This window comes from Tetranychus urticae, chromosome 2 (genome assembly GCF_039701765.1).
Source record: "Tetranychus urticae isolate SD_2017Ah chromosome 2, NJAU_TeUrti_SD_1.0, whole genome shotgun sequence".
Taxonomy (NCBI): Eukaryota; Metazoa; Arthropoda; class Arachnida; order Trombidiformes; family Tetranychidae; genus Tetranychus; species Tetranychus urticae.
In genome coordinates, this window is record NC_142959.1 from 866,241 (window position 1) to 1,412,480 (window position 546,240).

At 32.4% G+C, this 546,240-nt stretch overlaps 105 protein-coding genes, 11 long non-coding RNA genes, 1 other non-coding gene and 5 pseudogenes across 142 annotated transcripts in view; 57 read left to right on the forward strand and 65 right to left on the reverse strand.

Annotated features, from left to right (window-relative positions):
- The first annotated feature begins 4,931 nt into the window (after positions 1-4,931).
- On the forward strand, positions 4,932-6,366 carry LOC107368763 (legumain pseudogene; annotated as a pseudogene). Its single transcript, XR_001570207.3, has one exon. The product of XR_001570207.3 is annotated as a legumain pseudogene (transcript).
- A 625-nt stretch (positions 6,367-6,991) lies between these two features.
- On the forward strand, positions 6,992-7,949 carry LOC107368762 (cell growth-regulating nucleolar protein). The gene has a single exon (XM_015936643.3). It carries the CDS (start codon positions 7,091-7,093, stop codon positions 7,778-7,780), a length of 690 nt encoding a protein of 229 aa, XP_015792129.2. The 5' UTR covers positions 6,992-7,090; the 3' UTR covers positions 7,781-7,949.
- A 775-nt stretch (positions 7,950-8,724) lies between these two features.
- LOC107368760 (prolyl endopeptidase) lies at positions 8,725-13,175 on the forward strand. 2 transcript variants are annotated; one of them, XM_015936639.3, is made up of 13 exons: positions 8,725-8,881; positions 9,732-9,854; positions 10,201-10,328; positions 10,396-10,762; positions 10,821-10,963; positions 11,031-11,568; positions 11,646-11,759; positions 11,862-12,010; positions 12,075-12,191; positions 12,260-12,355; positions 12,421-12,522; positions 12,599-12,809; positions 12,993-13,175. In XM_015936639.3, the coding sequence occupies exons 1-13, from the start codon at positions 8,840-8,842 to the stop codon at positions 13,056-13,058; spliced, it is 2,196 nt and encodes a 731-aa protein (XP_015792125.2). In that variant the 5' UTR covers positions 8,725-8,839; the 3' UTR covers positions 13,059-13,175. The 2 variants fall into 2 exon arrangements, with proteins under 2 accessions (XP_015792125.2, XP_015792126.1); XM_015936640.3 differs by lacking the exon at positions 8,725-8,881 and adding an exon at positions 9,437-9,631.
- Positions 13,176-14,027: 852 nt separating this feature from the next.
- On the reverse strand, positions 14,028-18,369 carry LOC107368761 (uncharacterized). Its single transcript, XM_015936642.3, has 2 exons — positions 17,385-18,369; positions 14,028-15,321 (listed from the first exon to the last, which is right to left on the reverse strand). The coding sequence occupies exons 1-2, from the start codon at positions 18,275-18,277 to the stop codon at positions 14,385-14,387; spliced, it is 1,830 nt and encodes a 609-aa protein (XP_015792128.2). The 5' UTR covers positions 18,278-18,369; the 3' UTR covers positions 14,028-14,384.
- Positions 18,370-19,091: 722 nt separating this feature from the next.
- Positions 19,092-22,669, forward strand: Drep2 (DNA fragmentation factor-related protein 2). Its single transcript, XM_015936751.3, has 7 exons — positions 19,092-19,245; positions 19,329-19,412; positions 19,698-19,889; positions 20,277-20,469; positions 20,719-20,992; positions 21,074-21,735; positions 21,820-22,669. Exons 4-7 carry the CDS (start codon positions 20,467-20,469, stop codon positions 22,414-22,416), a joined length of 1,536 nt encoding a protein of 511 aa, XP_015792237.2. The 5' UTR covers positions 19,092-19,245; positions 19,329-19,412; positions 19,698-19,889; positions 20,277-20,466; the 3' UTR covers positions 22,417-22,669.
- A 4,753-nt stretch (positions 22,670-27,422) lies between these two features.
- On the forward strand, positions 27,423-28,099 carry LOC149093673 (uncharacterized). The gene is made up of 2 exons (XR_016198542.1): positions 27,423-27,700; positions 27,780-28,099. It is a non-coding gene; the product is annotated as an uncharacterized LOC149093673 (long non-coding RNA).
- Positions 28,100-31,154: 3,055 nt separating this feature from the next.
- On the reverse strand, positions 31,155-33,437 carry Pex3 (peroxisomal biogenesis factor 3). The gene is made up of 2 exons (XM_015936741.3): positions 32,573-33,437; positions 31,155-32,159 (listed from the first exon to the last, which is right to left on the reverse strand). Exons 1-2 carry the CDS (start codon positions 33,212-33,214, stop codon positions 31,656-31,658), a joined length of 1,146 nt encoding a protein of 381 aa, XP_015792227.1. The 5' UTR covers positions 33,215-33,437; the 3' UTR covers positions 31,155-31,655.
- Positions 33,438-34,478: 1,041 nt separating this feature from the next.
- Positions 34,479-36,021, forward strand: Tango4 (transport and golgi organization 4). The gene is made up of 2 exons (XM_015936746.3): positions 34,479-34,811; positions 34,880-36,021. The coding sequence occupies exons 1-2, from the start codon at positions 34,580-34,582 to the stop codon at positions 35,962-35,964; spliced, it is 1,317 nt and encodes a 438-aa protein (XP_015792232.1). The 5' UTR covers positions 34,479-34,579; the 3' UTR covers positions 35,965-36,021.
- Positions 36,022-36,907: 886 nt separating this feature from the next.
- On the reverse strand, positions 36,908-39,864 carry LOC107368698 (nucleolar transcription factor 1-A). Its single transcript, XM_015936566.3, has 3 exons — positions 39,643-39,864; positions 37,646-39,441; positions 36,908-37,564 (listed from the first exon to the last, which is right to left on the reverse strand). The coding sequence occupies exons 1-3, from the start codon at positions 39,704-39,706 to the stop codon at positions 37,193-37,195; spliced, it is 2,232 nt and encodes a 743-aa protein (XP_015792052.2). The 5' UTR covers positions 39,707-39,864; the 3' UTR covers positions 36,908-37,192.
- Positions 39,865-40,194: 330 nt separating this feature from the next.
- Positions 40,195-41,597, reverse strand: LOC107368699 (uncharacterized). Its single transcript, XM_015936567.3, has 4 exons — positions 41,415-41,597; positions 41,169-41,286; positions 40,964-41,097; positions 40,195-40,898 (listed from the first exon to the last, which is right to left on the reverse strand). Exons 1-4 carry the CDS (start codon positions 41,497-41,499, stop codon positions 40,483-40,485), a joined length of 753 nt encoding a protein of 250 aa, XP_015792053.1. The 5' UTR covers positions 41,500-41,597; the 3' UTR covers positions 40,195-40,482.
- Positions 41,598-42,693: 1,096 nt separating this feature from the next.
- On the reverse strand, positions 42,694-44,111 carry LOC107368700 (uncharacterized). The gene is made up of 4 exons (XM_015936568.3): positions 43,891-44,111; positions 43,671-43,788; positions 43,295-43,428; positions 42,694-43,221 (listed from the first exon to the last, which is right to left on the reverse strand). Exons 1-4 carry the CDS (start codon positions 43,961-43,963, stop codon positions 42,803-42,805), a joined length of 744 nt encoding a protein of 247 aa, XP_015792054.2. The 5' UTR covers positions 43,964-44,111; the 3' UTR covers positions 42,694-42,802.
- Positions 44,112-44,561: 450 nt separating this feature from the next.
- On the reverse strand, positions 44,562-49,001 carry LOC107368697 (transmembrane protein 245). 2 transcript variants are annotated; one of them, XR_016198370.1, is made up of 8 exons: positions 48,074-49,001; positions 46,604-47,969; positions 46,437-46,541; positions 45,923-46,348; positions 45,725-45,847; positions 45,422-45,646; positions 45,143-45,317; positions 44,562-45,064 (listed from the first exon to the last, which is right to left on the reverse strand). XR_016198370.1 is itself a non-coding variant. In XM_015936565.3 (8 exons), the coding sequence occupies exons 2-8, from the start codon at positions 47,924-47,926 to the stop codon at positions 44,845-44,847; spliced, it is 2,622 nt and encodes an 873-aa protein (XP_015792051.2). In that variant the 5' UTR covers positions 47,927-47,969; positions 48,074-49,001; the 3' UTR covers positions 44,562-44,844. The 2 variants fall into 2 exon arrangements, 1 of the variants encoding a protein (XP_015792051.2); XM_015936565.3 differs by having other exon boundaries at positions 45,397-45,646.
- Positions 49,002-49,201: 200 nt separating this feature from the next.
- Positions 49,202-50,435, reverse strand: RpL13A (ribosomal protein L13A). Its single transcript, XM_015936569.3, has 5 exons — positions 50,374-50,435; positions 50,226-50,298; positions 49,962-50,027; positions 49,650-49,897; positions 49,202-49,469 (listed from the first exon to the last, which is right to left on the reverse strand). Exons 1-5 carry the CDS (start codon positions 50,392-50,394, stop codon positions 49,260-49,262), a joined length of 618 nt encoding a protein of 205 aa, XP_015792055.1. The 5' UTR covers positions 50,395-50,435; the 3' UTR covers positions 49,202-49,259.
- A 708-nt stretch (positions 50,436-51,143) lies between these two features.
- Positions 51,144-54,591, forward strand: LOC107368702 (uncharacterized). 3 transcript variants are annotated; one of them, XM_015936571.3, is made up of 4 exons: positions 51,144-51,984; positions 52,065-53,015; positions 53,163-53,432; positions 53,493-54,591. In XM_015936571.3, exons 1-4 carry the CDS (start codon positions 51,490-51,492, stop codon positions 54,462-54,464), a joined length of 2,688 nt encoding a protein of 895 aa, XP_015792057.2. In that variant the 5' UTR covers positions 51,144-51,489; the 3' UTR covers positions 54,465-54,591. The 3 variants fall into 3 exon arrangements, with proteins under 3 accessions (XP_015792057.2, XP_015792056.2, XP_015792058.2); XM_015936570.3 differs by having other exon boundaries at positions 52,065-53,432; XM_015936572.3 differs by lacking the exon at positions 53,163-53,432.
- A 454-nt stretch (positions 54,592-55,045) lies between these two features.
- Positions 55,046-59,250, forward strand: LOC107368704 (RRP12-like protein). Its single transcript, XM_015936573.3, has 2 exons — positions 55,046-55,182; positions 55,268-59,250. The coding sequence occupies exon 2, from the start codon at positions 55,293-55,295 to the stop codon at positions 59,190-59,192; it is 3,900 nt and encodes a 1,299-aa protein (XP_015792059.2). The 5' UTR covers positions 55,046-55,182; positions 55,268-55,292; the 3' UTR covers positions 59,193-59,250.
- A 581-nt stretch (positions 59,251-59,831) lies between these two features.
- On the forward strand, positions 59,832-65,874 carry LOC107368705 (ATP-binding cassette sub-family C member 1). The gene is made up of 7 exons (XM_089268180.1): positions 59,832-59,989; positions 60,082-60,588; positions 60,670-61,128; positions 62,770-62,916; positions 62,967-64,487; positions 64,553-64,981; positions 65,034-65,874. Exons 1-7 carry the CDS (start codon positions 59,969-59,971, stop codon positions 65,811-65,813), a joined length of 3,864 nt encoding a protein of 1,287 aa, XP_089124306.1. The 5' UTR covers positions 59,832-59,968; the 3' UTR covers positions 65,814-65,874.
- Positions 65,875-66,272: 398 nt separating this feature from the next.
- LOC107368706 (uncharacterized) lies at positions 66,273-67,204 on the forward strand. 2 transcript variants are annotated; one of them, XM_025162207.2, is made up of 3 exons: positions 66,273-66,565; positions 66,646-66,887; positions 66,954-67,204. In XM_025162207.2, exons 1-3 carry the CDS (start codon positions 66,358-66,360, stop codon positions 67,119-67,121), a joined length of 618 nt encoding a protein of 205 aa, XP_025017975.1. In that variant the 5' UTR covers positions 66,273-66,357; the 3' UTR covers positions 67,122-67,204. The 2 variants fall into 2 exon arrangements, with proteins under 2 accessions (XP_025017975.1, XP_015792061.1); XM_015936575.3 differs by having other exon boundaries at positions 66,649-66,887.
- A 330-nt stretch (positions 67,205-67,534) lies between these two features.
- LOC107368707 (general transcription factor 3C polypeptide 1) lies at positions 67,535-72,747 on the forward strand. Its single transcript, XM_015936576.3, has 3 exons — positions 67,535-68,211; positions 68,291-69,865; positions 69,959-72,747. The coding sequence occupies exons 1-3, from the start codon at positions 67,812-67,814 to the stop codon at positions 72,658-72,660; spliced, it is 4,677 nt and encodes a 1,558-aa protein (XP_015792062.2). The 5' UTR covers positions 67,535-67,811; the 3' UTR covers positions 72,661-72,747.
- Positions 72,748-73,031: 284 nt separating this feature from the next.
- On the forward strand, positions 73,032-73,105 carry TRNAI-AAU (transfer RNA isoleucine (anticodon AAU)). The gene has a single exon. It is a non-coding gene; the product is annotated as a tRNA-Ile (tRNA).
- Positions 73,106-73,193: 88 nt separating this feature from the next.
- LOC149093674 (signal recognition particle 9 kDa protein pseudogene) lies at positions 73,194-74,397 on the reverse strand (annotated as a pseudogene). The gene has a single exon (XR_016198373.1). The product of XR_016198373.1 is annotated as a signal recognition particle 9 kDa protein pseudogene (transcript).
- Positions 74,398-75,546: 1,149 nt separating this feature from the next.
- LOC107368726 (uncharacterized) lies at positions 75,547-86,775 on the forward strand. Of its 3 annotated transcripts, none has more exons than XM_015936600.3 (4): positions 75,547-75,799; positions 75,880-76,064; positions 76,129-76,302; positions 86,488-86,775. In XM_015936600.3, exons 2-4 carry the CDS (start codon positions 76,004-76,006, stop codon positions 86,745-86,747), a joined length of 495 nt encoding a protein of 164 aa, XP_015792086.1. In that variant the 5' UTR covers positions 75,547-75,799; positions 75,880-76,003; the 3' UTR covers positions 86,748-86,775. The 3 variants fall into 3 exon arrangements, with proteins under 3 accessions (XP_015792086.1, XP_089123164.1, XP_089123163.1); XM_089267038.1 differs by having other exon boundaries at positions 75,596-75,799; positions 86,491-86,775; XM_089267037.1 differs by lacking the exon at positions 75,547-75,799 and having other exon boundaries at positions 75,874-76,064.
- Positions 76,425-77,870, forward strand: LOC107368727 (uncharacterized). The gene is made up of 2 exons (XR_001570203.2): positions 76,425-77,142; positions 77,251-77,870. It is a non-coding gene; the product is annotated as an uncharacterized LOC107368727 (long non-coding RNA).
- A 4,579-nt stretch (positions 86,776-91,354) lies between the features above and the next one.
- LOC107368723 (pinin) lies at positions 91,355-93,604 on the forward strand. The gene is made up of 6 exons (XM_015936596.3): positions 91,355-91,807; positions 91,894-92,007; positions 92,091-92,337; positions 92,550-92,705; positions 92,791-92,929; positions 93,004-93,604. The coding sequence occupies exons 1-6, from the start codon at positions 91,695-91,697 to the stop codon at positions 93,492-93,494; spliced, it is 1,260 nt and encodes a 419-aa protein (XP_015792082.1). The 5' UTR covers positions 91,355-91,694; the 3' UTR covers positions 93,495-93,604.
- Positions 93,475-95,369, reverse strand: LOC107368725 (tRNA pseudouridine(38/39) synthase). Its single transcript, XM_015936598.3, has 2 exons — positions 95,051-95,369; positions 93,475-94,986 (listed from the first exon to the last, which is right to left on the reverse strand). The coding sequence occupies exons 1-2, from the start codon at positions 95,099-95,101 to the stop codon at positions 93,778-93,780; spliced, it is 1,260 nt and encodes a 419-aa protein (XP_015792084.2). The 5' UTR covers positions 95,102-95,369; the 3' UTR covers positions 93,475-93,777.
- A 3,881-nt stretch (positions 95,370-99,250) lies between these two features.
- Positions 99,251-107,961, reverse strand: LOC107368721 (protein zer-1 homolog). 2 transcript variants are annotated; one of them, XM_015936594.3, is made up of 17 exons: positions 107,766-107,961; positions 107,293-107,443; positions 106,205-107,047; positions 104,709-104,971; positions 104,341-104,477; positions 103,998-104,224; positions 102,824-102,978; positions 102,682-102,736; positions 102,524-102,577; positions 102,219-102,297; positions 101,985-102,155; positions 101,804-101,893; positions 101,561-101,728; positions 101,350-101,473; positions 101,173-101,273; positions 100,782-100,908; positions 99,251-100,698 (listed from the first exon to the last, which is right to left on the reverse strand). In XM_015936594.3, exons 1-17 carry the CDS (start codon positions 107,768-107,770, stop codon positions 100,620-100,622), a joined length of 2,829 nt encoding a protein of 942 aa, XP_015792080.1. In that variant the 5' UTR covers positions 107,771-107,961; the 3' UTR covers positions 99,251-100,619. The 2 variants fall into 2 exon arrangements, with proteins under 2 accessions (XP_015792080.1, XP_015792079.1); XM_015936593.3 differs by lacking the exon at positions 107,766-107,961 and having other exon boundaries at positions 107,293-107,583.
- Positions 107,962-108,133: 172 nt separating this feature from the next.
- LOC107368722 (uncharacterized) lies at positions 108,134-109,803 on the reverse strand. The gene is made up of 5 exons (XM_015936595.3): positions 109,681-109,803; positions 109,549-109,604; positions 109,380-109,479; positions 109,145-109,317; positions 108,134-109,082 (listed from the first exon to the last, which is right to left on the reverse strand). Exons 1-5 carry the CDS (start codon positions 109,729-109,731, stop codon positions 108,182-108,184), a joined length of 1,281 nt encoding a protein of 426 aa, XP_015792081.1. The 5' UTR covers positions 109,732-109,803; the 3' UTR covers positions 108,134-108,181.
- A 449-nt stretch (positions 109,804-110,252) lies between these two features.
- Positions 110,253-112,340, forward strand: LOC107368855 (uncharacterized). Its single transcript, XM_015936745.3, has 3 exons — positions 110,253-110,449; positions 110,529-111,818; positions 111,919-112,340. The coding sequence occupies exons 1-3, from the start codon at positions 110,399-110,401 to the stop codon at positions 112,147-112,149; spliced, it is 1,572 nt and encodes a 523-aa protein (XP_015792231.2). The 5' UTR covers positions 110,253-110,398; the 3' UTR covers positions 112,150-112,340.
- Positions 112,341-112,778: 438 nt separating this feature from the next.
- RhoGAP100F (Rho GTPase activating protein at 100F) lies at positions 112,779-126,522 on the reverse strand. Of its 2 annotated transcripts, none has more exons than XM_025162216.2 (7): positions 126,388-126,522; positions 123,957-125,895; positions 122,125-122,321; positions 119,252-120,452; positions 114,384-114,544; positions 114,110-114,296; positions 112,779-114,022 (listed from the first exon to the last, which is right to left on the reverse strand). In XM_025162216.2, exons 1-7 carry the CDS (start codon positions 126,508-126,510, stop codon positions 113,082-113,084), a joined length of 4,749 nt encoding a protein of 1,582 aa, XP_025017984.2. In that variant the 5' UTR covers positions 126,511-126,522; the 3' UTR covers positions 112,779-113,081. The 2 variants fall into 2 exon arrangements, with proteins under 2 accessions (XP_025017984.2, XP_015792099.2); XM_015936613.3 differs by having other exon boundaries at positions 119,252-120,458.
- On the reverse strand, positions 114,926-118,035 carry LOC107368737 (cytoplasmic polyadenylation element-binding protein 1). Its single transcript, XM_015936614.3, has 2 exons — positions 115,934-118,035; positions 114,926-115,864 (listed from the first exon to the last, which is right to left on the reverse strand). Exons 1-2 carry the CDS (start codon positions 117,374-117,376, stop codon positions 115,688-115,690), a joined length of 1,620 nt encoding a protein of 539 aa, XP_015792100.1. The 5' UTR covers positions 117,377-118,035; the 3' UTR covers positions 114,926-115,687.
- On the forward strand, positions 126,487-128,611 carry LOC107368738 (uncharacterized). Its single transcript, XR_016198374.1, has 4 exons — positions 126,487-126,626; positions 127,093-127,246; positions 127,330-127,570; positions 127,687-128,611. It is a non-coding gene; the product is annotated as an uncharacterized LOC107368738 (long non-coding RNA).
- Positions 128,612-129,454: 843 nt separating this feature from the next.
- Syx18 (syntaxin 18) lies at positions 129,455-132,344 on the forward strand. The gene is made up of 4 exons (XM_015936743.3): positions 129,455-129,837; positions 130,063-130,181; positions 130,508-130,928; positions 130,992-132,344. Exons 1-4 carry the CDS (start codon positions 129,578-129,580, stop codon positions 131,236-131,238), a joined length of 1,047 nt encoding a protein of 348 aa, XP_015792229.1. The 5' UTR covers positions 129,455-129,577; the 3' UTR covers positions 131,239-132,344.
- A 150-nt stretch (positions 132,345-132,494) lies between these two features.
- On the reverse strand, positions 132,495-133,971 carry LOC107368867 (uncharacterized). Its single transcript, XM_089267039.1, has 5 exons — positions 133,941-133,971; positions 133,809-133,841; positions 133,590-133,703; positions 132,926-133,140; positions 132,495-132,787 (listed from the first exon to the last, which is right to left on the reverse strand). Exons 3-5 carry the CDS (start codon positions 133,609-133,611, stop codon positions 132,653-132,655), a joined length of 372 nt encoding a protein of 123 aa, XP_089123165.1. The 5' UTR covers positions 133,612-133,703; positions 133,809-133,841; positions 133,941-133,971; the 3' UTR covers positions 132,495-132,652.
- A 144-nt stretch (positions 133,972-134,115) lies between these two features.
- On the reverse strand, positions 134,116-134,686 carry LOC149093675 (uncharacterized). The gene is made up of 3 exons (XR_016198375.1): positions 134,561-134,686; positions 134,374-134,387; positions 134,116-134,256 (listed from the first exon to the last, which is right to left on the reverse strand). It is a non-coding gene; the product is annotated as an uncharacterized LOC149093675 (long non-coding RNA).
- Positions 134,687-135,180: 494 nt separating this feature from the next.
- On the reverse strand, positions 135,181-213,326 carry LOC107368841 (uncharacterized). The gene is made up of 5 exons (XM_015936731.3): positions 212,052-213,326; positions 141,938-142,237; positions 137,392-137,645; positions 137,065-137,278; positions 135,181-136,965 (listed from the first exon to the last, which is right to left on the reverse strand). Exons 1-5 carry the CDS (start codon positions 212,699-212,701, stop codon positions 135,633-135,635), a joined length of 2,751 nt encoding a protein of 916 aa, XP_015792217.2. The 5' UTR covers positions 212,702-213,326; the 3' UTR covers positions 135,181-135,632.
- Positions 137,944-142,756, forward strand: LOC112539554 (uncharacterized). The gene is made up of 2 exons (XR_003083443.2): positions 137,944-138,101; positions 141,259-142,756. It is a non-coding gene; the product is annotated as an uncharacterized LOC112539554 (long non-coding RNA).
- LOC112539555 (uncharacterized) lies at positions 143,494-145,542 on the forward strand. Its single transcript, XR_003083444.2, has 2 exons — positions 143,494-144,140; positions 144,203-145,542. It is a non-coding gene; the product is annotated as an uncharacterized LOC112539555 (long non-coding RNA).
- Positions 213,327-213,764: 438 nt separating the features above from the next.
- Positions 213,765-216,036, forward strand: LOC107368866 (glutamyl-tRNA(Gln) amidotransferase subunit B, mitochondrial). Its single transcript, XM_015936756.3, has 3 exons — positions 213,765-214,122; positions 214,217-214,792; positions 214,850-216,036. Exons 1-3 carry the CDS (start codon positions 214,049-214,051, stop codon positions 215,877-215,879), a joined length of 1,680 nt encoding a protein of 559 aa, XP_015792242.1. The 5' UTR covers positions 213,765-214,048; the 3' UTR covers positions 215,880-216,036.
- Positions 216,037-216,398: 362 nt separating this feature from the next.
- Nup154 (nuclear pore complex protein Nup154) lies at positions 216,399-221,592 on the forward strand. Its single transcript, XM_015936624.3, has 7 exons — positions 216,399-216,442; positions 216,586-216,900; positions 216,984-217,121; positions 217,194-217,361; positions 217,436-220,948; positions 221,019-221,262; positions 221,337-221,592. The coding sequence occupies exons 2-7, from the start codon at positions 216,687-216,689 to the stop codon at positions 221,479-221,481; spliced, it is 4,422 nt and encodes a 1,473-aa protein (XP_015792110.2). The 5' UTR covers positions 216,399-216,442; positions 216,586-216,686; the 3' UTR covers positions 221,482-221,592.
- Positions 221,593-221,664: 72 nt separating this feature from the next.
- Pabp2 (poly(A) binding protein nuclear 1) lies at positions 221,665-223,790 on the reverse strand. The gene is made up of 6 exons (XM_015936625.3): positions 223,562-223,790; positions 223,207-223,312; positions 223,038-223,102; positions 222,714-222,820; positions 222,414-222,635; positions 221,665-222,327 (listed from the first exon to the last, which is right to left on the reverse strand). The coding sequence occupies exons 1-6, from the start codon at positions 223,715-223,717 to the stop codon at positions 222,297-222,299; spliced, it is 687 nt and encodes a 228-aa protein (XP_015792111.1). The 5' UTR covers positions 223,718-223,790; the 3' UTR covers positions 221,665-222,296.
- Positions 223,791-224,834: 1,044 nt separating this feature from the next.
- On the forward strand, positions 224,835-227,133 carry Wdr82 (WD repeat domain 82). Its single transcript, XM_015936605.3, has 2 exons — positions 224,835-225,230; positions 225,770-227,133. The coding sequence occupies exons 1-2, from the start codon at positions 224,962-224,964 to the stop codon at positions 226,443-226,445; spliced, it is 945 nt and encodes a 314-aa protein (XP_015792091.1). The 5' UTR covers positions 224,835-224,961; the 3' UTR covers positions 226,446-227,133.
- On the reverse strand, positions 227,128-230,318 carry Fancm (FA complementation group M). Its single transcript, XM_015936604.3, has 2 exons — positions 229,672-230,318; positions 227,128-229,581 (listed from the first exon to the last, which is right to left on the reverse strand). Exons 1-2 carry the CDS (start codon positions 230,033-230,035, stop codon positions 227,267-227,269), a joined length of 2,679 nt encoding a protein of 892 aa, XP_015792090.2. The 5' UTR covers positions 230,036-230,318; the 3' UTR covers positions 227,128-227,266.
- A 774-nt stretch (positions 230,319-231,092) lies between these two features.
- On the reverse strand, positions 231,093-231,756 carry LOC107368734 (uncharacterized). Its single transcript, XM_015936609.3, has 2 exons — positions 231,665-231,756; positions 231,093-231,603 (listed from the first exon to the last, which is right to left on the reverse strand). The coding sequence occupies exons 1-2, from the start codon at positions 231,720-231,722 to the stop codon at positions 231,164-231,166; spliced, it is 498 nt and encodes a 165-aa protein (XP_015792095.2). The 5' UTR covers positions 231,723-231,756; the 3' UTR covers positions 231,093-231,163.
- A 208-nt stretch (positions 231,757-231,964) lies between these two features.
- LOC107368733 (uncharacterized) lies at positions 231,965-232,809 on the forward strand. Its single transcript, XM_015936608.3, has 2 exons — positions 231,965-232,157; positions 232,229-232,809. The coding sequence occupies exons 1-2, from the start codon at positions 232,103-232,105 to the stop codon at positions 232,717-232,719; spliced, it is 546 nt and encodes a 181-aa protein (XP_015792094.2). The 5' UTR covers positions 231,965-232,102; the 3' UTR covers positions 232,720-232,809.
- Positions 232,810-232,944: 135 nt separating this feature from the next.
- Positions 232,945-233,700, reverse strand: LOC107368735 (uncharacterized). Its single transcript, XM_015936610.3, has 2 exons — positions 233,537-233,700; positions 232,945-233,473 (listed from the first exon to the last, which is right to left on the reverse strand). Exons 1-2 carry the CDS (start codon positions 233,589-233,591, stop codon positions 233,097-233,099), a joined length of 432 nt encoding a protein of 143 aa, XP_015792096.2. The 5' UTR covers positions 233,592-233,700; the 3' UTR covers positions 232,945-233,096.
- Positions 233,701-241,498: 7,798 nt separating this feature from the next.
- Positions 241,499-242,737, forward strand: LOC149093676 (uncharacterized protein F54H12.2-like). The gene has a single exon (XM_089268382.1). The coding sequence runs from the start codon at positions 241,499-241,501 to the stop codon at positions 242,735-242,737; it is 1,239 nt and encodes a 412-aa protein (XP_089124508.1).
- Positions 242,738-248,805: 6,068 nt separating this feature from the next.
- On the reverse strand, positions 248,806-249,303 carry LOC107371927 (uncharacterized; annotated as a pseudogene).
- A 1,889-nt stretch (positions 249,304-251,192) lies between these two features.
- LOC149093677 (uncharacterized) lies at positions 251,193-251,992 on the reverse strand. The gene is made up of 2 exons (XM_015936612.3): positions 251,611-251,992; positions 251,193-251,526 (listed from the first exon to the last, which is right to left on the reverse strand). The coding sequence occupies exons 1-2, from the start codon at positions 251,729-251,731 to the stop codon at positions 251,276-251,278; spliced, it is 372 nt and encodes a 123-aa protein (XP_015792098.3). The 5' UTR covers positions 251,732-251,992; the 3' UTR covers positions 251,193-251,275.
- A 598-nt stretch (positions 251,993-252,590) lies between these two features.
- Positions 252,591-261,187, forward strand: LOC107368728 (fatty acid synthase-like). 2 transcript variants are annotated; one of them, XM_015936603.3, is made up of 4 exons: positions 252,591-253,004; positions 253,129-253,281; positions 253,742-259,291; positions 259,497-259,881. In XM_015936603.3, the coding sequence occupies exons 1-4, from the start codon at positions 252,869-252,871 to the stop codon at positions 259,535-259,537; spliced, it is 5,880 nt and encodes a 1,959-aa protein (XP_015792089.2). In that variant the 5' UTR covers positions 252,591-252,868; the 3' UTR covers positions 259,538-259,881. The 2 variants fall into 2 exon arrangements, with proteins under 2 accessions (XP_015792089.2, XP_015792088.2); XM_015936602.3 differs by lacking the exon at positions 259,497-259,881 and adding an exon at positions 260,434-261,187 and having other exon boundaries at positions 252,628-253,004.
- Positions 261,103-262,286, reverse strand: LOC107368732 (uncharacterized). The gene is made up of 2 exons (XM_015936606.3): positions 262,191-262,286; positions 261,103-262,062 (listed from the first exon to the last, which is right to left on the reverse strand). Exons 1-2 carry the CDS (start codon positions 262,234-262,236, stop codon positions 261,347-261,349), a joined length of 762 nt encoding a protein of 253 aa, XP_015792092.2. The 5' UTR covers positions 262,237-262,286; the 3' UTR covers positions 261,103-261,346.
- A 1,917-nt stretch (positions 262,287-264,203) lies between these two features.
- On the reverse strand, positions 264,204-265,030 carry LOC107368667 (uncharacterized). The gene is made up of 2 exons (XM_015936531.3): positions 264,821-265,030; positions 264,204-264,724 (listed from the first exon to the last, which is right to left on the reverse strand). The coding sequence occupies exons 1-2, from the start codon at positions 264,897-264,899 to the stop codon at positions 264,255-264,257; spliced, it is 549 nt and encodes a 182-aa protein (XP_015792017.2). The 5' UTR covers positions 264,900-265,030; the 3' UTR covers positions 264,204-264,254.
- A 1,325-nt stretch (positions 265,031-266,355) lies between these two features.
- Positions 266,356-267,318, reverse strand: LOC149093678 (uncharacterized). The gene is made up of 2 exons (XM_089268339.1): positions 267,168-267,318; positions 266,356-267,078 (listed from the first exon to the last, which is right to left on the reverse strand). The coding sequence occupies exons 1-2, from the start codon at positions 267,211-267,213 to the stop codon at positions 266,462-266,464; spliced, it is 663 nt and encodes a 220-aa protein (XP_089124465.1). The 5' UTR covers positions 267,214-267,318; the 3' UTR covers positions 266,356-266,461.
- A 4,528-nt stretch (positions 267,319-271,846) lies between these two features.
- On the reverse strand, positions 271,847-276,621 carry LOC112539556 (uncharacterized). Of its 2 annotated transcripts, XM_089267250.1 has the most exons (5): positions 276,475-276,621; positions 276,196-276,413; positions 274,635-276,115; positions 272,583-273,109; positions 271,847-272,494 (listed from the first exon to the last, which is right to left on the reverse strand). In XM_089267250.1, the coding sequence occupies exons 4-5, from the start codon at positions 272,626-272,628 to the stop codon at positions 272,019-272,021; spliced, it is 522 nt and encodes a 173-aa protein (XP_089123376.1). In that variant the 5' UTR covers positions 272,629-273,109; positions 274,635-276,115; positions 276,196-276,413; positions 276,475-276,621; the 3' UTR covers positions 271,847-272,018. The 2 variants fall into 2 exon arrangements, with proteins under 2 accessions (XP_089123376.1, XP_089123375.1); XM_089267249.1 differs by lacking the exons at positions 276,196-276,413; positions 276,475-276,621 and having other exon boundaries at positions 271,853-272,494; positions 274,669-274,935.
- Positions 276,622-278,609: 1,988 nt separating this feature from the next.
- On the reverse strand, positions 278,610-279,853 carry Not11 (CCR4-NOT transcription complex subunit 11). Its single transcript, XM_015936727.2, has 2 exons — positions 279,649-279,853; positions 278,610-279,554 (listed from the first exon to the last, which is right to left on the reverse strand). Exons 1-2 carry the CDS (start codon positions 279,775-279,777, stop codon positions 278,784-278,786), a joined length of 900 nt encoding a protein of 299 aa, XP_015792213.1. The 5' UTR covers positions 279,778-279,853; the 3' UTR covers positions 278,610-278,783.
- A 939-nt stretch (positions 279,854-280,792) lies between these two features.
- On the reverse strand, positions 280,793-282,363 carry LOC107368657 (uncharacterized). The gene has a single exon (XM_015936522.2). It carries the CDS (start codon positions 281,762-281,764, stop codon positions 280,997-280,999), a length of 768 nt encoding a protein of 255 aa, XP_015792008.2. The 5' UTR covers positions 281,765-282,363; the 3' UTR covers positions 280,793-280,996.
- Positions 282,364-282,789: 426 nt separating this feature from the next.
- Positions 282,790-285,252, forward strand: SCaMC (Short Calcium-binding Mitochondrial Carrier). Its single transcript, XM_015936696.3, has 3 exons — positions 282,790-283,724; positions 284,002-284,280; positions 284,427-285,252. The coding sequence occupies exons 1-3, from the start codon at positions 283,332-283,334 to the stop codon at positions 284,742-284,744; spliced, it is 990 nt and encodes a 329-aa protein (XP_015792182.1). The 5' UTR covers positions 282,790-283,331; the 3' UTR covers positions 284,745-285,252.
- An 11-nt stretch (positions 285,253-285,263) lies between these two features.
- On the reverse strand, positions 285,264-286,276 carry RpL10Ab (ribosomal protein L10Ab). Its single transcript, XM_015936697.3, has one exon. It carries the CDS (start codon positions 286,057-286,059, stop codon positions 285,403-285,405), a length of 657 nt encoding a protein of 218 aa, XP_015792183.2. The 5' UTR covers positions 286,060-286,276; the 3' UTR covers positions 285,264-285,402.
- A 384-nt stretch (positions 286,277-286,660) lies between these two features.
- Positions 286,661-289,167, forward strand: Suv3 (Suv3 RNA helicase). Its single transcript, XM_015936621.3, has 2 exons — positions 286,661-286,877; positions 286,989-289,167. The coding sequence occupies exons 1-2, from the start codon at positions 286,774-286,776 to the stop codon at positions 289,111-289,113; spliced, it is 2,229 nt and encodes a 742-aa protein (XP_015792107.2). The 5' UTR covers positions 286,661-286,773; the 3' UTR covers positions 289,114-289,167.
- A 134-nt stretch (positions 289,168-289,301) lies between these two features.
- RpL39 (ribosomal protein L39) lies at positions 289,302-289,659 on the reverse strand. The gene is made up of 2 exons (XM_089267251.1): positions 289,596-289,659; positions 289,302-289,510 (listed from the first exon to the last, which is right to left on the reverse strand). The coding sequence occupies exons 1-2, from the start codon at positions 289,596-289,598 to the stop codon at positions 289,358-289,360; spliced, it is 156 nt and encodes a 51-aa protein (XP_089123377.1). The 5' UTR covers positions 289,599-289,659; the 3' UTR covers positions 289,302-289,357.
- A 95-nt stretch (positions 289,660-289,754) lies between these two features.
- Positions 289,755-290,770, forward strand: LOC107368746 (uncharacterized). Its single transcript, XM_015936623.3, has 3 exons — positions 289,755-290,160; positions 290,246-290,399; positions 290,465-290,770. Exons 1-3 carry the CDS (start codon positions 290,023-290,025, stop codon positions 290,650-290,652), a joined length of 480 nt encoding a protein of 159 aa, XP_015792109.2. The 5' UTR covers positions 289,755-290,022; the 3' UTR covers positions 290,653-290,770.
- Positions 290,771-291,079: 309 nt separating this feature from the next.
- On the forward strand, positions 291,080-294,122 carry Vps53 (vacuolar protein sorting 53). Its single transcript, XM_015936620.3, has 4 exons — positions 291,080-291,303; positions 291,381-291,821; positions 291,913-293,160; positions 293,232-294,122. Exons 1-4 carry the CDS (start codon positions 291,272-291,274, stop codon positions 293,830-293,832), a joined length of 2,322 nt encoding a protein of 773 aa, XP_015792106.1. The 5' UTR covers positions 291,080-291,271; the 3' UTR covers positions 293,833-294,122.
- Positions 294,123-294,212: 90 nt separating this feature from the next.
- LOC107368745 (uncharacterized) lies at positions 294,213-296,785 on the reverse strand. The gene is made up of 2 exons (XM_015936622.3): positions 294,858-296,785; positions 294,213-294,795 (listed from the first exon to the last, which is right to left on the reverse strand). The coding sequence occupies exons 1-2, from the start codon at positions 296,501-296,503 to the stop codon at positions 294,441-294,443; spliced, it is 2,001 nt and encodes a 666-aa protein (XP_015792108.2). The 5' UTR covers positions 296,504-296,785; the 3' UTR covers positions 294,213-294,440.
- Positions 296,786-297,489: 704 nt separating this feature from the next.
- LOC107368850 (medium-chain specific acyl-CoA dehydrogenase, mitochondrial) lies at positions 297,490-299,621 on the reverse strand. Its single transcript, XM_015936740.3, has 2 exons — positions 298,507-299,621; positions 297,490-298,082 (listed from the first exon to the last, which is right to left on the reverse strand). The coding sequence occupies exons 1-2, from the start codon at positions 299,458-299,460 to the stop codon at positions 297,741-297,743; spliced, it is 1,296 nt and encodes a 431-aa protein (XP_015792226.2). The 5' UTR covers positions 299,461-299,621; the 3' UTR covers positions 297,490-297,740.
- A 510-nt stretch (positions 299,622-300,131) lies between these two features.
- Positions 300,132-306,534, forward strand: shtd (anaphase promoting complex subunit 1). The gene is made up of 7 exons (XM_015936626.3): positions 300,132-300,463; positions 300,572-300,844; positions 300,924-305,449; positions 305,529-305,667; positions 305,729-306,050; positions 306,147-306,275; positions 306,368-306,534. Exons 1-7 carry the CDS (start codon positions 300,278-300,280, stop codon positions 306,460-306,462), a joined length of 5,670 nt encoding a protein of 1,889 aa, XP_015792112.2. The 5' UTR covers positions 300,132-300,277; the 3' UTR covers positions 306,463-306,534.
- Positions 306,535-306,856: 322 nt separating this feature from the next.
- LOC107368752 (aldehyde dehydrogenase 1A1-like) lies at positions 306,857-308,584 on the reverse strand. Its single transcript, XM_015936627.3, has one exon. The coding sequence runs from the start codon at positions 308,460-308,462 to the stop codon at positions 306,993-306,995; it is 1,470 nt and encodes a 489-aa protein (XP_015792113.2). The 5' UTR covers positions 308,463-308,584; the 3' UTR covers positions 306,857-306,992.
- Positions 308,585-312,852: 4,268 nt separating this feature from the next.
- On the reverse strand, positions 312,853-314,695 carry LOC107368715 (aldehyde dehydrogenase 1A1 pseudogene; annotated as a pseudogene). Its single transcript, XR_016198539.1, has one exon. The product of XR_016198539.1 is annotated as an aldehyde dehydrogenase 1A1 pseudogene (transcript).
- A 2,623-nt stretch (positions 314,696-317,318) lies between these two features.
- LOC107368714 (aldehyde dehydrogenase, mitochondrial) lies at positions 317,319-319,616 on the reverse strand. The gene has a single exon (XM_015936585.3). It carries the CDS (start codon positions 319,036-319,038, stop codon positions 317,569-317,571), a length of 1,470 nt encoding a protein of 489 aa, XP_015792071.2. The 5' UTR covers positions 319,039-319,616; the 3' UTR covers positions 317,319-317,568.
- Positions 319,617-321,419: 1,803 nt separating this feature from the next.
- LOC107368713 (histidine ammonia-lyase) lies at positions 321,420-323,886 on the forward strand. The gene is made up of 4 exons (XM_015936584.3): positions 321,420-321,476; positions 321,571-322,759; positions 323,015-323,258; positions 323,330-323,886. The coding sequence occupies exons 1-4, from the start codon at positions 321,474-321,476 to the stop codon at positions 323,532-323,534; spliced, it is 1,641 nt and encodes a 546-aa protein (XP_015792070.2). The 5' UTR covers positions 321,420-321,473; the 3' UTR covers positions 323,535-323,886.
- Positions 323,887-324,711: 825 nt separating this feature from the next.
- Positions 324,712-325,988, reverse strand: LOC107368719 (uncharacterized). Its single transcript, XM_015936590.3, has 3 exons — positions 325,582-325,988; positions 325,416-325,517; positions 324,712-325,331 (listed from the first exon to the last, which is right to left on the reverse strand). Exons 1-3 carry the CDS (start codon positions 325,679-325,681, stop codon positions 324,847-324,849), a joined length of 687 nt encoding a protein of 228 aa, XP_015792076.1. The 5' UTR covers positions 325,682-325,988; the 3' UTR covers positions 324,712-324,846.
- Positions 325,989-326,059: 71 nt separating this feature from the next.
- LOC107368720 (uncharacterized) lies at positions 326,060-326,741 on the forward strand. Its single transcript, XM_015936591.3, has 3 exons — positions 326,060-326,143; positions 326,205-326,318; positions 326,379-326,741. The coding sequence occupies exons 1-3, from the start codon at positions 326,071-326,073 to the stop codon at positions 326,645-326,647; spliced, it is 456 nt and encodes a 151-aa protein (XP_015792077.1). The 5' UTR covers positions 326,060-326,070; the 3' UTR covers positions 326,648-326,741.
- Positions 326,656-328,614, reverse strand: LOC107368718 (uncharacterized). The gene is made up of 6 exons (XM_015936589.3): positions 328,412-328,614; positions 328,259-328,339; positions 328,059-328,195; positions 327,725-327,986; positions 327,424-327,629; positions 326,656-327,317 (listed from the first exon to the last, which is right to left on the reverse strand). Exons 1-6 carry the CDS (start codon positions 328,497-328,499, stop codon positions 326,931-326,933), a joined length of 1,161 nt encoding a protein of 386 aa, XP_015792075.2. The 5' UTR covers positions 328,500-328,614; the 3' UTR covers positions 326,656-326,930.
- A 1,612-nt stretch (positions 328,615-330,226) lies between these two features.
- Positions 330,227-331,671, reverse strand: LOC149093679 (uncharacterized). Its single transcript, XM_089267253.1, has 2 exons — positions 331,332-331,671; positions 330,227-330,935 (listed from the first exon to the last, which is right to left on the reverse strand). The coding sequence occupies exons 1-2, from the start codon at positions 331,426-331,428 to the stop codon at positions 330,739-330,741; spliced, it is 294 nt and encodes a 97-aa protein (XP_089123379.1). The 5' UTR covers positions 331,429-331,671; the 3' UTR covers positions 330,227-330,738.
- Positions 331,672-332,900: 1,229 nt separating this feature from the next.
- LOC107368717 (uncharacterized) lies at positions 332,901-334,779 on the reverse strand. Its single transcript, XM_015936588.3, has 2 exons — positions 334,536-334,779; positions 332,901-334,429 (listed from the first exon to the last, which is right to left on the reverse strand). Exons 1-2 carry the CDS (start codon positions 334,631-334,633, stop codon positions 333,043-333,045), a joined length of 1,485 nt encoding a protein of 494 aa, XP_015792074.2. The 5' UTR covers positions 334,634-334,779; the 3' UTR covers positions 332,901-333,042.
- Positions 334,780-337,227: 2,448 nt separating this feature from the next.
- Positions 337,228-339,051, reverse strand: LOC107368662 (uncharacterized). The gene is made up of 2 exons (XM_015936528.3): positions 338,492-339,051; positions 337,228-338,254 (listed from the first exon to the last, which is right to left on the reverse strand). Exons 1-2 carry the CDS (start codon positions 338,902-338,904, stop codon positions 337,462-337,464), a joined length of 1,206 nt encoding a protein of 401 aa, XP_015792014.2. The 5' UTR covers positions 338,905-339,051; the 3' UTR covers positions 337,228-337,461.
- Positions 339,052-342,033: 2,982 nt separating this feature from the next.
- Positions 342,034-343,048, forward strand: LOC149093680 (uncharacterized). Its single transcript, XM_089268409.1, has 3 exons — positions 342,034-342,061; positions 342,603-342,866; positions 342,945-343,048. The coding sequence occupies exons 1-3, from the start codon at positions 342,034-342,036 to the stop codon at positions 343,031-343,033; spliced, it is 381 nt and encodes a 126-aa protein (XP_089124535.1). The 3' UTR covers positions 343,034-343,048.
- A 164-nt stretch (positions 343,049-343,212) lies between these two features.
- On the forward strand, positions 343,213-346,749 carry LOC107363360 (uncharacterized). Of its 2 annotated transcripts, XM_089267255.1 has the most exons (4): positions 343,213-344,659; positions 344,696-346,096; positions 346,180-346,308; positions 346,379-346,749. In XM_089267255.1, the coding sequence occupies exons 1-4, from the start codon at positions 343,305-343,307 to the stop codon at positions 346,533-346,535; spliced, it is 3,042 nt and encodes a 1,013-aa protein (XP_089123381.1). In that variant the 5' UTR covers positions 343,213-343,304; the 3' UTR covers positions 346,536-346,749. The 2 variants fall into 2 exon arrangements, with proteins under 2 accessions (XP_089123381.1, XP_015786051.3); XM_015930565.3 differs by having other exon boundaries at positions 343,213-346,096.
- Positions 346,750-347,478: 729 nt separating this feature from the next.
- LOC107363524 (uncharacterized) lies at positions 347,479-349,394 on the reverse strand. Its single transcript, XM_089267256.1, has 3 exons — positions 349,125-349,394; positions 347,711-349,019; positions 347,479-347,605 (listed from the first exon to the last, which is right to left on the reverse strand). The coding sequence occupies exon 2, from the start codon at positions 348,900-348,902 to the stop codon at positions 347,841-347,843; it is 1,062 nt and encodes a 353-aa protein (XP_089123382.1). The 5' UTR covers positions 348,903-349,019; positions 349,125-349,394; the 3' UTR covers positions 347,479-347,605; positions 347,711-347,840.
- Positions 349,392-350,248, forward strand: mRpL21 (mitochondrial ribosomal protein L21). The gene has a single exon (XM_015930764.3). It carries the CDS (start codon positions 349,560-349,562, stop codon positions 350,052-350,054), a length of 495 nt encoding a protein of 164 aa, XP_015786250.2. The 5' UTR covers positions 349,392-349,559; the 3' UTR covers positions 350,055-350,248.
- Positions 349,392-352,430, forward strand: LOC107363522 (uncharacterized). The gene is made up of 3 exons (XM_015930759.3): positions 349,392-351,817; positions 351,901-352,029; positions 352,105-352,430. Exons 1-3 carry the CDS (start codon positions 350,505-350,507, stop codon positions 352,280-352,282), a joined length of 1,620 nt encoding a protein of 539 aa, XP_015786245.3. The 5' UTR covers positions 349,392-350,504; the 3' UTR covers positions 352,283-352,430.
- Positions 352,431-352,635: 205 nt separating this feature from the next.
- DCP1 (decapping mRNA 1) lies at positions 352,636-354,628 on the forward strand. Its single transcript, XM_015930760.3, has 2 exons — positions 352,636-353,202; positions 353,302-354,628. Exons 1-2 carry the CDS (start codon positions 352,743-352,745, stop codon positions 354,021-354,023), a joined length of 1,182 nt encoding a protein of 393 aa, XP_015786246.2. The 5' UTR covers positions 352,636-352,742; the 3' UTR covers positions 354,024-354,628.
- Positions 354,629-354,723: 95 nt separating this feature from the next.
- Positions 354,724-356,032, reverse strand: DCTN2-p50 (dynactin subunit 2). Its single transcript, XM_015930762.3, has 2 exons — positions 355,566-356,032; positions 354,724-355,487 (listed from the first exon to the last, which is right to left on the reverse strand). Exons 1-2 carry the CDS (start codon positions 355,912-355,914, stop codon positions 354,790-354,792), a joined length of 1,047 nt encoding a protein of 348 aa, XP_015786248.2. The 5' UTR covers positions 355,915-356,032; the 3' UTR covers positions 354,724-354,789.
- Positions 356,033-356,108: 76 nt separating this feature from the next.
- On the forward strand, positions 356,109-364,379 carry rictor (rapamycin-insensitive companion of Tor). 2 transcript variants are annotated; one of them, XM_089267254.1, is made up of 10 exons: positions 356,109-356,633; positions 358,775-358,871; positions 358,987-359,034; positions 359,358-359,523; positions 359,684-362,663; positions 362,761-363,016; positions 363,087-363,218; positions 363,308-363,437; positions 363,512-363,650; positions 363,721-364,379. In XM_089267254.1, the coding sequence occupies exons 1-10, from the start codon at positions 356,619-356,621 to the stop codon at positions 363,793-363,795; spliced, it is 4,038 nt and encodes a 1,345-aa protein (XP_089123380.1). In that variant the 5' UTR covers positions 356,109-356,618; the 3' UTR covers positions 363,796-364,379. The 2 variants fall into 2 exon arrangements, with proteins under 2 accessions (XP_089123380.1, XP_015786244.2); XM_015930758.3 differs by lacking the exon at positions 356,109-356,633 and having other exon boundaries at positions 358,707-358,871.
- A 627-nt stretch (positions 364,380-365,006) lies between these two features.
- On the reverse strand, positions 365,007-366,103 carry LOC107363526 (uncharacterized). The gene is made up of 2 exons (XM_015930763.3): positions 366,010-366,103; positions 365,007-365,915 (listed from the first exon to the last, which is right to left on the reverse strand). The coding sequence occupies exons 1-2, from the start codon at positions 366,059-366,061 to the stop codon at positions 365,077-365,079; spliced, it is 891 nt and encodes a 296-aa protein (XP_015786249.2). The 5' UTR covers positions 366,062-366,103; the 3' UTR covers positions 365,007-365,076.
- A 1,239-nt stretch (positions 366,104-367,342) lies between these two features.
- On the reverse strand, positions 367,343-367,978 carry LOC107363530 (uncharacterized). Its single transcript, XM_015930766.3, has 2 exons — positions 367,873-367,978; positions 367,343-367,797 (listed from the first exon to the last, which is right to left on the reverse strand). Exons 1-2 carry the CDS (start codon positions 367,928-367,930, stop codon positions 367,481-367,483), a joined length of 375 nt encoding a protein of 124 aa, XP_015786252.1. The 5' UTR covers positions 367,931-367,978; the 3' UTR covers positions 367,343-367,480.
- Positions 367,979-368,875: 897 nt separating this feature from the next.
- On the forward strand, positions 368,876-373,860 carry LOC107363529 (uncharacterized). Its single transcript, XM_015930765.3, has 15 exons — positions 368,876-369,087; positions 369,437-369,507; positions 369,602-369,740; positions 369,811-369,977; positions 370,043-370,136; positions 370,215-370,339; positions 370,468-370,629; positions 370,697-370,927; positions 370,989-371,099; positions 371,186-371,269; positions 371,329-371,482; positions 371,572-371,760; positions 371,823-371,937; positions 372,231-373,027; positions 373,184-373,860. The coding sequence occupies exons 1-15, from the start codon at positions 369,036-369,038 to the stop codon at positions 373,681-373,683; spliced, it is 2,991 nt and encodes a 996-aa protein (XP_015786251.2). The 5' UTR covers positions 368,876-369,035; the 3' UTR covers positions 373,684-373,860.
- Positions 373,861-380,390: 6,530 nt separating this feature from the next.
- LOC107363609 (uncharacterized) lies at positions 380,391-381,470 on the reverse strand. Its single transcript, XM_015930855.2, has 2 exons — positions 381,337-381,470; positions 380,391-381,271 (listed from the first exon to the last, which is right to left on the reverse strand). The coding sequence occupies exons 1-2, from the start codon at positions 381,389-381,391 to the stop codon at positions 380,703-380,705; spliced, it is 624 nt and encodes a 207-aa protein (XP_015786341.2). The 5' UTR covers positions 381,392-381,470; the 3' UTR covers positions 380,391-380,702.
- A 2,629-nt stretch (positions 381,471-384,099) lies between these two features.
- On the forward strand, positions 384,100-391,265 carry LOC107363606 (uncharacterized). 2 transcript variants are annotated; one of them, XM_015930853.3, is made up of 4 exons: positions 384,100-384,279; positions 384,999-387,042; positions 387,121-390,390; positions 390,853-391,265. In XM_015930853.3, exons 2-4 carry the CDS (start codon positions 385,335-385,337, stop codon positions 390,906-390,908), a joined length of 5,034 nt encoding a protein of 1,677 aa, XP_015786339.2. In that variant the 5' UTR covers positions 384,100-384,279; positions 384,999-385,334; the 3' UTR covers positions 390,909-391,265. The 2 variants fall into 2 exon arrangements, with proteins under 2 accessions (XP_015786339.2, XP_025016921.2); XM_025161153.2 differs by lacking the exon at positions 384,100-384,279 and having other exon boundaries at positions 384,737-387,042.
- LOC107363608 (uncharacterized) lies at positions 391,266-392,728 on the reverse strand. Its single transcript, XM_015930854.3, has 2 exons — positions 392,330-392,728; positions 391,266-392,259 (listed from the first exon to the last, which is right to left on the reverse strand). The coding sequence occupies exons 1-2, from the start codon at positions 392,620-392,622 to the stop codon at positions 391,461-391,463; spliced, it is 1,092 nt and encodes a 363-aa protein (XP_015786340.2). The 5' UTR covers positions 392,623-392,728; the 3' UTR covers positions 391,266-391,460.
- A 118-nt stretch (positions 392,729-392,846) lies between these two features.
- Positions 392,847-394,790, forward strand: fab1 (1-phosphatidylinositol 3-phosphate 5-kinase fab1). Its single transcript, XM_015931059.3, has one exon. It carries the CDS (start codon positions 392,974-392,976, stop codon positions 394,654-394,656), a length of 1,683 nt encoding a protein of 560 aa, XP_015786545.2. The 5' UTR covers positions 392,847-392,973; the 3' UTR covers positions 394,657-394,790.
- A 1,846-nt stretch (positions 394,791-396,636) lies between these two features.
- On the reverse strand, positions 396,637-402,859 carry dop (microtubule-associated serine/threonine (MAST) protein kinase dop). 3 transcript variants are annotated; one of them, XM_015930922.3, is made up of 8 exons: positions 402,563-402,859; positions 401,999-402,286; positions 400,952-401,604; positions 400,774-400,872; positions 400,539-400,674; positions 400,296-400,455; positions 400,022-400,196; positions 396,637-399,919 (listed from the first exon to the last, which is right to left on the reverse strand). In XM_015930922.3, the coding sequence occupies exons 3-8, from the start codon at positions 401,198-401,200 to the stop codon at positions 396,956-396,958; spliced, it is 3,783 nt and encodes a 1,260-aa protein (XP_015786408.2). In that variant the 5' UTR covers positions 401,201-401,604; positions 401,999-402,286; positions 402,563-402,859; the 3' UTR covers positions 396,637-396,955. The 3 variants fall into 3 exon arrangements, with proteins under 3 accessions (XP_015786408.2, XP_015786410.2, XP_089123383.1); XM_015930924.3 differs by lacking the exon at positions 402,563-402,859 and having other exon boundaries at positions 400,952-401,681; positions 401,999-402,172; XM_089267257.1 differs by lacking the exons at positions 401,999-402,286; positions 402,563-402,859 and having other exon boundaries at positions 400,952-401,988.
- A 725-nt stretch (positions 402,860-403,584) lies between these two features.
- LOC149093681 (uncharacterized) lies at positions 403,585-405,195 on the reverse strand. Its single transcript, XR_016198540.1, has 3 exons — positions 404,703-405,195; positions 404,260-404,621; positions 403,585-404,166 (listed from the first exon to the last, which is right to left on the reverse strand). It is a non-coding gene; the product is annotated as an uncharacterized LOC149093681 (long non-coding RNA).
- An 84-nt stretch (positions 405,196-405,279) lies between these two features.
- LOC107363746 (uncharacterized) lies at positions 405,280-408,512 on the forward strand. Its single transcript, XM_015931014.3, has 7 exons — positions 405,280-405,449; positions 405,808-405,933; positions 406,187-406,425; positions 406,605-406,700; positions 407,228-407,723; positions 407,838-408,050; positions 408,164-408,512. Exons 1-7 carry the CDS (start codon positions 405,435-405,437, stop codon positions 408,269-408,271), a joined length of 1,293 nt encoding a protein of 430 aa, XP_015786500.1. The 5' UTR covers positions 405,280-405,434; the 3' UTR covers positions 408,272-408,512.
- On the reverse strand, positions 408,447-409,638 carry LOC107363747 (protein shifted-like). Its single transcript, XM_015931015.3, has one exon. It carries the CDS (start codon positions 409,636-409,638, stop codon positions 408,598-408,600), a length of 1,041 nt encoding a protein of 346 aa, XP_015786501.2. The 3' UTR covers positions 408,447-408,597.
- Positions 408,447-415,114, reverse strand: msps (msps cytoskeleton-associated protein 5). The gene is made up of 2 exons (XM_015930911.3): positions 414,946-415,114; positions 408,447-414,649 (listed from the first exon to the last, which is right to left on the reverse strand). Exons 1-2 carry the CDS (start codon positions 415,009-415,011, stop codon positions 409,952-409,954), a joined length of 4,764 nt encoding a protein of 1,587 aa, XP_015786397.2. The 5' UTR covers positions 415,012-415,114; the 3' UTR covers positions 408,447-409,951.
- An 86-nt stretch (positions 415,115-415,200) lies between these two features.
- On the forward strand, positions 415,201-416,735 carry LOC112539000 (uncharacterized). Its single transcript, XR_003082527.2, has 2 exons — positions 415,201-415,414; positions 415,581-416,735. It is a non-coding gene; the product is annotated as an uncharacterized LOC112539000 (long non-coding RNA).
- A 78-nt stretch (positions 416,736-416,813) lies between these two features.
- On the forward strand, positions 416,814-454,919 carry FoxP (forkhead box transcription factor P). 3 transcript variants are annotated; one of them, XM_015930894.3, is made up of 10 exons: positions 416,814-417,036; positions 417,110-417,259; positions 417,834-417,998; positions 437,736-437,892; positions 449,365-450,912; positions 451,002-451,746; positions 451,814-451,890; positions 452,163-452,264; positions 452,962-453,122; positions 453,217-454,919. In XM_015930894.3, the coding sequence occupies exons 5-10, from the start codon at positions 449,383-449,385 to the stop codon at positions 453,827-453,829; spliced, it is 3,228 nt and encodes a 1,075-aa protein (XP_015786380.2). In that variant the 5' UTR covers positions 416,814-417,036; positions 417,110-417,259; positions 417,834-417,998; positions 437,736-437,892; positions 449,365-449,382; the 3' UTR covers positions 453,830-454,919. The 3 variants fall into 3 exon arrangements, with proteins under 3 accessions (XP_015786380.2, XP_089123384.1, XP_015786379.2); XM_089267258.1 differs by having other exon boundaries at positions 416,855-417,036; positions 417,110-417,276; XM_015930893.3 differs by lacking the exons at positions 416,814-417,036; positions 417,110-417,259 and adding an exon at positions 417,511-417,742.
- Positions 427,106-428,799, reverse strand: LOC107363638 (uncharacterized). Its single transcript, XR_001568942.3, has 2 exons — positions 428,445-428,799; positions 427,106-428,315 (listed from the first exon to the last, which is right to left on the reverse strand). It is a non-coding gene; the product is annotated as an uncharacterized LOC107363638 (long non-coding RNA).
- A 1,266-nt stretch (positions 454,920-456,185) lies between the features above and the next one.
- Positions 456,186-461,955, forward strand: LOC107363496 (solute carrier family 60 member 1-like). The gene is made up of 4 exons (XM_015930728.3): positions 456,186-456,503; positions 456,567-456,725; positions 460,649-461,089; positions 461,163-461,955. The coding sequence occupies exons 1-4, from the start codon at positions 456,296-456,298 to the stop codon at positions 461,720-461,722; spliced, it is 1,368 nt and encodes a 455-aa protein (XP_015786214.2). The 5' UTR covers positions 456,186-456,295; the 3' UTR covers positions 461,723-461,955.
- A 229-nt stretch (positions 461,956-462,184) lies between these two features.
- LOC107363652 (uncharacterized) lies at positions 462,185-469,152 on the forward strand. Its single transcript, XM_015930913.3, has 4 exons — positions 462,185-464,525; positions 467,124-468,204; positions 468,288-468,407; positions 468,491-469,152. The coding sequence occupies exons 1-4, from the start codon at positions 462,570-462,572 to the stop codon at positions 468,586-468,588; spliced, it is 3,255 nt and encodes a 1,084-aa protein (XP_015786399.2). The 5' UTR covers positions 462,185-462,569; the 3' UTR covers positions 468,589-469,152.
- Positions 469,126-470,220, forward strand: LOC107363655 (uncharacterized). The gene is made up of 2 exons (XM_015930914.3): positions 469,126-469,720; positions 469,779-470,220. Exons 1-2 carry the CDS (start codon positions 469,510-469,512, stop codon positions 470,105-470,107), a joined length of 540 nt encoding a protein of 179 aa, XP_015786400.2. The 5' UTR covers positions 469,126-469,509; the 3' UTR covers positions 470,108-470,220.
- A 149-nt stretch (positions 470,221-470,369) lies between these two features.
- Positions 470,370-471,761, reverse strand: LOC107363653 (legumain pseudogene; annotated as a pseudogene).
- Positions 471,762-473,354: 1,593 nt separating this feature from the next.
- LOC149093682 (uncharacterized) lies at positions 473,355-473,862 on the reverse strand. Its single transcript, XR_016199013.1, has 2 exons — positions 473,725-473,862; positions 473,355-473,570 (listed from the first exon to the last, which is right to left on the reverse strand). It is a non-coding gene; the product is annotated as an uncharacterized LOC149093682 (long non-coding RNA).
- A 916-nt stretch (positions 473,863-474,778) lies between these two features.
- On the forward strand, positions 474,779-476,489 carry LOC107363804 (solute carrier family 60 member 1). The gene is made up of 4 exons (XM_015931073.3): positions 474,779-475,027; positions 475,086-475,244; positions 475,334-475,762; positions 475,822-476,489. Exons 1-4 carry the CDS (start codon positions 474,820-474,822, stop codon positions 476,379-476,381), a joined length of 1,356 nt encoding a protein of 451 aa, XP_015786559.2. The 5' UTR covers positions 474,779-474,819; the 3' UTR covers positions 476,382-476,489.
- Positions 476,490-478,937: 2,448 nt separating this feature from the next.
- On the reverse strand, positions 478,938-480,478 carry LOC107363735 (uncharacterized). Its single transcript, XR_001568971.3, has 3 exons — positions 479,921-480,478; positions 479,263-479,828; positions 478,938-479,197 (listed from the first exon to the last, which is right to left on the reverse strand). It is a non-coding gene; the product is annotated as an uncharacterized LOC107363735 (long non-coding RNA).
- A 14-nt stretch (positions 480,479-480,492) lies between these two features.
- Positions 480,493-482,632, forward strand: LOC107363734 (uncharacterized). Of its 2 annotated transcripts, XM_025161142.2 has the most exons (5): positions 480,493-480,667; positions 480,989-481,045; positions 481,106-481,189; positions 481,252-481,711; positions 481,778-482,632. In XM_025161142.2, exons 2-5 carry the CDS (start codon positions 481,025-481,027, stop codon positions 481,984-481,986), a joined length of 774 nt encoding a protein of 257 aa, XP_025016910.2. In that variant the 5' UTR covers positions 480,493-480,667; positions 480,989-481,024; the 3' UTR covers positions 481,987-482,632. The 2 variants fall into 2 exon arrangements, with proteins under 2 accessions (XP_025016910.2, XP_089123388.1); XM_089267262.1 differs by lacking the exon at positions 480,493-480,667 and having other exon boundaries at positions 480,918-481,045.
- On the reverse strand, positions 482,523-484,491 carry LOC107363733 (uncharacterized). The gene is made up of 3 exons (XM_089267261.1): positions 484,344-484,491; positions 483,539-484,233; positions 482,523-483,339 (listed from the first exon to the last, which is right to left on the reverse strand). Exons 2-3 carry the CDS (start codon positions 483,748-483,750, stop codon positions 482,715-482,717), a joined length of 837 nt encoding a protein of 278 aa, XP_089123387.1. The 5' UTR covers positions 483,751-484,233; positions 484,344-484,491; the 3' UTR covers positions 482,523-482,714.
- A 1,675-nt stretch (positions 484,492-486,166) lies between these two features.
- On the forward strand, positions 486,167-496,327 carry LOC107363596 (receptor-type guanylate cyclase Gyc76C). Its single transcript, XM_015930842.3, has 2 exons — positions 486,167-491,121; positions 495,875-496,327. The coding sequence occupies exons 1-2, from the start codon at positions 487,263-487,265 to the stop codon at positions 496,192-496,194; spliced, it is 4,179 nt and encodes a 1,392-aa protein (XP_015786328.2). The 5' UTR covers positions 486,167-487,262; the 3' UTR covers positions 496,195-496,327.
- On the reverse strand, positions 493,846-502,877 carry LOC107363598 (uncharacterized). The gene is made up of 6 exons (XM_015930843.3): positions 502,526-502,877; positions 501,901-502,444; positions 499,956-500,118; positions 499,164-499,324; positions 498,184-498,309; positions 493,846-495,722 (listed from the first exon to the last, which is right to left on the reverse strand). Exons 1-6 carry the CDS (start codon positions 502,573-502,575, stop codon positions 495,198-495,200), a joined length of 1,569 nt encoding a protein of 522 aa, XP_015786329.1. The 5' UTR covers positions 502,576-502,877; the 3' UTR covers positions 493,846-495,197.
- A 1,326-nt stretch (positions 502,878-504,203) lies between these two features.
- On the forward strand, positions 504,204-505,647 carry LOC107363667 (uncharacterized). Its single transcript, XM_015930930.3, has 2 exons — positions 504,204-504,784; positions 504,863-505,647. The coding sequence occupies exons 1-2, from the start codon at positions 504,343-504,345 to the stop codon at positions 505,537-505,539; spliced, it is 1,119 nt and encodes a 372-aa protein (XP_015786416.1). The 5' UTR covers positions 504,204-504,342; the 3' UTR covers positions 505,540-505,647.
- Positions 505,648-506,718: 1,071 nt separating this feature from the next.
- Positions 506,719-509,848, reverse strand: Med (Smad/Smad4 homolog Medea). Its single transcript, XM_015930929.3, has 5 exons — positions 509,482-509,848; positions 508,571-509,384; positions 507,944-508,201; positions 507,695-507,819; positions 506,719-507,592 (listed from the first exon to the last, which is right to left on the reverse strand). The coding sequence occupies exons 2-5, from the start codon at positions 509,313-509,315 to the stop codon at positions 507,236-507,238; spliced, it is 1,485 nt and encodes a 494-aa protein (XP_015786415.1). The 5' UTR covers positions 509,316-509,384; positions 509,482-509,848; the 3' UTR covers positions 506,719-507,235.
- A 178-nt stretch (positions 509,849-510,026) lies between these two features.
- Positions 510,027-511,071, forward strand: LOC107363668 (protein YIPF6). The gene is made up of 2 exons (XM_015930931.3): positions 510,027-510,570; positions 510,650-511,071. The coding sequence occupies exons 1-2, from the start codon at positions 510,165-510,167 to the stop codon at positions 511,048-511,050; spliced, it is 807 nt and encodes a 268-aa protein (XP_015786417.1). The 5' UTR covers positions 510,027-510,164; the 3' UTR covers positions 511,051-511,071.
- Positions 511,072-511,574: 503 nt separating this feature from the next.
- LOC107363715 (uncharacterized) lies at positions 511,575-513,666 on the reverse strand. Its single transcript, XM_015930986.3, has 3 exons — positions 513,404-513,666; positions 512,993-513,280; positions 511,575-512,859 (listed from the first exon to the last, which is right to left on the reverse strand). The coding sequence occupies exons 1-3, from the start codon at positions 513,501-513,503 to the stop codon at positions 512,414-512,416; spliced, it is 834 nt and encodes a 277-aa protein (XP_015786472.2). The 5' UTR covers positions 513,504-513,666; the 3' UTR covers positions 511,575-512,413.
- A 228-nt stretch (positions 513,667-513,894) lies between these two features.
- LOC112540009 (uncharacterized) lies at positions 513,895-515,258 on the forward strand. Its single transcript, XM_089267263.1, has 3 exons — positions 513,895-513,984; positions 514,390-514,627; positions 514,715-515,258. The coding sequence occupies exons 1-3, from the start codon at positions 513,973-513,975 to the stop codon at positions 515,182-515,184; spliced, it is 720 nt and encodes a 239-aa protein (XP_089123389.1). The 5' UTR covers positions 513,895-513,972; the 3' UTR covers positions 515,185-515,258.
- LOC107371903 (zinc finger transcription factor family protein 17-like) lies at positions 515,183-516,282 on the reverse strand. Its single transcript, XM_015940053.3, has 2 exons — positions 515,999-516,282; positions 515,183-515,934 (listed from the first exon to the last, which is right to left on the reverse strand). The coding sequence occupies exons 1-2, from the start codon at positions 516,219-516,221 to the stop codon at positions 515,276-515,278; spliced, it is 882 nt and encodes a 293-aa protein (XP_015795539.1). The 5' UTR covers positions 516,222-516,282; the 3' UTR covers positions 515,183-515,275.
- Positions 516,283-518,585: 2,303 nt separating this feature from the next.
- On the reverse strand, positions 518,586-521,767 carry tw (Protein O-mannosyl-transferase 2). The gene is made up of 8 exons (XM_015930985.3): positions 521,278-521,767; positions 521,095-521,179; positions 520,789-521,002; positions 520,531-520,705; positions 519,468-520,461; positions 519,213-519,369; positions 519,000-519,140; positions 518,586-518,872 (listed from the first exon to the last, which is right to left on the reverse strand). Exons 1-8 carry the CDS (start codon positions 521,430-521,432, stop codon positions 518,655-518,657), a joined length of 2,139 nt encoding a protein of 712 aa, XP_015786471.2. The 5' UTR covers positions 521,433-521,767; the 3' UTR covers positions 518,586-518,654.
- Positions 521,768-522,419: 652 nt separating this feature from the next.
- Prosbeta5 (Proteasome beta5 subunit) lies at positions 522,420-523,603 on the reverse strand. The gene is made up of 4 exons (XM_015930690.2): positions 523,507-523,603; positions 522,949-523,447; positions 522,634-522,884; positions 522,420-522,568 (listed from the first exon to the last, which is right to left on the reverse strand). Exons 2-4 carry the CDS (start codon positions 523,428-523,430, stop codon positions 522,477-522,479), a joined length of 825 nt encoding a protein of 274 aa, XP_015786176.1. The 5' UTR covers positions 523,431-523,447; positions 523,507-523,603; the 3' UTR covers positions 522,420-522,476.
- A 1,287-nt stretch (positions 523,604-524,890) lies between these two features.
- Arl8 (ADP-ribosylation factor-like protein 8) lies at positions 524,891-527,420 on the forward strand. Its single transcript, XM_015930892.3, has 6 exons — positions 524,891-525,114; positions 525,228-525,308; positions 525,390-525,463; positions 525,948-526,109; positions 526,175-526,245; positions 526,580-527,420. Exons 1-6 carry the CDS (start codon positions 524,992-524,994, stop codon positions 526,627-526,629), a joined length of 561 nt encoding a protein of 186 aa, XP_015786378.1. The 5' UTR covers positions 524,891-524,991; the 3' UTR covers positions 526,630-527,420.
- On the reverse strand, positions 527,403-529,500 carry LOC107363633 (BRO1 domain-containing protein BROX). Its single transcript, XM_015930886.3, has 7 exons — positions 529,293-529,500; positions 528,970-529,179; positions 528,628-528,902; positions 528,368-528,543; positions 527,945-528,177; positions 527,719-527,884; positions 527,403-527,658 (listed from the first exon to the last, which is right to left on the reverse strand). The coding sequence occupies exons 1-7, from the start codon at positions 529,391-529,393 to the stop codon at positions 527,569-527,571; spliced, it is 1,251 nt and encodes a 416-aa protein (XP_015786372.2). The 5' UTR covers positions 529,394-529,500; the 3' UTR covers positions 527,403-527,568.
- A 181-nt stretch (positions 529,501-529,681) lies between these two features.
- On the reverse strand, positions 529,682-533,067 carry ringer (tubulin polymerization-promoting protein ringmaker). Its single transcript, XM_015930891.3, has 4 exons — positions 532,871-533,067; positions 530,451-530,759; positions 530,140-530,272; positions 529,682-530,060 (listed from the first exon to the last, which is right to left on the reverse strand). The coding sequence occupies exons 2-4, from the start codon at positions 530,750-530,752 to the stop codon at positions 529,878-529,880; spliced, it is 618 nt and encodes a 205-aa protein (XP_015786377.2). The 5' UTR covers positions 530,753-530,759; positions 532,871-533,067; the 3' UTR covers positions 529,682-529,877.
- A 949-nt stretch (positions 533,068-534,016) lies between these two features.
- On the reverse strand, positions 534,017-536,183 carry BckdhB (Branched chain keto acid dehydrogenase E1 subunit beta). Of its 3 annotated transcripts, none has more exons than XM_015930889.3 (4): positions 536,045-536,183; positions 535,695-535,766; positions 535,144-535,640; positions 534,017-535,068 (listed from the first exon to the last, which is right to left on the reverse strand). In XM_015930889.3, exons 3-4 carry the CDS (start codon positions 535,559-535,561, stop codon positions 534,380-534,382), a joined length of 1,107 nt encoding a protein of 368 aa, XP_015786375.2. In that variant the 5' UTR covers positions 535,562-535,640; positions 535,695-535,766; positions 536,045-536,183; the 3' UTR covers positions 534,017-534,379. The 3 variants fall into 3 exon arrangements, with proteins under 3 accessions (XP_015786375.2, XP_015786373.2, XP_015786374.2); XM_015930887.3 differs by having other exon boundaries at positions 535,695-535,769; XM_015930888.3 differs by lacking the exon at positions 535,695-535,766.
- Positions 536,184-536,775: 592 nt separating this feature from the next.
- Positions 536,776-539,005, forward strand: LOC107363600 (4-aminobutyrate aminotransferase, mitochondrial-like). Its single transcript, XM_015930845.3, has 2 exons — positions 536,776-537,868; positions 537,989-539,005. The coding sequence occupies exons 1-2, from the start codon at positions 536,858-536,860 to the stop codon at positions 538,514-538,516; spliced, it is 1,539 nt and encodes a 512-aa protein (XP_015786331.2). The 5' UTR covers positions 536,776-536,857; the 3' UTR covers positions 538,517-539,005.
- Positions 538,972-540,879, reverse strand: LOC107363601 (uncharacterized). Of its 2 annotated transcripts, none has more exons than XM_015930848.3 (3): positions 540,559-540,879; positions 540,245-540,415; positions 538,972-540,159 (listed from the first exon to the last, which is right to left on the reverse strand). In XM_015930848.3, the coding sequence occupies exons 2-3, from the start codon at positions 540,299-540,301 to the stop codon at positions 539,224-539,226; spliced, it is 993 nt and encodes a 330-aa protein (XP_015786334.1). In that variant the 5' UTR covers positions 540,302-540,415; positions 540,559-540,879; the 3' UTR covers positions 538,972-539,223. The 2 variants fall into 2 exon arrangements, with proteins under 2 accessions (XP_015786334.1, XP_015786333.1); XM_015930847.3 differs by having other exon boundaries at positions 540,245-540,439.
- Positions 540,880-540,935: 56 nt separating this feature from the next.
- Positions 540,936-546,240, forward strand: part of vir (VIR_N domain-containing protein) — a 7,765-nt gene continuing 2,460 nt past the window's right edge. Inside the window, exons 1-4 of the mRNA XM_015930844.3 lie at positions 540,936-541,140; positions 541,520-541,632; positions 541,950-542,036; positions 542,109-546,240. The exon at positions 542,109-546,240 is cut by the window's right edge and continues 3 nt beyond it. Of these exons, the coding sequence (XP_015786330.2) occupies positions 541,066-541,140; positions 541,520-541,632; positions 541,950-542,036; positions 542,109-546,240 (4,407 nt within the window). The 5' untranslated portion in view covers positions 540,936-541,065. The remainder of the gene's footprint in view (positions 541,141-541,519; positions 541,633-541,949; positions 542,037-542,108) is intronic.

Sequence of the window (546,240 nt, forward strand, 5' to 3'; positions counted from 1 at the left end):
TCACTAATTGAATTGGTGAAGACAACATTAGGGAAGCAATATTGATACAAGCAATAATACGCTGGATGTCAACGGCCATCAGATTAACCACCTCACCAGTGGTATTGTTACGTCTACCTAAACTTGACAATCGAAGGCTCTTTTTTCGTTTATCATTTAAGAACCCAAAAAAGAAACAAACTTTAATTAAACTTATTGCTTATAATTTTAGCTTTTCATCTTACTTTTCTGTAGATTGTTGCGGTCAAAGCTGATTTCATTTTCATTGAGGCTACTTGCGTCCAAAATTCACATTGGGAATCCAAGAGGGATTGAAAGAGCGAAGTCGCAAACATAAGTGAAGCAATAACATAACCTTTCCATATCGGTTGATCGGAAACCATGAATGTTAAGAGAGCATCCAATAACTGGGGATTCGCAAACACGAGGGAACTAGAAATCAATTTACACACCGATCCGAACAATAGTATTGGCCAATATACTTTGATCAACACTTTGAAGGTATCAACTTTAAGTACTGGCCGAGTTTAAGTTGTTTCTTACAAGGGAAGTGAGGTAAGTGGTACGGTTAGAATCGGATAAAAAGTGCATAATTCTATTGATCATGATGAAAATAGTTGGTTACCGTACAAAGTTGAGAACGCAATTGTCCTTTTCTACCTCTAATCTGATAATTGCTTTTCAAAACGCATAAAGCCATAGTGAATATAATCATAACTTTTGACTTTTCAACAAATCCAAAAGTTTACCTCTGTGGTAAGTTACACAATTTCAACTTATCACTATGGCTTTATGCGTTTTGAAAAGCAATTATCGGATTTCGAGGTAGAAAAGGACAATTGCGTTCTCAACTTTGTACGGTAACCAACTATTTGCATCATGATCAATAGAGTTATACACTTTTTATCCGATTCTAACCGTACCACTTACCTCACTTCCCTTGTTAGATGAACTTAAGACCTTATCTTACAAAGTTCAACTCTGCTCAAATTTCAACTTTCTGGTCTGGTTCAATTTTGGTCTATTTGGTCTTCTTCATTGTTTTCTTCCTTCGAATATTGGGCGATGAAATCAGCGAATTCACCCTTTTTAGCCATTAGATCAGAATAAGTTCCACTTTCATAGATTTTGCCATCTTTCATTACAATGATTTGGTCAACTTGGGTTAAAAAGGTTATTCTATGTGTCACTAAAAGTCGAGTTTTGTTTTTGAGCAAACCTTCAGGTCCAATGACATTGTCAAATAAATGTTTTGCGACATGTGCATCGACGGCAGACAATGGATCATCTAACAAATAAATGTCAGAGTCAGAGTAAACTGCTCGTGCGATTGAAATACTCTGCTTCTGACCTCCAGAAATGTTTATTCCTGATTCATCAATTTCGGTGCCATCATCACAGTAGTTTAAAATCAGGATCCAAGGCACAAACTTCAATAACTGGACTATATTTATCTCTAACAAAAGGATTCTCAAGCAGAATGTTTCTGCGAACAGTTGAGTTCATTATCCAAGCCGACTGCGGCACATAAGCAATCTTCCCGTCCACATTGATGAATCCTTTGATTTTGTACAATTACCTAAAATAGCTGATATCAAAGATGATTTGCCACTACCGACAGTCCCTACAATTGCAACCAACTTACTTCTTTCGAACTTCATGTCGATATCTTTAAGAACTCGCTCTTCTTCAGGAGACCAAGAAAAAGTAGCCTATTCGATGTTCTATTGATTGGATCAGGTTTATGTAGAACAGCATTAACATCGAGTTCGTCTCCTTCGAGGTAGTTATTTATCCTTCTGATTGCGATTAAAAACTAGAGCACAATTTGTTAGGTGAGGATATTGAAGGGTTATAATTAACTTACCTTAGCCACAAAAGCAATTACTATTGGATGCTTAGCTAATGGTCCATTGAGGATATTGATCAACGATATTGAAACAAAGGTTTTGTTGGCATTAAGGATGTGATTTTTGTAAGAAAAAGCAACTTAATACACTGCAACTAAAACCTGGTTGTTGCTAAAAAGACTTATTTTAACACAATTGTTTCATTTAAGCACAAATTGAAACAAAGTTGACAAAAATGGACTAAAACGAGCGAGAATTGTTTTCATTCAAATTAAGACGATGTAAGTATGTTTGCACATAAAAACTGAATTAATTAATGCGATATAAAATTTTCTCTGATCGATAGTTCTCACAAAAATCGAGTCTAATGTTGAAACTTCGATCGCTTTTTGAACGGGCATGGAAGTATATTTTTTCGCGAAACTCATTTTGTCGGGGTAACTTTTGATGCTGATCCAGAAAATGGACTTACTTTGAGAAATAAAATCTTCTTTTGTTCGTAAAACAGCTAAGTTTGATTTTAATTTAAATCGACTTTTCTGGAGAACCACATCAGTTAGAGAGCTGAAACTTGGTATCGGTCATTAAAAAAGATCTGTTAACATCATGCATTGAACAATTTTTTACCTTCATCAATAGATCGCTTAATTTTGGCCATTGACCTAAAAACTTTGAACCTCAATAGTTCGAGAATGGCAGCACCTGCAACTATCATTCTTTGGCCAATCAATAGATTTTACTATGAACTATATAGCTGAATATTGGAGGAAATTCCAGCTAATTGTTTTATCAATGATTTAAGTTTGAGTAAACATTTAACTTTATAAACCAAATAAAATCTGATAACATGAATGATGAAATGCTATAACTTCTTTTGTATTTTGTTCAATGATTTAATATTTGCATAGATTATAGACAATAATAAAATATATTGATTGGCCAAAGAATGATATTTTTAGGTTCTACCATTCTCGAACTATTGAGGTTCAAAGTTTTTAGGTCAATGGCCAAAATTAAGCGAACTATTGATGAAGGGGAAAAATTATCCAATGTATGATGTTGTTAGATCATTTCTAGCGACCAATACCAAGTTTCAGCTCTCTTACTGATTTGGTTCTCCAGAAAAGTCGATTTAAATGAAAATCGAACTTAGCTGTTTTACGAAAAAAGGAAAAATTTATTTCTCAAAATAAGTCAATTTTCTGGTTCAGCATCAAAAGTTACCTCGACAAAATGAGTTTCACGAAAAAATAGACTTCCATAAACGTACAACAAGCGATCGAAGTTTCAACTTTGGACTCGATTTTTGTGATAACTATCGATCAGAGAAACTTTTAAATCACATAAATTGATTCAGCTTTCATGTCTCTACAGGCAAACACAATCTAAATTTGAATGAAAACGATTTCCACTCGTTTCAGTCCCCTTTTGTCAACTTTGTTTCAATTTATGCTTAAATGATACCATTGTGTTAAAATAAGTCTTTTTAGCAACAACCAGGTTTTAGTTGAAGTGTATTAAGTTGCTTTTGCATAAACTTTAAGATCATAATCATGCAATTAAACAATTTTTGAGTCTTTTTTTGCAGATTGCAGTTTTTAGCTTCGTAAATTATGTTCTGATCGACGAATATCACATTTCAATACTAACAAAACCTTCAATGACCTGTTTCAATGACATTAAATAGTGCTTAAATGTGAAATTGTGTCTCTTTAGTAACAACCAATTGAACAGTTTTGGATAAGTTGTTCACGGAAATGATGTTTATTTTAATAAGAGCTCAACTAAATGTCCTATCTGAATCCAAGTCATTCCACACACACACGGGGATTTTTTCATCACCTAGCAATATGCTTCTTCACATATAAACCAATCCATACCAGCCGTCCTTACTACCGATTCAATGATTATTAAGAGCTTCGGACTGATCAAATTAACTTATTAAAATTGTCCATTAACAACGCATAATTTTCTCTGTCTTTATTACTGTTTATTATTTATCATATTTTCATTTTGTATGGTTTTAATGGTTTGATGTGGTTAGTATGACTTCGTGTAATATCATCGATTTACCAGTGTGACATTTTCTTGATAATTCTGTTGATTATCATTTATTTCATTTGAGTCTGCAACTTCTGGTTGAGATCTGATAATACTTACAACAAAATTCACTTTTGTCATCACATCACTGCAAATTTGCAACGCATCGCAACAATGAGACGATTTCGTTCAATTATTCGTTCAACAAAAACTTGAAAAGTCTAACATTTGAGACAAATCTAGGACAAAATATTTGCGGTGATTAAATTGTTCTCCTTCTCCAGAGTTTTCTTACATGAACGAATCTTGAGCCAAGCATGATATTCACAGCCAAGCATTATGAACTATAATGCACATACAAGTCCACAAAGTCGAAACCTCAATCCGAAAGTCAAAGTTTTTACCTAACTTCCCGTTATAACTTATAACATATTACCTTCATGTTGTCTGAACATTTTTTAAAATTTCAATAGTTCAATCTACTAATGATAATCAATTAAATATAAACTAAAATTACGTGAACTGTAAAAGGATTGCAATTTATCTTTCATTACTCATTATCCGATCATCATGTTTACAATTCATTTTGATATCGATTTGATCAGAAAACAATGTTTGGTGTCTATCCAGACTGTCGATGGCATTATCATGATAATTATCACAGTTGAAATGTCATTATGATTATTAATTGAAAAACAAAAGAAGTTTCAATCAGCAAGTTGATGAGCAAATAAAGTATTAAATTCAATGTTTTTCCGTCCACGTTACATGGACCAATATTGTCGGGCAAAATTACTGTACCAAGGTTTATCTCATTCATTAAAGGTTTAGAGGAAACTTGTGATTTTCACATTGTCAAAGCTATTGTTTTATTGTTATTTACAATCAATTTTTCATTGAATAAAACTCCCTTTTGCAAACAGTGATAACTTAATTTGTCGATAGTAGCAACTATTTGATAATATAAGATAAAATTTGGCACAATGTTAACTAATTAAAGTATATAAAGAGGAACAAAAATTGTTATTGATATTATTTTTATTGAAATAGAGACTCGAGTGACCAGAATAATGTTTTCCCTGATTGCTTTATCATTACTCTTTACAGTTGCATCTTCAACTCCTCTGGTTGAACAGTTGGGTTTGAAGTCTAACGATTCCTACAACATTCAAGCTGTCCTTGTTGCCGGATCCAATGGATGGTACAATTATCGTCACCAAGCTGATGTCTGTCATGCTTACCAAGTCCTCCGAAGTCATGGCGTTCCTGCTGAAAACATCATCGTTATGATGTATGATGATATTGCCAATGCCTCTGAAAATCCCCATCCAGGTAAAATCTTCAACATCCCCAAAGGTCCTGATGTCTATGCTGGTGTATCAAAGGATTACACTGGTGATGAAGTCAACGCCGAAAACTTCTTAAAGGTCATCAAGGGTGACAAAGGTCTTGCAGCTAAGGGTAAAAAGGTACTCACTTCTGGACCAAATGATCACGTCTTCATCTATTTCGCTGACCATGGAGCTACAGGTTTAATCGCCTTCCCTGAAGACACTCTTTCATCAGACGATTTGAACAAAGCCTTGGTGTACATGCACGATAACAAGTTGTATGGTAAACTCACTTTCTATGTTGAAGCCTGTGAATCTGGATCAATGTTTGAAAATATTTTACCCAAAGACATCAACATCTATGCTACAACTGCTGCCAACTCTGAAGAATCAAGTTGGGGTTGTTATTGTGATGAAAAAGACATTGATACTTGCCTTGGTGATGAATATTCTGTTGCATGGCTCCAAGACTCGGACAAGCATGATTTAACCAAAGAAACACTTGAACAACAATTCAAAGATGTTGTTAAAAACACTCCAAGATCACATCCACAAGAATTTGGAACCAAATCTATCGCTGATTCAGTTGTCGGTGAATTCCAGGGAGAAAAGGCTTCATCAAGCAATCAGCTTTACAGAAAAGTTCCAGCTCGAGGTTCAGTAAATAGCCGAGATATTCCTTTGGTCATGTTGCGAAGAAAAATGATCAAGACAAATGATGAAAATGAAGCAGCTTCCCTTCATAAGCAACTATCAAATTTGATTGCTGGTCGACATTTCCTTGAATCAGGAATGAACAAAATTGTTGCTCAACTTTGTTCTGCTGGTTTCTGTTCAAGTGTTGAAGAAGTCATGACAACTCGACGACCATTGGTTAATCACTCAGCTCACTCCACAGTTGTCAAAAAATTCAACTCCAGTTGTCTTAATGTTGCCGTCCACAATTATGCAATGAAATACATTTATGTACTGGCCAATCTGGTTGAGGCAAACAACTTTAACGAGACAAGTTTATCTCATTTCTTGAAAGCTTTAGAGCGAGCTTGTGAAACTCACATCGTCGACAATGGATTCAAAGCTATTGTTTAAATGCATTGTTATTAACAATCAATTTTTCTTTCAATAAAATTCCCTTTTGCAAACAATTATTGATATTTTGTTCATAAATTGTTGATAGTAGCAACTAGTTGATATCATTATAGCAAAATTAAGTCTAACTTCTAGTTTGGATAAAGGAAAGAGTTGCGGAAGTTATTATAAACCTTTTATGAATTGAAAGGTTAAGAAACGTATCGGTTGAAGCTGAAGTAAAATGTTACTTGGTGGGTGAAATGAAGTTAACAACACCAGTTTAGACCTCACTTGTTAAACTTGTGACTTAACTAGCTATGATATTATAATAATAACTATAATAAACTTAAAAAAGGGTTTATTTAAATGGCGCGCCTTTAAACTTTGAAACAAATGGCGGACTAATTGCCGGTTGAGATGAAGTGGTTACTCATAAAAATGGTTAGAACTTCAATCAGCCGTAATTTATCTTGCTTACTTAATGGTTAAAAATTCATAATTCATATTTTAATTTCCAAAAATTCAATTTTATTTGAACGCAGTCTTTAGATTGACTAGAGAATCATTAATTTCTTGTTTTCCTTTTTGCTTTCGCTCAATAAGCAACTGGTTACTTTCTTTTCCCGTCTAACAAAATAACCGGTTGCTAGTAACCACTGTATCTCTAGGGTTTCGTTGGTAAACACGTGAATTGGCAATGTTTATGTAGCATATCTTGCATGTGTTTAAAAGTAATTAAATTAATTTCTTATTGTTTGGTCATTTTTCAATCTTCTAAGTACATTTTTAACGATCGCCATGGTTGTCTTCGTTTGTGGGGACTGTAATGATGTGTTGAAAAAGAATGCCGTAGATACTCATCTTCATCGATGTAGCTGTTCTGTAATTTCTTGCTGTGACTGCGGTAAGAATTTTTCTGATGATGGTTATAAAGCTCATACTCAATGTATATCAGAAGATCGCAAATATGGTCCTCAGGACGAAAAAAATGTGAATATTCCGGATAAAGGACAAAAAAGACAACAAGATTGGCTTAATAAAATAAAGGAAGCTGTATCTAAAGTAAATTTGTCAGGACCAACCGAGATGGCTTTAAATAAACTTCTTGAATATCCAAACATTCCCCGCAAAAAATCTAAATTTATAAACTTTGCTTCTAGTTGTGTTGGTATTCGTAAACCCGAAGTAGTAGAACAAATATGGAATATTTTTGAAGAAGCTAACAAAGCGACTGATGAATCTAAACCCGATAAATCTAAACCTGATAAATCTAAACCTGATGAATCTAAACCTGACGAATCTAAACCTGAAGATTCTAATGACGAACTAAAAGAAACGAAGAAAGTGAAGAAAGACAAATCCAAAAGAAAGGCTGAAAAAAATACAAACGGTGATGACAGTTCTGTTAAATCTCGCAAGAAGAAAAAACACAAACGCGAAAATGAAGCAACAGAACAATCCTCTGAAAATCAACATGTGGAGTTCTGACAAACTAAGATAATTTAACAATCTATCCTTTAATCTTGGCTGGAATACTGCAATTCACAAATATTATTGTGTTTCTATTGTCGCATATTCTCAATGAACCTAACAATCATTGTTCGTATCCTTTGCTAAGAATCCTCGCCTTGAATATTAAATGGGTTCAATAGTTAAATTGTATCATTTGATTTCAAATTCATTACGGTTTGTCTGTTTATTGTTAGATTATCTCTAATCATCTTGTGTTTCAATGGATCCATATGACTCAGGAAAATGCGTTCTTGTTTCCGGAGAGAGTTTATCTCAAATCCAATGCGATTCAAGTCAAAATTATCAATCAATTATATCATCTCAATCATCATCATCCTCATCCTACGCCTGTAATCACCAAGATGAACTATTGGCTATTGCACTGAATCTTAAAGCAGGCATTGATCATCTCCGGACCAATTTGGACATGTTAAAAAGTGAAGCGACTGCTGATAAATTTTTAGTTTTAATCGATCAATTTTCCAACCATATTGAACATGTTAGTGTGGCAATGGGCAAAGAGATTAAGCGTATTGTACATTTGAATGCTACGTTTAACAGATCAAGTTCTTTTGCTATTCCTCAGGTAATTACCAAAGGAGCTAAAAAGCTAAAATTATCACCATTAGTTGATTCCATACTAGATCCAACTGATAGCCTAGAAACATCCAAACTCTCATCAAATAATCCTGTTGATGAAGAAGCTGATGAAGATGAGAACGAAGATGATGATACTGAAATTTTCCCTTGAATCGATCAATTCATCATTTATTCTCATTCATGATAGCAATTCTTTCGTATTTCCTCCTCTAAAATCCGTATCTAATCCTTGACAATTAATTATTACATATGAAATCAAAAAGCAATAAAAATAGAGCAATAAAGCAATTCTTGCTTTGCAATAATTTTGAATTTTTTTCCCTTCCACTCATTGCTTAAACCAACCACATGTTTTTTAACTGAGCAAGTTACATCCATAAATGTTTCAAGTTTAAATATTATTATGTTATTAAGTTATCATGCTTTTGTGTTATTATGTTATCAAAATCAATTTTACGGTTAATTCATGTTCCAAAGGTTTGTAATTTATGTGTTATTTATCTTATCGAAAAATATACGATTTTCAAGAAAAAAACATGTGCCTGTAACACCAGTAGAATAGTTGTCTACAATACCATTTAAGACGAGGAATTACAATTAGATATTTAATCACTTGATGTTATAGTAAAATTCGTACAATCTCAGCGGTATTTAAGATTCACTCAATTAATCTGTAGCGATACTTGTGATATTTTATCCCATAAAATTTCTCTCTATTTTAACCTTCTAAATTGATGTGAGTTACAATGAAGAGTAGAGTAACCCATAACTTGCTAGGACTCTTGACCCATCTCGAGGTTCGATCACAAAACAATGACGGGTTAAAATCCATATAATGCCTACCAATTGATCGAAGAAACAAATTCTATCAAGTTATGGTCACACAGGTTTACCGTCCAATTATGAGCACATAGCAACTCTGTGTTTACGAGCAGCATAACCAAAAGAGTAACAGAGAGCCGACTTGAAAACCAAAGATCTTATGGTTTATTACTTTCCTGATTAGACAGATGGCTCTGATGAAAATTCTTCATCTCTGAAATTCTAATCAAAAGAGTCTTTTAAAAGACTTACTCTTTGGTCTTACTCAACTTTACTCTCTTACTCACTTTTGATTTATTGTTTTCTCTGTTCTTGTTTTTTTCTTTGTTTAACCTATTCCTCGGTGTGAACCTATTTCATTGCAAATATTGTCAATAACATTTTCAACTAATTTTTCTGTTAAAGGTAATTTGGAATAAATTGGTATTGATCCTTCATTTCCATTGTTACTGTTTTTTACTAATTGCTTTACCTTCATTTTTCTTTTGCATTGTCCGATGCTCAGAGACAACTTATTTCGGGCCTTAATCCGGTGACAAGATCATTATCATCTACTAATAAAATGGTTTTCAACTATCCCAAAGCCCGTCGAGATGAATCAGTCATAGAAACTCTTCATGGAATTCAGGTAAGGCTGAAACAAGTAATTTATTCACATTGGTTCTAACCTAATGGTTGCTTGATACTTTTAATTTTTGCTTAGTCTATAATTATGCAAATTATCATCAATTTGAAACTATTCAAAATTTTTGGATTTATTGCGAAAAGGCCAAAATTGATATTTTTGAACTAGGAGAACAGGGTCAATGGTATTTCTTTATCTTAGCTAGTCTGATTATTTTAACTTAAATTTTGGATCTTTGTTTTTGCTGACTGTTTTTGTTAATGGTCTCATTTTCATTTTCATTTTCATTCTCCTTTTTTCTTTTTTTTGTAAACTTTTTTTTAAATTATTGCTTTTTTTGTTTTCACAGGTTAAAGATCCTTACCGCTGGCTAGAAGATCCCGAATCAGAAGAAACCAAAAACTTTGTCCATGAGCAAAATAAGATATTTCAAGCTTATATTGCAAAATGTGATGTGAAAGATAAAATCAATGAAAGGTGAAACATTTTAACTTATTAGTCCATTTTAATTATAATTTTAACAACTTTTTTTTCTATATTTCAGACTCAAAGATTTAATGGACTACCCAAAATATTCATGTCCTTTTAAACGTGGCTCACGGTACTTTTTCCGAAAAAATGACGGTTTACAAAACCAGAGTGTCCTTTACATTCAAGATTCTTTGGACTCTGAGCCTAAAGTCTTTTTTGACCCAAATACGTTAGACAAAGATGGCTTGGTTTCATTGAGTTTTACTAATTTCTCTCTCGATGGGGAATGGCTTTCTTACGGTCTTGCTGATGCTGGTTCAGATTGGAGACGCATTAAGATTCGGAAAGTAGACACTGGAGCCGATGCCGATGAAACAGTATACTTTTGCAAGTACTCTCAAACTTCTTGGACTCATGATAACAAAGGCTTCTTCTACTCGGTAATTTCTCACGATTTGTATGATATTCTTGCTAAACTAAACGAAACTATTTTTCTAGCGCTACCCAAAATTGGCTGATACTTTCGATGGCTCAGAAAATGTTAAATGTGTCGATCATAAAATGTACTACCACAAAGTTGGCACACCCCAAGAAAATGACGTTCTTGTTGTTGAATTTCCTGAATACCCCGAATGGGTCATGTATGTGGATTTAATTTTTAATTTCGTGATTTCTATTGTGAAATTAATCTTTGTTTTGTTTTATTAGCAATGGGTTGGTCAGTGACTGTGGAAAATATCTTTTTGTCTTCGTTGCAGAAACATGTCAAAATACTGCTCTTTATTATGCACACTTAGATAACGATATCAAAGGAAAACTCGAGCTTAAACCTATTGTTACCAAATTTGAAGCTGAATATGATTTTATTGCAAATGATGGGACTACTGTTTATTTCAAAACTAACCGTAATGCCCCCAATTACAAAATTATCAAGTTGGATCTAAATGACCCCGATGAAAAAAACTGGATTGAAATTATTCCTGAACATGAAAAGAATGTTTTAAATTCAGCAATTTGTGTAGATAATGACAAACTCATAACTATCTACACTGAAGATGTAATTGATGCTATACAATTTCGCACCCTCAAAGATGGAAATATAATCTTCAAGCCTAAGATTCCTGTTGGCTCAATCGGTACAGTTACTGGTAAAAGATATCAGAGTCAAGTTTTCTTCGATCTTTCAAATTTTCTCACTCCTGGTATGATCTTCAAATATGATTTTAATGGAGATTCGGATATTTCTGTAAGAATAGTTTTTTATTCATTCAGTTTTTTCCAAAAAATTCAAACATGACTAATAGTGTTCTACTCTTTTCACAGGTGTTCCGAGAAACACTTTGTAAGGGTTTCGACATGTCAAAATTTGAAGTGAAACAAATTTTTTATTCATCCAAGGATGGTACTAAAGTTCCTATGTTCATAGTGCATAGTAAAGTGAGTTTTATGTTGCCCATGATATCTACTTATGAGTAAAATTGAAGTTTTAAAAAATTTACAAAAACTTGACACAAATTTTATTCTTTTTAATTGTATCAGGACTTTGAAGCAAATGGTGAAAGCCCATGTCTCTTATATGGTTATGGAGGATTCAATATAACTCTATCGCCATTCTTCTCCCCAGTCCGCTTACTATGGGTTCAAAACTTTAGAGGTGTGTTTGCAGTCGCTAATCTTCGTGGTGGAGGGTAAGTTTCTTGCTTCTCGTCATTATTTTATTCACTTTATTTACAAAATTTTTCTTAACTTTAGAGAGTATGGTGAAAAATGGCATGAAGCTGGTGTTCGAGATAAAAAACAAAATGTTTTTGACGATTTCATTGCTGCTGCAGAGTATCTCATTGATAATAAATACACCAATAAGAAAAAGTAATTAAAAGCTTAAAATATCATCGCACTAGATTTAATCGCAAAACATAATTTATTTTTACCTCTAGGATTGTAATTGAAGGTGGATCAAACGGAGGTTTATTGGTCGCTGCCTGTTCAAACCAACGACCTGATCTTTTCGGTGCCACAATCTGTCAAGTGGGGTAAGAGTAATCATGGATTTTAGCGCCAAATAGTTTAAATTAATTTCTTGATGTACTCTATTTAGTGTTCTTGATAGTCTAAGGTTCCATAAGTTTGGAATTGGAAAATTGTGGACTAGTGATTATGGACATCCAGAGAATGAAAATGATTTCAAAGCTCTAATCAAGTAAGTTTTATCAATTATTTAGCTTCATATTCAGATATTTTATGTTTTTAATCTTTGTTTCTATTCCATATTCTAGGTACTCTCCTCTGCACAATATACCTGCTGCAAGTGATGTTTACCCTAAAATTTTGCTCTTGACTGGAGATCATGATGATCGTGTCGCTCCACTCCATACTTTAAAATTTGTTGCTGAATTGCAACATTCTCTAAATGTAAAAGAGATTCCTCTTTTAACTCGGGTTGAAGTCAATGCTGGGCACGGAGCTTCCACCCCAGTCAGCAAACAGGTAATCATCAACATTAATTTGATTAAAAATTTCTTAACTATAGATAATCATACTAATCATAATACTTTCTCTCTTTTCCTTTTCTTCATCTTTTCCTGTCATTTCACACTCATCTTTTTTTTTCTTTCTCTTAATCCCATTCAATTATTTCATTTTATTTATTGTCCTCATTGAAAATCTCAGATTGCGGTACGAACGGATATTTATTGCTTTCTCAAGATAGCACTTGATTTACCATACTATGAATAACTTTTGTTCCCTTCATAATGCATATTTTTTCTCTATAATTTCCATTTCACTTTATATGTTTAAATGAACATTTGATATTCTTTTGAATTAAAATTTTCATAATATCAAGCATAAAAAGACATTTTTATTGTTCCTCACCGTATTATTTATAAACTATGGGGATGTAATTGACGTTTTTAATTTTCATTTTAAATATGAATTTAATTAAAGGTTTAGAGTTATTTTATAGAGGGAAACACTTTCAAATATCTTGAAGAAAAACATCGTTTAATCGAACAATTAAATTAGTTGAATTCATAGTTTTCATAATTTATTTTAAGCTGACACCTTTAGCCAGGCGTTAAAACAGTGATCAAAGTTTGAAAATAAAGAAGACAAACCTAAGGTAAACCTAAGGTGAAACATTAGAAAGAGCTATCAAAGGTAAGGTAAATTAAGAAATAATATGATTCAGATATTTATTAACATAACAATGTGATATTAGTGACTGAATCAATCGGAGAAAAATTTACCCTGCAGGAGTTTCAGTGATAAGAATTGGTCAAAAAGAGCTACCTGTTAAAAATTAAAAGAATGAATATTTAATTGGTTTTTTTCCTCTTATCCAAAGGATCAAATTTGACTGTATGCTACAAGTTGAATCATTTCATGTCAAACGCATTTGGTTCACTGTCATTTCGCCATTAAAGCTTTTAAGCTAAATCTTTTTAATCATCCTTGATATCTCTCTGATTTTGCTATTAATGTCGAAATCATAATTAGTTAAACTATTTTATTCAATTGTATCACATCGCAATGCGGTGTCTTGACTATTACAATCCGAAATCTCAGATTAGTCGCTTTTTTCCTGGGGAACTTTTGAAAATTGTCTTTACTCTGGATTTCATGGATACTTATGACTATCCTCAATGTTTAATACTAATTTAGTATTTAAGAGTAAAGAAACGGACAAACTAATATGTCGAGAGGTTTAACAAAAAATAATGGCATTTATTAATACATTTTGATTTTAACAAGTATTGAACATGAGCATCACAAGAGTAAAATGAATGTTGATGAAGATGATGATGAAGTCGGTGAAAAAACAACAAATGTTGTAACAAAGGTTAATTCCAATGAAATTGTTGGAAAAGTGTGTTTTTGTGTTTTTTGTAAATTTTTTTAAAAAAATAAAAAAAAGTGCAACAACATTATACAATAATGAGGATGATGAAAGTGAAGATGAAGATGGCGATAAACAGTAAAAAAATAAAATGACGAGCCAGTAAACAATTAAAATTTATGCATAACAATCATCAAAGGATTGTTAAAATTTGATGTCAATTTTTACCGTGAAGATGATGATGATGGCTTGATTGTTGTTGTTGTTGATGTTGTCAATGATGATTCTGTTGCTTTATTTTGACTTGATGTTGACCATGATGAGGTTGATTCTGATGATGATTCAGTGACTGAAGCAGGTGTTAAAGTAACAACAGCAGCAACCTTTTTGATTGTTGTTGATGATGATGATGGTGATGATAATGGTGAATTTGTTGTTGTTATTGTGCTTGTTGATGGCCTGATTAGTTCATCTTCATTGATATTATAGCTTTCTTCAATTAAAGACGGATGATTACTATAATCATTGCTATATTTACTTGACAAACTATTTCTATTATAAAGATGGTGATTATTGTTGTTATTAACATTACTATTAACATTACTATTAACATTATTATTATTATTACTATTGCTGTTGCTGTTAAAATTATTAAAATCCTTATTAATGGCACTATTTCTGCTCTGAGATTGTTTCCTCAATGATTCAGAGACTCGATCATGGATTGTAAATTTGATTAATCGTGTATCGGGCGTGTAAAAGGCTGATCGGTAAGCACCCGGTGTCCAGTGTTTAGTATCCTTGGGAATCCAACCATTGTGCTTCGGTGACAAAGGTACATGTTCATTGACTGTGAATGGACTCGATGCAAAGGAATTGTCGCGTATTGAAGTAGCTTGAAGATAATCCGAGTTCTGGTATCCTCCGTGGTGGTAACCCTTTGGTTCGGTTGTGTCTCGATAATAATAAGTCCTAGGTGATTCCTCAATCATCTCTGAACTGGATTCCGCCATTTGGATGGGTTCATTAAAATTGTTGAGGTTATTGTGATTGCCGTTAAGTCCATTGTTAATGTTGTACGTTAATCCATTTGAGGGCATCTGATTGTCACTTTGTTCAATCAATATCTCATCTGAGTTTGAATCCGTACTCTCTGGGTTACTAATAATGGTGAAAAAAGTATAATGATATTAGTTATAATGAGCATGATTATAAACAAGAATGGATGAGTGAAACAAGATTGATAGAGAGAGAGAAAGAGAGAGAAAGAAAGGTGATAGGATTAAATGGTCATCTTGATTCAGGTCAAAAGCATTTTCATGATTAACTGATGATGATGTTTCTCAATGATTTTCAGCTTCAAGTTGAGAAAAATTTTCCTTTCTGGATAAGTTTAACACAAAATTTCAAACCCTCAACTCATCAAACCCTAAAATGATTAAAGAAACACAAACAAGAAAAGATTAACAAATTGTTTACCACGCTGTACTATTAAAAAGTTATTAACTGTCCTTTTTTTATCAATTTACATGCCGTTTGGGCAATTGCCGTTTTTTTCATGAAAAAAATAACAAATATTCGTGTTGAGGGTGAAATCATGAAAACTTTCAACAATCAACTCTAAATGTATCAAAATTATCATTTGATGAGCATAAATAAAGTCTAAATGTGAATACAGATTTGAATGGAGAAAAAATTAAACCCAAGATTCGTGAATAAACAAAACAAAATTCAAGACAATTGGAAAAATTAACATTTCAATTGAATTTATCTTTGAATATCTAAACGCCATCTTTACCTCCAAACATACCTTTTATGCAAACATACAACAATTAAACACTTATTAAAGTATCACATGAAATAATAACGATCAGATTATTATCATCTAATGTCGATAGCATATTATTATCGCTTATTATATGTCACCTTACACTTGGGGCAACATTTGATTACTATGTTGCCTGATCTAGCTTGTTAATAGCACATTGTCACACCCGTTTTTGGCCTGACATTGGCCGTCAATAGCCCAAGGTGATAAATAATACATACAAGCATTAAATACAAAAAAGAGAAGCAAAATTGAATTTGTTATTCTTAAAGAAGGCTTGATGGTTAATGAACATTGATTTAGATGCGTAATCAAGTGTTAGAGCAACGTTAAAATTGGCCTCATTTGGTTTCACAAATTCTTTGCACTCATTTTTCATCATCAATTTCTTATTTTTTTTCTTCTTCTTCTTCCATCTTCTGTAATTACCCACAAGATCATCTGATTAGAGGACAGACTTATCTGTATCAAGATGGTTACAGTTAAGTTCTGGTCATCATGAAGATCATCTCATCATGATCAACATCAATATGGATCATTGGAATGAAAAAGGACAGATTACTTGTTTTGGTAAAGATTAAATGTGATCTAGTTTAGTTATACAACATGGTAACACACATTGATGAAAATTTAAAATTGGATTAACATTTGTAAGATCAATGATCAAGTATTATAACAAGTTGGTTAAACCATTAGTACTTAATCTTTTCCAACAATCAACCATTATATCATTATTACATGGTATTCAGTTTATGAAGAGATCGCCTACGCAAAATTGATTGATTATTTTATTGATTCATTTTGGTTGCTAATTTTTACTCAACTAATTGAAACCCAAAACAAGTATCTAATAAACGTCAATTTATGATAAAAAGTTGCTAATTTGGGTTTTGTTTGTAACTTGTTTTGTTAGCATTGAATTTTTGCTCATCCAGTTTAATGATTCCTAGGCTGATTGATTGTTGAGTATAAAATGAAAATGTATTTTGAATCCTAAAGGGTTGCAAAAAACTAGAAGCTTTTTTTATTCTTAACTACATTAATCATCCAATTTTCGTCTTAATTTTTATTCTCTATTGTAGTATTTTAAAGGTGGCTACTTACAAATAATGGAAGATAAATTTGCCTGATTTGTTAACAATGAACAATAAAAAAACACCTTAAAAGAAACAATTTCCGTAAAACAATTTGTTTCAGCTTTGTAAAAGATTCACTTATTGGGCTACTTTTTGGTTGTATTTTGCTACTTATTTTGGTTAATTTACCAATTTGTTGATTATTCATGTCTTATTAATAGACTTGTTTTTTACTTGATTGCTTTTAAGGCTATAAATAATGTTTCACAAACAAACTATCCACCTAAACAATTATCCGGGTAAAATGTTGATAAACTTACGTGTTGATGACAATATTTTCATTTGGGAAAGTTGATTCAGCAAAAGGAGAGGAACCATCGAGATCAATGGAGCTGGGAACTTCAATGAAGGTATATTTATCATTAAAATTTGATGCTGGTGAAGAGGGTGAAGTAGATGATGAGGGTGAAGAGGAAGGTGAGTTTGAAACTGAAGATGAAGGTGATGAAGGTGGAGATGGATATCGTGGTCGTGATGTTAAACTTTTACCAAAACTGTTTGGTGTTTTAGCTGATTTTGAGTTTAATAGTCGCCATATTAAATGTCCAGGTTTATTTGAAAACTCTTCTGGTGCAGTCAAAACAATTGAGGGTTTAATTTTTGGACCAGAAGGTCCGTCTTTTGTTAACAAGAAAGCTTTAAGACCAGGCATAGATTGAATCCTATCCTTGACTGCTCGTAAAATCTTAGGAATTTGAGAGATGTCTTTCAGTTCGGTGATTGCTACTTCAGCTTTTCCTCGATGTCCAAGTTGACGATTATGCCGATGAGGAGGAGGAGGTGGTGGTGGTGGATGTGGTGGAGGATGAGAATGAGGTCGTCCGCCGGGATGAACTCTAATTTCATGAGGTGATGTTTCTAAAACATCAAGAAATCCAGGTTCAGCTCGAGGTCCTCGGTAAAGAGGACGCCTCTCATGGAAAGGTGATGAAGAGGGACCAGAGAGTTGGTGGTAAGATGAAGGCACTTGATGATGGTTGCGGCGAGCGATTGCAGTGGGATGACCATGATCTAGTCCGGTTGTTGATAGATGAGAAGATTGATCACGAGAATATTGGCGGTTCAATGAGGATGATGTGATATTGGATGATTGATGGGACTCCACACTTAACAAGCTTCCCGTTGAAAGTAAAAGTACCAACGGTATTAACATTATTTGAGCCTAATAAGGCGAAATATAAAAAAATATAATTAGAGGTTTGAAATACACGAATCACTCTTAAGAAAGATTAGTTAACAGCAATGAGCAAAGAGTGAAGAGTAAACAAGAAGAGACCGCGATAAATATAAATCCAATTTGATGCCGAATAACGGCACAGGTGGTGCTAGTAGTAAGACACTCTTTCTTTTCCCTTTTTGGCAACAATTTTTCTCTTAATTTTTCACTTACTTTTCTCTTTCTTTATAAAATTTAAATTCAAGTTTCAAAGAGAAAAGTAAGAGAAAAATTAAGAGAAAAATTATTACAAAAAAGAAAAAGAAAGAGCTTCTTACTACTAGCACCACCTGTGCCGTTATCCAACAAAACAAATTCGGATTTATATTTATCGAAGCTCTTCTGTTTACCCTTTGGCCAAAACAATAATTAGCCATTAGCCGCCCATTACCATATGAAAACAATGTTTTATTTTTATTGGAAGATTGACCCCATTGAGGCCTACTGCCTTCTTAATCATTAATTGATCTTGCAATTAGCACAAAATTAAAGAATGTCATAGTTTGTTAACCATAAATCTGTTACATTTTAACATTTTTAACTTGCTCGGCTCATTTCAAACCACTTAGCTAAATTGATTTAGACAATAACATGTTATTAAATGGTTAAATTTGATTAAAAATGTTGATAACTTACATTCATCTCAATATAACCTTTTCCTAGTTCTTCCCCTTTGCTCATATGTTTCATCCCCTTATCGTGAGAAGCCTATGCTGTGTTTACTCTATCCATTGTCAGTTGAGAGCATTTTTCGTTTCAGACATTCAGCTTGGAATTTTCATGTAATTTTACTTTTGTTGTTCCTTTACAAAGTTGATAACAATTTCAATTAATACTCTGTATTTTGTATAAAAATTTAAATGTGAACCCCTTTTCCTTCTCAAAATGAAAGCTCAATACGAAAAGTAAGTCAAGCTCTTTGACCCAGTAACTGTTTTTTCATTGTTTTTTATATTTCTGTGAACAAATAAAATGAATTCATGCAAAGTTAACTGCCCATTTAGTGGTTGGTGCTACAAGTAATCACATTAAATCCATCTAATCTTCAAAGGAATCTGTAAATTTAGCTCAGGTAAAATATAATTTGCAACAAATCTCGATCTATTCACCAAAATTGTCAATTTTCCCACCTTCAACAAGAGTCTCTTGTAAGACATTTCTTTTGTAAAAACCTAATTCTTTCTCATCTTTTCTTTGCATTCAATTTCATTTCTTTTCGTGGTGATTATATCATATTTAATTGTGTAATTGTGGTTATCAATCTACAAATCGTCATCATAATCCATCACGACATCATATTTGGATGCAATATGCATTTAATCTCGTTAATGCTGCCTTTTGCCATATTGCAAAAAAGTCTTGATATTTGTATAAAATGACGTTTTTTAAAGCAAATCCTTTGAAGCCAATGGATTCCAAGTGTGAACTATGATCAAATTAAATCATGAATTTTCTATCGATTAATGCAAGTGAAAGGAAAAGCCGATTCATATAAAAATGAGGTCAAACCCAGTCTCTTTTTCATCGAGCAACAAGCATAAATTTGATGGTAAGTTTACTTTCTCCTATTTCTCTCTGTCTTCTTCCCTTTCACTCATCACTTCCAGTTCAACTGAATGTTATACTTTATCGTGAACCCATAAACCCAGAATCCATAAAACGTTTATGAAACCAAGTTTCCGCGAAGAGTTACTCCCTCTATTTACCCTCTCAACTCTTTCTTTTTTCACCTTATTCTGGTTTTGACCTAGTTTTTCAACTCTGCTGCCTTACTGAACATATGATCAGTCAATTAGCTTGACGATCTGTTTACCAAGTCAATACAAGAACTTGCATTTACCTTTTATCAGATGTATTTTTACCATTTCAAATCAATTTGCTCATTTAATGCAATATTATTTCATATTTTGTTTATCTCTTTATCCATTTTTAACAGATTTGTAAAGATGAAAATCGATTTTTGCTTATTGAGAGTAAATTTGTTACTAATAATGTTATCCTGTTGAGCCGGTTATACCAACCATTTGTCGTTAATTGCTGATGGTTGCTGTTACATTTGTTAAATTGTTTATCCTTATTCCATTAATTCTGTAAACAATATTAAGTATTATATACAAATTTCCACAATGGTGAGTTGGATTGAAATTGAAATAATAGTAAAATAACAATTGTTATCCATTGCAATTGAAAGTTATATTGTATGATATTTTTAGAGAGACCTTTTGTATTCATGAGAGATTGTTGTTTGAAAAACTTTTATGATATTGGAGACTGAATTTCCTTTGCAATTCACTGAAAATTAGTGTGAACAATTGAATATTTTGCTGCATGGTAAAAGAATGTCGACTAATTTTTTTCTTTTCTTCTCGTTGATTTAGCATTCAAATGAAAAGCCATACAAAGTATGGAGTTGTGATCGAGAATTACGTAAAGCTGTGATTGCAAGCTCCTTGGAGGAATTAAAGTCCATTGGAGCTTCTAAATTAGGTTACTCATATGATGATCCCAATCAACTGAAGATTGTCCTTGAATCAGATGGAACTGAAATTGAGGATAATCAATATTTTAAATTGGCTGATCAAGAAACTGTTTTTCTGCTTCTCCGTCAAAATGAAAAATGGATTCCAGCAGGAGTTGAGGCTCTTAAATCAGGTATACATTGAAAGCATGTTTACTTTTAGAGTATATCAGTCTAATTGCTAATCGTTATTTTATCATTTATTTATTTTTCAGCCATTTCTGCCTTCCCGGGAAATGTAACTGTGGTTCTTCAATTAGATAATCGTGATCCAGGCATCTTACTTAAAAAAGGTGAACCTCCATGGAAATTGGAAGTAGTTTCTGTATCTGATTCAAGGGCGAATAAATTCGATAATCAAGCTCAAACCCCAGGTCAACAACAAACTACTACTAGCCATGGACCATTATCATCTCTTGTTTTATCATCATCACCGTCTACTGGAACCGAAACAGGTATATCAATTATACCTCGCTCAACTCTAATGGTTCAACCTGTTCAAAATGGTTTTAACTCATCATCATTATCATCATCATCTCGTCGTGCCAATTTGACACTTGATGGCCTTAAGTTACGATCAACAGCAAATGGTCAAACAACTACTCATCGGGTGAAAACAACGACAAATACAACACTGCCAAGCAAAAAATTGATTCCAGGATTAGAGGATGAAGTTGAAGAGGGTGAAGAGGATGAAGATGATGAGGATGATATTAATGTTGGTGAGGGTCTTGGAAAGGAGAATGAGGAAGACGTTTCCGAAGAAAGTGACCAAGGTGATGTGACTATTGTCCAGGGTGAAGTAAGTCCAAATCATGATCACTCTCAATGTGATTTTCATTGTGCCGCTTTACATCGAGGTGGAGGGGAAATAAGGGTAAATGTTTTACTTTTCATGGTTCATCTTTAACCATTGTTCTTGAATTGCTTTCTAATTGCCTTTCTTTTTGTCTATAAATAGGTTAGTCGTTCAGTGGCAACATCACCGATTACTGAAAGTCCTACTCCAAGTGGCTTATTACTATCTCCAGTCTCAATTAATGTTCCAATCATTTCTGGATCTCATTCAATTTCATCTAATAAACCTCGACAGGCTCTTAAAGGTCATGTTCGCTTTATGGACACAGAGCACACTAATGGAGTGGTTGACCACAAAGAAGCAAATAAATTACAAACCAACACTGCCACAACTTTGAATTCATCTGTTAACAATATATTTCAAGGAAATACAACTTCCCAAGTAAATGGAAATGGATCTGATTCCGAGACTGAAACAACCGAACGAGATGATGAACAATTTTCAGAACGTTACCTATTATTGGTTGATCAATTATCTCTTAATCAAGATCGTCACCTCAATTTAAAAGACATTGGTATCATCTTGGAACGCCTTAGCTCTAAAATAATTGATGTTGACAAATTGGAGAGGGAAAAAGAGGGTTCTGATTGTTACAATTGGATAATCAAGGCAACAATAAGAGGTGAAGTACTCCGAGAGATCGGTGTAATTTACAATGGACAATACTATGGAATCATGGAGCATCCTGGCTATTTTTAGTAACATGGATCAGACAAAAATAAGACAGAGAAAGCTATCAATTTAATTTCACTTTTCTCAATTTCAAAATTACACATAGCAAAAGCATAGAAGAGACAGAAGCTCATTTTTGTAAAACCCACACAGAAAACACACTCTAAAGATGATTATTTAGATTTAGTGGTTATTAATGTTTGAAATTTAAATGCGAAGACATTTTATTGAATGTTTTCATTGGTTATAATTAATAAATAATTTCATTGTTTATCAAGAATCACATGTTGAAGGTGCACAGAAATAAAATTTATCGAGATATTTGAAAGTAATTCAACTTGAATTGGACTAACATTACCAGAAACATAATGGTTATGCCTAAATAAATCAATTTGAAAATCAAAAATGATTGACCTTTCAATCATTACAGCCATTAAAATGTTGACAATTAATGAAAGACACAAAAAAAACATTTTCAGCTGTTGCAATTGAAGAGTTTCATGGTTGTATGAAGAGGGAATAAAAAAGAGATGAAATAATTGGATAAGCCATTTGATAATGATGATTAAGATGATGATGATAATGTTACTGTTTATCCACTTTTAGCACGAAGTAAATTATACAATGAAAAGGGAAACTCGAAGACGATGTTGATGATAAGTTTGAGCGTTGCGAAAAGGCGAAAACAAGATAAATCATTGCTAAAGGCAGTTGATTTAGTTTGTTGATAAATAAAAGGAGAGGTCAACTAATTACTGTTCAATCCAAAATATACAAACTAAATATATTTTGTTTCAACTGCTTACGGCTAAATCAACAATAATTTCAATTGAAACTTGATTTGATCCAAAATATTACATTAAACTGATCGATATAACTTTTTATTTTACTAGTTTACATCATTATCCATAAAGGTAAAGTAAAGGATGATTGTTCATTACAAGCATCATCTTTAATCAATTGTAAAACACAAACATTTTAAATTAACACAAAATGTTGATTTTAAATTCAAAACCATTTCAATTGACAATCAATTGGCAACAAACCTCCAAATGGTTCATCTTTTTTTCATTGATATTCACTGTGTTTAAAGGAGCTTTTGGTTTCTGTTTTGTTACCTAAATGATTGATCATCATTTAAATTAACAATTCAAAATGAATTTACAAATTACAATTTAAAGGCGAACACATTTCAAGATTAAATTAACATTGAGTACAAAAAGATGGAAACATGAACAACAGTTAATTGTAAAGCAACCAATAGATGATTTCAATTCTCTATTCTTGCTATTGATAGTTACATGTTTACAATTAACATTATTAGAGTTATTTAGAGTTATAATGAAAGATTAATTAATTCATAATTTTTCCTCTAATGTTATGAATTATTTAACTTAATCAGGATAAAGATATTTCAATTTTTGGTGAACAGCAGAAAACACAAAACAGTTTTGAACCTCATCTTCATTTTGATCTCTGCATGAAATCAAGATGATTAATTGATTGCAATGATAATAAAGTCAACTGTAAGCACAATTGTGGACAATATTTTAATATCAATTTTGCTTAATTGAACCTGAAATGAAGAGAAATGATTAAAGTTGAAACTCCTACTCAGGCCTTCATCAGAATAATTATTTTTGTCTTTTGAATCTCTAATTTCAACAGTTAATCATCATCTGTGAGTTGAAACAGGTTAAACTGTTGATGACATTTGAATTAAACTTTGATAAACTCTTTTAAATACTCATGATTATGAGACAATCTGTTAATCATGATGAATGAAAATGTTGATTAACTTTCCCCTAATGAAACCTAAAATGAAACGCTAAACGAGTCTCAATTTAAAAAACACTGGAATTTTCTTCTTATTCCTTTAAAATTAATATCCTAATGATGATCCATTCTCAGTTTACTGAATCTATTCTTGGTGACAACAAAGACTTTAAATGATAATCCAAGCAACAGTTAATCAGGAAAAGTTAATCTAAATTTAACCTGAAATTTAAGATGAAAGAATCAAATGTTGATCCTTATTTTCCCATTGTTACCTCAATAGACTGCCATTTAACTTTCGTTTCATATTTCTCTTAATTAAATCTCAACAATTGATCACGGATTCAATTACAATTTGACAAAGGATTGACTGATTAAACCTTTTCTGACTATTACTCAAAATGAATCTCATGAGATTGCCGATCAGTGAATTATTGTTCCCAATATTTAATTGTTGAGTTGCCTCTTAAACTAAATTTGAATTGTCGCCGTTTTGGGTCAGTTTCAATGATAAACAGCTTTAATTACAATCTTTTTAAGTGTTTATTTGAAAATTTATTTCGCTTTTTTGTCTTTTTTTCTGGTGATTGATTAATTGTGGGATAATCATGTTTCCAATGGGAAATTGAAACATAACTTTAATTTGATTGTTCACTGAGAAACTGTTTAGCAGATTAAACGACTCAAAGCTCGTTGTGTCTGAAAAATGAATAATTGTTGAGAATCTGTTTAATCGCTCTGGACAGTTGCCCAGTTAAACAGGGAAACACTTTACAAGCTATTTTTGAATATTAACTGACCACACACAACATGATTGATCGGAGTAACTTTAAAGCATTAAAAAGATTGAAATCAATTCCCAAATTGTTACAAAAGGTTTACCCATAAAAACATATTGGAAAATGATTCTCATCATTAAACCATTTTCAACTTAAAACCCAATCAAATTGATTGAAAAGATTACGAAAACAAAACCAATAATTAACTTTGATTGTGATATTTATATTGACAATATTGATTCTGTTCATTACTTGATTAACTTAAAATCAGCCTTTTCATCAAGATTAACCCTTCAGCAATTTGGTCATTTATAATTATAATTGAAAAGCAAAACTTATTTACATTAATTATGATATAAATATATTTGTAAATTGATCATTTTACTGTTCAATCCATAATGGAAATGATAATAATAGTTGAAAGACACAAAACTCAATAATGATTAACAAATTGTTGTGACTATTCATAGGTTTAATGGTTAAACTGATTGTTACTTTATCATTAACGCCAAGCAACATTCAAGAAACCTTAAAGGCTTTTCAATTGAAATGTCAACGATCGATGACCTGAAATGATGCGGAATTGAATTGGATCCGTTGATGATCACAATTAAAGTTAGATAATAAGAGAAAGTGAATTGATGGTAATAACTTTAATTATTAATCAACATCAGAAAAGGAATTGAAATATTTTAAGAAACTTTCATTTCTCTATTTAAAAATTGTGAATCAATTTGTTTCAATTGTTGGTTAAACTTGCAAATTGGTTGATTAAATAATCTTTACCATTCAAATCAATATTTTAATTCAATCTTTTATTGTAATAATTGAATGATTATCTTGGAAAAAGTTCATCAAACTCAAGTTTTAATCGTGAGAAATAGTAAAATTAACTGTTAAATTGGTGTTACATGTTTTTGTTTAACATTAAAATTACAAGATTTGATGGTTATGATTATAATCACGAATTAAAATTTAATTAAATGAATTATTTATCAACTGATAATGTAACAAATTTGTATGAAAAATCAGTGGATTTTCCGATTCACTGAGTGTATTCGCTTTAATCACGAAACAATCAAAGGCCAACTTGTCATCAAATTAGATAATTATAATTGTTCAATCAATTTCAATGTTAATACATTTATATTTAGCTAATTGTTGAGAAAGGTTAACCTAAAATGGTTTCGTTTTTCATTTCAGTTATGAATATTTTTGTTCATTTTTTTAAACTTTTTTGTTTTCTTCTCGTTTCCATTCATTTACAATTAACTTTATCAACAATTTAAATGACATTATTTTGATTTTACTTTTCAAAGTCAGTAAATTGATTCAACTTTTTCATCATTTTTCATTGTAAATCTGTTTTCATGGCGACATTAATCATTGAAGGTGGAAACCCTTTATTTTTAAGGTGAAAAGATGTGTTCACTTGAATATGAAGAGTAATTAGTCTTTGGGTGTTTCGATTGTTGAAAGATAATTACATTTTCCAATTACTTTTGACAATTTGATTTGTATTTTAACACCTAACTCATTCATTTTGGCACATTTATAATTTGTTGATTGTTTATCAATTTACAATGATTACAATGATAAATTGGGCAAAATATTTTCCCTTCAATTTCATCTTCAACTTGAAAAGTAATTCAGTTTTCATTATCATTTAGTTGCAATTGAGTTTCGGGTTTTAACTTGTTATGGTTTAGTTGAAATTTAACTGAGATTTTTGGCTTTTCGTTGTCCTTTCAGAATGATAACTTGATTAATGATTTATGAATTTTCTCAATGAGAATCACATGAACCAGAAAAGGGTGAACATTTTGCAGAAAAAGTACATCAAAATAAGCATCTTTATGACAACATTTAATTGATTTTCTTCAAAATCAACTTATTGGCTCTGCTTTGGACTTGATTTAATTGGGCTAATCACACGTTTTGCAGTGTAAAATTAAATTAAAATAGGAAGCATAAAAAAAGATGAAAATCAAAACGAAAAGCCCTTTTTTTAAAGTTAATTAGGCTAGGCCTTGATTAAGTACAAAATTGTATCTTTTGCTTGTCACTAATTATCAGTCAAACCCAAATTCACATTGATTGTCTTGTTAATCATGTGTTGGGCTTATTAATTAACTTCATCAGGTTCAACTTGTTTTGCATTTTCTTGCATAAGAATTGAATTTGGTTAAATTTTGTCATAAAAAGGTTACCATGAAAATGGTTCATTTCAATATAATTTATGATCAAATGATTTCTAACCATTAAATTGTCTTCTCTTACAATTAAGTAAATTATGTTAAAAGTATCTATTCTCACAAGAATTTAATTTTAATCAAATCCTTAAATTGTTGACTTTAAATCTTGAAAAACAAACTCATCAATATTTTTAAAATGAGCGCTCAATCAACATCAAATACAAAACATTAGCCACAGAAAGATATTGATGAGTTTGCGGTAAAATCACATCTTATTATTCAATTTTGTTAATATCTTTCTGAGCAATTAAAAGGCTTAAAGTAACAATTTACGTTAATCTGATATAAACGTTATTATACGTTAAAATATAATTTGATTTATTTAGATGTGGTTTTGTTTACTGAAATGAGGAATCTTTGGAAGCGATTGTGGCTTAACTCTCACACATTTGATTGTTACATTTTTACCAACATGATGGTGAAATTAATTTGATTTGTTGAAATTATTATGCCTACACAGTCAATTGTAATTCAGTAATTAGCGATAAATCAATTTTCAATGTAAGTAAAACAACCAATAAATAATGGTGCAGTAAAAGTCTCACCCAGTAAAAAAGTGTTTTTATATTCGTGTATAAAGGTACTTTTTTGCCGATTGAAAGTTATATCTTACAAAATTAGTGCATCGTTTGATGGTTAACATAAAATAATTAACTTCTGTAACTATTTATAAAGTGTACAATCAATATATAAAATTGATATTTATTAATAAAAAACGATATAAGGTGATATCAACGGGAAAATGAGCAAAAAAAAGTCGGGAAGCAGATGAAGAAAAATGGACAAAAACAAGGTGTTGAGGAAAGTTGCTCCTGTTGTTTTTATTTATCGTTGATTGTTATAATTTACATGAAATTATTTATTCACTAACCACTATTAAAAGGCACTTTAATCAAATAACATCAGTTGTCCTTAATATTTAAACCATTAACAACAATTAATTTAGCTAAAGGTTGATCAGAAGATAAGTTACATTTTTGTTTACCTTTGAACACTTGTAAGCAGTGTAAGGTTTGAAGCGCCTATTTTAAAGTGTACATCTTTACAAATATACAAAAAAAAGGTTGATCTGAATTTAATGTAAAAATCAATACAATGATCAAGCTGATTATGTTGTTGATTATAATCTTGATCCTGGTTTAGAATAATTATTCAAATGAATCCATTACTGGTAAACTCCACACCTGAATTAAGATGAGGATCATCTTTATAATGACCAGTGAGGATCGCAATTAGTCGATTAGCATAACTTGCAAATCAATTGGGATCATATATTGGTTAAGGTGTGTTTAAATGTGAATGGATTGATTGATAAAAAAAAGGTTTTGAACTTGAAAAGGAACCTCTCGCAAGAAAAAACATTGATAATGAAAACTGGATTGACTTTTTAGCTGTTTATTTAGCTAACGTTCATTATCATCAGATTAACATTAAATCACGGATCTATTTCAAGTGTTACATCTTGAATTAAGATGATTTTTATTCAATATTCAACAATATTAATGGCCATCATCAACAGAATTGTTTTAGAATGGCATTCCTTTGGATTTTCAATATTTCAATACAATAACATGTAAGGATATGCAAGAGGTTGCATCAAGAATTGATTATGTTTGATCAATGAAAATCAAACAAAGTGACAATTAACAGGCAATTAACCTTGATTAGAATGACTTCAGTTGAATCTATGAGAAGAAGAAGATTGAAAAAACAAAGAATCGAGAACAAATGATAAATAAATCAACTAATTATAACCACTTTGAATCAACCTTTATCTTTATCAAAAATCTTGGTTAAATTAAACCTCCATTAAACACTGATTCATTAGATGATCATCGTGTAATCAGGTGGGTTAAATTGTGACAATTATTATTTTAATTTTCACGTTGTTGATGTTTTCACCTTTAAGGCTGAATTTTGCTTCATTTTCAAATTTCATATTTGCTTTTGTTTTTCATCATTTTTGCTTGTTTCAATTGCTTAATATTATTAAATCAAGATCAAAATGAAAAACAAGAAAAGATGTTGATTTTGTTTTGTTGTTCATTCTGATAATGATGATAATTATGATTATGATACAAAGTGAAACTGGAAAAATCAAGAGCAATTTACTAAACACAAACAAAAAATGCAATACAATTCAAATGTAAACCCTTTAAGCACCCAAACAATTTGTTGTTATCTTTTTTTATGGCTCTTTTCTGGTTCCATATCAATCCAAATGTTCACCCAATTTAATGATGAATCAACCCATTTTAACTTTGCCATTCTAGTTTGTTCATCTAGATCAATCTAAATTGCTCTTTGAAAAGAAAACTTATCTTCTTAATTTCATTTTAATTCAGTCATTTTTCACTTTGCTAACCTGGTTAATTAAAACCCAACCCAGAGATGCATTTGATTCATATTTTTAAATTGTAAATTTAACTTTCCAATTTGTCATTCCAGTCTAATTGAAAGAAACCACTTTAATTTAATTTCAACCATTTAAACGATCACAATCCTCTAATTAAATTTTCAATTCACAATTCAATTTAAGGAAGATTAACACCTGAAAACAAAGAAATTTGCATTTCAATCATTCCCTAGAAATCAAGAAAAACTGTTAAAAATTGATCTTTTAAGGTTGAATTTTTTTCCTAAATTCATTACAAAAGTGATTTTTTCTGAACCATTCATATCTGGCTGAACAATTCTTAAACTCTCATAATTCTGAGTATTTTTATCGACTCATGTAAGTTTATGGATTTCGATTTCTATTTTTCCACTTCAGATGCTGAGAGTGAACTTGAATCAACTTGTACTTTCACCAGTAATAACATTGTTTTGTTCCGATTTCAAACAATCAGGGGAACGGAAATGATGAAGTAAGCCATAATCGCATCCCTTCGATGGGCCAAACTAAAATGAGTGTCAAGAAAACTGACATCTGAATACAAAAAAAGCAAACATTTCCAATGCATCTTCAATGAGGACGGAGTCTTTGGCAATATTTTTTACTGTATACTCGAGTCTCTAGTCAATACTTGCCTGTTATTGTTTCGGGCTAAGCAACGAGTCCATTTATCGAAGAGCCCTGTTGAATGACTTGGGTTATTTTTTATCCATGTCAGGTTTTAATTGCATTTTATTGTTCCAGGAGTGGTTATCATTTAAATTTATACAGACTGGTTAAACTGATTTTATAATTTTATTTAACTGTTAAACAATTTGTTCATCAGTAAATCTAACGCTTTCTCAGTGCTTTTATGTGCTGTAAAGTGGTGAATTGCAGTCAATAAAAGCAAAGCGGATTTTGATTTAATTTCTGGTTCATTTTTGAATCATTGTCATCAAATAAGAATGAATCAAAATTTCAAGAAAATTCTGAGATTTTTTAATAAATTTTAGATTCCCTGGCTCAACTCAGATCTTGGCGTGTCTTTGACAATTATTGAGTGACTTAAAGATGCGTGATAATCTGTCGACTGGTTAATAATTTGTGTAGTTAACCAATTTAACAGTCAATCCTCTAATTTGCTTTAAATTTAATCAATTAGTAGGGGAAAATTATAAATTGGTTAAGTTTGGTTAAAATGTAAGTTTGTCAAAATTGATTGATAGGCATTTTATTTGATTTAATTTTCACTCTTTTTTACGTGTAAAACTTCCCAATAAAATTCAAGTCAATCAATTTATGATTGATCTTAAAGTAAATATTTCAGATCAGGTTTTATTCAAAGGCTTCAGTCTTGCCATTCAAGGAACTAAACTTTTGTTACAAAAGTATCAATGAGACTATTACTGTCATCTGGTGATTAAATTTATAAATAAAAAATTAACATACTGAAAGATTCTTGTTTATTTGTTTTCAATCGTGTTTTGATAAATAATATGTAATGCTGAGTAATATTTCTCATGGATTTATATTATGCAGAGTACGCAGCAAGTTTTATTCTTAAAAATGGACACATGATCTGTCTTTTGGAAAACTTTATTAATACAAAACTTTGAATTTTAATTTTTTTTGTGTTGTTGATACAAAAAATTCACCAAGTAACAATTGAGTAGAAAAATTTTGTGACAATTCAATCAAAGCAAATGAAAGGTTCTACTGAGAACAGTTTAAATTGAAGACTAATCGAAGTATTAGTCATTTTTAACCAACTCTAGTTGCTTCGATATTTCCAATGGGCTAGTAGCAGCAGAGAAATACATAAAATTTTGGAAAAATTGGTAACAGTCAGTCAAACAGCCAAAATGAAGTTTAAACTACATTATGGATAGCAGGATTTTTCCAGAAAGATTGGGGCCTGATGAGGTCAGAATTTTAACAAGTTTGCACAAAAAATATAATTCTCATTGCTTGAAGATTTATAGGATGGATGCTGGGATAATCTGTTAAAATAAGTTTAATTGCCATTTGGAACCAAAGAATGAGATGAGAAGACATTAAAATGGAAATGTGAGTGAGATATTAACTTTTCTGCAAACGCCCACCACTAAAAGTCTCGTAAATGTTAGCCGAGAAACAGACGAGCACATCAGTGCAGAGAAGATGTCGAACTAGGGAGAGTCCTTCATCAGATGATTTATTTCTTTCCTTAAGTGCACTGTTCAGGGGTGGCAGTAATTTTGCAAAGGGGACACTTTGTGTATGGGGATTTTTAAATGAGTTTTCAGTTCCTGAAGTTCCTGGCTCAGTTTCAATCTGGAGGAAACACACAACTAATAGGTCCATCATGACTTTATATCCTAAATCAATTGTTTCGATAAATACTTTCTTGAAATCATCACTTTCGAGCAAATCTTCAGTCTCAATGAGCATTTTTTCAATCACAGCTCTATCCTTAGCGGACAAGTTATTGGAAGATGATGCTTGACCATTAGGTGTCTCTGAAGGATCATTTAATTTGGAAACCAAGTATTGACTTGCTTTGAAGTCAGGGGAGTGCAAAAAGAAATTCATATTTGCCTTTATCTGAAATTAAAAAGAGAAAAATTGATTAAATTAGTGCAATGAAAAACGGAATAAGCAAGAATTTATAAGTTAGTGAATTCAACTGAGCTTGGTAACCTAAAATGATTCTTGACAATACTTGTAGACAAAAAATACTGCAAGTTGATTAGATAATAATGACTATTCTAATCACAAAATCTATAAATGACCAACATAACAGATCATTTCCTTTCATGGAGTGACCACAACTTGTAGTGCAAGTCGTTTTATGCCTCAATAAGATTCTCTAAATAGTTTCATGAACAAGTCAAGATAAATGAGGACCAAACAAGTTGAATTTGTGAAAAATCGAGGCTGATGTTTTGTCATCTTTTCAAATTTAAAATTTTCTTCCTCTTTTATATGTAATATTAAAATACGGTCAGCCAACCAACCTTGTCAAAAATTTCAGTAAGATTTTGGAGAACAATCTTTTCTTTTAAGCTTATTGAACCGACAGCTTGGATAACAGCTTCTTGAATAGGTTGAATTAATTTGAGGATTCCTTGATTGAAAAAGGTTTCCAGTAGAGATAAATAATACATTTGAATATCTTTGTTGATTAAACCAGGTGTTGTACCATTTTTACAGCAGTCAACATATAGGTAACCAGCAATGAGACTCAACTGTATCCTTGAAAAACAGACAAACAAAGTGAGTGCATAGATCTCTGATGTTATACGAGTAATTATTCGAATCTTTAATTCTTCCCAGAGTAACAATTTTTCCTCTTGAGATGCACTAGACTTTAATTTGTCCAAAATAGTTTCCGAATTAAGAAGATTATCCAACACAGAGAGTACTCGAGGTGTCAAGTTGTAAACAGTAGTATTGCATGTTTGAATGGTATTCTCAAAATGTGTCTCTTTTTTCCTCACTTCAGAGACAAAATCTTTGACCGAGGAATTTTCCCAATTACGTTCAACAGCAGATAGGTATTTATTGAGTACAACATATCCACCAACAACACCAGAAACCACCAATAACTTGCCTTTATGCCGCTTAATCCATTGCCAACCAGAAGAGATGAAACTCATGATGAGGGCTTGTGACGCTGTACTTTTCTGCCTCTCCTATGTCTTGAATTAAACTATGATTATTCAAAGGACCAGTAATCCCTGTGATATCCAAATAATTATAAATTAAATTTGTGATCACAAAATTGAATAATATGTATACACAAAGCTAAATTGACAGTAAATATTTGATGATGTAGAATAGTGATGGAGATGATGATGATGATGATGACACCATAAACAAGAAACGTTTTCAAATGTATGTTGTCACTCAAGTGGATGGCAAGAGAAGCTGAATGGCAACTACCAAAGTTGGCTTTTTTCACCAAATCAGATTACAAAATACAAAACTTCAATTGTTATTACAAAATGATTAACTCAAATTAAAGGATGTTGTCTATTATAATGATCTACTTTCAAGAATTTGTTATAGTGATTTTAACCTTAAATCTTGATGCAGATAGAAAGTCATAATGATGGGAAACTAAAGGATGAGGATAGATTCAAGCTACAGTAGTATTTTTGGTATTAATAAAAGTTTATATTGAAAACTAGATTAGAGGATTAGATTATCTAGAATGTATCTTTAACATGAACAATATTTCTATCTATACTTATTCAGATCTGTTCAGAACAGTTTATTATTCTCATATTTTCGAGTTATCACTTGTTTTTAGTTGATTGAATATTGCACTGTAACTTGCTTTAACATTACCATCAGTTGTATACCGAATAATTATGATAGACTCTGTGATCACGTCACTGGAACTGATTTGAATTTAATTTAGATATTTATAGACAGAAATGGACATGAATTCACGGCAAGGGAATTTTGGATTCTTCAGGTTTCCTTGGTTCACAATTTTAACACATATTTCTAACCTCGCTACGTCAATTACACTGAAACAAGTCCTTGGGAAACCTTGTACAGAATCTAATTGCTTCAAAAGTGGGATTATTTCATTGAATTACAATCTGTGATTGATTGTTTCTTTCGTTCAAGTTTAATTGACAAATTGGTTATTTTTAGATACAGATTCACAATCCGACAGTTTTTGTACATTAATTTTATTCGATAATTCAATTTTGATAATATTATGCAGATTCTGTAGCCATAATTGAATGTTACTCAATTAATTGACCAATTGCACAATCAGTAAATAAAATAAATACATGAATGTTAATAAAAAGATAACTTTTAAATGACATAAATTTGAAAAATCCGCCTTTGCAAAAGGTTTTGTAATAAACGGCAAAAACTCCAAAGAGTCTGTTACTAACAGAAACTGCATGTTTGTGTGAGTGTTTTGATCTCATTGTTTATTTTTTCACAAGTGTTTATTGTTCAATATAACTTTTCATGTAATTTTTTGAATCGCTAATTTGATGGATTTAAGAGAAAAGATATTTGAATCAATCAAGCGGAGTCATGAGCTCTTTGCCAATGATTTTGGCGCATTACCAGAAAATCCAGACTATGAGAGTTGCTTGTCGATTCGCGGTAGAGATCAATATGGACACATTTACGACAGAGTTAATTCTATGGGTGATAAAAAAACGAATTCGTTTGGAAATTCAAAAACTCCCCTCTTAGGACCCTCTTTACCGGCTCCATCACGTAAGTTAAAAACCATTCAATGGGGTGATAATTCTAAAAACCTTTTTTCATTTGTCTTTTTTCCACAGAAGCATTAGTACTTTCGAAGCAACAAGACTCCTCGATATCACCTAGAACACAAAATCAGAGACCATCATTAGGAGCAATCATCCCTCATAAAGCTCCTGTTATGCCAAAACCTCAATGGCATCCTCCTTGGAAATTGAAGAAAGTAATCAGTGGTCATACTGGTTGGGTACGATGTCTAGCTGTTGACACCAGTAACGAATGGTTTGCAAGCGGTTCAAATGATAGGACGATTAAAATTTGGGACTTAGCAAGTGGTAAATTGTCATTGACCGTTACCGGCCATATCTCACCAGTTCGAGGCTTAGCTGTAAGCTCCAATCATCCTTATCTTTTCTCTTGCGGTGAAGATAAGCAAGTGAAATGCTGGGATCTAGAGCAAAATAAAGTAATTAGACATTACCATGGGCATTTGAGTGCTGTTTATTCAATTGCTGTATTGCCAGAATTAGATATCCTTATAACTGGTGGAAGAGATAAAGTTGCACGTCTCTGGGACATGAGAACTAAAGTTCAGATTCACAGCCTGAGTGGCCACAACGACAGTATTGCGTCCGTGCAATGCCAACCATCTGATCCACAAGTAATCACTGGATCTCATGACAGTACCATTAGAATGTGGGATATTATTGCTGGAAAAACTATCAAAACGTTGACTCACCATAAGAAAAGTGTGCGAGCCTTGCAATTTCATCCTGTCTACAACATGTTTGCCTCTGGTGCACCCGATAATATCAAACAATGGATGTGTCCTGATGGAGATTTTGTTCAAAATTTGAGTAATCATAAGATGGTTAATTGCTTAGCTGTTAATGAAGATAACGTTCTTGTCTCAGGAGCTGATGATGGCTCATTGTACTTTTGGGACTGGAAATCAGGATATAATTTCCAAAGTTTTAACTCATTACCACAATCAGGTTTCGTGGGTGCTAACTCTGTTTATGCTGCTTTGTTTGATAGAAGTGGTTCTCGATTAATAACCGGCGAATGTGATGCGACTATCAAAATTCATCAAGTGGATGAAGAGGCCACCCCTGAAAGTTTTCCAATCAACTGGAAGCCTGGAATTTTCAGACGAACCATGTAATATATTTATTTTTGCACAAAAGTTAAGAAATACACCATTTAATAATTTTTTCATTTATTCTTCAAATCTCCAAATTATTTACCATATTCTTTTCGCTGAAATTTTTTCTGAAACGTTCGAATTATTAATTATTAGAAAGAAAATATTGTGTCAAACTGTTTTTTCATAAAAAAAGTTAAGAATCAAACTCACTCATTCGGTAAATTAAAAAGATTAAAGGTCCAGTAAAAAGCTTGATTTGTACGATTAGACGCTATAGATAGATACTATTAGAATTGAACCACCAATTCACGATTTAAAATAATAATGGCAGACGTGATTCAATAATAGTCGGTAAAATTTGTCGCGCATTTTGCAAGATCATCTTTTATTACAAGAAGTGGATTACAGAGCTGGAAAAAAGCTTAGAAATAGTGATTTTTGCTTAATAACTTAGTTTTTTATTTGTAAAATTGATCAAAATCAGGATGCGTATTTTTAGCGCAAGAGCACCAAAAATTTACCCAAAAAACTGGAAGTTCAAGCACCAATCTCGTAGATTGATTGGAATACCTTAAAAAAATAGAGAAAAAAGTTTTGAAATTCACACTTTTTTACAAAAACTAATTGAGATAATTACTTGAATCTTTATAAAATTTAGAAATTTCAAAGAGGATTTAACATGGAGTTTAATAGAGAAGCTCATTTACAAATCCTTTCAAAAATTCCAAGAAGCATTTGAGGTCAAAAAGTTTAGCTTATTTTCAGTTCTTTGGATCATCCAAAAATTGTGATTAGAAGCGATTACGATGAGTTTATTTATTGGCCCAAATGAATGCTAGCCTTCAATTGAAAACGCATTGTATTATTCATCATAAAACGATAACCAATGACAATTATCGTAATCGCTGATAAATTATTGGAGCAATTTTCATTTACTAAAATTTGGATCATCCAATAGAAATAAATTTAATCAATAAATTTAATTTTAAATAATGAACAAAAACAAAGTGAACTACATTAGTTTTGTATCATTCTAATATTTCATACGATTGCAAAGGGAAAATGTTGCAGAATTGACATAAAGAATCTCTTTTTTGCATGTAGCAAAAGAAATATTACATAGATTGGTGAATAAAGGATAATGATATTGTTCTTGTAAAAATAAGGATGATAATTATAACATGGATAATGAAAAAATAAGCCTGATAAAACATTCGCACTTATTTGTCTTCACTCTCATCAGCTTTCAGCGTTTGGACTTGGGTTTTCTGACAGGCTCTTTGTTTTCATCATCAGAGCTTCTATCATTCTCAGATTCATCTGAATCTGAATCATCGTCCTCGTCTTCATCTACTTCGTCTTCATCTGCTTCGTCTTCGTCTACTTCGTCTTCATCTACTTCGTCATCATCATCATCTTCCTCGGAATTTTCATTGTCGGAATCATTGTCATCCTGTTTGATAGTCTCCATTTCTTCGTCATCGCTAGATTGCTGTTGTTCTAGTTTGGCTTTCTTAGAATTAGCATTGTCATTATTTCGACTTCGTTTAAGATTCGAACTAGTCTCATTTTTTTTCAAATGCCTTTCATAAAGCGTCTTTTCTTTTGAATTGAGGCTCTGAAAAAATATAAAAATATTATTAAATTAAAAATTATGAATAAAAGATTTGAATTCGTATAGTATAAATCAAGACCTTACCTTAACAAAAGTTTGAAGTTGATTTTCATAAAGACTTGAAAACTCTTTAACTTTATTCTCGTAACGTTGTTTTTCTGATTCAGTTAAAACAGATCGCCATAAACGAGAAACTTCAGCCATGCGTTTTTTGGGTTCAAAATTGCTTAACTGGGCCAATTTTTCGGTCAAAAATATTGAATATGCGTTTTTAGGAGGAGGTTTAGGCATCTTTTTTAACAGTGCTGTCACAATTTCAACTTCAGCTGGCTCTAAACCTTCATAACGGTCAGTGAGTTTAGTTTTCTTTACGCCAGTTGGTTTCTTTGTTAAAGACATGCCTTCCACCATACGGAAATACTTTTCCTTTTTATCCAACGGCATTTTTGACCATTCTTCAATAATTTTACCTGTTAACTCTGATTGACTTTTGTTCTGATTTTTTGCTTGTAAGGCGACAAGCCTTTCTGCTTGGAAATAACATTGTGCTGCAGCACTGATATTAGCGTCTTTAGCCAACTCTTCTACAGGTAAATCTTTGATATCTTTTTCTTTACTCTTAGAAGGTGACTTTTTTGCTTTGTCACCTGGCAGTTTATATTTCTCTTCGGCCATAAATTGTTCCTTTTCGTCTTCCGGTAGAGAGGCAAGGTATGTTTCCATCTTATCGGAATACTCTCTTTGCTTCTTACAGGCTTCTTGATTATAACGATTTTTTTCGTCCTGGGACAATTCTTTCCATTTATGAGCAATAAGGGTCATTTTCTCTTTAGCCGGACAATCTTTTATTCCTTTCAATTCAACTTTGGAAAATAGAGCGTAACCTGAGGACGGAGGTCTTTCCGGTTTTCCATCATATCGCTGCTTTAAATCTTTCTCCATTTTGTTCAGAACTTTTATAACCGGTGGTTCATAGTCAGGGTTAGCCTTTTTAAATTCACTAAGTTCTTCGATGTAGCGTTTTTCATCGGCTAATGATTTCTTAATCCACTTGAGGCGTTTCTTGTCAGATAAGTCGTGCCATGCCTTTCTCATTTGTTCCAAATTATCTTTTTTGGAAAATTCCCCGTCTTCAACTTCTTTGGAATCAATCTTTTCCGCAGTCTTTTTTCGGCAGAAAATTTGGAATGGAGTTTTTGGTCTAACAGGTCCAGGATAAGCTTGTGTGGGCTCTTTCTTATTATGAGGGTTGATCTCAATTTCAGGATGGAGTTTTTTAAACTCTTCCATTTTTCGCTTATACTCCTCATATTCTCTATCAAAAGCTGTTTTGTACTTTGCTTTTTTCTTTTCAGAGAGATCACGATACTGAGCGGCTAAAGCTTTAGCCATATCAACAACAGATGTTGAATTAGGATTCTTCTTAGCAAATCGTTCTCTTTTCTCTGTAAAGTATCTCAAGAAAGGAGTTAAAGGTTTTTTGGGTAAATCTGGATGACGTGTTTTCTTGTTGAGCGATGCATTGTTATAGGGATTTTTAGCCCAATCCCGTGCATCACCTAGAACTTCAGATAAAGTGCGATATCTTCTGATTCTAGTCAACACCAAATCCCATTGGGATTTACACTCATCAGCAGAGTAATCTTTGAATTTTATATCATCCCAGCTCAATTTTTTAGCAGTTGTCGAATATTTAGCAGTATCATTTTTAGGTAAACACTTATGAATATTCTCAATCAAAAGTTGAATGTCTTCAGAAGGCCATATTAACTTAGCGACAACCTCTTCAGCTGCTTCTTCAACAGGAACTGATGAAGCAACATGATCCTCAGCAGCAAGAAGTATCTGAGCAATAGGTGCAACAATAGAGTCACTATCATCTGCAACATAAACAAGAAATGATTGAAATGAAACACTTGTAATCTATTGTTAACCTCTCTTTCACCAATAACGAGCATCAACCACGTAAACATGCTCACACAGGTAGAGAGATGCTTGATTACTAGTTACCAAGGCAAGCTTTGATACATATTTGATATTGATGAGAGAGATACAAAAAAGGAAGAAAAAAGTTAACTTACCAAGTGAAGGAATATTAACCGATTTTGATGACGACTTACTCATCCCATAAGTATTAACTTTCATTAAATTAATAGAAATCAAAAATTAAAATTAAGAACGACACAAAATAATAAAGAGGGAAAATAGAACACAAGAGAGGAAAAGGTACGGGTTGAAATCCAAAAATGTGAGCTGCAAAGTGCCCCACCAACGGTTAAGAACCAGTCATCAAACCAGCAACCAGTCACACTCAGCAAATTTTACAGGATCCGAGTATAGACTTATACTTGTTTGGATCCGAGTCTGAGCTACCAGTTTCGGTTACCCAAATTAGTCGACTGTGAGAGCTTACTGACTAAGCCTTACTCACTTAATCTACACAGTTTACTCATTCCTACATTGTATTTACGTTTCGCATTAACTGATGAGAAATTTATTTTTAATCTAGACCTATTATTATTCAAAAGATAACAATTCTGTTATTAAGTGATTTATTATCATAAGATATTTTCAATTCTAATAAACCCAAACCCTTTATTAGCAGATTCAAGTGAAGTAAAACAAAGTGTCAACAATCATTTGGTCAACTTTAATAATGAATTTACTGGAAATATTAACAATTCAATCAAGCATTGGAAAAAATTATAGATTTTCTTGGTCGATTCAACACTTTTTTGGAACTAATAGTTTTTTATTAACATTGAAATAATTTAATCTTTGAAACAAAAAGTTGGACCACATGAAATTATAAGATGATGATGTTATGATTATGTTAGTTATACATTTAGATGATTTGATGGTGATTTTTTGAAAGGCAATGCAACAAAAAACAATATAACTCACAGTTGAACTTGGTCTTGTCAAGATGTAAGCATATTCATTATGGAAAGAAAAGTTTGAACCAGAGTTTTGTTTTTGAAGTCTACATTAGATGATTCGTTGATTAGCAAGAAATCAACGGCTTTGGGTTGTTTACGCAGACATGATGCAAAATCGGGAAAAGTGCTGCAAACAAGAGTCAAGAAGTCATCTAATCCCTCAGTCAATCTATCATAAATGTAACCCGAAACATTGAGTGGACCATCAACACATTTTGGAGATTTAATATTTTTTGAATCTTCCAACACTTTCCTGGTGGCACAGCACAATGCTGGAATCATTTGTCCCTCAGTTGCATTTTCCTTGATCATAGCCAACGAATTGAGATACACTGCTTCATTTGTCCTCAGCTTCTTGGCATAATCTTCATTTATGCATCTGTAATATTTGAATATTTCTGTAAACGAAGAGTGAAAATTAGTTTATGATTGAGAGCAGTTTCATTAAAAATTAAACCATTACCTGGATCTTTGGTCCCACAAGCAGCTCTTAAAACGCGTCTTTGTCCATAGCCAAAAATTAAGATCACTTGGGTCAAAAACGGAGGTAAACAAGGAGCAACTTTGATTATTGTAGGAATCAATGTTTTATAAGGTCTATTAAGAAATGGACAATTATACCTAAATTAGAAATTGTTTTTAACTTCCAAATGATTTCCAAGTCTTACCGACAATACAAATCTCTGGTTGTCTCATTAACCGGGAAAATTGGGTTGTCTCTCATATGAAGTATATCTTTAACGGTCTCATCAATTTGTGCAAGTAACTCTGGACATTTAGTATCATCTGAAATAAATAAATACAAATAGACATGATAGATGTATTATTTTAGGTAAATATCGATCAGCTTCTCTAATCATTGATTAAAAATCTGAGTTCATGAAAAATAAGACTTTTGAGAAAGTATTACTTACTTGAGACAAAAAAACCCAAACCAAGTTGAAAGTGTAGAGCAAATGTTAGTGTGTATAACAAATATTTTGAATTGATTCCATTCATGGTGACTCGTAACAAGCTTAAATTAATGGGAAAACATATCAATCATAATAATTTAAAATTTTTCACAAACTATTAAACAACAATCAGAGAATCAAACTGTTAACTGGCAATCGAGTAAGACTGTGGATGTTGTTTATTTACCTCTCCTTCCTCTCACTTGAAAGAGAAGAATCCTTTTTTCCAATTCTCTCTCCTTCTCTCCATGTTTTCTTGATATTTATTTTTTATTGCACATTGAATCAGATTTTTGATTAGTTAGCCCTAGGCCAGCTTAAATACAAATGACACAAAGTAGTTACACGCACAATTTGACTGACAATACAGACAGAGCCAGAAAGATTTTACGTGTTCCCCTGTTTATTGAATCAAGTAGTTTGACCATGGCGATCAATTTGTGCCCTTGAAATGGTTCAATAAAATAAATTACGGAAGAGTAAATTGTTTGTAAATGATTGTAACAAACAGTTGTTTGCTCTCTCCCCATTGTAACCTTAATTGTAAAGGCATTGTAATATTACATCAACGAGTAAAAGATTGAAATTGAAATCACGATTTGAAAGGTCAATAATGGTTGTTACAATCGTTAAATTGCCCTTATATTGTGATAAATGAAAAAACAAGTGCTAGTGAATGCAAGTCATGCGACCATTTCAATTACTTTTTAATCATTTCAACAGATTCTAGTTGATTAATTTGTGAATCCTTCTTCAATCTTCAGTCAACAGAGCAAGACACAGATTTAGACGTCGCGTTTTTAGTTTGATAACTCTGTACTTTGATTTGCAAAACTAATTAAATTTAGGCAAATTAAAACAATAAAATGAAAAATCCTGATAAAAGAAGGTTCAAGAGTCCATTTTATTGATATATTGTTAGTACCATTAACAATAAATGGGCAAAAGTCTAGCAAAAGTCTAGACATTAGCTGTTTTTATGAAAAATAATTGAGATAGTTACACGTTGCTCATCAGATGAAGGAGCAATTAATCAATTTTAATTTTATAATCAATCAAAATTTTCTTCAGCAGCTTGAATGTTACTTTAACATGGGATTTAATGAATTAAAGCTCATCTGCGAATGCAACCTCGAATCGCGAGAAGCGTTTGATATCAAAAGGTTCAAAAATTATACAAAACAAATGCTTTGTGATTTTTTGAATCGATGTGGCATCAAAAATAAATCAAAGACTAAAATGCTTTGGATTTACATTTGTTAACACGGGTTAACCAATTTATTTAGTCTTAAACGTTTTAAAATTTACATTACTTGGGTAATAATTTAATTTGAAGTTAATTATTAAAGTTAATTTGCTAATTTACCAATAATTTGCAATACAGAACCAACTAAAGGAGTTTCTTTGGTATCAATCATATCTGAAAAATTTTCTTCCAATAATTTAACTGATTCGGCGGCCTTTTCTTTGCACACATCGAAAGATGGGAATGATCCACAAATCAGGTCCAGAGTATCACCTAGAGAGGTTTCAATTAAACTGGTAAAATGCTTTGGCAAGTCAATTGTTGGGTCTTCACATTTCAGTTTGGGTAAAGTGACCAGTAAACTTTCAGATATATTACGAGCTGTACAGCAAAAAGATGAGTGAAGTTTGTCTTGAGGAACCTTTTCCTTAATCACTATCAATGAGTTTAAAAAGATTGCCTCTTGTTTATGAAGAGACTCTTTGAATTTGGCATCCATGCAAGAGTAAGTTTTGATGATTTCTGTAGACAAATAAAAAAGACATCATTAGTTGATTGTTGACATGGCAAGTTGCTAATCCAATTTCAAACGTACTTTCTCCATCACCATTACAAATTAATTTAACCGGTTTCCTGGTTCCTTTGGACATGATTGAGACAACTTGAGCTTGGAATCGAGGTAAACACTTTACGTATAGATTGGCTTTTTTCAATAGCTCTTTGGATGGTCTAAAAGTAAATGATTATACATTAATGGACAATCTAACAAATGTGGTTGATCAAAAGATTTGCAGACAAATCATAAAATCACACTTAAATCCTCGGTTTATGATTATTTTGTAACCCTGTTTGATGTGGATCTGTTCACTTAAATTTCACATTTACACAATGGTTAGTTGATTGTTAATTTAAAAGGTTGTCAGTTAAGATTTAGTCCTTGAATGGACAATTCATGAAAAACTAACTCTTACCCGCAAAACAGTTCACGATTTTCAGTTGAGTTGGGAAATAATGGATCGGGTTTCATGTGTAAAACATCCTTCATTAGTGAATCCAATTCGTCCCCAATAGCTTTACAATAAGTTTCATCTGTAAATTTAAAGATTGTCGTTCGGTTAGTTGGTGTTACAATTAAAAATCAATTTCTAATATAAAATTGATACACTGTAATAAATGAAGAGATCAACGTACTTTGAGCAGATACTTTCATCGAAAGAGTTAAGGCAAGTAAAACTGTTGCTGTGATGGTTTTCATTTTAAACATTTAACGAGGTTAACACCAATTCACAAGGTAACAAATTATTGAAGAATTAAATCTTATTGAAAAATCAATAGACAGTTGAGGATCGATTGAGTTTGAGAAGAAGGTTACAATGAAATTGATTCTGATGTTGGTGGTTGCAATGTCGATTAAATTGTAATAATTTCTCGACTCAAATCAAGGCTTTTTTATACATCTTACAATTAGGTTGGCCATAGTGATCATAAAACGAGGGATGTGCTAACCCTAATCACCATCACCTTGATAATCTAGTCTGCAGTGTTAAAAAATGATGATCACAATTAGCGGTTATTATTGTGAGTTAATTGCCGAAGGTCTTGGATGATAATAGACACAAACAAACATAATTTTTGTTTCAATTTTGTTGAACTAGATGCCAAACAAACAAATCTCAATCCTAATTCGTTTAAAAATAAATCTTCATTTGTTGTTGTTTACATCTTTTTACCTGCTAATTTCATGAATTTGAAAGGTAAACATTAAACGCTACCATCAACCTTGAGACGTTCAAATACTTGATTTAATTAATTTTTATTAATCTTTTTTGTTTACAGCAAGCAATTATAAAATGAACAACAAGTTTCTAAAATAAGAATGTGGATGTTTTAATTAAAGCACTGTAACATGACAAAATTTATATTGATGTATTGTTTTTATCACAGACGATTGCCCAATGTAAATTCATAATATTGCAAAAAAGTTCTGAATATACATTCTGAATGTATTATTTCTGATTGATTGTCTAAACATTAGATTAGCCGAAATGAGTGCTTGAATTTAATTTAATCAGGAAAACATGATTTTCTTATTTTTTAACTTTGGATTCTTTGGATAAGCTTTAAAGGACGTTTTGGACAATTTTGTTACAAATCAACTGAGGTATTCAACCGTTTCAATGGAGGTCTCAAGCCACGAACATTAGACAGTGAGTTCTTTATCGAGCTATCTGCCATAATTGATGTATACAGCTTAGCAGCAACAAATAGACAACATAGAATCATTGGTCCAAAAAAGGCTCCGGTAAAGCCGAGATAAAATACTCCACCGGCGATGGCTAAACCAGTTAGATAAGGATGGCCGCCGCTAAATACAAAAAGCGAACAAAATAATATAGTAGATTAAAATTAGATTAAAAAAGGTTAAAATGTGTAAATTATTTACCCCTTGATGTCACTGTAAATTGCTGAGTCAACGAAATATGATGGAAGAACAGCGAAAAAAGACATCAATAACGATCTACCTCCTAAGCCATGAATCAAATAGAGTTCAAGAACTGCAGGTATTGATGCCCAGTAAGCACCAATAAACGGAACAGCTCCGAAAAGGGCAGCAAGAACTAAAAATAAAATGTTGAGAGTTGATCAGTTGAGATTAGATATGACCAAAGTGGAACATTTTGGCATTTATCAAATTACCTGAAGGTATGTAAATGATACGAACTTCAAATAAGGTGTGAATCAGCCAAGTATATAAGCCATAAAAAACAGTCATCTTAAATGAGGCAGCAAAAACGCTATTAATGGATTCCTCAACAGCTAGCCCAAATTTGTTCAAATAGTTTCCACCTTTGTCAATATTAGGTATAAATCTTCCTGCTAGCTCAACAGGTTTGTATTCATCTCCACTGGAGCAGAGAAGGTAGAAGAGTGATGTGGCAAACACAATCTGTACCCAAAGTAAAATATTTACAATTAAAAGTGAGGAAAAATTGATATAGCAAGAAATCTAAAATAAAATACTTACAAAATTAAGACAACAGTTGAGTATTGCTGTGCTACCACTTAAGATCATTGATAACACAGCAGTTATTACAGTAAATAAAAGAGTGAAATTAGATTTCAATAAAACCCAGACAGAATCAAAAATCTGTAAGAAAAGAAAACGATTAATACTTAAACTCAACAAGTTAATACACCAATTGTAAACAGATTAAAGACTTACAGATAGAACAGTGTCCAAATTTTCTTTGAGAAGATTTGCACAAAGAACCAAATCTAACGTCTTCAAAGCAGCAAACAATCGATTCCAACTGTACGTTTCAAAAGATCGGTTTCCTAAGCCAGTGAGAGTTGAATTGTTATTGCGAATCAGCCATTGATGATACACTCGATCCCAAACTTCAAGTAATTGCTTCTCTACCAGTACTGTTGCATTTGAACTTTCCTGACCAGCCTCTAAAGCGTTTCGTATCGATTTTTGAAGCCATTGACGACCATAAATATAAGCGTTGTTTATCATCTCATCGAAAACATTTTGACTGATGAGGTCACTTGCAGGAAATCCTGTTGCTAATTGAGGATTATTCACTAAAGTTGAATTGACAACATTTCCCATCAGCTCAACTAAACAAGCACTTTCGTGATAAATCTTTGATAACAAAAGATAAAAATGATCACAAAGACTTGTGAGTTTACAATGAACCAAGAAAAAATAATTAATCAGAAAGTTAGTTTACCTGGACTGCTAAAAATGCCACAGCAAAAAGTACTCCAAATAACAGGACAAAGATTGTTAAAAGACTGCAAATGGTATCAATCGAGTCAAGTAAAAAACTTGCAATCTGTTTCAAAAAAGTTCATTTGTTAGATTTTTAGATTGATTAATCTTTTATAGTAGACTTACAGTAGCATCTCCTAAAAAATAGTATTGATGTATTCCTGTTAAAATTGAATTATGTAGAAAAGGAAATTGGTTTTCAAGAAATCTACGCAACGATGATTTCCATTCTGATACAATCTGATTCCCATTAATTTTTCTCCATACCCAAGATACGGCAAACACGAATATTGGGACAGGAGTTAAATAGAGTAGTTGTGGTCGCAACCAGACTTGAGCTAGGAGACAGCTCCAGAAAACTGAATAAAGGTATGAATTGCTGAGTTTAAAACTACCCGTTGGAGGCAATTTTTCACGTTCATCGGATTGATTCTCACTGGGTAATGATTTCGTTGAAGAAACTGAGTCTGGTTGAACTTCCTTATCTTCGGATTTTACTTTTTCGGTATCAGAGGCAGATGGAGGGTTATCAGTATCTAATAGCATTGGTTCAGACTCATTTTTATTGTCATCATTTTCATCTGATGAGATTGAGAATGAATGAGCTGGAAGCAGACTTAGACAACATTTCCAGATAAAGTTGATTGAACGCTTTAAAGAGGCTGGGAATCTGTTGTAAGCAGCATCGGGAACATCTTCACCAGTTTCATTCCTTGAATGGAGAAATAAGCTGGCCCCAAAACCAGTCAAAGTAATCAGAGTGAAAATTACGCAAACAATTACGCCAATAGTACCTATTATGCTGATAATTTTGAAAATTATGAAGAAAAAGGTGAAAGGAAGAATAGTGTTGGAAGCTCGCTGAACTACATTAGTAGGTGAAAGCAAATTCAACAAAAGTTGACTGAGAATTAAGGTAATTAATAGGTAAGCATTGCATGAATCAATCAATAGATTGGATAAATTAATCAAAGTATTTATAATTTGAGAGGAGAATGAGATTAATTGGTGAGTAAAAGAGAAATAAAATAGACTGAGATGGATGACGAGGAGAGTGACAAATATAAATGCCAATAGTTTATAATAATGTTGGACAATCTTGGCCACTGAATTGACGATAAAATTGATCAAAGTTAAAGGCATTTTTATCACTGAGATACTAATAGGTCGCTTAGTGTCATCAGTCAGCCACCAGCGAGAAAATCGTGTTAGTTTTCGCTTGAAAGGATGCAAAACTGATCCAATCAATGTTGCCCATAGTAAGGGTTGAAGGAATGGCTGGAGCACAAGGTATACAGCAGCAACCGATGAAAGAACGAATAAAATGAATAAAATTGCAATGGTATTATAGAAAGCTTGCTTCAAGGCCTTTTCGTTTCCTTCTGTGATCAGATTGAATACATCGTTGAAAGGTGATATAAGACGGGAAACGTCACCAGGTCGAACCATGACTATAATCAGCCACAATTTAATACACGTTACTCATTCACATCTGTCATAATTAGAAAAAAGTCATAATTCGATGATTTAATATGTTATGTATGTAGTCACACAGAATTTAAGGACTTAAAAATCTGAATAAAAGTTCATAATTACCTGACTTATTAAACATATCAAAGAATTAAATCAATCCAAGAGTAAAAATTTCAAAAAATCATGAAAATATTTGACAGACATTTGAATATATTCATGCCGAGATGAACAGCTGAAATATTAAATCGTTACACTATGAGGTTTACGTTGGCGATTGAAAATATTTCATAATTTAATTGACAAATTCAAGTGCATCCAGTATCAAAGTTTCTTGCATGGGTTGTCATTTCATCACCAATAACTACTATTAATATAAAACAATTGTAAAGTAATTAGTAAACAATATTATCTAATTATAGTCACTTCCTGAGCAATGAGGCTCGGTTAAAATAGCCTATTCTTACTATTTAACGAGCAAATTGTTTAATGATTGTTTAACGTTTAACAGACAAATGAAACTCGTGTTTGATTGATCGAAAATCGATAAAGCGATAAATTCGCATGGATAGCCTTAGATACTACTGGACTAATGGACTATTTCCCTAGTTCAAGTGAATGTGTCAGTTTATCATTCAAAAAGAGAAAGAATAAAGTGATTTTGAAAATTTAAAAAGCTGGTCAATAGTCAATAAGTATCCTATTGCCAAATATTCAGGATTAAGTTAATTCTTTCAAATAAAATAAATTGTACAACACATTTACCATGGATGATGACGATGACTTCGACGTTCCTGATGATCTGGAATATATATTTACAACTAGCGAAAATAGTCTGAATTTATTTCCAGATATATCAGCCATGGGAAATCAACTCAAGTTAAAGATGAATGAAGAAGACTTTCAATCATTAATTTTGGCCATATTGCTCGTAATACCGATTTTAGCAATATCTAGATATACCCTACATATTTATAAACACAGAAATGCTTATATAAGTGAATACTGTTTTATATACCGATCCTGGAAATCAACTATTGCTCGTAAAGTCAGGAAAAAATTTAAAAATTGTTTTAAAGGCAGAGCGATTAATGAATCCTATGAGAAACTGAAAAAAAACTACGACACGGAGGAGGACGTCTTATTCAACAGAGATAAATCGGCTGAAAGTGTTTTGAATAAAATTAAAGACAAGAGGAAAAACACAAAGAAAACTCGATTGACAAACAAAAAGTGATAATTCAATATGGAATGTAAACTTAAAGCAAATATTTTATTTAATAGCCTTTGCTTGATGAGTCCAAAAAATTTCTTATACAGCATAACCATAAGCAGCTATAATATCTTGAAGAGGTTTCAGTTGTTTAGCCAAAGATTCCTTGGCTTGTACACGTATTTTCTTCTCTTCCTTTATTTTCTTGTACCTAACTAAAGAACGTGCTTTTCGTCGGGCTTCAAGAGTTTCGATTAATCCTTGATATTTCCATCCAACTTCATGTGATAATCTTCCAAGTGCACAGAACTGTAATCGTGAGAAAAAGGGTTAAAAATATCATTAGTTTTTTGAAATTCAGAAAATTAAATTCAATCAAATTGAAAAAATCAGAATAAAGGTTTATATCATATTTATCATCTAATGTAGATAAGGAAATAGAAATCATCATTTTACAATCAATAAAATACAAAAGTTTGTAAAGCTTACCTTACGACCTCCTTGTAATCTTAAAATTCTAAGAGCTGATGGGATAACCATTCTTTTCTTTTTGTCGAAAGGTGGGGGAATACCTTCATAGGCTTTGAGCCTCAATAATGCGGTGTAACCACGTTTTGTCTTATGAGGTAACATACCTCGTACAGTACGCCATAAGATTTTACTGGGAGCCCGGAAATGGAAGGGTCCACGTTTAGGATTTACATTACATCTCTTTCGGAGGAAAGAAAGATATTTAACTGCAATAAAGTAAAAGCAAGTTAGTAAAACGATAAGGGACATGTGACACCGCAATGAACATACGTTTATTTCGGTAAAATGAACCAGAAATGTTGATTCCTTCACATCTTACTACGACAACTTTTTGACCTGTGAAACGATAAAGATAAGAAAAAAAGAGACACGTGAGTAATCATACAATAGGATCATAGACCGAGTAATCGGTTAGTTTAAACTCTCAGATGGTAGTGCATTGTTACTTTAATCACTGTAGGTCAGTGTTGGTGGAAATTATCATCACAGTAATTAGTAAAAAAATGAAATCAAATATAATTAAAAAAATCTTACCTTGTAATAGAGTTTTTGCAACTACAGCGGCAAGTCTACCAAGAAGGTGACCCTTACCATCAATAATAAGAGGCTATGGAGAACAATGAATAATAAGTAAGTGTTAAACTTTGACCAATGATGATTAAAAAAATTAAATATAAATTACCTTTTCTTTAAATCCGGGCATTCTTGGTAGAAATATAAATTAAATTAACCTAAACTCAACAAATCGGAAAACTGAGAAGGAAACGGAAGCGAGTAAACAGCAAGATTCAACTAAGGGAAAGTTTCTTAAGTGCAAACTGTAAAAAACTTAAAGCACTTGAAGTTGTTCAACTTAGCTCGGATATTGACAATTTAATTAATTTCATTGATCATTAGCGCTTTTTAATATACCAAAAATTTTGCACCAATTAAGATTGACTTTAAACAGTATTTATTCAATAAAAAATAGGAAAATACTCTTTTCTTTAGTTGATTAAAGCTAATAAGCTTTATGCTAAATAATCTGATTTTTGCTTAAATCTTATTAATTAGGTTAGTTTTCGAATCAGTAAATTAATTCAAACGTTTGTAATTCAAAGGATTAATTAATTTATTACTATTGACTATTGTGTTTCAATTTACGTGATGGACTGTTGGGAAATAGGTAAGAATTTAAAAGAGCAATGATGATTGTTTTAATCTTAATTAGGCTAAATTGCCTTAAATTTTATTATGGTTTCTAAATTAGTTCCAATGTGAGGTAGAATTGTTGTTTAAATGTTTATTAATAGTTAACTTCTAAATGATTAAATGTTTACTCACAATTAATTTCCAAATTTTGTTTATATGTTCAAAGTTAGTTAGGTTTGCCGCCAAACTCTTGGCCAAATCAAATTGTCTTTCTTCTTCTTCTTCTGATCATATGTTGCTAGTAAAAAGTCAAAAGTTTAATCTTATTAAGTTTGGCTGTATTCTTTATGTAAATGATGTTTCTTTTTAAGTTTAATAGATCTGATACAAATTTTGACTTATAATAAGTGTCCAGCTATTTGTTGTGATTCCTACTTATCGTTACAATTATCATTATGCTTGTATTTAACTGTCTAATGTCAAACCATTTGCCTCATATATTTACTCATTTCCTTTTCTTGTTATGAAAATTTTTCTACAGCACTCAAATGATTAGATCTGATGCGATTTATAGCTGTTTAGCTTAATTTCTTTTACTTTTGTGTATGTTCTTTCACCCTACTACACCCTGACCAATCAACTTGTTTGATTAGACACAAGTCTCTCAATGGAGTTTGAAGTAACTAGTCAAAATGGTTCATCTGAAGCAAGTGGTTCGCCGGTTTCCACAATTCCAACTGAAACTATGGATCACGTACCTGATGTTAATAACGATCCTAAACAAAATGAGCCAGAAGCCGAGCCTGTCCGGGGTTTGGAACTGATCTATCGAGTAGCTTCCGAGCTTGCCGCTCGAATAGCAGAAGAGAAAAGATACGAAGGCATTATCAAACCGTGCTCAGTCAATGTTCAAAGAATAACTGATGTATCTAATTTTAGAATAATCAAGGATCCAGATAGAATCTTGCAAGAAACAGAAAAGACATCAGATACTGTGATTATACCAAATGGACAACCCCCTCTATTTAACCAAGCTACTACAACCACAGAGCCTACAAATATGCACATTGATTTAACTGATTCTGACGATGAAGAAGAAATGGTATTACCTTCAGAAGGGATGGATATTCAAAACGACTGTGAAATTTTACAAGAAAAAACTGTATGTATTTCCATCTTTTCTCCCCTTCTTCATTACCAATAGCCATAATGTTAATGTTGTTTTTTTACTCCTCTTCACAGACTTATTTTTGCGTTTTCTGTCCTCAAAAAAGTATTCAAGGAAGAGCTGCAGCCATTGAACACTATCAAGCCCATTTGGATTACTATCCTTACAAATGTATGATATGTTTAGAAGTGTTAACCAATCCGCAAAATCTGGTAAAGCATTTCCGCGCCGATCATACAGACGTAAAAACAGCAATATTCAAGAAAAAACTGATGCCTTGGGTATTGGACTGGATTGAAGCCTTTATTGATTCCCAGATGGGACCGAATAAGAAACGGAATTTCAAAATTGTAGCCTACTGTCCAGTTTGTGAGTCTAGTGAGAAAAAAGAAGATATTATCCAAATTCCCCCCAATTTTGTTCAACCAAGAAAACAGTTTATTCATATCTACAAGCATCTTCTTTATGAGCCTTATGTGTGTAAAATTTGTAATCAAACAGGAAAAAAATTTTCTATTAGTGATTTCGACGATCGTGCATACGAGCATATCTTAAAAAATCATCCAGAAGCTGAAGATCTTCTATTGACACAAGTTTATCAAAAACTCAATTACATTAAACCACTGGAAGGATTTATAATCCACTATTTAAGTTCTATGGGAGTCTCTACTAGAAGAAGATTTCCAGAAAAAATACCACATTTTGTTAGAAATAAATTCAAAGCTAAACACGAAGCAAAGGAAAAGGAAAAGGAAAAGTTAATTGCAGATAAAGATTCAATTAAACCAGTGACATTGGGAGATTTGGTTAATCAAAGTTCTTCAACCAGTTTACAAAGCAATCATACAAACCACTCCTTCAATGGACAGTCTATTCTTAAGTCTGATAAACCAATGGTATCTAATCAAGTCATGACTAATGCACAAAGTTTTCAAAACACTCCATCAACCAAAGCTGCCATCACGACAAATAAGAATGTTACTTTTCCTAGCCCACCAGAAAGAATGATGTTTTCTCCGACTAAGGTAATCTCAACTCAAAACAATATCTCAACTGTACCTGTTCAAAACTGTTTCACCATAACTCAATTCAACCCTATCCTACCTTCATTAACTAATAATGGAAATGTGCTTAACCATCCACAACCTTTGCTAATTTCTAAATACCAACAGCCTACCGTTATCACATTACCGTGTGGTCAACTCATGGTCAGAAACTCGGCCCCCAACACTCCTGTTAATTTAAATCAATCCGCAAGTTTACTTAAGATTAGTCCTAGATCAAGTTCGATCAATCTAACTTTGAATACTTCAAAACCTCCACAAATAGTCTCTCCGTCGTCTTCAATCCCTAATCAACATCAACAGCTCAATACACCAGTTACAATCCAAATTTTCCCTGACGTTGAAACCATCGCTGACAATCCAATCATGAAACCAAAGGTATTTTTCTAATTTTTCAGTTATAAATATTCAAATTTTATTTTTCTTTTTTTATTACAGAATGGTGATTTTGTTAAAGGCAAATACCTGTGTATATTTTGTAAAGAATCCATCTACTTTGAAACTTATGAAGAAGCGCTATTCCATTTTTCAAGGCATTTGAATTACTTTCCTGTTAACTGTTTACTTTGCTTGAAAAAGTTTCAAGATATAAACTCGATCAATCAACATTTCATTCTTAACCATAACCATGATAGAGTGTGTGATGATGGTGATACCTGTTCTCCGTTACTTTATTACATCGATCAAAAAGCTGAGACAGAAAAATGGATCGAGGAAAACTTACGTTACCAAATTATCGGAGAGATGATTAGAATAATTGATCCGGATATGGCCCCATATTGTCCCGTCTGTCGTAGTATTTTGAATACCATTCCTCCTCACGATAAGCCACTTGTGCCACATATTGATGTTGTCCGATCCCACATTAACCATCATCTCAATTACAAGCCATACGAGTGCTTTCTGTGTAATCAAGGTGAACCTAGCATATCGGTGCGGTTCCCTTCGATTGGTGAGGCAGCGTTGAAACATCTACGCGATTATCATGGCTATACTCCAAATCTAGTTGAGTTGGTGAAGGAATTTTTCATTTTCAAACCAATAGCTGGTTTGGAAAATTTCATCAAAAGTTTCCTCATTAGCGATTATTACACGATCGCTAATCAATTTTTGAGGACTCGAGATGGACGATCATCCTTACCAACCGGAATTCCAGTTGCTAGTCCTCAAATTCCAAGACAGACCAGGACCTATGCTAGACCGAACGATTTAAATAAGCGTTTTTCCGACGTCGCAGGGCCACCCGAAGCTTCAACACCATTACAACACAAGCAATATAAAAATATATTGGCTTGCTATCATTGCAAGCAGATCGTTTCTGGGCCACAGGAACTGCATTCGCATACGAAGAGCAAGCATCCTAACTCATCGATAGCTGCTTATGCATTACCAGCCACAAATGGTTATTAAATTCTCGCTAATTTTGTTTTCTATATTAAATTTATGACGAATGACAATTTATTATTGTAAAATAATGCAATGTGTATTGTACTAATGATAAAGCCAGTAAATAAAGCCACTTGCAGACTTAATTAAATTTGCAATAGTTCAACATATTTAGCTAAATCACAAATGGTGATGCTTCTAGACAATAATTAACCAATGAGATCAAAAAATAATTCACCAATTTGTTAATACAGTATTGCCTTGAGTTTTTTGCCTTTTTGGAGTGCTGACATCTATGTGAACTACAGGGGGAAACAATTAAATTTGCAGCTTAAACAATTAGTCCACTCGAATGACTCCCCCTGAAGGGGAAAGGGTTGAAAAGCTAAAGGGGAATCACTAGACTGTATTAATTGTTTAAACTGCAAATTTAATTGTTTCCCCCTGTAGTTCACATAGATGTCAGCACTCCAAAAAGGCAAAAAACTCAAGGCAATACTGTATTCTGATAATTGTGCTAATTTTATTTATTTAAACCGAAATACGAAGGCGCCTTGAAAGAAAATTGCACGTTGCTATGACAACTTTAAACTTCAATTTTGTCTTTGGTCGGTCACCACGTGAAACTAAACATTTGGATACAACATTTTGTGTTTCACAAGTGACAATTAAAACGACGTACAAATAATTATATTTTTATGTCAATTGTGATAAGATTCACTCAACTAACTATCTAACCTGGGTAAGTTTTTTATTCTTCATCACTCTTACTATTTTGAGCTCTTTTCCAATTCTCTTTATTTACTATTTCCTTCCATCCATTTTAGGATTTAATCTGATGCAAAAAGAAACATGAAGAATAAAATAAGAATAGCTCCGAAAGCTACCAAGGGTAAAGGTAATCGATGGAGAAAAGGACAGAGCAGTAATTGTAATGCTTCAACTAAAAAGTTCCGCCAACAAGTGAATTTGATGAACCCTTTCTCCAAAAATTCAGCTGGGTGTGATGATTTTGAAGCTCTAAGACTTGACCAGCTAAGTGTAAGTGGTCGGCCGTTGCATGATAAGGAAAATATGGAAACAAAATCCATTTCAATGGATGTTGACCAAGAGTCAGTTGGCAGCTGTAATACCTTTGCTTCAATCTATACCAATTGTACCAACGTCAGTTTCTCTAAGCTAATGGAGCAATGGAATCCTTCTTCTCTTTTGCATCGAGAGATGATTGCTATTTTAGCTACTGTGACTGAGACTATAAAAGAAAAAAGCGGCACTGAAAGTGAGACTGAATACTTTGCTATTTTGGTCACTTTGCTTGAAACCACTGAGAAAGAAGAGACTTTGGCTGCCATCGCCTATCTACTGAGTATGGTCATCAAGAAACTTCCTGAAGAAGTTAAAAAGATCAAGTTTGCAGAAATAAGTCACGTTTTCACATCAACGATTGTTTCTCATCGAGAAAAAACAAATGGTTATTTGTTGATAAGTTTAATTCGATGCCTATGTGAACTTATAAAAAGTCAAGAGAAACATGTGATGAAATTAGTTCCAACTTTGGAGGTTTATCAAGTTCTTCTCGATTTGACTTTGGATAGCAAGCCGAAAATCCGCAGAGCTGCTCACAGATCTATTGTCAGCATACTTAAAGCGAGTAAAATCGTTTATGAAAATTCTGAGCATCATGTCTTGGCGCCGAAAACTGCTGAATTTTGCATACGAAAAATTAAAGACACAAGTACTGACAACATTAATGATGCTTTACATATGATAAATTTAATGAAAGATATAATCACTATTTTGCCAGCTGGAGCGCTTGAAGAGTGTTGCATCACTGCACTTCGAGCTATGAGCATCGGTAATGCCTTATTGATCAATGGAAGCTTGTCAGTTTTCTTGCAATTATTTAGCTCCTCTTCGCCACTTCGAGAATTAAAACCGGATCTAAATATCAAGCTGATAAATAACTTACACGTTAAATGTCCAAGTTACACCGACTCTCAACTTCTCACCTTGTGGATAAATGTCATGAAAGAAGGTTATTTGAGTCTTTACTCGCTCGACAAAACAAAATGCTTAGGAATGCTCGCAACGTTTTTCAATTCAACTTTACCTTGTTTCATACAAAGTGACTCCAAAATCGTCCATATTAATTTATCGACTGCACTTCAACAAATCATTCAATCTATACTTTCACCATCTTTATTCGAATTGGATGGAAAAGTTTTATCCAATATCATGGATGATTTTGAAAAAGGGTTATCTTTCAAGTATCAAAATGCTTGGGGATATATTTGTAACATAATTGGAACGTTGATGGAACACATTGGCAAACAAGCACCCAACTTGGTTTCTCGTTTTATCGAAATACTAAAGAACCTTCGTGAAGGCTACAATACCAAATTTTTGGGTGATATTGATAGTGCTTTAAGCAAAGCTATCAAATTTATTGGTCCCGAAGTGATACTTAGTATAGTGCCCATTCAACAGGACCTCCTTGGCAGCACTCAATTTGCTCATGATTGGCTATTACCATTACTCCGTGATAATATCGAAAAATCAGAGCTTGGTATATTTAAAAAGCATTTCGTTCCACTTGCAAATGCAATCGAAATAAAAATGAAAAAAATGGAAAAAGAGAAAAAAGCAAAATTGGTTAAACTATATTCAGCTATATACAATCAAATTTGGTCTCTTCTACCTTCGTTTTGTCGCAATCCAACTGATATTGGACTTTTCAATGTAGAATTTGCTAAGCTCATAAACAAGAAAATTATGGAGAATGCTAATATTAGAGGCCACTGTTTAGCTGCTCTTCGTAATTTGATTACAACTACGTCAGAAAAAGAACTTGGCACTATAAAATCTTTTGCCAAAAGATATCTCGCATCTTTCTTTCAACTATACACTAATCCTGATATTAATGGCTCTGGAACTGAAGATGGTGCACGAATTTACGAAACTGCACGGGTTTACCTGACCATTACAAATGAAGAAGTTCGTAACCATTATTGTCTGGAGATCATTAATAACTTAAAGGGATTTGATAAACTTGACGAAAATAATGTCAAGACTAGAAATTATCTATTGGATCTATTGTTATTATTCATCCCCTATTTAAAATCAGCAGAGGAAATCAAGTTAATCTACCAAGACATCATCCTTCCTGCTATTCAAAAATTAAATAATAAACCCAATGAAAAATCATCTTTGAAAAAGGTGTATCGATTGGTCCAGGAAATCTGTAGCAATGAACACTGTAAAGAGTTTATTTCATCCCTCAACATTGATGTGATAAAAATGTTGATTGGATTATTTGAATCAAGTCCGGATCAAATCAAATACTTGCCTGTTAATTCGATAAGTATTTTATGTGAAAAGGGAATTATTCAATTGGAGAAGAAAAATATCAATGATATTTTAAAAGTGATTATTGATTGTGTTGCAACTGGAAGGAAAAAATGTAAAAAAGCTGGATTTACCTTACTCATCAACCTCCCTTCGTATTTCAACAATAATACAACTTTTGTCCAACAAAGCCTGGTAAATCTTATCTCTATTTTCAATAAAGACCTTAAGCCTGCCGAGATTTTGGTTCTGGGACGTGGAATATTAGAGCTGAATCAGGAAGAGTTGGCCAATGATGTTAGAAGTAAATTGTTCCAGTTCTTAGATTTATTGAAAAATGAACAAAGATCCATCGTCAAAGCTGTTTTCCAAATCCTCAATTTGTGGATTAAAACAACTAACAAAGAAGAGCTGTCCCATTCTGTTTATAACATCGTAATATCACTCAACACTTTGAGCGAAAATCACAAGAAAGCTTTCCGACGTGAAGTTAAGATTATTCTTTCTAAACTTGTTCGCAAGTTTGGATATGATATGATCTCCAGGTTTGTTCCTGAAGTGTATAGTAAAGTATTGAGAAACATCCGGAAATTGGAAGCGCGCAAAGCCCGTTCGAAAAACTCTAATGAAGTTGACGATGATGAAAGTGAAATCACTACCACAACAACGCATAAATCAACCAAGTCTATGACTGATATTTTATCTGATGATTCAGATAGCGATGATTTGTATGACGAAGATGACAACAGAACTCAAGCCTCCTCAAGAAGATCGAAAAAGAAGCGCTCTCAAACTTTCATTGAAGAGAGAGCAGATGAAGAAGAAATTCTTGATTTAATGGCTCCAGATATTAATAAAAGAATACATTCTTCTAATCCATCGAGAAACAATTCTTCAAGATCCACTAAAAAGGAACCTTTCCCAATGACAGAGGATGGAAAACTCATAATCGACTTTAAAGATTCTCGTGGATCTAAGAGGAAGAGAGATGATGATGACGATGTTGATGAAGACCTTGACGAAAATAATGAAGACGATGATGATCGATTAACTATGACCAATGTCTCCAGAACATCTAAAACTTCAAAATCATCTAAAATATCTAAAGTATCTAAGATGTCAAAGACTTCAAAAGCTTCTCAAGATAGAGCTAGTTATAAACATGGAGGAAAAGGTATCCACAGACCGATTAAGAAAAGAAAAACTGGAATTAAAGGAGTCAAAACAGGGGAAGAATTCAAAGCCAAAAAGGCAGGAGGTGACATCAAGAGGAAAGATGGACCTGATCCGTTTGCGTATGTTCCGTTGAATGGAGCTTTATTAAATCGAAGAAAAAAGAACAAATTCAAAGGCTATTTTAATAAGCTAATTACATCAAAAGGCAAATCTGAAAAACAGAATCAATAAGATAAAATAAAATAATGTAAAGCTTTTGTTGGTATCATTAAAAAATATGTGAATTCAATTTAATTGTCTTAAAATTTTTTGAATCTAAATAACCGCGTCTAAAAACTAGCAATGCACTCGATTAGCATGCAATATTTCGTTTGTTTATAACTCAACCAAGTTGGTTGATTAAGAAATTAGATAATTAACCAAAGGCTTTAGAATCAGTTTTAATTAGCAGAATAATAGATTATCTAATCGTTTATTCAGTCGGTATGATTTAGATACACAAAACTAAGCATAGCTACCTCCAATATTGAATACCTCCTTTGAATTTATAGATATTTTTTCATTGAGCAATGATGAACTAGTACATTTAAGACTAACTAAACTTAAATAATCAAAAGGCTCACATAATTGCATCGATCGCAGTAAAGTTCTAGACAAAGCTGATCAATGATCAGAAATTTTTTCCATGACGAAGAAATCAGAGCAAAATCGTTTTTTACAAATTGTTACTTATTGCAATACATTCAGACATTCAACATATTAATAATAACTGGGATTAGCTATGGATTTACTTGATCATCTTACTATCTTTTTTGTCGCTCTAGTAGTTTATTTCAGATTATAAGAGTTGAAAAAATGATTGTCTATTGAACAAGTAATAGTCTATAAATTGTGACGCAAAAAAAGCAATGTGAGAATGAAATTGAGTGTATAGAATGATTTGATGAAATGATCATCTCAGAACAAACATCATTTGAAACGCCAATTTGATATTTTAAATCAATAAAATGTCACCGAAAGAATCAAAGGTAAGCAAACCATGCATTTATCCATTTTAAAAGTTATGTTGAATGTTAAATTGAATGGTGAACTAACATGGAAAATTTTTTGGATAAAACAGGATGAAAGTCCATTTGCGAAAGCCTCGTTCTTCAGCCGCTTGCTGTTCATCTGGTATGATTCAATGGCGTATAAAGGCTACCGAAAGGCGCTTACACAATCGGATATGTGGCCTATGATAGAAGATCATCAAACTGCTTCGATTGTTAAAAAGACTGATCGATATTTTGAGCCGATCTTGAGTTCATCTAATGAACCAGCTAAAACTAAACCAGTACTTAAAGTTAATACCTTCAAAGTGTTGATCAAAGTATATTGGCCAATACTATTGTTCGGGTCGGTGTGTAAATTGATTTCTAGTTCCCTCGTGTTTGCGAATCCCCAGTTATTGGATGCTCTCTTAACATTCATTGTTTCCAATCAACCGATATGGAAAGGTTATGTTATTGCTTCACTTATGTTTGCGACTTCGCTCTTTCAATCCCTTTTGGATTCCCAATGTGAATTTTGGACTCAAGTAGCCTCAATGAAAATGAAATCAGCTTTGACCGCAACAATCTACAGAAAAGTAAGATGAAAAGCTAAATTATATGCAAGTTTAATTATAGTTTGTTTTTTGTTTGGTTTCTTAAATGATAAACAAAAAAAGAGCCTTCGATTGTCAAGTTTAGGTAGACGTAACAATACAACTGGTGAGGTGGTTAATCTGATGGCCGTTGACATCCAGCGTATTATTGCTTATATCAATATTGCTTCCCTCATGTTGTCTTCACCAATTCAATTAGTGATCACGATATACTTGTTATGGCGACAATTGGGTGTTTCGTCCTTTGCAGGTTTAGGTGCTATGCTTATCTTTATACCTTTCAATGGATTCTTTACAACTCGTTTTAAGAAATGCCAATCTCAGATTATGAAGGAAAAGGACGCTCGAAGTAAAATGATTAGCGAAATTTTGAATGGTATGAAAGTTTTGAAACTGTATGCATGGGAAGGCGCTTTTGGTGAAATTGTTGCGTCAATTAGAAGAAAAGAAATCAAGATTCTGAGATTCCAATCCATTTGGCTAGCACTTATTTTCTTTGCACTCGGTTGTGGACCTTTTCTGGTGAGTTTTAATTTAAAATATTGGTTGTAACCCAAAAGAGCTCTAGTTAAATTCAAATAACTGATTCAACACACGAACAAATATGCTTAAGTCTAGAAAAGTGATTGAATTTACTCGAGAATGTAAACATTAGCGCTGAAGAACAGTTTGCTTCGATCTGCACAAAATTTGCTTAATAAATCGACTCTTTTCAATCTTAAGCTCTTGTGAATCTACAATTTGGGTTTTAGGTTGTTGCTGAAAAGAAACAATTAACACACTCATTCACAAGTTGGCAGAAATGAGCTTAAGTTGGTAAAAATGAATTTCTTTCAAACTTAGACGATGTAAGTTTGTTTGCACATAAAAACTGAATCAATTTATGCAATTTAAAAGTTTCTCTGATCGATAGTTATCACAAGAATCGAGTCCAAAGTTGAAACTTCGATCGCTTGTTGGAAGTTTATGGAAGAAGAGTTTTTCGTGAAACTCATTTTACCGGGGTAACTTTTGATGCTGAACAAGAAATAGTCCTTATTTTGAGAAATAAAATTTTCTTTTTTTCGTAAAACAACTAAGTTCGATTTTCATTTAAATCGACTTTTCTGGAGAACTAAATCAGTTAGAGAGCTGAAACTCAGTATCGGGCGATAAAAATGATTTGTTAACATCATGCATTGAATAATTTTTTCCCTTCATCAATAGTTCGCTTAAATTTGGTCATTGACCTAAAATTTTGAACCTCAATAGTTCGAGAATGGTATAACCTGAAATTATCATTCTTTAGCCAAACAATTGATTTTATTATGATCTATAATCTCACCAAATATTTAATCAATAAACAAACTAGAAATAAAGTTATAGCATTTCATTATTTATGTTATCAGTTTCTATTTGGTTAATAAAGTTAAATGGTTACTCAAACTTAAATCATCGATAAAACTATTAGCTGGAATTTTCTCCGATATTTATTTACGCCCTGTTATAAACCATAATAAAATCAATTGTTTGGCTAAAGAATGATAATTTCAGGTTATACCATTCTCGAACTATTGAGGTTCAAAATTTTAGGTCAATGACCAAATTTAAGCGAACTATTGATGAAGGGAAAAAATTATTCAATGCATGATGTTAACAAATCATTTTTATCGCCCGATACTGAGTTTCAGCTCTCTAACTGATTTAGTTCTCCAGAAAAGTCGATTTAAATGAAAATCGAACTTAGTTGTTTTACGAAAAAAAGAAAATTTTATTTCTCAAAATAAGGACTATTTCTTGTTCAGCATCAAAATTTACCAGGACAAAATGAGTTTCACAAAAAATACTGGGTCCATAAACGTACAACAAGCGGTCGAATTTTCAACTTTGGACTCGATTTTTGTGATAACTATCGATCAGAGAAACTTTTAAATTGCATTAATTGATTCAGTTTTTATGTGCAAACAAACTTACATCGTCTAAATTTGAATGAAAACAATTTTCGCTCGTTTTAGTCCATTTTTGTCAACTTTTTTTCAATTTGTGCTTAAATGAAACAATTGTGTTAAAATAAGTCTTTTTAGCAACAACCAGGTTTTAGTTGAAGTGTATTAAGTTGCTTTTGCATAAACCTTAAGATCATAATCATACAATTCTCGCCGTTCTTCGACTTTTATTTAACAGATTGCAGTTGTTAGCTTTGCAACTTATGTTCTAATCGACAAAAATCACATTCTTAATGCCAACAAAACCTTTGTTTCAATATCGTTGATCAATATCCTCAATGGACCATTAGCTATGCTTCCAATAGTTATTGCTTTTGGGGCTAACGTAAGTTAATAATGACCTTTCAATATAGCAACTAACAAATTGTACTCTAGTTTTTAATCGCAATCAGAAGGATAAATAACTACCTCGAAGGAGACGAACTCGATGCTAATGCTGTTCTACATAAACCTGATCCAATCAATGCAATAAACATCGAAGAGGCTTCTTTTTCTTGGTCTCCTGAAGAAGAGCCAGTTCTTAAAGACATTGACATGAAGTTCGAAAGAAATAAGTTGGTTGCAATTGTAGGGACTGTCGGTAGTGGCAAATCATCTTTGATATCAGCTATTTTGGGTGATTTGTACAAAAGCAAAGGATTGATCAATGTGGACGGGAAGATTGCTTATGTACCACAATCGGCTTGGATAATGAACTCAACAGTTCGCAGAAACATTCTGCTTGAGAATCCTTTTGTTAGAGATAAATATAATCCAGTTATTGACGCTTGTGCCTTGGATCCTGATTTTAAACTACTATCAGGTGGTGATGCCACCGAAATTGGTGAAAGAGGAATAAACATTTCTGGAGGACAGAAGCAGCGTATTTCAATCGCACGAGCAGTTTACTCTGACTCTGACATTTTTTTGTTAGATGATCCATTGTCTGCCGTCGATGCACATGTCGCAAAACATTTATTTGACAATGTCATTGGACCTGAAGGTTTGCTCAAAAACAAAACTCGACTTCTAGTGACACATAGGATAACCTTTTTAACCCAAGTTGACCAAATCATTGTAATGAAAGATGGCAAAATCTATGAAAGTGGAACTTATTCTGATCTAATGGCTAAAAAGGGTGAATTCGCTGATTTTATCGCCCAATATTCGAAGGAAGAAAACAATGAAGAAGAAAAAATAGACCAAATTTCTTCCAAAGAGTTAAACATTGCAAGACAAGTCTCAGTGACGAGATCAGATTCAATGCATTCACAAAGTGATACAACGTCGGTAGCTTTTACTAGAACAATATCAACTAACGGACTTGAACGATCAGATACGCAGACCACCTTTAAACTAACCGAGAGCGAATCTGTCGAGACTGGATCAGTAAAGTTAAAAGTATACTTAAAGTACTTCAAAGCTATCGGAGTGATGTCGTGTTTAGTCACAATTTTACTCTTCATGGCCACAAGTGGATTCAACTTAGGAACCAGTCTTTGGTTAACTTCATGGTCTGACGATTCTTTGGATCCTAATAAAATGAATGATACTGCACTTCGTAATAAAAGGCTTTCAGTTTATGCAGGCTTGGGATTTTCAGGAGCATTTTGTACTCTAATCAACACCATAATCATGAATTTTGCTACCATTGCCGGTGCTCGTTGGATCTATGAAAAAATGTTATCTCGTTTAATCCAAGCCCCAATGTCATGGTTTGATACAACACCATTAGGAAGGATTATTAATCGTTTCACTAAAGATATCGACACAGCGGATACACTGATTTATTATAATCTTAATGTCCTTATGAACCAATTTTTCCGAGCAATTCTATCAATCGTAATCATTTGTTTGGAAACTCCATTTTTAATCATTTTTATATTCGTTCTTGGTTTCATCTACATAATTGTGCAGGTAAGTTTATTCAATTATGATCTACTTATTCGAGAATATCATTAATTAATGTTTTATTATTTCAGAAATTTTACATCGCCAGTTCTCGACAATTAAGACGTATTGAAGCAGTTACAGGATCTCCGATTTTCTCTCATTTTTCAGAGACAATTTCTGGATCAACTTCCATACGAGCTTATGGAGTGGAACAGAATTTCATCGATGAAATGAACAAAAGAGTTGACACTAATAATGGCGCTTATTTCCCCAATCTTGCAGCAAATCGATGGTTAGCCATTAGACTTGAACTGCTAGGTAACATTATTGTTACTTTAACAGCAATTTTTGCTGTAGTCAATCGAGGTAAATCAAGTCCTGGAGCAACTGGTCTTTCAATAAGTTATGCTTTACAAATTACAACCATTCTTAATATGCTTATCCGAGCCGTTTCTGATATTGAAACCAACATTGTATCGATTGAGCGTTGTTTGGAGTATACAAAAATGCCGATCGAAGTAAGTTTAACTTTTTATTGTCAAAGTTTAATCTAATTTGATTGTTTTTTAGGCACCTTGGGTTATACCAGAGCACAGACCATACGAGTCATGGCCTGAAAAAGGACAAATTGTATTTAGAAACTATTCGGCTCGATATCGTCCTGGTCTTGATTTGGTGTTGAAAGATATTGTTTGTGTCATAAAATCTAATGAAAAGGTTGGAATAGTTGGTCGAACTGGTGCTGGGAAGTCATCATTAACATTGGCTTTGTTTCGTTTGATTGAACCAACTGTTGGAACTATTATAATCGATGGAGAAAATATAACTAAAATGGGGCTTCATGATCTTCGATCTCGACTTACTGTGATACCTCAGGATCCAGTGCTTTTCTCGGGTTCTTTCAGACGTAACTTTGATCCTTTCGATATTTACACTGATGCTGAGATTTGGAAGGCGCTGGATCAGGCTCATTTGAAGGTTTTTGTCAGCAAATTGGATAAAGGTTTAGATCATGAAATTACTGAAGGTGGGGAAAATTTGAGCATAGGTCAAAGACAATTGGTCTGTTTAACCCGAGCTCTTCTTCGTAAAACCAAGATTCTTGTACTTGATGAGGCTACAGCTGCAGTTGACGTTGAAACGGATGAATTGATACAGCAAACAATTCGTAAGGAGTTTGCCGATTGTACTATTGTAACCATTGCTCATCGATTTAACACAATTTTAGATTATGATAAGATCATTGTTATGGACAAAGGGCAGATAATTGAATACGATTCCCCGCAAAGTTTACTCCATAATGATCGCTCTGTTTTTTATTCAATGGCAAAAGATTCTAAGCTTATATGATTTAACTGTTACATTTAAAGAGACAAAATAAATTATCGAACATAATTTCATCACAATTTAATTTTGACGAATTAAGTTAAACACTTAACAAATTATTTATTGAAAATAAATAAAATTTGGACAACAGAATGACAAATCTCTGTGTGCTCTTCGATCTCATTTTGTCAATCACTAAGCAATTAAATATCTTCGATGGCTGTTGCTTGGCTGAAGGGTGTTTCTGTAGTTTGGACTGTTGAGGCATTCCTTCAATTAACCATAAAAATGATTAAATAATCACATCTTTTTGAGATTTTCATTACATTTTAAAACAGCCTTACAAAATAATCAGTGTGATAAGTCGATGAAATAATAAATTGTATTTTCATCTATGATAATAATGGCTATCAAGAGTGACAAAAACACCCTTTAGGTTGTTAACTCAATATTTTTTAGGTTCATCAGCTCTCAATTTAGCAAAAGTTATCGTTAAAAGTTGGTTAAAATATTATTTGGTTTTTTCATTAAATTTCTGGTTTTATAAATCCTTTGCAATATTTTGAAAATGACTTCAAAATTTATTTGTGTTTTATTATTTGGGTTATTCATCAATTATGTTTATGCTGATGAAGTCGAGACCCTTACAGTTGATGTAACCGAAGTGGGTGATACGTTTGTATCAATGAATATAATCGCACCTTCACATTTGAATTACACTTACTTCGAAGGAATTAATGTTCAATATTTACTCCAAGGAGGTGAAAAACAAGAAGGTAAGATATATTAATATACTTTTATTATAATATTATTGAATTCAATACTCATACATAAATTATCTTTTGAATGAAATAAGCAGAGCTTATTGCAGTAAATGACAGACGTAAAGTCAAAAACATAAGAGTCAACCATCTTGAACCGAATAGTCATTACATTTTAAACGTTTCTGCTAAATATGGTGATGTATATTTGGCCAACTCTAAAGGAGATATTGAAGTTACCATGAAGGCTGCAGCACCGAAAAGTGCTCTAGTTAAAGAGATCAAATTACAACTGAATGGACAAAATGTTGCCACTTATCACATCCAAGTAGATCGGGTAAATTTCATTGAAAAATCCCAACAGTGAAACGAGTTAATAACCAATATTTTCTTCTTTCATTAGATAATTGGAATCAATAAATTAGTAAATTGTGTAAGTGCAACAGTAGAAGTTTCATACAGCGATGTTTTCACTCTTAATTTGGTTTATGGTGAACGGTATTCAGTAAAAACATGGTACGTTGATACAGATGGTAGAGAGTCAGCCACGGTCACTTCTTACTATGTTTAATTTACGTTGGTTTAACCTTTTCTTGTGAACAAAATTCTGGATTGAAAATAGAAAATTAAAGTTAAAGATTTAAAACAAAATAATTATGTTATTTTTCTAATTTTACAATTTAAATCGTTTAACATTTACAATTCAATTGTAAATTTCACAAAATTTGGCGCCATAATTGTAGATTCCGACCGGTAAGAATAACCGAGCAACCCTGGTATCCAATCTTGAATCTGAATGTCTTAATATATTGATTTAAGAATGATTATTAACTTTAAGAGGTTTAAAAATTTCAGTTCTGCGATAGTTAAGAGTCTTAAATTAAGATTAAAATTTGATTTAAGCTTCTATTCTGATTGTACATGCAAAAAGATCTGAATTGTACTCGTACTCAAGCTAGGACTCGGATCTGAAGATTTTCAGGTAGATAGGATTTGTTTTCTTCTCGAGTGCATGGTTAAATGTTTAAATTGCATGTTTAGTTTTCAGCTAATTGATATTTACCATTGAAATTTATTTTAATTATCGTAACACATTGGGTCTTCTGGTCATATTTTCCAACATTGGAAGTGCTCTGAAGTTTACAGCTGATTATCTTGACCAAGTTGAAACTTACCGTCAACCTGTTTGTTTACGCACTTGTTTTTAAAGGTGTTGTGCTTCTTTTATGGAGAACTTTAAACTATAAAATAATCTTTCAACATGAATTTGGATTTGTTTGGTGTTGTTTTGGACGAGATCGCTTTGGAAGGCTTGGAAGGAATAACATTGCCTAGTTTATGGGTTCGTTTAAGTAGTGATTCAGATACCAGGTTTTCACTTGATCCTAATGATGAAAGTGTTCAAGAATTTGTTTGGTCCAGGATCATCCTACCGAAAGCTTCTGATAAAGATTTACAATTATACCGCCTGCCTAAACCGAGGCCAACAGTTCAACTTTATAACCGGTATGACTATGTGAACCCAGATACTGGTGCATGTATCGAGAACGATGATGTCCCTGAAGACGTTTATGATATTGTTACTCCTATCAATGACGGAAATGTTCGTGGATCATGTAACACATTCACCACAAGAGTAGATACAACTAAAACTATTTTAGGTAAAGTAACCGATTAATTAACTATTATGTTATTAAATATGTTCCAATTTCATTTAATTTTCGTCTTTCTTGTCCACAGAGAAAAATTTGACTGTTAAAGATGTTATGGAAAAATATGGACAGAAGTTAGTAATTGTGGCTAGTCAAAAACTTAGAGAATATTCATTAAGAATTCCTTGCTTCGATCCTTGCCTTCCATTGAATTCTATGCAATATTGTGTTCTAGAGAAAGTTGGCCGAGCGAGGAAGTTTGGCGAAGTGACTGTGGGTAAAGAAGCATCAAAATATCGTGAATCACCAAAAACTTTATTCTATTACCGAAAAATTCTGTTAAGACGTGGATTGATAAAGAAACAACAACATATCATCTCAATGCGTCAAAGTGGTCAAAACAGAATTGGTTTGGTCCTAACCTTACCTAGATTTCATTTCATTCGTATGACTCCATTGGCGAAAGCCGCATTGAAAACTAGTGACATACTTTTGGATGAACCAGATTTTATCTGTGATTATTACAAACTTCAAGAAAAAGTAGGAATCAAGAAAAAACTGTATAGTTCGATGTTTTCCAATTATACTAAAAACTTCTCTGTTAATGAATGCTTGGAAGAGAATAATTCTGGAAGCGGAAAACCTCGTGCCCGTCGCAAAGTGAAACTTATCAAAATGGTTAAGTTTGATGCCGAATCTGAAGATGAAAATGAAGGCGACGAAGATGGAGAAGATAATGACAATGAAATTGAAATTGAGGGATATTCACTGAAAAAAATACGTAACTTTGCAATGTTTGCAAAATCATTTGACCCAAAAAGGATCAGAGTAGATCGACTACTAACCGCTCAAGCGTTGGAAAGTATTGACAAGTGTAAATCACCTGATGGTATCAGTCTTCGAGAACTTGGAGAAGAATTACGTCTTCCAAAACTCGAAATTAGACAGCTGTCGCGTGTATTGGAACGAGCCAATGAAGTTACAACTATGATGACGGACCATGGAAAGCAAAAAATCAAGAAATATCAATCTATTCATAAAATTGATCCAAAGAGAAAAGTTTTTGAAGGGGAATTATCTCTTAAATTCGGAGCTAATGAAACTCTTACCTTTCTTCGACGAGCTAATATTATACTGGAAGCTGTACGGAAGAACAAGATTTTTGATGAACTAGTCACATTTAAAAAACTGATAAGTGCTGCAGAAAAAGACTCACCCTACATGATTGATCGTAAATCTATAAAGACAATCATAAATAAGCTTGCTCTTAATGGTTATGTAAGATACATCAAAACTTTATTGACCTGTCATGAAAAAGAACACAAATTGGAAATAGTTTGTGATCCCAGTATAACAGCGAATAGTCCTTTGGTTCGAGATAGAATTGAAACCAACAAGTTCAGATTTTTTGGTACCTCTGGTGAAGACTCTTACAGCAATAAATCGTCCAAAAAATCTCGACAATCATCCAAGAATAGTTCTACAGAATTTGAATCGGAATTGAAATACAAACCATCAATAGCCAAACGTTATGGATACGAACCTAAAATGAAAAAACTGATGACTCTGTACAAATTTTTGTTTCATGTTATGTGTGTGAGTGAATCTGAAACCTACAAAGACTGGAGGGAACACATCCCTAAGCTTATACTGAATACTCATGGTAAATATTATTATTGCATAAGAGCGATAATCGATGTTGAATATCTTTATTAAGATTGCTAATCATTCTCTTTTTATTTCTCCCATTGTTTAGGATCGTGTACATTGGGCGCTATTATTCCAAGGATACCCCTTTCTATATTTGTTAGCATAGTTTTTGTTAACTATGTCATTCCCGAGTTAGAAGAATATCTAAACGATCCAAATCGTCGCAATTTAACTCTTTCAATGTTGCCTCTTGATCTACGAAGTAAATTGATGTTCAAACGCAAATATATATTTAATATATTTGAGGAATTGGTTTCTTTGACGCACATGGGATTAGTTAAGCTTGATTACACGGATGGCTGTCCTAAAGATACAGCTAAGATAACTATCATTACTCGTATAAGTTTTATGGACTGTGATACTGTCAAAAGTTACGAGTTCCATTCTCTAGCCGATTTTGAACGATTCAACAGTGATTTATCTTTCCATTGCTCACGAAATGATTGCACCAATTGTTCACTTGATCCTAGGCTGTTTGCACATAATCAACGTAATTGGACTTACTCACCATCTATAAGAAATCATCTCAACAACTCATCAAGTGAAAATTTAATATTATCTGTTCGATTGCGATCTAATCTATCTAATTTAAATGATTCATCTAATCAACTCCGATATGAAGCTTTAAAATCGAATCCTGTAGCTCACAAGAGACTAGCAAATGCATCTACTGAGGTAGGTGAACTTAATGGCCCTACACCAGCCAAACGGCAAAGGAAGAGACCTTCAAAGAAAACTGCGGAGAAAGCAAAAGACGGAGGAGTTAAATCAAAAAAGACCAAAAGACGATTACTTCGAGATGAAACGGATATAAAAGCAATCAAACTAATGAAAAAAAGGAGAGTTCAATGGAGCAAAGAGGAAGATTCATTTTTATTAATGTGTCGTATCGCATCCATCTTATTGGATCCAACTTGTCCAACCTTTGTGTGTGTTTCTGGTAGTTTGATTCGTGATGAACTTCACAAATATTTACCAGAAATTTCTATGGATAAAACTGTAAAAGCGTGTCAACGTCGTTTGAACTATATGTTGAAAAAGAACCGAACTAGAGAAAACGTTATGGAATGGGTTTCTGATGTTAAACAAGAAATTGATAGTTTGAACATTGGCCGTCCTACTACATCTAAAGCCGATACAAAAAGTTGGTCTGAGTCATTCCTTAAATATCTACACATCTTACTCACCAAATTTCAAGCTTACCATCTGAGTCTTTCATCAACATCTAATAACAATTTGGCAACAACCTATGAAACATTGGACCAACTGAAAAGTGCTCATAAAATAGTTGAATCCCATACGTCTATTTTACCATTCAAACCTGATCTCTACAAGGAACCTGAAAACATTGTGGACATGTGTGTTTCTGTGATTCAAAATGTGATCACTTCAACTTTAATGTACAATGTTCACGAAGTCAATCGACTCAATGTTGAAACTAATTATTCACATACGTTATTTAAAATTTATCAATGTTATCCTGATGTGTTGATTCGATCAGTAATAGTCAAGCTTTCTAAAAATCGCATAATGACTAAAGTAAGACGACTGGCAAACAATGCACCAAGCTCATTCAAAACTCGTGGCCTTTCTCCATATAAAATATCTCAAGCTTATTTATTTAAATTGAAAACTAAATTTTGTATAGATACTTTACCGATCTCTATTGAAGATAAATACTTAACTATGATCGACAATGGAAGTCGCACTCAAGCTTGTATAATTTCTAACCTATTTGCTGCTAACATGGTGCAATTCAATATAACTATACCCGATAACTTCGTATTTATTGATAAAGGGAAATTGGAAAATCGTTCTCGATCAGATGCACCGACAACTTCTATCATCTCTACTGAAGGATCACGTTCAATGTTTGAAGATCCAAAACTGGCTTCTCGATTTGCATTGTATTGTTTCCGAGAAAAACTATGTGACGATACTTTTGCGGCTAAACAACATTCTCAGGACTATTTAGCCATCAAATCATGCCCTGTAACTTGTACAAGTGATGATATCTCTTTTGATTTCAAGCCTTTCATGGATCTTCTCAAAATCCAAGGGATGCTCAAATCAGATAATTTACCCGTAGATGATAGCGCTTTACGCAAAGAGTACAATTCTTTAGTTGAATTTATCATAAGTTGTGGTGAACTCGGGGCAACAGAAGATGCAATATTGGAATTCTGCAATTATAAGTGGCCAGAAGAGGCAATTGCTCATCTCACTTCGACCGGAGAGCTTTTTGAAGTTGGTGTGATGAAATATCGTTTGGTGCATTACAACAATGTTGATCATTGGCTGGTTCATTCTGTTAGTCAGAATAACGAAGAAGGAAAATCCAGATCTTTACGATTTGTTCCTAAACTTTGGAAAGATGCCTATGGAAATGTACATCGCAAAATTTTGTTCCATTATATCTCATTTGTTTTAGGAACTCTTTTAAATAAACCAGGAATTTCCCAGGAAAAAATATTTGCCGAATTATCCGAGATAATGCCACCTGTACAAGTTTTAGACATTTTGAGATTTTTAAAAGCACTTAAATGTGTTGAACAAAGTGTTGAAAAAGAGCCCAAATCAATAACACTATTTGATGATTGCGACGATTTTGATGAAAATGATGATTTAATGAACATCCAATCCGAAGGATCCACCAACCAATCTAACTTCAAATTAGCAATTTATTATAAAGCTACTGCTATTTCATTTGTAAACCTTTGTCAAATCAAAGCGGTTCTAAATGTTTAAATTTTTTAAAACAATTGTAAAATTATCTGTAACACATGTAAATCCATAATCAAACTGCCAATTTGATAAATTAAATAAATTAGTCAACTATAATACCAAAGAGCAAAATATTTTCCCGTATTCACACAATCTATTTTCAATATAACACCCAAAAGACGTTCATTAAAAAGATGAAAAACAAATCAATATCAGAATCATTACCAGAAACACAGTCAAGTTTAAACAAAATCCAGCCACACCGAGTTTTAAAATAAATTAAGATATTTCAGAATAAAACTGAATAAAGATTAACAATAAAACTTCCTATTTTTATTACTACGTAATCTATTTAATTTTGTTTATATATTAAAAATTAAAGCTTTCTGAAAAGCGGCCGTTTAGCTCAGTCGGTTAGAGCGTCGTGCTAATAACGCGAAGGTCATGAGTTCGACCCTCATAATGGCCAATTAATTTTTTGTCTTCATTAAACTGACATCTCAACTGAAAATGTTTAAATTGGTTAACTTATGGAAAGAATAACTTCTAGATTGTAATTAGCAATCAATATAATTAAGAATTTTATTTTTCAATTAACAGTGAATTAATTAATTAATTTTAATAAGTTACTCTTTCACAAATCCAATTCATATGCAGCGCCATTTTGAAACATCATCACTTATACATGGGTTTAAAGCAAAAATAATAGTTTTGTGATTATAAAGGCGTCTCTTTATTTTGAAACCATATTTCGCATCAACTGTGAGGTTAATTTTTCAATCCTCTTAACATCTTGATTATTTTTAGCTAAATACATCAAACATATTTGATTGTCAGTCAGTTTACAAACAAGTTTACCATCATTGTGTCGATATTTGAGGACGAAGCGACATTTTATTGGATCATCAATATATAGTCCTTGCGCTGCTTTGATAAACTCATCCCAATTATTGATGTATGGCATAACTGTCACTCAAGATGATGATGGCGGTCTTAGTAACACTATTTAAAACGAGAAATTGTACAAAAATTTTAAACAAAAAATTAATTTACTGAGGGCAAAGGGTAAACATTCACCATAAAAGCTTAATCTTTTGAAATGAGATCAACAAGAAATGGTTGAAACCTAATTATCAGATCCTAAAAATGTGATTGACGATTTTTGATATATTGATAATTACATTCGATATATTGATAATCAAGCCATTAAAAGTTATACAGTGAAAATCAGTGATTTTAAATCACTCAGCATTCATGTGAACTTCACATTGTGAACAACATACGTCATCCCATGAAACTAAACAGAGTTAGTCGATTTCCGATCTAAAGGTAATCTCCGATCGATCTTAAAGCATCAATAAATATCGATATCAACTCACAAACACCTGACTTGATACCAATCGTGTTAAAAATTTACTCGTATTGATGATTTATTTTTATATTTCAATTTTTTTACTTGACCCTTGAAATTGGTGTAAATTTAATTGCAACATTAAGCAAAAATACATTGTATTAATTAACTCAAACAGTCAACCCTTAACCGTGAATCTGTGAAAAGCTGGAAATATGAAATGAAACCAATTCATTTTTTAAATTACTTGCCAAACTGAGAGAACCTGGCAATTATAATTTAGTAAATTGTAAAAGTTGATTGAGTTAATCTAAATAATGATCTTTTAACTTCATTATAACTATTGAGTTGATTTGCGTTTGTAAAATCCATCATAATTGGTGTTTCATTATTAAAGTTAACACAATGAGAGACTCTTTGAAATGACAAATCTATTGAATTAATAATAGCAATAGTTAAATGGTCTTTCATGAGTTGACATGAAAGTTCAGATTGATGAGATTTGTTTCATTCTCCTCAATCGATTCAAGTTACCTAGGAACCCATTAATTTTACGTTTTACTTGTTAATAGTAATGTTGCTCTGTTTGGTCGTAAAAAATCAATAATTAAAATTTGCTTTTATTGATCAACAAAGTGACACCTTGATCGAACTTAGAAAACAAAGTACAGCAAACAATCAAATAAAATGTTAGTTTACTTCATAAACTATTAATAAAGCAAAAAAAATCGAGTTAGAAATAGGTCAGAACAAGAATGGTCAAGAAGAGTCATTTGCGCCTCTGTTATCTTGACCACATTAATAGTTGAAGACATTCACAGTTGGTCTGTCCATAACTAACAGTGTTTGGTTGACATTAATTTTACAAAACATTGGCTCCAGTCTGCTGACAAGCTGTACTTGTCAAAATTGAGTGTTAAACATGTTAATAAAGTTAATTTAAATTGTCATTTCGATGTCTTGCTTCTGTCTCAGTGCAACTCTTTCATTGGCTGGTATCTGTTTTACCGTTGCTGGAACGGTTGTCATCTATTTCCAAGCTTCACAAGATTCACAATTAGCTGACTTTTGGCTTCTGTTGGTCATTTTACTCGGCATTGGATCTGGTTTGACTCTTTTTGGTACCATTTGTGGTACACTTACATATTGTTGTAATAAATCCCGTAATGACAATAACAAAGTTGAATCGTCAGCAACCAAACGTGCCTGGTCATCGGATGATCCTTAAAAGTAGCCATTAAAGCAACCTCAGCAGATCGTCATCAATTGTGCAAGTTATAAGCTTTAATCTAAAGGTAAATTCATGAAAGTCGAGTATTTGAATTAAATGGTTTTGCTGTTGATTCAATCAAACACTGAGAAGCCTGTTAATTCAAGTTCAAGCTATTAAAGGAAATTAAAGGAAAAAGATATTAATCTTTGAATTTATTGAATCAACTAAATAAATGGAAATGATTAAACATTGTGTCTTGTTGAACAGTCTTAAGATGTCACCATTGAGCTGAATCTGAAACCAGAATCGATTAGTTTCATTCTGACATGGACAGTGTTGCTACTGCAAACCTTTGCTCATAACAAACCTTTTGTATTCAGTTTCATTCTGAACTTTATCCTAATGTGGCTACATATCTGGACTATAAAAGATACTCAAGACAAAAGTTAACAAGTTAACCAACAATTTGAAAAGTCATTTTTTATACAAAAAACATTGACAATCGGGTCATTTGACAATTTGTGATCTTTCAATCATGTTTAAATGTTTACAAAAATTAAACTTTATATGTAACAAATATCATTAACTGTTATTGAAAGGTAAACCGTTCTGTCCAATTAATCATTAAACATTGATTACAACAGATTTCATTGATTTGCTTCTCTTTCAGTATTTTCAGTCAATCTTTTGAACAAAATTGTCTATCCAATCCTCATGTTTATCTGTTTGTGATATAAATCAATGTGAAGATCAAATTTGCGAACAAAAAATCATCAAAAAGCCTGCTAAATCTATCAAAAACAATGAGTTTATCAACAATTTTATTTACAATTGTTTCCTTTTTTACCCTTTACCATTCAATAGGTAAGTTAACCTTTAACCTTGTGATTATCATGATTGATGAATCCACTTTATCATTAAATATCAGGAGCCATTGATTGTTTCAAATGTGTCTCTTTCAATGGAAGTAATAAAATGTGTGAAGATCCATTTCATAACAATTATTCAACTGAAATCCTGGAATCACCATGTTACGCTGGAAGGAAAAGTCGTAATGGAGTGTTTCCAGCTACAGCTTGTATTAAATTAAGCGGTGTATTTGGTAAGTTATTTGTTAAAATCAGCTAATTATAAAACTGTTGATAGAAGCAATTATTAATTTCGAAAAAAGCGCTCATCTGTATGTGATATTAAATTAACCGCCTTTACATTGAGTCAAGGGTCAGCTTTAAGATTTGGCTCCAAATCGTTTCTTACAATTATTTGTTGATTAAAGTATAAATTTAATATTTTCTTTGTTTAAATTAATTATTCTCGTCTCTGTGTTGGTATTTTGATTGTTTGCTAATTAAATTATCTTTCTTATAAATGGTAACTAAGTTCAGTTCAAGTTTTTTCTCTGCTATTTTCCATGCTTTTGTCTTTTCTCAGCCAACTGTTTAAATGTGTTTACATTTTGATTTACTCTTTTTGTGACCTTATAACCATAATTATTGTGATTAAAATTACCATTGCTGTCAGTATTATTGAAATCATTAATAGTCATCTTCTGCCACTGCAATGTGGCAGAAAAAAGGAAACGTGGTTCGAGTTAACACTGTGATTAGTATGTCTCAGGTTGATCAGTTTATTCAAAAGGGAAAATGTTAAAGTTAATGTGAATTACTGCATTGAAAATGGCTCTGATATTTTCTGCATTGAACGTGACTTTCCACCAAAACTTGCCAGTATCACTGTACTGAATGAATGTACACAAAGACATGGTTGGAAGCAGCAAAAATTATCATTTTTCTGATAAAAAAAGTGAAACTTCCAGAGACATTGCTGTATATTACAATTCACCTGTTCCCCTCATTATTATTTCAATCCATTATTAATATCATCTTTGTCTGTCCATCCATTGGTTTTCATCTGTAAAGGACTTCAATTTTACCCAGAACAGGTTGATTTGTTTTTGTTTCAATTTTGATTATTTTTACAATTTTTCCCTATTTATTTATTCATTTTCTCACTTTTTAATTTTCACCCAACTCTACATTTTCCCATCCAGGCGACTCAATTAGATTGAAATTTAAATTAAATCACTTTGGATTACTTTGATATCTTGGATTACCTTTTGAATTACCCTGGATTGCCTGCTTAACTTGAATTGAACGTGCAATTGTTTTCACCTCCTCAACACTCAAATCTCCCAATGGTTACTAACCTTTAATGCCCAGCCAATGCTTTAAGTGTTAATTATTCAATCGATTGAAAGTGTCTCTCAAGTTTACAATCAAACAATTGGAAGACCACCAATTTAAAGGCTGTTTTAAATAATTACAATGTACTTCTATTAACAAGCATTTCTGTTGTCACCCTCATCACAGTGTTGATCCTTTTTTAATGAACCTTTTTGATTGACTGGTTTCATTTAAGATCTCAACCTCATAATTACCAGCATTACATTTCCAGCCGATTAAATCGTGAAAAGATGAAACTCAATTCAAACTAATTAACTCACTGAATTTATCATTGACTTTTCATTTAGTCTACTTTACCTTCCTCTCTCCATTGTTGATCCTGAGTTGTCTGAGTAATCGATTTGCTGGATAAATGCCTTTTCTGTGTACTAGACTTTAGTTTGTTTTTTTTGTTAACCATCATTAAATTGTCATTTTGATTGTCTCATCTAATCGATTGATTTATTACTATTATCATTACAGTTATTAATATTATTATTACCTTTAGCCTGAGAAGCAAAAAAAAAACGAGAAGATTGATCTTGATGTTTTCATATTGATTTATTGTATTGAAGAGCTCATAATTTTATCGTAAAAAACCTTATACATTTATATCATCACTTAACACAGCATTTAAGATGAAAACATCGCCAATCAAGCAAATGTAAAACCTTTACATGAGTACAGTTATAAATGAGACTCTTATTAAATTAAGATTGTAAACTCGTCAGAAACACACATCGATACAATCAAACAGCAATGCATTTAAATTAACGTCAAACTACATTCAGTAACCTGTCAATTGTAAACAAAATTGAATTAACAACAAAGAGTAACAACCATCCCAATAGCATTGTACATGAAATGTTAGATTTGATTAAATGAAATCTTTTCAACCTTTCATCTTTCCATTACATTTGCCTAAAGGTGATTAAAACCTAATAGTAGACTAATCATCACCAATTAACTCATCTAATTACGAACCGTGAGATTTATAGCCATTTGAGATTCATTGTTTTTTATAATTTGACTCTCAACTGTCCAAGGCTCGTGAAGGCTCAATTTTAAATTGTTACACATTGAACATGAATCTTTCAAGTTAATATAAATTGTGAATTCCCTCGTCAATTGTCAATACTCATTATTGGTATCAACATTTTGGCTTTAAATCTAAATGCATTTACATTTACAAGTAATGTTAGCTTTTGTTGGCTGATGTTGATAAATGGCAATAAATTGTGTACATTGTTTTGATAAACCCAAAACAACAATCTAAAACCAAACACAATCATGAAAAACATGAAAATGTAAAACAAAAAGTGTTCAACAGAAAGCTTTTCAAAGGGATTTCAAGTCTGAAAAAGCAGACTCAAATTATAATTTGTTATTTATAAATTATAATATTACACATTAATAATATTGATGATAACTATTTTGCAATTCAATTGATTTTTTCCTTCAAATTCAAGTTGAAAAAGGTTATATCAATAGGATGAAAGGTAATGTTTGTCAAACAAGTTGAGCTTAAAAAGCCATTCCGATGTACATTTCAATGTAAACTAAAAATGTAAACTCAAATGTAAATCTAAAAGCTAAACTAATAGAATCACAGCATTTTTTGATAAACACGCAATTATATTCAAAGTAACTGTGTTTATTGATAAATTCATTTAATCTAAAAGACTGAATTGTCAAAATTGGTTGAAATGGATGAAAAGATAAACAAAAGCAACATAAAACTAACCAATGACTTTAAAAGCCATTTTCCCAAAGAAAAAATTTCCAATTGTTTCTCATTATTGATAGAATCTGAAAAATCTTTTCCAAGCTCAATAGAGAATCAGTTTCAAATGAACTAAATTGATCAACTAATCAATCAAAGCTCATACCTTAAGACATTAAATGATAATAGATTTTCTGTCCAATGTTTCATTTTTCATCATATTTTCCGTGTTGAGTGAAAAAAGTAAAACAAGGTTTGGAATGAAGTAAAGTAGCCATTTTGGATGCTCCAAACTTTAACCAGCCTTGTAATGCTAACAAGTAACTGACAGGTAAACAAGTTATATCAATTGATGAGCTTGATGATGACTGAGATGTAAACCTCTGGAAAACTCTAGTTGATGCCTTATCAATGGCTGGAAAAGTTGCACCAACACAACCTATTTTTAACCCAATTTTCAATTCAAACCTGGAAGACCAGAAATCTTGGATAAAAGCATTTACTTTTGTTGTCTAATTTTTAATAAAGAAAAATAAACAAAAGAATTTTTTGTTTCTTGAAACAATCTGTTAAATTGCCATGAAACTCAATAAATAATAATGAATCTCGAAAAATGCTCAACTAAAGACTTGAACAATTGTACAAACAAACCAACATTTATGCCAATCATGACTTATAGCTTTTCAACCAATACAATGGTTATCATCAGTGTTATTGTGTCTAAAATAATTCTTGAAATAAATCTCAGATCAGATTATATTTCATTTCTCACTCCATCGCCTTTAAAATTTATACTGAAATAACCAAAATAACCAGAAAAATTGGCTGAAAAACCCTTTAAAAGAAAATAACATTTCTCTCTAAAAACTGGTTTCGATTGCAATTCTGATAAAAACAAATACATTTTTCGTTGAAATATTAAATAACTGAGACAAAATCACTAGTGAAATGAACTGTTGGATTGAAAAATTGAGTCTAACTTGTAACATTTGAAGATGAAAATGATAAATTCAATGAAAGCCTGGATATAAACATTCATGGTTTAAACAGATAGCAATGAAACAAACTGACAAAATGTTTTCTCCATGAAAAAAATCTCATTTTGTGTTGTAAACCAGAAACAGTTACCAGAAATAGTTACCAGAAAAATCAAAGAATAAAATTAGTTAAAATGTTTTATGACAAATCCATGTAAACAGCAAGGCAACAAACCAAAGCTTGTAATGTATTTACCTGAAAAGAAGAAGAAGAAAAGTATAAAACATTTTATGTTGTTGTTGTTGTTGTTGTTGTAATACCATTGAGAAACTGTAACCTTTTTCAGGTCATTATTTGAACATTCAATTGTTCAACATTACCATTATCATGATGAAGGTAAAAAAGTATAATAATCAGAATGCATTTGCTACCAGGTTCCATCCAGACAACTCAAGATCCATCATCTTGTCGACTGTTTACTTGATGCAAATTTATTCCTCACTCTTTCATCTTAATCACAAACACTGAATTTATCCATAACCGTCATCAGACTCATTAATCTTTCAATCTTGTTGACCATCAACAATCAACCAACCATTTGGTTCTGTCAACTGATCATCTTAAACCTGATCACATTAACCCAAGTTACTTTACCATCAGAAGGGAGTAAACATTATCATAATAATGCTGATAACCTATGCATTTATCATTCCCTTATATCCTTAGCTGAGTAAATCCTGAAATTCCCATTTTACTTTTCTCAATTGCACCAAACTGAATACTATTTTTCATCTGCAATAATCATTCCTCATCTCATTATAACTGAAAGAGAGAAACAAAAATGTTGCAACCTTTTCCTTATTTGCTTACAATTATTTACCTCTTTACCTTATTAAATAATCTCACCTTAATCATATTACCAGAAACAATAAACTAAATTAATAAACAAGTTAATATCTGTAATTGTTCAACATATTTACCTGTAAAAGCTGCATTCAAAAGCAATATTCAAGTCTATTATAAATTGTGATAAATGTTAACAACAGTAATTTTTTGTTGCTATCATTTATATTGTAGTTAACTGAATAGCTTTTCTTGATTACACTTTGATTGAAAAAATTTTCAAACAATTACATTAATTTACCTTTCAATTATTCATTATTTCAAAATAAGCATTAAACTTGAATGGAATGAGAATTTGATTTTTTATTTTTGCCAATTATTCAAATTGTTTTTCATTGTGATTCAATTACATTGGTTTTTGTGTTTTTAGTAAATTTTCTTATTTATCCTGAAGTTCAAGCTTGGAATCCCTGACAAGTCCTTTTGATTAACATTCAAATTAGAAAATGTTTTCCAATTTTTGCTGAATCCTGTTTCAATTTTCATTTGCAATTTAGTTTTCATGAATTTTGTGGTGAAAATATTTTCCAATTGTTTTTCCTCTTTTTCCATGGAAATGAATGTAGAGGAAAAACTGTTGAAATTTTGTTCAATCGTCTGAAGCATGAAAATAACCCTCTGGGAATTGAATGAGATCATGTTTTCACTTCGATATATTATTGAAATTTGATTATCCGTAAGTCACAGAACGATAGTTCTTGAATATTTTAACTGCTGAGAAAGATTCCAAATATTGATATGAATAAGATATTTGACCGAAAACCAGAAACGATTGTTATTACAATTCAATTCAATTTTCCACTTTACTTCAGTTTCGTGATGAGAATTTTGATTTTTTTTCATTATATTTTAACTTGGTTTTGGCCTAAAATTTCGACTCATTATCAATCGATAACAAAATGTTGATCAAATTACCTGGAGTTTCATATTTACTTGTATTTCAATCTCGAAAACAAAACACTCTTTTCATATCAATTTGAGGTTGAAATTGGCACCATTATTAGATGAAAGGTTTGAATTGGTGAATGAAATGCTCTTTGGTTGAGTTGCAACAATTTAACTGAAATTGTTAACATTTTGATAAGAAGCAAAGTAATGTGTTTAATAACTGTTATTATTCATATTCAAGTTGCTATTCAATTGGGTTCGTTACATGATCCGATTAAAATTATAATTGCAAATAATGCAATTGAAATGAATCTTATTAAGTTTAATAAATGATTACAGAGAGACACTTGAACTGTTCATTGCTCAATTAATGATAACTTAAGTGTTTATTAATATTTGATTTTATTGATTAATGGAATTAAAAGACTAATCATTTTATAAAGTAAAATAATTCAGTTACAATGAAGTGTATAAAATTATTGCATTATTTTTCCACATTGTAAGTTATTTGATTACTGTTATTAATTAATTAATCAGCTTATTAATGATGGTTTTGTGTTCAGTTATATTCAAGTCAAGTCTGACAAAAGCAGTTTTTGTTATAATAAATCTTTTAATATCGGAATTTCTGCTGAATCTTTGGTTGATTTCATATATTGATATCAATAAAAGTGTTACAAGGTAAAGAGTCGAGAAGAGATTCAAATCTTAAAGATACATCATTCGTCACTTCTATGTGTTTTAGATGCAGCATTTGTCACACTTGCTGGTTGACATCTTGCTCTATCCGAGCCCCCAAATCACGACCAGAGACATCTAATGAAACCTAAGTCTTAGTTTTACCTCGAAATTTGACGATAACGTCAGCACCAGTACCGTATCGATGTAGAACTTGTACAGAATTTGAGATTCCGGTTATTTTCCTTCTTTTGCTTTCAGATATTGGAAATGCTCGACCCTGGAGACTGAGGTTGAGTGTGCCCTTTACTTGAACAGTACTTCCTTAAACAGTACTTTACTAAATTCTTGGATTGAAACTACTTTTTGTTTGGTGATTCCTGAGGCGTGAAAAATTCAATTGCTCATAACAATCTTTATAATCCCAATTCGCTAATAGATCATCAAGGATTTGTCGTTCTTGATCGATCCTTAAAATACTAGAAAACCATTTCTGTCCGTCATTCACCACAGTTCTGTGGACATCTTAAGTAATTAACAAGTCTGTATTGTAAATGTTGTATTCATATTATCTGAATCATATGGACGAAGCATAGGAACAAGGGATTGAATAGAGGAATTAAGGGGCGATTAGTTAATCTTATAACAAATGTAACTTTATACATTAATACCTTGCAAATATGTGCAAGCAAATTGGCAAAGGATGGGAAATGAAAAGATTGATGAGTTGTGATGCATTGAAACAGAAGACAATCTTTAGTTGGATTAACATGATGAGATAATGAGAATTGAAAGATGAACAGATTATTACTCGATGAGACAAGACAATATCATATTTGTTATTATTAAATATTTTCAATTCAACCTGGCCAATTGTTTCATAATCAATTGAAAAATTGGACAAAATGACAAAAAATATCGCAACTGGAAACAAAACAAATTGGATTTACCAAAGTTAATCCGATTCATTTTATTTGATACTCTTTCCATTCAAATCCTTATTTAATAGCATTATGATCATTATAAAGTAATGATACAATAATAATTACTCATAATAATGATTCAACTTTGAATAAAACATTTTCATTATTTAACTTTAATCAATTTATCTTTTAATATGTAATTTAATAAAGTCATTGAAAGAAAAATGTTTCATTTTCTCAGCTTTCAAATGTCAATTCAAGTTGTTTCAACTCTCAATTTCAGGATGAAAAGTCAAGTGTTCACCAAACAATCAAAATTTTCATTTAAAAACAATCTTTTCCTCTGATCATTAACATTTATGATCACATTTACGATGAAAATAGATACAATCCAATGGACCAGGCAAAAGATATTGAACAAGTTGTTACATACAATTACAATCCATGTTAATGGTGATTGAATCACCGTGTAAATATTGTATTATTGCAATTTATTCATCATTTCACTTGCTTTTGGGTTTCATCTGTTAATTTTTGTTTATTTTCACTGAGTTTCCTTGAAGGTTCAAGCAAAATCAAACCAGAATTGGCCACTTATTTTGTTTGATTAATATAAGATATTCATTGGTTGTCAATAATGAAATAATGCAAGGCAAATGTAATTGGAATCAGCTAAAGGCTAAATCATGATTAAACCTGTTAAGCATTTGATTTGTGTTGGATATTAGAGAAACAATTTCATTGAATGATTTGAATATTTTTAATTAACTGGTGACTTTAACCAGAAATTTTTTCCAAATCTTGTTTCCCATGAAGATAAGTGAAACATTCAGAGTAAATGATTGATGTAAAACACTGAACTCAATCCACAATCTTTTATCACAACCATAAGGCTTAAAGCACTGTAAAAAACACTTTACTTGAACAGCAATTTTAATCAAGTTAACGTCAAAATTAATTACACTTTATTGTGTTCATCATAATCACAATTAAAATGGTTCATCAATTGATGCCAACAAAAGGTTGAACAAAATTAGAAAAGCCTAAAAGCTTAAAGTGTTTCACCGGTAAAACTGATCCATATCATCTGATTATGATTACCTTTTTTTGCTTCTTCTTGTAATACAAGTTAATGAATATGAATGAATAAATTAATCAATTTCACTAGCAATGAAACAATGTACAATTGAAAGTTAATTATCTGACAAAATGGAAATGAACAAAAAGGCAGAAAGAGTTGATTTTATTTTCCTTTTATCACATTGTGACTGAACCAGAACAGAAATGGGGATAATTTTACCCTGAAAATCAGCTAATTTGCTGGATAATTTAGTTTCTGTACAAAAAATAACAAAATTTAAGATAAATTTGTATCGTATTGAGAGTCTAACAAATCTTATGTTAAAATCTCGACTCTTCAAAAAAAGTGAAGAGTTGAGAAAAGCAATTTGGTTAACATCCAAGTACCAGTTTTTTGGTACTTTTAGTTCATTCTGTTCACAGTTTGACACACCATTTAATCAATTTATGTTTGAGATTTTAAATTAAAAAATAAACAATTTAATCGTAAAATTACAAGAAAAATAAGGTTGAAACTGAAAATCTCCAAGAAATAGCTTGAAAAATTGTCTTTACCATTTTATTATGCTCTGGTTAACCCAAATTTTGTTTGGTCAATCCAGATTAAACTCATCATCTTTTTTCATTTCATCGTTAACTTCAACCCATTTAATCTTACATAAAACATTATCTTTTAAATTTACCCAAAAATTACCCAAAATTCCGTGACTTTCCCTTCAAACACTTAAATCTTAAAGTGGCAAAACATTTACTTTAAACAATAATGTTTATATTCATCATCGTATTCATATCACTCTTTACAGTTCAATTTTAAAAGTGAATCAACTCGTCAAATACAGTATCATTTCATGCTCATTTTTACCCTGAACTGACCAAAACATTGAAGTAAAATGACCAAAGTTGGAAAGACAAATCAAATGACTCTGACCAGACACAGAAATGTTTAAAAATAGAGAAAAATTGATTTAATTTATTTGGTATTATTTGGTATCAATACTTTCAATTGACTCTTTTTGCAGACTTAAGTATTGAAAGTAAACCCAAATCGCATTGACGCTTGTTTTTTTTCATTATTAATTCAATTCTCTGGTAAAGTTTATTTTGTTTCATTTGCCAATCGATTTTTCTTGTTTCAAGCTCACAACTTTTCAGGTTTTTTTACCTTTACCCAAGTGAATAGTTCATCAGAATGAGTCTATCGATTGAGACTATTTTTTCTTGTTTCATTTCAGTTTCACTTTCACCTTTTGTTTACCTGAGAAGGCAAGATTTTAAAAATGATTCAGTAAATACAATCTTTTTGTCCCATACATTGACTTGATAGTTGCCTTGTCTAATCAATTGCATTCAATTTCAATCATGCTTAGTTTGCTTATTTAAACAATTGTAAACACTTGAACTTTGTTAGCTTCTGTGATTATCATTTTCTTAGCTAATCAAAAGGTTGATTGAAAAGCACAAAAATTAATTCAAATCAATTGTGTCTCTGAATTTTGATTACATTTCCCTTTACATAAGTTTACATTTTTGTAATTTCCAGTCAATCGGAATCAACATTAATAAGTTACATCCTTGCACTTTCTTTAACCTTTTTGTCCCACTTTGATTAATGATTATTTCACATTTCCTTGATTCATGGTATTACTCTGATTTGTCAATTGAATCTCTCATAAGATTAATTGTTTTTAATTCAACGAAATCAATTTCAAGATAAATTATTGGATGGCTTAATGTAGTTGAAGAGCCATCTATTATCAGTGAAGGTACAAAAGCGTTTTGTTTATGTTTCTTGTTTTGGTAATTTTTAAATGTTGATTGTTTTGCTTCTTGATTTATTACATTTGTGATTTATATTTTTGATTATTTATTTTATTTTATCTCTTTCATTTCAGAAGATTCTGGTGTTTCCATGGTTGTCAGGGATTGTGCATTGGACAGTGGATCGTTAACCACCGATACTGAATTGGTTCGGATGTCACATTGTGGTGCATTTTATTTTGATCACAGATATGTTAGTGGTTGTGTTCAAAGTTGCTTCGAGGATGCTTGTAACACTTCATACACAATTAACCTTCCTCTAATCACTTTTGTTGCATTAATTATGCACAATCTAATATTTTCAAAGCTTTTTCTTACAACTTTCATCAACTAAATGTAAAAATAAATTCATGTTGAAACAATTTACGTTTCATTTATTATTTAAACTTACCTTCATCATTGCGTAAAGCCAGATGTTTTATGAGAGATTATCAAACTGAAAGTTTAAGGAAACAGGGAACAGTCTTAATTGCAAAATAGCAATAAAATTGAAAAAAATTCAATCAATATAATTAACATAATGAGACAAGACTGGAAATTAAACAATAGAAGCGTCTGGCTAGAAATGTATGTTGTTTTCAGGTTCCAATTGTTTGGGGTATAATCAGCTCAGAATTATTAATCGCAATGCTAATTAGTTTGTTACAGTTGAATTAATCACCAGAACATAATTATCTTATTTTGAGTAAATAAATTGAAACATTAGACTAACAATTGCAAAGTCCGATGAGAAATTTATTGGATATGCCTTTCACAAGGCAGCAGCTAAGGGCAGGCCGCTGGTGGGTTCAGAGTTTTATCTATTTGACATCAGATTATTGATTTCAGGGAATCTGGGAATAATGTCATCACATATTGAATTTAGTAAGTCTTTACATATTTCAGGTTTTTTCAGGGCTAATTGTGGAATAGTAAGTTGTTTAAGATGTTTGGGTAGGGAAGAGGATGAGGGTCTAAAAGATTGATATTGTTTACAGTGGGCGATGTAATGTATGTTATCAGGACTTGGATGTCCACAGGAACAAATTGTCTTCTTGGTCAGAAAGTTGTAGGTGCCCATGATCAGTCTTAGTTTGGCGTCTACCAATTTGAAGGACGATAAGAGTTTCCATTCAGGGAGGATCAGATGAATGTTGGTTAGATCCTTTCTGTCCTTAATTTTGTCATTCCAAATTAGTTGAGTAAAAGCTTTAGTCATTTGGTTAGTGGTGGTATTTATATTACACCATATGGTGTCAGATCGAACAGGCAGATTGATGGAATCAAAGAAAGATCCATCATTGTAAGGAATTGTACCATTGAGTTTGAGTTTTAGGATTTGTTTTATTCCTGCTTTTATGCAGACTAACCAAGGAGGAGTGATTCCAAGGGCAGCATGACAAACAAGGGTGAAGTCATGTCCCTTGATTTTGAATAATTTACTGAAGTCAGACATGAGAATTTGAGTCATTTTTTCTCTGAAGGTCTTGTTTTTGACAAGTGAGGGTAAGAGGAGTGGGGCTATAAAAGTTACTCTACTGTATATTAGGGAGTGAAGTAGCAGAATTTTGGTGTTATGAGGTAGAGATTTGATTAGGGCGAGGTTGTTGATTATGAGTGGGATTTTGACTGCAAGATTATTAGTGAGAGCTGGAGTGTCTATGTAAGTATCATAATTTCTTTTAAATGAAATTGGAACTCCAAGACATTTGATGCTGGTTGAGACACTAAGAGGAAGGGAGGAAACGTCAATCTTTTTGATACATTGAGGATGAGTGAGTAGGAAGGATTTATTTGGTGCTACAGACAACGATATACTATTCAGATGCAAGTTTAATTCATTAATTATTTCATATATCTTGTTGATAAGAAGGTTTGGATAGCTTACATATCTGGGGTCATGCAAACTGATGAAGATATCATCTGCATATACAGAAAATTTGTATCTATAGACTGAGGTAGAGATCTTATCATTAAATTTTTGAGTCTGGAGATAATTAATTATTGGGTCAATTCCTATAATAAAGAGAAAAGGACCAAGGATAGAGCCTTGAGGTACGCCCTTCTCATTGCGTCTGTATAGCAATTCAGAGTTATTTTGAACTATTTGTAATCTATCCGATAGGAAATGAGTAAGTATACTGTGATAGCTGGCATTTGGATTGTTTGTCTTTAGGAAATCTAAGAAGGAAGAGTGTTCGATGTGATCGAACGCTCCTATTATGTCAGTTTGGAGAAGGGTTAGTGAGTGCTGATGGTGTTGGAAAAGAGACAGAAGACAGGTGGATATACTTTTATCAGGAAGATAAGCATGTTGTAGGTTAAATGAAGTGGGAGGAATTGTTAGCATTATCTGGTTTTTTATAATGATTTCCAATATTTTTCCAAAATTAGATATTGTCTGAATCGTCCTAATTCTGACATTATCCGATTTTGGTATGAGAAAGGTTTTGCTGATTTTCCAGCATTTGGGGAAGATGGAGTTATTTAGGAGAGTATTATATAAATTTACGAAAAATGATAAGTTTTGTTTGATGATTTCTTGAGTAGTGACAGTGTCCACATTGTCTGGTCCAGGAGCTGATTTGTTCAATGTTTTGATGATTTCAACAAGGTGTGTATCATCAATGTATTGATGGGAAGTGTGAATGAGAGGAGATGAGTAAGAGAAGTTTACACTGAGAAGAGAAGAAAGGGTTGCTTTATCATAGTTCCCTATTTCTTTTTCATAATTGTCTTTAAATTCCTTTGTCATGGTAGGTTTATGTCTGAAAATGGAGTTGATGTTTTTCCAAAGCCTGCTAGCAGAGGTTTCCGAGATGTCAAAGTTCTGTTTAATGCCAGTTTTGATTTGCTTGTTAATTTGTTTTTTCAGTGCATCAAGTTTGGTCTTCAATTCATCGCTGTTTCTTTTCTTAGACAGAAGCTTTGAAATCCTTTCTTTCTCAGCATTAAGCTCCGGACAGATGAACTTGGAGAAGATGTTTCTGTTTCTGATTTTGGTCTCACAGAGTTCAGATATCTTTACCATTTCCAGAAATAAGTTGTTGATGAACATTTCAAGTTCTTCACCATCTTCCATGTCTTCAATTTCGGGTTGATATTTTAACAGGTTATTTATCATATTGATTTGTTTCTTTTTGTTGAGGATGGTGATGAATTGCTGTGCATTTTTAGTCTTTATCTTGTTAGTTATGTTGAGCTCAATGACAAAGGGACGATGATCTCGATTAGCATCTTTAAAAATTACTTTTATGTCAGGAAATTTGTAGATTTGTTTGATGTTGGAGGCTGCAATGTCAATCCAAAAGTTTGTCTTGTAGCTCGATATGTAGGTGTAGTTATCTTTTGAGGGTTGCTGGATTGGTTCCAAGTTGTATTTCTTCATAAAGTTGTGGAAGACATTACCTTTGTCAGCATTCCTGCAGCTAACTTCATGTGACCAGAGATGATTGGTGGAGTTAATATCTCCAACCAATATGATTAAAGATGATTTAATCTTCTTGATTTCAGATTCAAGTGAATTTATTTCATCACGATATTCGCTGATGTTGGTCGCTGGACTAATGTAGATGTTGATTATGAATATGCTTTTGTCTTCAATCTTGATCTTGGTTAGGATGCAGTTTTTACCAATGGATTGGGAGGAAGAGGTAAGGATTGAGGAGGTGATGGTGGCAGATTTGTTGTTACTGAAGATGGTAGAGTCAGTTATGGCGAAGTTGAGTAAGGCAGATGTTGATGCTTCTTGTATAGTGACGATTTGATGAGTGTTTAAATTGTTGACAGCAGATGTTGTTAGAGCGGGAGAAACATTACAATTGTGGTTGTAGATTAGGAGTTTATTCATCATACCAGTCAGTAATCGAAGCGATGCGTTTTCTTTCTAGTTGATACACAGTACAATTTTTTGATTTAGGATAGTGATCTGTTTCATTCACTTTTGCAGTACAACAAAACATACACTTATCTTCAGTTGGTTGAATATTGTTCTTGGGATGTTTGCAATGAGCACTCAGATGACCAGGTTTGAAACAGTTGGTACACAGTTTTACATGTATATCTGATCTAAATGGGACACTCTGTCCACCCATGAATACTCTTTCTTGTTTCTCAATCCATTCTCTATTTTCCTTGGATAATCTGGCAATGATCTTGATCTTTTCAAAATTTCTCTGCGATTTGAAGGTTATCTGCTTCACAAAGGTACATTCACTACTTGGAAGATTATTCCTGGTGATGAAGATTTCTTCTGATTCCAGTTGGTCCTTGTTTATTATAAACGAGATTTGTGGCTGAAGTTTAGTAGCTTCGTTTATAGTAGTCTCATTCGGAAGTTTACATGAGGAGAGTTTAGCATGAATTTCAGGATCAGGAGAGGTCACCTTGACATATCTGTTACCAATATATATATCATTGACTTGAATGTTTGGAGTATCCTTGATGTATGTCTCCACAATATCTCCAATCTCCTTGGTCTTTTCAGGGTCAACAGGCTTGATGAAAAAGGTTTTGTTTTTGTTGGAACGTTTGGTTTTATTGGTGGTAGAGTCACTATTTTGATTATTTTTAATAGATTTCTCTATGTTATCAATCTTTGCAAGTAATTCTTTGGCACCAGAATCATTTTCAATGACCTCTATTAACTTGCTGAAACGACGATCTACCTCCTCCACGTGTTTCTCCTTGGTTTTAGGTGCAAGCAGGTTAAGCATGAAGGTTTTGAATTCATACATTTCTTTAATTATATCATTTTGAGGACACATTTTGGGACGAGAGGATGTCTTGGGTACTTATATACTAATTAGCACAATACAAGAAGGTTAATTACTATTAATTAGATTAGAAACAATTAAGTTAATTTTAACTAAAAAGATGAGAAAAATCCAAGAAAGTCTAGTTTCTAAAATAAAATTAAGATGGCGTTAGCTATACACGTCTGGAAAAAATCAATGTTTTTTTCAGCATTGAATACAAGCTGATTAATTGTTTTGGTGAATGTGTTTTTAAATTAATTCAGTCGCCTTAATTTTCTAACACCCTTAGTGTGATATATTTCCTATTTCTTACCAACTGCCTAACCTCTAGGATTGTAAATACAAGTATTTTTACACTTTCAGTTTGTATTAAAGGTCACTTTCTTTATATACAGAAACCAATTGGATTTATCGGCATCATTCTTTTTTTTCTCTGTTTAGTGTATGTATCTGTGTATGTTTAATCAACTCATTTATCACTACCAACTCTATCATCATCATCTGTATCATCGATTTCTACATCGTTCATCTGTCTTATTTCAACCATGAGTTCCATTCTAGATGCTTTCAATTCCCTACAAACGGAGTTCAATAGAGTCAGTAAAGATTTAAAATCGGTTGAAGACAATCTCAAAAAATTGACTGGCGGTCAATCAAGGTTTGTTTTATTTGCACAATCTTAACCCTTCTTGATATGTTTCAATTTTACACATGTTAATCAAGTTTCGTCATTCATTCATACAGTAATCTAAAGAGGAATTTAAAAAGGAATGCTCCAGATAATGAAGCAGTTTTTTTGGAGGGCAATGTCGAGGAGCCACCGAAGCGAAATAAATTTATTGGTAAAGCTTTTAGCAGGTAAGACTTTTCACGAAAGGTTGTTTTTTAATCTTTTTTATAATATTTCTTGATATTTATTGGTGCTTTTTTTGTATTTACAGAGTCCATGGACCCAGTTGGCAACCTAGAGAACCATTAGGAGATAATGATGACAAAGAAGACCAACACCATAGACCTGTTCTGCTATCCCAAGTTGTTCCAGCTGTCAGAGAAGTAAAATCTAGAAATGAAGCACTCGAGGAACAACCACCAGATGAAAAGAGTAAAGCAAGAAATCGTAGAATGTTTGGTATAATTTTAGGTACCCTTCAAAAATTCCAGTCGGAAGAGTCTCAAAGGAAGCAAACGGTATTGATTCTGAAAATTTATTTGCATTCTGCATTTATTTGCATTTGAAACTTCATTTCATAGAAATACTTTTATGATATGTCCATTTCATGTTTTAAATGGAAGGGTTAGAGCTAAAGCAGCTTTTATTACCTGTCTTTACATTTTATTTTTCATTAATTGATGTAAAAAATTCAGATTTATATAATTTTTACTTTCTTTGTTTTTTTCAGACTAAAAGGAGGGCGGAAATTGAAGAAAAACTCGAGAAAATGGCTGAGAAAGAAAGAGATGTTATCAGGAAGGAGAAAAAAGAGCTTTACAAAAAAAGAAGGGAAAGTCAAGCTCACTTAAGACGAATTGAACTTAAAATGGAAAGAGTTCAAGTTGTGAGTATCTTACCTTGCCAATATGATTCATTTATGAATGATAATATTCAAAGAATAATTCTAATCATCTCTATCTTTTCCTTAGCATCAAGAATGGGAAAAGTCGCATAAAACTTTGGTCAATTTCATCCAAACAAAGACGAAACCACACTTATTTTATCTACCTAAAGAACATACTACCGAGAGCGAAAAAAGGTGGAAACAGACCAAAGATAAATATAGACGTAAGTATAAACTCATTAATGCCTATGAAAGCAACTTTTTACATTTTGTATTAATCAATTATTTTCTATTAAAGTAATCCTTGCCGAAAAACGTGCCAAAGTTCAAAAAGAGCTTTCAGAAATAGATGAAATGTACAAAAAAGAAACCGAAATGGATGATGACGATGACGATGAAACTAATAAATCAGTGGAAATGGACTCACAAGAAAATACAAATAATGATGCAATTGAATTAATGGAGGATTCGATAGATCAAGATAAAGTTTGTAATTCTAAAGTCAATGATAGTATAGAAAACAATCAAAAGAGTAACGTAAATGAAACTAATAATTCTAATGATAAAAGTGATCATGAAGTTGATAATAGTCAAAATGATGATAGTAACAATCATGTCACTAATGATAATAACAATAGTGACAAAATTGACAGTATTAATCATCACAACGATAATGCAAAAACTGTTATCGAGGGCTTGATGGAAACTCAGCTAGGTGATGCAGATAAATCTTCACCGGAACAACTTACCGAAAAAGAGTTCGAGCCCATTTATGATGATGATGAATAGAATGGAATAATATTTATCTATCATCTTTTTTATTACAGGTACATGTCAACTCATCAGTTCACGTTAAATTAACATTTCTTCATCCACCAATAAATTACAGACAACAAAAATGTGTTCAATCTCAATGATTCACACAAGTTTTGTATGAAGCACATTTAAAGCTTCCAATAATTTTATTGACAGATTCCTGTCAATCCACTTAAATTAAATTTTGTTCAATCGAACAATACTGGAAAATACAAATCAAGATGTTTAAGGCCTTGTGTCAAACTGGTGTTGAGGTTTAATCTTGAGAATTTTCTCCTCCACATCTTGGTCTCTCAAGAATGGGTTTGTGTGATTTAGTACACGTCTCACTGTTTAAGATATTATGTTGGCAATTGACTTCAATATCTAGAGAATGTTTAATATCTTCAATCATCGAGCGAATCATTGAACATTTTATCATTTGTCGAGTCCAGAGACCTTGTAAGTGTTTGATTAAATCTAGGATAAGTGTCGAGCTATAATGCCATTCACCAATATCATCTGGATTCCAATCTGTGTTGAATAAAACTAATGGTAATTCAGAGGCTAACATATATTGAGGTTTACTGGTAACATTATTGACATCCAATAATTTTTTAACTATATCAGGATCTTCTTTTCCCTCTCCAACAAGAAATAAAATGGTCATAATACATCGAATTTGATGCCAGAGAAAACCGCTCGCAGCAATTTGAGCAATATAGATCGAATAAGACGAATCGGCAGTTTCTTTTACTTGATTGAATGAGAATATATCAACCTTTTGGATTGTTCGGATGTTGTTGATTTCCTTTCTACTTGTGTCTTTTTTACAAAAATTGGTGAAATCGTGAGTTCCTAGAAGATATTGCGCTGCTTCTTTCATTTTATCAATTTTTAAGTTAGAGGCAGGAAAATAGTAATAATAACATCGACCTTTACAATCAAAACGAGCACTGAAATCAGCTCTAACTGGTGCCCATGATAAACAGCGTATTTCATCAGGCAAAACTTTGTTTAAAATTCCACAATAATCGATCTCTTGTGGTTCATCATCCTTAATCTCGTTATCATCTACACATTTCTCATCGACACTAGATACACCAAGTCCACTTTTGAGTTTACTGCGAACATCAATTGATATAACTTGACTGAATGCGGACACACCTTTATCTGTTCGTCCACATCTATGATAATTTGACGAGCTACGATCCTCGATAAGTTTAGTTCTTAATAATGCTTGAAACAAATGGTCTTCTATTGTATTATTTGTGTCCTCTTGAACAACATAGCCTTGATAGTCCCATCCAAGGTAAAGAAATTTTAAAGCTATATGGCGCTTGGAATAACGGGTGAAGTCAAATTCTCTGGATTTGTGCACTTTTCCAGATTTTTCACTAGAATCTGGGTCCAATTGTCGCTTTTTGATGATACTACGCAATTGACGAACATTTGCCTCCAACTTGTTAATTCGACTTATCAGTTCCTGAACAAAAAAAACAAATTAATGTCTGGTTCCTTAAACTTTGAAAATTTAACCAAGTTCTTACCTGTTTAGACAGACTCTCCAGGTCACTTGCAGACAGATCAATCTGAGACATTTCCGAGTTGACAATTTACCAGTTTGTAAGAAAGGGGATTTTAGCTGGACATTTGGTAGATCAGTATTTAGCTTGTGAAAATCTAAAACTAATCCAGTTCAAATAGTTGATGAATAAAGGTTAACACGTAAGAGTTTATAAAAATTATCAAAACTAGATAAAATTTAACATTATTTAACGATATTGAAAGTAAAAATTATGGTTAATTAGTAAAAAATGATGTTTAATAGCAAAATAACACATAACATACAACTTATAACAATTAACAAATGAAAAACTAAATTTTAAAAAACATCCGAGCTTGCTTAGCGAACTCATGTGTTAGTTTACAGGTGATCATCGTCATAGCAACAGTAAACAGCAATTTCGCTCAACTTATGTAACTTTTGGAAGAAAGTAAATTATAAATTTCGTTCATTTCACTTAACTATTTGAAAATTCAGTGATTAACGGATTCCATTTAAAGTCTAGTAATTAAGTAAAATAGTATCACAGTATTAATAAAAGTGTATTGATTACCTTTCGTTTCAGCTTAAGGAGCTTTCGGAAAGCCGAAGTGGTTCTTTTGCTTCTCAAATGGTTTGGTTTATTGTTCAATGGCAAATTATTTTTAACCATATATTGATCGGCCAGAGTTGAAAAGGAATCAGTAAAGTTCAATGGGAAGCACAACTCTCTGCTTCCATCGTGCTTTTGAACCAGATAAACATTAAACATTTCATTTGATTGTTCAGTATTGTTACCAATGGTTGCTTCAGGACTCTCCAGTAAACCTTCAATTGATGGATTTTCAGTTGCTGATTCAGTGGTGAATTCAGTGGTTAATTCAGGGGCGAAGTCAGTTTCGAATTCAGTTCCAAGAGAAACTTCAACCATCAAGAAAATGAAGAAACACCAAGAAATCTTGTCCTGAACAGAAAAACAACATTAACAAAACACTTGGCCATAATTAAAGCAACTTACCATTATGACAGTCTCGATGATGAATTTTATATCGATGTGACTTACAGTAAAAGCTGATCAATTGAATGAAGCTGCTTATATACATTCAAAATGAGCATTTTAGTGATTAACTTGTCCACTCAACTCTTATTTCATGGTTTATAATGGACATTTTGTTTAGCTGTAAAAAAAGGATATCGACCAATAACCAAATCACTGAAACTATGAAAATTGGTTGTTCATCTATTTCAAGAATCAGAAAGTAAGATATCAGTCAGGTTGACCGTTGATTGGTTATCACCCAAAGCAAATCGATTTGTCATCAGGTCATACTTCAATCAGATTGAAAATTATGCTGATTCAACCAGAATGTGTTGACTTCCAACTATAAATATTATCAGCTCTGAAATGAATCACAGATTACAATTTGGATTAACATAGAGGATTAGTGAGAAAACTGATTCTATTTCAAGATGATTTGCTGATCAATCTGAGAGAAACAACTGTCGGTCCAACAAATGAATGCGACGTTTCAATCAAACGATGACGGTTAAATAAGAAATATTAATCACAGTCAAGTGTTGGATTAATGATGATAAAATCAAAAATGAATAAAATGTGGGATTAAAAAGGTTTAGCTCTACGACTAGACTCTGTTATGGCAACACTTTGTAATTAATCGCATGGTGAAGCATTTTCCAACTGAATTCACTCAGCTAACTCGAGACTGGAATTTAGAAATTAATATTCAATTCAAAGTGCAACTTTCATGTGAATAATTGCGTAAATAATAACAAGACATGAAATGAAAGGAGAATAAATTTTATCCAACCTCCAAATGAACCACTTTTAACCAGGGAAATCCTCACTAACTTAACCTTACATGCTAATTGTCAATAATTATTAACATTAATTACCATTGGTAAATCATTGATTGAATAAAAATTATTGACTTTCGTTTCCAATAAACAGCAACAATGCAAAACTAACATTGAAAGGTTAATTTTGGAGGATAGTTTTGATGTTTGAAGTTCAATGTAAATGAGCCAAAGGATCCTCATTACTTTAATGAAGAGGCACAATTAAAGGTCGAATTATCAATATTCAAGTTATTTTTAGATGATGACTTGAAAAGCGTAGGCTTGAAAATGCCTAACATTAGATGGCATTTCAAGACTAACTGCTCAACAATGTTTTTCCAGAGCTTGGACCATATTTGAGACAATTCATATTTCTCGTTTTATTCAATGATTAACGTGATTAGTGAAATTGATTGTTGCATTTAAGCGTGGAAAGGTCTCTTAACAACGACATAATCACCTTGATGGCTTTAATTGACAAGTTATCGTTTATTTGGTTTACTCATAAGGAATTAAGGTAAAAGAGGAAGAAAAGGGAAAGAGTAAGAAATGATGAGAGAAATAGAGGGATAGGGGGAAGAGAAATGATAATTTAAGAGACTATCCAGCGCAATTAATTATTATATTATGATTATATAGTTAACAATCAAACAATATCAGTAGCTAGTGGGAGAAGCAAACAAACAGCCTGAGATGAAATCTAAGTGTAAAAATGGTAAAAGATGAGTGAGAGGAAAATCAAATAAGATGATTAGCGTAGCGTTTGATCAACATTGATCACAATCAGTGAACAATTAGTGATGCCTCTTACTAATGAGACAGAAAGCTAACTGAATTATATTTGTCATTTGGTTGAGTTTGAAATGTAAAAAACACAAAAATATCAGTTAACCAGTGAAACAAAATTAGTCTACGAAACAAACAACGAGTTTAACCTTCAAGCTTTCCAAAGCTTCCAAAAAATTTATCATTGACTGGACCATATTAATCGATATTGTTTCTTGTGCTACTCTTCATACTTGATTGTTTAGTTGTGTTTGATTGATTATTTCAATTAGTTTGCTCATGTTTAACTATCACCAAATTATTCAACATGGTTCAGTTAGAGGATCATCAAAGTGTACAGATTAACCGAGGATTGGAGCAAAGTCAACCTAGTAACTTACATGGACAAAAGCCAACATCAATTGGATCACAGTCCTCGATACCTCGAGTCAAGGCCAGGTCGAAATGGAGACCCGAATTACCTGAGATAAATTGGCAAGATTGTTTTTGTATTTGTTTCTTCGTCTATTTACTTTGCAGTGAAACTGAATCTGAAAAGAAGCGTAAAGAAGCCAAAAAAAGGGAAAAAGAAACATTGAAAAGTAAGAAGGAGATGGCAAAGAAACGGGATAAAGAGAAGAAAAAGAGGATCAAAGAGATGATAAAGGAGACTGAAAGAGAAACTGATGATGATAAGATGAAAAGTAAATCGGTTTGTAAAGTGATCAAGGATGGTCAAGTTATAAATAAAGATTTACTGGTGAAAAGGCGGCAAGTGAAAACTGTGACTCCTCGATCAGTTGAACAACCTGAAAACTCAAATAAAAGTATCAACAATCTTGATTCTGATTTGGTTAATAGTTCAACTAAACGACCATATGGCTGTATAATTGCTTGGAATGATTTTAATTAACTTCATTTTTTAAATATAATATAACGTTTCACAGTGTAACACTAATTTTGGGTTAAAATATAAATAATTACATTTTTTACTGTTTTTTGAAGATTTATTTTTCTTCAAATATTTCACTGTTTCAGATAAATTCACTCTTATATTTTGTTAATCATTACTATTGATTAAAAGCAGTTTTTTCAGAAATTAATAAAACAGTTTAGTCCTGAAGAGAGTCATTTTAGACATGAAGTTAACTTAAGCCAGAGTTTCTTTGGCACCAGTGGTTTGAATTTAATAAAATCATCAGATTATCAGCGTTTTTTGTCTTCAATAAAATTAGATTCATTAAAGTAATAAAATCATGACTATCTGAATAAAATATTACACATGAAATAGTAAAAATATTAGGCTTGTAAGCTCTTCAATGAAAGTCTTCAAGTCTGTGTGAGTTGCTTATGATTACTATATGATTCAAGGTAGTGTAATGTTTTATGAATTAATGATCAGTTAATCATTATGACCTTTATTCACATTTATCATTGCAATTATCATTCTTAATCTAGAACAATTATATCATTGACGAAACTCCGAATCAGATTGGGAAGAGTGTTATTATAAGGGTGATCATAATGATCTAGTAAATTGTTGTGATTAGAGGGAAAAAATGTTTGAAAAAATTTCAAAAGGTTTCCATGATTGATGATTGTTTAATGAACATTATTATTATTATTATTATTATTTTGCTTCTAACGAATTGAACTTGTTATATTTTGTGTCTTCGCAAATTTTTTATGTACAAAAGCGAGAAAAATACAAGCACGAACAAAAATATTTTTAAACTCTGAGATCAAAATGTTATAACATTTATAGAGAAGAGGAGAAAGAGAGCTCGCCAGCAATGATGTTTACATGAGTTGATAGATACTTTACAATTGAAAGGTTTGATAGAGGTTCCGATTGTATATTCGTTTATGATCCTTGATTTTTGCGTGTGTGTGCGGCTAAACGTTTAAGTGTTGTCAATGATTTAGTTGATGATGATGCGAAATGATGAACTATGAATAAAATCCAGATTTACTTATTATCACACTTCCAGAAAGATTGCTCGCACTTGTTGAATCAAGACATTGGTGATGGAGTTGAGTTTTTACGTTTCCAAAAATAATGTAAAATTAAATTACCAGATTATTTTATTTGCTTTTGCTGTTCCATTTTGTAAAGGACATTGAATCACTAGACAGATTAGGTAAATCTTCTGGTATCTATATATATTCGCTTTCTTGAAAACTTGACGGCTTCTTGATTAGATAAATGAGGAAAACGTCCAGATGATGGAGATGACGGTTTGATTGTTAATGAGACATGTAGAAGGTCTACAGTTGGCTTCTTCGTTTTGAAAATTCATCGCTTATTGTATATTTTTTATAATTTAGCGCTTCCAGGTATGATTTTGGTGCCATCCACAGAAGGGAAATGAGGGTTTTGGTCAATGAGTGAATAGTTTTCTACATCTCTTGAGTTATTTGACAACAGCAAAAGTAAAATAGAGTCAAAAACATAGATGATCTTTATATTTGTAATATCAGCTAATATTGAATGTGTTAAACCATTAATCCAACGCATCATAACATTCATGAGGCGATGCATCCCACAATATACAACTAACTTTGTTTGTGTGGAATTTTTATATATAATATTTATATATATATTTGTATGGGTAAATAGAGAGTTAAATTTTAGTCTATTTTGCACAATGAATAGATGAGAGAAAGATAAAGGGAAAGGGAAAGTTTTTGGTTTCACAAAAAATCTAAGATGGAGATATTGAAACCAAGTAATTTAATTTGCAGGGCATCAGGAAAGTTTGAGTTAAGATAGGAACGAGGATAATGGTTTAGTAGAGTTGATTTTGAAAAAAATCACAAAATCACATGAGAAATGCACTTCGGGTAAGCTTTTCACCACATGCTTGTTCCCATTCTCATTTTATCTTTTACTATGAAACATCTATTTATAAAGATTAGAGCTTTCTTTTAACATTTTGTCGACCATGAAATCAGAAAAAATTAACCGTTCCTCCAATTTCAATTTCCGAGCTTTCTTCTAAACCATCAAGATGACCAAACACTTTCCATCTACAATAGATGAGAAAAAGATTAATAAATAACAAAGAAATAATAAGAAACAAGAAAATGTCAAAATGAATAATGATACTTACTTGTCTACTTGATAAAGGGTAAGATCAACCAATTGTTTGACATGGAATGGCATTTGAGTATCGTTCAGTAAACCCCGTAATGTCTCAACGCCTCCATCATCAATCAGTAATTGACAATATTTAGAACCTGAAATGAAGATTAAAAGAGGATTGAATGACGAGATATATTATAAATGAAACTTTAACCAGAAAAACACAGCCATGAAAATGGAAACAAATTTTGAATGAAATAGCTAACACATGACTTACTATCAATTGTCAGTATCCAGCTATTGTTAATTTGCATGCATTTAAATTAAATAGTGTCAAATCTAATTTAACATAAAAGAACAGGATACCGAAATCAAGGAGTTTATTTTCATGGTTGATGTAAATCAAAATTGATACTTACAATATACCCTTGTAAGATTAGCTAAGGCCCAAACAGCCCAGTATTGCGCTTCATAAACCGGGTTTTTAGATTTTAATAAACGTAAAATAGGTTCGAAAGATCTGAAAATAAATTTAGAATAAAAAAATTAGTAAGACTGATAGAAAATAAATATTTAAATATCAGCTAAAAACTAACCTGTAATTGATATTTCGTTTAGAATTGATTGTCCAACGGCCAATGGCAGTTTTCATTCTAAATAAAACATTATCACGATCGACAGAGCCAAGAAATTGATTCCATACCTCAGGCCCATCCGAAACTATAATAAAGGAAAAATAATATTGAATATAATTTATAATACATATATGGCTACATATATTGGCTATTATTTTAGAAATATTCTTACCAATATGAGAAAGTATTCCAGCAGCATTGTAGCTGACCTCAATACCATCACTTTCACTCCATAGAAGTTCACTGAATCTTACAATGTACTCGGGCCTCATTAATCGGGGTCGGAGATCTTCACATTCAGCAACATTTCCTAGAAGACCCATCATGTTACGAAGTAATTCTAAATAAAATAAACAAAACAGAAAAAAATGAGGTTATTATTCTTGTTTATTGAATGAGATTTTGTAGCTCTTACCTGGTGGTTCTGGAAAAGTACTCATACATTTCACAAAAAGGTCCATTCCATGATTATCCAAAAATCGTTGGCAATTAATTGGATTCTCATCTTTGGATAGAATGAAAACAAAAAAGTTAGAAATTCAGTTTTTCCAATCATTAAAGTCTGATTTCAATAAAAAATCAGTAAGACAAAGTACCTGTCACGTTCCACATTGTACTCCAGGCAATCTCCATTACTTCATCACAGACACGACGACTTAATCGAGCTTCGATTAAAGTAATTAACTTATCAATTGCCCCTAGATCGCCAACCAGTGTCTTCTGTTCCCCATCCACATGACAAGCCAAAGAATTTAAAAGATAGATTCCTAATGTAATAAAGATAAATGATTAGCATACAAAATAATGATTCTAAAAATGTCAATATATACCTAATCTCTGGATAAAATCATCGTCATCGTTCATAACAATTAAAAGTAAAATTTCTACCATGCGTGTGTACTCGAATAACTGTGACAAAGAAGAAAAATTTGTAAGCATTAATTTGTAATGAGAAACCACCTAAATCATCATATGATGAAATAGTATGCAATCATAGATTCAAGCACAGTACGCTTTCCCTTTAAATGGTCATCAATGAATAAGTAATTTTATTATCCATTGTATTGGTATTGAAGGGAAATCGTGCGACTACTTCAAGGTCAGTTATCTTCATGAGAAAGTTTTGAAAACTTACAACATCTTGAGGTAACTTAAAATGAATTAAAGTGAGGCTTCCATTTCTGAGCATCTACAGGGTTGAAAGAAATTGAAAAATAAAAAAGGATTAGAATGATAAGATTAAATTACATTAAATTGAGATAAAATTATGGAGCAAAAAAATGGAAAACATACCACATTATCATGTTTGTAACGTTGCATTGCATCTAATAATCTAGTTACAATTGGCCTACAAAAAAACAGAAACAGGAAAAAAACAGTAATTAATTGTCATTGTTTGAAAAACAGCAGCTACACAATAATCGTGTTAAATTACCTTTTAACTTGAGGGCTATAATTTTTAGCTTCATCTGACTTAACAATATAAAACAGGGAGGCTGATGCAGCGATTTGTATTTGCTTTTCATTTAAATGCCTTGCCATTGCCGTTAAAACAACATTCAATGACCTGTTGATAGCATGGAATTCACTCTGTATGAAAATAAGCAAGAAAAAAATAAGTTAATCATATGATGAATTGGATAAAACATTTAAAATTGTTAACAAGGCACAATATCTTATGATAACAATCAATTCACTCTTTCAATTCATTAGATATTTATTTGCACCCAAGGCTGTCTCAACAACAGAAATGAAAGTTAACTTGATCATCAAAAGCAGCTTTATGAATATTTGCATCTTGATAAATTAAAAATGCATGTGTGTTTTTTTGTGTTAATCATTAATTTTTACGATCTTATAAGTTATAAATAGCTTATAAACAAGCTCTCCTCAAAATATAAAGACACCCATATATTTGTGCAGGCTGAAATGATGAAGGAGACTTGATCAATCAACAATATTTAAACAAATATTTTCCTGAAACAAAAGATCGACTGTAAACAAGACACATATTGTGCACATAAAGAATAAGATTAAAAAATTTTTCAACCAAAAAAAGATGCTACACATGATGAGGAGATTGAAAAAGATAAGGAAAAAGAGTAAAGTAACTGAAAAAGTATAGAAAGGGTTTCTTTTTGTAATCCATATACATGGGATATATACTTGGAATTAGGAAACTTTCCAACATTTACAACTCAAAGTTACCGAAAAATAAACAGGAAGAAAAAGTTGAGAAAGTGATGAAAGTGTGTTAAGCTGTTGTTTAAAAGAATTGAAAATATTTGTTTGAGGTTAAAGCTGACATTCCTGACGAATCACTAAAGATTGATGAAACTACGAATAAAATAATTTGACCATTTTCATCATTTGTTAGGAAAAGTAAAAGATAAAAATGACTTCTCGCGTTTACATAACAGTTTTTGTGACATAATCTAAGGAGTAATTTAATAACTTCCTTGTTTATCTTTGACGTTGAAAGAGGAGAGCAAATGAGAAGCGAAATAAGGAAAAGTCAAGAGAAATACTGTGCCTTGTTTTAAGAGTGAAATGTTCAATTTTTGAACCATGAAGGTGTTGTTTGCTGCTGTTTTGTCGACTTTCCTTACCTCTATTCGGAAACAATGGAAAAGATCATTCAACGCTTTTCTTAATGGTTCGATTCTGTCCATATAGACTTCACAAGCAGTTAGAATTTGATCTTCTGTTGATTCACCAGCAACTTTAACGGCAGGTATCCTGGCTCTAAAGGATGCATCACATTGAGTATTGTAAAGTCCTAAAAATTCGAACGGCCTATCATATCGACTACTAAGTCCAATTATGGTATCAGCTCCTGCATCAACGAAAGAAAATAAATATAAATAAATTGAATATGATTTGAATGGAGATAAATGTTGCTAAGGGTGTTTTGGGATAAAAACAGTTGTTGGTGTTTATAACTATACTTACGCTCGCCAGCTAAATTAGTGCCAGATATATCAAGATGGGTGAGATTAGGTAATGCTGTAACCAGTTCAGCTAGTTGTGCGTCTGGAGATTTGAAACAATGTCCATGGCGTTCATTAGAAGATGAGATATCTAACGATCTAGATAAAGAAAACATAATTTATGAGAGATAATATAGAAATTGATAGCAATGCTTTTGATCAGTTTTGTATTATAAATAAATAAACGATCTTTTTTCATAAAAGTAAACTCGAGATAAGATTGCAAGATTATGATGACAAGTGTAATCCTGACTCAATTTATAACCTTGCCTCAATCTTAACGGTAAGTTAACTTTTTTTTCGGATTGAAATAGTGCATTCAAAACTGACCTTAAAGTTTTAAGCTGAGCAATTTTCCTGAGAGCAGCCGGTGAGAGAGGACAGTTATACAGAATCAAAACTTTAAGATTTTTTAATGAGGTGAAAGCTTGTCCATCCCCAATTGAGTTACAATTGCTTAAATCCAGGTAAGTTAAAGTTTCGTTCATCATAGGGGTTATCAGAGTATCCAGGTAGCGTTGATTTCCAGATGGATTTACTTCATGTATTACCAAGGTTTGCAAAGGAAGATAAGGATTGAGGAGATGTTGTTTCTATTGGAAGGATTAAGGGTGAGAGACAGAAAAAGCATTTTAATGAGATTGCATGGAAAGCCCAATAAAGGAAAAAGTAAAACTTTACTGAACAACAATTGTTTACTATAAACATGATTGAGAAACTGTTGGGTCAAGGCTAAAATTTACTAGGAACACAAATATATATCATGACCTAGAACTTGCAGCATTAATATAGAGCTACGATCGATAGAAACCCTAAACCAAGAACTGCAGCCATGGTGATGATCATTACGACCTTGATAATGTTGGAATTTGCAAAGGTAAGGAAAATCAAATGAATGGAATGAAACATAGGAAAGGAGTGAGAGTCAAGAGAATGTGCTGTAGATTGAGGTGAGCATTTGAGACCTTGACCGAATGAAAATCAATAATGCGAGACACACAAAACATGGGAGTATATCAATCTTGAGCACATAGATTTACCTACTTTTATAGCTTCGAAGTACTAAATATATATATTTTAGTTTATTTCATTGAGAGTATAAAAAATATGCTTATAACGGTAATTCATCTGAGGGATTCAAGGTTGAATAGTAACCATCTGATTCGTAAAACATCAATAAATATAAGATACAAATTGTTTAATTTTTTATGCTATAAAACGGCCCGTTTGATAATGACAAAGTAAAATAATGAATTGATAGAGAATGACTGAGTGTTCATTATAAATCAACATTAAAAATATAAAGAACAGAAAAAGTGAACTGAAAGTAAAAATTATTTATAACATTTATATCAAAAAAAGGTTTCAATCAGTATCAATCACTGTCTAGAGTGTCAAACTTTATACTATTATTTAAACTAAATAGTTAATGAGATGTAAATAAGCATTAATTATTTCGACTGATAATTGTCTCTAACTTGAATTTAGTTGAGACAAAAAGAGGAAATGTTTTTCTTTGGGTTAAAATGAAGACACTAGGTCAAGGTCTTAAAATAAAGAATTTCACCAATCTGGTTCTTCTAACTATGACAATTACTGAATCTAGCAAAGATGAGCTCACAAAGAATTTAGAAAATAATTTACATGGGATGTAATAGCAAACTCCTACGTATATTCTCTCGATACACTGAGAAATGGCTAAGGATGCAATTAATTAGGAACGAAAAGATTAGCTGCAATAGTATATTTTCCCTGAGTACACAACAGTAGGAAAAATCTAGAAAAAAATGTTCTTATTAGAGGTGAAATAAAAAGCATATGTTTACCTTCTCGGCGATGGTGACAAGGTCAGGTTCCGAGTCTGGAAATATTTGATTACATTTACCAATGATTAAGGTTTCTAATGGAGATTTACACCAGGCTTTGTAGTCAAGGTAACGAACAATGTCCTGTCCATCTTTGTCGCTTCTGACATGATCTCTAATTATATCTGAGTCTTCGAAGACGGGACTATCATAGCCTGAGACGAGAGGTTCAGTAGCTGATTTACCTAGAGGTCTAACCAGGCATTCCATCAGGTCAGATTTTTCGAAAGATGATGGTGATGACGATGAGAATAAATTACCATTTGGTAGGGTTGATGTTGTGGTTGATGTCGTTGCATATTTTCTGATCAATGATCGACCATCAGCCATTTTTGAAAGTTTACGTCGTAGAGTGTCAAATCCATATTCAAACACACCCATTTCATCAAAAATGGTGATGAAATTGTTCTTAACTCCAACATAGGTTGCTTCGCACATACCAAGGTTAGATGTTATCACTCCTTTTTCATATCTTTTATCAAGTAAGATGTTATGAGTATCTTTATTCCTTTGTTCAAACACACGGACGGTGACTACTAATTTGTCCAAATTATTAGAGTTTATTCGGGTAGGAAGATATCGAATATAGAGTAGAGCCGAGTCAGACAATTCTCGACAATTGTCAATATCCAAATACTTTAGGGTATTTGTATGCTCCGATAAAATGTAGTATAAATCTTGATCGGTGATCGGAAGATCAGCCAAACGGGCTTCACTAATAGGTGAGGTTTCAGCCTTGAATTGAGATATAAATCTGCTAACACGCTCCGTGTCAACCGTGTTGGCATTTTGGTGACGGAAAGCCTGGTTAAATAAAAAAAATGAAATACAAATGATAAATATAGTTATAGTATGATAAAAAATCATATGAGTAGAGATAAGGTTAAAAGGAAAATAAGCGAACAAAGGAGTGCATATTCAAAAATCGCCTGAATTGGGTCTCAATGTCACGGCAAGGGATTATTTATGATCCCGGTTTCACTGAAAAACTGGAAAAATTTTAGATTTTCCTACGAAACCTTGTTTTGAAAAAAACAAATAATACTTACTTCAAGGAGGTTGTTACAGATCTCTTGAGGAAGGCAAACGTTTTTAAAGGGAATATCATTAGAGACTATGTGTTTGAGGCAAATCATCCATAATGACTCTGGTACATTGTTGGTGTGTCCGAATAACTGGCCTGACATTGGTCTCCGAAGTCTAAACACCATAAAAGATTGAAGATAATGAAGAATAGGTGAGTGTAGGAAAGGAAACAAGTTTAGAGTTGAAAATAGATACAGGAATAAATATTAGTTTAGTTGATAACGAAGATCCAGAATCAATCAACAAGTTGAATAATCATTGAAGAAATCATCAGAATCGAGGAAAACATTTTAGATAATGAAAAGAGAGTGAGAGAAAGAAGGAGGAGAATAAAAAAAGATGAGAAGAGAAAATTGAGTCAACTGATGTTTTGTATATATAGCTGAGAGAAAAGAGAAAGAGGGTCGTAAATAAATGTTAAAAGGCTTACGCTTACATCATAATAGAGATGAATTAGTACAATGTTGAGTTATGAACTGATCACAATTGTATCAGATATAATGATGATTAGCTAAAATATAAGTCAAATTAATTATTTTTTTATATAATTTACACTTTGAGGAGAAAATAAAGTCGATCACAAAATTAAACCATTAATAAAGAAATAAAATATGTTCAAGCTTCAAGCTTCTACAGACTCTGTAATAGAAGCTTCAAGCATACAAAAACAACAGTTTCATGCGCCATCATGTGGTTACTTAACTAACTACATCATTGTTTGCGGAATTGCGTTTTAAATGAATGAAATTGTATCAATTTGAAAGCTTCCATGTAACATGACAAACAGTTAACAATAAAATCACATAATGATGCAATAGCTTTATTATTTATAATTGATTACAGGCGATGAAGTTAATCTTTAGCGGTTGGTTTAAAAAAATTAGTAATTGAAACTTGACCTTTCTTGGCTGCAGCTGCTTTGGACAATTTTTTAGGTTTAGGCTTGGATTCCTCATCTTCGGTGTCCATTTCAGCTTTTTTCTTCCTATCAACAGATTTCTCCGATTTTTCAGATTTTTCAGATTTTTCAGATTTAACTTTTGTGGATTTGTTTGCATTCACATTTTCTTCGTCATCGTCATTTTTAACAGGAACAAGTTTCTTGACAAGCTTAACTTGAGTGTAGCCATCTTCATCGGTGAACTCTTCGGATACTGTTTTAGTTTCCATGGGTTGTGATGGTTTGGAGCTTTTTTTAGACTTTTTTACTGGTTTTTCCTCTTCGGCAGGACTATCATCAGCTAAAATTTTAAGGGCGAGAGCTTCTTCGTCCTCTTCATCGGAGTCAAAAACTCTAACACGTTTACGTTTTTTACTTTTGGATACTTTTTGTACAGGTTCTTCCTCCATTGGCTCAATTTTGACTTTCGGAGGACTTGGTGGAGGGCTAGGTGTACGTTCAACGATAGCTATGGTGTCATCTTCTTTTTCTTTTTCTTCTTCTTCTTCTTCCTCTTCACTGAATGGGTCTGGCATGGGCTCCGGCACCGGCTCTGGCTTTTCCTTTTTAACTGCTTTTGAATCAAACCCTGTAAGCTTGGTTTGCTTTTTATTATTTCTATTCTTGCTATTAGTAGACTTCTTATTAAATCCATTGGTTTCTTTTTTAGGCTTCACAACTTCATTGACATTTTCTTTCTTTATTTCTTTTACTTTTGGTTCTTCATCAATTTTTAGCAATCCCAAAATCAATTTGATCTTCTCTACTCTATCCTCACGGAGCTTTATATCGTCATTTAGAATGTAAGTTAACCTAAAAGTTAAAAAAATGAGATGAGTAAAAACGCTCTGAATACATTAATGAAACTCACATACTTTTGATATTTGGAGACATCAGCCATATCTAAAATAGGAGCTTGATCAGCATCTTCAACAAAAGGTTCAACATCTTTTTCGGCTACTGAGAAAAGTGTACAACTATCGACCGTAGCGAATTCCTTTTTTATTTCTTCCAATTCATCAGCTTCAGCATAAGCAAGTTTAAAACTCTGTTGAGAAAATAATTAGAGGATTAAAATTTACAGTTCAGATCATTAAAAACCATATTTACCTTGTAAGAATCGCATGAGTCCTTTGAAGTTCCGGAGACAACATAAACACTACTTAATTTTTTGTCTCCATTATTCTCAGTTAGGAAGTCCTCCAGAATCCTAATCGTGATGAAGAAAAAAAATAATATGAATGATACGATGTAAAAGAAACTGATTTAAAGACATTACCTTCGAGCCTGAGAGACATGAACATTAAATTGTTGAACAACATCACGAACTGATATCTGAAAAAAGGTTACAATGGATGAGAAAAGGAACGGAATACAAAGACAAGAAACATGATAGGAAATAAACACTTACACATTTTTTATTTGAATGAACAAGTTCTTTCAACTTATCGGAATAAGTCATTTTGATGAATATAAATAATAACAATTAAAATCGAACTGTATTGTCTGGCCAACAATTAGCTCATCTGTGGAAATGAAACAAATGAATATATGACACTATATTTGCTACTTTACTCAAGTGAAGTTTGCCGCCAAACACAAAATAACTTAGGTGAGCGCAACTTTCAACAAGCATTGAGTGAAGACTCTCCTCTAACAATTATTAAGGCCAATTAAATGTTTGCAAACTGCCATCTATGGTAGAAAACATCGTTCTCTTTCTTTCTCTCTTTCTGGTTCGCTTTCCTTGACTATTTGGAACTGATTATAAAAAAATAATTAATGAATAGAGACATTAAGCTTACACTTTTGACAATAAACTAAGCCCTAATCCTTTGTTTTTATTTTGCTAATCTCTGTACAATGTTTTTAAAATCTTGAAAAGTCACAATTTTCTGTCAACAGATGGAAGTTGCAGAGCATTTTCAACAAAAAGTAACCCTGGTTACTTACAAACATTATGTTTATCATTTAAGTTGGCGCCATTTAATGTCAAGCAAATGGTTTTCATGAAAATTAGTCGTCTTATCATTTATTAATTCATCCTCGATTTTATTTATTTATTATTTGATATTTGCAAATTTTAACTTGTGATCTTCCTTATTTGTGTTCCATTCTTTTAATCCAAAATGGCTTGTGTTGATGTGGATGAACCAAAAGAGATAGTTTTCAAAAAGAAGGTAGGCAATATTTGTTTTTATTTTACTCTAACTTCTCCACTATTTTTGTTATTCTAATTCATGACTATTTCCACTCCAGTTTTCAGTACCAAGAAGTGTGTACTTAGAAGCCCTCAAAAATGCTCCTCCACCAAGAAGTTTGGCTCGGTATAAGGGTCAAAATATTAGATTGGATATAAGTGACACCATGTCACAGATTCGCCGCCAAAAAACAAGTCCTCAATCATCACGCAGTACTAGCAATTTTTTCAGTTTCAAGGCATCCCTTCTAAACAAAATGTACGAGGATAAAAAGAAGAGATGGGCTGATGAAGATGCTAGAAAGTTGAAATATTCGCAAGAAATTTATGATGAAGAAGAATTGGTTGATTTAGAAGAGGATCTAGAGATCTCTGATACTTCAGATGAAGAAACAGCAGAACAAGAGCCTGAACAAGACGATTTAAATGATTTAGATGATTTAGAGGATTTAGATGATGCCGACCAAACAGAAGAAAAAGAAGATGTTGATGATATGGTTGTTAATAAAAAAAGGCGCCCTAAGATCGATGATGACGATGCAGATGAAGCTTCTGTCGACTTTGAAGATTTGCCAACCGAAGGAGAGGAAAGTGATTCAGAAGAAAAAGGCTCACCAGAAGAGGTAAAGGACATTCCAGAAAAAGTAAAAGACTCACCAGAAGAAGAAAAAGACTCGCCAGTTATTCAAGTTACTCCAGTTGCTGTTGTGGTAGAAAAAATTGCAATACCCGGTAAAAATGAAACACATACCATATCCGACCAAGAAGAAGGGTACGATGGAGAGATAGAAGACGATCCTGATAATGAATCAGATGATGATGATGACGCGCCAATTGATGATGAAGCCGAAGTAGAGAAGGATGATGAAGAAAATGATGAGGAAAATGAAGACGAGGACAAAGAAAATCAAAATGATGAAGAAGAAAATGTGAAAACAACTGATTTTATATTCAACGAAGCTGACGTGTCAGGGACTGATAGCTCTGATGATGAAGATCCAGATGACGACATAGATGAACTCATTGACGATGAAGGAGCAGAGAAAGTCGATAGCGAAAAAGCGCGTAAAGAAATTCAAAAAATTTATCACAAAGAGCTTTTAAATGAAGATAAGAGAATGCTTTTACAACTCCAAGAGAGATACTTGGAAGACGGTGATTTGCACTCTGATCAAAGACGTGTGAAAAAGTTCAGGTGGGGTACTGCAAATCCTGTATGGCTAGACAATGCAAGATATTCCGACTCTTCAACCGACATGTCAGATGATGACGATGATGACAATGATGGTGATAGACCAGTTTTCAAATTGAACAATATTTCATTACCTTCCACCTCTACTGAAAATAATGTAAGTATGCAACGCAACTAAATGCGTTTTCTGAGAAGTTTATTTTTCATTATTGTTTCACGCATTGACTAATTATTTTTCGAATTTTATTATTTTTCAGATTCAAGAGTCAACTCAGAAACCTCAGCCAATATTAGCGACTTCAAATGTTCAATCTTTTAATAAACCAACAGGTTTAATCACCTCTTATTTGGTGAGAGATAAACAACTGAATACCATTTTATCAACTAAAAGAAGAAACCCATTTAATAAGGATCGAATGGAGTTTAAAAGAATCAAGTCTGGACCACAAAAATGTAAAACTTTATTCGAACTTTACAGTAGAAATTAAATCCAACATATCATCAATTAATTATCAAAATTTGCAGCATTCATTTTTCTTGTCTTACTAGCAATTCTAAAACTCGAAAATCTAAGATAAAATGTAATAATTGTAAGAGGTAGAATGATGTTAAAGGAATTGATTTAACTAACTCAAAAAATAAAAAAAACAATGAGTAATTGTAGATAGCTTTGCAATAATTACATGACTTTATTATTTGATTTTTTTTTCTGATCACAACTAAAGTTCTTGACATGATCAAGAAAAAAAAGAACTGTATAACGAAATCAATTCAAAGGGCGTAAAGTCACCACTAAGAGCTTCATGCTAAACCACGAAAATTATAACTGACTTTACTTTTCAATACTGATCGCTAAATTGAAAATCGCTTAAATTCCAAAGAAATATTTCCCCGAGATTTTGTTCAGTCTAATCAAAATCATAATTATATTTTTGTAAATATCAATGATTCTAATTGGTGTAACTTAATATAATAAAATAAAAAGTTTCGCTCCATTTGTATTTTCAGATAAAAACTTGTATCAAATATCAAATCCCAGTCGTAGTCAGTTTCTTGCCAGACTTTGTGATAAACCAATTAAATTTTGTATTGAGATGAAAAAATGATGTATCTATACTTTGGTTTAATGTTAACTTTATTCAATGAATCGGATTTGTGAATTGGGTGTCAATGAGTATCGTGAGTTGAAAGGGCCAGGAAAAAGGGGTTAACAACAAAGGTTTTTAGATTAATGTGATCATTATCCTAATCATGATACAATGTTGATGCAAATATTGATGTATTATTAATAGTTGTGAGTGGTAAAATGTTTTCAATAAAATTGGCTGAAATTTAACTCAAAAGTGAGGAACAAAACAATCACAAAAAACGTATTTGAATTGCTTAAGAAATTGTTCATCTTTTTAGTAATTGGTGAAAATCATGATGATGACGATGATGAATAGTTTTTAGTATTATTGTTATCACCTTTAGATGATGGATGACGATCTCTCACCAATGAGGTGGATGAAGAAGATGATGAAGATGAAGATGAACTAGTAGTGATTACATTGACTCCATGATTTGTTTCTTTTGAGGTTGACGATGAGTAGTTTCCTTGAGTATTTGGATTACTATTCAAATTGAAGTTATTGTTTCCAAAACCAGACTCGACTGCTTCATCACTATTCCTTGTTCCTGCTGCCCAAGCAACCGATTTTTTTATTGTCGATCGATCACTTGTATTTATTGAACCAGTCAATACTCCTGCCATTCTTATTCTTGCAGTTTCTGATGTTTCCAATTCTTTAGATACTGTTGAGCTTTGATTTGTTTGTGATGAGTAGGGATCAGAGCGAAAAGGATTAGTTGAACTGTACAATTCGGCATAATTTTGAGAAGAAACAGGAGCTGATGAAGGCGAAGATGTCGATTGATTCTTAGTTAAAAAATTACGCGTTGATGGCGGTGAATCGGGTGATAAACGTTCATTGAGCTGAGTTGGTGAAGGACCAGGCGTCAACGAAGGTATTCCTAAATTGTCATCATTACTCGAGGGTAAAGATGCTCGAGTCTGATGCGGCTGTTGGTGTTGTGACTGTTGTAAATGAGAGTAATTGTGGTAATGGTAAGGGTCGCGTGATGAGGCAACATAAGTTAATGATGAACCTATCACAGGGCCGGTTTTTGATGAAGAGGAAGATGATGTTGATGTTGGTAGACTTGGTGCTGATGCAACAGCTCCAGAATTTGATATTTTACTTGGATCAGCTGAGTGTTGATGAGGTCCTGTTGATGAAGTATGTATTCCTTGTGCTGTACCAGGCTGACCAGATTTACCATTCAACAATGAATCTGTACTATTACTGTGCGATGTTGAGCCTGAAAAATAGACAAATAAATATAAATGTAAAGTCAGGAATTAGTAAGTAAAAATTATAGATTAAAAAGATTGACTATTGTAATTACCTCTTCGAGCGGGCCAGATTTCAATCAAGAATTTGAATACCTCGATAGGTTTTCTTAAAGATTCACTTTCAGGGTGAGCAGTGAATAATGGACCAAATGCTGTCGCCAAGGCTTGAGAATTCATTTTATTTCTTTCACTTTGACTCTCAACCAGTTTAAGATGGTCCATGAGGAACAGAACAGTACTCTGATCATTATTAAATAAAACAATTATTACAAAATATTGAACATGGTTGATAAATTGATTAGCAAGAAAAGGCTATCAAACACTTACTCTATTTATTTTGGGCAAACATTCTAATATGCTAAACATTAGTTTAGCATTACCCGGAGGATCATCAGGAAGGCAAACACTCAAGCCATCAACCATCATATCGAATAAAGCTTTGGTGAAAAGTGGCTCAGGTAACTCTCTAATATAATCTTTAAGTAAACCTGTAAGAAGTTAATCATTTAAATTAGTTCACTGTTGTCAATTTAAAAAAAAACATCAAATGTTTGACCAAGTTAATGGGTGGGAAGAGATTCAATCATATGAGATAAATGAGCAAGGTTTACATAATTGATTAGCTTCAACATTGGTTTTTTGATTAGCTCGATGCACGACACATAATTTCAATGTATACTAATGATGATACCAAATTAATCGAATACATGATAAATACCAAAGAGTTTGATCACTCTTGAAATTGTAAACAATTGACCAAATGATCGGATAAAATATCAAACCGTTTAAAATACAAATGTATTCACAAATGTATCGATTTGCATGATGTGAAAGATATGTTTGTTGAGATGAAAATCATTTTCTTAGACTGTATAAATGAAGTCCTGTTTATTTAAAGTACGAATGAAAGACGATTGTTGCTTTATCTGATATGCTCAATTTATTCCTGGTACAAAATTTAGGCAAAATTGTCTTTGAACATAATAGAAGACTAGAGCAGATTTACCGCCACATTTTTAAATAGTCAGAATAGACAAGAATTTGATCAGAATTTGATTACAATATAATTTATGACACATTATGATTTTCAATTCGATTTGAAAGCATTTTAAGAGAAAAAATTGTATTGGTTTGGTGACCAGGATTATCTGGTAATTTTGTAAACTTGATTTTTGGCTTTAAATTTGGAATTCCATTTAGTTAAACTTTTTCACAATGAATCAACGAAAAAAGCTTGATTTCAAAAAAAGGCTTATTCGTATCAGCTAAGAACCGGTATATTTACAAAAGAAAACCCGGAATTTCTTTCATAAGATACAATAAGACCATGACCAGAAGGTAGAGGAGAAAGAGAAAAGGAAGGTTGAGAAAGAGAAAGAGAGAGAGAGAGAGAAAGATAGGAGATTGAAAAAGAAAAAGCTAAAGAGCGAAAGATTGAGGATAAGAGTTGAGTGATTTGAGAGTAGGGAATGAATATCCTAGTCTCAGAAAAAAATAAACTTTTGGCAATTGATTAGAAAAATCCAATGAACTCTATAAAATGTATCCCTTTAAATCAAAATAGAATTTGGTCTTTGAGTTTGGCCGCATCTGCAGTATCCATGATTAATCGCTTGATATTCGTTAATATTTTACTTGTTTCGACGTTTTCGAGCTAAAGTACGATGATTTTTCATTGTCTCATTACTATGAAGGAAATTCCAACATGGTTCACAGAAATAATGAGCACAAGCTCGACAATACAATGGCGCTGCTTGTGTTGTGCATAGAGAACAGTTAAGATTTTCCAAATAAGGATCCAATTGGAGCTAAAAAGGAAGAAAAAAATTGATTATCGATTTCAAATAAGGAGTTGTCTTTTTATTTGTAATACTTACTCTCTTTGTGACTCTTCCCATCTCAACGTCAATGAAAGCTGCTTCAACGGCTTTCTTGTGACTTCTAGTATCGCTGAATGCGATCCGAGCAGATCCTATTGGGTATCTATGGCGATCTACGTCAATTCCAGCATAGATTACATTACCAAACAGTTCATCCATTATTTTAGCCAAAGCTTCAGCAGTCATCATACCATGAAGATTTCCGACAAAAACTGTTTTGTTAAATTCAACTCTAAAATTCGAATCCTTGGTGTAATTACTATTACAGAGAGCCCATGGGATAACTTGAACATCTTTGTCAGGCATTCTTCGTGAAGGCAATTTTATATAATATTTCCCTCTACGAACTTCACACCGGGACAATAATGCTTTGACACATTTTTCTGATTCGAAGATCATATAATTATAACCCTTTTTCTTTTGCTTAGTCTTTGAATTTTCTTTTGGCCATTCAACCTCAACACGACCGAATGTTGAGAAAAATTGAATCAATTCCTCGTCTGTTAAATCATAAGGCGTACCACCGAGGAAAACTTTTGTTGAGTAACTTGGGTTTTTAACATCCGTGCTTGATATATTTCCGCTCCATTTGAGAGTAGCTTCTGAATAAGAGGCAGCAGTTCTTTGGAGCTCGATAGCTTTATCAAGATAATCTCGATGAGATCCAAATTTAGCATACATCCAGCGTTTATCTCCACTAAGTGAAGTTAACATGAACGGATCTGGGAAAGAAGCCGTTCGGCTAAGCCCAGGAGGATAGGCAGGCATAACCAGAGAGGTTGGATGTGGTAAAGAGAACATTGAAGCTGCAGCATTTGGCATCCGTGTAGATGCCTTAACTTGAGCTCGACATACCTCGTTAATAGAGGATGCTAAATTAAGTTGGGACATCAACTGGGTTACATATTCATCAGAAACCAAAGATCCAAGCGCTAAACCAGAATCCGAATTTATTGGTGAATTTGGAGATTCGCGACTATCACGACCTGAGCTACCAGAGTTGTTTAGTCTATTTGAAAAGGAAGACTCAAATGAGGTTGTTGGCTCTCCAGCGGAAAAAAGTCGAGAAGAATTGGAGTTGAGGCTATTACTATTATTGGTCGAGTTGTTAGAATTAGGAGCTCTTATAGCACGGATACCACTTCTCGGCGGTACTTGTCCAAAATTGTCACAGTTACGATTCAAACTTGCAGATAGAAGACTTCCATAGCTTCCGCATAAGTCCAACAATTTACTATCACCGGGAAAGCTAAAAGATGATCGCTGATTATTTCTAGAGCCATCATCACGATTATCCATAGGAATTGGAGTAGAACTGGTATTTACTTGGTTTGTCCATTCACGATATGGCCAATCTGAAGAGCCACGACCACTGTTGTCACTACTTCCCGATGAGGACACATCTGCAACATTAGTCCGTGGCCAAAAGTTGTCCCACATCAGGTTACTTGAATTTTCTTTATTACCATGATTGGTAATATTACCACCAATATTACCATTTCCATTATTCACATTACTTGAATTGCCAGAGCCAAACGTGTTTGATCGACTAGGACTTGATCTGGATTCATTGGAGGAAGTTGACGTTGAAGTTGGAGTAAAGAATCGTCCACCATGGTCAATATTTTCAGTCGTTGAAGATCTTAGATTAGTAGGAAACAAATCTGATCCAAGGCTAGTTTCCCAGCCGAGTAAATCGAACTTCCACTTTGAATCAATTTTGGCGATTTAGATAACAATTTCACACACAAAAAAATTACAGTGATTTGGTAAGAGAGGTAAAAAGAGGATGAGAACGATGAAGTGTACAATCCGACAAAGATTAGGCAGCAAAAAACCAATGGTCTAAACTAAAGGTTTAGTCTTTTTGCAAAAAGTAAATCAATTGAAGAGATTTAAATTTTGTCGTAAGGTAATGGTGAGTGTATAACAAATAAATAGTTAATTTACAAAAATTATATTAGATTAGTGAGTTACAGAGTAGAGATGGATTCGTATAATATTAAAGAAATAAGAAAAGAAGGGAAAAAAATAAATTAAGAAAGTAAATTAAAGTAGCAAAATTGAAATTAAATTATAAAGTCGAATGTTGAATAAAAGTGACAAGTTCTTTTCTCCACTTCCATTGGAACAATAAATATTCTCATATTTTATTCTCCCTTTTTCTCTCTTACAATTTCTTCCCCTTTAATCTCACTCACATTCTCACCTTTACTCTCTTACGTTGACTCCCTTAGCCATTGAGCCCGCCTGAGCTAATCTCTGGAGACAGAGATTCTGTCTTAAACTGATTAGAAAATGTTGAATTTTAAAGATCTGTGTTTGGTCTAATGTTAATCAAGTTAATCGTTTTAATTTTTTTATAATTCCTACCTTAAGGTTTAATAAACTAGACAGTTATCATCATTGATTATTAATTAAAAACCTTTGGTTGGTCAGTGATTACCCATTATCAAAAAGTGAAACTGTAAAATCAATGGAGACGGAAAAAAAGTTATCAATGTAAGCTGCCTTTGCTTCAATTGATGTTACCATTCTTTGGTTTATTTCATCGTCATAATCATAGTTATCATCATTTTATCTTCAACCTCTTTCTTTCCTTCATTTTTGGTATCACCCAGGGGATGTATTGTGAGCAATAGTTTTGACCGGATATGTTTATATCAATCAACAGGATGATTGGTACTCCTATGCTGCTTTGGGTAACATTCAACTTGTGAATCAATTTGTTGTCATTGATAAAATATGCGCGACAAACCAATTGAACCAGTGTTACTTTTTTTATACCATTTTAATCAGGTTTTTCACCTGGTTAATCAGTTGCAACTGATTCTGATAGTAAGTATTGATTTAACAATTTTAAAACGTTTTGTCCATTATTTGAAATTTCAACCGTTTCAAAATTCATTGTGACATTTCTTAGCCATTATGATACATATATGAAGCCAGGTCAAATTACAAGACAATAATTTTTGGCATTCAATGGTTTCTAAAGTGATTAATGTAAAATTTTTGATCACTTTTTTAACCAACTAAGAGCATTAAAAAAGTTCAAACCCACTGCGACTAGCCTTAACATTGAGCATTAAAACAGGTCTTTAGTCTAGCAAGAAAGCATATTATTTTGTATAATGCCTGGAGAATGTCTTCATTTATTTTTTCTTTGTTGATTGTTTTAGAGATAAGCTAAATAAACTTTAGTGAACTAATCAGTTTATAACCAATGTTTTTTTTTCTTATAGATTTGGAAACTAACCAGATTATGTAAACCAACGTGTAAAAGGATTAGGAAAAAAGATTGCTTTGTCAACTTACTTGTGATAACATTGATGTCAGGCACATGCTCAGCGGACAAATCGACAAGCCATGAATTTTTCTCGAAAGCTTCCCGTAGAAGTTTCTTCCGTACTGCTGAACCACACAGACGATAAATACCAACCAGAGTTAGACCTCGTTTTTCAACTTCTTGGGTACACCTCTTCACAATGAGAGGAACAGAGAGACCGCTGTTTTCGCGGTTAACTAATGATTCAAGACCTAAACCGAAAACAGCGTTAGCTGGGGCAATGGTTGGACTGAGTGGAGTTCGCTGGAATGATATACTTATATCTTTGTATCGTATCTTAATATATAGAGTTCCTTTGGGCTCCATTTTTAGTGCTAAACTATGAACTGGTGTTTCGATGAGGGAAAGGCCTATTAAATTAATAGAACCCTTGTAGCACAATTTATGACGATACTGAGGATCCCAGCTGTACAAGAGAAATGAGATCTCTTTATTTTCAACTAAATCGAGTTCAAATATTTCATCCCAGTCGAAACTACTTTCACCACTTCTAACCACTGTTCTAGCCTTGTGAACACGATCACATTCGATTACACAATATAAATCACGATGATTGGTGGGAACACTTCCTGACCTTAAACCACGGCCAGCAAGTAAATGAATCCAAAGGACTCCATTAAATCCAAGGGGCTTTTTGCGCGTATCTTTTTTATCTGCTTCCCCTGACTCTTCATCTCCCTCTCGACCTGATGTCGCTGCACCAGTAGCTGTCCCTGTTGATGGAGATACTTCACTCTCTGGTGGAGGCTTTTCGTATCGATACTTAAAAAATTCTCGAGGATTCAAAGTTAGTAGATGCATTCGTTCTTCTTCAGATGCTTTCACTGGTGTAGGATGGGGAATAGAACGAAGATTTTCACCAGTTAAAGTTGAAATTGCAGATGCTGGGGCACCTATACTAGATATCCCACTAGTTGGAATAACTCCACTTGTAATGTTTGCACTGTTTGTCATTCCTGGTGGTGTAGGACCTATTGCAGTTGGCGTGGCTGCAGAGATTAGAGGTCGAGAAGGAGCAGGAGCCGGACGCAAAGAATGAGACACACCAATAGTCGATACAGAGTCACTAGATAGATCCGGTTTAAGCAGAGATGAAGGCAATTGAGAAGTTGATCGATCAGTTCCGAGTCCTGGTCGATTTGCATATATATCAGCTAGCATACTTTTCTGCTGCTCCTGTTGTATTTTTGTTTCCCGCGTGAAAAAGTTTATATGATTTCCAGAAATATGGATAATCCAGAGTTCAATAGGACCATTGCATGGAAGAGGAAGAAACAATTGAAAATGAACATTAATTGACACGTCGAGCATGATAAACTTGGAGATGTTTCTGAGTGGTAATAATTTTAATTGCAACAATGGCTCATAATAGTTCCTGATCTAGCCATTTGTTTTGGACCTTAGGATCTCTTGAGAATTTGGAAAGTTAACGGTCAATTATAATGTTCTCAAAATATTTGTTGATAGGTTAATCATTGGAGGTTTTGTATTTTATCAAGACAACAAGAACAAGTTAGTCTAACCTGATAAGAACATGAAGGATTCAAAAGTAATTTGAACATGAGAAAGCTTTTTACAGTTGCTGAAGAGAATAGCTTCTGAGCCATCACAATGAATGTAAAACTGCTACTCTCTACTGGCTTACCTTCATTAGAGTTGAACACTTTCTCTATCAAAAGAATGAATTCTTCTAACATCAAAATTCATCGTTCATTGGTAACTTTTTATTCATCTTTACCCAACCTGTAAACTTGATTAACTTTGGTGGTGCCTATCGATTATAACGATTAATGAGTGACTTATCGGATGGTTTGTATCACTTGGCCGAGTTAAGTCTCATGTATTAATATAACAAACAATCAGGACAAGAGAAAATAGTGAATCTCAAACTGAACGATTAATGATAAAAGAAGTCAAACTTAACAAACTGATGGGACGAACAACTTTCAGTCTTCTTCATCTTATCAAGTCAATTGTTTTCATACATAATTTGACATTCAAGGATCAATCTCTAAAGAGGATATTGAATGTTTCGAAATAAACTTGAATAAACCAATCGAGAATTAACTCAAGAGTAGTCTTCAGACTAGTCAACTTCATTTGGCTATTATGATTGAAAAGTTTATTCAAAGCAGCTCTGAACCAATGGAGGAGAAACCTAATTTCAAAGAAATTGTAATGAATGCAGTCTCCATAACATTGATGAAGATAAAGAACAACCATCTAGAGAAAAGACGAAAACTCCAATATTGATTTAAAATTTGATGGGGATAACAATTTTCTTTTGAACTGTGTCATGTTGAAGATGATAAATTGGAATTCGCTAGACTCATATCTCTTAATTCACATCCCGTAAATCAAATGATAAAAATATCTAATATGGCAACAAAGTTTTTATTTTATAAGATAATACTGATGATGACGTTAATTCAGAGCCCGAAAATTACCTGTTTACTCTTTAGCCTATTCTACCCAGTTATCTTATCGCATTCAACCAATGATGATCATCTTATTCTTATCATCTATATATTGATTTACATCATTTCTCAAACCAAGCAGATAAACTGGTTAAAGATTTATTTATAAAGTTTCTTAAGAAAATCCAACTGAGTCTCTATGAAATAGGAAATCGACAGAGAAGAGAAGAACCTTCCATGTTAGACATAACATGTCTTCAACGCTGATAATGATAGATCTTGATATTTCCTGATTCAATATTCTCTTGGCTCTTACGTACAGTTATTGAATTATCCTTCAGCCATTGAATAACTCATACGATAACATTATATGCAAAAATATGGATTTGTGACTAATTTTAAGAAGAAACAAAATCGAAACTTACCGTTCTTATTGTATCAAGCAAACTTTCAGCACTATGAGCTATCCTACTAAGGCTGGTTGAGCTTAAACCGGATGGGAGGGCTGACGATCGACCCGATGTTCGACGAATGGTTTCATATATTGCTGATGTTGATGGAGCTCTAGGAATCCATTGTTTGTATTCATCTTGAGGAAGACGACCACTCATATGGCGGCGACCTTTGATATTTGATGCATATTTGTGTAATCAATGTGTGCAGTTGACAGGATGGTTCCGAAAAAAAGAAGAATAACAAAAAGGTGGAAGCAAAACAGGAGACAAGAGGACAACAACGTAAGGAGAGAGAAAAAAATTATCACATTCACGAAATATTTTGACAAAATCCAGATAGACAGATAAAAAGTCAACAAGATAACAAATGAAGAAGATACCAAAGTAACGAGGAGAGCAAATATGGATTGTCAAGAGGTGGAAAGAAAGAGAAAAAAAGAGAGAGAAAGAGAGAGAGAGAAGAAATTAGGTTCATCATGTAAGATGAAAAAGGTGAAGGGTTCACAAGATATCTTAACGGTTTATTGTAAATAGTTTACTAAAACGAAAAAAAGAAAGAGAGAAAGAAAGAAAGAAAAAAGAGCAAAATGAGAGAAGAGATCATATAGTCGAAGAGAATAAAAATAATGGTCATGATAGCAATGATTAGGAATTTCGAAAAGAAAATACAGAGATAAGATTGAAGTTTGAGAGAGAAAGAGAGAGATGCTTATTTGATTATCAAGATGAGCTGTATTCTGTTAACCTGTTCTCATACTCGTCCAACCATTGAATCTTTGCATAAGATGAAGAAAGGTCAATCACTATTAGATAACTCGAGTAAAGGCATGATAATAACGATGCATTTAGAAGAGGCTTAATGTTGCTGAAATTAGGTAAATACACAATTTGAAGAATATTCAGTGAAACTTGTGAAAATTTCCTTGAACTAAAATTAATTGCGAATCCAAATCACGATGAAATTACTTGTCATAACTGGAAAGTCAAAAAAGATGGCTGACTTGGTCACCATCTTTAACTTGAAACTGCACAATTCGAATATCGAATTGCAATAAGTAGAAAATATTTGAAGAGCTTTTTAGCACACAATTTAACTCCCATTAATTTTACAATTGGATAAGATTAACTTGATTAACATTTTTCTATAACACAATTAAATTAAAACTTGTAAAACACAGAATAACTTGAGATAAATTTAGCTTGAAATGGCTTTTAGAGTTACAATTAAATAAGTTCTGTGGAGGAGAAATGAACATGCAACATAAATCATTCAATAATAGATTAAATAATGTATGCAAACAAAGTAAATAATCAATATAATTGGCTAACTTATCAACTGATGAGTGAATGTTAAATTAGTCAGTTAATATTAGTCAAAATATTAAAGATTTTCCCGGGTTGATTTGGATGATGTAATTGTTTATTGAGCCTGGGAAAATTTACTTTCTTTCCTTTACTTCTTTTATTTTCAATATTACCTTTTATATAAAAAGTGATTCCTTGTTGGTTTAGGTTGGTGTTTGGTTAAAAAAGAACAGCACAATTAAAAAACTTAAGTTTGATTAAAACAGATTGGAGCAATTAAAATAACTTGATAAAAGACTTGGTTAAAACACTCTCTGTGACAAAAAGAAAAGCTCTTCACTTTGTGGTCATTTTCTACAAAATTGTGGTTTCTAATATTTTCTCTTGTCGCAAAAACGTGATTAATGCAAATTATACTAAAATGACTACATAAAACTCTTCTCATCTTTCTCTTTTTTCTGTTTTTTTCAGATTTTTTCAAAATTTCTTTTACTCACCTAATGATCGTTTTGACCTGTAATTTTCTGGTAATTCTGGTGCTGATAATGCTCCATCACTATCATCATCATAAGCAGCATTGTATGCATTGTTATTTCGTTCAAAACGCACTGATTGGCCACCTCGTTGACCTCTTCTAAGTTGTGAGCTTGGTCTGTTGTAACGATAATCACTTGTCAGACCAGAACCACTTTGACGGGGAAGTGAACTACTTTTCCACTGATATACCTCTCTGGATGAAGGGCCACCATATCGACCATGTCCACTGGATTTATGGCGCCAATGTGAAGGATGTCTCCCTGTTAACCCACCAACCTCTGTATCAGAGACACTACCATCGGTAGCCTGTGCATGCTGACCTCTTCTACGAAGTATACTAGACAATCCATGAGTTGATAGTGAGGATCTAATGTCATTGGGTGTTTTTCCGTAGGCCACTAAATTGTGATAATCTGCTGAAGTCATTGATCGACCTGAACTTCTACTTTGAGGTCTAATGTAGTGATCAGGTCTAAAGTCTCGTGTTAGTGGGCTTATATTATTATCACTTTCAGTTCTCAAAAGACGGATATTGCGTCTCAAAGATCCGGTTCCCACTCCTGCATAATCACCTTCACCTGCGTAACGATTTCCTGCTCGACTTGGTGACCCTCTTTCAATAAATGATCGACTCATCATTGGTGATCTACCAGCTGTGGGGGGAACTCCCCCTCTAGAAACACTCGAGTAGGATACATCTGAATTGTAACCCGAATAAATTTGATTCAAACTGTCCATAGTTCGTGGGAACCTTTGTACACCTAATGGATTATTCATCGATGCCATACCAGGTATACTGTTGCCCGCTACACCAGGAAAAGGAGGTTTACGATTAATAGTTCCTGAAACTGACCATGAATCTGTTGGTCTTCCACTAGGATGTCGAGGTGCTAATCTCACATAACCATAAGGAGACTCAGAATAAGAATCACTCTCATTCTGATGATAACCTAAAGCTTGAAGAGGAAGATCAGCCCCTGTTAGTCCTTTGAGTCGATCAGAAAGCAAATGGCCATTCTCATCGTCTCTATTGCTACTTAAATCATCTGTTCCATATTCTTCGTCACCAAACTCTTTTTTCAACACAACAACAGGAGGTTGACGATATTCTTCACCCTCGTACAACCTCCTATTGCCCATCATTACACTGCCCCCTGGGCCACTTATTAACGGTCCACCTAAACGACCAGCTCTTGATCGAATGGTAAGGACCAAACGTCTTGGTATGGACATAATGATAACAACATCGTCCAGAGACATTCGTCGAACGTCAACTAAATTAACAGCTAATATCTCATCGCCCACTTTAAGTAGGCCACTATTATACACTGGACTTTCTAAGGCAATTCTTGATATGAAAACACCGTCTGAAGAACGAAATCCATCTCCTTCACGTATATAAAGTCCTAAAGTTTGTCCGGGTCGTTTAACTATTTCAACAAACTGTACACTTGTTGACCCATCCATTGAACTAGTTGGTTCTAAATACTTTCGAGCAACCTCAGCTCCCGCTTTACCAAGACTTCGAGGATCCAACAGACGTATTAACATTTCCCCTCGTTTCTCAGCTGCTTCCATATGAGCCGCTGTGGTAGCGTCATACTCTCGTTCAACTGCTTCAATTTGTCTAAATATTTCTGATGTAATACCACTCACTTTACGAAAATCACCTTGAATAACCATATCTGGATGACGAGAGCCATCAGTATCTACAGAATGAAAACTATAAGCTGACACGGGAAAATGAACTGCACGCCGTAAAGGTGGTCCACCAACTAATGCACCAGTTGGCATATCCATAGGATCTTGATATATTGGGTAACCTGGTTGAGTCATGTACCTCATTCCGAGGCCTCCTCCTTCACCAACAATACGTTGGTTTGAAGCTCCTCGAGAATCCTGTATGGATAAGCGTTTCAAATTAATAATTAATATTGTTTCGAGTTAATTGTTGCTTTTGTATTCTTCTGAAAACTGTTGAACTTCTAGGTGTTAAAAAGGAAAGTTAAAGACCTTTACAATCTTCATGAGGTGAATTTTCATAAGAGATCATAGGGTTAAAACGTTTGAATAGAGAAAGAAAAAATAGAATAGAGGAATAAAAAAGAAATACCAATTGCATGCAAATTTACGAATATACACAGAAGTAAAATAGAATTGTCATGCAAATGAATAGACTCACTCAAATGTATGCATTAATATATCTACTGTATTGTTAATTGTACAGATGGAAAGGTTTAATTTTGGTACAATTGACACGAAACGTAAAGTCCAATAGATTTATTATTATTAAAGAAAAGACGAAAAGAGGACCAAAAAATGGATAAAGTAAGGAATGTATATTTATATATTATCTATTTTATATGTAATATTATATAAATCATCGTATACCTTTTTACGTCCACAGCACAACATTGTGGAAATATTGATGATATGTTGAACCTTTCTTTTGATTAATGGTAATGTCTGCGAAACCGATGATGACGATATTGACAGAAAAGGCAGTGATGTCATGTGTGCTGAAATGAACCTAAATCAGCTAAAAACTTTATTTCACTCTTGCTAAATCCTTTTGACCAAAGCTGGTTACTGAATGGATTGAGAGGAAAAAAAGACAAGATAAGAATCAGGTAAGGATGAAATGGAATTGTAAACAAAAAGATAATATAAAGAAGAACCGGAAGAAGTGATTCTAAATATATTCTGACAAATGGATGATCGTTCAAGAGATTAGCGAGATACATCAAAATGTACAGCAACGAAGGAATGACAAAATAATGTGTTTCTTTGGAGACAATAAAGAAATGAAAAGATGATAAAGTACAACTGTGATGTTTACTTCTATCATAAATTGAACTGTAAATGTTGAATATCAACTTATTTATCCTATTATAACACTAAAGGCTGGAACCGGTATCGATTAAAAGATGAATCTCTACTTGTGTTATGAAATATTGTTTTTTTATTCTGTATTGTGCAGTGAAGCTTTCTTTCAGTTGTTTTGTGGCTTACTTATTTGTCTTTTTTTCCTAAATAATTTGAATTCTTTCTGTTGCTAATGATATTTCAATTTTCTCTCGTTTCTTTCAATATTAGGTTTATGTTGGACAGTTTTGATAGGGATTCCACTTTTCGATTAAGCTTCAACTTTAACCAGTTTCAAATTAAATGAGAAATGACTGAATGTAGTGAAAAGCTGATGGAAAAAAAATTTATCTGTAAAAACAGATGAATGGATGACCCAAAAATTGTAAGAGGCTTACCTATAATTAAAAGTGATATTTGGATAAAGTATAACAAAATAATTTCTTTGATGGTTTGCCTGTCGAGAAGATCAACAAAAAATGAGCAAAATATTATTTAAATTGTGATTGGTAAACAGCAAAATTTGAAAAGGACTCACCATTTGGTTTGGACCACTCTGTATATAAATTTTGTAGGAAGAATTGAATTCACCCAATTCAAATGGTAACAAGCAACATAAAATTGACAACAGATGAAGAGAAGATTACAAATTCCAATTTAAGCACTTGGAATGATTATCACTGATTATTTAGTAGTAAGATGTAAAGAGGTAGGTTAAGATGACACAACAAAAGCAATATTTAAACAACCATTTACAAACAACTATTTCATTACGATGCACTACTGTCGATTAATCCATTGGTTTCGTTTTATTTTTTTCATCAGGTTCTAAAGTTCCAATAAAATTGAAAGCTGTAGCTATAACTAAGAAAACGTCAAAGCAAAATCACTTCCAATCACATTATCGGTTTATGGGACTTTGAGTAATTATCAATGGTCCAATTGGTTTAGCCTGATATTTATGCGTTTGGTATTAATTCAAGTTTTGGTGAACTGATGGATCAGGAAAATGCAATCAAACCAATTTGAATGAACCTGGAAAATCACAAAAAAATGAGATCAACACAATGAATGAAACAAGTCTTAAAATGGCTAATGTGGATATTTACCTTTAACCACTGAAGAGTCAATCCATGGTAAATTTAATAATGAAAATGAAATATTTGAATGCACACATACACACCAAGGATGATTCAATTGAGGATAATAGTGAAGTTGGTTAAAATACAACATAATAAGAAATACAATTATAAAAGTATCACCGGCATCATTAATTGTGAAACAAGAATACGAAGACAGGGAATCTTGTCCCCATTTGGTGATGGATGTAAAATCATTGTTTCAACTCACTTTTTATTTCATATACTCTGTTATCCTCCCTCCCTTTCTCTGATTCTCTCCCTATCTATCTCTCTATCCCTCCCTGAACACACAAGCTCAAAATGTATTCATCACAATAACTCACTCTGCTTCTATCCAAATACTTTTGATTATATCAGTGAAACCAATTTTTTAACCAACTCGTTGTGGTCAGGGGAAAAATTGTGTTAATCTGAAATCGAGCCTTTGTTTTAGATTGATTAATGAGTGAGTTAAATTGATGATGATTGCCCCATATCAGGATATGAATTACTGTATAAGCCAAGTATGAGCAAATCTGGAAAGGGTAAAAAATGAACTTGATATTGATAAATTTTTCTCAAATTGATCAATTTCTCAGCTTAAATATCGTAATTGATATCATTTCAAAGTGCTTGGTATTAAGTTTTGATAGTTATTCAGCCGGAGGTTGGCTTCGCGGATAGTTTTACGCGAAGACTTTGATAACCAGTAATGCTGTGAAACAGAAGAGGTTAGGGAGATTGTGTACAGTAAATAGAGATGATAAATACAATCACTCGAAAAAAAGGTTTCAACACAAACTGGAACACACACAGACTCCGAAAAGCTGAACCAGGATAATAACCAGGGACCATTTAGTTATTATCAAGAAGCGATCATTGAATTTCAAGGGTTGATGCATGATAAATTGATTTCTGTTGAAGTTAAGCAAATTTATTGTTTAAACCAATTTCTAACCAACATCAATTGTTGAAAATACAAATTAGCATTATATTGAAAATTGATTGAATCCAAGCTTGATTATTCCAACTTTGCTCCATTCAATTATCACTGATTGTCAATTATCAATGGTTGCATTGTTGCATAAAATATAGATAGGTAAATAATTATCTTCTCTGAATATTTAATTGATTCAGGAATTAATAATTTAGATTTTAAAATTATTTAATTCTTGTATTCAATGTTGACTGGGAGATTATTTTATGATCGGAATTTCCTTGATTGTAAACATTTACCAAATTTATTTCATTTTGTTTGATATGACCTTTGAAGATATTGCTCGAAAATTCATCAATTTATATTGGATTGAAAAAAGCTAGAAATAGTTTAATGGGTTTTAAATAGTAATTAACTAATTGAATTAAACTTAAGCTTTGATTTAGGATTTAAAGATTGCGGTAAAATCTATTTGCTTTTTACAGCACATCAATTGAGCTTGCGCTTTAATCGTTTACAGCTGTAATCTGTTTTTGATGACAAAATGAGATTATATTTTGTTTTCAACTTCTGTGAATATATTTATATTGTTTAATAATAATTTATTTTTAAAAAGATATTTTTTATAAGTCAGATTGTCAACAATTATAACATCAAGATGTCAATAGATTTGAGTGAAGTTTTTGAACAGAAGCTACATTCAATAAAGTACAAAGGGAAAGATAGTCTACAATCATCTGGTAACTCGACCGCTGATTCGCTTGGAGCTTTACTGTCCTCTTTATCGTCCAAGAGCTCATTTCAACGTAATACTAAACAGTTTAAAGAATTAAGCTTACGAGCTAAAAATTTGGTCGAAACCATTGCTGACATGAAAAAATTTCTCATCGAGAGGAGAAGAGATTATATTGACATGTTGTAAGTTACATCTAATAATCAAATATGAAAAATTATGAACTAATCAACAACTAGGATGTTGATATTATCCACTTGAGATTGTGATTACATTGCCGATTTAAGCCAACCTATTCAAGTTATTAGCCTTTTCCTCATCAAACAATTTCATTGAAGAATCCTTGATTGCTCAAGCCCAATAGTGATCTTACTTATGCTTTTTCCTTATTTTGTACCTTTCTTGAGTAGCAGTTCACTATCTAATCAGGCATCCAACATGAGTGACATGGAAAGAGATCAGATTGATCAAGATATGGTGGAATCTATGAAGAATTGTCAAACCAAAATTGAATCCCTTAAAGCTGATAGTAAGAAAGCTGTGTCATACGCCAAATTGTTGAAGATCTGGGTGTTAAATGAGCTTTATTAGCCAGGAAAAAACAGAACAAACAAAAAATCTGAAACTAACTCTTTTATGTCTTTCAAATTAAGTTATTTCAAATTTTTAACTTCTTAATTCTAAAATTCAAGCCATTGAACCTCGATGGTGTTTAATCTAGATGCTAGATGTTTTAATCAAATCTATCGTTTATCTTTGACCAATAGAGCTCAACACCCCGATATCTAACAAATTTGACATCCTTTTTAGATTAAATTGTTAAATTAAGTTACATCTATTTTATTTTATTTACAGTTAAGAAAAAAGGCTCCCGAATGAGTGTTCAAAGACGTGATACCATGACTGCCATCATTGAATCTATTGAAACTTATTTAAAAGTTGTTTGTGATTTATTTTCTGACCTTCGTGCTTTTCGAATTAGAAGGATTACCGATAAACAAAAGCTCGCGCGATTGGACCGTGATTTATTCAACAAAGAACCGTATCCAGATGATTTTATTTATATCCGTGATATAGAAAATGACGAATTCATTGATGCTTATAAAGACGATCCTGTATCATCTTTAGACAAAAACGGGGCTTCGTCTTTTAATGAGGATTTAGATTATTCTTCAAATTACGACGTTGGTCAGTTTACCGAAGAAGAATTACAAATCTTCGAGAAGGAAAATGATAAACTTTTCGCTGATATTAATCTTCTCGAAGCTGAAACAAAGTAAGTACGAAGCGCTTGAAATTTAACCATTTTTACTCATCCTTATTTAATATCACTATCTAGGCAAATCGAAGGAAATGTTTATGAAATTGCCCAGCTACACAAAACTTTCCAACAAAACTTTCTACAACAAGATGAAGAAATACAGCGAGTCCATGGAACAGCAGTTGAAACAAGCTCAAATATTCGAGTTGGAAATGAAGAACTGAGGTCTGCAATCAAAAACAAAGGACAACTTAGAATATGGATTCTTTTTGTCAATATCGTTCTTTCGTTTACCTTGTTTTTTCTTGATTGGTACAACCCTTGATATTATCGTTCGTAACTTCTTCAAGCCAATCAAAATCAAACCTATTACCATCAATCATTGTTATCAATTCTTTCACCTACTGATGAGGCAAAAAAAACTTGTGAATCTCTATCAATTCTAAGGAATGGCATCAAAAGCAATACCATTTAATTTGTTAATGAATTTCTTAATTTATAGCAGTAATTGAGGAAAATTTTCTCAAATTTTTATCTTTCCAACACATCTCTCCATCTTTTAACTCGTTTAATAGCATGGCGGCTGTTCTGTGAATTGTCTGTGATTCTTCATCAATATATTTTCTCATCATTCCTCTCAATATTTTACTCTGGTCATGCTTCCCATTATCTATCGCTGTGCTATCTAAGTGCATCGCCATCAACATAATTTGTCTATTGAATTATTTTACTATGGAAACCTGTTTTACATGTTTAGTCAAGGCTACTAGCTCAAACAGCTCAAATAACCATCAGAGATGTATGACTCTTCATCTAGTTGGCCATATTGATATAGCATCTCAAAATGAGATAATCAAATCCAGATCGGAGTAATCGCCCATGGATTTATAAAAAATTTCCGTAAATAAGAATCTAATGGTTTAGGTTTGGAATCTAAATTTAATCTTGCTATTTTAACAAGCTGCAGTTAGCAAAAAATATTGAGCGAATGCGATGATCTAAGTTGGTTCTCGAAAATAATTTAAACTCTTAATTTAAAACCTGATTATATTTGAGTAAATGATACAAAACTGAATTACTGTCTGAACTAGTCGTTATGACGAAGACGTTACCATGAAAACATTACTAGAGGGAGTTTCCCGGGCTTCCTTGTTTATGCAACTAATAGACTCATTGCCTATGCATACAAAGTATACATGTTATGCAAAAAGGTCGAGAAAGCTCACCGGAAAATTATTTTTATGCCTCTGGCTTCGATCTTTACAAAATATATTATGTAATTTCATTCAAAACAACCATTAATTGCAGTTGAGTACCTTTTAATAAAAGTTTTACTTGATCGGTGTAATTAATCCAAGTCTTTCCTCAAAAGTATCCTTAAATCGTTGTATCTTTATTTCTCTGGTTAAATAAACACAATTAATAAACTCATCTGGACATCTAAGAATCATGATTTTTGCCCTTCAAGGCTTCATATACCGAATCATGGGTCAAACTAACATCCAACTTGAAACAAAATTTATGAATATTTTTGTTCACAATTCAAAATCCGTTATAATTTTACATAGAAATCAAGACAACTTTGACTTTTAAAAGCAATTTATTGAAAATTTTTTAATCTATTAGATATAATTTTAATATAAATTGGATATATCTAATTGACGGAGAATGAGAAATGAAAATAAATAGCTTCAAATGATGAATGCTGAACCAATCAACGAATAAATTAATTATCAGAATTAGATGACTTGAACTGGAAGTCGATAACAAAGTACCATTTTACCGGGATGTTTGAGCCAATTCATTCTTTGGAGTCGATTTAATCTTTTACTATTGACGGATTCTCTAACAACGAATCTCACTTCAAGAGCAATCTGTAATTAACGGAAAGATTATTAATAGATTGATTAATATTTGACAATTTAAAGTAATTTAAGCATTAATAATTTTGAGTTGAAGTGATATTGACTAGTTAGGATAGACAGTGGAGGAAAGTGGACACAATTACTTACCTTTGGCACTGAAACTGGAACATCAAAAGATAATGACATTTTGTAAGGTTTATTTTTCTTGATTCCTTCAGTTACACATGAAGTTGAATTGATGAATTTACAGGCATCTTCAGCCTTATCGTAAGATACTTCAAGAGGTTTCCCTCCAGGACCACCTTTTGGATCCAAAATAGCATAAATTGCTTGTTCAATTTTACCAATATTTTCCTTCGCAGCTGTAAAAGTTTAAGCAATTAAAGAGAAAAGTATGGATTAAATTAACTGTACTCCTACCATTTAATTAAAGTTCAACTTTCCATTATCCTTAATATGGTCAATTTACTGTGAAAAGACTCTCTAATTAATAGCGGACATTCGACTAATGAGCAGATTCATTAATTTTGACTGACTTGAATTATTAATAATAATTGAGCAATAACTTGAAGCTGGTAATGATTGAAGGAGAAAGTGATTCTGGTAAGTGATTCTCATTATTGTAAGGTTTAAGTTCATGTATTGATCCGACCATTGTCAATAATTAATAAATGAATAGAGGCTACATTAAAGTGTTATGGGTCGACGGATGTAACTGTGTGAAAACTGATTCATTTCAATTTCGATAAATTATGATGAGCCTGAAATTGGAGTAGATGAATGAGTAAATTTTGATTAGTTATTTACTTACTGAAAATGAAATCAACTTTCATTGCTTTTCCTGGTGTAGCTTGCCATGAAGTTGCATTAGCATTGTTGTAGGACACAACGCTGACTAGATCAGAATGTTGTTCAACCTTTTCACCTGCAAAAAAGCAAATAGAGAAAGGTTAAGAATAATAACAACACTGATTAGAATGCACAAATTCACCATGTAAATGGTTGGGAATAACAAAAGTTGAGCACTTACATGGTTTTCTCGGTGGCTCGAGTCCGTAAGCAGCTGATGAAAGTGAAAAACAGGCAACAATTAACAAGAAATTCATTTTGATTGATTAAGTATCAAGTTGAATGGTAAGATGAAAAACTATGAAAATATTACTTTGATGAAGATATTTCTTTGCTGTGGTTGAATCGCAAATTGATTGAGAGTCCAAAGTTGATGGTTAATATATTGCCAGGAATTGAAGGCGGAGTTTAAATGTTCTGAATGAAATGGCCTGAGTCAAGTGATAATATTAACCATGTTATCGGTTGATTGAGATGAGGCTGTGATGAAAGTTGTTTAACAACTTTATTATAATTTCACATTTAATGGCAAATTTGTTTGCTGCTCACAAGGACGTTTTGAATAGTGACCAATACCCAAGCATATCAGCGACAAGCAGTTAATAACCATAACTATTAATACCTAGACGCTGTTGATCAGCAGTATAAAGAGAGGTAAGAGTAAGAGAGACACGGATTAATCAACAAATTAAGCAAGGAATAAACAAACAAATTGTAATAACAATTGGGTAAGGATGATTAATTACCGGAGGTGTTTATCCTTGTTTATTTTTGGTGTGAAAAAGTGTTTGGATATTCATGTGTTAGTAAACAAATGCACAATTATTATTAATCTTAGTTCGTTCATTCACCGAGATGGATTAAAAATAACCAGACTATTAATACTTGTTTATCAAATTACATGAAAGTTATATGAATTATTTCAGTACTTACGTTAAAAATAGTAAGAAACACAAAAATCGAAATCTTGCAAAAACACATGAAAACAACAATTGACTATAGATATTATCACATCTGTTTGATCACTTGGGGTTTTTTAATCAATGCATCGATGTCTCGATAGGTGGAATAAAATCGGACAATTAAGGTAACGATCATGTTAATCATTTAGACGATCAATTTTGATGATAATCATAAAATCTTTAGGTCAGTGGTATAATTATTGTTGAAAGTTAGGAAGAATACCAAAAACCAGTGAAGATAATATCTTTGACTTCGGGTTATTTGAGAGATTTCAATCACGAGGAGATAATTTAATTTGATTGTTCAATGTTGCAAAGACCAATTATTGTTACACAGGTTAATATCTAATTTAAATGTCATTCATATTGATTTATCAGCATTTAATTGTTCAACCTGAATGTCAATTTCAAATGATGGTTTACCCAAAAGGTTTGAAAGGTTAACTCCAGATGACGCCTCAATGATGATGTTTTAGATAAATTTTTAGGCTTCAAGTTTGGTTAAATTGCAATTAATTTTGTATCATATTTTACATCATATTTGTATCCGATAACCTCTTAAATGTTTAATAAAATTGAAAGATTTTTGAATTGTTTCTTTACAATTAATTTAATGAATTTATATTCAATTTGATACATAAGCCAATAAAATTACATGTTGATTATATCAATTTTTTCGTAATAACAATCTTAATTTTATATCAATAAGTGATGCAATGTTTTAATTTATAATGTTCTGTAATGTAATGAGACAGTTTAATCTGTCAATGTTTCTCATTACCAAAACAAATTTGAAAAAGTCAAGCAAAGGTTATCGATTTCATTCATCTTACTAGTTTGCTTTTATCCAAATCATTGAATCGATTGTTACTTCACAATAAGATCAATAGAATGATTAAATTCTGAAGATCTTATTGCATTATTCAATAAATTTGACATTTGGTTTCCATCCTTAAAACATTTTAGAGTGAAAAAGTCAAACCAATAGGATTGAAATTAAAGCAAAGGACATTTATGCTTGTTGATTTGATAGACGGTCATTTTCAATTTTTAAAATCACTTTCATATTCTTTACTTGATTCATGGATAACTGGAAAGGTTGGATTTAGTGAATCCTCCAATGATAAAGCTCTTAAATAATTAGATGTTGGCGTGTTATTAAATTGGGACGATAGACCTGATTTTGAGCAGCGACGGGGTGCTTGAAGAGTTGAATAATCCACATTTGTGAAACCATTCCGTCTTAACAAGCTTTCTTTCTCTGATCCAATAAAATTACCTTTAAAATAATTAGAGTCACCATTAACAACGACCTGTCCACTATCACCAACAGTCCAATTGTTATAATCTTCATTTGGATAAATATTATTAGTCGAAGATAATGGTTGGTTGGAATGATTCACGTTATTACGATTCCATAAACTATTGATTCGACCAGAAATCACTCCTTCTGATAATCTCCGTGATCTAAATCGTTCATTTGTTGTTGTTTGGCTATTCTGATTATCATTTCTTGGAAGAAGCTCTAATGAATCATCTCTAATAGTTACCCGGCTATTGTTAACCCCAGATGAATTGACATTGAGTTGTTTAACCATTAAAGTAGCACTTGAATCAGAATATCGTCGATTTAATGATCGAGTTGAATACACTGCTTGATCATAAGCATCTTGGCCCCAGTTATTTACAAGTTGTTGCTCTTGTTGTGTTAATTGTTGATCGTTTTGTTGGATTATTGGATCAAATCTAACCTCATTTGTTCGGCTTGGAAGTAACATACTTTCATCTTCAGACACCATCAAATAAGATTCAAGGCACTTTTCAAAACCACTTTCATCGAGTGACTTATTAGTATTAGTATTATTTGGACTGTTGTTTTCAACTGTTAATTGTTGGTTTGGTTGAAAAACTTTAACTAAAGTATCAGAAGTTATTCCAGCTGATCCATTCGGTTGTGTTATCACAATTGTATCCTTTGCACCTAATACTGTGGCTGTAGTACCAGTTGAATATTTTGTGGATTGGTGAGGAATATACCTTTTTTGGTCATGTTCATTATCATTAATGGCAATAGGTGATTTTGAATTATGGTTAAGATAAGACGAATCTAAGATGACATTTGATTCAATTACTTCAGACTGGCCTCGTGAACTTTTGAAAATACTGCTCAAAAAGGATGTTTTGTGGCGTAAAACAATGAAACAAGCTGATAGGACAAGTAAAAGGAAGACCAATATGGTGGCTAATATGATGCCAACTTGTTCATCTTTTTCAGACAAAACCAAGCTTTCTTCTCCAGTATTTTCAGGCTGGATAACACGAATTATAACTGAACTTGATACATTTCCTGCTTTATTGGCTGCATAACATGTATACCTGATGAAAAGATGAAAGAAAATGATAAAATGAATTCGTTATTGAGGGAATCGGGCGCGAATAAACAAAATATAAATGTAATTAAAATCGTAAATTTACCTTCCAGCATCTTTTTCAATAGTATTTGTTATTATCAACTTAGAAATTTGAACATTATCCTTAAGAATTTCTCGAATGGTAATGTATTGTTTACCAAATGACATATAAGTAGCATTTTTAATTAAATGATTAGCAGCAACAGGTGATTCAAAATACCACGAAATATTGGATAAAGGTGTTGACTGGACACGACAAACAATTGTCCCATTTCGTCCTGTAGATCAGATAAGGAGTAAAAAAATGCATTAGAATAGATAAATAAGCACTTTTAACTCTACTTGTTGACTAATAAAAAAACTGTCAATATAATTGAAAATTATTGCTTACCTTCAATAAATTTGGCACCATTTAGAGAAGCTATTTTTGGATTACAGGCAAATTCATCTTGATCTAAACTTTGCCAAGATGCACCTTTCAAACGGATCGGTTTATCACATATTGGAGGCACTGTAATTGAAATTGATCGGTCAAAAATTCTCGATCTAAGGTCAAGAATCCGGCAATCACAGAACCAATGATTTTCATGGAGATCTATCTGCTTTAGGGAAACTAAAGAGTTCAATATGTCTCCAGAAAGTTCTCTGTAAATCAAGAGTAAAAAAGTCTTATGTAAGGACAGTTAAACAAAAACACATGTAATACAAGATGAAATAACACAATAACCAAGCAAATATTAGGTCGATATAAAGTCATAAGATGTACTGAATTTTCAAGCTTACAATTTAAGAAAATAACAATCAAAAATTAAATGAATTTATTAGCGCTTTAAAACAATCAAAAAATTGAACTCTATCAGCTGTATTAGCGAGGGAATCTACATCCGTACTGCGTATTAAAACAAAGAGAGGGAAAATCAACTTGAAAATAAAGGATTGTTGTAAAAGACCTTTGTGTTGTCTCGTCTTTAAATGCTATTTTACTGTTAATTTTTTTGATTTATATTTTCAATTTCTATCACATAATTTATTATGACAATTGTGAATTAAGACAACTTATTGGTGCACTTTGTACATTACTACAAATTAACAACAGAAACGGTAAGCTTTTAATTTCAAGATTCTTAGGTTGTTTAGATTTGTGCTTTTCTCACCTAATAGTAACTGCTCTTGACAATGTTCCCTACCATTAATCAGAATGATGTTTAAGTATTATATATGCATGTGAGTTAATATGCAATCAGATTACATCGTCACTAACAATCTAAATTGATTCAATCAGAATATGTGAATTACTGTTTTACCATTGAAGCAAAAAGTACAAGACTTGGATTTGAAAGTGAAGTTACCCTTTGTTTTTTGGTGTCTCATCTTATTGAGCTTTTCTTTACATTTCATTTTTCTTCTTCTTCTTCATGTTGTCAAAAATACATCTTATGTATAAATAAGAGCACAGCTCAAAGTTCAATTCAATTCTCGGCTGAATTGGCAAATTGAATTTAAATTGAGAGAAATAAGTAAAAAATGGTTCCTATTTTACCCTTTTTTTTTGCTTCTTCTCTCGCTCTGCATATGTAACATAAACATACATAAAGTATAAGGTGAAGCAGAAGCCAGTCTTCCAACAAGAAAGGATATTTTTCAAATAATTGTTTGATATACTAAAAATTATACGATTATACTCTGATAATTAAACTCTAATCTTTAATTTAGACCTGGTTTCAAACCTGAGAGCATCGATTAATTTCAAATCTATTGAAATATCTCATAGAAAGGATTTGATTGTGTGAAAACGAGTTTCTTCAAACTATCAATCTGAATAATTCAATTATGGTAACGTTTAAATATCTAAAATTTTCAGTAATTCAGTTAATTTTATGTAAATACATTATTTTCAAATTAACTCACGGACTTTTGCCTTCCAATAATCAGAATAGACATTAAGTTAACAAATGAAATGAACAACTCTCATCTCAAGTAATCAGCTTAATCGTTTATAATAATTAGGCTTGTTCAATCTATCAAATTATATTGACTACAACTACGACTCCATTGAGTTTGATATAAAATCAATACAACTTGTAATACATTTGATTAGCAGTTCACAATAGATTCACTTTTCATTTATTATTTGATTTTTTGATCATCAATAAATGATTAAGTTTAACATTAGGATGACAAAAATTGAATTGAAAGTTATTATGTAAATAAGGCGAATAACATTTGAATATTTTGTCCTTTTTTCTTGAAAATTTTCCTTCTTTTTCCTTCACATGTTCAACTGAAAAGTAACTCATTGATTGGTTAGATTTACAATTGAGAAATCATGGAATCACGGAATCCCGGTCAATCTTGAATCTGAATAATATGATAATTTTCATTTTTAGATGAAAGAGTAAAATGAAATTGTAAGCAAAACACAAATGAAATGTGTCAAAACCCATCAAATGTAATAGATAGATAAATGTATATATGAGATGAAGCTCAATCTTGGTGATGAATTCAAGAAACAGTTGAAGATGAATGAGAAATGATCATCTTCAATCAAGTTTCATTTCAAGTAAAATTTTGTTTCCTCGGAAAAAAGCGAAACTTTAAACTGCCAATCTTGAGCCATAATAGTTAGCCACAGAATTGTTAGATTCTGGTATCAAATGAAAATCAAAACCAGATTTGACATGAAATCCAAATGCTATCATTTTGGCTATCATTTTTTCCAGGGTAAAGATGATGATCAAGAAGATATCAAATCTCTGGGACTCATTTTTGTTCATCTTGAAATGTTGAACTACCAGGAAAAAATGAAGTGAAAAATATATCAAATAATATATCAATCCTGTTGTTAAGGCAATAAAAGTGAGTTAGATTTGATCAACTTTAAATTATTAATCAGACAAAATCAGCACACAAAAGAGCAAAAAACTGTCACTTGTGTTTCTCGTTATTATGAGTTAATTATAAGATTTTTCATTTCGATTTCAGAAAACAATGAATCGATGTTCAACCTTTTGAATGAAGTAATTGAAAGATTCTGGTTTTCCTACGTTGCATTGACCATTCAAGATCAAGTATTGCTTTGAGAAATATGAGTTAAAATGTTGACTTGAAAATCAAATCTGAAACAAACTTAAAAACTTTCTATGTCCATTAACTAACTGCTTTGGCCTTAATTGCTAAATACATGTATGCATGATCAATCCTGAATAAATTCAACTAACCTGTCGAAAAATAATACATAATCAGTAATATTCCGAGTAAATCAGATGTTCAGCTTTGAATCACGACTAGTGGCAGTTTTTCTGGTCTCTTGTTGCTGTTATGATTTTTTTGATTTCATTATAATTTTAAATCAAAAATCTGAGCCTAATATGAAAAAACATATCAAAAACAGATGAAAATATTTATCTTAATATGCATAATCTTTTCTTGTTTACAATAATTTTCAATAAAAGATTGTTTTGATCTTGTTCCTGATTAGTTCAGTAAGTTTACCTTGAAAATCAATAAATAATCAAAGAGTTATTCTGTGTAGAGATGAAGATTTGATCTTTCTGAATGTTCATCTTTTGATAAAATGTAGATTTAATGTAATTTGTATGCAATTCAGGCTGATTAATTATTCTGATTATGCTTTTCACTAAGAAAACATTTTGTTGTTTCGTATTTGTAGTTGATGAGAAATGAAATCATATTTTTCACAATCAAACTCAATTATATCATAAAAAAGCCTTCAGAAGATTGATTCATCTTTCCAAACCTTTAGCATCAAAATTTCAACTTTGACTATTGAATTGTCAACATGTAATATCAACTGGAATCAGTAATTCATAACAGCCTTTTCAGGTTACCACAGCTTAATCTTTTAAGCTTAAACAAAGAAAGTAAGAATTGTTAATCTCCTTCGGTTTTACCAGATAATCCGAAACCGCAGCTTTCATTAACAACCTTGTTTAAAGTTAACTTAGGCTATTTAAACCTATCGGTACATTACTACCATCGGTCATCGGTCCTACAGCCTTTAACCACAGTAAATTTGCAAGTTAATACAGAGTCGAAGTCACTAATCGTTACCAGAAATTAGAAGCATAAGAACTATGGAAAAGCATGAATCAAATTTGTAATGATTTTAATGAGAAATGAATGTGAAAGGAAAGGATTAATGGTCAGTTACTACATTTCCTTATTACCATAACTATTGACAAATCCTTAATATTGATCAATATTTTGTTTTTTTTCTATCATCTTTACTTAATTTCAGGTGTCAATGATGTCAACAATGTTGGATTACAAGGAAATAAGATTCTGGTTCATTTGTTTACTATTAAGGACGACAATAAGATGACAATTGGAATAACCATTAAATCATTTGGATCAACTACTATTCTCATTGCAATCATTTTGACTGGAAAAGTGAAAGATTACTGATTTCAATGGAGTTAATCTCAACCCAACTTGTAAATCAATTTTCTTAATTCTATGGGAATGTAATTCCGCTGGCAGCCTTTCAACTGATCCTCCAACAAAATCCTGAATTAAATAGTTTATCGCCTTGCTTACAACGTTGATTAAAACAATTAAATTGTACCAAACAATAAGATTCTACCACAAGCTAACAAGTTAAAAAAAGTCAAAGTAAAACCAGGATTTCTCTCAAGATCGGATGGCTTCTTGAAATGACAAAAATCTTCAACCCAAACCAGCAACTAACTATTTCCATGAACGATTGAAATGCTGCTCACAAAATTGACTCAAATGTTGACTCATAAGTATGACATGATTCTGAAAAAAGATCAAGAAAACCTGAAGACATTTCCTTGCATAACATTGAGGATTATCTTGTTGACAATTGTTGGAAATTGAAAAATTTGTTTCGCTTGCTTTGGTTATTTTGGTGAATTCAACTGAAATGGAAATTAGTGAAATTGAGATAAACTCACCTTAATTTGTTTCCATTGAGAAACAGGTAATTTAACTTCTCAAGGCCTAGAAATGAATCTTTATGGATGGATGAGATGGCACAATTACTTAGATCAAGAAACTGAAGAGAGGAAAGGTGGACAAACGACGAGGAATCAATTTTTTTGATCGGATTGGAGTTAAGATGAAGTCGCCTCAAGTAACGGGAATCTTTTAAGGCCTCGATTGGTATTGTTTCAAGATAATTTGAACTCAAATCAAGTTCAACCAGATTGGACAATGAGGCAAAAGAATCACCAGGAATCTTTTTTAAACTGCAACTGTTGGTTAAAATAAAAGATGTCAATACATTAGCAACATTACAACCCAATTAACCATTGAATGTCATCAATCGATTTAAAGCTTGTCAACAATTTGCTCCAATTATAAATTAACCTTTAAAACCTGTCTTCATTCAAATTGGACTTTCAAACGCAATCACATGCAACATTATTCCTGTTCAGTCTTCCCTCGAGTTTGCTATTTTGATCCATTTTTCGGTGATAATGGTGATGGTGGACAAAGACGATACAATGGTTTATATTAATAGATGATTTACTGATGATATCTTTCGATGATTTATGCTGTTTGTTGGGTTCATTAATGTTTATCCCAAGTTGATTTATTCATCTTTTCCCATCCATCAGAGTAAACAATCTTTTTCCTCGTTTCCCAATTGTGAACATTATTAATGTCATTATCATCATTTTGATTTCTATTTATTTATCTTGACTCAGTTTGTACAACAATCGTTTTTATTTTTTGTTTGATTCCAACATGCATTACAATGAATCTCTGAATCTTGCGTTAATCTTTCTCTTTCTTTCACTCTTTATTTTTCCAGCTATCAGCCAATCTTTACACCATTATGCAGATATTCATGTGTATAAATATGTTACTGATTAGATGAAGAGTGCAATGGTAATTTACTAAGACAAATGAAGGAGGAAATAAAAATATAAGCAAAAAGTGTATTTTGATAAATATATAAATGTATTATATTTAAATGTTATTATGAGGTCAATTGAATTATGAGGCGTTAGTTTTGCATATAATACATTAGTCAAATGTTTTCAAACTAATGGTAGTTTAAGTCTCAGAGAGACTCACATTGAGAATAATAATGATATGATAAATAAATAAACTATAAATGAATAAATGGTTACTCAGTGTTTGATATTATACAATTTTCACCATTAACTACCTTTACTGGTAAAGCTGTTAAGAAAGTCAAGAAGAAGAGTAAAAATGGAAACAAGAAGCAATAATGATGATATTTATCCATTAAATTGTTGGATTGACCATAACTCAGACACAACTTGGACTATCAAATAATCTTATATTGTCACTAGATAATGTATCACTTGTTAATCGGAGGTAAAAATATCAAAATATCAAAGTATCAAAGTAACAGTTGACTTTGATTACGCTCATCATTACACTTTCAATTTTCCCACAAAAAATGCTTTTATTTTACAATAAACAGAGCCATCTTGTGGACTATTTAACAATAAAAACATTTTGTCTCTTTACATAAAATAAATCATTATTATTTGTTCGTAAAATGGAAGCATAATTTTTGTTTGGTCACAGAGGCAATTGACAGCACGCTATCAGCTATTAATACTAACGAAATTGATCGATCTCTTTCCATAACGTAGTTCTCTTGTTGTCTATACCGAATTGAAACAGACGACCAAACAGACTGTGAAGTCTTTCAATCGATTCTGTAACTGAGTTGTTTATTAAACATGCTTATATGTTCAATTATATGTAAATCATTAAACAGCGACAAGACTAAGGTTTTCTGCGTTTTCAATATTTAACACGACATCAACATTAGGCAGTCAACTGATTTACTGATTTCCAAAATTACACAAAAAGATTGGCTTCCATCTTTAATCAATTGTAAATGTATCTTAAAGCGAAAAATGTCTCTAAATTTATCCTTTTTATTCCGTTAGATGTCACCCATCAAAATCTTTGAACTTAACATATGTTAATACAAAATATGAATTAACAAAAGTTACAATTATTATTAAACATGTTCGTGACTCTGACTAATTGTGAATTTACTGTTAACTAGTCAATATAATCCAATGTCAATCAATGTTTGCTGTTCGCAGTGTTTTACTCGTGTCTTAAGTGTGTTTTGCTAAGTAGTAATTGCATTTACAAGAAAAAGTAAGTTCAAAATGGATAATAATTTAACGCAAATTGATTTCTATCAACTTTTATATTTTCAGATCGAGTCAACTGTAATTTTTTAAAGTCTTAAAGTACTACAGGGAATGGATACAAGAAGATTTTGCAATGAAACTTGCATTTAAAGCCAGGCCAAGTCAAACATTTCACTCAAACCGGAGCATTTAAATTGAAGTCTTTTCCTTTTCTCATTTGATTGGCATCGAGCTTAATCGTGTAAATATAAAAATTGGAGCCTTTTGAAAGACGAAACCTGATTCTCTCTTTGGATTCACTTAAACATTGAAAGTGAAAGTTTCAATGAGGAACAGGACTTTCCATCTAACGATGAGAATGATAATTTTCAATTACCAATGTTGATAAGTGTTTGGTAATATTACAAAAGCAAAAGTGAGATTAAATTCCTATTGAATGAACGGTGATAACAAGTAAACAAGCTGATGAACAGAATGCAGTTTAATTGTGCTCAATGGTTTGAGACAAAAGAGTCAAATGGGAAATGATGAAAATACACTTTGCAATCAGATGTAATGTTCAAACATAAAACAAGAAGACAAACACAGAGGAAGAGTTGAAAGCAAAATGATGCTGATGGTGATGAGAAGAAGAAAAAAATTTGTATTCAGAACCGAGGATTGAACATTTCTATTCATAGCAACTTTATTGACCCTGACACGCTCAAGGAACCATGACAGCAAAATATTGCTATAAAAGTTGATGATAAACTAAAAAGATGGCAAAGATGGCGATGAAGATTGGAGCTGTTAAAAGTCGAAGGAGAAGAAGAAAAAATTACAAAAAAAGAATCTCGATTTATACTCATTTCCCTCACAATTCAACACTTGCTTCAGATGATAGATGCTTTACCATGATGAACATTGAGTCCATTATTCAATTGCAAGGGGCAAGTGGATCAACAGCAATTGAAACATTTCCAATAACCATTACCATGCCATTGAAATGTATTAACACTCAACTCTTTGATTAATAATTTCAAGTGAAATGCACAGGGAGTGACTTTTAATTAGATAAGTTGCCTTGGTTCAATGATAATAAATCAAAAATGGTAAACTTCATAATTCAATCGTGATTAACTCTGGACTCTTATCATTATCCAAGACTGGATCAGGCTAAAATGGGAGCCATTAAAGTGGAAAAAAACAAAACTGTTTTAATATTAAATAAGATTCAATAATTTGCTCTGTTATTTCCTTAAAATGGTTAACATAAGCTAACAAAAAATGGTTATCCATAAAGCATTAAAACAGACAAAAAAAGGTGAACTCCTTTACTTTTCATGATTACATTTTGTTCAGGTTCATCTTAATAACGGTAATTCATTTTATATCAGTAATAGGCAATAAATATTATTATTATTAAATCACATTAAGATTGTTCAATAAGATTACAAGGTTTGCATTGAAAAAAAGAAAACAAAAAATATTGAAAATAACAATCTATTACCATTATTATCATCACAATTGATTACAATGTAAAATATGAAAATATTGATCAAAGTATTAACCAGAAACTTTCAGTGAAAACAAAAGTCTCGAGTAAACCTTAAAAACATTTTCACCTTATCTCAATAATTATCTGGTAAACCTACGAAGCCCATGAAAAGGTCCAAAAAAGGTAGAACAAGTAATTTGATGATAAAATGGCCTGAGTTTTGAGCCCATTTAACGATTGAAAGATTGTTAAAAGATGAAACCTTCTGTTGCAGAGGAATGCTGAGTATCGGGAAAAGAGTAAAATGATCAAAATTGATTCAGTAAAAGTTGTGTTAAAGGGAAAAATAAAAGCCAAATATTAAGCCTTGAGCTTAACCATTGAAATCATTTTGAAGGTAAATACAAATTATTATTTGATGGCGTTGTTGTTGAACCATTTTTTTGTTGCTCAAACCTTCAATGCTTTTCAAGTTATCCTTTTTTTATTTGCATGAAACAAGCTAACGATGTAAGGCTACCCTTGATGGCAACGGAAATAATCTTACAAATGGCTATTATTCAATCATTTATCAAACAAGTTTATGAAACTAATAACATTATACACCATATTTACATTGGTAATAACATTTCACGTTCACTCACTTTTCTCCATTACCTTTTCTTCACTTGTAAAATGTGTCCAAATCATTTTACTCTTGTATTGTTCATCGGTCTATCAATGACTTCAACTATTTTCATCATCAATTTGTCGTTTCAACATTAATCTGATAGTTGATTGGGTTGTCTAATGGTTGAAATGAGAGAGTAAACTGTTTAATTTTACATTCGTTTTCAATCAAGATGAAGCTCGGTGTGATTCAACTTTCTTGCTGTTCAATGGCGTCAACATGATTTGACTCAACTCAAGTTGATATTTTGCTCATATTTTCAGTTGATTGGCGCTAATGAGCATTATTTAAACACTAGCTTCAAGTTTTAAACTAAATTGTTCGACAAGAAAAATCTAAATCCCAAAAGAAGGAGAAATTTTCAACAAAAGCTTTTAATAACAAAACGATGAAACTCGTAAAAAGTACATTATCATTAATAAAAAAGACCAAAACAAGTTTAATTTCTGATTAGACTACAACTCACCTTAATTACCAAACTATATCGACTCTTAATTGTCCCAAATAACTACGACTGGGAATAATAAAATCAAATGTTTTTCTTGCAACAACTTTCAACATTAACTTTGGATTGAAAGCAAAATCTATTTGTGTCTCTTCATGAACATTATTACATTGGCATAAATGTATGATTTAGTTAACTCAATCAATTGTGAAAACTCCTGCGGAAACAAACAAACAAGACAAAAAGTCAGAAGCAAAAATAATAAAAAAGCAGAGAAGAGACGAAAAATCTTTAGACATTAACTAGACTCAATGCGAAGTCTGCATTCCTCAACATCGCCCATGAATCGTTACTTTCTTAAGCATATTAACCAACAGTCATTCAACTCCTTCATCTTATCCATCTTTTGCCTCATCCTCTAAAGGCTCCAATTAACCTGATTCATTCTTGCTCAACAGCTAAACTCGAAACACTTTTTTCTTCTTCTTCTTTCATTCAATTTCTTACCAACAAATTCACAAGTTGAAATGAACCAAACGGGATTCATTTGATTACAAGTTCATCATCTTTATCATCCTTTCTGGTTCCTCATTTCAATCCTTGCCTTTCATCTTTACCTCGCTGTGTTTGCATATGAAGATGCACAAACAAAACCTACTCAACATGAAATCAATCTTTAACTTACAGTCTTTGCCATTGGCATGTAAAGATTATTTCTGTAACTCATGTTAACCTGATTCTGAAAGGTTCATTGTTTGACTCTGACTGTTTCCTTCATCAGCTAACCATATCACCACATTAACCTAAATAGCAATTCAGAATTACAATCAACAACAACAACGCGAACAGGGAAAAGCAAGGAATAAGAAGGAAAAAACAAAAGCAAAACAAAACTCTGTTTGCTGTTGTTCATCTGAATGATACTCTACGCTTTAACTATAATTACTTTGACAGTTAATCAATTGTGATTAACCAATTTTCACCATTAATTAAGAAACAAAATCAATTGCAGTGTCCATTAAAGGTGACCAAATCAATTTCAATCGCCAGATTATTCCAATCATGAAGAAATCAAAACATTCCATGAGCAACTCAAATCAAATCAAAACAATTTACAATCATTGGCCAAATTAATCAACGAAACACAACTTTATCTCCAATTCAAAATGCTTCCAATGCTGGGAGTGAATAATATTCAGATGAAATGTAACTTCAATAGCCACTTTTCAACATTCATTAAGATTCAAATTACATTTAATGGAAAATATTTCTTTTAATTGTTGAAATTATCAGAAATAATTGTCTATTAATGTGTTAAGGTCAAGGAAAATGTTCATTTGGTTCAATATCGTTGAAAGATTATACTTTTATTTTGAGTTCATTTTCTATCTCTGGCTTTGTATGCAAATCCCAGGATATTAAAGTAATCAGATATTTTCATGAAAAATTAATTTGAATATTGAAATTGAATCAGTAAAGAGGAATTTTTTTCATCAATTTCAATGATCTCTGTCGATGTAATATTTTATTTATCTTCATTGAACAAACATTATCAGTTTATTTTAAGTAAATTAATTTAAATTGAAACATTAAAAATGAAATAATCAATATTTATTTCGTCAAACGATATTTTTATACCATCACTTTGTTTCAACGTTTTCATCATTCTTATATTGCAATGCATATTTGTCCAGAATTGCATTTAAAAATAATTTCCATTTTTTCATCAGAATATCAGATATTAATAGAAATAGAAATAAAAATTAATTCAAAATCAATTGAGTTTTTCTCATGCAAATTTTACTATCAAGGTTAATGTCAAACAGCTATTTGAATACTAAAATTACAAGGTTAATTGAAGAAGAAAAAAAAGTGAGAATAAAAATCAAAATGCTAATGAATAAAGAACAAAATAGAAACTTGAAATTGATCCAATGGTCAAATTTTTCATATTAATGAAAGGTCGAGTTGAATGTAACATAGAACAATGGTTTCTTTCATAACTTAAATTCAATAAAAAAGTTCATTTTCTATTTTTTCCATTTTCTATTCAAGTCTTTCTTTCCGGAACTTTCAACTCAAAACTGTATAATTATAACCAGTACAAGGGGTCAACTCAAAACTCTTTTTCATTTAAACCTTGTAATTTACAATTATTTCCTTAGCTTCTTAACAAAAGTATCCACACTTTGCTTTAGCATTCAATGATAAGAGGCCTTCCCGGACCTTGAGGTGAACCCAAGCCACTTGCCTTTAACCGTGTAAGAAGCTATGAGAGTAATGGTATTTCACTGTAGCCAAGGGACTTTAACTACTAAGGAAGTAGTGATGTTCCGATTCGATTTCAAGATCGATCTAATCGATTTCCCACTAATTGATTGATCTCTTAAAAACGTGCTTTCAAGCCAGATCTTTGATACTTTTTGGCGTTGAAATATCAATTTTTATTGACAGTTCGTAAAATGAAAAATTAATCGATTTCGCATGTTGAATCTAGACATATCATGCTTTAATCGATTGAATCGATTCTTGATTGGAAGCTTAAAACTCTAGTTTTACTAGTATCAGCTAGTCATGTTAAACGTGTATGTATTTTGCCTTAATTGTATTTTTGATTTCGATAAGCATTCCACTCAAACAGTCAATCAGGTGAGCCCTAATTGTGCTGAATAAAGTACAAGTGCTCACCATAAATGAATTAATGATTTATCGATAATTCTAAGGTGTACCACAACCTGTGATACCTGGTTTGTGACCTCAACTCCCGTAGGGTACTCACACCAGGTTCAATATTTAAGCTGATATTGGATTGAGAAGTCTTGAGTTGTGAATTGCCTCATGCATCTCATGTTGACCATTGTGAATCAATTAGTCACAATTAAGTGAAACTTGCTGAAAACGGAATAGAAATGATGTTCTTTGAGAAACAGAAACAAGAACCTTCTTGGTTAGTCCAAGAATTTTCATTGATTAATATTTATGCCCAAGTAATGGTGAAAGATGAGGTGGAAAAAGGATAACAAATGATGGAATAGCAATAATCTGTAATTGCGTTGATTGAGATTCATCATGAGATGGAATGAAACAATTGTCTAGATAAATGTGACATTTGTTTACATTATTATCTCGAGTTAGTTGTCTGCATCATTTGTGTTCATCTTACATCTAAACACAAATATTGAGATAAATTCCCTGGAATTGGTAATGATTATGTTGATAATGTCGATGATAATAATGATAAGTATAATCATTGGTTTAATGATAATGATTGACATTCAACTAACGGAAGTAAGTTGTAACATAAGGTGAAGGGAATAACATTATCACCCATTTGGTATCATTGTATGAGAAAAGTATCATGTTTCATTGAGTTGCATGGAACTCGGTGAAACCTTGAAATACTCTGATTATCATTGTTAGCTTTTTCTTACCAGAGTTTTCCTTCAACTTTTTCTTCTTCTTTCCTTCGATTATTTTTTTCTCCATTTTTATTCTTCTTTGTTCCATTATAATAACAATAAGAACCCATTTATTATCATCTTTGTGCTGATATTCAATGTATGCTGAAATATGTATCTGAACAACTGAAGAAACAAAGGAAAAAAGCGAAACAAAAATGATCACAATTTGGGTTCAACTTTTTTCCCTTTCTTTTCTTTCCAACATTTTTGCTTAAATATTGAAATGAAATCATATATTCTTCTTGTCCTATTATTTTGTTTAAACTTGAAAATGAAATTGTCATGATAATATTTATAAGTTGAAGAAAATGTTCCAATAAAGAGAAATATTTTCTCTCAACATTTCAGTCCATTATCAAATTGAGTTTTTCAATGGATATTACAACTCATCAGTTGCATTCATTTTGTATGCATTTTGTATCTCATGAGAGCTTTTCGTCTCTCTAATCAAAGATCAATTGGAGAATCAAATTTAAAAAATTTTGAATTCGAAAGTGAATGTAAAAGACAATAAAATATGGTCCAAGATACTGATTAAGATTAAATTGGAAACTATTACAAGATGAACAATCTTAGCAAGTCCAAGTCTGGAGGAAAAAAGGAGGAGGAAACTGGAGGAAAATGAAATGAAAAAATAAAAATTTCGTCACTTATTTTCGATTGCTTTTGCTCGAGCTTCAGTCCAACTAGGCTTCCCAGACATTGAGGTAAACTCAAGTGAGAGAGACACTATCCCAACTTGCATTTAACCGTGTGAGTAAAGAAACTATGAGAGTAATGGTATTTCATTGTAAGCTAGGGGTCTTAACTGCCACCGAAGGAACGATGTCCCAATTTTAAGACCGCTTGATCGATTTTTCGCTCACGATAGCTAATCAATCCACCTCTAGCATCAAAAACTCACTCAGCTTGAAGCTAGACCCGATGAAAATGATGTAAACCGAAAAGGATATTTTTCGTTCATTACAATTTCCTATTCAAGTTGCATAAATAAAGTCTTCAATGGTGAACTGAGAGAACCGTTGATTTCTCAATCAACAGCAAAAAATTGATTGCATATTAATAAATGAGAATAATTATGATTAATTGTTGAAGAGCGAGGCTGAAAAACAAACAGAAAAGTGAACTTCATTAATCAACTCAAGTGTTCAACAAACAACAACAAGAGTGACAATAAAAATGCTGTAAAACTTGAAATATTATTTTTCACTTGTGTATTCAGTATAAAGAGACAATAAAAAAGGTAAACTCAAATTAAGCTTTCACAAGTTTAATCATTAAGTTAGTCCAGATGATCATTATTATTAACGATCAACTTTTTGCTTCTCAAAATAGCAAAGAGTTGCTTTTTTATGGCTTTTAATTTATGGTTGAGTCTGTCAAACGTTAATTTAATTGATGACCACAAAAAGGTTCACAATGAAATAAGTGACCCATAAAGAAGAGCATAACAAAATGGTCATCATAAAAGTGACCATTTTCTGTTTAACATTCTGTTCTTCAAGTTAACATTAACATTATTATTACTTTAACCAGAAAATTTGAAAATTGATCAACTTTTTGACGCTTTATTCCATTAATTCAATTTACTTTAGTCTTTGAACCAATCGATTCAACTGTTGATTGCATTTCATCTTGAACAAATGTTCATCTCGACAAAATTGCAACTTTGATATTCTTGTTGTTCGCGGTGAACATATTTATTTTTATCAAATTGTTTCACTTGTTTGCTGGCAAAAATTGTTCAAGTAAACATGAAAATTGTGTGCATTAGGTTATTGAATTGGTCAGTAATAATAGCCATGGTGGCCACAATATTTATCCAGTCAAATGGATCGTAAACTTGTAATATATTTCAAGTTTACTTTCAACCTTCATTTATGTATGCTTAAACAATCCAAAGTAAATGCTGTTGAGTTGCACATTAAAAATTGCTATTAACATTTTATTTATAGCATTTATCAGCAATAAAAAGCTTAGCAAAATTGCTTCTCAGCATGAAATTTTGATCAGTCATTTCAATTAGCAATTATAATTAAACCAAAATGGTTCATAGAAATGATTTCAGTAAAAACTGAATTTCCCCAAATTGCTTCAAACTTTTACTTTCAAATAAAAAATCAAAATTCCAAAACGATTGAAACAATCACTCGAGTCAATCGAAGAAACCATGTTTAGTCGATTTCTTTGATTGTACCCAAAAGAAAATTCTAGCTTTTTTATACCGAAGATACCATAAGTGATTGTGGTGGTTCCTTCGAAGCAATGCTTAAAAAGTCATCACGACCTATTCATAGCTTAAGGAATGGTTCAAAAATAACTCCGAACACGGCAACATAACAATTTGAACAACATGGTTATGTCTTGAACTATTGAAAAAACGAGGCTTTCAGGGTTTCCTTGAATACAAGTGATTGATAAAAATCTTTGAGTCTCTAAGATCAGTTTGGTATCTGCACATTAGACAGGGCAGACTCACTGTGAGCCTCCAACGTATTCTGATATTATGGTTGAGACTAGGTCAATATCGCGTGTTCAATCGATAAAATTCACCGAAAATGCGAGTTTAGTGGCAGATCATTTCCCGTCATATTATGACTTCAAGACTCCGAAGAAACTTTTCCGAAAATCAATAAGAAAAGCGTTGAAATCACGATTGAATCTGATCCTGTTGAATGATGTTTCAACTTTTCATTGGCTTTCAACTTTTCTCTACGAAATCTCACAGTTTTGCGTTTTTACAGCGGAATTGATTCTGTTTGAGGAAATTAATCATTTCGTATTTTGTTTTGCTTTCTGATATTATTTATGTTCTAAGTGAGAAGATAATAACGTATTTATCTGAATCAAGGTTGAAAAGTGTAGCCAGAGAGAGTCAAGGGTGAGATAGTTTATACCATATTTGACACAATAATATCATAAATCAATCCCAGGGTAAAGGGAAATGTTGCAGTTGAACTGATAATACTGATGATTATTATGATGTTGATGATAGGAGGAAGATGATGAAAAGTAAGTTGCAGAATCGTGTAATGAAAGGTTTCTTCTTATTTTCGCTTCTCTCCTTTTCCTTTAACTGACTGTACCAATATTTATGTTTTTTTGCTGTGTAAATGGCAACCAAACAGAAATATCAATTCAACAGAATTGACTGGGAATGATTGGTCATAAATGGAATATCAGTTTTTTGTCTTTTCCATTCATTTCTTGGAGTTGTTTTTTCTTCTTCTTTTCTGCTGAGTATTCAATATGAGTAACATTAAACTAGGATTAAGATGATGATGATAATGTTTAAATAACTGACAAATTCATGGATCAATCTTGGCTAAACATTGCTTTTTTGTTTTCCGTATTTATTTAGAACTCATTACTGGGAGTAAAAAAATAAGTATTAAGACATGAAAATATGAAAGACAAGAATTGGCGGTTATCTTATTTAATTTATTATCAACATTAATGTCATAATATTAAGCTGATTGCAAGTTGTTATGGTTATGGAGAGAGCTGTTCAAATATATTATCATTTTGCAAAGGATAAATAAATGTCCTTTTGCTTCAACAAGATTATTCATTATAATCATTTTCGGTTAATGCCAATTTCAAGTGAAACCCAAATCTGTGGTAATATTTGTTTGTTTTTCATGGAATCAATTTCCGTTTCAGATTTGGTGCCAAAAAAACAGATTTTTGTCAGCATTAAAATGAGTTTCACGATTGCAAGAGCAAAATTTTTTGCAAAGTTGATCCAAAAATTTATTGCTTTTCAAGCTCACAAAAGTCCTTATCCGTCTTTAGCGATCAATTACGTTAAACTGTTGCAATTAGACGAATGATCAAGTCACTAATTTTAGATGCGATAGTAAAAAAATGAAAGAGAAATCAAAGAAACTGCAAAATTCTGATGAAAATTCAATTGAGTTTCAAAAGTGTGAGCAATCGTAATAACAGATTATTAGGTTGAGCCGAGCAAAAGTGAAAATCATTATCGGAGCGAAGCAAAGAGAAGCGAAGATTTTTATTCGCTTAGGTGTTTTTAAAATTCGCTTTTTGAAGTCTTGCTCACGCAATTGTGCCCCTTCGAGCTAACGAAATGACCCGAAAATTTGTGGTTATCGAAAGTAATTTTTTCTGGAATCCGACCTTGAGCTCTATTGGTCATTCGGACTCCATTCAAAATTTTTCGAGCTCTTTTCGTCCCTCTTTAGAAGATTCATCATTATAACACTGATAATTATCCAGATGAGTCTAATGTGTCAAAACACGAAAAAAGTTATGAAACTCATGAAAATGAAAACAGAAGAAATATATTCACTAACGCTTCGATTTCGGCGAGTGATCGTCTGACCTAGTGTACTCAGAGTTGATCAACATTCCCTTTAACCAATCTTGAGCTTGATAAAAGGAAACCCAATATTTAAAGCAAGAGATGAAAGCACAAAGATCTTCATCAGAACTAAACAATTAATTGTTGAAGAAACTCAAGAAATAAAACTAATTACACGCTTACATTGACTTTCATGAAGAAAGAAAAAAGAAAAATCAGGGAGAATTCAGAGGACTGACTATCAATTACAGTCTGTTTGACCCCTTACATGATGAAATTTTGCCAAATTCATTTTTCGTTTCATCACATGGCAAGTTGAGAAGCTTAAGCTTGGACTTTTACTCCTAATTTTGATGTCTTTTTGGCTCAATCCTCTTTGTTTCATATTAAAGTTGTGATTAGCCTTTAACTTTTGTTTTCATCATTTACCTTTTTTCCTCGTTGTTGTTATTAATGAATTGCTTGATTAGCTCAATGAACTGATTCTGAAGGTTGTAAAGGTGAAGGAATGATAATAAATGATGAAAGGAAAGAAGCCGAAAGAGAAGAAGAAAGGAAAGAAATAAAAGCATTATTCACATTTACAAGAGGTAAACATCCAAAGAGAATGTTAAGAACTGGTTAAGAGAGATGCTATTAAATGTTGAGAATGTTAATGTTTGCCTGTAATCACATAAACTTATATCTATGGAATCAAGTAAATGAACATGAAACCATGAGAAGAAGCATGATAAGTTAAGTAAATAATACCTGAATGAATACAACTTTACATTTACAGTTTGTTAACAGATATGCTCATAAGGAGCACAATCATCTCTATATGGTGTAATATTGTATATAAAATCAACTCCAATGTCAATTATGTGTTTATTTTCCTTCAGATCAACACAACTTTACAGGTCAAGTATTTTTGCATTTTAAATGGAAAGAAATTTTTCGCTAAAAATTCTTATTCTGTTGATATTTTAATATCTCAATTGGTTCATGTTGATATTGAGATATTTCATCTTGCACTTCGAACCATTTTTTTGTCAGATTAAAAGGTAAACGCTTAGAGTTGTCAGTCTAAATATTATATCATCAAAGAAGGGATTATCAGTATAAAGAGTCAAACAGGGAGTGAAAGTTATTTTATTTCATGTGAAAGATGATTATAAATGCAAAAGCATTAAAAAACAAATAAAGATTAATGGATTAACTGTGAATAAGCTTAAGTATTGTTGCAATTGTAAGAGTTGATTGAAATTGAAAAAAACAATCAATCAATATTATCACACTTGTGAATGGATAATTTAATAAAAGAGCGAAAAAAATATTAATTGTTTCTCTTTCAAAGTAAATCAATAATCTTATCAAAGTTGAACACATTAATGATGCAAAAATGTAAAATCACTCCAAGAGTGATTGCTAATAAAGGCATTACTGGTTCAACAGAAAATTGATTTTAAATTTTTTGTACAAGTTCGCAAGAATAAAAATCTCGAGTGAAAAACTCAATTTTCACAATTTACTATAATTGTTAGACTCGAACTTGCATATGAGTCGAGCTGAACCAGAATAAACCGAAGTATTGCCAGAACTTCATTTGATTATTTGAATATTCTGATTCCCTATTGAGTTATGAAAAATATTTCGAAATTTTAAACTTCAGATATTTTCGTTGATAAACAAAAGATATTGAAACTTAATTTTTGAGACTTTTTCATTTCGAAAGCAAAATTAATTTGAAGCTTTCAGTGAGTATTTTGAAACTAACTCATTCCAACCTTTTGATCATTTGCTCGATCATTTGATTCGAAATGAGTGATTGGACGCATTTTAGTATGTTGAATGTCGAAGCGTTGAAATTCAATCTTAGGCCGATTCTCTTATAAACTTTTGCATAATTGGAATGTCTTGTTATGGTAAAGGATTGGGACTGCATTTTCATTAAACTCATTTTTCGAGTTTCAAGAAGCTTCCAAGATGAATGTTTTCGGAAACTTTGACATTTTTTTTGGTGAAAACTGTTTCCTCAAAGCATTCAATTCTTGCCATTTTTGTGATAAACTTGAATTTGAAAGTTATGAAACATTTTGTCGAAGGCAAAAAACTGGGAAAACTAATAAACTCTGATGAAAAGGTGCGAAAAAGAAAAGTTGAAACATTTTTTGTTGTCATCACTGAATGAAAGTTGCACTTTGTTCAATATCAAGTTGATTGATTATCATGAAAACCTACAGATGGCTCTTATTAAAACATTTTCTCAGCCAATAATAATTTTGATGATAATAATAATAACGATAATAAGATGAAATAGTGAATGAAAAGAAGATAAATTCATATCAAATATGTTATCTATTGTTACCCACATCATTCTTACTGTTTCTCCTTTTTTTACCTTCAATATTTTCCTTTCCTTTACTTTTCATGTTATTCAATTGATACACATTCTGGGATTTTTCACTCCCTGCTGTTTCACCTTTTCTTCCCGCATAAACTTTCGCTTCCATTTAAATTGTCACTTATTTCATTTTGTGATGTACAATTACATTATCAAACAATAAGAAGCAATAATTTTTTATCAATTCACTTACATCGACACAATTGAATGTTCACTTTTATGTTACAATCAATTTTTTGAACAACTTTTCCAATGAAAACGAGAAAAGAGGAAAAAATAAATAAAAATTATTCCATCATTAATTGCTTTGATTCGAGTTTTGTTTTCTTGAAAAAAATTCAAACTAAATCACATTTCGAAGCTGGACCGTCCATTTTGTCTCATAAATTGAAAGATTGAACACAAATTTATCCTTAGAGATTCAAGATTGGCTGAAAAAAGCATCACAAAAATGAAAACAGATAAGTTGAAAAAATTGATATCGAATGAAAAGCGATGAAAAAATGAAAGAAATGAAAAGTTTCAACAAAATGAGATAAATTTTTCTGGTTTGAAGTGAAAGTAATAAACGAAATGATAACATTAGCTTTGAATGTTTCAACAATTTCCAGTTCTGGTAACTGATAACATGAAATGAGAGTTTTGTTTGCTTTTTTTGTCAACTCGTTAATGAAGCAACATTTGAATGAGGAAAAAAAGAGGAAAAAATATTTGACCGAAATTGAGAGGAAAAAGGTTGACTTTACTTCGAAAATGATTATCATCACGAATGTTTCATGTAAAATGGGTGACAATGAACAAGTAAATGATTCACTGATCCTATTATCATAATAGACACTTTTGTGCATTTTTTGTCTTCGTACGTTTAGCCTTTCAATTTGATAAACTTGCAAATGCATTTCAGGCGACTATTAATTTCATTCAAATTGGTACCTTGACTGGTAAATAAAGTGATTAAAACAATGTTAATTGATAAATTTAATAAACTGTGAAATTCAATGTTTTTCATTATTCATTTCTGTTCATTTCCAACATTTCAGTTTATCTTTTCTGGTTTCTCATTGTTATTTGGTTTCTTTTCATTTTTTTGTTTTCATTCTGGTCAAATGTTGTCATCGTATTGACCAGAGTTTTTGCTTTGTTTGTATCAGATTGTTGTTTTATGGTTTTGTTGCAATTAAATTTTCGTCTTTTTAAACAACTTTTAAATTGACTCTTGGACTTCATTATCATTTAAATCATTAGACCAATTAATGATAATTGACTTAATTAACAGTAAATGAACATTTTTTCTCACAATTTAATAAATCATTTTCCTTCAGTCTCATGTCAATCTGCCTTTTACATTGCATCTTTTGGACAACGATTTAAGTATTTTTGGTAATGTTTCATTTAATTTGATTGTTTGGTAATGGTTATGGATTAGAAGAGTAAGAGGTAGGAAATTTATCTCGCTCTTACTGGACAAACTGTTCTCATTTCTGATTGAAACCATGTAATGGGAGAATGAATTAGGTTTAATCTTTTGTTGTCATGGTAGTGAGCTTCAGAAATGTGATTCAGCACGTGAAATTCAACTTGTTTCATCAGATTAATCTGTTTAATGCACAAGTTGAATGATTAAAGCTGAGATGAAGATAGGTTCTTTTGATTACAAGAATAAGCAATAAGTCTATTCGATTTATCGATTAAATCGATTATCTTTTCACTACAATCGAATCAAGATCCTAAAGTCAAATCAAATCAATTACGAAATGAATAAACAAATATCACGATCACAATTAATCGATTAAGGGGTGAGCTACGCAAGATGAATATCGATTTTCGGCGATATCGATAAAGAATCGATTATATCCACCGACAAATCGATTTTAGATTGGAGTGTAAATGTAGTCATATTCCGTATCTGCGATGCTCACAGCTTTCGAGTGTGAACCTTTATATGAGTTTCTGTGAAATCCAAACTAAAACTCAATCATTTTACCAGGAAAATTTTGCAAATTAACTTTTGCAGACATCAAGAGACTGGGAATTGCTGGGAGTAAAAGTTATACTGAACTTTGATTAGTATTGTGAGACTGGAAATCGATTTATTGGTAAACTAAAACTTTGATCCCAGACCAAACAGTGTTTCTGAAGGCTAAACTTGATCGGAATCACATAAACACAAACGTCAATTATAAAGTTACGTCTGTTTTATTGGGGACAAACAAAAGCTTGTATTGAGTGACAATAATGCTTGAAATGTAATACAAAGTATATGCAAGTGTATTGTAAAGGCAATGTTTTACCACCAATCCAATAACAATATTTGGTGTTTGTTTGATTCCAATTGAAACCTGGAAACCCTTGACTAAGCAACCATTAACAATTGACAGTAAACGTTAACTCAATCAGCTTTCCCTGTTTTGCCAACAAGTTAATTGTACCTTCCTATCTTCATCACCATCATCATGATCATCAGCATAATAATCATTATTATTATTGATATTGCATTACATGAACCGTTTTTATAACAAACAGGGAAAAGATGAGAAAGCAAAGTAAATCAACTTTTACCATCTTGTGTTGCACATTAGTTTAAGCGTAGTTTAGTCAATTTGTTGGTGTGACCTGAGTGTGGACGATAATTTGCGAGAATAACTGAAAACAATGTGTTATAATAATGATAATTTACTCGATACAATTGAATTGTTGCAACGAACCTCAATTTTGCTTTTTTTTCTTCTTCCCTTCATTTTCTCATATTTTATCCATTTTTGCCACTCAAGTTGACTGTCAGATTAAGTTATCCAGCAATGAATTTTTTCATCTTCTTTCATTCTCTCATTACTGTTTTACATAATCATGGTATAATCCTTTTAGGATAACAAAAATCAATCATAATGAGTTATTATAATCAAGTTAATCCAACCCAAAGTAAAGCTTTTCAGCCTTTCTCATCATGTATTAATACACAAAACTAATATTATGACGAGTAAACAGAATGAATAATTTCACTTGAAAAAGGAAAGTAAAATGAACGACTAAAAGTCACCAGAATTGATGAGTTACACAAGTTGATAAATCGATCACATTGAAAGACGCAATTGATCAGCAAATGAATGAACATTGATGAACATAGACAGTGAAATGAGCAAAAATATTCTCTATGAAAATCTGTTGGAATCATGATGGAACCGCAATTATTCAAGATAACAACTTGGAATAACTCTGGAATTGATTTAACGATAATTCATAACTGTAGTCATAATTATGCGTATATTATACATTGATTATGAATTGAATTACTCTGATGGAACTTTAAAAGCTTAAACAAATCGCTTTTGCAAAAAAATCGACTCTTGTTGTTTCTTTATTCACGCGAAGGTAGTGTTATGTTAACCATCTGTTGAGGTGAATCAGTAAAAGGGTTTGAGAAGTGAAATTTTTCTTGTTTTTGATCTTTGGAAGAAAACAGAAAAACTTGAAAATCTGAAGAGACGCATGAAAATATTGAACGAAAATTGTTTTTGAATTTTTCTTCATTCTGTTTATGCTAATTGGTGTGAAAACGTTTCCGATTTTTGCTTTCAAATTGGATTCAATTGAATCTCGTTGATCCAGAAAGCATTAAAATAATTAAATTGGAAAAATTTCTTATCTTTAATCAAATTTCTGGTGAATTATCACAAAATTTCTTGTTGCAATGAAACAAGAGAAAAGAACGAAAGGAAAAATTATTTCCATCAAAGGTAATTGTATTAATATAAAGGTGAAACGAAAAGGCGAAAGTCTTTCAATTGTGTGTTTTTGTGTCCAAGTGTTAACTTGATTAACTTTACTGTTGACCAATTAATTGATTCAACCTTTTTACTTTTACCTTTTCACTTGTTCTGCTAACTGACTTGTGCACTTAACTGACCAAGTTTCATCGAGTTAATGGTAAAAACCTTCAAACCTTTACGTTTCGTCACTTGAAGAGGTAAAAACAGTAAATTCAATCAATTGGCTCATTCAGTTTGTTCCTGGTTTCATCATGAGAAGCAACAACAACAAGGAAAAAGTGTTAACTTCATTTGGAGCAAAAAGGGTGCAAAGAGTTTCCATTGTGTTCCAAGTTAATTATTTCATTTTCAGTTGAACCAAATGAAGAAAAATGATGAATTAAGTCGAGTTAATTGCAAATATTTAGTCAACTTTGTCATTGTCAACATGAACACTCGACCATTCAAGTGTTCAATACTTGATTGACAATCTGTTGATCAATCTGGCAAAATTCAAGTCCATTGTTTGATCGACTTTTGAATTATCCTTTTTTTACGTCAATTTTTGTCTCGACTTCTCATTGTGTGATCAAGTTTTAATGACGATTCATTTAAAGCTGCTTTTCATTGGCTGACCAACTTCACTTAATTGCTTTACTTCCTATTCATGTTTTATAGCAATTAACATGCAACTTTCAATCTCATTTGATCAGCTAATTGGAAACTGTTTTTGAATATTTCAAAGCATTTCTTTCTCTTCTTTCTCACAAGGTTTCTGCCAATGGAAACAGAGGAAACAGTTGAAATGAAAAATGAAATGCAATTAAACATTGAACAATTTGGTGAGCTTAAGGCAATTCAATTCTCATCACTTTTCAGTTTTCACCATTTTACTCCTGATTAATTGCTAATTTAATGGCTTGTAATTAGGATGACATTTTTTGCCTCGATTTAGATTGATTGGAAACTCTGTAAATATATTTACAAATTTATAATCGTTCAAATTGTTCAGCTTTCATTGTTGTTACCAGAATGACGAGAGAAAATTGAATTGTCTCGTTGAGAGAAAAGTTTATAAATAAAAAGCAAATTTTGCCTCAATTTTTGTATGTTACATGTGAATGACTGCAATTTGTATATTGACTGACTTTATTCAACTTCAGGCTAAATAACGATTGGGATTTCACTTTTCAAACAGAGAATCATTGGCAACAAAGCTCAGCATTTCTCGATCTGATTGCAAGCTTTACTCTAATGAATTTAAAAACTAGGAAATCGACTGCAGATATGCAATTTATCGATGAAGGTTTAAATCAGAATGTCACTATCTGAGGATTTGTTTCAAAAATGACAGCAAAAAGGCATCGCCAGAAGTTTAGCTGATTGAGAGCCTCTGTTTATGGCCTTCAGCCTAATGATTTGTCATTTTATCATAAAATTCCAATTATCAGTCTTCTACAGCGATTTTATATTGAACTTTTGATTCTAACTTTAGAGCATCAGGTTGTTTCCCGGTCATCAGGAGCAACATCATAACCCTCATGAACATTTCAGATAAACTCTCGAAGCTAATTAAATTTTAAAAGATTCAAATTGATCTGTTTTTTATTATTAGTAAACGAAAAACTTATTAGTTTTGATATTTTGTGAAAGTTGCTTGTTTGCTCAGAAACATAAACAGGACTTTGTCAAGCGTTACATCAGCAATAACATCGTTAGCATTTGGATAAAATGATGAAGTAGATTAAAAATATTGACTCAATCGTCTACAAACTTATTAACAAAATCTGAAACAATGGAAAAGGTCAAAACATGCAACGAGTTAAAGCGACTATACTAAAGTTAAGATACAAAACAGAGCGTCTTAAGATCATCCTTCAGTTTGAAATTTCAACGAAAGTAATAACATAAAACTCATGTGCTTACCTGATGCTTATTTTTGTAAAAGATTTCTGTTCAATATCATCTGAACTTCTATTAATACATTTCCATCTCCATTTCATTTGAAACGAGAACCAGAAAAGAGCGAGTTCTTTGAAACAATTGAATAAAGTAAACTAAATAATGAAAAAGCTAAGCAAATCTGCATATCTTTGAACAGTTGAAAAGGTTCGCTGTGACAATTTGATTGGTCATTTCTGTTCAGTTCAAGTAAAAATATTGAAACAAGAAAAGGTTAATCTTTCTTTGTTTTAACAAAAGTCTGAATCGAGATTGAATATTGATGGAAACTCAAGAGAGACTCGAAATGGACGCAAATCTGAATAAACTGAATTTTGGCTGAAAAATGGTTACCTAATTTAAAATGAATTGAAAATATTGATTGAATGGCGAGGTGAAATTGAGTCGGAAAAGGCAAAAGAAAATAAATATATTAATATTAGACGGAATAATAACATTGTATATCATGATATCAAAATTGAATCTCTATTTATGTTCCACTTTTCTGCCAATATAATTATCATGAATAACAATGTATTATTAATAATTATCTCTTGCAAGGAAATATTTGCTTTCAACTTTTCCCTTCATTTTTTGTGTGTTTTATCAAGAAGAAGGAAAAAAACTCTTCTCTGGCTTCATTTCCCATCTTTCAAGTAAAATGTTTATTAATATCGAGGAAACACAAAAAAGTCATGAGAATGTGATTTATCAGAGAAAATTGTTGGGAACCATTTTAATGAATCTTTTTTTTTCGATTCCAATTTTTTCGCTCTTTTTCCTTCTCCAACTTGAGCTTGTTTAATTTAAGGAATCAGATGAGTAAATATTTTGTTTAATAATAGCAATAGGTGATGATATGATTATATTGAGATGGATAACCGTAAGGCAAAAGAATGAGACTTTTATTGGATTCTCCGAGTTGCACCAATTTACTTTTTCCATGTAATATTATTTGATATAAGATTCAATCTCGTCATGATGATCCCAATGAGGAGAAGCGTTCCAACCAAATTGAAAAAAAGAGAAAAATGTTTCATTCTTTCGACATAATAAACCCATTCTTTCATCGACTAGCTTCTTCTTGCGCTTCACTGGGAGTGAAATATCACAAATGATGATAAAAATGAAAATATTTATTCCTTTAGGCAAAAATTGATCTTATCATTTTATTTTAAAATGTCTGTTCAATCAGGAACAGAAAGAATTGATTTTTTCCTATTCATTCCAAGATTAATCTAATAATTATTCAATTATATTTATAAACTATTATCGCCAATTTTATTGCATTTTGCATTTGTTTGTTTGATGGAAATATGAATTTGAAAAACTCTAAAAAATCATTTATTTTTATTATTATTGTAATGTATTTAATCAATTGTTTTCCTTCAATTGCAACTGTTATTTTAGGTCACTTTGTCTGGATCAAAATTTGAGGTTTTTATGGACTTTTTTATTCTTTTGCTGAAAATGAATTTTCATGTCATCACTCTATCTGATCCATGAAGATAGTAAAATGTAATTTCAGTTGACCCAACTTTGGCTAAAATTAAATTCAATAGCAGCATTGCTTAAGACTGTAAGTCGCTCTAAAATGGAATCGTGAAAAATCCTGAAAGATCCTGAAGTCAGAGTTGTTTAGAAAATTTAGAACCAAAAAAGAAATCGGAAAATTTTCGATTTGCAAATACAAATCAAAATATGGTATGGCTATAAATTGTAGTTTGCGAACAAAAAAGGGGTATGTAAAGCAAAATCTCACTTCTGTTAAACTTTTTCCTATAGTGATTTTCTGAAAGAGCTTGTTGAAAAACTAGGTTTAACTTGAAAATGGGCATTGTGAGTATTGTGGTTAGGCCGCAATTAAGGTCGAAACTTAAACCTTTTTCGAGTCATATCTTAGCAACCAAACATGATAGACGGCTGGAACTAGAGATATGTCATTTTCTGATATGCAAACATTCATATACAAAAGTTCGAGACTCTCACTCATTTTGTTGTCAAGTTATTCAGGTAGATCACTTTCCGCTTTTTTGGTTTTCAAATCGACAGATCAAACTCTACAATCTTTTTCAATGTCTCAAAATGTATCTTTTGATTTGGTCAATAGCCCTACGCAAGATGAGAGCCGTTTACTTACTGGTTCCATAAATAACGATAAACGGTCTGAAATAAACGGAACGCATTAATAACGCTTAGGAACAACAGATCTAAATAAATCAAGCATAAAATCATACAGAATTATTAGTTCTTTAATCTAGCAAAAGATCAAGACTTTGCACTGTCGAATAAAGAATAAGTAATCTTGAGATGTTTATTTCCAACACTTCATGTGGACTAGACGAAATCCAATATAACGACAGCATCATTTTTCAGCCTTCAACTTTTGTATATGAATGTTTGCATATCAGAAAATGACATATCTTTAGTTCCAGCCGTCTATCATGTTTGGTTGCTAAGATATGACTCGAAAAAGGTTTAAGTTTCGACCTTAATTGCGGCCTAACCACAATACTCACAATGCCCATTTTCAAGTTAAACCTAGTTTTTCAACAAGCTCTTTCAGAAAATCACTATAGGAAAAAGTTTAACAGAAGTGAGATTTTGCTTTACATACCCCTTTAAAAGTTTCTTCATGAATATTGCAATTTGAGCATTAATTGAAAGTTTGAAAGAAATGTTACAGTCTTGAAGGTAAAAGTAATCAACATTTTTTTCGGTAAAAAACAATTATGCAGCTTGATGGACTGATTCGAACAGAAGTAACAGAATGAGCAGCGCGAAATAAAGGATAAAAAAGAGATGAAAAAATGTTGAGATCGTTACAGTTAATATTGTCTGATGAATGGCCTTAGATGATCTCACTGCTGTGACAAACAAGGTCCAACAATGTTAAAGACAATGGTTGAGTGAAAACAAGTGAAAAAATGAGCAAAAAAAGAGTGGAAAAGTAAAAGAAAAAAAACGAAAACAAGAATCATCTTCTGTTTTTGTGTTAAGCATGTCAAAAGACACTAAATCTGATCCTCTTTTTTTGCCTTCATGTTCCTCTTTCTCTCAATACTCTGGTTCTTGATAATGATAATGGCGATCATTATCATCAATTCCATCATAATCATGGCCAGTGGATGTATTATAAAGGGAGACTAAATGATGGATTCACTTTCAATTTCACTCTAACAACTTTTTCTCAGTTTTATCAACATCATCATTTCCAATGCGAGTTCAGCTGCCACTAGCCCACAGGAATATCATCTCTTTTTTGCTCATCTCTTTACTTTTTTCAACCTTGCAATCAAAGTAGCTGGTAGTCTTGATGTTCATGATAAAGTCTTGCCTCCTGAAGCTAGTTCTGCTTTTTTATTCTTGCAACTGGATTAATGCTCATGATTACAGTTGAGACAATGCGACAAACTACAGGCTGTTGTACTGCATGCAAACAAGCTAAAACATGATGTTAAGGGGAAACACAACTCAGTAGGAGATGAAAAAGTTGGCTAACCAACAAAAAACAAATGCAAAGGACCACATCAAGTTGCCTTGGGTCTTATCATGATCAAAGTAAATTGTCATATTAATGGTAATTTAGTAAAGGCATGTAATTGACTGATGAAATAGTAACGTTTGAACGCAAAAAAAGAAGCTAAAGCATTCTCTTCATGGCCTTAAACGTGAATAGGAAAGTGAATGAAAAGAAAGCACAACAAAAAGTAATCAAATCATGACAGATTTTGTGGAAATTCCGATCGCTTAGAAAATAATGAAATTTTCTTTTCTAACATTTTTCAATTTTCTTCAAAACTTTTCACCAAAAAAGAGATTCGATCATAAGATTACAGAAAACAAAAGATTATCTCATTTGAAGAGCATTTCTGTTAAAATCTTTGTTTCAACGGATTCGCAACTTTTCAAACTTTTCGCCACTGAACTTACAAAGTTGCTTTCTGTCATCTTTCGATAAATGTTTCGTGCAAATGAACACTTTGATAACTTATAAACCTTTAACCTTTTGCTTAAACTAATAACTTTAAGCTGTTTCCTTCAATTATTATTTTCGACAAACAATTGAAATTAAATTGATAGCGAAATTGGAAAAGTCTATTAACTCTACTTTTTGAGACATTTTCTCACTCTTTGCTCGTCAGCTGTTCTTACCGATAATCATTGGTGATAATGATGGAAAGCCAACCCATTAAGATTAATAACATTTTGACAAAAATAATAATGCTTATAATAATTGGATTGGTAATTTGATCGTATGTATTAAAGGCAGGCAAACACAAGTAAGAAAAGTTCAAATGCAAAAAGGGAACAATTTGATTGGCAAAATTTATTCACTTTCACTTATAATTTGCTTTTCCTGATTCCATCCAAAAGCGCTCATGATAAGGTTACCATGAAAGAAAATGAAAGAAGAGAAAGAGAGAAAAATAAAAGTGTGTAATTCATTGGCAACACAATAATGATAAGGAAAGAGAATCAACAAGAATAAGAAGAAGAGAGAGAAAAAAAAAACAATCGAGAAAAGTGTATAAGAAAATGTGAGTGCTAATAATGAAATAATAATAATGCCAGCAATAATGATGATGATAATGATAATAGGTTGACAATGGATATTCATTGTGAATCCAATATCATTAACAGGGAAAGCAAATTGAAAGATGAAAAGAGAATTGTTGTTTTCCCAAAATCTTTCCTCTTCCCTCCCAGTTGTTATCAACAACATCATCAATCGTTAACAGTTATCATTTTACCTTTGCTCGTTTCAAATTTACATCAACACTTTTATCATAATTATCATCAACATAATGCTTGAATGAAAACATTTGCACATCTCGAGTTTCACCGGATCAAGTGTAACTGTATATCAACTTACTTCGAGCCAACGATTCTGTTCCAATAACTGCCAGTTGAAATTGAGAGACTATTATTTTTGGATATTGAATGATATTGTAATTGCTATTTACAATTTAAAAATAAGAGTAAACTTTGTTCTTGGGAGTGAAGAGAAAAATTGATGGAAACTAATAACTTTTTTATCCTCCCAGTTTCTAACCATCATTAGTGTAACTTTTTTTTACTCCAGTTTTGGTTGTTAGTTTTTTTCTCGACTTTTTTTGCTCTTAGTTTTGTTTCGCTTTTCTTTTTTTTCAACATTTTTTTTGTCTCAACTAAGGATGAAATTCAGGTGATGATAATGAACAAGTCCATGATAGTTACTGTTTCACTACTTATTGAACACGGTTGAGGTAAAAGTTCGAGGTTGTGATAAGAAAAATTGTTAAACTTTTCTTGCTGTTGGAAACTTTTTTTCATTTGTAACCAATCAACTGAATCTTTCATAGTTTCATCATGTTGAAGCTCATTATTTCTTATTCATCCATCACTCATCAGTGAACCTAATTAGCTTTGTTACAATGCTTGACTGGGATTGATATTAAAGGTGCAAGTTAAAGGTGGGAGTGCAAGCTGGGAGTTCAGGAATCACCGAGCGATAGTCTTGCAAGGGAAATTAGTTTGGAAAACTTGAAAGTCGAAACTTTTCTGTTCTCTAAATGAGATGAAGCAACATTTTTTAAGCTCAAAAGTTCAAATTCATTTGAAGTGATGCAACCCGATGAAATCGAACTTAAAGTGATCAGAACAATTCGAGTAACTATTTAATCGATTTGACATCGACTCTAAAACAAATAACTTACTTCAATACAACATTTCGACACTCTTCAACTTCGCGTGTTACACTGAGAAATCGCCCAAAAAATTCTTTCTGAGGAAGTTCTAACAAAACCAAACATTAATTTTCGAACTTTGAATGTGACGTTTTGCGAGACAGGTTTTCTTTTGGTAGATCTGAATTGATTTAGAAGAAAATAAATCGATCGAATCCATCTTAGATCAGAACATCACTGATTTTCTGTTTTTCTGTGTAACTCAAAATGATAGTTATTCAACAATTTTTTTGGTTCTTCTGCTGAAATTTAAACTTCTTCATTTGCAATTTGGTCGAACGAAGAAAAAGTTTGAGTTTTTTCTCCATATAATTATCGTTAAGATTAATGATTATCAGAGCATTTTGCGTCTCTTTTTGCAGCACTTGGCTCATTAACGAAAAGATGAACCTGTAAATTGACTCTGATTTGTGTGTCTGACTGATTACAATTATAATGATTGTTCAGTAAATCACCAGTTTCAATGATGAAACGCTTTCTCAGGCTCATCATAAATGTTGATTGGATGAATAATGTGAAAACAAATTGATACTTTTCATGGCTGTAAACATAATATTGATACAATTTAGTGAATGACAACAATGATTATCAAGTAATTGAGATTGATTAATTGTTTACATGCAATAATATTTAAACAAAAAAAGCGTTTCCCTCTAATGTTCATCTTCCCTCTTTGATCATCTTTCATCAAGCTGATCAGTAATTTGATAAAAATAATAATTTAGTGTTTTCTCGGGAAAAACAATTGATCAATGATGATAATTTAATTAATGGATAATAACATGACAGTAACTATAATTTGTTACTTAATCCGGTCCAAACAACCAAACAATTGTTAATGGAACCAGTTAATAGAAAAATAAACCAAATACAACTGAATTTAGATATTAACCATATTTTACCAACCAAACTTAATTAAGATTATTGATTGAACAATTGAAGTGCAAATCAAATTGTTAACCAATAACTTTTAAACTCTTTAATAGTCGATAACATTCAATGATCATTAATCAAGTTGAAGTCGATACTTAAAAGGTTCAAATTAAACTTCGATTTTCCTTCGATTCACCTTTTCCAAGTTTAAAGAAAACTATCGATTCGATTGCTGGGAGTGAATTTTAATATTTGACAAGCAATTAGTTGAACAAGAATCGAGTTGGATTCGTTGATGAAATGCTTGATCAATATACTGTTGCTTGTGAAAACAAATTGTTGACATCAATACTGATTGATGTAATCAACACAATTATGTTGTTCTGTCAAAACGGTGGTAAAAAGGGTTTATTTGCTTGAAATGATCAGAAGTTCTGTAGAAGATGTGGTGATGAAAATGATTAAAGGGTGAAAGGTGAAGAAGGAAAAAAAATGAGAGAAAAAAAGTTCTCAACTCGACAGTTCTTATTTTGTGTCTTTTGCATAAATGAATGTTGATCAACCTTTTATCATTTGAAAGTTGGAAAGATCACTGATGCATAAACCTTATTTTTTGCTGCTGCCTTCAAATATATTATTATAATGATAATAATAATATCAACTTTTTTATCTGTTACCATGAGTGTGTATACTCAGTTTATATAATATAATCCATGAACCATACCGAACTCAACTGAACGCCATAAAAATCAGTCAACATGAGAAAACCTTTTGACCTTGGAAATAACTCTTTTTCTGTGCCTTGATAATAATGAATAAATATATCACATCAACTCAACTGAGTAAATCAATCATAATTAAACTACAAGAGAAGATTATTTTTTCTACCTGCAAAAATCTTTAATAATATTCCATATTTAGTCAGCTTTTCTGTTCGTCAATAATCTAATAGTGCGAACAAAAGCGGTCGAGATTGAGCAGAAAATTTTCGATTCTGAATTTTCTTTGAACACTCGTGGACGATTTTGATGAGTTTCGTTGAAGTTGAAAAAACTTAGACTTGTTAGAGAATGGAATATCAATAGAAATGTTTTTTTCAGTTCAATTAATGAGTTGAAATGAGATTCTTATTGGACACTTCGTATGTTAACATTCAAATACAGATGAATAAATGTTGTTCTCTAAATATCCAAATATATTTTCATTCATATTAATGAGTCTACGAGTAATATGGTAATGATATTGTGATATAATAGTGATAACATGATTTTCAACTTTTTTTCTCTCTTCTCCGGGTTCCACTTTAGTCAATTATTTTGAATAAAAAATTGTCTAATAATTACAAAATTATTAATATTTATTGCACATTTTCATGCTCATGTAATTCAAGTTCAAGATATCAAAAGTTTTGCCGTTTTTAAATTTCAACTCCCAGTGAAGGGAAGGCAAACTAACAAGAATGTTGATGTGAATTTGAATATAAAAAATGGTTGATTATCCAAATAAATTGTAATTAGATGTACATCTTGATCAGTGAAAACGACGAGTTTTGTATTTCGTTTGAGGAAACAAAATTCCAAGCCTTTTCTTCTGGTGAAGCAAATTACTTATAAAAGTGTATTCTTCGACACTTTAGGCTGTTGCTCATTCAATTCAGATATTTTTCTTTCAACTTCTTTGTTTTCTCCATTCTAAGTTCCATAATGAAGTTTCATAATTCATGAGTAACCATGAGTTATTGGAATGAACATGATTGTTGTAAGGTGAAAGTTAAAGTGGAAATAGAAAGTAAACCCTGAGGCTTTTCATTCACTTGATACTGAATATCGTGTTTCATTTCACTCTAATAATCAAAATAACATCAAAAATTGAAGATTCCATTCCATGATATTCATCGTTTCAATCAATCAAATTATCGATAAATATAGCAATTGAATCAAAATGTATTCTCTGTATGATAATCAGAATGTCATTTCTTTCACAAGCGACATTCATCTTTAGAAGCATTCATTTATCTTTTGAAAACTTTTCAGTTTGGATCCATTCTAGTTTCATCAATAAACTTAATTGAATAATCAGTGAACATTTATTGTTGATCGAAACTTTCCAATTATTTTGTCTCGTAATTAACAAGCGATGAAACCTTTTAAGCTTATCAACCACTTTTATAAACTGAAAAGTTTCGACTTTAATAATATGATTAGAGCTAAGAAGTAGCTTTTCCCACATAAAATCAGCCGATAATTAATTCACTAACCATGAAAAGATCTTTAGTTGATCAACAGTTGCACAAATGGGAAGTAAACCAAATAATTGCATCAATTATCTTAATCATACCAGCAGAAGGATGCGACAAATGAAAAGAAAATTTCGTCACAAATGAAGTGAAAATGATCGACGAAAAAAATCTAATTTGCAATTCTTTCTCGCAGATAAGCTCAAAAAAGATGTAAATAATTCTCATGAAATTGCGAAACTTAATTGGAATATGTGTTTGGGTTTAGTCTCGAAAGCTAATTGTTCAATGAATGCAATGAATTATTACTGTTAATATTTTGAAAAATTATCTCACTCCAGGCTATTGTTGTGAAATGAATTTGGAAATCCATGGAAAACTCTGAAGAGCTTTGAGAAAATTGAATGAAGTTTCCAGCATTTCATCAAAAACATAGCAGTTATTAGTCATGTTCTGGAATGGATTGATTGAAAAGGAAAAATGATTAATCAATAATTCGATGAACATAAATATGCTGATGTATTGTTAAGACAGGGAGTGAAACTTGGAGTGACTGAGTGTGAAGCTGGGAGTAAGATTATGAACCAGTCTGGGAGTGAGTCGAGGAGTGAGGCTGGGAGTGAAGACAAAAATGGAATTGGTTAAACTGTAACAAAATAAAGATAACGAAAAAGTGCTTCAGGCTGATGAGATAAGAATCGCTTGTTGTGATAAAAATGAACTCGAATAAAGTTATTTCATATTAATATACTTGCATCACCTAGCAATAAAAATACCTCTAAGCCAAAGCAATTAGACATTTCTTTTCTTTTCCTTCTTTCCACCTTTTCCCAACATCCTTCCCTGTCATTATAATTACAATAAAAGTCGGTTATCACATTTATTATCATTATTATCATCTTATTACTTTCTTTGGACTTTTATTTTTTGCTCTACAATAATAATCCATAACGTTTGCCTTGACTTATCTAATAATATTTGTTGTCATTTTGATTAATTTCACATTAACAGCAATGACAGTAAATGAGTTTAAATGGACCAAATGTTGAGCGTAATGCTGAGAATTCCAAGAGAGACAATGCACATAATTTTTGATAAGAAAATGGCAATTATAATAATCGAATGAAATGGCGAGTGAAATGCAAAAATGCAGAGTAAAACTGGGAATGCTCAAGACTGGGAATGAGGATGCCATGATGATAGGAATGACAACAAAAGTTGTCTTCAGAAAAGCCCGGAGCAAGTGAATGTGTATTTACCGTGATTGCAATTCAAAGATTTAATCCAAGAATTTTAGACTTTCTCTTTGCACAGCAATAACCTTTTGATAATACGCTCACATATATCAATAGATATCAATTTTATTGGGAGTTTTTTGACAGCCTCAACTGATGCAAGGGAATTGAATGTCTTTTGTTGGAGAAACATACTTTCCCCATTTTCTAAGCTGAGTTGAAACAGAAATTTTCAGAGTTTTCCATTCTCAATATGACAATGCTGAGTACAATTAACTTTACCATGGATTAATTATTTATGGTGAAAAAAGAAAAGCGAAGATATTTTATGGACTCTTGGGAGTCATTGGTTTAGATGGACTTTGATTGTGAATTTATCATCTTTAATCATATTAATCTTCAATCTTGTAATTCCTTTCTTCATGGTAAATCCTTTTTTGTCAAATTTCTTGATTCATTCTCTTAAAATGGCAATCAACTGAAACTTCAACTTTTCTTGCAATCTCAATGTAATCTTGTTCATTAACAGAATCAAAGTTGTTAATTATCTCAATCATAACCATCATCTTGCAACTCTCTCTCATCATCATAAATCCATTCTTAATCTTCATCTTTTACTTTCCACCTTACTAGACATTCACATCAGAGTACATCAGCTATGAATGAATCTGAGGAAAGCTCAGGAAAGGATGAGCAAACTAAGAAGATGGTAAAGACGATCAGGAAAGATATTGGTTCATTCCTTCAGTTTCCTAGTTTCACTTGATTTAACCTTCAATTGTGGTAACCAGGATATCATTTTGCGCTTTTGTTAACCTTTCTTTCGTTGTGAGGTAAAACCTTCCGCAAACCTCAAATCTTTCATTTCTTTCTCATGACAGAAAATCTTATAATAATTTTACCAATTTTGACAAAACTCGATATTCGTTCGAAATTTTATTCCAAAGAGTTTAAAAGCTTGCAAAACTTTCCAACCTCTTCACAACTTTATCATCTTACACTTGTTTTACCTGATTGTCAACTTTGGGTTAACTTGCTATTAACTTCGATAATCCAATTATTTCACCATAAACTCGGCTAATTGCTGAATAATTAGAAATGTTAACTTTTCTTATTCACTTTTATCACGTTATTTCATTTGTAGTTGAAGTAATAGTTCAATGATTTATATTTCGTTACAAGTTTAAATCCAAGTTGACAGGACTTGCTAATCAAATGCCTTATTATTTTGTCTTTAATTAAATCATATTTTCATCATCTTTCGGCCACTTTTATTGTTGGAGTGAAAACAGGGATTCAGTCAGTTTAATCATTTTATCATTCTTGTAATTAGATTATTCGTTTACACCGAGAAAACAGAAAAAATATTTTCATACGTAGTTTGTCATTGTCATCAATGTTTACGACAGCAATGTTTTTCGTTTTTTGTTTTCTCATGAAATTATAAGTTATCGCTATTAGGTTATTATCTAAACTTTTTTGCTTTGTCTTTGAAGGCAAAAATTTAAAAAAATGACAAGATAAAATGAAGGAAAAGAAAAGGAAAAAAAGTTCCGAAAAAGCTGGTAACAAAGTAATGGAGTTAAATGGAGGAAGATAAAGTCGTTTAGGGTCTTAATATTTGATAATTTATAAGACCAAAAAAACAGTTGATACAAGGTTGAAACATTGAAAGATGATGTATATCAGTACAGGGTGATCCATCACATGAATATATATATAGTTTTGATCTTTTATTTAAGGAAAAGAGTTGAAAATGTAGAGAGTAAATGTTGGTAAGAAAAGAAACGGAAGAATGAAAACCATCGATTACCTTGATTACTCAGTAAATATGCAAAAAATGTCATTTAAAGCAGTTGATGGTATATGATGAAAGTTTTAAAAGAGTCCTTAGGTTAACACTACAAACAGTGATTACTTTTACATGAGCAAGAGAAAAAATAGAAAAGTTAAAGAAATTGTAACATTTTTTCTTCCCTTTCATCACACTGTCATCTCACAATGATAAATATCTTTTCATACTCTACCTTTACAGTATATACAGTCAAAATAAGGGAACCATTTTCTTGGCTCTTTTGTTTTTCAAAGCTGGCCAAATATATAACCATAAATCTTGGCAATGTCGCAAGTTCATGAACTTCGACAAGCCAAGTTGAGCAATGCAGACTTCAAAGTCAACCCTGTTGTAGGCTTAGGTTAGGGTACGTTATGCCACTGGACAGTCGGTTGAGATTGCCTCAGTGAGGATTTGAACCTCTAACCTTAACTAACCTTTTAAAGGGGTTAACTTGTGATGCCATTGATCATCGCCTCTCTGGATTTGTTTTAACAAACCTTTTATCTCTTATAGTTTAAATGTTTGTTTAACAAATTTGTTTATGCAATAGTCCAATCTATTATGAATGACTCATTAGGTCAACCTTGAGCAGATTTTCACTAGTTGAATGATTTATGAATCTAGAAATCGTTTCAGCTGCAATTGTTCAATCATTTCAAGTTACTTTACTATCAACTGTAGCACGCAATCTGATTGCAACTTTGTCAGACTATTAATAACTAAATCGATTGACATGAATAAGAACAAATCAGATTTCAAATTCTCAAATTGTAATTAGTTTATCATTCCGTCAAATTGGATATGATAATCAATATTATTTAAATTAAAATGAAAATTTTTTCAAATCATAATTCTCTTTCACTGCATGATATTTCATATTATTCAACAAGATTGACTTTGGTTCATTGACATTGACAAAAAAAACTTTTTCTTCTTACATTTTCATGATGCAATGAACATTAATTTTCATGAATGAAAAGAAGAAAAAAAATGAAGGCAAAAAGCTGCAACCACATGAGATTGAGAAAGATAATTACCATGCAAATTATTCGAGATGAAAATAAATAGATGACTTTTGATGAAAAATAATCACAACCTGGCAAAGTAAATTTGACAAAAAATGTCACCAAAAAATGGAAACGAAAAAAAAATTTCTTAAAGATTGTGTTACAGGTTGAATAATCAAATTACAATTTGATCAATCGTCAAATTGTGAGACTTGGAAACAAAAAGAAGCTCAAAAGACCTGAGGACACAAATGTCATTAAAAAAGCATTTCAAATTTCGGTGAAAAGCAATGAATGCGAAATGAATAAAATTGAAATTGATAGATTCTGTTTCCAATGAATATTCGTCATGAACTGACGTCGAACATGATTGTCAAGATTGCTGATTAATGATTTTAATAAGCGATTCTAAGTGATACTAGAGAATATATTGTTAACCTGAGAATAACGGAAATTCATATTCGATTAAACATTGCCATATACTAGACAGGGAATGATGATGTTAATCATAATGGTTAAGATAATAATAAAAGTCAATCTAATGATGATGATGATGGTTAAAGATGTAAATAATGAAAGAAAAGAGTAGAAAGAGAAGATGCAATTTCCTAAATTAACTTCCGGTTAATATGTACCTCATTCTTGTTCTCATTGGTTTTGACCATCATTATTATCATCATGAAATTTAGTTAATTAGGCTGCCATTATTTAAAGGAAATTCACTTGAAAACAAAAACCTTAATCACCAAAGGCTCATCATTAAACCACCCAAAATGGTTCAAACCATTAACGTTCACTTTTGTCGAGACAAATCGACAAAAGGTTCAACTTGAAGTTTCCACCAAAGACAATAAAAAAGACGAGAAAATGAAAAAATTGAAAACTTTTTGTCCAAACTTTGCTCACAATGTGAGAACCAAATGCAAACAAACTTTTCAAAAGTCCATTTAATCGGTTGCAATCAAATCATCATTTCAAGGTTAGTCTTGAATAGAAAGATTCTTAAGGTTGATCATGAAAATGGATCGAATGTTGAACGATTCAAAAAAAGTTCTTAAAACGATAAAATGAATCTCTTAGGAAATCTCTTGTTTCATGAACTTGCAAATCTTACGATTGATTCACTGTTTTCAACCATATCATCCATTTAGACCTTGATCGACTGTCAAAGGTTGAATATCCGATTTTTTAGCTTTTTTCAAGAAAAAAGTTCTTCAAGTGTTGATGTGCCAATAGTAATATTGGCTCATTAACTCGATTCTAAGTGAAGTTTCTGAAGATGTGCCGACTTAAGGGCCTTTGAGTCTTTATTGATGAAGTTAGTTATTTTGTTGGAAAGTCTTGAACCGTCCTTGGCGAATAATGAAGTCAGTTGAAAAGATGAAATGGTTTTTGTGATAAATCCATAATAATCGATCAACATTGTTTCAGCCCAAAACTTATTATGGTTTTCAAGTTGAAACTTTTAATATCATTAATCTCCCAACTTTTCAAAATATTGGTTCAAAAAAAAAGAGAGAACAAAATTTACTCTGATTCTGTTTTTTTTCAGGTGAATCATGTTTTCACCTTCATTTCAACTTTTTATCCAGTTTTACAGTAAAAAGAATCTAAATCCATCATTTCTTATTCTTATTACACCATTTACGAAGCATTATTCATTAAACATCAATAATAATAGAAATGTCCAGAAATGAAATATGATGAGCAACAAAATGGATGAGAAAAGGTGAGTCGAAATCATGATAAAACTAAGCAAAGATGAGAGGTAAAAAAGTGTCAACCATTAATCAGAGAAGCAAAATGTTTTCATTCCAAGCTGAACTTTCCATTTTCTGGTGCAAAAATGTTTTCCAAATAGCAACTCATTAACAACAAAAAAAGGACACAAAATATTTATTATTTCAACAAAAGAAAAGGTGAAAAAATGAAGAAAAGGAAAAAAGTCGAAGAAAGTTGAGTTGTTAATAAAGATGTAAAGTTGAATCAATCGATAAAAGCGTGAAGTTCTGTTGCATGAAATGATAATTTGCAAGTGTTGAACAACAATTAGACAATTTCCTTTTCTTTTTTCTCTTTTTTTTCAAGTTCGATTCTTTTCTTCAAATATCATGACAACATGTTGACAGATGAAACAAAGAAAATGTGAATCCTTTAATTGTTACCTTCAGTTAATTAACTACTTTTTTCCGTATTCAACTATAATTAATGAGCGAAAATTTTTTTCTCGACAAAAGAAGAAAAATTCAAGATTTGCTTTTCTTAATATAAATATCATTTAGTCGAAGAGTTTTTCATCACAAAAGTTCTGTCAGAATAGTTTCAATGATTGAATAATTTTCTTGCAACTTTTCCAATCAATTAGCTAATTGTCTTTACATGGAAACATTTCAGCCAATAATTTGCATTCAGTAATAATTATCTTGAAGAATTCATCAATTTACAGAATTTCTCTTTTCTAATCACAATTTTCATAATGATTCTGTCAGTTGACTGTTTGTTCAGTTCAAGATGAACACTTGATAATGTCTTCTAATTGATGGTTCTTAATGATTATGGAAAACATGAAAATAATTAGAACTCTAACCTTAATTGAGCGACTCACACACATCAATGTATTAATAATGATTCACTGTTTCATCTCTTTCAATGTCAGAACTTTTATCAGCGAAAAATATTATCTTCGTGATTCCCTTTCCCCAATCAACTATTGTTATACATTACATTAATATCATTTCCCTTTACCTGGTTACCTTCAATTTCCAGGTCAACTTGTTTAATCTTTTACTTCTTTTTGTTCTTCACTGAATATTCATTCACTTTTCCTTCCAATCCATATTACCATAACTATTATTATTATCACAATTGCTTTCTTTCCCTTTACCAATCATTTATACATTTTTTTGCTTTCCATTTCCAAATTAATTTGTTGCAGCATTAATTGACTTGCAACAGCCTTTAGGTCTTGTTATTTTTAAATATCGTTTCTTTGTTTTACTCCAGTTTCAGTTGATATCCATTAGTTGAAACCAGAACAAAACAGTGAGAAAAAAACAGTAATCACAAAAGAAACAATAATAATGATTGTTAACACCTTTGAGGCAACAATTATTAATCACTTTTCTGGTTTACACATTTTTATCATGAAAATTTCTTATTACTTAAGATGTACAGTTAAAACTAATATTTGCACAAATGTTGAAAAGACAAAGAACTTTAAATGAACCAGAAAATTGAAAAGTGAAGAGTCGAACCAAATGTTCATCGCAATATAAGGAAAAGACGATTGTAAAGCATTTTCAAACCTCGAATAAAATCGTTTTTTGAGAAAACTCGCAATCTCTGAGTGTAAGCTTTGGATCATTTTTTCAAGTTCAATGAAGAGTTTTGTTTCGAGGTTTGTATTGGATTCGCGCACAGCAAGTTTGAGTTTTTTGGACTTTTTGTTTAAACTTTTATTTCGATTGAGTGCATTACATGATATCACCTTTGGCTCATGATTGTCAATCAAAGTGATTTAAGGAGGAAACATGAAGATTGGGAAACATTTCCAATTATTGCTTTATCATGAAGAATGAATGAATTTTGAGAGAAGAAAAAACTTGGATGAAAAATCTATTATTATTAGCAGTTCTTTATCTTCACAGATACAATAATAAATCGAAAGGCTTCTCGTGGCTTGAATTTTGTGTCGACAAAAGAAATGATAATAATGATAATAAAAATAGCAATATCTGTCAGATTGCATTCCCAGTGTTTCCATGGAAACTGTAATAATGTATGAACAAGTTAACAATTATGTTGTATTTGTATTAGACAATTTATTCAATAAAAATTGAATATTTAATAGTTAATTGACAGAAGAAGGAGAAAAATTTACATGAAAATGAAAATCAATTGCCTATCAACAGTTGAGAGTAAAAATGGTTAAATTGAACTAAATTTTGTACTCTTTTCCCAATCACAGCTCAAACTTGTTCATGCCATCATTTTGTTGCTTCAAACTTTCAAATTAAACCTGAAATTGTAAAGATGGAAACCCTGAAAGTGAATCAGTAAAAAATATTTGCTTTGCATGATTCTTTAAAAGATATCAATTGAATGTGCAAAAATATGGTTCAATTTGCGTGTCAAAGAAATGGAAAGAATGAGAATGAAAACAAAATCTCATGAAAATTTTCATTCTCCATTGAACCATTAAAAGGGAGAAAAAAATGATATCAAAGTGTCAGTGCTATTAGAATCTTGTTGCAATTGAAAACAAAATAAAATTCAAATTCAAATCGAAATAATCGTTTCATAGAAACATCATTTCGAATTGATTATACAAAAAGTTCTTTATCCATTACGCCTGTAAACAACATCTACACGTACTCGATCCAAACGATGTGAAACTTCGAATTGATGAACTTCCAATGAGAAATTCAGAAATCAGATTTTCCACGAAATTCATTTTCTATTTTACAGATTTTCCATAAAATCAAAGAAAATCTTTGACCTGAATTCAATGAGAAACCGATGAAATGAAATGTATTCACGAAGAGTTTAAAAACAAATAATGTTTGTAACGTGATAATCGAATGTTTCTGTTCGATCGCGAACTTCTGAAAATGGATTTTTCGTTCAATCAAACTCGAGTTGAACAAACACACGAATCTGCAAAAAACATTGTCGATTGTGATAAAGTTACGATCAATGAAACTGTTTCATTGGATTCAATGTCAGTTATTTGATTATTCGTGTCTTTATTAGTTTCACTGTTTACCTTACCAATCGTATACAAATTTGAACCCATTCAATGAACCAACAGTTGACATAATTAACAATAATTAAATGTCTCTCCATGCAATCAACATGCCATTCTGTGAAATTCATCATTCAATGTTTTTTTTCGTTTACCTCATTTTCGTGACTCTATTCCATCTCATCTAGTTGATTGTATTTTACTTTTACTTCTCAAACATTTCAGTTTATTTATTTTTCTTCACTCATTCAACTAACAATGTTAATCAAGATTTGATCAAACGTGAAAATGAATTACTCGTGGAAAAGAGAAAAAAAACTCGAACTTTTTTTTCTCTCTCTGCTTCTCAAATAACATGGAAAAAGCATTTTTGTTTGAACTTTTTCCCTTCCCTTACCTAACAATTTTCAGGTTAAATGCAACTACAAAACTTACGTGTATTGATAATGATGATCAAACTGCAAATAATAGTAATAAAAAAGCAGCTCAAGTTTCCAGTAGAAATGAGAATTTAACTCTGAATTTCAATCTTGGAAAACATGAAAAGCAAAAAATTCTCATCAGCCTAAGTTGAGGTCAAAAAGAATGGAAAAAAAGTTCTTTTCCAACAAAAATATTTTCTTTGATATCAATTTTTCCCTTGTTATTCACAATATCGATTAATATCGATTGTAAAGTTGAAAAGAAAAGAAAAAAAATTGAAAAGAGAAAAAAAACTTTCGCTCGAACTTCAGATTATAATTGATTTAAGGGTTGAATATTGTCGAACCATGTAATGATGATAATTAAAGGAAAGCCATTTGGCCTGAAACTGGCGACTGACGAGTTGACAGGTGAGAGCAAACAAACGATGTAAAAGGAAATTGAGTATGAAATGGAAACGAATTTTTGATGGTCACTTTTGGACAAAATCGAGATGTTGTTACCCTTTCCTTGAAAGTGATTGTTTGAGAATGACAAAAAATTGCGAAAAGCTTTCTTGCTTTCTGAATCTTCGTGAGATGGGAAACAAGATGAGGATGAAGAGGATGAGGTAAGAAAGGTACAGGATTGGCAAGAAGATTATCGCGAATCAAATGGTTTTGACCAAATCTTTTGCCATCAATTTAAGCTTGACCAACGTTGAAGAGTAAAGACGATCAGAAAGGAAAGATGATGAAGAGCGAAGGGAACAAGAATGAAAATCTTTGCTTTCGCTTGACAAATGTCACTTTTATCTTCATTGATTTTATTGATTTTGTTATTTTCAACTTTACTCTCTTCATATTATCACAGTTTTTCCTTTCTCTTCCCATTCTTTCCTTGGATTCTGAATTTTTGTCCTTTTCTTTCTTTTTTCATCTTTCATCATTTTTCATTTCAAACATTCAACTAAAATAAGACAAGAAAAGAAACAATAATTTTCTTTCTAATGTTGACCAGTTTTTCAGATGAAAACAGAAGAAAAATTTCTATGCATTTCAAGTGAAATGACAATTTTTAGGTGAAAAAGTAAATGGATTTAAATTATTTTCTGGAGAAAAAAAGACTTTTGTTTTATTTGGACGTTTAAAGTATCGCAAGATTTGATCATATTTTTGTTAAACTCTTGATCAAAGTTTCCAAAAGATTAAATAGAAAAGAGAAAATAATCAGAAAATCGCATTTTCACTCCCTTATGTTGAACCCTTGGGAGTGAAAGTTATCACAAAGAAAGAGTACAAATGAAGATGTAAAAAGCATTGAGCGAAAGATGATGAGAGCTTCAAGTGTGTTCATTTGTGTTTGTGTATTTATACAAAAAGTAATGAGACAAATGGTTTTTATTTCTTGTTGTTATTGTTATCAACAGAGAGGAAGAGCACAAAAGCGATCATCATGTTGAGGAAGATAATCATCTGAGCTTTAGACCATTAAGCTTTCCTTTAAGGGTGAAGATGAATGATTCACATTTACATCTTTTCCTTTATCTTCACCATCTTCCCATGAACATGTTTAGCCTTCTCTTGTTCACCCAAAAGAAGAAGAAGAAGAAAAGTTGCTCTTAATGCGTGTTCTAATATTTCACTTTTCCTCATCTTCTCCAGCAATATTATCACTCATCATCACCATGAATCACCCAATTCCACGATTTTCATCCAAATTCGCAATCTTTACACATTTCCCATTTTCCGTCATTTTCATCTTTTCTGAATAAGAAATTGTTCTTAATCATTGTAACCTTATCATTATTGATACCATCAAGAGCATTATTGGCTTCATTCTTCTCTTCTTTCATCATGATTCGATAACTTTCAATGTCCATGAAGGCTGCTCAGTTTCGATGAATAAAAATTGGAAAAAAGGTCAACATGAAAAGATGTAAAATATAAAGAGTCTCTTGACAATAAACAGTCTACAAAAGATGAAGCAAAAGATGAAAAACTTGAAAAAAGGAAGAAAAAAGTTCTCGATTCTTTACAAAAGTCAATTCAACTAATAGATTATGAATATTAACTTGAATCGAGAAGAAAAACATTTCTGCTTTTATTCAAAGTCGATCATCAACTTCAGAATTTCCATGTTTACCATTCACTTAAAACTTTTAATTACAGTTCAAGTTATTAATTTTTCTTCAATGAAAATAATTGAGTGAAAATGTAAAACAATGAAAAGGCCCAATGAACAGTGTTTACTCAAAAGCGAGTCAAAAAAATGGCTAAGAAAGACAATTGACTATTACGGTAGTAAAAACTATTTTTTGAGTAAAAGACGATCAAAAAGGAGTAAAAAGAAGTTCAAAAGTTTCTGCGACAAATTCAAATTCATATCAAATTTTGACTGTGATTCAAAATCATTCTACTAGATTCTCAAGTCTTAATTGAGATTCTACATCAGATTCTTAAGTTCAAGATTCATTAATGCTCGTGTGACGTCATTATGACGTAATTTACCTGAAACTAGCTGGTTTTGAACCCGGGACCCACATGACACTATACTGTCCTCCAACCCACTCGGCTACAAAGGGGGTTCTAAGATCAAAGGAGTAATAAACAAGGTCTTTAAAACTTAAAGCTTGATAATAATTTTTAAATTGTACAAGAGTTGAAGAATCATCAGTGTTTGATTCTGATTCATGTCTCTATGATCCTAGATTTTCTATCAGAATTTAATTTTTTCCAATTTTTTTCGTGATTCTGATTTTCTATCCAAATATTTTTACAAATTTTGTCTCTGTTAGCAAAGATTCTTTACAAACTTGCAAATACGTAATTATGATCTCAATCCTCTATTTTATGATTCTTTGAAAAATGATTCTCTTTATAAAATACCGTGATTCTCGTCGCGATTCCGAATTTTTTACGCTGTTTTGTGCCTTTCGTGATTTTTTCGAAAAGAATCATTGTCTTTGCATGATTCTTTGTACAATAAGGAGCCAAAAACACTAAAATTCACTGTTTTGTGAAAATTTCAATGGCTCAGGGTAAAAAAGAAGTAAACGTTTACTCTTTAAAAGTTCCCCAAAAAAATTGAGTAAAATATGAATCTTTTCTTACTTCCCAAAAATTTTATGTTCATTGGGGGTGCAAAAGTAAAACATTAATACTTGAAGGAAAGTTGCTGTTTCTGTTTAAACTGTTAATTGAACTCGAGTAATTTGCAAACAAAGATGATCAAGAGGGCGATAATGATGATTATTGTTGATGATATGGATGAGAGAAATGATCTTGAATGAAAATTTGGATCGAGAGTTGAAAGTGAATAACTCTTGATGGATTTGTCTATAACTCTTGGAGTAAATAATAGAAACTGGGAGTGAAATGATAACAGTTAGAGAAAAAGAATGGTAGAAGAAAAGAAAATCAGAATAAGTGAAATTGTCTCTTCTTTTTCTCTTCTATCATCATCGTAAGTAGTTATGAGAGAGTCAAAGTTATCTTCATTTCAACCATTCTAAGCAGACAAAGAAGGATAATTTGTTTTCTTTTCTTCTTCTTCTTCTAACTCAAATAAATATTATTTTACTCTTCAGCCTGGGAAGGAAAAAAAGAAGCAGAAAAGATGATAAAATTGGGAGTTGAAACATTCTGCCAACATCAAAAAGGAATGTCACAAAAGGTTCTCCTTCCATCATCATCTTTCTCATTTTAACTCTTTACCGGTTCTTTACTTGCTTCTTTACAAGTTTCACTCGAGAAAAAAGTGAATCTTCAAGTGATGAAGAAAATTTTCCTCTTTTCGCTCTTCGAATATCAAGGTGTTCCAAAGCAGACACTTTTGGCTCATTTTGCTTTTTCTCAGTTAGAACAACATTCTGACACCTTGACAATTGTTACCTTTATTTTGCTATCTTTACTCTTTATCGCTACAGAATTAGTCTCATCTTTTCTTTACCGAGTTTACTTGACATTTCCAGCATCTTGTTATCATCATCACTTGCAACTTGAAAAATTCCATCAGATTATCTTCAACAAGGTTATCACCAAATTTATTTCTGTGGTTAAACTGTTCCTCAGATGGAATCGTGAAAATTCTTTATCCATGTTTCATTCATGTTCACTTGTTTAAAGAGAAAAGGCAAAGAGAGAAAAGCAATTCCAACCATTTCCGAATATTCAGATAAACAAGAAACGAGTTTCTCTTGGAAATCTTTTATTCTATTCACGATATTTTCCCTTTAAACGCTTAAAGGCATTAAAATTTTCGGTCAATATTTTTGGTCAAATTGTAATAATATTGGAATAAGAAAACATGAAATCCCAGAAAAAAAACAATTTTCAGATCAATATTCAAAGCAAGACTCAACTGTTCAAAAACTGTTTACAAAAGCAAATAAACTTGAAAACAATTTAATATCAAATCGCGAAATCGCTTCTCAGACATAAAACCATAAATCACAATTACGAATCGAGGAAAATTAGACCAAAAAGTTCGATCAAAGTGACTTTGATATGCAGACTAAAGATGTTTAAACGAACTATCCATTTATGTAGTTGAAAGTTCATTTTGTCATCGAATTCATTATGTTTTGAATTTCGCTAAATAACAAGAGTTTCGTTGAATCAATTTCATGTGGAAATGATTTGAATAAATGATTTTTCCGTTTTTTTTCTCTCCGTCTTTTCTCTTTTAAAATGATTTACATTAAACATTATTTCTTGTGATTTACAAGCATCAAGCAAAAGCAATCCAATAACAATTCCCAAGATTAACATGCACTCAACTCAAAGGAACTGATTATCTTTTTCTGTCTCTATGGTTATCCATCTATTTATCATTGTCTTTTTTGTCGCCATCTTCATCCATCTTCCTTTACTGAATTTACTTTTTTGTCTTTCATTCATTGTCTTCTCATTCCCATTGAAAACCCTTAATCGGATTGTTCATCTTCATCTTCTCATTCCTTCTCTCATCTTCATTTGTTGATCAATGGTTTGAAGACCAAATTTCATCTTCCCTTTCATTCAATACTTTGATTATTCAACTTATTCAATTTACTTACAATTGTAATCTCTTTTTGCTTCAATTTTGTGATCAACTGACAATCACTCAGGCAGCTTTATCATTATCATTAATAACATTGAATTGGAAAACAGCAAAATATGGAAAAATCTTTTTCCATTCAAATCTTTTCATTTTTCATTTTCATTTCAATTGCCAATTACAAAGGTCAGACTCAAAGCTCAAGACTGACCTTTGATTAACTTGATAATTAATGATTGAAAAACGTTCAGACTTGGAACTAAAGATTAATCTTTTTAATGAAACTTTTGAATCTTTCAAGAATAAAAATCTCTTTGCTCGATAACTTGACTATCAATGACATTCAAATGGCCAGCATTTAAATGATAAATGAACTTCTCTGAATGAAACAAGAAAAAATGATAATGAAAGGTAGAATTGGGGAGAAAAGAGAAAAAACATTTTCCATTCATTAGCTGTTGATAGGGAATAACCATTTTCACCATTTCATGTTGACCATCATCTTGTGTTTGATTCATTTCTTTCTTCCTTTTCAACTTCTAATTCATCTTTGAACAAGACCAAGAGAGATTTAAGCTTATTCCTGATGAATTATACATTGATCATAAATTATTTGAGACAGAATCACAGGATAAAGTAGCAAAAAGAGAGAGAAAAAAGTCGACAATTAATCGATCATCGAATCTCACTTTATTCTGAATACTTTTACTATTTTTTCTCTTCTCTTGATTCGTTATCCTTTTCTACAATCATTTCTTGAGCAAGGTTGAGTTACAAATGAAAATCCAGTTCATCTTCATTCCATACTCCCAGTCAGTGACTATTACTTTCCTCAAATATCATTCTGTCAACCTTAAAATATTATTATACCTTCAACTGGATTCCCTTCAATTGTTATTTTTTATCGTCTATCTCATCGAGACTCATTGTCTTTATCAAGTTGAACCTTAAATGTTACAATTTTGTTTCTTTTTTCATCATTTCTGCTTTTGCGGTTCATTTTCAAATTATTTTCCTTATCAATATGACAAGATAGGAAGCTCATATTTCAGATGAAAGATGAAAATAATGAAGTTCGATATCATTTACAGAATGCTCTTTATTTTCCTTATCTGATAGTTCGTATGCTGTTCACCATTCAAATGCAAATATTTTTATCACAGAAAGCAATGTTTGTGGAATGGAAGTTTTATTGCAATTAATTATGATCAAGATTGGAATTGAGTCATTTTTCAATATTCATGAAGTTTTCAGTTCTTTTGAAGATTTTAGAAGCAATTTTCATCTCTTAAAGACTGAGAGAAGAAAAGTCGAGAGCTCGGAATGTAAATTATAATAACTTGCGAGTTAATCATAATCTTTTGATGTTATCAATTATGAAATCTAGTATTGAATAGGAAACTTATTTAAAGTTGATTGAAATTTTTGTTTCGAAATTCATTTCATTACTCAACTTGATCGGATAGCAAAGTGTAATTAAATTCTGAATATTGATATTTTCAATAGCTTATCTATTGAGTTTTCAGATTATCCATCGATAATTAATTTTCTTTACATATTTATTACTTGAATGAATTTTTCATTTACAAGCAAGTAAAAGATAACAAAATTGGAGTGAAGCTGATCGAAAACAGAAACTTTGTAAGATGAAAGAAACACAAAGCAGATGAAAAGATGAGCAATGAGAACGAGGAAAGTGAAACGTGTTCATTCCATGATAGATAAAAGGAAACATGGAATGATATATGATATTATAAAGAGTAGGATTATGCAAAGATGGTTAAGAACCTTTGTCTTGATTCGAAAAGTTCAAGATCAATGAAACAAACTTTTTTACATTTTGTTCAGAAAATAATTTCTTATTTAGCTCCACATCCTAAAGTTCACTCCCAGTCTTGAGCTTTCTACTCACAGTTAGGAATAAAACAAACGCAAAATTATTCATCAACTCTTCTTAATTGATCTGCACATAGAAGTCCGAATTTCGAAGTTTATTTTCGATTTTATTATATTAAGTAAGTTGAGCCATTCCATGAATTTTGTTGGCTGACAGTAACTGATATCAACTTGCCAGTTCTGAGAAGTTCCATTATCGTCTTTGCTATCTCGATGCTGGGACTTTTCCCTCCCAGTTTTCCATTTCCGTGTTTATCGTTTTCTTGCTTTTTGTCTTCCACATCATTGCACTTGAAATTTATATTTTTGATTTGATTTTTTCTCTCCAATCTTCTGTCCTCTCATGATGAGCAATGTTAACTTGTATTTGTCCGCCATTCTTGTTTATTGCTATCATGATATGATTGTTACGGATGTTGATGCAACTAGCACATATAATGGGTTACAGTTTTTGCTTTACTCACTACAACAATGGAATCATCTTGATAAAAGAGATGAAAATGATGATGATGATGATGAACATGGTGAAAGTGAACAATCATCTTCGTATTTTTGTTATCATCATTATCATCCTTTCTGATCCTCACCAAATCGATTGCAAAAAGCTAGTCAACCATTAATAAATAGTCTGTAGATGTGAGCCTCTAAAAACAGCAAACACTGAATGAAGATAAAAGATTATCTGCCGCATGATGATGATCAATTCAATGACATTCATTATTTTGACCAAAAGTCCAACTTATATCTATTCAACATTAACATTGTTGTTACTCTTGTTATCATCCAAGGAAAAGGTCATCACTTCAAAATACAAGGTCAATCCAGTGTAATTTTTATCATAACAATGAAGTTTCATGTGAATTCAGGGAACCAAAAGGAAACCCAATAAATTGTGTTCAATTTACAATTTTCCGTTTACATTTCATTCGCAATAAAAAAAATGATAACAATTTTTCTTCATAAAAATAATCAACTTTTTTAATAAAATCAAAACAAAAATAAACTGATCAATTCTGAGAAAATATTATTCGTTATCGAAGTTCAATTTTGTTCATAAAAATAGACATTCATCTGTTTCTCACAATAAAGAAGCAAAAAATACATTTTAATCAACAATTAAAAGTTCTGACAAAATATCGATAATCTTTTGGATTTTGCAAACGAATTTACTTTTCGATTGAATCTGAAACTTTTTGCAACTCAACATTTATCGATATGAATTCTGAGTCGAAAACAAATGTGATCTGATAAGTATTGGATGATAAATTTGAGTGATCAGTCGAGTTGAGCTTCTAAATGTCCAAGATTTTGGTTGGGAATTTTTTGTGGTTTTATTTGTGAAATTGGTTTGGTATTAAGTTGATAACAAGTTATTAATAATGTCCATAATTAGAGACATTAATTTGTTGGCGATAATAAAAGTTGACAAAAAAAAGTAAAGCCATTTTGAAAAGTTTTAAATGAAATATTGAGATGAAAATGGTGAAGATAAAGAGTAAAGTTGAAATGATGAAGATGTTGGTTAAAGTTAAGATTAAGTGAAAGTAATTTCAAGTCCAGTAAATTAAAATGAATTGAAGCAAAAAGTGCACAAAAATTAAGGTTAGCAACATTTAACTTGCAACTTAAGTTAAAACCTTTTAAGCTTATTTGATTTTCCTTCCTTTCCTTCCCTGCCTTTTCCCTTGTTGTTATTTTATATTAAATCTTTTAAAAAACATTGAGACAAAGCTCCATCATCATCATCATTATCACAATCACATTCTCATCAAACTAAGTTGACCTTAAATTCATTATTTTTTCAACCAGAAACACTCAACATCAATCTAATAGTATCACTATTAACTTGAATATCTTCAAAATTGCTATTTACTTTTCCTTTCTTTTTCTTATTCTTTTACAATAATCAAATTGTTAACAAGTTAATTACTTTACGACACTTTATTTCATGTTGAAACCATTAATTCGTCAATTTCAAAATTCAGAACATTTGTGATCTTTTAAGCACGCGTGCTTATAAAGCTTTTTGCTTTTGCTTTTTCATTCATTTCAAAATAAATCATGAAACGTTCACTTGAACCGCATTCAATCTGTAAATGACTATTTGAAAAACCCACAACCCACTGTAGCTCTTTGGAATTTTTATTTTGATGAAAATTTAGTTTAATCAAGCCTGGCCAATCGTCTAAGGAAATTTTTATAAAGGGTTTTTGAATCAAAAAATAAGATATTCGACCGAAATGAGTTGAGTAAAAATCGATTAAAAAATCGTTCGATTCTCATTCATGAATCAAAATAATCGATTATGCCGAATGTGCAACGATTTTTAATTGATTGATCGGTGAAAATGATATTGAAAATTTGAGTGATTATTTATTAACTGTTGATTGTTGCTTTTTGATGAGTTGACTTTTGCCGCATTCGATTTTTGATTCGATTTCGATTTTTATAATTAATCGATTGGAAAAGATTTTTCGAATCGATTAATTCGCATCATTAAATTGGATCTAATTGAATGTGGAATGGTTTGTATGTTTATTAAGGTCAATCAATATAAATTGTAGAAGCAACGGAATTTGAAAAATGTCTATTTTCTAAACTAATGATGCAAGAGAATCGACGATTAACATTAAATTGTACCTGATTAATCTGTTTGATGAATCGTCGCAATTTTTGAAGTTAAGTTTCATTGTTAAGAGAATGGTTTGATTCGGTGAAAAATGACGTGTTTTCATGGGAATAGTTTGCGAATCAATCAATTCTCATAATGATCAAGTTATTTAATTGTATTCTGTCAAATGTTGAAATGTCTCATCGGCAATCTAATAAAGTTCAATTACTCAAGACAGAGTAAAGACAAATATCAGTCTTGATGCAGAGTTGTAACATTCAAAGAGATGTAACAAAAATTAGGTTTAGATTCAGTTGATAGATGCCATGAAAATGTGATGGATTACAGTCATTAACTGAATTTCCTAGGAAAGCAACATCTTTCTCTTGCAAATATCGACGATTGAAAGCTACAATTTTTGACTTTTTCAAATGAAATTTCACAGACAAAGATGTAAGAAACAAGATGAATCTCACAAATTTTAGTAAAATGGATAAAAAAGGTTCTCCAAAGCCTTCACTTTTTGTCTTTATTATAAGCTTAGAACTCAAACTTTTTGATAATAGATTCAATTATTCGATATGCAGAATATATTTGATCACAAAAATATTCATTTTTGGCTGCCAGTGCCAGCCTTCGGCTGCCACTTCGAATATCGCTTTCTTGCTTTGTTAAAATAAACTCACGATCTTTCAAAATTTTGATTATCTATTGAGATGAGCGAAAAACTCGGATTGAATTAGACGCTTAAGTCCATGTTGAAGTCCTTAGAAGAAAATCAAAGTCATCAGAATCTTTCCTCGAAGCTGTAATCTGTTTGAATAAAGAAGCTGGCTGTTTGGCTTTTACCTGAAGACTAATTTTTAGACCCTTATACTTGCAGAGTTTCAAGGTCAATTTCGCTTTGACCTCTATCAGTATCATCAAGGTCATTCTCATACTTCCTGTATTTTAAGCATTTGGAATATAAAAAGAAGATTTTTGGAGAACCTCCTTTCACAGAGTTCAATGAATTAAATGACTTTTTCCTTTGAAAAGCGATCAACTCAAAGTTAATTTGCATGATGAAGAAGGGTTAACTTACACAGAAAGAGGAATTTAATTCAATTAGCAAAGTTATTCCAACATTTTTAAACAATCAAATGATCCAAGTCTTTCAAGATTGTCTGAAAATCGGATCAAGTTGGGTGAAATTAGCATGAAGAAACAAAAACAAGAAGAAAACTGTTTTCATTAGAATCTGGTTCAAAGTTTCTTTTCAAATGGCAATTCTCATTTCTTTTAATCAAAATTATGATGAACTTTTTTTACCTCTTCCTTTGTAAATCGAAAAGCTATTGAACAAAAATTGCGAATAAATTATTCACCTTAAACGATTCAATCAACTGTTAATGCAATGTTTAGTCAGCTAATTGTTATTGAATTGTTTACAGTTGCATGGATTGACTTGAATTAAATTCATTTTCAAGTCGAGTGAAAATTCATTTTTACCTTTCATCTCAACTAATCATTTGCCATTATCAATAAAACAGGTTAATTCTCAATTCTTGTTCCATTTCTTCGACTCTCATCTCACTCACTTAACTGCTCATCAGTTTTACAAATCATCATCCAATTATTACGCTACAATTGACTAACTTGATTGTCACTTGTTATCAGCCAAATACAACTCATCAACAATTTAATAGACACTTTTACTGTTTCATGATGGTTCAACATTTCCATCAGCAAAATGTGTCAATTGATAAGACAAAAAGCGCATCAAATATTTAGTCTGATTAAAGTTCATTTGCCATTGATTTTCTCATTAAGATTAGAAAAAATAGAGAAAAGTTGCATTTCGCCGATAATTTCAATGTCTTTACTTGTGGTTATTATCATGGATTCAATGTTGGAATTCATGATTGAAATGTTTTGTTGCAAGCTATTTGACAGTGAATTTTGTCAACTTGGTGTACCAATCAGTTATCGTAAATCAAATCAATTGATGCTATTGATTATTGTCACCACAACCTGAGAAATAATCAGTTAGTTTTTTCGCAGAATAAGGAAGAAGAGAAGATGATGAAGTAGATAAAGAAGTGAACATTGAAAAGAGTGTCCAGAGTGTAATGTGACTGGAAACGAAAAGTTGACTTGTTATGAAGCGAACAACGAAACATGAAGAAGACAATGTTCTTGACGTTAATTTGCTGCTTCACTGATCCTCTGAATCAAGAGGGGAAAGTGACAAATACAAAGTAACATGGAATACTTGTCTAGAGACAGACAGAATAAGACAAGAAAAATCGACGACAATGAGCAAGATAAAGGAGAACATGGCGAACATGGAAGATGAATTGTTACCTTCACTTGGATATCATCAATTGTATCCTTTCAGTTCACCTTAACATCCCTTAATCATGTCTCCTGTGACGTCAATGTTCGGGTAAAAATCTGAAAACGCTATCCAAATCCCATCAAGAATAAACTGGACTGGACTTTTCACTCCCAGGATTCACTCCCAGACTTGTTCTGTTCTGTTAGCCATTTCATGTTCGACTAAAATTCTTACTCAATGCATCAAGGATGAAAGTTTTGCATAAAAATTCTCAAGTCAAAATCTTTTTTCTTGGAATTTCTTGAAATTCATTTTTTAGCTTCTTTTATTTTCAAAGTTTAAAATGCATTTGAATTGCATAAAGGATTATTGGATGCTCTTGCATCATATTTGGATTTAAGTTGTAAAGAAAGGATTGAATCTGTCAAGAATTTTGCTCCACTAAAAGTGTTCATTTTATCGATTAATCAGTGATCCGATAAAAGATGATTAGAAAATCGTTGATTCGCGTTAACCTAATGTTGTGAATTTTTCTTCTCTTTTCTCGCATTTATACTCATTAACCTGAACCATGAATCAACACCTTGGAAGGCCAACCTGTTATCTCAGGAAGCAAAGTGCAGAATCAGAATGAGATGAAATCTTTGATAATCTTTTATCAGGTTTATCGAGATAATGAACAAGGGAGGGAAAAAAAGGAAAATGGAAACAAGTTGAGAAAAGAAGGAGAAAAAAAAGAGATTCACATGAAATAAGTTGAAATAATGAGAAAGACGAGAAGTCAAGACTGAGTCTCATGATAATAGAAGGCAAAAGAGTGAAGAGAGAAAAGCAGAAATTGTTGGTTCAAGTTCTGGAGCAGAGATTGAATCTGGTTAATATTATAAGGTAAATCTAATAGCAAGTCTTATGATCAGCTAATTGTGAACCTTTTTGTGCTTTGCTTTTCCTTGTTAATATCATGCTTGCTCAAGCATACATCAAATCTAACTGGACAAGGCGAGAATGTTGAAACAATTCTGGTCTTTATGTTTGAAATGAAATGAATTGGATAACCATGTTGATATAAAATGTGTACAAAAGAGAAAAGAACAAAAATTTTTTTTTCTTTTTCCCATTTTATATAAATATCATAATGTGAAGTCTTTTTGGGTTTGTTTTCCTTGTTATTTTAATTTGGTGTTTACATTACAATTTCAGTCGACTGACCTGGAAGCACTGCTGGTTGAAGCAAGACAAAAGCGAAAACTAATTCAGATTAAATTGGAATAAAGCTTTGCTCATTAAATCGAAAATCACTTTTAAAATTCATTCTGGTTCACTTGAGAATCTTGTTTTCCTTGTCATGTTCAATGACCAAAAATATGTTTTCATTTTTATTCCTCATGAAAGCAAACATTGAAAATGGAAAAATTTCAATGAGCTGTCGAATCGAAAGTTGAAAATAGCTTTTAATGATTCAAAGTCGACTTTCATTAAAATCTTAATGAAAAATCTAATCGCATCAAGTCTCGAAAAGCACAGAATTTTTGAAAAGGAATTAATCTGGAAAAGTTGGAGTGAAAATATTGCAACTCGAAAAAATATTCAAACAAAATGTTGATGCAATTTTGCAAACAAACTCACTTAGCCGTGAATGGAAATTGAATTTACAAGTTTTCCAATTTTATTGAATGAAGCAATTTAATTCAAATCAAAATGAAATAATTTTTAGTCAATTTTTTCTCCCTTTCTTTTCTTCTCATGATGAGGATAAAATTTGTTGTTCAACATGCTGTCAACTCATATTGAGCTATTCAAACACCACAAATATCAACAATTCCCTGAACACAGTAAAGTGCAAAATAAAAATTATTGAAAGCAAAAAGAAAAGGAAAACAAAGAAAAGCAAAAAGTTTTTCTCTTGAATCTTACTGCAAGTTTGTATTGACAAACAAAAACGAAGCAAGAAAACAGGTGAAAAACAAGTAACGCAAAAGAAGAGATTTGGGTGAGAGAAAACAAGAAAAAGGTAAAATGAATACGCATCCAATGTGCACAAGAATCCAATAACATTCAGCTTGTCTCAAGGGTATTCTTTGAATACCCTTTTCTCCCTTTCACAACTAGTTAAAGTTATTTTCTCCATCATATTCATCAAGATATTCCTGAGAAGTTCGTTTTCTCCCTTCGATATTTTTTTCTCTTCTCTCTTCAACTTTGAAACTTGCATAAGTATATATGATTCCATGTATATTGACATTCTCCTTAGCCATCATTGTTTATTTAACTCAATGTTTATCTTTTCTTCTTCTCATCTCGATGTTATTTCATTGCGAGTTTTCCTTTTCACTCTCCATTCATTGAGAACCATTTGAAAAACTTATTCAACTTGCAATTCTTGGAATAATATTTTTAAGCAAAAAACTCATGAACAAGGCTCAGTGTTTGTTTAAAGGAATGTAACATATTCATCATGAAATATGACAGCCTTTACATAGAAGAACATCTCAATCCCAGATTGGCCAACACCTTTTGTATTCATTTTATCATCGGAAAGGAAACAATAAAAGATGAACAAAAGATGAAAGTCAATTATTCAAACGGACAAGAAAAGAATTTCATTTTTACCAAAAATTCATCTTGACCGGTGCTTTACATCATTTATTTATTCATGTACTTTTGTCTAGAGTTGCAACTGTTTAAACATTTACAAATTGTTAAGACTTTGGAAAAGTGTTGAATAAACGAAATTTAATTTCAAGAATTCTTTTCAAGAAAAGAGTTTCTTCTGAAAAAAAAATGTTAAAAGCAAGTTCAACCCTTTTCCTTAATCTTTTTCGGTTCAACTTCCTTTTCCTGATTCATTTTATCTAAAACAGATGAAGATGCACAAAAGTTTAACATGAACTTGTAAATGGTTGTGAGGATAAAATTGATTGCAAAGTAATTTGAGGTTGAAAGAGGCAACAAAATGTGCAAAATAAAAGTGCAAACTGATATTGATGATAGTTTCAGGAGAAACCATTTTTTCCATGTTTACAGTTTAACCTTTACTCTGCTTTGGTTGAGCCAAAATTCGTTTTCTCATGTTTCCTTATTAGAAAATTTCACTTGCATGCTTTTACATCCACTTTTTAATATCATGTTGGACGATTTCGTTCAATCAATACATTATCTTTTCGCTTATTCTGCCAAATTATTCCAACCTTTTAAGAATTCATTTCAAGGAAAAAATCCTAAACCTTTCTGATGAGATTTCAATTCAGTTAAGTAACATTATTAATCAATTAACATCAAAATATTTCAAGATTAGATCCACTTTCAAAGTTTCGAACAAAAGTTTCACTCAAAAGGCAAGTCAAATCATTATAATCAGTTCGATTTAGTTCCATCAGATAATTATCGAAATTAGTGAAATATGAGAAATCTCTCAAGATTAGTTTCCATTCTTTTACATGAATGAAGATACTGCAAAGATTTTAGGTCGATATTTGTTTCTTCAGTAAGTTTGAAGAAAAAGGAAAATGAAAATTTTGCAAAAAGAGAAAAGTTTTTGTGTAACTTTTCGATTTTTTGGCGAACTTTGAGCTGAATATAATGTACAGATTCTTGAGATTCTATCTATGAAACTCTCTGATGGAATCTTTGGCTTTATTAAACTCTATTTATTACTTTTTTTCAATTATGTTCATCAACTACTCGGATATTAAGTATAATAAAGTTTCAAGTTTTCCATTTCGCTTCAATGGTTTCAACTTGTCTGGCTTGCTTTCCTTTGTAATGTTTGACCCTTTGAATTGATGAGTCCAGACTTTTCTTGTTCCATGTTCACAGACTATCATAGACATGAAATTCATTTGAACAAAACTCTAACAAAAACTGTTCTCATAACTATTGAAATTGTTATTGTCTTTCAGCTTAAAGTGTATGTGACTTGATTGAGAATGGGCAAGCAAAAGTCAAAAATAAATCATCATATTGAACATTAACTTGTCCACCAAGCAAGAAGAGGAAGAAGAAAAGATGAAAGTTATAACTTTATCTCAAAGCAATAATTGTCTACAATTTTGGCCCATTTTTCGTGTCTTTTTGGTCAAACAAGAATGGATTGTAAAAATCAAACTATTTATCTCATTGATTGAGTTAATAAATAATGCATTGAATCGCATCAAATCAGTTATATGAACAATACCAAAGGATAATAAAATAATGAATTATTTTGTGTTCATCAAAAGTTGACTTCAACTCAAAGAGTTGTACTTTATTATAATAAAGCATTTGAATTTCAACAGGTTGTAACCAAGAAATTAAGATGAACGAAAACAATCATTTCTAGAAAATGAACTTTTCGTTCAACAGACAGGCAAAGATTAATAACAATAAAGTGACGGAGAAATGCTTCAGTAGAAACTCTGATTTGATTGTTGATTCGATTCGAGTTGAAGTAAAGATTCAATTTGAAAATGGATATTTGCTTATTTAGAGTTCATTTATTTCGATTAAATTGTCAATTTTCGATCGGAAATTTCGAGTTTACGAAAATTCTGTTAATGGTTACTGATGATTTATTCAGGAAAAAATGGTTAAACTAGATTAATGTTGAAACAAAATGGTGCAATTCAAGGTAAATTACGTTTTGTCAAAACACTTGAACAAGTTGACAGGTTAAGATGGAAATGCTATTTAATTAGAGGTTGATGCAAGTTTTGAGGTAAGAAAATTTATCCATTTTTTTACCTCCAAATTTGCATTTGTTATATCTTTTTAGTTGCTTAACTCTTTGCCATGAAGGCGATGAGGAGGTGAATGAGGAAAAAATGGTGAAGAGATAAATGATGACAGATAGAAGGAAGAAAAGGAATGTTTAAAGAGAGTTTCATGATGATGTTTCTAATGATGATAATAACGAGGATGATGAGAGGAGAAAAGAGGTTTAGTAGTGCAACTGAAACTGAAATAAATAATAATCAAGTAAATGATGAAGATGGAAGACGATAAGAAGAAATAAATTTTTTTGCGTTTTTCTCTCATCTTTTTTCCATTCTCCTTCAAGACTTTTTATGTTTATAATATACTGGGAGTTGTAATGAAATGAAATAGTGATGAGAAAGAGGTTAAATGATCATTAAAATGGATTGAAAGTTGAGAAAGTAATAAAGAAGATAAAAAGATGAGGAAAGATGAGAACTGAAAGGGTGAATAAGAATGATAAAAAGGAACGGAAAAAAGCTAAATTACTGGGAAATTAGCCAATTTTTGTTTAGGTAATTGGGTTGTTAAATGAGATAATGGGAAACAATACTTAGCTTGTGATAGCAAAAGGTTTATTTTATTTTAATAATAGCCGAGAATAATTATTTGGTTGATAAATTAAGTTAATTGTATGAGTAATTGTACTAAGAACTGAATCAGAGTTTTATCGGTTATTATTTTACTTTTTGCCTTTATCATTCCCTGTGTAAAAGTCCATCCAAGTTAATATTTTTTTGTTGATAATAACTTGATATTACATTGATTTCTGCATTTCAATTCTTTCTGTTTACTTTCTACTTTTTCATGATAAAGTCATCAAGTTAATAATTTTACTTTACCATGATCATGACTAGTTCTCAAGGGATTGTTTATATCAAAAGGTTTTCTTGTTTGCATTTAGCTCAGTTTAGAGTCAACAAGAGATAATTATTGAGATCAAGTAATTAGCTTATCAGTTTGAGTTATGATTAGATCGTCACTCTTTGACAGGCCAAGGATAAGGTAAAGTTAGTGTTGTGCAGTCAAAGGCTTGGGTTGAGTTTGACGAGGCTTAACATGGCAAGCTTGTGAGTCGAGGCTGGTTCAGGGTTACATTTTAGTGCTGTTTGGTTAATAGATTAGGTCGAGCTAATCAAGACAAGACCTTAAACTATTAGGAGGATGTTGATGAACTTTCATATAGTTTTTCAACTCAATGTTTTCAAGGAATAAAATCGATTTAACACGAAAATAATCGATTTCTATCGATTTCTAATCGATTTTTTGCTATTCAAGATGCAGAATGAGTAGATCAAAAAGTAATGTAAATGATAACTTGAGTGTTTTGATTTTTTAGACAAAAAAGAAAAAAGAAAATTTTGGATTCGATTTACAACAATCGAATATAATCGACTTTAAATAATCGATAGTAAATATTGCGTTGAAAAATTTAAGTAAACTTTGTCAATTATCTGCTGATTTTGCAAAAAGTGAGCGAGTTCATTAAGAGAATAATTTAATCAACTTAAAAATGAAACTCACAGTGGAGTAATTAATGTCAACCTACGAGTTTATCTTCTGGTCATTATACGAGTTTACTCTTTTTTTACATCCCTTTCATTATTAATATTATATTGATACTAACGATACGCATGGATAGATAATATCATAATTTTGTCCTCAATACTCTTCATGTTCATGTATTTTCATCTTTCTTTTTCTCTCCTCTTCTACCTTTCGATTTCACGCTTCTCAGCATTCTGGTTAAGAATAAATTCTGAATCTAATATATATATATGTGTGTGTATAATGGATAGATTTAACCAAAAAGCAAGTTCCAATGGTTGACCGAGCAAGACAAACCTGAACATCTAACCGTATTTAACTTTTAAAAGCATCAGCCTCATCAACAGCTTAACGTTATTATCAACATTAAAATGAGTAAAAAAGTCCTTTTTCGCTATTATCATCAATTGAAAAGACTTTGACTATTCAGAACTTTTTTTGTTCATTTGCAAATCAAGCCGATAATAGGTGAGAACAGATTTTTTCAATCAACAAAAAAGGTCTAAAGAAAGGTTATTTGGTTATTGATTGTGAGTGAATAGAGAAATAGATAACCAACTGAGTTTATTATCAAAGGTTGAATGAATCTATTGGGTGAAAATAAACTCACAACTGGGAGTAAATTATATCAGGCAAGTTGGATAAATCAAGATTTGAAATTTGAATGGTCAGAGGAGGAAAGAAGAGAGAAAAGTTTCAAATTGAAAAATCACACTTTTCCCTGAAAAGCTATTAATTAAGAGTGAAATGTGAATGAAAGGATTGAAGGCTGTCTGGTGAAGAGCATTTTTTTTCCGAAAAACAAAGTTGGAAAGATTTGTATTTTCATCTAAATTGAGTTGATTTGATGAGACACTTTTTTGTTCACATTAAATACTGAATTAATCAAGCAAACTGTGTCAACCATTTTAACAGAGTTCAACTTTGCTTTGAGCTATTTTCTCATCCGATTCTTTATCAGATTTTCTTCTTGTTTCCCATTGAATAACTTGCAATTTACTTGTGACTTGTGACTCAATGATGTGGTTTTACTGGTGAGAAATGATGATTTGAGTTGGCCAAACATTTCAATTCATAATTCATAATATGTTGCTCTTGTTGGCATCATTTTAGGAATCATTTCTTTTTTTCTTTTCTTTTTTTCACCCTCAGGTATTGAATATAAATGTATATTATCATTCAACTCTTCCCTGGCTTGATGAGGAAAAAGAAGAGAAAGGAAAATCTTTTGGTTACCATTTTTGGGTTTCAGTAAACATCATCTTTTTTCATCATCATTACGAGTCGCTTTAATCATAAACTTGATAACATCGTCAATGAAGGCTAATAAATTATACTTTACCATTCAACTGTTGATTGTCAATCAACATGAGTCAAGGTTAAATGAATGGCCAATTCACTGGAGACTCGATTGTCGGTCAACAAGCTATTCAAAATAGCTCATTAATATTTGGCACAATTGAAACATTGTTACAGTTTACGAACACAACAAAAGTCGAAACTTGTTCCAATGAAACTTTACAAAGGATATTCAACTTGGATCAATGTCAACAGCTAAACGTTTTGAATCGATTTGAACATTCTGTTGTTTTAATGGTAAAAATCATTTAGATATTTCTATTGATCGCTAATCTGTCAGGTGAAATGTGATCAGAAGAACATTGAGGAGAACTCGAAATAGATTGAGTTTCATTGAGAAGCAGTTGGTGATCAATCATTAAAATACATCGAATAACTTTCCATCTTGATTTTGATTGGAAATGTTTTGTTTAAATTGAAATCAAACAAACCTTTTAGTTGACTTTTACGAGACAACTTTTATGGATTCATTTTTTTGCATGATAAATGCCAACTGAGTTAATTGGAAAAAATCTGTTCATGTCATGTTTAAATGAAATTTGATAAAGCTTCATGATGCAAGCTGAGAACAAGATAATGAAATGAAATTTATTTAAAATCGCGTTTCATAACTCAAATGATTGAACTTGATGAACTTTGTATAAAAACATTGAATAATGAAAAAATGCTTGAAACTTATTTGAAACAAAAAGAAGGAAAAGGCGAAATCAAGTTGGAAATGATTAGTTTTTTTGTTGCCAACAAATTAAATTGTAGAGCAAAAGGTTTGAGAAGGAAGATGAAGGTAAAAGGGAAACCTTTGGAAAAGGAAATTGAGATTGAATTAAATTTAATTGCAATCGAGAAGTTAATTTTAAACTTGAAAATGAACCATTTTGCCTGAGGAATCAGCAAGACAGGTTGGGAAAGGGATAAAAAAGGCGAAAAAAGTTCAATCCATTTGAATGTTTGATATTTTGCAAAAGGAAATTTACTTTTCATTCTTGATTCACTTTTCTTGATTGATCAGTCAATAAAGAAACTTTAATTTCCATTCTTTTTTGACTGAAAAGAAATAAAATTTTACTCTGAAAAACTAAAGGAAATTGTTTCAATGAAATTTTTCCAAATTAATAACATTATTCAACTTTAAACTCCCAATCAACTTGGAGTTTGCTGTTTGTTAGAAAATGGAATTTAGGAATTTACCCAATTTTGATTAATAAAATAGTTTGATAATCAAGTTGAACAATCAAAGTTTCTAATTAACTTTCAAGAATTGAATTGTTTCTTCTAAAAGTTCAAGAAATCAAATAAAACCAGACATTACTTTCAATTTGGTTATGAGGTTTTTCAACCCAAAAAAGCAACAGTGTTAATGGAAACTTTGCTTTAAACTTTTTTTTCTTCACTTTTTTTTCTTCTGAATACAAATTGAAACATAACATTTTTACCTGATTCAACTTTTACTTTTGTCTTTTCATCTCTTTAAACATCATTGATTTTATCATCATCATTGCTCTCTTCATTTGGTGGAAGAAGAAGAAAAAAATCAAACAAAGACTAATAGTGAAGAGCGAGCCAAAAATTCAGGTCACATCTTTTTGTGTGAAAAAGTGTTCAAGTTTATTCTCATTCTATCTGGTAAAACTTATCATCATCATCATCATCAGTTTCATCAGTTTCATCATCGAGTCTTATTTTTACAAACAAAAACAAACGCTCCTGAAGCAAGATGAAGATGAATAGACAGACAAAAGAGTTGGAATGAGGAAGATGGAAGAAAGTGAAGATAAAGCGTTTCTTACTGCCAAAATAAGCTGCTCACCATGAAAGGAAGAAAGTAAATCTTGAATGTTTTTCAGTCTTGGTGAACAACAGTAGAGAAAAAAAAGGATGACGAAGAAGACAAAAAAGAAGACAAAAGATTTCATGTTATCCCAAAAGAGAAAAGATTTTGACATTAAAACCTTCTTTTTATCATCTTCTTCCTTCTCTTCAAGTTCATCCTTTTTACTTGATCTTCTTCAAACACTTTTTTTCTATCAATTCATTGATCCGCATCATTTTTACCCTATGATTTAAAATTTAAACTTTCGAGTTATTATTTTTTCTCTGATTAATATTGAATTCAATTTCGATATTTTAACCTTTTTTCACACCTTTTTCATCTTGAAAGTAAATTGATTTTAAACTAAATGTTTAGACATTTGCACTTCATTTGATGCGGTCAATGATTCAAAGGGAAATGAAGTTTAATTGGTGAATCCTTTCAACCAGTTTTGGTTAATTTGAGGGAAACACACAAAGATACATTGTTTAGGCTTGATTCACTTGTAATTGAATAAACAATTGAGTTGATATATGAGTCCAGTTAACGAAAGTTGACATTACAGTTGGTAGTTTACCATGATCATGACTCAAATGGTACCGAAAAGGTTTTCAACTGAAATTAGGTTCAAACTCGAGATGAACAGAGTAAAATGTTACTTGATAACCTTTTATATTAATGAACTTTTAGGTTGACTGGACAAGTTAAAGCTACTCGAGTTACAAGGCAAACAAAAATTGATTGACTGAGTTATTTCCATTTTTTCAACCCAAAAGGTTAACAATTTCATGTTTCAACAGACTTATAGTTATCATTTGACAAACAAATTGACTTAATTAAGTAATTAAATTAAGTGTTCTCATGAGGATCGATCGGTTAAGGAGAGTCGATGAAAAAAATGTTCAATAATCAATAACTGATTAAACATTCAGTTTTTATTCGGCAAACAAGTTTGTTTATTGTTTCCATTATAACCAGTGAAAATGGTTTTGTTTTTACAACTTCAACATTGTGTCAACAATTGACTAAAAATAACCTGGAAATGCTGATCGATGATTAGCATTGGAATAATGATGATAAAGATGATCATGATGATCGAAAATGGCATCAAATAAATTGGGCAACAGAAATGAAGCTAAAATCAAGTTAAACCTTTCATTAATCTTGAACCTTTTCACACCAAACAATCAAAGTTTATTAACATGAAGTCTTTTGGCAACACTTTCTTCCACTTGTTCATCATCATTATCATCATCATCTCAGCATCATGTTATCCATACTCTAAACTTGAGTCTTGAATGACCATGAAACTTTTTCTCAACTTTCCCTCTTTTCTCAAACCAAAATCTTTCTAATCTAACTGATTACATTTTACTCCATTGTTTCACCCTAATCATAGTCCAGAATCCCTTCGATCTGGTTTCACACACACTGCACATACAATAAACAAACATCAAGTGTGCAGTTTTCACTCCCAACCTTATTCCAATAATCATTCAATCGTTATCCATGAATGGAGTCATCACTCCCAGCTAGGATTTAAAACTCCCGTCTTTTCATATTCAAACTCTCCACATTGTTTTAACTAATATACAATATTTATTATGATTACGACGATTTTTGATCTGTTGCTACAACTAAGCAAGAAGCTATTGTCGTTTATGACAACAGTCACCATGCTGAGTTATCTGATTTTCTTGGAGTTTATACTCCCAGTTAGGATTGATCCCTCCCTGTGGTTGGTCCACGGCATAGGTCCAGTCTATTCTCTTTTACAAAGCGCTATCAAAATTGTCCAAAACATAGGTCGGACATATATGACAAGAATCAACCAATAAGGCGAGCCTGTTTAGTTTGCGGTCTTTTTGCAATTTCCAATGTATTGAAGTATTCAAGCTTCAAGAATGAAATAAAAAATATTCTTGAAATCTCGCAGCATATTCTAGCATCTTGTTGCTTATATATCAAGTCGATAATAGTCAGCATCTCTAAATGGACATTCCAATCATTTTTATCTCCAAATCATCCTCTTCATTATCAGCATCGTAATATTTACATTCAACTCCCTGTCTTATTTTATCATCAAAGTCAACATGGACTTGGACTCCCTGTTTGGATTTTTCCCTCCCTATCATGTTATCATCATCATCATCTTTTGTTACGATTCCTTTTATCAATCCCACTGCTAGTAAAAGAACTAATAGAGAATCGTTGTTATTTCTTGTTCACTTTCACTTGTTTCTTACCTTATTTTTGTCTTCTCTTATATTACTTTATTATCTTTATAAAGGGTCACTTTTATAAGATAACTTTTGATCGTTTATTGGACTTTACTTTTCTGTATCATTTATTGTCTTTAGGCTAAACTTTTCCACTCTTTTCCTTCTTCTGATAACTTATTTCAACTTTTTTTACTTTTGCCTTTTTTATCCACTTTTGTTTCTCATTTTTTGTTTCACCTTTTTTTTCCTTCCCTGATAAACTTTACCCTGTTATATAACTTACACAGCACTTTGAAACAGTCAAGATAATCTACCTTTATTATCATCACTGTTATTATTATTGTTATTGGAAAGAGTTGAGTTGAAATCTCATGAGAAACAATGAATCAGGTAAGGAAACAAAAATATATTGATAAAGATATAAACATAAAATGTGTGGACAATTCAGTTGTTGGTCAGACAACATAACATTGTATTACTTGTGCGCTTTAAGAGCATTCATTTTATTTATCTTTTCCCTGTTTAACCGTCAACTTTAATCAAACAATTTCAACAGAAAAGGTTATCAACAAATATATTATCATTAACTGTCGTTATAAAATAAACTTGAAAATCATTCAATAGTTGAAATTGAATCGAAAAGGAAGACTCGAGATTCTCAGTTTTCTCGGTCAATCATGCAATTCCCATTTCACCATTTATCCAACACAATTTCATTTTGAAATTTCATTTTGCCAACAAAAATGAATAAATGTTTAGTTGCTCTGATTGATCCAAATGTCCAACTCTTGAACTTTACCATTTATTGATTCAAGTTTGTCATTAATGATTGATAAGTACAATATAATTGAATCATTAATAGTCAACTGACAAGGTCAAAAAAGGTAACATGAAAGTTGAAAGGAAAATTATTCTCAATTCATTGAGAGTAAAAGATGATTGGAAACATTGGATAACAAGGCGAAAGCAAAAGCTTCAGTCAAAATTGATTTTAAAAGATCAACAAGATTGATTCATATTTTCGTTGATAGAACCAAATTCAACATTGAATATGAGAAGCAAAATAAGCTATTTGAGTGATTATATCATTAAAGCAATTTTCCTTTGCCTTTTCCAAACTAATTTCAATTCTGCTCTACTTAACCTTTGATGTATATTAAACTCGTCAAGTGGATGATTCTTGTAGTTTCACATGATATTTATATGCATAAACACACACACACACAGTCTGATAGCTGATTATTACTAAATAAATTGCACCTTCAAGAGTATTTAAGAAGTTCAATTCCTTCAAAATTCACCTTTTTTATACTCTTACAAAGTTCATAAGTTGATGAAAATTCAAAGAAGACTGAAAATTCAAAAGTCAAATCGAAGCTTCTGTAAAAATGTTTCATTTTTAATCGAAATATCAAATTCAACTATCACGGACTAATCATTTTTCTTGCTATTCAAGAGCTTTAGCTTGAGAACTTTGAAGTGAAAATATTTTGAAGCAGAAAATTTCAAAAGTCGAAATTCATTAGTAGGAATTTTAGTTTCGTTTATCATGAACTGTGAATTTAGCATTCCATTATTTAACAATTGGAAATTTTCAGGACAAATATTTTCGAAAATCGAGATTTTCAAGAATTCGAAGAATCTTTTGAAATGAAATTTGGTTGGTTTTCGTTGACAAAGTTCTCATTCTTTTATAAAATTTGAAACTTTGAATCTGAGAAGAATTTACAGAATTAATCAGATTTGAAATTTGATCTCATTTTCGAATGAAATGAAATTTCGTTGGAAATGAACTGAATCAATGAAAATTTTGTAACTTTACATTAATCTTGAAAAGTAATTATTTAATTTTCAGTTCATTCGAGATTCAGTTTTTCCTTTTAGCAATTTATCATACATTCTGAATAATCTTGATACATAATGATGACCTTTCAACCTTTTCCTGATATTAAGTGTTAATAAAAAGTCTTTGAGTCAAAAATGAAAAAAAAAATTCATTTTGATGAATTGATAATGAATGAAATGATGGCTGATGAAAAGGAAGAACCAAAATTAACTGAGATTTAAAGTGGAAAGCTAATGATAAGTTGCCAGTTAACATGATGAAAATTATCAATGAATTATCGAGTTATTCGTTGAAAGTGAAACAATTTACTTGGATTCAGCCCTAGCACTGGCATCACTGGTCATTTAAAAAGGCAAAGATAAATGAGGTCAACATTAATAATATTATTAATAACATGTTAAGGTATTTTCATTTTTTGTTAATCAGCGAACAGAAGAAAAAGGAAGAAGAAAAAAGCTGATAATTCATTTGCTAATTAAGTTGAGATAATGAGTCGCATGGAAACTCATTTTTCCAAAGTTAATGGACTTTTGAACAGTTAAACTGGGAGTGAAAAGTTATCATTTACTTATAACTTTCAGTTACTTTGACCTTTCATGTTTTGTGTTTTTTCAATGAATAACATTGAACAATTTTCTTGTAGCTTTAAACAATTTATCATTGACAAGTTTATGCTTGTTGAGCTAAAGATGAAAATTACTGAATTGGCGTATTTGATGAGTTAATTAAATGGTTCAACTGGTTTTGGAAGAAAGACAATTTTGTTTGTTGAAAAAAATCAGAAAATCCCAGAAAATCAAAAATGATATTTACATTGAAAAGTGCATTTGATAATCTTTATATCTACTTTCATCCTTTCATCCTGTCAACTGATAATAACTTATTTCATCTCCTGGTGATATTCAGGTATTATATCTGACTGTAAGGTTAAACTGTTGTATTAATGCAAAAATGGTTTGACATAAAAGGTAAACTCATTTTAATGTACAGTCAAATGTATAGTGAAATAGGTAAGAAAAAGGATGATGATGATGATGATAATTAAGGGGAATGATCAAGGTGAAAATATATCTCTTTTTTGACGGAAAAATATGAATACATTTAAAGACTTTTTTCCTTCATCTCTTTTTTGCCAATTCAACATTTTCTTCTTTTGACATTTTTTCTTCTTCTTTTCTCAATTTAACTTCTTCTTCTTCTCTTTTTTTTTTGCTTCTAGTTTTTCCTTCTCACCATTCAAATGTGTATCTTTTTGCTTCTGGTTTACCATATAAAAAGAAAGAGTTGAGATAATATTCATTGAATCGACATGATTCTCAAAGTCATGATATTGAAATGAATGTGAATGAGAAGTAATAGAAGATGCATTAATATGAAGAGAGGGAAAAAAAAGTTGAAAGGTTTTCTTTTTGCTTTTCTTAAAATTGAGAGAGAAATGAAAATGCATATAAAATGGATATGAATACACTTCTGAGAAACTGATTTTTTCTCCTTTTTTTCTTCTTCTTCTTCAGACGACTTTTTTTGCTCTTTTTCACATCCAACTTCATCATTCTTCTTCTCCATCATTATCATTATAGTCATCAACTTGAGGACAATTGCAACTTGAAATAAACTTAACCCATAAATACAGTATTATCCTATTGTATTGGAAATGAATACACAAAAAATGAACTTCAAGTGAAATATATACTTGAAAAGAGGCAACGAAAAAAGCAGTTGACCGAAAAATTGAAGATTATTTTTCATCAGATTGTTCAATAATAATGATCAATCAAATAGAGATTTTCATCGAAATTATCTCAAAAGCTAAAGAAAACAAAAAGATAGTTCAAATGATTTTCGCCGAACACAGTCTCAATGTTAGACAAGATTTTTCGTGCAAGTCAAACATTGAAAAATGAAACAAAACGCTCATCAATATCACTGGAAAATTTTCTTGACTGTCGAGACAATTCTGAAAAGAGTAAACGCAAAAACTTTTCCTTTCGAGTTGAGACTTACAGTGAAATAAAAACTGGAAAAATTTCTCTGATCGACAGTTTTCGAGAAAATCGAGGTCAAAGTTGGAACTTGGATCGCCTTCCGTGTAGTTACGGAACCAGATTTTTTCATCAAACAAACTCTTCCGATTTAAATTTTGATGACCAACCAGAAAAGTCACTTATTTGGAGAATAAAATTTTCTACTTTTATTCAAGAAGTTACTTCGATTTTCGGTTAAACCTGGCGCTTCGAGTTATGGTAACAGATGAAGAGCTGCAACTTATTTTTCGTCGATAGAATTGATTGACGAAGATCAGCAATCAAAACTTAACTGTTGAGTATTTTAAACAAAAATAAAATGGAAATTTGAGGAAAAATCGTAAATTACAAACTGTAAGCGAAGAGACAAATAGTGAGATCTCTTGCATTTGAATTCAAATGAAATTCATTCAAAATTTTCTGGTTTTGAAACAATTCTGTATGGAACATTTTTCAACCTTCAATTTTGAAATTTAAAAATTATTTTGACAAAATATCGACCGAAAAACATTTTTGCTCACAATTTGTTTTGGCATTAAAGCTGAAAGTTGCAATAAAAGCTGTTTAAAAAGTCTCGATACATTTCCTTCAATATCATCAACATGATAATTTTGACATTTTTATTTGTCCAATCTTTATGGCTCAATGTTTATAATGTAATTTTTGTGCTTCAAAATTGCGATTTACATGGTCGATTACATTCACAAGAATCTTATTTGGACGAAATTAATTTTTTCGCATTTCAAATGCATTGAAAGACATCACCAAAGAAGCCACTTTTAAGCCACTTTTTGAACCAATTTCCCATGGAGTCACATTTCACACCAAACTAACCATCATTTTTGCTTTACATTTACCATTATTGGCTCTATCCTGTTATTATTTATTTTATGATTTACAAGTTTTATCTGATCTGAATACGTAATTGTTTTCACATTTCAATCTTAACCTAACCAGGAAAGCATGAAATGTTTAAACAAGCAAATGAAAAACGGATTCACCAGAAATTGTTTTAAACACATTTAACGAGAAGAGGCAAAGCTGGTAATGAGAACAATTTGTTTTCATTTTTAGGCGAAAAAAAAGAGAAAAATTGAAATTCTTCTTCCCTTCAACTGTTCATTTCCATTAATACATATCACATTTTAATATTATCATTATTATAACAAATATCATTTAATAATAATCATAACAATCATAACAATCATGATGTTAAAAGTATTAGGAAAAGGAGGAAAAAACGGTTTTGATTTAATTCACTTTTATTCATTTTCATCTTTTGTGTTGAACCTTTTTTTCAGAGTTGCAATTTTTACAGTTAAACTTTGTTATCATTGCATTAATGATCATCACAATTGAACTCAAAATATTATCATTAAAATATTATATTCAATAAGAGGAAAGAGAAATGGTAAAAAATAGATTCTCAACATTTTCCGAACAACAACAATTTTCACTTTTTATCTTCTTCTTCTTTCTGTTCATATTAACTTTGAAAAAGAGATGAAATGATTTACTGTATTTAGTGTAACCGGAGATGCTAAATTTCCTGTAGTAAAGGTATTCAATACAAAACAATACTTCTTTTGCTTTTCCTGTTTCATGATAAACTTATTATCATTATCATTTGTATGGACCCAACTCGTGAGTTTGAATCAAATTTCATCCAATATTTTATGCTCACTATTTCAGGGTAAAGCATGATTAACAGATTGAATAAAGAAATTTGAAACAAAAATTCTATTCTAATCTCACTGGGATTGACATTGAAAGTTCAACTGTTTTCCATTCAGACGATTATCTTCAATCAATTTGCAATTCCGTTACGATTTCAACTGTTTAAAGGTCACAATTTTCTCAACGAAAAACGGAAAAAATTTTATTCGATTTTTAGAACTTTTTTTCGGTTCAACATTCATTTTAGTTATGAAAAGTAATATTGAAAAGAAATATTTTTGTATCGAAATTTCGTTTTTAGTCTGAGATAGAAATGAAAAATTCTTGAACAATTCCATTGGAACAATTTTCTTTGGAAAAGTTCTGTTGGAAGAAAAACTAAATTCTTTAAAGTTCTTTTAAATATTTTGAATTTTCGTTTACACACAAAACTTGAAGTAAAATGTTTCGATTAAAAATTGCGATTTTGAAGAATCTTGATTTCGATTTTTACAAATTTTAAAACTCATTTTAATCGAATGCAAAGAACTCAAATTTTTTCGATTTTTTAAAATTTCGATTCTAAGATAGAAATTCAAAACTCTTGAGTGATTCCATTGGAACAATTTTCTTCGGAAAAGTGCTGTTGGAGGATTCATCAAATTCGTTTTTTTACAAAACTTGGAGGAAGTGTTTCGATTAAAAATTGAAATTTTGAAGAATCTTGATTTGGATTTTGAAGTTTAGATGGAAGCTTTTTCCGCTGAACAAAATGATAAAACTCGAGTTTTCGTGATTATCAACTTTTGTTTATTTTCAGCTGTAATATTTGTTTTCAATATTTTGTTTGTTAATAACATTATTATAATGATTTGTGGATGAAAAAAAGTTTGAAATGTTGATAACATTGCGTGTTCATTTGATGGGAGAGACTTAATCATTTTTGTTTTCATGATTGATCATTATTCTTGTTTTCATTTTCATTTTGTTTTCTTGCCATTTGTTGAACCAGTCTTTCGTATTGAATAATTCATATGCTTACATTTTTGTTCATTTTACTTTTTTTACATCAGTTTAAAGCTTTTAAATGTTTCATTGTATAAGACTGATTGAGAATCCTATCAATATCAAGTGTAATAATGAATTATCTGTTTGTCAAAAGTTTACTTATTTCTTCTTCTTCTTCTTTGATTGTTAATTGAACACGAATCTTTCTGTTGATATTAATTGTGATTAACTTGGAGTGAAGTTGAAATGGATGTAGTTGAACACGATCAAGATGATATCGATGGTTAAAGATGATCATCATGGAAAGAAGCTTCTGTCATGATAGATTTTTATCCATAAACAAGCTTCCGTGTTCATCTCTTATTATAACCTTACTATTATATAAATGTTTATACTTTTTTGTGTCTTATTTTGCTTCCTTTAACATGAATAAAGTTAGTTAATAGGAACAAAAAGAAGACAATCTTTCAATAGAGAAAATATTTTCAGGGTAAAAAAGGTGAAACACGAATAGGTAAAAGGGTTGAGTTAAGATTTGAGTATAATTCTGAAAACATTTTCACATGTTTTCCATTCTCATCTGTGTTTGAGTCTTTAATGGTTTACTGATTATTTTTGTTATTAACATTGAAACCATTAACAGGAAAAATGTTATTCAATGAATTGGAAAACAATTTTGCAGTTTCAATTGTCGCTGAAAAGGGAATTATTTTTTCTCTTGTTTTATCTTTGTTTCAACCATCTTTGTGTCATCAGAATTTCTGGTTAATGTTGAGATTTAAGTTGAGTTGGCTTCTCTCATTTTCCAATCAACCTTTTAGTTTTTGCTGTTTTCCCTCAGGATATTCAATGTTGATTGTCCACTTTGTAAACAATCATGTTTACCAATCAAAGTGAATTAGAGTTTATCATTTTGCTATTTCAAGAGTCACCGTGTCACCATCAAATCAGTATTAACTGTTTACTGAAATAATTTTATTCTCGCATACAATTTGAATTGCTTCAAACGATTTAACCTCCTTTTGTTTGCTTAAATCATTATCAATCAGTGAAACATTCATCATTCGTTCAACAATTTAATTTACATTTTTCCAGGCAATCTCAGGTTCTGTCCAAAAAGATATCGACTTTCTGGTTTTCTCAAAATGCCTTTCCAGTGATTAACAGAATTCAATTAACAATCTGTTGGAATCAATGATTTAGTTAGTCAACAATCAGTTTACATAGTTTCATGGATCAATCAAAGCATGATTTAAGATCAATAATATTGGTGAACACTTACAAGCTTTAAAGATGACATTTGAATGAAATTTGAAAAGGAAAATTATTCTTACTTTGAAAGGTAAATTTTCTGTAAATTTATTAGCCCATAATTTTGAAATATTTTTGGTTCCAAGGATTTGATTCGGTTACCATTGAAGTTAATCACTTGAGTATCACTGTGAATCTCTGTGGGTATTTTGGTGAAGGTTAATCCTTTACAATCAACTTCATATTTACCGCCTCTCCAAATGCATTCACATTTTTTAGGACAACCTTGTTTAGTTGATTCACGACGGTTAATTATACGAGATGAAACATGGTTAACATGGTTTGAATGGTGATGATGATGATGATGGTTATGGTGATGAGGGAAAGTATGGTGAGATGAAGCAGTTACATTGGTTTGCTTGGTGTCACAATTAATCCAAGGGATGGAGATAATTAACAATATTAGTTGAAATATAATGGCCACATTTAAAGGTGATGATGGCGACAGAAAGGTTGAAGATAATTTTGACATTGATGATGAGGTAGATGATGGTTGTGATGGTCTGGTTGGTGTTGGTAAACAGCAATGACCAGGAGATTGGGATAACACATGATACCGGTAAATCTGGTCTTCATGTTTAGTTGATGTTAATCCATTGATAAGAGGTGTTTGTTGGGAACACATTAAAGAGATTATCCATTGATTAACTGGATCACTGTGATCTGATTTCATGATGACAGGATAAATGATGGAATGAATGATTACAATGATGGTTGAACTGTCTCATGTCAACCAACAATAATTAAGATGTAAACATTAAAATGGGTAAAACAAGGGATAACAATGGACGACTTTACTTGTGTAAAGAAACCTGTTTTACAATTATTTTCATTTCTGGTTAATGGTTAGAGACACAATTGAATATATTATTGACGATTATTGAATTGACATTGAGGCACACAAATTAATAAACAATTAAACTAGTTGGTTAAATAAATATACAAAATCACATTGACCAAATAGAGGTTTGAGGTAATTGGGAAAAGAGGAAAATTTTACTTCGGTGGATTTGGTTTCATCTTTTTAATTCAATTTTAATATGTTTTAATTGTATTTTGTTTGGTTTAACGGATAAATTCAGATGGTTTAACAAATAACAGTTGATGAGGGTGATGATAATGATGTTGATTATGGTGATATTGTTAGTGGTTTATGTTTTTATCCGTAATTGCAATGTAAAGTGAACAACAATGTTTACTTTTTTGCTGCGTTTCCTCTTTCACTTTTTAGTCCTTCTTTTTTGGTTGCTTTTTGTTTTATATAACCAGAGAAAGACAAATTCACTCAATTTTGGTGAAACAATCACTGAGTTTATTCTGAGTTTTTATCAATATCAGCTTTGAATTGCTATTTCTGTCTCACTCACAATTTTGTCTCTCCTATTCTGGTTTTTTTTCAGCGCAAAATCTCCTTCTAACCAGGCAATCTTTACTTTCTTATACATGTAGATATATTTTTATATTAAACACTTTATCGATCCATTCTCATTTGTAGCTTGTGAGAGACACTTTGTTGTCACTGGGAGTTGAAGATGTTGATGATGAAGATGAAGCAGCGTAATATACATTTATACTAACCTTGTCCATGAAGTGAAACAAGTTTCCTAGGGAGGTTTTAGTATATTATATAACATATATTACCGAACAGGTTCAACTTTTCATTGCTTTTACATTTTCATTCCCGCTTCATAGGCTAAGCTTACTAGGCTGACATCTATGGGATAATTTATTAGTCTAGATATTTTCAAATTTAGTTTGTTTTGTAGTGAATTTTCAACCAATGTTTTCTTAATTCCTTATCATTTGTTGTTTCGAGATTTCGACTTTTCATTTAAAACGCAATAGGTCAATGGTTCTAAATCTAATTGTGTTTTGTTATAGAAATGGCCAGATTTAGTTAATCCCTTAGAAAGTTGGAGTTTAAATTGGCCGGGTCTTAACGAGTCTCCTTGCTGCTTTCACATGGGTTAATGTTTACAAAACTGTTTTTTTTTAATTTTTTTTGTTTTTCTGTTAAACAATGTCATTAAAACTGCAAAGCAGGTTAGTTACTAATTTAAACTGGGTAGCAAATCACGTAAAATCACATTTCAGGTATGTTTATTCTCCCATGATTCAATTTCATGTGATTTTGAGTCTTCCTTTTGTGTTTTGTTTCATGAGTTTTTTTTGTTTTTGTTTGTGTTAGAAAAAGATCGACTCTTTCATTATCGGATGGTTATTCGGCTTTAATTGGATTAGAAGTTCATGTTCAAATCAATGCTTCTTCTAAATTGTTCTCAAGAAGTTCAAATGACTATCTTAGTGCTCCAAACATCAATGTTTCACTATTTGATGCATCTATACCTGGTACTCTTCCCGTTATAAATCAGTACTGTGTTGAATCGGCTATTAAAAGTGGAATTGCTCTTAACTGTTCCATTAATGAAAAATGTCTATTTGATAGAAAACACTATTTATATCCAGATTCCCCACATGGATTTCAAATAACTCAAAAACGAGAACCTATTGCCACGGATGGCTATATTAACTTTGTTTTGCCAAAAACCAAGGATCGAGAAAGCGAAATAAAACGTGTTAACTTAAGGCAAATTCAGTTAGAGCAAGACACTGGTAAAACTCTGAAAGACATCAAAACTGGTGCTGTTTACATTGATCTGAATAGATGTGGGGTTGGCTTAATGGAATTCGTATTTGAACCTGAATTGTATAATCAAGTCGAAGCTTATCATCTTGTCAAAGAACTTATTCACATCTTGACGAGGTAAAATTTATTCACCATCATATTGGTCATTGTATTTAAAAAAATTTTATTTCTTAGGATTGACACTTCAACCTGCAAAATGGAGGAAGGAGCTTTACGTGTTGATGCTAATGTGTCAGTATCTCCCATTGATGGACCTATTGGTAATCGAGTAGAGTTGAAAAATCTCAACTCTTTGCAAAGCTTAGCAAAAGGAATTGAATTTGAGATATCTAGACATTTGGAAGCTTTAAAGAAGGGCTTACTTGTTCCCAGTGAGACTCGTTTTTATGATCCTGTTCGCAAAAAAACTTTCCCTATGAGAGATAAAGATAATGTTGAAGATTATCGTTATATGCCTGAACCGAATCTGCCTCCATTAGAATTATCAAATGACAACAATGTTGCAGATATTGATGAACATCAAGTGATTTCCATCGCCAAAATCAAAGAAACAATGCCAAGTTTACCAGATAATGAACGAGAAGTTCTAATCAATCGATTCAAATTATCCATTGAGACCGCACAATTGATTGTTGCATCTGATTTGTTCCCGTTTTTTAGCTCAATCATCGATTTGAATCCTAACTATCCTGTCGCAAGAATTGGTTCATTTGTTGCAAGAGATTTATCGGCTATTCTCAATGACAACCGAGTAAGAATAGATGAAGTTGGTCTGACTCCGCAATTTATTCTCGAAGCATTTCACTTGGTTGAACAGGGAGTTCTTACGATGTACATTGTTCAAGATATAATCCAGTTAGCAATAAATGGTGACAAGCGAAGTGTACGAGAAATTGTAAAAGACCATGGCTGGTGGCTAACACAGAATGAGAAGGAATTAACTGAAAATTGTTTGAAGATAGTTGATGCTTACCCAATTGCTGCATTTAATGCTAAACGAAATAACCAGTATTCAATAGATTGGCTTTGTGAACGAGTTTTGAAAGAAACCAATTTAAAATCGACTCGTAATGTGGTTAGAACTATAATTAAACTAATTTTAGAAGGGCGAGATATTAAAGCCATGAAAAAAGCTGCAATTAAAGCAGATAAGCAAAATAAAGAGGAAGATTTTTTAATTGGCTCGAGCAAAGATTCAATTTAAAACATTAACTTTGCTATTAACTTTATCTTTATTCAGTCATTTTGTTGATATAAATTTTCCTATGTCGAAAGATGCTCATCATTTGTAAATAATTGTTTTGTAGTTAATTTAAAACTAAATTGTTATTAAATACCTAATAAATTTAAATCAGAAAAAATTATCAAGTTGATTGATTTCGCATGTTTTCCGAAGAAATACAATTCAAGACTCTTCAACATCTGCTTAAGATAAGGTGTGTGTTATAGACCATTATGATGAACAAGTTCTTATCCGATGTTGCTAGTTGAAAAAACTGTAAGATCAAACCTCGTCTCATTTTTTTCTATCGACATTAACTCTAATTTCATATTTTGATCGTTATATCCTTTTACCATTAACCTAAACACCTTGTCATATATAATTAACTGTTATTAATTAGAAAATTAAATTTAAACTATGTCACGTTGTGTTGTCAGTTAAACTAACCAATCCTGTTTCTTTTCATAAGCACATTGTACAATCTTCCTCTTTTGTCTGTCTGTTTCTCTTTGGTGACTTTAACTGAAAGAAGAGCGGGCTTTAAGGTAATGTGTAATAGTGTTTAACCATATATTCCGTTTGATTCCTGATTCAATACGCGATTTAAATTTTATTTATTTGTATCTGGATATTCAATCATCCTAACCTTGTTTTTTAATGCTTCTTTTTTCAAATTTCCTCTCTGTAGGTTGCGATTGTTGGGTAAACTGTCAATTTTTTTATACTGTAAATCAGTAAAATAACTCAGCTTATCTTTCTGCTTAAGTCTGAGTTTCGACCAAATTATTAATGATGGAGATGGATACTTCAACTAGTCCTTGGGCCGGTGCTCAATCACTTAATCGGAGCTTAACTGGATCGCCATCTCAACCTACCTATGGCACTCGATCTCCTCCAAACCAAGTAATCGTGCCTCAAGAGTTGCCTTCTCAATTAATTGACAAATATCTAGCTACTGATGCTAATTTTCTCCAAATCCATGATGCTATCAAAGCTTCAACGGGTGAGTTATCAAATTTAAAATGAAAATATCTTACCAGGCTACATAGATATGTGATAACTTTTCACTCTTTCTTTGCTTCACAGGCTATCCTACTATTAGCGGTCTTCAAGATACCGATTATCCAAATATTAGTGATCTATCTTCAGCTCTCGGAAGTTTAACTCAACTAGACAAAATAACAACCATACCATTGCCATCGGGCATTGTTGAACAATTTAACCGTAAGTCATTTTTGGTTTTCATGCACAACTTACCATGTACTTACATGTTTCATCATAACTCTATCTCCACAGATGTACAACAAAATTGTGAAATGGGAATCTTTACTGAAATTAAACGAGCTTGGCTTACAGTTGACAGTACGATTTACCTTTGGTCTTACGATAATGGCAGTGACATGGCATACTATGATGGCTTAACTGAAGTAATCATTGGAGTTGCTCTTCTCAAACCTAAACCTGGTAATGCTGCTTTAATTTTTTCTTTTCATGTTAAAGTTCTATTTTAACTTATATTTCTTATTTTTAAATCTCAGGAATTTTCAAAGATAACATAAAATATGTTCTCTGCTTAACAACTCTTGTTGAAATCGTTCTGCTTGGTATACAATATCGTGAAAGCGGTACCGAGATGATTGATGATCTCCATGTAGATTTTGAACCTTTATTCACTATAGCCACTGACAATACAGCTATGCCCGTAATTCAAGGAACAGATGATGGAAGAATATTTTTGGGTGGAAAGGATGGTTCTCTGTATGAGGCTATGTACCAAGCTCACGAAACCTGGTTTAGAAAGAAAAGCTGGAAAATCAACCATTCAAGCTCAACTCTTTCTTTCCTAGTACCTTCCTTACTTTCATTCTATGACAAGAATCCCATCGTTCAAATTGAAATCGACAATAGTCGTCACATCCTATTCACCCGATCAGAGAAAGGTACTATCGAAGTTTATGATTTAGGTACAGACGGAAAGGATATGGCCAAAGTTGCTACAAAAAGTGCCCACGCAATTAGCTCACAAGCCGCTTCCTTAGCTCGTAATATTGAGGCAGAAAATTTTCGCACTATTAGCCATATCTGTGCAGTTTCTGAAAGTGAATCTACTTTCATTAATTTGATTGGTTTCACTGAAACGGGAATTCGTATTTATTTTTCTACTAACAACACTCAAAAGTATGAGCAAAGACCTGATTCACTCAACATTGTTCACATAAGATTACCTCCAGGATACTCAGCAGCATCACCTCCTCAACGTCCTTCTAACATTTATCTGGCCTCATATGCTCGAAGTACTACTATCATGGTTTCTGTAACCAGCGATGGTAGAGCTATTCTTTGGACTTTGTCGTCAGACGCCTTTGCATTTGATAACCAGTTGATGGAATTGTTCAGTGTTCATCCGATTAGTAGTCGTGTTTGGCGTATGAGAGAAGAGAGTAAACCACTTTTAATTAAAAAGTATATACCAATTAATGTTGGCATCAACAAAGTCGTCAATCTTGAACCCCCGGTGATGATCACTCAAGATTTTGAAGATCAAAGAAAATTTATTTTCCTATCCTCTCAAGGTGTTCATATCGCTTACAAACCAAGACCAGTTGACCATTTGAAACAATTACTCGTTGATAACCAAGGTTTTGAAAATGAAGCAGTAAAGAGTTTTTTCCGTCTATATGGGGAAGCTCAAAGCTGCTGCATGGCTTTGTCCATTGCATGTCAAACTACTTCACCGGTGGAAAAACATGTGGCTGAGTGGGCAACTTTAGCATTCTTCCGTTATGGTGGTGATCCTCAAGTTTTAACAGCCCCTAATCAAACTCCACAATCACAGCAGCAGCCTGTGATACAAAGCACTGGTACTCCATCACATTCCATAAGTCAACAATTTACACCTCATATTGCGAATTTAGGCGGGCAAGTTTCAACTCCGATTTCATCTACGCCTCGTTTTTCATCACCGTTGCGAACGGTTCCAGCATCTCCCATTGCTCGCTCAACCAGTGTAATTAAAACTGCTCCGCATCATGACCCGGCACAATTTACTCCTTCAAGCTCTGTTATTCGAAATCGGCAATCATATATCGCCAACCAATCTGGCTTGTATGGACAGCAAGCTCATCCCTTTAATGAAACCTTGATTTCAGGAAAGCCCACCTCCCCTCCAGCTCAACAAGTTCAATATGGAATGTCAAACAAACTTATTGGACTTTACTTGTATGTTGCTCGGGTTATTAGACCAATCTGGAATTTAAATTGTGTTAAATCTGAGCCAATCAAACCACCACCAAAAGAAGGATTGAAAGAAAATATTTCATGCGCCATATCAGATGCCGAGATGAGAGTGTATCTAGAAAAGTTGAACAATTTAAAACAATTTTTGATAAAAAATATCCAATTTTCGCCAATTCCTGATAACGAGATGCCACACTATTCAGAATCCACCACAATTACCTTTTCTAGCCCGAATCAAATCAATCCCATTATTGAGAGAGCTTCATTTAATAATGTTCTTACTTTAATCAAGAGGTGCCTTGAAACAATTGGACTTTTACGTATAACTTATGAACATAAATTTCCAGAAATTGTTAAAAATCTTTCACCAGACATTATTGCTAAGCTTAAAGGTACAACTTTCCGAAGCTTAATCAACGAAGGAGAAGATATCTGTGTCCATTTAGCTTCTTCACTGGTGCAAAAGTATATTGAAGATTCAGTGAGTACAGATTCAATCAGCCGTAGATTAAATGAAGCGTGCCCGTCCATCTTCAAGCATGAAAATGCTCTCCAAGCCAAAGCTCATGAAACACTGATCAAAGCTCGTCGAACCAAGGATGATACTGAACGATTTAAGCTTATTAATGAAGCTCTGACCACTTTCAAGTCCATTGGAGCTCGAGCAAACTTGAAACAAGCTTGTGATCTTCTGAAAACAGTACATGCTTATGTTGACATCGTCAATCTTTGTTTGAATACAGCGTTACTCCGGGACAAAGAAAATATCGGAATGTACTTCCATAAAAACAGTGGGAACGTTATCCAACAGTTTCAAAGTGCTACTAGCAACAGAACCTTCTACCCTTACGACACCAAATACTTTGGGGATGAAAAACAGGCTTCCATTATTAGTTCCCGACTTGAATGCTATCGAATTATATTAGATACATATGAACATCTATTGCAATTAGTTGAACATCCAATGTGTAATGTAGCTCAACCTACCTCATCCCAAAAAGATAACGAAGATTATATTGCACCTTTAACTAAAGAAGAGGCTCTCAATTACAGTAAGGCTGTACTCAAAGCTGCTATCGCTTCAGACGATGAACTTGCCCATGTGACCATCTATGACTGGTTGTATGATCATCAACAGGTTGACAAATTACTGGAAATTCAATCATCTTACTTGGAAAATTACCTTAAAACTAAAGCGGCTCACTTTGGTGAATCAACTCAATTGATGGATCTTTTATGGATGTATTATGAACGAAATGGCAACTTCAGAGCAGCTGCTCACATTCTTGATGATTTGGCTGAGCGTTATGGTTCTGAATCCGATTTGTTAAAACGATTGGAATACCTTTCTAGAGCTATTATTTGTCTGAAAAGTTGTCAAAGCCATCCTGGACTTGCTGTTACCAATGAGAAACATTTCAAGCCAAGTGGCGAACTATTGCACGATTTGGAGGAGAAAATGGAAGTTGCTCGATTACAATTACAAGTTATGGAAAATTTGTCCCAAAGAGCCGATGCATCAACGCCAAACATCAAAGAAGCTATCAAAAAGCTTAATGAAGAGCTTCTAGACATCACCTTGCTATACAATGAATACGCTGAGAAGTTTGACCTTCCAGAATGTCAATTAGCCATTGTTTATGCTGCCTCATTTAACGATCCTGATTTGATAAGATCTCTTTGGAAGCGAATATTTGACAAAGAATTGGCTGATTCATCGAACAAGCCTATTTCTGTGAGAAAAACTCTTCTCGTCAACAAACTTCAACATTTATGCAAATTATATTTGCCTTGTGAAAGATATTTCCCATTAGGTAAGTTCCAAGTTGCTTTTACATTTTGAAAAATCATTATTCTAATTCCATACATTTCTTCACCTTTCAGACTTTATTATCCAATACTTGGAAAATATAACTCAACCCATGGAATTTGAAAGAAGTTGGCTTGCCGCATCACTTTTATCTTGTGGGATTGGTTTCTCACAATTAGTAGATATTTATCATAAACTGTATCAATCAAGAGATCCAACCATCTCATGGTATAAAAAATCAATTCAACTCCTCGAAGTGTCACACTGGCTGTTCTCTAAATTTTGTGAAAGTCCACTTTTAGTTACTTTAACTGAAAGGTATTTATTTGTTTTTCATTTAAATTTTTTAATCATTTTACAATTAACTAACATTTCCTTTCTATTATCTTCAGACGACAATTCACAGCTAAATGTTTGGATCTAATTGCTGAATATGTAATAGACCTTCAATCTAATAATCTTTCGGATCCACAAGTATCACACCTGATTAGCCAATTTAGAGATATTCAAGCTAAATTAGAAGGAATGACTTTTTAATTATATTTTTTAAATCTCTTGTTAATTGTAATAAGAAATGAAAAGTTTCTCAATGTAATCCCGCCTGTTTTTTGTTTTGGAAAATTCAAGGTCAACTTGTTTCACTCTCAATGGCGCCAAATCATTCAATGGAAAGAATACACGAAACCGGTAGAAATTAACGAAATGAACAGAAACAGAGTATCAATTTTTTCCGAATGGCTTTTATTCAAACTTCTTCATTTTGTATTACTTTTTTTTAATCTTCTTTTTATTCGAAGGAGTTTGTTTTTTAAGCTATATGTCTTTTTTTCATGTTAGATTATCAAAGATGATACAATTTACTTAGTCATTAGTCATGACTGATTTGAATTTGTGTTTAAATATTCAAATTTTGAATAGGATTTATATTTAGTATTGAAGAATGGGAAAAAGAAGCAAAAAGAAAGGTAGAAGAAGACGAAAAAAAGGTTAAGGGATGAAATGGAAAATTGACAGGCAAAGGACAAAAAAGGTTGACACGTGAAAAGTTTTGGTGTGAAAACAGAATCACAGATAGATTCTGAGAATGGTGAATCGTAAATTATCTTATTTCGGCGGAAAAAAGCAGAGAAAGAACCAATACGATGCCAATATTGATATATCGATAATTAGATTACGATGGAATCGTCGAAAGTAAATTCAGTCGGTGATGAGTTGGTATTAATTTGTCATCTTTGAATAATTTCTGCGTAGTTGCTGCTGGTATTCTCGGTGTCGATGTTTGTTGTAATCGTGATTTCATGAGTGAAAGTGGAGATGTTCTTCAATTTGAATGGTTATAACAAATAACTAGTCTAATAAGGAGCATAATACCATCCTCGACGCCTGTTCAGGAACAATGAAAAATAAATGAATGACTAAATTGATGAGGAAAACTTTTATCTCTTTCTCCACTCGGAGTCAACACTTACGGCCTTCTAGCTGGTCTGAAACCCATCCAAGCTGCGCCTCTACCCATATATCCTCTGCGTGAAGCTCTCATTGCACCACGAGGTGGACGAGCAGTGATGCTAAGTCCAGGTGTGTTGGTCCTTTTTACGTTTACTTTAATTTGTCTGCCTTTAAAAAGTGAGTCGTCAAGCGCCATTGCTGTTTGGACAGAATCTTTTTCAGCGAATTCAATGTAAGCAAAGCTATAATAAAGAAGAAAAAATTATCAATAATTGTAAATGTTTGTACTTGTGACAAGAGCTGTTAAAAAAAATACCAACCCTTTAGGGTGCCCACTGAATTTGTCACATAAAATGGTAACACGATTTATAGATCCACAACCATGAAAATGACGCTCTAAATCATCAGCAGTAGCTGAATAGTCGACCTAAAAATGAAAACATAATCGGTGAAAAACATGTTCAAGTATCAGATGTCATCAATCAGTATAATTCAACTAAAAATCAATCATTAAAACATTGAAAATCTAAACTAAAATACAGAGTCTAATTTTGTTCGCTTACAATTGTAAATAATGATGATTGAAATATCGAATATGTACTGAATTGATAAAAAACTAAGGGTATGGAAAAGATGTTACTTACATTACCAACATAAATAGACCTGGCGTCAACCTCTCTTTTCTCCTCAGGAGATAAGCCAGCAGTACCTGTTTGAAGATGAAATGACAACATTAGACTCCATTGTAAGGGTTGATAAAATCAGATTTCTCCGGACATGCAAGTTTGGTAGTAAAGATGGAAGAATACTTACTTGATGAACTTAAATTCATCTGTTTTTCAGCTTCGTCTTGCATTTGTTTTAACTTTTCTGCTTCTTCTTCCATTTCTCTGACACGAGCTTTTATTTCTTCCAGATCCTGTAAGAGCAAATATATTTGATTAAGAACGATGATAAGTGAGAGGTTTTAAGCAAAATGTTGGTCATTATGATGGTAGAGAACAATAGATAACATCAAAGATGAAATAAAGATCAAAACAGAAATCAATGTGATTGTCACTCTATCATACTAATTGCACGTTTACGTCAACTATCTCCACAGGGAAGATACATAAACAGTGTAATTACAAATAAACACTTAAAACAATGAAATTTTAAATTAACATACCGGGTCATCTGGATTATCATTGGATTGTTGAGACATGGTTGAATTGTGTTCACCATCCATCATCATTTCATTACTAGTTTCATTAAAACTTCCTAATTGATTATCACCATTCTCTCTATTAACTAATTCACTAAGTTTTTGTTTTGATTCAGACATGATAATCAAATAAACTACAGTAAATTGAAATAATTGAAGAAAGTGTATAAATATCAGACTGATACAAATCAAAAAACCTTTTGGTTTCTCAGGCAAAAATCAGGCAATTTTCACAAAAAAATAGGTACTGACATCTGCTAGCAACAAAATTTATCACTACTTCAAAGAAATAACCAGAAAAACAGTGGCATCTATCAAGATAGATATCAACTATTGAAGCTGAAATTTCAGTAAATGTTGATAAATTGTAAACAATTCATGAACAAAAACAAAAGTCTGACAAATCTGGGAAAATAAAATACTGAAATTTACCTTTGATTGTTTATGGTATTCCTAAAAGGTTTTGTTGAACACAAAATAAGCAAACTGTGATGATAATCAAACTAACAAGTTGTAAGTTGTAAAATTTGTCAAGTCGACGATTGTTGATGTGAATCAAAACTGAAATGCTTTTCTGTTGAAAATTTAGAACCTTTATATCCTTAGACAACTGCGTTAAGACACTTTGTAAAGCAAGATAAATCGGTTTAAACGTAAACTGATTAACCAGATTGATCTACTTTAAATAAAACGCATTAATATCAGGGAAGGATTAAAAGGCTTTAGGGTTTGGAGGTTTAAAATCGAGTCATGAATTGTCATCTTTATCATCTTATATTTCTCTATTTTACATTGACTCAGAACTCAACATTTCTGTGTTGAAATTTAAAACGTTTAATATAATTATTAATCTTGTTAACCAAATATTAAAGCATCTGATTATTATTGCGTTGATTCGCGATGATTTAACTAATCATCAACGATAGATGGAGCTTTTCACTATCTTCTGATGTTGCAATGGTTATGTTGTTTTTCCATAGATGGTGCTTTTTTTGTCAGCTTTGATGCAATTTAAAACAATTTGTTTTTAAAATTAATTGATCAATTAAAAGAAAAAAATAGCTTGATTGTTTTCAGCATCCTCCGATTATTAAAATCTTTATCTTCCTCTGTTTCTCTTCTTCATCTTCTCTACTTTCTCCTCGTCTTTCTTCGTCTCTTTCTTCATTCTTTCTTCATTCTTTCTCACGCTTACTTTGCTTTCCATTTCTCTCTCCCTCTGACTTTTACTCTCTCAAGAGCACTTTTTTGGCTGGAATTGTGTGTTGTCTTTTTGCCTGTTTATAAAAAAAATCTTATTTTATCCTTTTTTATTTTGGAAAGTCCATTAGAAAAATATCTTGGATTAAACAACACTGATCCAAATGAAGTTAGTAGAATCAGTTGTAACCAATTTTAGGTATGCCAAAATATTTCGGGAGAACACTGAGAGGATTAACTCAATTGATTTCTCAGCAAATGGTGAAACCCTCATAACCTCATCTGATGATGACTCCATAGTTATTTATGATTGTGAAAAGGGTACCACTAAGAAAACGTTGAATAGCAAAAAGTACGGCGTTGATTTGGTGCATTATACACATGCAGCTAATACTGCCATCCATTCAAGCAATAAAATAGATGATACCATCAGGTTAGTTTATTTTTCACTTCTCCCCCCTTCTTCCAATCATCTGGAATTAACATGGTTTTCAATGACTAATTGGCTGCCACAGCCAGCTAAATGTTTTCATATTTTCATCCTGGTTCCAGGTAACTTCTTTCTGATAATCCGTTATTCAGCTTCTAGAATTTGCAACCATTATTTATTTGTTTACTCATTATGCTCTTGAAAATAATCTGCACTTGCACTTGCCAAATCTGATGTTATGGTTCTTTTTTCAGCGCATTTATTTTGTCTATAGATGCAGTTTCTCTTGAAAAAAGCGCTTAAAATTTCAATATCTCATTCTGATGAAATGTCATAGTTATTTTGTTGTCTGATTTCTTAGAAAAAGTTACTGATTCTAGAAATTTAAATGTAAAAGCAATAGAATTAAATTTTACCTGGAAAAAATATGCATACAGATGTACTTAAGCTTTTATACATTCTATTGTTATGTAACCTTTTATACACAATTTTGCCTCTATTTTGAAAATTCTTATTTACCTGTTTTTCTCTATTTTTTACAGATATCTTTCATTACCTGACAATAAATATATTCGATATTTTCCTGGACACACCAAAAAAGTGGTCACACTATGTATGTCTCCTGTCGACGACACCTTCTTGAGTGGTTCCTTGGACAAGACAATCCGCCTCTGGGATTTGCGTTCACCCAATTGTCAAGGTTTAATGCATCTCATGGGACGTCCTGTCGCTAACTTTGACCCTGAAGGTTTAATTTTTGCTGTTGGAATCAACAGTGAATCAGTAAAATTGTATGATCTCAAATCTTTCGATAAAGGACCTTTCAATACCTTTAAATTACAACAAGATAAATTATGTGATTGGACTGGTCTCAAATTTTCACCCGATGGTAAAATGATTATGATCAGCACGAACGGGAATGTTATTCATCTAATCGACGCTTTCCAAGGTACACCTCTTCAAACCCTAATGGGTCATGTGAATGCTAAAAATTTACCATTGGAGGCATCGTTTTCGCCTGACTCACAGTTCATCTTCAGTGGTTCTACGGATGGTAAAATTCATGTCTGGAACGCTTTAACTGGAAATAAAGTTACAACCTACTTAGGCGAACACACATCAACTGTTCAATGTGTTCAATTTAATCCTAAATATATGATGCTCGCCTCAGCTTGTACAATGATGCACTTTTGGATACCTGGTACATGTGATGAATAAAAAGTTAACCGGCAAAGAGACCGAAAAACGTAAATGTAAAATTTAAAGAAATGAAAAGGAAAAGGAGAAATAATAAGAAGTTAACAAGGAGATGCAAGTAATAAAAAACGGAAATAAAGTAGGGAAAAAAGATTATAAAAGAATAAAAACTGGATAATAAAGAAATGAACAAAATCTCTTAGGTGTGAAACCTGTTCAGGGCTGCTACTTGAATTCATTGAACAATCAAACAGCTGAAGAAAGGAAGATTTCATTTTCCCACCTTCTTCCTCTCCTTTTCTTTCTCATCCTATCATCCTTGATTATAACTATTCCATTATTCATTTTTTGCTTTCCCATCATGCTAAGACGAAAAAATACATCATTACGTCCTTTTTTGTATTGACAATTGTTCACAGAATCAAAAACAAAAAGTTATTAACTATCACTATTTAATGATTTAAACTAATGTAAATGAAATGTTGAGTTAATAGTATATCTATTGGCATTAACTGTTTAGTTGGACGATTGAATTTTCTCATTTTCTTCATCATTTAATCCTTTTCCCTCTTCATCTTAGCATATTTTCTCAATTGCTTTCTTTATTGTCAACATCTCTTCATTGCCTCTTTCTTTACTCAAATTCTACTTCATTTCACCATATTGCTCTTCCAAGTCAATGTTGTCATTAAAACCAAATTCATTTAAATTTTTAAATTGAAGAATTTTATTCAAATCTCTTGATGTTAATATTCACAATCATTTTATTGGTAAATCATCGGTGTTAAACAAAATTTAAATTTCTATGAAAAAAATCAACTTTTGGCAATTGCCATTATTATTTACAAAGGAGTGTAATCCAGAGAATCATAAGAGTCGTCACCTGATTCAAATTCAGCCCATTTACTGCGCTTTGCTGGCACTGATTTCGATCCTTTCTCTTCGACCTGAGAAGAACTTGGCTTTTGTTTAATCTGAGTCATACTCAAAGATGAAAAAAAGGTAGGATTCGTTTGTGGTGACTCTTTGGGTGACGTGGAGTAGGATGGTGATAAGTCATCTGTCGTTTTCGTATTCGAATTGTCATTAATTCCGTTATCAGGTTTGCCTTGAGAAGCATTTATTTCTCTGATCATCTCGTTTTCATCTAAACCATCGAAGTCCCCATAATCGTCGAAATCATCGAAATCGTCAAGATTGTCGAAATCATCAGGATTGTCATCCATTGAGGATCTTTTGGGATTTTTATGTTGCCTTTCAGGTGAACAAGGTGAATCACTTAATCGATAGATTTCATCATCACTAGGGATTGTTTCAGGTTGCTTCTCTGCTGGTATCTCATTGAAAGACGATGACGCTGACTCTATCCTTGAGTTTGGTTCATCTTCTTTATCTTCAGACATATTTAAATCTTCTAAACCTTCAGTAGAATCAATATCATTCTTTTGTTCTTTTTTTCTTCTTTTTGAAGAACTAACTGCACTTGGAGACTTAGAAGAACGTTTTCCTTTTTGCTTAACTTTAGGGGTTTCATCATCTGAAACATGGGCAACTAATTCATCATCACCATCATCTTGGAAAATGAATCGATTTTTACGTTTTTTTGCTGTGCCACCAACAGAAGATCTCGTGCTTTCAGTGCTTTTTCTTTTAACTTCTTTTGTTGAGCTCCGTCGCTTCTTTGTACTTTTTTCCTTTTCCAGTCTCGCCCCATTAGATTCATTCTCCCTCTCTTCATCATTACAACCAGTTTCTTCAGTCTCTTTCCTGATTCCAAGATGTAATTTGCGACAATTTGGTTTCAGTCCCTTAGGATATAGTCTAATATTCCCTTGAAACAAGTCTTCTTGTTTAATTCCACTTAATAAGTTAGTTGCAACTCTTTTTCTATTATAAACACTATCATTGAAAGCCTCTTCCTCTTTACCTGCTGTTGCAAGAACAATGATTCTCCCTTCGCGAGCTCGACCAGTTCGACCCATACGTTGAACTAATCGGATTGGAGACTTATTGGCATCGTAACAAATGATGAGATCAACATTACCAATATCCAATCCTTCCTCAGCAACACAGGTAGCTACTAACACATTAAAATCACCATCACGAAAACGATTGATTACTTCCAATTGTTGTTTCTGAGAGAAACCTTTTCTTTTAACACTACTTTGACCAACAAATTGAACTGGTCTAATTTTAGGTTCATGTTGTCGCAGCAAGCATGTTATTTCATCCACACTGGCACGAAATTGACTGAAAATCATAATTCTTGTGTCTTCTCCTTCTTTCTCAAAGTGATTCAACACAATTTCTTGCAATTTAACTAGTTTTGGATGACCAGGTACTGAGTGAATAGTGCCTTCAAGATTGCCGCTAAAAGTTACGTTACCATCAGGTTCAAATTTTGTCTTTAAATCATCCATAATTCCTTGTAAAATAGTGTTCTTTTTCAATATATTAGCTAAGTTGAAATGTTTCTTAGGAGTACCATCTTCCCCGCGATTTCCTTTAACATGGTTATAAAATGATCGTAGTCCATGATTTTTAAGTAAGTCTAAAGCATAGACAAGACTAGTGGTTATAGCGAATGTGAATCGAACTGAGTTCAATAGGCCAATAGGTATATTGTGTTGTCCAGCTTCATAGTTTTTCTTTTGCATCAATAAATAAAATGAAGAAATGCGGTTAAGATCATAACCATTGATTGCTCTACGTTTAACCAAAGTTTTCAAATTTTCTTCAATGATTTTGAGCAACTGATCACGATAATATGAAAGCTCTTCATCTAATTGGACCACAATAGTTTCAACTCGACGATTATGTGTGTATTTTTGAACGTCCAGGGATTCTTCCGAACGAAATTCAATTTTAGAAATAAGCAAATTTTTTAGCACTTGTTTTATATGAATAAGGTCTTTTCCGGGTGTAGCAGATAAAGCTAATACTCTAAATTGATTATTCCTACGATGAACTTCCTCAATAACTCGAGTATATGCATATCCACCAGTTGCTTTATGAGCTTCATCAACAACAATACATTTAATTTTTTCGGCAGGACAATAATCATTCAAAAATAAGTCATTTTGCATGACTTGTGGAGTCAAGAAAAACAATCTCTTGGTCTCCCATTCATCCTGTCGTTTAAATGGAGTTGTATGTCCTAACAAAAAAACAAAGAAATTCAATATTAAAAATTGACATAAAATTGCTGAATTGATTTGTTGATTAAGAAAGCAATGCAATGCAATACCTGTTAACTCGACAATGTCTTCTCGGGGTATTCCAACAATATCAAAACAAGCTTCCATTTGTTGTTTGACAAGAGGTCGAGTAGGAGCCATAAAAACAATTTTACATTGTGGATACCATAAGTAGAAATTATACATAACAACAGCAGCAATCAGAGTTTTACCTAAACCAGTTGGTAAAACAACAAGTGTATTGTTGAACAAAGCTTGATGGACAATACAATATTGGTAATCACGAATCTCTCGGTTGATCGGATATATCCAATGACGTCCAGCGTGGTAGTCAAAACCTTCAAGTTTCTCAATTTTACCACTGGCTAATCCATCCTGGACTTCTTCTTCCGATTGTGCCATGATTTCAGTCATGTTGAAGCGATGATTTATATACCAAGCGTTTAACGGTTAAAACTGAGGCGGAAGGTAGTAAAAATGAATGCAAAACAAAATAACTAGGCAATGGAAAAAGGACAACAGACGATGGACGGTAAATGTTTATAAGTCAAAAAGAAGAGCACAGTAATACCAGTAATAACGTCGAATAAGGAACAATACGTAGATTAACAAACAAACTGTCTCGAAGAAACATCACAAGCAAAAAGTTATAAAAATAAATAAACAAAAATATGATTACTAAACGAGCAAAATTGCAACAACAGAAAAGTGACTAACAGGTCCCGCCAATTTGTTGTTTTGGTCATCTGGTTGTTTCTGGTTACGCGGTAAGATATGTGTGACAAATAGCTCATGCATTTCTTAAGTTTACTGGCATCTAGTGATGACTATTAAAGTTTATATTTCATCATTTTTAATTATTTTCCATTTTCTGATAATAATTTCTAGTAAAAATAGTCTCTCTGTGTTGATAAAATCCAATAATTATCTTATTCGCCATTTGGATCCTTATATTGTGACCATATCATGTGATTTTACATCAATATTCTTGAGGTTTCTTGCTTTCTAATCTTAACTTTGGTAGTATTGTGAGTTATGTTACCAATTATCAAAACTTTCTTTACACCCTGTACTGATGTTCAACTCAAATTTTTTTACAAGAAACGTGATAAAAGGTCAATCTTGGAACTAATTTTAAGATATAGGTTGCCTTTATTATTTTAAACATAAACTTGATCATTCATCAATAAGTAATCAGTGAAAGATACAAGGAACCCAAAAATGCCAAAAGATATTCATTTGCCAATAAAAGTTTACATAAGAATGCTACAGATTTGAAAATCACGAGTAGAGTTTAATTAAAGAAGCAGACCGAAGCCTTTGATTAAAAGGTTTTCATTGTGAGCAACGAAGATAAGATCATGAAATTCTCGTCATTTTCATTGAAAATCGAGAAGACGAAATACATAGCTGAAGTGATGAAATAAAGTTCATTGAATGGTAAGCAATGAAAAATGCCTTTTGAATCAAATTAAACTTATAAAATCATTTATTTCAGTAATAATGTCAACTTTGAAGCATAGAGGTTACAAATAATTGTAGTTATACAACGCAATTCATTAGGGAATTTTTAATTTCATTTAGCTTTTCAAACAGAGTTTGGACTTGCTGTTGATCCGCAAGATTGATTTGACCAGGGAATGCAATTGATGTACAAACCTCCGATGATTGTGGGCATCTTCTTGCTGATCGTAGTTCTATCATGCTCATCACTATCTTGATAACTTCTTTAGCATTAACATTGAACATTCCGTGTTGTTGAACGCGTCCCTTCTCAGCTTCTCCAGGTTTCTCATAACTTCCAGCATACGCCTTTTTGTGTTTACCACCCAAGCCAAGATGTTGAATTAGCTGTTCAACTAAAATTTGTTGAACCTCATTCTTACCTAAACCACTTTGAACCAAACTTTGAGCTGAAGTACAAATATCAGTCAATGTTGAACCAGAAATCAGGAATGGAGTCTCTTCATGACCAAAACCGCCTTGAAAATACAATAATGTTCATTAATATCAAGATACAATATTTCAATTTTCAATACTTACAGTGAATGAAGGAAACAAAGACTAAAGCAACAACTTGGTATAAAGTGATGGACTTCATGATGAAATTTAATAAATCGACTCGTGATAAAGTAGAGTGGAAATAACGAGCAGAAATAAATTCGCCGATTTATATTCTCACAGACAAACTAAATCTAAATTTCTAATTCAGTAATTATAATTTAATGCTACTTCAATATCACAACAAACGTAAACCATAATTTGCCAGAATTAATTTCCACCTGAAAAAATCTCACCTTTCAAGCCTACTTGAATAATTCACAAATTATTGTCGAGCCATACTGTTAAACAGTTGTTGAACAAGGTTCTAATTATAATCATTACGAAGATGTTCAATCAATGAATTAATGTGTGGTCATTATGTTTGTCTAACAGTTGATTCAGTTGATAACAAATCATCGAAAGCTTTCCAGGGTTGAAATGTTGACGATACAAGTCTTTGGTTTAATGATACTTTTCACTGCCACTATTGATGGTAAATAAATTGACCTTTTCCTTTGATGCTCAATTTTTATATTTTTTATCCTTCTTTATCCTTCTTTTCAGGTGATACAATTGGTGACCAACAATTGTCTATCAAAGGGTCAATCCTTAAAGACATCTGTTTCTCAACTCAGAATCTGTTAAGTGAACGGCAAAATGAGACTGATGTAAAATCAATTTTGATACATCAACTGAGTTCATCATTGAAATACGAGACAACAGTTGAACCAAAACACAATCAAGTTTCCAAAGAAGCTGTCATGGCTGGCTTTTCGAATGTCCTTTTTCATGATTTGGTTAACTTTATATTTAATGTTGCTTCATCTTCTGTAAAAGCTCGATCGGGTGAACTGATGAATCGATTGAATTATCCATCACTGACCAAGAAACCTGACGATTGTCCTTCATTCTGTTCAATCATCCAGTTTCCCCCCACAGTCAACATTACATCTCTATCAACACCAATACTGGTCACTGTTGATACTTCGGCCTTTATTCAGACCCTTGTTTGTCATGGACTCAATTCAGCGTCCAAAGGCAAGAATAAACAATGATGTCAATAAAATAATCACTACATTTTAAGATTGATCCAATTAATCGTTGTAATGTCAGTTGAAATAAACATTTAATTCCTGAACCTTAAACTGTGAGTTTTTATTACCCAGTTTTAATACGGTTAACAATTGAAATGCAGTTTGTTTCATGCATGTTATTCAGAAGAGTATTTTTAAGATTAGTTTCCGTGAATTATTGATTATTATTTCTCAATGTAATGTTGAATCAATCAGAATTTATTTTATTGTTTAAGGAAAAATAAAAGTCAATTACAGTTAGTCGCATGAAAATTTTTGATCAACAGTTAGTTTCAGCTCATCTTTATATTTGCATTTGGTTTCATTGGTTTGTTCAGGAAAATATTATCCTCTATAAATTATCCAAGGTAACGTAAATTGTATACGATTGAATCTAATTGTGATTGATCCGAAATATTGACTTGCTCCGGGATTCCTAAACTTGAACAGTCAGTGAATTTTCGCTTATGAGGACAAGATGAGCTACCGATTAAACCCGTCATGACAGTAAAGAACTTTTCAATATTAAGATTGATGATGCCCTCTTGTTCGAGTTCCGGTTTCTCTTTCCTAAAAAGTCCCTTTTTGGTAAAATACTGGTTGAATTGGTCAGTTACAAATTTCCTTATTTCTTGCACATTCCAATTGGTCTTGAGCTTGTCTTGGGCTGCCTCACAGACTTTAACCAATTCAGAGCCAGGAATCAAAACATCAGGTCGAGGAGCCCCATCAATTCCTAAAGATGAGAGGATTAAACAATAAAGCAAGACAAATATTAGAGTCGTCTTATAATACTTACCATGAATGAAAGCATATAATGTCAAAAGTTGAAGGAAAGTAATAAAGCTCTTCATGTTGCTAATATCTCTTTTGTCGAAGCTGAAAACTTAATAATCAATAAAACTGCGAACGAAAATCATCAACTTTTATTCAACGCCTTTAATCAAATAGATGTGTTCTCGTTATGGTAATCTTCTTCGATATAATTTCAATGCTCTAAACATTTGTTTTATTTTTTTTGCTGCTGTAACATTTGTCAATCTAAATATTCATGAGATTTGAGGTGATCCAAAAAGCAGAGTAATCTAAATGTTCTTGTTGAAAGTCCGTTATCTTTTCAGCTTCTAAAGAGTTCAATGATATATTTATGCACAAATATTACATGATGTTTCAAAAGGATGTCTGCATGCTATACTGTAATACATTCTGTAAATTTTCTGTTCTCTTTTCAAAAGTCGCCACTCGATTGAAAAGCAGCTCAAAAGCTGCTAAACATTAAATTGGGCTTTGGTTTGATAAGAAAAATTGGCACGAGCAAATGTTTGGATTAATATCTGATAGCTATAGATATAAAGTTAATTGATTAATTATCTATAAGTTATAAAATTGAAAGAAATATAACTTTAACAATAACTTTTTAGGTTTGATCCCATGGAGTCTTGGTGAACACAAAAGCCTCAGGATATGGTCGTAACAGCAGTTATACTTGAACGAGCCTGTGATGCTCAACGGGTTCATGCTCATTTGAACCCTTGATGCCGCTTCGGGCTTGCCTTCACTAATTAAATGCCTATTAATTTTAAAATACAAGTCAATTCCACCAAATCTTCATTATGAGCAACCTTCACCACGTATTCCAGAATTACTTGAAGGTTTGATAGCACCGGTTTTAAACGTAACTTCTTGGTGATGAGGTGAACGAATGAATCGATTAAATTATCCACCGCTAATCAAGAAACCTGACGATTGTCCTTCATTCTGTTCAATCATCCAATTTCCACCCACAGTCAACATTACATCTCTATCAACACCAATACTGGTCACTGTTGATACTTCGGCCTTTATTCAGACTCTTGTTTGTCATGGATTCAATTCACATTTAATTTCTAAATTAAACTGTGAGTTAAATTTACTACCCAGTTTTAATCAGATTAACAATTGAAATAAAAGATGCAGTTTGCTCCATGCATGTCACTTAACAGAGTGTTTTTAAGATCTGATTAGTTTCCGTGAATTATTGATTACTATTTTTCAATGTTGAATCAATTAAAATGAATTTTATTGTTTAAGGAGGAAAAAAAGTTCAATACAAATTAGACGCCTAAAAGTAACGTAAATTGGCTATTATTGCATTTAATGTTGATTGATCCAGAATATTGACTTGCTCTGGGATTCCTAAACTTGAACAGTCAGCGAATTTTTGCTTTTTCTCACAAAATGAACTACCGACTAAACCCGTCATGACAGTAAAGAACTTTTCACAATTCAGATAGTAGTAATAGAAATACACAAGATAGCACACTTTTTCGATAATCGATATTGATTTATAATTTTTATACCTTTGTTAATGTATACTTACCTTTGACAATGCAAATATCGAAATGACCTTAATTATACCGTTATAATTAACTTACCTCGTTAAATGCACTCGTACCTTTGATAATAGATAAGTTTGATTGATATTAATGATTATTGTACCTTTTACAATACATTCTTACCTTTGGTAATGCATACAGTGATTAACCTTAAATTTTCCATGATTAATGATGTAATGCAATTAAATAAGGTTATTGCCTCGCATTCACTTATTTTTAACTTTAATCTTCAATCAAAGCATACCTGCAAGGCATACTGTGCTTATCCAGAGTTAAATATAAGTAGAATAAGGTCAAACTGAACTCTACCTACCTTTCATTATTGGGTCATTTTATTTTAAGTTAACATTATCATTAACCTACTTTTTCACCTTAAATACGAAAGTCTCATTTTGGATTTATGCATTTTAGTTTTATCATTTAACTGTGATGGTTGATGGTAACACAGGTTTTATTCCTATCATTCACTTAGTAGCTCATCCAGCAGGGATTTATGCTTATGAAAGATCCCGCTCAGTTAATTCACCACGCCTGTCACCATAAGCGAATCTGTTGAAAACATGAATGATGCACCCGAATTTGGTGAATCGATGACAATCATTAATGTCACCGAACTACGACCAGTTCAACCTGTGGAAAACAATAACAGTACTGGACAACTTTCTGAAGAACCAGTGTCATTACAAATGTCTGAGCTTTCACCTGTTGTGATTCCTGAAAGTAATGAAGTAGATGGTAATCAATTGAGTCAAAGTGATCGTGGAAATCATTCTGCAGCTGAATCGATGCCTGGCAATGATGTCACTGGAATTCATCGAGATGGAGCAGTGGAAAACAATAACATTGTTGGTGGACTTTCTGAAGAGGAACGAGCATCATTGCAAATGTCTGCTCTTGCAGGTGTTCCATTTATCGAACGTAGAAATATTGATCGTATTGAAGTTGATGATGGTGGTCGAAGTCAGTATAATCGTGAGTCATTGAGATCGGCAATAAGAAATGTAGTTGATACAACTATCAATTACTTTGCGAATCACGTGATAGCTCGCTTCCCGCAGTATATGACCTTTGAAAGTCGACTTGCAACTTTTAAAGATTGGCCAAATCCAGCTATTACACCAAAAGAATTGGCTGAAGCTGGTTTCTTCTATGCTGGAAGAACCGATCTTGTTACTTGTTTCCACTGTGCTAATTCAATATTTGAATGGGTAAAACATGATAATGCTTGGGTTATGCATGCACTTTTCGCACCTTGTTGTACTTTTATTTACATCAAGTGTGGGGTACGATTTATTGAAACAGCCACCAGTAGAAGTGAATCCAACATACCTGTATCTGCAAATGTTGAACCAGCAAACAGTAGATATACTTGTAAAATATGTTTGGAAAAGGAAGTCGGCTGTTGCTTCTACCCTTGTGATCATGCAGTAACATGCATAGATTGTACACCAGGTATCGCTACTTGTCCTCTGTGTCGCTCTTTTGTAGCAGGAGTATTTAGACTAAAGTTTATTGATTAAAAAATGTATTAACCATGAGATACTTGCAAGAGAACATTAAAGTTGTTAATGTTGTTACTTCTTTTGAATTGAATTCAAATCTTTGTAGAAATCAAATAAAAGATACTTTTCAAGACATAGAGTATAAAAAAACATTTCCAGGAGGTGTTCTTAAGTATCCTGATGGGTGTCTTCTTGTCTTTGACTCCGGAAAAATCATTGTAACTGGTGTTCAGAATATTGCAACTGCCATTGTTTTAATTGATCGATTTTGTGCAAAATACCCTCGAGATATAAAGTATACTTCTTTCAAAATAGTTAACATTACTGCTTGCACAAAGATTATTGGTGATTTCGACTATAACGAACTGTTACTGCATCCAAAAAGTTCTTACACACCTGAGCTGTTTCCTGGTATACATCTTAAGTTGGATGATACAAAAGTTATTTTCATAATTTTCAGAACCGGAAAAGTTATAATAACTGGTTTGAAGGACTATAAATCAATATTTCATTATTGTGATGAATTTGACTACAATATAAGGTTGAAGTCAATATAAAGACAACATTTATCATAAAATAAAATTATTAAAAAATTGGAGAAATGGATGTATCAGCTAATCAGCAAATTTGGTTTAAAAAAGTTCTCTTTTCTGTACAATTGTTCGTATTAGTTGCAATGCTGTTCACAGCTATAGCTAATATTATACTAAAAACTGGTAATTTATCGCTCTGGACGGCTTTACTTGGATCATCTTTTGGTTTCTTACTACCTACTCCAAAATATCCGCGATCCCTGAAACCTGAAACTGTAATACAGGCAGTAACAAACCCTATACCCATTTGAAAATTTGAATGTACAATATAAAACAATAAATTTTAATTTTTTAAACAAAATGTCCTTTTCAATTTATTTGAAACACCCTTTTACAATGTTAATAGCAGGACCAACCGGTTCTGGTAAAACTTATTTCATCAGGGACATGATCAACAAAGCAGCATATATTTGTGATCCCCCACCAAAGTCCATTACTTATCTTTATGGAGAGTACCAAAAAATGTTTAATTCAATGAATGATGTGAAATTCATTGAAGGACTTCAAGAAGAAGTAATTAGTGAAATCGGTGGTGACGAACCACAATGGATAGTAATAGATGATTTGATGTTGGAAGCTGTAAATCAAACTTTTGTTAGTAACTTGTTTACTAAAGGGTCTCATCATAGAAATATTTCAGTAATTTTAATCACCCAAAACTTTTTCATGAAAGGAAAAGAGAGTCGAAACATAAGTCTCAATAGTCAATATGTGGTATGTTTTAAAAATCCTCGGGATAAATCTATGATTACAAACATAGGACGTCAAATGTTTCCGACAAAAATAAAGAAATTTCAGGCCGCCTATGAAGATGCGACTCAGGGGCCATATTCTTATCTTTTTATTGATCTTAAACCTGATACAGCTGAAAAAATAAGGTTATTAACGAATGTTTTCAATGAACATGATAAACCCATGTATACGTATGTGATATAAATTATATAAAGGTTAAATAATTTTTGTATACAACATAAATGTCGATTGAAGGTGTTAAAAAGTGTCTTCCGACATTAAAAAAACTTGCTAAAGCCAAGACAAGGAAGCAAAGAGAAAAACTTTTAGCTAAAGCAAAATCTTGCATATTTTATTCTATCTCTGAAATAAGTAAAAACACACTCAACGGAAATATACCAGTTCAAGACTCATCAAAGGCAAAACTTGCCCCCTACAAGCTTGAACTTCGAAAACTCTCAAGAAAAAGTATTCCCCTGAAAGCTAGAAAAGAAATAATTTTACAAAGCGGTGGTGCTTTCTTACCTGCACTACTTTGGCCAGCAATATCTTATCTAGGTGGAAAGTTGGCAGATAAATTTATACAATGAATGTAATGAATAAAATGGTATTAATTCCAGAAAAAGAATATCATCTTCTCAAAAGTGACCTTAAAAATGATGATAATGTGACCCCTGTTGCTGAACAGGCAAGAGTTGCGAAAATTGAAAAGAATAAAACTGATCCTGAAATTAAATTAAATGAATATAAAGAAAGCTTTAGAAAAGCGGTCCAAAAATATGAAAAGAAATTATCTAAAAGACCTAAAAAGGATAACAAAGTTGTGAAATGTCAGACACTCAATTGGACCAACGTGAAGAACTTTTGAAACGGCTTTATTATGACTTGGATAGTCACGGTAGTTTCGGAGGTGCTAAAAGACTTTATAGAGTTGCGAAGGAGCATGACCCATCGATTGAATACAATGATGTAAAACAATGGTTGATGAAGCAAGAAACGTATACAAACTTTCGGGTACGACGGAAAAACTTTCAAAGGCTAGCTGTATTGGTTGATAGAATCGATGAGCAATGGCAAGCAGATCTTATGGACATGTCCTATTGGTCAGGGCAAAACGATGGAGTCAATCATTTACTTGTTGTGATTGATATACTGAGTAGATTTGCATGGATACAACCGTGTAGAGATAAAGCAGCACCCACAATCATAAATGCTTTTTCTGAAATTTTTTCTTCAGGAAGAAAGCCTGAAAAACTACAAACGGACCAAGGACGAGAATTCAACAATAACAGGTTTAAATTTTTTTGCACGTCTCAGGGTGTACATTATTTCACGACAACTGACGCTTCAATAAAATGTGCTTTAGCTGAACGTTTAATACGAACATTACGTTCTCGTATATACCGTTTCATTTACCATAAACATACACATCGATACATTGATGACTTACAAAACATTGTTAATAATTACAACAACTCTTACCACAGAACTATTAAGACAGCTCCAAACTCTGTAACACAAGATAATCAACAATCTATCGTGCAAACTATTCAGAGATCAATAAAAAATGAAGAGAATAAAAAGAAAACTTTCAATGAAAATGACTTTGTTAAAATTCCATTAAATACTGGCAATTTCGAAAAGGATGCAGTACAGAAATGGACTGATGAAGTGTTCAAAGTTTCAGGAGTTAAAGAAACGCCTCAAAAATTCATCTACAAATTGAAAGATTTACAAGGTGAAAATATATCATCAATTTTCTATCCTGAAGAATTACAAAAGGTTGATTTTGACCCTAATAAATTGCGCAGAGTTGAAAAGATAATCAGGAGAGTTTATGACAGATCACGAAGACAATATAAGTACTTAGTCAAGTGGGAAGGCTGGCCAAGGAAATTCAATAGTTGGATATCCGATATCACTCTTGCAAATGACAGCAATTAACTTTACAATTGACCTAGTGTCAAATGGGTCTACAGACATCTTTCCAGAAAATACATTATCAAAATTTCAAAATCAAATTGATCCTGCATTGGAACTTGATGGTGATTGGGAAGTTGCACTAACAGAAATTTATTTTCCCATCAAATTTGCTATTGATATATCAGAGAAAATGCAAGTTAATTTTAACATTTTGTATACAGCATTCACCTTTTATCCAAATATCGACTTGCGAGTGATATACCCTCCTGAACAAAAGTGGAGGAAATATGACACTTTGGGTGGTGATTATGAGTCATCTGTTGATATTTTTCCAGATGACTCTGTTAATGCGATAATAGATAAACTCAACACTTCAATGATGGCAAATTTGAAAAGTATCGCTCCTACACTTGTTTTCGATTCCTATCCTAAATTTGTTTGCGAAAATGGGAAAACAATCTTCTATCCTGGTCTTCTCACTACAAAAAAAGATAAAGCTACCCCGCTTAATGTTCGTTTAAATGGTCCTGTTGATGAGATAAAAGCAAAATACAAAAAAGATTATAACATTGATTTAGAAGAGATAGGCACGCTGTCAAATGCACCGGTCCCGAAGCCTTTAAGACATTATTACAAAAACATATTTATTGATGGAATGCACACTTATAGTGCTGCAGATGGAGAAGAAACTGAGAAATACAAAGAAATTGCATCTACTGTTTTTGTTCCGCAATTTTCAGACGGGAAATTAATGGAATATTTAGGCTTCTCTCCATCAGCGGATGCTTTAATCGATAATATTGATCATTTCAAACAGGAAGTTGTAGTAACAACTCCTCTTTATCATAAAAATAATGTCAATCTGATGTACGTATATACTGATATCATACGAGATCATGCGGTTGGAGGAACTAAAGCGCCTGTATTGAGAGCAGTACCACTGACGACTGGTATTTATCAAGGAATCGGTTATTGTACATTTGAGCATCGAATATATTATCCAGTGCGGAAAAACCATATCGAAAATATTGCGATTTTTTGCTTGGATGATACTGGAGAGCAGATTAAATTTGCAAACATTGGAAGAGTTTTTGTAAGCTTAGATTTTCGTAAAAAGAATTAATATAAAGAAAACAATGTATTTAAATGGTGAATTGAATAAAATGATTCAAAGAAAAACTTACTGTCCTAAAGATAGTGATTTCAATGACTATTTTGCACATCAAGTCGGTTCTGGATTCGGTGACATTAGAATAGTCAGAGGTTCTAGGTATCAAAGAGGGTATGGCTTCGGTAGCTTCTTCTCTCGCTTAGCTATGCCTGTTATAAGGTATTTAGGCAAAGAAGCTCTGAATAAAGGAGTCAGTATCGGTAAGCGTGTAGTTCAAGACCCTCAAATTCAACAAGCTTTCAAAGATAGTGTTAAAGATTTGGCAAATAAAGGACTAGCTAAAATTAAGGAAAAGGTTGTAACACAAGAAGGAAGTGGACGAAAAAGATTATATAAAAGGAGGCAAAAGTCTAAACCTCAAAAATCTTTGCGTAAAGTGAAGAAGCACACTCTGAAAAGAGTGAGCAAAAAGAAAGGAATCAAAAAGAGGAGAGTAATAAGAAAACAACGAGATATTTTCAAATAATGGAGTATATACATGCATCTTCGTCTCCAGCTACTATTGCTGAGCTTGATTTATTTCAATTTCCCCCAACACAGACTGTCATTGAAAGTATCTATGACACAGAATACAGACCGATAGGATCGATTGCGAAAGCTAATGTATTTGAATTCATAGTGCCAGCTTCGGAACACTACACTGACCTCTCTGCAACGTATTTGTATGCAAAAATGAAGATTGACGTACCCACAGGAAAAAGTGTTACACCCACAAACAATTTTGCTGCCTCACTATTTGAGCAACTTGATGTTTATTTTGGGAGTGTAAACGTCACACCTGGAAATAGTTTATACCACTATCAGTCATACATTGATGACATATTTTTCAAGTATAAATCACCCCTTGATGATTGTCAAATGATTAATGATACGGAATCTGCAAGATCTGATAGAATCAAAGATAAAAAAGAGTTTGACATTATAATACCTATTCACGCTCCAATGTTTCAACAAGAAAAATTTTTGATTGATAATGTGCCCATCTCGTTACGATTCAAATGTGCACCGCAGACTTTTGGATTGAACAGCGCAACAGAAGTAACTCCGCTGAGTGTAGAGTTTACACAGCTTTCTCTTTTCATAAGGCGAGTTAAATTGTATGCTCCAGTACAAATGGCAATCACTTCACAATTGGAAAAGAGTCCGGCAAAGTATTACTTTCAAAGGAATGAAGTCAAATCATTTCATCTACCAAAAGACTTTGCTGCAAATAGCATTGACAATGTATACAATGGACAGTTACCACGCAAAATTATTGTTGGTTTTGTTTCTGATGATGGAATTAATGCGAAATTGACAAAAGACTCATTCAATTTTGAACATAAAAATCTGCAAAGCGCTACGATTGTCGTAAATGGAACTAAAATACCGAGTACACCTTATCAGCCTGATTTCAAAAATAAATTATTCATGAGAGAATACTTTAATGTTTTCCGCTCCATGAATCAAGATAATGGAATACCTAAAATCAATCTAAAATATCAAAATTATTCTGATAAATATCCACTTCTTGTTTTTGATTTAACCGATGATGGTACTCTCGCAAGTGATTCAGGTGTATTATCTATGATCAAGAGAGGCAATGTTCGTATGGATATTCAATTTTCTTCTGCTCTTAATGAAGGAATGCATATGCTGGTGTTTGCTATATATGATAGCGTTCTACAAATTGATGCAGCACGTAATATTGTCACGGACTACTGATGGCATTAACAACATTAGATATACAAAACCAACTCGTAAAATACAAAAATTTCAAAGGAGTATACGCAATTGATAAACTTCCACTTACTTTGTTTCCAAAACCTTTCGGAATCGTAATCAATCTCGATCCAAGCTGGAAATCTGGCTCACATTGGACAGCAATATTTATACCAATATACGGCAGTGGCATCTATTTCGATTCTTATGGGCAGCAACCTCCTGAAATGATAAAAACCTATTTGGAAAGAAACTGTAAACGTTATGATTATATCTATAATGTAGATGTATTTCAAGGAGACTTGTCGATCAAATGTGGTTATTTTTGTATCTCTTTCTTGAAAAGTTGTTTTACTGGTTCTTACTTACCTTTTTTGAAATGTGAACAAAAACACAATGAAAATATAATAAACAAAATTTATTAAAATAAGATTTGAAATTAATTGAATATAAATGAATGAATCAAAGAATGAGATTACAAAACGTTGGAAATAGTATCTGCAATGTCATCAATTTCCATTTCATCCCATGCTTTGAAAACATCATCCCATGAATCGCCCTCTATCGACTGTATAGGTTTATTACACAGGTCCATTTTTTCCAAACCAGGATCCTCAAATTTGATAGCCTCGGGTTTCCCTTCGTTGACCCATGCCTCCAGTTCTTCCATATTAACCTCGAATTCCGGCTGTTTTGTATCTTTCTTTGTCTCACCCCAGTTAATACTTTTCATCCATAATTCGAGCAGCATTCTCGTCGTCAATTCGAAAACGAATGGCTTTCTAGTTGCCACCAGGGGGATTCGGCTGCGCTTTTCTTTTTTTTGATTGATTTTAATCATTCGCTTCTTGATGTTATACTTTGACATCTGTGAAAGAAAGAAAAGAAATTAATTAATAAAATGAAACAAAAAAAAAAAGGAAAATGATTTAAGGATGTGTGGAAGAGATGGGTATAATGGAAAACATATGCAAATTATTGTAAAAGACTTGTAATTGAAATATTTTAATGCAAAGTTCGTAGAGATTACATTAAACAGAAAATACAAATACAGAAAAAATGTATTGGTTTAATCATGAGATAAACTTGTTTCGTGCCAAGAGATACTCCACAACAGTTTCAATTGCCTGCTCAGTAGTTAATTGCATGGGTAGTGTTTCTCCCGTCGCTTCTTTAGATAATCTGGCTTGTTCCAAGAAATAGTGCATAAAATGTTCGTTTTTTCGTTTTTTTCTACCAAGACCGCTACTACATGGCTGTTCTTCTCTCGTGTTGTTATAGATTTGATTCTTTTTCCCATAATTTCTCCAATTTTCCAGCCATATACACACGTTTGATATTTCTCTTCTCATCTTTGCATGCAACCAAATAACCTCCCTATTACCAATATCACCAACAACTCTTTTGAAATAAGCTTTTGTCATTTCTGACCATCGCTCATCATTTTGCAATTCCTCAAATAAACTTTTCATTTGTTTCAATTTTTGTCCTTCAATTAAAGTAAGCTGCATCCATTCCTTTGCCAAAGTCAAGAACAATTTATCAAACTCAATTTTCGAAGCTTGAATTTTGAAGAAAAGTGCAATTTCTTTGCCACTTGGAGCCATGATTTGCTGCTACATGATAAAAAACAAAAGATTTTGATTAAATTACAGAATTCAACAAAAAAATGCAAGTGGTTTAGCAGTGATTTAGGAAAGGTGGTTTGGTTGGGAGGGTTTGTGTTTGATGTTAAAAGTTTAATAATTTAATTACCTTTTGTATATTCTTATTTTACAATTCTATAATGACCGTATGCTAAAGTGCTAACTGCATCGTCCAAAATGTATCTCTTGTCATCAAGCGGAGAAAAAGATAGTTTATTTATTTCTACTGAAGAAATAGAATGATGTTTACTCTGTAATCTAAAGTTTTTATGCTTCAATAACACATTTTCGAAAAGACAAGCCTTATAATCCTCTATTGAAATCCCACTTTTAACAATTGCTTTTTGCACTCCCTTAGCAGTCATTTTTTTATTTGTACCATATTTTATAGCATAAAGCTTAGCTTTTATTGCAACTACTTCATCAATTATTTGCCCATTCATTTCATCTTTTAAATATCCTAGTTTCTTTTTATTTTCAATGCTGTACAAAAAGTGTGCTTGTGGATAATCAGAAAAATCCATAAGGTAATTGAATTCTTTCAAGTCATTGTATAAATCTTTTGTTTGTATTTTATAAATAAAACTGTCGGTGTCAGTGTAGATGAGAGACAATCTAGATCCATATTTAGGTAGGAAATGATCATAATGTAGTCTATACATGTGTAACTTTGATAGTTCCAAGACTGTAAATCCTAAATAAATTGGTTTGTCGAGAATAACTTCAAACTTTCTCAACTTGATTATTGCAAGATCATTGTCTAGAATGTAAAATTGTTCAAACATTGGCTGTCTTATTTGTTGTAGTGCTTGTTTTCCATTCGTAGCAATTATGACTTTACTATGTTTTCTTTTATCTTCTATGCTTTTTCCATACAATGAATTTACCATTAGTTTCCAAAAATCTTTAACGAATGATGATGTAGCTTTTTTTCTATTTTCTGTGCACATTTCAATATATGGTTTGAGCCAAGCTTCTTGCTCAAAACTAATAATGCGATGAATCTTTTTCAAAACTAGACCTTTCTCAATGTAGAAACGAAGATTTTTCTCATGCAGAACATAATTTTCTTTGTTCATCAAATTCGGAACAAGTTTCTTAGTTTTGTAACGCTTAATGCCTGCAGCTTCTAAAAAGCTCACAATTTCTTTTTGATAACCACTCAACTGTTCATATTCAACAGTTATCCTTTCAGGTGCCAAAGGATAATCATTATGAAGATCATGTAAACATGACGGATAGTCAAGATCAACCTCTAGAATGTAACCAGTTTTTCGGTCAGAATCAGAATGCAAAATTTCCTCAATTACACTTTGAAACATGTAAGGAGGAACCCATTCAAATTTTCGACAAGGTAGAACATCACTAAGAGCATATCCGTAGAGATTGTTAACGTCAAGATATGTTATGAATGAGCTTGGTTGATTAGGATCAAATTTCTCTGATAGTTCATTATTAGCGCATGCGTAACGGCACATAGAGCAAGATATTCCTCCCCTTATTTCCTCCTCAATCATTAAAACCATGTCAATATCAGTCAATAGATCCAACACAACACCAGTGAACTTCAAGGAGGCATCCCATGTTAGTCCCGGGGTTGAGAAATAGTGACAAGGATCTAATCCAAACTGTTTCAAACTAGTCGCACGAAAGTTTTGAAAAATAGCTGCAAGAAGTAAAACATCAACTTTAAGATAAATATCATGAAAGTCCCCAAGATTTTTACAATTAAAATGCTCCCATATATCGAGCAATCTATCGTGCAATTGTTTATCAATTGTTTTTAGTGACAGATGCGAAAAAAATTTATCAATAGATGGTAAACTTTCTTCTTCAAATCTTTCCCAAGAGTCCATGTATTCATAAGGCAGTGATCCCTTATTCAGAATATATGGTAAATCATCCTCGGAAAAGGTTTGACACAAAAATTTCTTCTTTTCTTCAGTTGATAAATTATTTGCTAATGTGTCCAAACTAGATAGCAAAAAAGCATAACTGTCCAAGAAGATGAAATCATCCATTATTATTGCAATATACTTTTCAGTATTTTGCGGTATTACATTTATTTTATGAATTTTATCTGTTTTTAGACCTCTGATTAGTAAATGAGCATCATAACCTTTCAGATTATGAAATATGATTGGAAGTCTATGAGGTAAACGCATTTTGAGATTGCATCGATTGTGCGCAGCTCCTCGGAATTTCCCAGTCAAGTGACAATGATCGACAACTTTATCATCTTGCAGCTGCTTGTTGCAAACATAACATTGAGTCGATGCTTCAAAAACATGTCTTTCGAAATTACTGAGCTGTGCTGGTTTTTTGTGCTGGTCAAGATGGTTCTGAAGGAAATCTTTTAGCTTCAAGAGTGTGTCAATAAATATTTGACTTGCATTCAAGCCTCGATAAAATTTTTGAAATAAGATTTTGTCATTCCAGTCAATCGCAACTAATCCAAACGAACATGCTTCGTGTTTTTGATATTCAAACGTATTTTTAGTTAAAGCTTTGTTAGTTTTTACCAACAGAGCTTCAAAATCAGCATAAACAATATAAGGATAACTAATCGTTTTTTGTATCTGTCTAAATTTACATTTAGTTGGAATGTTTTCCTGACCAGGCAGAACAACACTTTGTGCAGTTTTATTGTAGCAAACAATTTCATGTTTGGATAGCGCTGTTTGATTTCTAAAACCTGAACAACAATTATAACAGAAATGACGCTCCCAGGATCGACTGCTTTTGATGAATGCATTGAAATTTGTAATGCAATAATAATGTTCATTGAATAAGAAAAGATTTGCATGCTTCAACTGACGTTCCTTAGCAACCATTAGCGGAACAATTTTCTTTTTTTCATCAGGTGTTAGTGTATAAACATTCACAGAAACATTATTTCGTTTAGTAAAGCGTTTAACCTGTGAAAGCGTTGTCATACCATCTACTTGACTAAAGTCATATTGCTTTTCAAAAACTTTGTAATGCCCTATTCTTTCTTTATTCATTTTTTGAGGGTGTAAAGCCATAAGGATAGACCATTTGAAACAATCTTTTCTACATTTTGGAGATAATAAACTTTTCTTTTTGTTGAAATCAGATGGTAATTTCGTTGAATCACAGCCTCCACTATGTTCTTTCAGTTTTCCAACACGAATCTCAAGAACCTTCACACTCTGAAGCACCCATCCACTTCCACGTTGTGTGAATTGATCGATAGCCAACTCAATCTGTTCAATCCAGTTTTTAACAATAGTTTCAATATGATGCAGGTTTGTTAGGCTTAACATCTCAGCAACTTTATAAATTTCTGTTGTATCCGTTCCTCCTTCGGTTTTCTGTTTGATAAATTTAAGTAGAAGACATGCTTGCACTTTTACAGATCCAATTCTTTCAATGATATATTTAAGCAAAGATTGGATATTTTCCTTTTCAACAGCTAGTAGATGTTCAATTGATTTCCAACCATCAGCTTTTATGTACACAGCTAAAGCATTTCTATAGCTTCTTTTGTGCAATTTGAATGTTGCAAAATCTCCAATATCCTCACTCTGTTTTTGTCTACATTGATTAAGATGATTTAAGAAAGTTAAAGAAGAAAAGCTACTTTTACATTTCTTACAGACAACTTTTTTACACTTTGTTTTATGCAGAAGAAAAGATTTGTATTTCAAGAAACTTTGCTTACATGTTGAGCACGAAAACATTCTGAATAATGAAACTAAAGTCAAATGTTTTTGCTTTAAATAAGTTTGAAACAGAATTTTTGGGAGAGCTCTCTTTTTATTAAATTTTTACCCAAATGAATGACAACCAAAATAAAAGATAATAAAGGTATAGATTAAGTGGAAATAAGTAATAAGTTTTTTCATAATAATTGAATAATACTTGTCAAGTGTAACTTAAAATACTGCATAGGTCAATCATAAATAGATTGACACATTGCTGCAGCAACACCATCAACAACAGAATGAGAGTTCAGTTTAATAATCTCCTCGTCTGTTAGAACAAGTTTTGATTCTTTCGACTCAGTTTTCAATTCCAGCGCAAAGGATTTCCCATCAGCAGCTACTTCACCAAGCAGAGTGCGTCCAGGAAAAATGGAAAACTGGAAACCATTATCAGTCTGCTTCAAATAATGATAAAATCTCTCTTTAAGCTTCTCATACTCCTTATACTTGAGAAACAACCCGTAACGTGTTGGAATGTAGATTTTTTTACCTTGCCACTGTCCTTCCTTCTTACGACGAATGTCAACAAACGTTGTTCCTTGTGCAGACCGTGATTTGTGAACAGTAACCCACAAGGTTTGACTGATCTCAACATTGAGCAGTTGCTCAAATTCTTCGGTGAATTTTTTACGGTGTACAGGTTTTTTAAGACTGTTTGCGACTTGTTGAGAGGCATTGGAACTTTCGTCGTTGGAACTCATGATGAAACTTTAACTGTTGAATGAGAAGAAACTGAATGAAGAAAAAATGAAGTGCTGCTGAACTTTTATACTTAAATCCCAGTCGATCCGAAGCCACTCCTACCGCGCTCACCAACATTAATTAACTGCTCCACTTCAACCAAATCAGGAACTTCTGCTCTCTCGACAATCATTTGCGCTATACGCATCCCTTTTGTGATTGTGAAATCCTCATCAGACCAATTATGAAGTATTACCCTTATTTCCCCTGTATAATCAGGGTCAATAACACCACCGTGAACAACAATTCCTTTCGAAGCGAGACCTGAACGTGAGGCTAGTCTAACGTAAGTACCAGCAGGAGGTTGAACCTTGATTCCTGTTTTCACAATAGTTATTTTTCTTGATGGTAGAACCAAATTTTCATAGGACTGTAAATCATATCCAACTGAGTCGATTGTGCCTCTAGATGGAGTAGAGACATCTGGGTAACACTTACTGTAGAACATACTCATTTTGAATGATAACTTTTATGAAAATCTCGTCTTTTTATGCTAAATTAGTCTGCAAAATTTTCTAAAATCGGAAGGTGTGTCCACGTGCTTACCTCCGCCCTACAAAGAGTTATTAGAGCAAGTTCATCGTAAGCATTTATCGCAACAACACTATTATTAAAGTTGTGTAGTATGATGATGAATTCATCATCGAAGGTATTTTTAATCACTGGAGCGATAACAAAAACACTACGGTTCAACAAATTGGGACTTGCTGAGCACTGTACGAATTTACTTTGAGGAGGTTTCAATCTGATTCCTGTTTTAATTATAGCTGATTCGTTTGGAGATAATTTAACGTCAGCGGTGGAATAAATAATATATCCTAATTTATCTTTTGCTTGGGCAATTATTGAAGGAGTTGAAGAACACTTACAGTATATAAACGACATTAGTTGCGAGTGTTTTTTTGCGAGTGTTCACTTTACAACTTATGCTCACCATTATATACTCAGCCCGACCAATTCAGGGCGTAAGTCATGGATCAAGTAATTCACTAAGTCAATGATCACGTGATCATCTGAAAGGTGGGCATATGTGATAAGGTGACACTTTAATTCATTTAAACTTTCATACTCGAGTGAGTTTTGGTCTAAATGCATCACGAAATAATCTGAAACGTAACCTGACCTTTGTGACTCAGTTTGAAGCAAGTAACCAGATTGACAACTTCAATGTTCTCTTGCAAGAATCTCATTATAAATAAAATTTTTAATCAATAAACTCAAGTCTAAATACCGCTGCTACGAAAGAACGGCACATAGGACAAGTAGCGACACCTGGCTTCATTTTTAGCATGAAAAGGAACAGTTCGTTATATACTCATAAGCAAGGGGAAAGAATGAAAATGACAATGACCTTTTTGACCTTGAAAAATGAAAAGATAATTTAAAGTTGATAATTTATTATCAAAGAAGTATACCTCTATCTATTACTGTTTTCAAGTTATAAACCTAAAAAAATCAAGTTTAGCATAGTCAAATTTGTCGCAAAGGTATAATTTTTGAACGATAAGTGATATACAAAATTTATGAATATAAAAGTTGTGTATTTTAATGAGACAAATCGAATGCAGTTTTTTGCGACAGAATCGGTTGAGGAATAAAGAAGTTATGGGAAATGCGAAAAGTCTATGGTAAAATGTCAATTTTCACATAGAAGGAGTGGTTTTTTCGCAGTTTTGTCAATGGCCAACTTATTCAGACCGAAGGTCTGAGAAAGTTGGTCTACCCAAAATAGGCCAAAATAGTCAGAAATACTTTTTACAGAAGTCATTTATCTTTGTCCATTGAGTTTCTATGCTTTTTTATTCACTTTGTTCATGTTTCAAATGCATGATAATTTTGAGTTGATAATTTATTATCAAAGAAGTATGAGTCTATCTATTACTGTTTTCAAGTTATAAACCTAAGACAAATCAAGGTTAGCATATAAAATTTGTCGCAAAGGTATAATTTTTGAACGATAAGTGATATAAAAAATTAATGAATATAAAAGTTGTGTATTTTAATGAGACAAATCGAATGCAGTTTTTTGCGACAAAATCGGTCGAGGAATAAAAAAGTTATGGGAAATTTAAAAAGTCTATGGTAAAATGTCAATTTTCACATAGAAGGAGTGGTTTTTTCGCCGTTTTGTCAATGGCCAACTTATTCAGACCGAAGGTCTGAGAAAGTTGGCCTACCCAAAATAGGCCGAAATAGTCAGAAATACTTTTTACAGAAGTCATTTATCTTTGTCCATTGAGTTTCTATGCTTTTTTATTCACTTTGTTCATGTTTCAAATGCATATACTAATTGCAAACAATTAACCGCAAACTTGATAATTGTTTCATAAAGTTCAAAAATAGTTCCGCATTAATTACCATGGGCATTGAACTTAATCAATAATTTAATGGTCAGTTTTATTAATTAAATATCGATTAAAAGTGAGTTATCTTGTGTATGAGTTATCTTGTGTATCTGTACTACTACTCAGATTGATCCAACCTTCTTGTTCGACATCCATTTCCTCTCTTCTAAATAGTCCCTTTTTGGTAAAATACTGGTTGAATTGGTCAGTTACAAATTTCCTTATTTCTTGTACATTCCAATTGGTCTTGAGCTTGTCCTGAGCTGCCTCACAGACTTTAACCAATTCAGAGCCAGGAATCAAAACATCAGGTCGAGGAGCTCCATCGATTCCTAAAGATGAGAGGATTAAACAATAAAGTAAGACAAATATGAATCAGTTAGGCCTAATTATTAGAGTCGTCTTATAATACTTACCATGAATGAAAGCATATAATGTCAAAAGTTGAAGGAAAGTTATAAAGCTCTTCATGTTGCTAATGTCTTGTCTGTTGAAGCTGAAAACTTGATAATCAATAGAACGGTGAGCGAAAATCATCAACGCTTTTATTCAATGCCTTTAATCAAATGAGTTAAAGTAATTTTTCCGATAAAATTTGAATCTTCTAAACATTTGTTTCATTTTTTGCTGCTGTTAATGTAACATTTGTCAATCTAAATATTCATGAGATTTGAGGTGATCCAAAAAGCAGAGTAATCTAAATGTTCTTGTTGAAAGTCCGTTATCTTTTCAGCTTCTAAAGAGTTCAATGATATATTTATGCATAAATATTACATGATGTTTCAAAAATGAGGTCCTTATGCTATTCTGTATTACATGTAATAATTACCTGTAACTTCTCTGGTCTCTTTTCAAAAACCTTTTCACTCGACCAAAGTAAATCTCAAAAGCTGATAAATATTAAATTGAACTTTTTTTATTAGAAAAATCGTTATGACACAAACAAATGTTTCAATTTATATCTCTATTTGAATGCACTGGATAGTTATTATGACAAACAGCGTTTTTTCAAATTTTTTATCGGAAAAAACATTTTCATTAATAAGCATCAAATTTTGATATATCACTAAATCTCTAACCAATAAACTAACCGATAAACCAATAACCCATCCAAGGCAATTTGTATCCTCATCCTTTTTTGATCAGATTGGGTGCCAAACTTTGTGAAGAAAATGTTGCCAGCTGTTGATTTAGGTGAAAAATTGATTTGTTTCTTATATAAATACTCATATTATGAATATTTGATTTCTAAGAGAAATGAAAAAATAAAGTTTACATCTCAATTTAATATTAAAAAATCAAAATTAAAAAATTACCGAAAATCTAATATATCTACAGTTTAGTACAAAGCTGTCCTACTATTGCCATCTATTATGTTATTTTATAGTTATCAAATAATGCTTTAAGCCAAATTACGAATCGTTAGATTTGTGTTCTTTGTATTTTTTAAATTATAATTCTTTCCTTTTGAACATATGTAAATGGTGTTAAATCAAAGTTAATTGGGATGCTGTCTGTGAATAGAAGGAAATAAAATATTAATTGATGATGAGGTTTGATGATCAGTTTTTTAAAGCGATATCATCTTTCGCTTCTTGTATAAATTTTCTACCGTTGCCTTACATGGATTAATCTCGTTTTTTAAACAATTGTTGCTATTTCTCTTAAGTTAATATGGATAAGAAACCAGAAATTGTGATATCAGGTGTATCTGGTCGTTTCCCCGATTGCTCCAACATTGAGGAACTGAAAGATAAATTATACAATGGTGTTGATATGTTGATTGAAAATGAAGAAAGATGGCCAAAAGGTAAGTCGTCAGATTAGTGTACTTTTGGTTTACACAGTTTTTAAATTAATTTAGTTTCATTCATACAAATTACTTATTTAGATTCTGATTTTAACTGTGTTCTTTATTTCAAATTTCATTCTAGGTACTTATGGATTACCCTCAAAAAGTGGTATTTTGAAGGGCTTACACAATTTTGATGCTTCGTTTTTTGGTCTATCTGACAAGGAAGCTGACCTTCTTGATCCTTCTATACGGTTCAGTATTGAAACAATTTTTGAAGCTCTTTGTGATGCAGGTAAGACAAAGAAAAATTAACAAAAGAAGTAAAACTTAATTCAATTAAGTCAATTTAACTTTAACTACAATATTTCTATTGTCAAAATAAATATATTGTGGTCAGTTAACATTAGGTAGAGAGAAAATCGGATTAGTTTATTGTTATACCGATATGTATGTCTATATGAGGAACATAAACTCGAGGAAGTCCATCAAGTTTTATTTATGATCACAAAAGAAATGAAACATGTAGTTATTACATTTTTGTTATAACACTTCTGGTTCATCAATTTTTGCCAACATTGAATGAAATCTGTCAATGCTGAGTTGAATTTCTGTTACGACTGCGAATTTACTTTAATAGATATTTTTATATTACAATAAATTTAGCTCAGATGAGCTACAATTATTCAAAATGTTATTAATTATCGGAAAATTATAAAATTAAGCGAAATATCATTTTAACTATAACTTTTTAGGCTTGAACCCATGGAGTCTTGGTGAACGGAAAGTTGGTTTATTTTATTCTCAAATGTACAACGAGATTGATCGAAGTTTGGGATTAAATGACGAAGAAGCTTTATCTTTTCCTCAACTGTTAGAACGTTTAGTGGCTTACATATTTGACATAAAAGGTGGAGTTTTTCTTTACGAAACAGCTTGTTCATCAAGTGTGACCACATTAAATGAGGCCTTTGTCCAGTTAACGCATGGTTGCATTGACTTGGCCATTGTATGCGGTGCAAACATCCTCTGGTCTCCATCCTACGCTCTATTCTTTCACAGACTCGGGCTGACATCTCAGGATGGTACTTGTAGGTTTCTTGATTCAAAAGCCTCAGGATATGGTCGTGGTGAAACCGTAACAGCAGTTATACTTGAACGAGCCTGTGATGCTCAACGGGTTCATGCTCATTTGATTTATGCATCTACAAATTGTGATGGCTATAAATCACAAGGAATTACTTATCCATCATGGAAGGCGCAAGCCAATTTAATTGATCGATGTTACCAACAAGCAGCTATTGATCCAACAGAGATGCATTTCTTTGAGTGCCACGGAACTGGAACAGAAGTCGGTGATATGGAAGAAGTTAAAGCTATATGGTCAATACTGGGTAAAAATCGTCCACATTCAAATAAACCTTTGCTACTAGGATCAATAAAGAGTAACTTAGGCCATTGTGAATCCGCTTCGGGCTTACCTTCACTAATTAAATGCCTATTAATTTTAAAATACAAGTCAATTCCACCAAATCTTCATTATGAGCAACCTTCACCACGTATTCCAGAATTACTTGAAGGTTTGATAGCACCGGTTTTAAACGTAACTCCCTTCGACGGTAAATATATTTCCATCAACAATTTCGGCTTCGGTGGAGCCAATGGGCATTTCATCATAGCTGGGTCAGCACCAAGTGAATCTCGAGTAGAGAAGAACAGCGAAATTGAAGAAAGGTCAATTCTTTTGCTTTGTTGTGGACGTAATGAACTTTCTTTGCAAACAATTGTAAATGGTATCATGAATTTACAGCCGAATCAAATAACTCTCCATTTTGCACGACTAGTTAACCGTTATGCTTATAATATGTCTTATAATGCATCCCCACACTCAAAGTCCATGAATTATCGAAGTTACATCATTTCACATCCACTGTCCAGAAAAGTGTCTCCTGTTTGTCAATTGCCTTCTTCTCTTCCTCGTTTGTGTTTTACCTTTCCTGGAGCTGGATGTCAAATGGATAACATGATTAAACCTTTCATGTGTTTGAAACCATTTAAAGAATCAATTGAAGACTCACTAGCAATTATTGATCCATTAGGTGTTAAGCATATTCGAGAATTACTCTTTGGGCCAACACAAGGTTTTTGGAAGATTTTTGCTCTTGGCATTTTTCAAATTGCTGTTGTTGATACTCTAAAGTCAATTGGAATTGTTCCTGATATAATTGTTGGTCATTCCTTTGGTGAATTTTGCTGTGCATATGCAGATGGATTCATGTCCAAACATGAGATTCTTGATATTTGCTATTCTCTCATTAATGTTTGTTACTCAGTTGTTGCCTCTAAAACATTTAAAAGCTGTAAAATGATCTCTATTGGACTATGTTGGGATGAATTATCACCTTTAATCCCCTCCAATTTATATCCAGCATGTTTCAATGCAGTCGACAATATTACTCTAGCAGGATTAACGGAAGATGTAGATACATTTGCTGATTTTCTTGCAAAACAAAACATTTTCTTCCGGTTGGTTGATTCATGTGAATGTGGATTTCATACACCAGCGTTGAATGAGATTGCAGAAAAATATCGCCAAGAGTTGAGCCACTACTCGAATGTTTACAGGTCCTTAAGCAAGCGATGGATAATTTCCCACGAGTCAAGTTTAGATCTCAATTCATCGATCAATGCGCAAATCTTTTGGGTTGAAGCAATAAGAAATGTAGTCAAGTTTGAAAAGGCTTGCCAATCAATTCCAAAGGATGCTATTTGTATTGAAATTTCACCCAAAAGATTCTTAACGACATTGTTAAAACGGAATTTGCCTGATTTGGCGGCCATTGAAGTTCCATTTGAGATTGGCATACACCATACACCGAATAATGATACCAATCATGTGCCAGACAGTCTTTTACAATCACTAGGAAACTTGTTCCTGAATGGTTATGATATTAATTTAGATCCTTTGCTCTTCGATCAGCTCAATAGTCCAGCTCCAATTGAGACACCTTTTTTATCACCATTGATTAAACTTGATCATTCAATTCCTCGATTGATACGTCGATTTCCTGAATTTTACAATAACAACTCAGCCCAAGAAAAATTCATCGTTAATCTAAGCAAAGAGGGTAATCAGCATTTTGGTTGTTTTTATTATAACGGTCATCAGGTTATTCCATTTTCCGGTCTTATTTATGCAATATGGTCAAAATTTGCATCTTTAACTGCTCAAAACACCAATGAACTACCAATAAGATTAGAACGTGTTAAACTGCGCCAGCTTATTCAGCTTAAGAAAGATCAAAATTCAACATTATCATTTTGTGTCAATTTTGTGCCAACATTTGGAAGTAAATACAATTTTGCAATAACATTACCTTCAACTAATTTAGTGATTATGACAGGTCTTGTGTCTGTTCTTAATGATTCCATTGGTAGTTTGAATGATGCCAATCAAAATGACAATGAAGATTCAAGTAAAGTATACACAAGGCCGAATAACATTGGAAAAAATGTTTTCTATGGAATCCTGTCTCGCTGTGGACTTCATTATCAAGGTGACTTGAGGAATGTTGTCACGGTAAATATTGATGAAATGGAGGGTAAAATGAGTAACCATCAAGATTGGATTGTTCGTATCGAGGCATTGCTACAGCTTGCTAGTTTCGCCAACCAACAAAGTAACCATAAAACGATTTCCAGTATACCCTCACGTTTAGATGAGATTCACTGTGTACCATCAAAATCCATTCAAGGCCTTCAAGAAATTGAGATATTCCGTGATAAGCTATTAGGTGTTGTTGCATCTGATGATATTTACATACGCGGCATACACTTTGGATCATTCCAATTACCCTCACAATTAGATTCTGTGACGTTAAGCGTTGAACAATTCACTCCAAGATTTACCTCTGAGGCCCAAGATTTAGAAACGAGTATCTCAATCATAATGGAACTTTTTTTTGAATTGAACCAGCATCAAACTATAGTATCAATCACAGTGGCAGATGATTATGTTAATGGGACACTTGGAGATTCTGTTAAATATAGACTACAGCAACGGAAATCACCACCTTTAAATTTAATTGAAATTGATTCCATAAACCAATTGACCAACGGCAACATTTCAAGATTAGATGACAATGATATCAGTACAGCAGCCAGCCGTTTGTTGATCCTTGAGACTGATAAAATCAATTTATTTGATTACTTAAGGCAGCTTTTTGGTCCAGTTATATCAAATGTTGACTTTATTATTGTCCTACAAACAATCAAAAATGTTTACAGCCCTGATGAGAAAAATAATATTATTGTTAAAGGGAATAACAATAATGATGAAATTAATAATAATGATATTAATGATTACGAGTACTTCAAGTATTTAGATTTAACAAAGCTTGGATTAGTAATGGTTGCTTGCCACTTAACCAATCAAGGTTACCTTTATCTGATTCGTCGGTCAATTGACCCGGTAATATTGAATGTCAAGAAAGTTAATATTGAGTCACTTGGTTCAAGTACTTTCATGTCTCATGATAATCTGAATGTTGATCAACAAGCAAACATACACTTTTTGATTGTTAATAATTTGTCTTCATCGATGGGTCTGATTGATACACTAGAGAAAGATGATTTAACTGTGAATGATGAAAAACAGAAAACACAATTGAAATGGTTGATTAATGAGACGAGCAACTTTGATGGAAATGACATTAAACATTGTTTAGATGAGCTTATGAAAATTGGCTTAACTTACAATGTTTTACGTAATGGTGTTCAAGGAAGCTTCCATTATTTACCAGTCAATTTAACTTCAGACTCTTCGTCATCAAAAGCAAACTCTAAGCTCAACAATCTTGATGACTCATTGGGTCAACTTTTGTTTCACTCTTCTTTTATCTCGTCTGTTATCTGTTCAAACCAGTGTTCAATCCAGTCCAACTTTAATTGTCATTTAATTGGATTTTCAGGATTAAAAGCTGATGGTTCCACCGAAATTGGAATAATTAGATACAATTCTGTTACATGTGAATATCAAATCATCATTAGTTGGCCATTTAATCAACCAAAATGGTCACTTGAAGAAGCTTCAACCATTCCTTTGCCTTATTACTTGGCATATTATGCTGTTATTATCCGTAGTCGTCTGCAAACCAATGAAACTGTTTTAATTGTCAATGGACACTCACCCGTTGGTCGTGCAATTATCGCAATCGGTTTAAAATTAGAATGCACCTTATACCTGACGGTGGAAACGGAGGACCAAAAGCTATCAATAAGGAAACAATTTCCTTCATTAGGAAATCACCAGTTTATCATTACAGCCACTAGTGAAGGAATTGAGCAAACAATTATGGATATAAATAATGGTCACGGATGCGATTTAGTTGCTAACACTATGGTTTTACCTGCTATAAACAATGACGTTCAAGGTTACACCAGCCCTAGTCAGGTCAAAGGTAACATGGAGTCTATTTTAGAGTGTTTAACTGTCGGTGGAAGGTGCGTTGACCTTAATAAGTCTCCCATGTCGGATGATGATGACCTAGGTTTAGCTGTTTTCCTTAAAAATATAACTTACCATGGGGCTACACCGGAAGGACTTTTTCAATCACCAACCACAGATGCAACAGGAAACAGTTTTAAAATTCATCAACAAGTTATTGATTTAGTGCATAAAGGTATAGCCAATGGAACAGTTTGTCCGTTACCCAATTCAAGAGACCTTCACAAGATTGAATTGAGTGATTACAAAAACCGGTTTAATCATCAACAGTCTACACCAGATAAGCCCATGGTTGATATTATCTTTGGTCAACCAGGTGATATTGAACTCGAAATCATGAAACACTCTGAGCGTACAGACAAAGTCTCTAATTTTATCATTTTAACTTCAAGTAAATCTTCAAAATTTACGACAATTTTTCCGTCATCACCTTTTACTTCTTCAAACTCACCAGTATCATCCTCAGTGTCAAACTCATTACTATCACCACCAGCATCATCATTATCACCATTGTGTTATCATTCATCCATTATCAATCAACTTGGATTATTAGATGATTCATCCGTTAAGATTTTCGATTTCATTGAAACAATTGATAAGAAAACCAAATATGATCAAGTGTTGAAAGATATTTCACACAATTATACAGTAAACAAAGTATTCCTTGTCTACCGAGGATCTCACCAGGACAACCATCAGTTCAGAAGCCAATTAATGATTGAATTATTGGATTATATTACCAATTCAGAGGAACTCTCGATAAACTTTCTCACCCTCATCTCATGTTCCCTGTCTCAAGGTATATATTTATTTCAGATTATGAAAATCATCTATAAAATAACGACAATCTGCCATTCTGAGTTGCCTTTTTGCTTCATTTTTTTTATTATTCAATACCGACTTACACTGTGTCACCCCAATGGTCTGGTTATGATAAGAAGACCCAACAGTCTTGTTTATTTTATTATTAACTTTATTTTCCTTCTTCCTTTTTACACTCATAGACTTTTTTCACAGACTTTTCTTGTTGTTAGAGGTTTGGTAACAGCAACCATTGGATGTTCAATCAGATAGACTGATAAAAAAATACAGACTGGTGGTAAAGCAGCAGAATAAGAAGAAGAAGAAGAGGGCAATGATGATAACTATAAGCAAGAAGCAGAATGAGAGGCACATAAAAAAGAGAGCTGTTCTTGTGATTGTAATTAAATTCAAACGTCTGGATAACTCAATGATTGACTGAATCGGCTTTTGACCTGGAAAATAAATTATGAAAAAACGAGTCAATCAGGAGGAAAACAGGCGATGACAGAAATAAAAATGAAAGGCAAATAAAGATGACTCTAATTGTACCAAATGAGACTAGGAATATATTAATAAGTCATGGAGGTTGATAATAAAGGGGCAAATGATACAAACTGATGTTTCACAGACAGTCAGTAAAAAAGGAAGAAAGAGTAAAAGAAAGAGACAGAGAATACAAAAATTGTACAGTTCAACTGTTTTTATATTATGTACAATATTTAATGACAGTTGCCACAATAATTAGTCTCTCCCTCTTCATCATCTAATTCATCATAATCGTCATATAGCTCCTTCTTCTTCTTCACTCTCTTCTCTTATCTTCATCAATCGTCCAATTTATCTGTCGACGTTTCTTTCTCTTGCATGTTGTGACTTATCTTCTCTTTCCATCACAGGAAATTACTCTTACTGTTTCTTCTTCTCTCTCTTTTCTCTTTTCTTTCTCTATGGACCCATAATGTCCCTTTCCGGTTGTCAAAGTGGGAGACACTTTACGCTGTGATCAACAGTTTGTTGGTTACAATTTTTGCTTGTTAACTGAAAAGACATAATATTAGTGATAAAACAACTAATGCTGGGTTTTGTCTAAACAGAAAGTAATACTAATAATTTGTTCCTATTTGCTTTCTTTCCTAGATTATACTTTTATTTGGCCTCAATTGGTTAGGAAATGTCAACAATATGGAGAGCGGCATGGTATTACTAGTTATGCCGTACATTTGGCTGATTTATTGTCACCCGAACATCCCAATTACTGGTTCCAACTTGATCAGTACATAAGTAAACTGTATTATCAACTAATTGGCACTAAAAGAGCTAATGGTGTGTACAAATTAACCTCCAAGATCAACAATTGAAGGCAACTTTCAAGAGGCAACGTTCAATGCAAATATGGAGGGTAAAAAAACATGATTATCCAATTTTATCAGCAAAAAGCAACTACAAAAAGTGACATTTAAAGACAAAGTAAAGCTTTCATGGCATTCACCTCGTTCTGAGTACATTGATGGCTTCTATAAAGATCACTATCAGGACGGAGAATGAAAGAGTTGATGTTGGGACAACTTTTGAACTTTACCAGTAATCATTAAATCAACCACAGGGAAATAAAGTCGCTTGATTGACATTAAAGAGCTCACAGAAATAGGTTAAGACTTGAATAAGTAGTTTATGGCACATTAATGCTTATTTCAAGTTGTCTGTCTATTATGACGTTGAGTAAAAAAACCATCGTTCATTGTAATACATTGTTAGATTACAATGTAAAAATCTTTTCATTTGTTGTCAAAATTTTAAATTTCCAACTGTTTTGTTAAGTTTTTTATTTTCAAAAATAATCTTTGTTGACCTGATTATTAAAATTCTGTGCGTTTTAGTTCAAAAATTGAAATTCATTTTGTTGCTTTATTTTGTAACATTGATTTTCAACCGGGAATTGTTGTTTAAACATAATGAAACATTGACAAATAGTTAATTGAGCTAATTAAGGTTAAAAATTGTATTTCAATTGCTTGAGCAATACACTGTTCAATTGACTAGATTGCGATTTTCAAGCAAATAATTTATCTTTGACGACATTTAAATAATTTTCAAGGTATTTCATTTGTTTCTCTCGTTGTTTGAATCCACTTATTGCTACTCTGAGAACGGCTTTTTGTACCTCTGATTGATTTTCAATATCAAGTGACTCTGGAAAATCAAGATTTGAACATTCATTAGCAGTTAAGGTTGAAACAACTTGTTGAACAACACCAGCAACTGAATTATTTCCAGAGACAGATGAGTCAACATTGGCAGTTTCTGTTGAAACAGATGGCGGTGAGATATTGGAAAAATCATCAGGAAGTGAATCGGGAAAAGTTGAATTGATTAATGAAGGTTCAAGTCCATCAAACGTATTATCAGGAAGAGATGGTAAATCGGAGTCCATTGGGGAAGCAGTGGAAATAGCCACAGAAGGAGATGTTGAAGTCTCACCAGGTACTGTAGGTTTTTTGATGTCACTCAACATACCCAATATTTGAGCGAATGTATCATAATCAGGTTTAAAATTAGAAATCGCAATTATCTGAGACATACCATAATTGTTAGCAGTGACATGAACCATTTCTCTTCTGGGCGACGCTCCTTTGGCAAGATAACTTTTAATATCATCGATAATGGCTTCGGCTACTCTACCTTTACCAAGGCCTAGGTTTCGAGCTGAACGGGCAGTTTCACACAATCGGATGAGAACAGATTTAGGTAAAGTAACACTTAAACAGGCTGAGATAAATAGAGAAATAAATGATAAAATTAGTAATCAGATTGGTTTGTTTACTTTTCATGTTGGGTAAAGATTGTGTATAGATAAAGTACATTAACATGTGGCTTTAAGTATAAATTGCGCTTACTTGATATTAAGGCTGAAATAGCAATCAATTTAATGAACAATTTCATTTTGATTGATAATTTGTGGATCCTGTTGTTTTTGCACCTTCCAATTGTTGATAATTAACTGAATAAACACACAAATTAAGGTACAATTTATATGAGCAACATTAAAATAACCTTTGTAAAATAACATGCTGTAAATAGGAAAACAGAAAGAGCGGTTGGATAAAGATGGTAAAATGACCTGTTGATGCCAAATGTTTTTCTCATTTAGTTTCTTTATGCTAATCAACATTTAATTTGATTATGTTCATTACATGTTAATTAAAGGTTCTGTTGGTAAAAATTAAAATGTTACCATAATTGGTATCATTTGGGTAAAAGTAAAGTCTCTTTACATTGTCAGTCCATTATGAAAGGAATCCTGCTATTGTCACTCATTTTTCCCAATCAAGGCAACATGAAGTACAGTCGCTATTTCAACAACTGTTAATAATGTTTACATTTTAATAAAAACTAAATTATGCAGAACTGATCAGAACGAATAATTGCATTACAAAAGGTGATTAATAATTAATGTAGATGGCAAACTAATTACTACATAACAACGATCGATTGACTGGCAATCCAACTACAACTGTATGAACCTCATAAGTTAGATTCGGACAATTTCATTGATTGCAATGCTCCAATATGTTAAACCGTTATTTGTGTAGAGTTACACTGAAAACTATACCTTATATTAAATAATACTTAAATTGGTAATTGGTAAATAGCATTTCTTTAACCAAATTAAGGTGAAATTGAATACGATTGCTTTCAAAATAACCATATTAAAAACGATTTAATAAATTTATCCATTATTTTGATTTATTAAAACATATATTTTAGACTTTTATTTTTAATGAAATGAAATCAGCGATCACAATGTTGAACCATTTAATGATGATCATTAAGACTCTTGATTGTAAATGTATTTGAATAGTTTTCAAGCAACTGGATAGCTCTTTGGAAATCATTTTGATTTTCAATTGCAATTGATTCTGGTGAATCAATATTTTTATAGTAAACGAAGGTAAATGAAGGAACGACTTCTGAATTTGCATTTGAAACCAAATCAGAACCAGAAACAAACGAGTTTAGATTAATTGTAGCATTTGATTGAGGCAATTTGAAGAGGTTGTAAATTAATAAGCAAAATAATCAGTGAAGTTGTGTTGGGCAGATTAATTCAAAGCAGATTGAATGGATAAAATCGGAGGATTGGTGAAATTTCAGGATAATTTTGGGGGAGATCGAGTTGATCTAACCGCTAAACCAGTCTAATATAGCAAATAAAACTCCAACTTGAATAATTCCTGCGTTTTCAACATCCATTAAACTGTTACATGGAACCACTTGATCTGGATTCCTTTTTATGTAATTGTTCAAAATAGCGTTCATTGATGGGATAACTACATCTTCATTTAAATCCAAATCACGAGCTAATCTTGCAGTTTCGTTTAATCGTATGAGAATCGGCTTCGGTATGGTTATGTTGACGGCCAAGCAAACTAAAAATACAATAACATTTTTATATAAAAATCAGTTGAAATTTGGAATATAAGTTTGACACTTAGTTGAAAGCAAAGCAAAAAAGGCTAACAATTTAATTAATATTTTCATTTTCGTTGATTTAAGTACACAGTTTCAATGTATCGAATAATTTTCTTATAAACTGTAACTTTAAAGTCCATGGTATTTATACCGATCCAAATTTATGCCACTTTCATGAATATCTTAATGAAACCAGAACCAGAATTTTAAACCACAGATGATAACAAAAGGGTTAACTAGACAAATGGTTTGTCTTTGTGCTAATAACCAGTCTGGTTCAATCATTTCCGGACTGATATAATTAATGCAAAATACAAAATATGACTTCAATCAAATGTAAATTAAATTTGATTTGTCACCATAAGTTTTGACTTGGTAATTGAATAAATCTCAGTCTGAATTGATCTGCTTTGTTTTGAAATAAAAATACATCAAAATTTATGGAATCACATTTTTTTATTTGTAATAAATACATTTCATTTGAAATATCAATAAATTCGGGATCTATTGGGTGAAAATTTGTTAGCCAACTTTGCCGTATAGTTTTCAATCAATTGCGCGGCCTTTTCATCTTGTCTCAGGTGATACATTGTTAAGTTGGGGTTGAATAGTTCACTTTCAAAAGTTAGTCCTAATGAACGACCAGCAGACCGTCTGGAGGCTACTAATTCAGAGGCCACATCAAGCAAACCCATCGGCCAGTCACCCATATATTCACCATCATAATTTAAAACACTTAAGATCTGATTCACTCCACAGTTAGTTGGATTGATTTCAAACATTTGTTCGTTTCTTTCTTTGTGATGAGGAGACGATCCAAACTGACCAATGTAACTTTGCACATCCTTCATCTTTGCCTGGGTCACTTCACTTTTAGTTGAACCCAAACCACGAGCTGATCGTGCAGTTTCACATAAGCGTATGAGCATCGATTTTGGTAAAGCTACGACTAAACACGCTGTAAAGGGGCAAAAATGAACAATTGGCGTTAAAATAAATATTATCTAATTGTTCAAACAGTATTTCAGTTCAGTATTTCAAAATTAATACTTACTTGTAAGCAAAGCGGAAAAGATTAACAAATCTATAAACATTTCCATTTCAATTGTCATTTTGATTTGTATTGAAATCATTTGATTTCAAATATCAATGAATACAAGATTCAGTTAAATTCAATAATCAACAACACTTAGATAGTTTTCAACTGATTGTGTAGTTTTTTTATTCTGTTATTAGCCAACTTGATATGATTCTGAGCACTTCTTTCTGGACATCACTTGACTGTCTAATAATATAATTGAAAGTCAATCATCAAGTGACTATTAAAGCAACAGTTAAACCAATTAAAACCAGAATTTCACCAATTTATTGGTGCAATTGGACAAGATTATAAAATTATAAAATAAAATTAGGAGATCGATCACAAGATTGGATAACCGCTATTTTAAATAATTAAATGCATAATGAATTTAAATACAAGGAAATTTTGAATCTAATAAACCTTGAACAGTTAGTACTGCTGAACGCTATTTTCCATCATTGATCTGAAGGCTACTCAGATCAGATGCCTCATCAGGAAAGCCCTTCGCTTAGTCAGTCAAGTTATGGCTACTCAGGCTCAGAAAATGAAATAATTTCAATGATTTAATTGTCATAATCAAACATAATAAAACGTTATTTCAATAGTAAAGACTTGCACTGAAAATGCTGCTATTAAGTGATTTGACCAAGTTCATGACTGCTCGTAAGAATGATGAGTAAGCTCAAACTTCGGTCTCTTTTTCATACATTTCTTTACCGTTAACTCGAAGACAAAGTTTTACGTAAACTTCTGATGTAACGATAAACCATAAACCTAGAAAAGAAAAAAGTTGTTCACCTAAACTCAACTTATTGTATACGAACTCCTCATTCTTACTCCAGCCTCTATTTTTATGAGTTTCTCAGAGATACGAATTCTGAGATGAAATTTCCTACTTTTCTGAACTTTCATGCTGTGTAATGATGACCAGTCAAACGTTTATTGTGTCAAAATTGGTAATTGTTTAAATCGCTCGATGGCCAACATTTTGACACTGATATTCAGTACATTGAATTTATATATTGTAATATTTTTAGATTGGTAATTTTGCTGTAAAATATTGTTATTAAACAGCATATCTTTAAATTTTTTTATTTATTTTACCGAGTTGAGATGCAATTTAATATGATCCCTATCAAACGACCATATTGAAAGCAATTTGATAAATGTCAACGCATCTTGATTTCAATCAAAATAATCAAGTGTGTTTACACTCTTAAAGCTTGTATTGATAAAAGTAAAATAACATAGTTTTATGTGACTCGATCTGATAGAAGTTGAATAACCTGAATTTGTATTGTTGATGGAATTTGTCCCTGAAGTTGTAAATGTCAAACATTTTGAGACCTTTTATGAAATAATCTTTTTAAATTTAGTTTTACCAGCTTAAGAAATGAAATAACGATTATAATTTACTGTTTTCTGGTTGCAATTGACATTGAATCAAAACCATCTAACGGATAAAATGAATGCTAATGATAATATTGTAAAAATAGCACAAAAAAGTAAAACATTTATATTAACTGGATTTTATTTGTAATAAAATGCCATCAGTTATTACAGTGATTGATCAGTTTGATGATGATCATGAGACTATTGATGGTCAATTGCATTTTAATAGTGGGTTGCTTTTTCATGGTGTTTCAGCATACTTGATATAATCTTAACGGCAGCCTTTTGAACTTGAATTTTATTTTCAATATCAACTGACTCTGGGAAATCAATGTTTTCGCAATAATCAGGCATCAAAGAGGACACGACTTTTGAAGTTGCATTTGAAACCAAATCAGAACCAGAAACAAACGAGTTTAAATCAATTGTAGCATTTGATTGGGGTTTGAAGAGGTTATAAAAATTGTCAAGGAAGTCGTCAGTGAAGTTGTGCTGGACAGATGAATTTAAAGCGGATAGTATTGATGAAACTGCAGGATAGTTTACTGGAGACTCGAGAGTTGAATTATTATGTCTAAGTGGTTGTAATGAATTGCTCATAAGTGCCAGTAGCTCAAGTAAAACTCCAACTTGAATAACACCGTCGTTGTCAATTGTCATGATAGTGGCACAGGTTCGACCCATACGCGAAGGCAACCCATTCTTGTGAATGTAATTGCTTAAAATAGCGTTCATTGATGAGATAACTACATCGTGATTTAGATCCAATTTACGAGCTAATCTTGCAGTTTCACATAACCGTATAAGAATGGGTTTTGGTATGGTTAGGGCCAAGCAAACTGAAAATAAGAAGACAATGTAACGAAGAAGCGATAACTTCAAACATCTATCAAAACTAAACACGCAATATATTACGTTGGATACTTACTTGAAATCAAAGCAGAAAAGGTTAACAATTTAGTTAATATTTTCATTTCAGCTTGTCTAAATGGCTACAATAACTCGTACAATTTTCAAATAAACTGTCAGTTCGCAGGCCATTGTATTTATACTGGCTAAATCGATGAGACTTTTTGTGATCATCTTAATGAAACCAGGAAAAGTGACAACAAAATAACTAAATCAGTCTAGACAAATGGTTAGTCTGGAACTGTCTCTATGCTAATGACCAGTCTGGTCTAATCGCTTCCAGACTGATGTGCTTAAATTAGCATTCAAAATGTTACAATGTAACTTTTTCTCAAATAATTGTTACATGAGTCAATGTAACTTGTTGATTGAATCAAACTCGGTTTAAATTAATCTGCATTTGCAGTGGGTTATTCAGCGGTTAAGTTTTGCAATAGAAATCTCGAGACAGGCTACAAATTTTCTTAAAAAGATCCAATTCTGAGCTAAAGCATATTCATCTTCTTCATTAATTTCACTCATTATTCAACCTACTTGTCAATATTTAGTCTAGTCAACCGCCACATCTAGATTGAAATGTTTTAAGAATGAGCCGCAAAAGAAGCTGAAACAAAAATTATGAGATTAAGGTTAAAGTTTGATCAACATTTGAAAATCACAACGATTTTTCGTAGAGACTTAATGCTGAAGCAAATACTTTTATTGCAGTAAATCATAAACTTGAGAATGAAAAGCAATGAGCTCTTGTTTTATAAATTAAATATTAGGTTAGGTTCAAAGGATTATCAGCAAAAACTTTGACTTTGAAGTTAAGAAACTTCGTGGCTTTGTAGGGGAACAAAAACTGAATTCATTTGTGGTATTAAAAAATCTGTCTGATCGTTAGTTTTTGCGAAAAGGGAGGTCAAAGTTGAAACTTCGACAGCCTTTTGTCCCGCTATGGAAGCAGATTTTTTCACGAAACTCATTTTAACGCGGTAACTTTTGTTAGTGAACCAGAAAATGGACTTATTTTGAAAAGTAACATTTTCCTTTTCTCGTAAAACAGATAAGTTCGATTTTCATTAAATCGACTTTTTTTTGATAACCGTCCAAGTTAGAGAGTTGAAGCTTAGTATTCGTCGATGAAAATGGGATTGTTCACATTGTGTAACGAAAAATTTTTACATTTTATCAACAGTTCTCTTAATTTCGGCCATTAACCTAAAAAGTTTGAGACTAGATATTTCGAGAATGGTATCATCTACAATCATCATTCTCTGGCCAACTATTAGACTTTGTTATGGGTCTTAATATAATATGACTCGACGTCGAAGAAAATCTGAGCTTATTCATTCATGAATGATTTAAGTTTGAGTAAACATTTAACTTTATAAACAAAATACAATCTGATAACATAAATAATGAAATGCTATAACTTTTTCTGTAGTTTGTTCAATGATTAAATATTTGAATAAATTATAGACCATAATAGCATCAATTGTTTGGCTAAAGAATGATAGTTTCAAGTTCTACCATTGTCGAACTATTGAGACTGAAAGTTTTTAGGTCAATGGCCAAAATTAGACGATTTATTGCTGAAAGGAAAAAGTTATTCAATGCATGATGGTAACAAATCATTTTTATCGACCAATACTTCGTTTCAGCTCTAACTGATTTGGTTCTCAAGAAAAGTCGATTTAAATGAAAATCGAACTTAGCTGTTTTACGAAAAAAAGAAAATGTTATCTGTCAAAATAACACCATATTCTGATGCAGCATCAAAAGACAACTCAGTAAAATAAGTTTCAAGAAAAAATCGAGTGCCATAATTGAACGAAAGGCGTTCGAAGTTTCAACTTTGACCTCGATTTTCTCGCAAATTTTTCATCCAATGAATTATCTAATAGTACCAATTGATTCAGTTTTTATTTCTCTACAAACCTCAACAAGTCGCAACTTCTAACTCAAATTTTCGAGCACTTAGCAGTATTTTTTGCATTTCGTTTGCTAGATTAACCAGAAAATTGGTTTATTTACCAAGAAATGAGTTTAGATGAGTTTTGTTTGTTGAATAAGCTTTTGCTTTTACATTTACAGCCCGAAAATCATAAAGCGAAGGCGTAAATGCAGAGTTATTAGATTGAATTGAATCATCAATTAGTAAAGAATGAAATTGGCGAAATAATAATGATTGTAGGCTATGTTATTCTCGCGATACCAAATGGCCAAAATCAAGAAAACTGTCGATTAATTGAAAAAAGTATTTAAAGACTAATGTGTACCAGCAACTTTCACAAGCAAAATAATAAGTTTCAGCTCATTTACTTGCACGGCTGCAGAATGCGATTGAAGTCTTTGCCCATATTGTCCTTTCGATCGATTTAAACGATCATTTTACAACAATCAAAGTCGATGATAAATCGGTTTGCGAAGCTTCAATTGAAACCAATTAGAGCCAGAATTAATTTAAATTGTCGATTGAGGCAATTTGAAAAGGTTATAAAATGTTTTCCGGGAAATATGTGCAAGTTTGGTTTAATTAATAGCCATTTCAAAAAGAAAATTAAATGTAAATTCAAGATTCAGGTAAACCCTGAACAGTTAGTGCTAATGATCGCAAGTTTTTATGATTGGCCTGGAGGCTACTAATCCAGAGTCCACATTAAGAAAGCTTTTCACCCATTCACTCATTCATTCTGGGGGTAATTAAGAATAGTTACGATCTGCTTCACTCCATAATTATTTTCATTGATATCGACCATTTGTTTGTTCTTTCCTTTGCAGACAACCCAGACTGACCAACGAAAACCTACTTTATTTTGATCTAGTTGAATGAGGACTTTAAAGATATGTAATTTTGATTTTACCAAATCAATTTTCAATCAAGTTTTGAATATTCCTGACTTGATTATTGGAAGTCTTGGGCATTGAAATTATTTAAAAACATTGTTACCATAAGTTTCAACCTGCAAATGAATTGTAATGTAGTTTCATCAATCTCGATATGAATTAATCATTTCATGAAGTTGAAATCTGGATATCCAGTCTTAGTCAATTTTGCAGAGAATCTGAACCCGATGGAATTACGAAAAAAACCGATTAGACCCAAAATTTTTCGAAACAAGTTATCATATTTGTTTTAAATAAAAAAAATGTTGATAGAACTGCGGTTTTTATTTGTAGTATAATATTTTATTTAAAATATAAAGTCTAAATTGATCCAGTAATTTGTTTATCAACAGCACTTAGATAGTTTTCAATTGATTGAGTTGCTTTTTCATATTGTTTTAGCAGACTTGATATAATTCTGAGCACAGCTTTTTGCACATCAACTTGATTGTCAGTATCAACTGATTCTGGTAAATCAATGATTTTACAATAATCAGAATTCAATGATGAAACGACTTTTGAAGCTGCAGACGAAACCAAATCAGAGACATAATTTTTATCAACTGAAACTACCGATTGGGGCCATTTGAAAATGTTATAAAATTTTTCAGGCAAAACATTTGTAAGATTGGGTTTAAATAATGAATCTTGGATAGTTAATGTCAATGAAGATGAGTTACTTGCGATCGGTCTGAACGCTACTAATTGAGAGACCACATTAAGAAAGCCCATCGTCCACTCACCCATATATTCTGGATCATAATTGAGTACACTTACAATCTGGTTTACTCCATAATTATTTTCATTGATATCGACCACTTGTTTTTCTTTGTGGTGAGAAGACAATCCAGACTGACCAATGTAACTTTTTAAATCACTCACCATTGCCTGGATAACTTCACTTTTAGTTGAACCCAAATCACGAGCTGATTTTGCAGTTTCACATAATCGTATGAGCATCGACTTTGGTAGAGTTACGGCTAAACACGCTGTAAAGGGGCAAAAAATCGCAGGTAAATATCAAGTTTGATTGATCTGTTAAGTTTCAAATTTGGACTTTTTATACACTTGTTTTGTACTTACTTGAGAGCAAAGCAGAAAAGGCTAACAATTTAATGAACATTTTCATTTCGGTTTGAAGGTTTGTACTTTATTGTGTGGATGTCGCGAATAATTCATAAAATACATGTAACTGATTTTCAAGATTGACGATTTATATAGCAAAGTAATCATTTCATGCACATGTTGTTAGAGCCAAAAATTAAATGCAAAGACGAATGACGTTGTTCGCAAATGTTAGTTATCTTTCTTATAATGTAAATGAAAGTTTGGATTCAATGTAAATGTTACAACATTGATCCAATTACCATACAAATTCATACGATAATCATCAGTCAACTCTAGCCTTGTAAAACATATGTGAGTCCATGAAAAGATACGATCATGGCTGATCACAAATGTCTTTTCACTGAGAACAATACGGTACGATACATTCAATTCATATTCAATCTCTAAAATTCTTGTTACGAAAAACCACAAATGAGAACAAAAAGATACAATAAAATCAGGTTTTTGAACTAAACAAATACGGTAAGTTTGAAAGTTGAAGCCGATTTCATCAATAAAAATCAATCAGAGAAACTTTTTAATTCAACAAATAGTTCGAATTTTGATTTAGATTTTAAACATTGTAATGTACTACAAATAACTTTCGAATAATAAAAGACTGACCATCGAATGCTAACTCAAAATTTGATTTATATCTTGAATTTATAAGTAATTTAAGGTTATCGTGAAGGGATAGAAATAAAATAAATAAAACGATAATTTTTGTTGATAAAAATGCGATTTTTATTTGTAATTAAATACTTGATTCGAAACATCAATAAAGTTTAAATTCATCCAATAAAAAGTTGTTTTCATCTGTGAAGATCTATTGGGTGAAAATTTGTTTGTCAACAGCACTTAAATAGCTTTCAATTTCAATTAGCATAGCTTTTTATGTTGATAGGAGACTTGATATAATTCTGAGCACAGCTTTTTGCACATCAACTTGATTTTCAATTTCAACTGATTCTGGTAAATCAACATTTTCACAGTAATCAGAAGTCAGTGATGAAACGACTTTTGAAACAGAATCAGAAACCGAAGAATTACTGGTTGGTTCAAAAGCAGAAATATTGGACTGAGGCTCTTTCAGCAATCCTGTGTTCATTCCCGAACCCATCATTGGACGTAAAGGCACTAACATAATTTGAAGTCCACCAGAATTAGTCATAGCAAGTTGAAAATTACAATTTTGGTTAGGCATTTGTTTAAAGTTAGCAGGCAAATCAAGTTGATTCAGGTAGTTGTTTCCAATATAATTCATTGCTAAGATAAATTCATCGTCATTTAAACCCAAATTACCAACTGATATTGCAGTTTTACATAATTTCAAAAGAATCGACTTTGGTAAAGACACGGCCAAACAAGCTGAAAATAGTCAATAAATACAATCATGTTAACAATAACAATAATATCAAAATATCTAAAATGTTTCTTCTGAATGTTGAATACTCACATGAAAACAAAACAGATAAGACAAATAGTTTGATGAACATCTTCATTTCAGTTGATCTAAACAGTCATATCAGGTAAACCAATTGTCAGTCTGAAGACAATAGTATTTATACTGGCCAAATTGATGTCAATTTTGACTGAATCAGACAAATGGTTAGTCTGCTGTTGACTTTATGCTAATGACCAGTCTGCTAATTTACAGATTAACTCTTTTATTAATAAAAAGATTTTAATCTGTCCTCATTTATCGGCGACTAATTGAACCAGTGCGAAATTGAATTAAATTTGAACCGGTAGTACAAAAAAAACCATAGCAAACCAGAGTTGGATAATCTGATTTAAACAGGTGTTACGATTGACTTGTTTCCGTGCAAATGGCCATTCTGGTCTAATTTAATCGTCTTTAAATTAATTTAATTAGCATACATGCAAGATTCCCATGATAATCATCTTTCAGCCAGAAAAGCAGACACAAATCCAATAAACGGTGACAATCAACTGCTCATTGGTGTAACCATAAGATGAAACCTGTTGATTGAAGGAGACAAATGAAGAGTTAGATAAAGTTTACAATATTTTCAGTTAATTGTGACTTATAATGGCCAATGTTGATTAAAAGAATGATGTCTTAATTAAGTTTCTTCATGCATGTTTTGATATTGAAAAGGTAAGGTTCATTGATCCAGCAGCATTAACTGTAATCAGAATGCGTAATTGTGCCAGATGATGATTATGCATTTTGAATAAATATTGAGCTTCTTGTTTGCTCATTTTGTGGTTGGTGTTTGATATTAATAACAGGCACACAATTTAACCTTTTACCGATTCAATCAAAACTAACACTTAGGTATTAATGAAAATAATTGGTAATTATTAAAAACCATAGTTTTGCTCAAGTGAATCGTTTTGCTGTCTGGAAAGAGTTAATTGCTGTTAGAGGTTTACCAACAAACAACCCAATGAAATTAACCTTTTGACAGCGTTAAGTCCATTAAAAGTATACAACGTACTCTTCAATGGAAACCTAATACAGTTTACAACGAAATTTAATCATGGTTAAGCTTTGATCATTAACCAAGAAGGGAAGAGCACAACAATTTACCTTTGACTGGCTGTAAAAATATTGCAAACTCATAATGGTGAGGTTCAGGTTAAAACAGGTTATTGAACTGAGAGTGAAAAGAAGGGAGAATTGAATCAAAATTGATTGTCACGATAAAAAATACTAACACTAATAATAAAGGTGAGTAAAAATTTAACAATGATAATCCTCAAATGACCTTCTAATAAACAATTTAATACATATTTTAATAGCTTTGCACTGACTTAAAGTCACAGAAGATGTTGATTATCATTATGGTGTGTAATAATGAATGATAGACACAAATAATCAAGTCGAGTCACAATCGAGGCAATCAAAAACAATACAAATGCTAAATCATCACCAACAATTGCCAGTTAAACAACAATTTGCTTACTCAATTTTTGATCTTATTTCATCAACTTGTAATAAATTAATAAGGTTAACCCATTGGCAAGAGTAATATTGCTAACAATTTACAAGTTGCTATTAGAAATTGAATTTTTTATTCCAATTTTTGCTTCTCTTTATAAAATTCATTTGATTCACATTTTACCTCATTTTAAAGGCTTTTGTTTCAATACAATTGAATAATAAAGGAGAAGCAAAAACAATCCAAGCTTAATAGGAAAACAACACAAGAATGACTTTATAAAATTGTAATAGTTTACACCCAGGAAATTACCCGAGTAGTTGATTGAATATCGTTTAAATCAGCTTGATTATTTTGTTTTCAAATACTACCTCTCAATGAATCAACAAAACACAAAAAAAAACTATCATAAATAGTATCAAAAAAGGAGTACGTTATACATGAGAAATGCGTATGTTAATTACTCTATTAGTAAACAACAATCATTTTTCAATCAACTGAGCCACTTGTCGTGCTTTTTTTGTATGCAACCATTTTGTTATGTTGTTTTATTTCTTGGCGTTATCATTCAATGTAATCAACATTTTCACATTACTTACCTTGCTCTTTATTGTTACTGATTATACTTATTACTATTAATATTTTAGTAGCGAGTTATTTTGATGAATATCGGAAATGGGTTTGGCTTCATTTTTTTACACAAAACAAAATATAACACAAGGTGGATCAACATTTGATCACAATTAGGTGAGAAAGTGTTTCCAGTCAACCATAGATTACTCGGGTAACAGCTATTTTATGGTGAAAAGGCACAAACAGAAAACACTGAAAGAATTATATTTCTTTCTCAAGTTGAACCAATTTAACATTATGGTTAATCCCTTGTGATCACATATTCAAGTTAACAACAATCTGAAGAAATTAGTTCCTGTTAACAGTCTTTTACTAACGACTGTTTAATCAATCATCGAGATCAATCCATTTGATGTCTTTGTTAAGAGTTTTTTTTTCTTCTTCTTAATTTTTACCTTCACATAAACCAGTGTTTTGAGTTGAAAACAACAATTGGAGGTGAACAATTAACAACAGGTCCATCATTGTAAAACTAAGTACCAAAAATCAGTAAATACAATAATAATAATCAAATCAAGGAGAAAAGATTATGTCAATTTATTGTCAGCTTAAAGGTTGACCAAGAACATGTGATTATGCCAATGTAAGTGGCATAAATGGCACAATCTATCAATGTATTGATCGATACATTGTTTTGTTTAATTAAATTGAAACATTTAATGAATTTTAATTTGTTATTACGCCACTGATTTAAGGAATTCACGTTAATAATGCATTTATGAGATGTTAATTTGGTAATTGTGTTGAAGAAAGCGTTATAAATAAATAATTTAATTGTGCAGTCTGCAACAATTGGTATCGAATGATTGTTCAAACATTGCCTTTCAAGTCACGTGAATTACTTTTCCTTTTTTTCTTCTTCACTTCTCGACACTTTTTTATTTAACTAATATTTAATCATAAATTGTTTGATTAACTCAAGGTTACCTGTTGATGATGATTTCTTATCAATTATGTTTGTCATCATTCTCATCATTCGTCAATATTAACAATTATTATCAACATAATCATCATCTCTTCTTTTCCCATTTGGATTTTACCTAAACATTTTTTGGAGAGTTTGTCAATTGCTGGTCAAACAATGGATTGATTGATGGATCCGCGGATAAAATTGTAAGTAATTAATTGATGAAGAAACATTCATAATTACCAAATATCCCATTTACCTTCATCATCACCATCAACCTTAATCATTATCAACAGTTAAAATAAAATAAAAATAAAACCTGTGGTCCTATGTGTCTCTATCCAAAACCCAATGTTCAGCAACAGCTAGTCAGTTGGCTTTTTGTTTTTATCTATCCTTTGTAAATCCAGCGTCATACAGTTGGTTATCTTTCAATTACATTTTCAATGAAATGTAATTAACCAAGTAATTTGTACAATTAATAGTAAAGGCTAAAATCAATTAACCATCCCAATAGTAAATAATAATAGCTCATAAAACCTGTAAAACAAAACACATTAATATTGAGTTTTCCATTCCTTTTGTTTCACATCTAACATGAGTTTACCAATAATTTTTACCTAATTGCTACCTTGATTTTTAGCCTTTATTCTTGATTGTTAGCTAAACTGTTACCTCGATTATTAACCATATTGTTGAATAAGATTAACAAGTAAATATAAAAAAAATCATATTTTCCTGTTAGACTTAAGTGAATCCTATCTTGAATAGCTTTGATAGGTGACTTTGAGGTATAAAAAAATTAATGGATGTTGATTCAGTTCTGATTAACATTAAGCTGTAATAAAAAAAGTAAAGTTTCAACTCTAGTTTGATAAACTTGAGATCCAAATAATTACCGTTTTTTTTGATGAATATACATTTTAGATGGAACAAGAATTAACATTTTGTTTATTATTGGATTGATTAAAGACACAGTATTAATAAATGGTATAAAACAAATTAATGGTAATGATGCCGATGGATATTTGCTGTGTACATTTGATGATTATAATGGTAATAATAATAATCTGATTGTAACCTTTAACAATATATGTATATAAACAGAGAGTCAAGATAATCAAGGTTTACCTAAATCATAATCTGAAACGCAATTTAGTCATAATTTAGGTATACATTTAGCTGTATATACGGCGTAAGGAAAAGGCAAAACCAGGCAATGGGAAAAGGGAGAAAAGCTTTAATGGTTATGATTAACAGAATTAAGATGTTTCCTTATATTTAATAGATAATCAAGATGAGTTTCTTCTTCTGTTTGATAACACATGAAATAAGCAATATAAATACTGTGATTAGGCTGGAATCACAACGACAATCATGTTAATATTAAGGTGGATATGAAACATTAAAGGTTAACTTGAAGATTGGATAAAACGATGCGACTTTTTGTGTTTTGTTTTCAATCTAATCAATTGATAATTAAAAGTTGACTAATTTATTCACACACAATGTTGACAGTTAATAAGGATTTAATGATAAACATCATCAATACCGCCATTGAGAAAAGTTATTGAAGGGAAAAATGGGAAATTAAGAAAGCACAGTTCTGTGTCTTTTGTATGATTTTGACTGATTTAATGATGATGAAGATGGTGATGATGATCATCTTGATGGTGATGAAGGAGGAAGAGATGAAAAGATGATAATTGAGCGGAAAGTTGGTTATTATACAAAAGGATTGATTCCTATGGAAGAAATTGTTGTCACGGAAACGATGTCATGATCATAAAAAATGGCCTTCGTCAGGATGAGACCAACTACATGATGATAAACAAGATTATTATTATTATTATTATTACGATTATTATTAATTTTAGTCATAAAGAAGCAGAGTAACATTGTATTGTTTGCAATTGCCATTTAGTAGGTTTCACTTTGCTTTCCCTTAAATCCGTTTTGTTTTTGCCTTTTACTGCTTCATTTTTTACTCTCATCTATCAAATGATGGACTTGTATTATATGCGAATCAATGTTAAATTTAAGCAACTCATGAATGAATAAAATGATGATGATAATGATGATGATAAGGAAGATATTAAAGATGAAGATGGAAATACAGTGAAAAAACAAAAAGTAACGAGTGAGAGGATTGCAATGCAAAATTAACAATGCCAGTGAAAAACAAAAGGAGAGAGAAGCAAAAATATTGGTAAAACAAAAAGAAAGCTGACTTGGCATAAAACAAAATAACAGCAACAATTATTAGATTTATATAAAGGTATATCAATGATTTGTGGTTTATTGAATGATGTTAGTTGTGCTTGTGGTTGTAATGGTGTTGGATAAAGGTAATATGGTTGGGTAACAAGGAATAAAAGGCAATGGGTCAAAGGTTGACTTGACTCAGTGGTATTGTTGTTGGTCAAAGTGAACAAGTGGGAAAGGTTAGGGATTGTGGTTGAGCTGGAAAAATATGGAAGGTCATTTTACCTTTAAACAATTAATGCAATGTTGCCTTGTTTTTAAATAAGGTTGATTATGGAGAGGTGAAGACGATGAAGGGAGGAGGAGGAGGAGGAGGACGATAATAAGGTGGAGGAGGAGGACGAAAAGGAGGTGTGATGATGGTTAAACCTCTTTAAAGTAGCTCAACAAATGATAATGCTATAGAAGCAGAAAAACCATAGAGAGAGAGAGAAAGAGAGAGAAGGATGAAGAGAGATGAACGGAGATAGAGGGTGAGTGAGTGAGAAGAGAGAGAGAGTTAGTATATATAGTGTGCCATCTTTATTATTTCCATTTATCCAAGTTTTCCGTGCTATTTCAAATCAATCTTTTCTTTGTGTTGGATTCAATTTCATCAAGTGTGATTGCCTGTGAGTATTACATCAGGTACTGGTTGATTAGATTTAATCCAGTACTTAATGTGAGACTCATCGACAGTTACACTCAATCGTCTTAAATGGTCACTTTCAATATCGACAAAAAGTTTTTCTTCTTCTTCTTCTTATTCTTCATTTCTAACAACATGTCATTCAGGTTTGTCAAGGATGGTCGTCGCCTTGTACGTTTTATTGAATGGCAAAAATTTTAAACCATTTGTGTTTTTGTTTCTACATCCATGGAATAATCTACTAGTTATGAAAAATATATAATAATAAAAAAGAGCATAGAGAGGTAACAATTTTCCAGGAAAAGAAAAACAGCTTCAAGCTTGTGGTGATTGTTGTTGAGATGATGTTGGTGAAGATGATTGAGAAGAGGTAGCTGTGTTGTTGTTACTTGTACTTGTAGTTGTCGTTGCGATTGATGATGAAGAATGTGTTGTTGTTGGTGTTGTAGGTGCTGTTGATGAATTTTCTTGTTCACACATATCTAGTTGTTTCAGTAATCTGAATAAGGCTGCCGCTTCACGGATTTTGCTAAATTCAATACAAAAAGCTTGAACTTCTAAGAAGACATCTTGAATTTTTATAATTTTGTTTCTAATAAGGGATTGTAGGAAGACACATGCCAAGCGAACCAAACGATTTTGTGTGCACTTGTCTTTTATCCTTTCACATGTTTGAATACAATTAGTGATATAGAGATGTATAAACTCAGGAGGCAGTTCAACCACGGTAGTTAGTCTATTGACGACTTCCATAGAATGAACGGACATCTCCATATTAACAAGAACTGAAAGGTATTCTGAGATTTGATTTGACGGCATCAGAGTTAGAAGGACCTCAATGGCAATCAGAGGATTATTTTCAACTAATTCAGGTAGCTTGGACGGCGTTAATCCCATATAATAAACCAATTTATGATCCTTTTCAATTTCTTGAAGTAAAGTTCTCTGTTGGTCAACAGTTAGAGTGCACTCAAATGCTTTGGACATTAATCTTTTAGCTTCAGTTATCACAGAGACATGTGAAGACATAGTGGAGTCCCAGGCCAGTTTAACATCATCCAATTCAGAAGGGAAAAGCCACACAAACTGAATAAGAGGAGAAACAATCGGAGAAAAGGACACATTGATAAAAAAATATTGAAGAAATAAAAGGCAAATCAACAGAAAAATGATAGCTTACTTCATCCTCAGAGTTATGCAAAGGTGGAGCTAGTCTGACCATCTCTGGCTTCAGATATTGTTCAACTTGTGGGTTTTCTTCATTAAGAAGAGCCTCAAGAGCTTCCATTTCTTTCGATGACAGGGCCATTTGAGGTTGTCTAAATGATTAAAAGTTTTAAACTACAAATTGAAACAAAAGTTAATAGGAAAAGGATCTCGGCAAAACACAAACATTACTGCTTCCACTGGAAAGCCTCCCAGATGGGAACCGAAAATCTCGTCAGGCGACATCTATTGTGATAAAATTAACTTATAAACTTTTAAGCTCCAATATTAAAAGGATAAAAAATAAAACCGATTAAAAAAGTCATTTCAAACTTGAACTTAAGCTGATTCTTAAATTTTCATTTATTTCAATGAATTATCAGTTGCATACACAAATTAAGGAGTGATTATCTTAGATATCTTCCATATGCAAATAGAATATTTAAATTTCGAATCTAAATAATGTTAAATTATTATTAAATAATGGCCCATTAGGTGATCAGGTAGTTGAATTGAATTGGTTCAGAACCTCGAAAAAAGATTGTGCTATTTTTTTCTCATTGGTTATCTCTCTTTATAACTCGCTAGTATGATATTTCTCAGTTTATTTGTTGCTTTTTCATTCGCGTTTATTCAAGTGACTGACGAAGTAGTCCAAGGAAGGTAGAATTGACGATCTTTAAAATTAACTGAATTGGGCCTGAATAATGTTAGACTTATTAGTCAGATCTAGTCACAAGTTATTTGTTTTTTTCACAAATCTCAAGCGATACAACCGTCGAACTCGTTTGTGCTGATTTCTTAGTGGAAAGCAGCAGTCAAAGACTTTTTAACTCCAAGGAATCGAAGTGATTTGCAACTAAAATGGCCAAAGTGAAACTCGGAAATTTAAGTACATTTTAACTTGATAATTATGAGCTTGCAGTTTATTGGGTCACTTTTTGGCAAATAAAAGTGTTAGTTTTCAATAATCAGTCAGATAATCAGCACATTATTATCCAAATGAAAATTAATTTCAGTTGCAATTCAAAAGTTTTGGTTCAATTCCGACCAGTTCAGATAATATGTTTGGAAAAAGGTTAAATTAAATAACTTGAGAGTCAAGTAAAGGCAAATCATTTGTTGATGAAGTGAAAATGATATCTCTTTCAATTGAGAAAAGTCAATTTCAATGTTAATTTTAAACTTATTTTAATTTGATCAGGAGATTCCATTAATTGTAGTTGTTATAATAAATAATTTGTTAAATAAAATAAATAAATGACATGCAATTTGCACAATAACAATCGGAAATCCGTTTTCTTTACCGAACTTTAGATTTTTCACAGATCGTCATAAATTACGCCTAATCGCTGTGTTGGCTGCATAAAAGCGTCCGTCCAAGTTGAGTTGAAATTTTCGCCCATTTGGTGGTGGTTCATTTGATCAGTGAATTGAAATGGTGCAAATGGCGGAGGAAATGAGTTGGGTGAGTGGTGATATGAAGGAGGTGGTGGAGGCAATGAAAGATGATGTGGTGGTGGTGGTGGAGGCAGATGATGAGGTGGATGGAAGTGTGGATCTGGATGTGATTGGTGATGATTATGTGGAGGTGAAGGCAAAAAATATGATATTAAAGGAGTGGAGTGCGGACGAGGACGAGAATGATGGTGGTTAGAGTCTTCACGGCGATGTGAATCAGCGGTGAGAAGACGGACAATTTCAATGAGATGAATAAAAGCTGTTGCTTGGTGATTTTGTCGCAGAGCGATTTCCGTAACAACGTGAAGAATGTGTAAAAGCAATGAAGACAATTTACTGCCAGCTTGATCCATTGAAAAAAGCAAGTGCATCATATGTTTAACCAAATCCTTACCGCAACTGAGGGATTTTTTGGAGATTTTTTTAAGCTTGCTGAAAATTCCAATAATTAAGCCAATATTGATAATGTTAAGGGTCGCAGTTATAGCAAAAGCTACAGCAATAATGAAATTAATGGGAACATTTTGACGGCTGGTTACTGGTGTCAAAAGGTTTAACAATATTTCACTGACATCTGTTGCTTCGAGAAACTTTTGATCCAAACCAGTGTAAGTATCATTTGTTGACATTGTTTTTATCTTATGGTGGTCACACTTATCTGTTGCTTGTGTGATTAATTACTCGACTTGCTTGTTTTTGTGACTGTTTTAGTTGAAGCTTAATAATTTACTATCACAATAATCAAATAAGAAATGGATAACCATAAGTAAATCACAATTTGAAGTAAACTCCGGATAGCACAAAATAAACTGACGATGTTGTTGTTGATATGTTCATCTCTTTCCACCAAAACCTTTAATGTTTGTCTTGAAGTCGATGATGGTTGTGATGAGGTAAAAAGATTTATTGACAACCATTGACTCACTATTTCATGGTTTACGGTTAAAGTTGAGGCGAGTTACAACAATTGAACTGTGATTCAATTGATTGACTTTGTCATCTCTCTTGTATTTCTCAATCCTTCCTAGCACCGCATTTCTGGTTCATTCTTGGTTTCTACTTTGAATTATTAGATTGGTTATTATTTAACACACTGCCGGAAGCTTCAGCATTAATTTTCATCAGTATCAATCAATATTGATCCATTTGACATGAAAGATTGACAATTTGACCAAGGAACATTGCTCGACATTTTGTCAACTTTAGCGCAAAGACATCATCCTTCGCTACTACCGCTATTGCAGTCAATATTTTGACATTAATGGTTGCCACAGTATCTATAATCAAATTGGTACTTGTGATCCATAAAGTGATTAACAGCATTAGCGTTACCCGAAAAATATATTCAAATTAAGATTATAATTTAATGGGATGATGATGATTTACTTATGTTAAATTCAGGTTGTATAAAAGATGATGGCTTTACTTTTCACCTGAAGAACAGTTTACAATGAGATATTCAACTAATCTACAAAGCATTTTACTGAGAAGATTATTTTATTGAAAAATTAATACGAAAAATAAACAAATTTTATAAAAAGATTATTTATTGAATCTCATGTTCGAGAAATAGTGAGAAAAATAAGCGGCAGCTGGCGCTGTTTAAATGTTATTTTTCAATGTTTCAATGCAATCCACATTCAATGGTATTTTCTGGCTCTTGTTCAGATCCTGATCTTAGTTTATTGTACTAATTAATGAATTTGATTAAAATTTTTGATTCATGTTTTTTGTTTAGTTAACTTAACTACCTTTTTAACCTAATGAATGGTTAAACTTAATCTCCCTACTTTGACTGACAATCTGGAAAGGAGTTTGGCTTCCTCAAGCGAACTCTTGTACTTCAATATCATCACTTCCATCAACATCATCATCACTATCATCATCATCATAATCAACAACAACATCATTCTGATCATCTAGATAGCAATCTAACAACCACCATATTTCATCAATAACGCGTATAACAATTATCTCTCCATCATCTGTTGATCGACAGTATTTGTATGACCATTACTGCTGCATTGGTGCCTTGCCATCTTCTGTGCTCATCTCATTTTTTTTTGAATTTTACTTCAATATTCCAGATATATTTACAATCAATGATAATGAGTTATGAATCATTGCTAAACGAATATTGCGTTAAATGTTAATACAATTTCTTGGTGAAAAGGAATTTTCTCTTAGGTTAATCTAATGGCAACCTCATCCATACCAAAAGGAAAGGATAGCTGCTTGTCAACTACCTCCTCTGTAAATGTTACTGAAACCCCAATTGTAGTGGCCAGTAGTAGTGTTAATAATGGCAAGAACAACATTGTCAGACCTAGAAGTCTAATGGATAACTCAAATTGGTGGAAACATGTCATTGCTGGTGCATTTGCTGGTGGGGTTTCGAGGACAGTAACAGCACCTTTAGATCGCGTTAAAGTGCTCTTGCAAGTTCAAGGGGCCCAGCTTGTTAGTATAAGGGGTTGTTATTATTATATGATTAAAGAGGGTGGTGTTAGATCGTTCTGGATGGGTAATGGTATTAATGTGATGAAAGTGGCTCCAGAAAATGCCTTGAAATTTACTTTCCATGATCAGGTATATTTATTTTTCACCCATTCCTGCTCATTTCCATCTATTGTAACTATTGTATGGTGCACTAGTCACTACCGGGTTCCGATGAACCGGTCTTAATTGCCCTAAAAGTTATTCATCTTGTTAACCTTGAATTTTGATTTCTCTTTCTCATTCAACTCTTTCACAATAATCTTTCCTTTCACTCTTTCACTCTGTTTCTATATCTTTTATTCCAATTCCTTTCTATGCAATCTCATCCACTAATCATTTTTTCTTACCATGCATCTTTTCTTTCTAGATAAAACTTATCATGCACGATCAAATGAAAAGTGAACTAGGTTTTGTAGAAAGGTTCATTTCCGGGTCCATAGCAGGATCTCTGTCCCAAACTGTGATATACCCTATGGAGGTTCTGAAAACTCGTTTCTGTCTTCGTAAAACTGGTCAATATAAAGGACTATTGGATGCTATAATGAAAATATACCATGCTGAAGGTGTACGCGCTTTTTATAAAGGATACATTGCCAATCTTCTCGGAATCATACCTTATGCTGGAATTGATCTAGCCACATATGAGGTTAGTTTCGCCATTGCGTGATAGCTATTATATCGCCTGTAAATTGTCTATTTTTATCTAAAATCTTGTTTTTATCTTTTCTTCTATTTTTTCTCTATTCTGTTCCTCCGTGTATCTCTCTTCCAACATTTCCATCTTCCATCTAGACGTTGAAAAAAATGTATATTCAAAGACATCCAGGAAACCCACCATTAGGATTGTATCTTGTTTGTGGGACTGTCAGTAATATAACTGGTGTGTGTATTGTTTATCCACTGACGCTAATAAGGACTCGTTTGCAAGCTCAAACAACTAATCCAATGATGCCTATTTATAAGGTGTTCAAGAAAATAATCGCTGAAGAAGGATATTGTGGACTTTATCGTGGTATTTTGCCCAACTTTCTGAAATGTACTCCAGCAGTCAGCATTAATTACTTTGTTTACGAATTTACACGTATTCTTCTCGGAGCGGAGATGTCTTGACGTTACTGTTTCATAGGTATCATTTCATTAGAACAACAGAGATTTATAATTATGTATTTAATCTGATAATCATAATTCTACCTTTCTCATGATGATAAATCAAAACTACATACTTCATGTAATACGATTTTATGGGCCAGGGCTTAACCATGTATCCAATATTTTTCTCATTTTCTTTCCGCTTTTTCAGATTTACCCTTTCCTGCAATTTTTCTGCGAGTTTTTGTCTAAAAGAATGTTTGTTCTAGCATCTTAAACATCTTTTTTCATATTGCTGTATAAGAATGAAATTGAACACCTAGTTTGTAATGTCAGACTTGGACTGTTCATCCTAATTATACAGATGACCAACATAAGCTGATAATTCAATGAATGTAAATATTCCAACAGGTTTTCCCTCATCCTGTGAATTGAGGGATCAGTAAATTAAGTCTTTCCTCTGTAATAAAAAGAATACTTTCCGAGCTTGTGAAAAATTTTCTATATTAAAAAGTAAAAAAAAAATAAATTCAAAGCGTATTGTCTATTAAACAGAGCTTTATTCAGGTCGGTCGAAAAGCAAAACAATGTGTTGACGTTGATGTTTGTGTTGCGAAAAAAGTAAATCTACTTTCTGACAACAGTTCGAAACAAACCTTAATAATAGAATGCATTCTAATTAGTAAAGTCTGATGGGAGGTCCCATGGAGGATTTAATATGCAGACTTTTAATATTCTGCCAGTTCTTCTTTAGCAGAGATACCAAGAAATTAATGGCTAGATTAACATTTTGAGCCAACTCATCCGGCGTCATATTAACGTGTCCAACTGCAACAGCCAAACACAGAACCTTTTTCATCTGAAACTTAATAGTTGCTTTCACCTCGTCAACCTTTGACATCATATTCTCATTGTGAGTCAATAGAGTGGGGAATTTACCGGCTTTGTTAAGACCAGGACCTAATAAACGAGGAATCTGTTTGATCAAAGATTCTGAGGCTAAGAAAGCGTCATAGCTTTTCGCCAATTTCTTGACGAGCTTCTTGTTTTTGTTAAGTTTCTTCAAGTCTTCAGCATTCTTGGCGTCCAAACCATTGGCAGCGGCTTCATCACAATGCTGCTGATCTCCGAGAACACAAACTCGGAACCGGGGTCTGGGTATGTGCTTCATCTTAACGGTACCGGAGAAACGCTTGTCCTTCTGGGGGTCATAATTCTTCAATCCGATTTGTAATTCCACTGTTTCTAAGAATCCTCTCTTGTTCCTTTTGGACTCAAGGAGCACCGAATTAACTCCTTCATAGAGTGCATCCTTTGTAACTTTAGAAACCACCATTTTTCCTTTTTAAATTATGATAAAACTAAAAATTATAGAAAGCACTGTAACAAACAAACTGACAAATTCACTGTTAATTGAATTTGGATTAATCCACAAACAAATTAATTTAGTTAACTAACCAACCACATAAAAATGTGCAATGTGTTGCTAAGAAAGTACATCCACAAAAAGGAAGTTCAAGTATATACAACTTCCTTTTGTTAGGGACCGTATAGTCAGTGCAACTAAATTTTGTAAGATTAAATTTTCTTCAAAGTTTTAAATTTGATTTGCAATTATTTCTAGTCGAAAGTTTTTTTTCATTTTGGAAAATACAATTCAATTATTCTTAATCAAATAAAATCAACTTGATCTGTTTCAAGCTTTAGCGATCAAATGAAAGAGTAAATAATATTTAAACAAATATTGGTTGAAGTTGATCGTAAAATTAGCGAAATTACCTCAAGAATGCTTAATTATCAAGAATCGCATGGGAAACATTGAATACCATTCAACGATTTAGTCCTTGTTTGTTAATTAATCCTTAATCAATTACTGATTCATTAATTTTTTTGAGATTAGATCATTTATAGATGGCGCTTTAAATTTTATTGAAATGCTGAACTCACATGTGACAACAAATGTTTTTAAATGTTTATTATACGAATTTAGATTTACTATGTTAATTTAATAATAAAGTTTTTTTTATTGATAACTCACCCGCTCTTAACGATGTTGACCATTAAGACAATCGTCTCTAGGGCGCAACCACAACGTAATCGAGCTATAGTTATGACTAATATGGTCAAATCTACTTTGTCCAAATCAGCTGCTAGGTATGTTTATTTCGGCTTGAATCAAATCATTAAAATTCATTTTCCTATCAACAATTTATATCGCTAATTCGATTATCCTCTTAATCATGCTTTCTTGCTCTCCTTTTTCAGTAATGCTGGTAAATCCAAAGCTAATGAACGCCGCAAATCCATACCTGTGATACCTCTTCAACCTCGTTTCAAAAATCAACCCAATCAACCTAATGTTGGCGAAGACTTAACTGGACGAAAGATTCAACGCTTAGAAATTTTACAATTGCTACAGCAATTTTACCAACGGCCACACATTAAAGAGATGGCTATCGAATTAGGAATGGACAATTCTATTTATGATCAAGCTTTCAAAAGTTTCCAACAATATTGCGTCACAACCAGTCCATTACCCGTTGATTTGCATGTGATTTTCAGTGACATTTTAAGCGGTTCTGGTAATGTGGATGATATTTATAACCCATTCATCAAGTATTCTCGTTCCATTTTTCCTCATCTAGATTGTATTGAGGAATTAAAAAAGATTAGTGATCTGAGACTTCCACCAAATTGGTATCCAGAAGCTCGAGCTATTCAGCGAAAAATTATTTTTCACTGTGGACCCACAAACAGTGGAAAAACTTATCACGCTCTGGAAAGATTCTTATCTGCAAAATCTGGGGTTTACTGTGGACCTCTGAAGTTGTTAGCTGTTGAAGTTCACGCGAAAGCCAATGATAGAGGTACAGCATGTGATCTTGTCACTGGAGAAGAACGAAGATTAGCTGACCCATCAGGAGTACCTTCTCCGCACAATGCCTGTACTGTAGAAATGGTCTCAACTCGTGATAACTGTGAAGTAGCTGTAATCGATGAAATTCAAATGCTTCGTGATTCTCAAAGAGGATGGGCCTGGACTCGTGCCTTGCTTGGTGTACCTGCTCATGAAGTACACTTGTGTGGTGAAGAAGCAGCTTTAGATATCGTTAGAGAAATCTTATTACCAATAGGCGAAACAGTTGAAGTCCGTAAATATAAAAGATTAACCAAGTTGACCATTAGTGATGAACCTTTACAATCTTTGACCAATGTTAGACCCGGTGATTGTATTGTGTGTTTTAACAAAGCTGAACTCTATGCAACCGTTTTAGACCTGGAAAAAATGGGCCATGAGGTTGCCGTTATTTATGGAAGCTTACCTCCTACTAGTAAATTAGCGCAAGCAAAAAAATTCAATGATCCAACATCAAAGTGTAAAATATTAGTAGCCACTGATGCTATTGGTATGGGTCTAAATTTAAGCATAAATCGAGTCATTTTCAAATCAATCGAAAAATTAAGTATCAACGATAAAGGGGAAAAAGAAAAGCAACTAATAAGCGTTTCCCAAGCTCTTCAAATCGCCGGTAGAGCAGGACGTTTTGGTACCGATTATTCAGAGGGATTTGTTACTACCATGAACAGAGAAGATTTACAAATATTGAAAAGAGTTTTAGCGAAAACGGTGGACCCGATCGCTGCTGTTGGGCTTCATCCAACTGCTGAACAAATCGAACTTTTTGCATATTATCTTCCTAAAGCAACATTATCAAATTTAGTAGACATCTTTGTGAGCCTTTGTCAAATCAATTCGTCTAATTATTTTATTTGTGACATTACTCCATTCAAAGCTTTAGCCGAAATGATTCAACATATCAACTTACCATTAAGAGCACGCTATGTTTTCTGCTGTGCTCCAATTAACCTTCAATATGGATTTGTTTGCAGCATGTTTACTAAATTTGCTCGGCAATATAGTATTAATGAACCAGTCACTATTGATTGGTTAAGCAATCAAATAAGTTGGCCGATACCAATGCCTAGGAATATTACTGAATTAGCTTCTTTGGAAATGGTTTTTGATGTTCTCGATCTATACCTTTGGTTAAGTTATCGTTTTCCTGACTTATTTCCAGATCCTGAACTCGTAAGAAATTTACAAAAAGAAATTGATAGTAAAATTGACAAAGGTTTACTTCACCTTGCTCGACTGATAAATGCTAATGTGAAGACTGGTAAAGTTGCATCGAGGACAAGGAGACGTGTTGAACCACGAGCAATTGAGGAGGAACTACCAAGGGATGAGAGAGAAAATGGTGTAGAGCATTCAAAATCGATGAATGTTAGCTCAGAAACTCCTATTGCAAAAAAATTGGTCCAATCTGGTCAAATATCCGCTGATTTACTAGCAAAACTTCACAAAGAGTGGAGTAAACAGAATAAGTAAAATTTAAACATGTATATAGTACTATTAAAGACTTAGATTTTGTATAAATTAAAACTAGACTACACACAATTATTCCCACAACCCATGTTACACTAATTTAGCATAAAGGTTAGACCAAACGTTTGAAAATTCAAACATCACATGTGAACAGTAAAACGCGATGGGTAAAGAAAAGAGATAACCATAGGTAATGTTGAAACATTAATTTAATCAAGACTCATCTATGTCAGCAAATACAAAACAATTAGAGCTTAAGCTTGGTTCTTCGCCAATGTCTCCTCTTAGCGTTGTATCGTATCTTGTTGCCAGTTTTCATTCTAATCCATTGTGGGATAGGACGGTTGGTCTTTTGCTTTTTGGCCAACTTGATTTTGACCCTAAATGTCTTATGAGCAGACTGTGGAAAGAAAACAATAATTAGCACATTAACGATAAAAGTACATTGGTAAGAGAATGTAGACAATTAAAATAACACAACTTACCATTTTAATTAAACTTTAATCACAATTACTATAAATTAACTGAGAACAACCAATCTACACTGTGATGGTTTTAAAAGAAACCAGCTAACATTCAGTTTCACTAAAGCAAAATTTCCGGTTCCGTTGTGATGAGAAACGAGGGACCATCACTCTATTACGGAATGTACGGCGTAATTTATAATTTATAAATGAAATTTATTTTATGGAAACTTCATTCTCATTTGATTGTCTCGATTAATTAGTTTTTAGATTACTAACATTGTAGGTCAATAAAATTGATAAAAAATTATATTTCTCAGAATATTAGAAATTGAGTTCCTGTAAAGTATCTAACAGCTCTAATTGTGGCATCTATCGATTCAATAACGAAATTCTGCAGATTGAACCTTCAAGTTAATTTCTTTCATCTTCTTTTTATTTCTTCATCATGAGAATTTATTCAAAATTATTTCAAATTTCGTCAGCTAATTATGCTCGACAAATCATGAGCAATCAATTTATTAAAGCAAAAGAGTCTAAAAGGCTAACTTATCAACAGATGGCTCAACTATTGTCCGTGAATAAGGTTTGTTTATCATTTCCTAATTTATTATTATTTTAATGTAACATTTCAATTTCGTTCTTAAACTGTTCTATCTTTAAAAAATCAGGTCTGGTTAACATCAATTTTACATGGACAAAATTGTTGTGATATTCAATTGGCACACAGAATCTGTGATACTCTCGGCATCTCTCACGAATACGCTAATGAATTAACGTCCATTCCACTGAGAGGAAATCAAAACATCATCAATGACCCATTAAGTATGCTTAATTTGTTATTGTCATTTTCCAACCAACAATTAATATTTTCTACTTCGTCCATGCAGTCTACAGATTTAATGAACTATTCAAAGTATATGGATCCAGTTTACGGGGCATTATCCATGAAGAGTTCGGTGATGGAATCATGAGTGCCATTGATTGTAAAATAGATGTGACCAAGAATGAGCAATCAAGAGTAATATTGCGAATTGATGGAAAATTTCTGCCATACTACAAAGGACAATTAGATTAAACGGATGGTATATCTATACCAAATTAGTTGCTCAAAGATTTGCTGCAATTAACAAGCTAATTTATTCTATGATTTGATCTTGTAGTTTTTTGAGATTAAAATAATTGCTTTAATCTAATTTTGACTACATTGAGATTTTACTTTGCAATTTGAATCGTCGAATGACCGTAAATTATTCACAATTTTTCATTTCAACTTTATCATATTATTATATGATATTAAATTTGTATTCAGCTAATCAATCTTTTGATTATGCTTATTTTTACATGGGTTTCAATTAAAAAACAATCAGAAAGAACTGTAATAGATAAAGGCTGAATTTGATGAGCAAAGTCATGAATGAAATTTTTGTGAAGACAAAAAAGGCGCTCGAGTGTAATCGATTCAGATGCAAGACAGCTGTTTCTTTCCAATTGACAATTGCTTAAAGCTTTTTAAATTATGAATCATAGCATATTTATATAATCAAATATGTTATTCTGTATTTTCTTTTGATTTTTTTATGACAATTTATTTAATAATCTTAAGTTAATGTTGTCTAATCTGAATTTATTGATTTTCTGTGAATACAGTTGTCAGATGGATATGCAATTTTACTAACAGTGAAAACAAAACTTGAATGCAGGATTTAAAGATGACTGAAGACTCAAAGTAAGTAAACAATTTTCAATTCATTTATAATATACTGAATATGAATTAGTATTTAATTGTGTTTTATTATCTTACAGAGTCACCATACCAGCTGAGGTTCAAGAAACAATCAGCAAAGTTTTGGTATCTGATGATCCCCTGGATCAATGTGACTTCGATGCTATTGAATATATCAATACCATTTTCCCAACAGAACAATCATTAACTAATATTGATGATGTGCTGTCTAAGATGAAAGATAAAATTAGAAATTTAGATCAGGATATAAGACGAGTCGTTAGAGGCCAAAGTGATGTTGAAACTGAAGGTAGAGCAGCTTTGGATGAAGTTAGAAGAGTCATTGGAGTATTGACAAGTAACATAGGTGAAATGAAAGAACAGGCGAAGAAATCGGAACAAATGGTTAATGAAATCACCGCTGATATAAAACAATTAGATAATGCTAAAAGAAATTTAACTTCATCCATCACCATGCTTAATAATCTCCATATTTTGGTTGAAGGAGTTGACAAACTCAGGTTAGTTACTTGACTTATTACAATATTATAAAACAATGTATGTCTAATATTGGTTTGTTTTTAATGTTTCTAATTATATTGTTGAATTTAGTGAGGCTTGTACAAAACGTAATTATGGCACTGCTGCTGGGATTCTTCAAAGTGTTAATGATGTTTTAAATCAATTGGATAAACATCGGCATATACCCCAAATTAAGCAGCTTGTAGGTCAAATCAATGGTATAACTGATCAGTTAGCAGAACAAATCAAGGCTGATTTTAAAAGTGTTATCGAAGGTAGACCTAAATCCAAACAAGGAGCAGCCATTTCACAAAATCAATTAAGACTTTTGGCTGAAGCCTGTCTTGTTGTCTCTACTATGAACCCAGATGGTGAAAAAAATTTAGTGAAAGATCAACTTCTCGAATGGTTTATTGACTCTGAACTAGAAGAATACAAAGCTCTTTTCCAAGATAATCAAGACCTAGCCTGGTTGGATAAAATTGACAAACGTTATAACTGGTTGAAAAAGCATTTGATTGAATTCGAGGAAAGATTTGGCCGCATGTTTCCTCCTAAATGGGAAGTCAGTGAATGTATTGCAGTTGAATTTTGTAAACTTACTGCCAATCAGCTGAGCAAAGTAATGATGAATCGAGCCAATGAAATGAATGTTAGACTCTTGTTATTTGCATTTGATAAAACTAGTGCCTTTGAAAATCTGCTAAATCAAAGGTTTACTGGGGTAACTCTGATTAACGACGAAATGAGCAAAGAAAACCTATTGAACCCTTTTTCTGGGTTGATAACACACTGTTTTGAGCCGCATCTTAAAATTTATGTTGAAGCTCAGGAAAAAAATTTATCCCAATTGATCGATGAATTTGTGGATAAATATCAAAAGCAAAAATTCACCAACGACCGTAATGTTTCCGAAGTTTTTCCTTCGGCTGGAATGCTTTTTTCACAATATAAAAACTGTCTGGTGCGATGTGTCCAATTAAGTACGGGTCGACCACTTGTTGAATTATCATTCAAATTTAAAAAGAATCTTGAAGAATATGCTACGCGTGTTTTAAATAACAATTTACCTCGTTTGAAGACTACTAGTCTTTCGGCTAGCGGTGTTTCTGTTATCAATGCAGCTATCTCGGCGACTGGACTTTTGCAGATTAGTTTAAAAGAAGGAGAAGTTGTTCGCTATACAAAACAAGAACTCTGCCAAATCTGTTGTATCCTTTTAACTGCTAATTATTGTTTGGAAACTGTGCAACAATTGGAAAAAAAGCTTCAAGAAAAAGTGGATAAACAATATTTGGATAAAATAAACTTAAGCTCAGAACAAGATTTATTTCATAGGTGAGTATTCAATAACAGTTTGTTAAAATTTAATTCTAATAAATTATCTTTCTGTCTTTTCTTCTCTGTAGGATAATTTTAAACTGTATTGACCTTTTGATTCAAGATATTGAATCAGGGTGTGAATTGGGCTTTTCTTTAATGATTAAGACTCAATGGTCAACCATAGGAACACCGATTGATCAAAGTCCTTATGTAAAGTTGATTGTGGACAATTTACAGCAGATATTTCCATTTATTAGGGAGAATTTACAAGATGCGAGAAAATATTTTACCCAACTGTGCAATAGATTCGCTCAAGTCTTCATTCCAAAATTTATTGGCTACTTGTTCCGTTGTAAGCCATTACGCCAGGAAGGTGCTGAACAATTGCTTCTCGATACACATTTGTTGAAAAAAGTATTACAAGAATTACCTGGTTGGGAATCAAATGTTAAATCAGCTCCAGCAAGTTATGTGAAAGAAGTGATTCGAGGAATGACCAAAGCTGAAATGATTCTGAAAGTCGTCCTTGTTCCTCATCGAGATGTCAACCATTATATTGAAAGTTACGCAAAGCTTTTACCAGATTCAAATATGGAGGAGTTTGTCAAAATTTTAGACATGAAAGGAGTTAGGCGACCAGAATCAACTTTAATCATTGATTCTTACAAATCATTATTAATAAAATGAAATATTTATAAAATTATGCTAAACAATTATTAATAATTCCTGAAGGTGATTCTTATCATCCAAGTTAGTCACCTAATATTGATCAAGAATCAAGTAAAACTGAGAGACTTGAAAAGCTCATCAGCATATCTTGACCCAACCTATTATTTATTTACAAAGTTATTTATTTTCTAGATAAATTGTAATTTTAATCAATTGTGAAATCATTATACAGTCAAATGGACAATTTTAAGTCAATTTAATATCATTTTATGCTGATATTAAAAGTAATATATTATTTAAGCCATTAATATATCCTTTGTGCTAATTTGAATTTTTTAAATTTCAAACTGAATATTGAAAATAAAATTCTCGAATAAATCGTTGAGGAAACTGAACAATTAAGAGTTTCAAAATTTGTTCATTTATTCATTCTTCATTTTACATATTAATACGCTTATAGTTAATAACTTTGACTATTTCTAGGTCTTAAAGACACATCGTTAGAGTAAATTTCAATTTCAAAACAAGTAACAAGTGAAAATTTTGTTTTTTGTCCAAACTCATAAACTGGTTGATTGTTGTGATTACAGTCAATGATGACTATAACTTAAAATGAATAACAATATTTAGTATTTTTTGGCCGCTTCTTGCATTTTATCCAACAATTTGCTATGTTTGCAACTGTCATTTGAGTGTCGGATTAAAGATGAAATTACTTTGAATGATGAATGACATCCACAACAAACCAATCTGTAATTAGACTGTTCAATGTGGGAAATCATTTCTAATTTTGTGTTTCTTTTAAATTTACCAGAACAGCGACAGAATGGATATTTACAAACATAAGAATCGCTCTCTTTGCCAACACCTCGCTTCACTCGAGATTCTAGAACTTCTATTGAGATTGCCTTTTTCGTGGCTAATTCCACAATCTGAAAACAGCGCTCAGTGTCCATCCAAATTTTATAATAATCATCGTGACTGAAAGAAGAAAAAAATCATATTTAGATTGAATTGATTGATATTGAACATTTGATACTCACCATTGCAACTCATCTCGTTCAAGACCATACTTTCCTTCCTGGCACATGATGATGCTTGCAAGAAGAACGAGAAAACTCATTGATTTGAAGTCACTTGAAAGGGCATTTATCAAAGCCTCAATTTTCTCGAATTGAATCAGTAATCCATCCTCATGAGCTCGTTTAAGCGCAGTTTGAATTAAAATTTTAAAGACTTCTTCTTCAGTTTTTATATCTACATTTTTTTCACCATCGCTATCATTGTCATCTTCAATCACTTTGTCATCTTCATTTTTAATGTCATTGTCCGGAGCTTTTAGTTTTTTTCTGAAGCGACAATGCGATGCTTGATGAACACCAAGAGTAGACTTTTCATGAAACATGGCCCCACAAGCCACACACACGAAGAGTACGTATTTTTTGTATAAATGTAGAATGATGTTCTCCTTTTTAGGGAATTTTTCATTCCCATGGTTGCAAAGGTTGTTTGTACAGACAAATCTTTTTCTGTTTTTAATAACAACAATAGAAACTTTTCTTTGGAAATCATCACGAACTGTCTTTTCGGGTACAGGCAAGTTTCCATGGATGGAAGAAAACACCTGATGAGGTTCATGAGGATATATACCAATGTGAAATACATCGAAATTCCATGGGAATAAATTGATGGCTGATGCTGAATTCAATGATGCTTTCGCTTCCACCAAAAGATAAAACATTATGGTATCGAATGGATTTTTCAACGTATCTTTAAATTGGTTATAATCGAAGTTATCATTAGTCAATTTTTTTAACAATTCTGAATTATTGGAGAAAAATTCGAGATTTTGGAGAGACAGAATTGATAATTTTGATGGTGATAGCCTTTTTATTTCCTTGGTTTGTGGTGCTGTATTTGATTGAGATGATACAAAATCTTTAACTGGAGTTGTTGGTTGAGGTGTTTTTTCTGGTGATTGCAATGGTGATCGAGAGCTGGCACAAGATGATGGTGATGATAAATCAACTTCTTCAATTATGATTGTTGGTTCATGGGGTTTCTCTGGTGATTGTAATGCTAGTTGAACTGGTGTGGCTGGCGGCGATTGAGAACGAGTACATGGTGATGTTGATGGTGATTTTAATCCCATAGTATGAGATGTCGGTGTTGAAGGTGAGGATGGTGAGGATGATAAAACAACTTCTTCAATTATGATCTCTGGTTGATGCGGTTTTTCTGGTGATTGTATTGGCGATTCTATTGGTGATTCTATCGGTGCTTTTAATGGTGATTGTAATGGCGCTTCTATTATTGATTCTATTGGCTTTTCAATTGGTGCTTTTAATGGGGATTGTGACGGTGATTGTAATGGCGATGCTGGTGGTGTGTGTGAACATGTACAAGATGATATTTGTGGTGATTTTGGTGACACTACTTGTGATACTAACGGCAATGATGGTGGAAGAACCTCTTCAATTATGGGTGTTGGTTTCAATTTTTTCGTCAAGTTCGTCTCGATTTGGTTCATCTTTCTTTTCCTTTCTAATGGAAGATACTCTATTTTCCTGGTCATCTGTGCAGGCAACTGAAAAGGTCCATGGTTTGAATCAATGAAATTCCAAGGGAATAAATTCGTAGATGATACTGAATTTAAGACTGTTTTAGCAGCATCCAACAGATTAAACATTATGATATGATATTTGTCACCTTTTTGAAATGATTATAATTAGGCATTAATAGCAACAATTTTAAGTTACTCGAGGAAGCGTCTCGGTTTTGAAGATCAAGAATTCAAGATGATTACTGGTCCTTCCTTGATCCACTATTTTGATCTCACTTTAACCTTTGAAATGGTAAAGATGATTGTTTCAACAATTTTAAGAATCAAACAGAGAAAACAACAATTTAAAGGGGAAAAACATAGATTAATAAAATTCACACACAAAGCATCATAACAACATCTAAAAAAGCAAATGAATGAATATTTGTTGCTGTTAAATGGTTAAATACGCTTTCTTCATTCTTTTTAATCTTTACCTCTTTGAACTAGCCAATGATGAAATAAGCTTTGAGATAGATAATTAAGCTAATGCTATCTGGTCATATCAATAGCGATATAATTAAAATTAAGTTGATTTCGTTATAAAATGGATTATAATCAAATGGGTTTAACGGATTTAATGTACAAAAAGACATTCTCGACTATTCAATTTTTGTATTTTTTGGATAAAAAACGTTGATGTGAGCATTACTAAAAAACGGCTAAAAATATATTTTCCAAATTGATTGGAAAGTGAATGGTGAGTGATAGAGATGAAGGCGATTAAGCGGGTGAAATATGGCCAATAAGGTGGCGCTAAAAGTTGTTTTCGTTCAATAAGAACAAATTTCATTGAAAAGCCAAATTCTTGCTCTAAAATTTTGGCATTAAAAGTTAATTTTCAAATTCAAGACACGAAAAAAGCTTTGTCAGTTCATACGGAAGCAAAATCTTGGAGTTAAATTGCAAGTATTGAAATTGTAATCGCTATTCAATTTGTTGACAAGTACTCAATTAATGTGAACGTAGGTGTATCAACAACTTAATATAACTGCTTCTCGGACTCTGTATTCTCTTTTTAAATAAATCATCAAAAAATTCCATACAATAAAGTTAATAGAAATACTAACTAATAAAAAATAAATAGTAGTATTTAATAATTGAGACGGAAGGTTATTCCGCCACATTCTGTATTATATGATTTGTTTAAGAAGCTGTTTATTTACCTTACATACAATTAATTATGGTAGGATGGCCAGATTTAACAGTTTGAATCGTTCTCAATTCTAAATTTGGGTTTCTTTTCAGAATCGTGGCACATAAACACCGATATAAAAAATATTTTCAACAATTTAATATAATTTGGAATGATTTTTAAGTTTGATTATGGTCCGTTCTTTTGCATTCTAGCAATGTGTTCTCGAGCAATGACCATTCTTTGAATCTCGCCGGTTCCTTCGTATATTTGCAAAATCTTGGCATCCCTCATTAATTTTTCAACTGGATATTCTGAATTGAAGCCAGCTCCACCAAAAACTTGAACGGCCTCACTAGCAGAGCGATTTGCAACATCAGCAGCTAAGCATTTAGCAATGGAAGCCATCAAAGTATTTTTCTCTCCTCGATCATGAAGCCATGCTGCTTTAAGATAGGCGAGTTTTGCTGTTTCGACACCGATCATCATGTCTGCTAGTTTGAATTGTATCGCTTGATAATTGGCAATAGGCTGTTAATAAATAAAAGTACAAATAGGTATATTAGATTACTACAGCTTACCAATACAAATTTCAATTGGTTATAACTATAATCATAACCTTCAATATGGATGTACAATGTTTGCTTATAATTGATAAATAAGATATTCTAGATTGATAAGATTTAAAGTTCAAATTGGTACGACAAACCTGAGAAGTGTATAATATAATAAAAATCTTGAAACATTACTCAGTGAGATTAATAATAAGATAAAATGTGATTATATTCTTATAAAATACTTCTATTATACCATAAAAAGTTATAATAGAAGTAGAGTCTGAAGTCCAATTTCGTCGCCCTTTCATTAATGTAATGAATTTAAAATAACAATAAACATTTTTATGCCATCATGGAATCTTAGCACACATGCACTAATTGATTGATGAATTTCTCACCTGACCGAATGCCTTTCTCTCCAAAGAATATTTGCTAGCTTCATCTAAACATCGTCGGGCTAAGCCAACTGCGGCACTAGCAACAGCAGGTCGAGTAAAATCGAATGCTGACATGGCAACGATAAAACCTTTTCCTTCGGGACCAACCATGTTTTCTTTAGGAACTTTAACATTTTCAAAGCTGAGACCTCTAGTGTCAGAGCATCTTTGACCCATGTTCCACTCTTTTCGACCAACTGTAATACCTGGTGTATCTCGATCCACTACGAAACCAGTAAAAGCTTCACTTATCCTCGCTTTAGGATCTGGATTGGTTCTAGTTAACACAAAATACCATTTCGCGACACCACTGTTTGTGATCCACATTTTCTGACCATTTATGACCCAATCACCGTTCGCATCTTTAATGGCTTTAGTCTTTAAACCAGAGACATCAGATCCTGTTCCAGGTTCTGTAACGCAATAGGCACCTTGGACTGGTTCTGATGTGATCCAGCCTAAATACTTTTCTTTCAATTCTTCTGACCCATGTAAAAGTAAAGGTGCACCTGCAAGAGCATTATTACCAAGGGCTGTTGAGATTCCGGTACATCCATAGGCAATTTCTTCTGCCATCAATAATGAATCAGTAAGGGTAAGACCTGGTCCACCATATTTAGCTGGTACAAAAGTATTCATCAATCCAATCGCATGAGCTTTCTTGACGATTTCCCATGGATATTCCCCCGTCTTATCATAGTAAGCTGCTTTAGGAATGATTTCATCACGAGTAAACTTTGAAGATAACTCGATAAAATGTTTACTTTCGTCTGATGGTTCAAAGTTAAATCCTGTAGATTCATTTCGAATACCAGTTTCATTACCGACTGAATAGGATCCAAGTAATTGACGAGACGATGCAGAGACGATAGAACGACCATTAAAAGATCTCACCAATGTAGATAAAATAACCATTGTAACAATTAAAAAGTGTTGAAAAGGTGAAATAGAAAACTTTCGAAGAATGCTTTGAATCAAGTTGAAAAAATCAAAGCAAAAAATCAGATGAACAAGAGCAGTTTGATAAATTCCTATTCACTGTTTTCAGAGTTTATAAACAATTTTCATGATGAGGAAATATTTTTGTTATTTATTCTTGAGCCTAATTGAGGCTTACAAATTATAAAATTACGTGATGACGAAAAAGAGCCATCTATCGTCTTATAAATAAATAATCTGAATCATTACAAGATTGTCAATTTGATAAGTGTCAAAGTCTCAAAACTCTGAAGTTGTGATTCATAATTTGCGAATTTTAGTGGAAATTGATTCCGACACAAATTATCAAATAATAAGTATCCAAAAATTGAAAGTTAACTTATGCTAAATTCATGTCGGATTTATTTTATCTTTGCTAAAGCTAAAAATCTGAACCTATTATTGAATTTGAATCAAGATTTGATTAAGTAAAGGTAAATAATTTATTTTTGTTAGATTGTATTTTAAGAAATTTTCATTATACAAAATTCTGTGTGAATTTAATTAAATTCATACAATTGCTTCATTCCATTCATAAAATACGCTCAAACTAATAAAAAGCGGGAAAACAAGAAAACACATGCAAGTAAACGATCAATTGCATATCGATTCAATCGATTACCAGTGTTTTGTTGTTATCTTCTGAATGCAGTTTGAAGATTGAATTGGTTTCCCTCAATAAACTATTTAATTATTTCATATTATTTTTTTACGCTAATTACTCTTGTCAACAAAATCTGATTTCAGTACAAGTATGATTCTTGGAGGGTCACCGCAAGAGTTTATACCTTATGGAAGAAAACTTCTTCCTTACCATCCAAAACAACATTATGCTGCTCCATCGGGTAAAGGTGATATTGGTTTTAGTTCCGTTGAAACTGCTCCAAGTCGTGATAATTTTCTTTCTATTGACTCAGTCAGCTTAAAGGATTCATCAGCCGTGAGTTTTTGCTTTGTTTTATAGTTGTCAGCAGTGGTATCAGTCTGCTGATTTGTAACAAATAAGTTACTCAATTCTTACCAAGATTGACTTGTATGTTTTTCCTAGGTTGAAAAATGGATACTTCGAGGCTCTGATGCCGGTGAAGAAGAATTGTATACATGTGATAATGTAGTTGTACATAGTGTCTCCGATGGCGAATCCGGCTGTCGATTGCTTCGGAGTTTTACCTTAAAATCAAAAGTTCAACAAGCTACATGGTGCTGTTTTTACGATGAAACGAAGGATACAACTATTGAATGTATATGTGCCATTGATGATAAAAACCTGGAAATATTTTCAGAAGAAGGAGATAATTATCCGATTACTCTGCCATTTCAGGTAATTTTAAGCGATAGAAAATCAATTTATCACCGTTAAACGTGTTTCTATTGCTAAAATATTTTCTCGTTCTTTGCAGGTTTCCAAACTGATACCCACTAAATTTGGCTTACTCTTGGAGAGAGTTCCTCAGTCGAATGAAACAAATTCCAATTCGCCTTACCCATCTTATCCTATTCTGTATTTTCTAGGTCACCCATTCAAAGATATTGGTCCAGTTATTCTCAAACCAGTGCCAACTAACAATAACTCTCTTACTTATCTAACTATGTCCAACAGATTGGAACTAGTGTTCTTTGACAAAAAAACAAATCTTTGTTTGTTTTACCACAAAACAGAAGGGACTCATAGCGTCTGGCGTCTTCGTAAAGCTTTAGAATCCGAAATTGAGACTATAACGAGTAATAACTGTTCACGATCAAGTATTGATCCTATGTCCCGTTCTTCTTCATTCATCGATTCACCTTTGGTCTCGAGTTTGAGACAATCAACCGGCCTTTTTCCTTCAAATATTTCTTCTCCATTTCGTGACATCTCGTCCAGAAAACTGTCTTCACCTATAATCAATCAAGATCGAAGTTCGCCTTGTTGTTCACCTCATGTTCTCTCCCCTTTAAGAACTAGTCGATTAGGCGCATCACCAGCTTCGCCTATGGTACATCGAGGCTATTCAACTCCTACCACTTCGAAGATTAATCAGCCTTCTATTTCTACGGTAAAGCCAGAAATAGCATCTCCCTTAGAACGTATTTCAACTCCAGCAAGGTCTTTTCTTGCTATGGATTTTTTTGATGATATCGATACTCCAATCCTTCTTGAAGTCTGCATAGAGCATATATGGAGTGAACCTGCTCATGGTCTTACCGGGAAAACACGAAAAGCTTTTATTGCTGCGGATCTCATGGGTCAAAATTTTATGTCTTATCTTTTGGGACCTCAACAACAATTGAAACTGATTCGTTTTGATTCCAGTAATGATGGAAAACGCATTATTTTCGGCCCACTGAATTTAATTAGTGCAAAAGACGCTGAACCTATTGAAAGTTTGAATATGATTTGCGTGTTAGATCCACTCAATAACATTATTCTTTACAGTGGTACCAATAAGGTCAGTGCAGTTCATGTGCCTTTCCTTATTTCACCAACATCTGGCTTAGTAACTTCGCCATCTTCCTCTAAATCTTTTTCAATGCAACAAACTGTCATGAGACGAGGCAATCTTACATCTTCAAGTCGACCCTCAAGCTCTTTGAGCCATCAGCCCAGATTTTCAGCTGAAGATGAACTTTCTCCAGTTCTCCATGATCAAAGTAGTTCAACAGTTTTCGATCCGGAATCCAGTTTAACTACATTTTCATATAAATCTCTTGCTACAATAAACGCTGTTAAAGATAATGTTAAAAATCGCATCACAATCGAAACCAACCATAGCATTAACTTTAGGTTATCTTTACCGCCGATTGCAACCTCAAGTATAGTTGAACTTTGTTTAAAAGCACTAAAAGCAGTTCTTCCCCGTGACATAGGAATCCAACTAGTAATAAAATGGTATTCACTTCGAAATTCACCTGGGACCTATGAATTCACTCCAGAAAAAGAACTAGATCTTTTCAAATTGTGTCTTCTTTCATTGATTGGTTATGATCTCGATCCAAATGCTTTTGATATGGACTTTTATAGTACTATATCACCATCATCTGCCAAAAAGTCAAAGATGGAATCAGACGAGAGAGGTTCCGATGAAGATTGGTATTGGTTACTATCTAATTCACCATCATCAACTAAAAGAACTTTTATTCGTCGTTCAGCAGCAGATATTTGCAAACCAATAAACCCTTCAAATCCTCTTTTTCCATATCTTCCGTCGATTCTATTCAGTTTGCACCTTATTCACGAAGAACTCCTATTGAATATTTTACTTAAAGACTATGCTCCTCAACTCTGTGATATCATTTACATGATTGCCAGTGATCTAAAACTCATCTCTTACCAAGATTATTACTGGAGGATGGCCCCTAATGCCTGTTCTTTGTTAAATTGTCCTCCTCGAATCACGAAGAAAGATTTTAAATCTTTAGTTCATCCAAGTTTTCTCACAGACTCTCCCTCCATTGTTTACAACCATCTACAATCATTGCTAACTAACAATGTAACAAACTGTTTTCCATACATTCCAGAAGTTACCTTATCTATTCGTAGATTAGTTTTGATCTACTCGTGTTTTATGGTCGAAAATTTAAATGAAAGCATGGTTCTATCTCCAGTTAATCATATGAGACAAGATGGACGTTACGTAGGCTTAGAAGTTAATTTCCAAGGATCTGCACAAGAGAGAATAATTGTTTGTATGAATAAGTTAGGAATGACTCAAAATGATCTCAAATGTATTCCACCAGGTCTAGTACTTCCTCTTTGGAGTGCTATCTTTCACTGTAAGCCTGATCCACCGGTAACGTGGAATGCTGACTGTTATACTTTAATAGGGCGAGAAGATCTTGCCAGTCTTTGTGGGGCTAAAGGTCCAAAATATCCACTGGTCGTTAAAGAAGTTTTAAATATTGACAATGATGAAGATGGTCTTTGTGGGTTAAACCGAGAAGCTTTATCTCTGCTGTTTCCTGAAGATCAAAGAGTCGACGAAGCTTACGAAATGCTACAGTCATCAAAACCAGTTTCAATCACTATTCAACAAAGACCTGGTGTTTCAGACAATGAATTCATCGAAGAACAAGAAAGACATCTTTATACTCTTTGTATTCGAACTATGGCTTTACCAATCGGAAGAGGAATGTTGACTTTGCGTACATTTAAACCTGTCGTTGCTAAAACCTTCCATATTCCTAAACTGTGCCTTGGTGGACGAGTGCCTCCTCGAAACACTATTATTGAGCTAGCGCATATTGATATCCCCAGCAATATGAATGTTTGGCCATCTTTTCACAATGGAGTCGCTGCCGGACTCAAAGTTTGTCCAAGTGCCTCCGAAACTATAGACTCTCATTGGATAACCTACAACAAGACTAAGAGCAATTCTTTGTCTAATGATAATCAAAATGAACATGCTGGTTTTCTATTCGCTTTAGGACTTAATGGACACCTTTCCAAGCTTTCGACAATGAACATTCACGATTATTTATGTAAAGGAAATGAATTGACTCGTGTAGCTGTCCTTTTAGGATTAGCTGCTGCTAAAAGAGGTACAATGGACATAAGTGTTGAAAGGATACTTTCAATTCATGTTGAGGCTCTTTTACCATCATCTTCAATTGAACTAGATGTGCCTCCTGTTGTCGAAGTTGCTGCTATCCTCGGTGTTGGTCTATTGTATCAGGGTTCAGGTCAGCGCCATATCGCTGAAATGCTTCTCGGTGAAATCGGTCGTCCTCCTGGACCAGAAATGGAACATTACATTGATCGTGAAAGTTATGCTTTAGCTGCTGGACTTGCATTCGGTTTAGTCACACTTGGTAAAGGTAATGAAATGATTTCCACAGTTGCTTCTTCTGAAGGTGTTTCCATGGCTGATGAGATGTGTAACTATATGATTGGAGGTCATAAAAGAGCGTTAACTGCAGCTCAAAAGGAAAAATATAAAACTCCAAGTTACCAAATCAGGGAGGGAGATTATGTTAATTCCGATGTTACTAGTCCTGGAGCAACTTTGGCCCTCGGAATGATGTTTTTTGACACCAACAATGAAGCAGTTGCCAAATGGGTTACGGCACCAGATACTCAATATCTATTAGAATCAGTTCGTCCAGACTTTCTTCTACTTAGAACCTTAGCGAAAGGATTAATTATGTGGGGCTCAATCAAACCAACACGAGCATGGATTGATTCTCACTTACCCAAGATCGTATCTGATAATGCGTTGGTTAAGGAGGTTGATTATAACTCCCGTATCGATTATGAAACAATGAGTCAGGCTTATTGTAATATAATTGCTGGTGCTTGCATGGCAGTGGGCTTGAAATATGCTGGATCTGCCAATAAGGAAGCATATGATTCAATATTTTCATTAGTAAATGTTTTTATAAATCTTCCCAACGAACAAGTTTTGGCCGAACAAGCTGGGCGCAGTACAATAGAATCATGTCTCAATGTCCTTATTATCTCATTGGCAATGATTATGGCAGGAACTGGCAATGTTGAAATAATGAGAATTTGCCGTTATCTTAGATCAAGAATATCTCAAGTTAACGTTGTTCTTTATGGTTCTCATATGGCGTCACATATGGCATTGGGTTTGCTATTTCTTGGAGGATGTCGTTACACTTTAAGCTCATCTCCAGAATCAATTGCTGCTCTTATCTGTGCCTTTTTCCCAAAATACCCTATCCATAGTAATGACAATCGTTATCACCTTCAAGCTTTCCGACATCTTTATGTTCTCGCAGCTGAACCAAGATTAGTCTTACCTCGCGACATCGACACCAATAGATTAGTTTATGCACATTTAGCTTTAAAACTGAAAGATAAAAGTGTTTTACGCCTTAAAGCACCCTGTTTTTTGCCACAAATGGATCTATTGGAAGAAGTCACTCTAGAAGATGAAAGATATTGGAAGATTTCGTTTGATAGGCATCTGAATTGGAATAATTTGATGTAAGTATAGCCAAGTATTTCATTGCTATTCATCAATTATGAAAGTATATTAAAAATAATATCCATTTATTTTTTTCAGAACAATGTTGAAAAGAAATGGAATCCTATTCATCAAACAAAAAGTTGGTTGCTTACCTTACAAAGAAGACCCTCAAGGTTACAAGAGCATTCACGCTCAATGTGTCATGAAGGATGCTGTGAGAGGCTGGACTTATAAGGTATATTTAATCATTAATTTCATCAAAACATTTTTTAATTTTGTGTATCTCTTATTTACAGCCTGATATGCTTAAATCATTCTCAAGCAACCCACTAGTTATAAACTACACAAAATATCTTTTAACTCCAAAGTCAAATATGCCTGGTGAAGCTTTGTTCCAGCATCACTTATCTGCCGTCCTGTTTCATTGTGCATCAAACGAAACTGTCGAATGTTTACCATCTATTATGCACTTTTTAAAGATGATAAATCAATCTGAAAAAATGACTCCTTTCTATTTGATTCAAGTTCGTCTGTTAGTTCATTGTCTTCCCAAGTGTGATTTTATTAAAATGGACTTTTTTGAGGCATTGAAAACTTTGGTAGAAAACAATATGAAAGGTAAGTCGGATCATTTCATGATTTTACGTGTTTCATTTCAAAATATCAAATGTATCATTACTAACAATTTAACTTGTTATTTGTTTTGCCACTCAGGTATGGATAAAGCTTCACTGATAAGCTATTTGAGAGGAGAGAAAGATCTGTCAGAGATGGATACTCAGATAAACTCGGCTTTAATTTTCTATCAATTACCTCCTTATGCATCTTTAGCACCTTTACGAGGTTTGTACTTAATGAATCTCAAATTCACAATGAAATTTAATCTTTTGCCCACTTTATAAATCAACTTTAATTTTTCTTTTCTTTTTTTTCAGGAAAAATCTCTTTTACAGATGTTTTATTGAATATTCAGCATTTCAATTTGTCAAATACTTCTTTATTAATGTTATCTAAAATTTTTTCCAACTGAGTTGTCAAAAAATTGTCTAATTTCTTAATAACTTTTGTATGTTTCATAATAAAAATATTGCTCAAATCTTTACCTAGTTAAGCAATTTAAATTTTACTGCCTGTTACGTGATTGATCTGGATCTCATAGAAACACGGAGTTGCTTTAAAACACGATTCGTTATTCTTTCTGCAACTGATCAAAAATAATTAGTAAAAAACTGCCAAAGTATAGCATTTGATCACACGATTCCCTATTATTTAGATAGTTATCCTAATCGTCTAAAGAGTATTTATATAAAAAAAATTTATAACCAAAACTCTGCGATCCGATGCATAAAAAGCAAATCTTTCTTGACCAATTTTTGGAATATATGATTAAATGTTTTTTTTCAATAAAAAGTATCAAATCATAGTTATGAATATTTGTCGGTTTTACTACAAACAATAACATTACTGTTAGTAATAAATCCTTAAGATTTTATGGTAATACATATCAAGTTTTATCAAAATACACATAGAATCTATTATCTTTAGCCAAATAAAAATATCTTAAGCATTCTTCTGTGGGATAGCTACGACCACGGATTTGATTTGACAGTATTCGTGTAAACCATCTTCTCCACTTTCTCTTCCAATACCAGACATTTTGTAACCTCCGAATGGTGTTTGAGGTCCGAAAGCGAGGAAAGTGTTGACCCAAACAGTTCCAGCTCTGACTGCTTGAGTGTACATATTAGCATTATCTAAATTTTTGGTAAAAATACCAGCCGCTAATCCATATGTTGTATCATTAGATCGCTCAATGGCTTCATCCAAAGTTTTGAATTTGAAGATTTGTTGAACAGGTCCAAAGATTTCTTCAACTGCAATTCTCATGTTATCGGTTACATTTGAAAAAACAGTTGGTTGGATAAAGTATCCTTTAGATGAGATAGCTTTACCACCACATTCAAGTTTAGCACCTTCCTTTTTACCTGACTCAATCAAACTAAGAATTTTGTTGAATTGTTCTTCATCAACTTGTGGACCTTGTTGAGTTGCATCGTCGAAAGGATCACCAACAACTCGTTTCAATGCAAGTTCTTTGGTTTTACGAACAAATTCATCATAAATACCTTCTTGGACGAATGTTCGGGTAGCTGCACAACAACACTGACCTTGGTTGACCATACAAGCTTCATGAGCGACTACAACAGCTTGATCAATATCAGCATCGTCCATAATAACTAATGGACTTTTACCTCCGAGTTCAAGAGATACACTTTTAATGGAATCTTTTCCGGCTCCTTGTAAAATGAGTTGGCCAACTTCGGTTGAACCTGTGAAAGTAATCTTCTGAACATCGGGATGATTTACCAAAGGAGCTCCTGCAGTTGGACCATAACCAGGAACAACATTTACTACACCAGGAGGGAAACCAGCCTCTTTAATCAATGAACATGTATAAAGAGCTGTCAATGGTGTTTGTTCAGCAGGTTTCACAACAATAACGTTACCAGTACATAAGGCAGGAGCAATTTTCCAAATGAACAAAATCATTGGGAAATTCCATGGGATGATAGCACCGCAAACACCGAAAGGTTCAACACGAGTATAAGCGAGATGATTTCCATCCATTGGAATAGTTTTACCATGAATTTTGTCTGCCCAGCCAGCATAATAACGTAGCTCACTAATGCATCCATAAACATCTCCAATTGCTAATTTGTAAGGTTTACCATTATCTAGAGTTTCCAATTTTGCTATGTAATCAGCATCACGGGCCAGAAGATCCGCTAGTTTGTTAAGCAGGGCTCCACGAGCAGAGGCATCCATGGTTCGCCAGGTTGAACCAAGTTTAAAGGCCTCTTTTGCTGCAGCAACGGCATTATTAATATCTGCTTCATCACCCTCAGCAACGAGACAAATTTGTTCACCAGTAGCTGGATTTATGGTAGGAAACTTCTTACCATTAACAGAATCAACAAATTCATTGTTAATGAAAATTTGTGTATATTTAACAGAGACTTGATTGGCCATATTGTTGCAGAGGATACTAGACTGCAGAAGTAGTTGAGAGCAGACAATTCAAAAAAGTTAAATGACGGAAAGTGTTAGTTGGCTTTCATTTTATACCAATGGCAAATAAAGCAAAACGAGTTACTCAGCTTTGATTAATCCCAAGGTTAGGGAGTACAAGCTGTGGAGATGAAATAGGCTATCCGCCGCTCTTTCTTTTCTCTTTCTATTTCTTCCCATCAAGTACACATGTAATAAACAAATATCTGAAATGAATATTAGAAGATGTTATGATATGAAATTAAAATCCATCATAAACAATTTATGATACAAACTTTCTCAATGCATAGACATTTTTCATACGGCACAATTATCGATGCAATGAATGTTGGGAAAAGTTTACAAGAGTACATCAGATTAACTTAATCATCATCGATTACATTGAATTACTCGGAAACACTTGTGAAAATGAACTCAGCAAAGCAGTTCATCAGATAAAATGTTACCAGTGATAGGCTATTGGTCGTCATTCAATTCATTTCAATAAACCAGTGCATCACAATAATATTCTCAGCATCTTTATAATATTTGTAATTAAACGAGGGCTACACATTAGGAAGACATATTGACTTTGCGTGAAGTTGAACTTACCGTTATTGTAACCTTAAAAATTATTCTTCGACTGTTTATAAGTAATAACGCCTGTTAACCATTGCTAATTTAAAAATGGAATGAACCTTTGATACACTCTAGAAGTCAATGCGCTATTCTTAGGTTAGTTTTAATGATGGTTTAAAAGTTGTGTAAGAAAAAATGTTTGTATGAATGAAGTTAGTGACTTGAAATGATCTCACAATCGTCAAACTTATTCCATCGGGTTGTTAATAAAAAGACAAAATTATCACATTTATACACTTAACATAAACTTCTTTGCAGTTTAGACTCTGTTGGTTTGTAGAGACATAAGAACTGAGGCCTTTTATTTGAATTTAAAATTTCTCTGATTTGCGTCTGATCTCTCAAAGTTTGCGAGAAAATAAAGTTAAAAGTTGAAACTTCGATCGCTTCTTGTACAATTACGGAAGCAGATTTGATCATAACTGTTGGCTAGAACTTCTTTTACTGGTGCAACTTTTGATGATGAACCAGAAAATGTACTTATTTTGAGAAATAGAACTTTTCTTTTTCTGTGAAACGGATTAGTTCGATTTGCAGTTAAATCGATTCCATTCTGTTGCCGCGAGAGTTATCGAACTAAAACTTACTATTCATCCACAAAAGTTGTTTGTTCTTATCATGAATTGATTACTTTTAGCAATTAAACAACAGTTCTCTTGATTTTGGCTATTTCCCTTAAAACTTTCTGCCTCAATATCTCGAGAATGGTAGCACTAACAATCACCATTCATTCACCAATTTAATCCTTTACTAATTAATAATTCAATCCAATTTGATAGATTTCCCTTAGCGCTTTTAAGTCATGATATTTGGGTTTTAAATGTACAAGTAACAACTTATTTAACAAAGCAAACTCATATTAACTCATTTTTGGCAAATAAAACAATTTTCTGGTTAAACTTACAAATCAAATACAAAGAGTATCGCCAAAGACGCGAACATCCGAGTAAAGAATTGAGACTTGGTGGGGTTTTGTAAGCACATGCAAACTGAATCCAATGGTACTATTAAATAGCTCATTCGATGGACAGTTTTCGAGAAAATCGTTGTCAAAGTTTCAACTTCGATCGCTTTTTGTACGATTATGGAAGCAGGTTTTTTCATGAAACTCATTTTACCGAGGTAAATTTGGATAACCAAACAGAAAATGGTCTTATTTTGAGAAATAAATGTTTCATTTTTTCGTAAAACAGATAAGTTCGATCTGTATTTAAATCGACTTTTTTCAATAACCGTAAATGTTAGAGAGATGCAACTTAGTATTCGTCAATGAAAATGATTTGTTCACATCATGTGCTGAATAATTTCTTCAACTCATCAATAGTTTTCTAAATATTGACTACTGACTTAAAGACTTTGAACCTCAATAGTTCGAGAATAGCAGCACCTGAAATTATCATTCTTTGGCCAAACATTGAATTTTAATGTGGTCTAAAATATATTGAAATATTATATCATTGAAGAAACTATGAAAAAAGTTAAAGCATTTCATTATTTATGTTACCAGATTTTACTTGGTTTATAAAGTTAAATTGTTACTCCAACTCAAATCAATGTTAAATGAATGAGCATGGATTCTATTCGATATTCAGTCTTATACTGTTATAGCCCATAATGAAATCTATTGTTTGGCCAAAGAATGACGACTGTAGGAGTTACCATACTCGAAATATCGAGGATCAAAGTTTTAAGGCCAATGGCCAAAATCAAGAGAACTGCCGATATATTGAAAAAATTATTCGGTCCATGATATTATCCAACAATTTTAATAGACGAATAATGAGTTCCGATTCTCTAAATTGTATGATCAAAGAGAAAAGTCGATTTAAAAGTAGATCGAACTTATCTGTTTTACAGAAATACTAAAATTCATATCATGTAATAAAATGTATTCGCATGTTGAGCATAGAAAGTTACAACAGAAAAATTAGTTTCATGGTTTAATCTGCTTCCATAATTGCACAAAAAGCGATCGAAGTTTCAACTTTGACAGCGATTTTCTCGAAAACTGTCCATCTGGTGAATTATTTAATAGCACCAATGTACTCAGCCTTTATGCCCCTACAAACTTCACTAAGTCTCAACTCATAAATCAAATGTTCGAGTCTTTAGCAGCACTCTTTGCATTTGATTTGTAAGTTTAACCAGAAAATTGTTTCATTTACCAAGAAATGGGTTAATATGAGTTTGGTTTGCTAAATAAGTTGTTACTTGTGCATTTAAAACCCAAATATCATGACCCAAGTCCGCTAATGGCAAGTTATTAATGAAATTAAATACTTAATTAGTAAAGGATTAGATTGGTGAGAGAATGATGATTGTTCCTGCTACCATTTTCGAGATATTTATGGTCAAAGTGTTAGGACTAAGGGGGTAAAATCAAGAGAACTGTTGTTTATTTATTAAAAGTATTTAATCCATTATGTGCACCAACATTTGACATGGACAAATAATAAGTTTCAGCTCGTTCATTCTTACAGTTACAGTAACTGATCACTTTAACTGAAAAGCGAACTATTCATAATCCGTTTTACAGGAAAAGAAAAGTTCTATTTCTCAAATTGAGCCTATTTTCTGGTTCATCATCAAAAGTTGCACCAGTAAAAGGAAGTTTTATAATCAAATCTGCTTCCGTAATTGTAAAAGAAGTGATCGAAGTTTCCACTTTGAGCTTGCTTTTCTCGAAAACATCAGAGAGATTTTAAAACAAATAAATGGACTCAGTACTCATGTCTTTACGAACCAACAGAGTCTAAACTGCAAAGAAGCTTATGTTAAGTGTATAAATGTGATAATTTTGTCTTTTATTAACAACCCGATGGAATACGTTTGACGATTGTGAGATCATTTCAAGTCATTTATACAAACATTTCCAAGCTTTCGACAATGAACATTCACGATTGTTTATGTAAAGGAAATGAATTGACTCGTGTAGCTGTCCTTTTAGGATTAGCTGCTGCTAAAAGAGGTACAATGGACATAAGTGTTGAAAGGATACTTTCAATTCATGTTGAGGCTCTTTTACCATCATCTTCAATTGAACTAGATGTGCCTCCTGTTGTCGAAGTCGCTGCTATTCTCGGTGTTGGTCTATTGTATCAAGGTTCAGGTCAGCGCCATATCGCTGAAATGCTTCTCGGTGAAATTGGTCGTCCTCCTGGACCAGAAATGGAACATTACATTGATCGTGAAAGTTATGCTTTAGCTGCTGGACTTGCATTTGGTTTAGTCACACTTGGTAAAGGTAATGAAATGATTTCCACAGTTGCTTCTTCTGAAGGTGTTTCCATGGCTGATGAGATGTGTAACTATATGATTGGAGGTCATAAAAGAGCGTTAACTGCAGCTCAAAAGGAAAAATATAAAACTCCAAGTTACCAAATCAGGGAGGGAGATTATGTTAATTCCGATGTTACTAGTCCTGGAGCAACTTTGGCCCTCGGAATGATGTTGTCTAATTTCTTAACAACTTTTGTACATTTCATAATAAAATATTGCTCAAATCTTTCCTAGTTGAACAAAAAAAGTTTTTACTCTAATGACTTTCACGCGATTGATCTATTAGAAACACGAAACCGCTCTAAAACACGATTATTAATTGTTTCCTTATCGTATAAAGAGTATAATCTAAAGTTTTCATAACATTTCAGACGCTGAAATTTGATGCACGTAAAGCAAATTCCTGACCAATTTTTAAAATATGAAATGTTTTTTTCAATAAAAAAATCATACGTTTATATTTTATATTTTGCAGATTTATTTGCTGAAGACAATAAAAATTACTGTTACGAATAGATCCACGACATTTTAATAGTTTTTGACACCATTAAATTTTTATCTTTTCAAAGAAAATCTGATTTTTAGGTTGTGAATGTTCATACTTTGGATAAACTGACAATTTGTATACACATCTAGACTATTGATAATTAACTATTGTATAAACATTAAACAATTAAATATTGTAATTCAGTATTGATGTTGAGGGCATCGAATCTTTTATCTACAGTCGAATAGAAACAATTTAAGCGTTCTTCTGTGGAATCGTTACCACAACGGATTTGATTTGGTAGTATTCATGTAAACCATCTTCACCACTTTCTCGTCCAATACCAGACATTTTGTAACCGCCAAATGGTGTTTGAGGTCCGAAAGCAAGGAAAGTGTTGACCCAAACAGTTCCAGCTCTGACTGCTTGAGTGTACATATTAGCATTATCTAAATTTTTGGTAAAAATACCAGCCGCTAATCCATATGTTGTATCATTAGATCGCTCAATGGCTTCATCCAAAGTTTTGAATTTAAAGATTTGTTGGACAGGTCCAAAGATTTCTTCAACTGCGATTCTCATGTTATCGGTTACATTTGAAAAAACAGTTGGTTGGATGAAGTATCCTTTGGATGGTATAACTTTACCACCACATTCAAGTTTGGCACCTTCCTTTTTACCTGACTCAATCAAATCAACAATTTTTTTGAATTGTTCTTCATCAATTTGTGGACCTTGTTGAGTTGCATCGTCGAAAGGATCACCAACAACTCGTTTCAATGCAAGCTCTTTGGTTTTACGAACAAATTCATCATAAATACCTTCTTGGACGAATGTTCGTGTAGCTGCACAGCAACACTGACCTTGGTTTGCCATGCAAGCTTCATGAGCGACTACAACAGCTTGATCAATATCAGCATCGTTCATAATGACTAATGGACTTTTACCGCCGAGTTCAAGAGATACACTCTTAATGGAATCTTTTCCGGCTCCCTGTAAAATGAGTTGACCAACTTCGGTTGAACCAGTGAAAGTAATCTTCTGAACATCAGGATGGTTAACCAAAGGAGCACCTGCAGTTGGACCATAACCAGGAACAACATTGACCACACCAGGAGGGAAACCAGCTTCTTTAATCAATGAACATGCATAAAGAGCTGTCAATGGTGTTTGTTCAGCAGGTTTCACAACAATAACGTTACCAGTACATAAGGCAGGAGCAATTTTCCAAATGAACAAAATCATTGGGAAATTCCATGGGATGATAGCACCACAAACACCGAAAGGTTCGACACGAGTATAAGCGAGATGACTTCCATCCATTGGAATAGTTTTACCATGAATTTTGTCTGCCCAGCCAGCATAATAACGTAGCTCATTAATGCATAAATGAACGTCTCCGAGAGCTAATTTATAAGGTTTACCATTATCTAGCGTCTCCAATTTTGCTATATAATCAGCATCACGGGCCACAAGATCCGCTAGTTTGTTAAGCAGGGCTCCACGAGCTGAGGCATCCATGGTTCGCCAGGTTGAACCAAGTTTAAAGGCTTCTTTTGCTGCAGCAACGGCATTGTTAATATCTGCTTCATCACCCTCAGCAACGAGACAAATTTGTTCACCAGTAGCTGGATTTATGGTAGGAAACTTCTTACCATTAACAGCATCAACAAATTCATTGTTAATGAAAATTTGTGTATATTTAACAGAGACTTGATTGGCCATATTGTTTAAGATGATACTAGACTAAACAGTAGTAGTTGACAGAAGACAATACAAGAAGTTGAATGACGGAAAATGCTAGTTGGCTTTCATTATATACCATTGGCAAAACGAGTTACTCAGCTTTGATTAATTTCAAGGTAAGGGAGTACAAGCTGTGGAGATGAAAAAGGCTATCCTCCGCCCTTTCTTTTCTCTTTCTATTTCTTCCTATGTCAAGTACTCATGTAATTATCTAATATCTGACATGAATATTAGAAGATGTTATCATATGAAAGCAAAACACATCATAAACAAATTATGATGCAAACATAGATATTTTTCATACAGCATTATTATCGACGTATTGAATGTTGGAAGCAATTTACAGAAGTAAAACAGATTAACATGATTATCATGGATTACGGGCGTAGTCTCCATTGACTTATCCGTTCACTGGTGTTAAATAAGCAAAGTTCATCAGATAAAATGTTACCAATGATAAGCTTTGGCTTGTCATTGAATTCATTTCAATAAACCAGTGCATCACAATGATATCTTTATAATCTCTGTAGTCAAACGATGGTTACACATTAAGAAAAGCCATATTGACTTTGTGTCAAGTTTACCGTTATTGTAACCTTAAACTTACAACTGTTTATAAGTTATTAAAATAATGCCTGTTAATCATTGCTAGTTAAAATGAACAAGCGTTTGGTACACCATAAATACTGACTGTTATGATTCAATTGTTTGAGATATCATTTGCTAAACTTTTTTCTGTGCTTAAACTCAAATTTTATATAAACTTTTAAATAAATACTTTGATATAAAAATTTTATTCAAACTTTTTATTCGTTAATTTTATTATAATATAAAATCATGTCAGCTAACACGACTTACCCGCAGTCGATTTTAATTTTACTGATAAACATGCACAAATTTCAATTTCAGGTGACATCTAATATCCTAAATAGGTGAAACCCACGAAAGTTTTTCATAACACAACCGGTCCTATCGATTGACAACTCGCTCATTTAAATCGGCTCGGGTTAATTCGTGTAGTTTCCTTGTAAATATAATAAAGAAAGGTGATTACCATCGATCATGCACTTATCGAAAATATCATTATCGAAGATTAGATAAAATGTTGCCAAAGTCAAGTGCAAGCTCCGTCCAACAGTCGGTTACATTGCAAGTTTATCTAGGCAATAAAAAACTCAGTTCATAACCACTAAGCTATCGGAACTGTCATCTTGTGACATCTTAATAAAGTCATCTTTTGACTTTTTGTTGGTTGGTTTGACTCAATGGGAGTGGAATGTTAAATTTGTGTTCATTTGAAGTTGTCACCGATGAACCCTTCACTCTCCTTTATTTTCTCTGAACTCTTTCCTTTTTTAATTTGACTGCATCTACAGAGTCCAGCAGAATCACCTTCGATTTCTGTAATTTGAGGGGTTTTCAAGATTTGTAAAATAATTTCGCTGAGTAATTATACTAACCACTCTCCAGGAGTTAGAAAAAAATTAAAATTCTTTGAGCTAAAAATACTCTAATGGTCAAATATCAACTTCGGTCCAGTCTTTCGTTTCGCAAATTATCTGTACAAGAGTTACAGGGTTGTCAAAGCTGCTTTTTGCATACATTTTGTAGATTAATGTGAGTGATGGAAACCTATGCTAAAATGGTATAATCTTTTTTAATATTCAATAATATGATAACAAACTATAAACTTTTCAATTGATAATAAATTTAGAAATTCAGAAATTCTATTGATTTCTTATTCATCAGGTATAATAGCAGTAGCCTCGCTATCAGAATCATCTGAAGTCATCAGATGATGTTCAAATTATTACAGGCACTGAAAAGATCCCTTTTCATGGTAGGAATCAATTTATAACAATCCTTCAATTATAAAGTTACGAACTACTTGCAGTTATACGAAGTGGTGAACTACGAAATTTTTAAGTTTTAAACGCGTTAATCGAAATCAGGTCCGATCTGAAAGATCCAGAAAATATATTTTACGTCAACCGTTATCGAGATATTCAAAATTTACTTTCAAAAACTCATTTAGGCACTTTAATGCATGTACATTGCAATAAACTGAACCTATGCAGGAAAATTTTCTGAGCAAAGCAGCTTTCAAACTCTGAACAGAGAGTTTGCGAAACGAAAGAGTCAAACAATGTTTATATCTGACCCATTGGAAATTTTTTTTGTAACAACTGAAGATTCTAACATGAGTTTTTGAAATTTACCAATCTTGATTCAACTGACTAATTAGCAACGGATTTTAAAGTGGCGAACAACGCCCGTAAGTTCCTGCGCTTGAATATTTAAGATGCTTGGCAGATTTGTGTCATTTCAGCAAAAGTCATAAAGTCGTACAATTTGCATTTCTCAAAAATCTTTGGATTAAGCGTGATTGATTAAAAGAAACTGTTTCATCGTTATCATCATTATTGATAGAGATAATTCATGGCAATAGGTTGAATTGAAATCAATCATGCATGAGTTTCATTCTCATGATACATTTGCAACGTAAATTTACGTTAACAACGAACAATAAATTTATCATTCTGCAGTTTCACTTAAAAGACTCAAAGTTAGACTTTTCTCCTCATCGAAACATGTAATAAAATCAGATAGCTTCTTAATCCATTGTATCAACTTGAAAATTATTTTGAACAATAGTGAGTTTTTGGCCATTTGAAGATCTCTAAGAATTGATTTAATTAACATAATTTATTTGTAAGATAATTCTTTAATAGTATGTTAGTTTATTCTTTAAAGTTTTCTTTATAACAATTTTCGGCCGTTTTCACTGCAGGAATTATGAGAATCAACTCTTTAAGTTTTACTTTAGTTCAATGTGCTAAGGTTAAAAAGAGACAATTGTCTATGTGGAATACAATAGAATTTAAAATTAATGTTTAGGTCAACTGAAATCTTTTAGGTTAGACAAGTACAAAATTTTTAAGCATTCTTTTGTGGGATAGCGATGACCACAGATTTGATTTGACAGTATTCTTTGATGCCATCTTCACCACCTTCACGTCCAATACCAGACATTTTGTAACCACCGAATGGCATTTGTGCACCAAAAGCAAGGAAAGTGTTAACCCAAACAGTTCCAGCTCTGACTGCTTGCGTGTACATATTAGCAGTATCCAAATTTTTGGTAAAAATACCAGCTGCTAATCCATATGTTGTATCGTTAGAACGTTCAATAACTTCATCCAAAGTTTTGAATTTGAAGATTTGTTGAACAGGTCCAAAGATTTCTTCAACTGCAATCTTCATTTTATCGGTAACATCTGAAAAAACAGTTGGTTGGATAAAGTATCCTTTAGATGCAGCGGCCTTACCCCCACATTCAAGTTTAGCACCTTCTTTTTGACCCTCTTCAATCAAACTAAGAATTTTGTTGAATTGTTCTTCATCAACTTGTGGACCTTGTTGAGTTGCATCGTCGAAGGGATCGCCAACAACTCGTTTCAATGCAAGTTCTTTGGTTTTACGAACAAATTCATCATAAATACCTTCTTGGACGAATGTTCGTGTAGCTGCACAGCAGCACTGACCTTGGTTGAACATACAAGCCTCATGGGCAACTGCAACAGCAAGATCAATATCAGCATCGTCCATAATAACTAATGGACTTTTACCACCGAGTTCAAGAGAAACTTTTTTGATCGAATCTTTTCCGGCTCCTTGTAAAATGAGTTTTCCAACTTCGGTTGAACCAGTGAAAGCAATCTTCTGAACATCGGGATGATTTACCAAAGGAGCACCTGCAGTTGGACCATAACCAGGAACAACATTTACTACACCAGGAGGGAAACCAGCCTCTTTAATCAATGAACATGTATAAAGAGCTGTCAGTGGAGTTTGTTCAGCTGGCTTCAAGACAACGACATTTCCAGTACATAAGGCAGGAGCAATTTTCCAGGCAAACATCATCAAAGGGAAATTCCATGGAATAATTTGACCGCAAACACCGAAAGGCTCAACACGAGTATAAGAGAAATGACTTCCATCCATTGGAACAGTTTTACCATGAACTTTATCTGCCCAGCCAGCATAGTAACGTAAATGAGCGATGGATCCATAAACATCTCCGATTGCTAATTTATAAGGTTTACCATTATCTAGTGTCTCCAATTTTGCTATGTAATCAGCATCACGGGCCATAAGATCCGCTAGTTTGTTAAGCAGGGCTCCACGAGCAGAGGCATCCATGGTTCGCCAGGTTGAACCAAGTTTAAAGGCCTCTTTTGCTGCAGCAACGGCATTATTAATATCTGCTTCATCACCCTCAGCAACGAGACAAATTTGTTCACCAGTAGCTGGATTTATGGTAGGAAACTTCTTACCATTAACAGCATCAACAAATTCATTGTTAATGAAAAGTTGTGTATATTTAACAGAGACTTGATCGGCCATGTTGTTGATGACACTTAGAAAAACGCAAAATTAAATACGTAATTGAAAAAAGACACTGTAAAATAGGAAAATACTGTAAAGTGATAGCTGGTTGTCACAAAATTAGATAGCAATTGGCAAATGAACTAAAATGACGATCAGTAGTGATTACCCACAGACAGGAGAGAGAGAGAGAGAGAGAGAGAAGGTAGTGGGGAAGAAAGAGACTATCCTCCGCCCTCCCGTTTTCTTTCTCTTTCTCTTTCTTTGTCAAGTAATAAATACTAGAAGATAAGATCAAATGAAGTTAACCTTGAATCATCTGCTTGCCTTGGTTTTTCAGTTTTTATTTTCAAAAAGTGAACATTTTTTTCACCATAAACTGACCCAACAATTTTTTCCCTTGTATGCTTTTTGTCACATTAAATCATCATTTTAATCCTCAACATTACCATCATAAACAAATCATTATGTAAACTTATGCATAACATCCTTTTTATTCAAATCAACCGACATTTTCAACTTGAAACAAGCTCAATGATTGGTATATTGAACCATGGGAGCGATTTCATGAGTACAACAAATCAATGTGAACGCATCGATCACAAACTTAATCTCAATTTATTTATTTAAAGTCATCGATGGCAACAATAAAAATCATTAGCATCATTAGATAAAAAGTTAACAAAAAAATAAAAGCCAATTTCAACCAATAGTCTGATTGAAAGCTATTGATTGGCATCAATAATGAATGCATGTACTGGTTCAAGTTAATCTAGTCAATAAAATTAATCACGAACAATGAATGGGTAAAGGTTGAATTTTGATAACTGATGCTGTGTCAAATAATAAAATCTTTAGGCTTACATTGACTTATCGATAAGAAATAGCTCTTAATAGATTAAAGCTCAAAGGTTTACCTCATTCATTTAATAGTATTTCAATAATATAGTGAAGATGAAATAAACACGATTATCAATTGATTTTACCTTCAATCATTGATCAATTGCTTCACAGAGAAAATAATCAATCTTAATCATTGTCTAATTTTGAGTGAATGAAAAAGCTGAAGACTGGTTATATTTCGTGTTTCATTTTATCATATTTCAGGAATCATGATATAATATCTTAACAGTTGCGATGTGGTTAGAAACAATTGATATTTAACTTACAATTACAACAAGGCACCAAATTAAATATGATGAAAATTTTCAATCATAAACCATTGTAATCAACATTCCAAGGCTATTTTCATCACATCTTGGACACAATCAACAGAAAAGCTGTAAAGTACAGAAATGCTTCAAGCTTTTTGAATCAACTTTGGTCAATGAAAATGAATAAATCAATCCAACAATCAAGGCATAAAAACAAATCTCTTATTAAAATGATTATTTAGATTATCATGAATCTCTGCTTGAAGTACCTGTGAAACAATTTCACCTAACAGTGTTTTGTCACAATCAAAGCTTCGAGCAAAAATATGCTAATATTAACCAATTTTAGCAGTTAAATCAAAAGATCACTCGGTCATAATTTAGTCTTTGAAGATTGATTGAGCTCAATTCGCTATTTATCTCGTTTCCATTTTAGATTATTCAGTTCATAAAAACGCAACATTATCTATGAACCTATTTTTCAATTGTTTAAATATGATGGTTAACTGATTGATGAAGAAATCTTAATTTAGACAATTCTAGCAAAGTTGCACTTAAATATTGTTATTATTTGAAAGCCGTCTGCTTGTTGTGAATTATTATATAATTGAAATTAATTTTCCCAATATTTTTGCACTAAGCTTTGGCTTATCTTGATTAAGCATGAATAGCACTTCTAATCAAGAAGCAAAATTTGATTTTGTTTTAAATTTTAAATCAGTTTTTTTGTTTTGATCTTAACTTAATTTAATCAAACGCTTCAGCCTTTGAAAGCTTACAATTTATTTCATTAATTATTTTCAGGTGCACGTTAACTTATCCTGATTAGCATTAGACTTTCATTTACATTATTAGAAACAAAAGGAAATGTTGAGGATGGGTTTACTTTAAACACAGTTAAAATTAACCGGTTAACTAATTTTCAAATGCTAAATTATTGCTTCCTTGCAAGATAATTTACAGTTAACAATCACAATCAATCACAAGATACACTTTCCAACATTTAAGTTCAGAATTGTAAACCAATTCTTCAGAAGAACTCGCCTGATAATAACTGCTTAATATAACGAAATAATCAATCAATCAATCGATAAAAATTGCACTTAAAATCTGTAACAGTAAATGATTTAAGTTTTGTTAACAACGAATCTCACTAGATGGCGAAAGGATTCTTTATTAATATTGCGCCATCTGCCATCTTGTTTATTAAAAACTACCTGAATTACGAAAGATTTATCAGTGGTTAATTTAAGGTGATTGTGTGATTGTTAGATCGTCGTTATTCATTCTTCTCTTAAAATGGTATGTTTTTGTCATGTTGTTGAATTTAATCATTTTACAGGTCCGGTTATTCTTCTTTTCTCATCAATTTTTCCTTTGTTTTCCCATATTATAGAAGTTGGAAGTTTTGTTAGATGGCGAAAGTCTTTCGACTAGTGATTTACTCGAAATTGGTTCTGGTCACTGGACGATTCAGATAACCCCTGAGGCTTCTAAAAAGGTCCAAAAGGGTCGAGAACTTTTGGAATCAATTTTGAATGAAAACAAAGTTGCTTACGGTGTTAATACTGGATTTGGTAAATTCGCTAACCTGGTGATCTCCAAAGACAATTTAGAACAATTACAAGTTAATCTTGTGCGGAGTCATGCCGCTGGAGTGGGTGACCCTCTTCCTCCTGAGAGAGTTAGACGTCTCCTCGCTTTAAGAATTAATGTGTTGGCCAAAGGACATTCGGGTATCTCGTTAGAAACATTGCAACAATTGATTGATGCATTTAATGCTTCCTGTCTTTCATGGGTTCCTGAAAAAGGAACAGTCGGTGCATCCGGTGATTTGGCCCCTCTTGCTCATTTAGCTCTTGGCATGTTAGGTGAGGGTAAAATGTGGTCACCAAAAACTGGCTGGGCAGACGCTGCCCATGTCCTTGAGTCACATGGACTTAGACCGATTCGTTTGAAAGCCAAAGAAGGTTTAGCATTACTTAATGGAACTCAATTGATAACTTCTCTTGGTGCTGAGGCCGTCGAGATGGCATCCAATATTGCTCTACAAGCTGACATTGTTGCTGCCTTATCTCTTGAAGTCCTTAAAGGTACTTCTCGTGCTTTTGACGTTGATGTCCATCGAATTCGTCCTCACAAGGGTCAAATTATGGTTGCTAGACGATTGCGTTCATTGTTGCATTCAGAAGTCCATCCATCAGAAATTGCTGAATCTCATAGATTTTGTGATCGTGTTCAAGATGCTTATACTATCCGTTGCTGCCCCCAAGTTCATGGAATTGTCCATGATACCATTTCTTTCGTTAAGGACGTCATCACAACTGAGATGAATTCAGCAACAGATAATCCTCTCGTTTTTCCTGAAAGATCCGAAATCATTTCTGGTGGTAATTTTCATGGAGAGTATCCTGCAAAGGTTCTCGACTATCTAGCAATAGGAATTCATGAATTGGCTTCAATGTCTGAAAGGCGTATCGAGCGATTAGTTAATCCCGCTTTGTCTGGACTTCCAGCATTCTTGGTTGAAAATGGTGGGTTGAACTCTGGATTCATGATTGCTCATTGTACTGCCGCAGCTTTGGGTAAGAATTATGTTATTATGTATTACATTTTAGAAACTTATCCTTGTTGATCTAATACTTATCATTCAGATCTAAAATAACTTGCTTATAACGGAAAATATGAATTGTGTCATAAAGATATTGAAATCCTCACTAATCTAACAATCAATCTTGTAAGATGATCTTAATCTAATTTATCACTAATATTATATGTTTATTCTCATTGTTATCATCTTTTGGATCGTGTTTTGTCACCCTCGTTATCAAACAAACCAGTCTCGGAAAATAAGGTGTTATGTCACCCAGCGTCAGTAGATTCATTATCTACCTCTGCTGGGACTGAAGATCATGTTTCCATGGGTGGTTATGCAGCCCGAAAATCACTAACGGTTGTTGAAAACGTTGAAAGAGTAATTGCTATTGAATTATTAGCTGCCTGTCAAGCAATTGAGTTTCTCAGACCACTTAAATCAACAAAACCCTTAGAAGCTGTTTACGCATCGGTTAGAGACGTTGTCCGGTAAGTTTATCAAACATTATCTGTTAGTAATTTTGTAGTAAACACTTTTTTTTGCTATTTTTCCAATTCAGACCTTGGGATAAAGATAGGTACATGGCTCCAGATATTGAAGCTGCAATTGAGTTACTACGCAGTGGAAAAATTTTAGAAGTAGTTCAACCATACATAGATAAATACGATGAAAGATTCTCTGATTACAAACCAGATTCCCCAACATCATCATTTTCCTTGGACCATCGAGCAAAAAGACGGAAAGCTGAAATACAATATGCTTGAGTATCAATGATACACCAACTACTGATCAGTTAACTTTTTTTTTCTTTGTCGATCTCTAATGTACTAATGGTACAACTGTAATCAGCTTGCTAAAAATCTTTGGATTTCATGGTAAAGTCTTCCGAATCGAATAACAAAGCACAAAATGAGAAAACTTTTCATAGGAGAAAGATTGACAGCCGAACACCAGTATTTGTATTTTAAGGGTAGTTTTAAGACTGAATCGATTCTGTTTAATTTTAATTTAATTTCCTATTCAATTTGCTAATGATGATTTTGCTTGTTAAATTCCACCTCGTTATCTGCAACTTTTTTTACAATTAAATTAAATCTGTTAATTTTTTTCTTTTTACCAAATTGTTTTAAAAAAATTGCTCCAAGTTGCTTCAAATCATTGACATCGACAACTGTAACAATAGTATAAAAAACAAGGTTGTCTGCACTGGTCAGACAAAACAGTCAAACTGGACTTATAATCATTAGGTACAGGCTAAGTACTGAGAAGTGCATTTGAACTTGTTTTTGAAGGTCAATTACAAAGGTTTTCAAATTGAAAGACAAAGAGATTTTACCTTTCTCTTCATCTTCCCTTTTTTGCATCTTCATTTATTCTCATCTTCTATTTTTCAAACTCTTCATCTCAATTTACCTTTCAGCAGTTAACGTTTGGGCCGGTTTTAGTTGTAATCCAAACCTTGATTTCATTTGCCTAGCCTCAAGAAGTTTATTTTTTTATGTAGCAATTACATCATTATTACTCACGATTATTACGATTAACTGAAGGACTATCTCGTTTGGCAAGAGTTAGACTGATTAACGCGATTTAATCACTGTGACGTTTTACTGTGTTCGTAACTTGTTAACTTCCTATGTTATTTTCCCTTGTTATTTGAAAACAAGTTTGATTAAGCAAAAATCACAGATAAATCTAAGAAAATTTATCAACTAATCAATTAATCAGTGATTTATATGATTGTCAAGTATATGTTATTACCAATAACTTATTGGCTGTAAAAAAATTACAATCCTTCATTTTCAAACCTGATGTCTGACTTGGGTTTGAATAATGAAAATGTTGCTAAATTATTTATTAATATTTCAACTAAACTGGAAACTTGTACGGAGTAAGTTAAACTGAACTAATCATGGTCATTAACAGAAATTAAATGAACCAGTTTAAGAGAGAAACTTGAATTTTATTTTAAATTTCCAATTAGCTGATGATTTGTCTAGGTGTTGTACAATTTGTTTTTAACTGTACAATCTCCTAGACTGTAATAACATTTTATTTTTTTGAGGCAAAACCTGATTTTTAGTTTTCTTTTTTGTCAAAAGAAAATGATGAGCCAATTGGTTTAATTGCTTCTGATCCAATGAACGGTGATTGGGTTGGTTGAAGTCCATAAGGTCTATTTGTTGTGTAAATTGGACGAGATGTGGTCGGTCCATAAATGGTTCCATGTGTTGTAAACTGATTGGGATAATAAGGTCTACTTGTTGTTGTATAATCATAAGTTTCCCTGGTGTATCTGATAAATGTGTTCAATACAAATCGACTGCAGGCAACACAATAGCCCTTTGAGTCTGTGAATCGTGCTTGAAAGGTAAAGTAATCGGCTTGGTCATTATCGGGTGCATAACGACGACGGACTCCAGCAGCAAAACACCGAGGAACATTGGCTTCCATTTCACAGTAACTATCAGCACAACTGGTTCGTTGAACTGTATCAATGTCATAATTGTTACCATAACCATCGACAGCAGTCAACTGAAGGTTTACAGAGGAAGCATGATGGTCTAAAAATTAAGGGAACAAAATTGAAGGTTGAAATTTAAATTCTGAAATATTACATCAGGTTTCATCATTCTGGTTAGACTTGCCTGGGGTGAGGATGAATTGAAAAGAAAGTCCGTTAACTTTACCAAAAAAACATGGTTCCGAAGTACAGTTGATTAAAACCACTGAATTTAATAATGGAGCAGCTAATTGAAGGTAAAGACAAATAAATCAATATCAACACTAGTAAAGTTAATCATTTTAATTTACCTGTGTTAGGACATGGTCGCAGGTCTTTTATGGTCAATGATCTGACAAACCCAAAAACCAGAAAACCATTGAGTATAAAGAATAAAGTTGATCTGTTCATTTTAAATTAATCAATTTGATCTCTATGAGTGTGTTTGGCAAATTAATCTAACAAGAAATGTTTTTGTCCTTTTAGGTTTATCAGATTGTTATTGTGACAAAATTGGGTTTACACATTTTGATCTCAATTAAATATGCCAACCATTTGTTGAATTATTATGAGGCTCAACATTCACAGATTAATGACCTATCGAGTGTTAACCCTAAATTATCACTAGATACACTTCAAATTATATCATTAGATTTAGATTGAGATTAACAGTTGTTGTCTTAATTAACATAATGAAAATCTGGTTAATTCAACATCTTCAAAACGATGAAATATGTTACAGTCAGTACAAAACAAGAGCTTAGTTCAACTGTCAAACCAATTTTGGAATCTGAACAAACATGTTTCATTTCATTTTTCTCCTCTCTTTTTTCGTTCTTACCCATGGAATCCAAGTAAAGTACAATGATTGTGGTGAGTACTGAAGGAAATACATTTCAGAATGTCAAGTAAATTCAATGTTTCTCTGTTTTAGGTCGACCGAGAAGTGACACAATCTTTCGTAGTATCGTCATCTTAGGCTGTCATCAACAACCATGTACTTTTAACTCACATTCAGATCTTGATTTTGAAATGGAAATTATTCTAAGTAAGAATTTTGTTTAGCTTCGATAATTTTTCCTTATTAATGGTTTATTGTTTTTTACAGGTGAAACGGTCAGCAATTTCCAGGTTCAATTTGAAGCTCGAAGTTATGAATATGGTAATCCAAAAGTCTTGTCAACTTATACTTTACAGCCTCCTAATTGTCACAATAACAGATGTAAAATCAGAGCAGACGATATTAGATGTATCCATCCAAGTTTGAAGATATCAGAAAAATCGCCATCAAACATTGAACTCTTTGTCAACATTTATGATCAAGATCGTCGTAATTTGGGTTGTGCTTCGTTCCCATTGAGAGTGAAAGATTATTGAAAATCCGATTGTTTTGTTGAAATGATATCAAGTCATTTCATTTGAACATTGCTTTAATAAAAATGAAAATCGATAATTTTCGAGAGAAAAATTACATGACATTTGTCATCATTTAATAATTATTTCAAAATTGAAAACTGAATTTATCCCGAATATTTACTTCGGATTTGTTAATTATTTTTGATTTGGGTGTTGTCAGTTATTGATGGTTGAATTATAAATTAAATGAATTAAATGCATAAAAAATATCACAGATAGCTTGTCGTTGGCACTTAATTGCAGACTAATCTTGCTGAGTTTCCGGCGATTCAAGTCGAAGAAAAATTGGTATGTTTGGAAAAGAGTTTGGAAATATTTGTTCCAAAAAATCAGTGCCATCAACAACAGGGTCAGATAGTTCCCGTAAGTAGTAATCATCAGGAATAGGACCCCAGATGAATTTGTCTAGTTTAATTTTTGACTTTTCTTTAGCACTATTTATGTGTTGTAATATTGCATCTGTGAGCGGACATCCACGAACATCTAATATCTCCAGACGGGGGAAAAGATGGAGTACTTCGCGTACAAGTAGATCGTGAAATGCAGAGTTGTTACGGATAGCAAGGGCAGATAAATTGGGGAACTTCTTCAAAAAGGGCAATAGAATTGGCCACGACTGATAGGATTCATCCTGTAATATTCAAAGGAAGAGATAAATGCGTTAATATTTTTTTCAAATTGAAGTTGAATGAAATGTTTCAATGAAAAGCGGGTTTAATAGATTGAAAGATACTTACTTCATATTCCAAAACTAGATTTTCTAGGTTCAAATTTTTAGTATCGGTTAGGCCAAAATCAGAACATCTCACAAAATTGAGAGACATGCTCTTCAAATTTGGACACCTGTCCACCAAATCCAATAAATTAAGTTGCTCTAATCCGGCAAGCTCTAACATTTCAATGTATTCAAATGGCGGTCCATTATAGCCAACCAAAGAGTTTGCTGTGATAATAAAATAAATTTTGAATAAATATTTGTCACTGACAAAAGATGTTTGTGAGACGTACTCAAAGTGCGATTAAAGTGGGTTTACTTACGTTCGAAAAAATCAATGTGCAGTCTCTTAAGATTTACCAATCTGGGTAAAATGTTTGCTAATTCAACAGTTACGCTTCCAGTCAACAACTGTTGAAAATTAGGCGAAGGACCATACTCTATAATAACCGTCGATACACGGAATTTGTCTGATTTGTCAGTAAACGGATCGTGATGCCAAACTCCTATCACATCTTGTCTATATGTAAAAAGGCATTCGACGAGTTTTTCAACGATCCCATTATATTCATATACTTCTACCATCTGTTAGGATCAATATCATATGAATCATCTATTGAAAATCATTCATTAATGATAAGCTTAAATGGCACTTACATTTACATTGGGTAGATTTTTTACACAAGTTACTAAATTGGTTTTGTCGTATTTTTGTGATCCCTTGTAAAATAGGACATCTCTTTGAAAGTCTAAACCATCGGCAAACAATCTATTGGTTCTACCTCGTTTACTGCCTATGAGAAAAAATTTCAATCAAAGGAAATAGTAACAAATAATGAAAAAAATGAATTACTTACCTCTGAGCTTAGCAGCTTTATAGACTAAATATTTTACATGCGCTAATCTATCTTGAACAATATGGTACCACCGTCGACAAACTGGAATAGAGATAAACCATTAAAATCAAATGTTTCATGAATGAATATTGTCTTGTAAAAAATGTAACTTACCTTTACTGGCATTGATGAGGTCTCCTATCCAAGATGTTTGATTCAAAATGTGCACGATGATTTCATTGGGCAAAATGTCAAAACTCATGTTGATTAATAAAAGTAATGAAAGCGATGCAAAGTAATAAGTAATAAATTAAAAAAAATTGTGATAAAAACAAGAAACACAACTTCAAAATTGAACAGCTGTAGTCAATGTTCGAGAAAGACTGACAAGTGATTTGTGAAAGAAACAACAGTTTCAACATTGTATACAAACATGACCGAAAAGGGAGGGAAAGCTTCTTGTGTGAATTATTCTGAAGAGCCATTTTCAAAAGAGATTGACTTAAAAACTTCAGATAAAACAATTGGATCTAATTATAATCATGAAGATTTATTTTATACGCCTTTGTTAGTCTGTAGTCATATCTCGGGCGAGAAATCACTCTATGTCAATACAATTTTTCTGTCATCTTTCTTCAAAAGGACACCAGAAAGATTAGTTTTAACCCAAAACCAACCAGAAGATTGGTTAGCCAAACCCAAAAAGGTCCAAAAGCTCAAAGCTCAAAGTCAAATTAGCAGAAAAATAAGATTACTCGAACTAAAGTTGAAAGTCGGCATTTTGTCAAAACAAATGGCAATTCATTGTATTATCAAGATTTGAATTTACTCAGTCCGTAAAACAAACGCTTCATTAATCGGAATCAATCTTAAGGCAAAAGTGTTGGCAATTAATGTAAAATAAAAATATCAGTCGAAGGCTAGTTTCATATCTTATTTTCAGAAGATTAATCAAGCGCACTTTCGACATTGAATCTGGTTTCCATATAGTGATAGCGTATGATATTGGTCATCGAAAGATTTACATTGAAAAGATGAAAAAAATGTTGGATTAGAGGCAAAAAAAGTTAATTATAAGAGCAATTTATCTTAACTGGAATCCAAAAATATCGATAATCTCGAGACTTGAATTCAATACTGATTGTGGCCAAAGTGTTTTAAATTTATACGTGCATTGAATAATTACCGAGCTGTTTTATTACTGATAATTGGTGCCAGTTACCTGTTCTTGTTTTCAGGTATTACTGTTATTATCTTGATTATTATATTGAACAATATTTCTATTATTGTTTGCTTGTTGACAAATTGAGTTGAGTTAGTCAAAGGGATCATCGAAAAGTGAAAATGATTAATATTGAAGATAATAATGGTGTTAATAAAGCAAAGCGATTTAGTGACAATTAAACTTTCTTCCTAACTTGACTTGGTTGACTATAATGGTTTCAATTGAAAATTGATTCCAATTTGGACTGATTCACACATTTATACATCATTTACGATTGCGAGTAAGATGATGGTGGGATGAGTAATTAGATTGTATGTAAATGTTAAATACAAATTGTGTATTCATAATTTCACATCCACTTTACTTGATTCACAGTTAGTTAATTCAATGACTGATCCTTCATCATGCAACCAGCAACCAACTAAAAGGAAGAGTAAAATTTGAAGCTTCACTGATTTACTGTTTACTGATGTCAACAATTAACAGTACATTAATATTTGCTAAATTCATTTGCTAATCAATTCAAGCTTAATCTAAATCATCCAGACAATGTGTAATAATTTAAAAGCAATAGCAAAACATATTCAACAACAATCATGTTTACACATTAAACGAATGGCTTGAGAAACGATTAGATTTCAATGTTTTGGTCTAAATCCAAATGTAATTTGACTTCACTTTTTTTTCATGCAAACACAAATTTTAAATAACATTAAAATATTACGAGTAATTAAAATGAAATTAGCAGCAACTATGCTCAATGGTTTGGTTATTGTTCAACAAAATAGTTTAATTATTCAGGTTTTTCTCGGGCAACTGACCTGATAACTTGTTTCCTCAATTAAGACAAATACAGAAAGAAAAATTATTCATATCAAGGAATAAATTATTACATAGCAATAAACCGTAAAATTGTAAAGATTAATCAAGAGCAATCCAGGGAAGAGAAAAAGATTATTTGATTTTCATGGGAATAGTTATTGAATTGCTGTTGATGTTGGTGGTTATAAGATGATCTACGGATTGCTGTTCAGGTTGACATCATGAAAAAGTTGATTCCAAGAAACTGATTGCCCGAGCTTGAAAAAGATGTGATTTTAAGGATTGGTGAAGTAAAACAGCAAAAATGTTATCTGGTGTAACCAAGAAAAAAAGAGTGAAAATGAATGATGCAAATTGATGTATTTTAGTAAATAATGATGATTGTTGTGATGATAATGGCGATGAGGGTTATGATGGCAATAACGTTGATAATAATACTCTAATTAATCCTTTATTAATCAGTATCGAACCAATCACTAACTCGGTCTCGAATGCCATCCCAGAAGTCGTTAGCATTTTCCCTGAATCTTTGTAAGCCTTCACGAGCTCGTCCAATGATACCTGGTAAAGGTGCCTCAGTTGATTCACTTTCCTCTTCGGGAATCAGAGGATCATTTCCACCTCCATAATCTTGTCTTGATGAAGGACCGACTGTTGAAAGGGAAAGAGGAATAAAATTGATTAATAAAAATCAATCAAAGCTCGTCAACAGCATTTATTTTGCTTATAAACTAATCAAACTGAGAGTTACAATGTAACAAATAATCTAATGAATTGTCTGAGCCATTTTGAACACTTTAATGATCATTCCTGCTTCAATTGATTTAAATGACAGCTTTTACATGTTAAATCGGTACAAATCCTCATTAATATCTCAATAAAATTACAACCTGAAATGGTTAGAGGTAAAGATGCTTAAATTTCATGATCTGTATTAATGTAGCTTGAACAAATCAACATAAAATTAACCAACTCCATTGAATTGTTAACTATAAGAGTAAACATTGATATGAAGATCAGAGGAATTGAAAAATATGATAATCTTACCTTGTTTGTTGAGTTTATCCGTAGGTTTGGATTGAGTTGAGTGAATGATGATTAAAACAAGAAGTAAAGGGTAAACAATGTAACCGAGTGAAACCATTTTGCTAGAGTTGAACTGATGTAAGTCCAGTTATTGTTTTTGTGTAACAAAATGTGAAAATGTGTGTTCAGTGTTGACTGGGTTGAAGATGGATATAAACTAACAGGCCTTAAACAGTCAATTAAAGCTTATATACTAAACTATTAATGTAAACATGCAAATTCATTTATTGTGCAAAAAAAGATAAAAGCTGAAGAAGAAAAGAAGAGAAGGTGAATTAACAACATCCCCTTTCCTCCCACATCCCTCCCTGCTTCCCTCAAGAGGTTATTTACATTGTAAGTGATCTAATTGTCGAGAAAACAGTTTCACCATTACGAGTGACAATCAAGATTCCTGTTGTGCTTCATCAACGGTGCGAGTAACTCCAATCTCCGATCTGTAGTTAACTTTGTATTTACCTTTCGTTTTCTTTCGACTCTTCACCAATTAAGATTCGTCTTTCTTCACCTTAAGTAGATGCCGATGATTAGGATAATTCAGAATATAAATTGTCCTTGATCTTGTCTTCAGAAAGAAGATAAAAGATGAAGAAAGTTACATTCACTTGAGAAATCGTTGAAGATAACATTAATTCATTAGAAAGGCGAGAAACCATTAAAAAATGATTTTGTCCGATTAAAATATTAATCTGATATTTGTTGGACAATTTGATGCCAACATTTGTTGGATTTATGGGTCACAACTCATCTTAACTGAAGCTACCTTTTTGATCAACTCGATAAATGTTATCGATCAAATTTCAATGAAAGTCAACTACATTAATCTCAAATTCAGTTGTTGAAGCAGTAAAGTATTCAAATTTCCGGTTGTCATATTACTTTCTAAGGTGTAAATTTATTAATAAATGAAAAATGAGTTGACATGAATAATAAATCATTTTCACGTCAACAAACTTACAATTAAACTGCCACGAATCGCGCATTTTCAGCAATTTTGTCAAACAGTTTACGATTGTGGTTTGAGTCAACTGAAAATGTACACTGATTTTGGTTATCCTGCTAATTCACTCGAAATAATGTCAAATGTTTATATTGACCAAAAGGCAAGATAGCGTGTTGTGAAAAGATGAGTGAACAATCCATGATGGTTTTGAATGCAAAATAAAGATGTAATATTTATCATTATATCTGAATAAAAGGAGTGCATCAAATTTTCGCATAAGGATTGTCAAACCATCAAACTTAAAAATTAATTGATGTCCAAGATAAGGAAACGCTCTGAGTTATAAGCGTCAGAACAAAAAAAGCTTTCTCTCAGAGATCATGCACATAACCTAATTTGCTTTAAAATAAACTAATTTGATCTTAACAAAATACAAATATCCGAAAAATTCATGTGATTTTGAATTGTATTTGAACAAATTTCTGATCTGTACTAATATATTAATAACAAGGCTTATCTTTGGTTTATCATTCCATACATGCATCTTTTAAAAAGCATGAGAACTCCTTAGAAAATGAAAAGTCATGATAATTTTTAACCTTTCAACTTTGACAATTTACAATATTAATTATTAGCAATTTTCAATGACAGTTTCAAGTAGAACTGTGAATCAAATAAAACAATTTAAAGTTAATTTTACAAAACTACAAAATTATGGTATTACAATTGTTACACATTACGACTGGTACGATAATACAAACCTAATAACATCATAGTTTCAACTTCTTCTTCTGATAGACTAAATTTTTCTTTAAGATGATTTTTTACTCTTTCTTCCTCAATTGAATGTTTACGAGATAAATTTTCGACTTCTTCATCTGATTGTATTCGTAAAGGAATATATTGCTCTAAAGCTTCCTTCATATTACCATCAGTCGAGCTCAGGTGACTGATTATTCCAAAAACTTGGCTAATTTTCAAAGATTTGAACTCATTTCTTATCCTTACATGCTCGTTTAAAGGTAATTTAGCAGTTCGCAATCCTTCCTTCTCAGCTTTGGCAGCTGAAACAGGCTCATTTGTTTGGGCATCAATCATTCCACCAATAATATAAATATCATCAGGATCATATTGCAGGACATTGTCGGTATCGGCAGTTAAATAGACTAATTTTTCCCTTGGAAATAAATCAAAGTAAGATTTGGAAGTAGCTTCAACTAGATAAGAGGAAGGTGAACCAAAGTCTAATTCCAACAGACGAGCCACAGGACTAGTTGGGTCAAAATTACAGAAATATAGATCAACAGGTTCACGAGATTTTCTTAAGGATCCAATACAAATTTTGATTTGAGCAGTAATGGTTAGGTGTTCTTTGAGCGTCATATGGTCGTTATAATCAAAGTCAATGACAACTTTCTGAGCATTTAAAATCTTAGATTGGGCTATTTTAGTATAAAGATGTTGACGAATCCGTTTACAAGCAGCCCAACTGCAGATTGGTGAAACGCCATGAACTCTGTAAGCAGGCTTTCCTGATTCTTCATAACATACACCAAAACCATCCTTGGGTCTTGACATGATAAATTCCCTGATTCCTGACCTTATTTCTTCGTTTTTTTCACGGCTCCTCTCTGTTCTTGCAAGTTTTTTCATGAAATTTCTTATTAAGGCAGGCCTTTTCATTTTTACCATGTAGTCAATATCATGAGCACGTAATTCTTTTGGTCTATTGCTTTCGTCCAATGCATAAAATATTTCAATTATTTTGGATGTTTTTGTTTGATATTTTTCTTCATCAGAAGAAAAACTTTCTTTTGTTAAGTTAGAAGTTAGAAGATTATACGTCTCAACCTTATGTTTTATATAAATATCTTCGTTGATGATATTATAGCTGTGATGATCCAATGTGTAGGGTAATCCTGGTATATCGGATAATTGTTTCTGCTTTTCAGTTTCCGAATCACATTTAGTATCATCGTCGTTGGCATTTGAGTGAAATTCAGCAACAAACATACTGGTTTGGTTTTCGCAAGCATTAGGCTGATTGGTTTGATGTTTCAGATGAGCTTGTAGAAGCGTCTCATTCTTGGATTTGTCAAATACGCCAGCAATGTTACTAATAAAGAAGAAACAAGAAAGTTTTATTAAGATCAAATTAGTGAGAATAATTAATGAAATAAATAAGAATTTTAGTGTTTAGATTCAAGCCAAAACAAACATACCTAGCAGCTGATGCAGACAAAACAATCATATTTGTCCCAATTGTGACTCGATTAGCATGTAGTGGTGCCCTAGAGACGATTGTCTTAATGGTAAACATCTTTAAGCACAGTTAAATTTCAAATATATGAACTATATTAACCAATTGACACAATGAATGTAAATTTCGTATAATAAACATTTGAATAATATTTGTTGTCACATGTGATTTCACATATGAGTTAAAACTGTTTTGAATGAACGGTCCCTTAATTCATGATTATGTTTACAGTGTAAAGTTTACAGTGAATTCATGTCGGAGGACCTTCATCATGAAGTTTGGAAATAAATGAGATGAAGATTGCCTCTGTAGATCCAATGAAGTCAAAATTATTAGTTTAGGTGTTATGAAAAAATTGCGATAAATGAAATACATGTAGTTTAAAATTATCATAATGAGCCTAAACACTATGAATGCAAAGGGAACCCAAATTAGTCGAATCTTTAAATTTGATTTTTTTTCAATAAAGTAAATATAATAGTATTGGCAGTTATATATTCAGCTCACTTTGTTCAATCAGATTAGCAATTGTCCTTCAAGAGAGTTATTAATAAAAAGACACAATTAACACATTTATGCAAAAAGTGACGCAAAGTGACAAAAATGGGCTTAAACGAGTGGAAATGGTTTTTATTTAAATTTAGAGTCTTGTGGTTTGTAGGGACAAGCTGACTGAATCAATTAATGCGATTTAAAAATTTCTCTGATCGGTAGTTTTCGAGTCAATCGCGGTCAAAGTTGAAACTTCGATCGCTTTTTGTACGATTATGGAAGCGTGTTTTTTCATCAAACTCATTTTACCGAGGTAACTTTAGATAACCAACCAGAAAATGGTCTTATTCTGAGAAATAAATTTTTCTTTTTTTCGTAAAACAGATAAGTTCGATCTTCATTTAAATCGACTTTTTTCAATAACCGTGAGAGTTAGAGAGCTGAAACTTAGTGTTCGTCGATAAAAACAGTTTGTCATTATCATGGATTGAATAAATTTTTTCATTCCTCAATAGTTCTCTTAGTTTTGACCATTAACCTGGAAACTTTGAGCCTTAATAGTTCGAGAATAGCAGCACCTGAAACTATCATTCTTTGGTTAAACATTGAATTTTAATGTGGTCTAAAATATATTGAAATATTATATCACTGAAGAAACTACGAAAAAAGTTATAGCATTTCATTATTTATGTTACCAGATTTTACTTGGTTTATAAAGTTAAATTGTTACTCCAACTCAAATCAATGTTAAATAGATTAGCATGGATTTTATTCGATATTCAGTCTTATACTGCTATAGCCCATAATGAAATCTATTGTTTGGCCAAAGAATGACGACTGTAGGAGTTGCCATACTCGAAATATCGAGGATCAAAGTTTTAAGGCCAATGGCCAAAATCAAGAGAACTGTCGATATATTGAAAAAATTATTTGGTCTGTGGTATGTGCAAACAACTTTAATAAACGAATAATAAGTTTCAGTTCTCTAAATCGTATGATCAAAGAAAAAAGTCGGTTTAAATGAAGATCGAACTTATCTGTTTTGCGAAAAAAAGAAAATTTTATTTCTCAAGCTAAGTCCATTTTATTGATTACCATCAAAAGTTACATTAGTTAAATCAGTTTCATGAAAAAATCTGCTTCCATAATTGTACAAAAAGCGATCAAAGTTTCAACTTTGGGAGCGATTTTCTCGAAAACTGTCCATCGAATGAGCTATTTAATAGTACTAATAGACTCAGCCTTCATGTCCCTACAAACTACACCAAGTCTCAACTCATAACTCAAATGTTCGAGTCTTTGGCGATACTCTTTGCATTTCATTTGCAAGTTTAACCAGAAAATTGTTTCATTTACCAAGAAATGGGTTAATATGAGTTTGCTTTGTTAAATAAGTTGCTACTTGTACATTTACTGCCCAAATATCACGACCCAAACATGCTAATGGAAAGCTATCGAATTGCATTGATTTACTAATTAGTCGAGGATTAAATTGGTGAATGAATGGTGACTGCAGGTTTGACCATTCTCGAGATATTGAGGTTTTAGGGCCAATGGCCAGAATCAAGAGAACTGTTGATAAATTGTTAAAAGTGTTTAAGCCCTGATGTGAGTTAACATTTGATATGGACAAATAATAAGTTTCAGCTCGTTCATTCTTACAGTTACAGAAACTGATCACTTTAACTGAAAATCGAACTAATCCGTTTTACAGAAAAAGAAAATTTTTATTTCTTACAATAAGTAAATTTTCTGGTTGATTATCAAAAGTTAAATTTGTAAAGTAAGTTATATGATCAAATCTGCGTCCGTAATTGTACAAAAGGTGATCTAAGTTTCAACTTTGACTCCGATTTTCTGGAAAACTATCATCAGATAAATTTTTGAATCGCACAAATGAGACCAGTTTCCATGCCGCTAACCTAACCTAACTTTGCAGACTAACAGGATCTAAACTTGAAGGAAAATTATTTTACCCTTTTTTGCCCATTTGTGTCAATTTGAGTTAATTTTGTTTTTTTTAGTAGCAATCCTTCAAGAGGTAGTTCCAGTTCAAGAGTAAGAACTACTTGATATGAACACATGATAGCATTGTGCAGATATCGTGTTCAATCGAACTCTAATGTTAAAGTTTTATTTATAAAATTAATCAATCTAAAAAATTAGCGTAAAAATAGTTTATTGTATTCATATGAATAATAAGTTGATGAATTCAGTTTTTGTTGATAATCTATGAATTAAATATAAAGATATCGAGTTACAATTTGATTTGTTGGTAGTATTAAAAATACGAACTGGCGATTCACGACTATGATATAAGTAGATTCATAACTTATGATCGCTAAGAGGTAGATAGATAAAGGTATTACATAATTGAGTCCAAAACGTGATAAAACTTATGGTACAGCTGGTAACGGGCGTTTAAGACTTTGCCGTTCTAAAAAATTATAAGCATAAGAAGCTTCAAATGTAGGCAATAGCAGTGGATTGAGAGGAGCTTCATATTTGTAAGGGCTTATGAAACTAGGTTCCTGATGGGTCTCAGTTTGTTGATGGTTATTCAAGTCAATCTGAGATGAATTGGGTTTATAAATTGATTTTGCTTGGGACCGTTCATGAGCTTTATAATTTGAGCAAGATTCCGAGATTTGTTGAGAAATATCAAGCAAAGGAGCAGCACTTCCATGGGCCTTTAATTTAGAGTGATGCTTTATCATTGGCCGTTTTTGATATTGATCATAAGGTAAATAAGTAACGTTGTAGTAGGATGCATCGGAAATTAAAGATGATGAGCCGAGTGTTGCCATTCTCATGGCTTCAGCAATTTCTGAATAAGTATGAGCATAAGTTGAAGGATCATTCATTAGAAGGGAACTCGAAACTTGATCATGATTGATTGCAATACCATTGGCATCCAGCTCAGCATACACCGGACTAGATAAGCAGCTTTCACCGTCATGAATATTGGAATAATGATCCATAACATCCACTTTTGAACCAATAGTGTCTGAATTGCCTCTAGTCTGTCTCCAGTATTTACTTCGCGTTGAAGTTCTGGTTGAACAGCTGAATATAACACTTTGAGGAGATTTTTCATTAATAACTGGAGCAATACAGTGCTCTGATGGTGAACAAAGCGGTGATTGTTTTAGGCAAAGATTTTTATCTTGAGAAGAGAATGGCTTCAACCTGGAAGAGAAAGAGCAAATTTATTGATTTAATATTGAGTTATATTCCAACGACTATAGGCAACACATGGAAAAGATACAAATTCAGAATCAGATAATTTATTGGCTTTAAGCTCATTGCAATTTTATGCTGAGTAAACAGCTTTTATATTATTTTCGCCTAATCTTCTGATTTTACAGTGTTTTTTGCCACCATGAATTCAGTTCTTTTCAATGTGAATAGGTTCATCTAACTTACTTTTTGATTTTAATAAAGATGATGAGTGTAAAAATGACCAAAATCAATCCAAAAACCGATATAAACAATGTTGAAGACCAAGATTCATCAGCTTTAAATTCTGGTTCAGAGGCAACAAGTTCAGATTCCATCACATCACTAAAAATATTGCAGAAATTACAATCATTCATTTTCTGATCGGGTAGAGAATGGTTTTCTTTCAAGAATTGGATAAAGTGGGGCGGCAAAGGTGGTGGAGGTGGCATCGATTCAGGAAAAGGTCCAATTTCTTCAAATAAATTACAGAAGATATCAGGACAGTCGGTGTCACTTTCATTGTTGAGCATCTCTATGGGTAAAAAAGGTGATAACACATCTTCAAAAATAAGTTTACTTGAGTTATTACTTGTGAACTCAGTCAGACTACTAGCCATATCGCCTTTTCACAGATTTAAAACAATCTAAACTAAAGACGGAATTGCCACAAAAAACAAAAATTGTCAAAAATAAATCACATAATACTTTAGATTGCCAAAAATTAAATAACTTTTGTTCAAGACAGTGTAACTTTACCAAAACCAATTCAAAATATAGTTTCCGAAAACTTTTGACCTGTATTATAGAGTCACCTGACGGATAAAATGTAAGTAACAATTACAAACTTAATATTCAGTTTATTTCAGAGACAAACGAAGAGTATCCATAGAATGATTCACTTCAAATGATAATTATGCAGATCACATGAATTGTCTGAATAAATTGATAGTTAATTGAAATTAATTAGTAATCATTTATCCGCCAAGTTCAATATCAAGTAAGTTGAAGATTCAGATTGTTACTAAAAAGACACAAACAAGATCATCACATTTGTGCAAAAATTTACAGTTTGCGAGTTCAAAGTTTAAACTTCGATCGCTTCTTGTACAATCACGGACGCAGATTTAATCATATAACTTCATTTACTGATGTAACTTTGGATAATCAACCAGAAAATGGTCTTATTTTGAGAAAAAACGTTTTATTTTCTTCGTAAAACAGATAAGTTCGATTTTCATTTGAATCGACTTTTTTTGATAACCGTGCGAGTTAGAAAGCTGAAACTAAAGGTCTATCGACAAAAATGCTTTGTTAACATAATGGATTAAATAATTTTAACAATTCTCTTGATTCTGGCCATTGGCCCTAAAACTTTGACCCTCAATATCTCGAGAATGGTCAAACCTGCAGCCACCATGCATTCACCAATTTAATCCTTTACTAATTAGTAATTCAATGCAATTCGATAGCTTTCCATTAGCGTGTTTGGGTCGTGATATTTGGGCAGTAAATGTACAAGTAACAACTTATTTAACATACTAAACTCATATTAACCCATTTCTTGGTAAATGAAACAATTTTCTGGTTAAAGCTGCGAATGAAATGCAAAGAGTGCTGCCAAAGACTCGAACATTTGGGTTATGAGTTGAGACTTGGTGGGGTTTTAAAAGGACATGCAAACTGAATCCATTGGTACTATTAAATAGCTCATTTGATGGACAGTTTTCGAGAAAATCGCTGCCAAAGTTGAAACTTCGATCGCTTTTTGTACGGTTGTGGAAGCAGATTTTTTCATGAAACTCATTTCACCGAGGTAACTTTTGGTAGTGAACCAGAAATGGGACTTATTTTGGTAAATAAAATTTTCTTTTTTTCTTAAAACAGATAAGTTCGATTTTCATTTAAATCGACTTTTTTTGATAACCCTACAATTTTGAGAGCTGAAACTTAGTGTTCGTCGATAAAAATGATTTGTTATTATCATGGGTTATATAACTTTTTCAATTCCTCAACTTATCTCTTAGTTTTGATCATTAACCTGGAAACTTTGAGCCTCAATAGTTCGAGAACAGCAGCACCTAAAACTATCATTCTTTGGCCAAACATTGAATTTTAATGTGGTCTAAAGTATATTGAAATATTATATCATTGAAGAAACTATGAAAAAAGTTATAGCATTTCATTATTTATGTTACCAGATTTTACTTGGTTTATAAAGTTAAATTGTTACTCCAACTCAAATCAATGTTAGATGAATTAGATGTATTTTATTCGATATTCAGTCTTATACTGTTATAGTCCATAATGAAATCTATTGTTTGGCCAAAGAATGACGACTGTAGGTGTTACTGTACTCGAAATATCGAGGATCAAAGTTTTAAGGCCAATGGTCAAAATCAAGAGAACTGCCGATATATTGAAAAAATTAGCCGTCTATGGTATGTGAAAACAACTTTAATAAACGAATAATAAGTTTCAGTTCTCTAAATTGTACGGTTATCAAAAAAAGTCGATTTAAAGCAGATCGAACTTATCTGTTTTGCGAAAAAAAGAAAATTTTATTTCTCAAAATAAGTCCATTTTATTGATTACCATCAAAAGTTACATTAGTTAAATCAGTTTCATGAAAAAATCTGCTTCCATAATCGTACAAAAAGCGATCGAAGTTTCAACTTTGACAGCGATTTTCTCGAAAACTGTTCATCGAATGAGCTATTTAAAAGTACTAATGGACTCAGCCTTCATGCCCCTACAAACTTCACTAAGTCTCAACTCATAACTCAAATGTTCGCGTCTTTGGCGATACTCTTTGCATTTCATTTGCAAGTTTAACCAAGAAATTGTTTCATTTACCAAGAAATGGGTTAATATGAGTTTGTTTCGTTTAATAAGCTGTTGCTTGTACATTTACTGCCCAAATATCATGACCTAAGTCCACTAATGGAAAGCTATCAAATTGCATTGAATTATTAATTAGTAAAGGATTAAATTGGTGAAAGAATGATGATACACTCAAAACGCTTGGAGACGAACACAAAATCAAAAAAGTGAAACACTTTTCACTTCGAATGAAACTAAACCGATTAGGTCTAGCTTGTTTAATCCGTTGAGTTCAAAAAGAATGAAACAAAATTCACTTGGCGTGAAACAGAGTTCAAAATGAGAGGAACATGCCTATGAGAATAGGTTGAAAATGTTAAAAGGGTGTCAGTCCCACATCAGCTGATGATGTTTTGCGAGAATTGAATTTGCCGTGCATTTAATTACTGTTGACGCCTGTCAAAAATTTGTCGATCATGTGATGAAATATATACCAAAATGTATAAGCGGACTATGAACTGACACCCTTTTAACATTTTCAACCTATTCTCATAGGCATGTTCCTCTCATTTTGAACTCTGTTTCACGCCAAGTGAATTTTGTTTCATTCTTTTTGAACTCAACGGATTAAACAAGCTAGACCTAATCGGTTTAGTTTCATTCGAAGTGAAAAGTGTTTCACTTTTTTGATTTTGTGTTCGTCTCCAAGCGTTTTGAGTGTAAGTAAATTTTCTGGTTGACTATCAAAAGTTACATTTGTAAAATGAGTTATATGATCAAATCTGCGTCCGTAATTGTACAAAAGTTGATATAAGTTTCAACTTTGACACAGATTTTCTCGAAAACTATCGATCAGATAAATTTCCCATTTGTGTTTTAGCCCATTTTTGTCAACTTGTTTTAATTTGTGCTCAAATGTGTTAACTATGTCTTTTCAGCAACAACCAGGTTTTAGTAAAAGTGATTTAAGTTGCTTTGGCTTAACCAGCTTCAAGATCATAATCATATTTTTAAACATATTTCGTCGTGTTTTAACTTTTCTTTCGCAGATTGCTGTTGTTAGCTTCGCGACTTATGTTCTCATCGACAAATCTTAACTCAAATGTTCGAGCCATTGGCAGTACTTTTTGCCTTGCGAGAAAAAAAAAGAAGAAAAAGAGCGAGTCCATTCCTTGGTAGTCGATAGTCTTTCGGAAACTGCTGATGAATTTTTAGATTGAACATGAAAATCGAGATCACAGTTATCCAATACATTAGGAACAAATTTCGGACAAGATGCTAAGGTTAGCCTTTTTTCAAAGAACTATGGACAAAAACTGACTTTCGAGTTAAGAGTAGGGACTTTGTGGGTTTCTAGTGGTATAAAACTGAGCCATTAGTGCTATTAAAAAATTTTATGGGCCTACAGAAATGATTTTACAAACATTAGATTTTATGATGAGCTATAACCTTGCAACACATCGTTGGACTGATGATTGACCTGATTTACCTTAAGCTGACCAGGAGTTTATCAAACGCAATGTTGATATAGCCGAAGCTATTGGAGGAGATGATACAAATGAATCTATTCAAATCATCAACATTGATGCCAAGGCATCGTTTGAGAAATTCAGTAGTTCAGAGTGTGGAAATTTAATCAGTGAACCAACCACTGAAACTCCCTTACAACAATATCAAAGATTAGATGCTGAGGTTTCTGTATTGGCTGACACATTGGATTATATTCAAAAGAGTCGAGAAGGCACAAGCCAAGATTTTGGTTAGTAAAGGTTTTAACGCTCAACATGAATGTTCATTTTGTTACATTTTGTTAATAGTTTTTATCTTTTGATTTCAGGTGATATTTTGGCTGACATAACTAAATTGGAGGCTAAGCTGAGATCATTTATAAATCTTTTACTTGTAAAAATCTGTTTTAGAATTTAGAATAGACCATAATTTTCCAATATTTGACTTCACAAAAGTTAATCAATCTTTTAAATAACCATTTAGTGTTGTAATAGTTTTTTGATATTTAGGATAGACCGCCAAAATATAGCTGCCATAGTAACCATGAAGGCGCGAGATGAATTCAACTTTTCCGTTGTGTTATTTTCAAACATTACTTGTACAACTGAAAGTTTGTTAGCATACAAAGATTTCACTGTTTTCAATTGTTTTATTGCTTTTTTGATTGTTTCATTATTTGTGATTTATAATGTCTAATGAAAATATCGACCCGAAATTATTTCCAACTTCTAAAAAGCGAAAACGGATATCTTTTTCAAAAAATTTGATGCTACAAGAATTGCTAAGTGATGGCTCTACGAGGATTTTTGAGGAAAAAATTAATGATGATGAAAATTGTTCATTGGTTTCGATGGCAATTGATGAATCGGACTCGATTTTCAACAAAACAGTTTATGATACCAATGAGATGGAATTATCCCTTTTGTCACCAACGGCATCTCCAACTCCATTGCAACTCTTACAACAATCTTCCCCACCATCATCTCAATCGCGCTATGAAAACTCGACACCTCAATCAATGCTTTGTAATCAAAACACTACGCTTTTTAATGAATTGCCTGCTTCTCAGGAATCACTTAAGTCACCGTCAAAGCCTTTGAAGCAACAATCGCCCATTAAAAGTCCAGTGTCATCTCCATTGATTCCAACATTGTCATTGTCAGTCCCAATAGCATCTCCACTGGTTCCAGCTTTGTCATTATCAGTCCCACTAGCATCTCCATCATTTTCATTGCCACCATCATCAATTCCTCCATCTCCATCATTTAATCAAACAATTACTCGTCATGATATTGGCGATACTCTCCATGATTCAGTTTTAGCTTTTATTGATGAAAAGTCTGATGACCAATTAACTGGTGAATGCTCCATGTCTCAATCAGTAACTCAAAACCAACAAGAAATAACTTTCAATGCTAAAACAACACATCAGACACCAGAACCTGAAGAGCAACAGATTCCTCCACAATCTAAACAGTTAGCATCTAACTCATCATTTTCTCAAGCTCAGTTGGCTCCATCATCATCATTTTCAACGCATCATTTGTCTGCTTCGTTTTCTCCATTACTTCCTCCTTCGGTTGTACAAAAAAATAACGATGCATCACCACAATTGCAACGAACATCGATCGTAAAAACACCACAACAAGCACCACAACTAACTCCACAACAAACTCCACAACAAACAATACAACAGACACCCCAGCAAACACCACAACAAACACCTCAACAAACAATACAACAAACGCCACAACAAGCACCACAACAGACACCCCAGCAAACACCACAACTAACTCCACAACAAACTCCACAACAAACAATACAACAGACACCCCAGCAAACACCACAACAAACACCTCAACAAACAACTCAACAAGCACCACAACTATCACCACAACAAACAATACAACAAGCACCACAACTATCACCACAACTATCACCACAACAAACAATACAACAAACAATACAACAAACAATACAACAGACGCCCCAGCAAACACCACAGCAAACTTCTCAACAAGCACCACAACAAATACCACAGCTAACACCACAACAAACAATACAACAAACTCCACAACAAACACCACAACAGACGCGACAACAAACACCACAACCAGCAGTACACAGAACACCTCAACTTCAACGACTAACGCCAAAACAAACCCCGCAAAAATTACTAGGATCAACACCTAAAATAGGAGTTCCTCCTCAAGCGCTGTCATTCCCATCATTATCATATTCAATGCGACCCTTATCCGATTCTCCATTATATTCTCCTTCTGCTAAACCAGATGATATAGCGGAGAAATCACAACAATTACAGAAAACATTGATGGAGACAACAACACAAGAAACTCCACAAAGGTTACAAAAGACAACACCTACATCGATATTTCATTCAACTATGCCACAAGATATTGTTGATGCAGTTCTTCAAAGTAAGGAAACGCTGAGAGAACAAACACTCCAGTATTCTTCAAAACAAACGACCCAACGAACACCTGCATCATCATTTTCACTGAGAAAATCAACTCCGTTGTCTAAATCTCTTATTCATTCAGCCATGCCAAAAGATATCGATGATGCACTACCACAAGGGGAAAATACACCGAAAGAACAGACACCTCAACAAGCTCTTGAGCAGTCAACACAACAAACACCTACTTCATCATTTTCCCCTCAAGCTTTATCCTTGGTAGCTCAATCACCATCACCATCATTTTCACTGAGACAATCAACAACTCCGTTATCTCCATCACTTTCTCCTTCAGCCATGCAACAAGATATTGGTGATACATTTTATGATTCAGTTTTGATCTACGTTGATGAAAAATCTGTCCTTCAATTGAGCTGTGAAGATTCGACACCCGAGCAATCAATGATACAATATCATCAAAGCACAACTTTTGCTGCCGATCTATTGAATGACGATTCTATCGAAGTAGATGAAGAAGAAGAAGGAGTTGATAACACTCTAAATTTCATCGACAATAGAGCTCCTTCTCCTGTCAGAAAAATGCTTAACTCGGCCTCCATCGATGCTAGATTGTGGTCGTTTATTTCAGAAATAAACGAAGATTATGCTTTACTCACCTTTTTGAGAGGAAATTTTAAAGTTTTAATCAAATTTGATTTACAAGATGAGGACAACTTGGAAGTTATCATAAATGAAATTTCATTACAAAGTCTTATCGACCAAAACATAAAAGAAAAGGGTTGGACGCAAATAAGTGATGAAGCTGTTCATTTGCTAACCAAACCAAGAGATGCAAAACTAATAAAAATTATTAAAAATTTGGCAGAAGCTCGCTTTGAGAAGTTCAAACAAGATACATGTATCACAACACCAGTAATGCTGAATGATGTTTTGAAAGGGTTGTGTAAAATTTTCAATCGCCTCGAAGCTTTGACAGTCGAATTAGCTGATTTAAGTTTAAGGCACGAATGTAAAATAACCAATGCGGACATAAATTCTTTCGAGTAAGTAACTTATTTTTACTCTTTTAAATAATTAAACTTAATATAAAATTGTTACTATAATTATGATTATTCATCCAATACAGGATCGCACTTGAAACTTATGGTTTACGATACACATTATGGGTGGTACTATGTTTGGACTTAACAGCCTATCCTGATTATCATTGTAAAGTAAAATTTGGTGTTCACAAAGCTGATTTGAAATTGTATCCGTAAGTTTTTGTAATTACTTTCATTCAAATTTAAACTAATCCAATTTTATTTTATAATCTTTCTTTGCAGCTATCATTTATTGAACCGTGCTGTTAAGAATGTATCTCCTGGTGATAGTGATTATTTGCGATCTATTATGAGGGCAACTAAAAAGTTCATCTTCGATTATCGACGTAAACATTCAATAAAATCAGTCAGAATTTCTTTTCATCATACGCACCAATGATAAATAAATTTGTTCTGGAAATCTTTTTTACCCAAAATATCATTTTCAATTTGAGACCTTTTATACTACTGGTCCTTAAACTATATGTTAAAAACTATCAGAATATTTCTAGTTCGAATATTACCGTCAATAAAATTAATTACTCCTCCTGTGTATCTCACAAAAATTAAAAAAAAATAAAGTATAATTTGATAGATGCCAATTTGTTCAACTTTAACAGACTTGTCAATGTAATAGTAATAATTCAAACAATGGTATAAATATCATCACGATCATATTGCAGGACATAATAGGGTTGCTATAAGAGGACGGCCAACCAAAGTCTGATTCCAAATGACGAGCCACAGGACTAGTTGGGTCAAAATTATAAAAATATAGATCAACAGGTTCACGAGATTTTCTTAAAGATCCAAAACAAGTTCCGCAAAAATTACTAGGATCAACACCTAAAATAGGAGTTCCTCCTCAAGCGCTGTCATTCCCATCATTATCATATTCAATGCGACCCTTATCTGATTCTCCATTATATTCTCCTTCTGCTAAACCAGAAGATATAGCGGAGAAATCACAACAATTACAGAGCACATTGATGGAGACAACAACACAAGAAACTCTACAAAGGTCACAAAAGCAAACACCTACATCGATATTTTATTCAACTATGCCACAAGATATTGTTGATGCCGTTCTTCAAAGTAAGGAAACGCTGAAAGAACAAACACTCCAGTATGCTTCAAAACAAACGACCCAACGAACACCTACATCATCATTTTCACTGAGAAAATCAACTCCGTTGTCTAAATCTCTTATTCATTCAGCCATGCCACAAGATATCGATGATCCAGTATGGAGGGTAATCTTGATACATTGGAAAATTGTTTCTGCTTTTCAGTTTCAGAATCACATTTCGTATCTTCATCGTTGGCATTTGAGTGAAATTCAGCAACTAACATTTTATTTTGGTTTTTGAAAGCATTAAGGTGATTGAGTCGATGTTTCAGATGAGCTTTAACTGCAAGCCTTCAAGACCCATCTCATTCCTGGATTTGTCAAGTACGCCAGTAATTTTACTAATAAAGAAGAAACAAGAGAGTTTTATTAAGATCGAATTAGTGAGAATAATTACTGAAATAAAAAGAATTTTAGTGTTTAGATTCAAGTCAAAACAAACATACCTAGCAGCTGATGCAGACAAAACAATCATATTTGTCCCAATTGTGACTCGATTAGCATGTAGTGGTACCCTAGAGACGATTGTCTTAATGGTAAACATCTTTAAGCACAGTTAAATTTCAAATATATGAACTATATTATCCAATCGACACAATGAATGTAAATTCTTATAATAAACATTTGAATAATATTTGTTGTCACATGTAATTTAGCAGTTCGCAATCCTTCCTTCTCAGCTTTGGCCGCTGAAACAGGCTCATTTGTTTGGGTATCAATCATTCCACCAATAATATAAATATTATCAGGATCATATTGCAGGACATTGTCGGTATCGGCAGTTAAATAGACTAATTTTTCCCTTGGAAATAAATCAAAGTAAGATTTGGAAGTAGCTTCAACTAGATAAGAGGAAGGTGGACCAAAGTCTAATTCCAATAGACGAGCCACAGGACTAGTTGGGTCAAAATTACAGAAATATAGATCAACAGGTTCACGAGATTTTCTTAAGGATCCAATACAAATTTTGATTTGAGCAGTAATGGTTAGGTGTTCTTTGAGCGTCATATGGTCGTTATAATCAAAGTCAATGACAACTTTCTGAGCATTTAAAATTTTAGATTGGGCTATTTTAGTATAAAGATGTTTACGAATCCGTTTACAAGCAGCCCAACTGCAAATTGGTGAAACGCCATGAACTCTGTAAGCAGGCTTTCCTGATTCTTCATAACATACCCCAAAACCATCCTTGGGTCTTGACATGATGGCTTCCCTGATTTCTGACCTTATTTCTTCGCTTTTTTCACGGCTCCTCTCTGTTCTTGCAAGATTTTTCATGAAATTTCTTATTAAATCAGGCCTTTTCATTTTTACCATGTAGTCAATATCATGAGCACGTAATTCTTTTGGTCTATTGCTTTCGTCCAATGAATAAAATATTTCAATTATTTTGGATGTTTTTGTTTGATATTTTTCTTCATCAGAAGAAAAACTTTCTTTTGTTAAGTTAGAAGTTAGAAGATTGTACGTCTCAACCTTATGTTTTATATAAATATCTTCGTTTATGATATTATAGCTGTGATGATCCAACGTGTAGGGTAATCCTGGTATGTTGGATAATTGTTTTTGCTTTTCAGTTTCCGAATCACATTTAGTATCATCATCGTTGACATTTGAGTGAAATTCAGCAACAAACATTCTGGTTTGGTTTTCGCAAGCATTAGGCTGATTGAGTCGATGTTTCAGATGAGCTTTAACTGCAAGCCTTCAAGACCCATCTCATTCCTGGATTTGTCAAGTACGCCAGTAATTTTACTAATAAAGAAGAAACAAGAGAGTTTTATTAAGATCGAATTAGTGAGAATAATTACTGAAATAAAAAGAATTTTAGTGTTTAGATTCAAGTCAAAACAAACATACCTAGCAGCTGATGCAGACAAAACAATCATATTTGTCCCAATTGTGACTCGATTAGCATGTAGTGGTGCCCTAGAGACGATTGTCTTAATGGTAAACATCTTTAAGCACAGTTGAATCTTAAATATATGAACTATATTATCCAATCGACACAATGAATGTAAATTCTTATAATAAACATTTAAAAAATATTTGTTGTCACATGTGATTTTACATACGAGTTACAGCTGTTTTGATTGAATGGTCCCTCAATTTCAGCATTCTGAGATCGATCATGTGTTTTTAATTAATTTTTTCTAATTAATTCAACTGTAAATTCTTTTTCTAGTACATCTACACAATTTCAACCTATTAACTAATCTTTGTGTGTGTCTAATTTGTGTAATTTTACTGAACTCAACTCTGGTTCATTTGGGTGTGATTTAACAATAGAGATAAATGGCAGTGTCTAAAGTTATAGTAAGGACTCTAAATACAGCACTACATGCGAACCCAAAAATAGTTGAATCTTCAAATTTGAAAAACTTTTTCAATAAAGTCAACACTACTATTGATGCCACCTCTCGAGATCGTCATTTTGCAGTCGTTTATATGTACAGTAAACAAAAGCTGGTAACTGAAGGCGATATGTTTTATCTTTACAAAGATGTACCTGCTAATCTTGGGGATAAAATTAAATTGGAAAAAATAATGCTAGTAGGTAATGATAAACTTACTCTGGTCGGAAGACCTTTACTGGACCGTGATTTGGTTCATGTTGAAGCAACCGTCATTGAGAAAACGCATAGTCATACATTTATGGGACTCTTGGCTAGAAAAAGATCTCACTGTTTTCGTCGTTATTATTTTCAACGGCATCCCTTAACCATTCTGCGGATAAACGAAATACGAATATGCCATAATCTGAACACAGCTCACACAGTTATCCAATAAGTCATCTTTCATTGCTAAGAAATGAGATTTTGAATGTAGCAATTAACATGTAAAATTAAAGATTGACAACTTGTTTAGTTCAACATTGATTTAGTGATTTCGATGTTATAATTCAAATATTTGATCGATTTAGGTCATAAGCTATTAAAAAGTACAATTCAAATAAAATTTACACATTGAAGGTAGAAGAATAATTAATCTGTTCGTAATTTTCTTGTAATTGACTTCACAAAAAGTTAATCAATCTTTCAAAGAACCATTTGTTAGTGTTGTAATAGTTTGTTTGTTATTTTGAATAAACCGCCAAAATAAAGCTGCCATAGTAGCCATGAAGGCGGGAGATGGGTTTAAATTTTCCGTTGCATGGTTTTCAAACAAACATTTGTTAGCATACAAAGATTTTCAATTGTTTTATTGCTTTTTTGATTGTTTCAACATTTGTGATTTATAATGTCTAGTGAAAATTTCGACCCAAAATTAGTTACAACTAATAAAAAGCGAAAACGGATATCTTTTTCAAAAAATTTATTGATGCAAGAACTTCTTAGTGATGGTTCTACAAGGATTTTTTCCGAAAAAATCAATGATGAGGAAAATTGTTCGTTAATTTCGATGGCAATTGATGAATCGGACTCAATTTTCAACAAAACAGTTTATGACACAAATGAGATGGAATTATCCCATTTATCGCAACTCTCGCAACAATTTCTTTCGCCACCAACTCGATCACCATTATCCCAATCACCATCGATCTCGGGGAGACAATCAACTCAATCACCATCACCATCACCATCATTTTCAACACAATCAACAACTCCGTTGTCTAAATCTCTTATTCATTCAGCCATACCAAGCGATATCGATGATGCAGTGCCACAAAGCAATAATACACCGAAAGAACAAACACTTCAACGAGCTCTTGTACAGGCAAAACAACAAACACCTACTTCATCATTTTCTTCTCAAGATTTATCCTTGGTAGCTCAATCACCATCACCATCATTTTCACTAAGACAATCAACAACTCCGCTATCTCCATCACTATCTCCTTCAGCCATGCAACAAGATATTGGTGATACATTTTATGATTCAGTTTTGATCTACGTTGATGAAAAATCTGTCCTTCAATTGAGCTGTGAAGATTCGACACCCGAGCAATCAATGATACAATATCATCAAAGCACAACTTTTGCTGCCGATCTATTGAATGACGATTCTATCGAAGTAGATGAAGAAGAAGAAGGAGTTGATAACACTCTAAATTTCATCGACAATAGAGCTCCTTCTCCTGTCAGAAAAATGCTTAACTCGGCCTCCATCGATGCTAGATTGTGGTCGTTTATTTCAGAAATAAACGAAGATTATGCTTTACTCACCTTTTTGAGAGGAAATTTTAAAGTTTTAATCAAATTTGATTTACAAGATGAGGACAACTTGGAAGTTATCATAAATGAAATTTCATTACAAAGTCTTATCGACCAAAACATAAAAGAAAAGGGTTGGACGCGAATAAGTGATGAAGCTGTTCATTTGCTAACCAAACCAAGAGATGCAAAACTAATAAAAATTATTAAAAATTTGGCAGAAGCTCGCTTTGAGAAATTCAAACAAGATACATGTATCACAACACCAGTGATGCTGAATGATGTTTTGAAAGGGTTGTGTAAAATTTTCAATCGCCTCGAAGCTTTGACAGTCGAATTAGCTGAGTTAAGTTTAAGGCATGAATGTAAAATAATCAATGCGGATATAACCTCTTTCGAGTAAGTAACTTATTTTTATTCTTTTAAATAATTGAACATAATATAAAATTGTTGCTATAATTATGATTATTCATCCCACACAGGATCGCACTTGAAACTTATGGTTTACGATACACATTATGGGTGGTGCTATGTTTGGACTTAACAACCTATCCTGATTATCCTTGTAAAGTAAAATTTGGTGTTCACAAAGCTGATTTGAAATTTTACCCGTAAGTTTTTGTAATCACTTTCATTCCTAATGGACTTAAACTAATCCAATTTTATTTGATGATCTTACTTTGCAGCTATCATTTATTGAACCGTGCTGTTAAGAATGTATCTACTGGTGATAGTGATTATTTACGATCTATTGTGAGGGCAACTAAAAAGTTCATCAGGGATTATCGGCATGACCATTCAAGGAAAGCCGTAAGGATGGTTTTTAATGCAAAATACACTGCTATTCAGACACTGATATATTAAGTTTGTTATATCTCAATAAAAGGAGTGCATCAATTTTATGCATAAGAATTGTCAAACCATCAAACTCATTGTTGAACTTTTTTCATATCATAACAATCATCACAATTTCAAAATTTTCAAGCAAATAAAATGTATTGAGTAAATTTAATTATTCGTTGAAACGCATTTATTAAAAATCATGAAAACCCCCATATTAACAACAATGTGAATCATTCCTCTTCAATCCACAGGGATAATAAATTCTTATTAATCCAATTTTATTTCTTTGAGCGTTTGAGCGCCGAATAACTTTTTGTGGTGCCATCTCTAGGAATTTTGCTTAATTCAATTTTCTACAATAAGTATTTTTCAATTTTCATTTGCACATTAGGTTTATTTATGTTATTGTCTTCATAATCTTAACTGAGTTTTTCTGTTGCTGTCAATTTTTTTGTGATCGTTAGAGCAATAAGTGATAACCATGTCCAATCAAAGGAGTGACAAGGGCCGTGATGAGATTAACCTGCGAAACTTGAGACGGATGGATGATTCCATCAAGGAGATTCTTTCCACTGCTTCTGCTGTAACTGTTTACCAATTTGCTATCGATGCAAAGAAATGGAATAAACTTCCAATTGAAGGACCATTACATGTGGTTAGAAGATCGACATATCCTCGAACTACTTTATATGTCATGAATCGGTTAGAAACCAGTAATTTGATTCTGCCCATTACTAAGGAAACTGACGTTAAAGTTGAATTACCATATTTAATGTTGAAGAATCTTGAAAGAGGAATTTTCTGCATTTGGTTCTATGTAAACGATGAGTGTGCAGAAACAGCCTCGCTGTTAATTAATGAACTAGAAAGTTTAACTAAAAATGGTCCCAACAGTGGTGACATAGTCGCCCAACCGGTTGACTCTTTTGTTGATACATTGGGTAAGTTATCTCAGACTCACCATTTCTCATTCTAGCAGTTCCTCAAGCTTTCTTTTTTATTAAGGTGTTAATTTATATCTTCTTCATTTTCATCAACAGCTAAAATTGGGATTAAAAACGTTACTGTTTCGAAGAGTGCTTCTAAGGGAATAGATTCTAATGTCCACAGTGACGGTAAAAATATAGAACCAAGTGAGCTGATGAGTACTCCTAGTAATAGTGTCGATAAACAGAAATCCTTAGAAAACGGTGGTAGATCGGTAAATGTTCAAGATCTTTTTGCTCAAGCAGCGTCATTAGCACAAGGAGCTAATGTCTCACAATCTTCAATACCTGACTCTCGACACACACCACGAGCTATGTCTCGAAATCAATTTGCTCCAATAAATTTAATCTACGATTTGGAAAGAGCGAAAAACGATGAAACAGGTGAACCTCTTGCTCCTAGCGATACCCTTGAAGATGAAATGTTAACTCCAGCAATGATAAAAGAAAGATCAAAAGACAAATCTCTCCTTCGAGACAACGAAAAACAAAATACTGGAATTCTTACAAGTTCAAATGATCTAGTCCCTCCAATCGATGACCTTTACATCTATGGACAATCCAGTAAACCACTTTCCAATAATCCAGACCATTCTAGACTTCAATTATCAGCATCTACCAGCCGTTCGCTCCAACAATCGAACGTTTATGATCCTCAATTACCAACTGACCAGTTGAAAAATGTACTCATCCATCTCATTCAAACTGATCCTGAATTCGTCGCAAAAATTCGTGCTGCTCTCATAGCTACACAGCACCAAGCATCCTATCCATAAGAAAGTATTGGTCTAACCTGGGCACTCGAGAAATACATCAGCTTTTCACTTCTCTCTATTTTCACCATCGCCGCTACATTTTAGTGTTAAAAACAAGAAACAACCTTTTGATGCCATAAAAACTTTGACCGCGCATACCATTTGATTTTTTTTCTAATTGTCTCTAGGTTTGATTGGAAAATTATAATTTTTTCCTCTTTGCCCACCTCCACATATTGTTATCAAACTATGAGTATCAATTTTGATCCCTTAAAGTATATAATTAGCTCTTTCAGGTAAATTTAACTATTTTTGAATTTACTAGATCTTCGATTTTCTTGAAATCTCTTATTTCCCTAACAAACTACTTCAATGTTAAATACTAATTTTCCTACAAAAGACAAGGAAAACTATTTGAGGTGTTTCACTCGGAAATAAGTTGAGGCAGATTAAGTGAAACATTCAGAAGTCTAAACCCTATTTCACTGTGAAATTAAATTCACACAGAAATCAAAGAATAAATCAAACTTCGTTATTCCTTACTTTTTCAATTATTTGAAAAGTCATGATGTAAATCATAATCTGTCCAAGGATCATCAATAAAAAATCATCGTGCTCATCAAAAAGTGTTTCCCAGTTTGTTTTCAAATGAAAAATGAAGCAAATTTTTTATTCTCTTGAAAAATTCAAGTAAATCAAAAATAAAATTAACTGAAATATCTTCTGTTGAAGTAATTAAAAGAAATTTAATATGACTTTAATTGTTTTGAATTTTATCAAACTTAGTTTATTTAAGAGCATTAATTCTTTTATCAGTCATGGCCATACGTTTTTCAAAGTCCTGTTCCAAATTTTTGAATGAAGATTGCAAAGCAGATAGTTCGGTTTTCAGTTGCTGTAGATTTTTTTCATTACTTTCTGTTGCCCTTTCCATCATGGTCAATGCTGAAGTAAAATTTAAAGCTTTCTCTTCAATCTCAGCTAAGATGTTCAATCTCGCAGCCAATTCATACAATATTGATGTACTTTTTTCACCTTTGGAAACCATCTCATATAACTCATTTATGCGACTTTTACTCTGAGATTCTTCAAAGAAACTTTTCTTATCGGCCAGCTGATTGATTTTTTGTATTAGAGCAGAGACTCTGTGGTCAAGTTGATCCAAGGTATTACCATCTAATAGTGAAACTTTGCTGCTAATTGATCTAACAGCCGATCCCAAGCTTTTTTCATTTGTATAGTAATAAATACAAGTTAACTGATCATCATCATGATCTAATAAATTTTCCAGTCTCTTAATTCTACTTTCAAGAGAAGAAAGCTTTGTTAAAGAATTCACTTCAGTTTTCTTTGCCACTTTTTCTTGACTATCATTGGCTTTGATACCACTTGGCTGCAACTGTAGTTCTAAAGGTATTCCATCAATTGTAAGTTTACATGATCTCAGCTTAGCCTCCAATTTAGTTATGTCAGCCAAAATATCACCTGAAATCAAAAGATAAAAACTAGTAACAAAATGTAACAAAATGAACATTCATGTTGAGCGTTAAAACCTTTACTAACCAAAATCTTGGCTTGTGCCTTCTCGACTCTTTTGAATATAATCCAATGTGTCAGCCAATACAGAAACCTCAGCATCTAATCTTTGATATTGTTGTAAGGGAGTTTCAGTGGTTGGTTCACTGATTAAATTTCCACACTCTGAACTACTGAATTTCTCAAACGATGCCTTGGCATCAATGTTGATGATTTGAATAGATTCATTTGTATCATCTCCTCCAATAGCTTCGGCTATATCAACATTGCGTTTGATAAACTCCTGGTCAGCTTCAGGTAAATCAGGTGTTTCATAAACCTCAGGCTCATCCCAGGCTATGTACGGTAAATTTGCATATTTGGATACTTTAGACATTTCAACAGATAATTGTCTTATCACTTGTTAACATTAATATAAATAATTAAGAAACATCCAAATTATTGAGATCTAAATCTACAAATTGAAAACTGATTTAAATGAATCAAAACATTCAACTTGAGCCTGCCATCTATAAGTTGATCAAACAAACAGCTATTGGAAGTTTTTTTAAATTTTTCATTATCTATTGTATAGTATAGACATTAATTTTTGAATAATTTTTGTGCTCATCGGTTTATCGTTGCTTCAATTATTCCATATTTTGTGTATCAAATTAACATAAATAAGCAATAACATAATCTCAACCTAATTTGTAATTGAAAAATGATCAGTAATAATGCAGATAAGTAACAAATGAGATGTGCTTGTTGTTTTTCACATTCTTATCCCTGTGACTTTAGGAGTAATGATTTATCCTCATTGATGTGAATTTGGGTTTTTCATTATTTGTGATAATTGATATGATACGTACCAGTTACCAGTTTATTAAGAAATGAAATTAATTATCATTTGTAAAAGAAAGAAATTCTGACTGATTTCTTTGATTGTTTACTTCGATAACCCAAATGAATTTTAATGAATTTTATGAAATAATTATGCAAAACATTGGATAAAATTGTCTTCAGCTTTGTGAACACTGAATATTATTTTGAAAGGATTATTTGGATTTTTGGTATCATCTAAACACAAAACCATCCATAATGGTTATCGCAAACGTAAGTTTCAAATGCCTTCTGTATTTATTAATATTGAGATTTTTCAATTACAAATGATTTAATTCTCAAATTAAAATGCTGCCATTATTGTTTATAATAATGTCTATAAAATGCTTCCAGTATTGTATTAGAAACCAGAAAAACTAAAATTAACCAGATTCTTGACTGACTTTCATTGCATTCACCGTTTTAACTCGCCATAGTGTCCAGTCCTGTTGGAAAGCAACTTTGACAATATGCTTGACCAACTATGATGCTAATTGATAACAATTTATTTGTTGACTTTTTTATCAGATTAGATAACAACTATTGAATCTATTCAAAGAGTTCAACATTGTTACTCATTCTGACTGACTTTCATCTCTATTGTCAATATGAACAGATTATTACGGAAGACTCCATAAGATTAAATTGCTGGTGATAGAATGTAAAAAATCATTTTGCTAATCGCTAATCAATCTTTCACTTTTACTGTTAATGAAACTGAATCATTGTTATTGTCATTTTTCAAATGGATCATGGTTTAACAATGTAACATAATCTTGATAATTAAAAAAGATGCCTCAGTTATTAGTAAAAGCTTATTGGATTGTGCAAAAATAATACAAAAATCTTGAGTTATCGATCAACTTTACCAGTTATTATTATTTTATGGCTTTAAACCACCTAATAGTGTTATCAACTATTGACTAACTCAACCATATGAGATGAAATCAGGATCAATTTAGCAATCTGGGTTGATTGAATATTGATTGTGATCAAGTAAATTGTTTACAAATAACAGTAAAAAACAATTGTTTAAGAGGGTAAAAATGTAAATAACGAGAAATAATGTGTTATGTATTATTGGGTAACTGAAACTTGAAAGGTTGATTAAAAATAAACCATTTCAAGCAGCAAAACAATATCAACAAAATTTAATTGTTACAATGAGTTTTGAAAAAAAAAACCAAAATTGATTATGAAGATTCTAAATTGAACAGACATAATTTGATTGTAATCATATTCGTATCATAATATCCTGTTGAACAATGAACTTGAAACCAATGATCGATGCGAATATTTTAATCTGAATTTGCTGATTATTCGGCAACCATTAAATTATAACACTAGCGTTATAAAACGTTATTATGAAAATACGGTGAAATTTTGTTTGGTTCAATACATAATAACAGTATATCTTACATCTAGCATTGCCATTAACATTGACTTTACGCTATTTTTACATTATTTAGCAACTTTTCCTGTCTTTAAAGATGAATCAATTATGACTTAACCCTACGAGGTTAACCTTTAAGGTCAATCTATTTGGGCAATAAATGTTGAATCCTTTAATGATCCTTATCCCATCTTGTTGAAATAAAGAATGAACTTGTTTTTTTTCTGGTTACATCCATTTCTTGATGTAACGCAATTGAAAAAGGTTGAAATTCAATGATAGTTGCATAATTGCTTATCAATCAGATTTAGGATTTTGATTAAAGGTGTGTTTATCGTATAATAACAAAAATATAAAAATATCTACAATTTTGTTTCTCAAACAGATGATTTTGGTTGAAAAATGCCAACTCCATTCAATTTCAACTTCTTTTATGGGTCAACATTTAGTCTGATGATAAATTAGGATTTAATATTTCTTAAGGAAAGTGAAATTTCGCTATTAAAAACCAATACTGAAGATTGTTATTTTAATGATTCGATGGGAGTTTATTAGAGTTTAAACGAAGCTAAAATACAATCCAAACTGACTCATTGCTACCGAAGTCTAATTTTTGCGCTTTTGCGACTCTTCATGAATTTAATTTTTCAATTTTCGGAGGTTTTATAAAATGTTTACAGATTGCTTCAGCTGTAAACATGAAGTTGAAATTGGGTTACACATATTTTAAATATTCATTCCACCAAAATGAACATTCATTCTGTGCAAAATTAATGAGAAAAATTTTAAATATGAATTTTTTTATTAATAAAAGAAAGGGAAAAGTCCGAGAAAAAGAAAGATTAATTTTAAAAAGTAAGGCAGTCTTACTACAAGCGCCACCGTACATCATTATCCAGAATCAACCATTATTTACAATAATTTTAGTCTTTTTCTGTACTCTTTGTTTCTCTGTTCTCTGGCTTCTCGAATTAATAAACAGAGAAACCAGTCCTATCCAATTAGTTCATCTATAATCATGTCTTCAATTGTCAACCGAAGCCGGAATATCCGTAGTGGTAGGTCCGTGAGAGGTAAAGGTAAGTCACCGGTTTTCTTTATTTATACTGTTAGTGATGGTAATGTTTTGATGATACACTTTTTTATATAATTTTTGTTTATTTCTTTACACCTTTACCTGTATTCCCTGTGTAGCAAGGAAAGAGACATTGGACAAAGATGTTATCCTTGATTGGTCTAAAGGTAAATTTATCTCATCAATTTCATTTTTAATATCAAAATTTTGTCCAGAGTCTATTAAAGGCTTAAGTATCCATCTATTGGAGTGTACTCAAATTTCGGCTGTTGACTTGCTTCATGACTTCAAATCCTCAATCCTTTTTTATTGCCAAATAATTTGTCAAATTATTGTCAAATGATTGTTTTTAAATCCCTATACTGTGAGAATCAATTTTTATGACCTTTTACATTTCAGCTCTAAAATGTTTCTCGTCAAATGTCGTACTTCATTCCTTTGATAATTTTTCTCATCTGAGTGATTCCTAATGTTTCTTTTTCTTTTTCAGGACCAAGAGAAAATTTAAAAACAATATTATCTAGTATCTGTATGAAAACCGGCATAACCAATGGCCAAAGACTTAGTTATCTCAATTTTTTTACCAAATTTTGTAGCAAAGTGGATGTCATAAATTCAGAGACTGTTGGTTTTTCAGTCGAGGAAATATTATATTGGTTAGTCTTGTTTGTTTCTTTATTTATTTCACCAATTCAAAGTGGATTATCGACAGCAATTGATTTTATTCTGTTTGTTGTGATAACCTTCATATTTATTGCAATTTGTTGGTTATTCTGTGCACTAACTTTATATATTTATTACTTTTTTGACTTACAGCCTTCGTGTTACTCTATTCATAGATTCAGCAGAAGTCAGAGCAGCGGGTCTTCGAGCCGTGCGATATCTTTTGACCGACAAAGAATCTGTTGAAGCTTTATATAGAATAAATTTTCACATTTTAATTGCCCGGTCCCTTGATATTGAATTAAATAACTTAGCAGAACGGATACAATGTCTTAGATTGGTTCGTAAATTATTAGCTGTGAAACCTGAAGCTGTACCACCGGCTATCATGAGAAGTGTGATTGCCATTGCAAGGGACGGGTTCATTGGACCTGATGAAGATTCTATGTGTCGAGCATGTATGGGATGTCTTGGTGAACTGATTCTTCTCAATCCTCTGGTTTGTTGTCAATCAGGTGGAATAACCGCTCTAATCGATTGTGTTTTAATGACCCACCAATCTCTCCATATCAGTGAAGCATTAGTCGGGTGTCTTATTTTTATCCTCAATGATCCTCGATTAAGATGTTACCTGAGAAAAGATATTGATCTACGACAATTTGTCGCACCTTTTACTGACTGTCATTACTCATTACCATTATTGGCTTTGAATACTCAACGGAGAGATGATATTAGTGAAACCAGTGAACAACGAGAAACTCGACTAAATACTGCCAAAATAGCTCTTATTTCTATCTTACGCTCATGGCCTGGAATAATTTACATTTGTAAACTCAATGACAACCCAGAATCATTTAACAGTCTTTGTTCTCTGATTGAGATGCTTCATCTTCCCTATAAGGATATTCGTAAACACATAATTGAACTTGTCTTTGAATTATTTTATTTAACTGTACCTTCATGGACCGCAGACTTTAGTGCAGCTCTAGAATCCTGTAGTTCATCAGTTATTCAAGATAACTGGCATCTATATGATGGTTTTGTTGCCGCTGAAGGACGGTGTATCTTACCTCACGTCTCTAAAGAACGAACTAATTTAATAGATAATTATCTATCCCTTCTTTTATATACTTTCCTAACCAATGGTCTTCTCGATGGTCTAGTCGATGTTATTATTGTTCCCAGTGATACCGAAAATTCAGTAAGAGCTATACTTTTAGTTGGTGAATTGCTTCATCTTTCAAGTCATTTATTACCTACTGAACTGGCTCAACAATATTATTCTTTACCTAAACTAGTTGAAGCAGCCCTGTCAACAGATAATACTCCAGAACAACGTGACATTGCAAGTCGCGCTATAAACTGCCTTAATCGTATACATGCGACAAAGAAAAGTCGTACCATACCTCATAGTCTTTATCTCAATCAATTAATTTACTTTTGCAAAGCATCATCATCCAAAGGATCATCACTCTCATTCTTGTCATCACCATCGTCAACTTACGATACCTCTACCTCAATAGTAAACTCAGCAACCACAACCTCTTTCTATTCTCATAAGTCAAGTAAAGCTCATCAATCAAATCAAAGTTTGTCTTTCAAATTCAAAAATCGTTCATCATCATTCTATTCTTTGAACAGTAATCGTAAAGAAAACGACGAGGCAACTCTGATAATCTACATTCGTGATAGTCAAGTTTTAAAAAGTGATCCAAACAAATGGGACTGGAATTTGATTGGGTGCATTTTAAAATCGCCAAGTGATTCAATAAGAAAATTGGATGATATAAATAACCGTAATTTTGTGAAACAAATTTTAAATTACTTTAAACCTACCAGCCATTTGTTTTCAAAGCTACGAACTGATGATGAAAATGGTTACGAGATATCAACGGTCGGCACCTATCTGATTGATTTTTTATTGGAATGTGACGAAATCAAAGTTTCCGAGTACATTTGGGAACTACTTGGTGATATAAGGGAGTGTTTATCCCAAGTAACCAGTGAGAGCAATGCTATGCCCGATTCTATTTTGAACTGTACCAATATCTTGAGAACCTGGAGTCACACATATTTTCTTTTTATTGGACGTTTCACAGCAACTGCCAAAGGATCTAAATTTTTAGAAAAAATAGGAATTTATCAACAATTAGAAGACCTAGTGGACAACGTAAACAATGACTGTTATCTGAAACTGATTGTCTCCAGTCTTAATTACTGCCATTCAGATAACTTATCACGTTCCCTTTTTATTAAAATTTTAACCTGTAAAATGGAGTCCGCCCGTTTATATGCTACCAATTACATTCGAGTTCTTTTACGTGCTGGTTTTAGTGATTTTCGTAAGTGGGCTCTTGAACTGTTAACTCAACAACTTTCCGATGAAAGCCAAGCTGTTGTTCTGGCAGCAATTGATATACTTGACGAGGCCTGTGATTCTATTGAAAATTTGGAAGCACTTATAAGCCTTCAACCAAACTTGCTCCGTGTTGGAGATCGAGGTCTTCTTCTTCTAATCCGTTATCTTTCCATACCTAATGGTTTCAAATTTCTTCGTGATACCAATTTTCTTAGCTATGAAATCGACCGTTGGCGAAAATATTTTAATCTAAAATATGTTAGAATTGTTGAAAACTCATTAAATGAAGCTTTGTCTTATCATCAGCGAAATGAGCACGGATCATATGGACGTCGAAGTGATAAGAAAACAAATTACAAGAAAAGTGTCTATCTACCGGCTCATTTATATGGTGAATTAGTTAAACAGGAAGATGGATACAATTTAATTGTACAGGAAAATTTTCTTGGACCAATGCTTGAAACGATACGAGATAGTAACATGAGTACCGAATTATCTGTCCTTCAACTGAAAGCAGCTCTCTGGGCAATAGGAACTGTTGGATCATCTCCAACCGGATTTAAATTGATAGCCGAGTCCAAAATTATAGAAACCATTGTTAAATTAACCCGTGATTCTCCGGTTTTATCTATACGTGGAACTGGCTTTTTTGTTCTCGGATTACTTGCAACTACTGATGCCGGAGCAGATTATTTGAAAAATTTCGGCTGGGAAAACGTTCGTTATATGGGAATCTGTCTACCTATTGATCTGGAATTAATATTCCACAAAAAGGTTCTTGTATTTCTTAATAATTCATTTTCTATCATACCTTGACTACTATTCTTTCTGTAGTAATAGCAAAAATTTTCTAAACTTGATATTTTTTCAGAATAAAGACGAGAGGAATGAAGATGAAGATGAAAGAGATCGTAAACCATCATCCAATTTAACCCAATATCATCTCGTCAGACAAAATGATAAATATCAAACTCGGATCAATCACAAACCAAACATTACCTCTAGTTCTCGTCGAGGATTAGCTGATGAATCTGGATTTGAATTTCATAACTCAACAAACTGTTTACTTTGTTCACACGCCCAGACTCTCAATAGCAAAGCAAATCTCTCATCTCAAGTTATCAAAGGTATTTTATTGATTTCTTAGTCTCAGTTAAACTAAATACTAATGTTGGACCATTTCTCTTTATTCATTAGAAACTGATAATGAAGTAAATCATGAAAATGAAGATAACCCTTCATCCTCCGAAAAATATGACATGCATAAAAAACAAGCAACACTTCAAGAACCTTATTTCCCGAGTTGTGCATCATCGAGCCCAGAAATAAGTAATTTCATTAATTCATTACATTCATTATTCATAATAATTGCCATTTTTATGAAAACATTAAAATAACCTCTTTTTCTTATTACTCAGGGAATAACAGTTTACCAAAAAATTCAAGAGTGGAGTGTATTGCTGAGATGAGGCGAGAAGTGATTCGATCTGTATCTTATTTATTAGGATGGTTTGAAGTTATCAAACTTGCTGAACAAAATTTATTGAGGTAAGATTCATATAAATTCCGACTCTATTTATCTAACTATTTCTAATTAATTATTTCTAATTTTATATTCACAGTTTAAAACAGAAATATCCAATGGCTTTCCAAGACATCTGCCTTTATTCCGAAATCAGCATTCAGCTCGCATCTTACAACTTTCGTTTACCAGCTCGACGTTTTTTACAAGAATTATTCATGGATCTCAATTACGAACAAGTAAATTTCATTTGCTTCATTAGCATTTCAACTATGATATTTCAACTAATCCACATTTTTATCCTTCCAGCTTTTCCCTGACGTTGAAGCAATGTACGAGAAAAACAAGCCATTATTAAGGCAGTTCTTTGATTACACATCCTGATTGAAACTTTAATCAATTTGAAAAGATTTTAACTCACATGGCAGAGGCAATATCCAAGACTGTAACGAGGATGGAGAGGAAACGAATATCATACTTTAATCTAAAATCACCGACACCTAAATTGTTAACGTAGCCATCTCAAATTGTCCGATTCATTCATTATTTAAGCTAACAACTGAATTCACGCACACACATTCGAAAGTCTAAGTCACCAACAATATTATCTCTACCATCGACTGTAGCAGCAAAAATTATTATTACTGATCGCAAAGCGGCCCATCTATTCGTTCAAAAGTCCATTATTTTCCATGAATTTTTTGCAATTAAAATTGCCACTCTACAACCTACATTAACGCAAAAAATTTAAATAGTGTAAAAATTAAATCCTTAACAAAATCATAGAGTTATTCATATATAAATTAACTATATATGCAAAAAAGAAATTAATTACTATGTAAATCAATTGCCATAGATTATTTTGTTAACTTATAAAAATGAAAAATATGTATTTAGAAACAGCAAAGAAATGCAAAATGTCATGTCAAAAATAATGGAACCAAAATATCATTTTTAATTCACATTAATGGTCAATGTTAAGTTAACTTTTTGCTTAAGTGGACCGAAAGGCGCGACAGCGTTTAAGGCCCCATTCACCCTTACTACCTCGGTGTTTTACCCACCCATAGACGCTATGTTTTATGCAGCTTAACCAGAGAGTCCATCAGGAAAGGAGGATGGGATAGTCCAGGAAGCTTATCTCTACAAACTAAATATGCTCGAAATGCCTGAAAATTAACTTGACTCTGACCCTTTTTTGTTAATTTAACCCTGACTACTACTGTATTGAAGATTCTTAACTACAAATAATGAATCTATTGAGAATTTTTAATGCTTTTTTCAATTTTGGTCTTAGTTTTGCAACAAATGGTTCAACTTTAACCAATTTAATTTTTTACCGTAATTCAAAAATTTTAGCTTACAATGTTACATTTGTTAGTTCCATATATATTTATAAGAGAATGTTCAGAGATTTATGTGATCTATTGATTGGAATCAAATTTTGTGACTAATATTTTCCTTGGTCATAAAGCTTTTTTGTCAGTGGACTTTAAGTTAAACTTTTGAGCTTCATTGATACCTATTGAGTTAGTCAGTAAACATAATAGTTTTTCCAATTTTTGCTTTACTTTTAATGCGAAATCAAAAAGAAATTTATGGAAAAATAATAAATTTTATTGAACAATTATATCATAAGTATTATCTACAAACGATTTAATTGTATTAATATCCGAAGCCAACATTGGCGTTAGATGAGGCAGATGCTCTAAGGTTACCTCCACCAAAACCGTTGAAATTAAGACCGGCTTGAGAGTTGGAGTTGGCTGAACCAGATCCATAACCATTTCCATTGGATTGAAGATTAGCTGAAGATCCTGAATCGGCAGAGCCACTGTAACCACCATGGCCACCGCCATTGGCTTGAACATTAGCTGATGATCCTGAGTTGGCAGAGCCACCGTAACCACCACCAAGGTTTGATTGACCATTGGATGAACCTTCGCCATCACCTCGTTGTTGGTTTACATAACCTTGTCCATTGGAGCCTGATCCTTGAGTACCTTGGTTTCGGTCAACGTAGATAACTTGAGGTTGAGGTTGTGCTTGTCTCTCTCGTTCAACGTAAATAACCTGTGGTTGAGGTCGTCTTTCAACTTCAACGACTCGGTCTCTTCCACCATCACCACCACCGAATACACCACGGATAGCACCAGCACCAATGGAACCAATTCCACCCAAGATTGAAGAAGCAGCACCTAAGATACCACCTCCATTACCTCGTGAGCCTCTACCACCGGAACCGAACTTAATGGCAACACCATCAGCATCACCATTTTCATTCTTGGTAACTCCTACACCGACACCAACTCCTCCTCGACCTCGACCGCGGTTTCCACCACCAAAACCTACTCCAACTCCTTCAAAATTATCAGTATTAACAAGACCAGCTCCGACTCCGACTCGACGATCTCCACCTCCGATTCCAGCTCCAATACCAGATGCTTCAAAGCCAGGTCTTTCATATGAGCCGATACCTGCTCCGATTCCAGCTCCATAATGGGCTAAAACAAAATTATATTAAAACTCAATTCATAACTCCGATCACAAGAATGTCAATAATGTTTAGAAAAGTGAAAAAAATCATTTAACTCTTACCTGAAGCTACCATAGCCCATGAAAGGACACAAATTGCGATAAAAAATTTCATTCTGATTAACTATAAAGATCAAATTGTTGATTCAATAATGATGACGACTTATGAGATAATTTCGGTTTCGGATCTCTTTTTATACTCAAGTTATTTTCACGTTTCATGTTTTCTGCTTAGTGAAAGACAGAAAAACAACATGAAAAGACAATTGCAACAATTTATCATTAATACGATAACCTCAAGCGGATAATAACATTTACCTTATGAATTATTGTGTAAATGATCGTCATCATAAGGCTGTTTATTCCAGTTAATGAATCTACGTCTCAGCTGAAGTTTGGAACACAATTGAATAATGTTTAGATCTATATTAATCTCACCCAAAGTTTCATCCAAAATCACTTTTGTATTTTTACAGTATTATCATCTTAAAAAGCCTCTTTGGTAAACCATGAATTTATTTTTTAAGAATATTTGCCTTCTCATTTCAGAATTTTAAAATTGTTTAAAACCAATCAAATCAGAATTTTCCACTTTTTTATTACATGAATTTCGACGTTGATCTCTCTGTTCAACAAAATAAAGCGAAATTTTCGTTTAGATTGAAATTTTACACAAAACAATCTCAAAGCTGCCCACAAATCAACTTTTTATTGAACTTTAATGATACAAAATACCATTGGTAATATTCGGCAACAACATGATTTTTCCACTTCTTGTTAAGTTAATTGTGCATTTAAATTTCTTTTTATTAACAATTCAATTGCAAATCTATTTTTATTTTCTCATTTCTCCTTTTGTTTGATTTTATGTCTCAATTTTTCATTCTTGATTTAATCCACAGGTAAAATAAAATTGTTGAAGTTACAAATTTAAATTGTTTTAAAACGATTTATTTTGATTGCGGATAAAAAACACGACTGTAAAGTTCATTGTTTATCTGGATTAATCTTGATGTAAATGATTTAGCCATTGTCCGTCTTTTTCGTGATAATTTTGTAACAACCATAGTTAAAAATTTACGAGCAATTACATGGAAAGTCGATTGACTTGTAAATACTGGACATTACTGTACAACAGCTTGCATGCTGTACAAGACTGACTCCTTGACTGGTCCTTAATATGAAAAGGGCCGTAAACCTACGAATTCACTTGATAGTTAGATTGGGATTTCTGTTATGAATTACTTTGAAACGTTAAATCGTAAATTGGTTGAAATTTCCACTTTGCTAAGTTCCATTAAGCAAAATGGTTTAATCCTCAAGTATAAATGGTTTGAATATACAACAATTGAAAAGCAAAGCATAATGGCAAAAATAATAATATTGAAATGCGAGATTTTTCGTACTGAATTTGAAATTTTATTTTCATTTTTCATTTTACGAATGAATACAAACTGTCTTTATAATACAATAATAATTTCTTTTATGATGGAACGAAAAAAATATAAAGTGTTCCGTTCATTTCTTCATGTTTCTAGTTTGATCCATAAGCTTCTGCGTTGGTTCGTGATGACCCATAGCTTTGTTCAGATCCAGCTCGAGCTCCGAGAGTAGTACCTCGAGAGCCACCAAGAACAACATTAGCAGTACTTGAATCTGGTCCAGCAGCTGAGCCAGCAGAGCTAGGAACAGACACAACTGGTCGGGATGCATAGTAGTCAGCTCTGTCTCTGAACCGGCGATTACCTCGTCTGTAATAAACATCATCATCAGAATAACGTCCGTAATCAACTCCAAGTCCGTCTAATAATCCATCTCGATAAGCTCGTTCTCGTCGAAGACGCGAGGTTGCTAAAAGAAAGGATAAATCAAAATATTGGATCAATCAAATGATTCTTATTAGTGAATTAAAAAATTTGTGTTTACCTGAAGCAAGGCTAGCAACAAAACAAAGGGCGACAAATAAAGTGATTAGTAATTTCATTTTACTTTTTCTAATTGCTGGAGTTATTTCTTTAATCAATTGAGTTTAGCAACACGATTAAATCATCACAATCATTTCGATCTCCTTTTATACTAAAATTATAGATCATAATTTAGTAGGATCATTGAATTGTTGCCAGCGACTGGATCTTAGTTTGAGCTTGCTCATGTTATAATCAATGTTGTAATTATTCGCCATTAATTAGTCAACTATTTCCAATTAGGTGTTTGGTAGTTTATCAATAAGATTAATTGAATCATCTGTCTGGTTGAAACATTAATTTGATCCATGAACTATTAAAAGAGTAAAAGGTGATTGGAAAGATTATTTTTCCATAAATAATCACAATATGTTTGACTCGATATTTTATGGTTAAGGCAACAAAACAGAAATCAATTAAACTTATTGTTAAATAAAATAGATTGTCAATTAGGTAAACCCGGCGAGCAAAGGCTTATTAATTTGATAATCACTATGATAATTTCACATTCATTTAACTGAAAATTCTTAGTAATTGTCTGTTTTAATCAGCGATCTAATTTAATGATGTTATCCCCTTGAACTGAATCTGCTTTTATCTAATTGAATATTACAATTATTGTAATAATTGGCTACTAGTTATTTGGCTAATCAATGATAATTTGCTACTCTTTTTACACTTCATTTCTGAAAGCAAGAATTGTTCAAGTAACTCAGTATTTCACATCCCATGTTAGATAATTAAATATTTTTACTCATTTTGGAGGCGTAATTGGTAATCAAACAGGAATAGAATTGTTGTAGTAGTTGAATTTAGATCTTGATGACAATTTAGAATCAAGTTAAATGGTAACAAATTGAATAGACAATCAGATTTGTTTAACTGATAATTTACATCGAATCAGGAGAGAGTAGATTTTCCTTTGATTATTTAAAACCATTCATATTAAAAGGTTACTTTACTGTTTGCTTTTGATGTTAAATCAAAATATTTCTCTAGTGGTTTACTTTCAATAAAGTTGAGTATTTCCAGGTCCAATCACAATTTTTGACTCTTTTGTTCACCAAATGGAATACATCGAAAAAATATTTTAGGCCTTCAGCAATCAACTTAATTTAATTTCCAATGATCTTCTCAATCTGGCTTTTGTCTTTCATTTTCACACCATCCATAGCTGGTAAGTAAACGTATTGTTTACCACTCAATTAACTTCAGCACCGACTTATCTACATGAAATGAGCTTGGAAAATTTGACTGATAATTACTAGATCTGTAAAGTGAAAAACTGAGTGGGCTAAGATTTACAAGAAAATAGGAATTATGAAGATAGCGTGAAAATCTGAATTTCCGATGATTAACTCAATCATATGAGTATCAAAAAGTATCGATAAAAACACAAAGGATTGGATAAGGGCAAGGCGGGAAATTTGTACAAGCATTACAAGGGGAATTAGTCTGATCTTTGTTTTGGTTAATTTTAACATTCATTTATATTTTGGATTAATTTAATTCTTTCCATGTTGAAGACGTCCCATTAAATTTGCCCGAGTTTGTGCCTTTTCGTGAATCTCATTTGATCGCTACTTTGACTAATAGGGTAAGTAGATCTATAAAATAAGTGTTTACACTTTTGATTTGTTCATCTTTCATTATTGCGTTCATTATTCATTTTACGTTTTCTTTCTCATCAGAATACAAATCATGTTACTTATATGGAAGAATTCATTTCTTCAAAAGACAATCGCAAAGGAAAGATTGAAGTTGTCAGAGGCTCTCAGAGTTACACTATTTTTTACGATGAACGCGATGACTTTCGTGTGGTAATGACAGGTAAACAAACCATTTTTCTTGATCAATCTGTGATATTAATTTGTTTTTCTTTCTTTTTTCAATGCTATAGATAGTGATTGTCAAGTGTTCAATTATTATAACCGAAAATGGAATCAAAAGTTACCCGATATAAGCAGCGAGCTGGAAAAAATCTTAATTATGCTTGGTCCTTCAATTTATTTCCGAATACAGGCATCATTGATAAATACGCCAAGTGGAGAAGCACCAATATTCTGGGTATTGATTGGTTTTTAAAGCCATAGTCATGGTTCTTATTAAAAACATCTCTACTTTATCTTTAGCAAGACGGTGGATCTGCAGTTGTCAGAGGAATCCAGGTGGACTCTAAATTCGCAAAGATTGAGTCTGATTTGAATGTGACTGTATATAAGCAAGGTTAGTTAGTCTTATTTGGTAAAATTATTTCAGCCTTTTCTTATAATACAAATTTATGTATCTAATTTTTTTACATAGCATCAAATGCTTATCAAGATCCAAATCGAATTGATTTTGAAGGAATTTTTCTTGGACAAAGTGAGTCTTTTACGATTGATCACTATTTGACGGAATATTTAGATGATTTGAGTTATGATGTTGCGGTAAGCGAACAATTTTTTGTCTATTCTCTCTCTCAAAGCAATGGCTTAATAATGATTTATGGCTATTAGCAAGAGATTGTATGTTTTTCAATAATGGTAAATTAATAATTTTTTTATCGAACGATTAGCCAACTCCAGGAATTGGATGTGCTGAGTATCCGACGAAAAATATGCCATTTCCAAGCAAAGATATTATTGGTCTCACCGACACTTTCCATCTTTCCGCTGTTGAATACACCTATCAAAGCTCAGAGTCCTCTGAAAGTGACGTCAGCCAGATTGATTTAGAGGTATTTTTTCGTCGTAATGTATTTTTAAAGAGCAACAAATTATTTTCATTTCTGGTCTATGATCTAGTTATTTGTCGATGCTTCAGCTAAAATTGTGCGCTATATCGTTGATTATGGGGATGCTCTTTTGGAAACCATTTATGATTACAATTCTGGAATTTCATTCGCTTTTGAACAACCACGCTGCACTATTGCTCCTATGACAGTCGATGATATTGGTGTTGTCGATGGTAAATTTGATGCCCAAGAATTATTATGGCAGAGAGGATCTTTCAAATATCTTGGGAAAATTTTATTTGTAAGTAAAACGGTTGTCATTGTAATTCGTTTTAAATTAACACACTTTTGGTTATAATTAGGAACAAAGGAATGGAGTAATTGCTCATGTTTGGGAAAAAATTGAGTATGATGCTTCTTATGAAGGAACTAAATATGCCAAAATAGTCACAACTCAATATTTCGCTGATAAAGTAAGTGTCATAATTTGACCAAGTGCTTAAAATTAACTATTATCTAACGCTTAATTCACTGGCATTTGTTTTTTTTGAATAATTAGATCGACATTTCTTTCCCCATTCCTAGTAACGATCATAAGATACTACTTGGTATGACTAGGAAACTTTATAGTTTAGACGTTGAAGTAAGTTTAATTGACTACTTTAATTTGAATGATACTAATCATTTTGTATATTCTGATAGAAAAATTATCAACTTGAAGAAACCACGAGACGAGATGTCCACGATTTTTATGAAACAATTTCAGAATCGGAATATCAAACACTGTTCCAATTTTCTGATTGTGACAGTAAAGAAAAAGATAAGTTATGGTTGATATTTGAGTTGAGACCAATTGGTGAGTAAATCTTGAAGCACAACAATTTAGTTTGCTTATACCTGCAATCCAATACACTGATCTCAAATGTTACTTTATTCATCAAACAGACGTTGATAAAATTAAGGAGGCATTAAAAACAGCTGAACAAAATTTAATCATGCTACGAAAAGGCATTCGTGACTTAATTGTTAAGTCGATTCCTCTATCACCACTGAGAATAAACAACATTGATTTTGATTTTTCACAAAACTCCATCTCAGCTCATGTTCTGTTTACAGAGAAACCAAAACTAACAGGTATTATCATTAATATACAAACTGCCCAGTTATTCATAATTCTTCTTCTTTTTTCATTGTAGATGGTCTGATTAGACAAAATAAACAAATTTCTAGAAACTCAATCAAGCCATATGCAGATGAAGTAAAAACGTTATCCGATTGTGTATCCAAAGTTGCTCATTACAGCAAAGTAAGGTAAGGTTAAGTTTTAATTATTGAGGAAAGGATTCCAGTATTTAGATAATGTTACAAGTTTGGACAATCACTACAAATGTGTTTGCAATTGTTAAGTATTAATTTTGTGGAAAGAAATTTCAACTTATTTTGCTGAGAGTTCCAACTGAACTGAACATTTTATTCTTTATCTTCATTATATAAGCTTGTACATTTGTCCCTAGCATAATCAAAAAATCAATAAGGGCGTACTACATAAAATCAACTAAATTATTTTGGGTGTGTTACATTTGTAATTTTTTCTGATTTTGCAGCTCAATTGCTTGGTGTAAAGATCCAAAGACGAAAAATGAACAGCGGTGCGCTCCTATCATGAATGTTTCAACTTTAATAGAATCTCGAGGTGAAGATTCTATCGCATGTGAAATATACAGCCATCCAGTGGGTAATTTACGTGATCTAGTTGATGAAACTGATCTATCAACTTTACATGATAGCTTGTTGGCCCGAGTAACTAGCAAAATCTTCAGCGTTGGGCCGACTGACAATAAAGCAAGATTATTTGATTTCATCATTTCCAATATCATCTATTCAGATGTCTCTGAAGATGTCAAGTCTTCTAAGCTTCTTTTTGATCAATTATTTTCCTCGTATAAATTAAACTCTAATAATCCCTTGGTCTACACTCCTGATCAATCGATAAAAACATTAGGTGATTGTTATTACATTTGTGAAACATCTGAAGCAATAGATTGTACAAGTTTCTCATTCTGCATTAATCCCAAAGACCAATCAAAAGTTTCATGTCAATTGACCAGTCAAATGTTGCTGGTTGGCGGTGATGAAAAAGTGAGGGACGCTATTGAAGCTAATGACCATTGTACTGTATACAGTAAAAATCATATTTTTGATTTTGTAAAAATTAAAGGACGTCAATTGATACACTCTGGGGTTAAAGAGCTCGTCATAAATGCTGAGCAATGTGCTGCTAAGTGTGCTGCTTCTGCTAATTGTAAATCCTTTGAATATTGTGATAAAGTTTGTGCATTAAGTGATGATATTTATTTGGACCGATTATCCAGTCCAAACGCTAAGTGTGATTCATATACGTGTAAGTATGAGGTCAATGTAAGATACAAAGATGTGCAAGATAAAACAAAGACTGTCCTCTCTGTATAAAATACAAATATTCAATACAAATATTCTTAATAACAAAAGCCTATTCAAATTATAGTGACATTAATAATTTTTTATTTTTCATCCACAGTAAAAAAGACTGAAAATTTCAAAATAACTGGAAATCGCCTCGTTGATGAAGTAATGTTCGTTGAGACAGGAGTCAACTTAGATCAATGTGCTTCCCTTTGTTTTGATTATGTTTCTGGAGATGATAAATGCCATTCATTTAATTACTGCCCTAAAAACCGAGCTCAGTCAACTTGCCAGTTATCACAAAAAACAATATCCAAGATGATTCAAGATCCTGCTCCAAGATCAGCTATCAATTGTTTCAATTACGAATTGGTTGAAAGGAAATCTGATGATGTAAAAGCTGAAGCCTCGACCGTCACCTCTGCTGGTGGAAGTATATTAGCCATTGTTTTGGTCGTTTGCTTAGCTGTTGGATTAGTTTATGGTTTTGTCGGGGAATACATTTATTTAAAAGTAAACAACAAATTAAGGACAAGCAATGCAACAGCCGCCCAATCGCAAACAATTACATGGTCAAGGCAGGTCGATGAATCAACTACTAGCAATAACAATTAATTTAATAAATTCTAATTTCTTAATCATAATCGAAATTATCTGAGAAACTCTCAATATTATCTTGTTACATACAAATCTCTTAATCGTAATCGAAAGCACCTCAAATGCTCTCAACGTTATTTTAATAAACTATGAGCGTTTAGAATTACATTTAGTAAAAGCAAAGTTTGCATTGAATTGAATATTAAATAATAATAAATAAATAATTCAAATTAATCAAGTAAAATTTGATGTGTGACAATATTGTGTAAGCAAAAATTAAATTTAAATAACTACTGTTGATCATTCAAATTTTTTGTTGAATTTAAAAAGTAGATGAAAGAGAATAGGAACCCTGTTCTGAAGCATGAATAATGCTACATAGAATTTTGAATTGAAATATTGTTTGTATTGCCTGACTATCATAATTAACTTCAATTCCCATAATTCCGGCTGCTTTTTGCCTATTGAGTGCTTATATACAATCGATTCGCACTGAAAAAACCCCAAATTCATTTAAAAACCGATATAAGCTGATAAAACAAAAACTTTTGACTTTATTCCATAGAAAGACAACGTTAAAATAAAATGAAGCCTTCGCTTGTTACGGTGATTAAAAGATGGATTTGTACAAAATTTAATTATCAATTTGTCAATAAATTGGCAAATATACACATACTAATTGTTTTATAATTGCTATTTTTAGGAATAACAAATACTAGTCAGTCCATATACTGAACAAACTCTTTGAAAAACTAAGACTGATGGTCAATTGTTTCCTATGTAATACACCCAAATAATTAATGAAAGATATTACATCTACACCCTTATTGATTTTATGATTATATTCCATGATTGTCAAAGAGCAATGTATAAGTTATATACTGAAGTTCATAAAGTTAATGCAAGTTCAGTTGAGTTAAAACTCTCAAGAAAAGAAGTACAAGTATACGTTCTTTACACCTGCAAAGTGTAGAATGAAGCTATAAAAAATTCGATTTCCTTTTGTTTGCTTGTTTAAGATAGATAATGGCGATAAAGAAAATCCAGGATGCACCACTTATGAAGTACCAGATGTAAATATTTACATTAGTATCAAACCGTTGTTAAAAACAATGTACAAATAGTGGCAACGACAAAATGATGTTTAAGTGCAAGAAACAAAGAAACTTACTTTTTAAGTCAGTTTATACCCTTTGCTAATGTTTTATTACTTATTTACTGAGTTTACAATGGTCAAGCTGGACCCTTATATTTCCAACGTTCAGTTAAAAGTTACAGTTTTAATTGAGTTTTCATAGAAAAGGGGTTCAAAATAAATCATTTATTAATATGGTCTAACTTCAAATGTCAAACTTAAATAAACATACAAAGTTTTGTTGTTCTTGTCTTTATTTAGATTTAAAAAATAGATAAATTTTTTTACATTTATGGCAGTGTTGGACGATATGTAAAATGCACTTTGCGTTTAAATTTCTCCCATGTTTCGCAATTATGCTCAGCAAATGGAATTGAATTGATAGGCTCATCTCGAAAGATGAGTTTTACAAAAACCGCTCTGTGGTCCGAAATTTTCGTTTCCAATTTATTTATCGTTGTGCTTAGCGAAATATTTTGAGTACTAAGTATGTAATCAAACCTTCTAGCATCTTGGTCTCTATTGAAAAAAGTCGGACCAGTTGCTACTACGTTTAAATTAAATTCAGTTATGAAGTTCCACAGATGGTTGTCTTCTGGACTAGCATTCTTTGCCTCGCGGTCACGGTCTATATCTGCATTAAAATCGCCCACTATGACCACTCCTTTCATAGGGTCCCTATGAATATACAAAGCATCATCTCCACCAGCCAGCAGCCTTGACACTGTTGCCCGCAAATGGGTCCAATAAAGCAAACTCTGACTTCCAGTGTCACAACTTGGTGATCGGTGAGTGTTCACAAATCCAATTTTTGATGGATGCCTAATGGCTTGAATGTTTTGTTTTTCTGTCTGAAAATAAGACGGTTTATCAATTTTCTGAGAATATAACGCAACGTTATCCCCTAATGGGTAAAAAGCTAATTTTTCTTTGTTGCGGCTAACTCGAAGCGAAATCTCCTCAGTAGCATTTGTTATTGATGGGGGAACTTCCTGAAACCAGTGTAATGATCAAAAATGCTCTCATAAATAGTACGTAGAAAAGTTTGTAGAAAATACATTCAAAAAGAAAGAGGATAGGAGAAGCAAGAGTAGAAAAGAGAAACAAGTATTTCATTCCTTTATAAATACATTGTGAATGGGATCTTTTCTTTCAGCTAAGACTAACCCCCTTTCTTTTGTTAGCCTAAAGCCCTTTATTTTGTTGGAGGGTAAACATCTTGACAAAACCATAAATACCTCATATTGTTGGCCCTTGCTAATTTGTTTCTAGAAACTTCAATAGCCTTAAGGCAAATATTTGCGGAACCTTCTTTATCTTTAAAAAACAAGAGTTGGAAAATAAGAAAGAAAGAAGACACTTAAGCTTAGATAGAAAAGATAGACATTTTTTCTCTTTTTTTCTGTGAGATGATGTTCTGTGTTTTCTTTTGGCCTGCTATCGATGCGCATTTATAGGGTTGTAAAGGGGGAAAGGGTAGTCATAAAACCTTTCCAGGAATTGTTTGCTAAGTAATTTTGGGATGATGTGTGTCTGTAGGGATGTAAGTGGTCTCCTTTCTATTTACTTTAACTTAAATAAATACCAATTATGACAATATAGAAGGATCATCTTATCTCAACGCCAATGAATGTTTTTACCATTAACTTAATAAATCATAAGAAAGCCCTTTTCATGTTATTACGAATGATATAAGTTTCATTGCATTGAATTATTGATCAATTTAATATAAACATCTTATTTTTTTGGTTCTCATGTTATAAGGTATGTTCAAGTAACTGTAGCTGAACTGTAACTGACTGATTTCCACTAGTAGCTCCGTCATGGACTCAAAGTCCCAATCTACGAATGTAACTTTGTAAATGCAAGAAGAGAAAGAAGTCATCCGGGGCTAAATCTGGAGAATGAGGGCGGTGTGAAAGTGTATTCCAACCCGAATACTTGGTTGAATCCATAATAGCGGCAGCTCTATGCAGCTTTGAGTTACTGTTAAACCTTAGTGTATGCATAAAAATGTGGGTTAAGCTTCCAAGAAAAATCAGTAAGATGGCGTTGTTTTTTCAATAAATTTACAATGACAACTAGTTGTGAAAACTAGACTAATAACGACTAATTAACAGTAGATGGAGCGTTTTATGCGTTAACCGAGTTATGCATTAACTAAGGTTTTACAGTATCTACAAAAACATGAGCACGTTACACTTCATATAGCGACATGCCTTTTCGATAACAATTCATCACAATCTATCTGATCTATACAAGCTTAAGTCTTCTCTGTGTCTTATTTGCCAACTAACACGTTAAGGATAAGGTAGATAAGAAAGTTTAGCCAATGTTTGCCCTATAAAATTTCCTAGAAAAAAAGCAAAGGTCAACAAGAAAAGGTTTTTTATGATATTTTCAAGATTTCAGCCCTCAGGCTATGTAGTTAAACAAATTAAAGGGCGTTGAAAAGAAAGGGACAAGCACAGGGGAAGAAAATATACTTATTCACAATAGAATATTTTCTTCCTCATATTGCACAAAATGGCCAACAATGCTTCGTTTACGGCGCGATTTAGCCACCTGCGGAAGCTCTACCAAAATTTAACTCGATGCTGATTGTTTCATTGTGAGGTACAACGATAAGATAGAAATGATATCTATTCTTTCAACATCCCTTCTTAAGTGTTCTTCCCTTCTCTTGCTGCTTATTGTAGCAGATAGGATCCTTTTCCAAGGGTGTGGTTAAGGTAAGAAACAAAAAAGAGTAAACAAGGCAATAAAGTATAAGTGCAGATGTTTGCCCTCAGGCCATGGAGAGTAACAGAGGACAAAGGACAAAAGGGGGATAGGAAGTAAGGAAAAAGAGATAATCTGCGCAATTTGAAGAAAATGAAAAAGGGAATAGAGAAGGGCACTCAAAGAATATTTTGAAAGTAAAGAGAACTTCTTTTGGAGTTTTAGCTTTATTGGGTTAGTTAGGTTAAAATCTCTCTAGTTATACATTGTATATGTATCATTTACAACAAGCAATTTCTTTCTTGAAGCTTTTAGCCAACTGCCGGTTCACGCGTTGTTTTTTCAAGATCTAAGATGAGGGAGGTAAGGAGAAAGAGATCGCAGCGCAGATGCTCGCTCTTGGGCTACATAAGCGTCCAGGAGCAAACAGGGGTTGGGTCTAAAGAATAAAATTAGGAAAGTAGTTTATTGCTCTTCAAGGAAGTACAAATGTTTGCCCTCAAGCTATGAAGGAATTTTAGGTTAAGAGAGGCAAAGAGAGGGTCAAAACTAGGGGAAGCAAGATTATCTTCACAATATTATCTTTAGATCGCAGATAATGAAAATACTTTGGAATAGTTTATTTTCACTATTCATCGAGCAACTAATTTCATGATTTTCAATTCTCCCTTAATAGATCGAATTTTATCGTTTTATGTTAATTTAAGATGATTTTGTGAGTTTTTATCGATATTTTACGAAAGAAAATCGAATCAATTGGTAAGTAAAGAAATCAAAATGAAATTTGATGAAATGCACTTGAATTTACAGTGAGGTATCATTAGTTGAGACTAAATTCATATACAGCCACCTTCGTAAGTTGTTACAGTAGAGTCTCTCTGTCTAACGCTTTTAATTAAAAAAGCAAAAGACATTATTTATGATTATTCATTTGTTTTCATTTCAATGAAAGAGGATTTGCTCGTAAAATAGCTTTTGTGTTATTTCAAGAGAGTCACAGTTACTGATACTTTACTGTAACTTTTCCTTATCATGGATCGTTGATAAATTTATCTCATTATGTGGCATTCTCATATTCTCATTGTCTGGGATCTCACTATACGCTGATTAATGTAAATATTTACAACTTTTTGCTTTATAAGTACTTTGAATTCGTCGAAAAATCTCGCTGGTATCAACATCATTATCAATATCATCGTTGATTAATAGATGTAGTTTTTTCATATCTTAAATTATTTTATTTGTTGAACTTTTTTCTTTCCCAGCCATAGTAACAGCAAAAGTAACGCAAGATTATTCATTGAAACATTGTTTTATATTTACAGGTGATTCTAACATTAATTGAATAAAAAATATTTTCCGCAATTATTACATCAATTCAAAGGTGTAAGGAAACAAGACACCGTGAGATGCAAGAAAGGTGAATGAAGTAAAGGGCGTTCAATAAGGTGCGAGTAACCACTTCCGAAATATTGATAAAAAGGTGATGAAGAAGTTGAAAAAACTAAGATCGCATGGTTCAAATGGACATTATTAACTATCTTCATCTTTACCCTTATTCTGGTTAGCGACTACTTGCACCTTATTAAACGCAACACCTTAAAACTCAACCTAATCTCGTTAATAACATAAAGAAATCTTATACTATTATAGTATTATATATAAAGAAGTGAAAATTATTGTTCAAAAGTTGGCCAATTGTGCTTTTAGTTATTAACTTTCTTTATGTAAGATTTTAAACCAAATCGAGCTTCGCCCGGACGCATATAACTGTCATATCAATTACCTGTAATTATACTCAATAAATAGGTTTTTCAACATTGAATCAAGATGTAGGAGTTAACCTGCTATCAAGTTTATTCAACTGCTCATTTAACTGTCAATGGTAATTTATTTTGATTGTCATCTTGTTTATGCTTCTGTTTTTTTCATTTTGACGAGATAATGGTTTTCATCTAGCAAAGACCATATTCAACTTCAATTCTTGTTCATTCAAAATTTTGGTTAATAAGAAATCTTTCTCAAAGCTAATAATGGAACGCATATTGGACACAGTTTGGTTTCCATATGAGCAAAAGATAACACCAGTTTTGTTCAGTAATTAAGCCAGAAAATTTTATTGCCAATCGGCAGAGCCCATGCAGGGAACTTTCGAAAATAAGGATCTTGGGTCGAAGTTCAACGCAATTGCAAAAGTCTTAAAAACGACAAATGGTCATCAACAAAATGAAGTCAGTCTAGTGCTGCACCGAGAGTTGTTTCATGGTTCATACACAAGTTTGAGAAAGACTTTGGTTTTACTGGTAAATCCAGAACAAAATTCGGATAGGCTTGAACAATTTGATTCATTTAATCCAATGGCTATGTGGTTCATCTGAAAAATCAATAGGAACCACGAGACTAGGAACTTGTCAAATATTGATCAATGTTGTTTCACACAAAGGCTTCAATCAATAGATCTGACAATTGCAAACGATGTAACTGAATGGACCCAATCTTGAATAAAAAATATATCACCAACATATTGTTTCATATTGTAACTCCATTAAAACTGTGTCATTAAATTTTCAATGAACATGAAGATTGATGACTTGATGATTGAATTTTAGACCAATTCACAACCTGCTTTCAAAGGTTAAATTAGCAGCTAATACAAGCTTCAAAACATTGTGACTAAGGAAAGTTCGAGAAGTTTTTGATGGACACAATCAAACTAACTGTACACTCATTTACAGTCGACTCTCTATTCACAAGATAATTGAACCAGAACTTCATTTTTGCTGTTCTGTCACTTAATCATTCACAAGAGTAGATCACCTTGAAAAAGAAACAGTTTTATACGAAAAGAGTTTCAAAGTAACTTAAATGCTAAACTCAATGTATCTTTATTTTATAATTCAGTTTGTCTGCTCTTTAATTACAACTTTGATACAATTTCATTTTCAATGATAGTTGAGGTTGGCTTTTACATAAAGGATGAAAATAATTAAAATAATTTTAATTGTTTTACAAAATGCTCAGTTAAACCTTGAACCCTACAAAAATTACTCACAAACTCAGATAAGAAACAAATATATTAATTCAGATTAAATGAACTGTTATTGTTTTGCCCTTAAGACTTCCTGAGTCTAGACTAGCCACTTCAAGTTAAACTGGATTTTTCAAGGTTTTATTATCACGATTATTTTGCGCCGCCTTTTGGAATGGTCTTTGGCTGTTCGTAATAAGTGCTGTAATTGTAGCTTCCAGTTGGATTGGGAGGAATTGTCGCTGGTTCAGTATTGTAGGCACTGTAGTCGAAACTACCCGATGAATTGGCTTCTGAGCTTTTGTTGGTTGATGCAGTCTTTTGAAGTGAAGGTGATCCCGATCCATCAGAAGTGTATTGACTGTAATCAAAGGTACCTGATGATTTGGTTTGATTGTTACTCTGAGTATGTTGACTGTAGTCGTAAGATGACCCATCTGCACCAGATGTTTCATTTGCCTGAACATTTTTGCTCGATCCAAAGCTACTAAACAAAGATGACAATGTTTTAAGTGAAAATATTGAATCTGAATCGTCAGATTTCGCCTCAGCTATTAAAGATTCACTTGAATTGGTGCTCGATTTTTCATCAGAGGTCAGAGTTGCTGCTGAACTACCCGTTGAATTGGAAGCAGGACAAGGACAGTTGGCAGTTTTACAAGGCACAGGTTCCGATATGCATTCAAATAAACATTTTATCTCACAAACCATGTCCGAAGCATCTAAAGAATCAAAGTCAATCATGAGAAACAACCAAATCAATACAATATGGTCTAATAATACATACCTAATGAAGCAAATCCAAGGGAAAAGCACAAACTAAACAGAATCAATTTGTTCATTTTGATGATTTTAAAGATGATCAAGACTAACAATCTTATGAGTGATCTTGATTTGATCAAAAGTTCCAATCTGTCGCTAAATTGAAATGAATATCCGAATCAAATCAAGCTTACTTATAACTCAAGACTTTTGCCTTACATTAGATACAAAAGATGCGCATCTTAAGGTAATAATAATCATTCTGGTGATTTTCTTGATTATCGTAAGGATAATCAATGTCGGAAACAACAATATGCCAGATGAATTGCCATTATTATGACAATAAAATTTTGGCAAAAGCAAAGGCAAGAAATGACTCGATTTACAACAAATACAAGATAATTGATATTAATGCAACTGACTGACTGATTTTCTTGGTAGTTGATGCTGTTTATTGTCTCATTTTATTGTGATAATCTGATTATATGACCATGATTATCATGCAAAGATTAGAATCAAATGACGAAATTAAAAATAACAATATTTTCTGGGGAAATTTAGCCCATGGTGAGAGTCTGATGAAATTTATTTTGATTTCATGATTACCTTTGAATGTCTCTGATCCTTCATCTAATTTGTGGCCAATTTTAAAGATACAAGTGATTTGTAATAAAATCAAAGTTAATATTAGAATTGAAAAGTGAAACCAGGAACTTTGATTGGGACTTTTGATGAACTCTGTATAGCAACTTGGATCAAGAGCATAAGGTTACAAGAACCTTTCACCATTCATTAATAGTTAGTAATCAATATCTCTTGGTAGCAATTAATAGAGTTGAGTCAAGTTCACTTCCATAGTCACCCATGTAATTGTCATCCAAATTCAAGAGATTGAGTTGAAACAAATTAGTCTCTAAAGAAACTCATTGATTTATGATTGAAAGTAATGCAGTCAATATAATGATTTAATTAGTAATAAAAAGCTACCATTTATTACCATATTTACATGGTAAACGAGCAATTGAAAAGAAACATTTCATCAATGACAGTCAAGCTGAATGATCAACTCTATGACAATGTTTAGGTTTAGGTAGCATATTTAAAAGCGCTTTGTATCAATCGATTTGCCAAGAATTTTGGAAATTTATTCAAATAATAAATCCCAGAAAATTATTGATCGACAATTGTTTCTATGTAAAGTGCTTGTAAAGCTGGTTCAACATACCTTCACATGTGAGAAAGATGTGACTTGAATATTTTATCATTACTTTCTCCTTTTTTTACCATCTATTGTCAAAAATATGAAAACAAATTGAGCCTGGTTTTATTATTCTTGACCTATTTGGTCCCTTTTTGCCTTGATGAGTGACAAAGGATTCCTGGGTTATAATCGAAGGTTATAATAGCTTCTTCTAGGGTTCCCTAGCTGTGTTTATGGCCATGACCTTTCCCATAAACCTAAGCACAAAGACCAAGGGTCAAATTTTTTACTTAAAAGGCTTGACTTGAACCGGTTTTAGTCATTCATCGAGCACCAACAGTGTTTGAAATTTCGTCTTTGCAAGCATCGAAAAAGTTATTTTATATTTAACAAAAATGTGTTATGACAATCAACCAACTTCAGTTTTTTACTCAGCATCTAATTGCTTCGTAATTAACTCGACTTTGTCCCTTGAAAGCTCAAGCTTCTTCCACTAGTTATCACAGGATATCTTAGGATAAGCAATTAGCCATCATCAACAACATTGGTTACAAATCAGGTAAAGTTGTTTGCTTTATCCATCAAATAAACTTGGCATCTTTGTCTCTGTTCCTTTAAATATTTACCATGTTAAGTCATCTGCAAATAATTTAAAATGTTTCATCATGTTTTCTCTTGAATCTTTTTGTGATTGCCTGTGTTTAAATTGCAAATTGATACTCTTTGAATGTTGATTAAATCATTAGTTATTTAGACATTGACTGAAAATTAAATTGAGCTTGAATTTCTTTGCTATTTTGCAACAATTAGGTAAACAAAAGCACTGTGAGGTAATTAGTGATATGCCATTTTAAGTTTCCCATGTTACCTATGACCCATGGCTTAGCTGCTCAAACACCTAGTGAAAGTAAATTATATTAACTGGTCATTTATTTCAAGGTCTTCCTGTGAAACGTTTTAATTATATCTTCTTCGCAGGAAAATTTAATAAAATCTCATTATTTTAACACATCAGTTGATTTTTACACAGGATATTACAAGGTTAAATAAGTTAGCAATTGCACTCACAGTCTCAGTGACAGATTGTTGAAATAATAGTTCAAGCAATTTAGCAATTACAAATTGTATGTTTACAATGAATATTTTAAATGATGAGCAGGTAATATATCACAAATGACAGAATTAGCTACTGTAAACAAAGTGTCACAGACAGAAGATTAGACAGATAGTGATTAGCAAAGAGTAAAGTAACCTTACTCTTTGGTGATTAGTTTAATAATATGATACATTTATTAAATCTTCCTGGATCATTGAATTTATATAATCACGCTTTACACATGCACAATAAGGTGTAGGACTCGGACAAGGAAACAGCGATATAATCAATTTGATGTTATATTTCGGTAAAAAGTAGCCTTAAGCTTATTTAAGTGAAGAGTGGGTTGATGAGAGCTAATCTTGGAATCGTTGAGATTTTTTATTAAGAGACTTTAAGAAACAATTAATTTCTTTTGATGACACTAGATGGCAAAGAAGAAGAGAAGATCTATCTTTTATCTTTCAAGATCACCTTTCAAGATTTTTGGCATAGCAATACAAGACACATATTACAGACAGATATAGACAGATAGATACATGCAGACATTACAATGCGTCTAGATTTGCGCAATTACAGAGTTAGACATTAATTTAATTTTTAATTTCGTATTTTATTTGAAGTCCTCCCGTGATAATTAGTTAAGAGTAAGGAAAACGAAAGATTAAAAGGTAAGATCAAATTACTTGTTATTGTTCATTAATTTATTCAGTTTAATCAGTAATATTTATTTACAAAGTGTAAACTGAATTCATGATTAGTACCTCGTTCTTTACTAACAAGTTACTCAGTTACTTGTAAGTTATTTATTTGAAAATGACTTTGAATCAGTAACCTGTCATCTAAATATCAACAAGATACCAACCACTTACAATTCAGGTGCTGTATTGTGGACAGGAAAAAGGTTCTTACAATTGTTAGTTATTATCAACTTGTTATACAATGTAATAACAAATGTTATCTTGGAAAATCGATCATTGAACTTACCATAATCAACATTGATCGTTAACTTTTCGCTTGACAGTGTCAATCTATGCGTAACGATAAACTATACATTCTGAATCAATTACATCTTCACAAGCTCGATGAAGTCAGGTTCATGCAAAAGCGAGTTACAAAAAGTAATAGAGGAAAAGTCCCTTTTTTAAAACATGCAACTTTAAGGTGTACACTGTGCAGCCTTCATTTTTGCTCACTCGTTTTAACTAGTCTTAACCATTAGCTACATCTCACATTTCTTGTTTATCATCCTATATTTACCACTGTTAACCATTTACTTACTCAGTCTCAGATTATCGTAATTCTAGTTTGATTCAAAAAATTGATGCAATTCCTCACAACTACCAAAGTCAACTTTTTCATCGTATTCTTATTTTTCCATTTCTTTCAGTTGTTTTGGCCTCAATATTTTAATATATTCTTCTTCACTTTTGTGTACACTCATCGGATGCAATGAGATAACCAAGTTTATGTTTTTTTCTCTGATAAAACTGCTACTTAAAAATCAACAACTGTTCATTTTACTGTATCAACGATTATCTTAGTGATTATTTTTAATTGACATGCTTACCCTTCATCGATATTTTTAAGCTATATTTTGGAGAACGCTTATATGTTTATTTTCGCGTCTCTCGCCGTTCTTTGTGATTCTACTGAATATCATCGTGCTTCTATGACTTCATCTTCCCTCTCTTTTTTTTGTTGATATAAAAAGATTTACTTCAAAATGCAAAGTAATATTTTCACCTGTTATCTTTGTTCACCTCCTTTTGATCTCAAGGAGCATCAAATTCAAGGTCATTGTATCCGGGTGCACAAGACTCCTGCCTCTTTGAAATGTTGTAAATGTGATTTTCTTGGACCTAAACATGACATTATTGCACACTACAAGAAAGAACATCCAGAAGGAAAGAGTCACGGTATTCTTCAAGTTTTCGTCACCTTTGTCAAATCCAAAAGAGAAGTACACCCTAACAGAGAAAATATCGTATCCTCTGAGAATAATCAAGCTAATGGAGCAATATCTAAACCCGTTCCTTCATCTTCTGGTGCCGTATCTAAACAGCCTTCTAAGCTATCAATTCAAAATTCACTTGGATCTAAGAAATCATTGTTGGTCCCGACAAAGAAGCCAAACCTTATGATCAACTTAAAGAAGAAAGCTGTTATTCTTGGGTTTTCAAGTTGGAAACAAGAAGAAGTTCGAAACCAAGCTCAGAGTAGAAAAACTATTGAACCAAGGCTACCAGCTACATCGTCTGCATCTTCACTTCTGCCGTCTTCTAAATCTTCTGTTACACAGCATAAAATTGTTCAAAAAAAGAAAATATTTAATCCTAATAAATTAGACCCTCACTCGAATAATAATTCTGTGAAAAAATACCGGGAACCTAATGGAGAGATGCTAACAAAGAAGCAAAAGCATCATAAGTCGTGTAAAAGAAAAATTGGAAGGCAACAAGCACAATCAAAACAAACTCATGAAGCTTCAGAACGAGTCAACAATAAAGAACGAGAAACAATATCCGAATTTGATGCTGACACGGAAGGAGGAACGGAAAGTGGATCTCAAAGTGAATCGGAAAGGGAAACGGAAAGTAGATGTGAAAGTTCGAATGGGAGTGAGAGTGAATCTCAAACAGGAACTGAAACCGAAACCAAGTCTAAAATTAAAGCCGCAATTAAAGATAAGGCCAAAGCCAAATCCAAAGCCAAAGTTGAAAGCAAAGGCAAAGCCAAAGCCGATCCTATTATTTTTGAATTGAGTTCTTCTCCTGATGCAGAATCTGAACCAGAACCAGAACCAGAACCAGAACCAGAACCAGAAGATGAAGACGTAGATGAATCTCTTGAAACAACTATTGGACTCGACTCAAACGTTTTCCCATATCTTTCATCTAAGAATGAAAATGACAGAAGTTCTTCTATTTATTTTTGTATCTTCTGTGATAAAAAATACACCAAATTCAACCTTGCCTTGCACCATATGCGCGTTCATGTTAATTTTGGATATCATTGTAAATATGATAAATATTTTCATCTTTTGCCGTCATGCGTTCAGCGTCATATACGTAAAGAGCACCGTGGTCAACCTGAAGAATACAAAGACGATCATTTCGAAAGAAGAAATGTCAATAGCTGGATCATTGATTTTTTAAACGAACAATTTAATAATGTTCGATTGGTTGAAGAAGATCAAGTTATAGATAAGCCCATTCCATGGGTTCAGTGTCCGATTTGCGTCAAAGTTGCTAGATGTAAAAAAAAGTTTGCACATAAATTTACATCTTTCCGCGCCTTTGAAAGACATTATTGGCAACACACTAGATGGTGGAGAGTAGATTGTGTTTTATGTGGAGCTTCAGTTCAACGAGCTCATCAACGTGATCATCTTTCGGAGCACGAGATCCACATGAAAGATGATAATCTAGAGAGTAAGTTTAATCACAGACTTTCAGTTTTCGTTGAAACAAACCAATGTCCTAACTTTTTTTATTTTACTAATTTTACAGTTTTTGAAGTTTACTTCCACGAACGGATTGACGAGATGACTTCAAATAAATTGGAGTACATATTAGATAACGTAGAAAAAGAATTTTATGCTCGTTACAAATGGTATCGAGATATTAAACGTGATTTGAATATCAAATTGGTACCTTGTGATTCCGAACTTCCATCTTCTATTTCAAAGAAAGGTCCCGAAACAGCAGAAAAATCAGAACCGGAAAATGATAAAGAAACAAAGACTATAAAGGCAATCACAAATGAAGAGCGTTCCTTTAGAAAAGCAACTGAATCAAGGAATAACGATGAGCTTTCTAGCTATTCTGATATTGAATCAGAGGAAGCAATGAAACTTGCTATGAAAATTTTGAATGGTGGTAACTCACCAGAAAGTGATCACTCATCAATTGAAAATGATTCACCACTCAATGAAGAACTTGCTGAAGTTGCAGATGTTCAAACTAGTCCTGATGAAAACAAACAATCAATTGAAGATAAACAAGCACCAAATCCAGATAAATCGGACGCTGCAATTGGAGTTATTGTAAACGACAAGGAACGAGAGAAAGATAGTCCTAGGAAAGAAAATCAATTAGTTGAGATTTCACCGAACTTACAAACTAAAAACCAAGAAGGTATCAATAGCTTAAGCACCACTGAAAACGTCTCTGCTAATCCACCCTCGACCATAGTGAATAACGTTCCAAGTGTTGGAATATGTTCTCCAAAATCCACAACAATCCCTCTCCAAAATACGAATGTATCTAACGAACGAGTTCTTCTTTCTCCTGAATCCAGTTTGCGACAGATGTTAAATGAATCAAGGGCGACTTCTAATACTTGTTCCAGTGGACAATATAAAGTTCAAACATTGATTGATTCGAATGTAGACGACCTGATTAATGGTGGATCTGCTTCAGACAATCTATCATCTGAGCCTCTTACTCAACCTCAAAATGTTCAACCATCTACTCAAATATCATCGAATGGACAAACTTTAGTTTCATCCGATTCTCATGGCCTGAAAAGGCGCGCAAGCACTTCTGATGGTCCTCTAAATAAAATACCCAAAGCAGTTGAATATGTTCTAAGTCAAATGTTTCCGAAGCAACAAGAGGACAATAATACTGTAACTAAAACAAATAACTCAGTCGTTCATTCACCAGTAGCCGACTCAACTCCATCATCTCATTTACCAGTTCCTTCAAATCCAACATTATCATCTTTATTGTCATCGCCAGTTTCTCAGAATTCCTATCCTTTACCAGTTCCTCCAAATACAACATTATCATCATTATTGTCATCGCCAGTTTCTCAAAATTGTTGTACTCAAGTAAATTCCGAGCAACCTAAACAAAATCCTGAAGAAGATGATGATGATATATGCATATTAGAAACTCGTATTGTGTCTCAGCAACAAAAAGTGGTTTCTAATAGACAAATATTGACCGCTTATATTGATCCAGATCAATTAATGACTTTTATTAGTCAAATGAATCCAGCTGACGTTGTTCAACATGAGAATGGTTCATACAATCTTGTTGGGGAGTCAGTTGAGAGAGTCAAAGAATTTATCTACAACCAAAATAAAGGCTTAACTTCTCCGTCCGTGTCAAATACACAAAAACTTTGGGTACTTTCCGTTGTCAACAATAAAATTCAAATGCAAAGAGCCCCGAGTTCATCAAATTCTGTACCAGGGACCGTAACATCTAATTATACCCCGTCAACCGCACCTAGAACTTATGCTCAAACGCCAGTTATCCAAAATATTGCCAATTATAAAAGCCAATTAGTGCATCCAGCATCAACTTTAAGCTATCCTCAACCTGTCAAAATTGAAAATACAACAAATCAAGGACCTAGAGCTGTTGTTTCTACCGCTTCTCAAAGTGTTTGGACCCCTGTATCACATCAAAACAATATTCCACAGGCTCGTGTTAATTACATCCCTCACCCTAATGCTCAAATGATGATTCGCACAACTATAGTTACTAAGCCTGCTCAATCACAAACTCCTCAACATTCTCAGCAATCCCAAATCCAACGTAATCAGCCAGTTCAATATCAAACAATACAGCAATCTCAACATCAAGCTATTCAACAGCACCAACCACAAAATATGCAATACCAAGCACAATTTCAGGGTGTTCAACAACCGCAAGGTCAGAACATTCAGATACAACACCGACTTTCATTACAAAGAAGGCCAATAATCTTAACAGGCCAAGTTCAACTTTCTGGTCGATCTCAAACTCCAGTAGTGCAATCCATTAATGCCCCTTGTAATGCCCCTTGTAATGCATGTCCACAATTGGCGAATTCGAATATTTTTAATAGATCTCCAAGTGTTCCTGTTGTCGTAAACAACCCTGAATACAATAATCAAGAGATTCGCATACATCCCAGCCCTCCTCCTCCTTATCATCAACATGATCAGCATTATCAGCAACCTCAGTCGCCTTTAACTCCATCAGTAAAAAATTCATATCTTCAGCAACTATCTTTGCAGCAAAAACATCAACAGCATCAACAGCATCAACAGCAACAGCATCAGCAGCATCAACAGCATCAGCAGCAACAACATCCACAGCAATTACAACAACAACAGCAAGATCAACGGCAATTACTACCGCAAGATAAATTGCAATTACTAAAGCATTTAAAACAACAATTACAGCAACAACAACTACAAAAACAACTACAACAACAACTACAACAACAACAACAACAGCAACAACTACAACAACAACAGCAACAACTGCAACTACAGCAACAACTACAACAACAGCAGCAAATACAACAGCAACAGCAACAATGTCAACAACAGCCAAGTCACCAACTATTGCAACAGCAGCAATTACAGCAGCAACACACATACCAACAATCCGTTTCTGGTGGAGTTTCTTCAATAGTTGACCATGCATTTACCACAGAGTTTCAGTACCAGCAAATATTAAAATCGAATGCATTTGATGGATCTTACTCAAAAGTTTCCACTCACCAAGGCACTGTGATTCCTCCTAATCATTCTGGTCAAAGTTTGTTGGTTCCTACACAGAACTTTACATCCCAATCTGCTCCTGTTGTTCAGGCTCCATTCTCTTCTAACTCTAATTCTCATTCAAACCATATGAACCAATCACAAATTTCTATGGGAACAAACAATGTAAATAATTGTTCTCCTCCTGCAAATTGGTCTGATAACCAAGCAGCGAAACAAAATTTGCCAGGAGAAGATGATTTACAAGCTATTGCCAATTTCAACTCTTCAACTAGTTAAGTCAATTTGTCATTTTCAATTTTTGCTGTCCTGTTTAAGTTTCTGAATTTTATCAAAAGCTAATATCTCATTATTATTTTTCATCCTATTTCAAACCAATTTTCGCATGTTATCTTCACAAAATCGTTTTATTTTAATTTAATATACAGTCAAAGAAAATGAGTTTTGCATAAAATATTTTAACTTCGCGCATTAAACTTTTTAAATGAGGTAACAAATGGCCCAAGAGAATATAATTTTTGATGCATTAAAACAATGGCTGTGCATTTTGTGATTAAGTGTACTATCAAAATCCCCAAAGGATTAAGTTTGATTGTATGCGCGAGGTTGAATTATTTTATACCAAATTGCATAAAATATTTTTTTGACTGTTCTCTTTTTATTAACAAATGTCTTCCTTTCCTTTTTTTGAAATTAATTTAATTGTATTTCTAACTTTATGTTCACTATTTTACAGGTTTTGGTGAGACTTATTGGACGCCAAATATTTTTCCAAAGGACTCTACTTATTAAAAATTTGCCAATCAAAAGACTGGATGTGGATTTTTCTTGACTGTTAATATGTTGAATCACATTTTTGTTATCAATCCCTTGTGAATAGAAGCTCTACGACGCATTTTGTAACATAGTACCAGACAAATTTTTTTGTTTTCTGAAAATCCATGACATGCATTTTCTATTCGTTCCCAGATTTCACTTTTATTCTTCTTCATTTTAAATATACATTATGACAATTCACATTTGTAATCTCATAATTCGATAATATCTTAAGTTTGACTTACTGCCAATCTATTGTAACATTGTTACACTTTGATACAAATATTTAGATTTAAGCCTACTCAGAAATAAAAGACTAAAAACATGACTAAATTAAAATTGGATGAATTTTCGTGATCCATATAGTTTGTTTATTGAAGGAATTTTATCAAAAAAGGAAAGTATACAAAAATTTTAAGGAAAATTAACTAATTATAATGAGCGAAAATAGTAGCAAAAAATATCTTCATTAACAATCAAAGTTAATGATCGAGTTTGAGATCATTGTTAAGTATTCAGTCATAAACTTCAACAAAAGCCAACACTTTGAGAATAAGCACGATTACATTCAAGCGGATCAATGTTTCCAAAACTTTCTTGGCAAGGACAGCTCCATGTTACTAGCGTTTCTTCTTTATCGTCAGATTTCTTTTTTTCGTTCTTCAGGGTGCATCTTTCGATAACAGCAATCCAAAAAGGATTAATAATAAACCTCTGATTTCGTATCATAATGACACTCCATGGAGAAACAAACTGGACGATAGTTCCATTAGAAAATCCCATACTTTCACATAATATTGATGGGAAAATCAGCGACACAGTATCTCCGACTTTATAATTTTGTTTAATAGACGCTTCAATTATTTCACCATTCGCAAAACCAACATGAAATTGACAAATAAAGTTGGATAACCTCATGGTTAATGTTTCTTTTCCATTAATCGTTTCCTTGAATTTATTTTTCAGTTGTGACGTGACTGAATGGCGCCAAACTGTGCGAATGTTCCTTTCTTTTTCAATGAGGGCTTTCATTTGATCAACCAAAGTAGTATTGTTCGGGATATTAACCTCTCTAGTTTTTTGATGAGGAGATTTTTTATCTAGACGCTTCCATCTATTGATAAAAATAGTACTTTGATCAGCGAATTGAGCACACTTAGCTTTCTTAACAGGTGAACTTTCATCAATTCCATCAAGTTTTAATGAACCGCTTTTGACAGAATCCACCGGAGTACTTGGAGTCACAGGCTTTCTTTTTCTTTTTTGTACAAAATTGAGAGGAGATGATGCAAGTAGACTGCTTAACTTAGTTGCTGATGTCGAACTCCTGAAAATAATATAAAAAGATTCAATTAGATTAAACGTAAACCATAAAATGTAAAAACAAATATCCTTACCTTTTCACAGTAGAGTTCAAGCTTATTCGTCTTTCAGTTGTATCTTGGAAAACTTCGTCATCCCCATCACTTTCAACTATTGTATAATCTTCAATAGAGTCTATAGACTGTTCTTGCTTATTTTCAGCAAGAGAACTCCTTGGCGTGGATTTGTTGGGTGGAGTGGAAGCAACAATAAGATTATCGAAACCGCTGAAAGAATTATTAGATGTTCTTTTAAATGAGCTTTTAGTGAATAAACCGGGCGGTAATGGTTTTATTAAAGCCTTTTTAGCTGAACGTCCTGATAACATTTGCTAAAAGACAATATACGACCAAAAACACAAAAAAATCAAGATGATTACATTGGTTAACAAAAAGAAAACATCAAAATTGAATTATGATTTCATTTAAACATGATGAAATTTTTAAAAATACCTTACATTTTTATTGTTGGTTGACAGATGGCGCTGGAGATTGTTTTGATCCAAAGATCATAGCAAGAGCAAAGTCTACGTTTTGAATTTGGTATTTGACAAAACCACTTGTGTATATGACTTTTAAAATGTTTAATAAATTTTTAATAAGTTGATAAGCTTTTGCGAGTATAACTCGAGTTAATTTTTATTGAGTTGGTTAAAGTTTCTCAACAACCTTTTTACAAAATGTTCAAAAAAATGTTTTACTGGTTTGGTAATCAAACAGAATCTTATAAATCTGGTTTAGGAGATATATTTGATTTTGAAGGCGGTGATCATCCAAATTATAAGAATGATGAAGAAACTGACTTACCGAAATCTTTACAACACCCTCTCTTAACTAAGGATCTCAAATTAAATCTAAATTCTGGAGAATTAAACGATATGCTTGCGGACTTTCGAGCTCATGGTGGTTGTGTTCCCAAGAGAAAAGTTAAAATGATACAACTAGAGACAGATTTAAATCCAGAGGATAATTTATATGAAGTTGTACTTCCTTTACCAAAGATTCAGATGAATACACCATCCGTATCATCAAAGGAAAACTCATTTTCAGACACATCATTATCTATACCTGAGCAGAAATTAGAAGTGATAGCCAAAGAAGAAGACCCGGGCTCCATTATTGCATATGCGTTGACTTCAGCTGATTATGATAAACAACTAACTGAAATACTTCAAGGTGCATCTAATGCTCCTACGACAAGAAAAAGAGTTCTATCTATCGAAAGCAGTACAAGTTCAAGCATGTCGGAGGTTAAAGATAACGGACAACTTGAAGTATCAGGAGGATTCTCTTCAGTTGCATTTACTTTCAAGGCTGCTAACAATTCGACCGCGATAAGTCCTCATATCGACATACAATTCAACGATTCCACCACTAAATACTATTGTTGTGTTTATTTCGCTGAATATTTTAGATCACTTCGTTCCGAATTGATTCAAACTAACCATTCAATGTCTCAATCATTTTTATCATCAATTTCAGAAGAATCTATGTGCAATGCTACCAATACTACCAATACAAGTAATACTAGTAACACTAGCAATACCAGCAATACTAGCAATACTAGAAATTCCTCATCATCTGTTAACAACATTGAATCTGTATCCAATGCATCATCAAATAATTTGACTGAAGAAATTTTTATCAAGTCAATTTCTCGCTGTATTCCTTGGACAGCTTCAGGTGGTAAAAGTGGAGCTACTTTTTGCAAAACAATCGATGACCGTTTCATCTTGAAAGAGATGTCTAGACCGGAATTAACCTCTTTTCTTAAAATTGCTAAAGTTTATTTTGACTATGTTCTAAGTGCTTTTTATGAGTCCCGACCCACCTTGTTGGCTAAAATTCTTGGCGTTTTCAGGATAAGCTTTAAAAACAGTTCAACTAATAATGCAAGCAAAATGTATTTATTGGTTATGGAAAACCTGTTTTACCAACGCAATATAAGCCGCCGCTTTGATCTCAAAGGTTCTGATCGTAATCGCTGGGTACATACTGATGATCCTACCAACGTTGTTTTACTAGATGAAAATCTGTTACAGTCGATTCGGAAATCGCCACTCTATATTAGACCCGATTGCAAGAAAAGATTAACAACAGCCATTGACAATGACTCTCTTTTTTTATCTTCCCACTCTGTTATGGACTATTCTCTTTTGGTTGGAATCGACCAAGAACAGAAGAGATTAGTAGTTGGTATAATTGATTACATTCGACCTTATACTTGGGACAAAAGAATCGAGATGGTTGTCAAGTCAGTAGGTAGCCATGGTAAAATGCCAACCATCATATCTCCTGATCTCTACCGAGAGCGTTTCTGTGATAAAATGAATCAATATTTCCTATGTATACCTGATGGTTAATCATAAACTCACAAATAAATCTTCATACGAAGTCTTAACCAAAGAAGTCCAAAAACTTAAGTGATATTATGGAATTTGACACTCCATTCGCAACTTGTTGTATGTTCCAGTAAAAAAAATACTTTTGACTTTCACCACGATAATTTATTTCAATTGTCTTGACTTTAACTCTTTTTCATTTGTAATTTTATAAATCGTTGCAATAATAACCGGGACTTGTTGAAATGATGATAGGCGAACGTTTGAATTTTTTTAAAATTTCGAAAAATAGAGACTTTGTGCTCGAGAAAGATTGAAAGTTCTGTTTAATAAACAGTATTTATCGATTATGCTTTTAATTTTTCTGAAAATTTCTCTTTTTTCAGAGTGTCTCTTGAAGACTTTACTTTGACTTGTAAAGAAATTCAATTGAAAACAAAATGTTTTCTCTGGATCAACACGATTTTACTAACTGTGGGGCTTGAACGATAATGTTTCCAAGTTGATTGAATTAAATTTGACTTAAAATTATGTTATAACCAGTCTTAAGCTGAACTATTGGGACTTGCTTCGCTCGGAAGATAAACTTTACGTCTGATTTACCAAAATTTTCCATACAATGATTACGATATCTCGATTTATTGCTCGAATCTAACTATCTCGTCTAATCCTAACCTAATCTAATTTACCATAAATTATCATCCATAAAGTATTGTCAGCACTCAATAATAAACAATATGCAAAAGATTTATCATTTTTTAATATTGTGGTTACAAATATTAGTACAACTTGATTAACCTAACTCTAAATTGTTGGCATGTATTTTGCTGAGATACCAGTTGGGTTGCCTCTATTGTGTTGCTATGGTCTGTTTCACGATCTCATTGCTGGAAACTTTTCCATTGTATAACGTTTTACGAATTTATCATTAAGATTTATTGATTGTCTATCTTTAACATCATTTTTCGCATTTGAAATTGAAAACAAATCAAAATAATATCCGTCTATAGTATCAGAATGACTCTTGTCAATCTAATCGTGCTTCTCTGAATTCTGATAGAAGATAGTAAAGATAACTTTGATTGCACAGCTTGGATGATGTCGACTTATTTCTATTTGATCCTTATTTGAGGACAAATACGCTAAATCTGGACCATTCTGTGTGTCATGCTTCATTCTAAATATTGCTATTGTTAATGGAATCTCGTTGAACAAAATTTTTTCATTACTAATGGTAAAATATACTTTATAATAGATGTTGAAGTCAACAAACTTGAGAGTGACGAATTTTCATTAAGACTCAAAAAACCAGGTTACTTCATGTTTAATTATCTTTAAACCAAACATCTCTCATCTGTACTCAATTTCCTTAATATTCAATAGATTTGATTGGAATAAGATCCGCCAACATTCAGAAATAGAGAATACATTTAATCACTCAAACGATCCAGTTTTTATGTAAAGCTTAGTGCAAAAGTATTGGGAAAATTCATTTGAATGTGTTGATCAGGTTGTTAATTTGTTTTTAAGTTCAAGCACAATCATAACATAGAAATCGGGTTTAATTAATCTTCAATAAATAAAATATGAAACTAAATTATGTCTAAAGAAATTAGCGCCGTAAGTTATGAGTGATCTTTTAATTTCGAAGCTACAATTTTTTATGTTGAATACCCAATATTTTTGCACAAAGCTTTATTAGAATAAGAAATTAATGCGAACTTTAAAATAAAAAATGTCCGCCGATTTAAGTAGCTAATAGACCAGGTTTCGAGAGCATCGAAATGAGGTAATATAGCTAAAGTTTAGCACCAAAAAATAGCCAGTTTAAATAATGGAATTGTTGAAATAACCAGTATTCAATAAAATATCCGAGTTTCTATCCAATTATAATGATTAAAAATGGTTTAAATCAAATTATTGTACGAATTCTGTTATTTGTTTCAAAGCCGTCAGCATATTACGATTTCGGAATTTCTGTAATAATAAGAGAAGATTCAATTTCTTGATGAAGTAAACAATTATTTATTTAGCTGTTTCTGATCATCACAGAAATAGTTTTGATTAATTCAATTTTATCGGAGCACGTTGATGATTGTATCCAATATTATACAACAAAAAAAGAACCAGTTACAAGTGATCAGGTTTTATTCCAATCAAATTTTCAATCAATGATATCGATTAACTTATTATGAAACCAAGAGAATCCTTTCCTAGTATCTCACCCCTACTTTAACTTACAGTTCAAAATACGAGTTTGATCTCTTTATGATTAAAAAAGTGTTTATCTAATTGATTGAACTTGTAATTGAATGAATGATCAAGTATTTTTCGTATTCACATTTTGACTGAATTTAGTTGGGTTAGATGGTGGTAACGAGGATATCGCTAAAGGTGAGGAGACTGGACCTCCTAAGGAATGCCTTTTGTGTTTCATTGTACCAGAAGCCTTATTTGGATCAGTGTTACGTTTAATCAATAAACGATCTGGAGATAACGCTCTTCTCAGCAACGGTGAACTTGGTTCAGCGCTTTTAGGTCTTGAGAAGCATTTGGAACCTGATGCAGTAATGCAGGGTGACAATGTTGGTGTAGGTGGTGGTTGAGTAGGGGTTGTAGTGGATGATGAGTCAGTTAATTTATTTTTGTGAACAATAAACGACTGGATTGTCGATGAGGAGCCAACCTGATGGACTCCTGGAAAAGCTGATGATGAACAATTTGAACGAGTGGGTGAGCTGGTGGAAACAGGTTGGATGGATGGTGACGGTGTGCGTGCAAGAGGTGATAAAGGTATGTGACCACATGATTTACGGCGTGGTGACCGAAATGATTTAACTTGTTTGTGCTGTTTTAGACCAGATAATGTGCTGGGACGAGGAAAATGGGGAAAATGACTTAATGATGCCGGTGAATTAGGTACACTTGAGCTTGGTGAGCTGCTTTGAGAAGAATTGGCAGCCGATGAATCGGATGGAGAACAGTGAAGACGATTAGGTGGAGGAGATCTTGGAAAGCGAGGTATAGCAGATGAGGAAGTTGGGGTTGCTGTTGTGGACGCGGTTGGAGGTAAATCAACAGTTCCATCATGAGAAGTGATATTATTACCAGATGCACGATTTAATGATTGATAGCTTCGACTAGGAGTAAGTAATGGAGGGGATATGCCACCTGTAACACCAGAGGCACCAGCTCCACCACATGCCATTAATTGTTGAATTTCAGCACTGGCCCGTTTGGAGCTTAATTTGCGTAAAAGCGATGAACGTCGACGTTTATCAGAATCAGTCCTTTTAATAGGAGCATTTTTTTTATGACTCATCAAATTAGGACGGCGAGTCATACGACCTGAAGATGGATGTCGACGACGACCTCCAGTTTTGATTGATGTATTTTCCAGTGGAGTTGTTCTTATATTTATCTTATCACCACCTGAAAGAACAAGCTGAAGAACCTGATGATGAAGGAGACCTTGAATAGGTTCACCATTGATATGAGTAATCAAAGCGTTTGGTCTGAGTCCAGCTTCAAATGCGGGACTATTGTTTTCAACGGCAAGTACCAGATGATGAACAGTATAAAGATCGGAATCACCGTAATACACTCTGATTGCCCTTAAAGTAAAGCCAAATCCTCTTGGACCTTTACGGATAATTATCGGTGGCTTTAGTGAATGGCCCAAAGGACCAGCAAGCTCACGATTGGGTGAGGTATCACGGGAACTGGTACTTGAACCCCCCGATGAAGTGATAGAACAAGCTTTATTTTTAACATCCTCTGTAGGTATCATGAGAGAGAGGCCTGTAGCTGAGGCTGATTTAATCACAGCTCTTCCTTTGGTATTATTTTTTAACGCATTTAACTGTACAGGGAAATGAGATGATCTAGGGATTTGAGATTTTGACGGTTTTTGACTACTATTACTACTATTACTGCTACCAGAGCTTCCATTTGCACCAACACTTGTACCACTATCAGTACAGTCTCTTCCTTCATTAGTTTCCTTTGAAGATGATTTAACCTGATTATTAGACTCATTCTGTTTGGATTCATTGATTTTAGAATCATTTTTTCTGTCATCACTATCACCACTGATGGAAAACCGTGGTATACATGATAATTTTATATTCATGAATGGTTTCCTTCTTCTAGTAACTTTAGGAGAAAAGTCTTCTGACTCAGTTTGAGATAATTCAGGCGTGCTGTGTTGCAGGGCTTGAGGTTTTTCTAAATCAACAGTTGATTCATTATCTTCAGATGCGGTTAAACTTTCCGTTGATTTAACTTCATTAGATTCACGTTTCTCTGATGACACTTGTACTTCACTTGCTACTGAACCATTCAAAATTGGTGGTAAGGATTCATTTAAACAAGGAGTTTGAACATTTTCATCCAAAATAGAGGAAGTTGAAGATGACTTCATCAGCTTTTCTTGAGCCAACTCTTGCTCTATTCGAGAATAAACTCGGTGGTATTTAGGTGAACACGAAGAAAAACTGCTGAACATCGAACTTGAGCTTTCGTCAGTATCATCTTGTTCCTCTGAATCATCGATCTCGTGATTATACCTATCAAGTCGGGTATCAAAGTAACTAGTGTCTTCATCATTATCCAATTGAGGCACAAATTCAGCCTTTTGGCGAAGTAAATCATCCCAATTGATACCATCAAAGAATGAATGTTCTTTAACCTCATGAGCACCTACAGTTCCTAATCTTTCGATGGGATGTTGCTTTAAAAGTTTTGAGATTAAATCTTTTGCATCCTCTGGTAAAGACCAATCTTCCTCGTCTGGCCATGTAATCTCATCATTTATCACATGAGCAAAAAGCTCTTCAGGAGTTTCACCGAAAAATGGTACACAACCGATGAGTAATTCGTACAATATAATGCCCATAGACCACCAATCAACAGGTTTACCGTAACCTTGACGGGATATTACCTCAGGAGCAATATATTCTGGAGTTCCACAGACTTGTTTATCGAGAAATTCTTTCGTATCTTTTTTACTTAAATGCTCTTCACAAATATTGGTTGCTAAGTTCATTAAACCAATCTTAGATAATCCAAAGTCAGTTAACTTGATGTGACCCAAGGCTGTGATGAGAAGATTTTCTGGCTTAAGATCTCGATGAACTATTCCATAACTATGAAGATATTCAACAGCAAGTACAGTCTCAGCGAAATAAAACCTAGCTAGATCAACTGGCAGAGGTCCCATGTTCTTGAGAAGAGTCGCCAAATCACCTCCTTCAACATATTCCATAACAAGACAGAGATATCGCTGTGAGAGCAAAGAAAGGGAGAAGAGTAAATAAAAACATTTCTATCAGAATAGTTGACTTAGCATTTTACGTTATTAAGTTTTATATTAAGATATGTTTACCTTAGTTTCAAAGCTACAATATAAACTAACAACAAATGGATTGTCTGTAAAACTCATGATGTCCCTTTCAGCAAAAGCTTGCTCAACTTGATTGCGTAAGATTAAGCTTTGTTTGTCAATCTTTTTCATGGCAAATTTTTGACGACTTTCCTTATGACGAACCAAATAGACCCCTCTATAAAAGATAATAAAGCCAAAGAATATTAGAGGCTAATTACGGTGCAATGAATATGTATAAGTATTGTATAATTAACAATTGAAGTTGCAATCTTACCCATAAGCCCCATTGCTAATTAATTTAATTGTTTCGTAGTCTTCTTCGCAGGGTTGCTTCACTGGAGATTCAAAAACAACTTCTTTTTCAGATTTACGGTTTTCGTTATCTTTATCATCGTCATCTTGATCATTTTCACCATCATTATCATTTACAAGATCTATAAACGAGAAGACAAAAAAAACAATAGAAAAAATTAGATTGATTCAGAATAAAATATAACCGTAAAATGAGATTACTTACTTAAAAATGAATTTCTGTTTATACCCAATTTGGTTCCAATATAAGAAGGGAGTTGTTGCTTTAGTTCCATTAATGTCTTAGACCGAGTACCATCGGTTTCTACAGGTCGTTCGGATTTATGTTCAGATTCATTTTTCTGTGAAACAAGGATAAAAAGCGAAGAACACTCATAAGTAACTTGAGTACAGAGTAAATACAAAAATATAACGAAAGAACTACAATGAATGGTCATTACCAAAAATTCAAGAAGGCGAGCTGGTCTAGAAACAATGACCATGAGTTTACGAATCAATTTCTTGAGATGGTGTGCAGCAATATTTGACTTCTCTTGGCACTGTAAAAACAACATGATAGTTAATAGATTCGTTGCGATCTTTACTAATGAATAAAGTGAATTAAAGTAATCTACACACCTCTTGCATTAATCTTTCAAGATTCTCTGACATTTCATAAAAATGCTGAGAGACAAGCTGTTTCTCTTTAGATTTCTGTAGACAATCTTTAGCCATCTCAATAACTTGATGATGTACAAAACTCGTAACTGCATCATTAACCAACTCAGGAATTAACTCTCTGTTGTCATTAATAAATTGTTCTAACTTTTCCTCCATCTCCTCAATTGCACGGGGAATCCTTTCTCGAAATACAGAGTTTACACTCATGTTTCACGTTTCTTGCTTTCTTTTTGTTTTACAGCAAAAATTGAGATCACAATAATTGAAGCTGGAATTATCTAGTCTAATAATTAGAGAAGTTTTCTTTTTTTCGTAGATGGAGCATTGTTGGAGTACACAATGATTCACTTTAGCACAGTTTTTTAATTTATGTTTCTTTATTTCAGAGTTGTTACCAATAAGTGGAGAACACGTGAGTTGTGATGAAAGTTGTTTGATGGAAAAAAATTTCTCAGGATGAGATTGAGATACGATGACGATTGAGAATTATGGCACAAAACTAAAATCTAAATAAACTTTGGTTTGTCATTAAAACCATTGTTGAGATAATTGTGTACATTTCTGAGAGCGAGACAAGTTTGATGTTCAATGTTTGATCCAATATAGTAAACCTGTAATACATATGTGGGGTAAACAAAAGTAGACGCATGGTGAGAGACATTAATACAGAGAAGACGTAAAATAATCACTGATGAGGTGAATCAAGTGAAAATACAGAAAAAAATAAAAAACGAAAATAATTTAAAACGTTTATGTTACTCATACTCAACGCCATATTAGAGATTTTGTGTGTGTTTTGGTTTGAAATCACTTTTCAAATCTCTCACAAGCGAAGGAAGTTTGAAGAGAAAGAGATAGAGAAAGAGAGAAACAAAGAAGAAAGAAAGTAAGGGGAAAAATGAAAAAGGAAAGAAAGGAAAGAGAGTTAGAAAATCGTATTTTTCATTGCTCTCTTTCTCTCTTCACGAGGGAGGGAAATGAAATAAAGAGGAAGAGATAACTCACCATTAAATTTATCCTTTCTAGCCTTGATTAACGATTGTTGATTGATGAATACCATAGAATCGACCTTATTTCATTAGTCTATTTTATATACAAGGTTTAAATGCATCAACAGATCCATGATTAACACAGCAATCATGGTTTTCCAATTGGCTCTTCGGTGGTAGCTTGATGGAAGATAATTTTTTACTCTTAATAATTAATGACTGATGTTAGTTATACACACAAAATGATCACCATGTAATACGAACGGGATGAGTTGTACACAAAGCAATATAAAAAAGGAACACGCTTCATCAATTGGAGATCAAACAGCATCAGGTTGCCAGATAAATGATAATGATTGTTGATGGTTGGATGACAAAAACATATGAGATAGTAGAATAGTTAACATAGACAAAAAAGAAAATAGGATTTTAATCAATTAAATGCAATAAATTATGAATAAATAGGAGAAAAAAAGGGAATATACATTTATTTTATATGTTGTATGTTGTAAACTGTATGCGTAATGTGTATGTTTTTGGGTGGAGGATAAGATTTATTGAAATGTATTTTGCAACTTACCTCAGACAATTTAACAATACAATTTAGCTAATTATAAACCTATTCACTTGTAAAACCAATTTAAAGGTTGATGATTAATTTTAGTTAAAACAAATTCCATCTTCACTGATTGTTGTTTTCTGGAAAGATGGAATTACTTGAAATCACAAGAGACAACAAAAAAAAGGAGACTACAAGTAAAGGGAACAACAGATGAGTTGTGGGGAATGAATGAGTCAAATCAGAAGAGTGAAAAATTCAAAAAGAAAGCTTATTGCAATTTTATTTTTTCTTGTTTATTCAGTTGATAATTAAGCTAAAATAAGTGATTTAAAGTCAATTTAGATGTGATTGGTGAGCATAATTTAGGCTTAATTTTCACAATCCTTGTTATAACAGCAGTTGGAATCATTAATTCTCATTGCCTACATTATCATTCCCTCAACTTAAAGTATGAAACCAAAGGAAATTGGAGATTCTAAAAATTTAATTGAGAGATTTATTAGATTATTGAGGATCGCTGGAGTAAATGTTGAATTTCTAATGTATAATACCGCTTAAGAGAATGAGTTTGGACGTAAAAAAATTATCTAGTGCCTATTGACAAGTCAACAGAATATTGAAAAATTGTAAATATGATCAATTGAAAATTTTGTCCGGTCATCACCATTAATAATGAATCTACGGGGACAATTGTTTACAATTGTCTCTTATTCACGAATTTATGACTTGTCAATATGCGCAAAGATAATTCTGTTTTGATAAAACTCATTTTCTTTGACTGTATTATTAATTAAAATTAATCTACATTGGTAATTTTTTTTCTTTGCTCATTGCATCCAATAATCACTAAAACAGTCATTTGAATCATTTTTTTATCATCATCTGGTGGAAGTTCAAAATAAAATGAACATTCATTTCAGTCTGTAATTAGACAAGAGATTTTTTCCGTTTTTCCATTGACGTCCCGATTTTTTTTAAAAAAAGGCTATCTTATCAAATGATGGTTGATGCGTTTCCTCTACAGTAGTCAATTCAAATGGTTTAGATGATTAATATATTACGCATGATTTTTTAGAAATATAAGACTAATTAGCTGAATATTTCGTCTGGGAATCCAATCATTCTTATAAAAAATTGAAAGATTTAGCTAGAATGACTGAGATTGTGATGAATCCCTTTACACAGGCAATTACATAGCATAATCGTAAGAACAAAACCATAAAAAAATGATAAACAATTTTGTGTGTTCTCATTTGATTTCTTTGATTTGTACTGCTCATCGTTAACTTAAACGGAAATACATCATGTAAAAAGCACAACCAGAGTTTTCACAAATCTAGCGAGAAAAAAAGAAATGCCATATCCATTCGTCAGTTCCATAAGTAATAGTATAGAGTAATATAGAGTTCCATAGAGTAATAATATGCTTTTTATAATCTTTTTTACGCAGTTGAACAAAAGCAAATTGCTTGTATCACAAAGTTGATTGTAGATGATAGTAATTAAACCAGATGATGAGCGATAATACCAAATCGAAATACAAATGTGTTGGAATTAGAGGTTTTGAAATAGCCAAATGGAGTCCAGGTATTTGAGCGTTTATAAGAAAAATAAAATACGGTCTGATGGAAATGAGGGAGAAAAAATAATGTAAATTTTTAGACTTTTTTCGTCAGGTTGCAAGGAAAAATAGCAATATTTAGAAATCAACTTACGATTGAATATTTTTGAAACTTTGAGATACTTGGACTTCAAAAGTACATACAAAAAGTGTAACAGTTAACCGGTTCAGCATTTATCTTTCAGCTATACGCTGATTCAGCCACTATTTAGCCGATTATTTGCCAATATTTTTCCATGGAGGATACATCGTGATTGACCCAGCAAAATCATTGACAGTATTCATGATCCGAGCAAATAGTTCTGAAAGGATTCCACACTAAGCTTATTTAGTCCAAACAGAAATAAGAAAATTTCCAAGTGATTATTCATGTCGTTAATCGTCGCCATGTTTTCAGCTAATTAATCCAATCGTAAAATTCAAGAAAACATCGATAATCCATTTGATTGAATCCAACTGGCATTTAGTAAAAAAGATATAAGATATTAACCTTTATTAGATTTGGAAAATTACTAGAGAACCAGAAAAAATACTCACCATAGAAATTTATTACATATGCCATGCAAAAAAATCCGAAATGGATAATCCAGAAAGTTTACAATTAGGTCATCAATCTAATGATGTTAACCAGATTGAAGGGCGAAATATTGAATTGACATTTTAACCGTCAAATATCATTCGATTTACAATTAGAAATGATAGTTCAACACTACAGACCAAACAAATGACAATAAAACCACCTTAACTAGATCAAGTTATATTCATTGAATTGGTATAATAATACTTTTTTGTTTACAACAAACGTTACTTTGAAATTTCTCAACATCAAATTGTTGTTGATGCATCACAATTCCAATCAAGGTCAGGTTTAAACGAAATTTAATAAGGAAAAAAATGATGCTGATGCTGATGATGGTTAATTGAATCAAAACTAATCAAAACTGTTCAAAACGTCAAAACTGAAAAATCAAATTCTCAATCATGAAAAGGATTGAAAAAAATTTAAACATATGATCTTTTGTTTTCTCATAGCTCCATCTGTAGGTTGGTTGTTTTGCTTGCATCAGTCACTTCAGATCTTTATTTCCATTTAACTAAAGCTTCAGTCTCTCTCGAGTAAAATAACAAGAGGAGTAAAATTTATCAAAAGAAACCATGATTATGCTTAATTACTTTGGCATAAACTTTTTTTTAATTTTATGTGTTGTTTTCGCTAGGAAATAATCAAGCTTGATCTGGTATCAGGTCTATTCTAGAATCGCTGGTCCGATGGTGATGACGAAGGTAATGTCAATGTTTTGATTTTTGTTTTCATTTTCAATATTAGAATCCCTTTCTACTTTTCCTTCGTTAGCTCTCTTCCTCTCTCTTTCTCTTCTCTTTCCTTGTCTCTCTTTGTTCTGCCATTTAACTCTTTTCCATTGTTTTGTTTTATTTTTTCATTATATCATCATTATTCAATCAAAATATCGTCCTCTTTCTCTCGATTTCTATTTAAAATGTTTCTTGTCCATCTTCACTTTGTAACCACTCAAGTCCAATCTCTAATGTTTTTATCAGATTTCTCTTTCTTTCTCTCTGAATTAATCATTTTCTCTACTTTCAACCATCTTGTTTCTCTGTCAATTCTTCAAACTATCAGATCTTCAGGAGTAATAATAACGAAGACGAGGCTCTGATTAATCGTAAACTTCACAAAGAGCTGTTACTTCGTATATTCTCATATTTGGATGTCATATCACTTTGTCGTTGTGCCCAAGTATCAAAGGTAATAATATAAACTTAATTTATTCATGGATCAGGAGATTCTTAAAAAAAATTTCATTTCAAATATTCATCGCAAGGATAACCCCAATGGAAGTACCAAGTTTACGGTCAATGACCTTTTTGGCCATTTGTTTCATTGTTAATAATTCCTTTGTTTATAATCATCACTATCTAATGTCATTATCACAAAGCTTTTTGTTTATTTCATTTATCAATGTTATTTTTTTCTATCTTTATTTGCTGTCAATTTAAAGTCTTGGAATGTCTTAGCTCTTGATGGCAGTAATTGGCAAAAGGTCGATCTTTTTAATTTCCAAACTGACATTGAGGGTCCGGTTGTTGAAAATATATCATTAAGATGTGGAGGTTTTCTCAAAGAACTCAGCTTACGAGGCTGCAAAGCTGTTACCGATTCAGCTCTTCGGACGTTCGCTCAGAATTGTAACAATATTGAAGATCTCAATCTCAATGACTGTAAATACCTTACCGATAGGTATGTAATTATCATGCCCTTATCTTTTTTTCCGTTCATCCATTTCTTACCTTATTGTTTTAGATTGACTATATTCAGTGTCATGAACAAAGCTCAATCCTTATCTCATCTTCTTCTCTTCCATTATTAGTTCAATATTTAGTAAATCTCCATTTTATCTTATTTTCTATCTTTTATAGCACTTGTGCCAGCCTTAGTAAACACTGTTCAAAGCTGACTAGCTTGAATATTGGGTCCTGTATAGAGATTACTGACCGATCCTTGGAGGCTCTCGGGTAAATAACTTCTTGCTGTTTCCATCCAAAATCGTCTTCCTTCACTTCACTCCTACTCGCTTTCTTACCTTTCTTTATCTTCCTGTTTCATGTAACTCTCTTTTTCCCACCTTTCACTGTCTTTTTGCTATTCATCATTATTATCATCATCATCACCATCAAAACAACAAAAACATCAACAACGCTATTTTATAATATTATCTTAATCATCTTTATCCCTTTCTTTCTTTATTTTTCTCTCTTTCTCTCTCTTCTTTCTTTGTTATGTTGCGTGCTTAAACAGTTTTCGTGGGACTGTATCAGACGAAAAGATAAAGAAGGAAAGCAAAATTCAAACAATTAGCTAGGATCGTTAAAATTATAATGAATTTCAGGAATCTAGAAAATTTTTAGGATATTAGTAGTTTAAGCTGTAAGCTGAGTAAATTTGAAATACTATTGATTAATGATGATGATTTTCCCTGATTCTATCCCATTGATTTCGCATCTTTGTAATTTAAATTTTGTACTTTTTTATTAATTTACAGAGAGGGTTGTCCTCACCTGGAGAAACTTGACATTTCGTATTGTGAAAAGGTAACACCGTTTGGAGTTGTCTGTATTGCACAAGGATGTCCAAAGCTTCGTGCCTTCATTGCAATATTATGCTATAAGATCAATGATGAAGCTATTAGTAGACTGGCGAAACATTGTCCTAACTTAGAAGTTGTTAATTTAAAAGCTTGCTGCTTGATCACCGACGAAGCAATCATCAGTTTAGCTGAAAATTGTCATAATATGAAATACATTTGTTTATCTAATTGTACCCATTTGACGGACAATTCACTGGTTGCCTTAGGGCAACGATGCCACAAACTTCGCACTCTTGAGGTTGCTCGCTGTTCACATTTCACGGATGCTGGTTATCAAGCATTAGCGCGAAATTGTCGTTACCTAGAAAATCTTGACCTTGAAGAGAACACGTTGATTACCGACAATGCCTTGGCATATTTATCAATGGGATGCCCAAAGCTCCAAAAATTGGTAAATTTATTGTTCCTTCACTTCTCGATTTACAATTTCTGTTTGTTAAAATATTGAGGTTGAGATCCTTTTCATTATTTTAATTGCTCTCTAACTTATTGTTTTTCCTAACAGAGTCTTTCTCACTGTGAACTTATCACTGATGACGGTATCAGGCATCTCAGCTCTAGTGCCTGTGCCTGTGATGTCCTTGTTTCCCTGGATTTGGATAATTGTCCTCTCATCACTGATTCTTCATTAGATCATCTTGCGGCTTGTAATAAACTTCAGAGAATTGAATTATATGATTGTCAATTAATCACTCGAGCTGGAATACGTCGACTTAAGGTAATTAATGCGTCTCACTACAAAAACCTTTTTCTTTCTCTTATCTTATATTAGTCCAGTTATCTAAATCATATCTTAATGTCTTTTCATTGTTCTTCTCATTTCTTTTACAGAGCCATTTGCCTGATCTCAAAGTTCATGCTTATTTTGCCCCAACCACCCCTCCACCCTCGCAAGGAGTTGGAAGACAAAGATATTGTCGTTGTTGTTCAATTGTATGACAAATACTCAACTTGCGTTTTTGTCATAATTACAAACATTGGTTTTAATAAAGTTACTATTCGATAATATTCTCAATTCAAGCTCTTTAATTGTATTCAAGAAATGTAATTTTACCTTCAGCATGAGCTGATCAGAAAATTTGAAATACAAAAAAGGATCAACGAGACTAGTATTGAATTAAACAACTAATATTAATTTTTTTTCAAATTTTATTCCAATAAAAATTGCTTTATATAAAAATTTTCGGATACGTTTTGATAGCATTTTGCAATAACAATGAAAGAAGGTCTGTCTCAAGATTGGGTTTTCAAAATTTTGACAGAGGTTAAACAAATTTCCTTTTATCTGACTTTTTCTTTTTCCTAGTATGTTCAGTGTCTCGCTGATTTAAAATTATTTCACACTGTAAACCTGCGAATCCCTTGCGACAACGACATTTATCAACTCCAATACAACGTCCTCCATTTAAACATGGAATTAAACATTTTGAATACTCACATCGTGGACCGTAATAGCCTCTAGAACAGGTACAAGTATCTTTTTGATCACATTTACCACCATTGAGACATTTCTCTCTACAAATACCACCCTCACAACGTAATCCTTGGAATCCATTGGTGCAATTGCAGACTCCTGGCGCTATACACGTTCCTCCATTCAAACAAGTTGGATAACAGAGAGCGGATTCACAAAATTTCCCCAAATAACCACGTCGACACTCACAAACTGAGTCCATATTACACCAGCCCCCATTGAGACACTTGGCATGGCAGTTAGAGTCCTTGGACTGTTTACCATGACACTGTTTCTTCAACTTCATCCGAATCGGCGTTCCTTCTAGATTATTACCATTGTTATCTGTAATGGCTAAAGAGATGGCAAAGGAAGAAACACCTGGAACTGTCCCAGAACAAAGAATAGTAACTTTGAAAATACCAGGTTCTTCAGGGATAATTCCTTCTCTGTTTATTGAGACTGTAGGATCAAATAAAATAGATCTGTTGAATGATCTCAGCTCTTCAAACGAATAATGATAAGTCTTTCGATTCCCTGACATCCAAGTAAAATTAATGGAGATAACTTCAGCAGGAATTGTCGGTAAATAACTTTGAAAGTTTGGATCTGAAAGGTAAGGTAATAATTTACCCTCTCTTATAGCATAAATTTGACTTCTAACATCGGCAAATTCACGTACTTGATTTTCATCGATCCAGAGGGAAACATCTCTAGGTGAATGGTCAAGATAACTTTTATAATCACTTTCTTCGTCCATCATCAATGAAATGGACCCATAAGACGCAGATGACATCGTGAAAAAACATGATGTCAACAGTATTAAAAGACACAGAAAAGTTAGAGACAACATGATTTAAGATGAAAAAGTTTGCTTAACGGACAAGCAAAATGACTTTTCCAGCGCCTTAATATTACCATAACAACAATGTTTTAGCGGTTTGAGCAAAGTTGCTTTTCAATAATTTTTTCAACTCAAGCTTGAAACTGCATTCATGAAGCTTAATTTTACTTTCCTTTTGAGCAAATTAAATATTTATAACACCACAAAGATTCAAGAGATTGAGATTGAATTATACAATTGAATATCATTTTTTTCAAATTTTATTTCAATAAAAATTGCTTCATTTAAAATTTGTCAGATACATTTTTATAATATTTTGTTCTTATTTAACATTTCTATTACATGCTTCGAATGCCTCGATACAAACGGAAACTGTTCGATCAACAAATGCCATCCAATCTTCTTTTAATGGGGCAGATATTTCCTGAGTGGAATTAAAAGTGTTAGAGAGCATAACATCCAATTCTTGTTTGATTGAACCACAATCAGGCCTCTTTGACATTGATGTGAGCACCATTTTACGAAGCTCGTGTTGATCGAGATCACAAATATTCTTTACATTTTCGAGTTTGGTACAACCATTGGAGTCATTTTCCCGTGATTGTATGGCTTTTATCTCAGCAAGGCGGCTCAAAACAAAGGTTGTGAAAAATTCAGATGATGTTTTGTTAAGATATTGTTGTAAATTGAATTGTGGGTGTGATTTGCAAAACTCATTTAACATGAGGATACCTTCATCGGTGTTATTGGTACCTAATTTATTAATTATTGATTTGAGTAAGATTTCATCTTGGACAGTTAAATCAGACGTTGGATTAGCACCGGTGTGTCCGATTACTCCAGCTGAAGATCTCTTGGAAACACTAGTTGAGTGACTAGCATCTGATGATGCACTTTCCCTTCTTACTTGTCGTAATGCTTTTTGCATATAACTATAAAGTTCTGTTTCCTCTGGATCTGGAATCATGGTTAAATGGCGAAATACATCTTCTCTGAATTGTTTGATAATCAGGAAAACAATTGTTTTAACAGTTCTCATTGGTATGTCATTACGATTTCGTTCAGCACTTTTCCAAAACTCAGAAGGAAATTGTTCAAAGAAACAATGAATATCAAAAAGTATTTTGTCAATACAAAGATCGTTAACAAAATGATCCAATAAACGACTCATTTTCCAGATACACTTCATAACAAGTTCAATAGATTTTTCTTGAGGATTGGAACTTCCGACGATGCACTCTTGCAACAATTTAATTAATGCAGAAAGCATGCTAGTTGGATCGGAATAACTGATTATGGCATTGGCTAATTGGTTTGTTGATTTAATGATCAAAGGACCATCAGGGAGACTTGCAACTCGTTCGTCTAACAGTAAACATATCACGGTAGAGATGATTTCTTTAAGAATATCCCTGGTTACCAGCCTCCTGAGTGATGGATGATTAAAGATTGATTGGAGTAAAAGATTTAGAAGTTTTAAAAGATTGACAATATCGATTTGATCCACCGATTCATCATAAATGTGTTTCTGGATGATATATTTATGTTGAAGATTGCATAATGAAGCAATTTGGTCAACTTTATCAGAAAGATACTGCTCCGCACGATCTGGTTTATTTAATGTCTGATTAACTTGAGAAGCTGCATCTATGGCAACCTTAATATCACTTGAAGAAAGACGTGAAACCATAACAGTTGTAATGCGATCACCACGATCTTGGGCAGAAGGAGATGTTTTAATAGATCGAGGACTAAATGAGTTTCGTTTGCCTCCAGAAAATCTTTTAGGTAACTCATCAGGCATATTTAACAATTGTTCAACACTTCCCTCACTTTCTTCACCGTCACTGCCATTATTCAAACCGTAAGTACCAGATCGACTAAAACGTTGAACTGCGTGGTGAGTAGGTGTTTGGTGAACTTGCTCGGTTTGGTATATTTGATGTGATTCTTCGTATTCTCTCATCTCTTCCCGTCTCATCATTGACTCAATTTCCATTGCATTCATACCATGTGACATTGGTGGAGGCTTTTGTTTGGTAATTGTTCCAGTATTAAAATTCCTGCGACTCACATTTGGATCTTGAGGTGGAGTAACACAATCATCTTCTTCTATATCTCGATTCATTAACCAAGCTTTAATAGCAGATGATGGAGGTAATCTTGAGGGTTGCGAAGCACTGCCGTTTCTTTCGGATGGTGTTTCTTCTTGAATTCTGTTAGGAGGTGATGTTTTGGTCATGGTTCGTGGGTTAAATATTTCATTTTTAGCTGGTAGCCTTTCAAAGCTAGGTTGAGATTTAAGAGCTGATGTTGATGACATCTTTATCAAACTTGGAGGAGCGATTTCTTTAGGTTTCTCCTCCTCCGGTTTAACGATAGTTTTCTCAGAATTGGCTCGAATCAATCTTTTACGTTTTATTCTTTCTTCCAACATGGCCATGTCCTTCTCTGGAATTGATCCGCCTAACCATTTGAGGACTTTTTCACCTCCCTTTTCATAAGCAACAACAGCACAATTAAGAGCAGCATTTCTAACAACACTATCTTTATCGCCAATTTGCTTGCCAATTTCTTTAATAGCTTGTTGTGGTGTTGGTTGACAAATACCCAAATCATCATAATCTTTCATTAAGAAACCCAATTCATCGAGACATGTTGATCGTTGTCGGGCATTTTTAGACGCTAAACCATTAAGAATGAAAGTGAAGAGCTTTGTCGGTGGGTATATTTCTTTGATTATCTCTAATATTTCATGAACTTTTTGTCTGAAAACATCCTTGGGATCACCAGATTTTTGGATTAGATAAGGTATGAAACTTTGTCCTTCTGATTCACTTAATTTTTGATCCACTGATCGAAACTCTTGGAATAATTTAATCAGATACTCTAAACATTTTAGGATGACACTTGGATTTGTGTCAAAGAATCGTAATGCGATCCATTTAAGAATAATATCAGAATTGCTGATAGTCGCCTCCACATTTCCTTCATTCAGGAAGTCATGAAGGGATTCAACTGCTTTGAGATGCATTTTGAAATTTGAATGAAAACAATTGGTAACCAGATTTTCATTCCAGTTAGCTGTAATCATTTGCTCTTTTAATTGAATGAAAAATTCTTCCCTTGGGCTCGTGAAATTCCACTTTAATACTTTGAGAGTTCTCTCATCATTCAGTCTTTGCTCTTTCAAATTATTCACGGGGAGGAGAGGTAAAGAGTAACCCTCACTGGCTGATGGATCATTTTTTGTACCAGTAGTGGACGTTAAACCAGTTTTAGATTTCATCTTAGGTAAAGTTTTGCTTGTAGCTGAATTAGTTGTTCCTTTAGCCGGTTGTTTAACCTCAGCTTCTGGTTTGGCAACTTTTCTTACACCAATTTTAGATATTCCGGTAACTGGTTTCTTCAGAGAAGGAGCGCCAGTTTCATTCAAGCTAGATGATGAGGATGAAGATGTAGGTGGAGCAGCAGGTTGGTGACCACCACTTGATTTGGCTGATTGTGTTGACCGAGGAACGGCGACTTTAGCGGTTCCTCCGCGAGATTGTGAGGTTACGGCCGGAGCAGTATATTTAACTTCTGCTTTCTCAAAATATTCTTTAATTTTGGCCATCTTAAGGGCGTCAACGTCTCCTAGATAAGGAGTCATTGATTTTTCACTCATAACTTTCATAATAGTACCCAAAGCTTCAGCTGATGCATCACGAACGGCTGGATCATTATAATTTAATCCTTTAAGTAATGCCTCGACCAATGGAACTAACATCTTTTTATTACCCCAGGAGGCTGGATTGGTGTTGGCGCAAAAACGGCTTATAAAGCTTGCCGTTTCGGTTCTTATTTGTGGATTCTTGCTATCAAGAGCTGATATAATATCTTCTAGAATGGCTTCCATTGTTGAAGAGATCATGATGTTATCAATAGCCTCACGAAGAGGAACAACAACATTTTGCTTCTTTTCTTTGAACTTTTCAAGTACAACAAGAACACAACTATGAGCATAAGGGTGAAACGATTTTCTCAATTTACCAGCTAATTCAGCTAAACATTTAGCAGCAACACCAACTACAACAACATTACTATCCTTGGCAATTAACCTTTTCAATATTTTTACAACATCACCATAATCACCAGGCAACAATTTTGGATGAGGGGTAATCAGTTGAAGAAAACTTTCAACAGCTTCTTTACGTTCAGCCCATTTTTTGGCTTCAACTTTTTCAGAAAAATCACCGGGAATTTTAGATAAAATTTCAACGGGTTCATAAAAATCAAAGGGGTCTGTTTCAGGGTCAGGAACTTTTTCAGCTTCTCCGCCATCTCCTGTGTCACCACTCTCCACTTCTTCCACATTTTCAACAATTTGTTCAGATCTAAAACATCTGGTAGGTCGAGGCTTTTCATCTTTGATTTTAGCAAATTCTTCTTCAAGTTCATTGAGAAGTACAGGCTTTAAGCTCGAAAGCTGTGGCTTCAAAGAGTCTTTTAACCATCGATACATCTCTATAGTCAACTGTTTGGCCTCGTCTCTAATAAGTTTGTCCTTGTGCTCCAATAAACCATGAAGATTTTTACTTAATCCAGTAATTTTAATAACTTTTGGGCCAAATTGTTTCAGGGCCTCTCTCAGAATAGATATAGACCCAACAACGACTTTGGGGGTTTTATTATCCAGACTTTTGACAATCTCTTCGATAACAATTTCATGTTTTTCAAGTTCTATATACATGAGGATTATTTCAGGCACCAATTCCTTCGTTTTGGCTCGTGCTGACAGTTGTGCTTTGACAAGACACCCATTGATGATATCAGATGCAATTCTACCACTTATGGTGGGTGAAGCTCTCTCCAAAAATACAGATACAACTGAAAGTCCTTTTTCTTGAGCTGTAACATTTGAGTCAACTGGAATTTTCTTAATGATGGATAAATATTTTGTGAATTCGTTACTTTTTTCATCTTGAACGTCAAAAACTTTAATTAAATCTTCATAACCACTTATTCGAGCTTTCCAATTCTAAAGTTTGACAAAGAGGTTGACGAAAAAGTGAAAAGAAAATGAATAAAGGGAGGTAAAATACCAATAGAGACAGACATTAGTTTTTAATGAGAATGAGCAAACAGAGATTTTTAAGGTATCAGCTAGGGTGGAAAACAAACGGAAAATGAAATTTAAGGATAATGGAATGCGAGAAACAGTCAGAGAAAGACAGACAGAAACCATGAATGAAGAAAGGGATGAGAAGAGTTTTTGATTGATGGTGATAAATGGATGCAGAGAAAAATAATAAAATAAATATCATGGAAACATACCTTGTGTTCAAGTCTCTCTTGTAACGGTAATTTTGAAAAGTCAACATCGTCTCCAGCGGCAGCCATCGCTTAACCACAAGAGTATAATAAAAATTAATTTGATACTAATTAGTTTTCAATTTATTAAGACACTACAATATCAACAGTCAACTTCAACAACTTGTATTATTACAACTGTTTCTTAACATCTCTGATTGGCTGATGGTATTTTAAACTACTCCATCTGGTGTCATTTTTTGTAACAGCGAACGTTTTTTACGATTGAGAATTGAAATAAAATTTTCTTGAGTATTGATAAAGTTTATTCAACAAACATCGACTAAAATTGCAATCTTCTGATTGATTTGATCATGATTATGATTATTAAGATATTACAACGTAACACGAGTAATACCTTTGTAATAAAGAAGTACAAATTCTAGACATTCAATGATTTAAAGTTGACTTCTTTCCAGTTTCATTATTACATGTAAGTTCACTGTTGCTTTACCCTTGAGTGTTCAATTGATGGTTACGCGAATCAGTTCAAGTTGAAAATCATCTTTTTTTTCTCATAAATTTGTCTTTTTAACGTCTCTTTTAATAATTTAATTTGATGTTTTTTTTTCTTCTCACCATATTCATACGTTTATAAGTGTTTAACGCTTAAATGTGGAGACTCAAAAAGTGATGGTAAAAAATTGTCCTCAATAAGGTTAAATGAGCCATTAAACATAAATTCTAATCATACCTGGTTCAAAGGAAAATGGTTCTAGACTTTGTCAACTGTTCAAACATTCCATCATCATGACACCTTCAAACAAATGCGTGGAACATTGCCTTTAAGTTTAAAATGGAAGGATTACTTTTTTGTGATTGCTATTGGTCTTACGCTTTGTTGACATTGAATTTTGGTGAATTATCATATCAAATCGGAATAACATGATGTCAGATCTTTTAATATTTACTGCCAAACTAAAGTTCCTAAACCTTCAACTTAGGACGATACTTGTTTAAAAGATTTGGCGTATCATTTGACCACAGATTTGCAAACAGCAAGAAAATTATTCGTATTTATAATACGCTTGTAATCCTTGACTTTTAAACCCAGATTAGACACGACCCAGCTGATTGGATTAAATTTTGGCCAACTAATCTCTAAAACCTTAATCCTAAGCGATTTCTTCGGTGTTTTTGCAAAGACTAAACGAGTTAACCCAATTTCAATTTTTAAAAAGTAATGATCGTAAGGAGATTTAAATGATCTATGGACCAGTTAAGGCGATCCAGACGATTGGTATATCTGATGCCTTAGCGTTGAATACCGTAAAAAATTAAATGCTGAGCTTTTGTTGGTAAACATTTTGTTTTTGGATTTGTATTTCAATTCTGAATTAACAAGCAACTTTAAAAAGCAATTGGATTTGGGTCCAACAGAAAATGCCAATCCTGACTCAAGAGCCAGCAACTCCTATGGAATTATGCAAAAAAGAAACAAAAACAAATGTTTAAATTAAGTGTGATGCCTTATTTCAAAGGCTATTTCAAAGGTAAATCCTTTGGAAAAATTTTAGGTTAATTTTGCCACTTGCTTTGTAAGTTAATTTTTTAGTGATAACTTGAGCAATTTGTATTCACTAAATGATCAAACTGACTCTGGAAACCCGTGCAATAAGATTGAGAAATGTATCGAAATACTTGAAAATATAACAAGATTTCAGTCCTTGATTTGTTATTTGTTTTATTTTTATAAATTTTAGTATCATTTTGTATCATTAAGACAGTAAATAAATCATATTTATCACCCAAAATATCAAACTTATCATTCTGATTTGACGATTTAATATAACAATCACTAGATGGAAGCACTACTCTCACAGTGGGAACTGTTGTAAAAGTTGTTTTTGTTTACTCTTTTCATGTTTGTTACTTTCCCCTGAAGTTATTTCCCTTCATCATTTTATATCTCCAGCATCCTGTTTATCATTATGTTAAAGTTGTTATTGTCAGTGAATTTGCTGATTATAATGCTGTCTACAGAGATGAAGTTGCCATCAACAACAACAAGAAGGGATTCAAGAAACTGCAAACCAAATGCAGCTTGTAATGGAAGTAAATAAACAACAATCGATGAGTTAAAGAAGAGAGCAAAGATTTAATTAGATTTCTTCTTATTTATTTACAGCTGAATCAAAGAAAACAACAAAATGGGTTCTCTGGAAGTTCAAGGTCAGCAGAGATGATAAATCTGGATGATCAAGACAAGGAGTGAGTCCATGTAGGATAAAGCCAGAGGAAAGCAGGAAAGCAAGAAGACGAAGAGGCTACAAAAAGAGTAAACAAAAATAACATGTAACCCAATGATGAACTGAAAGCTGAAGATGATGATAATGATAATGAAGAGACTGATAAATAGACAGAGAATGGAAAGGAGAGAGAGAGAGAAAGATAACGAAGGAGAATTGTCTAGTTACGTAATTATTCCTCTCTTTTCTCTCTCTTTCTATGATAATCCCTCTATTTTCACCCTCCTTCAATCATCAGGGAGATGAAGACAGAAAAGAGAGAGAGAAAGCAAACCGCATCACACATATTCCGTTCTGTCTCTCACTCACTCTTTTTCATTGATCTATGCATTGCCCACACTAAACTACACTATTAACTTGTAAACAGCAAACAACAAACAAACAGCAATCAGTCAACAACGGTAACCAGGCATCACTCACTTACTCCCTCCTCTTCATCATCATCATCTTCATCATTTTGTTTTCACTCATTCTCAGAGACCTGAAAAAAGGAGCAAAATTTAATTGTGTTTGTATGTTGAATGTGGATAAAATAATTAACATCTTTTACTTCATCTTTTTTTCTTGTTGTTTTCATACACGTTTCATGACAAATGACTCTAGTCAAAATCCTGATTCCATTTTTCAATCAATCACAATTGTGGACTAATTAGTACAATTGGATAGGACAACAATCAAGACAACAATCAAGGCAACAATTATGGCAACACTCAAGTTCTAACTAAGAAACTGTCAACATTTGGATACAAAAAACGCAATCCTTTAATGGTGAGTTTTGGATGATATTTTTTTCCTTGTTGCTGGCAAAAATTTTCAATATTAGACCAATGTTGTTGTTAATCTTGTTTTCACTCATGTTTCAATCATGATCATATCTAGACATAACACCATGAAGAAGCTAATCAACATTATTGTCAGTGTTATTTTGAAACTTTCATTGGTTTTCAGTAATAAGCTGATAACAAAAGTAAACCTAAAAAACAACAAAGTTGATGTGTACAAATTGTGATGATAATTTGTTTTTTTGTTTGTTGACTCTCTATCTAAGTCTCTCTACTGTCGTCGATTATTCTCTGTCTCTTTTACTCTCACTATTTTGGTAAAGAAATGTAATTGTAATGATGATGTTGATTGTTGATTGTTGGTGTTGCTTAGAAACTTATTGACGATGTTGGTCTGCCTGTTAAAATGTATGTTTGCCAAGCAAACAACAAGAGGAATCAAAAATTACATTGTATTACAAAAGACTCACTCACAGTTAGCTTTCTCTTTCTATTCCCATCATCATCATCATCACCATCATCATCATCTTCATCATCTCTCTAGGTACTTGGTCGCTGTATTGTCCTTGATAGGATATAAAAAAGCATAAAACATAATACTAATAATAATATAAAAAAACAACTATTAACCTTGAACCGTAAACCGGCGTTGATTAGAGTTGTTTATCAGTTGATTACAATTAAACTTACCTTGTCAACTTCTCGTTCTTATATTACTGCATCATCAGATCATCTCAACGATAACTCAATTGTTACCTCAATCACTTTCATTTGACCTAATCTAACACTCAATTCCTGTTCCTTTTCCAGTCTAACCCTTGCGACTTTCAATTTTTTTTGTCAACTGCAAACTGAAACTTCTCGCCAACAACTCTGTAAATCAATTGCATTATTAACAATTAAAGTCAATTTAAATTGTTAGCTCTAGACATAACACAAGATTCATAGTTGCAACTTATTACCATTCAATAAGCAACTCAAACAGAAGCGACAACTAATTGAATTAAAAGGATAAAAAAAAGGCAAATTGAATAAAAATTGAACCTCAACTTAGAGACAAGAATCGAGAAGAAACAAAAATCAGAATATTTCATGAATGAACTCAGTTTGTCTCGTCTCTGAATGTCCTTCAAGAAACGCAAGATGAAAATAGCGAAATATGTTTACCATGATATTGCTATGAAACAAAAATGAATAAACAAATTTCACAGAATCCTTTTCAACCAGAAAACTCATAACCAGTTAACAACCCAAACCTGAGTACAAAAATATAAAATGTTTCTTGTTAAATTGTTACAATTTGCAAGTTGATGAAATGATGTAACAAGAATTGAATTTATCCTGTGAAAAAAGTGAATACATTTAGTGACTGCAATTGAACAGTTACAAGTTGATTCCCTTTTCCTCTCAACTTGTTGATATGAGAAAATTGTTTGTTGATTACAATTTGTTGATTGAGAATGTTCAATCTTCACAATCAACTCACTCAAGGAGATTCACAGACTCACAATTTATACGTGGTACAAATGAAATTCAAGGGCAATTCAAGGATGCAAAGTGAAAGTAACTTGGCTCATTATTTTATCCTCATAACTTTCAATACAAATATTTGTATTTTACGCTTTCTCCTGTCATCAACAACAAACCCAAATCACAGCAACAATCTGATCCCATTTTCATCCCTAACAATCAGTTAACTATTGTACTTTAAATTAAAACATTTCCCAATCGGCAGTCAATCAGCTTCTTCCTTTAACTTTTGTTTTCATTTGTTTTTTAAATCAATTCAACTTTTCTCATTCAATCATCAATTTTGCACCAGTTTATCTCATCAATCTTTCATCATGAAACATGATTATTCTGTTAATTGTAATGCTGATTGTAATACCAATCAACACACAATAATCATGTTAATTGCATTGATGAGACATTTGCTTTTTTTTACTATTAATTGCAAGCTTTTTGCAAGCTCTTTACATTTCTCTGTTTCTCGTTTTATCCAACTTCTCAAGGATATTAATAATGTTAATCTTACCTGATTATGAATCCAAATTGTTGATTTTTACGTTCGTCTTTTCTCTGTTTATTATTGATAAACAAACCGTTATTATCATTTGCTTGTTGATTTTTACCTTAACTTGAAAAAGATTAAAAATAACAGCAAAGAGGTAAATTGAAAGGAAAGTGAACACTTTTTTTCTTGCTATCCAACAATGTTGTTACCTTGCTAATTCACACAGTTGATAGTAAAGTTTAATATTAAATATGCTTCTTTATTATCACAGTAATCATTATTACCATTATTATTAAAGTAAATTGTTAACAGAAAAGTAGTTTTTATCTGGTAAACAGGTAAATCTTGACTTGTTATTTCCACCTTAACCATGCTCATCATTCAATCCAGTGATTAACAAATTGATTTAACCATTTTTGTGTGTCTCTTTACAGCTAGCTCATGTAAACAGTTAATAGTAACTTTAATTGATAGTGGAAAGGTTCATTGTTGGTTGCAATGATTATTGTTGTTGTTTATTGTTTCGCATTGCAGTCTTTCCTTGCCAATTTCGCTAATTATTATTATCATTTAAATACACATTCAGTTTCATTATTAGGTTGCTGTAAAAACTAATCACAATTCAATGTTTATGTTGGCCAAATGACGTTTGTTTATTCAATCTTTAACAACAACATCATCTTGATCATCATCTCCATCTTCATCTTTCGTCTTTATTTTCATTTCAGTGTTCAGTCTAGACCAAGGGTTGTTGTGAATGATAGATAATGATGAACCATTCATGCCTTTTTCTGGTCTCTTTACCAGAATTTGTTTTCCCTATCTTCCTCTTCATGTTAATGTTTTGTTTATTGAAAGATGAAATGATGATGTGAATCGTGTTAATATAAACAATTTACCCAAAATTACAATGGTTTATCAAAGTTGCTTCTTGTTATTTGACATGAAAAATTTGTATTTCAGTGGTGACAGTTTAGTCTTGATCGCAATTGTATATTCAAAAGATGAACCATTGAGAACAAACGAACTCGATTTGACTGATTATTTAAGGTTAGAGTTGTTTTACTAGGTGTGCTATTAGAGGAGTGATTAATAATAAATTAATCAGTTTAAGCTGAAATCCTTGAAAACAAAAATGCGATTGAAACAATTGAAAGACAATTGTGAATCTGATAAAATTTGTAAAACAGTAAATAGCGATTAAATTGTAACTCACTGATCCAGTAGCAGTTATAAATATTGATAACGAAATTATAGGAATAAATATTGTTCAGTCAAATGAACAATTTGCTGATTTGAATAAATCAAAGTTAAACACATGAAAGTGTCTGTAGTTAGACCATAATACATGAATCCTTTAACCTAGAAGGTCCCTCTCTGCCCATCAAGAGTTACTCAAGATTAGGCCTTTTCTATGTAATGCTTTTTGTTCATTTAATCGTCATTTTGATCAACCTTTTTCAGCTGGAAAGATATGAATAACAATTGACATTTCTATGTCTTCTTTACTTGATATCAACAACAACAAAGGGAATCAGGAAAACCTCCTCTTCATGATGAACAATTGAAATCTTTTTCAATCAGCCCCATTTTAATGATGATCATCGTCTTGATGATCATTTCCAAGCAAACATTTGATCAAAAATTGAACCTCAACTCTATGCTTTACCAAGTTAAAGCAAGGCTGACTGGGAGTTACAACACGTAATTATTATAGTTGAAAGTGAATTAATTGTTTAAACATTAAAAATGATCAAACATCCTGGATAAACAATAATAATCAATATAAATGATCAAAAATCAACTCAGGAAATTGTAAACAATCAATGGTAAACACGACCCAAATTGATTGCTTATTATTGATCAAAGGTAACTCAAAGTGAACCCAAAAAGTAGAACCAAAATCCTGGTTGAAACCTAAAATTTTCAACCCAAAAATTGATGTCAATTTAACCATTTTTCACCCTTAAATTAATGATTAATTAATGAAAGAAAAAAAGGTTTAAATCAGAACATATTTTCATCACTTTAAACAACTGATTAACTCACAAACTCGCTTAATTGTTACCTGATTAACCATCTAATTGTTGTGATGAAATAACAAATAATCCCAATGACAAGCCACTGTTGACAATGTGCTACATTTGATTGGATATCATTAATATTTAATTCAGCACAATGAATATCTTGCAATATTAACTACTGTTGATTATCATGATTATTTTTGATTAACTTTCACTGTTTATTAATTAACAAAAAATGAGATAAGTTAATAATAGCAGGAGTTTCTGCTTCTGTTTAATTCGGTAGGAAAAGTTGATTGGATTGTGATTAACTTGAGCTTCAGGTCTTGCTATTGACAAGTTTTAAGTTTAAATGTGTTACAATTTAAGTACTAATTTAAGTACTAAATTGGTTTAATTAACAGATGAATCCTTGACAAAATTGAAACTCAATTGCAAGTCAATTGTTAATGAAATTGGTTTAAAAAAGCAAACCAATTTTTCATGTTAAATATCCTTATAGCCAGTGTTTTAATGTAAACTATTAAATGATTTTATACTAATGATGTTGATTATGGCGATGATGATGATGATGATGGTTGTGATGATGTTGATTGATTGACGGAATTTCCTTGTTGATATAAATAATAATAATAATAAAATTTTTCAAGGAAAATCAGTTAATTTATTAATCCAATTGTTGATGAAGTGAACAATGAAAGTTTAACAATTTTGGAGTAAATTGCTGGTGAATCTTTCGATGATTAATTGTAACACAATGATTAAGGTGAATGTCTTTAAAAGTGTGTCACACATTTTACTAATTATTAACTTGTAATAATTATCAGACAAACAATAATGATTAACAATTGGCAATAATCATCAATAATAATCTCTGATTAGATTCAATTCATTGTTACCTTGGCCAGTTTCAATGACTATAAACCATTATTCCTATTATAATGCCTTTGACTGTGTTCATTTCAGTTGTTGTATCAAACTCAATCAATCAATTGTTAATCAAAAGGGCAAACTGAATTAACTCAAACAAGAGGAAGTTCCTATTAACCAATTAATTAATCCAAATGAATCAAATCAAAGCCGTAAGAAGAGGCAAAGTTTAAAATAATCAAAATGTGAACTTGAACTTGCAATCAGTTTCAATGCAAAGTGCAATTGAAATATAAATTTTCAATGTTTCACTTTTACAGTTGAAAATATGTTTTTTGAGAAGCAAATTGTTGATGAATCAAGCAACAAATCAACAAATTAAGCAAAGCCAAGAAAATGATTAACACATTTCCTTGCCATAATAACGTTTTTGTATTTTTCCAGATAAAAGTTGATATTAATTTTTGTCTATTTTATTATTTTATTATCATTAGTTGAAGATTAAATGTTAATATTGTTTCCTTGTGCTTTACCAGTTTAGCCATTTTCATCAACAATCAACAAAACACCTTTTTTTTGTTAATCTTTCTTTTATATTATAATTATTGTTATTGTTATTTAATAGTAATTGTCTTGAAATTGATTCCAATTGATTGACAAGTTGATTGTATCAAAGACACAATTGATTCAGCAACTCTCTTGATATTCATAACTTTGTTTACTTTTGGGTTTCTTCTGGTTAACTTATACTTCAACCCAAAACCGGATCAAAAGCATTAATATAACTAAACAATCAAGGTTTAGGGTGGATCCGGATAAGCAAAAATCTTAATTAAAAATGAATTAATGTAGATTAATAATTTAATCTGAATCAATAAAATGCTTGATCTAGATCAATTTTCGCGGCTTGACTCATTGAAATGTTTTGTTTACATCTTAACCGGACACTTATGATGTGTTTAAAGATGAAAAATTAAAAAATCTTATCAATTTTAATACAGATTAAATATGATTAAATAACATAGATCTAGATTAAACTACCTTAACCGGATTCACCCTTAATTATGAAAATATTCAAGTCTAAACCAGAATCTAACCTTAAAAGTAAATGAAAATCTCTGGTTCTATGGATCTGGTTTTTGATGAAACCCAATTTTATCTGAAAATGTAAACCTTTAATGCCTTACCGTGTTTCCGCACATTCTAGCACCGAGCTTGTTAATGAGTGAGTTCACTTTTAAGCTCTGTTGACACTCATAATTTAGCACTGTGGCTTAAAAATGAGCTTAAAACTGGTTTTTATTACATTGGATACATATCTTTTTGTTATCGATTCTTGCTTTTTTTAATCATTTTTAAGACACAGAGCTAAATTATGAGTGTCAACATGACTTAAGAAGTGAAAATTTTCATTATTAAGCCCGGTGCTAGAATGTGCGGAAACACGGTAATTGTCGGCCTTATTATTAACTTTTAATGATAATGTTTATATTGATAATGATTTGGTTATTTTGTTGATTCAATAGTCAATCAAATCAATAACAATAAAACAAAAAAGTCCAATAAAAGGGAAAGATTAAAGCTACTAAATGGTTAACCTTGTCTTCAATCCAAGATATTACATGGAAGAACCTGAATTGGTTGCTATAGAATGAAATGATGATAAAGATGAATGATTTATCAATTGTGTAAATGATGATACTTGAAGTGTTAGTTGATTAATGGTCCAGTTTTGATTTACTTTTCAAATGAAGGGATTACCTTATGAAAAGGTTAAAGGATTATTCAACTGTTAATACCAGTAAACAGTCATCTTGATTATTGTCAACAATTTACATTGTTGTACCATTTTCCCTGTTGAAAGGATAATTTCAATTGCAATCTCATGTGTCTAACAAGTTGTCAATCAGTTAATTGTGAGTCGTACTTTTAACCAAATTAACAGAGAATCAAATTAACCAAGAATAACTTTCTCATATTGCACATGATTAGACGTCTGTAATTGTCTCAACAGTCTATTGCATGATCAATGTTTCAAAGGCAAGATTATCAACCTTGAAAGATATATCAGATTCTTAGCATTCAGTTTTACCTTTAATCAGGTAAAATAAAATCATCAAGAGAAGAAGAAAAAAAGAGAGAAACAAAAGTAATTCTGATTGCAATTGCTGATGATTATTGTTGTTGACTTTGTATTTAGATTATTAATAACATTATTGACAATAAAATAAAACAGTTAAATTGTAACCATTGATGAGAGGAAAGTAACATTATCATGCAACATCCAATGAAACAATAAAAGACAAAGCTTAACTTAATCTTTATCATTAAAAAATTGTTTGATTGTATAAATGAATCACAATTTAACATTTAATTGAAGGAACAACAAAAGAGCCAACTTTCATATTCATCATAATTGAGGATAACAAAGACTAATCACCTTAATCATCATCTTTCCACCCACTAAATTGTCCAAAATCTGATTCCAGCTTCTGTTTCCATTATCTGTAGCTACTGTTATTGATCAAGACAACAATTTACCGATGATTAGGACTCAAAGTCAATCAAAGTAAATTACAATTTAATCAGCAATTAAATTCCACATTGACTGGTTATCTTTAGAGGCCTTAATTACTCATTTAAAATTCACTCAAATTAATTTATCTTTAACAATTAAACTGTAAACTAAAACAAATTGTTAATCACAATCAAGATAAAAATGAAACTCAAAGTAAAAGTGATCCAAGAGCGCCATCTAATGAAGAATAAAGGAAAATCACGAAAAGTTGAATTTCTGTTAATTTCTTGTTCGTCTTTTCAACAACCTTTTCTAGTCCAACTTGATTAATGATTAACAATTTGCTACTAATTAACTCAACAATTTAAAGTGTAACAGTGGTCAGTTTGCTGGGCAAGGTAACAAAAAAGCGAACCTTCACAAAAGTTAATTAGTCAAATTAATTAAAAACCTATCGACGTGAGTGAATCGAATCAGGAAAAGACTATAAATAATAATTATTATTTATTCGTGACTCCAATTGATACACAAAAACAAAACAAAACACAAAACAAACCGTAAACAATTAACAAGTTGAGGAAAGGAGGAAAAAATTAATCAATCAAATGAGTCAATTTTTCTCATCAAATTGACCAAATTTGATGATTTTTTTGTGTCTCTTTTTTTCTGATAAATTTGCATCAATTTTTTCTGTTCAATTGTTGGCCAGTTAATTGAAACATTTGAGCTAATTTGTTGCCCATTTTGCAGGTGAACTTAATTTGATTAAAAGTTAATTCTGTCATCTTTTACATCAACTTTGGTCAAAACAAAACAAATGATTATTAACATGATAATCAGTTAATGGTCACGTTATTGCCCAGCAACGAACCCTTCAAATTTGGTTAACAATTCATGTTGTTGTTATTGTCATTGTAATTTGCATTGAAATGGATCAATGAATTTTATGCTTACCATTTATATTTATTTTCAATTGTATTATTGTGTGTGTGTGTGAGTTTACCTTAATTAAAGGTTAACTAATGGCTCAATGATCAGGTAACATTAAATTGTAATTGTAATTAGTGGTTCACTGTTTATGTTGATTATCATTTTTTGTCCAGTTTCTCTTCATTTTCTTACTCTTTCAATTTCTAATTAATAAATGTACTTCAATGTGTATTTCAATTATTATTTTCAATATTCTCATTCTTTTTGATCTTCTTTTTTCACTCTATTATCATGTTAACTTGATTAATTGATTAAGTTAATTGAAGCTTCAACAATTGGCCTTTGTTGATATTTAGATGGCTTACTATTGTTATTTTTTGGGTGTTTTTTGATGTAACAAATTTTGTTGTCTCGTTGGCTTCAAATTGAATAACCAATGTTTCCAGTTAATCTGGTTTTACGGGTTGAGTGCAATTTTTGTCAGCTTTACTTTTCTAGTGTTATTTGCTTATTTGTTTAGGTTAATTGTTTGTCTTTATTTAACAATTAGCTGATAACGATTGATTGTTCCAATCTGATTTTAACCTTGGTTGATCAGTTAAATTGTTGTTTATGGTAACATGATAAATTTATATATAAATTTAATTATGATTTTGTTAGCTGTGTGTGCTTTTATTGTTATTGTTATTTTGTTACAACAACTTGCTGATTATCTAATGATTCAATTAATTGTTAGGTGAGATTTCATCAATTGTTTATTAACTTGGAAAAAAGGTGCATTCATCTGATTTGGGCTTTTTGATTGACAAATGAAATCACTGTTTTTCATTGCAAGTTTTTGTAGTCTAAGTTAATAAACAAAAGTGGAAAACAATAGACATTTGTATTGTTTCCAATTAAAGTATCACTTTTGGTTGATCAAGTTGATTGTTACATTAAACTGATTAACTTGTTCAAGATTAACAACTATGGTAAAAAGACAGCAAGTAATGGTAAAATATGGTGATCAAGAAGAAACAATTACAAGGTGATATTAAATCATAAAATGATTGCTTTGATGGGAAGATGATAAATAGTGATGATGAGAATGGCGATCTAGAGGATGAATGGTTGACGCTGTTGACGAGGGTCAAAGCCAGGGATGTGATGAACTTGAACAAGATGGCGATAAAGCTTAAATGATGACAACTTTCTCCTGTTTCCCAATTGTCTCTTCAATTTGGCATTGAGTTAGTTAAAGGTGAATCGGTCTTTCACTTTCCATCTTTAACATCATCATCATCATTGTCCTGTTAAATAAGACAAACAACAATAATAAAAATAAAATGAATAATGAAATGTAACGCAAGAAAAGGTCCTAATCTTCGTTGGTACAAAAGGTACACAGCTAATAATAATAGTGTCACATCGAGGTCAGCATCTGGTGATATAATACATAGTGACCTACAGAATATGATCTAAGAATAAGCATAGCTAGAAGCACACCGATAAGGTCAAGAAAAGAAGCAGAAATAGAATTATTAACAAAAAGATGAAAGGTATAAATAAGGTGAAGAAGGCAAATAAGGAAGGAAAGGTAAGTGTAAGAATTATAATAACAAAAACGAAAATAAAAATAGGATAGGTTTTCTTCTTTCGCTTGGTCCTTTTTCTTCCCTTCTTTATTTGTTCATTGGTTTTGGCTGCTTTTTTGGTACCATGTCTTTCATCTTCTTTAAGCTTTACTTTACAATCCAATTGAAATCAATGGTTAACACAGGAAGTAGGAAGATGATGATGACGGTGATGGTGATGGTGATGTTGATGTTATTTTGTGATGATTTACAATAAGTTGGGATAAGTGGTAAAAAAAAGTGAAAGTTTTTTGCCTTCCAAAGTGAACGTTTGTTGTGTTGTTATGGGAAAAATATCATTGGACACGGGACCAAATAAATAATCCAAGGTGATCTACGTGAAAAAAAGGTCAAAAAAAGGTTCAAATAAGTCGAAGGAAAAGTAAGACGGGAGAAAATGAGGTCAACTTTCACTTATTTTGACCTCCTTTGGCTCCAACTAATTTTAGCAGATATTACTTACATTTACGATTGGTGAGAAGCATTTGCGAAGCCCAGCGATCACGTATTTCCTCCATTGTTTTGTAAACTTAATTGTAGTAACAAATGTTCATAATTTGAACCCAATAAGCCAAGGAACCATCAAATTTAGGTTCTTAAAACAGTCGTTGTCGTAGTCTTTGCATCACAGTTACCATTGTCCATTTATCTAACATTAAAAAAGCAAATACATGAACCATTAAAGCTGATACCTCATGATTAACTATTAACAATTTAGACTGCATTGATCAAAGATGACAATTCATAAGAAAATTGGTTATAATAATCATGATTAAATGAAAATTTACTTAAATTAATTCCCTTCGCAACAAAAGCTACCGAACATGTGATTGAGTTAAGGAGGGAAAGCATCAAATACGCGGCTTAAAAAATTGAGCGCGTCATTTAAAAAGGCAAACATTTTGAATTAAAACCTGATTAAACTAATTAATTACCAAACACAATCTTTTAAATTGAATTATATTTAATATTTATTTGATTCTGTTCATTTGCTTTGTCTTTTGAAAGTTGTCCAATCTCAATCTTAAGAGTGAAGATTGTCAGATTCAGTCTTTTCTTACAGTCTCAATGCAATGTTGAAGGTAAATTGGTAGTTTGAAAACATTTTATTCAATAAATTAACTTTATTTTGAAGTGATAATTGTTAAAATTGATTAGCTTTTACAGTTGAAGAAAGCCAATATTAATAACTGAATAGAGTGACAAATAGCAATCATTATAAAATTTGTAATCTCAATTACCTTTCCTATTTTCATCATGATAATTACAATGATTATAATGATAGCCTGACTTGAACTCATCAACTAAATTAATATTACTTTCAATCTCTCAATTGTAATCCTTTTCATCGTCTTCAACCAAATAACTTTCCAACGGTTAACAGCAATTGTAAAGAGCAATAATACATGATGATGATGAGACTGAATGGTAATGATACCATTCAAATGGTTAAGGTAATAGTGATTAGACAAATTGTTCAAGAATTAGAAAAGAAGAAGAAAAATAAATCAAAAATAATATCAGATTATCCAGTTTCTGAGTATCCAATGATTCCGATTGATTCCATTTAAACCCTGACTTTTGTCTTGATTATCGTCTACTTTCCAGATAATATCATATGATGTGTCTAATAACATTGGTAACATTGGAAAGAAAATGAATTTGCTAAATGAATAACAATCAGAATAAGATAAATAATGATTGTTTATTAAATAAAAAATTGCTCAAGGTGAGCATAAAAAAGGTGTAACTCTTGCTCGTCATGTAATGAAAGATAAATACACCCAAACCATCTGAATGATCATCAATTAGAATGTTTAGAAAATTTTAACTTTAGATAAATCCATAAATACTCCAAGACAGTCTAATATTCAGCCTTCTAAATACTCAAGTCTCAATATCATGTGTTTCTAATATTTGCAGAAATGCTGACCAACCGAAACAATTGAAATGTTCATTGCAATCAAATCGTTATCAATGCCTTTTCAGCGATTGAAGTAACTCAAAAAGTTCAAAGACTCAGTTTTATTCAACCTGTGACTATGATCTATAACCCTAAATGAGATCAAATCAACTCAAGTCAATATCTTTTGTCTTTAATTTAGCCTGAAAATGATCATGTCCTGAGTCAACCCGATTGACGCTATTCAGCTTTTTGCAATGCAAAAGCTTTTCCATGAAATCAGTGATAATCATTCGATTTTTTCCAGAAAAAAATTCATGTTAAACTTGTCACAATAATAATGCAAAATAATCGTAAATATGAAGATTCGTCCGTTTATACCATCAAATCACCGCATAATTTGATGAGTTTACTATTTTGGTAAAGTTAGAATTGAATTGAACGTAAAGTTTGCTAATCAAGTTTAATTTAATAAAATAAACTTTTCCATTTTTTGCCAACATTGAACATCACAATCGATAATTGCACAAAGCATAAAGAGATGAATGTTCAGACATTTTTGTCTTTCAGTTGAAATGAACGTCATCCAACATGCACATACACATTGAGTAAAAAAAGGGTTGAAATAATAATGATAATGATAAAAGTCGAGGTATATTAAAAGTTGAAATTATCGAAATAAATTAGAGAGTAAAAAATGATGAACAAAAAAAAAGAGTTTGAATGATATTGGATGAAAGTTATCTGTTGAAAAAAAAGAGTTGAACATAAAAAACAAACTAAATGATAACAGGGAGTTTGCTTGAATATTACAATTATTATCATTATCATGATTATTATTATGTTTGCGTCGATTGTTTACGACAAAGAGTATCATTTATATATTATTTTTTGCTTTCTCTTATATTTTTGTTCATTGAGATGAAGTGAAAAAAATGAGAGAGAGAGATGATGAGAACCCAAAAGGCTTTTACAGAGTGAATTGCAGAGTAAATATCATGCAACTGTGAATGAGAGCAGGAGAAAAGGATGAGGATGAAAAGAAAGAGAAATTAACTGTGGATGATGCTAATGATGATGACTGGTGTAGGATGAGATGAAGAGTGAGATGTTCAAATAGGATAACAAAGAAGTTGACATTAAATTCAATTAAAGACATTCACCTCTTTCCCTTTATTTTTTACCCTTCATCATCTTCTCATCTTCATAATCATCTTCTTTGCCTTTTAATCGATGAGAAGCCAAAATAAATAAAAAAGACACAGACTTACATTAAAAATGGCGGAATCAAGTTGCCTTTCAAAATGAAGATCAAAATGAAGATGAAAGAGAAAGAACAATTTTTGTCATTTTTTTCTTCTTCATTTCAATTTCAAGATGTGATTAAAGATGATGCTGACTGATGGAGACAAATGGACAGATATAATTAATGATTCTGCATCTTGAGTAAGGTCAAGAAAAAGTGATTTTCTCATCATTTTTTATTCGCTAATTTTCATGCTCATTATCATGATCAAAAACCATTGTTCAACCTGAAACATTGAAAAGTGTGTCTCAAATGCTGATGAAGATGAACAAAGGAAAATTGGAAAATGAGAAAAGTTTATCACAGAATCATATTTATCATAATTTTTCACCGACTTTCCCTTCATGTTAATCTACTTTATCCACTTGAAAATTTCCGTTTTCCATGAATTCAAGATTTCCTTTTTAATCGTTTTTTCTTCTACCATCAAGATTATTGTAATGATCAAGATATTAGTTGATCAGAATAAAAGTTCATCTTTTCAGCTTTTCTTTTTCTTCCTCTAACATTGCTTCTTAACAGACTCTTAACAGTGATTATTATTAACACTTTATCAACACTTTATCAACATTTTAAACAGGGATTGGAATAGAGTATTTTATCATCTTTAGTTGAATATCAATGTTATTTTATTTGATGGGAAAGAAGAAGAAGAAAAACGAAAGAAAAGATTTCTTCTTCTTTTTTTGCACTTCTTCTTGATATAAACACTTGACTAATATAAACATGATTAAAGGTTTTTTAAAGTCAAAAATGGACTTAATGTCCATTCCATGTTCAAATGTCCATTGAGAATTGAAAGACCAAAATTGTTATTCAACTTTCATTGTGATAGAAAGTGAGTTGAAGAAAAAAAAAGAGAAACTAAAGTTATCCTCTTCATCTGGGAGTGAATAATATCCAAGCAATATTATTATTTATCTACAAAAAGTCAATGTTTTTTAAAATGTATGTTTGTTCAAATTTAACTTTTAAAACAAGTTAAACGTTTGATGGGTTAAAATTATCACACTCTTTTACACCTTAACTCACTTGCAACAAATCAACTCATCATTATCATCACCCTGGTGATGATGGAGAGATGATAAAAAGAAAGTGCACAAAAAAGTTTCCCATTTTTGTTTTCAATTCAAATTAAAGGTGGATGAGCCAAAAAGTGCACACAAAATTGAACCTAAACTCCTTTTTATCAAATGGTTTGTGTATGTAAATTTAAATAAATGGTCATCTAATAGGGACGAAACATGATTAGTGAATAAAAGTGGATAAAATTTATAACCAATTTACAAGTTTTCATCATTTTCCTTTACATTCAACATTGAAAAACATTAATCAATAGCAAAAAAAGATGTACATGATGAAGAAGAGGAAAAGGATGAAGTTGATTGAGAAAAGTAATTTTACGTAAAAAAGGTCCAACTGTTTGCTTCATTTGATGCAGTGAAAGTGACTCGCTAGGTTGAAAGGCTAACATCCAAAGACCTAATGAAAAGCCTAATCATGAGAATGATAAAGTGATGTTAATCATGAAAATTTTTACACTCATGATGATGACAAGGGAATGACAATGATAAAGATGAAAAATGTAAAAATGAAAGTGAAAAAATGAAAAAAATTCAACGTGAAAAAGGCTTAGCTTGGATTAAATTTGATGCAGGGAGAGCAACTTGTTAGGTTAAAAGTTTTGAGTCTTAACCGTAAAGATGAGTTTGCGATCGAAATGAAAGTTTGACTTATAATTTTATCTTCATCTTATCATTGCTTACCTTTAGTAGCTTTGAATAAATGCAATTGTTTACAGTTTTGTTTCCGGTCAACTGTCCACTTTTATTGCCCCTCTTTGTCCATCTTTACCTTTCCTTTCTTCGATTTATTTTTAACATTTTTCTTCTTATTCTCCTTCTTTCTTTCTTTCTTTCTTTCCTTTTTTTTCTTCCAACCTTATCATCATCATCCATTGATGATTGTATAGGTTTTTGTATTGAGGCGGAGTTAAGGTGGACTGTAAATCTTTTTGACCAATAGTTGGTGATCATTTAGATGATGATAACTTTTATGGATGAAGATAATGATGAGTTTTGTGAGTCAGTCACTTACACTTTGATTTCATTTTGATTGTTGATGCATTTTTTTTTATATTTCATGATATTCTCATTCATGTTTAACGAGTCTAGTTAATGTCAACCTTTTTTTTGTTTCACCTTTAATTGTGTTCAACAATCAAGTTGATTAAGTTTTTTGTTTGATCGCTTCATATTATCATTGTTAATTTGTTGATTCTGTGTTTCTGTGATTCTGTGAACTTGTCAACAACGGATATTATCTTGCAACCGGAATATCGCTCATCATCCTCATCATCTGAAAAAGGTTAATTTTGTTGCCATTTTTCATCCAATTTTTCATTTCGATTTCTGATTTAACTTCTAATTCAATTTACCGTTTGTTTTCCAATCAATTTTCATGTTTTCCTCATTGATTAATTATTTAGCCTTTAATTTTTCACCATTTCATCTTGTTTTGTATTTGCAATTTCAAGTTCAATTGTTTGCTATTTTGAGTAAAAAAAACAATTTTACTTTTGTTTTCATTCAAATTGCAATTTTATTTGATCAACTTGAAATGAAAATTGATTTTTTTCCTTATTTTTTCTTCTTTTTCACTTTCCTCTTCATTTATTAATTACCTGAAGGCATTTAATTAATTTTAATTAACTTTTGATTGAAATGAAAAGTAACAAAAGTTTGTCTAGCAATTTGTGAATGCTTTGCCCACCAATCAAACTGAATGAAAATTTCATCTCAAATTTTGTTATTCAGAATAAGAAATTCGTCAACAAAAGGTAATTACAATTTCAAGTGATAAACAAAACTTTAAATTAGTTCAATAGTTGCCTCTTAAAACTCCGTTGAAATATAATGAGCAATGAATAGTCGACAGCAAAATCAGCGATTTCAATGGAATGACCTTTAATTCAATGAATAGCAAAATTTGATTTTAAATTTCGATTCAAAGTTGAGCAATTTTCGCCTTTCAAGTTGATTAACATTGAATCAAAACAAAACTCTTCAACGACTAACGTCACTTACGTTTGCCAAATTTACTTGAATTTTCTGTTAAATTCAGTCAACTTTGCAAACAACTTTTAAAAAGCTTTTCAAAGTTAACCTTTCAAGAATAAACCGCAAAATGGAAACAAATTTTCAACTTTTACCAACAAAATGCAATTGAAAGGATTAACAGCGAGAATTCTAGAATCGAAACAAAACTAATGTCGATCATAATGACCATCGAGAACGGAAATAATAACAAATATAAAGGCAGTCATGACCCTAAAGGGGCCAAAGGGAAGGCGGGATTGGATGAGATCCAAAAATAGGGTTACAGCATTTGTAAATATTATATAAGAAGACAGAGGAGAAGATAAAGAAGAAGAAGAAGTAAAAGAAGATTGAATAAGGAGAAACTGTGTGATCCCTTTAACTAATAACAATAATAATAATGATAATGATATTTGTTTGTTCCCTTCATTTTTATACTGCTTTTGTTGTTAGACTCAGCACGTATTAACAGTTGAAGTCATCTCGAGACTCTTAGCTCAGGCTGCAACCAAAAGCGGAGCAAAAAACTCGCGCGCACATTTCCTTCTTTATCAACATTTTCTGTGGGAAAAGTTTCCTTCCCAGCTGTTGGTAAATATAAATATAAATATAAATATAGCATTTATCAAATGTTATATCATATTATGTAAATAATGTCGTCCAAAAGTTTTTTTTGTCCGTTTAACGTTCTTTCTTGTTGTTCCTTTCAACCTGTAAATTGACCAAAAATAGAGGGACTTTTTTTGGGCTCCTTTTTGCTTCTGTTGTTGTTGATGGTTATGATGATCAAAGATGATTAGAATGATGATGAACCAATGCTTTCTTCTTGCATTGTTTGCTTTTGTACATTCACTCGGACTTTTTTTTCATCTTGTTGACTCACTATCTTTTTGTGTTTATCTGCTGCTATTTTATATTTATTTGTTATATAAGACTTGCAAGATGAAAAGAAGATGAAAAATTTTTTTCTTTTGCCCTCAAGGATTTCAGTTTCTCTCTTCTTCTGCTTTTCTCTCTTGTTGCTGCTGCTGCTGCTGCTTTTACGCTTCGCCATCATCATATTTTTCATTTTGAGAGGTTAAAAAATTGTTTACCAAAAAATGTTGTGTCCAACTGGAAATAGTAAATATTTGATTGTTGCATATGAAGAAAAGCTTTTTTTTGCACTTCTTTGCTGTTGTTTTCATTGTAGACAACAATTTCATGATCATCTTTACCAATTGTTTGAAATCATTTCAGTTGAATCCGTGTGAAAAAAAATTATCAACTTGTAAATAGCAACAATAGTGTTAAGACAAATAAAGCAAATTGCAAATCATTGATTGCAAACTACAAGTTTACAGAAACTTGTAATCAAATTGCAAATACAACGTTCATTAAGCTTTAATGTTGCAAAAAAGGGTAAGGCTTTACTTTTACGGACAAAGGCGTGAACTTTAAAAATCATCCAATGGTATACGTCTTTTAAAAGCGCTCTTTATGAACAATTGAATTAAATGAAGCTAATTAAGGCCCCAGACCGACCTAAGCCCACCCCAACCTTACCAAACCTAACCTAACCTAACCTAACCGAACCTAACCTAACCTGACCGACCAACCAACAGCCCCTTGATCTAACTTACCTAACCAAAAAATCATATGTTTTAGTGTTCACGCCTTTGTCCGTAAAAGTAAAGCCTTACCCAAAAAAGCTTCAAAATCTGAACCGGGATTTCAAGTAACGAAACTCAAGAGGATTTTGTCAACAAATGAAGCAAATGTCGACTCACTTCGAAGCTTAATCAATGCTCGCAATTTGTTTCAGTTGAACGTTTCAAGCAAAGCTAAAAGTTGTATGAAAGCAAAATTACAAAAATTCCAATAAGATAATTCAATTCGAAGTTTCATTCTTTCTCAATAAAATCGTTGCAATTATGTTGGTTCCATTCAAATAGAATTTCGTATTTTTGAAAATTTTGCGAAAACAATTTCCATTTTGATTGCAATATACGCTTGATTTGCGATCGCTGTTTGACGATTGAAAATCAAGCGAAATGAATGCTTCGATTGGACAAAGCTTCGATTGTTATCAAGGTTACCAATCAAGGTCTTGATAATAAACAGGAAAATGTTTCACTTTTTGTATTTTTGTTGACTTTTTTTCTACTTCGACTGTCCAGTGTACAATACCTGGTACTGAGGCCATTGTCCATTTGCATCTCGATTACACTTTCCTTTTTCTTTCCTTTGCATTGTGACAGCTTTTTACTTTCGATCTCCATTCTTGCCCATCTTGATATCAATTTGATTTTTTTGTCTTAAAACGGAAATTTGAACGCTATTTGCGACCTTTATACCTTTGCCTTCTGATGACGGGACAAAAAGAAGATCAAGAATCGTTTCCATTTCCGTTGGTAATGGTGTTACCTGTTGCACTATATAAGCAAACAACAATGATAATCATTTCCGTTGAGGCAGAAATGCTCTTGAACCTATCAAAAGATGCTCTTAATGTTGCTATTTTTATTGACATTTCATTTGTTCACCTCATCATTATCATTCATCATTCACATTGTAAATAAGCTGACAAGCTAAAGAAGTGAAACTCTTTTCACTTTTCACCTTTTCTCTTCATGTCCACCAAAGGTCAACCTTTTCCTTTCATCATTTAACCTTTTCAACATTTAATTCCCAATCCCATTTCATTATCCATGATAATTGAGTTTCAATCAAAATCCATGAGCATTTTGAAAGGCAAACACCACTTTACAAACAATTAGCTTCACCATTAACAGAATTATTCATTTTATATGCAAATCTTGTGAAAACAATCAACATTTAAATTCATCTTTCGATTCAAAAATAGAAACTTGAACTGAAATGAACTTTGAAAATTCGATGTATTTTTATCCCAAAAAAGAAGACAAAAAGAAGTAAAAAAAATTGAAAAAACTTTTCAGTGAAATTTATGATCTCAGCATTTCCCGCCAAAAAAGTTTCTCACCTTTTTTAAGCTTTTTTGTCTTCATGCTAAAGATGTTAAGAAGATGTAAAAGATGCATTCTTGCATTTCCTCCATCTGTTAACCTTAACCTCAACAATAAACAACAACAAGAAGAGAAATTTGTTTCCCAAAATGTTGTCCAATTGACCACTGGTCAAGGCCATTGAAGAGCAACAACAACAAAAAAACCTGTAACACTTTTCCTTAGAAATTGTTTATTCTTCTCCCAATACTGATCACCTTTAAGGTTACCTTGAACTCTGTAAGGTCATCTAAGGTTAAAGTTAAAGCTTTCACTAAATATATTATCCTATTGAAGAGATTAAATTTAAGCTTTTTAAAACTGGACTTCCCTTTAGCTCAAACAGCAACAACAAATGGTCGAAAAAGATGTTTATTTTTGAAGCAAATTTATCCAAATAACATGCGATTCCAATAACGATTTTTTTCCTTTAATCTTTCAGGTCGATATTGGCACAATTTTGGGACCAAATTGAAACCAATTCCAATAACAATTATATCAATCCGTTTGTTCCCGATAAAAAAGTGACATCTTAATCAAGCAAGACGGAAGCCACTCTCAATAGACGAGCCTTTAAACACAAAAAACTGTGGAAACAGGTAAAGCAACTCAACTTTTCCTCCATCAGACCAACGCTCAAATGATCAAATCAAACCCAATCGCAACCACCAACAAAACCCAAACTGAAACTTTCCAATTTGGTGTTTCTGTTGCTCTTGTCTAAACTCAGTAAAGATAAACATGTTTGGAATCTCAACTGTTTATTGTTATTGCACTCCCAACAACCGGTTAAACCTAAATTTTGTTTTTTTGGGTTTAAAACATTTTACCCTTTTCGCCTTGCAAATGATAACAAGGGAAAATGAAAGCGTAATTGAAGGGTTGAGAGGGAAAAAGCAAATAATTTATTTGAATGTGAAAAGTTGAAAATAACAATGATATTTATTTTGATTATAATGAGAGGCAAAGAGTAACAAATGCATGTTTATATTAATTATCAATGGAAAGATTTTCATCTTCTCATTAACCCATTTCTCTCACCATGTTTACCAGAACCATTTTTACCAGATATTTCCTCTTCTCATCTTCATCTCTTCTTTTTTTAATGTTTTTTTCTTTCTCTCTCTTCATTTCTCATCCTCATCATTCTCATTATTCACAATTCATTTTAATCAGTCAACATGCGCAAAGTTAATTTTCTAATAACAGTAACCCATTTCAATTTCCTTTCTTTCCCCCTTTTTGTTTACTCTTCATCACTGATGAAGATGAAGAGGTAAAGATGAGGAGAAGAGGGAAGAAGAAGGAAGAAGAAGACAAAACAATCATGAGTCTCTCTACTCTTGTCTTTACCCTTTTATGTTTCACCAATTGTCTCATTTGGTAAATATATTTTCTTGATTATTCTTACTCTTATTTTGCATAACTCACTGGTGATGATAATGATGATGAGGACGACAGCATTTATCATCAAACCTTTGCTCCTCCCTTTTATTGTTCTTGTAAATACTTTGCTTCAGTTCACTCTTCGCTGCTCATCATCATTCTCATTTATTTATTTGTCTATCCATTTCTCACTTGGAATCATCATCATCATCTCTCTCTCCCTTTACCACCCCTTAGGCTAATTATTTGAGTAAAACTTCATTTCCCTTTCTTATTACTATTTTTCCAGTTTCCCTTCCCTTCATCTCTCCATCTCTAACCTTCTCATCATCTTTCCCTAAAAGTTACATTAAAACTCCTCCTCATTCCTTTTTCATTGCAATTTTGGTTTATGACATTTTCACAATTATCTCATCCTTCCTCATCCCTTTCCATCTCCTTTCATCACCCATAACCACCTTCAATCCCTCAATTCATCATTTAAACCCCATAAATTGATGAAATCAAAAATTAACTCAATCATTAATCAAACATTGATTTCTGATTAGCTTCAACTTTTTCATCTTTTTTTTCATTTACTCTTTTCATCTCAACCAAACATCTTTACCATCAATATCATCATTAGACAAGCTTTTCAAATAATCATTGTTATCTTCTTTATATGCTAATTCTTGATAAATACATTCTAATTCATTATTCCCTGAGAATAAATTTCTTCTTCATCTCATCACCATTCAAATTCATATCTTGTTAACCATAAAAAACTTAATTCATAATGCACCTCCAGGCAATCAAATACATTAACAGTGAATAAAACAAAAAATATGTGAAAACAGCAAAAAAGATGAGCCAATTAATGCAATAAAATAGTCCAACTTGATGTCCAAGTGTTTATTATTTGTCCAACAATTTCTCAGTATAATTGCAATTTCATTGATTAATGATGACCATGACAATGAATCGCATGATAAATGATGAAAGCAGGATTAGTTGTGATTCATTGAAGGTTGAAACTGGTTAAATCCTCGAGTTGAGACAATTCATAATTGTCTTGTTATAAGGTTAAAGAATGTCAGTTTTTGTTTCACTTTCTGGTTAAACTCAACTGTCGATGTCAATGTTATGGAATCGCATTTAATTCCTAACCAATTCTCATCCAAACAGGGAGTTTAAACTCCCAAAGATGAAAACAAATGAAAATTTGAATAAAAGGCAAAAAGCAATTTCCTTTTCCTGGTTTCATTCCAGTCTTGATTCGTGATAATTTATCATCAAGGTACAAACAGTTTAATTGGGATCACATTTGCACTCTTATAATCAAATATCATTATTATTACATTATAACGTGACCAATTGCAGCTATTAAATGTTATACAAAAACAACGTTTTCGAAGACAAATTTGGGATAAACTGGAAAAGGAATGAAAAATTATTGAAATTAGTGTATAATAATGATAATCATTTTCATCATCATTGTTGTTTCATCTCCACCCAACTTCAGGACTAGAAGGGCTAAGGTGTAAATGTTGCTGCAAGGTAACTCTAATCATTTTTCACTCCCTTTTAATTGTCATAATAACTATTTACTTGTTTACAATTTTCATTCATTCATCATTCTTTTCCTCATTTCATCTTTTCCTTTCTGTGCCTCAAATTTTGACCATCATTACGTTTGATTACCTTGCATGATTAACTTTTACTGATAATAATGATAATCGATTGTTCTATGGCACAATTGATCAATTGTTGGAAATTTTTGTTTCCATTCCAATGAAGCTGAACATTATCATTGGTCAAAATGGTTAGTTTACTGGTGAAATGCTTGCACACGATCAACAGCAAAAAAATGAATTATTCTTGTAATCATTATCAAGTCAATTACATGAAATGAAGTGTTCAATAGTTAATCAATGTCATCATTTAATTGTAGTTTAATGGTTCAATCAAATGATTAAATCATTTCAGTTAATCTGGAAGCATTTTGACACAAATTAAACACAGAAAGACCATCAATAAGATTGCAAATTGTCAAGATAAACGTTGAAATCAAAAAACGCGCAAAATCTCATCATTTCTGTTCCCATTCAGTTATCATGAAAGAGGGAAAATCCTTAAGTTCTGAAACAATGCATGAGCTAGCACAAAATTAAAGTCAAAAAAGGATTGAAAAGATCTTCATCAGAATAAGTCCAACTCGGAACAATTACATTTAAATAAAATGAAGTTGATCAAACAAAGAAAACTAAAAATAACAAAATGTAAATTTTTCAGCATAAATTGGTATTAATAGAACAAAAATGATCTCCAAAACCAACAGTTAAAAAATTTTCTGAGTTCTTAAACTTAATCATGTTCGGCAAATATGCAAACTGATAAACTCGAGTTCTAGAAATGTATTTGTGAATCACCCGTTCAAGTCTCGAGATTTTGTCAACTTTCTGTTGAAAGAACTTTCGATGTTGATTGAGATTTTCATTTCAAACTTCATGGATTAGTTTTAGGAGTGCATGTTGAATCAGTTGAAAATCAAGAGACTGAAACATTCTCAGGAAAACTGAATCATTTTTTGACGTTTTTGTTCAGTTCTATTAGTCATGAATCAATTTTCAAGTTCAACTTAACAACCGTAAACGGTAAAAGTAAAGTTAGTGAAGCACAACCATTTGATCGCGTTTCCAACCTAACAACTTAACCATACTAGGACAAGCTTACCCACTTGATCGGCCTCTCCCTTTGTCACCTCATCTTACTTGTTAAACTTGATCTCAAACCAACAATCACTTTGAATCAATCCAGTTGCATGTGTCCATTCAATGTTACCTTATCCAGCCAATGAAACTATTTTTCCAGGTTTTATTTTCCATGAGATTAAACTTTCTTCTTCTCCCTGTTTTTCCCCATTTTTTCACTCTCTTTTCCTAATAATTCTAATAATTTTCATTATAATCATAAACTTCATACTCACAACTCATAACATGATTGAGTCAGAATAGCTTCCAACCACACCCTGACTTTTGTATTCATAAAGCACGCGATATACACTTGACTATAATTACTTTACCTTCATTTGTTTTTATCCAATAATAAACATAATAAATATCAAAATAAAAGAGAAAAAAATATCCATAAAATCAACTGACAGCACTAATAACATGAAATAGCTTCGACAACAAGAATGCTAGAAAAGCGGCGAAAAAAAAGTTGAAAACAAAAATCATTTTCACAATTATCATCATCATTCATAACTATATTCAATAGTTGACAATCAGTCTGATAACTCATCAATCCCTGTGAGTATCAAAGTTTTTTTTGTGACTCTTTCTCATTGTTTCCTTGTTTGCGTGATTTAACTTAATTGCAAAGGTAACTTGTGTGTGTGTGTGTGTCTCTATGCTCAACACACACACACACATGAACCAATTAACTGAACATGTTGAGAATTATGATGAAAATAAATTAATGGAATCATATGTTTCATCTTTTCACTCCCAATTATAACTCTGAGCACAGATAATCTTTGTTGCAGAACACAGTGAATTATCTGAATGACATGATTCCATTATTATCATTTATCTAAATTGTTCACATTGGCGACAGACCAACAAACTAGCAAACCAACAAACTAATCAATCCCACTTTAATTTGTAATTAACAAAACCTACTTTTCCATTTTACCTTCTCCCATTCAGTTTGCTTTTGTTTTTCTCGTTTCTCTTTCCCTTGTTTTTATTTTGTTATATTATATTGGCTTTGCTTTGATGAACTTTCATAAAGTTACCAATTTAGCTTCATTTTTATCTCCAAATTGCGTTTACATCATTATTTTATCTGGTTAATCTTGTTTCCCTATTATAATTATTATTATTCAAATCATTTTTACCACCCTGTTATGCATTATTTTCATCCACTCAAAATACGTTACATTGTTACGATTCATAAACTATTTACAATTTAAATAATTATTTCCATTTGTTTTCTGTTTTGTCAATTCATTTACAAACAGTTTCGGTCATTTGTCACTAAACTGATCAAAATTAATGGCAACTACTTCAGTCAATCCCTTACCATCAATGAGAGCATTCATCAACAAAATTCACTTCCATCGATCACATTCAATCTTCTTGAAACGCTCAAAAAATGAACAAAATCTTTAGATTTTTGATGAAATTTAAAATTTCAAGCAATTTCTTTGCGAAATTCAGATTTTTAATTTTTCCGATTTTTCTTCTCGATCTTATGATGATCTTTGAGCTTAAAGTTGAATGAAGAATCGAGTTGAAAAAGTTTTGGAAAACTTTGAAATTTCAAGTTCTAAATTGAATGTTCGATGAATGCTTAGAAATATTTTAATCTGTTGGATTTCACTTGAAAGTGAATTTTGATTTTGAGATAAAAGTGATTGGTGAAAAGAGACAAATCAATGGCTAATTGGGTCTTTTAATCAGATTGGTGAGTCTCATGATGTTGGCCGATTGATTTGTATCGGTAAAAGATTGTTGATCCAAGATGAAAATGTGAAGACAAACAAGAAATAAACAAATATCGTTTTTCTGGTTCCTTTTTGTTTATTGTTTTGTTTCCAACCAAAGAAGATGATGATAATGAAACTGAGTGAGTTGACAATTTGTTACCTTGAATGTTATTCCAATAACAAGAGGGTTTCCCCTTCTCTCCATCCTCATCCTCATCTTACTTTAGTATCTTTAATAAAAGCATTTAATTTCACCCAAGAATCACAAGTAAACAAAAGACGAAAACTTCTTATTCCCACTTCCAAACAAAATTACAATCTCTCTCATCATCATCATCATCCTTCTTTCCCTCTGTCAATTGTCTTCATTTCTCCTCCTTCTTCTTCCTCTTCCTCTTTTCACGTCACAATTTCATCCTTATATTTACCTAAAATTGAAGTACAATTCAGGCTCATCTTCATCTTACTTCTTCATCTAATTGCTTATTCTTTCAGGAATCTTTTGCCTATAATGATAAATAATAGAAATGAAGAAATGAAGAAGATAAAGATGATGATGAAGATGCAAAAAGCATGAAGAAAAGTAAATCTAAATGAAACCAAATTTGTTATCATTTCCATTCTCAATGATGATTATGAATTGTGATAGAAGACACAAAAAAACTGTTCAAATCATTTTACGATTAAAATTTGCTTCTCTCAAAAATTCATCGATATTTTTGCCAATTTTTTTCTTCTGTTTCATTTCAATTTTCACTCTCAACAACCTTAACTATTCATTAAAAGATGATTCAAATGTTCCTTCACTTCACCATCTTCTTGTTGCTAAAAGGCAGTAATAATAATAAAAATACTCCTAATAATAATACAAATGATGAAGACTTAACGATCAATAAAAACCGTTCTGCAGGCAAGTTTATCGTCACATACTTTGATAATTACATTTTTCAATTAACTTTCAACCGTTAATATTGCAAATCAAGGGAAAAAAGATGAACCAAAAGAAATGTGAACAAACTGAATAAGATGAAAATGAAGACGAAATTATTAACCCTTTTTTACCATTTCAAAGATGAAAACTTTTCCATCTTCAGATAAAAAGAAAATGATGAAAAGAAGAAAAAAAAAGTTGATAAACTCAGAACAATCAATACGAGTTTCCATTATAATTGTTAACATTTGATTAACAATTTTCCCTTCATTTCCAACTTTACTCTTCCAAAGAAAAATATTTCAATATTTTCCTCTCATTTGCTTATTTTCATTGATTATTTCATTGATTTCAAACTGATTATCGATTTGTTTTTTTAATCAACTTTCTCTTCTTAAATGGTCAACATTGAAGCTCGATTTAAAGGTTAAATTTTAGGTTAAATATTCTGTTGGAAAGAAACATTTCAGGCGCTCATGAAGATGAAAAGTAAATAAAAGTTGAAAGATATTTTCATATATTCTGGTCACTTCTGAAAGGGTGAAAATGATGAGAAAAGATGATAAAGTAAACAAGATGATAGACTGTTATTGTTGATGAAAGTGAATCAAACAATGTGAATAATCAGTAAACAGCATTAAATGAAACTTGCTTTAATCTTCTTTAACCTTTTCGCGTTTATTTGTTTCCATTCATTTTCAGTATACTTATCATGATGAGGATTGCAATCAATTATTTTTACTCTTAACCATTTAAGTTTACATTTGCCTTTGAAAATGAATAAACAATGAAAATGTCAACTTTATTTATCCTGAAAGGTTTCATCTTTGATGGAACAAAAAAATAAACAAAAATGTTGTTGTTTACATTTAATGATGAGATAAACAGCAGATGATGAAGATGAACTGAAAATTACAGCAAACTTGGTTGATCAGAAACTGAACAAAAATATTTCTTTTTTCGATTCGATTCAGAATATAATTTCAGCCATTTTAACCTTTTTTTACAAAAACGACATCAATATTGAAATGAGAAACTGTTGAATTGAAGATTTGACTTTCATCAGGAAATTTTGATGAGTTTTTCAGAAGAAAATGAACTTTTTTCAACATTCTGTTTTTGATAAACAATGAAAATGAACATATTGTGTTTCAATTATTTTGCATTTACCAACCAATGGAAAAGTAAATAAAGTTTGAAATATTAATTTCAATTTTCATGGTTAACAGAATTGATGAAACCCATGAAAGAAAATGATAAAGAGTAAATTCTTAATGAAAAAAGAAACAGGAAAAAGATGGAAAAACCTTGCAAATCGAATTGGAAAAGTCGCAATAAATTTCAATTGTTAATCAGAGAGAGATTTCATGAGAAGGCCAAAAAACGAAGATGAAATAATGTCAAAAATTGCGTGTTGAACCAATTACCACTTTACAATAATTAGTTGATTCCATCAGAATAATTAGAAGCTGAAAAAAGGACAAAACAGAACGGAAAAAATGTCAAAAAAAAGTTATAAAAAAAAGTACAAAAGTGAAGGTAAAAACAATGAAAGTCAACTTTGAGAATTGATCTGAAATTATTATTATTTGTCAGTTTCACTCGACTTGACTCTTCATTATAACTCTTACATAATGTATAATGTTTATTGAGGCATAATACCATGACCAGGTTGATATATAAATATGAGCTGAATGAGAGAAGAATGGAAAAAGTTCTGAAAGGAAATCATAATAAAAATAATAATATTGTTTAATTAGCTTTACCTTTTAATTGGTGGACTAATTAATTTTCGTGTTTCCCTGGTTCAACGATATTGGACAAAAACAATTGTTAACCAAGATACATAAATATGTAAAAGTATATTTATAATCAAGAAGAAGAAGAAGAGAAAGAGAAGATAAAAAAATGATATTTTTTCTTGCGATTGAACCATTTTGAAATAAACACTAACCAAGCATAACAATTGAACACAGAAATGCCTTCAATTGTCGAGATATCATTAACAGGGTAAAAGTGCAGGGTATTTATTCATATAATGATGAGATGAAATTTGAAGGAAGAGAAGAAGAAAAAAATGCGATTTTTGCTCATTCATTTTCCTCACTCTTTTTATCATCATCACTCTCACTCTTATTGTTAATTGGAATCCCAATGTTGATTGGGAACAAAATGTATTATCATGAAAATTATCAACATGATGATTAAATTACATGGACGAGTGAGGTTACTTGCCTTTCCTCTAAACTCACTTTTTTCACTCCCTGTTATCATTCCCTGTATTGACTGGAAATAATAATAATTTTCATTTCTCTTTCTGTCGCTTCTTTCGCCACTCTTACCATCAAGAGATGAACCACGCCTTGAGTTCTGATGATGTCGACTTCCACCCTGAATCTCTTTTCTCCGCCCTGAGAGAGACTGAGAGAAGGGAAAATAGCAAAAAGTCCATTTTAAGCCCGAAAAATGCTCAAAATTAATTTACTCTCTTCGCCTGTTCTTTCATGTTTATTGTTTTCCCATTTCCGATTTACTTCTCAACCACATTATTATCATGATTATCATTAATTGCAATATTTTGTCCAATCGGTCAAAGGAAATATTATCAATTTTCATTTCCAAAAATAACTCGCAATCATTATAATCTTATTCAACATTAAATATCAACATTATTCATCAAATGTTTCATATCAAAGTTGACCAGTTTAATGTTCACCTCATTGAAATTGGAAAAATAATGAAATTCCAATTCAATTAGCAACATTCAAGATTTACTTTAAAACCAATTTTTCCTTCTATTTTTATCTGTTTCATGATTTTTCCAAACAAATGAAACTCTTTAACAATAGTTGATGATAAATGGTGAAATGATTCCCAAGATATTAATGCATATATTGATAACAATGTTGACAGGTCTTCTTTAATTCATCTTTTCCCATTTACCATTTCAATTGGCAACTTTAATTGTCATTTGGCAGTTTCAATTAATATCAATTCAAGTATTATTATTAAAAATAGCAATAACCTAAGGCTAGAAGTTAATTATTTTTCAATTGGAAATCTGTGAAAATGAACTTTTTCCAAGTCGTAAGCAAGAGATTGAAAAGTGAAAATGAATAAAAACAAAGGCGAAAGAAAAAGAAAATTAAAAATTTCTGATTTTCTAAATGAAATTTTTTCCCTTTTAACTTCTGTCTTAATCTTTATTCAAAAGATGATTAATTAATTAATGTTTTTACTCGACAAAAAAGGTAAATTATGTGTTAATTATTGTGTTGATTAGCGTTTACTTTTACCTTTCCTTTGCTGCTGTTGTCCCATTGTTGTATTACTATTTGGATTGCGTGTTTACAAGCAATTCATTTTCAACAAATTTGTTGTTTGTATTATCACTTTAACTATTTTTTATTATATTAACTCTGTTAATGTCCCTTCTCATGGTTCCTATCATGTTATATTGAACACTCAAACCTGATAATGATAGGTGAAGCAAATAACAACATTCAAGATCAACATTGCTAATAACTGTATCAATACGTCAAGTCAAGGTAATCATTGAATCAGCTCTCAAATATGGTGATGTGATTAAAAAAGATTAAAGAGAAACAATCAAAATGAACCTTCATGTTAATCATCATTAACAATATAATCAATAGTTGACCATCTAAAAAGGTAAATGTTGTTGTTTCTCAGGTAAAATTTCGTGTCATTTTGTTTATTTCATTGATTTTATTGATATCCAAACATTATCCTTGTTATGACACTTTTTCTGGTAAAGATTCTGGTAATCAAGTTTGCTTCATCGAGTCTCTCCTTAACCCATTCACCGGTTTTGCCAACATTTATAGATAGAGATTATTATTGTTATTATTTATTTTTGATCAACTTATATAAGAGGAAAGGTCTAATTGAATGATGAATAAATGTGCCTCCGGAGTTACCTTTTATCAGAATGAACAACAAAAATTGAGGTTTGGTTTGCAAGGTCTTATGCAAACTTAATCATCAAAGTAAACAATTGTTTTGGGAAAGGTTCAATCAACAATCAACGAGTTTTTGTTTTTCCCTCTCTTTTAATAATAACCATCATCAGAGTAATCATAATGAAAATAATAACAATCTTCATTGCTGTCAAGTTTATCTTTCATGTAATAATATTATTTCATTTTCAATTCTCAACCGTAAATATCCAAGTCATTTACATGTTTTGTCATTTATTATCATTATTATTTTCAATATTAACGCTTTGTTTACAATCATTTGCATTTACCATTTTCCTTTGGCTTTCCTTTCGTCTCCATTCAGATAAACAGATTAATCAGTTAATGAATTTTTGTTCTTCCACTGAAAAAGGGAAAGGGCAAAATTTGATTTCTCATTGATATCAAACAAATGTTTCCTTCTTTACACGGTTCCTTAGCAATTAAATGATTTGCACACCATATTTTTCAATGGATTGTTGTGTTTGCAAAGGGAAAACTTGCAAACAAACAGAAAATGAAAAAGAAGGATAAACAAGAGGAAGATGATGTTGTTGATGATGATGATGATGAGAAGGAGGATACAAAATGTGATGAAAAGAAGCTGGGAGAAAGTTTGTTTAGCTTTCTGGTGTTGTCAGGATAAAAGTTGTTTACCTTTTTTTTTCATCTTCTTCTCCTTTTCTTGCTTAGTGTTTACTGGTAACGTTGGTTGTTTACTTCGCCTGGGCGAGGTTAAGATAAACAAACATAAACTAGAAAATAGAAAACCCAAAGAATAAACGAAAAATTTGGGTAAAAAAAGGGAGGCAAGAAGATGAAGTTGGGTCAAGTTGAGAAAACAAAACTGTGAAAATTCAATTTAAGCTTTTCTCTTTCACTTTTTGCTCTTTTTCAAATGGTAATCACGATTTGTCGAAAAAAAAACACGCCATTTGAGCATAAGATCTTTTACCAACATGTCTGGCTAGTCATATTTTGATTTGATCATTTGAGCAATAAATAGCACTAAACAAATAGATTTGTTGGCTTCAGAATGCTGTGCCAATCCACTTTAACCCAAATGCGATCCAAGCTCGAAAAAAATGTCTCATGCTAATAGATTATCACTTTCTTTCTTTCAATCTTTTGGTATCTTCTGAACCTCTTGACTTTCCTTCTTTGGCTTCTTAAATCTGTTGGCCTCTTTCTGGGTATCTTTTGGTATCTCTTTTGGTCTCCTTTGGTCTCCTTTGCCACTATTTCGATCTCGATCTCCTCTTTGGCCTTGTTTAACCACAATTTTAAACTTACTGGTAACCAGAAGAATGAACTAACTTCAATGGACGTCATGATGAGTGAACCAGCGACTCCATTAAAATCAACATCTTCATCACCAACCACTCCATCTTGTTTGTCTTCTTCCTCTTCGGTGTCATCCTTAACCACCACAACTTCAGCTGCAGCGGCTGCCGCAGCGGCTGCAGTAGCAGCGGCAGCAGATCATTCATCGATAATTCCTCACCTCCAGGAAACGTTACAAATGAACTTGGTTCAGCAAAGTTCAATTTACCAGCAAATGTCTTGTCTGGTCAATGGTTACAATAATTCAGGTTCACTGTTATCTTCGTCTTCTTCGTCTTCTTCCTCTTCATCTCCTTCATCATCTTTATCAACTTCATCTTCAAATTGTAACAAATCATCTTCTGCTTCTTCTCATCACATTGGTAACAAAGTCAACGGAAACCATAACAACAGTAACAACAACAATAACAACAACAACAACAACAGTAATAGTAATAACAGTAATGGAGGATCTTTTTCAAATAACAAAACTCGCGTTCAGTTGGAACTACAGTTACAACAATTACAGTTACAGCAACAACAAATCATGCACCAGTTACATGTTTCATCTCAGCGACAATATCTTCTTGGATCTTTAGGACCTTATTTAAATGAAATGTGGAAATCGTCTGTAGCCCAGCAACAGCAACAATCCACCAATCAACATCAACTTTCACCGCAACCAACAAATGGTGAACGTTCCCACCAATCATCTCTCCATTCCAGCTTAAATATTCCTCACCTTAACAATCATCAACAAAATGTAAATCGTAGCTCATCGCCCTCACTGTCATCTCCTTCGCCATTATTTCTTTCAAATTCAGCAACTAATAACAAGTCAACTTCTTTGTCATCAACAGCAACTTCATCACCATTACCCGGTGAATTCAATCCATTAACGTTTGATTTTATAAGAAAGAGAAATGGTTTGAGTTCGTGTAAATCAAGATCCAATGCAACGCCAACAATATCTTCATCTTTAGCCAACTTGTCTTGTTTTACCGGATCATTCAATGGTGGTGGAAGTGATCAAGTGTTTAATGGTTTCACCCCTGGACATCCTCATTTAAGTGGATTAGCAGATAAAATTGAAGAATCAGATTCCCCGCCACCTCCATTTTCAGCTCTGTCAACAGCTGCTGCCGCCGCTGCTGCCGCCGCTGGAGGAGGTAATGAAGGAGTTAGTGGTTCAATGCCGACAATTGAGGAATCAGATTATTTAAAAATCTTATTCGGCAAGGGATTGTGTAAATGGCCTGGATGTGAAGCAGTTTGCATTGATTACAATTCATTCGTTAAACACCTCAGTCTAGAACATGGTTTAGACGATAGGTCAACAGCTCAAGCTCGAGTTCAAATGCAAGTGGTACAACAATTGGAGATACAATTATTTAAGGAAAAAGAACGCTTAACTGCGATGATGCATCATCTTCATCTCAAACATCGAGCTCAGCTAAACACGTTAAATCTAAGTGCTGCAGCAGCTGCTGCTGTTAGTGCATCAACACCTAAAATACCTTGTTCACCCGTAAGTTAACCTACTCGTAATTACCTTTCAATTTAAATCAAGCTAACAATCTCTTCTCTTTTTTTCCTTCTGCCCCATAATTTATACAGTTTATGATGGATAGTAAATCAGATTTAAATAGAGACGATCGTGATCAGTCAACGGATGACGGAGATGAACCAATGGAAGGAGATAAAATGTCTAGTGGAAAAAGGAGTTTAATGGAAGTAAATGGTGTACCTCATCATGGTCATCATTTGCCTAGTGTGTTAGGAGCACATCATTCACACCGTTTATCTACAGCTTCGCCGTCTTCACCATTACCATCATCAACTGTAGCTAGTAACGGTTTAACCATCCAAGGAGCGCTCTCTCCCGTAACCACTGCTAAACCATCCATGTCAAGTCCTCCTATAGCTACAACACTTCCCGCTAGTTCAATGAGTAATATGATAGCTGCTGCTGCTGCCGCTGCTGCCGCCGCCGCTGCCACATCTAGTAGCCCGACATCATTTGTCACTAAATCTCCACCGTCTCCTAATAACGCAAAGTTAACAGGTTCGCCATCCATTCCAAATATTTTCAATTCTACCTCTTCCTCGTCGACGACCACAACAGTTACAGCCAATAGTATCAATAACTCTACAAATAGTAACAATAATATGACCAGTGGTTCACATGGACCTGGTAGACGAAGGTTAAGTGATAAAAGTGCACCTCGTGATTTATCCATCACTGGCTTGGGTAGCTGTAATGGAGAATCATTGTTAAATAACAATAGTAATTCATCGTCATTACCTGATTCACCAGCTCGTCGTCGTATTGCTGAAAGAAACAATTTAGATATAACTGAAGGTATTTTCTTAGAGTCTCAATTGATTTTACATCAAATTAATTTGTATTTCATTTATTCCTATTCCAGAAATCAATCGTAATAGAGAATTTTATAAAAATGCTGATGTTCGACCTCCATTTACATATGCATCTCTTATTAGACAGGTAAGGATCCATTTTGTCACCTCCAGTGTCAACATTATCGTTTTAATATCATTTGAATAGTCCAATGTCATTCAAATTTTGTTAAAATTCAACCTGTTCTCTGATGCAAAGCTTAAAAGTATTTCATTTGCTTCATGAACTTTGAATCTTTTGGTGATTCAACGAGCCTTCTTAAAAAATCAAATGAATAACATTTACGCTTTTATATGCCTCTGCGCCTTCTTTTATGAATTAATTTAATTGCTAATTGCTTGTAATTATCTTCTTTCCAGGCTATCATCGAGGCTCCTGAAAAACAACTTACACTCAATGAGATCTATAATTGGTTTCAGAATACATTTTGCTTCTTCCGGAGAAATGCTGCTACTTGGAAAGTAAGGGGTTAATCAAAATATTTTTCTTTGTTAACTATCATCATCGCCATCATCATTAACATCATTTTCCAAATCAGCAAATCGACTATTTTTGTTTACGTCTAAACTTATTGTCTTTCAATTGTTTCCAACTGAATCAAATTATGCTGTTTGTTTTTCTTTTGTTTATACCCTATCATTATAAATGATAGCGCAAATCTTCATTAACTGATGATGTATTTTTCATTTGTTTGTTGATGTTGTCATGAATTTCTCTTTCTATTTTCTCTTCGGCTGCAATCATTTTAGTGAAGTTTATTTTATCTCTTGCCGTTTTATGTTGATTTTACTTTCCATCTCTTAGCAACTGTTGTTGAACATTTCCTTTTTTTATTTCTTGTTGATTATTTTTAGGTTTTTTGTTTGTTGAATTGTTGATTTTGATGATGATGATGTATCAGCACAATTGACGTTAACTTATAATTAACAGTTACTAATCAAACAACTTCTCATAATGATTCTCAGTTAAACAGTTTCCAATGAGTACAATCAATCAATTCAATTTCACTCACCTCGATTCAACTTCAAATTAGGATATTTTGTCGTTTAAATATCCTATTCAAACCAAACTGATGATAAATATATTATACTGTCACAAACTTAATCAAAATTGCATTTCTAATAAATATTTTTAATTTTCTTTTTAATTTTCCTCTAGAATGCTGTTCGGCACAATTTAAGTCTTCACAAATGTTTTATGAGAGTGGAAAATGTTAAAGGCGCTGTTTGGACTGTTGATGAACTTGAATTTTATAAACGTAGACCTCAAAGATTACAAGAAAGACTTTCAACAACATCTTCTTCCTCGTCATCTTCAGGGTAAATTTAAACTTTATCACAATAGTCTATCAGAGATTATATTTTAATTGCCAAATAATTAATTTTTACTTTCATTTCTCATTTATTTTTCTAGTCAAAATGGTAGTCAATTAAGCCTGGAAAATTTACGTCAAGTTGCTAATATCTCATCGAAAGGATCTAATCTACTCGGTGAAAATCAATTCAGTTCAAATTTCAATGCATCATTATCTGAGAATAGTACGCTTCCAACCTTTTTACGCAACATTGTTAACGGTCCTTTATCAAGACCTACATCCGTTAGTCCTCAAAGACCCGGAGATTTTCATAATTTATCCAATGAAGAAAATGATTTCATGGATGGTGCTGATTATGATGATGATGTGGATACCGGAGACTATGATCAAGAAATTGATGATTATGATGGAGACACTGGAGAAGTACAAGATTTAAGAGTAACCATTAACCGAAGCCCAAGTCCAAGTCCAAGTCCAAGTGATTGTAATGACATCACCGGTAATGAGATGGATACAACAGGTGGCCGATTTTCAGTAATGGACAAAGATGATGAACGTAGAGAGTATCGAGAAGAAGGCGAAGATGATGATCCTGATTTGGAAGAAGATGATCTAGACGAAATAGGTTATGGTCGACAAACCAAACTGGAAGGACTCGATTTAGGATTTAAACAAAATAATGCTTCCGAAGAAAGAAACGTTGACAAGTAAATTTTTTAATGTTTGGATGGGCCAACATTTTTTCAACACTATCATCTAATCAACGTCATCTTCAATGGACACTTTTGCTAAGTCTTTCTTCGAAACAATTGGGAACAACAAAATTACCATAATTGAATCATCTACATCATCAAAGCAACTAAATCTTCAAGACATAGCCAAACGTTTAATTAAACAAGCAAACGTTATTTTGATTAGTAACCCTGAAGTCATCATCAAAATTATTAATCGCACTAATTGATACAAATACACTTATCAAGTTAACACTGAATGCCTTCAATCGCGCAACAATAATTTAAAGTGGGACGAAATTTCAACATTTGGTTGAATATGGAACAAACAGATACAATAAATGAATTGAAATCGTTAGTTGGACAAAGGATTTCCAGATTTAAACCTTTTGCTTTAATCATTGGAGCTGTTTTTATTGGATAAAAATCTCATTATGGATTGAGATAAAGCAAGATTGACAACACTTCATGAGACAAAACTCAATAATGAAAACCCTTAAACAATTTATCTATCCTGAGACTCTAGTCTGTTTTTAGTTTATTAATGCAGCCAAACAAAGTTGTTTTTTTTGGAGAAATCAATTCACTAATTAAAATCAATGCTCAACGAAGTTGACAAAAATACAAGATAATATGATGAAGTTAATAATTTCACATTAAACATCAAATTAATATCGAAAGAAAAAAAGTGATGAATTACATTTTCAAACATATCAACAACATAATCATTCTCACCTTCATCTTCACCATTGTCATCACCATCGCCATTACCATCATCATCATCTTCACCCTCATCTTCATATTATTGATATAAAAACAATAATTGATACCATAATGATTAACAATCAATGCAATCACAATCAAATATATCCATTTCACTCATTCTTTGCTATGAAGCTTTGCATACTTCTTCCTCTTTCTTTCTTTCTTTCTGTCGCCACCTTACTCATTATCTTGACTATTAGATATTTTTTGATTATTACCTGCGCATTGTAGAGTTGAATTATTATTAATTAATGAAACAACATGAAACGAAAAAGTGTGTAAATTAAGATTACAAAATTGTTCAACTCTTTTCCACTTTCATTCATTTTTTTAATTGAAACCATTTTCGCAGACAATCCTTGAAATTCAAGTCGGCTTAGTAAATTTTACACTTCGGGTTAGATTATCCAACTTGGATGATCTTCGGAAACGGTTCGATAATACTCGCTTATTGACTTTTCGGTGGTCTAAACGTGCTTGTGCTTTGCATAATAAGATAATCAGGCTCTTTACTCAAATCGAGTCAAGTAAAGGGTCCCTAATAAAGTCTCGAAGTAAATTTAAAACAAAAATTAACGGCTTTTGTAGGGATGTTAAAAAGATTTTGATAGAAAATCAAAGATAGCACTTTCTTGCTTAATATAATGCCAAAAGTAGCCTTGATTTCGTGAAGAGTAGTAATTAATTTTAGTTTAAACGCGATTATGTACAAAGACTTGAAGTCGGAAATTTAACAGCTAAAAGACTTACTTTGAATTTCACTATTATTGCCAACGCGTTTCAAAGGTAAAATTTGGAAGTGAATTAAATCTGAATGATAGTTCACAGCTCGCGATTGATCATCGCATCAAAGCTCACATCAATTCATTATGTTTGATTAATTCAAATAAAGCACAAAATTTATTAGCAATTTATAATCGGCTATTTGACTGAAGTGCCCTGTAATATCAAGAAAAGGCTGAATTCTGATTCATATATTTTAAGTTGATTAAAAAACTCATTTAGCTGTCAAAAAAAGTTTCAATTTTTGCATTTAGAATAGTGTTAAGTTTAATTTGAAAAATAAGCATTTTGATCAAAATTGACTGATGTTTGGAACTAATGACACTTTAATTTTGATCTTAATTGCTCTAATAATGCGTTACCACCATTGACTGAATAGTCTTGTATAATAATATAATAATTAGTCAATCTGTTCACAACCATCATCATGTAGCATCATAATCTATCAATATCAAGCAAACAATATCTCACAATCAAATTCTGGTTCTCACCGATTTTCACTTGATCTTTCAAGATCTATCTCAACTATAATGAGAATTGAAATTGAATGAAACTAATTTTGAAAACAAATTTGTATCAAATGAACGTCAAAACATGAATATGAAGACATTCTGTAAACCAGCATCTCTATAATCAAGCAACAAACGTATTCATGGATTTGAAACAAGTGAATCAATTATGAATATTCAAGCAAAATGAACAGAACAAAATGATGAAGCGTTCAAGGCAAAATCGGAAATTACATAGGCATGAAATCGTCCATGCGTGTAATCAATCAGGCGAGAGGAATGAACAAGTTACATCGTTAGTGTTTCCATGAAGTAAAAGAGTTTATTGAAGATGATTTTTATATTTTTGTGCTTAGCTTGAAACTCTGTGTTATTTTTAATAGATTAACATGAAAGTCGCCCGTTTCATTTGTGACAATAAATTCAGAATATTCAAATCTTTTCTTATCTATTTTACCTTTGCATGTGTGGGATCGTCAACAACGCTTCTTGGTTCAAGTTTACTTGATTTACAAATAAGTTTAGATGTTGACTTCGCAAAAGTTTCCTATTTGATTCCAGTTCGAAGTGCTGGTCACATTGTTGGATCAGCTTTTAGTAAGTCAAATGTCCATTGAAATATTTTTACTCATGTAATTTGTTAATCTCATTGTTCAATAGCTGGGGTAATTGGCCAAAAATTCAATCGATCTCTAGTTCTTTGTGTTTGTAATTTGATTTCTGGCATTTTTCTTGGAGCTGCTACAAACTTCAAACAGTTTGAGTATGTCGCTTGCTTTTTGTTTATTGCTGGCATAGGACATGGTATCGCTGAAGTGCGTAAGTGACCATTCATTTTCTAAGATTTACCGGGGAATTCAGTTAACCCTCCGTTGCTACTCTTAGACTTTTTTGTCCAAAATAATTTTTGAATGTTAATAAAATCAAAACCTTATGAGTTAGAAACTTTTGACTCCGGAACATTGTCAATCATAGATATGAGTGTGTACATCTCGAAAACAAAGAGTATGGACATTATAGTTTACCTGTAATATTGATATAAAGAGTGACTAGCACGGTCAAAGACAAAAAAGTCACAAGAGTAGCTTTGCGTAAATGCACTGCCAAAGCTACGGAGCAATAAAATTCTCTTTTATTTTTTTGACCACTTTATTGCTTTTTTGTAACAACTCACAAAAAGAGTCATCAATAGCTTATACAAGCCTTTCCGTAAGAAAAAGCGAAGATAATTAGCAAAGAGAGGGCAAAGGTCAAATCAACTTTTTTGGTTTTATGATGGTAACAACTATCTCAGTTTTTGATTTTGAAAATTTTGAGATCGGGCTGAATATGATTTACGAGAAAGAAGCATTTGAATTGAATGTAAAATCAATGAAGATACCAATATAGTTTTATCAATAAAAGCAATTAAAGTCAAAGGTGCATTAAATAATGAACAACCATTGATCAAAATTTATTAAATGTCACTAACTTTTGATTATGGATTTCAATAGATTAAAATATGCTCTAGAAGATACATTTAGTGGCATCTCAATATCTATTGCGGTTTTTTGATACGAAAATGAGAAAATTCTAGGATTAAAATGAGTTAGACTGCCATAGCAAGATTTCAAGCAAAACTCAAAATTTCAATAGATTTGAGAAAAGTCAAAAAAGTCAAAAAAGTCAAACATAAGACACAGAAACCAAAAAAGCAATAAAAAAGAGAACTGACAAAATTTTGGTCAAAAGTTAGGGTCAGGGTCAACGCTACCCCCATTTTACAACTTTTGCCTCTCATTTACTTCTTACTGCTGTTAAGGCTACGGACAGTTTTGTCCAAAGAGTAGCATATTTGTGACTTTTTTTAAGAGTAGCAACGGAGGGTTAATGCATAAAACAATTTAAATACTATTAATAGTTACTATTAGTAGGTGAATGGGCTTCATCTGAAGAGCGAGTGATTGTTGTGATATACATCGGTTCAGGCGAGTTGTTGCTTTGCCTTGTTAGGGTTGTTGAGTTATTGTGTAAAAAGACACAATAAACACTATTGTCACATTTATGCACAAATTGACACAAATGCCTGAAACAAATGGTCTAGAACTGGTAAAAATTGATTTCTTTAAGATTAAGACTCTATGGGCTTGTAGCGACATAAAAATGAATCGTTCTCTTTCAATAAAAAGATTTCTCCGACGAACAGATCTCGAGAAAATCGAATCCGAAGTTGAAACTTGCAAAGCTTTTTGTGCGATAATGAAAGAAGATTTTTTCATTAAACTTATAGTAAGGATTCATCTTTTGATGATCAACCAGGAAATATATTCATTTTGAAAAATAAAACATTTCTTTTCCTGTAAAACAGATTAGTTCGATTTACATTTGAACAGATCGCTTTCTGTGATTGTAAGAGATAGCAAAATGAAACTTGGTATTTGTCCACAAAAATTGTTGCCTCAAATTATGAATTGAATGATTTTATCAATAGTTCAATAGTTCTCTTGATTTTGGATATTGGCCTTAAAACTTTGAGACTCGATATTTCGATTATAGTAGCCACTACAGTCATCATTCTTTGATTAATATGATTCTTCACTAATTAATAATTTGATGCAACTTAGAAACTTTCTTTTAGTGTATTTGGTTCATGATTATTGGCCTATAAATGTATGAGAACAACTTTATTGCACAAAATAGTTTCATATTAACCCATTTCTTGGTAAATAAACCATTTTTCTGGTTAGACTTTAAGATGCAATGTAAAGAGTGTTGCAGAAGACGCGAATATTTGATTTAGGTGTTGAGACTTAATAAGTTTGTAGAGGCATGTAAACTGTTTCCGGTGGTGCTATCAAATAATTAATCCTATGAATAGTTTTTGAGAAAATCGAGGTCAAATTTGAAACTTCGATAGCCTCTTGTTCAGCTATGGAAGTAGATTTTTCGCTGAAACTCATTTAACTTATGTGATTTTTGACGAGCAACCAGAAAATGGTCTTATTTTAAGAAATAACATTTTATTGTTTTCGTAAAATAGATAAGTTCGATTTTCATTCAAATCGACTTTTTTTGATAACCGGTCGAGTTAAAGAGCTGAAAGTTATTATACATCGATAAAAATTGTTGCTTCCTATCAATAGAGCGAATACTTTCAACAATTAAGCAACAGTTCTCTTAATTTTGGCCATTGGCCTTTAAATTTTGAGTCTGAATATTTCGGTATCGATATCATCTACAATCACCGTTTTTGAGTAAACATTAGTTTTAATTATGGGCTATAATATATTGAAACAAAAAACCATTCAGGAGTTTACAAAAAAAGTTATGCCATTGTATTACTTTTGTTGTCAGATTTGAGACTTGATTTATAAAGCTATACAAAATCTTTTGCGTTAGAAGGATCTTCATTATTGAATGAATTAACTCAGCTTTTATTCGGTATTAGATCATATAATGTTTTAGCCCATAATAAAATTGAATGTTTGTCGAAAGAATGATAACTTTAGGTGCAACCATTCTCGAAATATCCAGGCTCAAAGTTTAAAGGCCAATGGCCAAAATTAAGAGAACTGTTGTTTAATTGTTGAAAGTATTCAATCCATGATAGAACGCAACAATTTTTATCAACGCTTAATAACTTTCAGCTCTTTAACTCGACCGGTTATCAAAAAAAGTCGATTTGAATGAAAATCGAACTTATCTATTTTACGAAAACAATAAAATGTTATTTCTTAAAATAAGACCATTTTCTGGTTGCTCGTCAAAAATCACATAAGTTAAATGAGTTTCAGCGAAAAATCTACTTCCATAGCTGAACAAGAGGCTATCGAAGTTTCAAATTTGACCTCGATTTTCTCAAAAACTATTCATAGGATTAATTATTTGATAGCACCACCGGAAACAGTTTACATGCCTCTACAAACTTATTAAGTCTCAACACCTAAATCAAATATTCGCGTCTTCTGCAACACTCTTTACATTGCATCTTAAAGTCTAACCAGAAAAATGGTTTATTTACCAAGAAATGGGTTAATATGAAACTATTTTGTGCAATAAAGTTGTTCTCATACATTTACAGGCCAATAATCATGAACCAAATACACTAAAAGAAAGTTTCTAAGTTGCATCAAATTATTAATTAGTGAAGAATCATATTAATCAAAGAATGATGACTGTAGTGGCTACTATAATCGAAATATCGAGTCTCAAAGTTTTAAGGCCAATATCCAAAATCAAGAGAACTATTGAACTATTGATAAAATCATTCAATTCATAATTTGAGGCAACAATTTTTGTGGACAAATACCAAGTTTCATTTTGCTATCTCTTACAATCACAGAAAGCGATCTGTTCAAATGTAAATCGAACTAATCTGTTTTACAGGAAAAGAAAAGTTTTATTTTTCAAAATGAATATATTTCCTGGTTGATCATCAAAAGATGAATCCTTACTATAAGTTTAATGAAAAAATCTTCTTTCATTATCGTACAAAAAGCTTTGCAAGTTTCAACTTCGAACTCGATTTTCTCGAGAACTGTTGATCGGAGAAATCTTTGAATTGCATAAATAGATTCATTTTCATGTCGCTACAAACCCTTAGAGTCTAAATCTGAAAGAAAATTGACTTTCACCCGTTTTCACTCATTGTGACAATTGCATTGTTTCTTTCTATTAACAATTCACTCTTCAGTTATAAATAAACTTGAAACCTATCGAATTACGTTAATTATGACTGTTTTTTTAATCATTTTACAATACAGTTTGTAATACAGTAATTGTGGACACATGGAAAGATTTATGTACAAATTGGCTGCAAGCTTTACACATGTCGTGGGGAATCGGTTCACTAGTAACTCCAATTATATGTCGACCATTCTTAATACCAGAACAGGACGAGATAATTATCCAAACAGCAACAAATGAAACATATTCAGATCCAATCCTTGAGTTGATCAATATCAAACCTACTTCGAATGATGTGAAGGCACAATATGCCTTCATGATTATTGGTGCAATATCAATTACTATCGCCTTTCCATTAGGTTATGTATATTTGAAAGAGAGAAGCTCACAAAACAAAACCAGCAACAAGCAAATAAACACCGATACGAAACAAAAATGGGCTCCATGGAAAGTTTACGGAGGAATCATTTTAATAGCGCTCATAAGTCATCTGACGATTAGTTTAGAGGCAGTCCTTGGTAAGTACTAAATGTTGGCGTCCATTAAATTAGAATTGTGATCTTACAATTAATGATGTTTGTAATTTATTAGGTTCGCTTGGAGCTTCATTTTCAGTCAAATCTGCTCTTCATATGGACAAAAAGACCGGTGTTTTACTTGCCACTGTTTTCTGGTCTTGTTTCTCCTTTTATCGGTTAATCTTCATTCCACTAACATTCGTTACATCAGAAGTAAAATTACTGCTCATGAATACGCTTTTCATGATTATTGGTGTTTTAGTTTGCGTTCCTTGGGCAAATACCTATCAAGTCTGCATTTGGATTGGGTTCATTCTCTTAGGTGTAGGAATATCTCCAATGTTTTCAGCTTCATATGGAATGCTATCGAAGCACATTGTTACTACTGGAAAAATATCGCCAATTATTTTCATTCCTGGAGTTCTCGGCGAATCTGCTCATCCTGCACTTGCAGCTACTTTAATGGCTAAAAACCCAATTTCATTTCTTTATTACATTGGTCTTCTTGGCGTTCTTCTTATCATAACATTTGTCACTCTCATGGTTTATTGTAAAAAGGTTTATAAAAGTCCTGATGGTCTTCATCGTGGAGTCAAGGAAAGATTATCGACTCTTAGTATTAGTCGCCACTAAAATTATCATATTATATTTTGTCTCATTGTATCGTTATTGACAACATTTATGAATTGTAAAAATTAATTTCAACTCAGACACAAACGTTGGACCATCATAGAACTACAGTTTAACAATAAATTCAGATGTTAAATTGGTATAACTTTTTTAATATGCAAGTATTGAATTATCATTTAATATTTTGATCAAGTATAAAAATAGCGAAATCATTAAAAAAATATTTTGAAAATGAAGCCTCAGTAAGCTGTTGATGACAATTTTGTAGGGATAGACATTTGCTGTAAAACCAACCTTACCTTTTCACGTTTCATATCTTAGCTCGTGGATAAAATTTAATCAGCGTTCTTATTTTTTCAGGCTATCTAAAACTAATACATCAGCAGCTATCGACTTAACGAAAAATTGTACCAAAGTATAATGATAGTGCAAAGCTATAGATGGCAGCATGATATTGTTTTCGTTGCTGGCTGGCGCCTTGAATATCACCCAATAAACAGGTTTATTGAGACATGGCTTGTATGTGCCAAGTTAAAATAATAATTGAGATCGTTTCCACAAACAAGTCTATATTTTATATTCGGGTAGTCGATAGACACCTGAATTGTTTTAACTTGAATCGTGAACTTCCATGCTAAATTAATCAGTAATTTTTAATCGATTGCTTCTTTATTGTTCATCTGTGAGTCTGTCAAAAAAGTTTTGAAAATACCATCTCTAAATATATTCGACATGGGATACTAAACCACAGTGAAATGTTGTTTACATTCATTCAGCTGTACACTTCTAATTTATTATAGTTATTTTACCTTCATCTATTACAAGGAATTTCACTACAGGCTAGTGCATCATGTTAATGTTTATCTTATCGGTGTTCATTTCGATAGTCTGGTTAATCCAACCAGCTTCTGGCTATGTTACCTTGTTTGCTCCATTCAACGCAATCGGCCTCCGCGGTAATATAACTTTCAGACAAGAATCTAATGAGTCTGAGGTTACGGTGGCTATAAATTTATTGCCAGTGACTTTAAGAGAAAAATCAATCGACTATCAGTGGGCTATAATGTCCTTTCCCTATTTTCTGGGTTCTCCTTGTCGGCCAGAAACCCTAGGTAAACTTGAGTATAACATGACTACCAAACATGGACCTATCCAAGTTGTCCCAGTTAATCTAGGTGGACAAGTTTTCACTGATGGCGAATTGTCCCTGCATGGACGTAAGTCGATTTGGTCATCTTCAATTATTATTACTGATGGAAAACATTATGGCTGTACAAATATTCGACATGAATCAGACACTAAAACAGCTAAGGCGCAATTTTATGCACCTTTTGCTGGTACTGTTGTGTTTCGTGAGAATGAACTCGGCGATACTGTGATAATGAGCAATCTATTTTACATTGGAAGCGAATTTAGAGTCAACTCTCAACACGACTGGAAAATATTAGTTACTGATATTCTGGACAGTAGACCAAACACTGATTCTAAATGTCACTATTTGACAACTTTACTCGATCCAGATAACACAGATGACTCTCAGTGTACGGAAAGAAATCATAACAATTGTAAGATAGGCGATTTATCCCGTAAACATGGTCAAGTTACTGTCTATAAAGCCAATAATAGAGGAGCAAAACAAAAGTTCATTGATACTAATCTTCCTCTATCCATCTTTGACTCAACACGTTCGTCTTATATTGTCATCTATGAAAAAAACAATCCTTCTCGCCCGATAAGCTGTGGATTGATTACCCCAGTTAAAAAGAAAGAAGTAAAAGCCATGATTGATATGGATGGCGTTAAAGGTTACATTGGTTTCAGTCAAGCTTTTCACACTGACCCGACCATTGTGACAGTGAAGCTAGATAATCTAAGAGGCCGTGGTCTTTTTTATAAAATATATTCGTTCCCAATAAGTCCAGTTTTATCTAAAGAAAAATCATCTGCGTGTTCAAATTTTGTAACTGGGGATTCTTACAATCCTTTTAGAGTCAATTCCAACTCTTCTCCTAAACCAGGAAAAGGAACGCAAGATCAATACGAGGTTGGAGATTTGAGTGGTAAATATGGAGGATTAGTTGAGGATCAAAATGGCCATGTAACTCAAATTCATGTGGATCTTAATTTACCCTTATTTGGCCGCCATTCAATTATCGGCAGGTCTCTTGTCATCCACAAGATCGATGACTCCAACTGGATTTGTGCTACCATTGGATATCCAGGACCAGTTGTTACTGCAGTTGCAACTTTTTATTTCCCCATAGCAGGTCGAATCATTTTTCGCCAAGAAGCTGACCAGCCAACTTCGGAAGCAACAGTGTTTGCTGATCTCAGTTACTCAGATGGAACCTACAATGATACCACTGATTTTCCTTGGCATATTCACACAAACCCACCAAATAATGATTTTTACAGTTGGAAAGACAGATGTAACTCAACTGGGCCTCATTACGATCCTTTTAGTGTTGGGCATTCGTCATACGATACGTTTTGCACTCCTGACAACCCTTTCCGATGTGAACTTGGTGATTTAGCCAAAAAATCAGGGTTAAAAATGTCCATCGCTGGATATAGTGGCTCTAAACAGGTCAAACTATTCTATACTGATGAATTTCTCCCCTTATCCGGAGCTTATTCGATTATTGGAAAATCCATTGTCGTTCATGATATAAACGGACCTGTACAACGTGGAAACAGATTGGCATGTACTCCAATTAAAAAGCTTCATCCAATGACAGCTTCAGTTAGATCTTGGAGATTTGGTGGAGATAAAGCAAAAGTATCAGGATCAATAACTTTCCATCATGTAAGTAAAGCTAATAATTAACATTATTTTTGACTTAAATTAATTTATAATCAAACATCAATAATGATTATTAACATTTCCTATTTAATTATTTCCTGATACTGACAGCAATTAAGTGTTAATGATTGTTCAATATGACTGTATAAAATTTTTCAAAAGTCAACTATCATCAGAATAGGCAAATGTCTAATAACCCCTACGAAGTTGATCCTAAATTATGACTTATGGTCATCTTTTTTCTTCTCCATTAAGTCAATCACCTTATGATCAACCTTTTTTGCCTCATTGTTGCTATTCAATTAGATTTTGACTGAAATACTTACGTATGATTATTTAACTTATTAGAAAGTTGAACAGCCCAAAAGAAGTGACCTGAATAGTGAATTAAAATGAATTGGTGATGCTTGTGACTTGTGGCAGGTCATTCAAATCATTCATCCTCACAAACCAATCACTTTTCATGAAACTTACTCTCAATTATAACATTGTGATCATTTCAAGTGGTGATAAAATAAGTTTCCATCAAATAGATGGGAAAAAGTATCTTTCTTTTTCAGAATCAAATGAGCCCTTTTCTGATCAACTTTGCATGAATGAGCGAAGACGAGTACGCAAAAATAAGATCAATATTAACAATTATAAGAGTTGAAAGTAACAAGTTGATACAAAGAAAGGCAAGAGTTTTTAAAAATTCATTTTTATAGCTCACCATCAATCAACAATGCATTTGACAGTCAAATTAAGAGCAGTTAAATGTTCTGGTTAATTTACAGCTCAGAATATTGTAAGTCAATTGAATCAATCTCAAAATGTTGGCTTCAATATAACATTTTATTTTCATTATGTTAGCTTTTGTCAATTTACATGAAAACTGAGTTCTGGTAGATTCAACCTAAATTCATCAAGTTTATTTTCTTGGAGTTAATGCTAATTTTCAACTCAAGGAAGTCACTTTTTTCAAATTTTCATCCAAATATTGATTTCATTTGATTGCTATTGATTTACTTGCAGAAACGACGACATCTTTATCGAGCTGATAACTCAAATATTTCCGTCTTTTGATTGCAACTTCACGAATCCCTTTAAGCTATAAATTGTCCAATTGAAAATTCAAAACATTTACACTTACTCCTTCAATCTAAAACAATTAAACTTGAATTTTCTCTCACAACTATTCCCTTCTCAAGAAAACAAGCTTAATTGAATTATTTAATAATCGAGACAAGATTAGTGATCCTTATTAGACAAGAACATGTCATCTTCAAAACAAGGACACTTTACAGCAAGATTCAAGCAAGTTTCACTATTTAAACAGTTAACCGTTTCAAGTTATCAAATAAATCATTCGTATTCATTAAGACACTCTAATCCATTTATCCCACCCAATTATTACAGATCATGTCTGCCATGTTAATCAGTAACCTTGTCTGAACAGCCTTTGGAAAAATTGCTTTTCAGATTCAATTCCTTCCTTTTGAAACTCTGTAAATAAATTCCAACAACCTTCCTCTCCTAATCAATGTTGAACAATTAATGTTATTTTGCTCATATTTATTGTTTTTTTTATTTTAATTTATTGAATCAATTCGTTCATCATAATTATATTTCTACTGGTTTTTAAGCTTGATTCAACTTGGCCAGCTTAAAAGGTGTTTCTATGTACTTTTATGTTTTATCGTAAGATCTCGAAAGCTTAAGTTTCCAGGCAAATTATGATTCAAATTTAGTTTTGGTTTCAATCAAGGTTGGGTTCAGACGTGAATATTTGCTGGTTTTGTTCACTTTCTTGGTAAACAAGAAAAACCAACCTTCCTTTTAATTACAATTGAATAAAATTCACTGATCAGAAATTAATATCATAAAACCTTCCTTAGCTAATACAAAATCATCTGAAGCTTCATCATTTTGGGTACTTCTACCGACTATTTGTATTGTAATTTAATAACACTATTTTTGATGTTGAACATGTAAATTGTTTAATGATGTTTTAACAATAGTTTGATTCATTATACTCTTTTACCTTTTTCACGACAATTATGAACCTAATTAGAAATACTCATCACCGAGGTTGTTGATTTATGTTTACACGTTTCTCTCATTCAACAAGCGCACGATAAAGTTAAATGATCGCTTTAAAATATAACTGGATACATTTGAACAATCATATGATTAACATTTATTTAATCCACCAACGCTCCAACACAATAAGCAAATCATTATCCTCGTCGCCATAAGGTTTAATAACAATTAAAGTTCATTTAGCATGTTTCATGTTCAATAAGACGCTCACTCAAAACTTGATAGTTGCCATAAAAAGCCATTTTAAGGGTTTAAACAAAGCTATTATAAAATTTAATCGATGAAAAGTATTGAAATTATCTGTTGATCAGTTTTCTTTCATTTTGATTATCTTAAAAATTGATTTAGAATCAAGAGAAAAATTGTTAAATGTCAATCGCATGAATAAAAGTTGAACAATCTCTTTTAAAAGCATGAATGCATGATGATTAGCAAATTGTTTAATGGTTTCTTTCATTTGACTAAAATTGTTACAAAAGATTTGGAATAATTAATTGACTTCTTTTTTATCAATTGCAGGTAAACCCGTTCGATGCAACTCACACCAAAATTGAGCTTCATGGTCTCGATAAACAAGCGTCAGGATTTCATGTCCATGAAGTATCAGTCCCAGAAGATCGTGAATTTCCTTGTAGCAATGATTCAGTTTATGGTCATTTCAATCCTCTTGGAGTTGACTCGCGTATAACCCATTATCCAGGCGTCGGAAGCTCTGATCAATATGAAATTGGAGATTTATCTGGTAAAGTTGGAACTTTACAAGGCAAAGATTCATGGCGTCACTCTTATTGGGATTCAAATTTACCTCTTTTCTGGTTAAATTCAATCATTGGGCGATCAGTTGTCATTCACAAAGCAACACGAGATGAAAGATGGGTTTGTGGAAGCATTGTGCCTGAAGTTAAGAAAAGTGAAGCTCGAGAAATTGTTGCTTTAGCTACTTTCGATGATCCCAAGCATTTGATAAATGGTTTTGTACGTTTCCGACAATTTGAATATAAAGATGGTTCCACAAGTGACACATTTCTTGAGGTTGATCTAAAACACAAAGGAAATTATAATCGTAATATAACTAAAGGTCATCGATGGTCTGTCTTTGTTAATCAAGTTGGTGCAGATGCTTTTCAGACGGTCGAGTCAGTTCGATGTGTTGCTTCTGGTTACATTTGGAATCCCTACCAAACAGATTCCAATAAATTTCCTGATCTTTATAAGCGCCATTGTACACCAACTAATCCATTAAGATGTGTTTTGGGTGATTTATCGGGTCGAAATGGTCCTTTAATTATTGGAGGTAAACGCAGAGTTATAACTGATGTTAATCTTCCTTTGGTTGGAAATGCATCGGTTGTTGGCCGATCACTAATTATCTATCATAAAGATGAAAGTGACACTAAAATGGCCTGTGCCAACATTCTTGCTGATTTTCATTTACATCAAACCTTTATGATTAGTAGTAACCCAACCTTTACCGTTGCCAAGTTCATGGATCATATGCGAAGTCAGTTAAAGACAACTGATTGGCTAATTAAGGTGGACAATCAAGAAACCAAATTAGTATTTGACGGTGAATGTATTTCTTTAGGTGTAAATTTTTATGGTAAGTGAAATGAATCCAGAAATTTTTCCTTCAAATCGTTTTGTAAAAACAAATTTCATTCATTTATTCATTTCATTTTTTAGGTCCAAATGCATATCGTCTTAAGGAGGAATTTGGTAATTTATTAAATTACGGATCTGTACACAAAAATAGTCAAGGTGGTGTTGTCAGATTATCAACATCTTACACTGTCTGCAAACCAGGTTAGATCAATCATCAAAATCTAATGGACTTTTAATCTCTAATTTTTTGCTTTATTAACGATCATCTTTTTAATTTATTTCAGTTATTTCTGGTTCAATCAATGTACTTCCCAATTTTAATCTCATACTCATTTTAATTGGATCAATTGGACTCATAATTTTAAGGAAGGATTTTTTTTAAATCATGGATAATACAATCTATCACTAGTCTTTACTAAGCTTAATCAAAGCCACTTTCTTACCTCCATCTACTGTAAATGAATTCATCGCAATCATCGTTACTCATTCAACTCACGTAAATTGGCAAACCAGCAATATTCCCCAAACACTGAAGCTAAATACTAACAATTTGACTCAAATTCAGTGCCTTATTCGGCCTTTTAGAATCTCAATTTTTACCTTTTCAAGCGTTCACATTTACACAAATCTGTGATAAATAATACAGAGGCAATCAGTTGACTTTTAATTTTTACAAACTTGATTTTTTACAAATTTCAAATTCTCAACATATTCAATCACAATTATAAATGAAGACTGTCTTTAACAATTGAAGTTCTGTTAATTGCTGTTTGGTAATTTAAACCCAGGGAGATTACTTGCTTGAATGTTTCCATAATATTTTAATAACACTCAATAACAATTACAGCTTGACATTTACAAATCAAATGTCAACCATATTGTGATGTTTTTTTGTATATTTGTAACTGTTATTATTGACAATAAATTTCCGTAAATTTCATTCAAACATTATGAAGTAATATTGTTATGTTAACTGAGTTCATGTTGATTTAATTACTTTTCTAGTTTAACTGATCAGATAAGATAAATGTTACATTGCAGAATCTTACTCTAACTACTTTCATACTATGTACTGGATGTACTATGATTAACCTATTTCATAGTAAATAGTTAATTTAAACCACCAGACAATGTTAATATTCATTGTAAACAGTCAGGTGTTAACCTGTATTTATCATTTTTGCCCGCATCAATTGTGTTTACTACTTAACAGCCAACAAAATGCCAATCAACTGCAGTTTCATCTTCGGCCAAAGACAATAACATTCATTGATTGAATCAAAAGAGAGATTTATTATCAATCATGATTGCATTCCGTTTAATTGTTTTAACTTTACTTATGACCATCGCAACTGGTTTCCCATCATCACCATCACCACCGCCGCAAGATTTGATTGATGATTTAAGAAGGATTGCCACCAAGATCTTCAGTGATCGGGAAAATCTTGAAAAATTGACCTCGCAAATACAAAAGATATCCTCTGCTGGTCCAAACCTCTTCAATTCAGTTGAAGGTAAGCCATAATATCCAAGCTTAATTCATCTTTTCTAATCCATTTTGCTTGCTTTTAGTTGCTCCAAAGTCAACCCATGGATCTTACCAAATGGCACCGGAATCATCACAGCCGGGAGGAAACCCTTTGGTTGTTGTACAAAGTCGAATCAATGCTTTCTTTGAATCAATGAACCAATTGTTCAAAAACATGAGACAAGTTATTGAACGAATTCCTGTCCCTGAAGACGCTGAGCTTAATCCATTAAAGGCTTTACAAACACTTGAAAATCAATTTCAAAATATGCTCAGTGGTTTGGTAGTTCCGGATCCTGCGACAGTAATTAAACCAGTAATCGTTAATGGAACCAATGTAGATAAACCGCAATCAAATGGAACAATTGTTTGATTTAAATTGTATCCGATGAGAAATCTAAATCCTTTTCCTTATTTAGATTTACTCATTCCTAACAGATTCCTCTAATTTGGTTTTCACTAAATAAGATTGATTCTCACAACAAATCACATGAATCTTTGAGTTTATTTAAAAGGTTATGTTGAAATACATATTGAAAATGGTTGATATTCTTGAGGATAACTATAATTAAATACATTTCGAGTGAAAGCGACAGATTTTCGATTTAAGATCGAAGCTAACATATTTTTGTTTCTTAGATTATTGCTTTGAAACGGTGATCTCCAACATAGCGTTTACAGATTAGCTTTAATGCCAATGAAATAGTGTTAAGCTTATCTTTATCACGAACTGTCAAATCTTCAATTATGTTTGCAAAAGCATAAAGATATGAAAGAGTGTGTCTGTGGGTTGATAAACTGAAACAACTCTTATGAAACTGTAATGCCAATTCAGAGTAGGCTTGGTGATTTGTCAAAGGTACTCGAGTTTCCATGATATCATCAACATTGGTACAATAACCTTTTTGGCAAAGTTTACCAATAATCGACCGAATAGTTGTATTGACATAATCTCTTCCAGCTAAAATTGTACCCAAATGTGCAGTTAAAGCGGCCTTCTCTATTGGATCAGTTCTTTTGAGGATTGATCTTCTCAGACTTTCAATGGGTGCATTTACGCTGGAAATTGAACTGGTTACTGTGTCAGGAACGGAATTGAACAAACTATGGTCAGCATTTTCATCTCCTTGGAATTGACTGACAGATAAACGACGAACAGAGTGATCACCAAATTGTTGTGGTGTTGATTTTTTCGTCTTTGATCGAACGATTGTAAACTGTTTCTCTAAAGTTTCATTGACTAGTGACTTTTCCGTGTCCGAATCAATCAGCCAGTTGATGGAAAACTCGTCGGCTAAATAAATTTCCCTTTCATCATCAAAGTAAATGGCATAACTTGATTCATCAGGTCTCGATGCTGTTACTGCAAATATGGATTCATCTTGGGGTAAAATGTTTTTAAACATTGAACCAGATTCACAGGCTTCAATGTACAAAGTCATAGCGCCAAACCGATTATTTGCTTTCATCCATTGAAGAGTTGAATTAAGCTCAGCTGAAGTAATAACATTACGAGGGAAACAGAGGACACCAGCTCCACCATGGTCAGAGAAATACACGAAAACGTGGTCATTGGGCCCAGAGTCCAACACTTTTTTACCTTTGGCTTTCAATGCAGCATCACCTTTCAAGACGTTCATAAAGTTATTTTTATTGACATCTGAATGTCTATAGTCAATGGTAATATTGCTGTAAACATTGACTCCACCAGGAATGTTGATGATTACACCAGGAGTTGGGTTTGATTTACTATGAGCGATATCATCGTACATCATGGTGATTATATTGTCAGGGTGGACTCCATGTTTGATCAACACTTGGTAAGCATGGCAAACATCGGCCTGGTGTCGATAGTTGGACCATGTATTGGATCCAGCAACGAGAACAGCCCATATCTTAAAATTGGAGTCGTTTGACTGTCGTATTAAATCTTCATTTGTTAAATTTGAAATTGAAAAACCGTTGGAAAGTGAACAATTGAAATACACAATCAAAGTGATTACAAAGAAAGCTTTAAGGATATTCATTATGACAACTGGAAGCAACTACACTGAGCACCATAAATAAGTTGCTTTTTGAAAATTGTTAGACAAACGCTGATAACTTGACTATGTTTTATTAAGGCAACAATTTGGATATGAAATCCTCAACTAAATGAGGTAATTAATGAAATTAAATGTTATCAAACATAACAAAAGGTAGTAATTTTAAAAAGTAACATTTTTTTGAGCATTGAGATCACCAAAATTAAGTTGTTTTTTTTGTTTCATTTGAGAGATTCTGAGACTAGAAATGACTAGTAACGAGTATGGCCTCCTTTTGCTTTGAGTACTTCTTGTAATCGCCTAGGCATACTTAGGACTAGATTTTGAAGAAATTCTAATGGAATTTTTGACCATTGGTCAAAAGAGAGTGTAAAAACAAGTTATCAGTAAAAAATATGTGAGAAAAATTTGCTATTAAATAGCTATATAAATGTGGTCAATCAAAACAACTTACTTTCGGAATCCTATATTTACCACAAATGTTAATTATCAGTGTGATCACAACAATAAATAGTATTATAATAGCGTTAAAATATCAACAGAAATACATTATTTCAAGTAAGTATGGCTTGGAAAAAATTCAGTGTCACATGTTGAAATAGTGAGTGAAAAAAGGGGTCATCTTGTAATAACAACTTATTTATGGTGCTTAGTGTAAGGTTGAACACAAGAAGAAATGGTTGCAAGAATTAAGATTTACTCTCGACTACCAGATTAATACATTAGCATCAGCGAAGAAAGTGAATGATTTGATTTGCTTTAGTACTTCAATATTGCTGAGGACTCTAATCTTGATGTTTAAAAGATTCATACATCACATACAAATTGATATTACATAGATGTTGAGTATTTTACTCTTGTGAATACTCAATTGTTTGTTTCTCATAACCAAAGTACTTCGTTTGTTTGTATAGTTTCATTTTAAGATTGATAATTATCTGCAAACCAAATATGGCGAAATTTTGATTCAATGATTCAATGATTAATTTTAACAACAACGATTAAATACAAAAATAGGTGCATAAATGAATAGAAATCAAAATTGCAGTAACTCGAAAATATCATTAATCATTGAAAATTTTTTGAATGTATCAAACAATTAGCAAGCTTCCTGAAGACTGAAGTCATATCTTACCATAAAAGGTTGCAATCAATTATCGAAATAGATTGATCATTGACTAAAGTCATATCTAGATCATTTAATTTTAGCACTTAAGGCTATCCGAATGGACGATCCACTTTTAAATTGTAATAGACATTCAACATTGTAAGATTATGGATGAGACTGCAATACTAGCAAAATTCAAGTCTCTTTGAGCTTTTTTCAATCAAGTTTTTCTATTTTAATGGCGGAATGACAGTTAAAGAGTTAAGCCAAGAAAGTTAAGGCCTGAGTAGGATAGGTGAGTTGAACTCAATGAATTTAAAAGATTGAACAATTTCTGGAGGATTAAGTGATGGACAGAAATAGTTAAGTTGAAGAACCTTATTCCAGGAGTTTGAATAGCTAAAAATTGGAGTAGTAAATCCTCGCTCCTAGTCTCATAATTTGTGAGCGATTCAGAAATATTCAAATCTAAATCAAATCAAATGTCTTTAATTGATGTATTGATCTTTCCGAATCTGGATCCATCGCATTTACTATTAATAATTGTTTCAAGTTCAAGTGTAAATCTGTAATTTGTTGGTTTAAATCTCATAATCGACTTGAACTGGGTCATCCATAATCAAATTGGACTTTCGGTTATCGCTTTTACTGTTACAACTTGTTTATTTGACTTAAATGGTTCCCTTTTCAGCAAGTAATATAAAGGTAACAAGAAAATGAAATTGATGATTATCTTGTGATAAAAAGAATGAAACCTTCAAAAAGAATCCACTTAACCTTGAGAACTTTATTATTAATCTGATGAAACACGGTAAGAGTACAACAAACGCCAATTACCTTAATAATCACAAATTAACTTCCAACAAAATGGCCAAAATTAACAAGAAATAGTCCAAAAATTGAACCTAAAAACAAAATATCAATAATCATACAGACAAGTGAATATAAAGACAAGTAGAGTAAAGCTGATTTGGTTAATCAGCAAACCCAAAACAAATCACCCTTAGCTTGAAAATAATTGCTAGTAAAATAAAAATAACAATAACAATTTAGATAATAGTTAACTGACATACATGTAATCATAATTACACACTAATAAATTAAACACTATTAACAAATATGTAAATAAAAACAGTTTACTGATCACTTGTTGAGATAGACTTAACTAGACTAAAAAACCCAAATCAAAACAGCTACATTTCAATGGCGCGATGGATGAAAATAGCCTTCACTCTGATTTCGTAAAACTGTTTTCGATTTGAAAATTCTGTTTCATTTCATTAGATAACTCATGGTAGGAAAATCAATGTAAATTTGCAAACTCAGTTTTTTTCAAGAGTTTCTAGGAAATAACAAGAAAAAAGCACAAAATAACACAAACTGAGCATTTTTGTATTGCATTTACATTGTTGGTAAACACTGAATTTTATTTTAAAATTTTCGTCTGTTTAGGTTTACAATACTGGGTTGTAAGAAATTTTGGGTTTAATTTAATATTCACAAGACAGTCATTTTCACAGGACAAGATTATTCACAGGTATAATGATTGAAATGTAATGAATATTTTATTAGTGCAAGTAAGGTTTTCAGTTTCTTAGTAAGTCATTCAGTTGAAGTGATATGTTTTCTTGAACCGCCATTACTGATGAGGATCACTTTATCTGGTTTACTGGTTTGTTGTGGTATTGATTGCATTCATCTTGAGTATCATGCTAACAATGAACATGTTTACATCAAGTGTTTTTTAATCACTTGATTCAAATTTTTACAAAACCGGTTGATAACTGGAAAACGATGTTAATAAAGATCGATTAGAGGTTGACATGAAAGATAACAAGGATTAAGTCAATCTGGTTGACTAGTCACAATGTATTTTAAAGTTATTCAGTTTGATGAGTCGAGGAAACTCTTTGGTACTTCAATACAGTTACCATGAAAGTCACTCGTTTCATTTGTGACAACAGATACAGAATATTTAAATCTTTTCTCGTCTATTTTACCTTTTTTTGCCTTGGATCGGCAACAACCCTTCTTGGTTCAAGTTTACTTGACTTAGAAATCAGTTTAAATGCTGATTTTGCCAAAGTTTCATATTTGATTCCAGTTCGAAGTGCTGGTCACATTGTTGGATCAGCTTTTGGTAAGTCCAATGTCAATTGAAATATTTACTCATGCAAATTAATCTCATTGTTCAATAGCTGGGGTAATTGGCCAAAAATTCAATCGATCTCTAGTTCTTTGTATTTGTAATTTGATTTCTGGCATTTTTCTCGGAACTGCTCCAAACTTTAAACAGTTTGAGTATGTCGCTTGCTTTTTATTTATTGCTGGCATAGCACACGGTATCGCCGACGTTCGTAAGTAAACATTAGATCTTAACTATTCCTAGCACCTAAACTTAACATATGAACATGTGAATAATGTCTTCTTTGGTTATTCAAAACAGTGTGTAATACACTGATCACAGACACATGGAAGGATAAATGTACAAATTGGCTTCAAGCTTTACACATGTCATGGGGAATCGGTTCACTTATAACTCCAGTTATATGTCGACCATTCTTAATACCAGGACAGGACGAGATAACAACAAACGCAACACTTGAAGAGCCGTCGATTAAACCAATAAATATGAAACCAACTGCGGATGATGTGAAGGCACAATATGCCTTCATGATTATTGCTGCAATATCAATGTTCATCGCCTTGCCATTAGGTTATATTTATTTTAAAGAGCGAAGTTTACAAAATAAAATCAGCAACAAGCAAATAAACCCAGATACCAAACAAAAATGGGCTCCATGGAAAGTTAACGTAGGAATCATTTTATTGGCAATCATTGGTCATCTTACGTATAGTTTAGAGTCAGTCATCGGTAAGTAACACTCATAAATGTGCGATCTTACAATTAATGATTTTTTTTCATTTACTTAGGTTCACTTGGAGCTTCATTTTCAGTCAAATCTGCTCTTCATATGGATAAAAAGACCGGCGTTTTACTTGCCACTGTTTTCTGGTCTTGCTTCTCCTTTTATCGGTTAATCTTCATTCCACTGACATTCGTTACATCAGAAGTAAAATTACTGCTCATGAATACGCTTTTCATGATTATTGGTGTTTTAGTTTGTGTTCCTTGGGCAAATACCTATCAAATCTGCATTTGGATTGGATTTACTCTCTTAGGTGTAGGAATATCTCCAATATTTTCAGCTTCATATGGAATGCTATCAAAGCACATTGTTCTTACTGGAAAAATATCGCCGATTATTTTCATTCCTGGAGTTCTCGGTGAATCTGCTCATCCTGCACTTGCAGCTACTTTAATGGCAAATAATCAAATTTCATTTCTTTATTACATTGGTCTTCTTGGCGTTCTTCTTATCATAACATTTGTCACTCTCATGGTTTATTGTAAAAAGGTTTTTAAAAGTCCTGATGGTCTTCATCGTGGAGTCAAGGATAGATTATCGACTCTAAGTATTAGTCGCCACTAAAAGTGTCATATTTTGTCTCATTATATTTTATAAATTGTAACAAATGCTTTAAATTCTGACCCCAACGATGAATCATTCAAAAATTAAAACGTCAATTCTTGTTTCAAAGTGTCTTTTTGTTTCTCGTTGGCTTTTATATCCAACCAGACTTTAAGAAGATATGTTTCCCTCGGTCATCAAAAGAAAACAGGTGAATAATAGTTAGTGGTTCATAATAGTCTATCAGCTGAAGCATGAAAATGTTGTTACATAATTAGCTAAAACTAGAAATAATTTGCCTTTGAATATGAAACATTTGTTTATCTAACCATGCAGCGTGTAATAAACGCTTATAAAAAGGAGAGACATGTACAAAGTGGCTTTAAGCTTTACACATAGCATGCAAAGTCAGTTCACTGTTTTTTAATCCAGTTCAAGTTGACCATTCTTAATATCAGATGCAGAAACAAAATAGTCTAAATGAAACAATTAAAACTTCAATATGAGGTTATCAACACTAAATACAGCAAAGTAACTTGTACAACGGTCTGACTAGTTAAGTGTAATCTGTTCAAAGATCAACAGATAACTACAAACATAAACAGCCTTTAGAAAAATGAAAATGAGCTTCACAAAACTCATCCCAATGATCATAACAGAATCTGTATTTATTTTAAACGAACATAAGAATAAGAATTGAGTTTTATCAATGTAAGCATCAAACGAAATCTAAATAATTTACTGAATCACAGTTACAGTACTTCGTCTAAATGGATAATGATATCAATGTCAATAATATACATTTAGCAACAACAAATTTCTGGTAAATGCTCTGAGCGTGTTGAAAGATGAAAGATATTGCATTGATATTAAGCTTTGGACGTTGAAAGTAATATTGTGAATGCAGTTAAAGTTTATCAAAAGTGAAATTTTTACTACTAGACTTTACACGACCAAATTGGTTTGACTGATTGTGCACATAATTTAATTTAAACAGTAGTATACCTTTATTGATGCAACTTGTTTATTTAGCTTTTCAGCAAGCAATATAAAGGTAACAAGAAAATGATTATCTTTTGATGGAAAAGAATCCACTTAACCTTGAGAACTTTATTATTAATCTAATGAAACACGGTAAGAGTACAACAAAACGCCAATTACCTTAATAATCACAAATTAACTTCCAACAAAATGGCCAAAATTAACAAGAAATAGTCCAAAAATTGAACCTAAAAACAAAATATCAATAATCATACAGACAAGTGAATATAAAGACAAGTAGAGTAAAGCTGATTTGGTTAATCAGCAAACCCAAAACAAATCACCCTTAGCTTGAAAATAATTGCTAGTAAAATAAAAATAACAATAACAATTTAGATAATAGTTAACTGACATACATGTAATCATAATTACACACTAATAAATTAAACACTATTAACAAATATGTAAATAAAAACAGTTTACTGATCACTTGTTGAGATAGACTTAACTAGACTAAAAAAGCAAATTAAAACAGCTGCATTTCAATGGCGCTCACCCGAAATAAACGAGCGCTGAACTCAAATCATATTTTTGTTATCTAAATTGTCCAATAATTGTTATCAATATTGTGAAACAATAAGTCTTTCCTGGTTAGTCTATCAACCATCAGAATCAACCGTCTACTGATTAGACTGAATCAATTATTCAAAGTATAATAAGTTGATCATTGGCATTATTATAAAGTTGATTAATTATAAAATCAGTAAAAAAATGTTTTGACCGCAAAAAATAATGGAAAGCAAATGTGGTAGAAGTGGTAGTCCAATTCATAAATTGCTGTTGTTAACTGTTGAAGCTTCACTGATCTTTTCGGTCAAACATTTTCATGGTCCTTCAACTGATTAACTTTATTAATCAAAAATTGGTTCAATTTTCTGTTGAAGTAAAAAATTTATCAAATCAACAACAAAAAGAAATGATTTTAACATTAAAACAAGTTTAAATTGTAAATGATCAAAGAATAGCTTACAACAATAAAATCAATATATCAACCTATTCCTATTTTAAAGTGAATAAAAGCTCATAGAAATGGGTAAATTCATTTTTTAAAGGCAACAAATTTTTCAGTGAAACTTGATTACTTTAATTGTCCAGTTGACATCTTACGATCAACAATGATTGATTTAAAGTCTCCAATTAAACTTTAATATTTGACCAATTGTTCACTTAAACAATTGTTGATTTTAACTTAATATCAAATTTTCAAGTTGATAATCAAATATTATTTTTGTTTACATTCACTTTCCCTGGTAAAACAACGAAAAAAAAAATGGTTTACAGTTTTAATTGCACAAATTAAGACAGCTTTCATGTTAATTGGAGTGTATTTCAATCAAAGGTTGGCTGATTGTTGGCAGTCAGTTTGGATTCAATTAACATGGATAAAATGATTTAGCCTCTGATTGAACCAAAATAAGGTTTACGCGAGTTTGGCCAATTTTTGATTGCGTTTTGGTTCAGTTTACATCAAGTTGCATTTATTAAATTGTTAACTTTGAAATAACTTAATTTAACAATCATCAGGATTATCATTAATTGTCAATGAACCGGAACTTTTATTAGTAGTTTATTGTCAATGGTTTCAATCAATCAAACTCTGTGCACAGTTGATTGCGAGTAAACTTGATTTTTCAATTCAGGTTGAAGTTTAATTTCACTTTAATCGTTATTGTGATTACATTTCATCATGCAAATAAGTCCAATCGTTTCCATCTTAACCCTCAATGTGCTTGGACTTTATGTCTGGTCAAGTATGAGACTCCAATCTCAAATGAATTTCCAACACTTTAAATAGCCTGTTAGAGGTTAGATTATGATTAATGATTGTTTGCTTTCTAATTGTGAATCGAAAATTTCTCACCAAAAACCACAATTAACAGGCACTTTTGTTTGTCGTCTTGATTGTTGACTTGGCCATGAAACGGTATATAATTAAGAGCGTTAAACATGGGAAAATGGATCCACAATTTGAGATGATTTCTATTAATTAAGCCAAAATTGTTCGCTAATTTACCAAACCAGAATAATACATGATATTTGTTTCTCATAGCGGCAGAACAATAACAACAGGTTTGATCATTAGTTTAACAAGTAAACAAAGTGTTGATTAACGGTTGACGAAACATTATTCTTGAATAGCTTTTTTCATGTTTCAAAACACATGTAATATTGCTCTATCTTTCAATCAATAGACCCTGTAAAGGCCAACATATTAACAGGCAGGTTAACATCATGAATGTCAAACAGAAATCTAATTAACACTATAATTTGTGAAAAAATTGCATCCAAAATTGAAAGGTAACCAAGCTGACCGATAAACAAAAGGTAAAGTTAGGTCATAACATGGACAGCACTAATTAACTTGGTGCAAGATATCAACACGATGTCCAACAGCCAATTGCGATAATGTTTACATTAGTTTACAGTCTGTCAAATGAGAGAGCAAGAAAAAGAGAGATTAATTAACCATATTAAAGAGCGTCATTTAAGTTGAAAAAATAATATAAATGAATTATTACATTATTATTTGACCAGTGAACATGAAAATTGAGATCAACCAGAAGGAACATAAACCATGTATTAAATAGCGATAACAAGTACAGTAGCAAACGCAGTAATTACAATTGTAAATGCTTTGGTAAAACTCGTAATCCATCAATAAGTTCGAATTGGCCAATAAATGTCAATTTGTGTCCAGTTTATCCAATAATAATGTCCAGATCCGAGGTTTTTCCGTTCCATTTGGTGGCAAGTCTCGCAGCTTTTCACCATTAATGTAAAGTACAAATGAATATCAAAGGTAAAGCCTGGTTTTTAATTTATGAGAAGAAAACGAATTAAAAATTTGGATCAACATATCGATTGGAAAGAAATACAATTACAATTGTTGACCAATAATTGTATATTTAGATGTAATTATAGATTGTTAAAACATGCTTATTAAAGTGTTAGTCTGTACAAGTTGGTTACCATGTTCACCGTTTTATAAATGCAAAGCAAGATTCAATGCAAAAAGGATTAAGATACCGGATCTAAGTATGAGTCCAGAATCAAAGATGGCTTAACTTTAGGAGCGAAAAAAGGTTGTCATTTTTTTTAATTGCATTGTTGTTGAATTTCATTACTCCTTCTAATATTGTTATTTATTGTTGATGAGGAGTTTCCTTCCTTCAACCATTTGATATACTTGATAACATTGATAGTGATTATACACTTTAGTGGTCTTTACTCGAGTTTACCTTTTGTTTTGAAGATTGTTATTAGTGGTAAAATTATGTTTTAATATACTAACCACCCCCACCACCTTCTTACATTATTTTGTGTGTGTTTGTGTGTTAACCTTTACCTTTATGGCTAATAATCACCAGTCAATAATGACCTGAGGGAGTGAAAAATGATAATAATGAAAAAGGTGAACGTGAAAATGAATGTACAATGTTCGAGTGAGAGCGAAAAACTTTCACTTGTCATTTCGTATAAAAGAGATCGATTTTGGTTCAAATCATCAGTCAATCAAACAACCTCAGTCAAATCATCCAATCTTAAACAACACTCAAGTCTACAAAAACTTTTTACTTTTCTCTTAGTTTCGAGAATTTGATAAAGTTTCAAAAACAATCATCATGTGCGGAATAATTTTCAAGGTATAAAATCTGTTTGTTCATGGATACCAATTCCTCTAACTGTTTATGTTTCTCTCGCAGGCTATCTTATGTTTTGGCGTTCTCGCTGTTGTAGCTCATGCTACTGGCCATGGAGGTCACAGTAATACTCACAGAAAACAAGATGTAAGTTACTTTCATTTATTTCTTTGAACTCTTTTAATTCTTTCGTTCTGTATTATTCGCAGGCTTGGGGCAACTACGAATTCGGTTATGATATTGTCGATCCTTGGGGAGCCAAAAACTACCGACAAGAATCTGGTGATGGCTGGGGAAACAAATGGGGCTCATATGGTATCCGCGACTCCGATGGTAGATTGAGAATTGTTGAATATGTAGCTGATGGTCATGGATTCAGAGCTAAGATCAAGACCAATGAACCAGGTACTTCTAACAAAGACTCTGCCGCAGCAATTTACAATGGACCCGATGGCCATGGATACAGTCACGATGTAGTTAAATCTGGTTCCGTTGCTCCTCATTTCAACCACGGTTCATACAAACATGAACTCAAACACGGCCATGGTGGTCACGATGGTTATGACAAAATCCATCATGCCCCTGCTCACCATGATGCTCACCATGATGCTCACCATGAAGCTGATTATGGTCACGATGGTTGGTCTCATGAAGTTAAACATGTTCCAGGTAAGCCAATAAAATATTGAAAATTTTTCTATCAGATATTAAATTTGAATTTTCTGTTTTCTCTAGTTCATTCTTACAAACACAAAGAAGTTGACCATTACCCATCATACCATCATGAACCTTCACATCATGGACAGTCACACTATGAACCTTCTCACCAACATGAATCTGGTTGGGGTTCATCAGCTGATAATCATGATGGCTATGGTTATGGCGGCGACTTAGCTGGTTATGGAAATCATTATTCACTCAGATACCTTCGTCATAAGAAGTAAACTAGCTAATTTGAAGAAAAAACAACAATGATGGCCAATTAAATGAAACAATCTAATTAAATTAGCAAAGAAAGCAAGTTAAGAGCTGTTTAATTGAGATCATCAACAACATCATCATCATCAAAAATCGATCAACCATGGTTGATTGGATTGACTGTTCGTGAATAATTACTCAGTGGACCATTTCACCCATACTTTCACTTTTCATCAACTCCATCATCATCCTTCCATTAAACTGATTATGGTCATTTGGAACAATCATTGATGATTATTGTAGATTAATAATTTTGAAATATTTTTTCAAACCCATGGACAGCCAAGTTGACAGTGTTTATTTGTTATTATTTGTTTTGATTGTTTATTTCCTTCTCACCTGACTTGACTAAACTTGTAAATTATTGTAATTGAAACACAAAACTTCCGGATTCAATTGTTATAAATTGTCTCCATCGATTGATTGTTTATGTTAATGTTAACTCTTTTGTTAGTTACCAAATTCATTTCACTGTAAACATCAGCAAAACAAACGCATATTGTTCTGTTTCATCTTCGCTCTTTATTAATTTTAGATTTTAATTGTGTATAATGAAAATAAAAAAAATCCTATAAATATTGTGATTATTTTAATAAATGAATTAACTTTAAATGTATCCAAACATTTTTTACACCTTGAATTGCGATTTTTTGTAGTCGCCACCAAATCTGAAATTGAGAAACGCAATTTAAATTTACGTAAAGCTTAACGTTCCCTTAGAAATGAATATAATATACTCTCTGAGTAGCACTAAATCTGGTCCAACTGCTATGCGAGTCTGATTCCTTAAATAGTAAAAAAACGAGTGAATACCAACAAGGCGGTCGTCTTTAGGTGTTAGACCTTTTATAATAAACGGACCTTGAACTATGGAATCGGGGGGCATTGATTTCTCGACGGTGGGCATGACAGATGTGCAAACCATTGTTCTTCCTGAGGGCGGAAAGAAATATCGTGGGGGTGCAAGATGGTTAACACTTTCGTAATTTCTTATGCAGACTCCCCATTTTTTCATTTGAATCTTGGTATGATACAAATTTCCAGTAGCCATTGATAAACCTATATGGACGAGTTCAGTTTCATCGGCACTTGTATAATAAGGAATTATGATTGGATGCAATCCATCTTCAAATTTTACAGCATCTTTAAGAATCACTACTGTGAAACTATTATTAAGTACATAAGGTCTTCTTTCGAGGTCATAGGCCGGGTTATTATCACTACCTACCACGTCCTGAATGGAATACCTCAACGATAGATTTGTGTTGTTTGACTTACCACTGTATCCAGAATAAGCAAAGGTTGGCTTTGCTTTTACTCTAAAAAAACAATAGTGAAACATTTAGAGTTAACGATTTTTTTGTAATTGGTTTGAAACTGAATTAGTATGATAGCTGTTTGAAATTTGGATTGACATTAACTCAATCCCATTCCAACAAAAACAAAGATTTATGACTCCGAAGAGGTGATTTTAACGATTTCAAGTTTGATAATAAAGGCTAAGTAGTGATTACTCACGCCATACCAGTTATCGCATCAGTCACAATAGTTCTATCGGAGACTAAAACACCAACACCAGTGACGTTAACTCCTGACAATACTATGCTTGCATCAAAAAACATAAGATAAGGATATTGTCCTGGTTTGATTTCCGTATAAACAATTGTTAGAACAGGGAATATTGATGACAATAAAATTGAAAATACCAATGGAGTTTGGTTGATCAACATTTTAAAATATATCTGTAAACTAGTAAAGGTTTGATGTGTCTAGCACCGAAACGTAAAAGTAATTGAAGAGCTGCATCCTTTACATTTTAATTTAATTATATGTAATTTGATATGAAAATAAAAAAGACAAAGAGTAATTTGAATCTCCAAGTAATCAAAGGTTTGTCACATAACATGCAATTGTTAGACGAATCTAAAATGAGATCAGGATGTTACTCATTTCGTCTCTTTTTTCTGGCTGGTTTACCAATTGGCTTATAACTTGGTTTATTTTGGTTAGCCATGACGGTTTCAAACAGCTTATTCCAGTCCGCCATTGCAGATTCAATCAGATCTTCTGGTAGTTCATGTGTGTCGCATTGAAGCATCGTCCGCAATTCATCTTTAATGCTGCAACAGTCAGTTCTATTCATCATGGTCATAATAGCCAGTCGATACAACTGACCCTGACTGAGATTGGAAATATCCGGAGTGGCGGAAGCTCTAAAAAAAGAGAAGAGAAAAGAACAAAAGAGTGAGTTGAAAGTAAACAAAGAAAAGAGAAACTTGAAAAGTTGAAGTAGAAAAGATCAAATTAAGAGACAGAAACTTACCCTTCCATTAGAATTAAGTTAACGTGATTCACAGGTGGGAAGACAAAAAAATTAAACCAATATCAGTTGGTTAATCAGTTTTGAACAAAAATAATTAATCAGTTATTAGTTAGTGAGCTAATGCAAACCAGTGCACTAAAGCTTGACTCCAAGCTGACTGAAACATTTCAACTTTTCAAGACTTTTTACAGGCCTGTGGTAACCAGAGTCTGACTTGGCCTTAAGTCGCATGTGTAGACATCTCACTGGACTGGGACATTTTTTGGTACTAAATTTGAATCGTTCTTTAACCCACGAATGTAATTTTGGAAGCTATTGAAAACGGGATGATGGAAATTGATGTTAATTACATTGATGATGAATACAATGATTCCAATGTGCATGAATTGAGAAAAACTAAAAGCATATTGGCAAAGCTACAAGGAATTACTGTTACGCATCCAATGGGTCGAAATGCGGTCACCTCATTGGTCACTTTATCACATAATCTTCAAGAATCGTTCTTTAGCCCACGAAATACATGTAATTTCTTAAAATGTTGAAATTAAAATATTTAGGTGAACATTCCAAATTCAAGTTAACCAATAACCAGCTTAGTTTATCGAGTCCTTGAGACACTTGACTCAACAGACTGGTTAGATGAGTAAATGTATGTCAAGCAAGAGCTAAATTTAAATTTGCGTTGAAAATTGGAGAATGCAGAACAATTGATAGGTTTGAGAGTTGGTAAATTGTTTGAATGAAAATTTAAATTATATCGAGGATTGAAGGAAACTCACTCATTACAAGGATAGACACTGTTCTCCTATTTAATAACTATCAAATTGGCAGATAGATGATTAAATCTATTGAGCAATCGGTAAATTGATATGATTATGATGATGATGATTAGGGTTATTGAGAAAGATTCCTTTGTTTACAGTAACACTGATTAACTTTTTTGATAGCATGCAATAACGGTTAAATGTGATTGCCTTCTGGTTTGTTGAAAAACGTTAAACTGTTGAACGTTCATATAGTTTAGTAAAAGTGAATAATTGCACTTTCCTGATAACATTATTTGATTGATTGGGTGAAAATGTAAATAGTGAAACGAGATCAATAGGAATAAAATGTTCAAGTTTCAATTTGATCAAATATTGGATAGATATTTGTGATAAAATAAAAAAAACAGCAACTCACATCTTAGTTCATTGATCATGATTTCAACAGGTGATCCATCCATGATTGAAGTTAGGTAACAACAGGTACAAGATGTAAATTCATTACTGTGTTTACAACATTATGTTAATCGGTTTAATAACAATTTGGTAAGCCAACAGTTATCAGTTTGTCCCTGAAGTTAACCGGTAGCAATTAATAGAGTGAATCATGTGAATATCATCTCGACATTGAATTTATACCTTACATTTACAACATTGTATGGCTTGATGAGTTGAGATTACTTGTTGGTTGGTTCAAGAGATTACCATGAATCTATCTGTATGAGACACTTTGATTAGAACAAGCTGAATTAAGGTAAGATGGTGAGAAGGAAAAGAGAGACAGAGAGAGAGAGAGAGAAACTAACAGTAAAAGAGAGCAGAAGAGAAGGTAAAAATGTCTTTAAAATGAGTTGGTAAAAAAAACAAAATGGAGATGAGCGCGAGAATCATAATGAGAATAATGAATTAAATCACATTTATTAGACGGAATAATTAAGCACACAGTTAATTTGTGGTTGAAATGGCACAATGGAAAGATGAAGAGCTGAGAATAATCTAATTAATTGATAATGTTGAAGTGAAAACTTGAAACAAACTTATTACAGTTTTCAATTTAATTTTCTCAAACCTTGAAACAAAAGTTCAAAGCAGAAGAAGACGTGAAATAAGAGAAAGAAAGAAAGACAGAGTGACAAACTTCATTTACGAAACGCTCCTTAAACTGTCTCTTCTCACTTTCCTTTCTTTTACCCCCTTTAGTTTGCTATCTCTCTCATTCTCACTCTCTTCCTGATTCCTCCCCCAACTCTCTCTTTCTTTTTTTGTCTTCTGCTTCTCTTTTTTTATATCACATGAACGAGAGAAGAAGTTTTTGAGATTCAACTTTTTCTTCTCCTCTCTCTTTTTTTCCCTTCAGCTCTTCGCCTTTTTTCCTTCACAATCAAGTACTTACCTGTGTATTTATGTTTCATTGTGGTTATTTGATTGTTTACCTGTTAATATATATTCTTCCATGATCAACCTTTCCTCATCTTCAATCTGTTTTGGCATAAATATTGTTTAATCCTCTTCCAACTACCTCATCTTGTTCATTTGGTTACCCATTTTTTTTGCAACATTTGCTGCTGTTGTTATTTTTGTTAGTGCCTTTTGTTTATGCTGTTGTTTCATACTGTATATTTTAGTGTGTGAAAATCAACAGTTTATTTGCTTATCATCGCACATCATTCTGTTCTTCTTTCAGCTCTTATCAAACATTATCATGATTTACTAATGGATATTTATCATCTTTGGGTTACCTTTTCATTTTCTCTTTTCAACTTTTCATCATAGTTATTTATTTCCATTATTTTTTCTCTCTCTCACACACTCTTTCTGCCTTTCTCTTTTTCTCGTAATCTTCACTTCAAACTCAATCTGAACGATTCATCCTCGGAATTTAATGATAGTGGTTCACCCCATAAGTGCATCATCATTGATAGTTTTATATCTTTCAAATGGTCAACTCAAAGTGTCAAATGTTAATTACGTTGAATTTACCATCTTCGACTATTATAAGTTTAATATTCAACAAATCAACATCAGTTTGACAACGCGTCACTATATTTTTAGTTTTATCAGCATCTTAATCATACTTTCAACAAGTTCTATTGGTATCAACACCACCATCACCTCTGCCTCATTTAATAACTCACCTAATTCAAGATGCCTTTAAATGTTTGCCCTCACGACAACTCAATCAACCTTATCCCCGGAACTTTCCTCACCAATTCCAGCTCAACAGTATCAACAGTCATCAGTGATGATTACAACTACTGGACCCATTGTATCAAACTGTGTCCAACCATCAGTAAACTTCAATCACAATCAACAAGTGAGTTCCACAGTATCATTGAAAACAGAATCAACAGAGTTATCTTCAACAGCATTAGCAACCACAACCTCAACAGAATCAACAAATACGTTTTCAATGAGAAGCAATTTTGCTCCAATTCAAGAAACTGCCCTGACAGAAAGAAAACCGCTGTCAAACCCTGTTGTTTCCGTTGTCGTCGGTCAACAGAAAAAAAGTTGCAATTCATCAAATCGACTTGTAGCTGCCATTACTGTAATAAATACCATTCCCGCCACCTCATGTACCAACTCAAGAAACCTACAAACTTCACAAGACTTTTTTTATGTAAACCAAGCAAAGATAATTTCCAATCGCTATTACTCGAAATCAGCCTTTAACCATGGATACTTAATGAAGGCAATCAACAACAGGTTACTTATTGCTAACCTAACCTTGTTCCTTTTTCTCTTAACAAATTTCCCAGCGGTTCAATCAACCATCACGGTTTCCAATAGATTTGGATCAAGTAACAATCTTATTCCTCATCAACCAATTAATAATAATGATGTCAACTCCTTATACCATCAACGATCGGCCCTATTGTCTTCATCTTCATTACCATCTTCATCATTTAGCTCATCGACATCATCTTTACAGCCATCTGAACCATCTAACTCTCACTCTTTACCTTCACCTTCACCTTCATCGTCACCACCATCGTCATCTTCCTTTTCACCTTATTCTTTAGGAGCTGTTTTAAACGGTGTATCGCCCAACGATAGTTGCCCAGCTAATCTGAGTTTTGATTGGAAAACTGATTGTTCCGTGGGACCAGTCCTTAAAATTGGATACTTAACCAACATCTATGGCAGAGCAAATCCTAAACGTCAAGGACTGGTTATTTCTGGAGCCATTACATATGCCATTGAAAAAATTAATTCCAATTCAACCTTTCTCAATGGAACTCGACTCGAATTTATTTATAATGATACTTTAGGAGAATCATTACAAAGCACGGCAGCCATGCTTTATCAATGGTCTAAAGGTGTGATTGGTTTTATCGGCCCAGAAGATTCATGCGATGTTGAAGCAACAATTGCAGCTTCTCTAAAACTTCCAATGATCAGCTATAAATGTGCTGACTCTAAAGTCTCCAGGAAAGATTTTTATTCAACTTTTGCACGAACTTATCCACCAGACACCCAAGTGATTCGATCTGTGATAGCTCTCCTCGGTTATTACAAATGGATGAAATTTTCCATCATTTATGAAAATACACCTCAGTACACTATTGTCGCTAAAAGTTTAGCTCGTCGCGCATCATCTGTAGATTTCACTATAAATTCTGAAAGGCCTTTTGAAAATTTTTTCTCCTGCTGTGAAGATAAAAGGCCTTGTTGCCAGAATCCATTTCTCTCCATAATCGAGGAAACCCATAAAAGTACCCGTATTTATGTCTTTCTAGGTGGCATCCGAGATCTCATTAAAATGCTTCTTGTCTTGAGAATAAAAAATCTACTCGAAAATGGTGAATACATGATTATCTATGTTGACTTTGAATCTTATTCAGAAAGTCATTCCTATAAATATATCTGGCGAAGTGAGATGAATAAAGATGATGTTAGAGCAACTTTGGAAGCGGCCCGATCTCTCCTGGTAATTGTTCCCTCTCCTCCTCGCGGCCAAGACTATTCAGATTTTGAGGACAAAGTTCGCTTCTATAATGGACAACCACCTTTCAATTTTCCTAGGCCTTTCGACGGACTTAACATGAAGAAACACATCACCATTTTTGCCTCTTATCTTTATGATGCTGTTATGTTGTACGCTGAAGCAGTAGCCTCCATGTTAGCTGAAAAAGTGTGTCCCAGGAATGGAACCGAAGTGATCAAAAGAATAATTGGAAGAAAAAGATATCAATCGGTTACTGGAACATGGATGTTGATTGATGAAAATGGTGATGTTGAGGGTAACTACACAGTATTATCCCTTCTTCAGGCCGATTCCGTTGTAAATTTGACTGGCATTCGAAACATAACTTTTCACCATCTTATGCTTCCAGTGGGCTCATTTGAGTACGATGAAACAACCAATGAAACAATCTTTCGATTAGATAAAGCAATTGCCTGGGTTTCTGGTAAACCACCTGTTGATGAGCCACCATGCGGATTCGATGGGTCCAAGTGTTTAGGGCCGGAAAATAATCAGCGAGAGATAATTGCTGGAATACTTGCTGGTCTATTTATTACAACATTTCTGATCACTGCAGTAACTTATCGAAATTGGAAGTATGAACAAGAAATTGCTGGTTTACTTTGGAAGATTCAGTTACGTGAATTAAATCTATATTACAACGAATCAAGTCCTCTATCCACATCTCGAGCGTCTCTTGGTTCGGTTGTATCTGGTGAATCAAGGCTTTTTCATCAAGCTTATACTCAGACTGCAATCTATCGAGGAACAATTGTCGCTGTAAAGGAGTTGAGGTTCAGTCGTAAATCAATTGACTTACCACGCGAGATAAAAAAGGAGATGAAATTATTGAAAGAAATTCACCACGATAAGATTAATCCTTTCATTGGTGCTTACATCGAACCTAATTGTGTTTATATCGTGACAGAATATTGTGCCAAAGGAAGCTTACAAGATATTCTTGAAAATCCCAATTTCAAATTAGATTGCATGTTTATTGCCTCTCTTGTGTTTGACCTTATTTCAGCCATGATTTACCTTCACGAATCAGATATCAAAGTTCACGGTAATTTGAAATCTACCAATTGTCTGATAACATCTCGTTGGGTACTTCAAGTAACAGATTTTGGTTTACACCAGCTACGAAAATCAGCTGATCAAGGCTCAATGGTTAACTCAGACAACTATTACCGTAATTTATTGTATACAGCACCAGAGTTACTAAGAGAGCCTCAAGTAAAGGGAACACAGAAAGCTGATGTTTATGCTTTTGCAATTATTTTACACGAAATTATTGTCCGAGAAGGTCCATTTAACCTCAATTCAGAAGAGAACAAGTTTACACCAAGTGACATCATTGCCAAATTAACCCAACAACCAACTGGACCAGATGATTTACCCTTCAGGCCTAATCTAGTAATTTTACAATGTCAAGAGTATATTATTAATACAATGAAAGATTGTTGGTCTGAATATCCTGATTTAAGGCCAGATTTTCGTACAATCCGTACTCGTCTTAAAAAGATGCGTGTTGGTCTGAAAGCAAACATTATGGACAATATGATGGCAATGATGGAAAAATATGCTAACAATTTGGAAGAATTGGTTGAAGAAAGAACTGAACAATTAGCTGAAGAAAAGAAGAAAACTGAATCCCTTTTAGATAGGATGTTACCTAAATCAGTTGCTGCTCAATTAGTTAGAGGTGAAAGTGTCTGTCCAGAATCATTTGACGCGGTTACCATATTTTTCAGTGACATTGTCGGTTTTACTGCAATGTCAGCTGAATCAACACCCATGGAAGTTGTAAATTTTCTCAATGATTTGTATACTCTGTTTGATTCCATAATCACTAATTACGATGTTTACAAAGTGGAAACAATTGGTGATGCTTACATGGTAGTTAGTGGTTTACCCATCCGAAATGGTGATAAACATGCCTCCGAAATTGCTTCCATGGCTCTGGAATTGTTGGATTCTGTTAAAACATTTAAAATCCATCACAGGCCCGATGAAACTCTTCAATTACGTATAGGCATTCATACAGGTAACTATACATTTCATTTATCTGTCCCTCTAATTGTGATGATATCTTGTGTCCAATTTAAAATGATTAATCTTCTTAAAGACAATCTAACTTTACTTTTTGAATTTGTGTTTAAAATGGTAAACACTCTTATCAATAAAAAAAAGTTATCATCACTCACACAAGTGGAGAGTCCATTCATTATAATAATCAACCAATCAATTTGAGGCAATCACTTTGTTGAACTTTGTTTGCCTTTTATATTTCAATCTACCTCAAGGATTCTGATAATAATCTTGTTGATCATCTGTCAACTCATCTTGATGACTTTTTCACTTTAGTCTTCATCATATTATACCATTTTAAACATTTACTTTGACATGATCACCTTCATCTTTAGTTTTTTTATTAAATTTTTCAACCTTTTTCAACTTGCTGATGATGAAGAAAAAAAAGCAACTGAAAAAGCTGATCAACTTGAACAAGTGAAACAACAAAACAAAAGATAATTGTTTACCTCTTCCGGGCTTATTCCTTGAGATATTTATTTCACTGCTTGTTTGCCTGATTCAGTTGATACTTGACAAAAACCAATTTTGATGAAACTCTGTTACTAGGGTCATCTCAAGTTGCTCATTTATCCCATCACTTGTCCAATTATTCAGTTTAAGGATAACAACTGATAATCTCACCTTTTAAAGTAACTCTCAGCAAATATTGACACCATGTAAAAGCATGAAAACTGTTTGCATTAATTTGTTTCGAGTTATTCCAGTAATGCTATTTTTTGCACGCAAAAACCTTATTGTATAACTCGTTGTTAAATGAGCAACCATTACAGTTAAATATTCAAATCATTGGAAGAAATAATTTAATGATTTTGTTTTATTTCTTTCATCAAATGTTGAATCACTGAGAAACTCATGTTCAACATGTTCACAAGTTATCACCTTTTTTACTCAATCAAATAATTTATTGTCTTCATTACCATTTGATTAGAGCAACTCTTTTTTTATGGTTCATTCCCATATACAGTATTTCAGTATTTCAAAGCTACAGGGAAATACTTTGGTCAATTACAGTAAGCATTTAATGCTCTGCTCTACAATCAATTAACCACCGTTGACTTGATCAAATATAACCAGTTACTTGAGTCAATGTGTAACTTCAGTTACTAACCAACCAAACATGGGAAGGCAACAAAAAAAGCAAAACATTTCAACTGAAAATAAGAAACTTTCATCTCCATGTAAACAAGATAGACAATAATGAAAATTGACTTGCAAAATTGAATTACTAATGTTAATTGAGAGACACAAATGATTCAACTATTGATTATTTCATTTATTTTGATTGAAGAAGAGGCACAAAACATGGTGAAAATAATCAACAGCAGAAACAACATCAACAAGTATTTCTTTGAAGCGATTCATTTCAAATGATTTTTCTTCATTTTCCGAGCTTCACCATTATTCATGGTCAACCAAATTTCAACAATTGATTATTGGAGAAGCTAATAGTTTGAAATCAATCGCTTATCAAATTTTAATTCAACCTGAAATGAAAAATTATTCAAGCAAAGCTAAATACCATTTAACTGTAATTGCATTACCTTTCATTTTTATGGTCAACTTCAATCTTTCCAGTCTATTATTAAAACAAAAATTGGATGAAATGTTATCATGAAAACTTTGCTTAATAATCAATTTCAGACTCTATTCCATTCTGTTGACCGTTTTTCAATCGATTTTCAAAGTAATCGTAAAAAGATTGAAAAAGAAATGATGACTTCCTGAAATGACAATCTTGCCATTTGTATTGACAATTAATAGTTTCATATTACAATTGCTTCTATTTTGGAAACAATCAGCTTTGAATTTAATACAAGTTCAACGTTTCAACCATTATTGATATAATCATTGTTACTACCGATCATTATCAGGGTCGTTTTAAGCTCACTCACAAATCAAATCAATGATAAATTGTAACATTAAACAAAACGATTATGATCAATAACCCTGATGATTAAACTTGATCAACAAGTAAACCCGTTAACTGTTTGCAATTATCGCTAATCATAACATGTTAATGTTGTCTTTCAATCTTAGTTGTCATCTTTTCCTTATTTCAGTTGAATTGTAAATCAACTTTTCTTACTTTTTCCCCATTTTCCTCCCAAGAAAAAAAAGAGAAGTCCAAATTTACCTTGAGATTTTCAATTAACCAAAGACCTTGTTCACTCTTTGATTGTTCAGTTTTTAAAACAAACTCTTTCAATTTAACTATCACTTCTGGACACAACAATGAATATTCAGCCGTAAATAGATTTTCTGCTCAAATTGTTAACCTTGACATGATTAATAAAACAGCGCAAATGAATGAACAAGAGAAGCAAGAATCTTAACACTTTATGATAGATTGACCTACAAATAGTTGATAGTAAATGCGAGAATTAGAGAGAAAAATTGAAAATTTGTTTGGTTTTAAGCTTTCTTTTCAATTGAAAGCACCAAAAAAGATAGTAATTGAAATATCGATCAATCAATTTTGATTAATGATGATGACCATAATTTGTTTTTAGTTTACATGAATTTTCACACAAAAATTCACATTACATTACCAGAATTTACCAAATTGTAGGTTAATTTTCTTTAGGCCTTTAGATATTACAATATAATGTGAAATTGTTTCTGATGTGTGACATAATAATGAAAAAGTTAAATTGAATAATGAAACTGCTCAAAATAAGATCATTGAATCGCTTGTTTTATTATTGGCATTGGTTAAAGAGCGCGCGACATGGAAAAGGTGCGCTTTTGTTGTTTATAATTGTATTTTTCATGCCTTTACACTCTTTTTTTACAGTTGTCCAATTGAAATGGTCAATTAAGAACAATGTCCAAGTAAAAAAAACTGAAAGATTTTGTTTAGTAAGCTTGCTTTGTTTTGTTTTCTCATGAAAATTGATGCAAAAATAACAATCATGAAATTGTCAGAGTTGAAATTGATTGAGCTAAATATCTTTTTGCTTTGCTTTGTGTGGTATAATTATGATTATAATTATAATCGAGTTGCTTGTCAGATAATCGCAAAAAATGGATTCCTTTTGTTTTCATTGGATTTTTCCTCAAAACGGGAAGACAGCATATTTTTTGCTTGTTGATGTATTTTTAAATGTTAATTGTTTTTCTTGTTTCTCTTCCTCTTTCTCTCTCTTGAGCTAATGTTTTGATTGGTTTGTCAAGTCTTGTACAAACTCAACTTCCAAATTTGTTGACAAAATTATGATAAAGTTAACTTTGTTGAGATGAAAAAACAGGAGTGAAAATGGTGTATTAAGAGTAGCTTGGCGCTTGGTTGAGTAGAAAAAAGCATCGAAGAAACACAGATTTTAACACCGGGATTGGTAGCCTTTTCAACGTCGATATTTCCACGTCAAATTTAGGTTGATTATGCTTGTTGCTGGAAGATTACAGCTGGACCAGTGAAAGCTTCAGAGTTGAATGGTCAAAATGGACAAATTTTCAGTTTCTTTTGCCGATTATCTCGTTGTTGGTTGCATCTTTTTGGATCCAAGTAGAAACTCAGATTCCTGTTGTTAGGCAGCTTTAACGTTCAAAGATTAGAAGTATTAAAAAGGAGAAAACAAACGTATTTTGTAAGAAAAGCTTAGAAATGTAGCAAGAGAAAAAAGTGAGTGAGATTGAGTCATCAGTAGCAAAAGGGGGCAGAATGTGCAAAAGGGACTGAAAAGATTGGTGAATAGCGCAAATTTTGTGAGAAATGAGTGAGTGAGTAAGTTTGTTGGTGTGTTGTTGTAGGTGAACGCGTATACAAAGTTGATTTGTTTCATTAAAATTGCAAAAATTTTGTTTTGTTTTTCTCTTGGACAGAAGGTTGATTATCAAAGGTGAAAAGGTGGATCAGTAGTGGTGGTAAATGAACTGGATAAGGAAATGACGAGTATGAGTAGAAATAAAATGCTTCAATGAAATGGATGTTTCAGGTCATGTCAATTGTTGCTTGGTATACGAGTCATTTTTTTAATGTGAGTGTGTGAGTTGTGTGTATTTGCGTATAAAAATGATTAAATTGAATCAAATCCTTGGTTTATATGCAAGTGTTGGTGAAACATCCATGTCTGTACATGCAATGGGTGATGAAATTGATGGATGAGATGGTAATGATGATGCTCCTGTTGATGACCCGGTTGTTGGTCCACTGAGTACGCTTGTTGTTGGGGAGGTTGAATCACAGATTAAACTTGAGGGTCCACTTTTGTTTCCATTTTCTTTATCTTTTTTGGAAGAACTTCGACGAACTAGTCTTTTCTCTTTGGATGAAGTTCGTCTTATAACTCCTCCACCAGACCCACAGTTTTTATTATTGGATTTAATTGTAGAGGAAGGAGCAGTCGGGTGTGAATGAGAATTAGGATTAGAAAGGTTTGATGATGAACTGGGAACATCGATTTCACCAGGATTTAGGAACCATTCAGAACGAGTTTTCATCCTTTGGGTTTGTCTTTCGTGTACAATTGGAAGAAATGATAAAGATTTTGTACTTTCTGCATAACGATTAACTTGACGAAGTTGCTCCAAGTTTAAGCTGTCATCTTCGTGCTGTGAAGAGAAGAAGAAAAAAAGAGAGAAAAAGTAGGATGAGAATATAATAATTTCATGATTGAATCATTAGTGAAAGGAAATATCATCACAATTTTATCGAAAAAGCAAAACATTAAAAAAATCTCTCTTTCATCACTTCTCATTAACAGGTCCAGTTGTTGCTGGTGTTGTTGGTTCAACTATGCCTCGATACTGTCTATTTGGTGATACAGTGAATACAGCTTCAAGAATGGAGTCTTATGGTGAAGCACTCAAAATTCATATAAGTCCACAATGTCGTAATCATTTAACTAAACTCGGTGGTTATTTGATCGAGGAAAGAGGTTTTGTTAAGCTGAAAGGCAAAGGTGAAATATTAACCTATTGGCTAGTCGGTCATATTGATGGCATCCAAGCTCGTCGTGATGTATCTGGAAGTCAAACTGAATACAATAGTCTACCAACAGGATTGTTTGCTGAATTAACCTAACATAGCTTAATTAAAGCAAAATTTATAGTGAAATGTGAAAAATAAGCTTATTATAAGCAAAGTAATATTTTAAAACAAAAGAAAGAGAAATGTCTTGAAAAATATTAAAAAAAATATTCATTCTTAAAGCTCATACATTTAAGTTGTGTTTATTTGAATGAAATAAGAAAACATGTGAAAATGGTTCTTTTTCTGAATAAAAAAAAGTTTCATTTCTTTAGCAAAATGTTTTAGGAACTTTGATAAGCAAACTAGCAAAATAGTTGATGGATTAGAATAGTTTAAAGTATAAGAAATTGTTCAATTACAATGACACTAAAAATGAATGAAAAAAATGATAAATGTTGCCCATGATGACAAAATTAGCTCAACAAAACAAGTCATCTGGATAATGATGATTCCAATTTCTGTTTTCTTATACAAGAATCATTAGATATACCAAGTTTTAATAATAAACCAATCCCTCTAAAAACATGGTAAAACACACGCCCTGAAGATTCATCTTTGTTTTTCTCAGTTTATTCAGTTTAGCACCTTCTTCCTTATCCTTTCTCCTCTCTCCCCTCTTTCCTTTCCTATCATCTCTATTCATTTACTTCATCTTCACAGAGGGATAGATTTTTGCTGTTAAAAGCTCTTATCTCCTTCCCTCTGGAATCACCAAAATGTGTACATGAGAGGTTCAAAATTGAGCAACGAAATGGTGAATAGAAGAGGAAAAGAAAGATGAAGAGAAAGAGATGATAAGCTGGTTCATCAATTGAGTAAGAAAGAAGCTATAGTAGATATAAACTTTCAATAAAAGGTCAGTTTGGTTCAAATTAAAAAGAGCAAAAAAGAAAAATCAAATTGATGAGGAGAAAAAAGAAGATTCAGAAGATTCAGAAGGATGAAGAGCAAGGTGCGACTGAAAACAATAGAGGCTAAGCGGGGCGTTGAATCAGTAGAAATGGCTAAATGGAACGTTAAATAAGGCTCATCAGTCATTTTAAGAGGGCGATTAAAGTGAATACAATGCAACATCCTCTTCCAATTTAAATCCACCTTTGTTCAATTTCTTTACCAGTATCTTTACTCAGGCTCTCTCTCAATTCAACTCATCATTTATTCCTCTTTCCTTTTTCTCTTTCTCTGAATAATATCAAGTGGATATAATCTAGGGTACATGATAAACATTAAACAACACATAGAGAGCAACTCTCATGTGAATGGAAAGATTATTATCTAAATGAGCCGGTTAACGGTTATAAATGAAATGAACGTGTGTTTTTCAATTGAAAAGTGATGTTACTGAAGCTATTGGTAAGATTGGTTTGATTAATGAAAGCTAAAAAATAAAACTAATTGCAAATCATGAAGACAAGCTTATTTGTTTTGTTTCGCTTTCTGATGAAATCAGGAAATTGTAAGTGAGATTATTAAGGAAACTTGATCAAAAATGAGAAAATTTTCTCTTTCAATTGCTGTTTGTTTGTTTGTTTGTATCTCACTCTCTTTTTCTATCCATAAATGGGATGCAAAGAGAGGAAATGAAAGATGATGATGATGAAAATACGGATAAGAAGAAGGAGCAGAAAATAGTCTTTCTCTTGGTTACTTTTCCCTTTGCTATAACAGCACACAACCTTTGACGGTTGCCAAAAAAATGGTAAGAGATGGTGAAAAATGCGAAACGATGTGTACTCTTGTAAAGATTTCGGTCACCGCAATGAATAAACCAAAATTGCAAAATTCTAATCACAGGCAAAGGACTTCATGTTAGGATGGTTAAGATGTTTATCATGAAAAAATCATGGACCTTTAACAAATGCTAACGAGTGAGAGAAGGAGAGAGAGAGATTGCCATTTTTCTTAATCATTTCATGGAGAGAGTCAATAAGCAAACGATTGAGAGAAGATAGGTGATGATGATTGTGATGATAGTGATGATGAAGTAAAATGTGTACCAGTCGTCGCCTTATGAACTTGTTTTCTTGTTTTCCTTCTTACCTCTTGCATATCTTGTGATTCATGCATTAATTGTTGAGGATAGTGATGGTGATAGATGGGTGATGATGTGGTGATTATGGTTGGTGATGTTGTTGCGGTAGATGGGTTTGACTTGGTCGTTTTAACCTTGTTTTGTTGATTATTTATTTATTTATTTATTTTTGGGTAGCAAGTTATTTTCGTCATTCACCAAAAAAGTAACCGTTTTTGTGATGAAGAGGTAAGAAAAAAATGGATTCATGAAAAAAAGAAAAGAAAAGAAAAGGTCAGTCATGTAAGAAAACAAGTATGGGTAATGATGATGATGAAGGGAAGGAGGAGGGGGAGGAGGAAGAAAAAGGAAAAATGATAAAGTGCTAATGCTTATGATCACTTGAAAATGTTTTTTACTGATTACTTATTATCACTAATGTTCACTAATCACCGATAGTTATCTTTATTATTACTACAGTTGTAATGCTTGTCAGAATTAAAAAGTTGATATGAAATATCTGGATACATGAGTAAGATCATCTCGTTACAAAATTATCTTATAATCTTATATCTTATAAATGTGTGTGCATGAGTGTTTGCTGTAAAGCTAAAGATTAATCTATTCCTGACTGCTGGTTATAATGGAATGAGCTTTTAAAATTTATTTGCATTGCAATAATTTGAGACTCATTGGCATCCAATCTATACTAATTAAATATAAATGCATGTGCTAGGTGAATAGATATTTGCATAAGTAAACTTGAATCCTATTCATTGACTCGTAATGACAAGCAATTATATTCGTTAGCTCAACGGTGAGACATAAAGTAAATTGTTTTCCTATTGCATAAGCACTTTTGAGCTGGTTAATTTAATCGATGATGACTTGGAACTGAAGATGCAAAATAATTGCAATTTGGTCGTTGTTTTTGTTGATGATGGTGATGACAGAGACAGAGAAAGAGAAGTAAGAAAGAGATTCAAAAGGTATGGTTAATTATGAATACCTTGAAGAAACTTTCCTCCAGTGACATGCTTAAACGAGCATAAACATCATCAGCTAGGATGGCTCCTTTGTCAACAGCTTTACAAGCAGATGATGAAACTTCGGATGCGGAGGAAGGACAGAGAGTAGGTGTACTTTGACATTCTTCACATGATGAAATTGCTGTACCGGGAGTGATAAAGGTAAGAAGAAGAGACATTAGTGAATGTTGAAGATGAAAAGTTAAAGGATTGGTCAGTAAAAGTCAATGCAACTCAGCGTATGTTTATCTTTCTAATCATCAGCATCCAGATACTCTTCATCTGATTTAACTCATGAAATTAGTTAAAAAAAAGTGGCAACTGTTGGTTAAATCAACATGATACTGAGGAGGATTTGGAAGATAAAAATGATGAAGAGTATGAAGGAAAGAGCGAGAAAAACTTGGCATTTTAGAGGGTTAATGGCTAATTTTTGTTTCTTGGGTTATCTACAAGATGGGCATTACGTGGCAAGAGATGGAGAAGATAAAAAGAGAAAGAAAGAGTTAACAGAGCGTGTTGCTGTTATTCTTGGGTAACTTTTTTTTCTATTCAATTTGCTATTGAATTTAGTTAAGTTTATTTGGCTCTTTTTGTCTTCTTTCTAACCTTAACTTTTAGCACTGATTTGATCGATGATGATATAAAAGTAATGCTCAGTTTTTTGGCCTTAACTGTATAAAAAATCAAGAAATATCATCCTCATGGTATTGTTCATGATGCTCAAGCTGAATTGACAATTGGAGTGGAACGAAGGGTGAATTAATACTTACGAGATACAAAAGAATCTGGAGGGTATTTGAAGGCAAAAATCCAATTCTCTTCAACTTTTAAGACTCTTCCACTAATCCTTGCATAATACTCATAATTTTCTCGACCAAAAAGGTTAGATACACCAAAATTGTCGATCAGGAATTTCATTATCATGGTAGCGACCTGAAAAATAACAAAAAAGATAAAGGTATTAATAATAAATAAATATATGTAAATATGAATGTATAAGGAAGAGAGTTGATCAGTCAATTGAATGATACATTGTTGAATAGGAGGAAAGCAAAATGTATCAAAATTTATAATGGTAATGGTGATGATTTCACCAGCTGAGTGACAAGATAGCGGAAGAGGAAAGAGAAAGTAAGATGGCAAGGAAGAAAAATGATGAGGCTAATGGAATCATCAGTTAGTGGTTATTAGCCAAAGAAATTATTGCTTATATTAAATGCTGCTGACAATAAATAAGATGATGTAAGTATATTTTGCTTTTTGGAAAAGTTCAGAATCTGTCAAATTTTCAGTAAGCACATCAATTGTCAAGAATCATGGTGAGAGAGCAAAGAGAATCCGTTTAGTAACTTAAATTGTCCATAATTTAACACAAAAAGAATAAAATATAATGGTGAATACCCTAAGCAATTTCAATTACATTTTTTGATTTCTTAATACATCGGGTAGGAATGCAAATTGAGCAATTGGCTAGTTAAAGAAAAAAGAAGAATTCAGTGTTTAAAGAATACCCGGAGTGTGGTGAGATTAAGATGAAATTAAGGTTATTATCGCAGGATGAACGGAGGGGACAAATGAGAAGATGAAATGAAATCGATAAATGACCTTATATAATACTGTTTTGTAATAGCCAAGTAACAGTGAAAATGGTGAAACCCGTTCATTATTATCTAATTGACAGAAATGAAAAGTGAAAACTTGTTTGGCCTATGGCCTCTTAAATGGACGTACATAGCTTAACTAATCAATTTAAAAAGTTAATCTCCTTGTTCATCATACTCATCATTCTCTGATGAGGAAGAGAGTAGAGATGATAGAGTGAGAAAGTAATCGGCTACTTAATTTGTTTGATATAAAAGGCTTGTTGAGTCAATAAGTGACCACAGTAAAAAACTAAAGAGTTCAATTTCTTTTCACATTGAAACAAAATTCGGTAAAGTGCAAATTCATAAAAATTGCATCTAAACTAACTACAACAACTCAATGCATTTCAAAGTTTTCCTCGTGTTTCTATCAACATTTATTGTGATGTGTTTAAGTGAAAAGCCGTACGAATCACCGACCACTTATTATAATAGGAAAAGTTCCAGACGCTCGGAAGTATATGGAGATAGACCTAGAGATCGAGGAGTTAGATACAGAGGAGGATACCCTGAAAGTGGATATGGTGGAGGATTCGTATCACATGGATCAGGTAAGGCTTTTGGTTCTGGTTATGGAGGTTTCGAGGCATCATCTTCGAGTGGAGTTGGATATAGCGGTGGTGGTGGTGTTTATGGCTCTAATTTCAATGGGAGAGGTAAAACTAAAGGTCGTGGAAATGGAGCTGGAAGAGGAGGCTACAAGGGTGGCAATGGTGAACGAAAGTTTCCTCATGTAACTCAACGAAAGACACCAACAAGAGGAAGAGGAATCAGTACAACTCAACAACGTAAAATGGGTTTTGTTAGAGAAAATGATTATTAAATTATTAAAAGATAAATAAGATAAATGTAAAGAACAATAGCTTTTCATCCTCAAAACTGGAGGGTGACACATTTGATTGTTCTAAAGATCTGTATGTTTACTTAAACCTCATTAGTACTAGTCAGTATAAACATATCTCAAAAATTTTTCCCTTTGGTTTGATTTATTTTTCAACTGCTGCATAAAATTTGCTTTGAGATATAAGAGGGAAAAGGTAAATGACCTAGAAAGAAAGGTTTCACAGTTTACCTTATATCTGTGGACGTCTTCCATTTTTGCTATTTTACATCCATCGGAAACACAGCTTTGAAGGAAAGACGGAGCAACTGAGACTCCTAAAGCTTCACTTGTCATCCCAGTGTTGGCTTTTTTACTTGTGCTAGCTATTGCTCTGAATGTTCCAAAAAGAAGAACTAATAAATGTTGATGTACTGGCGGTAGAGATGTTATTAAACGATTTATTTCTTCTCTTTTCTCCTCAGTGTCTTCCTTTTCGATTATTTCAAAGAGTCTTGATTCAGCTTCATGGCCAAAAATTCCTCCAGGAAGTTTCCTTAGAAATTTTTTCAACACAGATGCAATAGTATAAACACTAAAATTGTCTATATTTACTAAACGTCCAGTTTGTAAGAAATGGATAAGCTTTTTCATATTAGCTTGATGACCTGGTGCTCTGAAGACATCTTTTTTGTAAGGCCCCTCCTTATTAAGTTTCAATATGAGTATCAATAAAGGTCCAGGGATATCATTATGAATACAGCACACTTGATCTAGAGGAACACCAAATTTTACTCTGAAAAAAATAAATGGATAGAAAGAAAATGTTAATATAAGACAAAGTAAAAAGATTACTGGTTGCTTCAAATGGACATACCTTTCAATGTAATAATTATGATTGCATAACGGCAGAATTCTGCTCAGCATGGTGGAGCAGAGAGTGTCACACAATCAAGTAGACAATAACAGATACACCAACTAGCGAAGAGGTTACTCTTATCCTCCAGGTACAAAAAAGTAAGAACCACCCGCAAACAATTGTAGTTAGAAAATAAGCACAGAAGATCAGGTTATACTTTATATTACACTTTGTACATGTATTTCATTGTTGAATTTTGATCCACTGAAAAAATTAGTAACAAAATCCTCGTAACTAATATTAAAATTTCATTAAATGTAAACTTTATGTTTGCTAGAATACAATCAACACCATACAATGACTACAAATAATCAGAATCTGGGTGTTTCAGTTTCAGGTTTAAAAAAGGCAAAGAAGAAAAGCCTTTTCATTCTCTTGGCGCCATCTCCTGACATACAAGTGAAAGAGGAGTAAGCATTACGGTGTAAGTAAATTTTGAGGTTCGAGCATTTAGAAAGTTTTTGGCCTAATTCATCATCAAGAGTTAAGAGCTATAAAAATATATTGAAATATATGGTCATTCAAGATCCTACAAAAAAAAAATTATTTCATTGTATCACTTAAGCTGCCAGATTTGATTCTTAGTTTACAAAGTTAAATGGTTACTCAAACACAAATCTTAAATGTGTTAGAAGGATCTTCATTATTGAATGAATCAGCTCTGATTTTATTGAGTATTCAGTCATATACTGCTATAGCCCATATTAAATCCAATGTTTGGTAAAAGAATGATGATTGTAGATTATACCATTCTCGAAATATCGAGGCTCAAAGTTTTAAGGCAAATGGCCAAAATCAAGAGATAATTCATTATGTGTACAAACCATTTTTAAGGACAAATGATGAGCTTCAACTCGCTAACTCTTACGGTCATAGAAAGTGATCAGTTTAATAAAGAATCCAATTAATCTGTTTCACAGAAAAAGAAAATTTTATTTCTCAAAATGAGTTAATTTCTGGTTGCTCATCAAAAATATCAGTGAAATGAATTTCATAAAAAATCTGCTTCCAAAATTGTTCAAAAGGTGGTCGAAGTTTCAACTTTGAACTCGATTTCCTCGAAAACTGTTCATCAGAGAAATTTGTAAATCGCACAAATGCATTCAGTTTTCATGTCTATACAAACCAACAGAGCTTAAATTGATAAAGAAAATAATTTATACCCGTTTTTTGCCCATTTGTGTCAATTTGTGCATAATTGTGTTAATGTTGTCTTTTTCTTAACTCAAAAGGAAAATTTTTTGTGTTTATTCCTTTAGTGAAAACTAGATTGATTAATTAAATGCTAAGAGAGTATCAATTGTCTTAACTTAAATTGCAATCTTCATATTTCTTATTAAATTTTTAACTGACTTGTTCCAGCTGCTTAAAACTAGAAGCATTAATATTTGTATTATAAATCAAATGCGATTGACTTTGTAATTGTAATATGTGAAACACATATTACCAATAGACTCGGAAATTAATTTCTAGTCGAGTAATGGATTTAAATAAACTACAGAATCAAAGAAATAACGAATTCAAAATTGCAATGTAAAGTTCGGATATAGCGCGACTTTTGTAACTAATAGTAACGTATTACTAAAAACATTACGTCAAGTCATGTATTATTTGTGTAAAGAGTTTGTTTCATTCTGGAACTTGATAGATGTTTTTCTTTTAAATTGGTTCTACTCTCTACAATGTCAATAATTTACTATTTATTTAGTTCAACTAATAATTATTTTTTTTAGTTAGTATCAGTCCATCAAAATTTCCATCCTTTAAGTAACAGGATGGTTTTAACACTTTTACGAGCAACTAGTCGTAAAGCTTTTGGATCCTTTGTAACAAGGAAAATCACCTTCAACCATAATGATGGATGTGATCATGATGATAATAAACAACAGAAAGGTGCTCCAGACGAGAAATCGTACCAATGCAGGCTCGAAAGTTTCATCAACTTCCAGCGAATGGTATTTCAGAGCATTGGAATATTTGGAAGTCTCGTATTGATAGGTACAAAATGTCATACCGACTGCATTCGCGTCAAGACAAGTGCAAACTTCAACATACCACATGATAATAGATGTTCATTTCTCGATGGTTTGAACAAAAATTTGCCTGACATAAGATCTCATTCATACAATCAGTTAAATGTACTGCCTCTTCATATTCTACCTGATTCATCTTCATCATGTGAAAATAACGAAAGTAAACCTAAAAATGCAATCAAAGGTAACGCAACTGTTAATGATACATAAATGTGGTTGAATTTCGCATCTAATTTACTTATTTCTTGTTTTTAATTAATAGACGATAACGTTATTGATAAGATTCTTCAAAACATGAAACATGAGATGGACGTTTTCGCTGATGAGTTTAAAAATGTTAAAGCATCAATGCTTTTGTATAATAAGCGAGTCGATGAAGCAATAAATTTACTCAAGTCTTGTCCAAATAGTGCCAAAGCGATGTTCAACTTAGGAATCGTCTATGAATCTGGCCAACATGATCCAATCAATGGAATACCTAACTATACTAATGCATTAAAATACTATACAAATGCAGCCCATCTTGGCCACAGTTTAGCTCATTATAATTTAGCATTGATCTACCTTTACGGTAAAAAACCAATCCAAGCTGATCCAGCAAAAGGAATGAGCCTATTACATAGAGCAGCGGAACTTGGTGTTGAAGAAGCTATAAATTTTGTAAGAGAGCAAAGTCTGATTCGGTCCGAGGAAAGAGATTTGCGAATTCGACGATCTCAAGAGTTATTTGACCAGATCAAGAAAACTAATAATAATAATTTTCACACTTCTCAATCTTCACCGAACTTTTTGACATCAATCATCGGTTTTTTGGAGCCAACCATCAAAGATTTGCCCCCTAAACAAAGCTCAATGATTGACGATGAACTACTATCTTCCTCAGATGAAGCATTTTACGACAGTGATGATTCTCTTGAAATTGTATTCTCTGATGAATAGTTATTAAGTTAACAGTTGTGTTTCTTTGAATGTAAATATTAATCAAACAAATTCATGACCAATATTAAGAAACAGAAAAAAATAAATCTTACCAATTTTTTGTCTTCATCATTGTTTCATCTTTGCTAAAAAATACCACACCATGAATTATTATCTTAAGAGTATGTGTTTAATTGTATCTAGTGACTTATCTGCGTCAGCTAATTGATTATTTCAACACTTTCACATGAGCCACTAATATTATCAATCCAATAATAATATTAGCACTAATCTGGTTATCAATATTATGCAGTTTCATTGAATGATAACTAGACTTGTATTATAAAATGGAAATATCATATTTTCTGAATGTCTGAGGATATCCAGAAAATCATATCAAGAATTATTAACCAGTTAATTAAGTTAATAGAATGTTCAATCAACTAAGTATTTTATTCATTCCCTCCAGGTTTAAAATGATATAAATTTAAAGTTTAATAAACTGGCTTATTTCAACCATTTTAAGCAACAGTTAATATCATCCAGGATTCAAATTTAAAACGAATTGAGCAAACAAATCATCAATCATTCTGACATTTGTGCGCTCAATTGAATTTCATTGTTGAATAATTGAATTTTTACATGGATCCGTGTAACAATTGTAAAACTCGCTTTTAAACAATTATTTGATTTTCATTCTCTTTTACTTTTCTTTCTTATTACTCTTTGTTTTCAAGAACATTTGTTTTTAGTTTCATACAATCCTTTGATTCCCTGTTTTTACATTGTTTCATCGTTGAAATTTCCAATCTTCAGACTGTCCTTCACTCCAATCAGACTTAAAAGTTTCCCTACTCCTATTCACTGAAGCAATTCTAAACTCGACTCATCCCCTGCTTGTAAAACTTGAACACTTAATGTTTAACCTCGATCTGCTGTTCATTACCAGATTAGTGAGACACTTGTTAACACTGGTATCGCAGCTGATGGGAATTTTGGCCATTGAAATTGTTTGCTTAATTCATTTCTAGATTTTTCGCTTATCAGAATATTTAGAAAGATATAGATTAACTTCTCGATTCTACTGAACAACATCACCATTTTCTCAACTAGAAAGATCACATCAAATTAAATGTCTATGTTGAGTGGGATTTAGATTTGCAATTTTTTTTGAAAAACAAGCAGTTTTAGACAGCGCTCTTAAGGTAAAAAGTTTTGAATTTTAATCAATTTGATTAGAATCGGAAATTTTTGACCAAATTGGTTAACATGCAATTTTCATCTAGTTCTGGAAATCGACTGTCATTAGACAGAAAGAGAAGCTTTTGAAGTTCCGACATTTTGTTTTCTTCATATCAAGAGAATAACTTTTGTCAAGTTGATGTTTTGGTTGTTATTTTTTAATATGACGAAAAAACAACTTGTGCGTCTCTCTCTGTATCCGGCGCTTTAGTCATATTCAAGCTAACAATACTCATAGAATGAAAGATACTGATGCAGGATGAAGAGAAAGATGCTAGAGTTGAAAGCGTGAAAATGCAAAGTCTGGTAAAATTGGGAGCAATGAATAAGAGAGTTGAGGGAAAAAACAACAACATAGGTAGGATGAAAAGAAGGTAATTAAGAAGGGTGAAAAGAGAAAGAGATGGATGAAAGGATGAATGATGAAGGGATGACGGATGAAAGGAAAAAAAGGAAAATTTATAGGCAAAGAGTATTAATCTGTGCCTTGAACTCTGGGATCTTGGATGGGAATTGTATGCAAAACTTCATCCAATAGTTGCAAAGCCCGGTGAAGATGAATCTCAATCCAACAGGGTGTTTCTTTGATAGAGTGTCGTGGATAATCTTGTCCCCAACCTTTAACAAAAGAAAGCCTAAGAATACATAGTCTCCGCAAATCATCAACACCTATTCCAGCGACAGCTGACAAACTAATTGCAGGAGCAATACCACCACATGATGCCGGTCCAGGTATATGACCTGCAACGGCAGCAACTTGAGCTGCAGCAGCGGCTTGTGCTGAAGCAGCTTGTTGTTGCATTTGTCTATGACATTGCCTAAGATCAAAGACCTGAAAAGAACGTAAAAAGAATAAAAAATTACAAACTTGGTAATCATTTTGCATTTGAAATGTAATTATAAAGATAATGATAAAAAAATAAAGTTTAATTACTTTAATATAGGCTTGAGGATAAATTTTATGTACAGCGTCTCCCGGAGACCGTCCACTTTCTCTGTCTAGATAATAGCTTTGAACAAAAACTGCATTATTTGAAAGACATCTTATCCAAACTTCATCTGTGATAATTGGATAAACAATTTTAATTTGAAAAAAAAGTTCAAGAAAAAAAGATGATATTAGTAAAAGAAATCCATGATGAAAAATTTTATTCATAAAAATATTTGAAATAATTTAAAATACCTTCCCCTCTGAGATCCAATTGAACCCCTTTTCCAATATGAAGTCGAGCTTTTTCACTCGCTTCAGTTCGATGAACATTAGACAAAGCTCCTAAACAGAATCTATCATTTCCAGAAGGATCTACGTAGCCATCAATTTTAACATAATTGTAAGATGATGGCACTTTGAAGGGCTCACCAACTTGTTGATCCAACTCGAAGTAAGCTATTGAGCACCAATGTTCTGGTGGAGGCAGATTGGAAAGAGGTGCGATCATACCTGCCATGAAAAAATTAAAAACATGAAAAATTGTAATTATATGCAAGCAACACAAAGAAAGCGAACGAGGATAAGATTGTCTGAGAAAATTCCGAAATTTTAAAAATACAAAGGAAAATAAATTTGGAAAAATGACATAAAGTCAGAATATAAAAGAAATAATAAAAAGTGAATTCACAAACTGTGACCATTCACTCAAATAGTGTGAGAGATAGAGTTAGAAAGGATAGATGAAAGCAGAAGGAAGAAAGGGAAGGTAGCAAGCATAGAAGAACGATTTAACTTATCTATTTTTCAACAACGTTCTAAAAAGACAAATTTAAAGTTTCAGCGGAATTTTTGATTAAACAAATGTAGTACTTGTCTTACCCAAAGATGTGTCAGGTAAATTTGGTAGATTTGGTAAATTTGGTAAACTTGGTAAACCTGGTAAATTAGATGGTGCCAAAGGATGTGACCAAAATTGAGGAGGCGAAGTCACAAAGTTAGAATTATCATCATTTAATGGAGTAGCTTTGGTTTGCGGAAATGGTCCAGAATCGGTGAACGATGGTGAAGGTAAGTTAACCGAGGAAGTTGGAGCATATTCTGTTTTTATGGTAGGTCCGGTGTGAAGTGCTGATGATTGATCATGGTCACCAGTTGAGCCATGAGAGGAACTGGACAAGGTTAAGCTAGATAAATCAATACCTGGTGAAACAACTCTCTCATAGTGATACGGATTAACACACACGGAATCAAGTTTAAGGTCAAAAGCATATTGACAACTTTTAATGTGTTTCAACTCATTTTTGTGAAGATCTGGCCATCTCCAAATTTTGGCATAAGTTACATGAGGAAAACCTTTTCGACCGGCAACCTGTAACCTACCGTCTAAGGTTCTCTGGATGGTTACACATTTAGATGGATGAGACCCATTAGTTGTTATTGCGGTAATAAGAGAGTCCAATTCTTCTCTTTTTTCTTTCAACTTTTTAACCAATGATTCAATGGCCCTTTTAGCAAATGTCTCAGTTTCACCTCCTTGACGATGGCACATTAAACTTAAAACAATGGAATGGCAAGCATCTGCAGATGTTGCAGGCACAATTGAGCCACTCGGTTCACCATTCATTTTTTTCCCATTTAGGACTTTCTAAATTTAACTAATAACAAAAATGATCAATAAAACAACAAATTCACTCTGAGAAAAGGGAAAAAACAAGAAAAAAAGATACAGAATAAAAAAGTGTCAATGGTGGTAAGAATAAAGCGAATAGAGTTATAAGAATCGAATATACCTTTAAATGTAATGATTGATTATTACATGACAATATTATGATTGCATAAGGATATAATAATTCTACTCAACATGGTGGAGCAGAGAGTGTCACACACTCAAGTAGACAATAACAGCAACAGCAACTAGCGAAGAGGTTACTCTTATCCTCCAGGTACAAAAAAGTAAGAACCACCCGCAAACAAGTGTAGTTAGAAAATAAGCACAGAAGATCAGGTTATACTTTATATTACACTTTGTACATGTATTTCATTGTTGAATTTTGATCCACTGAAAAAATTAGTAACTAAAACAGCTCGTAACTAAGATTAAAATTTCATTAAATGTCAACTTTACGCCTGCTAAGAATACAATCAACACCATACAATGACTACAAATAATGGGTTTATTTGGGTTTTGTAGCTGCTTTGATAGTTTTGAGAGGCGCCATCTATTAACTTATTCATTTCTTAAGTGTGTTAGAGTAATAATAAACGGTCCCTGGTAACCAGGGCCTGGTTTTTACACCATAATACCAGAAAACAGGTGTACTTAATCAGTATTACTGATGATGTTAATGTTTTTGGTCTAAGATCATCATCATCAATGTAAATTATGAAAATGTTTATCTATTGAGTGACAACAACATTTTCTTTCAATCAGATTTTTAACATATTTATTTCTGTGGATTGGTTTCTCATATTGATGTCCAGTTTGGTGTCACAAAATTTATACAATAATAGTGATTTGTTTCTCGATTGGATTGTCACCAGATCAACTCAGTTATCTTCCTCTCCATCTTCAACAATCGACAAAATGAATGAACAAGATATCAATTTGTTGGAAGGTGATATGATCAGTAAAGACGGTTTCTCTACTGGAATTGATCAAGCATCTTTTGATACACTTGACGAGCCTGTCAGTGTGACACTTTTAAGAGATTTAAAAAGTGTTGCTTCCAAAATGAAATACATTTTATTTCCCATTTCGCCAACTGAGATTCGTAAACATTTTCTTCGTGATTGGGATCTTTGGGGTCCTCTTCTTCTTTGTACTTTTATGGCTCTTTTCCTTCACCATTATAATCACGATGATGATGTCAAAAAATCAGGTAAAGTGTATATTGTTTATGCAAGTTCAGAACATAATTTTGTGTATAATCTCATGTTTTTTACTTTGATTTATTACAGGTCCCCAATTGTCAGAGTTATTTGGCTTAATCTGGTTTGGTTCCTACATTGTCAGTATTAATTTTAAAATGTTAGCGGTATCACCTAACCCTCGTCGAAGAATGAGTTCAGCAAAGACCATCTGTCCATCTACATTTCAGCTTTTATGTGTTTTTGGTTATTGTTTATCTCCGCCTTGTGTTGGATTATTGTTTTTAAATGTTGTAAAGCTTATATTCGATAGTCATACATTATTTATAATTAAATTGGTGATTGGATTTACAATTTGCTTTTTATGGCCAACTCTATCATGTTACAAGATATTGAGCCGATTCCAAGATAAAGATAAAATTGTTCTCGCATTTTATCCAATCGCTTTATTCTATTTTGTAGTGAGCTGGATAATAATCACTTCACATTAATAAAACAATAAATTATTGCAATTGTTTCTCAAATTTCATTTTCCAAATAAACTTTGACTCAAATATGTTGGAAAACTATGCAAAAAACAAGCCCTTTAAAAACAAATAACAACTGTTGGTTTAAATGAAGAGAAATTTACATACATTTATTCTAACATGTCAAACAAATCATTTCAAATTTATTAAACTGTTTTTCTGACTAGATGATATAAACAAGTAATTGTTTAGAAAGCTTACAATAACTTTCAGCAACAGTTACACGATTAAATTACATAAAATATAACCTGGCTTTATTTAGTTCCACTGTTAATAAAATCAGAATCAAATTGAGTTTGTTTTTAAAATTTCAAGTTCTGAAATAAAGATTAGTCGAAACTGAAATAAATCATTGATTGATTTAAAATTGATGCTACCTAATACTCTGAATTAATAACGAAATTATGTTTGATTTTGTTGATTGTTTAATGTATTTTCCAGTAATGACAATATTTGTTGGAAAAAAATATTAAATAAAGGATTATCACTTATGTATGAATTAACATGACTTTTTTATTGAAGGCAAAGGTCAAAGAGCGAAGAAAAGAGATGAAGGATAATATTGAAATTTACAATTTAGATGAAATGAATATTTAAATACAAGATCAAAGATGAGAGAGGAGTTTTTGGTGATGATTTTCATCTTTTTACAAGAACCATTTTGATTCCTTTGCGCCTTCGATGATAAAAGTTGAATTATATGATTGCATTGAATAACCTTTAGTAGTACATAATCAGGCAGTAAGAACTCAATCTTAATGTTGAAAAATCGTTAACTTTGGAAAGATTTCCTTTTGCCGTCAGGCAAAGTACATGGGCAGATAAACAGTGAGCTTACTGTGTAAATGTAAAAGTAAAATATGGCGAGAAAACGAGATACTAGGTGATGAGAACATTCTAATCAAACCATTATTCCAAATGAGAATATGAAAAGTATAAAAATACGTTGACTACTTTTTCACATTAGATTGGTTAAGTTTACATGAGAAGCATGCCTGTACTGATTGAATTTGGAAAGTAGAGAAATCAGGAAGCAATGACACGAGGAAGAAAGTTAGGCAACCTACTTCATTGACAGATTAGTTGAATATTGAAATATCTTCCTTGGAGCATGATGTAGTCAATTGGTTTTGAATCATTGGCCTTTCTCCAGATAGATTAACAAAACCATTGCATGATCATGTTTCATAGAATAGTATTGCAAAGATTCTTTAAAAACAAGGAAAGTGGAAAAATTAATGAAGATGGGAGGGATGGATGGTATAAGGAAAGGAAAGTAAATTATGGAAAAAAGGAGTTTTCAGTTCAGAACAGATAGGCTTCATTGTCAATGTGATAATTCATTCTTAGGACAATCAAGGGTGTCTCCATGATTATGACTATTCATTGTTTGAACAGTTGTAGTAGTTGGAGCAGTTGGAGAATATGTGTAGTTTTTAACGGCTTCTTCATAAGTAGGTGGTAGCTCATCATAAGATGTTATTTCATAAGATGATTGTCTTGATACTAGGTCTTCTTGTCGCAACGAAAAACGGATGCTGCTTGCAGGCCTAGCTGTACCTCCACTTTCAGCGTATCTTAATCTTGAATTGGTGTCTCTACACTCCTGTGTATCACTGCCGTTTGTGTTATCTGAGCAAAAACAATGATACAAAAATGCTAAGCAGCAAGGTATACTAATAACCAATGTAATTAAAATCAGTATCACCCACAAAGCTGCTGAGGATAACATGGTGTAAAAAATATTGAAGCTAGACCGTTGCTGCACTGACTCTGGAAAAGATAAGATGAATAAAAAAATAAAACGTAAGTAACGGATAGATGTTTGACAAGATAAAATGAAAATCTAAAGTATCACATTGTATTTTCAAAATGATACATGAGAAGAGAAAAACAAAACACTTACCATGCACGCATTTTATTAAAAATGGATCATAAGTATAGTTGGACACACAATTACAGTGAGAATTGTCACAAAAAGAATTATTATCAGAATAAAGGCACTCTTGATCCGAAGAACATTTATCTCCATGAGATTTATTCCGTTTACACGCGTGGGGACCAACTACCACTGGAGTCTCAGGCCTACACCGACACGTTCTATTTTCATCACAATAAATATGAATATTGAGAGGCCAACAAATTCCTAAAGGTAAACAAGGTTGACCAATGTGCCCTGAAGCAGCAGGAAGATCTAGGAAAACGTGTGAAAATAAGGAGGAAAACAAAGATGAACCAAAAATCTAATGTTAACAAGTTGAGTTCCAAGATGAGATGATAAAAACAACTCAAGAAAAGAATTGTTAGAACAGCATACCTTTGAGCATTAAAATGATGAGATAAAAACCAAGAGTTGAAATTAACTGCAAGTTGAAGCAGTTTTTCCTTTTAATTGAATTAGCAATCAGGTCATTCATTGTTTAACTAGTAAGGATACACGGTATTTAAATCGAACAAGGGGAACCATAAAAACATGTCGACAAAAACCATTAAAAATCAATTATTGAAGATACATAGTAAGATTAAAATGGATGATTAAAAAATTGATAGCAAAACTAAGTCGTCAATTAGTTGATCACAGCTAACATAATTGATTTGGCTAGCTCTGAAAAAGCGAAAAGGTTTGTCAACAAAGAGAATGCCAGCTGACGTCATAGTAACACAAGATCAAAGAGATCCAAGTGACGTTTGCCTAAATCCTGACCACAATCTTTAAAAAACTTCAATTCAAAAAACAAAAAATAGATGGCACTAAATTTTACATACTATTTACCATAGACTTTTCGAATCCTTTGAAATAAACAAAAACAAAGGATTTAAAGTTGATTTGCTTGTGTTTTTTTGATTAAAAATTGTTATTTAGTACCGTTTGACGGGTTTTTTACAATGGCCGTAATGGTAAGCTTTGTTTTTTTGCGTGCCTTCTTCTTTTTGATGCTCTTTCATCGTTTTGCTTTGGCTCGATATGAGGCTCTTCCCTTTTCTCTTTCTTTTTCTCTTTCTTTGGCTTGCTATTTGCTTGTAGCGCTACCAGCGGATATTCAGTGTATATTAAAGAATAAACTTTTTCATTATAATTCAATTAGATTATAATTAAATTAACTAAGTTAATCATTTTTAATGATTAAAAATCATTAAAAATGATAAGCTTAGTTAATTTAGTTATAATCTAATTGAATTATGATGAAAAAGTTGATTCTTTAATATCCACTGAATATCCACTGGTCGCTTTAACTAAATATTTGATAATCTTTAATTGTTAATCTTTATTTTGAATCAATTTACTTTCTTTATCCATTGCAGCTGAGCTACTCCTCTGGAGGAATGACCCCACCGCGGGATGATGATGAAGAGTCCAGTGATGATGAAGGTCCAGCCCCAGCAATCATTGATTCAGGTCCAGAGGACTCTGAAGCTGATGATGATGAGGATGATGATGGACAAACTGCCCAAATTAATCATTGCCTTGGCCCTGATGGTTATTACCATCCCGTGAAGGAGATAAAAGGCTCCTACCTCAAAAAAGATAAGACTGGCAAAAGTAAGAATAACATAAATGAAAAACTACGAGATTTAAATGATTCGATTAAATATGTCATGTGTTAATTTAATCTTTATTATTTTGCAGTGAGATTGGTTAAGCGGGTCCGATGGATGGACACTGATGTTTGGGCTGATACAGTCGACTGCCCACATCTTCCTTTTAGAGGTTATGTTAACCATAAAAGGAAAGATGTGGTCGACTTGACGGTAAAACCTAAAAAGGTTAGTTATAATAGATACAAAAAAACAGTTTTTCTCAAGTTATTCGTTAGTAATCTTATGTTGTATTTTTTTATCTATTTCAACAGAATAATCCGAGGAAGAAGAACCCGGAAAAGGCCTGCCAATGGTGTGGTCAAGTTTTTTCTAGAGCCAGCTACTGCACTGATCATGAGATCAGGCGCTGCCGAGCTCCAGGCTCACTCAACCACACTTGTGGACCTTCCTGCAGGCAGAATCCTGCTATTCAATGTCCTGGCAGGATTACAATGGATGAATATGACCCTGGAGACCGGCGTCACAATAATCCTGGACGTCCAAGTAACCAATAAGTAAGTATTTTTAGACCAGTGGATATTAAGTGGATATTAATTTTTGCTTCTTTTCTTTGCAGATTTTCTATTCAATTTATTCATATTTATAAAATTTAATAAACGTTTTTAATTATAATGCTCAAAATATTTCTACCATATTTTTCAAACATAAATTGCTGTGTTTCATTCATGATTCCAAGCATGAATGGCTTGTCATCTTTCTCGTAAATCAAGATTGGATTATCGGGTAGGTCTTTAAATTGCTCCATCCACATCTCAACACTCAAAAGATCATTTGAAGCTCTTTTAACTTGTCCAAGTAAATTGTAAGATGCTTCAATATTTTGGAGATCTTTCGAAGTTATCAAATGTTTTCTTTGTAAGCGAGATTCGAGAGAAGCTCTCACATTAAACAAAACAACAGATTTTGGCACTTGAGAAGCTAACTCAGCTGCAATCTCTTCTCTATCTCTTTCCGGTAAGTTGAGAAATTTCAAATCACAATCATGACCGACATGTGTAATTGAATAATTAACTTCGATGATTCCAGTAACATTATTTTTCTTTGCAGTAACATGAGCTGGACATCTACCACCAATTTTTTTACTTCCTTGTACTCTTCCTTGGCGTTGTTGAGCTTTTGACTCATACTTCCCACTGCGACTGCAAACATAATAATAAGTCACTATGTTCAGATTCTTCCGTGGGCCTCTTAAACTTATGAAACTTGATGAATCTTCATTTTCAATTTGTCTTTTCCATTCGAGAAACGCTAAATCGAGCAAAAAACGAATCCATGAGCAGTGGATAATCAGTGGATATTAAAAAATTCTTACCTTCAAATGATTCGCAAACAGTTGATTTTTGTTCAATGTTGATTTGATGTTCATCATGTAAATGATTAATGTATGTTTGGTTATCACGTACAGATTCATCGCAAATTATACATTGAAAACCAGTGTCAGGGATAATATCATGAATCGACTTTTTATGTCGATTCAAATTTGATATATTGACAAAGGTTCGATCACATTTATCACAAGTAAAATTTTTGTCCATTATAACAATAATTTAAAGGTTAAACACAATTATAATTTGTAGCAATTAAATGATTATCAAAAAAAGGTTGAACATTAATACAATGTGTTTATTTGGTTAAATGAAAAAACAGTGCCATCTATCAATTTTTTTATGCATTCATTCCTTTTAAAGATTGTGGTCAGGATTTAGGCTAACGTATCCAAGTGAACCAAAAATCCTCGCCATCTTGTGATATTTTTTTCAAGCAGTATTTCAATTTCAAACAAATTCCAATTTTTCAGAACAAAACAATTTAATTAAAACAATGAAAATGATGTAAATTTAGCAAATAACCTTGCTCTGTAAACATACCTGTCTGGGCGGAAACGCAGGCCTCTGAAATGTGGGTCCTTGCCTCGCGTAAGAACGGGTTTGCTTAAGTGCAAGGGTTAAATAAACACTCAATAAAATTACATTTTTTTTATCGATATTAAGATCACAATTTATGAAGAAAATCAGCCAAAAATAGACTTCCAAAAATCATCGGAAATTTAACTCGATACTGACCATTTTATTTACTTTGGTTTGAGAATCAAACAACTCACTGAAACATCATTAGCTAATCAATTAGAAACAGAATTGGTAATAAATAGACAATCAATGATGATTAAGAAAGGTTATTGTTCTTGCAAATGAGCAATTTCCCATTTCCTTTTTCTTTCATCTTCCTAATCATTGGTTTTGTTAAGAACAGTTAAGATTCATGTTTTAGCATAATTAATCGAAGTTTGTTATTAAAACTGGAAAAATATCTGCTGTTGGAACATTTTTTGCGAAGTAAATTAATCGTCTCTAACAAAGTTCAATAGAAAGATGCATAAATCGTAATATATTGATATCAATTATTTAAAGACTCGCTAAAAGGTCAATAAATCACAAGCAGAAAACCTTAGCATTAAGGCATCGAATATCAAATTAGTAAATTGAAGGGTTCATAAAAAGTGTAAAGTCTTAAAGGACAACAGCCAAATCGGCCCATGATCCAAAATTTGTTGAACCATATATCAATCGAAAGCTTATGATGAGTAGAGTATGTCTTTCTGAAAATCAAGTCGATATTCGTATTCCCTGGGGAGTTATTTAGCAAATCCCTTGGGACCCCATGAAGGTCGCATCAGTCCTAGATTTTCAGATAGAACTTTTCATTCTGATTCTAATGATGATATGCATGTGAACCTCAACTTGCGGCTTTGCGAGATATACTACTTTCAAAGTTTTTCATAATGCTAAAAAATATTCAATGCCGTGGCGTTTCTTTTTTACCCTATGAAGACCAACCCAGACCTAGTACATATTGTTCAACACCCTGAATACTATAAGAAAAGTCCAAAAATAATTAGGTTGTGTTAGATGTGCCATCTACATCACACTTTTTCAAAATGCAAATGAATATAAAAAGCTATTAAGTTTGTTTTAAACCCTCAAAAGGTAACATCTGACTTGCTAAATCTGACCTAGTGAATCCGGCCTAGCTCAGTATCTTGTGAATTATCATAAAAAAATTGCTTAAAAAGAAACTTAATAGCTTTGAACATTTATTCAATAGGAAAATATTGACAAACGGAGTTAAAACCTAAATAATCTAAAACCGCACATTTGGATAATTATTTTTGGACTTTCCTAACAGTATTCAAGGCAGTGAGCAATATGTACTAGGTCTGATGCGACCTTCATAGGGTTTTGAAGAAACGCCACGGCATTTAATATTCAGTTACATAGTAAAAAAGTGTGATGTAGATGGCAAATCTAAAACCGCACATTTGGATAATTATTTTTGGACTTTTCTTATAGTATTCAGGGTGCTGAACAATATGTACTAGGTCTGGGTTGGTCTTCATAGGGTAAAAAAGAAACGCCACGGCATTGAATATTTTTTAGCATTATGAAAAACTTTGAAAGTAGTATATCTCGCAAAGCCGCAAGTTGAGGGTCACATGCATATCATCATTAGAATCAGAATGAAAAGTTCTATCTGAAAATCTAGGACTGATGCGACCTTCATGGGGTCCCAAGGGATTTGCTAAATAACTCCCCAGGGAATACGAATATCGACTTGATTTCTAGGGAGGCATACTCTACTCCACATAAGCTTTCGATTGATATATGGTTCAACCCATTCCGAACACAGGCCGAAAATCGCACATTTTGGCTGTCCTCCTTTAACAAGACTGCTAGTCTTAAATGATATTGTTATAGAAAAGAAATATGATAAAAAGTTTTCTTTTTGCTAATAGACTGTATGAACTTTTTGGTATCAGATTTGTATTTGTTTCTCTGAATTCTGAGAATGAATTTTCAGTTTTGAGTTAGATATACAAATGCTTAAATTTTAGCATAGATGGATGAAAAGTTAATAAATAAATTTTAATATTTTGCAGATTGCATCAAGTATAAAAAATAAATTTGTTTACACTAAAATTCCCATGATTCGAGCCATCTTAGCTCAGTCAATGTGTGATTTGATTCAGCTCCTGATTCCATTTTAGTTCCATAACTCAGAGGCGAAAATAGGTAGAAACTGTAGACAATTGATGAAATAATTACGCCATAGCCGAAGTGGAAAATTGTCTCAGCTAGCTGCGGCCAAATTAACTTCGGAATATTTTTCAGCAGATAGTCGATAACAACCGCTACAAAAAAAACATAAATCATTAGTCAGCCAATTGCTTTATACAGTAAATTCAAGTTGAAATAACATGATTTATAAATCAACATTTGTTTTTAAATGTTAACTGTTTGTACAATAGAAAAACAAACCTGAAAGCATGCTACTGAAAATTAGAGCCGGAAAATAATGGTGAAAGTATAATACTCTTCCCATGGCAAAAAATGGGAAATAATGCAATCCCCATCCAATTAATAACCAAACTGATGCATATGTCAGTCTAGAGTTTTGGTCTAAAAAAATAAAAAAACAAATTAAAAACAAATTTTTATATTGAGTACAATCTGAGTATTTTAGAGTCATACCTTTAATATCAGCAACTTCGTTGCAACCTCTTTGCTCTCTAATTAATATAGAGATCTCTAAAATGAGATAGACGGCCATGATAGCAATATTTGCCCACCAGATGATTGGATTTCCGAGTAGATAAATTTTATACTCATTTCCAGAAAAGAATTGCCCCTGAAAATATAAAATATAACGAATGGTTAGTTTGGTTTCATTAGCGGATATTTTTGCTTCTTGCATATTATTAAGTTGAAAGCTGAAACTTTATTTACCCGATAATTTATTGGCCATTGCCAGGGTCTTGAAGTGACTTCACCTTCTTTGGGCTTAAGACCGGCATTACCTTGAAGCATAACTGCATGAGATTCGATGAACTTTTCAATGAAACTAGGAGCATATTCTTGAAAACTGACATTAGGTAAGCGTGGAAAGAAATTATCCTCAATATTCCAAATGCCATTTTTATCAAGTGTATTAGGAGAACAGGTAACTTCCATTTGTTCATATCCCCACTTAGGAAGTTGTTTAGAGTGAGAATGAAGAGCACAACCAACAAAATAATGAATTAATCGAAATTTACTAGTCACCGTCGCTAGTTTTTCATCTGGTTTTGAACTGATAATTTCAACTCTCCAGACATCATTTGCATCACCAACACCATTTTCTCCATAACAAGTGACTTGATAATGTTTCTTGGTAACTGGTCCTCTTTCTCTGTGGCTGTGAAGATTTCTGGCTGTTACTTGATGCTCAAGACGAACGAGATCACCGTTTTTAACTAGTTCAATCTCACCCTTTTCAGCATTGGGTTCTTTATCGTACTTTTTAATCACCCATTTATTATTTTCATCTTTATGCGAGTATGCAGTTACTTGTTGCTGTCTTGCTCCAACTCCTTCAGGATAAAGATGCCAATGAGAATGAAGATAACCACCACCAGTACGATGATTTTTTAACGTGATGACAGCACCAAAAGCAACATGACGAGGCATCGATATATTGTATAGAGAGTTGCCTTCCAATTGCGATTGAAAAGCTGAGCTGTAAAATCCATCACCGGGTCCGCTTTTATAGAGAACAGATAAATGAATCCAGAAGAAAGTAGTATAAATAAATATCGGGAGCAGAATTAAACACAAAACACGGGCAATAAAATGCGCTCCAATGACTTTCATAGGCAAATTACAGTCTCCTAAAAGCTGCCACAATTCTGCGACAGTTCTTAAGCCAACTAAAATAACAACAAATAGTCCGACAAATTTGACACTGAAAGGAGAGAGAAAAACGGAGTTTTGAGAGAGATTTGTTAAAATTTTAAAAATCCATTTAAGTTACCTCATTGCACAAGCAAGAAATGTGCCGGTCCATATCAGCCAAAACCACCAATAGAAAGTAAATGATTGATCATAATACGATCCCAGTTTCACTGAACCCATAAAAGATCCAATCACAAAAAAGAGTAGAATTGGATCGAGCAAAATATACTGGGACAATGTCAGCAAACCGATATCTAAATAAAATAAGGTGAATGTATGGAGCGAAACATGGTTAGCATGGATTTGAAATTAAATTATCAAGAATCATAGAACTAACCAAATGTAATCAAAGCTGAGGCTAATAGTGAGGCACTTAATGATCCAGTTAATTCCCAGACAATCACATAAGTGAAAGGAATGATTAGAGCTCCGAGTGTTACACAGAAAAGTCTCATTCCGAGATAATTGTGATCCCCATATTTGTCTCCAGGTTTATTAAATGCAAAGGTTCCATTATATCCTGTCAATTTTCCCGACAGCCCAATGAGCATCTATTTTCAAATAAATTGAATATATTAGAATTTGAATTTTAAAATTCACAGATAAATAAATATTGGAATGCATGATTAGACAGATCACTTACCTTTCCAAGCGGTGGATGAACGTCGAAGAAAAAAGTATGATTAATATAATAGGATCCCATTTTACCGAAGTGCGTTTCATCCCAGCTGAGTTAATAGAAAGAATGAACAGTAAGGAGTTGTCATTATAATTAAAAATGATAATATATCAAAACAAAATTGATTATAAAACAAGACATACTTACCAAACATGATCAGGTTCACCAATTTTATACAGTCTTGTACCAAAAGCAAGAAGGAAGGTTAAATATAAACAAAGTCTAAAATCTAGTGATGTTCCTCCTAATTGGAATGAGGTTTTTTGTTGATCACTGGTTTTCTTATTTCCACTTTTAATCATTATTAATCACTAAAAGAAAAATAACAACCAAACGGTTTGCTTATATCACATGTGGAATGGTGACCTAACAAGGTCTATAGAATGAGTTTTTTGCCACCGTTACCACTTTCCGTAACATCAATCTCACCCAGTACAACGATGCAGCAACCGGTCTTGAAAAGTAAGGTCATCAAAAATTGAAAAACAAAATGAATTTGAATGGATACTTTTAAGAAAAAATATTTTTGTTTATGGTTGCCACTGAAACTGTTTACAACTGAAAAAGATGGAAACAGTTGAGTCAACTGAGTTGACAGTTGAGAGCGCTCACAGACAAAGAATAGAGATCTTCTACTCTTTGATTTAGTCTTGTTAGTCTTTGACAATAGTTATGATAAGTTCATAAATTTGTCTACATAAATTAAGTCATAAATTACTCTTATAACAATAAGTCATAATGTTTCCATGAAGCGGTTTCTCATTATTTCACTAAAGCATTAAGATTCTTACGATATTTCCCAGATGTGTTTTAAAATGTTAAATGGATAACATATTGTATTGTGGAACTGAAAAATTTATTCTCAAAACAAATGCCGATGTGTTTTTGATCATGTTGATGTTATGTCATTTGAAAGAATTAACTGCTAACTTTGAATTACTAAGGCTTCTCAAGTGTTTTGTTATTCGTAACCCTTATTCAGTCAGAAGTGGTTTCTGATCAAGAAATCGAAAGATGGTTTGTAAACAAAAAAATTATACCATGTCGAGCACTTCATTGTGAACATAATAAGGTGAATGTATGGAGCCAACAGATTCAGATACTACTCTGTCTTTCAATAAAAGATAATGTTTCGTAAATCGCCGAGTAACAACATTCCACGAATTCATCAATAAAGCTTAGTTCTATTGTGGACGAATACATATTGCTATTAAATTTAGAAGCAAAACTTCGAAACTGATTTGATCAGAATGAAGACACAATCACAATTAATTAGTAGACTGTTCATATCGAATTGGAATAAAGATATCTTTAATCAATTTATTTAGAAAACTTTAATGCGATACTCAAACCATTTTTTCATCGGCATATTTGTAATGAAGCACCTTACAATCTTGTTCGCTAATTTTTACCCATCCAGTTGGTTTCATGCCGTAAACTACAAAGAACAAAAAAACATTTGTCAAAATCTATTGAAAAAAGATATCACTATAAAACACTTACCTCTGACAATTCCTCCGGAAGCGGCATCACGATATGTAGCTTGATAGACTGCACGTCTACCCAACTCATACGCTTCTTCATCGGTCATATCGTATTTCCAGTGAGTGTCAACCACACCAAAAGCAAATGGAGAACCAGACCCGGCACTAAATAGATCACCAGAATATCTGCTACCAGAATCATCAACATAATATAGACCAGGACCTCTCTTATCCCAACCAATGATCATGGTACCCATAGAAAGACCCATTCTGAAGAATATGAAATAAATAACATTTAAATTAAGTCTAAACTGCAAACGAATATTGACTTTACCCTTTATAATTGTAGAGGATGTTGGCTAATAATTTACTAGCAGCAGCAACAGAAATTCTTTCCTTGTTACGAAGCTCATACATTCGACATCTGACAGTCAAAGATCGATGCCAATAAGAGCAATCAGCAGCACCTCCAGCCATAGTACCTAAAAGGTACTTGTTTATCTCGATAATCTTTTTTACAGATCCAGAGAAAATGAAATCACCACCAGTAGCCCTGGAATCTACTGCTATAACAACACCACCTTGGTATTTGAAGGCAAGAGTAGTTGTTCCCTTTTCCATGTTAATGTGGATATGTCTACCAGTGTTAGAATCTCTTAACTGGACATTTTTATTCATTGTAAACGGAGTGATGGGCAACTGGGTTAGTTTCTCGCTATTTAATTCTTCGATTTCTTCACTAAGTTCAACATCATCCACAGATTTCAAGCCAAAACTTGCATGTTTTTCTAATTGAAGTAACTCTTGGAGAGCCATGATTACCAACAGATGATCTGTTAACGAGAAGATTTGTCATTAAAAATTCATAAAAAGAAATGTATCAATTACTTACCGAAAAGGAATTAGAAACAAATTCAAAGAAAACAACTCAAATTAAATTGTGCAAAAATTGTAAACAGAATCTGAACAAAATGATTTGCAATTTATCAGAAATTTTTAAGTTGAAAGAGGGACTTTTAAATAATAACATTCTGTTTATGCCGCTTTTTTGAAATTTCTCAATTTTTTCTGGATTGAAATGACGATGAATTATAAGAACTAATTAATAGACGTGAAATAAGCAAATTAATGAAGAAATTAAAATTTTTGATGGATTAACCATTAAAAAGAATTAAAGACAACCAGAGAGGAATGTATAGAGAATCGTTTATAATTCAAACGGTAAAAAATAATGCAATCACACGGGAAAACCACTTGTAATAAGTATCATTAAAGTGTTAGCTCAATTATTGCACTCAATTGTACTCGTAATTTTTCTGGAAATGTGAATTTTAAAGGAATTAATTTAACTAATGAAGCAATTTAACTGTTACCAAAAGATTTATCTTTTCTAACCATTCAGATCGACACGTTTCAAAGCATAAATCTTTAAGTAACTAGCTTTACTGGATTTAAATGGATTCTCTTAGATTTTCAATTTCAAACTTGATAAATCAATTATGGACACTTAATTGTTTCAATAAATGATTGATAATTGGCAATCGAATTTCAACTTGTTCAGTGCCATCTACAGAATTTCATCTCTACTATATATTGTAGATTTGCTGCTGTAGGTTGCATTTGTTGTTTTCTGTAATCACTTTAATGAGGAACAGGTTATATGTACACAAATCTGTGTATCTTTAACTATTAAGTTAACCGTACACATAATGATGTTGAATGGAAAGGATCAAATAATAGTTTAATAATTGATTAAAAGTTAATTTTTTGATCAATTTTTATTAAATCCTACTCAAAGAATGCATACATTAATGTAACTTAATGCCAGAAGGATGAGTTTAACGTATTAACTTCATTTAACAATGCCTGCTTGAACAATACACTTAATTAATTTCATCAAAATTTGAAAATTAAATCATAGCTCAGTGGTTAGATTATAGAGATGACAAAGGTTATGGTCAGGGTTCGATTCTAGTTTTGATAAATTTTTTGTCTTCAGAAACTTAGACGAGTGCAATTTTTTTACCGCAAAATTTGAAACAGATATCTGTTAGAATGATTTGAGATCAGTTTAATGCATAATTAAATTTTTATTTATTTCCTTTTTTCAATTCATCAACATCATTAAAATGCTCAAAAATTCTTGTTCTAACTTCAGATTAAGGCAGATTCTATTCATTAAACGAAAAATTTACAATTGTTAGTTATTATTGGTGGTATCAGATACAGATATCGGATAGTATCTTTGTGTACATATAACCTCAACCCTTTAATGAAGTGACTTTATAAACTAACAATTCTCATCCTGTTAGCCAGATCAACTTGTAGCTTATTATTCATTTAGTCATCTTATATCTTTTTTCTTAATCAATTAAACATGTTGGCTGTAATTAATCGAGTGCTAGATTGGCTGAAAAGCCTATTCTGGAAAGAAGAAATGGAGCTTACCCTGGTTGGTTTACAGAATTCGGGTAAAACTACATTTGTCAATGTGATAGCTGTAAGTGATCATTCAGTTATTTCAAATGTTTTAATTTCAAAGTTCGATTCTTATTGTGATTCTGATTTTCTATGAGAAATTTATAATTCTTCAAATTTATGTTCTTGCTCCAGTCTAACTCTTTTTTGGAAGACATGATTCCCACCGTAGGATTCAATATGCGTAAAGTAACCAAAGGAAATGTCACCATAAAGGTAAATATTCCACTAATTGGAACTATTTCATGTTAAAATTGAATATTTTTTCGTTAATTATGTTTTTTTATTTCTTTGTAGATCTGGGATATCGGAGGTCAACCAAGATTCCGCAGTATGTGGGAACGTTATTGTAGAGGTGTCAATGCCATTGTGTTAGTACTTTTAAGATGACTTTTCTGCTTTCACTTGATCCAAAAACTCGATTTAATTGACAATACTAGGAAAGTTTTACCTGAGGGTATTGCTTATAACTTCATTGAACTAATTTATTTCTGATGATATTTACAAATACCTCTTGAACTTTAACTTCTGCTCATCAATTTCTGATTTATCAACTTAATATGACAAATTTTGCAATTCTAAAAAAATGTTGAGAACAGTTCAAAGATTTTTTGATCTGATATTCATTTAGATTAGGTGAATTATCGCATTTTTACTATTCAAAATTTTAACTAACTTTTTATCGATACATTGACAGCTCTGTTATTTAACAGTCTCATGTATTTTATTTTTAATCATTACCTGACTCACATTACAATCACGCCCTATAAGTTGGTATACTGGATTTCATCCCTTATCTATCCATCCTAAAATTGTACTCTGCCGACGTTATAATCTGTCCTTTTCATTTTACAGATATATGGTAGATGCCGCCGATCATGAAAAAATTGAAGGCTCACGCAATGAACTTCATAATTTGCTGGATAAACCACAATTAGCCGGTATTCCCGTATTAGTTTTGGGAAATAAAAAAGATCTGCCTGACGCATTGGATGTAAATGAATTAATTGAGCAAATGTAAGAATTCAGAATCAAAAAATGTTCAGTCAGACTTATTTAACATTTTTTTTTATTTCACCCAGGAATCTGGCTGTAATTCAAGACAGAGAAATTTGCTGCTATTCCATCTCATGTAAAGAAAAAAGTAACATTGGTAAGCTATTTTACGATTCTCCAAAATTTCGTTTTTTCACATCTAAATTTCAAATTTGATTTAGTTTAACCAAACCTATTTTTTGCAATTCAAATTTTTATGTTTGGTTTTCACTCCATTTCACATCTATTATTTCAACTACTTCCAATCATTCGATTTTATCAGTTAGCTATATTTTTGATTATTTTCCGTCTTTTCAATTGCTATGTAAATAACCTTTCGATAAAATCTGTAGGGTTTGATCAGTTGAAACTGTTTGCTAACACGTTTTTTGTTATAAAATTCAATAATCACATTTTCTTTCTCTTCTCACATTTACTTTTCGTCATATCAGATATAACCTTACAGTGGTTGATTAATCATTCCAAATCTGGATCCCGTTAATATACTCACAATTTACCGGACTGCCCATAAAAAGATGATTCCATTTTAATTTTTTTTAGTGGAAACAAAGAAACGTTCCCAAGCCATACACGAAATCACAAGTCATTTGTTTATTTTCCTTTCCGCTTCCATCCTCGTATAAATGAAGCAAAATCAATTTTAACAATTTGAAGTTTTCTCGTAATCAGCCAACAGAGGGGTAATCAGACTCAAAATCATAACATCAAAACAAAAATAAAAGTGCTGGAGATACAATTATCAAGCGAATACACTGAATGGCCATTTTCTACTTCCATTGTGAACTCAAATGTGTTGGAAGTCAATTTGGAAAGAAAAGCAATTTTTTAGTTTACAAAAGAACTGTTATCATGCATGTAATATTTCCTGATTGATCTTTATGAAACTGAATCAACTACGCGAGAACTTCTTTATTTGTTTTAATGTTATCAAATATCTAATCTTTCTTTACCAAAATTACAAAGATTTGGCGTGGTAAATGTTCCCTACAAATCATGACAAAAATGAAATTGAAAAGAATAAGGAAATTTCATTCTCATCAAGTTCCAATTTGCCATCTCAATAAGATGAAGAAAGACGAAAAATCAACAAATCAACTGTTCTCAATTTTGTGATCATTCAAAATTCAATCTTAAATCAATCTAAGAGTATTTATTACAGGAACAATTACCGAGAAAACAAATGATTATTTTCTTGTTCATTTCTTGTTCATTAGCCATATATGAAGCACACAAATAACAAATAAAGCCCAATCATTATGATTTATGATACAATTTAATTGATTTTTATATATTATAAAATTTCAAAATACTGCTTTCCTTCCTTGATAAGTCAAAAATGCAGTTAACAAAAGATTCAAATATTTGACTTGACAGTTGATAAAGGAATGTATTAAAAACATTAGCCAAAGCCTTCAAATGATTATGTCTTCGGAGACTTTTTATCATTTTTAGATTTACTGCTTTTTTCTTTCGGTGGTGAAGGGCCATCTTCATTTGGTTTCTTGTTATCCTAGCAAAAGATAAAAAAGCTATTAAACATCAATTCTTAAAATAAATGAGCAATATTTACCTTGATAGATAAGTCTCTCAAGGGAACTGTCAGGTCAAAAGCTGTACAAGCAAAAGGTGTCCAGAGGCTGCTAATTTCAGGGATAATGTAATTATCGGGAGCAACAATTCCATGAGTTGCCTTTAAGTCAAGTTTTGGAAGATCAGGATGCACTTTTTGGTGATATCTACAAGAGATAAAAATAATTAGAATATGAAACAGAGAAATAGATTCTTGTTTAACATACATCATTCCGTTTTCTCGTTCACATTTGTCTTTGATTCGTGTAAGACATGCTTTAATGCGCTGAAAGAATCCGGTTTGATCTGACTTCGGAGCTACTCCGTAACCTTTCATTTTAAAATACTCTTTACTTAATGGAGCCAAAACTTCAATCCTTTTCATGGCTTCTTGACAACATCTGATAGCTTCACCGCTTTTTTCCATATTGAGTAAATTGTCTCCATAAAAGCTGTAAGTCTAAAGAAAAAATGGTAAATACAATTAAAAAGAGAATCAATATGTTTTGACATTCAATCTCTGAGAGTGAATTAGCATTGCTTTTTGGTGGATTATTACTGGTGAGATAAGTTTATCAATAATTAAGATCGTTTGATGCACAGAAGCTTTGTTTTTCTCTGATTGCTTCTAAAATTAGATGATTACATACCAATGCATCGTAGCAACAACATTTGATTTGAAAGTAATGCATCCATTTACCAAACTTTGTGATATCCAGTGCTTTGATCGACATAGCTGCTTCCAGGAATTTTTGTGAGGTTTCATGAGTAAGAGCAGCAATCAAAGAAGGTGAATGTTTCAATTGAATAGCTCGAAAGATGGTGACTAATACAAAAGAATGAGAAAAAAAATTTATATTCTCAGTTTCGAGACATTTCAATATAAGTCAAGACTATAAAGCGTTTTTACCTTCTTGAGCTTCGGCAATGCACTGAGAAATATAGGCATCCATTACTTTGAAATCAAGATCCGAACCATTCGTGCCAGTATCAATCAATCGGGGTAAGTAATTAGTCTTCATTTCCTCTAAAATACCAACACACTTTCGGGAAGTTCGGTGAATTTTTTTCAATTGTTCATCAGTTGGGGATTCTTGATGGGCTAGAATGGCTGCCTTTTTCATTAGCCAGAATGCATATTCTTGGTTGATCGAGATAAACTCATACATCATATCGCTTTGAGAGCTGTAGAAGAAAAATGACATTAAATCAATAAAAGTGGAACCCAAAGATCTCATTTTGAATAATTTACATAATATTTGAGCCAAGCATTGAATGACTCCATTTGAATTTACAAACATGTCTTAATCTGCTTGTGTCAGTTCCTGCACTAGTATCAGCATTATCAATAAATCCTCGCAATAAGCCAAGATAGGTATGTAGCAATGATTGGACAGCTTCTTCATCACTGGCTAAGTTTGACAAATTTTCAATCAATTTGATACGGTTCTTCCTGAGTTCACTATAAAATAAAGTAAAATCGTGATTTAGATTAAATTAGTATGAATTGGAAGAGTTTTAACCATAAGAAAACAGACATTAGTCAGAGTCGAGTCATTTTTATTTACTACTTACTTGCAAATGTTGACAGCTTCTGCATTTGTAGCTACCAATTTTAGGTCAAACGGTACAGCAGTGGTGGATTTTAGTGGATTCCTATGAAACCAGAAGGTCATAATTACACAAATTGAATAATCCCAAAATTCAAATTAATTAAATAACATGTTAAAGAATTAGATTTTCTTTCAAAGATAAATTTAATGTTGTTTTCATCTGGTAGAGTGAGCAACATATGATCATCTGGTGAGGTGTGTTGATAATAACAAAATGAAAAACCTTTTTACACGACTCAGAGCAATCAACAAATCATTACAATCAGGAACCTTGAACAGAATGAACTTATATTTTTCAATAAGCAACTTATTTGATGAATAAGATAAACCATAAATCACTCCAATTCAGGGTTTATAATGAATATCAATCATAACTTTATTAAAATCAGAAACAGAATACAATCAAACAAGTTTGTAATGTAAAATTGTGAATAAATTGATCAACACAGAATTGGCAAAACAAAAACAAAAGTTACTAGGAATGCAATGATTCTTAATAGATTTATAAGTGACGATTGATTCAGGTATTGGTATCCATGAACATAATCTAATGAGCACTTTGCTCAACTACAGCCTCTTGGAAACCTTGAACATAACCAGTATCTTTAGGTGGATCTACACGTCCAATTTTACCTCGACCTTTACCAGTTTCGTCAAAGCGTTGCTTATGAGTTCCAGTGTATTTTGTGTGGTCAGTTAATCTCGCAACAGCGGCAGAACAAGCTGCAGTCTGGAAAAATAAGTAATTACAAACATAAAATTGTATTAATTTGTCTAAAACAGTTAAAGTAAAATGATAATCAACTTACTGTTGTCTTGGTTGTTGCTGGTGGTCCACTAGATGATAATTTTTGTTTAATTTCACTGACATCGATCTTCTTATTTTTAGCGATTTCTTCCAAAAATTTTACGTATTCCTTCAAATTTAACGCCTTTTTGGTTCTGTATTGTAATTATGAATTAATACATGAAAAATTACAATGATTAGGTTGAAATTTAGTGAAGTAAAAACTGTAAATCAGTAAAGGATCTAAAAGGGGTTGCTCTTAATAAGGAAAGGTTTTTAACAGGCCTTTAATAAGGTAGTCAAGATATTTAGGCGCTGAGTGACTGCACTTACTTGGCAATCTTTTTGAAATAAATGCCAGTGTCAACAGTTGTTATTTTTTTGCCATCAATAACCTTTGCTTGTTTGAACCATTTATCGCTATTTGACAGTGTAATTGCCTCTCCGGTACTTTTGGAATCGCCAAATTTGGCAAATGAACGAAAATTTGATTCAAATGGATTATCGGGTGAAGGTGAAGTTGATGTTACATTATTGTTATTATCAAGATTGGTTGGTGATGTTGGTGGGTTTGGAGATGGACTTAATTGTGCCTCTGATGATACAGAGATGGATCTAGAGTCCGCGTCAGTCATGATTCAACTGTAAAATTAAAAATAAAAAATTATTAACAAAATCATCTATGAAACTCTTGTCAATTAATCTACGAAGGATACACATTGATGGTTGACAATCTATTCTGGAAAATTTGTGCCAAATTCAATCTACACCTTTAATTTCATTTACTAACTAAAGACCTGAAATGAATATTAATAACAATAGTAAATGCTGAAAATTTTCCTATTACTGTCCATACAGCTGTATTAAACAACACATTACACTTAATTTTATTAATAATTTCATGCTTAGTTGACCATTGAACTCAATGTTAAATTTTCCAAAATTAAACATCACTCAACCCATTTTAACGGTAAATTCAAGTCTAATGTATCTTTTTGATTGTCTCTTTGTCTTTTCTGTATCAATATCATGATAAATACAAGACAAATGAACTGACATAAACATAATTAGGAACCAATACACCTTTAGTTTTAAACACATAGATTTGCTCATAGTTAATAACCTATTTATCTTTCATTGTGAATCGATCAACCCAAAAATGCATTACAAAATGGTTAGACATTGGTCAATGTGAGTAAAATCAATCGTAAACATTTATTTTCCCTTGAAAATCACAATTACTCATTCTAATAACATGTAATAGTCCATTCAATATTGATTATTCCAATGTAAACTAATTTCTGTAATTTCTATATTCCATTTCAAGATTAAATATAACAATATCATGAAGAAAAATAGTTGAGCCTACCAATGACCAAAATAGTACAGAAACCCAATAAGAAAAGGGCCAAGGTTAGAATCTAAATGCTCTGTAAATAACTAATCTCTATTAAGCTCATTTTCATAAAGCTTCATTGGTTGAAAAATGCAATCAAGTTGATAAGATCGATTAAGTTAAACGTCTGGAAGATCAACTTGAAAATGATTGAATTTCATTTCAATACTGAAATAGTAAATCATTTAAAACCAATTTTCTCAACCATTTACTATCAACAGGATGGGCATCAAGTAAACAAATCAAATCGCTAGGTAATAACCAATATATCCTAAAAATGTGCCATATCAAATCATCTGTGAATCAAGGCGACAAAAAGAGTTAAATAAAGATGTAAACACAAATTCAGAGACATGAACATCTTAATATGTTTACATGGAGCGATTGGTATCACTAATTGATAAGTTACACATGAATATGAATGTTTCAATGACAAGGCTTGAAAATGTTAAAAGCTTGCAAAGTCTAGTTCAGCAAATTATAAAGCAATCATCCAATACAATTAACCTGATTTTCTCGATCTGTATTTAACCACGTCATTGTTACATTATCATGTAACCAAGTCTATTACAAGTTGCGTGTCTATTCATGATCAAGACAACTAAAACAATTTGTATTCATAATCTATCATTCATCAACATTGTCAAATCAAAGTGACAACAACTGTGAAACCAATTTTTTTGGAGTAACTTGATAAGGTGGACTAAATTAAATTACAATAATCTAATTGAACAGCCAATGATTTGGCGCTCTTTTCTCGGTCTACCATTTGATTTGAATTGTAAAACCAACAGTCAATTGTAAAAACAGTTAATGTTTAAGAGCATCATTCAAGTATATTATTTTGACACCAAAAACTAATTACTTTTATGATTATTATTAAGATTTGAAGTATGATTGTTACTATGATTATTGCCAGTATTACCAATGATAAGTTTAATGTTCATCAATGAAATAAGAAGCAAATTGAGACAATCTGAGTAAACCCAATAATCTGATTGACTGTTACAATTATTGTAACAAAATCCTCTGAAATCTGAAAGAAATTTTCACGATTTCCAGTTGTTCGGAGCATCTTTAACATTGACTTGAACATTGAAACTAGGTCATGATGGTGATGAGGATGAACTAGGAAAAGGAATGAAAATGAAACCTTTTGACCAAATGGATGTTGAAGCAGATTTGACAAAAGTGTAATTTTATCATTTCAACTTGAAATGTAGATTGATTTGTAACTATTACTGTAACTGGTTGGACATAATTTCACCAAAAGGTAATTATGACCATTCAAAATGAAAGGGAAAAGGTTTAAAATTTTGAGATAATTTCTTGTTAATTAAAGATACTTTGCTCTTACGTTGTTAATGTTGGCTTTTTGTTGGCTTTCCGTTGTTGGCCCGTTTGATAGATCCAATTTTGAACAGTTTAAATAAAATCAAGTTGATTGAGATTATGTTTGACGATTCCAAAGATTTATCCCTTTTCCGTTCAAAGTAACATTCACTGGTTTTTAGGTAAAGGATGTTGGAGCTGAATATTGCATCAATTGAGATAACTTACCTTGTATTGGATTGTGCATTGAGACTGCTTAACGATCTTCCTCTCTCTCTCTCTTCATCTCATCTTTGTTTTTCCCTTTCTTTTACTCACACTTTCCCCTCTTTATCATCTCGCTGTAAACAAATCAATAAAATGAGTATAAACATTGAGATGATAATGAGAAAAATGGAGCATCAAAAGGGTAAAACCAAGGAAAACGATGAAACTATCGTTCAGTCTCAGAATGTATTTTATTTGGTAAAAATAATCAACATTGTTTCATGGTTTACAATTTTTATTACCAGTAAACGTTATTTACATTCACTTGTACTTACATGTAATGCTTGAACATTTTTTAAGCTTAGGAATTAAAAAAAGGGAAAATCTGTTTTGGATTCACTTTAGTCATTTTCAGTGGATTCAGTTTTGGGTGAATTTAGCCAATGCTTCTGATGATACGATCGAGTTGCGTTGGTTGAGGTGATTTGAAATTTTCATTTAATTGTTGAAGGGTTGAAGGATCAAAATCTTGGCGACACAATAAAACATAATAAACATATGAAAGGTAAATCCGAAGAATGGAACTTGTGAATGCGATTCCAAATGTTGGCGTTTCTGATGAATTCGTTGAGCCTTTTATGAGGTTAAATAAACTCGGACATGATAAATTGACTGTTTCATCTTGTTGACAATTTGTTTGATTGCTCAGTAAATTTACTGTTAACCAAAGTAAAAAAATGTAAAGAGTTTTGGTTAACTTCATCTTGTTGAATGATCACTGAGAGTTGAGCTTCAGCCATTTTGTTAAATTGTATCTATTTAAGCCCTTATTTTTCTGAAATAAATAGTTCATGGTAATGACATTGAATCTTAATTATGAGGAAAATTATTTAACCATGTTGTATTAATTGGATTACTGTTGATTGTGTAATTAGAAGGTAACTTTGTAACAATAATTGATACATTGTTTGGTATCGTAAATAAATTTATTTTGTTATGTTGGCATTGCTGTTTAGTTTTCAACAAAAAATATCTTGAGAAAATAGAAATCAATTATAAACAATGAAAATTCAACAAAATCCCCAATTAATTATTTTCTAGCTTACAAAAGTCTCCCGAACTCATGTGAGATGAAACTCGATTGTAGAAAATTTGATTCCATCAGTTTTAACAAAAATTTAAACAATAGTTTGAATATGCATTATAAAACATGATTGGTCATAGGATTGCCACTATTGCAAGGACTACTAATTAATCAGATTTTGGCACATAAATGGAAGCCAAAATAGACCAGTTAAAGGAACCATGGTACGAGTAAATCGATGTCTTAAAAGTTGATCAATTTTTTAAGCGCGTGAAGGCATCTCCATTTGTCTGGGATATAGAAAGGTTCATAAATGTGAGGAAATGGAGTATCAAAGCCAGTTACTCGACTTATTGGAGCTTCCAAGTGAAGAAAACATTCTTGTTGAATAGTGGCCGCAATCTCAGCGCCGAAACCTCCAGTCAATGGTGCTTCATGGGCAATCAATACTCTTCCTGTTTTCTTTACAGAGTTTCGGACAGTCTCACGGTCCCAAGGAACGATTGTCTGTAAATCAATTAATTCACACGAAATGTTTAAACTGTCTTGAGCCATTTGACAAACTTCATGTAAAACATGGACTTGAGTTCCCCATCCAATCAGTGTAACATCATCGCCTTCCACGACAACTTCAGCTTTTGATAAGGGTATTTTGTACTCTTTGATTGGTACTTGTTCAACTGCAGCTCGGTAAAGGATTTTCGGCTCAAAAAATATACAAGGATTCTTATCTTCAATACAACTCATTAATAGTCCTTTGGCTTGTATTGGCCCTCTTGGGATCACAATTTTTATTCCGGGAATATGAGCGAAAAATGATTCAACACTTTGAGAATGATATAAAGCTCCATGGCCTACAGCTCCACAAGGTGCACGAATAGTTAAAGCACCACAGTCAAATTGATTACCAGCACGATAACGAAACTTGCTTGCTGTATAAATGTTGAAAATATAAATTAATCAAGAGTATAGAGGTTTGTTATTTGAAAATACTTGTTAGACCTTACCTTCATTGAGAATTTGATCGAATGCTGGAAAAATGTAATCTGCAAATTGTATCTCTGCAATAGCAGTTGCTCCAGCTGCAGCTAATCCAATCCCGAATCCAACAATACCTTGTTCACATAAAGGAGTATTAAATACTCGTTCTTTCCCATGTTTATCTTGTAATCCGATTGTACAGCGAAAAACTCCACCAAAGGCAACATCTTCACCGAATATTAGAGCACTAGAATTATTAGTTAAGGCTAAATCTAAGGAGTTGTTGATTGCTTGAAATAAATTCATTCGATTGGTTTCTCCTTCAGAGGCAGCAACTGTATCAGGATAGTAATTGAAATGAGCAGAGTTCCGCACAATCAATCGAGAACCCATTTTTTGGCTCATTTGTAAAATACGCGGGGCAAAAACGCTCAGCATTTTCATCTTTTTAACTCCAAATACTTGTTGCAAAAAATCACTACGACACTATCTTGTCTCTCATCAATCACTGGAAAAATTAAAGCTGTAAAAATATGAAATTAGTTACAAGTTAGAAATCAGAGTATGATAAACTTACCACTTGACAAAAGCAATTTTATGATCAAATTTTCAAACTCGAATCATGATTCAAGATCACTAAGTTGATTAACTTCTTGGAAGGAAAAATAAATGAGAACTCTTGTTTAGAAAATAATCAACGTTGATTATAAATCTTTTTGACTTGTTAGTAAAAGACGGTGCCACAAATTAAACTAATCAAAACTTAATGTTTATGCTAAGAATATCGAAAATCTTAAAAGCACAGTTAAAATTGAAACTAGTTAGAAGTTGTGATTGATAATAACAAAAAAATGATTACGAATAAAACAATTGAACAGTTGTCAAGGAGTACAGAATAAGTTTAACGAGTCAGATTACAATACTTACTTTGAAGGAAATGTTGATAAAAAATGTATAAAATCTTTCAATTCTTCCAAAGCAATTAAAGAACAATCATTGATAACTTTACAATTAATAGTGAAAGTTAATTTTAATTTAAACAAGAAAAGTAAAGATTGATAGGAAAGATCCAATCTTTCAAATGTTTTTTTCCCAGGGGTCTCATAATAAGTGTGATAGTTTTTAGTCACTGCTATTATCAATAGTATCGATATTTGAAGTAACAACATTAAAGTTAATAATATTCAAACAGGTAATACTAATTTAAAAATATTGATTAAATCAACACTGATAAATGCCATTTAATCTTCATATCTCAACAATTTAAATTGGTTCACTGGTTCCATTATCGGCTTCTTCACAGTAACGATTAACAGCGTTTCTGATATCTTCCTCTAAATTAGCAAAGGTTTTCAAAATTTTGGCTTAAAACCGATATTCATTCCCAGCATATCTTGAATAGCCAAAATATTACCAACGCAGCCAAGCACCGATTCTAATTTTTGATATTTCCCAGATTTTCCAGTCAAAGCAAAATAAAATCTCCTTTACCAACAAAATCTTTGAGATTCATCAACAAAAATGAAGGTAGACAGAAAAATGAATGTATACCAAGGCTGTTGAGAATACGAGAAACTGGTTTATTACATTGAAAACATCACGAAATCTTTACTCTATATTTATTTTATTATTGTTCCCTGTTTCAATATTACTTCATTTACCAGTTTTCCTTTGATAATATAATTCTGAGACGGATAAAAGCAAACGTATAATTAAACTGGTTATTACAAAGCCAGTTCAATGGTTCGATCAAGTAACCTCATTGTGTTTGCTGCTGCAGCTAAACGTGCAACAAACTGTGATGGAAACCTTTTCGTCAACTTATTTCGCCGAGGTAAACACACAGCTACAGCAACAGCGACAAATGATGTTGACATAGTCAATGAACCTAAAGAGCCATTGATACGAACATCAACTGTTCCAGGACCAAAGTCGATTGAACTGATAAAAGAACTGAATACCATTCAATTGGCCAGTCCAATACAATTGTTCGTTGACTATGAATCATCTATCGGTAATTATTTATGTGATGCTGATGGGAATCTTTTCCTGGACATTTATTCACAAATATCATCCATTCCATTGGGTTACAATCACCCAGCTTTAATTGAAGCTCTTCGAGATCCAGCAAATACTTCTGCTTTCATCAATAGACCTGCTCTTGGTATTTTACCTCCAAAAGATCTAGTTGATAGACTTCGAGCTTCTTTACTTTCAGTCGCTCCACCAGGTTTGAACGAGGTACAAACAATGGCTTGTGGTTCTTGTTCAGTTGAAAATGCTATGAAAGCAGCCTTTTTCTGGTATCAAACCCGAATCCGTGACGGTCGAGAAGTGACGCGAGAAGAGATGGATTCGTGTTTAGCCAACCAGTATCCTGGATCACCATATCTTACCATATTGTCTTTTAAACATGGATTTCACGGACGAACTTTTGGAGCTTTAAGTTGTACTCATTCCAAATATATTCATAAATTGGATGTCCCTTCGTTCGATTGGCCCATTGCTCCTTTTCCAATCTATAGATATCCGTTAGAAGATAATGAGCGTGAAAACAAAGCCACAGATGACCAATGTCTTGAAGAAATCCAAGATTTGATCGAGAGATTCAATAGAAAAGGTCGCCCAGTTGCTGGACTCATTGTTGAACCGATTCAAGGGGAAGGAGGAGATAATCATGGCTCTAAATATTTCTTTAACCAACTACAAAAGATTGCCAAGTCTCAGCAGGTTGTTTTTATTTGTGATGAGGTAATTTTCACAATTTTTTGCTCCTTCTACCTATTAACGATTTTATATTGCTCTTGTGTCACACTACAATGTAATAATTTCACTTCAGTTATTAATGGTATGATTTATCCATCGATACAGGTTCAAACTGGATGTGGGCCTACCGGTAAGTTTTGGGCTCATGAACATTGGGAACTCGATAATCCACCAGATATAGTTACATTCAGTAAGAAAATGTTGACTGGAGGTTATTTCTACAAAGCACATCTTCGACCAGATCAAGGTTTTCGAATATTTAATACTTGGCTTGGAGATCCATCGAAATTAGCTCTCCTTGAACGAGTAATTAAGGTTATCAAAAGAGATAATTTACTCGAGTCGGTCAAAGAAACTGGAAAAGAAATGTTGAAAGGATTGAAGGAAGCTGAAACTCGTTTCCCTGGCTTGGTATCACGATCACGAGGAGTGGGAACCTTTTGCGCTATTGATTTTGTAACACCTGAATTGAGGAATGAAGTGATTAAACGTCTGCACCTCAAAGGTATCCATTGTGGGGGATCAGGAGCCGCTGCTCTAAGAGTTAGAACAACACTTACGTTTAACAAAAATCACAACGATATCTTCATTGATCGATTACACAACGTTTTGGCTGAGTTGAACAATAGCTGAACCAACAAGATGGTGATAAAAAGATATCAACATGTTTAACCACGAGAACCAGGAATGTCATGTAATCATATGTTTAGTTTATTTCTCATTTTTGTCTCATTGTCTTTTGGAGACCTCTATTATTGTGAAGCTCACATTAATTACGTCTTCCTTTAGCTTATTACTAAAGCTAATAGTGATCAAATATTCCGATTTGATTTCATGTATAACAGAACATTTGAAAGCATCAATATCTTGAGAAAAGTACCATACTTACACATATGAAAACCGTTGAGAGATAAAAACGAAAAATCTGAACATGTTGCTTTTTAATACAATTATTGACAATGTATCAAGCTGATCAAAAATATTAATGTTGTTATTGCTCTTGTTAAATATTAACGATCATAAAATGTGTACAAATTTTTGCCAGCTGGAATAAAGTGAGGAAATGTTAGGTATTGTTTCAAATCGTCTAAACCAATTAAAAAATATTTATTGATAAGTTTACACATAATTGTGCAAGTTAATTTTAATTTAAGCAAGAAAAGTGTGAACTTTTCCAGTGGTTCCCTAATAAGTATGATAGTTTTTAGTCAATACTGTTGTCAATAGTATCGATATTTTAAGTAACAACATTAAAGTTAATAATATTCAAACAGGTAATACTATTTTGTAAATATTAAATTAACACTGATAAATACCATTTAAGCTTCATATTTCAACAATTAAATTGGTTCACTGGTTCCATTATCGACTTCTTCACAGTAACGATTAACAGCGTTTCTGATATCTTCCTCTAAATTAGCAAAGGTTTTCAAAAATTTTGGCTTAAAACCGATATTCATTCCCAGCATATCTTGAATAACCAGGATATTACCATCGCAGCTATTACCGGCACCAATGCTAATTGTTGGTATTTTCACAGATTTGGTGATCTGTGCAGCCACAGAAGGTTCGGTTAATTCAATTACCATAGAGAAGCAGCCAGCGTTTTCCAGATCTTTAGCTTGTTGTAATAAACGATTTAGTGCTTTCTCATTTTTACCCTGAATTCTGAAACCACCATAAGAATGGACAGCTTGTGGTTGCAATCCAATATGACCCATTACTGGTACTCCTGATGCCACCAAGAATTCAATTTGTTTACATAAAACTTCGGAAGCACCTTCAATTTTGACAGCTTCGGCTCCAGCTGCTACCAAAGTGGCCACATTAGCGCAAGATACCTCTAGACTGGGTCCAAAACTCATGAAAGGCATATCTGCTACCAAAAGCGGACGTTTTATTGCCCCAGCAACACACTCAACATGATATTTAATATGATCTAACGTTACTGATAGAGTATTTGATTTTCCTTGCATAACGTGACCAGCTGAATCACCGACCAGAACAATATCGACATTGGTTCTTTCCAAAATTGAAGCAAACGTGTAATCATAACAAGTTAAACATTTTATTCGTTTGCCTTTCTCCTTCATTGACACAATATCAATTGTTCGCACCTTTTTCCTACCAATAGCAGCATCGCTAACTGCATAGCCAACAACGGCCTTTTTTGGCACATCGAGGTTACTTTTATTAGAACTGCTCTTGCTATCACTCGATGACAATCTATGTAAACTTGGTGTAACAGTGGGTTTTAAGAGTTGGCCATTTTTGATCTAAAAAAGTAAAATAATAAAAATGAATAAGATTAAGGTAAATTTTCAATAAATTTGAAACATGACGATTAATGATCGCACTTACATATGAATGGGCAAATGATTTTCCATTAAAAAGCGAGAAATACAATTTTCGTAACATGAATTCACAAAAAATCAACAAAACTATTTCAAGTTTTATCAACAATATCTTTTCTTCAACTGATGATTTAAGACGTGAATCGGACGAGTCCAGACAATTGGATATCTTAAATTACTATTTTCATGAAGTAGATATTTCCTAGTTGTGTTATAATCAATATTGCACATATGGGAAAATTTAAACAATGAAAAAATTAAGGTTGCTATCGATACAATCAATCGAATCTCAATTTTTCATCCAATGATAGAATAACTTACCTTATGATGAATTTTCTCCTTAATTATCTAGATGATCAAACTTGACTCATAAATTTTAGAATCAATAAATTGAATAGACTTGAATTCAAGGAAACAGGCAATTCTTTGCAAAAATCAACGTTGGCAATATTTTTTTACTGGTTTAAATAAATTGATGTTTCCAATTCAAATGGTAAATACAGAACGAGTTTAAGTAGATTGATCAAAAGAATTTAGTTTGATGGTTTGATGTGTTGAATTGGGATTGGGATTAAATTTCATGAACATGCATTAATTGATCACATTTGAAACGAAAGTTAATTTAGTAACAATTTGTATGAAGAAAAAATTTGAAACTGTTTTTCAGGGACCTTATAGTAATTACGATTAGTTGGTGAAGAAAAGAAAACATTGGGTTGTACCCTGTGGTTGTGCCAGTGAAAGACTAATTGAAGTCACATTTTGAAGATTAAAAATGTTTAAATATTAATGAATTTAATTTAGGTGATCTATTTATTTACACTAACCATGGATCTAGATGGGAAATGTGAAATCTCGACTGAATTACTCTTCTTTGATACCTTTGCTCATGAAAGCGATCAGGTTTGTTGAGGATTCTATTCAATTCCATCATTACCTCTCTTTTTCCCTTTCCTATGTCTCTTTCTTTCACAATCATTGTGTATGTTTTTACCCATTAAATTTTTTTCATCACCAGCTAATCATGTTGAATTGACAGTCAATAATGATGTTTGTACATTGCTGGCTTTATGTTTTTCAACTATTTTACTCTTATCTCTCTCTCACTCTCATTTATCAGAGTGAAATGAAATTTGTTCATCTTATTCATATGCTTTGCTGCCTTCATGTGTTTAGTTTTCATTAGACACACACTCACTGTATTTTATTTTGCCCTTTTTCATTTTTTTATTTCATTTACACAACTGAAATTAATACTTTACAAACTTGTTCTTTTTTATAGGAATCCAATCTAGATTTGGTTCAATTTGCAAGTCCAATCATTATTGATGAAATACGAATAATACCTCTTGGAGCTCGAGTAGAGGCTGATTTTCCCGGCGGAGTTAGACTTGGGTAATTAAAATCTATATTGAAAAATCAACATTTTCATAACAGTGTTATAGAAGGGTTTTATTATTTTCATTTAAACTTAACTGTCTGTTTTCGCTTATTTTTGTTGGTAACAGACTAGCCTTAAATGATCAACAAGCCTTTTCCAGAACGTTACTTGACTCTTACCTTTCCCACGCTTCCTGACTATTAATTTTGTTATTAATAAGCTTTTAATCTTGAGACTTGATCATTTCCTTTGAATTACACCACTTTCTAATTAACAGATATCAATTTTATTATCATTAAATTAATTGAACATTACATCTTTTTATTTACAGAGCTACAAATCCATCGTCATTTAATGTTACTTTCTACATTAATGATTTCACCAAACCTACTCTCTGCACCTTCTCAGACTTTGGCCGGTAAATATTTTTTTTCGTCGTCTGATTTTCCTTAATGTAGCATTCATTAATTCAATATTGATCTTTTTCCAGGTTCGATTATAAACAAAATATAAACATCCAATTTGTACCTGAAGAACGTAAACCAACAGACGGTCTTTTAATTAAAGGGTCTTATCGCACTTTAACTCTCGCTATTTTTGGGGTTCAAACAAATGTTAAGGACATCATTGTCAAGGAGGAAACGCAAGCAACTACACCTGTGACTGATCCTTTAGCCCTAATTTCAGACAATCAACCAAATGTTGATACTGACCGTGAAGAATTTCCTTTTAGTGACAAAAAATATGCTGAAAATTCCCCTGACTTAGGCAAAGAAAGCAATCTGATTTCTGAAAGATTGAATCCAGCTGTTATTGAAAATCAACAAGCAACAGTTCTACGATCATCTAGTGATTCAAAATCTAACACTAATAACAATAATAATAAGTATTATAGTGAAAGAACTAAAGATTCTGCATCTGAGTTAAGGAGTGTGGAAATAAATTCAACCAGTGTAAATAATAGAGATGAAAATCTCGTCCCACGACAGCGACTAAAGTTAAGTCCATGTTCTAGACAGTTAATCTCAAACTCGCCACCTACACTATCACCTGTTCGTAGTCCACAAAGTCTCAAGAGTCCAATGAGTCCTCAAAGTGATATCAGCTTAAAATCTGAAACCATTTTACACAATCCTCGTTCTCCTATTATGGATCATGCAAAGTCAATTTCATCGAGAAGTCCATACAATCGTGGTCGAACAGCTCCTTCAACTCATTCTAATCACTCCCCAAGATCTCCTAGATACATTCAATCAAGATCACCATCTCCTTGGTACAAAAATCAGCACAATGCTTCTCGTCCATCTTCACCTCCATCTCCTCTTTCATCCAAGTATCGTAAAGCCCATTCTCCAACTAAAATCACATCACCAGCTAAAACTCCACCAGAATTACCATCTGCTTCTAAATTCAACAAGAAAAGACAAAGACATACACGATCATCATCTCGATCTTGCTCACCACTTGCGAAAAACAAACGATTAGAAATTGAAAGTGATTCTGGTCTAATATTACCAGTGAGTACAGATCTTCTTGAGGAAATTTCTCCTGAGCATTCGCTTTCGGACTGGGCTGAAAGTATATCTGAAGACGAAAATTTAGATGATATGGAATCTGGAGACGACGAGAGTCATCCAAATAACAACATAAGCTCTATCAACAGTAGTAAAAATGATAATTATTTCATTCACTCACCTAATCATCATCAGCCAAGTGAAAGCCAAGAACCCGAACCTTTTGAATCAATTTCAAGTGAAGAGGAATACTTTGAGGAAGGAAACATAGAAGAAAGCGACCGTCTATCTCATTATTCCGGTTATGATCTAAGTGACAATCCCTTTAATTTAAATTTTGACCCTTTCAATTGCGAGTTCCCTCCTCTTCGTATGCTTCGTGATCCAGCACAAACAAATTATCAATATCTCAGAAACAGCCAAATGAATTTTAATGAAAATAAGAGAACTCTATTACTATCTCAATTGAATGAAATTGATGGAAGATCTTCTATTTGGGTGGAAACTATGGAACAAATTGCCAAAGATATTGAACTTATTCCTCTTGAAGAGCAAAATGTTCTTGACATCGTTCTGGTTTGGTTAAAGGATGGTCTTGATTTTGATCTCGCCGTTAAACAAACAACTATTCCTTACAAAGTGCGACATTTGAAAGCTGGTATTAAACTTTGCATAGCTTTGACTAATACTGATGAATCAATTGTCAAAAAATTAATTGAGCTCAAGATTCCTCTTACATTAATGGACCTATACCATAAACCTCATATGTCACTACCATTGAAGTTATTGATCCTCAGGACATTCGATGCTTTCTGTGACTCTGTGACTGGAATTGAACATATTTTGAATGATAAATATGTTTTCAATAGTTTACCAACTGATGAAATTGCCGAAAGTCTCACGTGCTACCAACATTTGCTGTTACTTTTAGCCAATAAGCCTCCATCGAGAATTGCAATAGCTTTAGAAGCTTTGTTTAACAAGATGCATTTTTACAATTTGTTGGAATCATTTAGGACAGTAGTTAATAATCCCAACATTAATGTTCTCACAATTTCAACGTACCTCCGTGAAATTGGTTCAACTTTCGTTTCAGCGTGTAAATTGTTGACTCAAAAAATTCGTTGTTTACCAGTGACTTGCTTCTTTGAGATCAAAGAGCCTAAATGTGATTGTTTCTTGGCCATTTATAATTGGTTTAAGCATCATAAATTCTTGGATAATTTAGTTACTCTATTGAAAAGTTCTGATTCTGAATCACTAGCCCTGGAAATACATCAACTAATTTATTTAATGATTTCAGAGGAAAGTTTCCCGCGCTTTCTTCTATCTGCTTGCTGCTGTCCAAAGACAAATGAACTAACTTCACTACTAGTTCATGCTAACAACGATGTTTATAATCAAAATTACTATGTTGGTGATCGACTTAGCTATCTGCTTCAATCATACTCATTAATTGATTCCCTGATTGCTCGATTAAAGAGCGAGTCTTTTGACATGACGGATTGTGATGCAGATACAGAAGTTTGCACGATATTTCGTAGTTTTCATGGTCTCATTTGCTCTCCTATTGGAAGAGAATGTGTTATCAAAGCTCTTTCATCTTCAAACAATTTTAAAGCAGCTTTACTTCCCTTTCTTTCTCCTGTTAATGACGATCAAATGGACCATGTATTGTATAGATCAGTTTTATCTGAGTATTCTGTTAAATTATGTCTTTCAATGGTGCAATTCGGTGAGCACAATATCTTACATATTCTCAAAAATTTTGAAAATAATCTTTTGGTCATCGCTAAAAACAGTCAATCATCAAAAGTTTCATCTTTATCCGATTGGCTCAAACCCTTTCAATTAGTGAAAAATTTTAGTTACTCAGAAGAGACTTTCAAAGAGCTCATGACAATTGTCAAAAACTATGCCGGTGGAGCGTCCAAGTTAAAAGATACTGAAATTTTCAAGCTCCAACCTCAACTAATAACAATCCTAAGGATCCTCTACAAATTATGTATACCGCCAGAGCAAACTTATCATTTACTCGAAAAGGAACCAGTCATCGAGTTAAAATACTACTATGCCATTATTCAAGTCTATAGTCAGGATGGTTTATCATCAATACTAACATTATTAAAGAAACTTTCTGAAACTTATCTGCGTCCATCTCATCAGAGTTTCGCTCTTGTTGGAGATCAAGGTTCTATTGTGATGGGATTTGTCAAACTTGCTGTTAAATTGGTTAAAGAAATGCTGAAAGTGTTAATCAAAGCTCGAGGGAAAGATTTTCGCGATGCAACACCCATACCTGTGATGTTAAAAGTTTACTCACTTATGTACATGTTTCCACGATCATCATTTGCCTATTCAACCTCTCGAGAAACCATCAGAGACATTGTTGATATTCTTATGTTTTACACTCAACTATCTTTAACATCCTCTGAATTGGATCCTGAAGCATTGGCTAAAGGCGTTTGGACCAAAATGATCAGTGAAGTTCTGCAATATACTTTTTCATTGCCAATGACCTTTGTCCATGGACTGAGTCTCCTTTCAGAGCTGTTGCCTCTTCCTTTGCCCTTCCAAACAGTTTCACCTCTTACTGAAGAAGAAGTAAACAAAATGATCAATATTCGTAAACTTTGGAGTGCACATTTATTGGGTCTCTCTAGCGAATTGGAAAAGCTTATATCAAATTTTGTCATTAGCTCATCACCAATTATTCAACAACTTCTGCGCCGAGTTTGTATACAAATTTCTGATCTTTCATCGCCAGCATCCACCATGATTGTTAGATCAGTCTTGGAAGCAGTACTTGACTCATTGCCCACTGAACGCAACTCCAAATTATCGATATCATTGCTGCATGTGCTTGATTTACTTTCGTATCTTTCCTCTCATCCTCCATTTAAAATGGCTTTCATTCACACCATGCACATTGGAGGTAAATTGGATGAAAAATATTTCACCATTGTCAGCAAATTATTGAAACTAATTCGAGAGGATGTATCAAAACCAGTTGAGATTCAAATCAACCTTCTGATATTTGCTTTCCTTCAGTCTCTTTGTGACTCAGACATTTACCTCAATTCCCGCGTACCAACTTCTAGCCTTCAA

What these genes read in the sequence shown, in the direction of transcription:
- LOC107368762 (XM_015936643.3), top strand. Translation starts at nt 7,091, where the DNA reads ATGGTTGTCTTCGTTTGTGGGGACTGTAATGATGTGTTGAAAAAGAAT.
- LOC107368760 (XM_015936639.3), top strand. Translation starts at nt 8,840, where the DNA reads ATGTTATCAAAATCAATTTTACGGTTAATTCATGTTCCAAAG. An exon ending in AAACTCTTCATGGAATTCAG is followed by an intron (nt 9,855 to 10,200) that starts GTAAGGCTGAAA and finishes TTGTTTTCACAG; the next exon opens with GTTAAAGATCCTTACCGCTG. An exon ending in GCTAATCTTCGTGGTGGAGG is followed by an intron (nt 12,011 to 12,074) that starts GTAAGTTTCTTG and finishes TCTTAACTTTAG; the next exon opens with AGAGTATGGTGAAAAATGGC.
- LOC107368761 (XM_015936642.3), bottom strand. Translation starts at nt 18,277, where the DNA reads ATGTTAATACCGTTGGTACTTTTACTTTCAACGGGAAGCTTGTTAAGT. An exon ending in GAAAATATTGTCATCAACAC is followed by an intron (nt 15,322 to 17,384) that starts GTAAGTTTATCA and finishes CACCATTATTAG; the next exon opens with TAACCCAGAGAGTACGGATT.
- Drep2 (XM_015936751.3), top strand. An exon ending in AGTTGAGGCTCTTAAATCAG is followed by an intron (nt 20,993 to 21,073) that starts GTATACATTGAA and finishes TTTATTTTTCAG; the next exon opens with CCATTTCTGCCTTCCCGGGA. An exon ending in GAGGTGGAGGGGAAATAAGG is followed by an intron (nt 21,736 to 21,819) that starts GTAAATGTTTTA and finishes GTCTATAAATAG; the next exon opens with GTTAGTCGTTCAGTGGCAAC.
- Pex3 (XM_015936741.3), bottom strand. Translation starts at nt 33,214, where the DNA reads ATGAGTTTCATCTCTTCTGGTTGGCAATGGATTAAGCGGCATAAAGGC. An exon ending in TTACTGAAATTTTTGACAAG is followed by an intron (nt 32,160 to 32,572) that starts GTTGGTTGGCTG and finishes TTTTAATTTCAG; the next exon opens with ATAAAGGCAAATATGAATTT.
- Tango4 (XM_015936746.3), top strand. Translation starts at nt 34,580, where the DNA reads ATGGATTTAAGAGAAAAGATATTTGAATCAATCAAGCGGAGTCATGAG. An exon ending in CTCTTTACCGGCTCCATCAC is followed by an intron (nt 34,812 to 34,879) that starts GTAAGTTAAAAA and finishes TTTTTTCCACAG; the next exon opens with AAGCATTAGTACTTTCGAAG.
- LOC107368698 (XM_015936566.3), bottom strand. Translation starts at nt 39,706, where the DNA reads ATGAAAGTTAATACTTATGGGATGAGTAAGTCGTCATCAAAATCGGTT. An exon ending in GGTTAATATTCCTTCACTTG is followed by an intron (nt 39,442 to 39,642) that starts GTAAGTTAACTT and finishes TTTATGTTGCAG; the next exon opens with ATGATAGTGACTCTATTGTT. An exon ending in AACTTCAAACTTTTGTTAAG is followed by an intron (nt 37,565 to 37,645) that starts GTAAGGTCTTGA and finishes ATATTTTTTCAG; the next exon opens with AGCCTCAATTCAAAAGAAAA.
- LOC107368699 (XM_015936567.3), bottom strand. Translation starts at nt 41,499, where the DNA reads ATGAATGGAATCAATTCAAAATATTTGTTATACACACTAACATTTGCT. An exon ending in TTTGGGTTTTTTTGTCTCAA is followed by an intron (nt 41,287 to 41,414) that starts GTAAGTAATACT and finishes TATTTATTTCAG; the next exon opens with ATGATACTAAATGTCCAGAG. An exon ending in TTGTGGGACCAAAGATCCAG is followed by an intron (nt 40,899 to 40,963) that starts GTAATGGTTTAA and finishes CTTCGTTTACAG; the next exon opens with AAATATTCAAATATTACAGA.
- LOC107368700 (XM_015936568.3), bottom strand. Translation starts at nt 43,963, where the DNA reads ATGTTTAAAATGAAAACCATCACAGCAACAGTTTTACTTGCCTTAACT. An exon ending in GATGAAAGTATCTGCTCAAA is followed by an intron (nt 43,789 to 43,890) that starts GTACGTTGATCT and finishes TTAAATTTACAG; the next exon opens with ATGAAACTTATTGTAAAGCT. An exon ending in AATCGTGAACTGTTTTGCGG is followed by an intron (nt 43,429 to 43,670) that starts GTAAGAGTTAGT and finishes ATTTACTTTTAG; the next exon opens with ACCATCCAAAGAGCTATTGA.
- LOC107368697 (XM_015936565.3), bottom strand. Translation starts at nt 47,926, where the DNA reads ATGGTTCGACCTGGTGACGTTTCCCGTCTTATATCACCTTTCAACGAT. An exon ending in ATTTGGACACTGTTCTATCT is followed by an intron (nt 45,848 to 45,922) that starts GTAAGTCTTTAA and finishes CTTTTCTTACAG; the next exon opens with ATTTTTGATTCTGTCTGGGT. An exon ending in ATTTACAGTGACATCAAGGG is followed by an intron (nt 45,065 to 45,142) that starts GTAAATAATTTA and finishes TTTTGTATTTAG; the next exon opens with CGGCGGCCATCCTTATCTAA.
- RpL13A (XM_015936569.3), bottom strand. Translation starts at nt 50,394, where the DNA reads ATGCCCGGATTTAAAGAAAAG. An exon ending in TGCCCGGATTTAAAGAAAAG is followed by an intron (nt 50,299 to 50,373) that starts GTAATTTATATT and finishes TGTTCTCCATAG; the next exon opens with CCTCTTATTATTGATGGTAA. An exon ending in GATTACAAGGAGGTCGTAAG is followed by an intron (nt 49,470 to 49,649) that starts GTAAGCTTTACA and finishes TCACGATTACAG; the next exon opens with TTCTGTGCACTTGGAAGATT.
- LOC107368702 (XM_015936570.3), top strand. Translation starts at nt 51,490, where the DNA reads ATGGAGTTTGAAGTAACTAGTCAAAATGGTTCATCTGAAGCAAGTGGT. An exon ending in AAATTTTACAAGAAAAAACT is followed by an intron (nt 51,985 to 52,064) that starts GTATGTATTTCC and finishes TCCTCTTCACAG; the next exon opens with ACTTATTTTTGCGTTTTCTG. An exon ending in ATCCAATCATGAAACCAAAG is followed by an intron (nt 53,433 to 53,492) that starts GTATTTTTCTAA and finishes TTTTTATTACAG; the next exon opens with AATGGTGATTTTGTTAAAGG.
- LOC107368704 (XM_015936573.3), top strand. Translation starts at nt 55,293, where the DNA reads ATGAAGAATAAAATAAGAATAGCTCCGAAAGCTACCAAGGGTAAAGGT.
- LOC107368705 (XM_089268180.1), top strand. Translation starts at nt 59,969, where the DNA reads ATGTCACCGAAAGAATCAAAG. An exon ending in TCATCTACATAATTGTGCAG is followed by an intron (nt 64,488 to 64,552) that starts GTAAGTTTATTC and finishes TTATTATTTCAG; the next exon opens with AAATTTTACATCGCCAGTTC. An exon ending in ATACAAAAATGCCGATCGAA is followed by an intron (nt 64,982 to 65,033) that starts GTAAGTTTAACT and finishes ATTGTTTTTTAG; the next exon opens with GCACCTTGGGTTATACCAGA.
- LOC107368706 (XM_025162207.2), top strand. Translation starts at nt 66,358, where the DNA reads ATGACTTCAAAATTTATTTGTGTTTTATTATTTGGGTTATTCATCAAT. An exon ending in AGGAGGTGAAAAACAAGAAG is followed by an intron (nt 66,566 to 66,645) that starts GTAAGATATATT and finishes GAATGAAATAAG; the next exon opens with CAGAGCTTATTGCAGTAAAT. An exon ending in ATCACATCCAAGTAGATCGG is followed by an intron (nt 66,888 to 66,953) that starts GTAAATTTCATT and finishes TTCTTTCATTAG; the next exon opens with ATAATTGGAATCAATAAATT.
- LOC107368707 (XM_015936576.3), top strand. Translation starts at nt 67,812, where the DNA reads ATGAATTTGGATTTGTTTGGTGTTGTTTTGGACGAGATCGCTTTGGAA. An exon ending in TACAACTAAAACTATTTTAG is followed by an intron (nt 68,212 to 68,290) that starts GTAAAGTAACCG and finishes TCTTGTCCACAG; the next exon opens with AGAAAAATTTGACTGTTAAA. An exon ending in GCTTATACTGAATACTCATG is followed by an intron (nt 69,866 to 69,958) that starts GTAAATATTATT and finishes CCCATTGTTTAG; the next exon opens with GATCGTGTACATTGGGCGCT.
- LOC107368726 (XM_015936600.3), top strand. Translation starts at nt 76,004, where the DNA reads ATGAGTTTATCAACAATTTTATTTACAATTGTTTCCTTTTTTACCCTT. An exon ending in TACCCTTTACCATTCAATAG is followed by an intron (nt 76,065 to 76,128) that starts GTAAGTTAACCT and finishes ATTAAATATCAG; the next exon opens with GAGCCATTGATTGTTTCAAA. An exon ending in TAAATTAAGCGGTGTATTTG is followed by an intron (nt 76,303 to 86,487) that starts GTAAGTTATTTG and finishes CTTTCATTTCAG; the next exon opens with AAGATTCTGGTGTTTCCATG.
- LOC107368723 (XM_015936596.3), top strand. Translation starts at nt 91,695, where the DNA reads ATGAGTTCCATTCTAGATGCTTTCAATTCCCTACAAACGGAGTTCAAT. An exon ending in ATTGGTAAAGCTTTTAGCAG is followed by an intron (nt 92,008 to 92,090) that starts GTAAGACTTTTC and finishes TTGTATTTACAG; the next exon opens with AGTCCATGGACCCAGTTGGC. An exon ending in GACCAAAGATAAATATAGAC is followed by an intron (nt 92,930 to 93,003) that starts GTAAGTATAAAC and finishes TTTCTATTAAAG; the next exon opens with TAATCCTTGCCGAAAAACGT.
- LOC107368725 (XM_015936598.3), bottom strand. Translation starts at nt 95,101, where the DNA reads ATGTCTCAGATTGATCTGTCTGCAAGTGACCTGGAGAGTCTGTCTAAA. An exon ending in TGGAGAGTCTGTCTAAACAG is followed by an intron (nt 94,987 to 95,050) that starts GTAAGAACTTGG and finishes TTTTTTGTTCAG; the next exon opens with GAACTGATAAGTCGAATTAA.
- LOC107368721 (XM_015936593.3), bottom strand. Translation starts at nt 107,454, where the DNA reads ATGGTGTTTAGACTTCGGAGACCAATGTCAGGCCAGTTATTCGGACAC. An exon ending in TTAAGTTACCTCAAGATGTT is followed by an intron (nt 102,298 to 102,523) that starts GTAAGTTTTCAA and finishes TCTTTGTCACAG; the next exon opens with TTATTCGAGTACACACGCAT. An exon ending in AAACGAAATATCAATTACAG is followed by an intron (nt 101,274 to 101,349) that starts GTTAGTTTTTAG and finishes ATTTATTTTCAG; the next exon opens with ATCTTTCGAACCTATTTTAC.
- LOC107368722 (XM_015936595.3), bottom strand. Translation starts at nt 109,731, where the DNA reads ATGACTTATTCCGATAAGTTGAAAGAACTTGTTCATTCAAATAAAAAA. An exon ending in ACTCATGCGATTCTTACAAG is followed by an intron (nt 109,318 to 109,379) that starts GTAAATATGGTT and finishes TTTTCTCAACAG; the next exon opens with AGTTTTAAACTTGCTTATGC. An exon ending in GATGTCTCCAAATATCAAAA is followed by an intron (nt 109,083 to 109,144) that starts GTATGTGAGTTT and finishes TTTAACTTTTAG; the next exon opens with GTTAACTTACATTCTAAATG.
- LOC107368855 (XM_015936745.3), top strand. Translation starts at nt 110,399, where the DNA reads ATGGCTTGTGTTGATGTGGATGAACCAAAAGAGATAGTTTTCAAAAAG. An exon ending in AGATAGTTTTCAAAAAGAAG is followed by an intron (nt 110,450 to 110,528) that starts GTAGGCAATATT and finishes TTTCCACTCCAG; the next exon opens with TTTTCAGTACCAAGAAGTGT. An exon ending in CCACCTCTACTGAAAATAAT is followed by an intron (nt 111,819 to 111,918) that starts GTAAGTATGCAA and finishes ATTATTTTTCAG; the next exon opens with ATTCAAGAGTCAACTCAGAA.
- LOC107368737 (XM_015936614.3), bottom strand. Translation starts at nt 117,376, where the DNA reads ATGTGGGACAACTTTTGGCCACGGACTAATGTTGCAGATGTGTCCTCA. An exon ending in TGGGAAGAGTCACAAAGAGA is followed by an intron (nt 115,865 to 115,933) that starts GTAAGTATTACA and finishes CTTCCTTTTTAG; the next exon opens with CTCCAATTGGATCCTTATTT.
- RhoGAP100F (XM_015936613.3), bottom strand. Translation starts at nt 126,510, where the DNA reads ATGACATCACTGCCTTTTCTGTCAATATCGTCATCATCGGTTTCGCAG. An exon ending in TGACATCAATGTTATCACAA is followed by an intron (nt 114,545 to 119,251) that starts GTAAGTTGACAA and finishes AACTTCTTACAG; the next exon opens with GTTTACTTAAAGATTATATT. An exon ending in AATCTGGCCCGCTCGAAGAG is followed by an intron (nt 114,023 to 114,109) that starts GTAATTACAATA and finishes TCTATTTTTCAG; the next exon opens with GCTCAACATCGCACAGTAAT.
- Syx18 (XM_015936743.3), top strand. Translation starts at nt 129,578, where the DNA reads ATGTCAATAGATTTGAGTGAAGTTTTTGAACAGAAGCTACATTCAATA. An exon ending in TGAATCCCTTAAAGCTGATA is followed by an intron (nt 130,182 to 130,507) that starts GTAAGAAAGCTG and finishes TTTTATTTACAG; the next exon opens with TTAAGAAAAAAGGCTCCCGA. An exon ending in CTTCTCGAAGCTGAAACAAA is followed by an intron (nt 130,929 to 130,991) that starts GTAAGTACGAAG and finishes ATCACTATCTAG; the next exon opens with GCAAATCGAAGGAAATGTTT.
- LOC107368867 (XM_089267039.1), bottom strand. Translation starts at nt 133,611, where the DNA reads ATGAAAGTTGATTTCATTTTCA. An exon ending in GAAAGTTGATTTCATTTTCA is followed by an intron (nt 133,141 to 133,589) that starts GTAAGTAAATAA and finishes AAACTTTTACAG; the next exon opens with CTGCGAAGGAAAATATTGGT. An exon ending in TTCCAGTTTCAGTGCCAAAG is followed by an intron (nt 132,788 to 132,925) that starts GTAAGTAATTGT and finishes CGTTAATTACAG; the next exon opens with ATTGCTCTTGAAGTGAGATT.
- LOC107368841 (XM_015936731.3), bottom strand. Translation starts at nt 212,701, where the DNA reads ATGAAATCAGATCACAGTGATCCAGTTAATCAATGGATAATCTCTTTA. An exon ending in TGGTGCCAAATTTATTGAAG is followed by an intron (nt 137,279 to 137,391) that starts GTAAGCAATAAT and finishes TCTGATCTACAG; the next exon opens with GACGAAATGGGACAATTGTT. An exon ending in ATTGAAAAAGATGCTGGAAG is followed by an intron (nt 136,966 to 137,064) that starts GTAAATTTACGA and finishes TCTTTTCATCAG; the next exon opens with GTATACATGTTATGCAGCCA.
- LOC107368866 (XM_015936756.3), top strand. Translation starts at nt 214,049, where the DNA reads ATGTCATTAAAACTGCAAAGCAGGTTAGTTACTAATTTAAACTGGGTA. An exon ending in CACGTAAAATCACATTTCAG is followed by an intron (nt 214,123 to 214,216) that starts GTATGTTTATTC and finishes TGTTTGTGTTAG; the next exon opens with AAAAAGATCGACTCTTTCAT. An exon ending in CTTATTCACATCTTGACGAG is followed by an intron (nt 214,793 to 214,849) that starts GTAAAATTTATT and finishes TTTATTTCTTAG; the next exon opens with GATTGACACTTCAACCTGCA.
- Nup154 (XM_015936624.3), top strand. Translation starts at nt 216,687, where the DNA reads ATGATGGAGATGGATACTTCAACTAGTCCTTGGGCCGGTGCTCAATCA. An exon ending in CATTGTTGAACAATTTAACC is followed by an intron (nt 217,122 to 217,193) that starts GTAAGTCATTTT and finishes CTATCTCCACAG; the next exon opens with ATGTACAACAAAATTGTGAA. An exon ending in TTAGTTACTTTAACTGAAAG is followed by an intron (nt 221,263 to 221,336) that starts GTATTTATTTGT and finishes TATTATCTTCAG; the next exon opens with ACGACAATTCACAGCTAAAT.
- Pabp2 (XM_015936625.3), bottom strand. Translation starts at nt 223,717, where the DNA reads ATGTCTGAATCAAAACAAAAACTTAGTGAATTAGTTAATAGAGAGAAT. An exon ending in GATGAATTTAAGTTCATCAA is followed by an intron (nt 223,103 to 223,206) that starts GTAAGTATTCTT and finishes ATCTTCAAACAG; the next exon opens with GTACTGCTGGCTTATCTCCT. An exon ending in TTCAGACCAGCTAGAAGGCC is followed by an intron (nt 222,328 to 222,413) that starts GTAAGTGTTGAC and finishes GTTCCTGAACAG; the next exon opens with GCGTCGAGGATGGTATTATG.
- Wdr82 (XM_015936605.3), top strand. Translation starts at nt 224,962, where the DNA reads ATGAAGTTAGTAGAATCAGTTGTAACCAATTTTAGGTATGCCAAAATA. An exon ending in AAAATAGATGATACCATCAG is followed by an intron (nt 225,231 to 225,769) that starts GTTAGTTTATTT and finishes TATTTTTTACAG; the next exon opens with ATATCTTTCATTACCTGACA.
- Fancm (XM_015936604.3), bottom strand. Translation starts at nt 230,035, where the DNA reads ATGACTGAAATCATGGCACAATCGGAAGAAGAAGTCCAGGATGGATTA. An exon ending in AGACATTGTCGAGTTAACAG is followed by an intron (nt 229,582 to 229,671) that starts GTATTGCATTGC and finishes TTTTTTTGTTAG; the next exon opens with GACATACAACTCCATTTAAA.
- LOC107368734 (XM_015936609.3), bottom strand. Translation starts at nt 231,722, where the DNA reads ATGAAGTCCATCACTTTATACCAAGTTGTTGCTTTAGTCTTTGTTTCC. An exon ending in CTTTGTTTCCTTCATTCACT is followed by an intron (nt 231,604 to 231,664) that starts GTAAGTATTGAA and finishes TGTATTTTCAAG; the next exon opens with GCGGTTTTGGTCATGAAGAG.
- LOC107368733 (XM_015936608.3), top strand. Translation starts at nt 232,103, where the DNA reads ATGTTGACGATACAAGTCTTTGGTTTAATGATACTTTTCACTGCCACT. An exon ending in TTTCACTGCCACTATTGATG is followed by an intron (nt 232,158 to 232,228) that starts GTAAATAAATTG and finishes CCTTCTTTTCAG; the next exon opens with GTGATACAATTGGTGACCAA.
- LOC107368735 (XM_015936610.3), bottom strand. Translation starts at nt 233,591, where the DNA reads ATGAAGAGCTTTATTACTTTCCTTCAACTTTTGACATTATATGCTTTC. An exon ending in ATTATATGCTTTCATTCATG is followed by an intron (nt 233,474 to 233,536) that starts GTAAGTATTATA and finishes TCTCATCTTTAG; the next exon opens with GAATTGATGGGGCTCCTCGA.
- LOC149093676 (XM_089268382.1), top strand. Translation starts at nt 241,499, where the DNA reads ATGGAGTATATACATGCATCTTCGTCTCCAGCTACTATTGCTGAGCTT.
- LOC149093677 (XM_015936612.3), bottom strand. Translation starts at nt 251,731, where the DNA reads ATGATTTTCGCTCACCGTTCTATTGATTATCAAGTTTTCAGCTTCAAC. An exon ending in ATTATATGCTTTCATTCATG is followed by an intron (nt 251,527 to 251,610) that starts GTAAGTATTATA and finishes TCTCATCTTTAG; the next exon opens with GAATCGATGGAGCTCCTCGA.
- LOC107368728 (XM_015936602.3), top strand. Translation starts at nt 252,869, where the DNA reads ATGGATAAGAAACCAGAAATTGTGATATCAGGTGTATCTGGTCGTTTC. An exon ending in TGAAGCTCTTTGTGATGCAG is followed by an intron (nt 253,282 to 253,741) that starts GTAAGACAAAGA and finishes ATAACTTTTTAG; the next exon opens with GCTTGAACCCATGGAGTCTT. An exon ending in CTCATGTTCCCTGTCTCAAG is followed by an intron (nt 259,292 to 260,433) that starts GTATATATTTAT and finishes TTTCTTTCCTAG; the next exon opens with ATTATACTTTTATTTGGCCT.
- LOC107368732 (XM_015936606.3), bottom strand. Translation starts at nt 262,236, where the DNA reads ATGAAATTGTTCATTAAATTGATTGCTATTTCAGCCTTAATATCAA. An exon ending in TATTTCAGCCTTAATATCAA is followed by an intron (nt 262,063 to 262,190) that starts GTAAGCGCAATT and finishes TATTTATCTCAG; the next exon opens with CCTGTTTAAGTGTTACTTTA.
- LOC107368667 (XM_015936531.3), bottom strand. Translation starts at nt 264,899, where the DNA reads ATGATTTCAATACAAATCAAAATGACAATTGAAATGGAAATGTTTATA. An exon ending in CTTTTCCGCTTTGCTTACAA is followed by an intron (nt 264,725 to 264,820) that starts GTAAGTATTAAT and finishes GCCCCTTTACAG; the next exon opens with CGTGTTTAGTCGTAGCTTTA.
- LOC149093678 (XM_089268339.1), bottom strand. Translation starts at nt 267,213, where the DNA reads ATGAAAATATTAACTAAATTGTTAACCTTTTCTGCTTTGATTTCAA. An exon ending in CTTTTCTGCTTTGATTTCAA is followed by an intron (nt 267,079 to 267,167) that starts GTAAGTATCCAA and finishes TCTTATTTTCAG; the next exon opens with TTTGCTTGGCCCTAACCATA.
- LOC112539556 (XM_089267250.1), bottom strand. Translation starts at nt 272,628, where the DNA reads ATGAAGATGTTCATCAAACTATTTGTCTTATCTGTTTTGTTTTCAT. An exon ending in CTTATCTGTTTTGTTTTCAT is followed by an intron (nt 272,495 to 272,582) that starts GTGAGTATTCAA and finishes GACTATTTTCAG; the next exon opens with CTTGTTTGGCCGTGTCTTTA.
- Not11 (XM_015936727.2), bottom strand. Translation starts at nt 279,777, where the DNA reads ATGGCCCTGTCATCGAAAGAAATGGAAGCTCTTGAGGCTCTTCTTAAT. An exon ending in TGCATAACTCTGAGGATGAA is followed by an intron (nt 279,555 to 279,648) that starts GTAAGCTATCAT and finishes CCTCTTATTCAG; the next exon opens with TTTGTGTGGCTTTTCCCTTC.
- LOC107368657 (XM_015936522.2), bottom strand. Translation starts at nt 281,764, where the DNA reads ATGTCAACAAATGATACTTACACTGGTTTGGATCAAAAGTTTCTCGAA.
- SCaMC (XM_015936696.3), top strand. Translation starts at nt 283,332, where the DNA reads ATGGCAACCTCATCCATACCAAAAGGAAAGGATAGCTGCTTGTCAACT. An exon ending in AATTTACTTTCCATGATCAG is followed by an intron (nt 283,725 to 284,001) that starts GTATATTTATTT and finishes TTTTCTTTCTAG; the next exon opens with ATAAAACTTATCATGCACGA. An exon ending in TTGATCTAGCCACATATGAG is followed by an intron (nt 284,281 to 284,426) that starts GTTAGTTTCGCC and finishes TCTTCCATCTAG; the next exon opens with ACGTTGAAAAAAATGTATAT.
- RpL10Ab (XM_015936697.3), bottom strand. Translation starts at nt 286,059, where the DNA reads ATGGTGGTTTCTAAAGTTACAAAGGATGCACTCTATGAAGGAGTTAAT.
- Suv3 (XM_015936621.3), top strand. Translation starts at nt 286,774, where the DNA reads ATGTTGACCATTAAGACAATCGTCTCTAGGGCGCAACCACAACGTAAT. An exon ending in TTGTCCAAATCAGCTGCTAG is followed by an intron (nt 286,878 to 286,988) that starts GTATGTTTATTT and finishes CTCCTTTTTCAG; the next exon opens with TAATGCTGGTAAATCCAAAG.
- LOC107368746 (XM_015936623.3), top strand. Translation starts at nt 290,023, where the DNA reads ATGAGAATTTATTCAAAATTATTTCAAATTTCGTCAGCTAATTATGCT. An exon ending in AACTATTGTCCGTGAATAAG is followed by an intron (nt 290,161 to 290,245) that starts GTTTGTTTATCA and finishes TTAAAAAATCAG; the next exon opens with GTCTGGTTAACATCAATTTT. An exon ending in CATCATCAATGACCCATTAA is followed by an intron (nt 290,400 to 290,464) that starts GTATGCTTAATT and finishes TCGTCCATGCAG; the next exon opens with TCTACAGATTTAATGAACTA.
- Vps53 (XM_015936620.3), top strand. Translation starts at nt 291,272, where the DNA reads ATGCAGGATTTAAAGATGACTGAAGACTCAAA. An exon ending in AAGATGACTGAAGACTCAAA is followed by an intron (nt 291,304 to 291,380) that starts GTAAGTAAACAA and finishes ATTATCTTACAG; the next exon opens with AGTCACCATACCAGCTGAGG. An exon ending in GAAGGAGTTGACAAACTCAG is followed by an intron (nt 291,822 to 291,912) that starts GTTAGTTACTTG and finishes TGTTGAATTTAG; the next exon opens with TGAGGCTTGTACAAAACGTA.
- LOC107368745 (XM_015936622.3), bottom strand. Translation starts at nt 296,503, where the DNA reads ATGTTTAATCTGTTGGATGCTGCTAAAACAGTCTTAAATTCAGTATCA. An exon ending in GAACGAGATGAGTTGCAATG is followed by an intron (nt 294,796 to 294,857) that starts GTGAGTATCAAA and finishes TTCTTCTTTCAG; the next exon opens with TCACGATGATTATTATAAAA.
- LOC107368850 (XM_015936740.3), bottom strand. Translation starts at nt 299,460, where the DNA reads ATGGTTATTTTATCTACATTGGTGAGATCTTTTAATGGTCGTTCTATC. An exon ending in AGAGAAAGGCATTCGGTCAG is followed by an intron (nt 298,083 to 298,506) that starts GTGAGAAATTCA and finishes ATTTATTAACAG; the next exon opens with CCTATTGCCAATTATCAAGC.
- shtd (XM_015936626.3), top strand. Translation starts at nt 300,278, where the DNA reads ATGATTCTTGGAGGGTCACCGCAAGAGTTTATACCTTATGGAAGAAAA. An exon ending in CGATTACTCTGCCATTTCAG is followed by an intron (nt 300,845 to 300,923) that starts GTAATTTTAAGC and finishes CGTTCTTTGCAG; the next exon opens with GTTTCCAAACTGATACCCAC. An exon ending in CTGAATTGGAATAATTTGAT is followed by an intron (nt 305,450 to 305,528) that starts GTAAGTATAGCC and finishes TATTTTTTTCAG; the next exon opens with AACAATGTTGAAAAGAAATG.
- LOC107368752 (XM_015936627.3), bottom strand. Translation starts at nt 308,462, where the DNA reads ATGGCCAATCAAGTCTCTGTTAAATATACACAAATTTTCATTAACAAT.
- LOC107368714 (XM_015936585.3), bottom strand. Translation starts at nt 319,038, where the DNA reads ATGGCCGATCAAGTCTCTGTTAAATATACACAACTTTTCATTAACAAT.
- LOC107368713 (XM_015936584.3), top strand. An exon ending in TTGTACTGCCGCAGCTTTGG is followed by an intron (nt 322,760 to 323,014) that starts GTAAGAATTATG and finishes CAAACAAACCAG; the next exon opens with TCTCGGAAAATAAGGTGTTA. An exon ending in TCGGTTAGAGACGTTGTCCG is followed by an intron (nt 323,259 to 323,329) that starts GTAAGTTTATCA and finishes TTTCCAATTCAG; the next exon opens with ACCTTGGGATAAAGATAGGT.
- LOC107368719 (XM_015936590.3), bottom strand. Translation starts at nt 325,681, where the DNA reads ATGAACAGATCAACTTTATTCTTTATACTCAATGGTTTTCTGGTTTTT. An exon ending in GCGACCATGTCCTAACACAG is followed by an intron (nt 325,518 to 325,581) that starts GTAAATTAAAAT and finishes ACCTTCAATTAG; the next exon opens with CTGCTCCATTATTAAATTCA. An exon ending in TCAATTCATCCTCACCCCAG is followed by an intron (nt 325,332 to 325,415) that starts GCAAGTCTAACC and finishes CTTAATTTTTAG; the next exon opens with ACCATCATGCTTCCTCTGTA.
- LOC107368720 (XM_015936591.3), top strand. Translation starts at nt 326,071, where the DNA reads ATGTTTCATTTCATTTTTCTCCTCTCTTTTTTCGTTCTTACCCATGGA. An exon ending in AGTAAAGTACAATGATTGTG is followed by an intron (nt 326,144 to 326,204) that starts GTGAGTACTGAA and finishes TCTCTGTTTTAG; the next exon opens with GTCGACCGAGAAGTGACACA. An exon ending in TGAAATGGAAATTATTCTAA is followed by an intron (nt 326,319 to 326,378) that starts GTAAGAATTTTG and finishes TGTTTTTTACAG; the next exon opens with GTGAAACGGTCAGCAATTTC.
- LOC107368718 (XM_015936589.3), bottom strand. Translation starts at nt 328,499, where the DNA reads ATGAGTTTTGACATTTTGCCCAATGAAATCATCGTGCACATTTTGAAT. An exon ending in GCACATTGATTTTTTCGAAC is followed by an intron (nt 327,630 to 327,724) that starts GTAAGTAAACCC and finishes TTATTATCACAG; the next exon opens with CAAACTCTTTGGTTGGCTAT. An exon ending in ATCTAGTTTTGGAATATGAA is followed by an intron (nt 327,318 to 327,423) that starts GTAAGTATCTTT and finishes TGAATATTACAG; the next exon opens with GATGAATCCTATCAGTCGTG.
- LOC149093679 (XM_089267253.1), bottom strand. Translation starts at nt 331,428, where the DNA reads ATGGTTTCACTCGGTTACATTGTTTACCCTTTACTTCTTGTTTTAATC. An exon ending in GGATAAACTCAACAAACAAG is followed by an intron (nt 330,936 to 331,331) that starts GTAAGATTATCA and finishes CCCTTTCAACAG; the next exon opens with TCGGTCCTTCATCAAGACAA.
- LOC107368717 (XM_015936588.3), bottom strand. Translation starts at nt 334,633, where the DNA reads ATGTTTACCATTAAGACAATCGTCTCTAGGGCACCACTACATGCTAAT. An exon ending in TTGTCTGCATCAGCTGCTAG is followed by an intron (nt 334,430 to 334,535) that starts GTATGTTTGTTT and finishes CTTCTTTATTAG; the next exon opens with TAACATTGCTGGCGTATTTG.
- LOC107368662 (XM_015936528.3), bottom strand. Translation starts at nt 338,904, where the DNA reads ATGGCTAGTAGTCTGACTGAGTTCACAAGTAATAACTCAAGTAAACTT. An exon ending in ATCTTTATTAAAATCAAAAA is followed by an intron (nt 338,255 to 338,491) that starts GTAAGTTAGATG and finishes TTTCTCTTCCAG; the next exon opens with GTTGAAGCCATTCTCTTCTC.
- LOC149093680 (XM_089268409.1), top strand. Translation starts at nt 342,034, where the DNA reads ATGTCTTTTCAGCAACAACCAGGTTTTA. An exon ending in TCAGCAACAACCAGGTTTTA is followed by an intron (nt 342,062 to 342,602) that starts GTAAAAGTGATT and finishes ATTTACCTTAAG; the next exon opens with CTGACCAGGAGTTTATCAAA. An exon ending in AGGCACAAGCCAAGATTTTG is followed by an intron (nt 342,867 to 342,944) that starts GTTAGTAAAGGT and finishes TTTTGATTTCAG; the next exon opens with GTGATATTTTGGCTGACATA.
- LOC107363360 (XM_015930565.3), top strand. Translation starts at nt 343,305, where the DNA reads ATGTCTAATGAAAATATCGACCCGAAATTATTTCCAACTTCTAAAAAG. An exon ending in GCGGACATAAATTCTTTCGA is followed by an intron (nt 346,097 to 346,179) that starts GTAAGTAACTTA and finishes CATCCAATACAG; the next exon opens with GATCGCACTTGAAACTTATG. An exon ending in GCTGATTTGAAATTGTATCC is followed by an intron (nt 346,309 to 346,378) that starts GTAAGTTTTTGT and finishes CTTTCTTTGCAG; the next exon opens with CTATCATTTATTGAACCGTG.
- LOC107363524 (XM_089267256.1), bottom strand. Translation starts at nt 348,902, where the DNA reads ATGTTTGTTGCTGAATTTCACTCAAATGTCAACGATGATGATACTAAA.
- mRpL21 (XM_015930764.3), top strand. Translation starts at nt 349,560, where the DNA reads ATGGCAGTGTCTAAAGTTATAGTAAGGACTCTAAATACAGCACTACAT.
- LOC107363522 (XM_015930759.3), top strand. Translation starts at nt 350,505, where the DNA reads ATGTCTAGTGAAAATTTCGACCCAAAATTAGTTACAACTAATAAAAAG. An exon ending in GCGGATATAACCTCTTTCGA is followed by an intron (nt 351,818 to 351,900) that starts GTAAGTAACTTA and finishes CATCCCACACAG; the next exon opens with GATCGCACTTGAAACTTATG. An exon ending in GCTGATTTGAAATTTTACCC is followed by an intron (nt 352,030 to 352,104) that starts GTAAGTTTTTGT and finishes CTTACTTTGCAG; the next exon opens with CTATCATTTATTGAACCGTG.
- DCP1 (XM_015930760.3), top strand. Translation starts at nt 352,743, where the DNA reads ATGTCCAATCAAAGGAGTGACAAGGGCCGTGATGAGATTAACCTGCGA. An exon ending in CTCTTTTGTTGATACATTGG is followed by an intron (nt 353,203 to 353,301) that starts GTAAGTTATCTC and finishes TTTCATCAACAG; the next exon opens with CTAAAATTGGGATTAAAAAC.
- DCTN2-p50 (XM_015930762.3), bottom strand. Translation starts at nt 355,914, where the DNA reads ATGTCTAAAGTATCCAAATATGCAAATTTACCGTACATAGCCTGGGAT. An exon ending in AGGCACAAGCCAAGATTTTG is followed by an intron (nt 355,488 to 355,565) that starts GTTAGTAAAGGT and finishes TTTTGATTTCAG; the next exon opens with GTGATATTTTGGCTGACATA.
- rictor (XM_089267254.1), top strand. An exon ending in TAGGTCCGTGAGAGGTAAAG is followed by an intron (nt 358,872 to 358,986) that starts GTAAGTCACCGG and finishes TTCCCTGTGTAG; the next exon opens with CAAGGAAAGAGACATTGGAC. An exon ending in AATTAATATTCCACAAAAAG is followed by an intron (nt 362,664 to 362,760) that starts GTTCTTGTATTT and finishes ATATTTTTTCAG; the next exon opens with AATAAAGACGAGAGGAATGA.
- LOC107363526 (XM_015930763.3), bottom strand. Translation starts at nt 366,061, where the DNA reads ATGAAATTTTTTATCGCAATTTGTGTCCTTTCATGGGCTATGGTAGCT. An exon ending in ATGGGCTATGGTAGCTTCAG is followed by an intron (nt 365,916 to 366,009) that starts GTAAGAGTTAAA and finishes ATTTTGTTTTAG; the next exon opens with CCCATTATGGAGCTGGAATC.
- LOC107363530 (XM_015930766.3), bottom strand. Translation starts at nt 367,930, where the DNA reads ATGAAATTACTAATCACTTTATTTGTCGCCCTTTGTTTTGTTGCTAGC. An exon ending in TGTTGCTAGCCTTGCTTCAG is followed by an intron (nt 367,798 to 367,872) that starts GTAAACACAAAT and finishes CCTTTCTTTTAG; the next exon opens with CAACCTCGCGTCTTCGACGA.
- LOC107363529 (XM_015930765.3), top strand. Translation starts at nt 369,036, where the DNA reads ATGATCTTCTCAATCTGGCTTTTGTCTTTCATTTTCACACCATCCATA. An exon ending in GCTCATTACAGCAAAGTAAG is followed by an intron (nt 371,938 to 372,230) that starts GTAAGGTTAAGT and finishes CTGATTTTGCAG; the next exon opens with CTCAATTGCTTGGTGTAAAG. An exon ending in TAAGTGTGATTCATATACGT is followed by an intron (nt 373,028 to 373,183) that starts GTAAGTATGAGG and finishes TTTCATCCACAG; the next exon opens with TAAAAAAGACTGAAAATTTC.
- LOC107363609 (XM_015930855.2), bottom strand. Translation starts at nt 381,391, where the DNA reads ATGAACAAATTGATTCTGTTTAGTTTGTGCTTTTCCCTTGGATTTGCT. An exon ending in CCTTGGATTTGCTTCATTAG is followed by an intron (nt 381,272 to 381,336) that starts GTATGTATTATT and finishes TTGATTCTTTAG; the next exon opens with ATGCTTCGGACATGGTTTGT.
- LOC107363606 (XM_015930853.3), top strand. Translation starts at nt 385,335, where the DNA reads ATGCAAAGTAATATTTTCACCTGTTATCTTTGTTCACCTCCTTTTGAT. An exon ending in GAAAGATGATAATCTAGAGA is followed by an intron (nt 387,043 to 387,120) that starts GTAAGTTTAATC and finishes CTAATTTTACAG; the next exon opens with TTTTTGAAGTTTACTTCCAC. An exon ending in CAATTTCAACTCTTCAACTA is followed by an intron (nt 390,391 to 390,852) that starts GTTAAGTCAATT and finishes ACTATTTTACAG; the next exon opens with GTTTTGGTGAGACTTATTGG.
- LOC107363608 (XM_015930854.3), bottom strand. Translation starts at nt 392,622, where the DNA reads ATGTTATCAGGACGTTCAGCTAAAAAGGCTTTAATAAAACCATTACCG. An exon ending in TTGAACTCTACTGTGAAAAG is followed by an intron (nt 392,260 to 392,329) that starts GTAAGGATATTT and finishes TATTATTTTCAG; the next exon opens with GAGTTCGACATCAGCAACTA.
- fab1 (XM_015931059.3), top strand. Translation starts at nt 392,974, where the DNA reads ATGTTCAAAAAAATGTTTTACTGGTTTGGTAATCAAACAGAATCTTAT.
- dop (XM_015930922.3), bottom strand. Translation starts at nt 401,200, where the DNA reads ATGAGTGTAAACTCTGTATTTCGAGAAAGGATTCCCCGTGCAATTGAG. An exon ending in CTCGCCTTCTTGAATTTTTG is followed by an intron (nt 400,675 to 400,773) that starts GTAATGACCATT and finishes CTTGTTTCACAG; the next exon opens with AAAAATGAATCTGAACATAA. An exon ending in AAACAGAAATTCATTTTTAA is followed by an intron (nt 400,456 to 400,538) that starts GTAAGTAATCTC and finishes TCTCGTTTATAG; the next exon opens with ATCTTGTAAATGATAATGAT.
- LOC107363746 (XM_015931014.3), top strand. An exon ending in TGTAAATACCTTACCGATAG is followed by an intron (nt 406,426 to 406,604) that starts GTATGTAATTAT and finishes TATCTTTTATAG; the next exon opens with CACTTGTGCCAGCCTTAGTA. An exon ending in GCCCAAAGCTCCAAAAATTG is followed by an intron (nt 407,724 to 407,837) that starts GTAAATTTATTG and finishes TTTTCCTAACAG; the next exon opens with AGTCTTTCTCACTGTGAACT.
- LOC107363747 (XM_015931015.3), bottom strand. Translation starts at nt 409,638, where the DNA reads ATGTTGTCTCTAACTTTTCTGTGTCTTTTAATACTGTTGACATCATGT.
- msps (XM_015930911.3), bottom strand. Translation starts at nt 415,011, where the DNA reads ATGGCTGCCGCTGGAGACGATGTTGACTTTTCAAAATTACCGTTACAA. An exon ending in AAGAGAGACTTGAACACAAG is followed by an intron (nt 414,650 to 414,945) that starts GTATGTTTCCAT and finishes GTCAAACTTTAG; the next exon opens with AATTGGAAAGCTCGAATAAG.
- FoxP (XM_015930894.3), top strand. Translation starts at nt 449,383, where the DNA reads ATGGACGTCATGATGAGTGAACCAGCGACTCCATTAAAATCAACATCT. An exon ending in CAATTTAGATATAACTGAAG is followed by an intron (nt 451,747 to 451,813) that starts GTATTTTCTTAG and finishes TTCCTATTCCAG; the next exon opens with AAATCAATCGTAATAGAGAA. An exon ending in GAAATGCTGCTACTTGGAAA is followed by an intron (nt 452,265 to 452,961) that starts GTAAGGGGTTAA and finishes ATTTTCCTCTAG; the next exon opens with AATGCTGTTCGGCACAATTT.
- LOC107363496 (XM_015930728.3), top strand. Translation starts at nt 456,296, where the DNA reads ATGAAAGTCGCCCGTTTCATTTGTGACAATAAATTCAGAATATTCAAA. An exon ending in CATTGTTGGATCAGCTTTTA is followed by an intron (nt 456,504 to 456,566) that starts GTAAGTCAAATG and finishes ATTGTTCAATAG; the next exon opens with CTGGGGTAATTGGCCAAAAA. An exon ending in ACATGGTATCGCTGAAGTGC is followed by an intron (nt 456,726 to 460,648) that starts GTAAGTGACCAT and finishes TTTACAATACAG; the next exon opens with TTTGTAATACAGTAATTGTG.
- LOC107363652 (XM_015930913.3), top strand. Translation starts at nt 462,570, where the DNA reads ATGTTAATGTTTATCTTATCGGTGTTCATTTCGATAGTCTGGTTAATC. An exon ending in GATCAATAACTTTCCATCAT is followed by an intron (nt 464,526 to 467,123) that starts GTAAGTAAAGCT and finishes TATCAATTGCAG; the next exon opens with GTAAACCCGTTCGATGCAAC. An exon ending in TTTAGGTGTAAATTTTTATG is followed by an intron (nt 468,205 to 468,287) that starts GTAAGTGAAATG and finishes TTCATTTTTTAG; the next exon opens with GTCCAAATGCATATCGTCTT.
- LOC107363655 (XM_015930914.3), top strand. Translation starts at nt 469,510, where the DNA reads ATGATTGCATTCCGTTTAATTGTTTTAACTTTACTTATGACCATCGCA. An exon ending in CCTCTTCAATTCAGTTGAAG is followed by an intron (nt 469,721 to 469,778) that starts GTAAGCCATAAT and finishes GCTTGCTTTTAG; the next exon opens with TTGCTCCAAAGTCAACCCAT.
- LOC107363804 (XM_015931073.3), top strand. Translation starts at nt 474,820, where the DNA reads ATGAAAGTCACTCGTTTCATTTGTGACAACAGATACAGAATATTTAAA. An exon ending in CATTGTTGGATCAGCTTTTG is followed by an intron (nt 475,028 to 475,085) that starts GTAAGTCCAATG and finishes ATTGTTCAATAG; the next exon opens with CTGGGGTAATTGGCCAAAAA. An exon ending in ACACGGTATCGCCGACGTTC is followed by an intron (nt 475,245 to 475,333) that starts GTAAGTAAACAT and finishes TATTCAAAACAG; the next exon opens with TGTGTAATACACTGATCACA.
- LOC107363734 (XM_025161142.2), top strand. Translation starts at nt 481,025, where the DNA reads ATGTGCGGAATAATTTTCAAG. An exon ending in TGTGCGGAATAATTTTCAAG is followed by an intron (nt 481,046 to 481,105) that starts GTATAAAATCTG and finishes TTTCTCTCGCAG; the next exon opens with GCTATCTTATGTTTTGGCGT. An exon ending in ATACTCACAGAAAACAAGAT is followed by an intron (nt 481,190 to 481,251) that starts GTAAGTTACTTT and finishes TATTATTCGCAG; the next exon opens with GCTTGGGGCAACTACGAATT.
- LOC107363733 (XM_089267261.1), bottom strand. Translation starts at nt 483,750, where the DNA reads ATGTTGATCAACCAAACTCCATTGGTATTTTCAATTTTATTGTCATCA. An exon ending in GATGCGATAACTGGTATGGC is followed by an intron (nt 483,340 to 483,538) that starts GTGAGTAATCAC and finishes TTGTTTTTTTAG; the next exon opens with AGTAAAAGCAAAGCCAACCT.
- LOC107363596 (XM_015930842.3), top strand. Translation starts at nt 487,263, where the DNA reads ATGTTTGCCCTCACGACAACTCAATCAACCTTATCCCCGGAACTTTCC. An exon ending in ACGTATAGGCATTCATACAG is followed by an intron (nt 491,122 to 495,874) that starts GTAACTATACAT and finishes TCTCATTAACAG; the next exon opens with GTCCAGTTGTTGCTGGTGTT.
- LOC107363598 (XM_015930843.3), bottom strand. Translation starts at nt 502,575, where the DNA reads ATGCTGAGCAGAATTCTGCCGTTATGCAATCATAATTATTACATTGAA. An exon ending in TCCAGATTCTTTTGTATCTC is followed by an intron (nt 499,325 to 499,955) that starts GTAAGTATTAAT and finishes CTCCCGGTACAG; the next exon opens with CAATTTCATCATGTGAAGAA. An exon ending in AATCACAAGATATGCAAGAG is followed by an intron (nt 495,723 to 498,183) that starts GTAAGAAGGAAA and finishes TTCTCTTCACAG; the next exon opens with CACGAAGATGACAGCTTAAA.
- LOC107363667 (XM_015930930.3), top strand. Translation starts at nt 504,343, where the DNA reads ATGGTTTTAACACTTTTACGAGCAACTAGTCGTAAAGCTTTTGGATCC. An exon ending in ACCTAAAAATGCAATCAAAG is followed by an intron (nt 504,785 to 504,862) that starts GTAACGCAACTG and finishes TTTAATTAATAG; the next exon opens with ACGATAACGTTATTGATAAG.
- Med (XM_015930929.3), bottom strand. Translation starts at nt 509,315, where the DNA reads ATGAATGGTGAACCGAGTGGCTCAATTGTGCCTGCAACATCTGCAGAT. An exon ending in ATTGGATCTCAGAGGGGAAG is followed by an intron (nt 507,820 to 507,943) that starts GTATTTTAAATT and finishes CAATTATCACAG; the next exon opens with ATGAAGTTTGGATAAGATGT. An exon ending in ATCCTCAAGCCTATATTAAA is followed by an intron (nt 507,593 to 507,694) that starts GTAATTAAACTT and finishes CGTTCTTTTCAG; the next exon opens with GTCTTTGATCTTAGGCAATG.
- LOC107363668 (XM_015930931.3), top strand. Translation starts at nt 510,165, where the DNA reads ATGTCCAGTTTGGTGTCACAAAATTTATACAATAATAGTGATTTGTTT. An exon ending in TGATGATGTCAAAAAATCAG is followed by an intron (nt 510,571 to 510,649) that starts GTAAAGTGTATA and finishes GATTTATTACAG; the next exon opens with GTCCCCAATTGTCAGAGTTA.
- LOC107363715 (XM_015930986.3), bottom strand. Translation starts at nt 513,503, where the DNA reads ATGAATGACCTGATTGCTAATTCAATTAAAAGGAAAAACTGCTTCAAC. An exon ending in CATCATTTTAATGCTCAAAG is followed by an intron (nt 513,281 to 513,403) that starts GTATGCTGTTCT and finishes ACGTTTTCCTAG; the next exon opens with ATCTTCCTGCTGCTTCAGGG. An exon ending in TTTAATAAAATGCGTGCATG is followed by an intron (nt 512,860 to 512,992) that starts GTAAGTGTTTTG and finishes TATCTTTTCCAG; the next exon opens with AGTCAGTGCAGCAACGGTCT.
- LOC112540009 (XM_089267263.1), top strand. An exon ending in AAAAGATAAGACTGGCAAAA is followed by an intron (nt 514,628 to 514,714) that starts GTAAGAATAACA and finishes ATTATTTTGCAG; the next exon opens with TGAGATTGGTTAAGCGGGTC.
- LOC107371903 (XM_015940053.3), bottom strand. Translation starts at nt 516,221, where the DNA reads ATGGACAAAAATTTTACTTGTGATAAATGTGATCGAACCTTTGTCAAT. An exon ending in TGTTTGCGAATCATTTGAAG is followed by an intron (nt 515,935 to 515,998) that starts GTAAGAATTTTT and finishes TGCTCGATTTAG; the next exon opens with CGTTTCTCGAATGGAAAAGA.
- tw (XM_015930985.3), bottom strand. Translation starts at nt 521,432, where the DNA reads ATGATTAAAAGTGGAAATAAGAAAACCAGTGATCAACAAAAAACCTCA. An exon ending in GGTGAACCTGATCATGTTTG is followed by an intron (nt 521,180 to 521,277) that starts GTAAGTATGTCT and finishes CTATTAACTCAG; the next exon opens with CTGGGATGAAACGCACTTCG. An exon ending in CTCAGCTTTGATTACATTTG is followed by an intron (nt 520,706 to 520,788) that starts GTTAGTTCTATG and finishes TATTTTATTTAG; the next exon opens with ATATCGGTTTGCTGACATTG.
- Prosbeta5 (XM_015930690.2), bottom strand. Translation starts at nt 523,430, where the DNA reads ATGGCTCTCCAAGAGTTACTTCAATTAGAAAAACATGCAAGTTTTGGC. An exon ending in ATCCTCTACAATTATAAAGG is followed by an intron (nt 522,885 to 522,948) that starts GTAAAGTCAATA and finishes CATATTCTTCAG; the next exon opens with AATGGGTCTTTCTATGGGTA. An exon ending in TTCCGGAGGAATTGTCAGAG is followed by an intron (nt 522,569 to 522,633) that starts GTAAGTGTTTTA and finishes TGTTCTTTGTAG; the next exon opens with TTTACGGCATGAAACCAACT.
- Arl8 (XM_015930892.3), top strand. Translation starts at nt 524,992, where the DNA reads ATGTTGGCTGTAATTAATCGAGTGCTAGATTGGCTGAAAAGCCTATTC. An exon ending in AATGAATTAATTGAGCAAAT is followed by an intron (nt 526,110 to 526,174) that starts GTAAGAATTCAG and finishes TATTTCACCCAG; the next exon opens with GAATCTGGCTGTAATTCAAG. An exon ending in TAAAGAAAAAAGTAACATTG is followed by an intron (nt 526,246 to 526,579) that starts GTAAGCTATTTT and finishes TCGTCATATCAG; the next exon opens with ATATAACCTTACAGTGGTTG.
- LOC107363633 (XM_015930886.3), bottom strand. Translation starts at nt 529,393, where the DNA reads ATGACCTTCTGGTTTCATAGGAATCCACTAAAATCCACCACTGCTGTA. An exon ending in GAACGAGAAAACGGAATGAT is followed by an intron (nt 527,885 to 527,944) that starts GTATGTTAAACA and finishes TATCTCTTGTAG; the next exon opens with ATATCACCAAAAAGTGCATC. An exon ending in TGAGAGACTTATCTATCAAG is followed by an intron (nt 527,659 to 527,718) that starts GTAAATATTGCT and finishes ATCTTTTGCTAG; the next exon opens with GATAACAAGAAACCAAATGA.
- ringer (XM_015930891.3), bottom strand. Translation starts at nt 530,752, where the DNA reads ATGACTGACGCGGACTCTAGATCCATCTCTGTATCATCAGAGGCACAA. An exon ending in TATTTCAAAAAGATTGCCAA is followed by an intron (nt 530,273 to 530,450) that starts GTAAGTGCAGTC and finishes ATTACAATACAG; the next exon opens with AACCAAAAAGGCGTTAAATT. An exon ending in CAGCAACAACCAAGACAACA is followed by an intron (nt 530,061 to 530,139) that starts GTAAGTTGATTA and finishes TTATTTTTCCAG; the next exon opens with ACTGCAGCTTGTTCTGCCGC.
- BckdhB (XM_015930888.3), bottom strand. Translation starts at nt 535,561, where the DNA reads ATGAAAATGCTGAGCGTTTTTGCCCCGCGTATTTTACAAATGAGCCAA. An exon ending in CGATCAAATTCTCAATGAAG is followed by an intron (nt 535,069 to 535,143) that starts GTAAGGTCTAAC and finishes ACATTTATACAG; the next exon opens with CAAGCAAGTTTCGTTATCGT.
- LOC107363600 (XM_015930845.3), top strand. Translation starts at nt 536,858, where the DNA reads ATGGTTCGATCAAGTAACCTCATTGTGTTTGCTGCTGCAGCTAAACGT. An exon ending in TTGTTTTTATTTGTGATGAG is followed by an intron (nt 537,869 to 537,988) that starts GTAATTTTCACA and finishes CCATCGATACAG; the next exon opens with GTTCAAACTGGATGTGGGCC.
- LOC107363601 (XM_015930848.3), bottom strand. Translation starts at nt 540,301, where the DNA reads ATGTTACGAAAATTGTATTTCTCGCTTTTTAATGGAAAATCATTTGCC. An exon ending in AATCATTTGCCCATTCATAT is followed by an intron (nt 540,160 to 540,244) that starts GTAAGTGCGATC and finishes TTACTTTTTTAG; the next exon opens with ATCAAAAATGGCCAACTCTT.